The sequence below is a fragment of the Anser anser genome (genome assembly GCF_964211835.1).
Source record: "Anser anser genome assembly, chromosome: 1".
NCBI classification, from domain to species: Eukaryota; Metazoa; Chordata; class Aves; order Anseriformes; family Anatidae; genus Anser; species Anser anser.
Genome location: NC_139720.1, coordinates 15,261,027 through 15,837,742, shown reverse-complemented (window position 1 = coordinate 15,837,742; position 576,716 = coordinate 15,261,027). Strand labels below are relative to the sequence as shown.

At 41.2% G+C, this 576,716-nt stretch overlaps 14 protein-coding genes and 2 long non-coding RNA genes across 31 annotated transcripts in view; 5 read left to right on the top strand and 11 right to left on the bottom strand.

Annotated features, from left to right (window-relative positions):
- Window positions 1-3,305, top strand: part of LRRK2 (leucine rich repeat kinase 2) — a 71,281-nt gene extending 67,976 nt beyond the window's left edge. For both annotated transcript variants that reach the window (XM_083825336.1, XM_083825335.1), the window contains one exon: window positions 1,415-3,305. In XM_083825336.1, coding sequence (XP_083681462.1) covers window positions 1,415-1,536 — 122 coding nt within the window. In that variant the 3' untranslated portion in view covers window positions 1,537-3,305. The remainder of the gene's footprint in view (window positions 1-1,414) is intronic.
- Window positions 3,306-14,409: 11,104 nt separating this feature from the next.
- ERGIC2 (ERGIC and golgi 2) lies at window positions 14,410-36,435 on the bottom strand. Of its 5 annotated transcripts, XM_083825961.1 has the most exons (15): window positions 32,863-32,983; window positions 31,207-31,321; window positions 30,738-30,883; window positions 28,346-28,454; window positions 26,944-26,990; window positions 25,699-25,769; window positions 24,601-24,641; window positions 23,389-23,490; window positions 22,507-22,602; window positions 21,384-21,439; window positions 20,239-20,337; window positions 18,923-19,020; window positions 17,080-17,242; window positions 16,274-16,353; window positions 14,410-15,897 (listed from the first exon to the last, which is right to left on the bottom strand). In XM_083825961.1, exons 3-15 carry the CDS (start codon window positions 30,841-30,843, stop codon window positions 15,832-15,834), a joined length of 1,134 nt encoding a protein of 377 aa, XP_083682087.1. In that variant the 5' UTR covers window positions 30,844-30,883; window positions 31,207-31,321; window positions 32,863-32,983; the 3' UTR covers window positions 14,410-15,831. The 5 variants fall into 5 exon arrangements, with proteins under 5 accessions (XP_083682087.1, XP_083682086.1, XP_083682088.1 ...); XM_083825960.1 differs by lacking the exons at window positions 31,207-31,321; window positions 32,863-32,983 and adding an exon at window positions 36,298-36,435; XM_083825962.1 differs by lacking the exons at window positions 31,207-31,321; window positions 32,863-32,983 and adding an exon at window positions 36,089-36,228.
- Window positions 33,168-91,907, top strand: LAMB4 (laminin subunit beta 4). The gene is made up of 37 exons (XM_083825524.1): window positions 33,168-35,914; window positions 42,643-42,820; window positions 45,232-45,331; window positions 45,525-47,282; window positions 48,762-48,919; window positions 52,032-52,167; window positions 53,282-53,355; window positions 54,007-54,195; window positions 54,706-54,769; window positions 55,316-55,530; window positions 57,224-57,344; window positions 58,643-58,831; window positions 59,852-60,031; window positions 60,713-60,822; window positions 61,813-61,892; window positions 62,963-63,113; window positions 63,910-64,041; window positions 65,074-65,259; window positions 66,510-66,631; window positions 67,113-67,233; window positions 68,185-68,362; window positions 69,517-69,660; window positions 69,914-70,145; window positions 71,728-71,885; window positions 73,773-73,997; window positions 75,009-75,229; window positions 76,441-76,537; window positions 77,409-77,784; window positions 78,159-78,319; window positions 81,275-81,480; window positions 82,400-82,603; window positions 84,542-84,695; window positions 86,520-86,727; window positions 87,337-87,475; window positions 87,720-87,896; window positions 88,934-89,087; window positions 90,534-91,907. Exons 4-37 carry the CDS (start codon window positions 47,249-47,251, stop codon window positions 90,671-90,673), a joined length of 5,436 nt encoding a protein of 1,811 aa, XP_083681650.1. The 5' UTR covers window positions 33,168-35,914; window positions 42,643-42,820; window positions 45,232-45,331; window positions 45,525-47,248; the 3' UTR covers window positions 90,674-91,907.
- Window positions 91,908-92,561: 654 nt separating this feature from the next.
- On the bottom strand, window positions 92,562-95,086 carry LOC310895294. Of its 2 annotated transcripts, XR_014580598.1 has the most exons (4): window positions 94,950-95,086; window positions 93,924-94,127; window positions 93,646-93,798; window positions 92,562-93,320 (listed from the first exon to the last, which is right to left on the bottom strand). It is a non-coding gene; the product is annotated as an uncharacterized lncRNA (long non-coding RNA). The 2 variants fall into 2 exon arrangements; XR_014580599.1 differs by lacking the exon at window positions 94,950-95,086 and having other exon boundaries at window positions 93,924-94,546.
- LAMB1 (laminin subunit beta 1) lies at window positions 94,705-136,762 on the top strand. Its single transcript, XM_083825642.1, has 33 exons — window positions 94,705-94,886; window positions 95,015-95,184; window positions 97,286-97,421; window positions 99,317-99,390; window positions 101,067-101,255; window positions 101,349-101,412; window positions 102,722-102,924; window positions 104,264-104,384; window positions 104,581-104,769; window positions 105,132-105,311; window positions 105,724-105,836; window positions 106,787-106,866; window positions 108,681-108,816; window positions 111,222-111,380; window positions 112,019-112,146; window positions 112,678-112,801; window positions 113,293-113,497; window positions 113,650-113,793; window positions 113,883-114,114; window positions 114,524-114,687; window positions 114,817-115,041; window positions 115,818-116,035; window positions 116,805-116,901; window positions 125,537-125,906; window positions 127,500-127,684; window positions 128,952-129,193; window positions 131,111-131,314; window positions 131,686-131,830; window positions 132,589-132,796; window positions 133,013-133,154; window positions 133,977-134,153; window positions 135,379-135,538; window positions 136,435-136,762. Exons 1-33 carry the CDS (start codon window positions 94,862-94,864, stop codon window positions 136,569-136,571), a joined length of 5,346 nt encoding a protein of 1,781 aa, XP_083681768.1. The 5' UTR covers window positions 94,705-94,861; the 3' UTR covers window positions 136,572-136,762.
- A 2,118-nt stretch (window positions 136,763-138,880) lies between these two features.
- DLD (dihydrolipoamide dehydrogenase) lies at window positions 138,881-153,803 on the bottom strand. The gene is made up of 14 exons (XM_083825853.1): window positions 153,661-153,803; window positions 153,199-153,274; window positions 152,414-152,493; window positions 149,030-149,098; window positions 146,978-147,047; window positions 146,513-146,613; window positions 146,031-146,174; window positions 145,776-145,877; window positions 144,459-144,649; window positions 142,859-143,029; window positions 142,290-142,479; window positions 141,752-141,889; window positions 140,003-140,092; window positions 138,881-139,898 (listed from the first exon to the last, which is right to left on the bottom strand). Exons 1-14 carry the CDS (start codon window positions 153,697-153,699, stop codon window positions 139,833-139,835), a joined length of 1,527 nt encoding a protein of 508 aa, XP_083681979.1. The 5' UTR covers window positions 153,700-153,803; the 3' UTR covers window positions 138,881-139,832.
- A 7,744-nt stretch (window positions 153,804-161,547) lies between these two features.
- LOC310888497 lies at window positions 161,548-165,051 on the bottom strand. Its single transcript, XR_014575915.1, has 2 exons — window positions 163,738-165,051; window positions 161,548-162,249 (listed from the first exon to the last, which is right to left on the bottom strand). It is a non-coding gene; the product is annotated as an uncharacterized lncRNA (long non-coding RNA).
- Window positions 165,052-178,836: 13,785 nt separating this feature from the next.
- Window positions 178,837-196,338, top strand: SLC26A3 (solute carrier family 26 member 3). Of its 2 annotated transcripts, XM_083795408.1 has the most exons (22): window positions 178,837-179,066; window positions 181,995-182,112; window positions 182,202-182,397; window positions 182,869-183,008; window positions 183,122-183,232; window positions 183,315-183,472; window positions 184,050-184,214; window positions 184,820-184,972; window positions 185,405-185,487; window positions 186,721-186,868; window positions 186,999-187,112; window positions 187,225-187,302; window positions 187,739-187,834; window positions 188,893-188,999; window positions 189,880-189,949; window positions 190,038-190,130; window positions 191,879-191,974; window positions 192,565-192,798; window positions 193,590-193,644; window positions 193,999-194,144; window positions 194,519-194,581; window positions 195,210-196,338. In XM_083795408.1, the coding sequence occupies exons 3-22, from the start codon at window positions 182,267-182,269 to the stop codon at window positions 195,231-195,233; spliced, it is 2,265 nt and encodes a 754-aa protein (XP_083651534.1). In that variant the 5' UTR covers window positions 178,837-179,066; window positions 181,995-182,112; window positions 182,202-182,266; the 3' UTR covers window positions 195,234-196,338. The 2 variants fall into 2 exon arrangements, with proteins under 2 accessions (XP_083651534.1, XP_083651533.1); XM_083795407.1 differs by lacking the exon at window positions 181,995-182,112.
- A 5,715-nt stretch (window positions 196,339-202,053) lies between these two features.
- CBLL1 (Cbl proto-oncogene like 1) lies at window positions 202,054-209,988 on the bottom strand. Of its 5 annotated transcripts, none has more exons than XM_083795430.1 (6): window positions 209,854-209,988; window positions 207,051-207,218; window positions 206,610-206,710; window positions 206,320-206,403; window positions 205,458-205,531; window positions 202,054-204,912 (listed from the first exon to the last, which is right to left on the bottom strand). In XM_083795430.1, the coding sequence occupies exons 1-6, from the start codon at window positions 209,864-209,866 to the stop codon at window positions 203,871-203,873; spliced, it is 1,482 nt and encodes a 493-aa protein (XP_083651556.1). In that variant the 5' UTR covers window positions 209,867-209,988; the 3' UTR covers window positions 202,054-203,870. The 5 variants fall into 5 exon arrangements, with proteins under 5 accessions (XP_083651556.1, XP_083651557.1, XP_083651555.1 ...); XM_083795431.1 differs by having other exon boundaries at window positions 206,610-206,707; XM_083795429.1 differs by lacking the exon at window positions 209,854-209,988 and adding an exon at window positions 209,318-209,599 and having other exon boundaries at window positions 206,610-206,707.
- Window positions 209,989-211,296: 1,308 nt separating this feature from the next.
- On the bottom strand, window positions 211,297-235,475 carry SLC26A4 (solute carrier family 26 member 4). The gene is made up of 20 exons (XM_083827936.1): window positions 235,145-235,475; window positions 234,232-234,371; window positions 231,968-232,078; window positions 230,175-230,365; window positions 229,532-229,696; window positions 226,775-226,927; window positions 226,582-226,664; window positions 225,483-225,630; window positions 223,073-223,186; window positions 222,216-222,293; window positions 221,895-221,990; window positions 220,426-220,532; window positions 219,262-219,331; window positions 218,846-218,938; window positions 218,640-218,735; window positions 217,204-217,434; window positions 215,666-215,720; window positions 215,201-215,346; window positions 214,803-214,886; window positions 211,297-214,033 (listed from the first exon to the last, which is right to left on the bottom strand). Exons 1-20 carry the CDS (start codon window positions 235,297-235,299, stop codon window positions 214,010-214,012), a joined length of 2,340 nt encoding a protein of 779 aa, XP_083684062.1. The 5' UTR covers window positions 235,300-235,475; the 3' UTR covers window positions 211,297-214,009.
- A 7,143-nt stretch (window positions 235,476-242,618) lies between these two features.
- Window positions 242,619-267,525, bottom strand: BCAP29 (B cell receptor associated protein 29). Of its 2 annotated transcripts, none has more exons than XM_083851295.1 (8): window positions 267,378-267,525; window positions 266,937-267,092; window positions 263,535-263,635; window positions 261,749-261,899; window positions 256,480-256,615; window positions 253,688-253,799; window positions 244,936-245,036; window positions 242,619-243,588 (listed from the first exon to the last, which is right to left on the bottom strand). In XM_083851295.1, exons 2-8 carry the CDS (start codon window positions 267,026-267,028, stop codon window positions 243,550-243,552), a joined length of 732 nt encoding a protein of 243 aa, XP_083707421.1. In that variant the 5' UTR covers window positions 267,029-267,092; window positions 267,378-267,525; the 3' UTR covers window positions 242,619-243,549. The 2 variants fall into 2 exon arrangements, with proteins under 2 accessions (XP_083707421.1, XP_083707422.1); XM_083851296.1 differs by having other exon boundaries at window positions 267,382-267,525.
- A 3,763-nt stretch (window positions 267,526-271,288) lies between these two features.
- DUS4L (dihydrouridine synthase 4 like) lies at window positions 271,289-283,703 on the bottom strand. The gene is made up of 6 exons (XM_083851283.1): window positions 283,565-283,703; window positions 282,793-282,914; window positions 277,012-277,129; window positions 275,379-275,501; window positions 274,365-274,591; window positions 271,289-272,665 (listed from the first exon to the last, which is right to left on the bottom strand). The coding sequence occupies exons 1-6, from the start codon at window positions 283,672-283,674 to the stop codon at window positions 272,415-272,417; spliced, it is 951 nt and encodes a 316-aa protein (XP_083707409.1). The 5' UTR covers window positions 283,675-283,703; the 3' UTR covers window positions 271,289-272,414.
- Window positions 283,704-283,871: 168 nt separating this feature from the next.
- COG5 (component of oligomeric golgi complex 5) lies at window positions 283,872-470,566 on the top strand. The gene is made up of 22 exons (XM_083851215.1): window positions 283,872-284,005; window positions 284,867-285,006; window positions 285,968-286,025; window positions 288,885-288,939; window positions 289,039-289,108; window positions 294,447-294,567; window positions 362,855-362,985; window positions 402,737-402,902; window positions 404,966-405,078; window positions 405,177-405,254; window positions 418,573-418,654; window positions 420,949-421,153; window positions 422,208-422,369; window positions 424,231-424,330; window positions 445,214-445,324; window positions 446,709-446,771; window positions 447,593-447,696; window positions 449,161-449,398; window positions 457,727-457,803; window positions 458,296-458,422; window positions 459,001-459,080; window positions 468,917-470,566. The coding sequence occupies exons 1-22, from the start codon at window positions 283,930-283,932 to the stop codon at window positions 469,029-469,031; spliced, it is 2,472 nt and encodes an 823-aa protein (XP_083707341.1). The 5' UTR covers window positions 283,872-283,929; the 3' UTR covers window positions 469,032-470,566.
- On the bottom strand, window positions 316,192-362,318 carry GPR22 (G protein-coupled receptor 22). Its single transcript, XM_083851270.1, has 3 exons — window positions 321,898-362,318; window positions 319,798-320,853; window positions 316,192-317,816 (listed from the first exon to the last, which is right to left on the bottom strand). Exon 3 carries the CDS (start codon window positions 317,788-317,790, stop codon window positions 316,489-316,491), a length of 1,302 nt encoding a protein of 433 aa, XP_083707396.1. The 5' UTR covers window positions 317,791-317,816; window positions 319,798-320,853; window positions 321,898-362,318; the 3' UTR covers window positions 316,192-316,488.
- Window positions 469,783-487,701, bottom strand: HBP1 (HMG-box transcription factor 1). 2 transcript variants are annotated; one of them, XM_083851253.1, is made up of 11 exons: window positions 487,578-487,701; window positions 483,717-483,909; window positions 482,340-482,574; window positions 481,020-481,152; window positions 480,141-480,252; window positions 479,908-480,020; window positions 479,424-479,580; window positions 478,725-478,869; window positions 476,025-476,354; window positions 472,570-472,711; window positions 469,783-470,895 (listed from the first exon to the last, which is right to left on the bottom strand). In XM_083851253.1, exons 1-11 carry the CDS (start codon window positions 487,590-487,592, stop codon window positions 470,878-470,880), a joined length of 1,593 nt encoding a protein of 530 aa, XP_083707379.1. In that variant the 5' UTR covers window positions 487,593-487,701; the 3' UTR covers window positions 469,783-470,877. The 2 variants fall into 2 exon arrangements, with proteins under 2 accessions (XP_083707379.1, XP_083707380.1); XM_083851254.1 differs by having other exon boundaries at window positions 483,717-483,905; window positions 487,578-487,671.
- Window positions 487,702-494,459: 6,758 nt separating this feature from the next.
- Window positions 494,460-575,948, bottom strand: PRKAR2B (protein kinase cAMP-dependent type II regulatory subunit beta). Of its 3 annotated transcripts, none has more exons than XM_083851223.1 (12): window positions 575,358-575,948; window positions 558,605-558,655; window positions 547,404-547,439; window positions 514,685-514,737; window positions 513,491-513,574; window positions 503,096-503,202; window positions 502,109-502,262; window positions 500,616-500,717; window positions 499,384-499,458; window positions 498,462-498,527; window positions 498,175-498,313; window positions 494,460-496,722 (listed from the first exon to the last, which is right to left on the bottom strand). In XM_083851223.1, exons 1-12 carry the CDS (start codon window positions 575,668-575,670, stop codon window positions 496,589-496,591), a joined length of 1,314 nt encoding a protein of 437 aa, XP_083707349.1. In that variant the 5' UTR covers window positions 575,671-575,948; the 3' UTR covers window positions 494,460-496,588. The 3 variants fall into 3 exon arrangements, with proteins under 3 accessions (XP_083707349.1, XP_083707351.1, XP_083707350.1); XM_083851225.1 differs by lacking the exons at window positions 558,605-558,655; window positions 575,358-575,948 and adding exons at window positions 531,540-531,649; window positions 574,192-574,429; XM_083851224.1 differs by lacking the exon at window positions 558,605-558,655 and having other exon boundaries at window positions 575,358-575,947.
- Between the last annotated feature and the right edge of the window lie 768 nt (window positions 575,949-576,716).

Sequence of the window (576,716 nt, the reverse complement as noted above, 5' to 3'; positions counted from 1 at the left end):
CCGTAAGGGCAGATGCAAGACCTTTTACTTAATTAGGAGTGATCTGTTGTACCAACATGAGGAAATGGTCAGCTTAAACAGCAATGCTGCAACAAAAGGTTTATAATTGATCACTGGCTGAATGTGAGCCAACAGCATCATGTTCCTGCAGAAGAGGCAAACACCTTCTCACACCAGTAGAAAAGTGGCTTCTCTAAGATGTGTGAATTCCTGTGCTCTGCTGAGCTCTGGTGAAGCCTCTGCTGGAGGAGCATTTCCATCTGGGACCCTGCCGAATGATCTGAACTGTTAGGAACAGCCCAGAGGAGTGAAATGCAAACTACAGGGAAATACTGAAGACAAAGTGGTTAATATAAAGAAAGCATAAAAAAGACGTGATGATAGGCTTCAAATGTGTAAATAAAGAGGAAGGGAATAAACACTTCAACATATTCCCTGTGGGTAGGATAAAAACTAAGCAGTTTCTGTTACAATAAGGGAGATTTAGTTCAGGCACCAGGAAGAGCTTCCTGACAGTTAGGATGGGGAAATACTGGAATAGGAAGATATGAAATCATCTTTGTGGGTTTTTTTTCTTAGTACGGTTATATTTGATGCTCTGATTGATGCTCTTCTTCACCTTTCTCTGATCCCAGTTTCTGAGTTTCTTGATAATGGGGCAGTAATAGTAATAAAGTTAAAGGTGGCAAGTGTAGGTGAGCTGACTGGACTAAAATAAGAATCAGACTTACAGCTGTGTTTTTTACATTGTGATAGTCCCTGATTATTACCGTAAGAGCACCTATTGCCTTTTTAGCTTTCTAATCGTATTTCAGAATGCCATTGATTATACAAAGAGTAATCAGATTCTCAGGAACCTTCAGGGCCTTAGTTTGTGAGCCCCTGCTCATGTAAGTGTTCTCAATTTTCCATTAAAAGTAATGTTTCTCCAGGAGCAGAGAGTTGTTTGCTTGAGTGGAGATTGAAGAAGTGACCTGTTTTCGGTATACTTACTACCTTACGAAATCACTTTTCATTTCTGGTTATAGTGAATGGGTTTTGAGTCTTGTAAGCATTTAGGGTATATCTGCTCAGGAAAATCAAGACGAAATTTTATGCAGGCACCTCAATACTAGCATTGGCTGTAGCTCAGGTAAACACCCTATAGTCCACAGGCACCAGAAATGTTTTTTGAAGTGCTTTTAAATGGTTTAGGAACTGGAATCCAAACTATTGTGCAAGTAGAAATGGCTTGTAACACGTATCTTCATCACCTCACACATAAGGTGGCACACAACTTGGCCTCCAGGTCCTAAACACTGTGCCTCAGAGAGGCAATTTATGACTAATTAAAAGAAAGAGCAGATAAGCAAAACCACTTCTAATTACGCAATAATAATTCTCACTGTTGCCATTTTCTTTTTTTTTTTTTCAGAATTACAATCCTGTTTGTCAGTGTGGGACATTAACCTCCCCCATGAAGTGCAAAACCTGAAAAAACATATAGAAATGAGACAGGAACTAGCAGAAAAAATGAAGAGCTTTCCTTTGGAGTGAAAAAAAACACCCTGCAAGTGCTATTCTCTTTTCTAGACTGCTATCGTAGCTTACTGTGCAATATTTACTGCTTCTTGTTGCTGGGCTTTTTAACCCAAAACCAGGAAAAAAAGTGCCATGGGACAGGATCTTCCCAAATCATGGTATACCAAGCAGAAAGAAGGTTTTTATTCTGTAATATTTCAAAGGACAGAAAATTGTTGAGAATTTAAGAAACTGAAGTGTTATCACGTGTCTGTTTACTTGTTAAATCCTGTTCTGAGCAACTATGGCTCAGCTGCAGGATAACTTTGTTCATCCGGTTTTTGATCCCTGTTAAACTGGTAACAAGCCAGGAGCCTGTAAACGGCTCTTGTTTACTTCATTATCTCTGTTGAGTTGATGCTGTAATAAGGAGCAGAATCTAAGCCTCTGTGTGCTTATTGCAGTTTGCATGTGTGAGTTTTCTCTGATGATTCATATTTTCTTAGTAAGTCAGAGCTCATGACCTTGGGCATGTGAAAGAAAACATGCTATTTTATATAAATAGCAGTGTTTAAGGGAGCATAGCGTGGCTGCATTACTGCTTGTGAAAACAACAGGCAGAAGTGAGGCATCGCTGAATAATAATGAATAATTCCATGAATAATTGACATTTTTCATTGGGATCAGAAAAGAAAGCATACTAAAAAAATAAAATTATTAGTAATAATTTTAATAATAATAAAATAAGATTTCTCGGAATTCAGCATTTAAATACATTAGAGATACAGACCAGCTTCTGCAAGTTGGCGTCCTCTTGCAGTACTGCAGTCTGCCTTGTTCCAAGTGATGTAGGCACATAGCTCTGAACATTACCAGTCGTATATGTCTGTTGTACAGATATAAATGCCAAGAGAAAACAGACAGTGAAAACGCTTGATCTAAATGCTGCTACAACTTGTACCACAAAGAAAGAAGCACGCTGCTGCATCTTGACTGCTAGTTCTTAGTGCGACGTGCTTGTTTGCTTATCTCAGTCTGGGGAAACAAAAAAAAACCTGAGCTTTGATTTAGTCTTGTTTTAATTTATGTGATATAAATCATATTCATGTTTTAATTAATATCATTTTGGCAGTAAGCAGTGAAACCTTGAGGAGTGTAAGAATTAGCTACCTCTTGTGTGTAACTAACTCCACCAGAATTTGTTGCCACACGTCTTCATTCAGGAGATGGATCTCACTGTTCCCTGGCTATTAGTCCAAGCTGCTGCTTACAGCCTTCACTGACCTGCTCTAAGTGCCTTCTTTCTGTCCACCAGAAGACAGCTCATTTTCTTATTGCGATACCAAAAGAACTTATAGGGTGCGCCTGAAATCTCAAGCGGTACCCAGAGCCACTCCTGAGTTTATTTCTAAGGAGCTGAACAAGGGTTAGCGCCACCAGAAGGTTCTCGGATCCAATTTTACAGTTCTGGAGAATTTTTATACTGGGACAAGAGCATTATTGTTTCCAACCACTGCAGCCCTTGTTCTATTTTCTGCCTGTGGTTGCGTGTGTACTCAGGATTCCTTTCAGAGATGTACCCTGGTTTTGTTTTGTTTGTTTGTATTTAATGTATTCTTATATTCTTCATACTGAGAATAATTTGCTATTTATATGGAATTTTATAACTCAGAAAATATATATTATTGTATAATCAATACTTTTTTTAAAAAGACAGAATATATGTAATGTGATTATGTTTATTTATAAATCATTTTGACATGTAACTCTTATACCTGTTTATTAAAACCCTGCTTTGTTAATAACATTGTTTACTTTCTCATTGCTGAATTTCCAGGGAGGAGCTTTTCTGTGCAGCTTTTGTTGAGCTTAATCCCTTACATCAGGATCACAGAATCACAGAACTGTAGGGGTTGGAAGGGACCTCCAGAGATCATTGGGTCCAACCCCCCTGCCAAAGCAGGTTCCCTAGAGCAGGCTGCCCAGGTCGGCGTCCAGACGGGCCTTGAATATCTCCAGAGAAGGAGACTCCACAATCTCCCTGGGCAGCCTGTCCCAGTGCTCCATCACCCTCACCGAGAAGAAGTTCTTTCGCATGTTGGTGCGGAACTTCCTGGGCTCCATCTTGTGGCCATTGCCCCTTGTCCTGTCCCCACAAACCACTGAAAAGAGTTTGGCCAAATCCCTCTGTCTCCCACACTTCAGTTATTTGTAAACATTAATAAGATCCCCTCTCAGTCTTCTCAAGGCTGACAGACCCAGGTCTCTCAACCTTTCCTCATAGGGAGGATGCTCCAGGCCCCGTATCATCTTTGTGGCCCTTCTGCTGGGCTCTTTCCAGGAGATCCCTGTCTTTTCGTACCAGGGAGCCCAGAACTGGACACAGTACTCCAGGTGAGGCCTGACCAGGGCAGAGTAGAGGGGGAGGATCGCCTTCCTTGACCTGCTGGCCACGCTCCTTTTAATGCACGCCAGGATCCCATTGGCCCTCTTGGCCACCAGGGCACACTGCTGGCTCATGGTCAACCTGTCGTCCACCAGGACCCCGAGGTCCTTCTCCCCAGAACTCCTCTCCAGCAGGTCGTCCCCCAGGCTGTACTGATACATGCAGTTGTTCCTTCCCAGGTGCAGGACTCTACACTTGCTCTTGTTAAACCTCATTTGGTCTCTTCCTGCCCATCTCTCCAGCCAGTCCGGGTCTTGCTGAATGGCAGCACAGCCTTCTGGCGTGTCAGCCACTCCTCCCAGCTTCGTGTCATCGGCGTACTTGCTGAGGGTGGACACTATTCCCTCATCAGTTCTCAACCCACCTTACTGTCCACTCAACTATCCCACACTTTCTCAGCTTTGCTAACAGGAGTCGAGGGAGACAGTATGCTAAAGTCAAGGTAGATGACATCCACTGCTCTCCCCGTCCACCCAGCTGGTGATGCCATCATAGAAGGCAACGAGGTTGGTCAAGCACAACTTCCCCTTGGTGAATCCATGCTGACTACTCCTCATAACCTTCTTTGCTTCCTTTTGCTTGGAAATGACATCCAGAACAAGTTGTTCCAACACCTTTCCAGGAACAGAGGTGAGACTGACCTGTAGTTTCCCAGATCCTCCTCCTTGCCCTTTTTAAAGACCAGAGTGACACTGGCTATCCTCCAGTCTTCAGGCACTTCTCCTGTTCTCCAAGACCTTTCAAAGATGATAGAGAGTGGTTCGGCGATCACCTCCGCCAGCTCCCTCGGCACATGTGGATGCATCCCATTGGGGCCCATGGATTTGTGTGCATTGATTCCACTCAGACACTCCCAAACCACTCCCTCGTCAAACGGAGAGGAGATCTCCACTTCCCAGACGCTTTCTCCTCCCTCCAGGGTCCAGGAGTCCTGGGGGGCAGTCTTTGAAGCAAAGACCAAAGCAAAGAAAGCATTCAGTACCTCCGCCTTCTCGGCATCCCCTGTTACCAGGGCACCCCCCCCTTGTTCAGCAGGGGACCCACATTAGCCCTAGTCTTCCTTTTACCGTTTACATACTTTAAAAAAAAACTTATTACCCTTTATCTCCTTTGCCAGCTTCATCTCCAGGTGGGCTTTAGCCTTCCTCCCTGCAGGCCCTGAGAACACTCCTCTACTCCTCCCAAGGGGAGGGTCCATTTTTCCACATTTCATAGACCTTCCTCTTCCTTTTGATCTTGTCGATGAGCTCCTTGCTCATCCACGCAGGTCTCCTGCCCCCCTTCCCCAGTTTCCTATTCTTCAGGATGCACCGATCCCAAGCTTGGAAGAAGTGCTGTTTGAATGTTGCCCAGCTCCACCACCTGCGTCAGAAAATTATCTTCAATGTATTGTAGGAACCGTTTGGACTGCGTGTGCCTGGCCGAGTTGCTTACCCAACAGCTGTCTGGATAATTAAAGTCCCCCGTGAGAACCAGTGCCCAGGATCTCGATGCTACTGTCCTTCCTAAAGAGGACATAGCCCTCCACTTCCAGTCATGCAAGCTGTCCCACCACGTCTCCATGATCACGATGGGATCGTGGCCCCTCAACCATACACAGATCTTGAGCTCACCCTGTTTATTTCCCATGCTTCGCACATTGGTATACAGGCACTTTAGGGAAGCAGCAGGCGCAGTTACCCCTAGAGGGATGCAAGATGAGTCCAGACGGGGTATCAGGAACATTACACATACATGTACCCAGAGCTAATGAGACAAACAATCTACGTTATGATACGCTCTTCGGATACAAGAGGCATCAGAAAGTAGTAAGAAAAGGAAAAAAAAAAACTTATTGGCTGAGCAAATGGAGAAGTGAGCGAGTAAAAGATGACATTCATATTTTTCTATCAGACTTCAGTTAGATAATTTTACAAACAATTCCTCGTTATTTTTTTTCCTGGCCTGTCAGTCATTAAAAATCTGAGGACAACTTGCATTACTTGGCTTAAAAGGATGAATTTTTCTGCTCAGAATTAGCAGTTACTGTTTTTTTTCTGTCTGAATTAGTTTTGCAGCTGTACTATGAACCCATCCCAAGACTACTTATCTGCTGTCTTTTAAATAAAACTTTCTCCAAGGCATTTCAACACCTGTAAAAAAAAAAGTTCACATGTATTGGCTGTCCACTGCAGCCCTTTTGTGACTTTACCAAATCACTTTGTTTAGTTAGATGGGCGTGCATCCTTTTAACAATTTAGTTAGTTTATAAGTACATTGACACAGCAAGGTGAGATCTGAGTCATACTTATTGCATATTTGTATTTTTAAATCCAGGATTTTTAGGAAAAAAGCACAAACGAGTGCTGTTGTATTAGCAAAGAGAAACTTGGTTTAGCAAAGATTTAGAAGCAAATGCAAGCAAAATTTCCAGTGTTAGCCTTCAAGAATTTGTTCTCAATATTTATGGGCTGTACACCTACTGTATGAAGACAGCAGTGCCCATATGTGCACAGATGTTGGTAAGACTCTTCAACACAAACTAGTTCCTGTTCGATTAAATAACAGAATTACAAGAATGATCAAATTACGAGTTGTTGGGTTTTTTTGTTTGGTTGGTTGGTTGTTTTTTTTTTTGCCTGCAGAGTACACTGTGATGAATTTATGGTTCCTGGTATCTACAGTTTATTTATACCGAGGCAGTAAACTGGAAACATTTTTTGAAAGTTATTAAACATTACAATATACCGACATAGCTATAAAAACTTTTTTTTTAAGACTACCTACTACAACTCTGCTAAAACCAATAATAAAAGCAAGTTAAGGCTTTTGGTTTTTTCCTTTTTCTCTGCACTGCTTTGATTTTCTTGCTGCCTGAGAAGGCAGCAGCAGATTACAGTCATGTTTGTTAAACTCTGCTGTCAATCCCTACAAAGGTTGTCAGTAATTAGAGAGCAGAAACTTTAATTAAATGCATAAATGTTACGTCTCTTGTGTTTGTGACTATTCACTTCCAACACAGCCCATTAGTGTTAGTGACCTGAAAAGTCAAAATGAATAGAAAAGGGGAAAGAAATGAAAGATCTTTTGTGGCAATTCCACTGTTTTGCCTTTTCCGCACCTTTTGTTTATCTGCCTTTTGCTGTGCTTGTCCCACGCCACCTCACGGTGCCGCTATCAGATGCCATGGACACACGCCTGGGAGATGCGCAGGGCTTTTTGCTGTGGTGGGATTTGACCCTGCTAACAGCTGGAGGAGCAGCACAGAAACAATTTTGCAGTCTGGAAGCACACAACAGGAGAAGAAAAGAGAAGACGATGAAGAGAAGAAAGATGCCCAGCCGAGGGCACGCAGCCCCAGCTTGACTGCCCTGGCTGCAGCGTGCGACAGCTCCCACCTGCCCTCCTGCAGCAGGACATCACATCACGGACTCGAAGGACAGGCTCTGGCCTCACCCAAAGGCGCTGGGTCCCCGACAGTGCCAGGAGCGCAGTGACCCAGACCTCCGGCATCGCCCCCTCTTCTCCTGCCCTGCATTTTGACAGCTCCTGCCAAGCTCTGCCCACGCAGGATCATGGTAGAGAACAACTGAGCTGCAAATAAATGAACTTTGGTACATTAGTGCTTGGTCCTGCTGCTTCTCATTGCCTTGACATCTCTGCAGTCACCTTGAAGGCATCTGCTCGCCCTCACCGCTCCCCAGCAGGGCTGAGCAGCGTTCCCAGGCTCCAGCAAAGGAGCTAAGGCCAAGAGGCTTAGAAAACAGTTGGTTTCACGCTGTCACCTTCAAAAGTCACAGTAAATACGTAATAACTGCAGAGGTAGCGTGCAGCTGGCTCAGCAGAGGGTTGGGGCGGCTTCGTGTGGTGAAGTTCCTGGAAGACAGGTGGTGGTCGTGTCCCCATGGCCGACCCCAGCGCCTCGGCCTCCTCGGCTCTTCTGCCCATCCCAATTACTGCCTGCTGACACACAGCAGCTCAACAGGCTGCAGCAGCCCAAAACAAGGATGGAAGATCAGAAAAAACACCTGATTTTTCCTCAGTAGATGTTGGACATCAACCCAGCCACCTCCCCCTGTGCAATGGGCTGGGGGCACAGGGAAGCAAAAAAATAGCAGCTCCTGTCATCATCCCCCGCCGGTGCCTACATCCCAAGATGGTGCTGTTGGCGTGGGGACGGGGATATATCCCTGCACGTTCCTCCCTGGGGGGCTGACAGGGATCTGGGCTGCAGAGGGCACTCATCACGGCAGCAGAGTGAGGCGGCGGCCATCTTGTGAAATGAGCCCGTCATGTCCCCAGCTGCTGGGCACCTGCCCCAGGCCTCTCCTCGGGGCCGGGACAGCAGCAAAAGTGGGGTCCAAAGCCAGAAAACACCCCTAAATCCTGCCAGGCATGGACAAGCCCTTACACAAACATCTGGGGAAGCTAATTACACACACTAGCTCTGTTACATTGCTGAAAGCATTTCCTGCCGAGCGCTTGCATAAAGCCATGCGAACATTGCCATTTTTAAGCCCTCTACCTTGATGCTTAGAGCAGGGCTGACCCTTCTCCACCTTGTCCCAGCCAGACCTCTCTGGGAAGAAGGGCATTTGGTCTTCCTTCAGGGATCCAGCTGCTCGTGGTGCTGCTGGCCAGGTAAGGGGAGATGTTCCCTCCTGCCCGACGGCCACGGACTGCTGCAGCCGCAACTCTTTCTGCGTTACTCTAACACTGTCGGGTTTAGGCAGCTGGTGTATCTCAAAGGAAGCTGTTAAATTGCATTGCACAAGGTTCAATGAGTTTGATAGCGCTTTGAAGAGGTCTGACTTTGAAAGGTGGATTTCTGAACCTAAAAGGAAAACCCTTCTGCAGAGCCCCTGCCCCCTGGCTGAGGCTGCAGAGCAACAGCATCCCCAGCTGGGCGGAGGCAGCCAGGCCCAACCACCACAGTTGGTCACACCTGCTCTTAATAACTAACTGCTAGCCAGATAATTAAGCTTTGGTAATTAGCAATTCTCAAATATTTTCCATGCATCAAAATTCACCTCTTCCCCGCCCTTCCCCCTCCATAATAATTGTATGAGCTGAGCGTTCTGCAAAACACAGAAAACCTCACAACACATTCATGCTTTCTTTTGTTTTCCTTGCAAATAATAATAATAATAAAAATTTCAATTCCCAGGTATTACAGCTAAATCCAGGAGGGGACACAAACACCTGAGCTCTGCAGGGGCTAAGAAGTGCAACTCTCTGGTCCAGCATCACGACTGCGCAGAGCGCTGAGTCCTGCTGGAAAAGCCTCAAGTCCCCATAGCTGAAGCTGGAAAAAAAAAAAAAGAGGGATGCCCAAGGTGGGTGGTTTTGCAAGCCATGTCACTTCTCAGTGGCACTGGCACTGAGAGGAGCCCTTGGAAAAGGCAGATGCCGACAGGGTATCAGGGTACGGGGGGAGACATCTGCTTACAGGATGCTGGTGGCCTTGGTCCTGGAGATGAGCAGGGATGGTCCTTCCTGGAGGAGCTCAGAAAGCCTCTGGCCTCCACAAATCCAAGCCTGGAGATAAGGGCACAGACAGGCAATCTGCACAGTCTCGCCCAACTTGCCTTGTCCATGGTGAGGCTCCTGGCTGGAGACTACAGCCCGCAACACCTCCGGTGTTGGCACAGCGAAGCTGAAACAGCTTCTTCCTGGGACAGTGGAGACCTGAACACGGCTGCCTGCAGGGCCTCTGCTCACCCAGAACCTGCCAGGCACCCGTTTGCAATTGCCTATTGCCCCCAACATGGGGTTCCTCCCCAGCTCAAGCCAAACTTATCTCTGTTTCACACCTCAAATGACTGGACCTCACACTTTGAGCATCTCTCCCTCTACATGTCAAAAAAAAAGTCACAAAACCAGATTTTGCTAGAATCTTTTTATGTGGAAGCCAGAAGGCTTTCGTTGGCCTTCAGCCCTCCCCCACAGAAGGCAGGCTGTGATGCTGCCGCCCAACATCAGTTTGTGCTTTAATGAATTATGAACCAGCAGTTCAGTTCTGGGGCCTCTGGGAAGCAGACCGAAGCAGCTGCAGACAGCACGCCTAAGAGAGCAGCTGTGCCTTGAGCCGCACAGCAGCAGAAGGGAGCACACCCCACGCCACTGCTCTAATCTGTTTGCCACCTCAAGGACACTCAGGATGCCCTCCCTCTGTGCCCAGGTCGATCTCCTCCCCAGCCCCTGCACCAGCCAGCATCAGCACCCAAGGTGCCCCTGCACTGGGCAGCCAGGGCGGGATTTTTACAGTTAAAGCACCCAGAGCAGGTAATCAGGCCTCAGATGAAGTCCTGACACAGCAGCGCTTCCTTTTTGTCCTTAGCAGGGCTTTGATCGAGACCTTGGGAGGGCAGAACAAAAACACCACGCACTTGGGGTCAGCCAGCATCACCCCCTGAACTCAGCACGGCTGTGTCCATCCCTGCCGGTGAGGGCCCCCCGCTGCTGTCAGCACAGCACTTCACCTCTTCCTTCCTATTTTCATGTAAGTTTGGCAATTTTCCATCAGACTTCCACACCAACATCCACCGGGCAAACTAAGGACAGGACCAGGAGCGGAGCTATCTTGTCACTGCGCAATAAGCGCTTTTACAGAGGCCGACACTCTGCGAGCTCTCTGTTTACCTGGAGCGACACCAACAATCCTAGCACAGCGCCACTGAGAATTACAGAAATTGAAACCACCTCCCTGGGGGACTAACACAGGAGCAGGAATTCTGGTGGAAGTCCTGGGAACGGGCTGAAAGTCCTGCCACACACCTTCAGCTCCGGCAGCGCTGCGGAGCGCGGGGCAGCCTCGGCACCACCCAGGTCACACCAGAGGACACCTGGAGCGAGGTGCAGGACAAGAGGTAACGCTCACTTCCAGATCCCTGCACAGAAATGAACCACCAGGAGCATCGCTACGGCAGTAGTAACTGCGACTGGCCCAGAAGATGCTCTGGCACTCCTTGCACCCTTGTCAGTTCTTGCAGGAGATTGCTGGGGAGAGGAAATAGTCACGAAGCTTGTGCACAGCAACAACTCAACAAATGCTCGTGCAGCCCCAAGGTCCAGCTGCAGCTATCGGACAGCAATAGGCTGCACGCGGCATCCTTACACAAAGCATTACTCTTATTCATTGAGCGCGCGCACAGAAGATGGAGAGAAGCCTCCGCAGCTCTTGATGCACCCGACAATACGTGAGACTGCCAAGTCGGGGTCTTGCCCATTTACAGTGATCAGAATCCACAATCAAGGATCAAAGAAGGATCAGAGAAGGGCTACTGCAGGGAGGAGGAGGAGGTTACTTTGTGTATGGGGACTGTAAGGTGGAATTAAAACACAGAGAGAGCTGCAAGGAGGCAAAACTTTAAGCCATCCCTCTCCCAGGTAGAGAGCCAACGATCTCAGTGGGAGGGAATCGCTTACAGTTTCTTCTGGCCACCTCCAATTTCTCACCATTATACCAGAGAACTTCTTCGCCAGCAACAAACAACTTCTGCACCAGCTGCTTGGTATAAAATAATTGCAGCAGGCTCAAGAACTGAGCAAAGCAGGAAGCCGGCATCGTTTCATTGCCAGTAGCAGAAAGGCAGCAGCGAGAAGAGGGAGGCACCTCCAGAAGGGCCCGTGTCTCCGCATCCTGAAGGGAAGAGCAGGCCTGCACACGCTGTAGGGATGCACAAGACCTCTGCCTCTGGACTCAGAAAGCTGTGCCACTGCCCCCCACAGTTAAAATGGGTAAAATTGAGTAGTGAAGAAGTTGCTCTATGACAGAGCTGAAAGCTTGCTCCCTCAGCAAAATTGTCTTGTAAGGGCAAAAAAGGGAAACCTCTGCTCACCAAAGCACCTCGGACTCACAGAAGACTCATCTAGAAAGACAGGAGAAGGTGATGCTGCCTTGCTCCTGTGCCAGGAGGAACTGGAGATGCTTGGGAAAGGACACTGAGCCACGGCAGAGGAGAAAGATGAAGCACCTCAGAACGCTGACCTGCAGCACCAAGCCCTTGCTAGGGCACGGGAAGCAGCAGGCAGAGTCCCGTAGGGCTTTGAGAAGCGTTAGCAACTCGACATCAGCTGTGTACGCAGGCAAGGGCATTTTCTCTAAACAAGAGACTACCACCAAGTCCAAAACACCAGACATGTCTTACATTAACCACGTGTTTATTAGCATGGTTTAATTAACCAACTTGGTTTATTAATTTTAACATCATTATCAGAGATGTGATCAATGTGAACACACTCCTCCTGCTTTAAGTAGTGGGGGCAATATATTTATTATACAGGGCACCCCTGGAGCCACATCCTCTCACACAGAACTGAACGGCCGAAAGACAAGGCACAGGCTTACTCCCTGACCTCGTTTCTGTCCGTACGGTTAATCACGGCCGAATTTATCCCAAATGTCTGTCTGCCCCTGACAGTTCCTAAGCAACGGTGCTGACTGCTCAGAGCTCAGCTCGTCACATCGGTCCTTGAAGAGCTCAGAGGGAGGATCTCCGTGAGCCACCTCCCGAGAACAGGAGGCACCCAGGGCAGAGCCAGTGGCTGCAGAGACACTGCAGGAACCCAGGTGGGTGCTTTTCGAGATGGTAGAGATGGGAAGAATTGAATTTTAAGTTGAAATTACTCCGACATTTCTAGTATGAGAATTTCAAGGGGAGTGTTGTTTTTTTTAAGAAAATCTCCTACTTAGGTTAACGCAATCCCTCTTCCACTACTGAGCATGAATTCATCTCGATTCATCTCTACTCCTGAGCGTGAATTCATCCTCCTCAGTTCCGTGCCAGCAAGAGTCCCAAAACATCTGCTAGGAAAGCCAAAGAACGGAAGGAGCCCAAGGAAGGGAAGTTTCCTTCTCCATTCTTACGCCCACTCTACTCGCATTTCACCGCCTGTCCTGCAACAGGCACTGCACGCCACAGAAGGTGGTGAGGACGGAGCAACCCCCGGCTCTCCAGCTGTAGCCACAAGACGCAGCAGGAGGCTGTCGCGGGAACCTCCGTGGCTTCCCCGTCACACCGCCTGCCTGCACGCACCCCAGCACAGCCCGCTCAGTGTCGCGCTCCCCCGATGCAGGGAACGCAGCACATCGCCCAGCATGCAGACATTATTACTACAATTACATGAATTTACTCCCTATTTCAGCTCACAATCAAATGAGCCCTAAAACCAACAGGGTTACTTGAGAAATACCTGCTCACGTTCCTTCCCCACTTTCTCTTGGGAATTAAGGCACCGTTTCCCAGGAGAGAAAGACAGCAGCGGGGCAAAACCCAAACCATTCCTGCTGAAAGCAGGACAGAGCTTTTGCCCAGAAACACAGCTGAGAGGAACAGGGCTGCCACAGTAGTCTGCAAGACATGCTAATGAATACGCCTTACAAAGGTTAAATTTCTTCATGTGCTCCCTTCTCCAGTATCATGTTAGAGACAAAGATAAAAATACATGATTTTGATCTTGTTCCTGACCCAGAAAACGATCATATTAATCACCATCAGGATTTGATTTCCCTTGGGAAGCCCAATCCTTTCATTTCTTTCCATACTCCACTCACTTTTTGCCCACAACACAGGTAAACATGACAAAAAAAAAACATTTCAATGAACTGTTTTCTCTGGAACCCCCTTGCACATCCTGGCTAAGGTAATTAAAATGTGTGGTGCAAGGCTAAGTAGCACCAGCTGTGATGACCAAACCCTCTGCAGGGAGAAGGCAACTGGCCCCAAACAGCGAAGTTCAGCCGATCCTGCACTCAGTCTGCAATGCAGTGCCTCAGACCTGGAAGTCAACCCCAAATTCTCTCCCATTAGCAGCCAGCTGTCACGCAAGCTCTGCTCTAGCCAGAACAATACGAATACGCCACACGAGGATTTAAGACACACCAAGCCACTTGGCTGTTTTATGTGAGAATAGAAAATAACATTTACATTCTGATACAGAGTCAACTGAGATCAAAACCTCCGCCGGTGCCGTCTGTTCCACGCGGATCAGAAACAAGGGTTAGGACAGAGCCCAGAGCGCAACCAGCCTGAGCAGAAGTAGGCAAAAAGCCTCGGTGGGAAATGCCAAAGAGATTTGGGAACCCAGAACTTACAGCTTCTGATCTTCTTGCTCACTAGGGACAAGAGTTTGTTTCTCAAGTTGCTGGAGTTTTAAATAGTGTTTTTAAAAAAAAAAAAAACACAGAAAACCATAAATTCAAAGAATATAAAAAGACCAAACTTGGCTGTCAATCCCAAGGACCTGCCTTCCTGTCTTTCTCAAGAGTCAAACTGGACAAAGGTCTTTCCTCATTTCCTGCATTTTATTTAGTATTTTGTGTAATTTCTCAATTTCAGAAGCCCTTTGCTTTGCATAGCAAATCAGCTAAATTATTTATACTGTGCTCATCACCAAGATCCAGGTGTCCAGTAAATTACATGAACAGAAGTCAGCAAAATCTGACAACGCTGGAGATCTTTATTTTCCATAGTCAGTCCTCCTTTCTTTTTTCTTTTCTTTTTTCCTTTTTTTTAATATCCAGTATGGTGAATAAGGCCAGGGTCAACATAATCTCCTAATACGTTATTAAACCAATTTTGCTGAGAAGGAATCACACTGATTATTTTTCACCCTGATGGAGTAACTGTTTAACCACAGGTGTGTGCCAGTAGTTCAGCAGTAAGAGGATGTTCTTCAGTTTCTCAAAGCACCGTCTACATCAATAACATTCACTCTCAGTAGCATATTTACAATATAAAACCGATATTGCTCTTTTCATTTATTTTACAAAAACCTTCATGAACAATCAGGATTAACTCCGCGTATCACTTATCATTTGTCTGCAGCTGAATGGTTCAGATTCCCCAAAGCTGGGGCTAACTTGGGGACCACCTCCACTGCTCCCTGCCTGGACTAGCAGACTGCCCAGCTGGCCTGAATCCCGTGTTTCTACGGTATTTAACTGAACCAGAGCAAGGCAGTTTCTTGCTCTTGCTCTTTTTCCTTATGTGCTAGCAGCAGGGGTACAACGAAGGTTGCATCAAAGCAACTTCTTTACTTAAGAAAGGGGCGTATGAAGAGTTTTCCTCATCTGTTGCTAGGGAGCCAAGACTACGCTCAGAAGCCTTATTTGAAAGGTTTCTAATTCCACCTCAAAAACCAGCACCAGGCACACGGGAACCCATTCTCAGGGGCCTCGAGAACTTCCACACTAAGCACCAGAAGCGATATTGTCACTGCTGGCTACGCGGCCGTGTGGAAACAGAGGCACAAACCTGCTCTGCATTAAGGAATGGTGAGACCACAAAGGCAGCAGCTACGACCAACGTTATGGCTTGGGCTCCATCTTACTCCCTGAGCTCTCTCTCTCAAGCAGGACTTCCCAAAATCACTCCCAGCCTATAAGAATGGCATCTTAGCCCCCACCCTCAGCCATCGCAAAAGAACAAGAAAACCCAAACCCAGTTTGCACGCCTAGAAGAAAAGAACAGCTTTGCTACTGTCCCTCTTTGCCTGCTGCCCGGCCCTTCCACACATCCCACTTGGTCTCTGTCCCCCCTGGAGCCCGCTAGCCTGCCCAGGCACAGAACCAAGGCCCGTAAGCAGACGTTCCAGTGCCTGATGGCAGACATCACAAAGACGTTCAGCTTGCCCATGAATACTGTACTGGCAGGAACGCTCCTTCAATCCCCAGCTGGTCCACCGCACCGGTCTCAGAACTTCCCATGACTCCATACGCGCTTAAAAAGACAAAAAGTTACAGAAATTTTGTTTGCTGCTTTGTTGTTTGTTTTTTTTGTAGAGGCTTCATTTTTTCCGCTGCCCATCAGTACTGTCTCTGCATATTGCACAATGTTTTCTTTATTATAAAAAAAAACGTCTTCTGTATCAGGCAGGATGAAAGAAAACTCTCTCAGGAGGCGCTAATGCGTGTTATTGTCTGTACTTAGAGGTAAGTGGTTGCTTGTGTGGCCATCAGGAAGTGGGACCTAGTTAAACGAAAACCAAATGTTATTAGCAGCTTGTCTGGGAACATTAATCCACCACTGCCACCCCAAAACCACATTTCTTCTCCAAAATTTGTACAATTTTTATTACACAAATCTATTTACCTTCCCTTATCTCCTCCCACTCACCTAACTTTGCCAGCTGGCAAACTTGAACAAAATTTGAAGACAAGGCTCCCTATAGGCTACATGGAAAAAGTACAATTAAAATAAAATCAAGTAGCTTCTAAGGAACATCACTATTAATGTCCAACGTAAAAGACTGCTCAGTTCTTCCACACTGCTTGACAGTAGCCCACAGGCTGACCAGCAGTAACACTGGATACTTATTTAACACCTATAAAGTAGTTTTTCTTACCGACGTAGATCTGTAAGAGCCCAGTCTGAACCGGCAAAAAATAACTTCTGCTACAAATCTTCCAAAACCATGTAAAATTCCTACGATGTCAAACAAGATTTAAATTGTCACAAGAAGTAAGACCAAAGTATTTATGGAAATATTACAACAAAACTCTATGATACCTAAAAACAATGCAGTGCAATACACCAGTATGTGAAATGCTAAGAAAATAACTACAAAAAAAAAATGGAAGCATCAAGGAAGGTAACAAAATTCTAACATTCTGAAACGCATCAATAAAAACAAAAACAAGGCTATCCAAACAAATCTAATCCCCCCTGCCTGGCTTCAACGGGTGAAAATACACTCTGTGAGAAAAAACATTACTTTGAAAGACAGCTCTTTTACTACACCCTCTTCAAGTGAAAGCCAAGAGGACAAATAACAGGGCATCTTGCTTACACGTTATGTTGCGACTAACAAAGCTAATTGTGCCCTTGGACTTGGTTTTATTTCCTCTGAAGACCAAATCCTGCAGTACGCTGACAAGTTACATATGGAAAACCCTCCCAGTGACTTCAGATGGAAATGCTACCTCAACTTTTGGCACTGATTTAGCACGAGAACCCAGCTACAGAAAATTCACAGAACGTCAGGAGGAAACAGCAGGCCCCCTCCAAACAAAGCGTTCTGGGACACTGACAAGGAGTAGCTTTTATTGCACATTTCAGGACTCCCTCTTATTTATCCATAACATACTCACAGTAACCTATAAAAAAAAGATCTAACAGGACATAAGAAAAAGGGAGAGCACTGACAGTTACCTGTAGTTGAAAAAATTCCCCCAATAATGCCACAGAGACGTACTAAGAACTGCCAAAAAGGCATGTGCTCTTCTGTCACCGTCACCATAAGTGAACTGATATCGTATTTCATGAATATTCCTGACACCCCGTGGCTGCCAGCTGCATGGTTAATTACTCTTTCCTGAGAGATGGGAGAGAAACACAAGTTAGTTGCACCTTATTAGTCACAAGGAAAACAATCTTAACAGATGTGATGACAAAACCACTTCATCAGAGAGATGAGGGTCACGGTCTTGGTCTAGACTGTGAAATCAAGAGCGTGCACTGGTGTAACAGTGCCCCGACTCCTCCTACTTTACGCACTGCTATTAATCACTTAACTCAGGATGAGAACTTCAAGAAAACATTTATGGTGCTGAACAGCCTGAGCTGCGGCTATTTTCTCAAGAGGTACATGCAAATCTGCATACAGCATCTACAACTTGTTAGGCTTCACCCTTCTTCTTTAGGATCTTATGGCTAGATTTACGTGCCACAGAGGATTTAAATGCTGGTTCTTAGAAAGCATCAGGGAAGATCCTGAACTTGAATATACCATCATAAAAATTTAGAAGCATAACTTAAATTAGACCAATGCCTTTTTTTTTTTTCTCATTGGGTGCTTGCTCTGCTTCCTATTATGCTCACCACTGGCTTCTTACTGCATCCGCATTTTAGCCATGGCTAGCTGACCACCTCTCTCTGGGTCTGCACACGTGCCTACTCTTATACAATAAATACGTTAAGTTGTCCAGTGAATAACTGCTCTTAATAGCCTTTTCTTAATAGCTCATCTGCTGGGGGGGTTGGTTTCCAAAGGTAAACACAAGCAAAATTTACAGGCAACAGGGCTACCTACTGAGAGAGACCGAGCAAGTACATAATGCCACTTCGCCTCCTCTATTGACAAGTTTTTCTCCCTCACAACTTGAGAGTGTTGCAACCTTCCTACTAAATAAAACTGCCATCCTAATCTCTGAACTTCCTTTTAACCCAAGACTTCCTCCATAACTTTCCCTTTAGCTGCTGGTTTTAATTAAGCTTTTTCACAAAGATTCTTTTTTTCTTGGCTTGTGAATAAAAGATCAAAATGTAGTTCAGAGCCTGGAAATGATGAGACACGTAGCTGGTACATGTAAGGCCTTTTCTCTTATTTCTCTTATAAGTCTTTTAAACTGGTATCTTATGATTTGCTCATGCACCATACTGCAATAATTACTTCCTTCATAGATTCAGCATTAAAAGTTTCTCCAGGCTCAGAAGAATTGGAAGCTCTCCAGTCTGAAGAATAATTAAAGTTAGTGGTTCAACAAAGGCTAAACAAGATAGCTGAGAGACAGAAATGCCGTGTGTTTTGTTTCATACACATTGTTTCCATTTCTAACACTCCACAACCAAGCTCATGACATCGTGACATGCAATTTTCACTCTGCTTCCCACACAGACAAAAACCTAAAGGGCTAAGTATTTTTAAGGCTACACACGAGGTTACAGACCTGTAACTTACAGGACTTCCCCACCACCACTAGCATCTAGGCAAAATAAAAACGACTGGACTCTATCATTAATTCTAGTAGCAGACTCCAGATTTAGAAATGCAAAACATTAATGCAAGAAGTTACCATGCATCAGCAAGCATATGGATTTGAACATCAGAATCACACTATTTACACACAAATCCAGCGCACTGGAATATTTTATAGTCTACGTTTGTAATAGGGGAGGTTTCAAAAACTAAGCCTCAGTTCTCACATTTGAGCTTTTGTTAAGACCAATCACTGCTAGATTTTCCCCTGCATGGTTCTCTCTTATTTCCACTTACCCTTTCTGTCACTGAAAATTGATGAGTTTCTGCTGAAATTTTATACGTGTGGAGTTTGGTTGGCACAACTGTGATAAAATACTGGAACATCTGGTTGTCTAGAAGAAAACAAATTTCACTGTTCAATTAAGTACAGAGTAAAAAGATCATCTGAGACACAGTCATAAAGAAGTCAAACAAATACTGTGTAAGACAGTAAACCAACTACACCGTTTGCAGTAGGGACATTCTTCAAGGGATCCTAGAACTGCCAAGACTACTTCAGCACAATCTACGTGAACAAAGTTTACATGGGGCAAGGCCTACATCAGGTTTGTACTCAGAGAAATTTACATTTTACCTACATAACAAAAGATTCATTAAAGTCAGGCCACTCAGATCTGTAAATGAAATGCATTGCGTTTCCCAGGGCAGTAGAATGAGTTTCACGGTCACATTTCACATGATACAAACTGCCACAGGCATATCTATCTTGACAATGGTTTGAACAGATTTTAGGCATTTAATCATCTATGTAAAGCCAGAATCCCTTCAAAACTCGTTATGGTTTCCTCTCTTGATTAGAGAGTCTGCTACAGACTTCTTCTAAAGCAATCAGTAGGCTTATGCATTTATGATTGCTCTGTCTTCACTCAATTCCCTTAGAGAACAAACATTGATAAATTGAAGCAATTTATTTCAATTACACAAAATCATTCTGGCTGGAACAGCCAACGTACCAAGGACTGACTTCAAAGCAACAGCAGCTTTAACATCCTGGGGATCACTTGCATGGGGAATAAGAGTCATCAGAAGATGAGACATAAGTATCTCTGTAAAGTAGGTTACTACTTTATTTATAGATGAGAAGACAGCAATATACTAAGGCTCCTGATGCCAGATATTTTACTTTTTTTTTTTTTTTTGGTGGAGGTGGGTTTGGGGGTTTTGTTTATTTTTGAGTGGTTTTTTTTGTCGTCGTTTTATTTTTTTTTTTTTCCCTGTTATGGCAACAATTGGTTCTATGACCCTCCTCTGTAGCACACAGTTGCAGAACTCTTCGCAACTACAGCAGGCGTACAGTAACTTCAGTACAAGCCTGAACTAAACTTCAAAACATCTTTAGCAAAACAGTGAGGTCCAACAATACCAATTTTAAAAAGAAACTGTCTAAGATGCCATGTAAGTAATCAAACAGTGCAATGTTCACTATCAAATTTAATAAGGCATATTATTTGTAAAGTCACACAAATCATGAAATGTGATAATGTTTTATATGTAATTACTGGAAGAATATACAAAACAAGATGCTTTTTTTTTGAACACACAACACTTACGGTCTGATGCTATTTTTTCTGTTCCATCCAAGGGATTGATAATTCCTGGAATAAGCTCTCCAAATGACAGATGATCTATTCTGTGTGAGAAGTTGTAGGCTGAAAAACAATACAGAAGAATGGAACGTTTTTAAACTATGAACTTCTGTACCTTTCTCAGAGAAAAGGACACACATAATTCTCACATTGGAAAACTTATTAATTAGGATACTTAAAACACCAGTGTGCATTTCATTGGATTTGTGCTTGTAATTGTAATAAATTCACATACGTATCTCAAACACAATTCGAATTCAAAGTATTTAGAACGAAATTCAGTTTCTGTACAAACGAAATTCTAAAACAAATTGTATCTGTATTTGAACCAACCTAGAAGCTGAAGAGCCAAAACTTCATGACAGGAAATTTCTTGTTCATCAAATACTGAAGTTCTACAATTCAGGTTGTTGCACATAACAATATTAAAAAGACTAAAATTTCATAAATTAAACGTACAGAGGAAACACAAGGCACCTGTCAAGTTATTACATTGCCTGATTTTGCAAAGATATCTGAATTCTACAACATTAAACACCTGTGCTAATGTACATTCACAGGCAGACGTGGAGATTTAAACCAATTAGATATCAAGTTCATTTTTCACAGTAAGTCACCCTTGCCTGTCAGTAAGTATTGCAACAACACACATTTAGTATCCAGACTCATAACCTAAAAAATGAAGCGTCTAGGGACAGAGGTCAAACATTTTTAACCTTTTGAAAAACAGATTTTGCAGGAAATTGGTATTTTGGACTGAAATACAAGAATTTCATATGGTATCTGTGTTATAACAAAATACATCCAAGATTCCTGTGTTATCATTATATTATCATTACTATAGAAGCAACTTATTAGTATTACCTTTAGGTATAGAAGCAACACTATTAGTGTTATCTATAGGTAACACAAATAGTATTACACACATAGGGGGAAGGTGAAATCCCTACTGAGTTACAACATTGAAAAGAATATTCTTCGCTCTCTTCTGCAATTCAATTGCCCAGCTAGACGACCTCTGCAGCAACAACCTATGTTAACATCTGAAACAGATGACAGCAGTCTGAAAGAAGCAATACTCGTTCATAAGGAGATAACAAAGAACTTACACTCATGGCTTACAAGGGCTGCCAAGTGTGCATGGCCTCGAGGGTGTGGTATTGCCCTAAAGAAAGTAAGATATGTTTTATGGAACACTCGTTCAATTAAGCCACGCACACACAGTTCTCCTAAATAGGATTATGCAGAAAAATTACCTCTCCCTCTCTATTTCAAGACTATACAGGGAGAGAATGTCTTTTCATTTATTTATATATGAGGACTACAACAACTAACCAGGTAATGACTCGTAACAATGAGGTATGAAGCAGGCCAGCGAAGGAAGCAATCCAAAAAAAAGCAGCAGAAGAGGAACAGCCTTAACAGCGATAGAATGTAACAATGAGCAAAAGGAAGCAAGGGAAAGCAGAAGATTATTCTGGGTTTAAAAACTGGAGACACAGAGAGAAGTTAGGATAGTCCACATGAAAGGCCAAAACAATTGGCTTTGAAAAGGGCTTAAAAAGCTGGACATCTAGGTGCAAATCAGAGAGGTGGTTCAAGACCAGACTATAGAGACACTTGGAGAAACATCCACACAAAGGCAGCAGTTGGAATTACATGTGGATAAATTAGAGAGTACGGACTGCATGTTAAGGTCTCTGCTGAAAGAGATGACAGGGAAGTGAGGACAGTGGAGTTGGAGAGCACAAAAAAATTAATACAAATTTGTATGGGATGTACCTAAGCTAATACCATTACAGAAGCATATCAGAAAGTCTCTCTTCATATCAAGATGAATGGGAATTTAGCTCCCTCACCATGGTTGTTACTACATCTCAGCTTTGAAAAGTCTGGACAGGCCCAGAGATGGAAAGCCGGTAGAAGCAATCCACTCCATGTTATATATTTACAGAGGGCCTGTTTTCAAGATGTTTCATCCTAGAAGTCAATGGAATTCATAACCACTACACTGAATGCAAGAAAGAAATAGCAAACTTATTTTAATAGCTTATAAGAAATTTGTTTTAACTGCTCCAGGAAATACACCACATGGAAAATGCATATGTATGTCACAGTTAATGAAAAAAGTAACTATTTAGAAGCTTAAAAGCATATAGACACATATACATGCATGTACTACACACAATGTAGAAGTCTTTTTTTTATTTTCAGAGACTGAACAGAACATACTTGCCCACAGTTATGTGAAAATTCCCTGCCACTTTATTGACATACAGATGGCCATGAATTCTGCATGCATCTGGAGACTGTAATGAATTATCTTCCCTGTTTAAACAAAACCAACATAAAGAGTACTTGAGAATATTTGTTAATAGAAGTAACAGTAGTATAGTTAGATTTTCTTTTTCCTGGCACAAAGATAAAGCATTATCATCTACCTCTCCTTACCATATTCTCCTGGAACTATATTAGGGATGGTAGAAGGGAGAGAAACGTATAAAGCTCAGCCCAAGGAAACCAATAAGTTTATGTTCATACTTGTATTCAGAGATCTGGCCTACAAAGCTAACATATAACACTTGAAAAACCGAACAGTAAACGTCCCAAGACCTTACGTATATCTTGCTGCCCTGTGATTTTTTTTTCCAATTATTTCTACCAGATATAGATTATTCTGAAAGTTTTCTTCCTACAATGAACAGAGCAAACTGTGCGTCACATTAATACTGTAGCAACAAGAGCTTTCAACATTTTTTTTTTTACAAAGCCTTCCCCTTCCCACACTGTACTATATAATATTCCCCTTCCCACGCTGTACTATACTGTACAATACTGTCTGTATTATGTGTGTGTACATATATAGTATGTACATATTTTTACATATATACACACACAAAAAAACCTGTAAGCCTTCTCCATGTTGGAAAACCCAGAGATTTTCATAAAACTGCAGCCCTCCAAAACCAGCATCAAATACACTATTTTAAAACGCAATTAAAAGCACTAACGCCTTCTTTTCTTCCAAACTTATCTTCAAGAAAAAATAAGCCCACAAAAAAATGAAATCTAATTAAATGGGGCTGGGGGAGAAACACCCCAACTTTTTCTTACCGTGGTGGCAATGCTGTAGAAGCACTTTTAAAAGCACTTTTGAATATCACATCTTGAAGAGAGTGTTCTTCCTGCAGCCTACTCTGAATTAGCTGCAGCATCCTAAAGGTTATACAGACAAGTGTGAAAGCATGCAATATAGAAATAGAAAATAAATTCACGATTATCAGCTTTAATTGCAGGTTATAAATAGGAAAGTTAGCAAGACTTCATGTCAGCATCAAAGCACTGTATTAAACATTGACAATCATATTTCATACAATCAAAAAATAAAAGTAAATATAGCTTACAGTTTTGCTGTTAATAGCAGTGCATTATGAAAATACCAAAGCTAGACAGACTCCCAAATAAGCTTTTTTTTTTTTTTAACAGAGTTATCAGCACAATGATCACACATAACCAAGCTATTCCAATTTCAGTGATAAACAGTGTGTCAACTACCATACACAGAAGATTCAAACTCATTTGCTTTGCCTGAATGTGCAATCTGTTATTATGGCTCCGCTTTGACATTCAGATGTCAAGCTGTCTTGTGTCACACATCTGAAGCCCCAATTAAAACCCGTGCTACCAAGTGTTTGCTCGGTAATGTAAGCTGAGTGAGTCTGTGTACTTATCTTGTCTTGCAACAGCATGACCCAATTCCACAAATCAGTCCAAGCCCAATGGAGGGATTCTTATCAAAGCCAACTACTAGAGCAGTCTGCAGGCCTCACATAAAGGCACCTTGTGCATTATATGCACAGCCTTGTGTAAAACACAAAAAAGAGATGTTTCCCCCACCCTTTTTTTACAGATCTCTCATCTTCTGGAATAGTATAGCTCAATTATTAACATATCTGTCAACAGAAGATGAGCTATTCTGGCAAACAAATATTTCTTCTCATGACAGCAAATGAACGGTCCCATAAAGAAATACAATCTTGCATACATTATCACACAAAATTAAACAAAACCCTAAGTATGCTTATAGCAAATTCATTACAAATGCCTGATATGACAGCATTTCACTGAAAAGAGCGAATTTTTTCTCATAGCAGAGATCTCAAATGATGAGAACAGCAAAGTAATTTTTTTCTCATAGGTTTGCACTCAAATTACAAGCAGGAGCTGTCAGACCCAAGACACGGCTCTGTTATGCAACTCAGGTATACCTCAAGGCCGCTTCCACTACAACTAACACAAGCATGCATCTCAGTACTTTAGAGTTACCTTTGCCATTCTTTTTGTTGTGGACTGAGTTCAAATACTACCTGAAACAAAAATAACACACCTAATAAAACACACAGAAAGCACTGGTCCTCTCCCTGAAAACCTAGAAGAGACCTGGTGGGGTGGGAAGTTGTGGGAGGCTAGAAACAAGCCCCCACTTGGTACCACATACTAGAGTTTATGAAAGGATTTTGCGCTTTAAATCCTCCCCCCCCCCAAAAAAAAAAATTATTCACTTGCTTTCATTTCTAACTTCAGAATCTTTTCCTAAAGCTCTACTAACTTGAGTTAGCAGTCCCTGCCCTTCTAGCCTTTGACTAATACAGGCTAGAAGAAGCATGAAGCAACAATTTAATTCTAAGTGCTACAATTGACATGCATGATTTTGATGAAAAAAGGCAATGAAATGAGCAGAGAAGCAATCGCTGGAAGACAAGGGTTCAGGTGCAGCATATTTCTAGGGTCATTCCTCGCTGAGGATGTCTGGAAGAGAAACTACCAGACTTCTCCTACTTCAATCTGGCAGTTTTCGGTAAATGATAAATTATTTGTATACAGTCTAATTACTTCAAAGGTTATCGTATTATGCAAGTCCACTTTAAGAGCATAGGCTTACACATTTCTAGCACTTTTGGTTTGCAATACAGAAATTAAAAGGATGCTTTTAAATTAATTTTGCCATTCCATAATATAAGGATATCGTGGTGACTTTTCACTTTCTTAGAATCACAGTATTCTTCTAGTTAAGAAGCAGTTAGATCAATTCTTTTTAGAGCTCTGACAGTTTTCCTTCCACATCAAACATTGGCATTTATCCCAAGAATTTAAAAGTGTAAAAATTAATAGCCGTAGAAATCAGTAGCTTGTTAAGAAGCACTGACCTGGGGCGTCTGCTGTGTTTGAATCTGCTGTTATTTGCAGAGAGTGAACAGAAATCGCAGTGTTAGCCTAGTTCCCTAGCAGATTCCTGCAGTGAGCACTGCAGACCTCACTCCAAGATCAGACAATACTTGGGGAGGCTCTACGCAGCCCAGCTGTGGCAAAAAAACGAAGAGATACAAGACAGCAAGGCAACCCAGCATCACAGAATGAACTTACTGGTTCATAGATTAGGCCATCCGCAGAGGCAACCATTGTTTCTGCTAAGTCCAGAACATCAGCCCCCACATCTGTTTTAAAAAGGGAGAAAAATATTGAGGCATATAGATGATCATAAACAAAAAAAGTGTTCAAGGTAAGATGAAGATTCACAGTACAGTGATAAACCTTCAGTGTAAGATACTGTGGAGAAGGGGAGAGGGCAACCCAACTCTGTATTTCTTGTTAACAAAGTCCAAACCAAAAGAGAAGCAAAGCTGTCAAGAAGTAGATTACTACAGGATGGGGTGTGTGTGTATGTGTGTTCAACCTATCAAACCTCAAAGTATCACGAGCTGATACACTGTGAGCAGAAAGAAACTCTTCACACTTGTGATATTTCCTCCCTGATGTACCACCTTCAGAGATGTTGTATGCACCATACATATACAAGTTTTCTAGGATCTGTTATGTGCAAGTGAGTGCTTTTTTTTGTTTCACAAGCACAGAATCCAAACCAAGACTAGCCAAAACATAGGATAGTTTTACTTCTCACATTTGAACAAAACAAAAAACCTTATAATTTCAGAAATTTCAAACTTTTGATGCTAACTAGAAAATATTTTTTAAAATTAAATTAAGTTTTCAGAGTAAGGAGGTATGACTTGTGAATTAATATTTGTGAGACAAACATAAGTACCATATAATTACACTAGTCAAAAAAAAGACTTGAAGATTTGGCTTGCGTTCCCGGTAGAAGCAGTACTCTCTCAGTCCAGGACAATTAAGATCACTGCATAGAACTAATGGTTCATTACCTAACTGTTGTCAAAAGAACAGCAAGCACTGCCTTTAAATGGGAAGGCGTTCATATGTTATAACCTAGTGGTTCCACTATTGTTTAACAATAGACCAGGTTAATATTTGCAAAGTTCATTACTGTGATAAATTCCTGCTGCTAAACCGTGTCTCACAATGAACTTTTAGAATATTCCAGGTAGAGACAGACTGGAACAACAAATCATTTTCTTTCTGAAAGACAAACCAAAGTTCTGCCAGATGTGAATGACACAGCATAAATGCTTTTTTTTCTTATCTCATACCAATTCTTTCAATGAGTCATATCAGTACACTACATGCCATCAAGAACAGAATAAATCCCAGTGTTAAAATAAATACTTTGAACAATATCCAGCCATACCGCAAGCAAAAGCATACACTAAGAGTCCTTACAGTGCTTTTAACCTTTCACCGTTGGATACTTACACTGACACCTCATGGCAACTGTAATATCAATATTGATTCTTAGCTTGCTGGAAAAAAAAAGGCAAAAAAAGTAATAATTAACAGTGAGTACAAGTATCAAGAGAAATATTACTAAACTTTGCAGATTACTTGCAGAAATACAGTCAAAGGACAAAATTCACACCAACAAATATAAACCATTTGAAATTTGGGTGAACCAATACAGTTTCTATTATTAATGCACTGAGGACTGTTCATAACTTAAGAGATAAAAACTCTCCCTATAGTCATAGGGTTCTATCATCTCTAGGGATCTACTACTGGGAACTCAACTGGCCACAACTAAGTCACATCAGCAAGTGATTCAACGTTGTCTCAGCTCAGGATCAGACACAGTCTGAGCAATTACAGTGATACCAATTTACAGTGGTTTAAATTGTCACAGAACCACAGGCTGAGTGATAAACCTGCACGATCTAACTGCAACGCCTGCCGCAGGAAGCCTCCCAAGTCCCGTAACTGTTTCTTAAGCACCGGACTCTCCTTCCCTTCTGTGATAACTTCACTAGGGAAGGGACCTATTTTAGAAAGACCTAAGTGTGGAACTCCTGTCTGTCTGAATGGATTTTCTCTAAGGAGAAAAAACTTGATTTTGATGCTTCTCCCTTACATTTCTCCCATTCTTTATTCTTTTTATTACAGCGCCCTTTGGTATTTCTGACGTACAAGGCACCCGATTAATATACATATATTTAGCTTGTTACCACAGCAACCAAGTCAAGTCAAACAGCTTTTAAAGTTCTTTCAATTCCAGACGTGTGACATTTAGAGGTGCTCAGTATACGAAATCTCTAACTTCACACAGAATCAAGGGTGCCTGGCATCACCTCAGGGAGAAAGGCAAACGCAATCCAGAGAACCACATGAAATCCACAGCAAATGTATCCTCAGTGATCCTGGGGCCCATAACAACAGACAAGATCAGAAGCAGCCTCCAGATAACCCAGTTCTGAGTGCTCAAGTTTCATCTGCAGCAGCATTTCATGGTATAACGGCAATATACCAACTGTAAAAACTAGCATCATGCAGCCTTGGTGGGCTTACACAGCTGATGGGGAGCTACATATTACAATGTCCTCTGAATCATTAGCAAATAGATCCTCACAGCTCTCCTTCCCCAACACACCTACACTATTTTGACTTCTTCATTGCAGTAATCTCAGTTTCTCTTCTTCGCAGAGTCCAGGAAAAAAGCCGCAAACCAATCAACAAAAGATAAGTTACCGCCCCCCCCCCCCCCCCCCCCAGTATTTCACTTCTATTTCAACCATTAATTGCTTGCAAGTCACAAGAATATCTCACATCTAGTCTTTCCTGAAAGGCAGACAACTTCAATTTTAAAATTATAATGAATAAAAATTACCTAGTAAAATCCTTGTCTACTTCATATTCGTACTTCATCCACGTGTCCCGATACACCATAAATTCCATTACAGTCAGGAAAGCTATTGTTGTGAATGCTATCAGAGAAACTGAACAATTAAAAGAAAATTAGACTGTGACAAACATTCAGGAACAAAAGCAGGCCAAAATTTTAACGCTCCACAATCTGAGCATTACCAGTACAATACTGGTATCTTTGATTGGTTTATAAATCCATAAGCTGCTCTTAGAAAAGTGTTTTCATACCTACAGTATTTTCTTTCGCATAGGAAAGGAAAAGAAAAAGTCATACATTTGCATCAAGAAAGGACTTCTCATATTAAGTACAGTCAAACACTAGAATAATGGGGAGGTTATGAAATCCCCAGGGGATTTAATAATAGGTTAGATACTCCTGAGCATAAAACACAGACAAATCACTGTCAGAGTTGGGCTAGGCAAAGATAATCCTAATTTCAAGTATGAAAAAAGGAATAGGTGAACTCTGAAGCCCCTTCAATCCTCCATTTCTCTACAAATTATGTTTTTATTTTTTTTTGATATCTAGTTTTAGAGCCAGGAAGCAGGCAGGTAACAAATAATACGCATTGCGTACACCATCCAGTAAGCAGAAGGTACCCTTATCAGGGCACATCAGGAACATTTCAAACTGAAGCTTTCACCTGAAGCTATGCAACAATCATATATATAAAGACCTTCACATCAAGGCACACCATGAAAGCAGACGCACTAATCAGTTAATTCTTCTGGCCATGTCTCCTCTTGGAGGCCAGCAGCCCAGCCACGCACCGTCGAAGCTGGAGCCATACTGCCTATCCAAACCCACCAGGAAACAATCCGAGCAGCAGATGCTTTCTGGGCAATTCTGAGCAAGGGAATTTGTGGAACTGAGTAGGTGAAATTAAGTCTTTTAGACTAGACTCTCTTTTCTGAAGGCTCTCCCAGCCTAGAGCCAGAGTCAAAATTCATCCGGAGGGACTAGTCCTTCTTTTACAATGGGTTTTAAGACACTGAAAGGCTGTGAATAGAGTCCTGAGATGTTTTGCATCCCTGTCACACCAGAAAACAAGCCTGGTACTTGAATTCTGAATGAAGTGGAAACACTATAATCTATGCCACTACAAATTCTGAATAAGACAATCATATACTGTCCTAAGGCTATTGGTATAAACCATATAAAGAATGCTACAGTAACTGCTGGTGCTGAGAAATCCTTAAGGCACCCTTCAACAAAGCGAAGTTCTCATGAAGTATGATGCTACACCAGAAAAGAGGATTTTTAGTCATTTATTTTGTTGTAATTTGCAGGGGGAGGGGGGGAAAGCACCTCACTTGCTTCATCTGGAACTGGGCTTTTTAAAATTAACAAAGAGTAATTTCATTACCTCTTAGAGGTTGTTTTACATTCAAGAACCCTTTAATTATTAACAGTGCAATTCAGGAAACAGCAAATACGGATCCTTGTGATATTTACTTCTACACTATAAATCGTGTAATGACTTCAAAGGCTTATCCGCAGATTGCAATTGCTTCTTGTACTTTTTATTCGACTCTGTTTCCGAAATAATTACACATGAGAAGATTTTTGTTCTCTATTTCAAACTGCTAGCAGTTTCCTATCTAACTGTGAACCATTCCAATAGTCCAACAGATGAAGTCACTGCTTCTGTATCAGGCTGCCTCTAACACAACCCAACTACAGGCAAAATTTTCCGGTCAGATACAAATAGAAAAGGTACTTCTTATAGCTACAGTATTCTGAGAGAAGCTCAAGTGACAGTACAAGCACATGCCCTGGAGTAAAGTGGTTAGTCCTTCAAAGGGCTTTCCTTACTCTTAAAATAAATGCATCTTCAGGACAAGAAACATTAGAAAGCTGCTCTTCATCCTGATGCTCAGTTCTGCCGGCTTTGAGAATGGAGAATTCTGAGAGCTGGAAATTTTTTCTTCCTCTTTATAAAAGCATAAGCGCTGAATCCAATCTGCCTTTCGCTCCATGCTGACACAGTCTTAGCCAGAAACTTTACGCCGAGAAAAGGAAAGGGCTTAGTGGGATTCCACAACTTACAGTTTTATTATGGCCTTGGCACACTGCACTTCCAGCCATAATCATTTCAAAGTGTTTACAGGGAATGTTTACATTCGTTTGAGTCTTTCATCAGTTTTGCACAAAAGTCTCCCTTGAGATGAGCGTTAACTACATCTATCAGGAGAAGATAGCTGTCTTTACATGAATGAGATCAGCTCCATCAGTCCACAAAAGAAATCAAGACACCAATTTTGGCTAGTTTCAAACAAACACACATGCCTGCCCTCATCCAACTGAAGGTTCTATCCTCAGAGCACCACGTCAGCATCCCAGGAAGGCCTACCTGTTCCTCCGCTTGCTGAAGTCTCCACATAGCTTTCAGGAACCTTTGGGAAGGCATCCAGTTCTTTCATCAAATTCAACGTCTTCTTCCGATTCAGTCGCCTCATCTTCAGCACACTCCTCCACTTCCTCCTTCATATATTCCCTCTGAATCGAGAGTAAATTGTTGTGATTAAAAGATACAAACAATTTGGCTCTGCCTTAAAACCAACTGACAGTAACGTAGCAATTAAAACCTAAGAAATGTGCTTTCCAGAAACACACTAGACAGTAGGATGGTCATTTTTGCTTCAAGAGAACGACTGAATTTGGCATGTACCCTGCTACACACATTCCAGCCACAACCAGTACACTCAGCAGTTAATTACTGTGATTCATTTACTTCTCAATGAAATTCCTACTCACATTGGACATACAGAATTTTCATTCAAAAAACAAACTTAGTTCTGAAGTAAGCTTGCTAAACAGACCTGACAATGCACGGAAGTCATCCACTTAGCAAAAAATATAGAATTGGCTGCATAAACTCAAGGATTTCGAACTGCTCTGGGCTCCTGTATCCAGCCAATGTGGACACATTATATACTGAAGAGAAAAAAAAATAATGCATTTTGCATTTTTACTTTCACAGCTTTAGAATTTTATGATCATAACAGGATTTTTTTCCTATAAAAATGCCCCCAAAGCAAATTAAGCATCAAATCCTAGCTCTGTCCTTCAGAATCCTTTTTGTCCGTGACACAAACTCATTTTCACTTGGAGTCATTGATACATTAAGCAGCACGATGCTGAGAGAAGCAGCCTGCCCCAGAAGCAGTTTTAAACTGTTTCCAAACTCTGCAAATGCGCTCACAACGCTGTCCTGCCAACACACCGCATGTTTTAACAAGCTGGCACTGCTGCCTTCCTCCTGAGGAAGTGCTGCACTTTGCCCTGAAGCTGAGAAAACCACCGTGCATCTACTAGATTTGGAGAATATGTCATATTATCGTACCTTGTTTAAAGACACCAAGGCAGGCAAGCTAAGCTACCAAGGTAACACGTGAGACACTCATCATCGTCTTGTAAAAAATCTGCTAATTTCTCTCCCCCGTTCCAAGAGCACATTGCGCCTCCAACGTGGCCTAGTGAAATTACTTCAGAATTATTCCCTGTTCCGCCCCTCCCCGGTGTTATGCAGACTTTGCTACTGTGAAATAGTAAGTAGGCTTTACTGGAAATGGAAGTTCACAGACCAAGAATCACGATCTACATCTGTCATTTTCTCACTACAGAAGTTTGCTTCGGATCTTAGTGAGACTGTACAGGCCCTGCACTTGGGAGCAGCAGCCAAACCAGCCTGCAGGGACCAAGAAAATAACACTGTGCATTACAGAAGATTTGAGGAGAATGCAGTTAAAGCAGGAAGAAAAGACGGATGCTGGAACAGAAGTTTGGTTATGCAGCATCAAAAAAAAAAAACAGAGAATCTAGGAAGGAAGGTCCGGAAGGTCTTGTCCTTACTACACTACATAGTTGTGGTTTATGGGATCATCTCAACTGCACTCAAAGCAATTTGGGGAAAAGCTGGGAAACTTAGGCACAAAGATACGGCAAAGCTGCTGCTTTGCTGCAGTGACTGCAGCCGTAACGTTTGTTAGCACAGAGGAAACACTGGATGGGGTCGCCTGCTGTCCTACAGACAGCCCTGGCATCGGTTCAGCCCCATTTCACATTCACATTTTCTGTACTGCGTGTGGAAATAGGACAGACTCAGGGAATTTGAACACACTTTAACAAGAAACTTTCTAAACCACCCCGTGCGGGTGGGCAGGGCATTTCTGTGTTCTCCAAGCACCGTGTTTGTTGATGTGTCTTTAATCCCATACCCACACCCCACGTATAGGGCCCCGAGGGGCACGTTACCTTCCTCCAGGCCCACCTCAGGCCCCGGTCACCGCGCACACTACGCCCCTACCCCACACCACGACCCCCGGAGCCACCTGCGCCCCACGGGGTGCAGCAGTCAGCCCCCCACCCAGCCCCTCCGCCACGAACACCCCACAAACCCGAGGGACCGGCTCAGCCCCGCCGCTCTCCCGGTTGGAGCCGAGCCGTGCCCCCCTCCCCGCCTCCCCCCCCCGTACCTGTGGCGTCTCCGGGCGGCGGGCGAGGCCGGGGGCAGGCGGGGGGCCGCCCCGCTCACCATGGCAGCGCGGCTCGGCCCGGCACTGCCCCGCTGCCTTCCCGCCCGCCCGCCCGCCGCGCGCATGCTCGCCCCTCACACGGGCATGCGCCGCCCGGCGCGCCGAGACGCTGACGGGGCTGAGGGAGGGAGGGGGCGGCCGCCTGGCGAGCGCGGAAAGGAAGCGAGAAATAAGTATAATATATATGTATATATAAAGTTTTCTCCTATATATGTTGGCAGGAAGGCAAATCTCTTCTATATATACATATATATTAGTTTCAGAGGTTACAAGGGGGCTTAGAACCTCCCCTTATCGTGAGGAACTGCCCCGAGTGCGGAGCTGTGCCGGAGCTCCCCGTGCTCACAGTTAAGGATCAGCCAAAGGGGCTGAGCTGAGGTAAATTACACGTAGTTGGGTGAATTAGGGGTTGCCAGTGTGGAGAGGTTTCCCCCACTGTAAATCCTTTGGGTTTCTGAGGCTCTTGAGGATTGTTAATTCCCTGCTGCATCAGGATCCAAAGCCAGTGACGCTCCAACTGGAGAAGATCGTGCTCCGAAGAGGGATGAACAGATACCACACATTTGTGAAATTCAGAAGTCAAGTGATCAGTTAGAGAACAGCTGTTTTAGAGTCACAGAATCCTTAAGGTTGGAAAAGCCCTCCAAGATCACCTGGTCCAACCACCCCCCTACCACCAATGTCACCCACTAAACCCTGCCCTAAGCACCACGTCCAACCTCTCCTTGAACACCCCCAGGGACGGTGACTCCACCACCTCCCTGGGCAACCCGTCCCAGTGCCTGACTGCTCTTTCTGAGAAGAAATGTCTCCTCATTTCCAGCCTGAACCTCCCCTGGCACAACTTGAGGCCATTCCCTCTAGTCCTGTCACTGGTTACCTGTGAGAAGAGACCGACCCCCAGCTCCCCACAGCTTCCTTTCAGGTACCTGTAGAGAGCAGTAAGATCTCCCCTGTCAGCCGAAGGGGCTGAGCTGGGGTAAATTACGTGTAGTCAGGGTGAATCAGGGGCTGCCGGTGTAGAAAGGCTCCCGCCCCCATAAATCCTTTGAGTTTCTGAGGCTCTTGAGGATCATAACTCACTGCTGCATCAGGATCCAAAGCCAGCAATGCTCCAACTGGAGGAACATCGTGCTCCAAAGAGGGAAGAACAGATACCACCTATTTGTGAAGTTTAGAATTAGAGTGATCAGTTAGAGAAAAGCTGTTATACCAAGTATCTTTAAAAGGAAACTAGAGAAAGCACTACTGACCTGGTCTGTGGCAGCAATGGTATTTTAGGCACTAGGGGTCTATGGATATAAAAGGAGGCAACATCTATCAGACCTATGTTCGCTGTGGGGGAGGAGACTGTAAGACAAATAGTGGGGAAACTAACAGATTTTGAGCTCACAAGCACGTCTTCTAACTGGAATTAAGGCTGAGCTAATAAAAAGGTCCTACCTCCCACCACAAACCTTATGCCCTTAGTAATGGCAATGCTTATTTAACCCCAGAAACCAGAAATTTAACACTAAAGTCACAACACTTCCTTTTCCTTAACCCTGATGTCCCCTAGAGCCTTTCCAACAGTGCTACTACCAGAACAGACTCACAAAGCCAAACTGAACGTGGTTACTTTGTGCTACTGCCACAGCGCCTCAGTTCACAAGTAGCTGAGGAGATACAGGCATCTTTCTAGAGTCAGAAGGGGAGATCTTGGATATCGTTTGGGAAGTATTAACATCTCACTCAAGATCAACATTACACAAAGGAGAAGTGCAGTTTTTAAGACTTTTAACAAATTAAAACCCATTTTACCAAATATTAAACCATAACACCAAACATTTATACCGACAGATCAGAAATGAGACTGAAGACCACTGTATTTTTTGATGACACAAGCAAATAAAATCCACGCATAACCCCAGAAACACACAAAGTGAGCTTCACAGCATGTGTACAGATTTGCCCTTTTTAATAGTTTAGAGAAAAGAAGCAGAGCCACAACAAAATTGTTTCACCTAGCCTGTTAAAGTATACTGCAATTTGAAGAAGACAACAAAGTTTGTCTTGGCATTAACAGCATATGAGAAGGAAAGGAACCTGGAAAGGAGGAAGGACTACGAGCAGATCCAAAGAATACTTTTTGCTCTTTAGGGATAGGTGGACACTAGGCTTTGAAGAAGGAAAGAAGATACGGCAACATGCTTATGTTCTCACTGAATTCTAATCTGTTATAATAATTTTGGGAGCTATAATAACTGAACAACTGTATTAGAGTCAGAAAGAAAACATGGCTAGGAGAATGACACTACAAGAGACAAACGACTGGGCCAAAACCAACTTTATCTCCATTTGTTCCCTCATCTCAGGCACAACAGCAGGCAGCTTTAGCCACAGGACTTTAAGCTCCTGTATTGCGGTGCCAGTGTTCATGAGTATTATTCAGCAGCCAGGGATTTCACTGGCTAAGCCCTGCTTTCCCTTTAAAATGCTCTCAACACTACGGACTGGAAAGAGCAACGGAGAGATCTGGTTATTAGCTGTGCATCAGAGATGTTCAACAGATGTTCTCAGAGGCTATGAGCTACAGCAATCCAATCTGCTCACGGGTTTTGGCACTACTGCTCGATACCACACTGAGATGCTTCTTATAGAGGGGAAAAAAAAAAAGTAGCACAGGGAAAAAAACACAGCTTTGCACCGTTATATTTGTATCTACAGCTGTCTCTATAAGATTTTACGGGGGGAAAACACAATAAATGTTTTTCAGAATGTAAGAAAAATAGAGAAAGCAAGCGTTATACCCAACATTATCTATTTAAGTATACCACTCCTGCAATACCAGACCACTCTGACTCAAACCCTGCTCCTCTCCCGGTGCACCTGCGTGCTGTTTTCTGCACTCCTGATCCCACCGGTGCCGGCAGCCTCCCAGCACCTACCAAGTTACCTTCGGGAGCCTGAGGGAAGGAGGAAGAAACCCAGTTACTGACCACAGGCCCTGCAGGTGGGTGACTGAGCTGCCCCACAGCTACTGTTCGACACACTTTTATTTCAGTGCGGCGTTTAACAAGATCCTAAAGCACTCTGAATCACGAGTACAGTCACGTATGTAGAAATACAATTGATATAAAGGGGAAAAAAAAAAAGCACTTGTTAGCCCTAGCGATTTATGAAGTACCTTGGTGCTTACAAGGAGGGGAAGACCCCACAAAACGCCTCACGCCCGTACAGTTTAGCAGAATAGAGGAGCATAAAGACAAAAAGCAACAGCTGCAGGCTGCGGAGCACACCTGAGGCCGGGGAGAGCAGCGGGAAGGGCGGCTGAGGGGAGGGCGGCAGGGCTGAGGGGGGGACCGCGGGAGGGAAAGGAGAAAAGGGCCGCTTTACCGCAACGTGGAAGCACCGAGGTGGCATTTGAGGAGGAAGAAGCGCAGGTGCAAGAGGGCGAGCGTGGCGATAAGGGCTGGGAGTGGCCGCAGGGGGCGGAGGGGAGGGGGGGAGGAAAATGGCAGCGGGGCGCCGCGCCTCGGGGGCGGGGAAATGGCGGCCCTGGAGGACCCGGGGGCAGCGAGTGGCGGCCGCCCGGCGGCACAGAGCGGCAGGGGCACGGGCGGGGTTGGGAGGGGGGAGCTCAGCGCAGCCAATCAGAAGGAGCCGAGGAGACAGGAACCAGAGAGGAGGCGGCTGGGCGGGGCCGCGGCTGGGCTTGTCTGTCCCCGCCCTGAGGCGGACTCGGTGGTTCCCCCAGGAGGGCTGAGGGGGGAAGTGGGGTTTTCCCTCAGGTCACCTCAGCATCAAGTGTTCCCGGGGTCTCATTCCTCATACTGACTTCTTTTATTGCCAGTCTGATGTGAAACAACGTCTTCAGCAGTGTTTTTTTCCTATATATATATATATTTTTTTTTTTTTAATACATAATGATTGGGTCATACTCAGTAATTCCAGTAGCACTTGTTCCCTTGTCCTGTGGTGGCACAGCAATCCAGTTATGAGGAAAAATGTCTCAAGTGGGTAATAAATCAGACTGTCGGTACTACTTACGCCATCCCAATCGTTAGCTGCTGAATTTGGGAGGTGGGCAGAACCTCTTCTGGGGGCGTATTGGTATCAAGTTGGCATACGCACCCCAAATCATCAACAACGACCTTTCAAAGCACGTTCATGTGGCCCACGGCATAAATTCAACTTGCTTGGGAAAATAAGCAGTTGAAATTGCACCTTTCATTACAATCCCACCCAAGCACGATTTCCATGCAATAAAATAAGAGCTTGGGTGGTTTCCAACCTAAGAACCCCAGGGACCTGTAATAATGAGCCAACAATTACAAATGGTGATATTTTTGATAGTCCAGAGCTCAGGAGTCTTCATTAATAATATGAATTGCCAAAAGATATTGTAATTTCACTGGTCTTTTGCTGTGTGTCTGTCCCTCTGTCTTGCAATCCCTCTTTGTTAAGGAACTCAGTTGCATGGAGGGGAGAACTGTGCGAGGCTGAGGAGCAGAGGAGCACATCCTGCTTTCCTTGTGAGCAAAGCAGTGAACCTGGCTTTGCTGGCAGGCACGAGGGAATCGATGCAAGGAGAGCTGTGGAGACTGCACGAGGACATTCTGTCATTTATGGAGTTGCTTCTCTTTCCCTATTAACTTTGCTTCCTATATTTATCAGAATAAAATTTTACTGGGAAACCCTTGCAGGCTCACAGCTTGCAAAATCAGTCTCCCAATATGCTTGGTAGACTGCCAAATATCTGAAACCACCCTCTGAAGAGTTGATGGGGCATCTCAGAATGAGGTATTTTAGCATGTTTCAAAGACCTCAGCCTGTATTCCCTCCAGGTTTCTGACTGTTGGCCCAGTACTGACTCCTACAGAAGCCTTCTGTTACAAACAAGACAGTCAGGAAACATTTCTGGGTGCTCTTCTTCCCTTTGGGTGCAGGAACCTACAATTCTGTAATCCGGTCATTTTATTTAAATCGCTGCAGCAAGTGCATAGCGTGTGTATTCTGGCATTGCGTGGCCAAAGGCACTGTTTCTTTGCCTAAAACCTGGATGGAAATCCCCATTCCTTCATAAACAGGAATTGCAAATGCTGTGATACAAATAGCAGTCATTATTTTAGTCTTATTTCTTTACAGTCTTCTAAGTATTCCATTTTCTCGGTGCATCTGTAGCTAGTTTAAATAAAAACAAGTGGCAGTTAAAGGAGACCTTTATCTCTATTTTTTACAACATTTTTCCAGTTCAGTGCCACTTCTGTTTTTTTGAGAGATCATTTTTTAAATTATCGTTATGAGCATTTATTTTCACAGGGTTTCACAATGCACAAGAGCCCAATTAACCAAAAGAAAAAATGTGTTATAGCTACTTAAGCTATCTGAAAAAATCCCAGTTAAAGTGAATTCATCATATAAGTAGGTTGACTCCGTTCTCTGGAATCTGAAATCATTAACCACTACAAATCTTTTTAAGGAAAATTAATCCTTATTCTTCTTTTCAATGTTTCTGTGACTTGGCTAGCATTTTAAATGCAATTTAATACAGCTGCTACTGAGGCTCGTACTTCACTCACATGGAAGCTGGGATAAGTATTGCCCTTGAGTGAAGTGCTATGAAAGCTGCAGTTAAAGATGTTATAGTGTGGTCTTGTTTTTTTCCTTTCCCCAAGAATTTAAATTGTTTGGTGTAGACAGATAACTAATTTGAAGTTGTGTCTTTCATTCAGCAGAGATTTGCTATACGTTGTTGATAGACGGTGTGGCATGTGGCAGGGAGGAAGGTAACATAAGTCACTGAGCTGAATTCCTGTCTGGATTACAAATGTCAGTTTGTGAGATGATGATCATCTGGTTGGTAATAAATCCTGATCTATCACCACTTGGCTATTTTTAGTAATTAGATCGTGATTACAAAACAGTAATATTTTGATAATTGATAAAGTTACATAAAAACACTAATCCTTTGGCATAAAGGCTTCTTGAATTGTCTAAACACTCAGCACAAGGCCAGCAACTCTCAGGGGACAGAGATTCTTACACTAGTTTAAATTGTGAGACCTTCCGTATTTCTTTGATTTTAATGTTTTGTTTTCCATTCTGTGGAACACGGTTTTACTGGAGAGAAAAACAAACAAACAAGCAAAACCCCATAGCCATTAATAAATAGGTTTCTCAATGTTTCAAATCTTCTTTGAAGTTTTAGTCACAAATCATCATAAGCTGTTTTTATTTTTCTTCTTTGCTGCCTCCCAGCATAACGCTGTAGTCTTAAAAAGCATCTCTGGTCTTAAAAGCAGTGCTCTGGGTGGTTGGAAGGATCTGGGCTTCTGCAGGGCTACCTGGTTGAGAATTGTGTCAGCTGGCATGGTGGAAGGATAGGAACAATTTTCCTTTAATAGGGGAAAAGGCATTTCTGTTTGTTAATTGCATAAAAGACACTAAAGTCTATTTCAGGGATCAAGGGGAGGTTTGGGTAAGCATACGTGAGTTGATGTTGACAGTGAATATTCAAGAATACTAATAATTTTGCTATAATCTTACCAGTATTTTATCAAAACGTTTCAGGTTTTTGTGATCCGTGGGACGTTACAAATATACAAGTAACATAAATGTACGTAAATTGGTGCTTAATCAGCAGAATGAGGTTCCCCAAATTTCTTATGAAACCTGTGTAGTTATGTGTGCACATTTGATTGTTTGGGTTCTATAAGCAATATATCTGTAGAGATTTATTGAAAATTATTCCGTTGATGTTCTGCCAAGCCAAACAGGTTGTAAGAAAATCTCGACAAATCACTGGAAAGGTTTTGCTTTATAAGAAGCAAAATTTGGTTTAGTTTTAATAATGAAGAATGTTAACTCCATGTTTGTTGTTTTGTTTTGCTTTGTTTTACTATGCCTGTTATTTTCTCTAACAATTTAAATACGATTGGTGAGAGCTGAACCTAGCAAAAATAACAGCTGTTAATTAAGCTTTCTCTAGTCTAAGTGTCATCTGGCAATCAGCAAGGATCATGGTTTTCGTTAATTTGTAGAGCACTTCTGCAAGGCAGTCTGAAGGGGTCAGGATACTCTTACATGAGCACCACAACATGCCCGGTAGGTCTAATGCACCCCACTCTTTTAACGAACGTTGTGTTTCTGCACAGGTCTGTCCAGGCAGTGAATGGAGGTCCTGTAACCCTGCTTGTGGATAGCCCTGTTTTTTTCTGCCCCCATTCCTGGATGACTGCTTTTCTTCCTGACTCCTAACATGCAGCACTTACATGTCCGTCTGACTAAGCCACAACTTCCAACAGCTTGGTATTTCCCTGCCAGTTCTTACTGTGGCCAGTTTATGTCTCTGTGAGTACCTGTGGTCCTTCTCAAAACATTAAATCTTTTCCCTGCTGGGATTACTGGATCAGCCTGTTTTCCGTCCCACCCTCTCAGCTTCAAACTGACCTTGGCTTCCTCACAGCTCTGGTCCTTTTCTTCCTTGTTTTCTGTTGCAGGCTGCCTGCCTTCCAAGATATAGCAGGCTCTGAGGTGCCATCTGCCCCGTGTTCAGAGACTCCCACCCCCTTGACTCCATGGCAGGGAGCATGGGGTGATAGCATTCACAGACTGTCTGGTGGGAGAGGATGGTCAGCGTGCAAGCAAACCAACTGTTGAAGTGTTCTCCTCACAGATGGTCAGCAAGGGAGAATTGCTTCCTCCCTTCTTTTGCCAAAAAGGAGCTGCCTCGATGATAGCATGTGAAAGCAGGAGGGCTTTCCTTCTCTCCAGGTTTGCTGCTGACGTTTGCTGAGCTTGGCTGGGTTTCCGACTGCCTGGCAGTGACAATGCTTCCCCTCCGTGTGACAAAGGGAGAGCAGGAAAGTGAAGGGAGACATTAATTTTCCTACTGTCTCCATCTGGAATAATTAAGTACTCGCAAGAAAGATAAAGGAGAGGTTATGTATTCTTGATCCTGGGCAAATCGTATAATTATATGCACCAGTTTGCAGCTTTTTAGCACGCTGTGTTATTGCTGTGCTGCTGTTACATCAGTTATATCGCTGGGGTCCAGGACAAAATCTAATCCTTCTCCTCACTTATTTTGTGCATGACTTATGTGTGATGCCTCTTTGTTTGTACAGATTCCAGATGTTACAGGACAGACACAGACACAACCAAACAGCTGACAGTCAGCCAGCCATCATTCTATCATGCTTTTAGGTAATTAGCATGTATATGTTGAGAGATTTAAATACTCCCAAGAAGCCTTTGTGTTAAATTTCACTTGGAACTGAGACATGGAAAATCTCCCAAATGTCAGTTTAGCTGCATATATTGCCAAGTTAGGCAACAGAAGGTATACGTAGCAGTTGGAATCAGGGGTTTACCACGGAATGTATTTCATCTTTTATTTGTCAAAATATGGCTTGATGTTTTGAGACAAGTTATGATTAGCTGTATGTTTTAAGAGCACACAGGTAAATCCAATTCAATAAACTTGTATGCAGTGGCTGAATAAAGCCAAGAGTGTGCTTGAGAGGGTAAATCTGCTTTCCTTGGATTGAGGGCATTCAGAGTACCTAGGAGTTTGGCTTTACCACGTGGCTGTGCTGATCTTCCAGTTCTCTGCTGGAGACCTGTTCTCTCCAGGCTTTTTCCACACCTCTGGCCTTAATGCTAGTGTGTCTGATCCCATGTAGTAGTATGTCACCGGTGGGCACAGTCCCACTGGATCTGGACGTGGTGGCCAGAGCTGGGTACTGGTAATGGGGTTCTTCAAAACCCTCAAACATGATAGGGGGTAAAGCAGCCTTGGGGTTCATCTTGGAGGTCCAGCTGAGAGCAAAGATTGGTGCCAGAGGCAGAACTGAATACCAAGGTGCAACATGGGTCCAAGGTCCATCCTCCAAGGTCCTTCCAGGAGACGGAGTCAGAGCCAAGTACACCTGTGGCATCCCTGGGACAGGGACTGATGGCCCCAGGCTGAGCCGTGGGCAAGGGTGGGGGATCCCAGGTATTGCTGGTGTGGGGCATTCAGGTATATTGGGGTATTCAGGGCCCAGACACGGGGGTAGTTCAGGGAGTTAAACTGCCAAAAATAACAAAAGAAAACAACAACAAAACACAGGTGGGAAAAATAGATACCTGGAACTCATATCTTCCTCTTGACTGTGGGGGGAGGATACATAGATTAACTTCCACATGCCTCTGCCTTTGGTTTACTTGCAACAGAAAATTAATTTTTAGACTTCAATTCAGTCAGCTTCTCCTTGTGCATCTTAAGCATGTGGAGGCTGAAAAAGCTCTTTTGCTTCCTCTTCCTTATGCGTTTCTTCAGTTGTTTCTTCCTGAGCATATTCCCTTTCTTTTTGCATTTGTCATTTCTGTTGTGTTTTCATGCACAACGCTTCTCTTGGATTTGGGAGGAATAATTGTTTCTGTTTAATAGGCCAATAAGCAGTGAAAAGAAAAGTGAAAAATGTCAAGTACTTTGGTTCATCGATGGTCAAAGGCTCCTAGAAATAGCGTCATCCAGTTGTGCTGCATGAACCCACGGAGTCCAAATAAACTAATATGAAATCAGACTAGGTGCCAGACTTTTCATCCTGCCAGTTGAACTGTCAGCTTGGAAGTGTCAGGACCTCATGAAACATTAAATCTTGAATACATATATATCTTGAATAGCACTTTGAAAATTGCACTGATAATTTAAAACAATACAGTTCATCACCCTCTGTCTTTTTTTCTCCTTAGTGTTGATTACAACCATCAGCAACGCTGTGCCTGCCAGAGAGATAACATTCAAGTTGAAACTGGATTTCTTGCTTGCGGTGGAGAAACCAAAGGCTTCAAATACCAGACTTGCACACAAAAGGTGCAGGGCACTGCGGGTGCTGTGACTGTTAAAAAATGAAGAAGCATCTCAAAAAGTGTAAGTATGCTTTACATCCTTTTGAAATGTGGAAAAGTTTATCCAAGTTACAATTAAATAAAACTCTAACAGTAGTTATTTGCTCCAGAATGCAGAATTTGCCTCACAGAGGAGCAGAGCACAAATTGCTGAGTTTAGCCTCTTGGTCAGTTGTTTGATTTTTGCTGTGCCATACTCTGGGTCATAGCAAAGTTATTTCTGCCTGTGCCCTGGACTCTTTCACAAAGATCATTTCTATTTTTCAGAGCAAATGAAAATGCATGTTGTCATGCTGTCCCCAGTGCTCTACTGATCAAATCTGTCAAACAAAATATTTCTTATTTTACTGTGAGCTTATGCTTTGTTCTGTTTTTATTATTCAGTGCTACATTCTGTCAATATGTGGAAAACCAAAAAAATACACACTCTTACCTTTGAGAAATGACACTTTAAACAAAACGGAAGAAATAAGAGCAGAAACAAAAGGGGAAGGATAGAAATGTAGCAAGAAATTTTTGCTTTTCAGACCATTAGATTTCATTTACTATTTCGGCTAGTTCTTTATGGATGGGATTCATCTAAGTACACTTTAGGTGCTTAAAATGCCGGCATCTGGTCTAAGCTAGGGAATGGGGCTGCCTGTACCCAAAGGAAAGCAGTGGATACCTCCAGAAGGTGAGTTATCCCTTTAGGTAAGCATCTAAAAATAGGGTAGGATGGACCTGCAGGGGTCCTTGTCTTTCTCCATGGACTTCATGAAGCCCAGGTAATTTGTTTAGATTAAGTACTTATTTTTCACATGGCAGGAATAATCCCAGGCTTATTATTTTATTAAATTTATTAAATTATTTTATTTCTCATCGTTTTTCTTTTTTCTTTGTTTTTTTTTTTCTTTTTTTTTTTTAAGATAAATTATTTGTATTCTTTCTCTGATATTTTTGAAATTTTAATTAAAGGGAAAAAAAATCCATATACCCATAGAGATATGTTTATTCAACATGTTCATCAGAGGAAATCATGCACCTGCAGGGGCTGGTGCCACTCTCTGAAGCGTGGCTGGTGCACAGAGGCTGTCAAGGCTGGTGCCTCTACTCATCCCCCTTTCCTCTCTGCTGGTTGGTGCCTATGAAGGGAAAATATGCCGAAGTGCTAGTAATTCCTGTCCTTCGTATGTGTTAAGGATATGCCTTGGGCCTAAGAAATGACGCCCATAGGATCTGTGATGACTTGAAAAATCATGCACAGTGCTATCTACCCTCCAGCCAGCATGGGACGAGTGATGCATTATAAATCCAGATCCTTTATCCGGGGGGGAGATTAAAGAAGCAAGAAAAAAGTTTCTTAATCCCTGCCTCAAGCGGTTTAAAATCTCCTTTTTGTTTGGGATCCTACATAAATCAAAACACAGGACCAGCTATATTCTGGAAATAAATCTTCCTTCATATTCACTCCTCACATAACTTGTCTGTAACAAAATCTGAATTCCCTACGAAATATGCTAATAAAACATCAACCATTCTATAATTTAGTAGCATTACAATAATAATACTTTCTTCAGTTAAATGTCATTCTTTCAGAGTGTACTTGACATCCTCCTTACACATAAAAAGTAGAATTCATATCTTAATTTATCACTTAGTTGATTATTTCTTAACATTCAAACTCACTAAATAAAAATAATAATATAATATATGGTAATTTAAGTAAATAATTGATCATGTATGGATACTAAAAAAATGCAGATTAAATTAGCCTGAAAAGTCTCTCATAGGTAATTTCCACATGAACTTGTGGAAGATAATTTCAAAAAATGTAAGTATATGCATTATTTCTGCTAGAGTGAACACTCAAAGTAAAGGTAGAAGATACATAGCACTGAACAGTACAATATGATTAAAGAGCAACTACCTGTTTTTTGTTTGTTTTTCTGTGTTGGTTTTTCTTTTGAAAGAATAGGAACTACCAAAAGAAAAGCAGTGATTAGTATATAAAACATATATTTTGCACATTTAGAAAACCTTTTATTTGAAGATGTGATGCTTTACAGACAACTATGAATTAGGCCTTACAAGCAGTCAGAAGAAAACTGATAAAAAATATATCAAAAGCAAATATATGTATCCAAGAAGGTCTGCTGTTCTGGAAATTGAAATTAAAGTGCCATAGATTTTGGCAAAGCCATCAGAAAATGGTTCAGAGCACAAGCGGATGAGTGCCATCTTGGAGCTGCTTCATCATAGTGCTTCTCACAGTGGTGTCTTTAGCTTTAAATTGAAAACAGTAAAAATAAATAAATAAAAATAGTGTTCATGCCATTGATCCAGAGCTTGAGCTAATTTGAAGCTGGCTTGATATGTCCACGTGGGCTTTGATCACGGCTTTTGGCTGGGGACATTTACAGTCACTACAAAACCAAAACCTGGTCCTTTCAGACACTTTGCACCCCTGCCATGAGGAGGAGTCCTTTAGACCACGCTCAGTTAAACCAGTGCCACTGGACCTCTGATGCAACGCAATGGTGAAGACTTCAAGGTATGGGTGCAAGACAGAACAATTTAACGGTTGTTCAATCATACAACAATTAAAGGGCTGTTTTTTAAGAATCCCACTCTTCTCTTTTGAGTTGTGCGAGCTTTTTCTGCCTGTCACTGTGTTCCTTCACTGCTCGTACTTGCTAATGCCAGAAGCCCCGGCAGAATGACTTCACAAATCACCCCCTTGGCAGGTTGCAGGCCAGGTCTCATTCGCACCTACACCTCGGTGCCTCGGGGGACGCGTGATCTTGTTCGGCTGAAGTGCACAGGTATGCCTTTACTTGCTTCCCTCATTCTGTGCTGTTCACTTCGAGCTGAAACACTTGGCTGTCTGAAATACAGGTAAGACGTCTCCACTATTTAATTTTCCTGCTAAGCGTGGAACTGAAGTAATGTTGGGGTTTTGCTGGTCCTTGTTTATCTGTTAAAATGAGCCGTGTATAAAGAATATCATTGGTATGAAGCGTGACTGGGACATGTAACTACCAAGATAGGTAGATTACTCCTGCCGTGGATATCTGTGTTTTACTGCAGTGCTGTCACAATGGTTGCATTTAAGGTCATCTCTGAGTTTGTTCATTATTTTCACAGACTATGAAATTTGAAGTCCATCTTGGCAGGACATTTTCTTTGTTTTGCCTGATACTGGCTTGGCTGCCAGTTCTCTCTGTAAACAGGGGAAAACATGCAGCTGTATGATGGTAGCCAGCATCATCTCACTGTAGCACACCAGGCTCTCCATGGTTGTGGCAAATGACAAACCAAAAGAGCACGAAATTCTGGTGGCCCCTTATAGCTTTCTCTACCTATGGTTGCCAAAACAGCTGTGCAGGTATGGCTATTCTCCCGTGTACTGAATGGGACTGTGTAAAACAAGCCTATGTGGAGCCTGTAAAATCTGAAATACTTTGAATGCCTTTGTTTCTTAAGTGACTAGTTCCTCTAACACACTGGGATATTTCATCTTAGCTCTTGCAGGGAGGGTAGTGACAGCTGTGTGAAGGTGAGAAACAAGAACAGAGCCAAGAAGCAGCGCACTCGGTGTGCTTGCATGGGGACACCTCAGGAAACAGCTGCATCAGGACATGCTGGTCCCAGTGATGTCTACAGATGAAGAAAGAGGTGGAAGGCACAGATTTGGAGTCAGGCTGGGGTTTGGGAGCTCTGCTTGGCGGCAGGACGGTTTTCCATCCATGTCTGCCTTCTGTTTTTCTAAAAGAGTTTTTGTGTTGGCAAATCATATTTTCCTCCATGTGAGTGGTAGGAGGAAGGGTGTAAAGTAAAAACCACAATGAACCTGCCTTGGGTTCCAGCTGAGGACTCCTCTATACAAGTATTTTGCACTAATACTGACATTACCCATTTTTCCTCACTGCACTTAAAGATTGATTTTATAATTTATAATTTTGTTATAATTTTGTCTCTGACGAGACCAAAATTCTTAGCACCTGACTTCAGGCATTTCTTGGTAGCATCTACATTAGAACCTCCGGCTTTGTTTGAAGTCAGTGCAAAGAAACAAGAAACAAGAGAAGGAGTTAGGTGTCTTCAAACAGCCCTGTTGAGTCTAGTTAGGATTAAATAGCTGATATTCAAATACTACAATATTTTTACTGATAGCATTTTTTTTTTAATTTCAAACTACCTGAATATGTTTTTATGGTCTTCTGCTAAAGCACATGCGAGGTGTCCCTCTACTTTGATCCCATTCTGAGCACTGAAAACTCTGTCATGAGAAATTTCTGCTAGAACAAAATCATAACCAGGGTTTCCTTTCAGTCGTGATGTTTTCATTTCGTTCCTTAATTTTGCTGAAGGATAGCCCTGCAGAAGGTGTGCCCTTGTGCAGCGGAACACTGCGTGACCCATCAGGTCTTCTCTTCCAGCCAGACCAGCCTGAGCTCCACACAGAGGCATGAGGCTTGGGCTGGCCCTTCTGTCACTTCTCAGTAAGTACAAGTGTTACAGTCATTCTAGCTAATTTTGAAATACTAACATGTCATTTATGTGTCTCTCCAAGATTTTGCTAGAGTACTTCTTTTACATACACTGTTAAAATGAATGTGATAGTGAGTCCTTGTTCCCCACTCTCCTGCCTAGGAGCTATGAGTGATGTGAAAGCTTTAAATACAAAGAAAAGATACATGTTGTGATTGAATCTGAAACAGGTCCTGAAGTGGGCAATCAATGCCTGCTAACAGCTAATACGTGGTGGACCTGGATAAATAAAAAAAGGCAAGCCAACCAAACATATGCATTGTTTTATACTTAATGAGTCAAGCTTCGTTGATCGCCTGAAGTATAGCCTGAGCCACAAACTGAAATCTGGATGTTTCTACAACCATTCGTAGTAAATAATGCATATTTACTGCTGTAATTGCATTACTGCTCCTCATGTCCCTGTGGGATCTTCACGTATTGATTCTATTTTTTTAACTGCACTTTTTATAACAAGTTGAGCCAAGTAAAGCTGAGCAGATAAAGCCTCCAAGGTACCCATTCCTTTTCAGGGTTTCAGGACAGAACTTGTTTAAAAGGACAAGCCCTGTAAGGGAAGTCTTGACATAATGGAAAAAAAATATATAAATTCTTGTCAGATAAAATAAACTGAAAAAACCTCACAATTATTTACAGAACCATGAATTATTCTGTTTATTTATTAATGGCTGTTCCATGGGTTCTGAACAGAGGGTGCTGGGACTGGATCAGGATGTTCATTGCAGATCACCAGAAAATCATAAGGACCACTGTCTCCACACCTGTACTCAGCTCCATCAGTACAACTTGGACAACTCAGCAGAAATCAGCAGAATGAATCAGAATCTGGTTTTGCTCACAAAGTCAGAGAATCATAGAATGGTTTGGGTTGGAAGGGACCTTAAAGACCACCCAGTTCCAACCCCCTGCCATGGGCAGGGACACCTCCCACCAGACCAGGTTGCCCAAAGCCCCATCCAGCCTGGCCTTGAACACCTCCAGGGATGGGGCAGCCACAGCTTCTCTGGGCAGCTTGTGCCAGGGCCTCACCACCCTCATAATAAAGAACTTCTTCTTTCCTTCCTATCTAAGTCTTTTTTAATGCCTGTGGTTCTGCTGCAGTAGTGCTGTCTCTGAGTATACCAGGATCGGACACATCATATGTTATTACTCCTAGCAGATTGGCATGTTTGTTGAGCAATAAAGTGTAGATTATTTAAGTTTTAGCATAAATTTGCAATATCCTAGGTGTATTTTTTTCATGATTTTGTAGCAGGTGTGTTCACAAGCAAAGCTCTTCCAGGTTCAGAGAGGATATGATTAAGTACAAAAGGAAAATAGACAAAGAATTTACTTTTCTGCTGATGTCGGAACATAACTGATATTCTCTGGAGAGTATTGCTGAGTACATGAACTAATTTCAGCTGTCTCTGATTTTCTTCTATGCTCAGTGCTGATAAGACTCCAGCAGGCGCAGGATGACTGTGGTGCTGGGTCCTGCCACCCAGCCATTGGGGACCTCCTCCTGGGTCGCAGCAAGCAATTAACAGCCTCGTCAACCTGTGGGATGAAGAGCCCTCAGAAGTACTGCATTATAGGTTACCTCGAGGTTGGTTTGCTCTTCTTTTTTAATAAACTGAGCTCTGCTTACTAATGACGTTCTTGTCTGTAAAAGAAGTCAACCAGACTGTAAAGCTTCTACTGGAGTTTTTTGAATAATCATCAGACAGCATGAAATATGCCTGGTGTGAGGCTGTGCCTTATTGCAGCACATATGGAAGGTTTGGCGAAAGCAGCACACAGCCTTCCCAGTGATGCACAGCTTCTCCAGAGGGAGAAATATCCGTGAGATGCAAATGAGCACGGGGATTTCTGAGCGAGCTTTGGTCTGCCAGTCTTCCCCCGCTCAGAGATGAAGACCACAGTTTGTGTGTGTGTGAGTGCTTAGCAGGATGAACGTGGTCCTTGACATCTCTTTATTAAGGGACACGTCCCATGCAGTGCTGAGAGCTGAGGCAGCCTGTTAAGAGATTCACACTGCATCCTCTCATGTTGTTTGATCTGAAGTAAGACCAACATTGATGAAAGCTAAAAAGCCCTCTCTGGCAGAGGAAAAGCTGCAGTCTTCGGCCTTGTGGGTAGGTAGGCGGACACAAAATGTGGGCAATTAAACGGATCCCTCTTGGGGAAGCACTGTGGGTCCATCGGATGTGTGGGAACACTGTCCAGCAGAAACAGACTCCCCTGCAGCACATCCTGGAGGACTTGGCCCCACTGAGCTAATAAATTCTTGCAAGCAGAAGTGTTTTCACTAAATAGCATCTGTAGGCTAAAGAGGAAGTTAATAAAATGCCACTTCATTTATAAGCAATTGAAAATATTTAGTTTATGACCTTCTGGCAAAATGCTGTGACACATTTACAGTGTAAAGCTCTGCCATACTGAGATGACACCAAGCACTGCTCCAAGTTACTCATTGCAACTGCATTTTTCTGCAAAATGTAAATATCTTCTTTCCTTTCTGAAAGGTCGTTTGAGCTGCTCTTCACTCTTTGCAGTTTTTCCTCAGGTTGTTTGAATAAATGGATCCTGGGCACTAAATTGCTGGCTGTGCTCCGAGCCTTGGTGCAGCTTGGTAGTGAGGCACAAAGAGTCATCTCTGGGACATGGCATTTCTGGCCCTTGGCTGTATGGCTGCCTTTTTTGTCTTTTTAAGAGGAGATCAAAGAGTGATAAAAAATTAATATTTTCACTTGTCTGTACTTATCCTTTGTATTATGTAAATACAGACTCGAAAAGAAACAGCTGTTCCTGCAATAATCCCAATGATTTAATGCTGCCTTGATGCATCTTGACCCTTGGTGACTGTCTCCTGAAGACAATGAGAGTTACAAGTCCTGCAGCTTCCCAGAGATGTTTTTATGTTCTAGCAATGCGATCTGCTGTACCAGCTCCCCTTAAATGTGTGTGCCACCTAAAAAATATAGAGAGTCCTGCTGAAATCAATTCTCTTTCCCACCAGCATACCCTTGAACACTTTGCTGGAGGCAAGCCAGGAAGCTTCACGCCTTGCAAAGTCAAGTTCTTCCTCCCCAGATTCCCCTCCCGCTGACCTGTGCCGTGATAATAGCACCGTGACGAGAGCAGTCCCGGCGCGTGGAAGTTTGTCAGTCAGCGTGGCAAGCTGCCAAAAGCCCAGGCTTGGTTAGGATGTTTAATGAAAATTCAGATTGAAAAAAAAAAAAAAAATAAGAGTTTGACTTCTTTGTGTTTGAAAAGAAGCACTTTAAATAATTGTCAGTCTTGTTTAGAATAATGTCTCTCTTTGTTTCTAAATGTAGGTTAAGTGGGTTTTGGCCCTATGTTTGTACTCACTGCTTACATGTGTTTAGGAAGGAAAAGAAAGAGAACTCGGTGCTGAGGAGAGTGTAAAGCTGCGTGCTTCAGAGGCAGATGGGATCTGGCAGACCTGCCTACGGGGACATGCACGTGCTTGTCATTTGGGGCACAAAAAGGTTGTTACGGCGCAACCTTAAACATAAGTTGAATGAGTGTCATACTGAGTGTGTCTATATAAACCAGAGCGTGGGTGTGCACAGTCCTGCCAAATGCTGAGATAACCGGAGCTCTCCTTACCAGAGCTTTGTAAAATGAGATGACTGAGTATTTTTTGTGCTTCTGTCTTGTCGTATAAGTTGTATTTTCATCATAGGCCACGCAGTGCAATGTAGAATGGCTAAATATGACATACATTTATCATAATATTTATTGTAGTATTTAAAACACATGGATCATAGCACACCTGCGAACCTGTATCTGTTTACTCATTTAAACGTGAATAATTCCTAGGTGATTTCATAATACATGAAAGCTGGCCACTTGGCCAACCTGATCTAGTGGGTGGCACCCCTGCCTATGGCAGGGGGGCTGGAGTTAGATGATCTTTAAGGTCCCTTCCAACCCAAGCCATTCTGTGATACATGTGCAAACCATTCCTAGTGTTTCCCTGCACATCCTGAGTGTGTTGGGCAGGCACCTCTGCCCCAGTCCCTTTCCAGTCATTTCCAGCCTGGCCTCTGACCATTTCTAGCCACTTAACTCGACTTTGTGCTTTCAGCTGAATCCCCGGCAGCCTCAGCCAAGGCGCTAAATCCGTGCCTCCTCCTTCCTTCCCTGTAGGATGCTGTGCTATGCCCAGCTCCCTGCTGCATTTCTGCCGTCACACTCAGCTTGTGCTGGTCCACGCAGCTCAGCATGGCTCATCTGCCCACCTGGTGTGTTCACCTTGTCACCTCTCCTTGTGTCTTCCCTGTCACCTTACTGACATCCCAGTTTTGCATCGTTTTTAAGCTTTTCCCACTCCACGCTGCCTGCAGAAGGCACCGGCAGTGGTTCAGGTGATGGTGTCAGCCCAGACCACTTACATTTTACGTGGATCCAGACTTGCTTTCCACTTGCACAATTGCACCTGGCTGCAGCTCCTAGCATCACCTCCAAGGTGCTAGGAAATGTGCAAAAAAGAGAGAAACAAACACATGAGTGAACATAGTGAATGTTCCTCTTCAAGGCTTCCTCAGTCCCTGAAGAAGCCAGTCCTCCCTTGCATCCCCTCTGCGATCTCACTCCAGGCCAGAGCCTGCAGTCAGATAAATACGTGTGCATCCACCTGATCTTTAGAGAAGAGACAACTCATCCTTTACCCTGCTTGTTTTGTTTTCTAGGCTGAACAGAAGTGCTTTCTCTGTGATTCCAGATACCCGTACAATCCCTATACGCAGCACAACAGTCACATGATTGAAAACGTTATCACAACTTTTGAGCCTGATAGGAAAAAAAAGTGGTGGCAGTCAGAAAACGGTAAGTTTCCTTGGCAAAACATCGCTGCATGCGGTTAGATTCACTTCTGTAATTGCTATCCACCACTTGGCCTTCACGAAGACCGCGTATGCTCTTTGCTTCAGCAGTACAAGGTACATTTGCCTACAGATGCATAGTGACAGAGTAGGCAAAGCACAAAGACCCATTTAACACAAGTAGTGCTTGCAGTAAAAAGTACTCGTATTTTAGTGAATAATTAAATAAATCTTGGCTACCGTACCAGCACATTTATTGCCCCATGTTAATTTTGTCACAAGCTTCTCCGTAGTAGTTCTTCACTGACATCAATTTATATATTCTTACATCTTCTCTGTGAAGGCATAATAGGAGGAATATCATTTACTCTATCTTATTTGGCATACAGTGAATGTATAAAGATGTTTGACAATTTGGAAATTAAGGCATAGAAAAATTAAAATTATATGTTACCGCTACTTTGAGTATCCAACTAAAAATTCCTAAGCCTTGTTTTTTCATGATGTTTACCAAGGAACTGTCACCAGTTTTGGGCACCACATTAAATTTCACAGCTGTGAAAGGATTCTTCCTTGCTCTCCCTATCTTTCCTCTGGGTCTCGTGCATAGCCTGGCCAGCAGGAGCCCAAGGATGGTGCATGCAGATGTGAACAGTGGGATATCAGCTGAGCTCCTGCAACTCTCTACAGAGAATGTGTGAATTGTGTTTTGTTTGTTTGTTTGTGTTTTTTTGTTTTGTTTTGTTTATCTATATCTGTTGCACTTTTGGAAAATGTCTGGTGTGGTAGCTTTGCTCATGACACTTTCAGGTCTGTCAGTATAGAAGGGTTTAACAGATCAATTTAGCATGAAGAAAACCCCATATTTTGTACCCAGAACCTTACGATCACTGTCATTTTCAGTCTGAATGGTCTGAGCAGGACCTTCAACCATCTCATGCGGCCTCTGACTCACAGCATCGCGGATCCCATTCTGGGTTTGTGCTCACAGGATGCCCCAAAGAGCATGGCTGCTGTGCTGGAAAAGGCAACTTTAAATTCCCCAAGGAAAGCTGCCTCAGCAGTCCCTCAAATGTGTGTGTTGTGCTCTTCATTTCATTTTCTTTCTCTTTTTTCAGGTATTGACCATGTCAGTATTAGACTGGACCTGGAAACCTTATTCCAGTTCAGCCATCTTATCCTGACCTTTAAGGTACTACATGCACATCTTTTACCAGAGCTTTCATGTAATTTTATACACTAATTATTTAACCACAGGAGTAATTGCTTAGAGAAGCAGTGAAAGCATCATCTTTAGAGGTTTGTAAGAGCAGGTTAGATAAACACCTGTCAAGTATGGTTATAGTTGATCCTGCCTTAGGGGAGGTGGATAGACTGAATAGCTTCCCATTCATGTGCCTTCTCTTCCTATTTTCTATAAATCTGAGAATTACATCTAAAAAAAAATTCAACATTAAGCCCAAACATTTTAGGGTGTTTCTGAACTGAGGTTGCTCTTTCAAGTTTAATTCAGTCTTCTTATGCATACCTATTATGATCCATCCAGATGGTTACACACTTTTTTCTACAGAGTTCCTACACTGTTAACATAGATTTCCTTATTTAGAAAGCTATCTTCTACCTCTATGGGAGGTTGCCCTGCCCTTTTGTTTCTAAGGTTTGTATGAGGAATCTGGCTTCTTTAGAGACACCAGTAGCCCCATACTGCACCTGCAAGCTCCAAGCACATAATTTTAGCTACAGCTGTTGGCATCCCCCAACAAGAAATGTCAGTACAACAGCTCCTGAGATGTCTCGTCAATGCCTGGCTAAGGAATTCTTGAAATAATGTGGTTTTTTGCAGACATTTCGGCCTGCAGCAATGCTGGTTGAACGCTCCACCGACTTTGGACAGACCTGGAAAGCATTTAGATATTTTGCACAAGACTGCGCAGCTTCTTTTCCCAACATCTCTTCTGGTCCAGCAAAGGGTGTGGGGGACATCATTTGTGATTCAAGATATTCAGACATCGAGCCCTCCACTGAAGGCGAGGTATTGCTAAGAGTCTGTGTTTGAGATCATACGTGGCCAGTTTTCTGGAACTGATGGACTCACTTTTGTACCCATCAGATCCACTTATGCAAGCCCTGGGACATGAAGTGCTATTGATTTTACTGAAGTAGGAGGGAAAGAAAACCACAGTGTTTTACTCTAATTTTCACATCCAAATGAACTCATAAAACAACTTGTGCAAAGCCTTCTAGTGCTTTTTGCTCATTTCCAAATTAATGTGAAAGTCCTTCCTCATAAGAGTTCTTCAGCCTCTGTGGCTGAAGGGCACACACCTAATCCTGACACGTCAATCTGCCAAAAAGGCTTTTTGCCTCGCAAAGCCAGGGTGAAAGAGTGAGAGTGCGTGCTGAACCAGGGCCACCAACTGGTTTTAAGTTCTATGGTATCTGTAAAGTGCAATCAGTATCTAATGGGTCTTGGGTAACAGACTTTATGTCCAAAAAGAATAGCTTCCATGACTTATAGAGCTGTTTTTAATTTGTTTTGCAGGTTGTCTTAAAAGCTTTGGATCCCAGCTTTGAAATAGAAAACCCATACGTGCCATATATCCAAGGTAAGAACAGTGCAGGTTTTCTCTGAAGATACTTTGCTGGTGTTGCTTGTTTTGTACACTGAGAGGGGTCAAAAGCTCAGCTGGTGTAAATCAGTGATATTGAAAATTAATCCCTAAAGATCATAGGGAGACATCTGTATTAAAAAATAAAATGGGCTGGTCTTGTTCCTTAGCCCAGCAGGCAAACAGACCAGCCCTGCACAGATCCATGCAGCTATGCTATGTTTCCCTCAGGGACCAGGTGGCCTAATCCTCACTGCCTTTTGGGAGCAGCCCCGGAGCTGTGCATGGGCCCAGGAGGCATTGGATGGGGAGACACAGCTTGGCCAGGCCAGGGCTGTGCCAGGGAAGGTGTGAATGCTATGCAGCTGTGTGCCAGGAGTGTGTCCGTGCCCCGACACTGTGTGGGTTACTGGTCATGGCCAATATAATTTTACCTGTTTCTTCAATATGGGGGAATTACTGGATGTTCGATGCAAGCTGAAGATTTGACCCTCTTCATTTTCAAGTGAACTTGAGCTCTTGACTTCTTTTCTTTCCCTCCAGAGCTCATTACGATGACAAACCTAAGGATCAATTTCACTAAACTCCATACCCTCGGGGATGCTCTGCTTGGAAGAAGGCACCGTGACCCCCTCGAGAAGTACTACTACGCTGTCTACGAGGTGGTTGTGCGGGGCAGCTGCTTTTGCAATGGGCACGCCAGCCACTGTGATCCTGTGCAGAATCTGCGGGGTGATGCCTTCCATCAGCCCGGGATGGTATGTCATTAACACTATCTCCTACAAGGGCAGTCCCTACCTGGTATGCTGGGGGAAGGAAGGGATGAAAGGAGGGAGGGAGAGGAAGGAAGGTCCCTGATGACCTTTGGATTGACCATTTGCAGCTCCAGTGCACAGCTCCTTCCTCTAGAGCTCTGGGCCAGATAGCTCAGAAGTTTCTTTGTTGGCACCGGTACGGTGTTTCAAAAGCAACCGGGTCGTGACATGTTGATAATAGCAGCAAAATACCAGAGCTGTAATGGTGCAAGTATAACACAGTAAGTAGCCCGCGCTGTGTGAGGACTTGACTGGCCGCTCGCTGGGCGCATTCCATGCTCCAGCTGGGCTCGGGGGCTCTGCGGCAGGGAAGGAGATGCTGGCACAAAGAATGGCTGATAATGCAAAGCTAACCCATGAAAAATGGATTATTAAAAAAATGAGGAACATTATTGCAAATTCTTTCTGTGAACAAGAGTGTTTTGTTTCTTTTCGTCTTTTTTTTTCTTTTTTTTTCTTTTTTTTTTTTTCCCTGGAAAATATGTATTTCAGAATAGAGACGTGTAGGGAGAGAGATACAGAAATAAAAAAGTTGAAGTCTCCATTGGTATCACTAGAAATCTTTTTTTTTTTTCTTCAGTGTTGCTCAGGAGCTTTAAAACTGGTTAAATTTTCCAGGTATTCTCCAGAACTTTTACTCAAATAAATGAGCATTTTGTCAGCTGAGGGAGCCAAAGAGCTTTGAATTTCCCTGATCTTGCCGGTGTTCCTCAAGCAGATTATTACTGACTGGATTTGCAAATAAGCCTTTTAACATAGCATAAGCAGCTCAAGAGGGGCTATATCCCTTCTTATGAATGCAGATATAATTCCTGGAATGATAAAACTTGATTTAGGAGTCCTTGCTGGAGATTAGTGGTCATTTTGTAGCATTAAGACTTGCAGAATCTATTACTTAGGGTAGGCAACAGAGCCATCAGGAACAGATTACTCCAGCAGACATAGAGAAAACATCATTTTGATCCACATCTGTTTCACTTGGGAGAGGAAAAGATGCTTTTATATTTCACTTCAAATTCCACAAATCTGAATAGAGTCATTCTTCTCTTCTCTTCTCTTCTCTTCTCTTCTCTTCTCTTCTCTTCTCTTCTCTTCTCTTCTCTTCTCTTCTCTTCTCTTCTCTTCTCTTCTCTTCTCTTCTCTTCTCTTCTCTTCTCTTCTCTTCTCTTCTCTTCTCTTCTCTTCTCTTCTCTTCTCTTCTCTTCTCTTCTCTTCTCTTCTCTCCTCTCCTCTCCTCTCCTCTCCTCTCCTCTCCTCTCCTCTCCTCTCCTCTCCTCTCCTCTCCTCTCCTCTCCTCTCCTCTCCTCTCCTCTCCTCTCCTCTCCTCTCCTCTCCTCTCCTCTCCTCTCCTCTCCTCTCCTCTCCTCTCCTCTCCTCTCCTCTCCTCTCCTCTCCTCTCCTCTCCTCTCCTCTCCTCTCCTCTCCTCTCCTCTCCTCTCCTCTCCTCTCCTCTCCTCTCCTCTCCTCTCCTCTCCTCTCCTCTCCTCTCCTCTCCTCTCCTCTCCTCTCCTCTCCTCTCCTCTCCTCTCCTCTCCTCTCCTCTCCTCTCCTCTCCTCTCCTCTCCTCTCCTCTCCTCTCTTCCTTTCTCTTCTCCTTTCTTGTCACCTTATCTCATCTGTTCTCACCATATTGCAGGTCCATGGGAGATGTATCTGCCACCATAACACTGAAGGCCTGTCCTGTGAAAGATGTAAAGACTTCTACAATGATGCTCCCTGGAGGCCAGCTGAAGGGGCACAAGATAATGCTTGCAAACGTAACTCAAACATGTCACATATCATTTTCCTTTTTAATTTCTGGGAGGGTGGTGAGGGGAGGGTATGCAGCACGGTCCCAGCACAATGCATTATGTGGTGGTTTCTGGGGTGGAACCTTTTCCATGCCTCATCTAGAAAAACAGATGGGTTCATGCATCCGTTGGTGTTGTGTAGCCCTGCAAGAAGGAGAACTGTTTTACATTCTTATTTTTCATAAAAAGAAAAAAAAAAGTCAATAATGCAAAAAAGACCATTCATTGCCTAGCATAAGGTCTTTCTTGCAAATAAAAGAAGTATTTAGACAAGACTGAATTATTTATTTTTTTTTCACAATGGTGAATAATGTAGAACATGCAAGAATAATACATGAGGATCTGTAGCAAACATTCAGCTAGATCTTTCTTTGATGGAGTGGTGTTCCCCACTCCATATCAGGCACAGACCCCTGCATGGGTGCTTCTCAAAGTGTAGGGCCCAGTTCTGACTTGTTTAAGGCTCCAGCTACCCTACAGAGAAGGACGCGATGGAGGAGGTTACCTTACCTCACTGTCTCTCCTACCTTACCCTCCCCAGGATGCCTGCGGGGTGTTTTATGGGAGGATGCTGCCTCCTCCTTGGGGCAGCTGCTGCTCCCTGAAGGGGGTAAATGGCAGGCCGAGGGCTCGTCTCCCTGAGGCAGGATCAGAAGCATCCAGAATTTCCCACAGTGTCTGGCAGCTGGTATGTCAGCCTGAAATGGTGTCTCTCATGTAATGAGGTGCTGGAGCCTGCTGTCATGTTCCTCCTGGCAGCTCGTTTGACTTGGTTTATACTTTAAGACATGAACGTATGCCCAAGACAAGACTCTGAAATGACTCAGAACTACCTCCTGTGCAGACTGCTAACTTCTGCAGCCAAGAGATTTAGCTTTCTTCACCTTTGGTCTTGCTCCCCTTTCACTCCAACTTTTTTCCACAGTCTCATGTTTCCTTTTTATTTTTTTTTATTTCAACTAGTCCCCAATCTTAGCATCATTATATTCCTACCAAATAGGTATAAATCAAATCAACCTTGTTGATGGCAGCAAAACAAATTTGCAATAGAAGCATCATTATTTGCAGAACCTGGACTCTGTGATTTCTGGAAAATCTTGGCTTGACCCCACTGTAAAGCACAAGGCCTGGGATGCTGTGGTCTGTCTGGGACACTGAAATCATGTGAATGACAAGTAACCCAGTGTTAAAGGTAGACAGCAACGGTGGCAAGGCTGCAGCAGGAACCGTGGTGCTAAATATCTCCTGTTTGTTTTTGTTTGCAGGCTGTAACTGCAATGGCCATTCTGTCAGATGCCACTTTGACATGGACGTGTACCAGGCCAGCGGTGGGGTCAGCGGCGGGGTCTGCGAGGACTGCCAGGACAACACCACAGGGCAACACTGCGACCAGTGCAAGCTTTTCTTTTACCAGGACCCACGCAAAGTCATCTCAGACCCTCACGTGTGTCTCCGTAAGCTTCCCTTTTTTAGCTTCTATTTGCTTCTGTTGCATCCCCATACCTGAATGCTAATGTGGTTGTAAAAATGTCGCCAAGCCTATAACATCCAAACTACCGTACAAAATAGCTGCATGACTCCGTTCTTGAAAGAGCGTTATACAAGGAGCTGTATATTCCATCATTGCCAAGATGAGATTTGAAGTCCAGCAGGGGCATCATCTTTCCTGAACAACATCAGTATAAATATCACTACAATAGTGCTGTTGCTTCTGTGATAGTAAGGGATTACAGAAGAGGTGTGAAATGGTGGAAAGAGGAGCATCTTTTACTAGGTCATATATAGAAAAAACAAGCTTTCAGGTATGCAAACCCTTCTTTTGAAAGGTGAGCTAAATTTAGTATTAGCATAGGATGGGAAAGATTTTTTGAATATAATTTAATTTTAGTAATTGATTGGTGTGGAAAATCCTTAAGGAGCTAAGGGGAGGTTACAAAGGGAAGTGCTGCGGTAGATTTTAACACTGCTGTGAGAAACAGCAAGTGCCAAAGCAGAAAATGGAACGCATCATGAAGGCAGCGTCCCCTGCTGATCCCATCCTTTCTAGCAAATAGTTCGGCCATGGCCAGCTCAGACCAGCTCTGGGGAGGTGGCTCCTGTGTGGTACCCCCTGTAACCTTACAGCTTTCACAAGAACATCCTTGAAAGCACAGGGCCTGCTCCTCCCCACGTGCTCTGGACAGGGTATGGAGCGGGTGAGTGACACCTATTTCTACCTAAAGCAAAGGGTAAATTTCTACCAAAGTGAAGACTGCAACTTTCCTCCAGAGAAAAAGTAGATCTTTGAAACCCTCTTGAAATATTTCTTAGTTGTGGCTGTTCGTTAACTGTGAAGCATCCAACACAGCAGGCATGGGTGAAAGTCTCTAGTCTTTACAAGAACACCGAATTTTTGACAACCTGCACTTCTATAATTGCATTTTCATGCCTATATCTAAATATGCCTTTTTATGCCTCTTTGACCCTGCCTGCAGCTTGCAGCTGTGACCCAGAAGGCACGCTGCACAACGGCATGTGCGAAAGCCGCACGGATCCTGCTCTGGGGACGGTGGCGGGTCGGTGCCCGTGCAAGGAGAACGTGGAGGGCGACCGCTGCAACCGCTGCAGGGCGAACCACTATGGGCTGAGCGGCAGTGACCCCCTGGGCTGCCAGCGTATGTAGAGCACTGCTTTTGTTCTTCTTCCCAAAGCATTTTAAAGAGATGAAGGTAATTGAATGTACAGACGCACTTGCTAACACACAGATACTATCCTCATTACAAATACTCAGTTGCCTACTGTAATTTTAGGTCAAGGACATGTCCCTGGTACAGCATGTGAGAAAAGCAAGGGTTATCAGGACAGAAAATATATGAAATCACTTGCAGAACACATAGTATTTTATAATAGATCAGGCTGTTGTTAATAGAAAGATCATTAAATTTTCTTTTTAATTGGGAAGGGAGGTTAAAACACATGAAAACTATTTTTGTACAAAAATCAGCACAAGAGTCATTCCTCTGAGCAAGGGTTGCTGGCAAACATATCTTACCCCTACTCAGGCATGCTGTGGGTTTGCAAGCCCATTATGCCCAGCACATGGTCCTCAGGCACATGGAAGGACTGTGCAGTGCAGATCAGCATGCCGGAACACATGGCAAAACACCACATCAAGCTGCTGCTGGCGCTCCCTGTTCCCCCTGAGGGTCCCCACCGAGGAAGCTGCAGGGTGTCAGGACATGTCCACCCAGAGGATGGTGACTGCCTGCCATGCTGCTGCCACATCTAAAGCCAATACCAGGCCTGCTGCGGTCACCGGAGCCAGCAGAGCTAACCACACATTTCTCTCCCTGCAGCCTGCAATTGTGATGCCTTTGGTACTTTGCCTTTCTCCATCTGCAACCCTGCCACCGGCGAGTGCCTCTGCCAGCAGTTCGCCACAGGCCGACACTGTGAGAAATGCGTTGTATGTACCCAAACAGTTTCTGTTAATATTTCATGCTGGCTCTCCTTGCATGTGGTTGTAGAAGTCTCCTCTCCCATCCCCTGCCTTCCAGTGGGCCCTGGGGTGGCATTTCATCAAAGGAGAAAATGGTATCTGTTCTGTGCATGAGACGTCATTTCTTGTGCAGTGACAGTATTTAGGGAATATGAAGACCATCTGGTTTTACCAAGGGAGTGCCTCCACCCTGGCATGGGACAGCTTGGGGGTTTGCCCTTGGTGATGTCTCCATTGTTTTTACTCTGTGTTCGTGGACTGGGATCATGCCCGCAGATGAGGAAAGCAGCAGGAGCTGAGTCCCTGAAAGTGTCCTTCATTCAAAGCCTGAAACTGTCCTTAGATTGATTCAAAGCCTTTCCTTAACAGACTCTGGATGGGAAAAAGTGTCCTCTGTGCAGTAGGCTGTGAACTACTGCTACCCTGACCTGCAGGGGAGGATGGGGAAGCTGTGGATTTAGCTGCTCTCAAAATATTTGTAGTGAGTATCCTCACAAAAAAAATAGGATCTCATAGTCTTTTTTTTTTGTATAAGGGAACAGTCATTGCCAAAAAAAGTAAACAATTAGATTTACTTGAAATTAATTTTACAGCGATACACTTCCATTTTGCGTGGACACATTTGGTTCTTCTCTTTTACCTCATGCAAATGTTTGTGCAGTCAAACTGGACTAGGAGCAACACTGAGAAAGGAAAGGAAATGCAACGTCAAGTCCTCAGACCATCTCTGCTGTTTCCAGAACAACTTGCCTGCACAAATGCATAAATATCTGGCCCTTCTTGCAGCGTCTGAGCACCATGCAATCTGGTAGAAGGAGCAATCTCACATGGCCAAGCACAGGAAGGCATCTCAGGAATGGTCCAGGCTTCGGTCATCCAAGCAAATAAATTATGTTGATGTAAATAATTGCCATTAAATATATATGTATATATATATTTCATTTTCTTTTATCTAAGGTAGAATACTGGGGTCTCGGCAAGAGCTTGTATGGCTGTTCTCCATGTGACTGTGACATTGGCGGATCCCAGAATAACTTGTGAGTTAATGTTCTTCATCAAGATTTGTCCTATTTTTAATTTTTACAAAATCTTGGGCTAGACTTTCTTATTAGGTTAATAGAGTCTCAGTGCAAGTGGGAAAACAGACTGTTGACATAATTTCATCACATATGAACAGTATAAAGTCATGGTGGGATTGTGGAGATTTGGTTGTGATTTTAAGTGGGATTTACCTTTTACCTTCAAAGCCAGCTTTGGATCAGCTAGAATAAAGACTAGTTTAATATAAAATACAAACTGTATAGTTTGAGAGAAACAGAGGCCCTAACTTCAGTAGAAATTATTAGTTATGGGTGACATTTTTAACTTAGCTTCCTACACATTCTTCAAAGCTTCAAAAGTTAGAAATGTATACATATATATTTTTATTTTTTTTCCTAAAGCATTGGCTCATATTCAAAATATATCAGTTTAGAGGCCAGCTTTGTTTCAGTTGGGCTGCTCCAGTCTGTCAGGCAAGGTTCTTAACTGTTAGACTTCAGACACATCCTTCTCAGACATCCTTCAGACATCCTTCTCAGTCTTCAGACACAGAAGCACATACTCCAGTATCATGCATAGTCAGCAGCTCCTCAGCATGTATGGCATGTACTTGTCAGTAAGTTAATCAAAGCTAGTAATCATTTAACGCGTTAAGTAAGAGTGCAAGTATATGAAAACTACCATATCACTCAAACCAAAGGTCCTTCTGACCTCATGTCGTGTTTCTAAAAATGTGTGAGAGGTGCTTACGAAAGGATACTGTAATAGATATAGAAACAGAAATGAGAAATGGATACAGGAATAGATGGGAACAGATGCTCAGGAAAGAAAAGGATCTGTGCTCCTGGTTATAGGCTGGATGGAGAAAGACAAGGCATGTCACGTCTCCTAAGTGAGGAAAAAAGCACTAAATACGTACAGCATTGGAAAGAGGAAACAATGAGGGTTGTTGGTGGAAATCCTCTTCCACAATGGAAGTGGATTAAGTAATTCACAATGGAAGAAATGAAACAGAGCTAAAGCAAGGGTGGAGCTGAGCAGCTCTCTTTACCAACTCTTGCCCCAGGTGCTCACCAGAGGACGGTCAGTGCCAGTGCCTTCCCAACATCGTGAGTCGCCAGTGTAACGAGCCAGCCCCAGGCTACTTCTTTTTGCCCCTGGATTATTACATTTATGAAGCTGAGCATGCAACGTCCCTTTCTGGCTCTGCACCCTTGGTATGTACCTGGACTTTTGGGTGTCATATGGAGAACGCGTCCATATGGTGGTTGATACTAAGCAAGTCCCTTGACCATCCTCAGGACATTCTTGTCTTCCGTGTCTCCCATAACTGTGGCTGTTACCCAGGGACAGTCACTACAAATTAATCAAATTAATTTGATTATTTAAGTTAGAGGAAAATGATTGAGTTGCCAACAGCTTGAGGAGAAGCTGTCACTAATTGTGATATTTCTGGAAAGCTCTAACAGGGGAGGAAACAAATCCCTCTCTGCGTCATTGGACTCATTACTGCTGCCCTGTATAAAGGTACTGATGGTAGCTCTAAAGAATTTGGCATTAATTCCACAACATTTTTAGAATTATTTTTTTCTCCTCAAAATTAGGGTAGCTGTTCCCCATGCAAAGTACAAGTCTCGCCTTACTGGAATGTGTCCCTTCCGCTGCATACATTTTTAATAATGTTTTTTAATCTGATGTGTTGTCCAGAAGCTATGGAGAAGGAATAATAATAAAAATGTTTATTTTCAGGTCACATCCACAAATATTTAGCTATAATCACAGCCAGTAATCATCCTACAGTCCAATAATTAAATGGAAAACAGATGTCTGGGACGAAGCTAATTTTAAGAGTGAGGGAAAAAGGTTTCCAGCAGTTGCTGGGCTGTGTTTCAGGGTTTCACCCAGCAGAGAACAGAACTTATTTTAAAATTGGGTTTTCCATTTAGTTGCTTACCAACCCTTCACAACTGTTGAGACAGTGATACCTCCTCTCTCTTTACTTCTACCTCATAGGTTAAACCAACCGCTCTTCCAAGGTGTGACATCTACTTCCAGAAGCAAGGATATGAGTTCACGATTGAAAATGGAAAGATTGTGTTAAACAGGAGCAAAAAACGAAGTGTAAGAAAAGCTGGACTTGGGCAGGTAAATAGGTGCTTTGTTATTTAAGGAAAGATTACAACAAATAGTAAATTTAATCTTGCAACAGGGAGAGAAAACGTCTGAGCATGTGGAATTCACAGTCCTAAGCATCAGAATCCTGACACAAGTGAAATCATTTTTTTTATACAGTTTAGCTGTATTTTTTATAATTCCCACAGACAGGCTTGTTTTGCTATGTTCAGTGCCACTGTAGGCTCAGGTTCAATGAATTGTTTAGAAGGGAAGAGCCTCAAGAAAGGTAAAATCCCCAGCACCACCGCCTTTTTATTTTGTTTTGTTTGCAAGACCTCTACAACATTTAAGTGTACCTAGATGTTAACATGGTACCTTCTGTATTTAAATGCTCCATCACTGCAAGTCAGCTTAGTCATTTTAAGTATTGATATTTATTCATTCAGCTTATAATGAAAAGTCCAGTCATGTACAAAATCAAGTTTAATCTGTTTAAGGTTTGCAGTATGAATGCCTGGAGGTGCCGAATATACAGAGATGGATGGATTAATCTGGTCCTTCTCATTGCTCTTGTAGCAAAGCTATAGGAAGCTTTTCTCTATCTGTGACCCTAAACATCCTACATGTGGGAGAGTTCTTAGCATGCAGATCATAGAATCATAGAATCATTGAGGTTGGAAAAACCCTCCAAGATCACCTGGTCCAACCATCATCCTACCATCAATGTCACCCACTAAACCCTATCCCTAAGCACCACGTCCAACCTCTCCTTGAACACCCCCAGGGACGGTGACTCCACCACCTCCCTGGGCAACCCGTCCCAGTGCCTGACTGCTCTTTCTGAGAAGAAATGTCTCCTCATTTCCAACCTGAACCTCCCCTGGTGCAACTTGAGGCCATTCCCTCTTGTCCTATCGCTAGTTCAAGAGTGTGTTCAGAAAATGAGGCTGACCAGTAGCTGAAATAAATAAATAATATGGCAAAAAGCAACTCCTTTCCTTTTTTTTCTGAGTTTGCCTGTTTGTAACTTGCATTGTTGAAAATGTCAACGTGTCTTTGCAGGATGCCATTCAGCTAGGACAGGGCTCAGCTGTGGCAGTGGTTTTCAGGCAGCCCAGCGCTGGCCGGTCTGTCACGTGGACAGGAGCTGGCTTTGCCCGTGTCCTCAGTGGAGCTGGGCTGAGATTTGCCATCAACAATATTCCCTTCACTATGGACTTTGATATCTCGATCCGTTATGAGCCTGAGGTATTTGTGATGACTTGTGTGTCTTGTGATGTGATAGATGCAGGGTCTATTTTGCCAATAATAGGCAACTCCTCCTGCTCTTTATTTTTTTAAAATGAAAATTGTTTGCCTGCTCATCCTGAACAGCAGAGAAACGTGCACTATACTTATTCCCTTATCTCCTTGCACTCATATTTAAAAAAGAAAAAAAAAAAGTGTTTTCTAAGTATCAGACAAATTTTCATCTTCTGGAGCTCCTCATTTGCTACCCTTGCTTGTACTGCACTTTTGTTCATGGGTCAGACACCTGCAAAATGCCAGCTCTTTCTGGATGGGCATCTTATATTTCTATCTGAGATTTTCTGGGCAGGACAATGTGCACAGGCAGGAGTGAGCTGATCTGTGCATACACAGAAGGTATCTATCCAGGACCTTTGTAGGCGTCCAGCTTCCCAGTTGCTCCAGCTGGGCTCTGAGATGTGTGAAAACTGTTGGATATTAACCAAAATCATAGAATCATAGAATCATTAAGGTTGGAAAAGACCTTCAAGATCATCTGTTCTTATTTTGTATCTGGACAAAATTTCTCAGTGATGAAGATATGTCTAGGGAAATCCATTAACCCGAATCTGGTTAAATCCAAGTCCATAGCCATGTGTTCAAAGACATATGCAAGTGTTTTATCCATACCAGTTATTCATACATGCTTTGTTCCTTCCCTTCCCAGCTCCCTGGGACTATCCCACCACTCAAGATACTTCTTCTGTCTATTGTATTCTGCTCTTTTCCTGTCATTCTGAGGCAAACAAAACTCCCATTGACTTAAAACATGAGAATAATTTCACAGTGGGCTGGTTTGACGTTGCTTTTTCCTTCTAAGGACTGGATGAAACAGCTGAATTTGAAAGACTTGTGTAACAAAATCATTTATGTTTGTTATTCCTTATTAGATGTGAGGGGAGGCACACAGCGAAGGCTATCTGTGGGACAACACTGTGCTGAGAAAGGAAACAACTCCAATGGCTTTAACAGAGCTGTTTCCATTTGCACCAGCTGAGGTCCCATTTCCGCTACTGCTATTCAATTAGCCATTGCAAATACAATGCATTTTTCACCAATAACCTTATTTTTAATCCTATAAAGAACAAAGAGAAAACCTGCTTTGTCACTGCTATTTGCAACCACTCAGTTGGCTTTCACAAACCGTGACAGGGAGAAAGAGGGTTTTTCAGGTATGAAAAATGATCGTAATTCTTGTCTTTTGTTTATAGACCTTAGAAGACTGGCTAGCAAGCGTCGCCGTTCAGCCCACTGGTGCTTTGTCAAGTCAACGCTGCAGAACCCAAGGCTTTTCACAGGAGCCACATGTGTTGGCTCTCCCAGCTGCGAAGAGGTCCAGCTATTCCTGTCCTTTCGCTGTAGATTTCCTGTGTACAAATCCTTTGCTGAACCACTGCAGCACATTAAATCTGTGGGAAAGCGGGGATATTGGAAACACATGTGTGGCCTTTCCTGTTGCTGCCGTACCACAGCAGCAGGCGGACCGAAGGAGGGCAGGAAGAAGCAGATGCTTCAGCCTGGCAATGGCTCGCCAGAGCTGGGAGAGCAGCCTTAGGTCCTGCTGGGGCTAATTCCTTTGGCAGAGATCCAGCTGAAGCTATTTCCATACAGGAAGGAAATACTGACCTAAAGACACTGCCGTAGCCTATTCTCAAAACCAGGTTTTCAGATTGCACCTATGTAAAGAACAGAGAGGAGCCAGGAGGGCAGGGAGAGCTCACAGCATCCCAGCAACGTGCCCCATCCTGCTCTGGTGAGGGACCAAGCATATAACTATGCTCTGTCCATAACTGTGCTTTGTTTCTGCTAAACAGGGTCGCTCTCCTGCAAACTCCAGTCTGCCTGGAGCCAGGAACAGAGTATTCTGTGGACGTGTATTTCTCTCAGCCCTCTGCCTCTGGCCCAAAGGCTAAATCGTTCATCTTGATTGACTCTGTAAGTAACGCTGTCACAATTCCCTCTAGACTGGATTTATACCACTTTGAAATTTGTTTGTTTTTCACATAGACTCATCCAAATATTTATAAATCATTTGTGGTGCATTTTATCAGAAATCCAGGGAAGCTTACTTCAACTTACCTCCATTGGCACTGTCTTTCTGTGCTTATATATGGAAAGACAGGATTGCATCATTTACAATTTTTATGGAGCAATACCATAATAGCTCACCAAATCATACATGTATGTTAATAGCCAGAGTGTGTACCTCTAGAGGTTGCTCATTTATTATGAGCACATTCCACATATGCTGACAGAGTGGTGTGGTTAGGGACACACATTTTTCAATTCTTCATTCACCTATTTTTTTGAAAATCTATATAACTGAACCTAATTAAAAAATCATGGGGATTTCGAGATGGGTCTTGTCACTGGAGAAGTAAAATTAGTTCTGTGATATCCTGGGAATTATGTCCAGACATTTCCCATGTTTCCACCAAGGCAGAAACTGGGTATTAGTTTTGGGTCTTTCTCTTGAGAAAAGTATTTAAAAATTCATTCCTCTAATTACTTCTGTAGAACTGGAGCTGACAAAGGCTGGCCATACTTGGACATGGAGCCTCCAGATTATTTTTTCCCTATCTCAGTAACACAAGTAAAAATTTTGGCCTGCTTTTGGAGTCGTAAACATGGTACCTCTTAGCAGCAAAAACAGTTCTGAGCATATATCTGAGGTCTTATTATAATCCGACTTTTTTGTACACAGTCTCTTTTATGTGAGGAACGCGGGGAATGTCTAGACCTTGAGAATAAATGTGAATTTAGATTTAGAAATCCGGTGCTCCAGGCCTCTGTCCTCACCATGCGCACCACAGTCAGGGAATGTGGGAAATTCTGTTTTTCACTATATCTAAGCAAAAATATTTTCTTTTCCTCTTAACGCCGCAGCTTGGACTTATTCCCAGAATCAGCTCTGTGGAAAACTTATGCAGTAAAAAGGATTTAGATGACTACCAAAAGTATCGCTGCATTGAAATTGCATCAGAAGTTGGACCTCACATCCTGCCCGAGGCATGCTCACGGCTGATCGCGAGCATGTCCGCCCGCATTCACCACGGTGCCGTCGGTAAGGGGCAACCCGCACAGACACCTGGTTTGGTCAGTTGATGTTTTTTCCTTGAGTTTGTTGGGCATGTTGACTGGAGAGCTTTCAGTCCATGGTGGTGTAGGTAAGTGAAGCTGATCGGTTTTGGCATGCTGGACACATCCCATGGAACCCTGAGCATGCTGCAAACATCTCTGGGTGGCATGGCTCTTGACCAGCCATGGATCTTGAGCCCATCGCATGTTGAGCTTGGTGGAGCAGCAAGATGGAGCAGTGCTTGTGTGTTTTCTGAAGAGCATTGCAACCAGAAGCAGTTTCACCAGCTGCCCAGAGCAGCAACTTGGCTAGTTTTTGGCTGCCAGAAAATGACGGAGGAGTTTTTAAGCCCTCTCTACAGATCCTGCAAGACATCTGGATGGCCTGGTAGAGCTCCAGGCCTGATGGCACACAAGCCGATGTGCTGAAACAAGTTCTCCAAGAAAACATCAGTGGTGTCCCAGCGAGAGTACAGTGGCAGGTGGGGTTTGAAGCCCCTGGCAGTATCCTGGCCCCATTGCAGAAATAACTTCTCTGTTGTTGGGCCCACAGTGAGGGACCTTCTCTGTACTTCCAGCATCAGGAGTTGTCTTTCTGGACACCTTTGGTGGTCATCTCCCTGTGGAGATGACTTTGATCCTTGCCAAGACCTGGCAGCATCTCTTTAGTTCGTGCTGTCTTTAGAAGAACAGATGCCTCACTCACAGATCATGCGATGTGGCCATGGCCACACAGCTGCAATCTTCCCCTCAATTAAATTTGGGCTGCACTGATTCTGTGTAAACATTCCAGTACGGCTCCCCATAGTGATGGGATTCTCACTTTGGCTTTCTAGCACTGGCATCTGAGCATCGTGGACAAACATCCTCTGTGAGTTAGCAGACCACCTTTGTTCAGTAGGACAGTCCAAGTTGCTCACAAAGGAGCAGACAATGCACAGGCACAGGCTAAGCACTGCTTGCAGACCACATCCAGTGCTGCAGCTAGCGCATCACTGTTGGTGGTTAGTGAATCCCTGATGAGAGGTCATCAAGCTCTTCCCTTCCTGTTCCTAAGTGCAAAACTGCAAGATTATGAGAACAGTCACACCCCTTTGTTTTTTTAACCGCGCCTGGTTTGATTTTCTTTCCCACTGGCAGCATGCAAGTGCAATCCCCAAGGGTCGCTGAACGCCAGCTGCAGCAGACTCGGGGGGCAGTGTCACTGCAAAGCCAACGTCGTGGGACGCTGCTGCGACACCTGCGCTGCAGGCAGCTACGGCTTTGGCTTCCACGGCTGCTACCGTGAGTACTTGGCAGCCAGTCCAGCACCAGTACCAGCACCAGTACCAGCACCAGTAACAGTATGGTGCTCTTCATGGACACCCCAACCTTGTAGGGCTTTGAAGCCACTAATATGCATGATGCGATAAAAAATTATTTCCACATATAACAAATTTGCCATCCCCATTGCTTGTCCTGTCTCTGAGCAGTGTCAGTGATGGGTGTGTTGGTGGGGACATGCTGACGATGCAGCTTCTCTCTCGGTGTTTTCCAGCATGCGAGTGCCACCCGCAAGGCTCGGTGAGCTCGCTGTGCGACCAGGTGACGGGGCAGTGCGCCTGCCGCCAGGACGTCGATGGTCAGCGCTGCAGCCGGTGCCTGCCTGGGTATTTTGGGTTTCCCCACTGCCGCCCGTGCCCGTGTAATGGCTACGCAGAGCTCTGCGACGCGGTGACCGGCGAGTGCCTGAACTGCAGCAGGTTTACGGCTGGAAGCCACTGTGAAAGGTAAGGTGATGGGCAGCACTGCACTGCTCACCCCAAAAACAGCTGTCTGAGATATGTGCTTTGCTGGGGACCCACCTACATCCCATCAATGCTTCAGAGACCTTAACTGGAAACATAGCTAAAAACAGGATTGAACTGGACCTCAATGCTGAATGACAGGTGCCCGTTTGTTGGGTAAATGTGAGCGGGAAGGCGGATCCTCTGGGATGGACCGGGGCACAGCCATCTGCAAGCAGCATTCGAGACATGGGTGCCCAGGTGCTATGTGCTCAGAGACCTGTGCAAAGTGCTGCACCTGTGATACAAGATTTCCTGCCAGCTTCTAAATTGCCAAGAGGCTAAACTAGAGCTGAATACTCATTTTAATACCTGCGATTATCTCTGAGGAGCTTAAATAAACATGCCCTCTTTGCTGGCTCATATCATTTCCATATGACCAGCAAATGACTTCACCCACGTGGTTCCATCTCTGCTCAAAACAGTGCTCATGTTTTTCATTTATATCCTTGCAGAATTATCAGCAGATTCAGCAAGGACATCAGAATTAAATTTATTGGCTGGTTAGTTTGGTTCGGCTGGATTGTACCTCTTCATTCCATTTTAAGAGGATTTCCCCATGAAGCCTGTTGAGCTTCTCTACCAATGCGTTTGGACAATGCGACCTTTCGCTATTGTGGCTGTAGATGTCAAATAGATTAAAAATGGGAGACTGAAACACTTGTTGCCCTGCGCCTCCACGGGAGTTCCATTACCCAGGGCGAGGATAATTGGAAAGCCAAGACTTTTAAACTGGCTTGTATAAATATACAGAATTGTGTTCCCATTTGCCATAGTAAAGCAGATTAAAGACCGAGGATGCTTCAGAAGCTGCTCCATTGCCTGCTTGTACGGGTAATGCCACAGCTGCCACCACCTTGAAGCAGCCATCACCCCAGGTTTGCAGAATGTTTCAGACAGAGCATTTCTACATAAATGTCACGCCCTGAAATATGCAATATTCTCTAAGTACTCTGAATGAATATTTGCTCTTTCACCCATGCTGGGACTTTCTAATATCATGCCAATCATTCTTTGTGTGTATATATGGCAAAATACATGTGAGAGAGGAATACACATAGTAAGAGCTGGATATGCAGATTTTTTCTGTGAGTTTACAGAATCACAGAATGATTGATTCTGTAACCTAAATGATAGTATGTATATGACATATCACATATCACACGCAGAAATTCTGCATATCCAGCTCTTACTACGTGTATTCCTCTTTCACATGTATTTTGTCATATATACACACAGAGAGTTAAAATTATTTCAGAGTAGGTGAAAGTTTTCAGGAATATTCCTTGAAAAGAAAATGTGTTTTTTATTTTTGTTTGTTTTTCTCCAGATCTTGGGAATGCAGCTCTGGTTTTACATTTTAGAGCATGTTTGAAGCTGCATACATCTGCACCAACTAATGGGGATAGCATTACAGTGGCCTGGAATCCTAAATTAATTATAGATATATATAAATTGATTCACATGCCAGGACTGAAAGGAGCATTTGACAATTCCTGCTGCTTTGTGTTGACTCTTTTGACAGGTGCATGGATGGCTATTACGGAAACCCCCTGAACAGAGAACCCTGCCGCCCATGCATGTGCCCAGGGGCACCTACGAGCAAGAGGTTTTTCGCACATTCCTGTTACCAGGACTCCCGGACTGCACAATTAGTCTGCAACTGTCTCGAGGGATATTCAGGTAACAAGCAAAATAAAGACTGGTTTTGATTATATTAAAACTGATGTAAAACAAAAATTATGATCCTCTGCACATCCTCTGTTCAGAAATGACAAGTGAAATAATGATAAAATAGATAAGAAAAGTTAATGCCCAAATTTACTCAACTTGAGTGGGAATATCCCAACTGAGAAAAGTGGGATTTGTGCAGTTAGTATTCAAAAAAGGCATTCATCTATTCGTATTCAGTGAAGTCATTAATTAATCTAATGTCACTCTCTGGAAACGTCCCCCTTTCCAGGGGTACCTGGTGGAGGGAACTCCAGTTGCTCATCACCTCTGAGAAGCAAGCATTGGAAACCCAAATCAGAAAGATCAGGGCACCAAAAAGGAAATGTTTCACTGTTTGAAAGGTCACTGCAGAAAGGGCTATTCCCAGCTATCTCAGATGCGGGTATTTTTTGCAGCAAACTGATGTCTCACTTCCAGAGATCCCATTGACTTAACTTGAATTTCTGCAGGGAAAAGCTGAAGTTATTTCCCTTCCCCTGGGCATTACAAAGATTTCCAACAATGGAGCCAAAACTAAACCAATGCTGTCATATTTATTTAGGCCATGTTCCTGTATAAGTGAAGCGCAGTTTTGTCCAAGGAATCACTGTTAGGGCCAAAATGATCCCTGTTGATACTTACCCAGGGGATTGCTGTCCTCAGAAACAACTGATATCCTCAGTCCAGGACTTTCTTCCAATTGCTCCTTCCTGCCAAGGTTCTTGGTCGCCTCTGAGGCACCAGGCTCACTCTTCTGGAGACTGGGAAAGGCTCAGCTCCTTGGGACTGTGGTGAAAGAGAAAAGAGTCTTTGGCCAAGGATGAGCCAGTGGACAAGGTCCCAGTGACACTAGCCTGCCCAGAAAGGTTTTTGAGAGTGCAGAGTGGTAGCACCTTGATTGGGGGGTGGTGGGGAAGCTTTGGGATGGATGCAGACAGAACTACAATGCCAGAAAGCAAGGACAGAATGTCCCAGAGCTCCTCTGACCTCCTGGAGATCCTCTGTTAGAGAAAGGAAGGCAGGTCTGGTGGGCTCTGCATCTCTCCAGAATAGGGCACATCCCCCCTTCCCGTGACATTGGGGTGAAGGCACCAGGGAAAATCCTGCAAAATGGCCTAACTCCAACTACAGTTTTGTTCCCTACGACTTTCCAAGGAGGAGAAGTAGAGATGGAGGTGCTCAACTATTTTCCCTGCTGTAAAGCAGAATCAGGGGAGGTTCAGACTAGACATTAGGAAATCCTTCTTTACTGAGAGGGTGGTTAGACACTGGAACAGGCTTCCTGGAGAGGCAGTTGATGCTCCATGCCTGTCCATGTTTAACAGCCACTTGGATAATGCTCTTAATGATAGGTTTTAACTTTGGGTCAGCCACAAAGTAGTCTGACAGTTGGACTTGATTGTCTTTGTAAGTGCCTTCCAATTGAAACTATTCTGCTCTGCTCTGCTCTGCTTTGCTCTGCTCTGCTCTGCTCTGCTCTGCTCTATCCTATCCTATCCTATCCTATCCTATCCTATCCTATCCTATCCTATCCTATCCTATCCTATCCTATCCTATTTGAAAATACTTTGCTGGAAAAAGATGCTTGGAGGTGGTGTCTGAGGGGTATCCCTTTACTCATACTGAAAGGGCTTCCCTGGTAAAAGAGGCTTGGGGTGAGAGGGGTGTGTTTCCAACAGATTGCAGTACGGGAGATATAATTTTAAATGATCACAGGATTAAAAGGCACCAGTCTCAAACAGATGGGTATCTTCCATTCGAAATCTGAATTTGAACAGGCAGCCTTTTATTATTAAAAATTACATGACTCACTTGAATTCTCACCAGCCAGCACGTTTTTACCTTTCTCTCCAACAGGCCAGCAGTGTGATGCGTGTCCTAGCGGGTTCTACAAAAACCCAGGAAGCCCCATGGAGGACTGTGCACCATGCCCCTGCAACAACAACATTGACGTGACTGACCCGGAGTCCTGTAACAGAGTCACCGGGGAATGCATCAAGTGTTTGCACAACACCCACGGAGCACACTGCCAGTTCTGCAAACCCGGGTATTTTGGTTCAGCCCTTGCTCAGGACTGCCAAAGTAAGTGAACAACAGCACTGCAATTGCATATTATCAGCGAGAAAAGTTTTAAACAAATTAGGCTATAGGGAGAAGTTAGCCCCTAAGGGGATGATAAGACTAAAGCAGACAAATGGAGCAGTATATGAGGGTCCTGAATAAATCTCTACCCAGTGATACATATAGCTGCTAATATGGCATCTATTAAGTTCTATCCTTGTCATCCAAGTCTCCCTAAATCTTCTACTGAATATCACTCCTAGGAAATGATTATTTGTGAACTGAAATCAGTATTAGCTGTCAGAAAAATAAATGTGCATTCTTGCTATTCAGGAAGGAATCAAAATTAAAGAAATCAAAGATAATCAAAAGCAATGCTGAGTTAGCCAGATGACCTCTTGCTGAGCTCCCTGCCTTCCCAGTTGTTTTGATGATATGGCTAGAAATAGAGACTGCTCGGGCAATTTAATAGACCACATGAGGACACTGTCAATAACTCAGCATTTTGAGAGGAAAGGAAGGAGTGTAAGAACATGCAGGTCATAAGTTTCTTCCCAAAGTTTCTCGAAGACCATTTCACAAATGTGGCTGATTGAAGGTCTAATTTCAACAGGCCAGAAAAATATATCTATTTTCAAGTATCTCTTTTTCTGGGATTCTCTGAAATACAGTACAAACCAATTCCTCATTCATTCTTGGAAGATGTCACCCAGAAATGGTTTAGCAAGAACTTTTGGCTCCTCAAAAGGAAGTCCTCTTATGTTACTCAGCTTGCCATTAACTGGGGGTTCCCACACTGTACAGTGCCTACTGTAAATCAGTTTTGCCTTATCCAACATATTCAACATTTCATTATAATAAGATTCAAAATTCACTACACCTTCATTTTTGTGCCGGTATTAAAAGTAGTAAAAGCTCCCAGTAAGTTTGTTCAAAGCCACGTTTCAAGGCCAAGCTGTGCTTTATGTACAATTCTGATTGCTCATCTTCTGTATCAGCATCTGCTGTAGTAGTTGTCCTTTTTTTTTCCAGTCTGCACATGCAATCTCACAGGTGTCCTCCCTGCCACGTGCCCAGGGAGGGACGCAGCCTGCCTGTGTGACCCGGCCACTGGCGCTTGCCCCTGCCTGCCCAATGTGGTGGGCACCACGTGCAACCAGTGTGCACCTGGCTACTGGGACCTGGCTAGCAGAAAAGGATGTCAGCTCTGCGACTGTGAGCCAAAAAACACCCAAAGCAACCAGTGCGACCAGGCAAGGAAACTACTCTGCTCTCTGGGAACTGGGATGGTGGCATTTTGGCCTGGCATGCTTGGGACCTGCTCCTATAAGAATGTTTTTCTGTCTTGCACCCTGAAAACAATGAGTCTTTGAAATTTGCGGTTGTTACAACTAGGCTTGGAGTCAGTATATCAAATGTGCTGTTCTGATACTGTGACTTTGCTTGCAAGCAATTTCTCTTTGCTTGTGTGTTTCTTTGCAAAGTGGATTGCAGAAATTGAAGAGAAAATGATATATAGGAAAAAATGCCTCATACACATATGTACAGGGAAAGAGAAAGTCCAGGCTTGGGCCCAAGAGACTTGCATGTGTTTTTTTAAGTGTTTCCTTTCATAAAGTAGAAGCTGCTGCCATTACATTAATCATGCATCATCAATCAGACTGCTAGAGTATCTTTTCTCACCTTTAATTCCTGTGCACTTTCTAGAGCAAGAACGTAGAAAAAATAAAACAATGCTTCAGAATAGAGAGCTAAAATTGTGGTCCCATGGAGACAACTAAAATTTTGCTCTTGACTACATAGCACCAGGACCTTATGCCAAGATCTTGCTGATATGCTTTCACATTTTCCCTTCAATATGCTTTCTGTTTGTTCTGGTTTATTTAGCGGATTTATTATTTTTCCCAGGAAATGTAGCTCTTAACGTGACAGAACTACACTACTACTGCTTTTCTGAGTTATACCAGTTATCAGAGCTGTAATTCCCTGCAGTTTAATTTTGCTGCTGAATTCCAAAATAAATTTTCTAGGGCAATGTGCATAGTATACCCTGGAGGTTTTCTGTTACAGCTAATATATCATGTAGTTAAAAGTTGAAATGTTAAGCTTTGTTCAAGCAAAAATAAGACATTAATCTGTTTTGCAAAAGGAAAAAAAAATCCTCTTTCAGATAATAGTCAGAGGATGAGTTCTCAAAGATCGTCTGTAGACTGGACCATACAAAACCTTTCATATCAGTAAAGAAAAGCCAGCTCTCCATGCCCATTTTGTTTTCACAGCCTTCAGGAGGAAGATGGGAAAAGTGGCTTATCATGTATAAACCATGTTGTTTAAAGAACATATGGAAGCTGTGTCACTGCAGTCCCCATGCAGCTGTATGACAGAGCAAGAAAGAAACCCAGCAAATAATGTCTGTCCAGTCATTCTGTGTGGGCAGCTGTTTAATCCTGACCTGTCTTTACAGCTTACAGGCCAGTGTCCATGTAAGCTTGGCTATGGTGGAAGACGTTGTGATGAATGTGAGGAAAATTACTTTGGCAATCCCCAGATGCATTGCATTTGTAAGTATTACTAAGTGGGGACAACCAGACTAGAAACTGCTGCAAAAGGAATGCTTGGCCCTTATGTTCACAGAGAAGACAGGACTTATACCTAGAGAAATGAACTTTAACACATTTGAGTGTACAAGATGGATAAAATTGTTTATATTATTTATCAGTACTTTTCCCTCTACAGTTATGATGTGAATATGGATGCAAGAGCTAAAGAAGAGATGTTAGACATGTAGTCCCTTTCACTCTAACGTGAACACTGGTTTCACCCTCTGCTATTTAGAAATGGTCTACACTAGCTGAAGGCTGCAGAAGTGGAGTGTAGTGCAGCTCTCAACAGACAGCTCCCCACCCCAGGGAGTACCAGGGTGAAGTTTCAGGAGGGATTTATCTCACCTGACTTCAGCTGTCCCAAAGCCAGGGACCTAGTCTGAGCTCCGGTGATCAGTGGTGCTGATTTCCTGGTTGTGCAGGCTGAAAAGTGTCTCCAAATAATATTTTATGTCCATTTTTTGTCGTTCAGATTGGATGTTAGGAAAAGGTTCTTTACTGAGAGGTGATCACAGAGACACAGTGCTAGAGGAGCAGAGCTGCACACAGTGGGGGAAAACTCCAACATGGTTCAAGGAGCAAGTAGCAGTAGAATCACATCAAGAAAAAGAAACCCCATGAGTGGTCTGCTCAGCAGGATAATGTTGATCCATTGTTCAACATTAATGTTGATCCATTGATCTCTGCAGACCCAGCCTAGCAGGCTCAAACAGCAGCAGAGAGAACCAGTTTCTGTTTGCACCGTTGAAGTGCATGATTGTGTCTCCTGTACACGTTACTCCTGCAGAGAAGGGACAACTGCATGTGACTTGCTGTCCCTTTCTTGCAGCATGTGCGTGTAACCTGGAGGGAACCAGCCAGCCCCAGTGTGACAAAGCCACCGGCGCGTGTAACTGCCGTGCTGGTGTCACGGGGTGGTTCTGCAACCAGTGTGGCCGTGGCTTCGAGAAAGACTTTCCCTCTTGCCGTCAGTGTCACCTGTGTTTCGATCAGTGGGACGCCGAAATTACTGCCCTCGCCCAGACTGTTCAAGGGATAATGAGGTTTGCTGCAAGTCTAGAGGATAAAGGAGGACAAATGCCCAGCTGTGACATGCGCTTCAAAACCTTTGAAGATGCCATTTCTGAAACTGAAAGAATTTTGAAGCATCCTGTTCTTTCACTGGAGGCACTCACAGGCATCAAGGATTTTCATGGCTACGTTCAGTAAGAATTGACTGCCCCATTAAAATCTCTTGGCTAAGAAAGCAATCTTCCCCCAGGCTTCACCAGCCTTACCTTTGCTTACCCTTACCTTCAAATCCTGTTTCTGATCAGCACACAGATGTTGGAGTGCTAATTCACTGTTTCCAATAGATCTGTGAACAAAATAATCTTCATATATTATATTTCCCCCCCCACAGGCATGTACTTAAATGTGGGAATTTTCCAGTTCCTAAAAGATTACCAAATAAGCCATTACAAGTAAATGTTTCTGCTCATTTAGAAATTTATCTCTTGTCATCTAAAATATTGTGCATCTCAGTTGCAGTTTAAGAACATTTCAGTCTGATTACTGACAACTGTCATTTCCCTTGTAGAGAAAAAGTTGCACAAATGGGTTCCCTTCCTAGAATGCTGTATGAGTTTCCTGACCTTAATGAGAACATTGAAGATATTAGGGAAGAAGCTGACCTTGTCTATGAACTTCTACAACAGAAAGTGCATCTGCATCACAGTTTTCATTACTTGAACCTCAAAGGTAAGTCAGCCAGTAATTAACTGGAATAAGTAAACATATTCCATGAAATTTCACAATGTTTTGAACCATTGAACCACACATTTCAAAGATCCCTAGATTTTAGTTCCATAGGTTGAGAAAAAATGGAAATGCTAAGAACATCATCATACTAATTTCCAAACTCTCTTTTGTTGTAAAATGCCGTGATTTCTAGCATCATAAATTTCAAATGCATGCACCAGGGTCATGTCAGTCAAAAATCCCATGAGTCCTGATGTTTACATCAGGATTTAAAGGCCACCCAGTTTTACATTATAGACTCACAAATCATACAGTAGAAGAGCAAAGGATTTTTTTTCCCTGCTTCTGACTCCTATTGCTCTTAGCAATAGTTAAAAAATGTACGGCAATAGTTTGTTTAATTAAAGCAGAGAGTCATAGTGCAACTTCTCAGTGTTCCCATGGGAAAATGCATTACTTTATGTGGTAAGGAACTCGCTCTCCATCATCAAAAAATGTGAAATCAGAACTGAGTTGTTTGACATTTTTAAAATAATTACACCATCTCTGCTTGAGCTAAGTATAGTCCCATCAGCTGCTAATGGCAGTAATAACAGTGTCACGGGCTGAATTCTGGAGAAAGATGGGAATGTATCAGTCAGGGATCTTGAGCAGATACTAGATCATCCACAGCAGCAGATTTTCAGCAGTGTACACTCTACCAAATGACCAAAGAGATGGCTGCCAAGATACGAACCCCCAGAAGACATGGTAAGCACCACAGAAGACACCAGCTACAGGCATTGCACTGCCACTTTGAGTTCCTCTGTATTTTGTTCGAACGAGAAGAAGATTGGACTAAAAAAGATCGAATAAAATGAAGGGAAAGTCAATGGAATGTAAAGCCAAGGGAAAGCAAGAGAAAAAAGAGGGATTAATTAAGATTTAGGGCTCCCTGCACTGTTATGCTTGGCAGTGCCCCCAGGACTGTCTCCTCCGCTCGGATCCTGCACGAGAGGTCAGCACAGCTCTCCCATGCACTGAGTCCCAGTTTGATCAGGTCTTGTGCTGACTCTGAGAAAGGCAGGAAGGCAAAGAGACAATAAATCCCAGTGAGATCAGTGGATGCACAGCTGAAGCATCCGTGGTGCTCTCTGGTCATGTTCCAATTCCGCTTCATCTTTCGGCCTCCAGAGGCAGATAAACAGCCCTATAAAAAGCACACGGGGGTGTGGGGAGGGGAAGACCTTGAATATAAGTTGAATTGCTGGTCAGAACCACAAATATTCATTGGTCCTGATACCAAACATCTAGCAGCACAGAAATTACTTTTCCCTCAAGACAACCGTCTTCCCTGATGTCTGGGAGAAAGCCTGGTTCCCTCTTCCTTTCTTCATTCCAGGACCAGCAGCAAATCCTAGCTATGGCTCTGCTCTTGTATGCCCTCTACCTCATCTGGGGCGCATTTGACACTTGTGCTCTAGACACACATGGGGAATGGGCTCCTACCTACCTCCTACCTACCTCTCCTTGTAGAGGATCAAGTGAAACGAGTTCAGGACTCTTCCTGAGCTCCTCATGGGCATATACTCAGCTGCCTGACCTGGAAATGTCAATATCTAATGATGAATTAAAATCCCTGGAAAAAACAAAACACACATGTCCTTAAAAGAAGGCTTGCAGCTTATGAAATCTCATTAAATTACCTCCTCCAGCCTTGGCCCCTGGCTTTGCAGCCACTGTGGTGTGGTAGTGTGGTGCCTAGGCTGTAAATCAAGCTATGTTTAACATAAAGGAACTTGGAAACTCTACAGCTCCATCACAAACCAAGCATGAAAAATATATTTGGGCCATTTAATGAAGAGCTGAACCACTGTAAAATATTCCTGCAATGGAAATGTTGCATAGAAAACAGCCGCATGCTTAGATATGGAGTCACAGCAGCCCCTTGCCAGGTATTTTATATTAGTATCTAACTTGAAACTGTACGTTGTTTCCAAGAGTTACGAGATAAAACAAACAGCCCCAGTTCCACATGGTAATTAAACATTGGTCAGCTTCAGCCAAAGCAAGGCCAAGAGCTTTAGTGCCTGGTAGAAAGCAGTCAGGACTTGATGAGATTCTTCTTATTGACTTCAACCAGTAACTGAGCCATTATCAGTACAGAGGGATGCTAGTCAATGACCTCTAATGCTTTTTCGCTGCTGACACATCAGTTCTGGCTCATTGCACATACTTCTGCCTGGGGATGTGCAGAAAACTTTGGGTTCCCTGGAGATCCGGGAAGCCTTGACAGCAGCAGCTTTGAATTGTGAGTTTCACAAAAGGCCTGAGTCCTTTCTTTAGGCTAAAAAAAAAATTAAAATAAAATAAAAATGAATATTCTCCATGCCGTTTGAGTCTCTACTAGAGAAAAAGGTTACACTAAGTAAACAGGAAAATGTTTGTTGCTTGGCCTACAGGCTTATCATGGAAATGCATTTTTTTTTAGCACATCAACCCTGCAACTGAATTTTTCCAGAGCCAAAGAAAACTCATAAATTCCCATTTGTAATCTACATTTTGGGCTTAGTTAAGCTGACTGTTTAACTTTTGGGTACTATGCTGACCAAGGAGAGGACAAATGCTTTCCTGTGTCACAGTCCCAGACCTGGTCATTTCATAGGTTTCACAACTAGCAGGAACAGTTTTCAGCCTAAACTTTGATTCTGGAGAATAACACAAGATCCAGTGCATTTGTGTCTATTTTAGAAGGTTTTATGGGTATCAATTCCTGCTGGTAGCTGGCTGAATAAAGGATTTAAAAATTGGACTGAGGAAATCACAGTTCCTGTCCCTCCCTGCTGACCCACATCAACCACCAGTGACACAGACTGAGTTACCCATCATTCACCATTTGTCTAGAATTCAAGTAAATACTTGAATTAAATACAACCAAAATACAGTTAGTACTAACCACTATTTCTATTGCTATAGAGGCCATCAGCAACATTAGGAAACACTTTGAAATGTCATTGCTGGCAGAAGAGGAAAGCAGTGGGACAACCCCAGTCATAAGATACTCTGAATACACCAGGAACAGCACGCTCGCTGTGATGGGCCAGCAGGCCTTGAAAGGAAGCAATGTGCTGGAGCAGCTCAAGATGATCAAGATCCCTGACATCCAAAACTTAAATGAAAAGGTAAGTGCTGTGGGTTTTTAACAGGAGCTAAATAAAAACTACTTTTTTTTTGTATTTTTTTTTGATGCTGCTATTAGTTTTTATTTTAAAAGGGTGATTACGTGCATTTTAAATCTGGAAAAGGCCACTTCCCTGCCACAGCCGTGCAGTCACATCAGAAACATCTGTACTTCTCAGCTGTGGTTGCTACCACCCTTCTGCAAGCCATTGTTCCCAGGGCAGGCCCACCAGGAGGGACTGTTTCTAATCTCAAGCACTTTGTAGTCTCAAGAGGACTTCTGTGTAAATTCAAAAAAATTGACACCAACCTCCTCCATCAGTGGCTAAACCTAAGCAGAGCAACTTTGCCCTGGAGTGGATGAGGAATGTTCATGTCTTTTGTGGCACCTGTGGGACAGGAAGGCCAGGAACCTTCTGCTGGGCAGCAATGATTACCTGACAGCATCTTTAGCCAACACTGACATCTGGCAGAGCACATCCACATCGGCCTTTAGCCTTGACTGACATCTGTGTCAAAATACGTAGAGGCCTAGGCATGGTACTGTGCTGTGTGAGACGTGATCTGGGTCCTTCAGAACAAGCAGGATGGGTTTGGATGCCCCATGGACTGGATATGGCCAGGGGATGGTTTCAACACTTCTGCCACAGAGTGAAGCAAAGGCCTACATATAACACAAAGAGCCCCAAAAATGGCTCCTGCAAGGAGGGGGTCGGAGCTGGGGGCTGCCATTGCATTCTTCAGGTCAGGGAAGGGGGTCCTGTTACAGTCCGTGACCCTATCTTTGGAGATATAAAACCGCGACTTTTGGGGAAAATCACACGCAATGTTCAATGTTCACATTATGCCCCACATCCTTCCCGCAGGAGGTTGTTTCAGATGCCCAGAGGAGTCCTGACACGAACATCTTCTTTATTTCAGATCTGCGGGGTGCCAGGGAACCTGCCCTGCACTGCAGCAGCCTGTGGTGGAGCATTGTGCCGGGACAGCCTGGGACTCAGGGACTGTGGTGGCCCAAACTGCAGCGGAGCTCTTCCCCTTTCCTCCAATGCCTTCAGGAAGGCTGAGGAGACTGCTGTCCTGTTAACTAACTTGACTACTCAGCTACGGGAACCTGAGAATCAGGTACACATATCAAACTTATATTTGTTCGATGCAATGGATGGAGATGGGAAACAGGGCGGTCCCCTCCTGGGAAACACCGTGCGTGAGCACTGTCCTGTCCGTAAGTCCACAGTTGGGCTAAAACCCTCAAAACCCAGGGAGTTATGTGCTTCCCACAGCACTGCTGTCTTTGCAAAGTAAGCTTTTCCTCTGCTCTCCCTGGATGCTTTTTCATATTAGGGAGGAAAAACTGTTCCTGGGAATCAGAAAAGGCCAGTTTGCTTCTAGAACTTATAATCAGAGAGGGAGCTAAGGATGGGGGTCCTGCCACCTCCCTTCACAGGGATGGAGTTGGCTACATCCCAGCTAGTCACCCACCCTCCTCTTATAATCAGTGGAAAGAGTCAGGCAACTCCAGCTTCATTTTCTCCATACCAGCTATATGTCTGTCGTTGCCTGAAAGTACTTTTTTTTTTTTTCCACTTCGCAAGAATGGCGGGCATAGATTTGGATGGGTGAATTGTGGATAGCTAAATTGAGCAAAGATGCAGTAGTAAGCATCAAAAACTCAGCTGCTCTTTGGGCAGAGAGCAGTGACCTAGTCATGGACTCCATCCCAATACAGTAGGCATATTGTGGTTCAGTGCCAGGAGTATTAGAGGCAGTCCCACCAAGTGACAATGTCTATCAGTGCCTTCCTCTTCCTCACAGCTTCCAAGGTCTCATGGGTCATGGTGTCCTGTGCCTATGGAAGTTGGTAGCATGAGGCTAGTGTTGTCTATATTTTTATTGGGAAAGATTCAAATGGAGCCCTTTGTCAGTAGCCTGAGCGTGGCCCACGTTTATTGCATTGATATTATTACTCACATATCATTAAGCTCAATTTATACAACTTCATTTTACTATTATGGTTGCCATAAAGGAATTATTGTAGACAATTTCAAGCTGAAGCTTTTCTGCCCCCCATAATGTTTATAAGGGCATCGAGTATTTGGCTGCTCCACTTTACTACAGAGGAGCACTGAAAATAACTCAAAGCATGGCCGATGCAACATGTGCAAAGGAAGCAAAACAGACAAGTCCCCAGATGACAGTGAAGACAGTTTGTTCTCATTAACAGTCAGAGAGAACGCCAGTTACAGTGATAGGCAAAAGCCATTTTCCAACAGAAACATCATTCTGCTGTGGCTTTGTCCCCTCCCTGCAGGGTGTCTGGGCATCCATTTCCTCCTGTTAGAGTCCACACGACATTGCTGTGCAGCTACCAGGTGTAGAAATGAGCAGTCAGGGCACACGTTGAGGCCCCAGTACATGCAGGGACAGCAGTGATGGGCATCCCACGGACGTTTCAGAAGTAAAAACATCATTGTTTTTCTTGCTGCCTAGGATAACAGGGAATTTCTTCCCTCCATCCCTGTGCATTTCCTTAAAAGCAAAGCACAGCCCCCAACAAAGCAAAGTACTGTTGGGGTTTGGTAATTAAACTAAAGTTCTCAGTTAAATGATTAAATATATTAATTTAATGGCAAAATTTAACTTTTAAAGACAAGCATTAATTCTAGCTTTTTTATCTGTGTCATTTTAAGTGCATTTTTAGCAGCAATTCCAGCGTGAAAAGGCAAATGAAATAATGTGCCTTTTCTGTACTGAATCTGATCAATGACACGGCGCAATACTGCAGGAGAAAATAAGTCAGCACCTTCTTTTAGGAACAGAAGTGGTTGTGTTTTAGCAGTGGTTGCACAGAGAAAAAAAAATAGCTTGATTTAGGTTTTTTCTAAGGCCAAAGGCCATGACTTAACAACTTTGAGAGCTGCCGAAAGTGGTCTCCTACTACAGGTTTTTCAAAGGCACATCAAGCGACTCCATCTGAGGCTTGCATCAAAAGTATCTGTCAGAGCTCAACTTGCCAAGCAATGATATACAGCCTCCAGAAAATGGCACTGCTATTTCTAATAGCATTTCCAGGTTGAAAGCATCAGAAAGATGGCGGAAGACACCAAGCTGAAAGGTTCACTGTTTAATGGGGAACTGGAGAGAGCTAAGAACCAGATTGAAGTTGACCAAGAAATCACAAAGGAGTTCATCAAAAAAGTGAAAGACTTCTTGTTAGGTAAATATGCAAGGAAAGTTCTTCTGACTCTTTTATATATATATATATATATATACTTATTTCAATGTAATGTTAACATAATAGATGGCTAGAAAGTGATCTAGCTGCATGCATATCAAATTTCTTGTCTACCTCCTGATCTGTGCATCTTTTTTTGATTCTGTTGTTTCTTTTTTCCCAGATGATGGTATTTTGTATTAATTTTCCCATAGATTGCTATGTTCTAATTGTCATCTTTTATTAATTTGCTTAATTTGAAGCAGGCAAGTAGTTCCCTCAGTTCCTGGTTCATCTGACAAAAAGTCCGCTAATATAATTTCATACAATATATAACATCCAGGCATCTTCAATGCACCCTCAAATTGTTATTCCACCCTCTTCTTCCCGGCCCGTAAATAGAGGCTCTCTGTAGGGAGCGTGGGAATTAGGACACAAAGTGACAAACTGCTCCATCTTCTCCATAAAGCTGTAACTTGAGGAATCAAAGGATTCTGGTAGGACTTCAGCCCTCACAAAAAAAAAAAAAAAATAACAAAATAACAATGCATGCCCTAAAACTTTTTCCACCCTCACAATTGCAGAAATGTCTTTTACCAGACGCACATAAAAGGAGTTCAACTGTGTTAGTATAATCTCTTGAATGTAGCTGATCTCATAATTCTCTAAGGATTGCATGTTGGCAGTCCTTTGGCATTCATACCTCCATATCCAAACAACAGCGAGGGAGTGAGGGCAGAGGACTTCCTTTGTTCAGGAACATTTAAGTTATTTTTCTGAATTTGAAGGAAAAACTCAGTTTAAGTCCTTAGTGGTCTCATATTTTTATTTGGTTGCAACTGAGAATTTCATCTTTGGCTCTTCTTTTATGTTTCTTAGAAGACATATGGTATTTACTAATAATTGTAAAGAATTTATTCATCAATTTTTGGTTTGTAAATTGAAGTTTATGCACCATAGCAGCTAAAATGCGTACAATTACATCAAATCTGCTATACTCTACAGCAACTGGCGCAGTGGTTTTAGATTAATGTATTTTGACAGAAGATAGCTCTCAGAAATGCACCCCTGGTTGCACAGTAACTGCCTTTTGTTTAATTCTTGGTAAGTTACTTTGGAGCATTAGCACAAATGTAGCATGTTTCAACTGCCTTATCACCTAAGGCCTTGTCTACAAGGGGAAGTGAGCAGAAAACAGAAGTGATGATGGGACTTTGCAAGGCGTTAGCTACTCTAACCCTGGATACCTGCACCTCTTAGCACAGTTCATATTGGGATGAGAGCATTTGGAAGAGGGGTTGTCTTTCCTACTGTAAATTCCCATCCTATCTCAGTCTGTCCCAAATTCCCCTCTGCAGCTTAGCTTTCCTCATTAAGCAGCGGAGGAACCACTTTCTGAGCGCTGTGGCAACTCCAGGGAAGGGATTACTCCCACCAGCTGGCTTGGAAAGCTTCCTTCACACCCCGGTCTCCCCAGCGCCTCTTTGATCTGGGGACCGAGGGAGAAATGGGCTCTGACACATCTGGCTGTGCCTCATGCCGACTTAAAACCTTCCATGGGTTCAGTTCTGCATCAGAATTTTAATAACCCAGTTCAAAGCGGGTTCAAATCCTCAGCTCAGTCAGCTCTGACAACACCAACAGCAGTACCTGGAAGCGTTGATATTAAATCACAAAATGGTGGAGATAATTCTCTTACCCCCTTGCTGTGCTTGTCAGCTTTATTCTGCCGCATAACTCAATGTCTAGGCAACCCTAACGATCCTTTACATTTCACTGGGAGGAAGCCTCCACTTCAGAACATCCCAAGCTCAGTTTCTGTTGCAGATGAGAGCGCGCCTCCAGAAGACATTGAGAAGGTGGCGAGTTATGTCCTGGAAATCAACCTGCCCCTGACTCCACGAGAGCTAACGAGCATGCTTGGCAAAATCCGAAGCATTATGGCCCACTGTCAGAAGTACAAACTGAACGCAAATAAGAGAAACAGGAAAATGGAAGCGGCTCAGACACTGCTGGGGGAGGCACAAGATGCTGAGTGAGTAGGCTGTTCTCTTACATGCTGACTCCAGCTGAGATGGCACTGCGTGCAGAAGGACTGCTCCGTACCCCAGGCACTGAGTGTCCTGGGAACTCTGGAGGGAAAGTCCAGATTTCAGCACATTTCAGATTGCCATTTTGCAGCAGCAAGTAGCCACGTTGGCCTGGGCTGCAGGATCTGACCTGCTGTAAGAGGTGGCAGCTCCCCAGGGCTCCTGGTCCTGCCTGCTGAACGCAAAGGACCGAGGCAGCTACATCCTTCCATGTGGGTCACTACACCTGGTTCACTGGGAGGCTGAAATATGGGTGAGGAAGAAGAGCCAGAACTGGGGAGGGAGAAAATATGTTCACCTCATAAGTGAACTTTCCTTACCAGCATTGCTTGCAGTATCCATCCTCAGCTTCATCGTAGCAGTTAATGCACTCCCACACAAGGCCCCTTGCTGGTGTTGTGCTTTGCCAGCTAACAAATCACACTTTTAACAGATGTTGGTGGACTTGAGGAAACATTTCTGCATGTGAGCATGGGTGTGTTTGCAATGTGTTCTTGCTTTGCCTTCTCTCCACACCACAACACTACACACATTTTTATTTTTCCTTTTTTAAGGAAAGCAGCTAAAGCTCTTCCACCTGTGCGTGAAATTAATGAGAAACTAAAAAATGCTGTAAGCTCCCAAGGACGCTCCAAAAACACCTTCATTAAGTTGAATGAAGAGATACAAGGAATCAGAACACAAATCTCACAGGTATCTTGCTGTAAATCTTTTAATTTATTTGCAACATACATTTTAGAAAAAGATAGTTCATCTCAAATTTTCCTCAACGTAAATGTAAAATAAATAAAACCAGAATGTGTCTCAGATACAATATCAATTCCACAATGTATAAGGGTCTCCTCTTTTTTATCAGTTGCCATTCACCTCCTTCATTACCAAGCCCTGCAGGCTGGGTGGACATGGCGTAAGAAACCACAGCCTCCTTCTGTTCTAGGCTGAGAACCAACTGAACAAGACAGGCGATGAACTCAATGACTTTTCAGCAAAACAGTCCGAGGTGGAAGATGGAATTGCCACGCTGCAGACGAAAATGCTGATGAACAGGAATCAAGCTATGAGTGCAAGAGCAGGGGCAGAAGCAGCATTCAAGCGAGCTCGGAAAATTGACAACGTAAGCCATTCTGTCACATATTAAAGGAAAAAAGGTTGCGTACATGTTCGATAGTATTTTTGATTCAGAAGTGTAATTGTGCTACCCGGCTCTCCTCAAAACTCTAAGCTGTCCTTATGCCACACAGTGTGCAATCCCCCAGGTTAAGTCTAATTTCCTTATTGCTTTAAGGTTTCTAGAGGTTCTCCAAACTTCTGTTTGCTTGAATGAAAAAAAACACACACATTTCTCTAGCTACTCTGTGACGTTCTTCCTCACACTGTGTATAAGACTCGTAGTCACCATGGGCACCAGAAAACACAACAGAGCAAATCACAAAACCAAATATTAAAATATGTGAGCGATGGACGCAGTCTGGCCATTCATCTTGTGCTGTTCTCCTTCAGGGAAAATCGCGGTGGGAGTTATGTGGAGGTTGTGGCTGGCTGCTGTTCGATAGCTCCAGTTTTTGAGAATGCACTGAAGCAGCTGAAAATTTACTAAAATGCTGTGTGACAAGAACCAGGTACCCACAGCTCTGAAGGGAGAGCACAACTAAGTGGCCAGGTTATAAGAAACACAGTAGAAATCTAAACTGCAGCCTCCAAGGCACCCTAAATCAGCATGAAAAGGAGGTAGCCAGTAAATATTCCTACATCCAAAATTGTTTAAAAAATTGATGCTACAGGTAATTCATTACATTTGATTCAAGCCTCATGGCAAAAATGCAATCTACAGACAAGCCCCATCAAAAGAAGTAGTAAGAGCATAAGCTTTAAAAATCTTACACTGGATTTTCTTTACATCCTCACCCTCCATTGACACTTCAGATTGCTCCACTGGCAGTGTGTTTAATCAAATTATACCTGGTTTTGCAAAGCACTGTTCAATGTATACTTAGTATGGATTTATTTATGTTTTTATTTATTTAACTTAAGAGAATGTGAGATTTTAAGTTTGGTTCAAACAGGATATTCAAAAACTGTCTAAAAATCGCCTTGGGTATGCCAGACTAATTATGAGGTGCTCCTAAACCAAGAAATGGCTTGCTGTTACAGGAATTTGCTGCCATTAAAAGGAAGTACACCATTCTTCAAGACAGGCTGAAAGCCAAAGGACCTCCAAAAGCAACTCTAGCGAAAGTGAAGCAGCTGAAAGAAGAAGCAGAAAAACTGGCTGAAGAGATTGAAAAAAAAATTAGAAGAGTAACAGGTGGTGTTCTCCCTTTCATAGAGAGCAGCAGAAATTGTGGAACTTTAACTGAAAGCCTTTCTCACAGATACCAGCAGACTAGATTCACCTGAAATTGGGTCTAAAACAATTTAGCTAGTGAAAATCCCTGCTTGAAGCTTCTCGGTTTCCAAGTAGCTGATTTGGTTTGGCTTATGTACATTTTATGACATACATTGGTTGCTATAAGCAGAGGTCAAGAAGTGTGCACAGAGGGACTTGCAGTGATTTGACTCAGGCAGTGGAAAAATAGGACAAGCACAAAATCTGTTCAACCTGTCCCAGGCTCTCAGAGATGGGCTCCGAAAAACTTAGCTGCAGCTTTACCTGGGAGCTTTGATTTATGTCCTTGCTTTGGGCATTTGGGCCTTCGATCCTTCACTTGTATTCTGCCTTTTCTTACACTACCAGTGTGATGACTTGTGTTACAGACAGCTGCGTGGAACTGTTTTTCCATCAAAAAAGTGTGCAGACCAAATCACTTCATCTTGGGTGTCAGTTAAACACCCCTGGCCTCAATTCCTTGATTTGATCACAAAAAGTCTGAGCAGATAGGTAACTTTGTCCGTCCAGGTTTGCCTGAGAAGGAAAACATTGAAAAAGTTTTGATTTTAGGTTAGGGGTTCATCTGTGGCTAACACTGAGAGGCCAGCATGTGTCAGGATCTGGCACCCTGCCCCTTCTGGTGGGTGAGGGTCTGGGACCTGCAGGAAGGCAAACTTCCAGTACAGCTCCTGTAATTGCACAGGGGGGGAGCTAATTCTGCTCGTAGTGAAGGTCTGAGCAACTCCACTGGGAATCCTTGAGCATAGGCTGCTGCTCAACACCCAAAACTACCATGTAACATGAGCAGAACTGAAGCAGAAATTGCACCCTGGGAGCAAATCCTTCAGGGCAGGAGCTGAATAAATATTTTGAGCAGATACCTTGAGAAGAAGCTTTAAAAGCACTCCAGTCTCTCCAAACACCCAGGTGATAGATGAATTGGAAGCAGGCGGTGAATAATGTGTTGTTGACTCACTAACAGTAGGTTCTCATCGGTGTAGCTTCACAGGGACCAGCAAAAAGACAGTAAAGGAGCACGACTTAAGCCCATTACATCCAATTTTTCTAGGCTTTACGCACATCGACGGACACACTGTTCCTCTCAGTGTTTCCATTTAAACAACTGCTTTAAGAGCTCCGTGTCCTGCCCCATTCTAGCTGATGGACAAAAGCACGTGTCGAAAAAAAAAAGCTGTTTTAAGGCTGTCATGTTTCTCTTGCTGTCTAGAAGCCAGGCTTTTCCCTCCAGTTGCATATATAACATTCCCCATTTGAAATGGGCTTGTTGCCTCCAAAACTGCTGGGAAAAGGAGCACAGTTAATCCCTGGATTTTACTTACACAATTAATGTGTGTATCACTGCATGTCACTTTGCTCTTACAGATTTGGAGAAGAAGCTTCAGGAGCTGAATCAAACCAAGCAAGAGAAGGCAGAGCAACTCAGACAACTAGAGGAACAAGTGATAGCCATCACAAATGAAATTACAGAGCAGGAAAGCAAGTATGCAACGTGCAAAAGCTAAGGGCTGAGCAGACCGTAAGGTAAAATGCAACTGAGGTCTCTGTTGGCCACCTCCTGAGCACCCCAGCACGGGGTGGCCGTCCTTTGTATATAACTCTGAAGGTGTATGCAGTATTTTGGCACAGGGAATAATGTAACTTTCTCTTGTTTTTTAACCTGGTTGGGTATATATGGAAAGAGGAAATACCTTTTAATAAAACACCTGATGAAGTAATCAGGGTGCTGTCCTGGAGGGATCTCAAAACCACACTGCTGCCCACAGCCTGGGACTTCTCATTGCCTGGGGTGGGAATGCAAAAGGGGGATTTCTAAGAGACCACCAGGTAAGTGCCTCAAAGACAGCCTCCCAACACCCTCAGTCTCACTGCTGAACCCTACAACAGCCTGGGGCTGCGCGGGGACGGCGATGGGGCCGTGTAGATCATAGGATCACAGAATCATTAAGGTTGGAAAAGCCCTCCAAGATCATCTGGTCCAACCATCCCCCTACCACCAATGTCACCCACCAAACCATGTCCCTGAGCACCACTTATGAGGGGTTTCTGCAGCCATCCCTGCTGACAGCCAGCATCGCCCCCACAGTCCTGCCTCTCCCTGATCCCCATCGCCTTGCTGAGGCAGATCAGGGACCACCAGCAACCCCTGACCGTGAGGGGGTCCCCATATGTTCCCCAAAACATGAGGCGGTCCCCATATGTTTGCCAAAACCTCTCGGCAATGCTGGGCCACCTGTAGAGGTGGGTGACAGGGAGCAAGGTCCCTAGCGCCCACTGGATGGCAGTGCACAGATGCTCAATACTGAAATCAGCTCCATGCTCGCTTCCCCTCCTGCAATACCTCTTTTTTGTATGTTCAGCGAGGGGTTGCCCATGATTTTCATCAATGCAGCCCGCACACGGTGCTGCACAGGAGTCAGGGTTCACACAGCTGTGTCTCGTAGCCATACACAACACCACAGGATTTGTCCTAAATTTTAGTTTAGAACTTGTGTTTGATTTAACAAGGAGACTGGGGACAGGTAAATACTACAGCAGGGCTAGGGTTTTAAAAAGGCTGAAGGGAGCAAAGCCCCCATTTCGAAATCCTGCCCTTGGTATTCTGGAAGCTGAGCAGAGTAACGCTGGCTTTTCCTCTGTAAAAAGGAGTCACCTCATCCCCCGTCCCCGTCTGGACTGCTTGACACCGGCCCCAGAGGGCCCGGAGGCAGCCCTGTGCCAGCAGCACATCCAGAACAAGCCTTACCTGAGAGCAACCTCGTGTGGATGCATGGGAGATAAAACCTCTGCAGTTAGGAGAGCCAAAGCAGCGCCTGCACGTGGTGGGGGGCTTGGCTGGGAGCTGCCGGCGTGGAGGAGATCTCAGGGATGTTCCTGGAGCGCCAAGCGGTGCGTGCTTGCCACGTGATTACCCGTGTAGCAGCTCCTGCTGTGAAAATCAAAAACTTTGCTGCCAAATCAAAACCTTGATATAATCTAGCGATGGCACTTCAATGCAGGTGTGCGCAGAATTTAGCTTTTTTTCTTAATTTTAGCACTTAAAAAAAAACACCTGTGAGGTGCAAGGTTTCTTCGCAAGTCACTAGGCTGTAATCAGAGGAGCATATGACAGATTGACTTTGCCATGATTAAACTGAGCACCTCTAACAGCCAGAGGGCACAGCTCAGCTAGCTGCTCACGTGAAGGTCTCAGGTAATGCCAGGGAAGGAGCTCGGATTTCCTGCAGGTTTAAATGTGGCTGCTACACTGCACCTGAGCAAGGCAAGCCGGAGCTCTCACATTAAAATTTCAATTGTGTATAAAACAAAAGTGCTTCATTCACGGCTTTAAAAATCTGAATTCACAAGCAGAAACCTGACAAATTTCATCTTAAAATGCCACTGCTGCCTGGGCTGCTCAGCGAGGTAGTTGCCACATGGCTGCCAGGATGAAATGTCCTTGAACACAAGGCAGTAAAACAGGCCTGGAGAGGAAATGTGTCCATGGGAGGAACAGAAATTGCTGGGAGAAAAGCAGGAATGGGAAGAAGAAAGCCTACATGGAGTCCCAGTTGTGTGCTCAGAGCACACCAACCAAGTGGGACAGGTGACCACAGGCCCCCAGGTCCATTTGTGACAACTGCTGAGGTTTAAAACTGGGTAGCATTCCCTGCTGGAAGCGGCACAAAACCTTTTAAAGTATTTTTGAAAAGTCAATCTCTGTGAAAATGCTTGATCTGGTTCAAAACCACCTGTTTGTAGCTCTTCCTTCCAGTTCTCTTTCTTGCGGATAGAAGTGGCTTCCGAAAAATGTTTATTGAAAAAAAAATAATGAAATAGGTATCTTCTTATACAGCATTTTGACTTTGATGATATCAAACACAATACAAACAACATTTAACCAATGCCACATAGAATCACAGACATTTAATCAAATGTGGTTTCGCCAGCTCTGATTGCTGGGTGTTCAACCACTGCGGTGGTACAAGAGAACAGGCGATAAATCGGGTCCCACTGAGGTCAGAGACAACTCCGAACGTGGTTCTTGGAGGAAACTTCCAGCCACACAGAAACACAATACCAGCAATGCCAGCAGCCTGACCACAGCATGAAGTGCTCCACAGAGCAAGCTTAGCCCATTTAGATTCAGGGGAGGACAGCAGTTCTGCAAGACTAAGAAACAGAAAAAGGAGGAGAATATTTCAATAAAAAATTGAAAAAATATGGGACAGAAAAGAACCCAGTGGAAGTGAAACATGCTGCTGTTGCACATGCACAGGGAGGATGCTGCAGAGCACCGCTGCCTTTCTGCCGTTTACTGGTACAGCTCGCCAACCACAGCAGAGTAAAACATTTTTTCTGAGTAGGATAAACATATTTGTTGGATTGATACTTAAATGCAAAGCCATGCTGTGATTTACACGACAGGATTGTGAAATTCTATGAGTTTCGTGAATTCAAAAGACCACGTTGCAAAAGAGGTTTAGAATAACAATACCTGCCCTGCCAGCTAGAATGGTTTAATTTCCTGGGTATCTTTAATGAAACACAGCCACCGCTTCTTCAGTCGAGGGCCCTGGGTTATGTTTCGGACGTGGTGTTTAACCTTTAGGGCAAGTCGCTCGGTATCTCTCTGTTTCTGCTTATCCATCTGTAAAACGAGAGCGAGCATATTTACCTACCCGGCAGGGTTTTGTGGGACACACAGCCCGCCGCGTGTTTCCATTCAGGGACTGCAAACAGCGAAGGCAAAGTGTTCCCGAGGCACTCCGGTACCTGGTGAAGGTTTACACGCCAGCTCACGCGCTACGCGCGCACTAGCAAAGCTCACACGTGTGAACTTGGGCGCCCATTTCAGTGTGTGCCAAGCCAGGGCTGTGCTCCGGAGACCTCCATTTCCAACCTCCACGCCGGCTTCACCGTTTCCTGAGAGCAGCAGGAGGGCAAACGAAGATGGACAGGCAGGCGGACGAGATCCCCCTGAAACAACAAACTGCCCCGCTCGCCCTGCCATCTCCATCCCAGCACTGCCTCGACCTAATGGCATACGGGCTGGTGGCCCCTCGGGCTGCTCGGTGGCCTCAACCTGATGGCAAACGGGCTGGTGGCCCCTCGGGCTGCTCGGTGGCCATCGAGCATTGCACGCGGTGGCTGTGGCCCTTCACCGCGCCACCGGCCTCGCCACGCAGGGTGGCCCCCTCCATCCACCCCCAGCAGCGGTGGGGGCTCCCTGCGGGGTGCTGAGCCCCCCCAGCCCGGCTGGGGGCCCGGGCAGGAGGCAGAATGTGGCCAAGCACCCCCAGTCCCACAGCGAGCGCTTTCTGGTGGCCCCGTCGGTGGTGCCCGCTCCCCCGGGGGGTCGGGGGGGTCCCCTCCTCTCCCCCCTCAGGTCGTTCCCCCTCGCCCCAGCCTCTCCCCCCGGGCTCCCCCCTTCCCCACAGCCCCTTCCCCACGGCCCGGGCAGCAGCGGGAAGAGGGGAAGGGAAGGGAAGGAGGGAAGGGGCCGGGCCGGGCCCGCCCCGCCGTCGGGCCGGGAGCTCGGCGGGGAGGGGACGAGGGGGAGGGCCGGGGGGGGCCGCCCGGCGGCTCGGAGCCGCTCCCGGGGAGCCGCGGGGAAGCTGCGGCGCCTGCGTGGAGCCAAGCGGCGGCGGGGGAGCTTCCGGAGCGGGGGTCCCGTCCCGTCCCGTCCCGTCCCGGTGCCGTCGGTGCCCGCCATGGCGCTCCTCCCGCTCTACCTCGGTAACCGCCGCCCGGCCCCGCTCCCGCCGCCGTCGGGGCAGGGGGCTGCGGGCCCGGCCTCACCTCGTGTCCCCCCTTCTTCTTCTTCTCTCCCCTCTCTCCGTGTCCCCCCGACCCCGGCCCCGCAGCGCTGTGGGTCGCGGCGGCTCAGGAGCCCGAGTACAGCTCCGGCTGCGCCGAGGGCAGCTGCTACCCCGCCACCGGCGACCTCCTCATCGGCCGCGCCGCCCGCCTCTCCGCCTCCTCCACGTGTGGCCTCCGCCAGCCCGAGCCCTACTGCATCGTCAGCCACCTCCAGGTGAGCCCCCCGACGGCGGGGGGGGGGCGTCGGGGGGGCCGGGGGCACCGAGCTCCCCCCCCCGGAGCCAGCCGAGCCCCGACGGGGGGGACGCGGCGGGGCCGGTGCCGCGTTTGGGGGAGCCCCCCCCGGGGCTTAACGGGAACGAAGAGCCGGGGTAAGTCCTGTTAACGCTCGGGGTAAGTGCAATTAACACCGGGGGTGAGTGCAATTAATGCTCGGGGTTTTTTTTTACAGCCTTAACGCGGAGCCGTCTAGACAGCTTCCTGATTGGAAGTGGTCGGTAGGAGCCGGTTATAATGTCTTGGCCGCTGTTCTCGTCATATAACTGCATCTGTATGGCCTCCGAGTAAAAGGAGGCAGATAGGCTCGTCTGGTGGAAGGCACAGCCTTTAAGAGACGTTTACAGGAGAGTATTTAAGGTCCCCGAGACGCGAGGGGTGGCGGATGGGAGCGGGATCTCCGCTGGGTTAGGTGGAAAGTGAGGGAATAACCCCAGGCTGAAGGAGCTGCCGAGACAATGGGGACGGATCCTGACACCGGGAAGGGGGACGCCTCCCGTTTGTGCCCTGAAGTTCCAAATCTCCCCGCCGCCCGGTGTTGCCGCGCTGCTCTGTCTGCCGGAGGTAACGGTGGGTTTAACACGGGGGGTAGCCTCGCTGCAACGTTTTCGGCACACGTTGGGGTTGGTTTCTGTGCATCTCTCCCACAAAGAAGTAACAAAGGCGCCTTGTTAGTTTTCTTGTCCCAGAAAATGCTGACGTTCCCAGGTGGTTTATGTTAAAAGCGCCGCCTCAGATGGTTTTAACGCGCCCTCGTTCCCGATCTCGCAGCCCCATTTCGGTGTTTGTCTGATATGTCCCCGCTTAGTTCCGAACCGCAGGCGGTACTGAGGAAATCTGCCAGGCTGTGGGCGCAGGAAGGTGCCGAGCGTCCCCTTCATCACACGGGGCCGAGCACTTGGCAGGACGGGACCTTTCGGTGTTGGGCAGCGATTCGGTGGGAGAAGGACGAGTGGCTGCAGGGGGCCGATGCTGCGGGATGGGATGAGAGGGGACGGGAGGGCATGGACACCTTCCCAGCCCCGCAGGACTCAGTGAAATGGGAAATCAGCGTGGCACAGACCTGCCAGCTCACGTGTTCCTGGCTGGCAAAGCACCGCGCGTCCGTCTCCCCAGCCGCGCTGCAGGGATGGAGCCCGCAGCGCTCGGCTGCTGCTGTGCCGGGGCTGGGCGCCCCTGCAGCGTTAGGAGCCCCTCTGCCCCCCCTGCACTGCCACACGTGGTTAATTTCTGGCAGAAACCCTCCCTTTCGGTTCAGCTCGAGCCTTACCTTGCAAGCTTTGCATGGTTTAGGCAGCCCTGTGTAAAAGTAGTGTATATAGCAATAGTCATGGTGGGTTTTTGTCCTTTTGGTGAAGAAGCGCTTGTCCATTTTCCCAAAAAAGCACGTGCCAGGCTTGTACCCAGCTGTCTTGTAGGGTGTGCAGGCTGGGTTTGCGTGCTTAGCTTGAGATTGCAGTCACGGCTGAAGGTGCGTGGATGCGGTGTAGGTAGGAGCCTGAAAAGCCGGATTCAGCATAGAGCTAACCCTACAGGAAAAAGACCTGGTCAGTGAATCACCGATGGGCTACACGTGCATTGAGACTCCATGGAGATGTCCCTACCATGGAGAACTTACATCTCAAAGCTAGCTCCTAAAAGCCAGGGTTACATCACTCAAGTTTTTGAAGGTGCAGTTTTGCGTGCGTACGTTTCGGTTCAGGGATTTTCTGGAGATGCTGCCTCTGGTTATGAGCTCTGCTGGGGAATCGGCATGCTGGCAGGGATTTCCTGAACCCGCAGCTCAGCTGGGAAGTGTGCTCTCATAGAAACACAGTGTATGGAATTCCTGGCATATCTTCCATCGGGCAATTTGCATTAATTCGAAAAGGTAAATACACTTATCAATTATAAAAAAAACAAAACGAACACCACACCTTCGATGCCTCCTGCAGGCAAAATTCAGAGGAATGTGATATGGATGGAAAATACTCTTATCTGCAGGAAACAACTATTGCCCGTGGATAAAATCAGTAATGCCAGTTATCTTGTTGTTTCAGGAGGACAAAAAATGTTTCATATGCGACTCTGAGGATCCCTTCCATGACACCCTCAATCCCGACAGCCATCGCATCGAAAACGTGGTCACCACATTTGCTCCGAATCGCCTGAAGCTCTGGTGGCAATCAGAAAACGGTATGCAGCTTGGCTGGGAACCGTTCCCCGGGCTGGGAGTCGCTTTCCCTTCTTTTGTCTGAGGGTACCGACGTGTTTGCTGTTAGCTCAGGGCTGGTAATCGCTGCTGTGGGAAGGATCACGCTGGTAGCGGAGGGCTGAGTAAAACTGGCTGCTTTTGTGTGTCCGTAATGAAGCCCCGCGAACCCTCCAGGAGTGCTGGAAAGAGCTCTCTCCCGCCGCTCTGTGAGAATCCTTTCCTAAAAAGAGAAGTTTCCCACCCCGGCTCCAGATCTGCCTCATGTTTGGGCAGAGGCAGCGGCGCAGCCTTCCAGCGGCAAGCATCCCGGGGCAGCCAAGGCAGGAAGCGCCGCAGGGCTTCCCCGCTTCACCGCTGCCGCTGGGGGAGCCGGGGGAAGGAGGTGGGCTGGGGGCTGCCGGGCTGTGGTCCTGCCCTCAGACCTCCACCTCCCTGCCTTCCCTGCCCCAGGCACCCTACGTTCCTGTACTCGCGTGCCAAACGGTAAAATGAACACCAGAAACGAGCCAGCAATTTTTATTTTTTTCTTTCAATATATATTGCGTGTTAGTTTGGTGGCCTTTTTATTTTATTTTTCACCCTTCCTCTGCCCTTTTTTGCTTTTATGGTTTTGCTTTTGGCATGCTTCCCTACACAAAGCGAGGCATCTAGATTTTCATCCTGCCCTAAAGCCTTAAAGCCAGATGGACAGGATGGGATTTCTGCACATGCATTAGCGGAAGCTATCTGACTCTATGTTAAAATAACGTGGTAATACTTGTAACATTTCTGTTGTCCAGTAAAGAAAGATTTTCTCTAAATCCTTTTTAACCATTTTTTTTTTTAACAATTTAGATCAGACTGGCAAGCTGCTCATCTCTAGTGGCTCTCTTGTAGCATTCCAAATAATTCATGTTTTTTGCAACAAGCTTGGCAGCATTCAGACAGAAAAGTTCTTAGCTCATAAGGTCATGAAAATGTCCTTCAAGAGTGAAAAACAAATGATTCTTTCTGTCCAATTCATGTTTTCTTCCATTCAGGCACGCAGCAGAAGGGACTGTTGCTGCACACTCTACATGAAGTCACAGCTAGTTGAAAATTTAAGTGTTTTATCAGTTTATTCTTTCCATTTCTTACCCTTCCTCCTCTCTGTAAATCTCACTTGATTTTTGTTTTGTTTCTAACTTCAGCATAATTAGTATCCAGCTGTTTTGAGAGCTCTTTTCACATGGCAAAGTAATATTTCTAACTGTTTGCTTCCTTTCTGCACAGAGTCTTTGACCGTAGGTAGTTGTGCAGCACAGTTGGGAAAACCTTTTGTTTGTCGTGGTTTCCTACGGTGGCAAGGCAGGGCTGGGATAGTTGGCTTAGGGGCATTCCAAAAAACAGGTTATAAAGAAACAGTTCCTGCGTCTGGATGGACAGGAGAATCCAGAGCGAGTGAAAAGAGATGGGGAACAGTCCCCACCAGCGGACGGTGACATTTGGGGTGCCAGGGCTGGGTTGCTGCCCCATGGGCTGTGTTGTGTGAGGACAGCCTGGGGCTGGGCTCAGCATCCTTGCCCTTACCAGCCACCGAGCACCTCGGTGCCAGGATCCAGCCCTTGTCCTCATCCTGCATCCGTCGGTGTTAGCCACGTTACGCGCTCTGAGATCACAGCAGTGCCGGCTCACGCTTTGGGTGTAGCTGCAGGGTGTCTCTGCAGGTGATGCACAGCAGTCCCGGTGTGATACGGTCCTCAGCAGCTCCTTGCTGTCTCCCTGTAACTTTACTAATGCACTAAATCCCTTTCTGACATCAGATCCAAGCGGCGAAGAAAAGAGGCCCTGTGCCACCAGCCTGCAGAGACTGACGGGTGTCCTTGTTTGTTGCAGTTTCTTTGCTCTGCCCCTGCAGGTCTGGAAAATGTGACTATCCAGCTGAACCTGGAGGCCGAGTTTCATTTCACTCATCTCATCATGACCTTCAAGGTAAGGACACCACGGCCTTATCCACACCCTCAGTGAGAGCCCTGCACAGAGCCCCACAAGTCTCCTAAAACACAAGGAAGCAAGAGTCCTTCGCAGGTCGACGTTTGGAACGGGCGCTCTCTTTGAGCTGTTTAGCCTGATTTTTAGATCTGCCAACCATTAACTCCTGAAGTCACGAAGGAAGGGTGAGCTGTGACTTGAGTTCTGTTTAAACTTCAAGTGTGCGGGGCTGCGGAAGGAGTCACACAAAATCCAGGTCTTTTGCCTCTCTGCAGTAGTTGTGTTTCTAGAAGATCATTACCTAAGTCATATAGTAGCAAGGGTTTTTCTTTAAAAAAAATAAAATTGGCCATGCTATCAGTTTTCATTTGGCAAATGTAAAGGTCTTCAGGAAGAAGGAACATCTGTACACAAAGTGTCTTTGTTTCTTTCCAAACAGATGTCTTGGAATGGCAGATTATGTCCTGTACATCCTAAATCACAGGCAGCCTTCAGCTGAGGATTCAGGGCCCACAGTCCCTGCAGGGCTAAATCTCCTTGTATGTAAACAAATTAATCTCCTAACTTATACCCGTCAGCTTTCCAGGAGAGCCAGTTCCTTTGCCTTGAGGCATCGGCTTGGGTTTTTCCCCTTGCCTTAAGGTGTTGGCTGAGGTGGAAGGTGGTCCCCTCTGCAGGTCCCCAGCAGTGAGGGACCCTCACCGGGTACCAGTGCCTCTGGGCTCGTTGGGATCTTGGTCAGGATGAAGGCTGCAGGGGAAAAAGATGTTTTTTTTAGGGATGATTTGCTGGCTTTGTGGGATAGCTGCTCGAGCTGCCTTACCCCGATGTCACTGTGTTTTCTGTTGGGTGAGGTACCAGTCTGTAAGGCAGGTGGTGTTTTCAGCCAGGAACCAGGAAAAAAAAATCTTTCCAGCTGTGACTGAAATGTTTTGTGTGCTTGGCTCCTTGAGTGCCTTGTCTGAATCCATCTGATCAATGAAAGGACTGTTGGCACTTCTTGCTGCAAGCCAGGTACTACATTAGTGCCTGTGTTTTGGAATGCAGTTAATGGAAACATTACTATTGTTACAAGATTTGGGGATCAAAGGGATTCAAAATCTTTTTTAAAAATCTCATTAGCTTGTTGTTCTGGAGTGGAATACATGCAGGGAAGAAGGAAGGTGGAGTAGGGTTTTGGGACTCGGGGGAGCTGGGTGCAGTACGAGGGAATGAAGCTCAACACCTCGGTTCCTTAAAGAGATTCCTGCTCTGGGGACAGGAGGTGAGACCCGATATGTCTCTGTGGAAGATGAGGTGACGAGGTATGGCAAGGAAGAAGGCTGTGCCGCTTTCCGCAAGCAGTGGAAAAAATCCCTTTGTCTCCATAGAGCCCTGCTTTAATCTCCAGTTTTGAGAAAGGATTTGGAATCTGAGAAACTTGCAAGTTTGGGTGCTCGATTGCTGAATGCTGTCTGGTCTGTGGTTTGATGTGCGTTATTTTGAAGGTCTGCCTCTGAGCAGAAAGTAGAATATCAGCAGTAAAGGCTGAAAGGGTAAATATTGGATATAAGCACTGCAGAGAGAGAAGAGAGATTAAAATCCAGATGTGTGGATTGCTCATACTTAAAGGTGCTCGGTGTAAATGCAAACAACAATTAACCAAGTACAATCTCCTTTGGTTTTCCCATCACTAGACATTCCGTCCTGCCGCAATGTTGATAGAAAGATCATCGGATTTTGGAAAAACATGGCAAGTATATAGGTATTTTGCATACGACTGTGAGAGCTCGTTTCCTGGGATTTCAACTGGACCCATGAAGAAAGTGGATGATATCATTTGTGATTCCCGATACTCCGACATTGAACCTTCAACTGAGGGAGAGGTCAGAGGGTTTTCTTCAATATGTTGATTGTATAGGCTTTTTCCGTACAAATGCAGATTCTCTGAATCTTTCATTGTACTGTTTTTCCTCCAGGTAATATATCGTGTCTTAGATCCTGCTTTTAGAATTGAAGATCCGTACAGTCCAAGGATTCAAAGTATGTATGCAGTCATCTTCCAGGCTTATTTGAAAGGGTTTCTGTTCTTAGTTATTTGCTATCTAAAAAAATAAGCCACAAATAAAGTCATGCATTTGCCCTGGTAATAATTTTGAAGTTGTATGAACACGTTTCTGGTATGGCTTCTTTTCCTGAGACAGTGGTCTACTGGGAAATAACAATCACTGGTGTCAATTCAAGTGATCGTTCTTATGCACGTCATTGGAGTTGGTCCTTTTCTTATTTGTTGTGGGAAATATTTTTGCTAAAGAACTCCCCTCCCCAAAGTACATGCAGTCGCTGAGAGAAGCCTTGGACATGATCATGTAATTGCAGGGTTTTCAGAGAGCAAAGGATCAGAGCTACAAACGTACTTAACATCATTTTGTTGTTAACATCAGGGTTGTGTTTTATGTTTTAGAGTTCAGAACCTCTAAATCACAGCTTCTGGATGGCTGGCCTTGGTAGCACTGAATGACTGGTCCGTGCAGATGTGGTCATAAAACAAAAATGCCTGTAGCAGGCAAATAAATCTGAAGTAAATATCTGAAGAAAAAGAGTGTCTGCTAGTTGCTATATTGCTTGAATCTTTTTTATTCGAAGTTTTAAAGGAGAGAGGGTCTGCTTTCATTGGTTTGAAGTGCTTTTTCAAGCCGTGTTTCAAGCCCATAAGAAATTACGCGTAATATCCAAGTGGACGTGTAGATTGAATTAATTAAGGCAATATTGCGTTTACGCAGATTATCCCTTGAGAACTCTTTTGTGTTTGATCACTGATGAAGTGTTGCCTCTTTCAGCAAAGTACAACTAATTAAATTTGCTGGGCAAGTTGGGTGTATAAGAAAGAAGAATATATTTGTGTCTTGTTGCCAACCAAGATTTTTGTCCAAAAGGCTCGTAACTTTTAAAGCTTCTGGTCCATTTGTCAGCAGTTCCTTAATATCACCCCCATTTTACACTTTAAACCCCAAAGTGTGGAGAGAACCAGTGTCTCCTCGGTGGTGCTGGTGTACATGCATTTAATATTTGTGCCTGTGCCTGCGTATGCCTACAGTAAAACAGACTAGAACTTTTAATTAAGCTTAAACTAACTTTCACAGTGATCAGCATGTAGTAAATTAATGCAATTTTTGGATGTTAGGAATATGAAGTGATACGATGTGTATAGAACGTTAAGTGCTGAAATTAAATCTGATCTAATCTGCCCATAGGAAGCGTGTTTGGGAAGTCACTGCTGGCTTCCTCCCATTCAGTACAATATCTGGTAAATAACTCCAAAACATGTTTTTTTTTCTGGTGTCCCCTGCAGACCTCTTGAAAATCACAAATCTGAGAATCAAGTTCGTCAAGCTGCACACGCTGGGAGATAACCTCCTGGACTCACGGATGGAGATCAGGGAGAAGTACTACTACGCCATTTACGACATGGTGGTGCGCGGGAACTGCTTCTGCTACGGACACGCCAGCGAGTGTGCCCCGGTGGAGGGCTTTGAGGAGGAGGTGGAAGGAATGGTGAATATTCTCACTTTTCTCCCCAGAGCTGTTCCTGGTTCTGTCTTTTTTTAAAGTGATTTAAAAACAATGAAGTGAAGATGTGATAGGAGAAATGTGAGTCCCCCTCCACCCTTAACTTTGCAACAAGAAAACCATTGAAAACTACTCTTTGACAGTGAGCCTTTCTGTCAGTGAGCCTTTCTGTTATTGGCATTAATCAAGCACAGAGAGCTCAGATTCAGTGAAAAAGGTTCTAGCATTCCTTTTCTAATTATGTTAAAGAGCTGATGAAATTAAAAGGCAGGAGGGCAGAAAGGGAGGGTATTCTGATGGGCTGGAGACAGTATGGGCTGGAGACGTGTGGATTGTCTTGGTTGCCCTAAGATTGAAGTAAGCAGGGGCTTCAAAGGATGAAGCCCATTGATGAATCAAACAAAATCTGCGTTTGTATCAGTCCTTATCTGCTGAGAAGTGGGGGCTATCAGTCTGTATAGTTGTAGCCCTAATCAGTTAACCGGAGGCTCTGGAGGAAAATCCTGCTGCCTACCTTGCATGCTGCTGTGTGAGTGCCCCATCCCTTCTGGCTTGTGGGTTTGCCCTTGATTTTTGCCTGACGAACGGTAATAGCAGCCCTGTTAATGAGTGAGTTATTAACTGCATGGAAGTGCAGAGGCATAGGGGGAGGTTGTGTGGGTTGCCCCAGGGGCCGCAGGATGCAGGTACGCTCCATTGCTCCGAGCTTTCTCCCAAGGTCTCCACCTGACCGGTAGCAAGACCAGGTTTGCCTCTGAAATTGTGAGTCAGGTGCTGGTGGTCCCTGTCATCAAGGGCAGCGGCTGTCACACAGTCACTGTTTGCCTGTTCAGTGCTTGTGTGTTGAAGGCAAACTTGGGCTGATGGATAAAACCCATCCAGACTGTGGTGGTCTCTGCTCTTGGCTTCGAGAACGAAGGCAGGGTGACAGTAGGCCAGAATTGACAGTGCTGATTTAACTAGATGCGTGTTAACATCTAATTAACAGATAATGAACAGCTAATTCTTATCTTTAAGACACTTCTGCGATTATTTAGGTGCAACTGTGCTGTCCTTGTTTGTGTCTGAAAGCATTTTTCATGCATTTGTTCTGGAAAGGAAAGAAGGACAAGTTAGCATGAGGACATTCTTACCTGGGCAGGCAAGGGATGCTCCTGTGGCCCTTTGTCCTCTTATGTGCATTAAAGTCCCCAAAAGTATATCTGTTATGTACTGGCTGTAGTTTGAATGAACTGAAGCAGCATGTTTGTATTTTTTTCCCATCATCTTAAATAACCAACTATATTCCTCTCATTTTTTTATATATATATGTTTTTAATGACAGGTCCACGGGCACTGCATGTGCAGACATAATACCAAAGGCTTAAACTGTGAGCAGTGTTTGGATTTCTACCACGACTTACCCTGGCGACCTGCCGAAGGCCGCAATACTAATGCATGCAAAAGTGAGTTTGGGTAAAATGCAGGTCTGAAGTCTGCTATTTCTTGCTTTTAGAGCATTAACGTGTTTTTGAATGAGTGGGTTGTGGGATTTGTGACCATCCATGAAGTTCTGCATGTTCTTCAGCAGACTTTGGCATGCCTTTTCTGCAGGCTCGTGTCTCCCCTGAGGCTAAACGGTGCTTTTTGTCATTGTCACAGAGTGCAATTGCAACGGCCACTCCACCCAGTGCCACTTCGACATGGCCGTGTACATGGCCACGGGGAACACCAGCGGGGGGGTTTGTGACGACTGCCAGCACAACACCGTGGGACGCAACTGCGAGCAGTGCAAGCCCTTCTACTTCCAGCACCCCGAGAGGGACCTGCGGGACCCGGACGTCTGCGAGCGTAAGTGCAGCCCCACTCCTGGCTGGAGTCGTGGTGCCTGGGTTGTCATCCCTAGGGCTTGCTCTGGAGGATTTAGGGTTTACCATAGCTTCTGCTCTCTTCTCCACCCCTTCTTTCGTCCCGAAGATCCTGGAGAGGAGGTGGTTATCTTGGAGGTCTTGAGTGAGCCTGGCTGGGTTTTGTTTTCTCTTCAAAAATCTGGAAATGCGTTTGGCCGCTACATGTACAACCCATGTCGTGTCTAATCCTTGTGGTAACGGTGCCTGCTCTCTACGCAGCAGGCGAGCTTAAATAATTCAGTGTGAGACTTGGCCTTTTCTGTTGCGGCAGTCAATAAAATGTGCCCAATGCTTCCTTCTTAGCCTGTAACTGTGACCCAGCTGGCTCCCAGAATGGTGGCATATGTGATCGCTACACCGATTTCTCTACTGGCCTCATTGCTGGACAGTGCCGTTGTAAATTGTTTGTCGAAGGGGAGCGTTGCGACCTCTGCAAAGAAGGTTTCTATGGTCTGAGTGCCGATGACCCAGCGGGCTGTCAGTGTGAGTAAAAACATATGTTCCTTTCTGCGGGATCAAAAGCTCTTTGAGGAGCTGCTAGTGCTGGGAGAGCTTGGTTTCTGGGGTGGTTTTTCTTTTCCTTTCTTTCATGTTTTGCTAAAGGAAAAACATTCTTGTAGATTTGCTGCAGCTTGGAGTCCACCCTCCACTAAAACTCAGCTCCCCAGCTGATCCTGGGGAATACACGCAGTGGAAATAGCGGAACCCTCCGTGTTTGTTTTTAAGCCTCTAAGCCAGGGAAGTTTTACTGGGATGGGCGGTGGGCAAACTGTGCAATTAATCTCTGACCTGGGAAATGAGAGGAAGCTTAAATATAAATATTTAAATGGGATGCTGTCTGAAAGGTAACCAAAGTCCTGTGTTTTGACCTGCCTATTTGTATTTCCCCATCTAGCTTGTGCATGTAATCCTCTGGGTACCCATCCCGGAGGGAATCCTTGTGATTCAGAGACAGGAAACTGCTATTGTAAGCGCCTGGTGACAGGAAAGCAGTGCAGTCAGTGCCTGGTAAGTAGATTACGGTAAGAATAATTAGAAGATGCTGGTGTGAGGGATGTTGGTATGCGGAAAGCAGGGAGCAAGGTGCTGGCCTCAATCTGCACTCGCCTGCAGGCAGGATCCTGAGGTCCAGGCTGCAGCGGGCACCTCGGGGTGTGAGGAGCCATGGAGCACGCTGTGTTACGGATGGGGAGCTGGGATGTGTGCTAGGGGAGAGTCAAGGCAGGTGAGAGCATCTGGAAGTTAATTGCAGTGCGTGTAAGGAGTAAGACGTTAGGGCACCTATTGCAGTTGCTCTGTGAAAAGGAGATCTAGGGCAGTTCTGCGAGAGCCCTTTTGATGCAAAAGACAAAAAGGTCTGAGAAGAAGTGCTAACAAAAAAAAGATTTTTTATGCTGGCCATTTTTCAGGCAGGGATTAATTCCTACACATACATTTCCATACATTGTTTACATGTGCTGGAGTGTTACAGAAACAGCCTGTCAAATAAAGGGATGTGTTTGTATAAACATTGACAGGCTCTCTTATCTGACAGTAAACTATACGGTAAAGCTAAACAAGGCTGTCTGTCTGCTGAGCCAGCTGTAGAGGAACAGCCCTGCACGGGCAGAGCCCAACTCAAACCCCACCAGCCCACATGCTGCTCTTCGCTCAGGCACAGTGTGCTGGGCTGTCATTTTCCCAGCCCTTTTGTGGGTCAGGAGCCCACATCCGAAGTAAATGGTGCAATAAGGGTGAAGCCAAAGAGCTGGAGTCCTCTGGAAGCTGTATTTTAAAACTGGGTGGAAAAGGGGTTTATTTCTCAAGCTCCTGAACCAGTCGGAAGGATGGAGGAGAGCGGTGAGGGTGGTTGTGGCTCGACAAGGGGGACAGCCTGGGGTGGCTTATATTGAGTATTGTGAAATGACACCGTGCTTTTGGGGTGGATGGGGTTAAATCGGTGATGTCTCCTCCTGCAGCCGGAGCACTGGGGCCTGAGCAATGACATGGATGGATGTCGGCCCTGCGACTGCGACCAGGGGGGAGCACTGCACAACAAGTGAGTCCCAGCTCAGTTCCTCTCCTGCAATCATTCACCTCAGCAAGTTTCGCTTCGTTTGCCATCACGACACCTTAGTGTTTTCTGGAGGGCAGCATTCGGGATTGTCTTTCTGCTCTGACATGCAGAAAGTGGCAGATCTTGATTGCTGCAAGGGGCGATAGAGGCGTCTGCATTTCTTCTGTGCTGAGCCTGCTCTTGGTTTTCTCCCCCGTTGGCCCTTTAGCCAGTCTGTCTGTCTGTCTGGAGGGAAACGTGTTAGCAGTGCAGTACTGCTGCATTGCCCCTGCGGTGCTGCAGGGGGTTGGATGTGGGTCTGCAAGTGCCCGCTGGGGAAGTCGAGGTTGTTCAGACAGAAACCTAGCTTTTGAAGATGCATCCATTGGTAAGAGTATGGAAAGTCCTGCCTTAAATGTCCAGACAGGCATTTTGGGTAGCCAGACCACTCCTCCCATCAGAGCAGTTTCCCCTGCATTGGGTTCATGGCTTTTCAACAGCAGCACATTCCTTTGTCCTCTTTTCTTCTTCCTTCCCTCCACAGACCCTTTGAAACGTCTCGGTTTTGTCTGAAACCACAGCAGTTTCCCGGGGGGATGGATTAATGCCACGTTCCCTGGTTTGCTCTCTACCATTTCTTGGTTGCCACCGCCTGGCTCCCGCCCAGGGCGTGGGATGCAGCACCTGGGGCAGCCACACCTCGCCCCAAATTCATCCCCACGCAAACCGCAGAGGTTGCAGCCTCGGCGTCCCCGGAGGGGAAATTTCCCAGCTCCCCTCCTGGGGCAGCTGGGGCACTTTAGCACCTAAAAGCAGACGCTGAAGTGAATCTCCATAATTTCAAAAGTTTTTTGGGTAAAAATTACTTTTAGACGAGGCTTAAAAAGTCTGCAGATTTTCAAGGAAACTCAGAGGGTTGTGATTTTAGAAAAGATTTCTGCATTAAATTTAAAATTTAGGGAAAGCAACATCTTTTGGTGGACTAAGAAACCCTCCCATGAGAAAGTGTAAGCAGGTCTCTTCAAAAATAAAACCTACCCACATATTCTTCATAATGCAGGGTGGCCTGTTCGGGGACAATAAAAATGTGGAAAGGCAGTCTGGGGATAAAGCTACACTGAGAAAATAAAATGGCTTGTTACGAAGGAGGTGGATCTGTCCGTGCCACTGTGGACAGTCCCACGTCTTTGGCTGTGCCCATCCCAGCGTGAAGGAGCTGGGCACGGTCTGGGCTGGTAGTGCCGTGCCGAGCTACCTCGGGCAACCTCCTGGGATGTGCTCTGCCGTGTACCAGAGCAGCCTGGCATCCCGGGGCGTGCAGGGTCGTGCATGTTCTTGCTCTGCACAAGCCCAGACGAGCAGAGCAGCTGCTTGCCTGGCTTGCACGCCTGGAGCCAAAGGACAGACGTGCCTCTTGGCTCTGGATTACTGTAAAAGCAAGTGAAGTTCTCCCAGGACTGCTGTGTGGCCCCGAGGAACTTCTTGCATCTGTAGCATTCGGTCCTCTCGCCATCCAGACAGGGGAAACCACGCAGGCCGTCTGTTGGAAATGGTCCCTGGCCCGTGCTCGCTCCGAGGCCGTGCCTGGGCGCTGCTTGGGGGAACGCCAGCTGGGCTGAGCCCTGACGTCTTGACAGCACCGATGAGCCAGCTGTAGAGCTTGGGATCAGGTCCTAGTACCACCTCCTGTCTAGATGCTTCTGCATCCAGGAGCACTTCTCCTCTGGTGCCACTTAAAATGTAAAACCTGGGGGTAGCTCTAGCAGTGTCTTGTCAGAGCCAAGCAGCGCTGTACATTCACCGTTCTTCCATTTTAGCTGCTCGAGTGAATCTGGCCAGTGTGAGTGCCGGCCTCACATGTTTGGACGTCAGTGCAATCAAGTAGAGCCTGGCTATTACTTCATCTCGCTCGACCATTACATCTACGAGGCAGAGGAAGCCAACTTGGGTCCCGTGAGTAGCGGTTTGAGCTTGCCGCTCTGTGGGAAAGCTCTGTTGCGCCATTTGGGTGTTGGAAAGAGGCTGTTTTATGACTTGAGTGTTGTGCAAAGACAATGTGGAAAAATGCCAGACTGAATTCTATGAGAACACTGCCCATCTGTAGCTATTCAGTCTTAGTATCAATAAATAATGTAGTAATTTAGGGGAGGAAACTTTCCTTTTTTAATAAGTTTAGAATCGCAGAATATCCCGAGTTGAAAGGGGCCCTTAAGGATCATCGAGTCAAGTTTCTTTGATCATGACCATACAGTTTGTTTCATATCTACATCCCTTCTTTACCCACTGCATATACACCCACTTCTCTTCTCCCTCTTATCCCACGTGTGGTGGGACACCAACGCTGCCTCTTCCCTTCGGTGCCGCTGACTGGGGGGGAGCAGCGCACACATCTAAACATGTTGCTGTGCGGTTTAGGGTTTCTGTATATCAGTGGCATTTCTTTTATTAATGACCAAGTACGTGGTTAATCATGCAAAAAACTGATTTGTAACTGAGGTTCCCTCCAGTTTGTTTTGCCCGCTGGCATGGTACATCGGGGTCTCTGGCTTTTTCCTATCCCCAAGCACACAGCCTTGCTTTTAATTCATTAAAAGAAGCTGGGTGATTACATCAATTATTCTTGCCTCCAGCAAGGAGACAAGGAGATGAGATAATGGTTTCTCTGAAGCAGCAGATCGCTGTCTGCCTGTAATTGGGGCACTAATTCCTAATTTATTTGTTTCAGGCAGAGTGCGGTCACTTTGCCGTTTCAGCCAAGACAGAGCAGTTTGGCTGTCAGATAGCAGTGCAGGGCTCAACTTGGACTGCAGCAAGGGCACTTGAGCTGGCAGGTGATTTTGGGTGAATTTGTGTCTGCCCAAGTGGAAGGGCAGTGCCAGGGGCTCGTGGTGCTCAGGGATGAGGGGCTCAGCTGAAAACTTGCCTTGCCAAGCAGAGGGGGAAGCGTGCCCCTATTTGTCTTTTGAAACCATCAGAACAAACCATTTGAAACAGTGCCAGTATTGGGGAAAAAAAACACTTTCTTCTTAATCTGGTGGCAGAGTAAGACCTGAATTTCCAGTCAGAGACCCAACACGAGACAAAATGAAATGGCATGGAGTTACAGGGATTTTCAGATGGTGCCACAGAGTTACAGAGGTTTTCAGACGGTGCCAAGTCCCGGTGCACAATCCCCGCACGCTCTCACTCATGTCCTGCCTGCGATCCTTTCTGGGAGCTCCAACCCTTTGTCCAAAGCCAAAGGGTAATAATTTATAGCCTGGCTCTCTTCAAAGAGTGTGAGAATACATGAAGGGACATCCTGGAGTGATAGACGTATTGACATTTCCTTACATTTTATCCCTTTCTACTGAAGCAGCTTCCGTAGGAATGCACAGGATGTTGTTTTATAGCGAGAACTATTCGTGGATGCAGATAGATTTGAAACGGGAAGTTTGGGCATCACAGATTGCCATTTTCTGTTGCCTTTTTCCTCTTTTTTTGCCTTATATAAAGAGTAACAGATAAAAACCTGATGTCTCAGACTGAAAGGAATGGCCAGTATGAGTCTGGGTGTTTAATGGCTAACGATAATTAGGGTCTCTGTTATTCAGTGACACCCTCCCCATGGTGGCTGCCGTCTGCCCCTTAAATGTTATTCCAAGCAGTGGTTTGCCTTGGCCTGGCCCGATGTAATCAGGAAGCAGTTAGCACTCAGCTCGGGCAGTTAGCGGAGCAGTTCGGTGCCACTGCAGTAAATCCTCCTGCTACAAACGTGATGTGTGAGTTATTATGACAGAGCGGTTATATCCTGCGCTGGCACAAATCATGCGTCTCTTCAGGGTGAACTAGATGGCATGGATGGTCAATGAGTAACTCACAGCAAGTTTTTAAATTTAATTGCCCACCGCAGCAGAGAAGTGGATGAAGAACCGTGCAGTATCATCAAACCTGTCTTTCTCTTAGTGTACTGTTACATGGAAGGTGTCTGTGCCGTGGCCTCAGAGAGTGGTGAGGCCCTGGCAGAGGCTGCCCAGAGAAGCTGTGGCTGCCCCATCCCTGGAGGTGTTCAAGGCCAGGCTGGATGGGGCTTTGGGCAACCTGGTCTGGTGGGAGGTGTCCCTGCCCATGGCAGGGGGTTGGAACTGGGTGATCTTTAGGGTTCCTTCCAACCCAAACCGTTCTGCGATTCTAACTGGAAAGGCAACAGTGTGCATGCACGGGTGTTTGAAAGAGAGAACTTGTATTCTCTGGGACACAAATGATGGATGTGTCGATCCAGAAATGATCCATCAACAGAGCTCGTCAGCCCACATATTCCGGTGGGGCTCACAAATTCAGCGTATTGGTATTAAAATCTCTGTTCCCTGTTTCCATAGGGAGTAAACATAATAGAGCGCCAGTACACGCAGGACCGCACACCGTCATGGACAGGCATAGGATTTGTGAGGGTCCCTGAGGGGGCGTACCTGGAGTTCTACATCGACAATATCCCCTACTCCATGGAGTACGACATTGTGGTCCGCTACGAGCCACAGGTAGGTCTGGGGGTGCGCGTGTCACTGCCCTGTGCACGACTGGTGGGAGACGAGGGTTTCCTGGAGGAATCAGGACTCAAAGACAAGGACAGGAGCTTTTATTTTTTTTTATTATCCCCAATGTTATTTGCTTTACAGTTTTATTCAGTACCATTGTAGCATGCTGCAGCACCTGTTTAATAAGTAAATTAAAAAGTGACAAGTCCCTTCAGGACCGATTAGAATATGAATTTGATATCAGCCAGACAGGTTTGTAATGGGTAGAAATGCTGTTACACACCTTAGGAGACACATTGCCCATCTTGGATGTTGAACGTCTTCAGCCAAAAGTTTGTGAGCAGTCATTTTTGGCTGTGGGTGATTCATAGTGGGGAGGGCAAGAGAAATATCCACCGTAAAAGACATTCCTTACCTAGAGCTTGGCAGCAATTGACCGCAATGAAATGCTGACTTGGGTCTGGTAAGCAGAGGTGGTGGGAGAGGAGGTTGCCAAAACCCCTGCTGATGCCATGTTGCGGATGGGGATGCCAACTGCCTGCACCTAGTCATCTATTTTTGGGCTGGAGGATGGTTGGAGCACTTGGCTCTCCCCGAGCTTACAGCCCTTGCTCGATGCTGACCAGCCTTTTTCTCTCCAGTTGCCGGATCAGTGGGAAAAAGCAGTGATCACTGTGTCGCGCCCAGGCAAGATTCCCACGGGTAGCCGATGTGGCAACACGGTTCCTGATGATGATAATCAGGTCGTCTCGCTGCCTCCCGGCTCCAGGTGTGTATAACGGGACGGGACAGAAAGAGAAAACCTTTTAGAAAAGAAGAATGGTGAATTCACCAAAAGCAGGCATCTGTGAGGCACCCAAACCTGTAGTTTTGAATGAATGTGCCAAAGCAGTTTCAGTCCAGCTGAAAGAGAATCATCATGTTTTCAGTTTGCTGTGGCCCCTATGAAAATTAATGAAATTTAATTTCCAACAGGTTATAAAAAAATCTATGTAGTACCGTGTCTGTAGTCTCAAAGCTTTTAAGTTTATTCCTGTTGTCTGACTTTTGTTCACTGACTACAGGGGGAAAAACAGTGTTTGCACAGCCCGTGAGCGAACATCGCCGTTACTCTTTACCTTGCCGATAAGCTTTTCCGGCTCTGACTCACGCGAGCCTCTGAAGCGCCTCTTTGCATCGTAGCTTTTGTTCTGCCCATTCTTGGCTGCTCTCTTCTATCTCAATTGCTTTATAGGGCTACCTGAAATGCCTGACGGTGCTGGGCATTTGAAGTGAGGCATATTTCCTGTTCCCAATCCAGATATGTCGTTCTCCCACGGCCAGTCTGCTTTGAGAAGGGGCTGAATTACACCATCCGCCTGGAGCTGTCCCAGTACTCCTCGGTGGACACCGAGATGGAGAGCCCGTACACGCTTATTGACTCTGTGAGCAGAAATTACCTCAGGGGTGCTCTGGTGGACAATTGTTTTTAAAATCCTGAAAATTTGCATCTTTTCTGGGATGGGTGTGTGCCTCACGAAGTTGTTGCTTAGGGCTCAATCCAGATTTTAACTGAATGGTTTAAAGCGGGGTAGATTTTCTCAGGCTCAAAGTTGGTTTTCTGCTAAGAGGCTTTTGCTGTCTTTTACAGGACTGTAGATAGTTGCACAGAGTTGGACGTTTGCAGCGCAATGTATGTTGTGAATATCAAACTGGTTCTTTTGAAATGATAGAGTTTGGTGAGAATTTGTTAGATACCAGAGCTATGCCACAGAAAAGTACAAAAATTCTGTTGCTTTCCTTCCAAATTCGGTCTGGCTCTTTGGTTTTTGGCCTAAGAAAGATGATAGGAATTGAGATAGTAGTGAATTTTCACAGTTTTAATGGAGGCTATTTATAAATAGTGACACGTGGCCATTGTAAAATTGTTTTATAGCTCGTTCTCATGCCGTACTGCAAATCACTGGACATATTCACAGTGGGAGGCTCAGGCGAAGACGTGGTCACAAACAGCGCTTGGGAAACTTTCCAAAGATACCGGTGCCTGGAAAACAGCAGGAGCGTTGTGAAAACCCCGATGACGGATGTCTGCAAGAACATCATATTCAGCATTTCTGCGCTATTACACGAGACCGCCTTGTGTACGTAACTACCCGCTTGTAGAGGAAACCATACCTGGAAGCCTGATGGTGCTTCCAGGTTTGCACGGGGAGCGTGTGAGCATGGGATGAGCCATGGGGTGCGTGTCCCGCACAGCAATGCTCACTGCTCCCTAATGCTTCTCTCTTCCTAGCCTGCCAGTGTGACCCCCAGGGCTCTCTGAGCTCGGTGTGCGACCCCAGCGGAGGACAGTGCCAGTGTCGGCCCAACGTGGTGGGAAGGCAGTGTGACAGATGTGCCCCCGGCACCTTCGGGTTTGGGCCGAGCGGATGCCGGCGTACGTGAGACCCCATGCTCTGGGGTGGGCTGCCGACGGGGCTGGGCTCTGAGCACCAAAACGCAGCCCCTTTCCTCCTCTCCTTGCAGCTTGTGAGTGCCACGTCCGAGGTTCGTACAACGCCTTCTGCGACGCGGAGACGGGCCAGTGCCACTGCTTCCCCGGCGTGTACGGGCGACAGTGCGACCGCTGCCTGCCCGGCTTCTGGGGCTTCCCCAGCTGCCAGCCCTGCCACTGCAATGGCCACGCTGACGACTGCAGCCCCTACACCGGGGAGTGCCTGCACTGCCGGGACCACACGGCAGGCCACAACTGCGAGAGGTATTTGTAACAGCGCTCCTTGGATGGCCCGTTGCGGCAGTCACAGCCAACGGGGCCTTTGCTGTGAAATGTAGGATATATGGAGGGAGGCAAGTCTGTGTGCCCTGGGAGCCAGGGAGTGGGGACCACGCTGCCTGTGGCTTCCCATCTCCCAGCATAGAGCACGTTGTGGGACCCCAAGGCTTTCCCCATTGAAAGCCTCCTGAGAGAAGCATCTGCCTTGGGTCTCCAACTCTTAGGCTGGAGTGAGGCAAATTTTCTCCACTGGCACAGCTGCTCGGAGCTTGGGTGGCACGGGAGAGCTGCAGGGGTCTATCTGCCCTTGGGTTCTTCACCCTTCTGCCGTGGTTGAAAATATGAGTGTGTGTGTCTGCCTGCGGTCCCCTGCATGCTGTACTCCACTGCGCAGGTGCGAGGCCGGCTACTACGGAGACCCCGTCCTGGGCTCGGGAGACCACTGCCGCCCCTGCCCTTGCCCCGACGGCCCTGAGAGTGGACGCCAGTTTGCCAGCGGCTGTTACCAGGATCCGGTCACTCTGCAAGTCATGTGTGTCTGTAGCACAGGATATATAGGTACTGCCTCTGCTTTGAGTGCGATCCGATTAATCCCCCCCCAGTTAACGGCCCTTATTGTCTCGTGTTGCCATTTACGGGGCTGTGAGCCGTGCTGGTAATTCCTGCCGTGCCTGCTTGTTCAAACAGGCAGTCGATGTGATGAATGTGCGTCTGGCTTCTTCGGCAGCCCCGACGAGGTCGGCGGCGCCTGCCAGCCCTGCCAGTGCAACAACAACATCGACACCACTGACCCGGAGGCCTGCGACAAGAGGACGGGGACGTGCGTTAAGTGCCTGTACCACACGGAGGGTGAAAACTGCCAGCTCTGCAAGGAGGGCTACTATGGGAGTGCGCTGCAGCAGGACTGCAGAAGTGAGTGGGGAGATGTGTCCGTGTCCCCCATTCGGCCACCCACCATGAGGCAGGGCGGCAGCGGCCACCATAGCTCTTTATAATTGACCTGGGACCATTTGGGGTAGTGGGGAATTCGAATTACCTCCAGCTGGGCTTGTGTGCAGCTGCCCTGCCGCTCAGTGGGGCTGCTGGAAGGCAGGGGAGCCCTTTGCCTCCTGCGGGGAGAGAAGGGGCAGCATTTGCATGTGCTGAAAGGATGAGGCTTCGGGTTAGAGAAGGGTTTCTTGCCCTCTTGTTAGTGTTCTTTGTTTCCCTCTTATCTGGAGATCACCCATGGCAGGGTGAGGATTTGCCTTTTGTTGACATAAAGGTTCCTGCAGATGTGGCTCAGCAGCAGGAGCTGAGCCCTGCCCCAGAAGCAGACTCCTCTCCCTCGGTGGCCTGATGCAGCCCTCCCTGCTCCCCTCCACAACAGGAGCCTGGTGGGGACATTTTGCTGCTGCTCCCCATCCAGTGCAGCAAAAGGGTTGCAGGGCAAGGAAGCTGAGTCCTGCTCTGCTTTGCACATCACCACGCTAAGCAGGATGATAGGAGCCGGGAAGGCTTGGGTTTCCTTTGTAAAGGAGGAGACAAGAGGAGGAAGGCTGGAGGGCATGCACGGGGTCACGGAGGGCTGCTGCCACCTCACGCTGGGGCAGCAGCCCTAGAGGTGACCAGCTTGAGACCCAAGGAGGGCCGAGGGGTGCGTGTCAGGGTGCTGTGCCACACACCCAAGCTGCCGCCTCTTCTTGCAGAGTGTGTCTGCAACTACCTGGGCACCGTGCGGGAGGACTGTGACAGCGCGGAGAGCTGCCGCTGCGAGGCGGCCACGGGGCAGTGCCGCTGCCTGCCCGGCGTGGTGGGGCAGACCTGCGACCGCTGCGCGCCCCACACCTGGAGGCTGGCCAGCGGCACCGGCTGCGAGCCCTGCGACTGCGACACCACCCGCTCCCTCGGGCTGGCCTGCAACGAGGTGAGGAGAAGGCTTCTGGGAGCCACCTGCAGCCTTTCTGCAGCTGGGCTGGGGTAGGATGCGTGCACGGGCTGGGTGCAGTCCACCAAAAAGTGTTGGAGCCATGGGTCAGCCTGCTTGTCCCATAGCGCCCTGCTTGTGTGGCAGCTGGGGGCTGAGGTGTGAGCGAGGCGGGGAGTGAAGTTAGGTGGTCATGCCACGTTGGCTGCCACCAGTGCTTGGTGTCCAAAAACACGGAGCTTGATCAGAGGGCTGGGACACCTCCTGTGAAGAGAGGCTGAGAGAGCCTGAAGAAGAGGAGGCTTCAGGGAGACCTCGTGGTCTTTCAATACTTAAAGGGGGCCTACAGGAAAGCTGGGGAGGGACACTTTATCGGGGCGTGTAGTGACAGGACAAGGAGAAATGGCTTTAAACTAAGAGAGGGTAGATTTTGATTAGATATCAGGAAGAAATTCTTCACTCAGAGGGAGGTGAGGCCCTGGCACAGGCTGCCCAGAGAAGCTGTGGCTGCCCCATCCCTGGAGGTGCTCAAGGCCAGGCTGGATGGGGCTTTGGGCAACCTGGTCTGGTGGGAGGTGTCCCTGCCCATGGCAGGGGGTTGGAACTGGGTGGGCTTTAAGGTCCCTTCCAATCCAACCAACTCCGTGGTCCTGTGACTCTGCACGCCCTGCTCCATTAGTGGTGTCCATGCTGGTGCTGGGTGGGGAGGGGGAAGAGCCTTCAGGCCGGGGCAGCCCTGCTGAAGTGGCCGCGTCCCTGTTTCTGGCAGTTCACAGGGCAGTGCCACTGCATGCCGGGCTTCGGAGGCCGGACCTGCCGGGAGTGCCAGGAGCTCTTCTGGGGAGACCCGGGCGTGGAGTGCCGAGGTGAGTGCAGGCGCTGCGTGGCCTTCGCGCCTCGGGAGGGCGGGAGGTGTGGTGGCGGCCATCTCAGCGCTCCGCCGCCTGCCCGTGTCACTCCGGAGACGTGACAGGGGCCTGGTGTGGCACTCGTGTGGTTTGTTGTATTTCTTGTTGGGCCCTTGCTTGGAGACCAACTTCTCTGTTTAGAAACTAACTCTTTAACCTTTACTTTGCAATGCTGGGAGGTAGACCAGTGTGGTTAGAAAACCCTCGTTTGGATTCGAGAAATGATCTGGAAATAAGTTTATTTGCCTTTTGATTTTACTTACTAGAAGACTCCTGTCCCTGTTTGTGTTTTGTTAGGGAGACTGTAGTTGAAAAAATAAAGTTTTTGATTTAGCAGAAGATCTTCCTTTTATTTCAGATTAAAGTAGAAGAGAAAGCAGAGACCATAGAGCTAGTTAGCCATAGCTGCATGTGGGAAAACAGAGTGCCATGAAGTCAATTGTTTAGAAAACTGGATTCTCTCTGTCCTTTCATTATAAACAAGTCTGTTCATTAGCTGGAAAAGAAACTTCAAACACTGTCCAGACCAGAACAAACTTGTATCTCTGATCTGTTCAAATAGGAGTCTTTGCCAGGAGGGTTTGCAATAGATTAAGGTATTTTTTCCTTCAGGGAGGAATGTGCTTGCTGTGGTCTTTAATAAATCCTTTACAATAGGGATACCTCAGAGCCCATTATCTAGGCAGGTAGGAAGGTCACAGTTACCTGGTTAATGCTGCAGATGAAAGGGCTGGGGAATTGTCCTGGTTCCTGAGTACATATTAAGTTTCTCATTTTGGAGGCTGTGTGTGTTCTGGCCGTGCCGGCTGCCTCCCGCTGCTCCAGGGCAGTGGTTGTCTGCTGGTATCAGCTGTCTCCATCAGGGTTTATTGATGGGGTCCATCTGCATACCTTATCAGCAAGATTTTGCTGCGTACCAGCATTTCTGACCTCTCATCAAGTTTCTGCTGCCTTTAGGGCGTGTGAAAACCTGCTTTTTAGCCTTTATGAAGTAAAAAGAGGATGTATTCCTCCAAAGTCGTTTTTCTTACTAAAGCACTGCGCTTTCCTTCAGACCTGTCGCCCCTTCTGCTTCCAAGTGACACAGCCTCCGAGGGAGAGGAACAACCTCTTCTCATCCCTCATTCAGTCCTGACTGGTGGAAGGGTGGTGTTCAGGCTGTCAGAAACGCAGCCGCTGCGTGGGAAGGTCGTAGCCTGCTGTGATGAGTGGTTTGCAGGCAACCTGGAAAACTGTGCCCTTTACAGAGTTACAGAGTTGCAGAGCAGTGCCCTGGAAAATAGCTTAAATGGGGCCTATAGCCAAGGTGAAGCTGAAACTGAGACAGAAGGGGGTTTGTCACAAAGACAAGCCCTCGCTCAGCCCAGGCGGCCAAATTGGCCACGTTTTGTATTGCATATGAGAAAAAAACACAAACTAGTTTGGATTGGGAGCTGTCAGAGAGCTCTGAACCATGTGAGTACTGATGAACACGCTTCAGTGCAGGCACCAAGCTGATGTGGAGGTGTGAACATCCATCCTGATGTCTCCACAGTGAGATCCTCCACCAGCCTGGGCAAGCAGCCTCTGCCCAAGGTTGGAAATTACAGGGTGAATCACTCAAGGGACGGTAATGTCTGACCTCTTCACGGGAGGTCTTCGGCCTGGTGGCACCAGTGGATACCAGGTCCTGTTGAGAAATCAGGACTGTGCTGCCCACACTGCTGTGACACCCTTTAAAATGTTTGAGTAAGTAAGAGAGAAATTAAAAAATTACAGAGATGTGTGGATGTGGCCCTAGGTCCCAACACCATCTGCTGGAAACCAGACTCCAGGGCGTGCTTCCCCACTATCCCTGTTGGCGGCTGTGACTGTTGCCGGCTGATGCCTGTGGCTTGTCTTTTTCTATAAATCTTTGTAAAATGGGAGACGGTGAAGCAGGAGATGGAAGAGGTTGGGGTCCTGGTGCCGTGGCAATCAGAAGGGAAGTTTTTGCACCTGTCCTGGGTGCTTTGATTTGCAGTGTGTGCTCCCTGCAGTGGAGAAAAAGTGTCTTCTGATGTCTCCCTTCTGCATCTCCTCAGTGCTCACAGTGGGACCAGGCTGCTGGGGCATGCAAAGGTGGGTGCCTACATTTGGGTAGCACCTCAGCCCTTCAGTACTGGGGACAGTGCCACCACCCACGGGTGTCCACTGGGAACTACACACCTCAGAGAGCACCCAGAGTCTGTAGGACTGTGTCCTTGGAGACTGCTTGCCCCATACATAAGCATAGCACGACGATTATTCATCTAATTGAATGTAATTCCTGAAAACGGCTCAAGGAAAGGTTAGAAGATCGAGGAAAATCCCGGTGCATCTCAGCCTCGTGCAGGTCCCTGTGAGGACTGCAGCAAGCGGGAGCTGAGCAGAAGCTCTGCTTGTGGGGCAGAGCCAGCCCCTTTGCCAGACTCTCCAGCTGTTCCTTCAGCTACGATCCTGCGCGAGCGTGCGTGTGAGTGTGTGCGTACACATAAAAATCCTTGCTAAGGTAGTAAATGACAGGATTACAAATTTCATGAAACTCAAGTCTCCCGGGCGCCCTGCTGGAGCTTTTCCAAAGCCTGGCAACCAAACTGCAGGACTCAGCATGCTGAGCTCTGCGCCGACTGCAGCCCACGTAGCACGTTTCTGGCAGCAGACTCCAGGCTCCCGAGATGCCTCTGAGATACCCCGTGGCAGCAGATGCAGCTGGAACAGTGTGTTTGCGTGGTATATATGTGAAGCGTACGTGTTTCATAAAATACAAAGGATGTGACAATTTTAGTATCATTGGGTTTTTAACAAATTGAACAAAGAGAACAGACCCCAGTTAGGAAAGGGCACTGTAGGAGGCTGAAAGTTAGGTTGTATTGCTATGTCCCCTTTACATGAAGGGGACATGTGTCAATGTTCTTCTGTGCTGGACCTGAGTATCTTAAAAAAATAGGCTCTAACTGAGCTAAGATGAAAGGAGTGTTGTTGCTTTTATTGAGCGTTCATTACCGACATCGGCAGAAGTTTGCTTTTCTCAGTTTTAAGTCTTTGTTGAGTTCCTGGTGCTGAAAATACCTGCACTGAAAAAAACTTCATTGAAAGTTATCCCATTGTCATTTAAGAATAGGCTTCGTAGTCTTAATTTAACATCTGAGACTTAAACTAGGCACGTAGGCTGCTTTTATAGGAGGTGTTAGTGGTGTGGAAAGAAAGATCAGCAGACATTTCATCTCCTCCTGTGAGAAGCCTCTAAAGGAAGTCAGGCAAGTTCAACACTAAAGAAAGTACAATTTTCACTTTCTTAATTTTAATCGACCTGTGGTCTTAGAATATTGTAACGTGTATTGGCTGTTTTCCAGGAAATTGCCCTTCTGGCACAGTCTGCTAGCATGTTAAAATGCAGCACAACTCTGGTAATTCTAAGCTCGAACGGATCTTATCTTAACACTCGTACTGAAAATTGTAACGCCGAGGAGTTAGCAATATGCTTACGGTGTAATTTGAGTCAATAGCTGATTGTTCAGAAGAAATTTGCTAGCTCTGCAAAACTTCCAACCTTACAAATTGCTGAATGGTTTTATCATCATAGTGCCTCGCTACCACCAGGAGATGATGCCAGGAAATCGTGTTTGAACAAACTCATTGTTTTCCTTTTTTTTTTTGCTGTGGAGGAGTTAAACATTTGATGCCTTCTGTCCCCGATCTCAAGCAGTAAAGAAAATATTTCTGCAAAAATGCTTTCTCTTCAGTGTTGTGTAGAATTATGTAAGACTCTTGCTTGTTTCCTATCATCCCTTAATAAGTCTTTAAACACCATGACTGCCCTTTGTACAGCCCTTTCGTGATCCGCAGATCATCTCAGCTGTGGTAGCAATATGTTAAGTTGCAGTTGTTGAATCAGAAGCGAGTTGTGAATATTTAACATCAATGGGAAAGGTAGCAGAGCTGTCAGAGCAAGTGAAAGAAAAATAGTAAAGGAAAAAAAAATAGTAAAAGTGAAATGCTCAAAAAGTGAAATGATCAAGATGGTAGGAAAATAACCCATGGGTACTCTGTGCTTGTATGTGCGCGTGTTGATGTGTATGCACGTGTGTTTGTGAGTAGATGCAGCTACAGTCTTTTGTAGTCACAAATTGCTAATCAGCAGATCCTGCCTACGAATTTGGCTAGAAAATTCTCCTGCCAAAATGTGATTTCATTTAAATTGGAGTATGCGCCAGCAGAACGTCTGATGGAGTTAAACACTCCATTAAAGGAAACAATACATCCAGTTCCAAAATGACATTTCAAAACAGAAAACTGTTGTTTAATTTAGAGAATGCTCCTTTGAAAACCCTCAAGTCCTTGGCCAGTGATTTCAAAAGACTTCTTTTATTCCCCTGTATTTTCCATGGGAGGTACTTGAGTTTCCAGCCCTGCTTACACGAGGACAGATTTGATGTGTGTCTAACAGTGATCTTCAAAGCAGCCCAGTCCATATAACCTTGCTGTCATTCACCTCGGCCTTCTTCCACCTCTGTCACTGAAAGAATAGTCAGCTGTTTGTCAAGAAGGCCATTCCCAACCCAAACAGGTTAAGGTATCTAGATCTCTCCTAGTAAACTCAGTGTCTTTGTGGTTTTATAGTGCAAATTGAACCTCTCTTCCCAATCTCTGGTCACGTACGCCATAGGCAAGGCATTTAAAAGGAGCTTACAGGACTTTGTTTTTCCCTGTTCCTCATGTACTATCTTAAGCCATCCATCATTAGCAACTGAATAATATCTGAAAGATTTTTGCATCTGTAAACGTGCCTGTGTGCTTCTTGATCTTCTGGGGAAAAAGTAGATAACCAGCCGTGTGCTCAAATTAGACGTGGTATTAATACTCAAGTGTTTCTTATGAACATTTTGGTTAAGAGTCAAAACCTCCAGAGCCAAGCTCTGCTCTGGAGGGTGTGTTTGGCTCAGCCTGTGTGAGTACATCAGAAACGGAACTGCTGTGACAAAGGGGCATCATTAGCCCCACAGGAGCTGAGTCGCAGCGTGGCCAAAGGAATATCTGGACATTAATGTGGTGCTGGGGTATTTTCGCAAAAAAATGCGCTGGGCGTGGTGTGCTGGCTCATTGTGGCACGGCATTCACTTCATACCAGCAGCTGATAAGAATCGAGGCGTCTCCTGTTTTCATATCCCCACTCATTGACGGTGATAACGTCTCACGAAGCCTTTTGGTGGTGGTGCACCCACCGTCACGGATGGTGGATGTGCACTCAGCACGTGGTTATTCCTCCACGAGCTATTTGCAATCCTGTGCTTTTCCAGTCCGCACGAGGACCTGGAAAGGTCTTCCTTTCCTTTCCCGCGGATCCTGGCTCTGTCACCGTGCTTTTGCCCCTTTAGGACAAGTTTTTTGAGAACTGGCCACAGGTGAAGTCAGTGAAGGGTTTGCTTTGAAGAGAAGATGCTCTCTGCAAGGGCCTCGGACTTGCTTCTTGCCAGGGTGTGGAGTAGGCTGTTGGTGGCCAGAGTACAGGCCTGCTCTGCTCAAGGTGTTGGAGATGGTGGAGGTCCTGTGCCACAGGGCCTCGGAGAGCAGAAAAACAGTTTCTATGGGTTTCTGGCTGGCCAAATACCATCATTAGCACAGTGTCTCTGGAAATGGGAGCCCACCATCTCATAGAGGTACTCACAAGACTGACTAGTGAGGAACAGAGCTGGTTCCAGCCATGGCGGGAAGCACTTGGCTGAAGTCATCTAGACTCTAAAAAAGAAGATCACATGCAACCAAACACTGGCACGCACGTGGCACTTGTGAGATGAAAGGTTTGTTCACAAGGTGTGAGCTGTAAGAGGAGCAGTGATTCTTCCATGAGAACCTCAAAAATGTTGCAGTCAGTGACGCAGTAAAGATGTCCGTGGACTGTAGCTAGGGAGACCATGCCACACGCGTAGAAATGCCTGAAAAATATACAAAAGGGAAGGAAAAAATGACTGGGATCTTTCTACTCTAGTGCCAAGGGAGGCCTTTTTCTTGTTTTCCTTTAAACTACCTGACTTTACTTAAAAATACAGATAAAATTCTCTTCATTTTACTTTTTATTTTGAAAGATGTTCCTGTGCGTGGTTAATGTCTTGGGTAGATCATGAAAAAGAGGACATCCAATGCTTTTGAAAGCTTTCTTTATATATGTATGTTGCATTCACACAGCTGGACTAACTCAGAGCCAGCAGTGCCTGTTTCTGGGCTTGATGCAGAATCCTAAAATGGGGAAATAACCCATAGTAATGTTTCTGTCCGCCTTGTGTAATTTTCTCGTGGGTCCCACAAAGCTCAGTTCGGACATTTCGTAGAATTCCAGAAGTGTAATTCTCCCAGCTGCTCGGCTGTATTTGGGATAAATTACTTCTTTCCTATTTATCACCTCCCAACAGGCAGCCCTGGAGTTTTGACTTTGCAAATGAGCTAGTGCTTAAATTCCCCTCTCCTCGTGCCCAGCATTTTCTGGCTCCAGAGATTCTGTAATCCCCATTACCATGTAAATGGTACTAAAGCCATGTCGTCTGCCTTTCCCGAACATGCAGGTATTCAGGAGTAGAATTACCAAAACGTTGTGTTGTTTTTTTTTTTGTCACTTTTAAGCTTTTTAAATCCGCAAGTAAATATAGTGATCTGATTTGCCAGCAGCAAGCATTTGTGTAACTTGATCGGATCTCAGCCCCTTTGAGAAAACCCACATGTCATTTAGCCTCTCTCTGTGCAGTGGAATTTGGACAATCCATCATTATAGCGCGGGCCCTGTTAGCTGACAGAAGGGTTAACTGACCTCCTTCCACCAGGAACTCCACAGTTTGCCTGCAGGGAACCTATTCCTCGGCGAGCTGACTACTTAAGCACTTTCGATGTAAAGGAAAAACAATCTCTTTGTGTCAAGATATAACTCGAAGAACAAAGGCCCATTTTGCTCAATTGTGCAGGCAGCAGAAGTTATTTTTGTCTCTCGCCCGATCGTATTCGCGTTGTACAAGAAAGTCATTTTGCTGAGGGCTGATTTGTTCTGCCGAGGCTCTTTGTGCACTTCTTGAACCGAAGACCACCACTGTGGGTTGACATCGAAGCAAACAATGCCCAAGCTTGAAAACGGCTTTGTGCTGTGCCCTTTTCCAAGGGGGCATGTGCTTGGGGTGTGCGAATTGATTTATGGACCGCTTTGAGCCATTAACCTCCTCCAAGGATGCCTGGTAAATGGATGTGTAAGCGAAGGCTTTTATCAGGCACCACGATCCTCTCCCTGTGAAAGGAATGTGTGCTTGACCTGCCTCAGCTTTACTGTACCGCCAAGATAAGCGGACGATCTGCATATTTGCAAGGCCTCTCTTATTCTTCAGAGGGCCGTTGGAAATGACTGTGCATCAGGAATTTAATTGAGTAACTTCTCTTCATGCAGGCTAGGGCCAAAGAAGTGCATCCTTCTCCTAAAAGCTCGTTAAGAAGCCTGCTGCTCAAACATTGTCCCTGTAATTGTGGCAAGCACCAGGAGCCCCTGGGTCTCACCTGATCAGCACACAGGGATAGGCAGGTGGTCACAGCCGCAAAAATAAAATAAGAGTGAAAATACATTTCAGGAAGGTGTAAATACCAACTGTGGTGCTAACAGTGTGAGTTAATTTACCAAAAATCTGTTAATCAGCCACTTGAGGGGGATGAGCAATGTGTGGGCTCCTGGTCGCTCACACCCAGGGGGGAGAGGACTTTACTCAGCCCCTCAGGCAGGGCTGCCCACGACCACATTCTTCATTTTGCAGCTTTCTGCCTGATTTTTACACGTCTTCCCTGTTCTCCAGGCATCAGCCCAAGCTCCTCGATGCCTGTCTGAGTGCACTGTGGGGTTGCATTCACATCCCTCCCCCCAAATATTCGCCCAGCACCCGTGGTAGGAGCACGTCCTGGGCCAGGCCCCGTGCCTTTGTGTACGAGATCTCTGAAGGGACGTTAGCCTGTAGATTTGTCGTGTTCTTCTCTGAAACCACCTCAGTTTTAGCACCCACGGTATCTTTCAGTATGGGGCTCTGCGGCTTGGAGATGCAGAGGAGGGTGTTTACTTTTTGGATTTTTGCTGGATCCCTTGCTTTCCCCCTGCTCCTGTGCTGGCGGAGACAGCAAATGGTTGTTCCTCGTTCGCTTTTTCCATTTCACTCATGTTTTGCCCTTAAACCCTCTGCAGTGTGCCTGCCTGTCATTTCTTTTCCTGCCTGGGAAGCCTTGCCCTACTGACCCGCACTGTAGAAATAAAACTGGGGTCCCTGTCTTCATTTGCTGTCAGATTGTCCTCCCAGCTTTGCAAGGTGCATCCATATTGTGCCTGTTTCTGAGAGGTGCAAACCAGGCACTCCTGGTCTGCCCAAGAGTTACTGCCCTGTCTCTCACCCCTTTCACACTCAGTCCTGGTTCCCCCACACCCAGGCACATCCATAATTAGCTGACTATAACCCAGACACAGCCCGTTTCTACTCTCGTTTCACCACTTCATTACAGCCGTTTTTGTTCATTTTGTCTGCCTGCCAGCCTCACTACCCGTTCCCTCGCCTTATCCCTCACCTGTGCCATTTTCTCCTCGCAGCGTGCGACTGCAACCCCCGTGGCATCCAGACCCCACAGTGCGATCGCGCCACCGGGCAGTGCATCTGCAACGAGGGGGTGGAAGGGCCGCGCTGCGACAAGTGCTCCCGGGGCTACTCGGGCTTCTTCCCCGACTGTGTGCCCTGCCACCAGTGCTTCGCCCTCTGGGACGTGGTCATCAGCGAGCTGGCTAATAGGACCCAGCAGTTCCTGGACCGGGCTAACGCCCTGAAAATCACTGGGGTCACTGGGCCATACCAGCAGACGCTCAGCACCCTGGAGGAGAAGCTCGGGGAAATTAAAACCATCATTGCTCAGAACCCAGCCGCCGAGCCCCTGAAGAACATCGGGAACCTCTTTGAGGAAGCAGAGTGAGTACAGGTGGTGTTACGGGGGTAAATCCAGCTTGGGAAGGAGTGGGAACGCCAAGGAGCTGGGATGTAAAGGAGTGGCCGATGTCCCCGCACTGGGCTCGAGGACACCCTGGCGAGGTACGCCGCGGCTCCTGGCGCTGGAGAGCGCCTCGCCACGTGGAGCATCCTGGCCTAAACCTGGCCGGGGAAGGCAGGAGCAGCGCAGGCACCGTGCCCTGGCAGGGGGTGTCCCGCTCCCGCTGCGCAGCGGGCAGCTAATTACCAGCCAGCCACTCGCGCTTGCCTTGCGCTCCCCCGGGGCAAAGGACAAACACTGCTATTGTGCGAGAGGAGCCAGAGGGGAGAGATTAAATTCCTGGATTTCCGTATGGAGCCGATGAGTTGGAAACTTCGGGCTTCTTTCTCCGCTCCGAGCCTGGGGTGGGGGGGAGCGCCAGCTTTCTAACAGCTCTCGTTTCCATTCTTCTCACAGTAAGAGCCCTGCATTTTGTTTTAAAGGTACGCATACTGAAGAAGGCAGTCTGGGCTTTTGCAGATCAGGCAGCTGTGCAACCGTTCCAGGCTTGCTTATGCACTGCAAGGGGACTGCACAGAGCAAAGGGGAGAGGATTAAAGCACAAATGTCTCAATTAGGGTTACGCCGTGCCCTGCAACTCCCCCCCCTCCAGCTGGAGAGCTGGGGGTTGCTGCTGCTGCGCTGGGGCTCTGGGAGTACTGAGGGAGCTGAGAGCAGCCAAGGAGCTGCTTTTCCCTAACATCTGCCTGTGTCTGCTCTTGTTCTTCCTCGTCTTGAGGAAGTATTGGGCTTGAGGACCGCTGGAAAGCAGCAGGCTGCTGAGCTATTGAAGGATGTAAACCGATTGTAAAGATTAAATACTGCCTGATTCTTTCAGAGTGAGGAATAACTGGGTATGGTGGGATTGCCATGGATGGGAATAGCTTCCCATGCCCAGCTCTGTTCTGCAGCAGCTCTGTCTTGGATCGTGCATTTGCCTTTCCTTTTAGGGTTATCCCACCAGCTGAAACCTGCTCGCTGAGGCTGACTGCAGGAGGTTTTCCTTCTTAGTCCTAGAGAAGCAGCTGGTGAGGAGAGATCTTTATAGAGGAGTTAAAAGAATCCATTGTATTAAAACAGGCTTCCCCCCCCCTTCCCGAAGTTCAAATCTGTCCCATGAGCTCGTAGTAATCAAAACTGCATTTGTAGCTGTGTGGGATGAGAAGCAAATTATGTATGGATCATAGTAGTCAACTTTGACCTATGCAGTTGCCATGATACAAGAGCATTACACCAGCCCTCTGGAATCTGCCTCCAGTTAATCTTACACAAAGCAGCTGTTTTCTGAGCAATTTGGTGCTTTGAGTTTATAAACGTGCTGTAGATTAAAAAGTAGTTTTGTGTGATAAAGGAAACAAAACAGTACTCTAGGTAGGCATGTTGTTACAAATCACTTCTAGCTCCACCAAGGGAGGACAGGTCCTGCCGTGGGAGAAGCATGGCACAGCTCTCACTGTTACCCTTCACTGAAGTCAAACGCTGAGGCTCACAACCTTTCCTCCTCCCCCGGTAAGTCCTGCTCCTCTGTCTTCCAGAAAGCTGACAGCAGATGTTACGGTTAAGATAGCTGACTTAGAAGAAAACCTATCAACCTTAGCAGAGAAGAGCAACAGCACAGACAGTGACCTGAGCGCGCTGGAGACAGATGCCAAAAGCCTAGACCGTGTCGTGAAGGAGCTTGCAGAACAGCTAGAGTTCATCAAGATCTCTGATGTTCGGGGTAAGTGTCGCGGGGAGGGGGAGAGAGCAGTGGGGTGGCTGAAGATTTAATTAGTGCACGGTTTTAAATACCGGGTTAATCTTCTAACGTGTAATAAAAGTCAGCTCTTAGGAGGGCAGCTTCGCTCTGTGCGTTAGCTGAGTTGCTGATGCAGCAGGAGCTTTGTTTTGCCCCCCTCACCCCTTCTTTCCCTCCCTCCATGTATTGCAAAGCTGGCTCAAGTTCTTGGGGCACAAGAACTTAAGAGACTTTAATTAAAGCATTTTAGATGAGGCACAGCAGCTGAAAGCGAGGCCGATTCCAAGATACACCTGCACAGTTCATTTGCTCTCCCCAGGCTGTGAAATTGCTTGAAACTGTTTGAAAAACTACCTGTGTCTTTAGGAGCACACCGTAAGAGAGCCCAGTTCTTCCAAGGCACCCAAGCCTTTTGTGCCCACTGGCACAGTGAAGTGCCAAACCCCCCCACAGAACCAGAGCTGGCTGGGGAAAGAGGCAAATCACAAAGTTATTGGGAAGTTTTCAAAGCTGACTTAATTCCAACTTAAAAGAAAACAAAGTATTTATATACATATATATATATACACACATATATATAAATTTCCAGCTTTGCAGGTAGTCTGAGATTGTTTCTGGTGAATGTGGGATTTCACAGAGTGTGGCAAAAAGGTTGTAAAAACTCGGGAGTCCCTGGCTTGTGGCATTCTGTGGAAGAAAGCTGCCCCGAGGTACAGAGCATGGCTGCTCCGTGGGGACCCTCGCACCCTCTCGGGCCTTTCCAGCAGTTGTCCAAAACTAACGCTTACAGAAATCAGAATCTTTCATCAAACAGTTGTTTCTTGGGAAAGTTCTGACCACTTTCCATGCAGTGACTCCGTAAGCCAGACATCCTAGGGCAAGCAACAAGAGCTAATGGCCTAGGGGACTCCCTAGAAAATGGATTGGTGCCTTGTGAACCTAAAAGGTTGGAGCTCCATTTGCCCTCAGCACGAGCAGAATTCAGTCAGTCCCTGGGGTCAGAGAACCGCTTAACATTAAAATCCAGCAAACTCGACACCTTTCAACCAGGCAAAAAAGGATTTTTTTTTTTAAAGACAGGCCAAATTCTGTCCCCTTTACAACAGCACCGAACACAGCTGTGGAGGCTGTGGTTGCTTTAACGTGCTGCGCAGATCACTAACCCAGATGTGCGTCTGCCCACCTCCGTGATACAGATTACTTAGTGTTGCTTAACAGATTTCTGAGCAGCTCTGTCTGATTCCTGCAGGGGCCTTGGACAGTATCACCAAGTATTTCCAGATGTCCCTGGAGGCAGAGGAAAGGGTCAATGCTTCCACTGTCCACCCCGATAGTGCCGTGGAGCTGTCAGCACAAACGCGGCAGGAAGTGGAAGACTTAATCAACGAGAAGGAGGCCCAGTTCAAGGCTAAGCAAGAGGAGCAGTCTCGCCTCCTGGATGAACTCGCAGGCAAACTGCAAAGCCTGGATCTCGCCGAAGTGTCAGCAAAGGTACGCAGCTAAGATGTGCTGGTAGAAAACCCACAGCAAAAGTTGTTTTTTTTTTTTTTTGAAGAAGTGACAGGCAGTGAAAAACTGTTCAGAGCTGGACAGTGTGAAAGACACGGTTTGTTCCTGAAACATACACGTTTCACTGATTTTTGAGGTATTCCGTGGGCTCTGAGACACCTATGGGCTTTCAGGCAGCAGGCCTTCATGTCGTTCTCCCTCCTACTTCTCCCCAGCCCTGACAGAGCATCCATCTTTTCCTCACCTCCTAAGCCAAATCCCTTTGCTGTGGGCAGAGCTCTCAAGTGCAAAGTTCAGCAAGTCCACTGGACTGAGAGCCAGCCCCTTAAGTCTTCGCTCACACGCTTGCTTTCTTCCTTTTTGCGCTTTCCCAGAGTACATGCCAGGGCAGCACTTCTGCTCACGCTGCCCTCCTGGGCGTCGCCACGCTCCCATCCTCCTGCTTGGGGCAGAGCAGCACTTAGAGGGAGCTGGAATCAAAAGGGCACATTCTCTGTTGAAGCTGCCTGCTCATCTGTAAATACGATCAAGGATGGCTTTTTCTTGGGAGAGGCAGGGTGTTCTCTGGGTTTCTCTTTGAAGCCAGGCAGCTGCATTCAGAGAACAATCCCGCTTGAAGTCCCGACTGGAGGGGAGAGCTCATTAACTCCTCGGGGCAGGGCCAGGCCTATGTGAGGGGATGAGGTCTTCACACAGGGAATTGTCCCCGGTCCTTTACAACTGCAGCCACCCCACCCCGCCTTTTTTCTTGGGAAGAAAGAGGCATCTTTTTGTTTAGCTTCCCTTGCCCTGCATTCCTGCCTAATGCGTTCTTGAGGACTGAGAGTCTCGGTTAGATGTTTATCAAGGCAGTAAACACGAGTTGCTCGGAGGTGTAATCACGAGATGCCAAAAAAAAAAAAAAAGTTTTTTGCTTTCTAGCTACTGCCGGGTTGCATGCCAAGCAGGTAAGAGGGAATCATTTACACTTCACAGGAGACAGCTGCAGCGCACTTGGTTTTTCCCAGAGAGATTCCAGGCTGCAAAGTACGTGTCAGTTAGCAACTACCATTTGGCATAAGGAGCGTGGTGGAAAGGGAAAAGTACCTCACAGGAACGGGGAATTTCTCAGTTTGCCATCTGGCTAAAACAACTTCTGTGATTTCATTGCCCACTTGACCAAGTAGTGGATAATTCCCAGTAAAATCTGCTGAGTGAGGCAGTTTTGTTTGACAAGTCAAACTTGATATCTTCTTTGGGAACACTTCATTGACACAAGTCATAAATTGGAAGTTATTATGGAAAGATGAAACCAGAACAAACATTTCATGGTAGGGAAGGGAACAGCTTTTCAAGAGAGGTTAAAAAAAAAAGTTTCCTGTTGAGCTTGGAGCATTTCAGCTTCTATTTTATCTTTTCCTTTGCTCTCCTTAGAGAGAAAGGAAAAAAAAAAAAAACTATCCTGCACAGAACACATTCTTCCTTTTAAAAAGCTGCTTGGGATGGCCAGTTTTTCCTCCAACAGTAGTGAAGACTAGCTTCAAACAAAAGGAATACAGACAGGGGTAGCTTCCAGCTTGAAATCAAAGCCTAAAGGCAGCTTTCCAGTTAAAGATGACATCTGGCAAAAGAGGACAATGAAAGCAAGGCTTCCCTCATACCCCCTCTTTACTTCAGCATCTGGGAGCTAGCTGGTTGTTACCCAGTTAAGGCAGGAAGGTGTGGAAGGGGCACAGAAGGATTAATATCGTGCTGGTGTGGACCTGATGCAGCTCTCCTTCAGCTTCCTGTGCTTTGGTACTTGAGGCCCTACTTGGAAGGGGTAGAAATGGTGCCAGAGCAGCGCCCTATTCCATCACCCTCGCAGCTCAGCAATGGGAGTAAAGCCGGGACTGTTGCACTTGTCTCTGTCTGCTGCAGACGTGTGGCACCCCCCCAGGAGCCTCTTGTGCCGAGTCCGAGTGCGGCGGCTTGAACTGCCGAACCGACGATGGGCAGAGGAAGTGCGGAGGACCTGGCTGCGAGGGGCTGGTGACCGTGGCACACAACGCCTGGCAGAAAGCCATGGATTTCGACCGAGACATTCTCAGCGCCTTAGCAGAAGTTGAGCAACTCTCCAGAATGGTAATATGCAGAATCAATTGTTACAATAGCAAAAAAATCTTCTAATTGTAGCACAAGTTTAGACACTAATTGACAAAGTATGTGCCTGGCTTACTGCAAAATATTCTTTCTAGTTGCGTAACATCGTCATACACAGAAAGGGAGCTTGCTAAAGTAAAGTTTCATGCGTAACACTAAACATTAGCTTGAGTTGTTTAAACTAGCATTGGTGGTGTGGATCACGGCCAGCTTTTAAAAGTGTTCTGCGAGTTTTATGAGACGAAGCATTTCTCATTACTGTTACCTCTGACTCCAAGAGAATTCTTGTTGTAAAACAGGCCTTAGAGCAGAAGCAAATATGCATTCAAGCCTTCCATTTTTATTCTCTTCAGGTTTCTGAAGCAAAACAGAGAGCTGACGAAGCCAAACAAAATGCACAAGAAGTTTTGCTCAAAACCAATGCTACAAAAGAGCAAGTGGACAGAAGCAATGAAGATCTGAGAAATCTCATTAAACAGATCAGAGACTTCCTAATGCGTAAAAACCTTACATTACCTATTTTAATTCTGCGTTTGTGAAAACTGTCTTTATTTTTAAATCATCCTCCACAGGGTAATGCAATAGTTGTCATCCCCTGCTCCTTTCAGCCAGATTTAATGGGTATGATGAAATCTGGAAACAGAAAACCAAGACAATAGGAAAACGAGGCCAATCTGTAGTACTTTGTTGTGTTCATTTCAGCTGAGACCATTGTACTTCTGTAGCTTGCCAAGTGTGTTCATAAGCTCTGGCTGTAAAGACACACACAGTACTATTAAAGGGGAGGAAAGGCAGAAACGGTGAGGTTATCTCCCTGTAAGAAAGCAGGTAAAGGTTAAATGAGGGCCTTGTTCGCTAATGAGTGGCAGCATGGCAAACCCGTTCCTTCTGTGTTTGCACAGGGCTGAGTGTACTGTTAGCACAATTACATTTATGTGCAGCTGTTGGCTTCCTTTCCTGTGGGCTCGCATCCCCATCCCCCCAGCCCCAGCCCGGTGTAGCTAATCGCTGAGATCTTCAAAAGGCTTCCAAGAGAGCGATGCCAGCAGGGCCTACGCGCCTGCTGGGCCTCTTCTCAGAGGGAAGTTTCACCCCAAGGAAGCGGTTCTGACCCCTTGGTTTGCTGCTAGTCTGGGGGAGGAATTTTTTTCCATTATTTTGCTTCTTGGGGGAGCAGTTGGATGAGAATTTGAGTACTGAGCCTTGACAGTCTGAAGCATTTACTCACATCTTTGTAATGTGTCCCCATCTTATAGAAGACAGCGCTGACCTGGACAGCATCGAGGCAGTGGCTAATGAAGTACTCAACATGGAGATGCCAAGCACTCCCCAGCAGCTACAAGCCCTGACAGAGGACATCCGTGAGCGTGTGGAAAGCCTTTCTGACGTTGAAGTCATCCTACAGCAGAGTGCTGGAGACATTGCCAGAGCAGAAATGCTGCTGGAGGAAGCTAAAAAAGCAAGGTATGCAACCCTGTTCTGTATTAGATGTCTTCAGTCACCAAGAACTGGAAGGAGGCTTTGATTACACCGTCAGGAAACATGGAGTGTACCATACCCCAAGGCAGATTCCCCATTCCTTCACTGAAGGGCAAAAATAGCCCTTTGCAGTGTATGCCTAGTGCTTTTCCCTGTACCGAAGTAAAGTGTTCTTAGTGTTAACATAGTTTTGTTCCACAGCAAAGGTGCAACAGATGTTAAAGTCACCGCAGACATGGTGAAAGCAGCACTAGAAGAAGCTGAAAAGGCACAAAATGCAGCTGAAAAAGCCATAAAACAAGCTGATGAAGATATTAAAGGAACTCAAGACCTGCTGACCTCAGTAAGTTATTTCCTTAAGATACGGAAACAGCAACACATCTGAAACCAATGTAAGGATGTCTAGGCAAGGCTCTCGGGTACTACAAATAAAAGACTGCACTTAAAATGAATCTAAACCATTCTCGCTTTATATAAACTTTTGAGTTAGTATGACGTAACTAGAGAATTAGGGAGCTACAATCCTGCTCATTTGACTTCAGTGGTGTAAGGTATGGATGGGGGTGAGAAAAGCCTTTTTCTTAGGGCTTTCTCTAACACAGCAGGTGTGCCAAGATCCCTGCAAAGTCATACATACCCAACCCATTGTTGCTGTAGTGTGTTGGCATAACCGTGCTATCTAGCAATGGCATCCACTGCAGCAGGGGACTAAGAAAACTAATGCTGTACTAAAGTGGCAATTGCTGTAGTCTCATCAGATAATATATTTTTAGACTTTAACTCTGTACCCTGGTCTCATGAGAGCAATATCTATGCCCATGAAGTTTGGCTAGCTTAAGAGACAGGCAGCTTCAGCCATTTAACACTATCATTTAATAATGAACTTGTGAAGTTCTGTTTGCAGATTAAGCAATTCTTGCATGTGTAATACAATCAAGTCTTTTTTACTGAGGTTCTGTAATGCTTTTGCAGCCCTCTATAAACCTGATCTTCAAGCAGTGGGTTTTTTCACCCTGACTGCAGTTGTCCATTTTTAATGAAACTGCAACACCTTTTTATATCAGATCTGTGGACATGACCTAATTAGTTGATCGGGGCTTACTCAGAAAGTTTGTATTATATTTAGGAACTTTTGAAAGCATATCTTTGTCCCTCCTTTTATTAGATTGAATCTGAAAATGCAGCATCTGAAGAAACACTGAACAACGCCACTTTACGTCTGTTTGAGCTAGAGAGGAGTGTTGAAGATCTTAAGCAAAAGGCTGCTACAAATTCAGAGAACGTGGATAAGATAGAAGAAAAAGCTGGCACTGCAAAACAAAATGCCGAAGACGTTAAGCAGGTGAGAAAGTTGGGAAAAATGCTAAAGGAAAGCCAATAAAACTTACCCCAGGTATGGCTAGGGGAACATTACTGAATATATTTCATTTATTGACCAAGCACTGAGGACAAAAGTAGTGTTTAATGCACTTACCAGAGATACCTGCTTTTATTCACGTTGTTACCAAATACAAAGAGAAGTATTAGGAATTTATCAGTTTCTAGAATAGCTGTAGAAAACACATCTTGCTGTCACGCTGTCAGCCTTTCATAGATTTGGTTCTGTCCCTCAGCTTCACCATATGCCACAAATGCATTGGCTAATTTTTTTTAATCTCTATTTTTGTTTCTGCAGTGATGGTCAGGCCAAACAAATCAAAGTTTGGCATATACAGAATTAAATGGCAAGAAAAAAAAAATCCTTAGCTCAGTATAAAACCAGTCTCATTTCTAAGTACCAGAGATACAAAACTCACTCTGACCATGTGCAGGCACTCCCAGTGTCTGCTCTACACCTTCGTAACACCAAAAGAATGTTCGTTAACAAAACAGTTGACAAATCCGCCAAAGAAAGTTTCATTCCTCCAGTCTTTTGGCTGGAATTAGCCCATCAGTCTCAAGAGAGAGATCTTCTGCCAAGACAGGGATACGTTATCCATCAAATCAATTATTTCCAAACACTAAATAGTATTTCAGGTGGTTGTCAAGTAAACCCAAGAGACTTCCAGCACTGCTGCAGAATGTTAACTCGCCTGTTAGTTGAATTCATGTGGGTGACAGTACTCCTTAACCTCACAGAGAAAAAAAGCACAGCTGAGAAGCCAACCTGATGTCTTCTCCAGCACCTTCACCTACGCGAACCAGGCAGCTGCCCTCTTCTTACTGAAAGGGCAGCGAGGTTATTCCTCCCTAAACGCATATGTTCAACCAGAAGCATGGCCAGTTCCTTAACCGTCTCAGCTGTGCTAGGGGCCATAGCTTCCACAAGTTACACAACTGTGTAACTGAATCCTGTAAATCCTTGCCAAGTATTAAAGTGTAGAATTGCCACAGATCTGCAAGAGGGCAACTGAGCCTTCGTGCCAACCCTTAAAACCTCGAGTATTAAACAGGATATACCCCCGACCCTGTTTCTGCCTTTGTTACCTGAGCTTACAGCCTGTGCTCTCCTTACCCCGAACACTGAGCAACTCCCCTTGCATTGTCTTTTGAGCGGCTCCATCTTGTGTTTGAATCTGGAACAACAGGTCCTCAACACCGAGCTGAACAGCAAGTACAAAACGGTGGAAGATCTCATTGCCAAGAAGACAGAGGAGTCGGCCGACGCTAGGAGGAAAGCTGGCATGTTGCAAGATGAAGCTAAAGCCCTGTTGGCTCAAGCAAACAGCAAACTCCAGCTGCTCAAAGGTAAGGCTGTTCTGAGCAGGCAAGTCGTTATCTTCAGAATACAAAGCACTAGCGTGCTGTTAAACCAAGTATTCAGCAGCAGCAGGAAAAGAAAAAGGAAATGAATTCTTTGTTGCTGAGGTTTGAACAGATTTCCTTATTAGGGACACAACATAGCCTTGAATCAAAGATTTGCATTAAAAAGAAGAGCTAAAATTTACAGTGAGACACAAACTTTTGGTATGGCACCTCTCAGTGTTCTAAGAATCCTTACAGGGTGGAATTAAAATGTAACTACCATGATTAGGATGAGGACTAGCCCATTTGGCAACACTAAAAGCAGCCCACTTCTTGACAGACTACCCAGAACACCATCTTCAAACGGTACTCCCCTTACCCCCACCCTGGAATGCTGTTGAAACAAAAGGCAGTTAGGATACAGCAGTTCCAGTTTACAGATGAATTTAACATTTAAAATTGCCACGTAAAGTCGACTGAAGTGGGAGAGGGCAGCCTGCCCGTAACTGCCAGGGAGGAAGCTGAGTTTTCCTCCTGTTTTTGCCAGTCCAGGAACCTTCTCTTCCCCTTAGTTGCTCCTGCACAATTACAATGAATCACTGAATAGTTTTGGCTTGTCATAATCACATTTCAGGTCAACACAAAAAACACCAAACAAATGGCAGTTATTTTCAACTTGAATCAAAGTATACCTTTTCCACTTAGAGAAAATTACTTCCATGTTGCTTTATGTCCCCACATTAAGGAAACAAAAGGTGCCATTCCAGCCTTTGCTATTTTGTCAGATTTTCTTCCACAAGAAAATAAACTTGGTAGTTTATCCGTAACAGCTATGATTTATATTTTACTGCATTAAAACATACCTAATTACACTGTTTTTCCTTTTCCTTTGCTGACAGACTTGGAAAATACATACGAAAACAATCAAAAAGTTCTCGAAGACAAAGCCAAGCAGCTGGTGGAGCTGGAAGAGACAGTTCGCTCCCTCTTACAGACAATCAGCCAGAAAGTTGCTGTTTATAGCACTTGCTTATAAAAGGAAGCAGAAAATGCTTATGTTCAGGATGGGGCATTTTTTTTTTTTTTTACAAGTATTACACTAGATTTTTTTGACATTACACTAAGACCTGATAAAGTGAACAGGTTTTATATTGACTTTTAAGTCACAGAACCAAAGACAAGTAACTTTTTGACATTGAAAATAAACACTACTTTTGTATCACTGTATGCACCTCGTATGACTCATTAAGTTCCTTGCTGTTTTCAGTAGCTGAAAAAGTAAATCAATGAATCCTTTAGGTTCTGCAAATCTTGTTTTTAAAATAGCTGGAGATCTAATAAAATAGGGGTTCCAACTGCATAATTCTAAATAGGGGTTCCAGTTACTGTGAAATACAGCATGATAACTCAGAACAGTTAGTAGTGAAAGAAGAAATACCATCTGTGTGGTTAGCTAGCATTTGCACCCTACTACTTACTGCACAAAGAATATTTAACCTCTGCATGATACCCATTTAGGCTTAAAACAAGTTTAACTTCACTGAAATACTTTTTGAGAGGTCAGCACTGAAGGGGTTCTGCAAACCACATGTGATAAACCATCGTTGGAGGATCAAGACTCTCTAGAAGAAAGCTACCAAGTTCATAGGGCACTTAATGTGAAGCAGTTAAGGAGTTGTACAGACTCTTAAAGCAGCACACTGAAGCTCTCTAAGAGCAGCTTGTACTTAACAAAACACAAATAAGACTTTTTTTTTTGAAGTGCAAGAGTGATATCCAGTTCATATAAACTGTGTACTTAAGTTCAAAGTTACTATAGAACAGCGCACCTTCAGCCAACCACACAGTAATTGTAGTAATTGGTCTGTAGTATTAACTAACTTATGTGCAAGTTAGCATCCTCATCTGCAACAGGCATTTACATATCCTGACTGCTAACTCTGACCTGAGAAACATATTTGGATGTATTCTTTGATCAACAATTTACCTCACCTTGACTGTGAGCAGAAGCTGGTCAGGGCAACTACAGCTGAATTATAGCGCCACCTATGGAAACTGAAGAGCACGTAAATCACGTAAATCATCACGTAAATCATCATCCAGCCTTCACACATTACAAACACTAGAACAAAAAAATCCAGAACAGGAATTGCTTACCACAGCAGCATCATTTAACAGCTGTTAAAAATAAAATCTGCAAACTTTGTAACATTCAGGCTTATTCCTACCTCTACAAGCACTCTTCGTATATTTAACTAGAGCAGAAATGATACTGGGAAGTAACAATACCATAACAATCCCAGGCCTTGATTTTTATTTTCAAGTGTCTGGGAGACAAATCTCTGGTACAATTTTAGTAGCAGTCTTCAAAGCGTTTCAAACTCCAAAAATTTAACAAGAACAAGATGACATATGAGAATTTGTAACTGATGAATCCCAAGGCTGAACCACACCAAGACTGTCAAAAACTGCCACAATTATGAGGGGAGGGGAGGAGTGGACACAAAAGTATTTCTTAGAGAGCAGGGCTTCTATCTAGAACTTGCAAAGTGTCAGATGAACACTTAATAGAATTTACCCATAGGGAGAAGTGATTCTGAAATGCCTAGATCTTTGAGAATCGTGTTCTTCCTCCCTCATTCTATTGTCTTGCCTTTGCTTTATTTCAGCAACATCCTACTAACACCCACCTGAAAGGAGATCCACATTAAGTCACTTACTCCACTAATTCAAGGATACACTGCATTATCTCTTAGCCTGGTGATGAGCTTAAAGACCCTGGTTGATTCCCATCTACTTTTCAAACAGAGGTTATAAAAACAAAATGAAGAATAGTATTACAGGTGTATATAGATTAATTGATATCTTAAGGAAACTGTACATTTCATAGAATCACAATGGTTTGGGTTGAAAGGGACCTTTAAAGATCACCTGGTCCCTGCAGAGGGCTGGACATCTTCCACTTAGACTGGTTGCTCAAAGCCCTATTCAACCTGACTTTGAATCTTCTTCCATCTCTCAGCACGGACAGCAATTCAATACTTGAATTAGAAGCTCTAAAGAAAGGCAAAGTGACATAACCATCTTGTCTATACATAAAGTCAAGTAGCTTTTGCAGATTTTTTTTTTAAAGCATTTCTTCATTTATCATTCCAACGGCATAATGGAAAAGGACACGTACAATATCAGCACACATTAAGATTTTCTTCAAGGCAGAAAAGCATAACAAAAAAAAGGCACCTTGCAAAACAAGTGAGCTACTGGAATTGGGCACATTCCCTATACACATTAGGGATATTCCAAAGATGCTATTTGTGACAAACAAAACCCAATATAACCCTCCAGCCAGCCATGTTAAATATTTATTAAGCTCTCTTGCTACAGCAGAGACACAAAGAGAGCACAAAACAGAAAACAGGAGAGAACAAAGTACGTCTCAACTATGTGCAGAGCTGATGCTGCAGCCCTTGTGTGTGGAAGGTGCAGAAGATTAACCCTCATGTTATCACACTCAACTGTGAGCGCTGCTTTGCTATCCAGTTCTAGCATTTTGAGGTTGAAGAGAATTGGACAATGGAAGCTTTAAAAACAAGATTAAGTAGCAGAAAGATGAAATTTTTCTTCATTTTTTCATTTCTCTATCAGCACTTGATTTTTCCCGATGAGTTTTCAATATGAAAACATGATGTGTGGAGAATCACACACACACGGAGATTTTCTCTTAAAAAAGTTAATATAGTTTTAATTGATCTATACAAGCCCCTCTTCTCCCAGCACCCTAACATTACTAGATCAAAACAAATTTTGGTATTTGTATGCAAGAAGAAGTAGGTTAAACACTAAGTTAATCCTTTCAGAAGGACATACGTTTTTGTGCGGAAGTGACAGTGGCATTTTAAGTGCCAGCAGCATTCTAAGTGCCAGCATTCAACTGTTTTAGTCTATCACTACTTCAAATAAGAACACACCAGGTATGCTGGACACTTGTTCAGAGTTTTGACCAACACACTTTATAATCCCATGCAGCAGCGAAATGCTTGGTTTTGAGAAAAAAAGTTCTCTTAGGCTGTTTTTCTGCAACATTCAGAATGTAAATAAACACGTAATTGTAAGTATTTAATTTACAGAGACCGGATAATTCCGCTTGTTCCAAACTCTACTTGTTTAAATATCTGATGGCTAAAATGAAGAGATTCACTTAATTCAGTCCTAACATCCTCAAACTCAGCCTTCCACAAGGGACCACAGTCCATTTCCAGACATGTACTACGCATGTACAGAGAACTGGTCTTTCGTTTTAGAAGTTGATAGCTTTGCCAAAAGATGCTGCTAGGTTTGCTTCCCTGAAGGCTTCTGACACCGTCTGCAGAGAATAGACACAAAAGGTACAAATCGTTAATATTTACATGTAGTTACGGCATGTCTGTGCAACCATGGTGTTCAACAGTTTGTTTAGAAAAAACTTACCGGATGGGCATGGCAAACTCTGGCTACATCTTCACATGATGCCCCGTACTCCATAGCAAGAGCAGCTTCGTTAACCATTTCGCCAGCACCCTGTAATTTAATGTTCTTTGCAGTTAGAACAAATCTTTACGCAGTTATGCAGATTCTTTAAACTACTAACTAGGAAGTATCCAGCTTGTAAATTCTATTTTGCTAAAAAATAACAAAACACTGCCATAATATGACTAGGACTTCAGCTGTGTTCTAATGCCAGTTTTAAGTACTCAAACTGAGCGTAAATCTAAACATAACACAAAATCAGAGTTCTTATTACTGAGGGTTGTGTAAAATCTGGGCATTTTTCCCACAAAATACTGATCAGGTACTACCCACATTCTGATCAAAGGTACTGTATATTATCACTACAGAAAAAAAAAAACCACTAATGCCCTTCTGGAAAATTAAACTGATAACTAGATAAATAAAAGAGGGCCCTCATTTTCATTAATTTATAATTTCATAATTTAATTAATTTATATTTACATTATATTTATCTATTGTATTTATAGGGATTTACCCAGAAAAGTTGAGTAGCTGAAATAAAATAACGAAGTCTCCAATTACGTTTTTAGCATTCACATACACAAAGTTTCTCCCCAGCCCTTTCCCTTTATTGATGAAAATTACTGTCTCTCACTGAGTTGTACTTTCTTTAGAGAATGGGGATTTTTTTTTAATTGATTGGCACTGTGAGAGGAGTAACTAGCATAACACCTTACTATGTATTCCTATAAGGAATGATAGAAATAGGATTCAGAAACACAGCCTATCCACACAACTACCTATAACACAACTTCCGAGTGTCTTCCGCTAGTCAATGCTGTTTAGTTACAAACACTTTTGTTATAAAGACTTTTCACTAGAAAACACTGACAGCCATGGCATACAAAGACTCAGGGTCCCTTATTTTTCAGTGTAAGTAATTTCCCATTCAGATATGAATGTTACAGTGCTGATCTTCCAGTGTTGACAGTATATCCTTTCATAGGAATAAAATTTCCTTTCCAGGAAAACAGAGAACAGCTTTGGTGTTTAACACTGTTTTCTTAAAGAAGTTTTCTTTCTGAAAACAATACGCAAAGATATACAGAAATGTTTCTGCATACATCTTTAGGGGAAAGAATAAAAGAAGAGCATTTACACCTTTACAGCTAAGAAAACCAAACCAAGCCAAAGAGTGAGATTAGGGTCTAAGATACAACTTCTGACTGGTAGAGCAGAAAAGGGTATTTTTCACATAAAGAATTTTCTGATTTCAAATTCTGAAAAAAAGATCTGTTTTTAATCAAGTTCCATCAGTTACTGACCCCAGACTTGGTGAATGCCACATAAGGTTACCAACTTTGCTGAAGGTGGAATATCAGAGGAGAAAAAAAAGGAATGAAAAAAAGTCCATTCAGCTCCCCAACTTCTAGACCTTGAGTCAATTTCTGCTGTTCTCTCAAGTATTTGGCAACATTCATAAAGAAAAAAAAAAAACAGAGTAACTGAATAACCCTAGCAATTCTAGGGAATCAATAAAAAAATGGTGGGTCTGACACCAAAGCAACAGAAAAGCCTTTGGGACGAGGGCAGGAGGGCATGGCTGCAGAAGACAACAGCAAATTGAAGTGATTTGGGGAAATTCAAATCTTCCTTTTTACAAGAACTGTGTAACACAACAAAAAGCCCTTAAGCTACCAAGACAACAGCACAATTTATAATACTTACTGCGCCTAAAATGTGAGCACCCAGCATCCTGTCTGTTGATTTTTGACTAAGTATCTTCACCATGCCATCTGTGTCAGCATTTGTCTTTGCTCTACTGTTCGCAGCAAATGGAAATTTCCCAATTTTGTATTCTACCCCCTACAAAACAGATACGTGTTACTGGCATTGAGTTAATGTCCTGAAAGCTCGACAGGAATGATGTAACCATACAGATAAATATAAAAATAGAACTAATACAAAAATAAGAGGCAGATGAGACAAACAGATCAATGCATGAAGATAACAGGTATAAAGGTGTATTAAAGAAGAAAAATAGGCAAGAATCAATATTAATTTCACAAAACAAGTTATTAAACAAGACCATAATCCTTGTGAGGGTGGCATGCAGGAAGGAATCAATCATACACCCTACACAATACATTCAGATAGAGAAATTCTCCTGCACAAAGTAGCTAGATAAACTAATAGCCATTACTAGATTAGGAAACCACATCCACATTGGAAAAAGAGTTTCTTCTCAGACAAAAACAAACAATACCTCTTCTTTCAGTTGTTCTTCTGATTTGCCAACCCAGGCCACTTCAGGGTGAGTGTATATTACAGAGGGTACGCAGTTATAATCGATGTGAACCGCTCCCCCAGCCATCCCTTCAACACAGAGAATGCCTTCATCCTCAGCTTTGTGGGCCAGCATCGGTCCAGCAACTACATCACCAATAGCATAGATGCTATCAGACCAATGAAACAAAATAAGATGCTGTTTAAAAAGTCCTAGTACACCTAGGCTACTTCATATAACAGTTATTTTAAAACATACTCCAATAAAATCAGATTCAAACATTAATTCTCATTAGTATAGAGACTACAGAAGAAAGGCTTCCATCAAATGACCACACTTCAAGAATTAGTACCAACACGTAGTGACTTTTAAATTACAAAACTTTAAGGGTTGACTACAAATCTTCAACTGCAGAAATAAACAGAAATTTAGGTTTTCCTTTCAGAAAAAGCTATATTCAGCAATTAGAGTGTTTTAATAGGTTGAACTTTTAAAAATAAGAGTCCTGTTTCAAATAAAGTCAGAAATACTATTAATTAATTACTTACTTAGGAATTTTGGTCTGGAATCTGTTATTGACTGGGATTCTCCCCTTCTTATCAAGTTCAATTCCAATTTCTTCGAGACCTAGATTCTTTGTGAAAGGACGCCTACCGATACAGACTAGGAGCACATCACAAGTTATTACTTCTGCCTTGCCACCAGCTGCTGCTTCAACACTATAGAAAAACAAACAGCAAAAATGCTAAGCTGTAAACTTGCAGCATTGTGTTTCGCTGACTAGTAATTAATATGATCCAGACGGTGACCTACTGGCTCAATCTGGCACCCAAAACCACTTGCCTTCAGTCCACCCCTCATTTCCTTACAAGAGTTGACAAGTAGGAGAGGGAAGAAGGGCCAGTAATTCTTACCCCATTTGTTAATAACTCTTAGATACAGAAATTCAACCTATGCATCCATTAGCAAGTAGCATGGCCTGCTAAGAGCAAATCTGTACAGCAAAGCAATCGGTGCCGAGTACTCAGCATCCAAGCTGTTTCTACTTCTGGGTGAGGTAGGGCCATGTATTCTAAGTAAGCTTTCTCCTGGCCCCAAACTGCAGATCTGTCTTGCATAAGGTACATCCCTCAAGTTCATCTTCACGTTTAGTTGCATCCAGAACAAGGTCAGTTCATGTGCTCAGAGTGCAAGAAAGAACCAAAGCATGGCAAGTGGGGTTGATTAGGAAGTGTGTCTGAAAAGCACACTCCCTTTGAGTATGAAACATTCTAAATACAGAGACTACATGAGAGGTCCAGCCAGCATCAGCACGGTACATAAAGAGGCCCAAAGCTAGGACCTCTACAATGGCGAAGCACAGACTGTCCTGAGGCATGGAGATAGAGCAAACAATTCATCATATTAAGACTTCAATGAAAAAGGCATTTAAGCTTACATTTGTTAAGTAACGTTAAACTGCAGTTTTAAGAAAATGCTTATGTAACCTGTCTGCACAGAGAATATGTAGACAAGAAAAGGAACAGAGGTAGTAGTGTACAGGTAGGGACCTTACAAAGAAAATTTGCCTTATATTTTTCTGCATTAGCCGTTCATCTAGAGTCTTCAGCAGGCTCAAGTCTGGCTATTTAAAACATTCCAGGACAATTTCATTTATTTCTAATCGGAAGCAATCAAATCTCTATCATGCTTATTTGGAGACAAGGGGAGGAAAGGACAAAAGATCCTTTCCAGTAAGCATCCAAGAATTAATAACTTAAAAATAACCATTTGAATAATAATTTATGTTAATTATACCAGAAGCAGAGAACTTCCATGAAAAGCATGACTTAGGGTGGTCTGTTTTTTTTTTAAAAAATCACTGATCTCACTAAAAACAAACAAAAAAACCGCTGTTTGTTTTTTTTTTTACACTAGCACACCAACTCAAGTCAATAGAACCTCTCCGATACAAACAATTTAGAATTCAATAAAGCCAAAATTATGAACACCAAGTTAAATACAAGATAAAAATTAAATGCCACTGAAGAATTAAGTTTCATTTCTTCTTGTTTGAAGAACAATATCAGACTGTATTTTCAAACAGATCTGAAGGACTGGGTGGAGGAACGTAACTTGCATTCCTTTAGTTTTATGTTAAATACTTACGCTACATCAATTTTTCCATCTGGTTTCTTGGTAGCACCTGTAACTTTGGTGTTTAGCTTAAACTTAAGTCCCTGTTTCTGAAGAATACGCTGGAAGTTTTTAGAGATCTCCATGTCAATTCCCATTCCACCAACATGGCCCATGAACTCCACAGCTGTCACGTCTGCACCAAGGCGCTGCCAAACTGACCCCTGCAGTCACAACAACATGCTTAAGGGAAGAGAAGGTTTTGAAAGGAAAATTTCATGTTTCTTTACTGCAGTATTTACCACAAACAGTGAACTCTGCAAAAGGGGGACAAAACGTTATAGCAAACTGATCGGTTTTTACAAACATTATAGTGTAGGATAACACGTCTGCCTCCCTAAACCCAAGCCTTTCAGAAAAAGTGAATTTATCACTGTTTGCACGCCTAAAACTACTGTGATGTAACCCATGTAATTAAGCTTTTAAATAAACGGTTAAAATAATAAGGTATATTTTAGGTTATAGGAATAGAAAAATTAAAGCCCAAAGAATTGGCATGTAGCTCAGAAAACCCAAAAGAAGTTGTGGTGTCCTAATACCACAAAATCAAACTAAATCAAAACAGTAAGACATATTTTATTGCATAAAACTTACATAATAACTACTGCTGCTTCTGCATGTATTTCTAACGATAACCACTACCATCAGCTTCACAAAAGCCATATATACCTTATTTAGCCCACATCCATCCAGATAGTATTTTACTTTGCTTACTCTTTCCTTGCTTAATGGTCTGCAAGCTAAATCAACCACTAAGAAGATGTGCAAATCCTCAAGCCATTGCAAAGCCAGCACATAAACATACTTCTTGAACTACGCAGGTGTGAGGCAAAGGGACTCAGCCTAAGATGATCTACAAAGCCTTCACTCCTTTGGTTATTAGATATAATACATGTAATTGTATCACATAAGACTTATGGGATTAATTGCTATGAACAGGAATCTAGGATAGTTTAAGATGAACTTCCCTTAAAAGAGGAAGTTCCCCTATCTAGATACAGAAGAAGTACAAACCTCAGTGGAAGTTAAACAACCCAAAAAACTGTATGTGAGGCCTGTATGTTCCTCTCTCATTTCTCCACTTAGCTAACCAGATGCAGGAATGCTGATGCAACAAACACTTATCCCAGATTTTCAGGTAGGAAAGGGAGCTAGCAGGCCATAGATTCTGAGATTTCACTACAACTCACACAACATCTGTTAAATCACAGCAATACTGCTAAGTACAATGAAAAACAACATCCTGTTCCTTTATAAATTAAGGACCGAGTGGTTTAAATATTCTCTCACCAGTTCCACGCCGATGACTCCTGCACCAATGACAACCATCTTTTCAGGGACTTTTTTTAGTGACAGTGCACCAGTGGATGACACAATATTATCTTCGTCAATCTAGTGACAGGCAAAGAAATCCACAAAGAGAGGCTTACAATACGTACAGCTCACAGAAAGCGAAGGCCAATCAGATGCAAAAAGTTATTACACAATAAACGATGTGGATATTACCCACTGAAAGACAGTAGCACCGAGATTTCAAATACGTACGGTAATTCCAGGGAAGGGAGCAACTTCTGAGCCTGTGGCTATAAGTATGTTCTTGGTATTGATAACTTGTGTGCTGCCATCATCTTTGGTTGCAGTGACTTGGTTTTTGCCAGTTATTTTTCCAAAGCCAGATACATGTGTAACCTTTGATAATCAGAACACAGTACATTAAGATTCAAATTACTTATGTAAGTTATGCTACATTTAATTTGAATTTCACTGCTTTAGAGAAGCCGCTAACACTAACCTTTGCATCACCATCTGGTACAAATCACAAAGTAAGTTACTATTATTAATTAGATTTAAGAATGAAAGAGCTGTTCATTTAAAATAGCCTAAAAAGTAAAGCATTCAGAATCTGCCCTTGCTGAGTCAGTCACTCAAATTAATTTATGTGGCAAGAACATGAGAAAGCAAAAAGCAACAAATTTAGATCAGAAAAAAAAAATACAGATACACTGCAGTATATAATCCAAACTAACCTTGTTTTGTTTAAATAAATGAGCAATTCCACCTGTTAAGGCCTTTACTGCTCCGCTCTTCTGTTCCATCATCTTCTCTAGATTCAAGCGGATTCCTGTAACTAAGGTTAAAAAACTTGGATTAAGCATCCCAGTTTATTTATAGGAGCTAACCTACACAATTAACAGGTTTGATACAATAAGATGTACTGAAGGCCTCTACGAAATGATAAAGGTTACATTCAACAACTGCTATGTTAAATAACAGTACTATGCTTTTCAAGTATAACTTCTCTACTCAGGACTCAAGGAATAGACACGTCCCTAAACCTCTAGTTGACAGAGAAAGGATATTGTTTGCTAGTCGGTTAAGTTTTCTGAATAACTTTCCTACAATTAAAACAACATGATTTGAACTGTTATACTTGTTTGTTGATTGAAACCATTTACATTACCAGGCACTGACAAGTTGCTCTGCATACTCACTTTCAATTCCTCTACTAGCAAAATCTTTTCCATGGGCCAAATGATAAAGATGCGAGTTGTTCAGCAAGGCCTGAAGTATACACACAAAAACATGAATTGGGACATACGCTTGCAATTGAATTAATTAAATATTAGTAGTATTAGCTAGTATATTTAAAAAAACATGTTCTTTGCACAACATTCTCTAGTAAGTCTGAAATTGATATTTTAAAAGGTGCATTTCAAAATCACAGCTGCACAGCTAGTTGTAGTTGATGGCTTAGAGCTAGTTCAGGTCACTGGACACTCACAGTTCAAAAATAAAGTTAGAACAGTTCCTTTGTAAGTATGTTTATAAATGAGCAGCTAGAAATGCAGAACCACCAGAACAGCATTTTGATTAGAAACAGCATTATTATTAAGGAAAGATCTCAGGAAGAAACAGTAAGTCTTTTATGATAACCATCACAAGCAGGGAACTATCAATATCTGTGCAAGAAGTAAACTGCGTAGTCTGCACAGACTGAACCCTAAAGAAGGTACAATATATTCAAAGAATATATTGAGATACTAGCTTCATATACACAGGCTTGAGTAAAACTAATACTGTTGGACCAAGATAATGTCATTTTTCTGAGTAACTCTTACTGACTCTCAATGTTTAAAATTTGTCCATTTTACCTAACTGTTACAACCCTGAACCTGTAATAACCAAAACATTAACTGGAGACACAGCCACTGCGTAAGACTTCAGCAATTACAAAGGAAAAAAATCCATGACCAATATATTATTTTGAGTGGCTTTTTGGAAATGAGTATCTGAAATGGTTACTGTTTCAGTGTACGCAGCCTACATATCCACTTCTTAAGAAGTTTATTGCCACCTGAAAAAACTCTGGATAGCATCCAGGTTTAACCATGGGTTCAGAACCACTTTTGTAAGAACCTTGAGGATAAAAATAATAATCAAGGACTCAATAAGAAAAGTCAATTAAATAGATCCTAGCAAAGTTCCAAGCGTGCATAGTAATGACGGGTTGGTCTACATCTAAGTCTTGAGTTTTTCCTCAATATATATTCTGAGCCGCATTAGAAGTATTACTAAAATATCTAGGCAAAGTAATATATCATTTACAAAACTTTGTATTTATACTGTATTTTCTCCTATAACGCTAACAGAACCTCTCTAAGCAAACAGATTAGGAACAGCAATACTGTTAGGAGGGATCTTTGTAAGAAAATTGTATCTGTTACTATGGTCATCACAAGCCTGACTGTCAGTATCTTCCCTCACCTGCTGGACGCTAGCGAAGAAGACTCCTTTCATCTAGCAACAGCACTGCTCTTACAAAGCTCTAGTTTTAAAGTTACTTAAAATGGCATTGATAGCATCAAATATTAGCTACTTCTGAATTTCTTCTTTCACCTTCCTTAGGAGCACATCTTGGGTTCTCCCTTTTCTCTCCCCACCAGCACTACTCCACAGAAGCACCACCAGCCCCACTCTCCAGGTTATCTTTTTGGGCTAGTGAGAATACTATTTGAGCTTAGATTAATATTTCAAGAACTAATCAATGAGGCTCTTCCTACAGTCATTGGAAAGGGACAGTTATCTTCAGAGCGTGGTGCGTCCAATCAAAACCAGACAAAGTTAATCATTTTTCAGGGGTGCCTCTATCCCTGTAATTTCTAGTGACTGAACAGGGAACAGCTCAGCATCCCTTTAACATGAGTACATCACCTTGGACAAAACTACAGATTTGAAAAAAAATTTGGAAGGATCTGGAATTTCACATGGCATACTGCAAGCTCACCAGAGTGAGAAGATACATCTGTATGCACCCCTGGTTTTCATCCCTCTTTCTCTCTTTCATTTGGGAAACCCCGTAAAACAGTCTGTAAACAAAATATTTCTGCTTATATTTATGAAGCTCCTCAGTTCATTTGGATTATAAATTCGATTTCTAAACAAAGTGTGTCAATCTTGGAAAAAGATTAAGTAATGGTTTCTAAAGTGATACATGTAGGTACTGTTCTTTTTTAATGAAGTTATGACAAACTATGTACACTTACCTTGGAAGGAATACATCCAACATTCAGACAGGTTCCACCTAATGTTTCATTTTTTTCTACACAGACAGTCTGAGGGGAGAAAAGGAGGGAGAGGTGAAGAACGTTGCAAACCTCTCTATAGCGGCAAAAATAACTGGCATCTCCCCCTTTGCAATGGGCATGCATGCTCAAATTAAGAGCTCCTTGGATTATAATCTAAGAATTCAAATCTGCTGAGAAGTGACCATGCAGGTGAAACCCTTTCATCATTTCTTTAAATTGATGCTTTTGAGCTAGAGTAGAGGTGGTGGTAACACAAAGAACAGGACTCATTCCTCATTCTGTCAAATCAATGAAACACATTGAGACATGCTGACCCCCTGTCCACCCCGCCTCCTGTTTTAAGCACATGAGGGCATGTGAAATGATCCGTGGGCTTTAAAAGCCGCACTATGGATCAAACAGCATAGGCTGCTCCTACACTGACCTGATAAGTTTCTGCCTCGTCCACTTTAAATCAACTCCACTGATCAGACCAAGCAAAATTGTTCAGAAGCCACTGCCCAGAGAACATTGTTGGTAATTGTGGCAGTTTTACTCACGTGGGCAGCCGAGCTCCACCACAACCCCTCTCTCACACACCCCCCTTCAAAGGGAAGTGGGGAGAAAATATGATGGAAAGGGCTCAAGGGTTGAGATAAGGACAGGGAGTTCACTCAAAAGTTATTGTCACAGGCAAAACAGACTCAGCATAAGGGAGATTAATGTAATTTATTACCTATTACAAACAAGCCAGATCAGTGAGAAACTAAAAAAACAAACTAAAAACACCTTCCCCCCCATCTGACCCCTTCCACCTCCTCCCCTCAAGCAGCACAGGGGAATGAGGAATGGGGGCTGTGGTCACTCTATAGCACTTCACCTCCACTGCTCCTTCTCGGTCACTCTCTGCCCCTGCTCCCCGTGGGCTCCCTCCCACGGGATGCCGTCCTTCCCAAACTGAGCCTGCGGGGGCTGCCCACGGGCAGCAGCTCTTCAAGAACTGCTCCCAGATGGCTCCATACCACAGGGTCTGTCAGGAGCAAACTGCTCCAGCACGGGTCCCCCATGGGTGGCAGCTCCCCCCAGACCCCTGCTTCTGCGTGGGCTCCTCTCCACGGGCTGCAGCTCCGGCCCGGGGCCTGCTCCTGCAGGGGCTCTCCATGGGCCGCAGCCTCCTCCAGGCCACATCCACCTGCTCCACCGGGGGCTCCTCCACGGGCTGCAGCGTGGAGATCTGCTCCGTGTGGGACCCATGGGCTGCAGGGGGACAGCCTGCTCCACCAGGGGCCTCTGCATGGACCGCAGGGGAACTTGTGCTGCCTGCCTGGAGCACCTCCTGCCCTGCTGCACTGACCTCGGGGGCTGCAGGGCTGCTTCTCACTCCTCACTCTCCCAGCTGCTGTTGCGCAGCAGGTTTTTTTTTTTTTCTCCTTTTCTTACACCTTCTCTCACAGAAGCACAAAAATCATTGCTCACTGGCTTGTCTCTGGCCAGCCTTTTGAAGCCGTCTGGAACTGGCCCTTATCTGACACAGGGCAGCTTCTCACAGAGGCCACCCCTGCAGCCCCCCAGCACCAAAACCTCGCCATGTAAACCCAATACAGCAATAACTCATAATACAAGGACTTAACACTTGTGCTAGCAGAGGTACCACTAAAATTCAAGGTTCAAAGTTCTGTAGAGCAGACTCAGTTTTATCTGTGGATGGACAGACGGAATCTATCTTTTTGCCAGTGTCACAAAACCATGGCATTACATTCCTCAGCATAACCATTCTTCAAGTTTCTTCAACACTACAGGTGATGAATGTAAGCCTGCCCAGAACCTTTGCCCACTCTAACTGTAAAACAAATGACAAAACACAACAGAACGAATGATGAGCACTTTTTTTAATCTCCTTGTATACAGTAACCTACTGTTAACCACATATATGAAAAACTTGAGTAAAGTGTTGCTCCAGGAAAAGCAGACATCCAGCCACACAAAATAGCCTTAGAATAAATAAATAGGAAACTATAAAGCAGATGGCCTAAATCTCAATTAAAACCTGTAGCACTGAGTACCTTTTTTTTTCCACATGCTAATAGCTCAGTGACAACATACATATAAAGGCAGGAATATTTATTAAACCAAGACAAAAAAGGTTTTGCAAACAAGGATAGACATTTCAATTATCTGCATTAGGGTCACAGGCAGATGCAAAACTTCTTAATGAAACCTCAAATATTTATATTTTGGTACTGCTACACATTAGAAGGCTGAAATATACCCAAAAAGACATCACTGAAAGCCAGTTGCTGGAGTAACGACCGAAGAGAGACAACACTCAAGAATTAAAAAAATACATTTAGGTTGAAGGCACCTTCCTTGCAGACTATCTAGTCAAACTTCCTTCTCCAAACACAGTTAACATCAAAGCTGTATCAGGTGGCTCGGTGCCTTTTTACAGTCAAGTCCTGAAAACCTCCAGGGATGACGACTACATTTAACCTGGGCCCCTGTTCCAGTGTTGGACTGGAACTCCACTCATAAACGGGAGCTCCTGTCCTTACCAGGTGGTCTATCCAACTTGTTCTGTCATGAAGTCCAGCTGTCAAAGCACTGGGACGTACCAGCCAGCAGGAGCACACGTAAGTCTGCCAGCACTGCCTTCCTTCTCAGATTTCAAAATACTTGAGAATAATGCAATGCCAGGAGAGCAAGTCGGGCTCAGATTAAGGAGTAAAGGTAAATAACAACCTTGCTGAAGTCACAGTCGCTTATGAATGAAAAATGAAACTTACGAAAATACTTGCTTTCACCTCAAATTCTCAGATGGCAATGGAATTCATCCACTCACATTCAAAAAGCCTATCAGCTGAATACTGTTTTTCTGTTCCCCACAGAATCACAGAATGGTTGAGGTGGGAAGGGACCTCTGGAGGTCATCTGGTCCAACCTCCCTGCTCAGGCAGTTTGCTCACAACCATTTGAAGCCCCTGTCTCTTCTTCATGATTTCAGAGTAGTTTTTAAGTGGCTTTTTTGTCACTGTCTCAATTTCTTTTTTTTTGTTGGGAGAGTTTCCTTCATAGCATTCTTTTCCTACCTTTTCCCTCACAAAAGAACATAAGCCTATCCCAACTATCTCTTCCAGCCAGAAGCAAGCTGACCTGAGTAGCCTCCTAGCAGTCTAGACAGTAATACCTTCCTCATTTCAACTTCAACTTCCATATAATATAGGTAAGCAAGGTAACAGTTTATGGTTATGTCAACAGCATCTGGCAGCCCAAGATGGGACATACGAATTTCAGTTTTCCCAGTTTCACACAAACACTTTCATCTGGATGACCATTCTGCTCAGTGACCAAAAGGTCTGGTCTTACCTTAAATCCAAGCTGAGCTGCTTTGATTGCAGCAACATACCCTCCAGGGCCAGAACCAATAACTGTGACATCAGCATCAACTGAAATAGAAAACATTTCAGTTATTTTTGGTTTACAAACTACTGCAGGAGTACCAACCTATTTCTGAAATAATTCATATTTGACAGCACCAAAACACTGAAAAGTCACTACTAAAAATTATGTCATTTAATGCATTAGGTAAATTACATTTTGCATTCGAGAACAGCTTTCCAGACAAAAGGAAAGGCTGCGTGGATGTATTCACTCTGCAATACAAAACAACCACCCTTAAAATTCACAGGGAAAATAATGTAAAATGAAATTAAATAACTAGATTTTGTCTGACGTGTCCCTGCTGCTATAAAAATTCTAGGAATTTAACCCAAGATGTCTAAATGGTTTATTACAACATTCTTTCAACTTAGCTTCTACTGATGTCTAGCACAAAAGATAAATGCAAATTATTAGCTTATAATGCAGCAAATATTGCTAAAATAGACATCCACACAACCTCTATTGATTGTGAATCTTGCAGAAACTATGAACTTTGTACCAAAGTCATTATAACCACAGTCTCCTCTATTAATTAGTGCCACCGTTCTGATGATATAAAGTTCAAGTTCTGCGTACGCTTTTAGTTTGATAGCAGATGTGACGAACGAGCACTTTTCAACTAAAACTCTGAACCGGACTCCACCACCTGGGCGCCCGACTTGTCTGAAGCTCTGCTTCTCTCCCGCGTGGGTTTACCTACAGCGGCTCACCTTGCTCGGCATAGCTCCTTCGCGGCACCGCGCAAACCCCCTGCAGACCGTGATGAATCCGATCAAAATGGCTCCTCTGCAAGAAAAATAACACCGCGTTTTTAGCAGCCGACGCGCACGCAGCGGGCCGGCAGGCAGGCAGCACCCCGCGTTAGCACCCGCGACGGGCACAGGGCGGCCGGGGGCAGCCCGGCGGGCGCTGCCGCTGCCTCGCCGCCCCGTTTCGGTGCCGGCCCGGCGGAGGGCAGCCCCCAGCGGCGCCCCGTTACCGACACCGAGCGGCCACCAACGGGAGCCGGCGGCGGAGCCCCTCCCTCCCCGTGTCCGGGTCGGGTGGGGGAAGCCCCGGCGGCCGGGCTCGCCTCGTCCCGGCTGGTCCGGTCCCGGCTCGTCGCGGCTCTGCCCGTCCCGGCTCTGCCCGTCCCGTCCCGTCCCGCCCCGCCGCAGCCCCCCGCGCCGTACCCGAGCGAGCGCGCAGCAGACGCGCCCCCAGCGCTGCATGATGGCCGCCGCCGCCCCGCCGCTCCAAGGACTCCGCGGACTCGCGCAGGCGCGCTGCGAGCCCCGGCCGCCGCAGCGCCCCCTGCCGGAGGGCTTGGGGGGCGTGGTCGCCGCGAGGCGGGCGGGGTTATGCAGAGGAGCTCTTAAAGGGGCAGGGCGCGCGGCTTGGCCTCGTGCCTTGGCCTCGTGCCTTGGCCTCCGCGAACCAACCGCACCCGAAAAACAACGTTTGGGAACGTATCGGGGCAGTCTAAATACTTCGTTTTCCAGAATAAACACCTTTTTTTCTTCGAAATGACAGCCAAATGGGCATGTAGTCAAATTTTAAAATAAAAATATAAAAGCCAAGGTATTTCATTTTGGAAATAACTTCAAGTGAATTGAATTAGAATATCAACTTTTTCTTTTTCTCCTTTCCCTTTCCCTTTCCCTTTTTAATTGGCAGAGCTTAATTTCATTCCATTTGTATGCTTCCCACCTATGTGCTCTCTAGAAATCAGGCTGCACACCCCGCTGACCCATTACCTGCCCATCAGCACACCAGTATTTACAAACATAAGGACATGGAGGCCCTGGAGCATGTCCAGAGCAGGGCTACAAAGCTGGTGAAGGGCCTGGAGCACAAGTCCTGTGAGGAGCAGCTGTTGGCACTGGGGTTGTCCAGTCTGGAGAAGAGGAGACCCAGGGGAGACCTTATTGCTCTCTACAACTGCCTGAAAGGAAGCTGTGGGGAGCTGGGGGTCGGCCTCTTCTCACAGGTAACCAGTGACAGGACTAGAGGGAATGGCCTCAAGTTGTGCCAGGGGAGGTTCAGGCTGGAAATGAGGAGACATTTCTTCTCAGAAAGAGCAGTCAGGCACTGGGACGGGTTGCCCAGGGAGGTGGTGGAGTCACCGTCCCTGGGGGCGTTCAAGGAGAGGTTGGACGTGGTGCTTAGGGACAGGGTTTAGTGGGTGACATTGGTGGTAGGGGGTGGTTGGACCAGGTGATCTTGGAGGGCTTTTCCAACCTTAAGGATTCTGTGATTCTATGAAATCACTCCTTGCCTGGAGGAGAACAGCAGCAGGGCACTATTTCCTTCTCTACTGAATTCCACCTGTTTTAGAATATGTGCCATATTCTTTTTCATTTATACTAAAATCATCTAACTGTGGTTTTAGATAAGTAATAGGCAACGTAGTCCATAACATTGCCCATCTTGCCCAAAAGTGAAAATATTTTCTGTTCACAAGTTTCCTAGACGGGCTTGCTAACTTTTTGCAGGGAACGGAGGTTGCCATGAGGTGGCGGTGTTCTGCTGCGTCCCACCCAGAGAAGCACATCACTAACCACCGCTTTGGGAGCTCTCTTAGAAGGGAGGCATGATATTCATAAATGCCAGACTTTGTGATTAAAGCAGACTTGAATTATTTAGAGGAACCATCAGGGAGAAGAGCAACATTCCCATTAATAAAATATAGTCAGATCTGTGGAAAGTGCTTTAGGAAATGTGTGCACTGGCACCTACTAACATTGTGAACGATCAGAGGGAAAGGCCGTCATCAGTGGGCCGGACTCCGGTCTTCCTGTAGCAGGATTTCTCTGATTGCCCCTCCAGCAGCCCTGCAGACTGTATGTGCCTGATATTTCTGTGATTAAATCCCTACCCCTTAGGCTGACTAATGAGAAAGCAGCCCAGAGTCCCCTGTACTTGCAGCATACATGTCATGGCCCCGTCACTTACCCCCATCCTCACTAACCAGCAGGCCAAAGAGAACAAAATGCAAAAATCCTCCAGTTGTACCTGACAGACAGCACCCATCCAACAGGTTTTATTTCTCCATGGCTTTCCCACCCCATTCCACAGCAGGGTACGAGGCCATGCACAGGGCTGCCCCGCAGCCATCCTCCCCATATAGGCCAAGCTTGGCAGGCCATGACTATTTGTGGGGAAAATATATATTTTTTTTCAGATGTGGAATAAAATGCCTTGAGCACATTGTTAAGGCAAGCAGCGAACAAGACCAACTTCTGCAACAAGAAATGACTCGAGGCTGCAGGTTCACACTGCACCGTGACGTTTTTGGAGACTAGAGAAGAGGCTCATGATTACCAGGGCCACCAAAGGGACAGAGCCTTCTGTGGCCATTGCTTCAGGACCCAGAAGTAACAAGAGGGTGTGGGGGCCTGCAGAAATGCAGAAAGCACCAAAGCATATCTTGCTGGACAAGAAAAGTGGGGAGGTAGAGGAGCATGGGGTTGGATTCCTCCAGCCCATTCACCGCAGGCCTGGCAGTCACCTCCAAACAGCCTTGCCCATTATCTGTGTGTTGCCTGGGTTCATGGTGGCCAGCACTGCTTTTCTGAACATTCCTGGGGACTTTGACAGGATTTGGATGTTGTTAAAATAGTTTCTTGATGCTTTACATCACTGAGTAATAATGACCATAAAGGTCAAATTCTTAGTGCAATGCCTTTAAAATCATGTTAGTTGTAAAGAACAGAACAAGTTCTTTTTGTTCTATTGCTCCTATGATATGACTCTACCTTGCTTTTCTTTTGTTGTGGCGCTCCTTTCCTGAAAAGACACGTTACAGTACATGGGTACACTCCCGATTTTTATTGCATCCTAATTTTGTCCTGATCGTTATTGCTCCTGACTTTTATTGCCTTTTTACGTGTGAAATGTGGCCTTGCTGCAAAGCTGGCTGATGGTATCCTGCATGAGGATCATTGCCTGCAGGTCAAGGAAGTAATCTTTGACATCTGGATTACTATGTCCAGTTACGGGCTCCCTGGTACAAGAGAGACATGGACATACTAGAATGAGTCCAATGAAGATCATCAGGGGACTGGAGCACCTCACATATGGAAAACCTGAGAGAGCTGGGACTGCTCAGCCTGGAGAAGAGGAGGTTCAGGGGGGATCTCCTCAGTGTCTATAAATACCTGAAGGGAGGGTGTAAAAAAGGTGGAGCGAGGCTCTTTTCAGTGGTGCATGGTGCCAGCAAGAGGCAATGGGCACAACCTGGGACACAGGAGGTGCTGCCTGAACACCAGGAGCACTTCTGTGCTGTGTGGGTGACCAAGCACTGGCACCGGCTGCCCACAGGGGCTGTGGGGTCTCCTCCTTGGGGATCTTCAGAAGTCGCCTGGACGTGGTCCTGGGCAGCCTGCTCTGGGTGTCCCTGCTTGGGCAGGGGTTGGAGCAGCCGGCCTCCAGAGCGCCCTGCCAGCCTCAGCCTTGCTGTGATTCTGTGTCAGGAAAATAAACTGGAGCATGAAGCCTTCTGGTTAGCCGCCCTGACAAGTCAGCTCTGACTCGGAGCCGGAGGAGGAAAGCTGCAGGCACATACTGAAGCCAACAGAGGGCATCATGACTGCACGGACTAATGAAGATCTGCAAGGATTTCGTTGAGAGAAGTACACGTAAAAACCTAGATGATTGCATTTCTTTTTTTAATATCGAATATTACAAATTGCATTTTTGTATGTGCTTATGCACATGTGTATTTGTACACATACACATCAAGATGATCAAATTATCAATCTAGTCAGAATATTACATTGATACTCACTTGGAAAAACATAACTAAAAGATCTGGCACTGATCTAACACAATTGGTCAAGATAAGTATCCTGTACCTTGCAAAGCCATATTTAACAACAACAACAACAAAAAACGTTGTTTTTTTGTTTTGTTTTGTTTTGTTTGGTGAGAGTGAACACCATGGCAGGGCAAGGTATATCCAGAATGAAACAGGTGTGGCATTTTGTTTCACATCAAAAAGCAGGGTACCGTACTGCTTTTTGTACTGCTTATCCTATTGTTCTGCTTAGATAAGCTTCCTATCACTCAAGCATTAAAACAAGACGACAATGGAAGTGGCCAGAAAGCTACAGCAAGCCCATGCCCACAGCGAGTTGTTCTGTTCGAGGTTCTGCATCAAGCAAAGAGACGACAATGTGTGGGCAACATGGGATAAATAGGAAGGAGGAAGGAAAGTGGGACAGGGTCAGATGCAGAACAGCAGCATACTTCAGATTCACAGAAGAGGCAGGACAAGTGTCTCAAAAGCATATCAGGACTCCTGGTATGTACTCTGTTGTCGGTATTTTACAGCGATCTGTGGCTCCCAGCTGCTTGCAGGAGAGTTAAGCGTTTGGGACATTCCTCTGCTAGCTGGAGCTCAGGAGAGGTGAGCAGGGGCTGGGGGTGCAGAAGTGCTGCAATTTGAGTCAAAGGGGAGCTAGACAAGAGCCCCAGGCCCCCCAAAGAGCACCAGAGGTGGGACTTCTGGCAGGACCACTTTAGGTTCTCTCACACCAGGTGGTGCCTGCAGAAAGGGCCTCAGTCCAAGCTGTAACTTTGACATACCTAAGGCCTCATCACATACTGTGGTTAAACACCCAGCACTCTGCCTGCGACAGGCTCAATCCAGCTGCCTCACTTGAGGGAGTGACCCTTCTTTGCATTTAAAGGTTAGTCACCCACTGAAGCCATCCTCCTAAAGAAAGCACCTAAATTCCCTGCATGGTCAGCAGGTGACTTTGAAAATAAGTCCCCAGGAGATGCTGTCCGCCCATCTTATGTGCATGCACTAGGGCCAACACAACCTTCCTTAGGGCCCTCAAGGATTCCTGCTTCTGCTTTTATTATACAGGAAAAGTGAGCGATCAAGGCAGAATTTGTCTCACCTCACTGCAGCTGTCAAGAAGTCAGACATCTGGTTTGGCAGGTCTAATAGAAAGCTCGGCTGCTGGGCTCCTGCAGGAGATGCAGAAAGGCTGGCAGATTGAGAGGGTTATTCACATTATCCCAAGATGGGTGTCAAGGATTGTCCTGCTAAGGGTGACCATAACAGTGCTATCTGCTGAGCACAGAGGGAACACAAGTCACCCACATTAAACATGTAACTTTGAGATAAACAAAGCTGGTGATTAAAACTCACCCCATTTAAGGATTGCACAAAACTGTGCTGTGGCCCCGCAAAGGAAGCAGAGATGATGCCAGCTTTAGCCATCCGTTTGCTCAACTTTATCAAGTCTGTGGTTCAGATAGAAAGTGAGAGCTCTGTCTCTGAAGTCCTTCTCCCTGATTTCTTTCCATCTGACTTCCTCTTGGGGATTAATTATTTTGCAATACCAGTGAATAGCTTGGCATATCAGTAACACGGTGTACCTCGTAAAATTCTGTTCCCCGCACATTACTCAGTTCTGAAAATTGGTGACCTAATAGCTGTGAGAGAAGATGAGTGACGAGGCCAGATGCAGCTACATCTGAACACGGGAAAAGTCTTCATCGTTTCTATTAGGTTATGCGGAAGAAAAAGATTATTCTCTGCAGGATAAAATTGTGCAGTGGCCGTAATTCAAAGTTTTTAAAATGTGAATTAGGATAGGATTATACATAACTGATGTCTTCTGTTTCTTATGCTCAATTTTTCATTGTCCATTTAAATTTCCTAATAGACATTTATACCAGAACTGATCATAAAGTACCAGTTTGTTAAGAAAAGAAAAGAAAAGAAAAGAAAAGAAAAGAAAAGAAAAGAAAAGAAAAGAAAAGAAAAGAAAAGAAAAGAAAAGAAAAGAAAAGAAAAGAAAAGAAAAGAAAAGAAAAGAAAAGAAAAGAAAAGAAAAGAAAAGAAAAGAAAAGAAAAGAAAAGAAAAGAAAAGGTACTTTCATACATTTTAAGCTACCATTATTTTTTCATTTTTTTAATCAAAACCAAAACCAAAACCAGAAATAATTTGTATTTTAAATACCTGCAAATTTCACTGATTTTATCACTGATGAAAAACGTAAATTTAAACTGAGGCAGCAAATTTCCACACAAGTTTTCACATTAACTAAAATCTCGCTTTTGTGCCAAAAGATGGCCATTAAAAAAATGCAGTGACTATGCAGTATTTCATTTTCTTTGATGTCAAATGCGTTGGCAAACATGGTAATTAAAATAAATGTAAAACCTAAATAACAAGGCAATTAGCTTGCATATGCCCTTCAAGAGATATATATTACGTCAAGGAAATGGCACGCTTCTACTCAGAGAATGGGCTTTCTAATGATCTGCTCCCTCAGTCCTTTTAATCCATAAAGTGACGAGAGAGGTTTTGTGATTCACGGGAAATTCTACACCAGGAGTCAGGGGCATTTTCTACGCTCAAAGAGAAAATCTTTGAAGTAATAAATTGCCACTGTTAGATCATCTTTCCTTTATGAATGTCAAAGTTCTCCTTGAAGCACAACATTATCGTTCTGCTTGGGGCCTTCTTCGTGATAACAGTGTGATAAACAACGCACACTTCCTTCACCTAAGATCATCGTGGCATTAACATTGTAAGTGCTGTATTGTACCTGGCCAGGGGAAAGCCTTGATCTAGCACAGCAAGTCAACTGATACTACGAAAATCAAGGTGCATTGTGCTAATCTGCAGTTCGCCCTTTAAGAACCGTAATTGATATAGATTAGCTGTATTGACATTGCTGTTTGCTTGTCATTCTGTGTTAATGCAGTACATTATAACATTTGTAACAAAGTCGTGGACCTGGGAGGCACTAACCCTTCACTGAAGTGTAGGCTGAGCCCCAGCTGCTGAGAAAGAATCTCTGGAGAAAAGAGCCCGAGGGTCCTGGTGGACACCGCGTTGACCATAAGCCAACAATGTGGCAGCAGAGAAGGCCAACAGCCTCCTGGGCTGCATTAGCAAATGTGTACCCAGCAGGCCAAGAGAAGTGATTATTTCCCTCTGTTTGGTGCTTGTGGGACTATGCCTACAGGACTGTGTCCAGTTTTGGCTCCTCTGTGCAAGAAAATATGGTGACAGAGGCAAATGGCACATGGCAAATTCCTATTAAGATATTAGGCAAAAATGTTCACCCTAAAGGTGGTCAGACACTGGAAAATGGGACCAGAGAGTCTGTGGGGTCTCCATCCTGGGAGATATCCAGAATTTACCTGGACAAGGCCCTCAGCCTTGTTCTTCCTGGCCCTATCTAGGCCACCTGAACCAGATGACCTCCAGAGGTTCCTTCCAACCTTGGCCACTCCATGATTCTATGTTTGGAAACAAATTTTCTACTACTTTATCATAAACCCATAGCAAACTGTCTCAAATTAATGATTTTTTACCTACTTACAGGAAAGTATGTTTGGGACCTTAATGGGAGCAGTGCTGATGACCATACCTAACAAGCTAACACCGTAAGATGCAAAGCACCTCCAGGAACACCCCAGCTGTCAACAGTGACAAATGACTTAAGTGGGGACACAGACAGGACCTCATTCACCACTGAGCAGAGTTTGGTTCTAGTTATGTGTGATTTATGGTAAATGCAGGAATACTGAGAAAAGGTAGAAATGGAGGTGGGCATTTCCTGCGCACCTGTCCCCAAGGTTATCTAGCCTGCTCTTTAGAAGCTCCAAGGAGATTTCACAACACTTTTGACTGCCTATTGCTCACCTCTAGTATTGTTATCGTTAGAAAGTTTCACCTCTACCTTAGAACTACGCCAGGCGGGTTACCCTATCAAAGAGAATGTTTTATCAGTTTGATGCAATTTGTTCTTTAAAAATGTTGGTTCGTAGTTGCTTATCTCTTTATTACTGCCAAGGTGCTAAAACATACATAAAAACGTTGAAGTAGTCCAGAATTCCCTTGTTTCTCCTTTCTCTTTCTGTTAAAAATGAAATAAGGGCTTTTGCACTCTGCAAGACCCACACCATCCCATCCTTCTCCAGGTCTCTGAAGACAGTCAAAGGTTGCTTCTCTGATTCCTTGAATAGTCCTGGGTAAATCATAGCAAGTCTCGCCAAGCTGGGGGACTTTACCTGCAGTCTATATGCAAAAGTCTATACACAAAAATTTTATATATACATCTTATATTTATTGTTAGGATACAGAGAATAAAGAAAATGTTCAATAACACTTAGGCATCCTAGAATGATACATGACTAATCTTTGCACTAAAGTTGGTGTTTCAACAATAAAGAAATGCAATTTTGCTGGTAGTAAGACAATGTCAAGCTAAATGTTGCCTAAAACTACTTGTACAAAAGCATAAGAAAAGAAAGGAGAGGAAAAGAGACACAGAGAAAAAATGTGGGATAGAATGAACAAAAACACCATGACTTGTGTTACAAAGTGAACAACACAGACACAAAAGCTACCTCTCCTGCATGTATAAGGTAGAACATACAAGCAGGACTGGATCTGTAGAGCAAAGCAGTTGGTGCTGAGGTCCTGAAATTCACATTTCAGTGTTTGCTTGTTTGTTTGCTTGTTTGATTTTGGACTAGCTGTAGCTTGGCTTTGTTGAATGCCCCTCTGTGACAACCCCTGGATGCATGCCTGGAGCACTTCTTCCCATTTGTTCCCGTCCATAGGAAGCTGGTTCACGTGGTCCGAGGCTGCTCCACCATGCAACCCAAAGCAGAGATCAAGAGATTTGCTATAAAAGCGAGCTTGTGTTCTGAGCCAACACCCTAATGTAGATGCTCCCAATGAGACTGTGCAGAAGGCTGTAGGCACTCATGTAAATATACAGCAGAAAATTCGGAAACTACACTGCAAGAGAAGAGGCAATTTAGGCTTTTAAAAAGTGTGCACATGGCAGACAAGATGATACTGGTAGATTATTCATACTGATGCAAAAAAAAAAAAAAAAAGTAAGGAAAGACAAACAATAAATGCTTAATTCTTCCAAACTGGCCACAGAGCTATCTTTAGAGGTTTAGTAGATAACTAATGTTAATTATTATTCCTCTCCAGGCAGCCTTAATAAACATCGAACCCAAAAAATGTAAACTCCACCTTCTATTCTGTTCCACATCTTAACGCAAGGTCTCATTGTCATTAACATATTAATATGGAGATGAGCTAGGAGCTGTCTGGAAAGCCTTTTTTCCCTCTATTTAACCCATCTGGCTTTCAGTGCAGTCAGTTCTGTGATGGCAGGAGCTATGAGGAGGAGGCAGGTCCCAGCCCTACGGCAGGAGAAGACCCTGGACATGCAATCTGGGTACTGTGTGCGCCTGCTTGCAGCGGGGCTGTGCTCCCCTCTGGAGGTTTAGTTTGCACCATTCTAGACCAAAATGTCAAGCGCTGTGTCTTTCACTCTAATCAGTGTCCTGAAATGCACCTCATGTGCAAGAGTTCATACCAATCACTTTTCCTAACCCTGACACTGGAGGACACCAGCACAAATGTGCTTCTGCTGACACTCCTGGACCCAGACATGTAGGATCCCAGACAGACCTTCTGTGCTACCACAGAACCTCTTCAGTAGGAAAGTTTCATTGTGTCCAGGTTCATGAACTTGCAGGCAACTTTTCAGCTCTGGAGGAAAGCAAAGGTGAGCCAGGGAGTCGGTAAGATTTAAAATGCAAAGTAATTATTATTATTATTATTATTATTATTATTATTATTATATATTAATACAAGAACCCAGGAGTTGGAGAGAAGAAAAGAGGACATGTATGAGTTTTTACGCAACTAGGTGCAAGCCAGATCAGAGTGTTTTCTATTATCAGCATCTAAATTAACCAGTTTTAGCCAGTTCAGGTATGTCTACGTGAATGGGAGTGAAGAGCAGCCATCCCCCTAAACATTGCTTCAGGGTGATGGGAGTGCCTGGATCAGCTCAGCAAGGCTCGGCTTCTTTGGGAAGAGGATATCTGTGGATCTCTAAGGATGGTTTAAAGTATGATAAAAAAGAAGCACCCAGCAAAGTAATGCCAGGTCATGCTAGGACATCAGGTGCTCCAACATCCCAAAATCACATAGCAGTAGCCTAAAGTACATTGTCAGCACTGTGAGGAGTCCAGATCTGCTCTTTTTACAGGAATAAGGAATACTCATTTTTGGGTATTTTTGCACCCTCTGAGGGATGCACTGCTTTCCCTGCAGAGCCGAGGGTGGAAGCTTTGTCCTGCTCATGTGCCATGGGGATTTGCTGTGCCCACAGCTCTGTGGCATGGGAGCAAAGTCATTTAGGGAGCTATGGACGCAGCTGAGTCATGGTCTGCATGAGTGAACAGCAGTGAGAGAACTCACCTGGAGTGAGTGAACAGCATTGGGAACTTGGCACTGGCACAGGCTGCCCAGAGAAGCTGTGGGTGCCCCATCCCTGGAGGTGTTCAAGGCCAGGCTGGATGGGGCTTTGGGCAGCCTGGTCTGGTGGGAGGTGTCCCTGCCCATGGCAGGGGGTTGGAATTGGGTGGTCTTTAAGATCCCTTCCAACCCAAACCATGCTGTGATTCTATGATTAAACGTGGAGGACAACAGAGGACATGTTATCACTTCACGTACCTCTGGTTTTATGGTATTCTCTAATTCATACAACTTGGGCATATTTAGACATTGATTCAGCAATGCTATAAAACATGAGTTAAAATCCATTTCTTTTCTCCAGCGGTTTTGTTCTAGAGATATATTTTCATGGTTCACCAGAGATATTACTACATTAATTTCTCTTGCAGAAGCAGCCATCTGAACCAACTTACCTCTTGGTGTATTTAGAATTAAATTCAGAGTAACTATGCTCTAGTTCAACTCCAATTTCCCCAAGCCCATGGTTCAAGCACATTTATTCTTCCCAAATCTAAAACAACTTTTCTCCCTCCAGAGGGAGCTGAGGGAACTTGAAAACTCCTGAAGATACCAGGGGTTGGGAAGGACTGGGACCACTCACTGTACATTGCGTTATCACCACAAGCCCCACTCACAATGCTCTTGGGGAAAACCTAGTTGCAGAGATTCACTTCAAAGCTTTTGATCTGCTGTTGCTCCCCTGACTTGATTTATGCTGTAAAACTGGTCAGGTTATGCCAATGGGAGATCTAATAGGTTTACTTGGAGAATTGTATGTTAATAGAAGTTGTAACTAAAACTGCAGAGCAGGGTCAGTTTCACTGGTAGCTGCCAAGTTTACACTCATCTTTCCCCACTTCTTCTTACTGTTCCTTTCATACCTGTTCCTTCATCGAGCGACACATGAACACCTTTGCATCAGTACAAATTATACAGCAGCACTGTAAAACACCTCCTCATTAGCACCCACACCCATTTAGATCAGCCCAGCTCACCTGTCACCAAGCTGGGTGGTGCAGCTGACACTGCAGAGGGAAGGGATGCCATCCAGAGCGACCTTCATGGGCTTGAGAAGTGGAACCAAGCAAACATCATGAAGTTTGTTGAGACCAAGCCCAAGGTCCTTCACCTGGATCAAAGCAATCCCAAACATCAGGACGGATTGGGTGATGGTCTCCCACATTTGGGGTACTCCTCTGGAGTGGTTTTGCAGTCAGTGGGAGTGACAGATATTCACAAGGAACAATTCAGATACCTTCTGTTGTTAGCCACCATAGGAAGACGGGCTAATCACACCCTGGAATTGCACATGTCTCCATGAAGGGAGCTGAGGGTGATCAGCTCAGCTATGGACATCCAATCCAGCCTTCTTCCATGAGCCACCCAATCCATCTCCAATGGAGACCTGCTTCTCCATCAGGAGGAGGCAAGGATCCTGTGGGACACAGCAGTGAGATCCTGCAGTTAATGTCTATATCCAATACATATGCAGATAGGAAACCTGCATTCTGTCAGGTCCTAATTTGGCCTTCTTTACTTTGCAATCTTAATAGTTTTCTTTAGCTTGCATTGGTTCTTGGGCTGTTTTAAAAAGTAACAGCAAAAAAAAAATGGGAGACACAATATCTGGCTTCATTTTGGTCCCATATCAGCAGGTCTGCACCCTCAAGGTCTACTCCATGGGGCTAGTGGGGTAGGTTGGAGTGTCAGTGAGCAGATGAGGACATTTCACAGACAAAAGCTGACAGAAAATGAACGTGCTCTTCTTAAGTCCTATTCTAAGAAAAGTCTGAACCATTTGGACTGAAACCACCCCAGAATTCATCCTGAACCAGAATTAATGCACGGAGGCTCTTTGCACACACCTGCAGCTCAGCACAGAGCACTGCAGCTGCGAAGCAGGGCCATCAATAGTCTTTGTTAAATTCCTGTTCGATCATTGGCCTCCGTGATATTGTATGAGTTTCACCCCGAGTTGGACACTGACAGAGAGAGGATTTTCTTTATCAGTTTTGAACTTCTTTCTCTCTGGTTTCATTTAGCACCTTTTTTGTCTAGTTTGGAGGTCAGGAGCTCCCACTCAGAGCCTTTGACAGAGAGGTACGTGTGTCATTTGTATAGCTGCATTCTTGACATATTTGCTGGAGCACAGTCACATTAATGTCTAACAGGCTAATATCGAACACCAAACACCGGCAATGCCCCTTGCAGACCTCCCAAACAACCTCAAGCACAGTTATTGTAATTCTGGAATTCCTGCTGGTGGCCAAATTGATGACTAAATGGATTAAAGAGGTGTTGTTGAGAAACAATAAAAGAAGACATCTAATGAGACATCCTTGTGGGTGGCAGCACATGAACAATAGCACCTGAATACCTAGGTCACATAGCTGAGGCACAACCATCCATGAACAAGTTGGTCATGGAGCAAATCAGTGCATACTCCTGAAGGACACAGTGGTGATTTTGAGCTGTTAGTGGTGAGAGAGAAGAAAAACCATGTCAAAAATTCAGCCCTGCTCTGATCACAACACAAGAGCAATAGCACCACCAACAAAAAACCCATTTTGCTTTTCACTGCCTGAAGGAAGGAGCAGATTTCTAGGTCAGTGTTTTTCAACCCAGAGATCTAAGACCTAAAACAGTGTCAAGGACTCAAAGCAGGAGTGAGAGGGAATATAAACATGGTATTTTTCTCCTTAAAATAATTCAGGACCTGGTTAGGCAATTACCGCCCAGTGTCCATGACCTCCCGTTGCTGGTCACTTCAGCAGAAAAATGAACAAACCTTCAAGCTTTCTGATGTGGCTCTCAGAAGGCTTCCCCCAGCCAAGGCTATTTTTATTCCAGATCAAAGAAGAATATTGATTGCTATGAGCTAATATCTGCCTCTAACAAAGGCTGTGTATTGGGCTGTCTTGGCTGTCACAAGAGAAGCTGTCTTTGCAAAAGAAGCTTCCAAAATATTTACCGGTAATGCAACCTTTGATGTGACAGAGAGTAATTTTTCCATGTCTCAGTTTCTTTTAAGTAAAGCAAATATCGTATGTTTATCTACTGCGGAATACAGTAGTCCATTAATAGTCATAAAGCAATTCAAGATTCTTGAATGTAAGGTCCTAAAAATGACAAGTGATATTATATCATTAATATCTTAATATTAAGATAGCTTAGCTAATGTTTAACTGTAGAATGAAATAGATGTAATAAAAATGACACTTAGACAAGCATTAATTGCTCTTCTAATCAAAATACTGTTCCTCTAATAGGACTATTATCTTCTAAAAATTGGATTGATTCTATGAAAGGTGTATTTACAAACACTTTATCTTCTGAGTGTTTAAGTTATCAACATAGGTTTACGTTAATAAATTACGCTTGAGAAAAAATTATACTTTGAATTGGTTTTCAGATGCTAACCAGAAATAAAAGATTCCAATGGCATTTCATCTGCTTTATTTTAAAAGTCAAAAGAAATTATTATGTGTATATGAATAACATTTTCATAAAATACCAATATACATAAAAAGAATATTTTATAGCTGTCAGAAGAGCCCCAACTCCTTTTTTACATGATCAGGCCAGCCTAGTGCTTCTGTTTGCATTGCCGTTAATATTCATTCATGATTGTTTTGGAATTGTTAGTAGTATTCATTTGTGTTTTCGTAAATGTACACAAGGAATCAGACACAGATAGGCACAGATAGGCAGACGCCTAGGAAGTGAGGCGAGAGCTCGATGTATTGATTCTCACGAAAAACATGTTTTTACAGTTGCATCAATCAGGAACAGGGTGCCTGGGATATTCATCCTCAGTCTTTTCTGGTGAAGATTTATCTACTAATTTGTCAGTGCTTTAAGGAGACATCCACTACCCAGCACGCCATTTTGTCTTTCTATGCATTTTGCTTTTACCTTGTTCCTCAGCCACAAACATGGTACTCTCTCATCCTCTCCACCCTGACTTCGAAAGACCAAAACTATTAAAGGTTTTCTTGCCTCATGTGAACACAGGGACACTGTGCAGGTCAGCCGGGCTGATGGGGCACTGAGACATATCTCTAAGGAAGTTATGGGTATGAATTAACTCTTTACCTTGGTGCAATTGGAGTTCTTCTTTCAGGACTGTAGTGGTTGGCCTGTTGGCCTCAAGTTAAAAAAATATAAAGGTGGGAGGTGGGAGATCTATCTGAAGCTACTCTGATACCTAGGGAAAAAAAATGGCAAGAAGACCCAAAACTTCTCTATGGAGAGAAAATTCATCCTGATCCTTGCAGAGCCCTTAAGAACAGAATCAACACAACGTATGGCATTTAGGCCATCTCTTCTTGAAGACAAGGCAAGCTTTGATTTCATACACTAGAATGATCTCTGTTTTGTGTGCATGAACATCTGGCTTGCACAGAGATGAAAGTGCGTGTAAACAGTGAACAATGGGTTGCCAAAGCTCATGTGTGACAGCTCCACCAGAAGTACTGCTCCCTACCTCCTGCAAGGGCTGACCTGCTTACATAACCCTGCTTAAATCACAAACACTTGCCATGGCTTCTGGGATAAGAGTCAAAAGATTGAGTTTAAATATTAACAAAATGTGTTCTGGGACACAAGGCAGTCACAGCTGTGTAGGACCTTCTGCAGTTGGTTTGTACCAGTTTCAAAAAATCTTAGGTTTCAGTTGCCTTCTCATCTATACACAATAAAATTTAATTTCCCAGCACTAGGAAGTTGACAAGAGAAAGAGTTGACATGATCTTTTTTCCTTGAGAAATGCATTTTTACCTCATTTTGTTAAATTAAGCCAAGAATAGTCTCTTCTCAGCCCAGAATGAATGTTCAGCACTTCCTGCTTCCCCGGACCACTCCACAGGAGCTCCTCTAACTCCAAATCCCATCTGAGGTGGGAGAAAAATGGGAGGCAGGTGGGATAACAGGAGGAGGAGGACTGGAAGCAGGGTGATAGGGACATCCCTCTGCTCTTCCTTGCTGGTGGGACAGACTTCTGAGCCTGCTGAAGGAGCCTCACAGGAGGGTGGCCCAGCTGCAGAGCTGGCTATCACAGGACCCCAAAGGGACTGAAGGGGATCCCAAAGGTGAGGTTCTGGATGTGGGATCACAAAAACAGTGTTTCAGTTTTTGGTACGTCTCATTATAAAGAGCTGTGCTTTAACCAATCGTTGAAAGTCAAATCAAAACCAGTTACCTAAGAATAACTGAAACTTGGCTTTGGGTGGATGACAATTGCCCTAGAAACTTTAGGAAAATCTTAAAGTGCTCAAGAAAGGTGGAAGGGTTTATGTGGAAGTGGATACCCTTTTGAGAAAGCCTCACTATATCCAAGAGAAGATGCAGAAAGATTTTTGGACTTGCCACCACAGAGAGCAGGAGGTCTCTTCCCACAGGCAGGCTGACCTACAGCCCACCAGGACCCAGGCTGGTCGGGATGAGGCAGCCTTTTCAACCCCTACTGCAGCAACTCACTGGTCTTTAGCACATCACAAGCCATATGCAGATGATTCGTGTACATCGTTTATTTATTGTGATTGCTAATTAGGAGTTGGCACCAATGGGAACAAGAGCAACACACTTATCTTGCATCTTAGAGTTCAGATGACAATCCATGTGTAGCTTCCCCTGACAGTGAATGACTGCTGTCCAAAAGCAATTGCAGTCTGACTCCTCAGCGCCATTTAAAAAAGGCTCTGAGTATGTAGTTCAGAAAAGAAAGGGTGAGATTGGCTAGGAAAAAAGAATGGTTTAACAAAATGAAGGAGCATACACGTTTGTGTGGTTGTTTTTCCACAGGCACATGTTTTTCCACATTTAATCAGGGCTTGTACTGATAGTGACATTAGACAACAACCTACCTGCATTTATCAGATGTACTTACATACACGTTTTTTTACTTTAGGCCCATCCTGAGTCATAAATGAAAAGATTTTTCCAGAGGACCTTGGAAAGTATTATATAATGTAAGTGCAGACAGTCATTGAAAGGTAATTAACTTTTTATCATAAAGGCAGATAATAAAAAAGTGCAAATACTTGAGTGTATTTTTTCATGAAAGCCAATATCATATAGAAAGCTACTACTACATACATAATCATGAATCTTCAACAGTTAGTTATAGTTTATGCCTTTATAAAGGATGTGACCGAAAGGGGTAAGGGATATGACATGAGCAAGGCATTTCCTCAAACTCTGGTACTTTATAATATTGTTTCAGTGTTGAGCTTTAAGCCTCAGAAAACCATGGTTTTATGGCATTACAAAGAGCAGGCATTCAACTTCCATGTAAAGGAAGAAATTCTTTCCTGTGAGGGTGGTGAGGCCTTGGCACAGGCTGCCCAGAGAAGCTGTGGGTGCCCCATCCCTGGAGGTGTTCAAGGCCAGGCTGGATGGGGCTTTGGGCAACCTGGTCTGGTGGGAGGTGTCCCTGCCCATGGCAGGGGGTTGGAACTGGGTGGGCTTTAATGTCCTTTCCAACCCAAACCGTTCTATGATTCTAAAATTTCATTGCCAACCAGATTTGATGACCCAAACATACCCAAACACGTAGTCTGTGTAACCTTTTTTTTTAATGCAACCATCCTGGGAAGAGAGGCAGGGAAGTTATTCCAGAGATATGAAGGAGAGCCTGAAAATGACTGATTTGTTTTCTGGCCTTTCCTTCCAGGAGGATCACCTCCCAGACCTTCAGCTATAGGCTTCTAGCTGACTTAAACAGTTTTCCCCACCTCCCTTTGCCCAGCCTGTACAACCGCCCTGTTGTGCTTACAATGGCTCCCAGGTGCCATCAGCCCCATACCGAGGAGCATTTGCATCTTGGAGGGGAGAGTCCTGCTGGAAATCCTGTTCTATTTTATGGTCTTTTGGTTTGCTGTAAGTTCCCTGCTTCGTAGACCGTACTAGCTGGACTCTACTTTCCCATCCTATTTACCATTCCCAAATGCTTGTTCACATGGGACTTGTATCCGAGATTACGGTTATTTTTCCCAGGCTCTGTGCTGCCCTTCAGGTAGATGGATCCATTTCTTACTGCCTTATTTTCAAGTCCTTTTGCACGAAGGTCAGTGTGGGACAGATTCCCATTGTAGTTTCACCCCAAAGACACGTCTCCCTCAATCCAGCACTCCAAGCTCCATCAGTGACTCAGTGGGAATGATGCCAGCTATTGAGAAAGAAGATAATTTCCTGGGGCAATTATCTTTTCTGAGATGGCCTTGATCCTAAACTGATTAGGCCCATTATTTTTAGCTTGTTCAATCTGGCACGGTTTCAACCTGACGCAGTCTGGCCGAGAGCAAAGGGGAGTGCCGGCTCGAGCCGCAGGCGTGGTGTCCTGGGTCTGCTCCCCACAAGCTGCTGCAAAAGAAGGTGCCACCACCCTCAGACCTGAGGGCTTCCCCCTGCCCAGGGGCAGTGTTGCTGCTAAAGCCTGCTGGTTACAAAATGTCTTGCACACACAGCTTTCAGATTTGCTCCTCTGCGTGTTTGCATCCCAGGTGGAGGAAGTACAGCTCTCCTAATCAATCGGGCTGCAGATATGAATGGCGATAGGGGCCAGTGTGGGATCCAAAGGCAGCTACTGGCCTGATTACAGCCCCGAGTGGATGAGCCATCCTTGAGGCTTGGCACAGGGAGCAGATAAGCCTCTTCTAATAGTGAAAAAACAGCTAAAAATAAAAGCTTGACACCGTAAGGCTGTATGCTGGTCACACGGCTAAGCCACGTGAACTGTGAGGTTTGTTGTACAGGCAGGGGCCAAAATACCAACCGCAAACATCTTGCAGAGGGGGGAGAAGCTCGAATGACTCGGCGATGCTGTGGATGAGCCCAGCAGTCCTGGCTCAGGGACAGTGAGCACAGCGGTGCGGGCACTGACACCCCCGCTGTGCTTCTGCTGCCTTCAGGGAGCCCAGGGTGGGCTTTGCACCTTGTAAATAAAAAAAAAATAGTTCCAGGAATGGGGCTGGTGTGTGCTGCTGTGTCCTCGTCATGGCAGAAACAGCCCTGAGCCCCAGCTGAGCGCTCAGGCCAAAGCAGTGAAAGCAGAAGTGTCTGACATCACTTGTCTTCTTCTGTCCTCTTTGCTGAGACCTGGACTGCTTTCAGAGAATGTAACAGCAACCCACAAAATTAAAATACTTCCTTTGAACAGAGTCATACATAGTATTTTGTGATTATTTTATTATGAGAAAATGCCATTCTTGTAAACCTCATCAAATAAATAGTGCTATTAAGGAGTGCTGAGGCTGTAGTTATCTCAAAAGCCTGAATTTAAACTTTCCTACTTCTGCCTTCTGCCCAGCAGACAGATCACCGGGTCAGGCCAACTGCTGATCTGGATAAAGATAACTTTATCATTTCCACGTATCGCTCTGCAAACAAGAAAATAGGAAGGATATTTAGGGGTATTAGGGAATGCAACAGAGGATACCCTGTGTTGTGTTTTTTTAACATTTTTAACATCATGAGAAACATCTCATTTATAGATGGAGAATGATAGGAATGAACAAAATGGTTAATTTCTGCTTGTGACCAAATTCAGCTCTTGAATTTTATTTTTAATTTGCCCTTCTCGTATTTACAATAGTAGCAGTTTTTAAATACATTTAATATGTTACTCAATATATTTAAATATATGTTAATATTTTTAAAGTATGTGGTCTCTATACAATATAGACCTCACCTCTGAAGAAATGAAATTTGCTAGTACTAACCTAAAAATTTAATCTAAATTGCTTCAATGTGTGGTCTTTGAGCCTACTAGTCACTACTTTACCTCTAAGGGTCTCTATAACACGGCTTCTGCATGCTAGATGGCAATATATACTTGGGAGACTTGTATGGAAATGTTTATGATCCTACACAGGGAAAAAGTTAGAAACAGTACCTGCAAATGTTATCCAATTCACTGTTTAAAACTATAATAACAGGAAATTTTAAATAATAATACGTTGAAGAATTTCAATGACAATTCATTGCAATACAGAAACTGGAAGTTCATCTCCTAATAATTACCAAAATAGTCAAGGGAGCAAGGTTGCTTAAATAATCTGCCACTATCCTGACACAGCATCAGAATACAAAATACTCCAAGTCCCATGACTACACGGTTTGTGCAATCCCAAGGGAAGAGCAAGATGGCAATAAAGGTGAGTTCAGGTTAAAATTTCCAAATCCAGATGTGATTTCAAACAGTTATAAACAGCAGGGATGTAGACACCTGAGCAGCGCTGGAACAGACACTTGGCGAATAACTCGGGTGATGGTGTGGGGAAGCGCAGAGCCCAGAGCAGGAGCTGCAGGAGTGCTGTGGTGAGGTACCAGAGGTAGGTATGGACCCCTTCAATGGCAAGGCCTGCACACAGGCCCTTGTCAAAACACCTTATGTAATGTCATTCTTTCTTTCACAGGATGTATCTTTTGAAGACTGCGAGGCTGGCGGCTGGAAATGGCGGCGCAGTCAGGTTTGTGACTCACGCCAGTGCTAAAGGTGAAGCTCCATGATGAGGCGCTCATAAGCTTGTCTCTTCCTAGACCTCAGCTAGGTGAGCCCCTCTGCTAGAGGAACACAGCTTTCTTGCTCCATGAGCAAAGCCCCAGATCATTTCATTTTGCACGTTCTTGCAAAACAAGCTGGAGCTGATAGCAATCCGAGCACTGATAAGACACCTGGAGAAATATTGGGAAATACATTCTTCCATGTCACTGTTACCTGAGGGAAACCTCAGGCTCAATTCACACCGTTTAAGAAACGGCACAGTCTAAAGTATCTGGAGATAATGGAGTATTTTATTGCACTGCTATCTGCAAAGGTAAACCACGTAGGGAGACCTGGAGCACAAACATAAACGATAACAAGGAGCTGGTTCTGACAATGTTTGAGTATATTCAAATGTTCCTCCAGTTTCATAGAAATGTCTACTGCATATTTATTTGTTTATGGTATTTTTAAAACTACCTTTAAGGGTGTCTCAAAATGGATAAGCAACTAAATATGTGCTCTGCTGGACTTTAAAGAGGAGACTGGGAATAACATTCAGCGCTTGCTTGGGAAATACGGTGCTGGCACCTGTTTGGAGGAGTTGCCTGTCATGTTCTGTCCTCCACAGCTGCACTGCCAGGCAGCATTTGGGGCATTTGTGATTACTGTTTGGTGTTGGGTTTGTTTTCATGCCAGTTTGACTTTGCTCTTATTTTACAAAAACTGTTTGGGGTTAGTGATTGAAATTAGGTGACCATTGTGGTCTTCAAGGTTTAGTAACCTAACTGACCTCTGGGGAGACACACACTGGGATGAAGTCATGGACATGGGCTGAAGATAGAGTCATGGAAAAATGGTTCAGCAGAAGCAATGAGTAAGCAAATGGGACTTTTCTTGCCCAGCAGTGCTGGGACAGGGACTCTGACACGAGTGTCAGACCCCATCCAACCTCGCTCCTGAGCTGCAGTTGACCAAGTCCAGGGAAGACAGGAATAACTGTTCTTCCTGCCACCTGCTCCTCCATGCTGGGACGGAGACACCTCTTGTGAAACCCAGTGGGGACCGGGACTTCCCTGTCCCACCATGTCAGCATGGTATTTGCACAATGGACTTGCACAGTCTCAGCAGCAAAGGACTGTGGTGTAAAGCCACAAGCAGAGGTGGGATATACGTAGAGATGGGATATATGTAGCTGCTGTATGCAAGTCTGAGGTGGACAGGACCCTACACAATGCCTCTCCCTAAGCCTGAAGGGATGTAGGATGTTTTTAGACTCTAATGTGGCTGAAAACCTCTTGCAGGTGGGTGTCCCACAAGCACATATTAGAGCAGCTGCCCTTGGAGCCAGCGGGCAGAGCGTGGAGAGGCACTTCTGAGCCTCTTGCTCCACGATGGCACAAGCAGGGCTATCTACACCTGCACATTATTTTCAGATATCTGAACACTCATTACTCTCTGTGTAACATACACTACGTGAGCACGCAGCAGTAGAGTGATAACTTCTCTGCCAAAGGAGAGGGCACATCCAGCTGTGAGGCTGCAGGTTCTCTGACTCACCCATCGTCAGCAGGAGAAGATCTGCAGGGCTCTGTAATTGTGCAGCCTCCCAATGCTGTGATTCTCAGCCCAGCCAAATCTTAAATAATGTGCTGGTATATTCAAGCAAAGTGTTAAAATATGGTTAAATGCTGAATTAACAAGTCTAATTTAGTTGATTGCCTCTGATGCAAGGGACCTCTTAAGAGATTGATCTGCTGCATGCGATCAAAAGACAGCTTCAAAGAGAAACAGCAGAACTACTTAAGCCTTAAGCAAAATATGGAAAGTTCTTCAGAGAGAAAGTAACATTAATATTGGATTAAAATGTGACTTTTGCCTTGAAGAATGGGGCCCAATTTTAATGTTGATGTAGGAGGATGACAAAATACTCCCTGCTCTGAAAAGTAACGTGCAAGATTTTGTGATTGCGCTCTTTATGGCATGAAGTCATCATATAAACACCCATCATTCACGCCAAGATTGCTGGCTTTCAGGATAGAATAACTCTTCAGTACATAATAAAAGAGAATCAAAATGCAAAAGCATTATAAAAGAAACGTGAATTAAAAACGAGAGGGATGTGACTATGGTACCAACCCTTGTACTAGAAGTTTCCAGCTCCTCTGCACGAAATGCTCCATAACAGCACTAGGTGCTCCTGCTCATTGTGTACTCTTCACAAAGGACTGATAGCTTTCTGTGACCCATGTCCTAGCAGGGTATTACCTCTTCCAGAGACACTGGCTAAAATTCAGAACCTTTTCTTCTGTAAGTCTCAATAAATGAGAGCAATCCAGAAATATCCATGTTAATGGAACTGACCTTCTCCTCCTGCCCAACCTAACTACCTTTTCCAAGCGTATAATGACTGCCTGACACTTGCTTCCTAACTAAAACGTACTCATCCTCACCCCATTTCATGCAACACCACTAAATTTGACCCAGCAGCATGGCTGATTTGATTTGTGCCTCAGGGTACTAGAAAGAGAAACTTGCTGTAGGAAACAAGGTGCAAGATAATATGAGAGGCTGGAAGTGAAATGCTTCCTTCTAGCATTAGTGTCCTGAGTCTGTGAGTAGAAACAACACCTCTGCTTTCTATGAGGACCTCTCATGGTCACCCAGTTTTGCTTTTCTTTCTTGGAGGTCCTCACAGGGAAGATTCTATTTTTCCTGGGGCTGTGGTCCCTGTCCTTTTTCTGAAACATTTCTGAGGAAGTGACACCCACCAGAGCTGCACACCCAAACCAACTACCATACTTACTGCTAATGTTTCTTTTGCCCACTGAGCTGCCCAAGTAGAACAGTTTCATATCTGAGAGGGTTGGAAGAGCTTGGGTTTGGGGTGTTCTGTGTTGGAGGCAGCCCAGCAGATGGCATTGAGAGAGATGTTTTGCCTGAAGGTTTCAGGCAGAACTGGGCAGCATCGTGACCAGCTGGGCAGCAGAGGACAGGACATGGCCAGAAAGCTGCACACAAGAACAGAAGCTTTATAAAGCACGTGGTAAAGGAAAACATTGGGAAACACACTCAAACTCAGCACAGGCTGATGCTGTAATGTACATTCTCAGCCACCTAATCTCCCAGTATCGATAGTGGTGTTTATTTAACACTTAGAGAAAGACATGGAGCTCTTCACAAGACAAGGAAAATGCATCTCCGTTTATGACTCCGGCAGTACTGTTTTCTTCTTTCTCTATGAGAAATAGTGTCTCTCTCCCTGTAGTTTTGAGCTGCTCAGACAATTTGTTAATGCTTTATCTCCTTCCAGCCACTCATTCCTCCCTCCCCATCCTAACTGGAGTGGGAGGCAGCACACATGAAACCCTTCAGAGCTCAGCTCACCAAGCAGCTTTCAAGAGCCATGGGTGGTTTTCAGAAAACAAGAGGAAGGTGAGGGTACTTGACACTTGGCAAGGGCTCAGGCTGTGACTCATTTTACAGTATTCAACTCTTCTTATTTCTGGGGCTGCATGAGAGACAGAGCAGTGAGAAATTTTCATTTCCTCCTCTTCTGCTCTTTCTTGGCAGAAAAGGCCACGATTTTCCAACTGGCTATGGTGTTTAGCTGGTGTTTCAGCACCCAGCATAAAACCACCAGGACTTTGCACAGCCAAATTCATGCAATGTGGGACAGGGGCAAGCCATCCGCTGCATGACCCTTGTGCACAAAACCTCTCCTACACCATCAAGAGAAAATTGACTTCTAACATTATTGCTGCCAGAATAAAAGGACAAAGTTTTTATTCCCTTTGTCACCCCATGTAGTGAAGACTTTATTGTTTGAGTGAATTCATGGGAAGTACTCCAAGAGTAAAGCACTTACAGGTGGTCCTGATGAAGCCGAGGATAAGACTCTCATAGCTAAGAGCCCTCCTGCACTTAAGCCTGGTCCTCAAAAAGTTGTCCCACTGTTCACATTGCAGCTTCTCGTGACATACACTGAATACAGGGACTTAAGAATACCTTGAAGACTTCAAACTGGGTTTAATGCACTTCTATGACCACATTATACCTGCACTTTGACAAGGCACGTGGTCAAAAGCTGTTTAATTATTTTATGGTTTGAGCTGTTCTGCATCTTTTCAATATTTGTTGTTTTTATGGTAAATGTTCTTTCTGTGTCAGTTTTACAAACTGCAGCAAATCCCTTAAGCCTTTCAGCAGTTATCAAAAGCAGGGGTGTGCTGTCAAAGGGAAGGCACTCTCAGGTTCAGGAAGTGACCTGGGATCTTTACTGAGTAGAAGAGCTTATGGTCTTGGTTGGAAATGTAGCTTAAACTTTCAAAAGCACCTGAGGGCCATAAAGAGCCTCAGAGAGCCCAGAGCCATGGGCTAGAGTGCAGGAAAAGAAACCCTGATTGCACAAGCAAACAGACACACACCTTGTGGGGATGGGTACTGGGGTTCTGTTCACTCCATTATTTCTTGGCTTAATCATTGACCGAAATATGTACAAACCATCTGAGAGCAGCACCTCAGGCTCCTGCTACTATGCCTCCTCCTAGACTCATGTGTCTGGCTGTCCCTCAGGAGCGCACGCAGTCTGCCCTCCCTCACACCATGCCCTCCCTCACATCATGCCCTCCCTCACCAGAACAGGGAACCTGTTCCTTCGGGGGCAGGGTCTGTGATTTCAAACCCCCAAAGACTAAGACAAGCTCTGGTTTCCAGATCAGAGGAGTTCCCTGAGGAGTTTAGCACCCTATGGCCACCTGTGTATTACAGGTATCAATGGCTGAAGTGTGCGCAGGTGTTTGTGGCATCATGACCTAAGGAAAGGGTCCCAAGGATGGTTTTTGTTAGGAAAATTTGATGCTGAGGTGTCCTCAGCACCTCAGCACTGAGGGTGTACTGATGTCCTGAGCACAGGCACCTGCTACTGGAGTTGCACAGTGACGTATCAGAGTATTATTTCATCTATCTGTCTCCTGAAGTGGTTTTAGGTATCTCACGGAAATGTTTACAAAGACTCGCTTTGGCCTAGGGAGGGCCCCTCAGTTCCTCTACAGGCAGTGAAGGGGAGCAGGATCCCATAGGACAATCCAACCCACCTATACCACGTTTGTGCCCCAACACTCGGCTGCACGCACAGCCTGCACCTTTCCACCAGCTGTCACGGGGTGCCGCAGCCGCCAGAGCCACCACCTCACAGCTGGCCTTTGAAAGCCCTGTCATGGCTATATTTGATACGGACCTAAGCATTCCAGAATTGCTCCTGGAAGGATGATGTTGAGTCCCTTAAAGGTGCTTGGGAGAAAGGTTCAGAGTACACGCCTTGTCCAGAGCTACCACACCCAGCAGCCCCATCTCGCCTACCACCAGGTCACGCTTTTTGAGAAATGAAGGGTGCCATACCTAGGCTCTGGTCACCGCTTCCTACTACACCCAACAGAGCCCTGGCAGATGCACAGCAGAGCATTGCAACAGACAGTCCTGATTCATCTCTATTTTCCTGCATTAATCTCTGCAGACCAATCAGGAGCAGTTTTCCAAACAAAGTTAAGCAATATCCCAGAGAACTTTAAGAAATGACTCTTATCATCCCTCCTAAGAGTAGACTCAATGGTCAAGGCCACAGTGAAATCTTCCTTTTCTTGTAAAAGTTAACTGAAGTTAGTTATTAAAATGCTGGCAGTATTTAGGGAGGTTCTGAAATGAAGGACAGCACAAGATACCTGTGCAGCCTCAGAAAATTTCAAGGTTATCTTTTCCTATATAATCTTTGTGTGGATTCTTCTGAAGAGCTTCACAGAAGACACATCAGGTAGGATTTTCACTTGCCAGTCTGGATATGGGATATGGGAAGTAATGCTTATAAATGAAATGTTTCTTGTAAGATGTGAAAGGCTCCCTTATGGATTTTTTTATTTTTTTTCCAAATGTTTATATGGTAGAGAAACAGAGGTTTTGAGTGTGTATCTCACTGAAAAGTGAGACAAACCATGTTAACATTTGATTATTCTGTAAAAGTTATCACTTTTTTGTGTGTGTTCCTTAGTCAATATTTAGGATAAATTAAGTAGGAGGGAAAGTATGCTTTTGTTAATCTGCTCAATAAAGTGACATACATCAAAATATGTATTACCAATGGTTCACAAATGTGGAGATTAGCAGGGGAGTTGGAGCCTTTTATGTGTGAGAGATTGGTCACCTTCCCACAAGAAGTCCAAGGGCTTAATGATGGGAACATACTAGGAAGACAGTGGGACTCACTGGAGTACAGACATCTCCATCAGGAGATTTGCAGAGGATCTTAGCCTCCACTATACTGGTACTTTACACAATATCCCCGTTTTCCCTAAAACACCTAAAATAAGTAATGGTGCAGACAGCCCCAAAACTGCCCATGCAAAGGGGATCCTATATTTCTAAATATAGATGTGAAGAAAATGAGAATGGGAAAGAAGAAAGCAATACTGACCAAAGTTATGTTATAGCTGTTGGCAGAGCCCATGGAAAAGGGAACAAGATGAGAAAAGCTCGAGAGCAACTAGTAGCAATGGTCATATAGCTGTGGTAGGGTGGTGATCCATAAGGTCTCGTCTACCCTGCCAGGAAACAGGCTGAAGGCACCTTCTTCTGTACTTCAGGCACTCAGTCTTGCTGGTTTAAACTTAAGTTGGATAATGCCACATGGCACCATGGTCTTTGAAGCAGACCCACGCTTCACACATCATTCAGCTTGATGAAACCCTCGGGGTGAGGGTCCAGGGCTCCTTCTGCAGTGCTAAGCAACCCATCAAAGCCAGGCTGTAAAATGGGGTTTCTATCAGGAAAGAAAAAAAAAAAAGAAAAAAAAAAAGACATGCAAAATACTTATGCTTTCAACAAGACAAGCACTGATAAACCAAAGAAGATTTGGAGAGTTCTGAAGAGGCATATTGTACGTTCCCTGAGATGGGGGCATTAAATTTGGTCTGAGGAAAGGATCAAGGCTGGGCGAGGCACAGGGGAGACAACTGAAGCATTCACAAAAGCTACAACAGCTGCAGAACTGGGGAAAATTTGAAATGAAAGAGTAACCCACATGCTTCTTTTATTTGTATGGCTTATGACCATTTCAAAGGGTATAAATAGTACATCTTATGCCCTACAAAGTAATGAGCAAAACTATTCAGCAGGGCTTTTGACAATATTCCTCTCTGTGATGTGAAGTGTAAAGGACTGATACTCAGAGTAAGAAACAGCAGTTCTAAAGTCTTTGACAGATAAAACTTCTTCTTGAAATTCTATGTACATCAAGACTTACAAGAGAAAGAACAAAATCAACCAAGTTTTTCACTTCAATTTCATCAGCACTGGATTTTGGCACCAAACAGAGGGAGGGACGGTAACGTGCAACTATAGGATTGGAGTGTGATTTCTCTGGCTGATTTTAACACTTTGGATTGAGGTCTTGAACAAGCTTTGACTTTGAATATTAGCCTCATAGAATAATGACTTGCTTGTGTTTGGAAAATATTACAGATCTATTTTTTATGTTAAAACAGATGGTAAAATATTTAAACCATTGCCTGAATAGTGAATCTTCTATGGCAAAATAATATAGCCACAAAAAAAAAAAAACATATCTAAGAGGTTCATCTGTCGTTATTTGGACTTCTTTACATCCACGAATTTCCCCAGAATAAACTAAGAGAAAGCTAAAAGTGAAATTATTTGAAGTAGGTCAATAACACCCTGAGCTATAGCAAAGCAGTGAGTTTCAGGATGGGATTTACATTTTAATGCAAAAATTGTTACAGATAAACAGCTTTCTGTCTGTTCATGACAATGCAAAGCACTTTGTGCCCCTTGAAAATATGTTCTGTGTTGTCTCCAAATATTTTGTACACACAAGTGGAAATTAGAAATGCACGTGGGGTGTTTCAGTGCAAGTCAGCCGTTAGACACGGGTGAGGAACTATCGCTGGTCAGGCATTTCATACGAGACCAGCAAGCACCAAGGCACAAGGAGCATGTAGGCTAGGGGAGAGAAAACAAAGAGAAATGATATATTGTCAGGGTATTGAGGCTCCCAAGAGCGAGTCCCACTGTTGCTGTCTAGGACTAGTACTATATTAAATATTTAATGGTGACTACACTAGAAATAAATGTTGTTAGGTGGCTTTAACATAGGAAGAATGCGAAGCACCGAGAGAAACATAACTGAGCACAGTGGGCAGCACAGCAACGGAGTCAAGGAGTTGCCAAAAAACACCCCGTAGTACGAATACAATGAATCTTAAATCTGTGCAATGCGGGCTTCAGGGGTCATTTCTGGAGTGACTGAGGAAAGCCTCTATTCAGCACAAACTTGACAATGTGGGGTGGGACAAGACAGAAAGCAATATTTAGGTCAGACATTGCAACAGTTGTTTGTGAGCATGAAACGTGTTTTTACTGCTGAGTCCCCAGCACTCAGACACAAGCCAAAAGATTGAACCCTGTCTCCAAGTCCAGGAGGGAACGGCTGAGCCCGGCCTTGGCTCTGCCTTTTCCCTGTGCATTTGCGGTGGCTTTCAGCTCCCAGCCTTCCTGTCTAGGGTCAGTGCTTCTTCACTGTGCCACAGAGACAAAATGTTTGGGATCTGCTTGTTCGTTCCTTAAGAGATTAGTCCCCTTGAGAGAGAGAGTTATCAATTGTAGACAGCCGACTCACAGATAAATTAACTCAAAATCCATCTTGTCCACTTTTTGGCTGCATCTTTAGAAAGAAATGCTTCATGCTCCAGTGAAACACTGCCCTGCAGTGGGAGGAGAAGGGCAGGAGATCACCTTGGCCAAATGAAGCGGGTGTTTCTCAGCCATCTGTCTTTTGATCTTCAAAGGTGGTAACGCTCAGTTTGGAGCTCACTCATATATGCTATGGGTACTCGCCCCACAGTACATAAGGAGCTAATTTTGTACTTCATTCCAGGTTTTTAACTGACTAACGACAAAGAGAGGCACACAACAGTCCCCAGCCTCGCCTTTTCAGGAGAAATGGTTGAACCTGTAGGCAACCATTATATCGTAGCCAGACCAGTGTACTCGGAGAACTCGTTTGATGAAGAGCATGAGAAATTGCACAGATACCATAAAAACTTTTGGGATAACCTGAAACTGTATTTTCGGTAAGAAGGTTTCTTTCTTTAATATGGATCTAAGAAACAACCTGGACTGCAGCTCTCAGATAGTATTAAGTCCATTCTGACAACTTGCACTTCAGATTCCAACAAAGCTAATGAAAACTGATTTACCACATGCACAGTCAGAATTTTTAGCTGCTATTACCTTTAAAGGTCTTCCTACAATTGTATCCCAGGCAGCTTGTCTTTTCCTGGGCACTTGGCAGCATAGACTCACCACGTCGCTGTTGGAGGGGACCTCTGGAGGTCACCACATCCAGCCCCTTGCTGGAAGCACGGCTGACTGTGCAGGTTGCTCAGGGCCGTGTCTGGCAAGACTTTGACCTCTGGCAAGCCGAACCTCAATCCTACCCCTGTCATTCCCCTCCAAAGATAGGGAGCACATCCTGGTGTGCAGAGATTCAGATTCAGCTGGGACGCTCACCCAGAGACCTATGTCCTCTTGTGTCTTTACAGTTGCTCCCGGCAAAAGGTCAAAAAAATTGCCTTGGGTTTGTTTCCCATTGTCTCGTGGCTGCCAGCGTACCGCTTTAGGGAGTGGATCCTCAGCGATATCATCTCCGGCATCAACACGGGGCTGGTGTCCGTGCTGCAAGGTAACAGCTCTGGGGAACCTCTGCTCTAACACAGCTGGCTGGTTCGGGTGGAAGGAGGCCGCTGGCTCCAGCCTGCCACACACACCTCCCCACCCCGCTGTCTGTCCTTACAGGTCTTGCGTTCGCCTTGCTGGTGAATGTCCCCCCTGGTTATGGACTCTACGCGGCATTCTTCCCAGCCCTGGTCTATTTTATCTTTGGCACATCCCGGCACATCTCAGTGGGTAAGTTCAGGCACACTGACCGCCCTCATCGCCGATGAACTTGCAGTCTGCCTTTCGGGTCTAATGCATGCCTCGTGCGCAGGTCCCTTCCCCGTCCTGAGCCTGATGGTAGGAGGAGTTGTCGTCAGGCTGGTCCCCGATAGCAGTACTGGAAATGGCACTTCCACCAACATGTCAATTATAAATGAAGAGCGGGTGATGGTAGCTGCATCTGTAACCTTCCTTTCTGGGATCTTTCAGGTCGGTAAATATATGTGTGTCTGCCCGCATGCGTGTATATGCATTTCTGTGAATAGATGGCTGGTGACTGGCCTTCCTCTCTGCTTTCTACCAGAGGAGTCACAAAAATAATTCTCTTCCCCTTCCCATGTAACTTACCTTGGCGTACTGATGAGGAGATGTCTGTCTGCCTCCCATTGCCACGCACTGATTCATGTTGGAAAATCACCGGTTCTGCCCACACCTAAAACTTCTAAAATTCCTTCCTTCCTAATATATTTATATGTTCGTACTTCATGAAGCACAGGTACCATATAAAAATAAAACTACTGAAAACCCTAAAACTAAAGAAGGTTTATTTTGCTATAAAATAAAAAGAATAGGTTTTAACTGCTGTAGCAATTGCTCTTATAAGTCATATGCCCCTTGTTGCTAAGTATCAGCTTTTATTGCCAGTCTGGTGACAGTATTTTCCTCAGTCCCTGGATGTACAGGATTAGATGAAAAACTGTTTCTTTTAAATATGGTTCTCTTTGTTGCAGAGGTTGCTTAAAAGCGCAAGTGAATCACACTAATGCATGGTCATTTTGCATTTCAGTTGCTTCTGGGAATTCTGCAGTTTGGATTCATCGTCATTTATTTATCACACTCATTAATCAGTGGTTTCACGACTGCTGCAGCCATCCATGTTGTGGTGTCCCAGCTGAAGTTCATGCTTCAGCTGTCTGTCCCTGGATTTAATAAACCATTTGGCATCATCTATGTAAGTGCTAGCAGTTCAGCATTTGTTAATGTTATGGAAACCTGTGGTGTATGCCTGACTGTGTGCCACAAGGCAGCAGTAACATACCTGAGCGAACAAAGAGCCAAGCAGGAGGAAACACAAGAGAAAAATATAAAAGATGTCTTATCAGTATATGACAGATCTTTAAATTTCTCACCAGATACCAAATCACACCCTGTTGGGCTAGTTAGATAGTGTTTTCTATTGTATGTTAGCATATTTTAATTTTGTGTTCAACTTTGACTCAAACATTTAATTAGTCCTTTTTAGATCGATATTTTATGTATCTAATGTGCGTATGACTCCTTGAGGGCTGTTGGATGAGAAAGGAGGTAGAAGAGGGGACAGCCCAGAAGGAGAGGGATGAGAGACATTGCAAGGGCCCTTTCATGGATGCTTTCATGGTTTGGAGGTGCATGTGTGCATTCACTGGGGGCTTGCAACCCCCATGGTACACCAGAAGTAAATCCCGACCTCACAGTCCTTAGGCTGGTTTAGGTACAGGCATTTCTGGAAAGGATAAAGCTGCTGTGTCAAGACACTATTGCTTGAAAAGCACACCACGTTTCTTACTGATTTTGCAGACTCTGGAGAGTGTGTTCAGCCAGATCACAGACACAAACATCGCCGACCTCATCACCTCCCTTCTTGTCCTGCTGATCGTGTTTGCGGTGAAAGAGTTGAACGACCGCTACAAAGCGAAGTTACCAACTCCCATCCCCATTGAACTGATTGTGGTAATGGTCACCCCTCTTCGATTTCATGATCACTCCATCACTACAGCAACATGGGGAGCAGCCCTTTAGCTGGCTAGCTTTGTTCACCAGCAGCAGAGGGAACAAACCGCCCCGAGCTGCAGCGGGGTGGGGGAAACCTCGACAGGGCGGCTCCCTCCCCACCTGTTTTCTGTTAGTTTTCTATTTTCTATCAGTTTTCTATTAGTGAGATACTCTGACGTATTCTCTGTGGGGTTTATGAATGTAAAACCATGCCTATAAAGTTATTCAGGAATCACATATGAACATGAAATGGATGTGCAGGCTTGGGGCACTATCCTGCTTCTGGTGATGAGGCTGAAGCATGTCTGGGAGAGGGAAGAAAATGTTTCTTAATGGTTTCTCCATACGCTTATTTGAATGTTCCTAATGGAAGTGGGTTTTATGTTTCAGACAGTCTTAGCGGCACTGATTTCCTATTTTGTCAAATTTGAAGAAAGATTTAATGTAGCTGTTGTTGGAAAACTAGAAGAAGGGTAAGTGATTTGTTTCCAATTTACCAATGGAGAAAAATGTTCTCTCTATTTTGTCGGGGCTAAATCGGTTTGGCTCTATTTTATGATCAAAATCACTTCATCTTCTTTCAGCAGGTAAATAAACAGTTTGCTCTCAACAATATTAGGACCCATTCTGAATAGATAAAAGTTACTTACTATAGCACATCTATGCAACAAAGAATGATTTTTCTTTCCTGAAACTGTGGCATGCATGAAATAATCTCATGCTTCGTTTCCCAAGCTGCTGAGCAGGATTTTGCTATATGCCCCTTTTACTGAGCTACACACGCTTGAACCCCTGCATTTCCCCCTAAGTATGCCCATGGTTCAGCAGCCACTGCCAGCCCTGGGAGGCCACCACAACACCACGCAGATCTCCTGCTGGTCCCCTGTTCCCTGTGACCAGTCACGAGCTTTCCCCCTGCAGCATTATCCTCACAAGGCCTCGATGTACTCTCCTCCGGGAGTATATCCACATATAGATTATGTATCCATTTGTAGAGTATATCCAGTATATAGAATATATCCAGGTATGCCAGAATTTTGGCATAAAGACCTAACAAATGTGCATTAAGTTTAAAGGAGGGAGGAAGACATTTACTAGGACATCAGACTGCAGCAATTTACTCACCAGGGCACTCAGCACTTATAGCCTCAAGGGTGTTAGTAGATGAAGTTTGCAGAGGAACAGCTAATTCTGCTCAAGAGTCTCCATTCTTCAGATATCAGTTCACTGGAAAAAGAAAAAAAAAATAGCAGAGAGGAATTCCCCCCAGGATCTGCAGAAGACCCTGAGCAAAGGAGTAGGACATGGCAAAGCTAAAGCATCTAGCAGAGAGACTAACCTGACTCAGTAAATGTTTGTTTAGCTGTGTAAAGTGCTTCAGTGAATCACACAGGGATTTTTTAAATCCATGCGTAATTAGAAGGCAGAGCCATGCATGCACTTCAGCCAAGATAAGCTGTGACTGGTCCTGGCCAAGTAAACGGTAACCCACCGAGACACCACTTGAGATGAGTGCAGATAAAGAGAGTTCCTGTCCCAGTCAAGGGTCCCCCAGAGTTTTGTAAGGTTCAGATCTGCAATTATGTGTCTCACCTCTCCAGGGCACCCAGCTAAAACTGTATGAGCTGGACTGCTGCCTTGCTCACTTGCTTGGCAAATTGTCTCCCCAGGTACATCCTTAAAGAGCAGAGATTTTTGTCTTCCAGATTTCAAGCTCCTGTTGCACCTGATGTAGGCATCCTCCAGAAGTGTATCGGTGACGGCATTTCCATTGCAATCGTTGGGTTTGCAGTAGCCTTCTCTGTGGCTAAAGTGTATTCCATCAAGCACGACTACCCAATAGATGGCAACCAGGTAGGTCAATGACACAGAGGTCAGTACTGTGCATTTGTCAGTGGGAAATAAGTCATTTTAGGAATGCTTTTCTTGCAACTAACCATCATGAACTAGTTTTTAAGAACAGTCTTTTTGGTTTTTATTCCAGGAACTAATTGCTTTTGGGCTGGGTAATATAGTTGGTGGATCATTCAAAGGATTTGCCTCCAGTACAGCTTTGTCAAGATCAGGTGTGCAGGAGAGCACAGGAGGCAAAACACAGGTACAGAATACAAAGGGGAATGATGGCTTTTAATGTGAGAAAGGTCTCTTCTTCACTGCTGACCCTAATGCCTTTGGGCACTTATTCATGGTGGGATTGTTGCCTCTTGCAGATTGCTGGTATTATCTCAGCATTCATCGTCTTGATTGTCATCTTGGCCATTGGATTTCTCCTGGCACCATTACAGAAGGTATTTTCTTGATTTACTTCATGCTCTCTCCTGCTTGCCAAACCTAGGAGGCTCTAGGAGGCACTGGGAATGTTCACAGAATTCAGTGGGAGCCAAACAGGGTTTTGCAAAACTAGATTCTTTCTCCCAGATTATAACAGGCAGAACCACTACATGTGGTCAAAGGGAATGCAGGTGCCCACACACCAGACATCAGAGCACCAGCTTTTAGGTGCCAAAAGTGGGATTTGCAGCCCCAAGTCAGGCACCTGCGCTGCACCACAGCTAGAGAGATTCCAGCGTGATGGAGGGGGCATCCCGATTCGCAGCAGGGACACAGGGAGGATACTGGGAGGAGCTGCCTTTTGTCCCTATTTGTATAACATTTTAAGTCTAAACGTTCAATATATGCTTTGCAAGCTTTAAAATTCAGTATGCGTTTTGCTCTTCTTAACAGTCAGTCCTTGCAGCTTTGGCTCTGGGCAACTTGAAAGGAATGCTCATGCAGTTCAAGGAAGTGGGCGTCCTGTGGAGAAAGGACAAATATGACTGTGTAAGTTGAGTCCCACAAGCAGTCGGGAATGAAGCACTATGGAAAAGTCACCTATTATGCAAATGCTCTTAAAGGTCATCTTTATTTTTATAGCTGCCTTACTTCCCTACATGGAAAGGACAACAATAGCATGCCTTTTTTACTCTTGTACCCCTTGCTCATGTTTTTTCATTGTGTCCCAGCTATCCTGAGTCAATTCTGTCTGCTCACCTCTCTTGGGGACATCCATTTTCAACCATGTCATCAAAATACAGTTCCTTATATAAAGTCAAACACAGAAGGAAGTTACCAAAAAAAAAAGTCTAAATACATGCTGCATTGGCTACAGGAACATTTTCTCCTTTTTATAAACTCATGTAGCACAGCACATGGAAGGTAATCAGCAAAAAGCAAGTGCAGACCATGGCTGGAAGTATTTACTCCCAACAGTAAAGCTGGTGGCTGCAGGACAGGGCCTCTTACCTCTCAGAAGATGAAGTCTCTTGCCTTTCTCACCTGTCAGTTCCTTGTGTTTCTGAATCATTCCAGACCTCAGATTTCTGAGCTGCAAAACAGCCATTTTTCCACATGAAAATGTGCTTTGAGATCTGTGGTTAAAAATACTCATTATTATCCAGTAATTTGTGTTTATCCGTCAAGTACATTCACGGCAGCTAAATTTGCCTGTCTTGATGTCCAAAGCATATTTACAACTCTCAGCTTCGCCAGGACACTAATTTACTTGTAACCTTGCACTTCTGTTGGATTTGTATGGAGCATTTGGTGAACCACCTATGGAAGATTCACACTTTTATTATTCCGATCCTTCAAATGTGTTGTACAGAAACTGTTTTCTCTAGAATTACATCCTGGTGCTTGTTGGTGAGTGCAGCCCTATTTTACAAGATAAGCAGCTATGAAAGATGAAATCACTTAAAAAAAAATAACAATAACAATAATAAACGGACATCCTGTACCAGACCAGAGAAAGCAGTTCAGATGTTGCGGCTCTCACTCGGGGCTCGTGATCCAGGTCCTCATCACACTCATAACCGCTGATGTCCTTCTGCTCCCTGCAGGTGATCTGGGTGGTGACTTTCTTAGCCGCCGTTTTCCTTGGCCTGGATATTGGGCTGGCAACTGCCGTGGCGTTCGAGCTGCTGACCGTGGTGATCCGCTCCCAGATGTGAGTGCTTGGACGCAGTGATAAGACGTCTCAGGGTCTCCTGTTACAAATTAACTCCCCCTGTGCAGAGAGAACCTGCAACTATGTTGGGCAAACCAGTCGTGCAGAAATCCCTGAATGCTGGATCCTGCTTCAGGCCCTTTGCTTGTCTGTGGAGCATGGGACCAGCACTGACAGGCAGTGCTGAGCACTTGGCGAGGCGGAGCGATGGTGGGGGCTCACCAGCCAGCTCTTGCGTGTCTGAAAAATAACATTTCCATCTTTACTGCTGCTGCAAATTGCAGTGGAAACCCGCACTAAGGTGCCCAAAAGCATTTGGCCAGTGGTGTTTGTGAGGAAGGAAATGCTTATAGCTCTATGCATGCAGAACAACACCGAAAATAGGCTAAACCTGCAAGAAAAAAAGGGAATATCAACACTGGCAACTTCATTGTGACTGTACATACCATTACAGGCCAGACAGGGGGCTGCCTTACAGGGGTGAGCACGTGCAGGGACAGAGGCACCCTGTGTGAGCAGCCCAGCAGGTCAAGAGGATGCGGGTCTTGTTCTGGCCAGGAGCCATGCGGATGGCTGCTCACTAGCGTGAAGTTCAGACCGGACAGCAATAGGACTGCCTCCTGTCAGCATCCTCCCATCTGAATGAAACCTTTCAGCCATTTCCCTGCTCACCCAGCACAGCTCCATGCTTGGCTGGATTCCAGCGGGGTGGCCGGAGCTGCAGCTGTGCCCAGGGCATGACCACCACAGGCAGGGGCCGAGCTTTGCAAAGGAGGTTTTCACCCTCTGAGAACCGCACAGCAAACTGAGAGCAACCCCAGCTGCCCCTTCCACCAGGTTTCAACATGGGGTACAAATAACCACGTGTGTTTTTTTGCAGCCCGAGCTGCACTGTTTTGGCCAACGTTGGAAGAAGTAACATCTACAGGAACAGGAAGGATTACACTGATGTAAGCAACCTCATGCTTCTTTTATTACCTGCTGCATTTGTGTTTCTGTATCAGACGTTGGTACTGATACCTTTGCTTTGTGTTGCAGATCTATGAGCCAGAGGGAGTGAAGATTTTCAGATGCTCGTCTCCTATCTTCTTTGCTAACATTGAATTCTTCAAAGAGAAACTCATCACTGCTGTAAGTGTCTGGGGGAGTCAGTTTGAACAAACGAATTATGTGACACATTAAGGCTGAATACAATTTCCCCATAACTATGCAGTCTGTTCATAGTTCAGAGATGATTTTCATGAATTATTCACGACTGTATTCCCATGTGTACATACATACCTCTGGGAAAGAGGACAATCTGATTTGTGCTGAACTTTTACCATAGCGATGTACGTACATGCTTTTAAGTCCTTTAGAAAATCTGCTGGGAACACAGAGAATATAAAGGGCATTATTTTATTTATATTATTTACGCCCAATAAATGCTAGTTTACTCACCTTGCCCTAAAGAACTTAATCGCAGCAAACAGAAGAAAAGCTGAATGAAATTGCCCTGTCTTCCTGCAACCAGCACGAGATGCCGAGCCCTGCCCGTGCCAGCAATGCCCACCAGCCCCAGGCTGCCCGAGCCCATCTTGCACCCGCAGCCGCCCCTGCCTGCTGCTTCTGCGGGGAACAGATAGGCAGTGGCTATGCTGAGCAGTGGCAATGAGTGCCTTGTTCACCACATGTGGGACTGAAACTGACACGTGGACGAGGAAATCTGGCACGTTCGGGTCTCCATGTGCTTGGCTTTCATGTCAGAAAAGTCTGAAGGATTTTTTTTTCTGAGGGTTGTGAAGTCCCACGCCTCTCTCTCCTTCTTCTTCTTTTCAAACAAATACGGGCACTTCTAAAACCTCTCTCCTCCAGCCACAAGCCCAATGAATCAGAAGTCTTGCAGGAATGTAGTATTTTTGTAACCCTTATTAGTCTGACATACCTGCTCTTCTAATTTTGTTAAAGAGGATCAAAAGACAGATAGCATGATTAACTTTTTCTTCAAGGAAACAAAATGATGTGTACAAGATCCACACTGCTGTCAGGTGGCACAGAGCATATATAAAACCTGTGAGCTCGATAGCCTGGGTGGCCATCTTATAACACAGATGAGTAAGACAACCTCAGGGCTAGCCAGGAATTTACCAGCTTGCTGGAGCTACTGGCCTGTGCCACAGCATTGTTATCTTTTATTTCAACCCATGCCAGTGTAGATGTCTTCCCAACTGGAAAAAAGGATTTGTTTAATTGGTGAATTAGTTGGTGAATTTGTTTAATTGGTGAATTGGTAGGTAGCATCGAGTCCAAACCATGCTCATCATGACTGTAAAGAAGAGCTGCATGAGATGCTGTGTCCTTCCGCTGGGGTTTTGCCCTGGGAGATGCCAACTGGCAGGAGCAAGGCACTGAAGGCACCAGTCAGGGACAGACCCTGGCCTGAGCCTCTTCCCAGCCACACCAGTGTGACCCCACTGGGAGCACCCTCGTGTGGATGGGGACACGGTGGCACCAGCTACTCCTGGCAGGGCGAGGAGACACCAGCCTGGGCGCTTCATCTGGAATGACTGAGGAAGGCAGGGGGAGACCCTGACAAGCAGCTGCACCAAAGGCAGCTGGTTTTTGGAGAAAAGCAGCTCAAAAAGACATTACTAAGATGTTTAAAGGTAGTAAAGTTCAAAGGTAGTAAAGAAATATAAAACAATACCTTTCCTAAAAAAGCTCTATGCCTGAGATTTAAGGCTTCATAATTAATTCAGCTAAGGATATTTGCTCATTTATTTTTACTTGTGTCATTACTCAAGAGTTTATGGGTGTTTTCTAGCCTCACCATCATGATTATTTGATATGTTACTGGAATTTTGGGCTAAACCTAAAGAATTAAAGTGATGTTTCTGCAGGTTGGCTTCAACCCACTTAGAGTCCTGAGGAAACGCAATAAGGCTCTGCGGAAGATCAGAAAGATGCTGAAGAAAGGAGAGCTTCAAGTGACACCTGTACGTAAGGCAACTCCACCTGATGCAGACAGGGTGGGCAAAAAGGAGGCAAGACCCAGGGGATTAAGCAACCGGCTCCCTGGCTTGAAGTACAGAGGAGCACTCACAGCCTCCCATCCTAATTAGCTATGCTATTCCCCAGTCACAGCCTCCTGTCCTAATTAGACACTCTGTTCTGCAAGTCACTACCTCATGACATAAACACACTTCAAAAATAAGATTATAAATGGCTCTCACAGTCACAAATCCTGCATGCTTTTTGTTGGCTTGTTCCAAATCTACTGAATCAAAGTGTATCTGATCATTGACTTCATGGAACAATAAATTCTTGTGGAAAATAAAAGACAATCATTAACGGATTATGATGACGATTAAATGATTGGTTAGAGGAAAGCCAACATTTCCACACTCCCCCAGATGAGGGAGAGGCAGAACTTTTTCTGATGTAAAGTGCAGGTGGGTCCTGCTCCATCTCATGGGCTCATGAGCTTCGCGTTGCCACCACACTCGCCCTTGCTTAAGACACGCTCCCAACCAGGCTGGGTCTCAGACAGGAGCATTAACTGTGGTACTTTTCTCTGCCAATGCAGAAAGGCTTGATTTGCATGGCTAACCAAACGCACGAGTCCGATGAAGAGTTAGACAACAACAGGATAGAGGAGCTGGACCAGCCCACCAACATGACAGACCTGCCCATTCGGATCAACTGGGGCTCCGACCTGCCCCCCGGCATCACCGTGCCCCAGGTCAACATCCACAGCATTGTGCTGGATTTCTCAGCAGTGTCCTTCCTTGATTTTTCTGCCATGAGAGTCCTCCAAAAGGTAATTCTAATTCCCAAGACAAACAGCAGTCTTACAAAAGAAAAACATATAAATGTGGTCGTGTGCTTCATAGAGGTATTTCTATATGGACTGGAAAGTCAGTGACAACCTTTGAGTTTAAGTGAGTTGGAACCTACATCTTCCATAGAAACTGATTAAATAATTAACCTAAATTTTCTTGGAATTAGAGTGTTGGTTCTGGCACCCTTTCTTCAGCTAGTAAGGTTTTGGGAAACTTTACAGAAATGCACCTATGAAATATGACTTTAAACATAGGGTCAGGAGTTGGAGCGCCAGAGTTTCATTTGTGCTCCTGCTCTCGCTTTCAAAGGCAACCTTGAGCAGGGCAATAAGGACAACATTTTCCAACAGCAACAGCTAAAGTTAACTATCTAGATCCACATTAGCTGGGTAAATCTATTTCCATAGGAACTAGATGTGTACATGCAATAGGAACAGGAGTTCTGCTCAAATCCCTAGTTAGAAAAGTCTCCCCAGAAGCTTTTGGAGTATCAGTTTCGTCATGTGTGAAGTAGGTACAATAAAGCCATGCAGTTTATGAGAGATCATCTTTTTCACTGTGGGTGGAACGTACTAAGTACTGCCCCTCCCCAAAAGGACCAGTCCTCCCTGTCCTCTGCCACTGAAGAGACTGTTCTGCCTCCAGGTGCAAAGCTCTTTGCCATTATTCAAATACAATCAATACCTTAAATTGCTCTGGCTAATTGCTGTAATGGCTGCTATCAGCAAAGGTATCACTATCTAAATGGTGCCTGTTTGCTGTTTAACAGACTTTGAAAGAATTTATCCGGATCGACATCGACATTTACATTGCAGGGGCACATGGTGAGTACCTTTGTTTCCCTCTGCCTCTCCATGGATGCTCCAGTCCCAAAAATTATTCCAGTTCCCAGTTTTATTTCCCAGAACTGGATAACAACAGCTCCATCTCCATGCTGCCCCTATCTCAGGCAGCCTGTGTTAAATGAGAGCCAGGCCCCTGTTCCCTCCTGCCCAGCATCAAGCAGGGCAGTGCCGATGGGGTTGGTGTCCCACCTTCTCCACGTCGGTAATGTCTGCTCTAATAAATAAAGCTGTGCACTTTGCCAGATAGCCCTGTGTTCACTCGTGCAAAGGACGCGCTATTATTTCTTCATTTTCAAGGCCTGCAGGTGACTTTTACACTTTGTTCCCCTGCAGAGGGCTTCCTGGAGAAACTGGAGAGGTGTGCATTTTTTGATGAGGAGATTAAGCCGTCCATGTTTTTCCTCTCCATTCATGATGCAGTTTTACACATCTTGTTGAAGAAGGATATAGCCAGCTCCCCCAAATTAAAGCTCACTGAGGTAACACTACAGTTTTCCTTTTACTATTTTTGTCCCTTTACATTGCCCACAAACACCCAACTCTGTGCAGTGCTCTGCCTATCCAGCCATAGGCCCAATACCATGTCTGTATTCAAAACGTTAATAATAAAAATTCTGCTGGTCTCTGATAAACTGAGAGTGAGCGTGGCTCTTGGTGCAGGTGCTAGCAAGCCACCAGTGGGAGCAGTAATTCCCACCAGAGACTGGCCTGGCCTTGAACTTCTCTTGAAGCCACCTCCTTGGGAAAAGGGGTCACACACTTGGTGGGGCTGGCAGGGCACAGCTCCTCCCTGAGAGCATGAAAAAAGGAAACAATCCATTTCCTGATCCCAGATTTCATGTGTTCATTGCAGAAGGGGACCAACAAAGACTGTATCATCAATACCAGCAATGGGCTACGCAGCCGGGAGAACAGGGTAAGCCTCCAGTAGTGTCACTCTAACCCCAGTTCTGTAGGTGATGCAGTCACCAAAAGCTGCTCACAGGAACCGCTAGGTTAGATCACAAACTTCATCACTAAGCTCGTGTCAGCCCCGTGCAGAAAGCACTCAGTTTATTATTGGGATTTGACTTAGGGCAAAGCGTTGCAGGAGTAAGAAAGGCAGGGCTCTGCCCACAGGAGGCGTCCCTGCCTTGCCTTGCCCATTGATGGCCTGCAGAGGGAAGATGGGCAAAGGCCATCGCCACTGGTCTACTCACCCCTCCACCATGGTTCTCCTTCAAGGAGCTCACAGGCCTCTGGTGGAGCGCCCATGTGGCAGGGACTTCATCGTTAGTGCCATTTATCTGCACGTCACAGACAAAAGGGGAGTCTGGAGGCAGGGATAGGAGAGGGACACAGCCTTTTGTCACTGACCTGTGACAAAGAAGAGAGCGGTGTCCAGAACACAGCAGCCCCCTAAGGAGAAGATGGTAAAGATGTTAAACAGCAGCCTTCCCACACAAATGCTTTAGAGTAGCAAGCTCTTATGTCACTCACCAGAGAGTACCTTCCCCAGATATTCCTTCCATAGGTGACATTTGTTTCCATTTCTTTTCCTACAGAATCCAACAGAAACAAAATTTTAGATTTGATTTTTATAAGTAGAATATCCTCCAGCAGCACAGCATCACTTGCAGAAGATGAATACAGATGCAGCGATGAGCATAAAGACTGATGGACGCTTTCATATACCCTAAGAAGGATTTACTTCACATGACTACGGTCCAAGTCTTGGAATGGGCTTGTTAGTCTTTATGTGTCTCTGTAAATATAGAGGTGTATTTATGTACATACGTGGAGGCTATAATCACCTGGATTTTCTTATTCCATACCCTGCTGACAACCTACCCACGCAGCTGAAGAAGCAAGTAATGTTAGCCCTATTTGCATATACTTGTACATACATCTATGTTATTCTGACAGTTTGTAGGCAGCTTGTACAGTTACTAGAGAATATATAAATATTTGAAATCTTGTAATTTATAAGAGTCTAATAGTTGGGAGAGAGATTTTATCTTCAGCTTGTATATAACTTGTATATAGTTTTCATTGTGGTTTACAAGATACCTAGTAGATTGAGTTATTAAACTTATTTTCAGCTCACTACTATGTGCACAGTACACATGCTGACTAATGTATCTACTGTGAAACATGAAAACAGCTCAGTAAAGATACACAGCATTTTCAGATCCAAACACGATTTATTGATTCAGTTTGGGATGCTATTAAATGCACAAAACAGGATAGACTTACAGTGAACTAGAAAATGATGATTTTGGTAACCCTCCATCGCTTGCCGCATTTGTCAACACACCAGCGAGGTAGCTCGTCATCAGTCTGATTTCCTGCTGAAACACAAAAATTGACAGCAATTGAAAACTGAAAAAGAGTTTTCTAATTCAGTTTTGTTTGGGTCCATTTGCACACCAAGAAGAGCTGCAGTGAATCCCCCTGTGAATCAGTCTTCCTTGTTAAATGCATCCCAACTACCTCACTTCTGCTGACAGCAGCAAAGAGCTCGAGGTGATACAGATACTAAGAAATTGCAGCCGGGAATCTAAGCAGGGAGCACGGCAGCCTTCTCGTGGAAGGGTTTTCGCCTTCGTGTTGGCATGACAGGCAGCCCCGTTACGTGTGTGCCCCAGCAAGCAGGCGCACACACTGACCCCAAATCTCAGCTTGGGAGGAGCTGTGGGTATGGAGCTGCCAGGTAGGTAGGATGAATTTCCCACCTCTCTTGGGCAGGTGCTCAAAGGGCTTCAAGTGAAGAGCCTGTTCTGATCCTCTGGCCTGCACAACCCAACGTACTGGAAGGCTTGAAGCTGAACTACAGTACATCTCTCAGAGAAAGAAGAAGAAAAAAAAAGAAAAAAGAAAGAAACGTGACAGAACTTTTAACTTAACAAGTGCTGGAGGCATGAAAATCCTCAGCCTAGAGGACAATGGGAACATTCCAGGGGTCTGAAAAAAAAGGAAGTAAAATCACAAGTGTTTAGTTTTCTAGTACAGCTTTGACTTTCAACCAAGTCAGGGGTGACCAGAGCAGTGCATTTGGACTTGTCCTTAAGAAGGGCTGGAGGGAAGGAGAAAGTGTTCCAGGTAAATAAGAACCATGATTTTTATCTCAGTAGTATGCAAGACTTCAGAACAAAATTTGAAGGAAAACCAGACAGGAATATGTGGGAAGAAATGTGGCTTGCGTTTGTAAAAGGTAGATGTATGCATGCCACGCTCACCTAACCATCATAGCTCACATAACCACCAGTTAGCAAACAGAGCTCCCAAAGGGAAATGCCATAGATTTCATCTCTCTAGACCCGAGCAAAACCTACCATGCAGAGCCAGGTGGGCAACAGTTAATGTGGTTACAGAAGATGGGATAAGCAAAGGCACTGAAAGGCAAAGATGGGTTATACTAAGGAGGAGATGAAGAGTAGGAGCTTTGAAATAGAAGTACTGGGGTGGAGGAAGGATTGATGTGTTAAATATTTGCATTAATTGTTTGTTACAAAAATCTGGAGTTATCTGATGAAATCTGCTAATAAAGTCAAGCTGGAAGATAACATTAAAATGAGGAGGCTCCGAAGGCAACTGGAAGATAATATTAAACTGAGGAGCTTTTGAATACAAAAAGAAAGAGGGGACCTTGAAGACTGAGGTCAGAATGTCACTCAACTGCTTTTCTAATGCAACCTTCAAAAAACCATAGATTGTATCAGAGCAGATTTGTTTCTCCAGCAGAATAAGATAGTTGTTAGTGCTGCTGCACAGTGCATGGATGACATTTCACTCTGAATGGTCTGAACGCTCACAGTGAGCCCGCCTGTTCAAGAAAGAAGAAATCAAACTGCAACTGAAGAGGAGAAGAGCTATGAGGATCTTTGTGGAATGGAGAGCCCGTATTCAAGGGCTGACAAGAAGGGTTATAGATACATCAGGGATTTAAACCAGGAGAGAAGAAAAGCTATGTAAGATTAATAAATAATAATAATAATAATAATAATAATAGCATATGAGGGGAAGAAAAAAGAAAAAAGTATAAACTGGCTAAAGCTAAACATAACCTAGTTATTAGAAGATGTTTCCTAATTTTTACAATGGTGAGATTCTGGAATAGCCTTCTCACTCAGAAAAAGAGAAGAAAATATCTAACCTGCTTAATGCAATTATGGAATCTCAGTACTACATCCTACTGGAGTCAGTAGAAGCTAGACTTCCTGGCTGGGGCTGCTCCTTTCAGCCCTGTGCTCGCACGCACTGGCAGACTCGGGCACACATTACTAGCGTAGGCAAGTCAGTCTGGTGGAAGCAAGAAAAGAAAAGGGTAAGACACCAGACACCACGTATTTCTCGTCAAAAACATTGAGTGTACCGACAGGCCTCAGCTTAAGAAAAAGTATTCTCAGGTGCTCTCCTCAGAACAATTAATTTTAAAACTAATGACTCTCCTGATGTAGCACAATGCCCTGTGTGCTACGCAAACAACTGGAAAAATCAAAACGTCATAGTGTGCTTCACTTGTTACCCAAGTACCTTGACAAAACTAGTTCAAGCCTTCTGATTTCTACCAGATATAAAACCAGAATTCAACAGAGCATAATTTCACCTTCCAAAACAATTCACCATTTCTAAAATGGATGCAAGACCCAGACAGCCTTAACCAGAGAGCCTTGCACTCCCACTTCACTTGTTCCTAATACTTGGCATCTTCTTAACCACCCGCTCATTTCTTGCATTGACAACAGCATTGTGTTTCTGATGTCTTATGTGATTTCTGTTTTTTTTTTTCTCCTGGTTATTTCTGCGTTCAACTTTCTGTTTCTCTCGTACCACTAACATTTCTCCTGGTAGTTTACCCTCATGCAGACTGCAGCACAGAGTCTTGCTCTGCCGTGGGATGTGGTGGCGATGCAGCTCTACCGGCTTGTTTTTGACACAGGGACCTTTGAAAACCCAAAGCTTGCTCTTCCACTGAGCAGTTACTGCTCGGTCAGAGCAATACCACACAGTGCTTTTTAATCCTTTACTCAAGAATAAACGAAAAGGCACATTTCATACCTGCTTTCTTTTTGGAGAGCTGGCTGGTATCATCGATCCATTAGGACATATTCTGAGCCCACCTCTCCCCAGCACAGCATAGATGCTTGGTAACTTCTTAATAACCATCTTAGAGCCTACAAGGGGGTGAAAAATACAGAAGCCAAAGAGCCTGAGATGCTCAAGCCTACTCCCAGGCCTGGTTTTCACCTTGTAATGCAGAAGAGATTGTGTGAAACATGGAAACCAAACCAAAAAAATCAAAGTTACTCAGTTATTTGAGGCCTGGGGACTGATGGAGTTTTATAACATGTAAGCCCATAGTTTTCTCAATTTCTAACTAAAAGTTCATAGTTTGGAAACAGGAAAAAGTGTCTGTAAATGCTACTAGAAAAGAAACATCAATTACAGCTCTCCATTCCTCATCCCTGTGCCAAATGTAGACGGCTTGCTTCTCGTGCTCCTCTTTCCACATCTGCTCCTCTACAATTCCTAAGAAAATGCCTGGAAGTTTACCTGACCCAGGCATGGCTAGGAACAAGCGCAGGAGCTCTCATTAGCACTCAGGTAATTTGATTTAGTGTAGGAAATCACTCACCATTGACTTTGGAGCTGTGTTCAGTTATTGTTTTTCACAAACAGAACTGAATAAAACACGGTAGACTGGAGCGTATTCATGTCTATTTAAAATCATTTTTCTTGTTGTTCTTTTGCTTTAATAACTTAAGCTGCAGTTCTACTACAAAACACTACCATACAGAAATGGAGCATTCCTGCCTGTTTCTGAACACAAATGATCCCTCTTTCCATTAACAGAAGCGTGTTACACTTCTAAGTCCTGTCAGCACTCACTGATAACAGCATCAGGACGACTGAGCCAACTTAACAGCTTCCTGCTGCTATTCCACCCACATCTTTCAGGATGCATGCTGGATTTTTTAGTCTTTTAATTTCTGTTAATCTTTTGCACTCAGAAACCAAATTAAAACTGGAAAAAAAGATAACGCCCCACATTCAGAGAACAAGCAAATAAAATTCAGAGTAGGAAAAGCTTCTGAAGTCACAATGTCTTGTGGCTAAGTCAAGACTAAAAGGAGCTTTAATCTTCATTACTGTCATTCATGTTGCCCAAAGAAATGCAGCTAGTCGGGTTTACAAACCGCTCAAGATGAACCATCAGTATGAATATAACATTCCTGAACCCAGTGAAGAACCAGTGGAGGGCACCATTTCCATACAGAGATGAATTCACTGTTGTTAAGAACTGTTTTTAACATAAAGTAAAAACCAGTGAAAATACAACTTGTATAATACTGATATTTCCTTTAGAAATGTAGAGTCGAGATGAGAATGAACAAAATGAGACCCGTGTTTTACAGAGCAGGAAGCATTTTAGGAAGAGAGAGGTGTGCTCTGACTTGACCCACAGAGAAAAAGTTATCCACAAATTTGCTTCTGAGAGCACTTGACTTTACATAACACAGAAGACAGACCAGTTTACTCCATTGTGATGTCTGCAAACTCCAACATGAAATGAATATGAATTGCTTTCACTTTATTTTCTAACAAACAACTTGACTCTCCCTCGAGAGCCATAAACACAAAGGAGTGGACACTCCATCCACTATGGACTTCTAACTCTCCCGGATTAGATCTAGGACGCAATTTTTCTTATTTAAAAGAACACAAAAAAAAGTCACTTAAATGTCACTCACCACATACAAGCACCCAATCTTTATGTTCATAGCATTCTCAAAACCCAAAGAAGGTACGTGTTCATGTAATTAGCTGCTTGTCGTGAAACATGCACGGTTGCAGGCGATCCTTTAAGCAAAATTAGAGATGGAACTGAAGATAAATCTTAAACCACTGATGTCTTCAGGCCATCCATTCGTGTCCTTTAATCCATTCCATTGTGAACACAAACTATCATCAAACTCCTTTTCATTCCCTTAAATGGCCCTGTTGGAGGATCTCACAATAACTAACATTTTAATGTTGTCAGGGGTCTCTTAACACCTGAGATCTGCTTGGCAATGCCTCAGCAGGGAGATCGCTGCCACTGACAGGGAAATCGTTCAGAATAAAACCAGCTCGTTTCAGTGTCTGTCATTAAAGGAAGACCCAACTAGGAATCCAAAGAATTCAGAAGTACTTCTCACCATCTCAAAGACCCTTAATCATACAGTGAAATACAATATATGGCATTCCTGAACTTCACACTGAAACTACCAGTGTTTTAAAAATAAAACAAAACCCCAAAGAAAGACATAAACAAAGACAATTGTCAACGTAACATTTCAACCAATGCAAAAATCTTTTAATTTTGTAAATATGAGTATCAATGGTACCCTTGGCTATATAGGTAAACTTAAAACTTCAAGATGTAAACATAAAACACATTTAGGTCTTCCAATGCAAGCAATACACAGAAGTTTGACCCAAGTCCAAATCCTATCTACAGGAGATGACTCTTCAGTAACTTCTCAGCCACAAAGACTTTTGATCCATTAAACGATTCAAGGGATCCCATTGACTTTTGGGGTAACAATAAATTTAGTAATATACTGAGGTCATTATACAGCAAGCACAAAGTCATCGCCTCAAACATAAACAAAACCCCCAAATTCTCACACAGTTTCTACGGTGACATACATTTATCTTCTGCACTTTTTGATGGAGCAAGGGCTGCTCTTGTCCCTTAACCAACTAAAGGAAACTGTCCCAGGATTTTCAGAGAAGCGCTTCAAAAATAGCTTAAAAAAATGCAGCAATGGACACAAGTATGAAAACTTCATTTGCTTCACAACAGACTAGGTAACGTTTAACAAAAACATAGTCTGATTTATTTCTAAAAACTAGCATGATGAAGAGATTTGGATTACTTCCTCATCACTCCGATTTGATGGGTAATAGCTGATTTCAGAAAGCCTTGTTTTGCAAAACAGAGCGTGCTGGTGATGCTGGCGCACTGCCCTGTGTTGTGGTTTAACCCTGCACAGAAGCGTGCCACGTGGTGCCCAAGTAAATCACGCAGCACGCCTAACAGAACGCAGCCGGTGCCGAGAGCCATCAGCAAGTCTCTCCAGAAAAGGTCTGTCAGCCGTCAGTTTGGCTTTCAGGAGTCAAGGAGCGTTGGTCACTTCAGACACAGGGATTTCCTCCTCAATGAAGTTATATTCTGTAACACAAATCTGCCCCAAGCGACCTCCTAGTAGCAATGACAAAAGGGAGCACTTAAAGGTTCCTCATGCGTTTATTATAAATTACTGAAAAAAAATAATGCTGGCGGTCATTTTCTCCTTCACGCACACTGACGCACTCAATCGTCAACCAGCCACGTACCGCAGCACAATACCACAACCAACCTTTTTCTTTGCCAGTGTTTTATTTAAAATGACTTATTCTGCAGAGAAACCAAACCAAAGAACTCTGTCTTCGAAACAGGCACATCACAGCTAAGCAGACTTTTGGCCAGCTGACGCTTACCAGCCATTTGCACCCCCCAGAATTTATTGTACATCCCAGAATTTATTTGCACGTCTCCAAAGAGGTGTCATGCAGCTGCATTTGTTTGAAAGGTAGACCGAAAGATTTGCCTGTGGTCACAAGGAAATCAACGGCAGTCAAGGACAGAGCAAATTTACACAACGCTTGCTCAGGTAATTAAAAAATACATGGTTGACACAGAACTACAAAATTGGGAATGTTGTACTGCCACAGCTCTTTGATAAACTAAACAATTATGAAGCAGGAAAAAAAAAAGTACAAAATAGAAAGAGTGAGGTTTTAAAGAGAATTCAGATTTTCTGCAGGAAATTACAAACCTTAAAAAAACACACAGGATTTCTTCATCTAAAATCACTACTACTAGAAACGTGACATTTTGGAGAAAAAGAATAAAGGGTTCAGCACTAACATTGATTAGAAACACAAAGGCAAACATTCAAAACTGTCTTATCACTGTCTGGCTCAGCTACCAGCTGCACTAAAAGAGAACATTCACATCTTATACTTAAGAGCGTGCTTATAAAACCTAAATATGGGGTCAAAACAGCCCCCAGGGCCTGCTTATATTGCCACCTTTATAAAAAAGGACTCTTAACTGTCCAATTAAGTATGCAGCACAAAAATTGAAACAGATGAAGGATGTGTAGCTTTTATTATCTTCTTTTCATATCTACATAAGGGATTTCAGACCCTTTCTTTCATGTTACCAAATGGGAAGTTTTCCAACTGTAAGTATTATATAAAGTGACAGAGGTAAATGCCACTTCACGACCAAAAACAATCTGCTTCTCTCAGACATGGCAAGCCAGTTCATGGCCACTTCCACACAAACATAACCGTAAGTAAACAAAATAATTTGAATTCACACCACTGAGGAGTGTACATGTAAACAGAATCTTCTCAAACAAAACTAGCCCCCAGACCACCACCCACACCCGTAACATCATAACCTGGTTTCGTGTCACACCCAAAGCTGTGTTTCTGATAAATTTACCTTGGTCTTGATGCTGCACAAATTAAAAAAGACAAAAAAAAGAAACTAAAACAAACCCAACAAACCTGAAATACAGTGCTTGGATGTCTGATTTCTAGTGTCATGAATTCACCGTAGCCTGAATTCATTAAAAGTAACAGTAGATGTTAGTAAAAATATCAGTTTCCTTAATATTTCCCCTATGTTTCCCACTTGGATAGCATTAGTGCCAAAACGGTGTCCTGGAACCGTGTCTGTGTTGACTTCACATAAAAACCCACCACTTTTACAACCATGTTTCGATTTAATTATTGTACACAGGTTAACAAAAATGTATCACAAGTGAAACTAAACGTTGGATTTAACAAAAACAATATTCAGAATGGTACAACACGTGTTCTTTTTCTCCAGGAAGTAATATTACAAGCGTTCATCTTAAGGACAATTTAGCCACACTATAGACAGAAGTTCTGTTAAAATGCAACTGTGGTCTACTAAGCCACTTATTTTAGCACTACAGAGTATCTGAAGTCAGAGTCCTACATCCAAGGCTTAAAAATCATTAAAGATCCAAACCCAAAAACGTCTTACAGTCAAAATGACAGTATTTAAAAAAAACAACCCCCCCCAACAATTAATTAAAAGGCTGTTGTATATAGTTTTATCCTCTTCATAGCACTCTCTATTCATATAACTGCTCCTATCATTGGTAATAGGGTCTGTACCTGGCTTGATCAGGGTGGTGTGGTCCAGGAAGAGGGGCCTGAGCAGGAGGCCCTTGCATTCTTGGAGGTGGAGGCGGCCCTCGTGGAGCTGGCCAAATCCCTGGACTCATCCCCCCCGGCTGCGTGAAAGGGGGACTAAGAGTCCCTTGATCTTCACTGAACTGTGGCAAAGAGTTAGGGTTGTAGTGGTGGGGAGGGGGCGCGCTTACATTTACGGGGGGGCCTCCGTGCTGAGGAGGGGGAGGTCCCGGAGGAGGATGATTCATGTATGGCGGCATCTGGGCAATTATATGTCCAGGTGGCGGGGTTATTGGAGGAGGAGCAGAGGTCATTGGTGGCGGAGGAGCTTGGCTATACACCATGTGAGGAGTGCCTGCTGCCTGGGGAGGATGCTGCAGAGGATGGCTTATTGGTGGAGGTGGTGGTGGGGGTGGCGCGTAATGCTGCTGTGGAGGCATTATATGGTGAGGGTGCGTTACCACCGGTTGCCCCTGATACTCAGGATGATGGTGAGCGGGTGCCGGGGCTGGCGGAGGTGGTTCTCGAGCACCCGAACTGGAATCATCCTGAATGGGAACAGTTATCAGGTTGCTGTGTTTCCGCGTGGAGATGCGGAAGGTGTCCTGACTGACCGGGCGGGGCGGCGGCGGAGCCATGGCCATCTCCGCCGGAGGGGCACGGATGTCTTCGTGTGGCTGGTTGTAATGCTCGTGGGGCACGTGCTGCAGAGGAGGCGGGGGCATCATGATGTGCTGCTTTGGCGGAATGTGGCTCATGTGGTGCTTCTCAGGCGGCATTATGAAGCGCTCAGGAATTTCAGCGGGTGGCGGGGCAATCGGAGGATGAACAGGCTCGAGCGGAGGGCGAGTAACGGGCTTCCCAGCTCTCATATGGCGGTGGTTGATGTGAGCTTGTAGGTCCCTCTGCGACAGGTAAGTTCTCTTGCACCCTTGAACAATGCTACACATGAAGAGAGACCCTCGTACGCACTGCTCGATTCGCTGCACGGGTTCGTTACAGCTGAATGAGAAGAAAAAATTAGTTTACTGTCATCACAGACAATCTGCAAGTTTTTGTTGTTGCTGTTGTTAGAAGTCAACCATTTTGCCATAATTATCCAAATTGGTATCACGTTTTTCCCCCCACTACAGCAATGAAAAACATTTTGTTGATTTTGAAGTTCAATAAACTTGTAAGCCTCCAAATACAACAGTGAAATAACCAACATTTCATGGGGTGGAAATTTAGATATAGCATCACCCTCTGTCACAAATTCCTTTGGCGTTTTAATACTTACCCAGAGTCACACTGAGTAATTAAACAGCTTTTTATTCCTTTTCAAACTTGAGCAATTACACTTTATCTACACAAATATTTAAACAGCAATGTAAACATTAATCTTTTACACTCTATTAACTGTGAGATATGAAACTGTAATCCAGCGGTGCAGTAAGAGCACTCTGCTACCTCTCCTAAGTGCACATAAATAAGAAACGTTATCTGAAATGAGGCATTTAATTTTCTCTCCTACGTTTCCCTTAAGAACAAATTTCAGGAGAACTTACCCTGGACACATTTTGTCTCCCTTCTTCTCATGGAGTATAGCACAGTCATAGCAGAAAACATGCTTGCAAGGTATCTAGAAGAAAAAAAAGGCTCTGTCAAGACAAGATACGTCATTCCACAGCACACAATTCCTAATAATAGAAGCACTTCAGTTACTTATGAAACAAACAGATATAACATAGCAGTTAGTCTACTTTAAATAGAACAGTTCAAAAACAGTTTGAGTCCAGGGCTTGGGAAAGCAAGTTGTTTTTTTTTTTTTTCTTTAAGGAGCTGGCAAAAACAGTATAGGTAAAAATGTTAAGTTTTCCAGTAATACTGAACCTTTACAGAAACTGTATATGCAGTCTAATTACACTTACTTTATGTGCAAGCAGGGAATGTCTTAAAAGCATCATCAATCATCAACAATCATCGAGTCAGAGCCCTAAGTCTGCTACATCACACAGAAATCTAAATCTCTGGGAATTAGTTACACTAGTTTTAAAGGCATAAAAAGTGTTTTCTACCTTGGTTGCCAATCACCCAGTGACATAAAAAGATTATTTTTAAAGCCAACTGGTACAAGATCGAAAACCACTGAACTTGAAAGACTTTTGTTCCTATTTTGGGGTTTTTGTTTTAAAGCTTCTCATTTTAACACTTTCAAGCTTACTTTTCTAAATCAAGGAGCAAAGTAAACTCGACCAGAACAAAACATTTCAGTAATTAAGGCCCTGGTTCTATCCTGATATTCTTCTTCTGCTGCTTTCTGCAGACCTCCGAATAAACCATCCCTAGAGGCTTCGCAGTGATACAGCAATACCGAATTGTACCTAAAGGGAAACCATGGCTGCTGCTTCCACTGATGGTTTCACTCACCATGCGTCCATAGGTTTTGATGGGCAACCCACACTTATCACAGAAATGGACAGGTGTATCGTCCTTCTCCCCCAGCAGGTTTATCTGGTAGAAGAGAGAAAGGGGTAGGGAGAAAAAAATCACTAAAGCTGCTCATTTCAATCATCATCAACCAACACATTACTTCTGAATTAACTGAGAATGAAGCAAGAACACCACAAACATGACAAGGCAGAGAATGTGTTTTTAGTAAGCACCTATTTTAAAAAGTATTCAAAGAAAGATCCGTGATTTTCCAAACATGACTATACCTTATAATCCCAAAAAATGGGTCCAGGGAATCTCCTTTGATTTCCAAACATCTCACCTCCTTTGCATTCATACCGCTCCTCTTCATTATAATCAAATTCTTCTGTGGGAAGAAGAAAGAGGAGAAGACAAGCCAACTACAACACTTCCCCGGTTGACACCAGCTGCTGTTAAGCGCATGCATCATTTATAATGAAATAATCAAGAAAGGCCACGACATTCCCAGCCTGCTGGGCCCATTCTGTGAGAACGTACAATGAGAAAAGTAAGAATGCATTTTGGGAATTGGCATCATTTATTCCTTATAGCACAGCAGAGCCTGGAAATGTGAAACTTGCTTTGCAGTTGTACAGAACCTCGGATCCCAGGTCCTCAAAACTGACTGGAGCTGCAGAATAACATGCTTCCTTCTTACAGGGCTGGTGTTTGTAGTATTTACTTACCTTCATCACCAGCTTGGGTCTTGGAAGGCATCCTGTTCATATTTCTGGGATTCCGAGGGGCAGGTTTGGCTTTATTGGTCTGTTTTGAGATCAGCTTTATAGGGATTCTTCTACGAACATCAAGACCACCCAATGATCCTGAACTATTTGTTCCTTGCAAATCATTGTCTGTGAAAGAAAGAAAAGCATTTGTTATTTCTCAGTTATTAAATAGTGTCTTAAGAGGCTAAATATTAACCGAACAGTTATTATATAAACAGGAATTGTTTTCAAAACAACTATGCTTTTAGGAAATCTACCTCTAGAAACTAAGCTATTAAAAAAAACAAAACTAGTCTGTCATTTTTGCACAGTAGGAAAAAAAAGGGTAACTGTACAGCTCTTATCACAGCATGAACGCTACTGAAGAGTCAATTCTTTGTACAACCTTGACAGCATAGAATTTCTTACGAGAAAGCATTTTTACAGTTCATGTGAACTGTTTACAGGCTGGAAGGAAACTAGTCTCCACATTAACTCATAGCACCTCGACATATCACTCAGAGGTTTAGCATAAAGAATCACGGAAATGTTGGTGCTTAGGGTACGCAGTAGTTTCCTTGCTAAAGTGACACCGACTGTTCTCCACTACCGAATTCTCGTTAACCAGATTTAAAGCTGAGTGCCAGGGCAAAGGAAAAAAGAAACTGCCTGACTCATGCCTAAGCACATGCAGGCTCCACAAGATAGTCTGGAGGGGACGATGCAACAAGCAACACCAAAGAAGGGGGTACAAGGCACAAACTACCCCAGCTTTCAGTACGTCTACCTTAACCCACCACACAGCTTCTCATTTACACCAAAACTAAATTATGGCCTTCACAAATCTACCCGGCTCACTTCCATTTTAACTGAAAATCTTGTCAACACGTATCCCTACCAGCCCTTTGCAACCAAGGGTCAAACTTCTACAAAAAACACTATTAGGCTCCTATTCAGAAGCCTTTACATCTTTATCCACTACAGGAACTAGGTGGGTATACGCATAAGGAAAACCAGCAGTTAAATTCACATTTTGAAACCAAATCACCCAAGAACTTCATCTGGAAGCCTCGTGCACACGCCAGCATTTTCGGGGATGTGGTTTGGGTGTTTTTATTTACAGCGTTCAGATTCAAGCCCTGTCCACGCTTTTGATTGGAAAAGTGAAGACATAAATATTTAACGTTGCTGTCATTTCTGGTCCGTCATGAGAGGACTTCACGTCAGAGGCTGGAAACGTTTAAGGGGGGGCGTGCTCCACCTCCGAGCTGTGCCACAAGCTGTTGGGGTGTGAGCCCTGCCAGCCCACCACAGGGACAGAGTCGGGACCACCACCAAGGCACCACGACACTGAAATCGGGGCTCCATTGGGCCCCGTTATTGTGCTCTGCACCTCGCCTGCCGTGAATTACTGTTCCTCAAAGCTTGTAGCTTCCCTACGCAATACAACAAGTCAAAGGAAAAACAGGAAAAAGAAAAAAAAGGGGTCTTGCTATAAATCATTCAACACCTAACACCAAAATTAGGAACTGCAACAAAGTTTCACTTTAGGACTCTGCCCTGACAGTCACTGTACCTCAGCACCAAGAGCCCCTGGTTTTCTGAGCTAGATAAACCTGTTTCCCGTAGCACTGCTTCACTCTGAAAGGAAACACGCAAACCAGCAAAGACAACAAAACCTGGTTCATTTGCTTTTTTCAGGCTGTCCTGTTGGTTGGACAGGTGACCCAGCAAGCAAACAACTCAGACACCAGGTTTACAGAGAGACAGGCCAGCACATCAGAGGCAATGGTAAATGCTAAAGTTGCCTGTTTTCCACTTGCTGGGAGGACATTTTTAACTATACTACAGAAAAAGACTCTACTACAGACCAAAAAGTCCACGAAGACCTCAGTCCATCTGCAAATATGGATAACTAAAACTAAATATAATATAATATATAACTAAAGCAAATCTTTGTATGCTCCACTGACCTGCTGGTAGGAAGCAGTTACGCTGTGACGCAGCCCAAGACCTTTGCAAGCTAGCAGTATTTGCGTGACTTAGACACTCGCTGAACCAAACGAGCAAGTTTTAGTCATTCATATTTACAAGAGAATAATAGATTCCAGTACGAGCATGCAAATCCAGCAGGATTAAGTCTCAAACGAAATGACAACAAAAAGTACCCCAAATTAAGCCCCACCCCAAAGTACCCAAAGCATTTAACTACTTAGAGAAGATACAACAGAAGCCTAGAGTACCACCTGCATGAGCTTTGCTTTGGTTATATTTTTGAGTTCCAGGGGTTGTTAAAATCATACAAGCACAGGATCGTTAGGGCTGGAGAAGCCCTCCAAGATCATCTGGTCCAACCACCCCCCTACCACCAGTGTCACCCACTAAACCATGTCCCCAAGCACCACGTCCAACCTCTCCTTGAACACCCCCAGGGACAGTGACTCCACCACCTCCCTGGGCAACCCGTCCCAGTGCCTGACTGCTCTTTCTGAGAAGAAATGTCTCCTCATTTCCAACCCGACACCCCCCCACCCCGGCGCAGCCCGAGGCCGCTCCCCGAGCTCCCCCCAGCACGCGGCCGGGTTCGGCTCCCCTCAGAGCGGGCCCCACGCACCCGCCCCGCCGCCCCCCGCCGGCCCCCGGCCCCAAGGCCCAGCCGAGGCCGGGCGCTGCCCGCCCGCAGCGCAGGGCCGCAGCCCGGGGGCCGAGGAGGGCCCTGAGGGGCCCTGAGGGGCCCCGAGGCCGCGCGGGAGGCGCCGAGACCCCGCCGCCGGCTCCTCACCAGTGTGGGCCATGGCGCGGCGCGGGGCGCTCTGGGAGCGGAAGGGCGAGGCCGGAAGCGGAAGCGGGGGGCGTGAAGCGGGGCGCGGCGGGGCAGGGCCGGCGGGGCCGTGCTGCGGCTGGAAGCACGCGGAGAGGGGGGGGGGGTATGGAAGTATGGGGGGGGGGGGGGGGGCGGCACCGGGGCTCCGTTACCGGGGGGGCCGGGTGGAGGGGTGGAGGGGTGGAGGGGGGTGGTGCCGCTGTGGCTGACGGGATGGCGGCAGGAGAGCGGGGCATGCTGGGAGTTGTAGTGCCGGGCATCCCGCACATGCGCGCTGAAGGAGGGGGAGGTGGGAGTGGGGCTGGCCGCCATGTTGGGGGGGTCTGTGAGGGGAGGGGGTGGCGGCAGGATCCTGGCAGGGGGCTCAGGGCCAGGAGAAGGGGCAGCGGGCACAGCCTGGGGCACGGCGGGTCCCTTCTGCGCTGTGTGGGTGGCTGAGCGCCGGCACAGGCTGCCCAGGGAGGCTGTGGGGTCTCCTCCTTGGAGACCTTCAGAAGCCGCCTGGACGTGGTCCTGGGCATCCTGCTCTGGGTGTCCCTGCTTGGGCAGGGGTGGGAGCAGCTGGCCTTCAGGGCGCCCTGCCCGCCTCACCTTGCTCTGACAAAACCTGACCCTGTGCCTTCTTGGGGAAGGATAAAAAGTAAAAGTGAGGCAGCGTGTCCCGTTCAGGAGCCCTGTCTGGCAGCTTAGGGGGATGGTGTCCTGGTACACTGGGCTTCTAACAAATTAAACAAATCTGAAACTGCACTGGGCTCTGCCAGCTGCTGACTGACCTATGTTTTACTGTGGAAGTGGTAAATGCCTTATGATTGGAGCTATCCTGTAAGCAGGTTTATAAAAACTTAATATGGCTTGATGGAACAGTGGACCTCCAGTATGTACTAAAGCTTCATAGAAAGAGCGCCCTCCCCCAGAGACCACTTTCTGGATTTCTATAAAGTTAGGGTTTTGAAAATACTATGCAAAGAATGTGTATAGCACTGAAAGAATATACAAATAATGAAATCCCAGGCTATAGGGCTGAAAAGGCCCTCCAGCCTCAAGGGCTCAAGGCCCTTCGGTACCTCAATCTCGTAGTACCTCATAACTAAGGCAGGGACAACTCCAAACACTCCAGACCGGTGAGCATCCCACTGAAAGTCCTCAGGATGGGGACCTTGTGTCCCTATAGAAAACTTTCTCCGTTATCTTTATAGCCCTAGCTTCACAAAACAGCCTTTTAAGCCTCTCGTTTCTTGTCTTACCTCCAAAAGGTGGAGAGAACAGGTTTGGCATTTGTTTCTTTTGTTTGTTCAGAGGCAGAGCCAAGGAAAAACAGACACCGGTCTGTGCAAAGCACATTTCCACAGCATACAAATTCACAAAGAGAAGAAGTTTAAGAAAATGCAGATGCATATAGTATTTTTTCAGTATGCACAACTTTATTTTCTAGTTAATGAATACAATTACTTTCAAAATGCCACTTTTTAAAAGGGTAATAAAGTTAAAATGCATCTCCAAATTTAGTACCTGATACGCAAAGACAAAATAATAATACTCAAAATGCATACAGAAAAAGTCACTTCTTCATTCCACTGAGGGGGAAAAAAATCAGTACCTTTAGCTGCATTACTTGTGGTTGTTTGAATTAGTACAAAATCGTGTAGAATTTTAGCTTCAATGCAAAATTGTTTTGGTATCCTTCATTTTGATGGATAATTAGATAGAAACTCACATACTCCTTACCCCTCTGAAAAAGGTATACGAATGCGTGCTGCATGTTGCCTGTTACCATTCTGTGTAAATGTAGGCTTTCTGTGGAACACAATTATTCAGGAAAGGTTGAGTGCAATTATACCTTGAAGAAATACACAAGCCAAGAATGAGAGTAAGTGCATTGCATCATGTATTAACACAACTGATTGCAGCTGAAATGTCATGTTTGGACAGAACAAGAGTGTCAAAATTTTTATTTTATTTTTCTAAATACCTACATGGACAAGAACTGGAGAAGGTTCAAAAGATAAGGCCACATTTTTGTCAAGAATCTATGCTCAAACTTCACAGTGCAAACGTTCTTTTGAGGGGAAAAATAATCCCTGCTATGATTTTTATACCATCTTTTCCATAGCATGTGTTCTGCATAAAAACTAGCCGGAAGCTCTTTTATAAATCCCAGGTAGAGTATTTTCATTTTGCTTTTTCCATAAAATGTGCAGCCTCTGAGAAACACGCTACTGGCCTTGCCCTTCACTGCTGTGTGCCGCAGACCCCGGCGGTAGTGCTATAAAGTTCGGGTTAGTATAAACTGGGGCCACGGCCTGACACAAAAGTTCTGTCAGTAACCTCACAGAAGTGATGCTGCCAAATGGAAGGGCAGAGAATGAGGAGGGGTTGTGCTAAAGGCACGCGTGGTTAAATCCCAGTCTGAGCCTAAGCATTGCTAATGTAGAAACCTAGGTTTTTGCTGGCTTGGACTGCAATGCCAGTACCTTTCAGGTTCAAACCTCTGGTGCATTTGAAACGAGAAACTTCACCATCATGAAGACTGAAGCTTTTGCCTTAATTAGGGAATAAAGATGTCAGATTGATGCTGTTACCCACTGAGTAAGGATCCCATCCAACTGATTGAAATTTATAGGATTTTTTTTTCCCACTGATTTTAATGGAGTTTACTCAGGTCTTAAGGGCAGAATAATTTATTTAGTGCTTAGCTTTTCACCTGAGACTTTCCACTAACTTTACTGGCAGCAAAAAAATTCTCAGTGCAGTGAGATACAGGAAAAGTTCTCTGATGGAATCAAATAAGGAGACTTAAGTATGTGAATGTACTGAAGCTATTTAGCCAAAATTGTGAATTTTAAATATTAGAGGGCCTTTATACTGGACATTTCATATACTTTTGTTATTATATATTCCCTCACCATGCAGTTTTTTTTCCATTAAAAAATATAGTGCTAAAATATTTAAGGTAGTAGTCCATTTTCCATCAAAACACACTTCTTTTTTCATGAAAATTAAGAACATTGACTTATTGCATATCTATTTTATATACTCCTAAAACAAGGATTAAAGTTGTGCGGTTCAACTCCTTTATCTTTTGAAAATTATTGCACTTGTGCATTATGGACTGTCAAATGCCTAGACATTTCCTGCAAAAGAACAGCAGCAGTCTGATGTAGAATATTAAAAGAAAAATACGCTATATAAAAATAGAACTGTTCATTAAACTAATTAATTTCCTATATTTAATAAAAAAAAAAAACACTCTATAGTAGGTCACATTCTGACTCTTACTTGCATTCAGTAGCAGCCTGTTGTACGGATTCCGTTAAGATTTTTATTAATCTAACCCAGGTCAGAATCTGCCTATTGATGAAAGGTATGTAAACTAGCCAAAATAATCTGCTGTGGATACTTCATTTTAGGGATGGTCGTTAATAGTAGTGCATGATCTGCTACGGTGGGATTAATACAAAGCTAATAAACCCATATCCAAATGTCTTTACTATTGAAACTCACTCTATTTAAAGTTTTTAGTGGTTCAGTGCAGTTTTCTGTTCGTGTGGCTGTTCCACCTGTCACCTGCTCTCCAACCAGCTATCCAACAACCTGTAGCAATTTAAGGAATTGCTTGGAAAGAACAACGTAGATAAATTTTTCAGGAAGATCACACAAATCTTCTAGAATTGCCAAAACTTGGCCAGCTAGAACTCCTGCCCTCTCGCTAGGCATTGTACAAAGACATGACAAAAGGCCTGCAATCCAAAGGTCTTGGTCTCTTCAACTCCCTGGGTGGAGCACAACGCAGCTTTTCTTCCTGTACACACCGACGCAGCAGTGTAATGCACCTTTTGCCTGACTAGTCCCCGAACTGAGTACATCTTTCATAACAGTCTTCTGATTTTTTATCAAGATATCATATTGGAAAGTGCTCGCTGAATCAAGGTCCAGAATATTTCAGGGATAACGTTAGCTAAAATTTGAAGATTTCTAGAGATCTGTATCATTCAGACTAAGAATCAGGGTTTTCTTCAAGTGCCACGATTGGTTTCATTGCAGAAAATGCGTATATAGTACCGGTGCATAAATATTGCTGTGAATTCACAGGTAAGAAAGTCCCAGCAGTCCCTCTTCAGGAAGCCAGTCTGCGCATAGCCTAGTGAAAAGGTTTTGAAAAGATGGAGAGAAACAAGCCATGGTTAGTTCTGAGTATGCACCACCTGGAAAAATACAGTGTTTGTCTGTGTGTTAACTACACAAACACTAAGTGCAGCCTGGGCTCATTGACAGTACAGAGCAAGTAACAGTGACTCGTGTCTGCACCAGACAGATCAGTCAGGAAGTTGCAGGTCTGAAGATATCTGGCTACCACCTGCAGAAACTGGCCATAAAGGTGAAGGACAGAAGCCTCTCAGAACAATGTCTGAGCTTCGATTGGTGTTTTTGAGCCTGGCTTCTTTTTCATATTTAATGACAGTAATGTAAATATCTAAGCAATTCTCTGAATAGAAATCAGAATTCAAGTCTTTTGGCCTGCCATGTAAAAGTGCTTCTTTTACAGAACCGTGGTGTCTTTCTAGCTGTTTAAATCCTTCGTTCCTTTCTGCACCGTGACTTACAGAGGAGAGAAAAGTGCTTCTCTGCACAATAAACCGGTGATTAGGGCACTCACTGGAAAGGTGGTAGGTATTTATATTAGTGATAGAGTAACATTTGGGTTTCTTGCAATATTCATAATAATGCCTCTCCCCCTCAAAAAAAAAAAAAAGGCAGGGGAAGAGGTATGGGGGGAGGACGAGGGTTTAATCAGGAGTACCAACTACCACAGCCTACTGAAAAAGCCTAACAGCATGGCTCAGTACTACAAAGGAATAAAACCAGCAGTATTCTCTAAATAATAGACACATTCAGATCACAGAGCATACCTCTTCCTGAACATCAAGCTCGTCATCAGGCCGGGTTGTTTCTGTGAATTCTATAGGTTCTTTAGACTCCTGCATAAGTGAAATCTTGGTAGAAAGAAAGAAACACGATGAGTTATACATTGTCATATCACTGAAGTAGATTTGTTATTCTGAAGTTATCTTAATACAACTTCCACAACAGACTTACAAGTCTGTTGTTTCCTGTTCCTTGACAAAGCTGTTGTTTTAGTTTAGCTGAGAGGAACTTACATGTTGGAAGCTGTCCAATTTATTGGATTCTTACTTTTTTGTCCTGTGGCTCTATGTCTAGTTTTCAAATGTGCCATGCTGTAGCAGAAATTGCCAGAACGAATGCTAGGCGTTGGAAGGAAGGGAAACGTGCTACTAGATATCCTTACCTTCTCAAATATGGGATCCTGATTGTCACTGCATGTCTTTTGATTCCTTATGTAAAGCACAGCATCATGGACAGTCAAGAAGAATATGTCTTTTCTGACAATGTCATCAAAGAAGGCACTCCGTTCCAGCTGAGATATAAGGTTGTCTGAATTTAAAAAACAAAAGTCACAGCAGGTTAATTTGAAGTAATTAAATAAATAAATATCAAAATACTTGGCTGCAATTATCAGAAATCAAACATATAGCCAAATAAATCATTATCAACAGCTATTTCTTGGCTTTTACTTTCTATGTTTCCTTTAAATCCTGCCATTCTTTGTGTCCTAGAACAGCCACCATGATTATCAGTGTGATAATTCACAATTTTATTAGAAAAAATGCTTCCACAGACACATCTAGAGATCCCTTCTCAACTTCACTTCATTCTTTGCATGAGTGATAGTAGAAATATTTGAAAAGTTTACCTTGATATGAAGCAAAGTATACTCTCACATCAATTCTCTCAAACTCTCTAATTATCTACAAAAAAAGTTTACAACAAAAACATGAATAAGCAAAGTCTGTAAGGACAAAATACATATATATGTATATATGTCAATGAATGTAATGTATAGACACACACATGTGCACACATACTTTTAATTTGTTTCTGAGTGTTTTCATTCGAAATTTCATGTTTTGTTTATTCATAGCAAAAAAGGAACTGCTAAATTTGCTGTACTTAAAGATCTGTTAGTTAAGTACCTGGTTGCTGAAGTGACCACTCTTTGACTATGTCAGTAGAACTATCCATTTTACACATACACAAATTGCTGCCTATTGTTAAGGTTCTAATTCTGTTCTCATAATATAAAAAATCTTGTCTCTTAAGTGAGAACCATGTGGATCTGAGCAACCTTCCTTTCCCTCAAGTATCAGTGATACAATACAGTCTTTCATTGGCACATGCTTTTAATTTATTCTTTTTTACAGCGATTTTCTCTCATGCTGTGCACCAGATGGACCTGTTCTTGGATGAAAAAGCTGCATATGGAAAGAGTTGTCTCTGTGGAACCCATAATCTCATTTGTCTCAGAAGCTGGAACTGAATCAAAAGTAGGGCTGAAGCAAGTCACGCTGCATTCCTGTATTTCAGTTGGTTAAAATGTTAAAAGGTGGGAGACTGGATTCTACCTCTGGCTTCCTGATGGTAGGCAAGTCTCTCCAAAGAGCATTTTCAGAGGCAATTGCTAATTGTATTCACTTCTGTTTAGCGATAATCTAGAATCGTGGTAATCTAAGATCTGTTTTATAGATAAGATGAACAGTCCCATCTGCAACTTGGAGTTAGTGAAAGCAGTTGTCTGAACATAGAAAGTATAATAAAAGCCTAAAGACGAAACAATCTGGTCATAGGTTTGTAACTGGGCACCAAAAATAATGGAAACATTTGGCCGATTAAGGCTTTACCTCATTTCCCTCTCCCTAAGCTAGGAACATTATCTCCTTATGACCTCAGTGTGATGTGTGAAGATGAACTAAAGTTGATGAAGTGCTCTGATGTTACCTGCAGAAAATCCTATTAAAAATGAATCATTCTTCCTTCCTTCATAATTCAAGTAATATGGAATAAATAAATCTCATGACTAAAGACTGAAAATGATGATAAGACAAAATATTTACTACCTCTGTGTTGAGTGAGCATCGTCCTATACCCATATTAAAGCAGGAGGCATGTGGAAAGAAAATATGGAACTAAAATGTCATAATGCATGCACACAAAGGGACCACATTATCCAGTTCTAATTTTAGAGTACTTGACTATGCAACCTCTACAATGTTCTTTTCATGCATTTTTGGATTTTTTTTTCCACATAAAATATGCACACACCAATATTCTACCTGTGGCTGTGTAAGTTTTAAAGGTATTTTTTCAACAACATTACCTTCACCTAACAGCTCTTGATTTAACATACTGCTGGCTAGATTCATTTCATTGAAACACCAGAAAAAATGTCCTTACCGTTTTTATTGATCTCACAGCTACAATATCCAAGAAGGTTACTGCTCCAAAATCAAGAATGAGACTGTGGATCGGCACCTTGGGGATATTTACTTTGACTGGCAGATCTGAATTCCAGTCCACCTGGATCTCTACTTCTTTGGTGGGAACTTGAAGATCTTCATTGTCTTCAGGTTCCTCATCAGTCTCAAAAGCTTCATTAGTTATGCCAGGCTCACTGATGATGCCATTCTAATGGGCAGATAATATATGGAATATATCATTTAACCATGGAAGAATGTTTGGATCTACTTCCCTGTGATAACTTCTGCTTCAAGAATAAGACCAATATTGCATCCAAGAACTTAAAGAAAAACAAAATGGAGTAAATAATTTCCTCTTCCTTTATGCAGTATATTTCCTTTCCTTGTTTTTTCTTTGTTAACAGAGCATCTTCCTACAAAAAAGGCCACTATCAAAAAAAATAAAATCTCAGAGCTACTTCTTCCCTCAAAAGCTTTATTTCTAGGAGATATTTAAGACCAGTATCTTGAATTTGAATCCAACTTTGAATTAGGTTTACCACATATGATAACATGGCAAAATGACTAGGTCAAAAGTTGGAATGTCACATAACTGAGCATTTAACTGCACCATAAAGTGGAATATATGCAGAAATATCGCGTCCTGCACTGAAAGCACTGGCGATGGAATACCTGTTCCTAACTTCCCACACTGGAGATTTAATTGGTTACCTGTACCTGTCCACTCCTGCAAGCATTTAATTCTTGAAACGTACGTTCTGTACTCAGAGGATATGGAAGACCAGCCAACTGGCACAGCTCACCTGTGCACAGGAAGCTGGATAATTGTGCCATGTACACATGAGAGAGCCAGCAATTTTACTGTGCAGAGACAATCAGGAGAGGGACTCTGTCAGGGAGTGTAGTGATAGGACAAGGAGTAATGGTTTTAAACTAATATAGATTAGATTTAGATTAGACCTTAGGAAGAAATTCTTTATTATGAGGGTGGTGAGGCACTGGCACAGGCTGCCCAGAGAAGCTGTGGATGCCCCATCCCTGGAGGTGTTCAAGGCCAGGCTGGATGGGGCTTTGGGCAACCTGGTCTGGTGGGAGGTGTCCCTGCCCATGGCAGGGGGTTGGAACTGGGTGGTCTTTAAGGTCCCTTCCAACCCAAACCATTCTATGATTCTGTAATTCAAACTGAGTTCCACTGCAGTTAACACTACGACTGTCACAGCTGCCTGAATCTTGAGGTGTTTGGCAACAGAATACTGTTCTGCTGGACACCCTGCAGATCCCAGACTTCCTATCACAGTAGTCAGTCACACTTTTCATCTCTATTTTAAAGATGAGTACAGAGGAGCTCAAAATTAAGGCTAAAGTAATAAGCTCTAATAGTAATCCTTTGAGAAGAAAAAAAAAAAGAATTACCTTAGTAGCTTTCAATTTCCCCTTCTTGATCAGCTTTTGTATCTTCCTTAGTGCTTTGAGTCTCTTATTATATACCTTGACTGCATCAAATCCCACCTACAGAAAAAGGATCGAGACACCAAAACGATTTAATTTCACCTAGATATAATTCTAAGGAAAACCCAAAGCCAATTAAATTGCATCCAAAGCCATCACATATCACTTACTGTGGATTTGAGGCTACTTTTCAGTCCATCAATGTTAGCATAAAAAATTGGACTTGAAAACTTGAGGATCTTCACACCTTCTGGTTCTACAACCTGTTGTCAAAGAATATAAGGTCGAGCAGCAACAACCATATTTTGGCTGCTAAGAAGCAGTTCAACTGTTTCAACAGTTCAGCTACATAACTAATTCAGTAAAAATGGGCTATCTTTGCTGATTATTGAGGTGATTCAGTTTTTAGATGCTCACAGCCCAGCATGCAATATGGAACATCTGGATCAAGATGAAGAATTTAACGTTGCAACTTGTTATCTTCAAGCACTCGACTTCCAAAATTAAGTTGTCAACAATCTGCAAGGTACAACTTTGTCCTACACTGGCTTGTAGACTGAAGGGAAACAACTCAGCAATGACTTACATTTTTGTAGTCCTTGACCTTCTTGTATATGTCTGTGCCTGGAATGTTTCCAAAGCCACCCCATGAAGGACTAACAGAAACAAAAAGACAGCGAAGGTAAATATCATAGCTAGGCTTTTTACTCTGAAAAAAAAATATTGATCACGTTTCTCTATTTTAAATCAACAGAAACAATATATTTACATTATCTTCAGATTACCTGAGGCTTTTTCTCCAACCCTTTTCCTCTGGATTTGGATCAAAACCAAACCCAAAATGTTTTGTAGTCTCCACATACATTTTTAACAGCTGAAGAAAATTACTTAGAAGTTTGCAAAGCCTTACTTCCCTTTCTTACTTTGATTTCACAAATCTGAGTTGAATTTGTGGATATTTTTGAGGATCTTAAAATTCTTCTTTTTAACAATTGTGAATTAGTAGATTTTACAATCTCCTACTCTATGACAGCTTTTGGAAGGCTATTTTATGCATTTGCTGACAGTGCAACTAACCTTTGGTATTGCTGGCAACCCTACTGTATGGACTCCAGGCTGGAGGAAAGAAGTTATGTTGTATTTTCAGATAAAAGATCAAGAAAATGTAACAAGATGGCCAAATGAGATTCTGCAAAGTCAGCTTTTCTCACCATTCCACTACCACATGTTCTTAGAGCAGAAACAAATCAGACACAAACATGAGATTTTGTCTTATTCTCATGCTTTGTCTTCCCCTTTTCCCATAGGCGTACACTCAGCCTTGTATAAGTAATGACTGAAAAGGTTATTGGCATGTGCAATGTACTGTAGTATGATTATATGCTAAGAGTGACTATAATGATTAATTCATTACAGAAGCTGTTCATATATCTTTTAAAATTTGATTTAGAATATTCCTTTCCCTTTTCAGAATACAGCTATGTGGATGCAGAAATAATATATGGCTAAATACCACCAAAGTACCCAACATGATACAGAATAGATACTGATAATATAATGCAGCCCCTCATGTCACTGTAATTTTAACTGATAGCACACAAACAGTGTTTTGTTCTAAAGAATAGATTTTTCCACTTCAAAATCTTTGTAAACCCAAGCAGATTTTCTGCCACAAATCATCTTGCTTTTCAGCATATTGTCTCTTTCATGGTATAACACTAACAATTATTTCTGATCCTGTGTTACTTACAACTGAATTCTCAGCACAACTGTCAGCAATCCAAACAAAAGGCCAGCAAGCAATCCCAAATCAAGTCCCAGAATGATGGATGCTACACATGTAAAAACCCAGATCATCTGGAGAGGAAATAACGAAATCTCTTAATTACATATAGTACTCCTAGTCACTCTATGGAATCACTACATCAGACAATAAGAGTAGTAGAAGAATTTAATGTTGGAAATGATTGTAGCACACTGGCAATTAGCTGACTTCCATATAAAAGTATTAATTTTCCTCCAAAATACTTCTAAACATGTATTTCATTAGGCATATCTAGCTTTTAGGAAATTAAAAATCAGAAATAATATTTTTCCTGTGAGGTAAAACACTGTAAGGTGCCCCACCTATAGACATATACAGAGAGAAGGGGGCTCCTCAGTGATGTCCAGGAATCAGAACTGTTCCAAAGAGAGGTTAGCAGGTTGCCATTAGCAGGTCGATGGCACTCTAAAAGTTTCTGCTGAATGTTTAGGCAGAACAGTTGAAGTGGGCTCCTCAGTTCCTCCCTGCATCACTGCCCAGGCAGAACATGCAGCGGATCCAGTCCTACCAAAAGCTGAGTGCCCCCACTTCTCACTCAAGTGAGTGGGATCTTTTATCTATCAAGAGGACTAATAAATGATTGACTAAATAAATTCAGACCTACCATAAGCAGATACTACTCAGACACCCACTGTAAAATCTGTGTGTAGTAGAGTCTGCACACAGAACATACATTCCATGCAATTGCCTCTTGCCCTAACAGCTACACAGGGCTTGTTCCACAGAAATCCCAGTGGGAGATGTGAGCATGTACCCTGACATAACGTTACAGTGGTTTTTAAGAAGAGCATATTCATACATCCCTTAGTACACCAAATGAATCCACTTTCTAGCTTGGATTAGTCTTGCTACAGCAAGAAAATGTACTTTGTAAGGACTATCTGAGATTATCCAGGCAAATGGGAAACTAATGTGATAACAACATAAGCATATATGCATGAATTAAGAAAACTTCAGCTTTTCTGGCCCATTTAAATTTTGCACAAGATCAAAGCAGAATGGTAGAGGCGACCACAGGCCATCTTTATTCTGATTTTCAAGCCATCTCAATACAAGATTACTGCAGACTACGGTAATTGCTGCAAAGGAGTCATAGCTGCACAGGCACCTTTACTGTGGGGTATAGGGAATAAAAAAGATAATATTATGTAAAACTCTAAAAAAATGGGAAATTTTCACCTGACCTCATGACACTTACCTTTTGAGGATGCACACAAAACTGGTTTGCTATAGCAAACCTAAACTAAAGATTTTTCTGATGGTAACCCTACAAAATTCTGTTGATGTGGTAGTAAAGAGAAACTTGGATGATACTGAAAGGAAAAACAACAACAAAAACAACAACAAAAACATACAAAAACATTAGGGAGAGAAGGAAAAATGAGTTGACTTACAGCATCCACTTTATTCTGTCTCCACAGACGGGGAACATCAAACACTTGCATGAACATCCCTTTCAAGTTAGCTATGACTACAGCTGCCAACACGGACTGCAAAGAAAACCAGTGTAAAGGCGCTATTCAAAAGCAGAGATGCTTATTAAGATATTTTAATCTTCTGTTTTCTGTTTACAAAGTGTATATCATTACACAGTATAAAACCAGCGCCTTGTCTGGTCTCAATCACCACAATTTCAAACAGGGCTATTAATTCTGTCCATCAAAGCTGAGCATTCAGATCTGATCAGTGCTGGTGGCAGAGTACAAATACAGTACCTTTTGTAAGGGCTCTAGCAATTTCCCCAGGGCAACAATGGCAATCAAAACAATCCCGGCTGAGATTATACCAGCAACCTGCAGAGGACATAGTGTTTATAGAAGATGAGCATGTTAAGATTATATCTTATGTTTCTAGGATTACAAAGTAGTTGTTTCCAGGATACGCAAGTAGTTGCACATTACATTTCTTTAGGAACAAGGAGACCTGCCAAAATGCCGCTGTGTTTAGGCATACATGGGCAATCATTACACACTTCAGCTAACACAGAGGGAATTCAATTAAGCAGGTAGTGCAAACAACTGCACGCAAGGTAGTAGCTCTTGAGGGGGCTGAGTTGCATAGAGAGATGAAAGGAGCTGAGTCTGTGTGGCAGCTGGAAAAGGGGCTGCTGGATAACCTGTACTTCTCCACTGTTAAGTAAGTGTGTAGCTGTAGTCCTGTGAAACCGAGGAGCACCATGCAGAATGTGAGAAAGACCGCACATGGGCAGATACAGCAGGGCTGCTCAGGCCAGCACTCAGGAAGCTTAGGTATCTCACAGAGGATACTTAAGGATGGGAGAGGATTTTGTCCTGCATGCTGAATTTCTACTAGGACAAACTCAATCCTTTAATTCGTAATGAAATTCTGGGGAATTAGGCTGGAAGGATTTTGGAACCTAATGTAAATCTGCATATGTAAAACTTGATTGCCCTCTTCTGGCAGAGCTACAAAAATGATGCAGTACCCGCACACAAGCTGCTAGCTAAGATACCTGTGGCATTTTATGCGACACAACCATTTCAGGACCACTTTCATCCCCATAGAATATTAAACTCACCTGTGTACACTACTAGTAAGAAGAGGTCATTACCTGAGTCTTTCCACCAGTACTTTCTTGGACTGCAGTCCGTGAAAGGGCAGTCGTTGCAACAAAACAAGAAAAGGCACCAGAAAAAATGTTGCTGATCCCAAAGGCAATAAACTCCTGAAAGGTAATTGGATGATGCTGTAAATACAGATTCCTGAAGGTGATTTTGCAATGGAGAGTGACAACAGTTTTTACAATAGTTTATAAAGTAGGTAGCACTGAAATATTGAGAAGAGTCTGGATTAGTAATAGCTGTTAAGTTTACTCTTGTGCCAGTATAACTATATGTGTTTAGAAACCAATGCAATGAAGTTGGTGTACCCTTTCTAATGTGGGCATACCTGTCTTAAAATAAAGACTTTTACAGATATTTTTTTCCATCAATGCTGTCAAAATTAACATTTCTAACAATTACATGGGTATAATTGCATCAACAAATGGGACTAGTATAAATTTAACTCCTGAATATCATCATCTAAACAAAAAAATTTAATCAGTGCAACAGTCTGAGTTTAGACACGGCTTTAATTAATGCAAAGCATGGTATTATTAGTGAAACTAATCAGGAGCTTTGCAAAAAAACACAGTTTCACTGAAAACTCCTAATTTGTTGAGCCAGAAGTTTTCCACTCTGAACATCCCAATGAACTCACGCTGAGTCCCAGGCAGCGTTCTCATAATTTTGCCCCAGGGTCACAGATGCTGGCACCTACTGATGCTGGTTGTTCTGCTCAAGTGACAAGGACCCTGGGAGCTTTATGTCCTGGGATCTGGGCCATTCCTCTGCTGGGAAATGAGGCATTTGGGAGCTGCCTGCAATCCCATATAATTGACAGAAACATTGTTCTTATCAAGCTGACAGAGTCATAGGAGCTTTCCACTCACTGTGAATGTTTAAAAATATAATTTAAAATTTGATTTTGATTTTTTTTTTCTTCTCCAAAATGAAGTTTCCTGTAAGCTTTTAATTAAGCTGTAACTACAAGAGCAGGATTACAAAGTCATGTTCTTTAACAGAACAGACCAAGATGAGTCCTGCCTGCTCCTGTGTAACAGCTGTGTTCTGCAGGAAAATGCTGGAAATGCAATTCCTAGTGTTCTTAGATCTTAATAATCTGTGAATCTATGAAGACAAAATAAACACTAGCAGATAATAGTATTGGACTGTCCTTCAAAATGATTTTACTACCTGCTTTTATGATACTATTTTAAATTCTCCGGTTCAAGTAAACTATTTGCCCATCATTTATGACTGCATTTAGCCTTTGATATGCGTAAAATTCATAGAATCAGTACTGGAAAGAATGCACTTTGCTTTTATGGGCAAAAATTCTACTACTATAATATTTAATTAGTATCTTTGAAGCACATCAGTGCTGGAAGAACAGCATATTCAATGAAAGAACAGCATAAAGAGCACTTCCAGGAGTATGCATTATTCATTCACATGTATTAAACTGAAAGTTAATGCATTTTAGGCAACTTTAAATCACAGTGTTACCAGATATGAACTTTGTGTGTTATAAAGTGACCAGCATGTTCAGAAATAAAAGTTTGTTACATTCTGCAGAACATTAGTTCCAAAAACAAACTTCACATAACCCATTAGCACTGAAATAAAGAAGGACTCATTAAACAAAGTGCTCAGCTTATCTATTTATTGCAGTGAATGTGTTTTCCCATAGTTCAAAAAAAATCAAAATTAGCATAGATGCAGGACAAGGAGGCTTTCCGACATGTTTCTCCTGTGCCCGTGGGCACAGGAAGACACTTGTAGGCATTTACTTTTGTGAAGCTGCAGGACTTGCTGTACGGTTACAGGTGTATTCATATTGACATAACTGGTGTCATGCTGAGAAGCACATCAATTTATTCCATAGGAATAAAATCATACCTTAACTGAAAAAGTTCAAGCTTAGATAAAGCTGCCTGGAGCAGCTTCTTAGCTGGGCATTGCCTTCACCCCCAGTCCAATAATTCACGTCAAAACCTCTCTTATGAGCAGAAATGGAAGGGAGGTTACTCAAGCTGGCCATGTCAATGCTATATCACCAGAAAATTCCTGTGTACAGTGCTTAGCTTTAACTACCCTTACAGATCTACTACACTCCCAAAAGTGATATGGGAGCAATTAGGATGAAGAGCAGACACTGAAGATAGAGCTAATCTGGCTCATCTTTGTGAGGTAAATTTGTTAGGTAATATATGGCCATTGCAGATTCTTTTTTTTTTTTTTTTTTTCCAGCAATTAGAAGAATGTTTCCCATTAGACTTTAACTTTTGTCTGAAAACAAACAAACAAAAACAAAAACAAAACAAAACAAAAAACCCATTTCTTTCATTTGGATACATAAATCATTGTGAAGCAGAAATTACACTCCCTGTGTTTGTGAACAATTTTGCTTATACGTACCTGATTTCCATCAATAGCATAGTCATACTTGGTTGCATATACTTTCCCCACAGATACAGCAATAGCATAGGCAACAATAGCGATGGAAAAGGAGGCTGCTATCATCTGGGAAAACAGGCTGACATCTGGAGGTTCGGGAGGCAAAAATCTAGCATTTAGAAAATACGTTAGTATTATTGACTTTGATCAAATTCTGTTCTGAACTAGAGCTGTCAAGGAGTTTGAGGTGGAGGCACACAGGTTGCATATAATATGAAGTGTAATGTTTCAAGTTAATAAAAAGGTGGAAACAGCCCACTGACATCCAGAACATGCTTATCTAGCTCACCATAGCCCAAATCCTGATGCTATTAGTCAGCGACAAAGCTCCCATTGTTCTCAGCATAACTGAGATTTGGCCTTGTGATAGCGAAGTGAAAAAGTATATTTCTGAAGAACTGAATAAAGGATATATTGAATAATATGATGAATTACATAAATATGTTAATGACACTGTACTGTTGTTAACATATTTCAATGGAAGACCTCAAAAACATTTTATCCCCTACTGTGTTTCCACAAGTTTTAATTAATCAAGGCCTGAATACCAAATGGAATGTGAAGGTTACTACTGTGAAATGCTCTGAATCTTTCAAGTGAAAGTCTCTACCAGTGTAATCCTCAAAATCCTTGCTCCTATGACTATGTAAGTGACAATATTGATGGTGATAACAGCCTGAGTATGAACCGTAGTTGAATAACTCAGTTTTATAGAAATTAAATCTATAGAGAAGGAGAATTTCATTTAAAACCCTTTAATTTATTTTTTATATTTTCCTTAGGCATATATTCACTTCAGGAACATGAAATAATTAATTCTCAGATGAACTTCATGAATCAGGTAAACGTTCCTAAACCCATTTTACAGACGAAGAAAAGGTACACAACACAATTAGGCAGCATAACTGACAGAGCCAGAAGTAGAACTCATGACATCTCCAGCTCTGACTTCTGAAATCAGGTTACAGCTCTCAATCTCTCTTTCACGTCTTTTATCTTACCACTGTCATTTTTAGCCAATTAAAATGATACCTATGTCCCAGAAAACAAAGGCACTCACCCTCTTGGGATGCTCTTAACAATGCCTGCATTGTATTTTTTTTCCAAGTCGGCAGCATATGAAATGCCAGTGGCTACTATTGTCTGTAATCAAATGAAACAACAGTTTCAATACTTAAAAAAGGCTCTTGTCTTCTTGTAGCCAGCCCCATCTATTTTACCTGGTACCAGTTTTGTTATGCTTCTTTGCTTACCACAATAACTTCTATTGGAATCGGTATAGGAATCTTGTGTTTGAATCGATCATTTATTTCTTTAACTAGCATGCAGACAAAAATGGTGAGGAGTCCGGCAATAAGATCTGCAATGTTGGTGGTACCAATTCTTTCAAACGTTTCAATAAGAGTCTGAAAAATAAAAATGACAACACGTGCACGTGAAGGATGTGAAAACATTCATGAGACGATCTAGGCACGTAGGCTTCTGGAGGAGGCCAAGAGCTGCTCCCTCCTTTGCTCTGGCCTGGAGGAGCTTGAGGATAACTCTGTCTGATGTACTATCGAGCTGCTACAGAATCAGTGACTGGATTTCATGGTGTATTTAATGGAATAATTGACTACATGGGGCTTCTGCATCCTGATTTTTAGAAAATTAATGCTTAGTAACAAGAGCTAAAGCCCTACCTGTGTTTACACCAACCTGTTCTTAGAGCAAGGTTGGGAAGACCTGCAGCTTACTCACTTTCCAAGCAGCAAGAGAGATTCTCACCTTTCTATTCAAATGACAGCTAGCAGCCCCACGGGCAAAATTCTGCTCCGCTATATGGCCGGTACATACAGCCTGTAGGTTACAGATTTCCTATTGCCACTGCTGACATCCAGACAGAGAGTATGACAGTGTAGATCCTGCCAGGCTGTGGAGAGTCCTGCGCTTCAGAAAAGCAGATGCAAAATCTCACCTTGCGGTGCATTAAACCTGCTCCCACCAGAAGTCAGTCCCAGGCTGGAGGACCCTCACAGCTGGACCAAAATAGGCAGCTCCCTCATCTGCCCTTCCTATGTCCTTGCTTGGTCCTGTTGTTTATAGGAAACTACAGTCCGTGTAACTGACATTTATGGTTGTACAGTGTTTATACAAACACGACAAAAGTATCACTTCTGAGTGTACAGAGAAAACAGGAAGGGCTGATAAGAGAAAAGCCACCTATCGGTGGCTTTCCTATCTCCTCTCTCCTCCTCCTAGGTATTGGGGTAATTCTCATTTGTCCCTTGTCTCCAGGAAAATTTGATTATTCCATACCCAGTGAAGGATGATATGATAGAAAAGAGGTTTGAAACAGACTTCTTGCCTCCAGGTTAGCTCCTGAAATTCTAGGCTGTTAGTTTAAAGGCAAAGGGAGGGTTGCAGCAGCAGTACCACTACTACCCTCCTGAAAAGACTCTTGGTTTGAAATAAAACACCTAAGTGCTTAACCAGCGATGTTTTCTAAGCTAAAGAAGAAACTTTTCTGAAGCACTGAATCAGATGCCATTTGCTGGGGACTGAAGACATTTCTTGCCTGGTGTACTGCTTACCCCAAATCCCATTCTTACTTACCACACGTGCCACTGCCACATTTTACAGGGGAACAAGAGGCTCCTGACTTGGAGTTGTGAATTCTGCCAATGTCAGATGCTCAGTGTTGCAATTTGTTAACCACCACTTCTGAAGCAGGTCCGAGACTGGCTGAAGCTGACGCAGCAAGTCTCTGGTTGAGCAGACCAGAAATCACAATTTCTTTGCTCTGCACACATCTGCAAACACCTTCACCTGGCTCACCTGCTAGAGTGCAGAAGCTTTGAGCTTTAACCTAAAGAGTCAGCAGTCCACTTAGGCTTGCAGGAGCTGGAAGACCCATTTAAATTCTTTTCAAAAGTACCGTCTACTAGCTGAACCGCCCTTCAATAATCATAAAAAACAGAGGGAATAACCTGCTGGATCAATTAGTCCATCACCAGGCTCTGAGGTTTATTACATAGTACTGTATCTTATCTAATTTTCCATGCCCCAAGGGAAAGAATTTTCATTAATGTTAAAAAAGGCCCATAAAATGTCTTTTTTTTTTCAAATATTCCACCTGATTTTTTTTTCTAAATTTTACCTTGCTGTTTGCAGTTATATTCATCCTATTTTTGGTACTATAGATGCCTAACATATTTTTGCTGGTCTGGCTTTCTGAATTGACACACAAAAATTGTAAGTAATTTTTTTCTAGAGCAGCCTCTTTTAGAAATCTATAATTTTAATGTAAAGTGCTATTGAAGACCTAAAATGCTATGAAGCTGAACAGTTTCATGCTGAAGTCAGTGACAAAACTCTCAATAATTTCCCCGGGAAAGGAAACTATTCTGTAATATGAGAACCTCGAGGAATTCAGTATTTCTGTAATCCAGCCAAGACATTTCTCCATTTGATCATTTCCTCTAAGATCAACAAATGGAGTTGTGACAGCAACGTTTAGCCTCAGCTTAGCTAACCAGCAGGTACCTGGCCACGGGATGTGAATCCACACCCTTCAGTAGATATTCACAGGAATGGAGAAAGATGCCCTTGACCAGGATGACTGACTGCTTTAAGAGTAAGGAGGTTTGGGACCAGTTAGCTTTGCGAGTTTCACAGTGAAGCCAGGAAGGAAGGGGTGTGAGGGAAACAGTCTCCAGAAGTGATAACCCCCCAAAAAAATGTTTTTCTGGATAATTACTTTCAAACTTTATATGAAAAACTGCTCAGCCTGAAAAAGACTTCAATATAGCAATTAGCCTTTTATGGTCCGAGAAAACAAGAAAGCAGCGACTGAGAGCCCCTCAGCTGTACATGACCACCTGCGGATCTTCCTGACAGTGAGAATTAAAGAGATGCTCTATACATATAAATCGTATATGGATCACTCCTGTATGAAATCCTAGCAGAAGGTAAACAATTATGCAAAGCTTCTGGCATAAAACCAAAACAAATTAGAAGGGCATACTTACGTATATTATGGAAAGGACACCATTATAGTTTTTAGTTGAAACATTTAGGACTATTTTCAGTTGCGACACAAACACTTGAAAAGCAGCTGCAGTTGTGAATCCCCCAACTAGTGGATCTGCAAGGTACCTCACAATGAAACCAATCTGAAGGACTCCAAATATTACCTGGAAAAATCATGAAGAGTAATAGCTTGCTAAGCAATAACAAAGGCACACTTTTATTCGGTGGTTTCTTATGCTTTGCTCTTTTCTCTTTTTTGACAGTCTTAGGACCATTTTCCCCCATTGCAGACTAATGTAGCTTAATATCTTGCCGTCCAGTGAAATAAAGGAGACCTGAAGAGCTTTGTGAAAGGATGCTCCAGGATATGTACCATTAGCACCAAGTTTTGTGCAGGTCTCATGGTCTGCAATCACAACGCTATCCTTCTGTTGTCTGTGCTCCCAGTCATGCTGCAACAAACTGTGCCCAGGATAAGAAGAACAATCCCCAAAAAGCACTTCAGAGTTTGAGATGACTTTCCTTCATTTTTGTGTTTTACTACAGGAAAAAGGCTTATTGCCCTAGTAGGTATTTCCATTCTGCATGTTTTCCCATTAACACTAAAATACCAACTTTGTGTTTTCAAGACAACTATTTTACCTGTAAAATTCCAACCAGAAATGTGAGGGTGCTAGCAATCAGCACTCTCTGTGCATCTCTGGATTCCGTGTCTATCACTGTCCCGGTACCATTAATCCCTGTAGCATTACTGCCATCTATGAGAAAATTATCATCGGGGGCCATGCTCAATACAACAGATCCCACCATCAAACTGACTACAGGGAATGGACCTGTAATGACAAACAGAACGTGCTGAAGTTTAATATGCATTCAAAAGAAGCACTGATCAGACTAGACAAGCAAATTCTAAATCAGAAAATCCATTTAATAGTTTAACTGGGGTACATTACTTAGCTGTAGTAGTTGTAGTAGAGGGCCAGAAGCCATTGGCACTCCAAACGTGGCACAGAGATACAATTCCTTCCTTAAATAACTTTTGTTATACATAGACATGTAGTTTCATCCTTTGCTTAAGCCAATTAGGCTGTACCAAGGCCAAAAGCTGTGACATCTTCCAACCACCCGCCTTGCATCTGCACCAGCAGCTCTGTGACCCACTACCAGATAAAAGGGATCACTTATCCAGCTGAAAACAATGTTATTATTTACTTCTTTTTGGTAACAGTTAGTTTTCAGCTGAATGAATGAACTGATGCAGATCACCACATAGCTGCATGGTCACGAATCCCAGTGCAACGGTGGTGGCAAGACCATGCACCCAGGGGTAGGATTGTCCTTTCTGGCAGTAGTTTGGTATTACATTGGCTAAAGATGACTGAAACTGTAACTGGGGCAAGATACAGAGATAGTAAATGATCATTATATCAGCAAAACACAATCTAAAAGCAATCAAATTTGTTGCAGTTTTTACTAAAATTATGCAGAAAAGGAAAATGTCACAGAATGTCTTGAAAGAAGCTAAGTTAATTTTACAGATTTCTTAGATTTTCTTAATGAATAAGCATATTGAAGAAAGTATAAAATGGAGTGGAAAATGTAGACAGTAGGGATGTCAACATAAGTAGAGGTAAGTGCTCAGGGCTGGAGAGAAAATGTGAGCTGGTAGGTAGGGTAAGAAGACAGAAAATGGAAAGAACACACAGAAGTATTTGACACCATAGAGAAGAAAGTTGGTGAAAAAGCAAAATACCGGGTCAAAGATTTGTGAGGGAAAAACAATCTAGTGTTAAGAGGTGTGAACAAGGTAAGACTGTATTTGTCGGAGTGGAGAAACAGAAATTTCAGTGATCAAGCTGTAACATGAATTTTAAATATGTGAACTGACAGGGAAAATATATACATTTTAGAGAAAGTATTCAGAAAGAATCAACAAGTTTTACCCATAGCCTTGATGTGAGGACCTAGAGCGAGGCTGGAGTAGACACAGGTTCTGGGTCTCCGCAACAGGCAAGAAGGTGATATTGGCCACAGTGATCAAAGAAGGATGTAGCAAGGAAGGCTTGGGGAGAAGACTAAAAGACCTGTTTTAGCCATCTTGAGCTTTAGGTGATAGACAAAATGTCTGTTCTTATTGCCTGCTGAGGGAGGCTTTATCTTATAATTTCTTGCATAGAGTGCAGCCAAAGACAAAATTTAAACGTCAGCATAAATGCCAGTGAAAGACATGCATAGGAACAAGTGAAGTTAGCTATTATGCATAGCTGTCTGTACAGAGAAGAAATAAGTCTTAAGTCCCCCAAACCCACAAATATTAATATTCATCATAACCAATATGGTTCAAAAAGTAGCCATCGTATGAAATACTGATGTTCACAATAAGGTTTAACATTTTGTAATAGTTAATTTACTGTAACTTCAACACATGCAGTTACCAACTGAGATGTGCCTTGATGTTCCCAGGAAAAAGTATGTCAGGATGGGGAAAAAGGCAGAATAGAGACCGTATCCAACAGGAACTGCCACCAGCAAAGCATATGCCAAACCTGAAACGATACATGATCAAAAATTCACATTTAAAGTCACTCAAACTACTGTCTTGTCTAGAATAGACTTTCAGAAAGATTTACTCCTTTTATCTGGATACAAATTAGAATGCTTTGTCTGTAAATATGTTGCAGGCACATATGTGAGTACTGTAAATGATTGTATATCCCACACTGCTATTTGGATGAGTAACTACTGAAAGATGTTCCTACCTGCATAGGTAGCATAAAACACACGCTCAAATAAGAAGTTTAAGCAGGGGAACGCTGTTGCAAGACTGAATGGTCTACCCTTTGAGAGAAAAGAGGGGCTACTTGAAGTGCTCAAGTTACAGACAGAATTTTCAAGCATAAACTCTGAATTACTGCACTACCAATATGCTTCAGGATGCTCACCCTTCTGAAAATCAAACCATTCTTTGACAGGTATCAGTTTATAATTGTAAGTACCAAAAGTAAATCACCCAAACTGGAGAGTTTTGATCCTTACCATCTTCTCACTTCATATACTCACGCTTGTCAAATCCAACATAGAATGAAAACAAAACAAAACTAAATGGAAAGAAAAAGTTGCTTTCAGTATCATGCCCTGGTTAGCTCCCATGGAAGACTGTAGTATTCTGCACTGATACCACAAAAAGCCACCAAAACTATTGAAGACCTGGTCACACTGCTATGACTGGTGAGAGGACTGCAAGTGGCACTCAGCTGCTGGGAGTTAGGGACTTCAGGCACTTTAGGATCCCAGAAGGCTTTTTTGGCAACCATTTTGGCCAGTTTTCCCAGTATCCCATGATTTGGAATTTCATAACTGTTATATACATATATTTAATTACATCCCATGCAAATCTAACATGGTTAAATTTGTACTCATTTGTATTTTGTTTTTTAATGTATTTTTTAATACACAGAGAGGCGGGAAACCAGACAGGATATTTCAGAAATCAGTTCTACAAGTGGAATCTAATTATGAGAAAATCAGGCGCCACCCTAAAATGTATATGAGGGGGTTACAGTGAGAGCATAATAGCTGTAATAAGTCATATCGAAGGCCCATCTAGCACAATTCACCTTAAAAAGGAAGGATAGTCCTGTGATTGAGGCACCACCTTCTGCAGAGATCTTCCAGCTCTGCATGACCGTGGACAAGTCACTTCCCTGTTCCTCAGGTCTCTCTGCCTGGGGCAGGCATTTGTACCACTCCTTTCTGCAGTCCGTGCCTTCCTAGCACGCTCCAAGGGAAGAGACAGTAGGGAATATTTGTGGCTAATTAGGAAAGAGGCAAAGTACCTTCTTTGTTCCCAGTGTGGTCTCTCTAATCTTTGCCACCTTGTGTAAGCACCTTATTTCCACTGAAGGAAAATGTTTTGGTTGACACAGCTAACTTGACCTCCCCCAGTCCTGAAAAATTGTGAGGCTAGTGGAAGAACAGCATGGAGGTGAAAGAAATGAACGTGCTGGCTCACTTCAGGATTACAGCTAGCCTCATCTCTGAAAAGGGGACTGCCTCAGGCACATGAATGGTCCTCCCCTAAGTCCTTCTTTACTAGCATAGTTTCATTAATTTCTGCTTATTTCTGCCACTTTTCTATTTGTTCATCTGCTGAATGCTTTCCTCATAAGCCATGTACCGTAAATATCCATCAAGATTATCATTTTTTTAAAAATGTGAATACAACACCACCTCCTTGAGGACTGTTTTCTGCAGGTACTTAAACAATCCTGCAGGCAAAATTTTAAAGGAAAGTTGATATCAAGATTGCATGATTTTGAGGGGAATAACTTGATTTTTTTGTAAGCAGCTGCAGAAGAACTATAGGTTCAGATAATTAAGAAACAGAAATAAGACTGCAGGACCTACCTGATCCATTGCAATGTAATTAAAATTATTTAAATATCAAAAATAATACTCTTTGAATAAAAAGATGGAAAAAAAAGCTAACTAACTCAATAGCACATCAAAGGAAATATAAATCTCCTAGCCAAGCAGAGAAAAAAAGGATAAATTAAAAACATCAATTATTTATCGCCAAATAATACCTAATATCTAGTATTAAATAACAAGCCTCTGATTTGTAATTCCATCTGCAAAATATCATTGTGCTCGGCCAGAAACATCCCAGAAAGCAGAGGACCGGTGTGCCTGGGTTTACCTTGCAGGGTGGCGACGAGGCCGGTGCTGACCCCCGAGATGATATCGCTGACCAGCCATTCCTTCACGCGGTAGTTCGGCAGCCACTCCAGGATGGGCAGGAAGGACTTGGTGATCTGAAAGGCCCTTTTTCTCGAACAGCTGTGAGAAAACAAGTTATTAACATACGGCATGGGGCTGTAGTCAGAAGACAAATGAGAAAGTCCTGTCAGAAAGCAGCTGAAGAAGCCCTGACAGAAAGCAGTCAAGAAAGTCCTGACAGAAAGCAGCTGAGGAATCCATGGCAGAAGGTATACAAGGAAGCCCTGACAGAAAGCAACCAAGAAAGTCCTGACAGAAAGTAGCTGAGGAATCCATGGCAGAAAGCAACCAAGGAAGATCGGACAGAAAGCAACCATGGAAGCCCTGACAGAAAGCAACCAAGGAAGCCCTGACAGAAAGCAACCAAGGAAGCCCTGACAGAAAGCAACCACGGAAGATCGGACAGAAAGCAACCAAGGAAGATCGGACAGAAAGCAACCAAGGAAGATCGGACAGAAAGCAACCACGGAAGGTCCGACAGAAAGCAACCAAGGAAGGTCCGACAGAAAGCAACCAAGGAAGGTCCGACAGAAACTGACAGAAAACCGGGATTTATAGACGTTTCAAGAGGCAGAGATGTTTCCTTGGGCACCTCCCGCTGCCCAAAATGCCACCTCCAGAAGGAAGCCCCCCCACGTGTAACCGCGTCCGAGCTCTTCGCAGGGAGGAGAAGCCCCGACGTGCAGCCAGACTCCGCAGGGGCCGCTTCACCCCCCGCCACCAGCCGCCACCTCGCCGCTCCTTGGCGGTGCCAGGAGCCCGCGGGGGCCTCGGGAGGGGGGCGGCTCCCGTCCCCGTGCGGTCCCCGTGCCGGGAACCCCCCCGGCACCCACCTGCAGGCTGCCTGCGCCCGCTCGCGGAGCGTGGGCGGCAGCGGCGGGCGCCGCTCGTTCTCCTCCTGGAAGCCCGCCTCGCTGTAGATGGGCCGCGCCACCACGTAGTGGCTGAGCTCCGCCAGCGGCTCCGCCGCCCGCTCGCCCGCTGCCATGGCCCCGCCTGAGGTGGCAGGCGGCGAGCGGAGCCCGCTCCCCGCTCCGGCACCCCCTGGCGGCCCCGCTCGGTCCCGGGCTGGGCTGGGTTGGGCTGGGCTGGGCCGGGCTCGGCCCCGCGGCGCGGCGCTGTCCGCGTCCTGAAGCGGCGGGGCCCCACCTGAACCGCAGAATTTATACGGCCCGGCCGCGGTTATTTATGGGGAAACACCGACAGCCGGCTCCGGGCTGGCCCGGGAGACGCCTCCAACCACCCCCAGGCTCCTTCGCAAGCCCTGCCCCGGGCCGGCCGCTCCCCAGAGCGACCCTCCCAGCCCCGCGGCCCTTCCCCATCCCCGGCCCCTCTCTCGTCCCCTCGAGGGGCTGCATTTCAAAGTAGGGGCGTTGTGTGTGGGGGGAATTCCTCCCCGTGTGTGGAGCCGGGCTCTGGGCACATGCACAGAGCCTGCTGACAGCTGCCCTATGTCTCCCAGGTGAAAAATCTTGTCCCCCCTCCTTCAGCCATCACCTTCCCTGAGGGCTAGCTCCTTGGGGGTGGTGGCCCTCAGCCATCTGCTCAAGGACACAAAGTGCTTGTCCCTCACTGTTAAGACAAGCCTGAGGGGACGAGACAGGTCCGGCTGCTCCGCTCATTGCTTGGCCTACCTGGGAACCTCCTCTGAGCTTCCTGACCCCAAAATCCCGTGATCGAACCCTTGGAGGTTGACTCCACGCGGAGGTACGAGCTCCAAACAAACCAAGCCATTCGCAAACAGGAGGCTGAAGGCAGGAGGCTGGAGACGGGAGCATCGAGCAGCAGATCTGTTCCCCCAGCATCACCCCACTGCCTCAGCGGGAAGCAGAAGCGTTTCGGAGCCCCCGGGCTCTTTGGGTCACACCTGAAATGACAGAAGGCAGCCTGCAGTTGCTAGTTTGCCCAAGGGGGATCAGAGGGAACGAACTCCTTGGCAGCCCTGCTGTGACTTTGGCTTAGAGATAAGACTGGGGCTGAAAAAATCAAACCTATTAAGTACTGCTAGCTCCACCTGCAGCTGCTCCATGTTTTGTATAGAGGACAACCTCACAAAGATCTTGCAGGGGTAAAGCAAAGCAAGTGTCCTCATCACCCCAGAAGACTTTCCAAATCTAGAATCAGGGCCAATGTTTCAACTGACACCGAAGAGGCACACATTAAGGGTACCTGATCAAGCAAAATATCTTTTTTTTTGCAAAAGATCTGTTCAATGAGATACTCAGCTGTGAATATTCTTGATTGCCTTGGTTTCAAAGCACTTAAGCATAGTCCTAGCTTCAGGCATGTTGAAGCTGGCTTTGCTGAACTGGAAAGAGGTCACTCGCTGAAAGTACGTTTTGTAGTGTTCAGGCTGTGACAGACTTCCCCTGCTGCTGTACTGTGAGAAATGTCTAGGTGAGCTGCTGAAATGCTTTGATCTGAGCAAAGTTGTATCAGGCAGCCAAACAGCCAGGTTCCTAAGCAGAGTCCCAACGTTTTGTAGAAGCCCATAAACACAGCCCTGGAGCAAGTAAAAGCTGACAGTTAATATTTAGCAGTAGGACTTTGATTTTAAGAAAAGTTATCCTATGTAAATGTTATGCGCTGCAGAATTAGGCTGCTTTCAGATTTTATTTTATTATTATTACTAGCAGATAATGCTGCAGGGAAATGGAATGTGTGTTGGGAAACAGAACAGGAGCCTGATTCAGTTAGATGTATGCTGAAGTACATATGGAAAACTCAGCTGGCTTCAAAACTGGGTAATCTACTGAGTTATAATCCACTCCTGTTAAAAATGGAGTAGCACAAAGAGCAGTTCTGAAATCTAGCTTTGAAAAGCTCTTGTGGTAATATCTTCTTAGGTTCAAAACTGAACACAAAGACAATGAAAGGACTCCAGAAGGCATAATGGCTTCTAGGTTAATCATTAAAGTAAAGAATTACAGCAGCAAAAACATTTGCAGGAATCCAATAGATGCCCTACACTTAAAACACACAACATAAACTCAGTTTTGAGGACTGGATGCATATTACATATCCTTTTCTCCTATAACACCCACAAAAGTATGATTATTTTATTATTCATATAACTAGAATTTTAGAAGAGAACTAGTTGATACCAAGCAAAACCAAACCAACCCCAAAGTCATACTGAACATGGCAATTAACATTGGAAGACTACAGTCTGAAGAATCTGAATCAAGTGTAACTTGTGTTCCTTGCAAATCTATTACCTGCAGCATGTGAATGCTGAGGTTCAGCATCTCACAGGTGATGAGATACTGTAGAATCAGCAGTTGGTGTAGAGATGAGAACCCTGTAGGACTGTGCATATTGGCAGGATGAAGTATGCACCTTTGAGGACAAGAGACTTCAAGAAAAAGTGCCATCTGTGTAACACAGTGCACGCACCTGTACTTGAAAACAAAACAAACTGAGGAAGAAGACAAAGAATGCAACCCCTGATTGGTGTAGAATGGATCCCATACACACAGGTGGGTCAGTGTGAAATCAGAATCAGTGAGTTTCTAAACTGAGATATTGCTGACCCTAGTCAGGATGCTGCCCCATTTAGCATCCTCTTTCCCTGAACTGTAACCCTTAAAGCTAGAAGGCTGGCTGCTCATTTTGTTTTTCAACTTTAGCTTTTCTTGTTGCTGTTTGTTAGCTTCAAATCAACATCAGCCTTCTAAACCCTTTTGTTCACCTTATTATTTGTTACTATTTCCTACATAGATCTTGTATCTAGTATGAGAGAAACAAGGCTAGGATGGATACAGAGCCTGTTTCCAAGTCCCTGCTTCTGGTATCGCTGCATGGTCTATTCCGAGTCCATAACTCAAAATGCCTAAGTCATGGCTGGAGAAGAATCAAAGCCTAAAAGTTTGTTACTGGCCAAGAATAACAGTCCCTTTTACTTGCTCTCTCACTGTATTTTCTGTACCATGTCTTACACTCTGAAGGGAAGGAGTAGATAAGCACCTTGCTAGCCAGCTCTGAGTTTCTTCTATGGTCAAAGGAATATGGGTTTAAACCTCAAGCTAAGGAAGATGTTGAACAGAGTTCCACTTTTCAGGTGAGCAGCTATTAAGCTGTCTTACAAAGTATGATTATCACCAAAAGTACCACCTCTTCTGGCTCTGTTTTCAAAGAAAAAAAAGTAAACCTCATCAGACTACACAGACAGTCTGATCTCTGGCAGCCAAATACAGGAAAGGATTTAAGCTATGAACCCAGGTCTTGCAGACATGCTTTCATTACAGCTGCAGTCGGTGTCATTTCCCGACAAGTATGTTCTGAGAGATGCTTCCTGTTTTCATTTTTCCAAGTAGCTGCCTTTGGTATCTCCTCACCTCTAACAGATACGCTTGCTCTGGTATCAAATTCCCCCTATTCACAAGACATAGGGCATAGGCTCCCACTTGCTAAACCCCGATGCACCCAAGTGTATTCGGGAATCTGAAAACCCCAAACTTGATTGTGTTGGTGTAGAGTAAGACCGCCTCGGTGGACTTCATAAGGGAATGCTCTAGCATAGAAAGAACTGGCCTTTAGGATTGCATCACGTTCTCCTTCCCCCCGCCAGGAGGTGGAATATCAACATCCTTTTAGGGCAGACTTACTCTTGCAGATGACAACAGGAATTTCCTATGGAGCACAATCGCATTTCAGCGTGAGGGACACAAAACAAGAGGGACTCTCCTGTTTTCCTCACAATGCACTTTGCAATGCTTGGCTCTATTTACAAAATTTCTCAAGAGTGAAACTCAAGTATCACATTTTATCATAGAAAACAAAACATTCCACGTTCTGTCTGAATTGGAGATGCTCAGTTGCAAAACTACAGTTTTAGACCTTACAGTTAACGTACACAGCAATATTCAGCACGGAGTACTGGAGAACTGTAAAGACATAAATGAGAGCTGATTTTCCAACTTAACTTTATCTGTGAAATCATTTGCATCCAGTTGCATAAAGACCCATTTTACAGTTGCCACTGGGATAAGCACTGTCCAAAGGCAAAGCAAAATGAGGATTTCTGTCCCAAAGAGCTTACAAAGTAAATTCAGTATTTCAAGGATCGCTCAAGAACTGAGGCAAACATGTGATACTTCTATAAGAACTTCACATTTGGAAAAAATAAATGTGTTATTTTCAATGCTGAGCAAAACCAGAGCTTTCACCCTTCAGAACAAGCTCAGAAAGCATAGTGCCTCTTCGATGAGGAGATGTAGCTGGGGACTCCTGCTGCAGCAAGCGCAGCTAACACGCAAATACATTTTCAGGAAAGACTGTGTACATTTTATGTTACTAAATAAGGTACATTGCCAGACATTTGTTTCAAAAAATGGAAAAAGGCGAAAACACTCTGCCTAACTAAGGTTGTTTTCACTTAAGGAAAAGCATGTAGTTAAGTCTATTAATATTCAGGTCAGTTCTCATGCACCCACCATGACCTCACTGCTTTCTTGACTCAGCAGAAAAAGGAGTTTATGAAAAAACATGAAAACATGTTTTGTCTTTTGTCTTTTTTCTTTTTTCTTTTTTTTTTTTTGAAAAGCCGCTATTACTTAAACCTGTGCAAGTACTTTTAGAACTGTTTCGTACTCTCTCATATGTTTCCCCACTCAAATACTGAAACTGCACATTCCTACTTTTGTAAAGACAAAAAAAAAGCCCCCAAACAACCAGACAACTACGTTGACATTAGGTATAAAGAGCTTTAAATTCTTCCTTCTGGAGACATACCCAGAATTAAATCAACCATTAAGCAGGAGTATGGGAAGTAATTCTGATTCTATCGGTGTTAGTGCAGATGTAATTTTTTTATAATTCTTTCCTACAAAATGGATCAGGAGTTAAAAATGTGCAATTTTGATTGACTTTTCCCTGCATATGACTCATAACTTGAAATATTACTGACCAGAAAACTTTACTTAAAGCTGATCAATCCAGACCCCTGAAGGCTCTGAACATGTATAAAATATTTTGAAATAATGCACATGCTAGCTGTTCTGAAACTCTGCCTACTGGAATTTCCAGGTATACGACCTAGACTTCTGGTTTTACAAAAAACGTGTCTCAAGTGTTCTGTGGAAGAATAGTTCTACAAAGCAGGTACTACAAAGGACTTCCATATGAGCAACAAAAAATTACTTTTATATGAACAAAGCTGGATGGATGTGTTAGGTCTCTAAAGAGCTGTGCATGGTATCCAACTCAGTGAAATGTGGGTGACCACCCACAGTAAAGGTAACTGTCATATTCTACTATGTGACAGGGAAATTTGATAAATGATACAAATAATGGATATGACAGAAGAAATAACTAGAGGCAGAGTAGGAAGCCTGGGAGCTTTAGGCAATCCCTGATGTTTATTTAACGGAATATCCTCTGTGGCCTGATATGTAGAGGGGTTCTGTTTGTTTTTAGACTGCTGCATCTTCAATCTCTTTGTAAGTGGATCGCCACCTTCTGATCAGGCAGTAGGAAATGCTAGGCTGAGGTTACACCATGCTAGGCTGAGGTTACTGATGTCATTACGGAGGGCAGTACATGAGTGTCACGAGTTGAACGTATATTGTTAAAAATACTAGGCATCATTTTCACCTTCTGGTGGAGCAATACATACCACTATGCACACCTTCAAACTTCACTCATGCTCTACAGCAAAAATTACATGAAGCATCCGGCCTTCCTCGTCAAGGTGAAATATTGACACTATCAGTGCAATCACAACTGATTTTTTTGTTCCATATTATGCTTACTAAGATACATTTTTAGAGATGAAAAGTACTCTGTGTGATGTTTTTCATTTAAAATACTAATTATGTATTTATCATAGAATACCCCAAGATGGAAGGGACCCACAAGAATTATGGAGTCCAACTCTTGGGCCCCCAAAGGACCACCCAAAACTCAGACCACGTGTCTTGAGAGCTTTGTCCAAATGCTCCCTGAACTCCAGCAGCTCGGTGCCGTGCCCACTGCCCTGGGGAGCCTGTCCCAGTGCCCGAGCACCCTCTGGGTGCAGAACCTTTCCCTAACCCCCAGCCTGACCCTCCCCTGTCCCAGCTCCATGCCGTTCCCTCGGGTCCTGTCGCTGTCCCCAGAGAGCAGAGCTCAGCGCCTGCCCCTCCGCTCCCCTCGTGAGGGAGCTGCAGGCCGCCATGAGGCCTCCCCTCAGCCTGCTCTGCTCTGGGCTGAACAAACCCAGGGACCTCAGCTGCTCCTCATACATCTTGCTCTGTAGGCCCTTCACCATCTTTGTAGCCCTCCTTTGGAAACTAAGTTTTATATTTTTCTTATACTCTGGCACCCAAACCTGCTTGAGGCGAGTCCACACAGCTGAGCAGGACAATCCCTTCCCTCGACCAGCTGGCAGTGCTGTGCTTGATGCACCCCAGGGTACAGCTGGCCCTTTTAGCTGCCAGGTCACACTGCTGGCACACATTCAGCTTGTTTATATGAAGAAATGCTTTAAACTCAATGAGTAGATAATAGTAAGTAACAAGCAAGTGATACTTGCTCTTGTTTTGGGTTTAAAGTAAAAAAAAGAGGAGACGGGGGTACACTGTTTATTCTGTTATTAAGATCAGACGTTTTATATGTCTTTTTTCCTTTTTCTTTTTCAAAAGTCTCCTCTCAGTATTTAAAAGATGCGAGACTGTGTCTACCATAGATCCTTGTTAGAAGTGACAGATCCACAAATATTTTAGCCTTTGAGATCCATAACTAGTCTTCTGAGATGAAAGTGCTTCAGTTCCCAGGCTTCCAAAAATAGTCTTTAGATCGGATTGTAAGATTGGGGTAACATTCAGCTATCATTTTAAATATTTCAGAATGTCTGGAAAGAAAATATATAGACAATATATTCAATTACATCACCAAAAATTGGGGAGGGGGAGGTGCTACTTAGAATTGGGAGCTTTTCCTTTGAAGTTTTGATATAAAGAAGCGAATCTCCAACCTCTTAGAATCCCTCAAAACACATTCTGTACTACTGGGTAATATTGGTTGGATCAGACGATCTTGGAGGTCTTTTCCAACCTTAATGATTCTATGACTCTGCAAAGATGAGCTACTTTTTACAAACATCCTTATTTAACACGCTACGATGATAGGCTTTACAGCACTCAATATATGTGCTGTGTTAAAATTCTAAGATAAACAAATCCTACTTGTGGAGGGAAATTAGCCCTATGAAGAAGGCTGTACTTCCAGGAGTATCACCAAGTTAGAAGTGTATTTTGTTCTTTGTGTACACACTTCGTAACTCTGATAAGATTGGGTAAGATTTACATGAATAAACTCAAACTCATGAACTTAAACAATCCCTTTAATATAAGAAACATATCCAACTTTCAAATACAAATTGGAACCAACTAACAAAAAAAAACTCAAAACAACTGTCAGAATGCCAAAAAGAGCTTATGCAAAACAGTGCACATTTATTCGAGGTATTGTATCCACAAAAAAATAAAACAATGTTTACCTAGCAAGGCAAGAGCAGTTAGGTGGCATGTACTGAGTAAATGGATGTAAACAGTGTAAAAGTTCAGAATGTTAATAACAACCAACTAAAAAATAGGTTATGAAAACTGGCAGAACCCAGTATATTAAAGAAAAAGAAGCCAGAGGCATGCAAAATATTATTTGTTAAAATACATTCATCCATGTGGCTAAGTGAAAGTCACAAGCTAGTGAGACGGATTTAGAAATACAGTTTTATTTAGTTATTTTCTTTAGATTGATTGTCATTCAGTTTTCCACTGAAGTGGAAGGATTGATGAAAAGCTTGTACAACCCACTGCTAAATGAATTTTTGAAGACTCCAAATAGGTGTCACAAGAGACTTTTTCTTTTTTAGGTAACTGTGTTTTTAAGGTTTAGCATGATATACAATCTCACTCAAATTCTACAAGCAAATGGTGCACAATCTTTTACCATTTTGAAAGGTGTAAGCTTGGAGACCAGTTGCTCCAGATGGAATTGAAAGATTATCATGTTTTTTTCTCACAAGAGCAGTGACAAACTCCAGGGGAAATCTGGTAAGCCACTTAACGTTTTTATTTCAAACACAGAATATATTGGCAACCAAGATATATTAGCGGAATCTGAATCATGACCTGCAGTGCATGTGCTTTTCAGAAAAATCAAGTTTTGTTTCAGATACGCATCAGGAGCCTAAACAGTGCGAGGCTTTTCACACTGAAGCAATTGTACCAATGCCATCCATCCGCCTTAGACACACTTACAGGTCTTTCTTGTCTTCTGCTTCGCTTGAACTGTCCTGAAAACAAAGAGATTAAAAATTATGTTTTATGTTGGCAAAATCAGGAACTGTTGACTCCAGATGCCCCATTTTACCCCCTTGTACTGAACCTGTTTGTTCACTCCAAAAAGCTGCAGTCCCATCAATACTTCCCACATAACACATGTGCTTCAGATCCTAATACATTAACAGCCATGCAGCCTACTGCTCTCTGGGTTATAGTTGAACTGTGCAGCAAACTAAGCAGAAAGTGCTTTCTTCTAACAACTCCTAGGGATAAACCAGTTGCGTGTGCTGGGCGCTCAGTACCTTCTGTACTTTCAGTCAGAGGTAAATGGAAAAAAACTTGAGGATGTGTATCACAGACTACAAGGCCATTGGCAATGCAGCAGCACTACTGTGGCTCATTGCACTAGGAAGCACAAAGACAGGACACAGATGGTGGTCTCAACTTCAGAACACAGAGGCCAACTGAACGGTCTCTACAGAAGGACAGGGTGAGGTCAGGAAATCAGTACACAGCTTTACACACCGCAAGATGATAACCACCTCAGATTTGCCTTTTTTGTTTGTTTTTTAATACACAGCCAAACTGCCCTTCTTGAGAAGTTGTCACCAGAATGTTAACATTATTGATGTATTTTATCCCAAGGCCACTACTTGTAAACAGACTAACATTCATGTTTACTGACAGATTTCAATCAAAACTGACAGGCTGAGGCAGATGTTCGGCATGCAACATACAATCACCTCTCAGACGAAAAGAACAAGCAGGGCTCCCAGTTTTACCACAAGTAATTACTGTACATAGTATGAGTATTCTAGCTATGCACATATGCAAACCCAATCAAACTGCTAATTCTGCTTTAGTTTATGTTTTTTTGTATTCCGTACTTCAGTTGAATTTTTATACTAGCCTGTTTTTAGCCTAGGCATTTTTTTTTTCCTTCTTGCATATTAACAGTATTGCAACATTTATAACCTAGTGTTGCAAAAGCATGTTTAGAGAGCAAACAAAATAAAATGGCACCTATGAGCTATGTATATACCACACACACTATTGCTATCATTTTCTCAGAAGCTTCTGTTTGATCTGATTCTTAACTCCCAAGCGACAGCCAAATGGTGTCTGCTGATGACTTGAAGAGCAAAGAAGAAAATGCTAATAGCTTTGCCATCCAGTTCTTACAAGACAAAGTTTTACTATTTTGATGAAGTTTAAGGAGTGCTGCCCATTGTAACTTTATGCTGTACTAAAGATTTTGGTCATAAACATCATAAACGCATCATAAACACCTAACAAGCAGATTTTTGCTGGTACAATTTCAGAATGTTGCGTTCATACAGTGAGCCAGAACCACCTACCTGAAGCCGTTCATGTTCTTTCATCAGACGGTCATATTCTCTTTTAAGGCCTTCAGACTGCTTTTTAACAGCTGTCACTTCATTATTTGCCTTGAAAAGAGCTGTAAAAAAATCAGAATTTGTGTTATTACTTGTATTCCTGCAGTTCCTCAGAGCCCTGCTTATATATTAGGGCTCCATTGCACTCGACGGCCCTTTCTCACAAAAAGCTGAAATGTAAAATGGAGCATCACAGATGGACACAGAAAGAGACAAGGAGGACAGGGAAGGGAATGACTTGTATTCAAGAACAGCAACACAAGGAACAGGAAAGCGTTATATGTAAAGCAAGGGCAAGACCAGTAAACTTTTGACTGAGGTAAGAAATGAGTGAGACTACAGTCTTCTGTCATATTGCAGGAGACAACTCCAGAAAAAAATAAAACTCTAAAACCCCCAGAGCAAAACTGTCAGACATCTTAAAAGGAAGACAGTATTCAAACACTGCACAGGATTTTAGCAAAGTAACCGAGGCTGTCTATCAAATGGGGATAGGAGGGATATAGGGATATAATACATTATTACAGGAGCACTGACCCCCTTTTTGCCCTATCATCTGTTTTACCACGCATGAGTTCATTCACTAGAACTGTTGCTTTATGGATGAGAAGGCAAAAACGGTGGTGGTGGGACAGACAACCAAAACAGGCTTTTCCTGTGAGGAAAAAGTACTTATTTTTCTACTCCCTACTTCAGCAGTAATAAACCAAGAACAAGTATACATAGCAGGTCTATGCTGCAGTACGAAGTACCAGGAATCCACAGGGACTAATTTACAATGCAGGGTAAATCAGCATAAAGTTTCATAAAATCATTACTCCTGAACTGTTACGTGAGCATTCAGTAAGGTCACTTAGACATCATTACATACCTATGCTATAAGTATCCCACATATCTGTATAAATTTTTCTGCTGTAACAGCACAGGCATATCCAAAAACTTGATTTACTCATGCAAAGGAACATTGCTAATGACCTATAGGGCTGCCTCACATAGCAGATGTTTCTTTCTATTTGTACCATTGAGATCTGTGCTTTTAAATATGGCTATTTTCCTTGTTCCAACAATGTGGATGATCCTTTGTGAGCTGCCTGAGGCAGACTGCTCTTTCCCAGAGACCTCCCAGACACTCAAGAACTGCAGCACTTTTGAGAGCCTGCTCTCAAAAAGGTTTTGAGAGCCTGCTCTCAAAAGCTGAGGAGCTAGATGTGCTTTCTGTTAAGCACCTAGCTACAAGCACTCTCGTCTGAACCGTATTTCACTTTGGGAGCTTACTCCTGATCCCTACTTCCTGGGACATCAGGACACAGATCTTGAAAACTTTCCTGCATGCACAGAGGAAAATTCCCTCCTCATTCCCTGTTTTTAATTAATTTGGATGTTTAGATTCAAAATAATTTTGAAAAAAATCTCATTTTAAAAACCTTTAAGTGTTTTTCCAGTAATATGACTTTTAACTTGCCTGAAATTCTGATCTACTGAAGTTAATTACATTTAAGCCTATTGACTCCATGGCGGTCAAAAATTCATTCTGTACCTTTCCATTCTTTCTTTCACTTCACTTTGCAGAGTTATCTTTTCAATGCAATCTTGACAGCATCAGTGCAAACATCTTTTTCTGAAAGTCTTGGTATTTGGATAACCACGATTTCCCCATGTCTGGCAAGTAAAACCCCACTGCATTTACTCTTTCTGATCCTCTCTCTACTCTTGCTACTGTTTAAAATATGGATAGTGAAGTTTGGAAATCACTGTAAAGCAGTGACAATTTGACAAGCCTCGGATTAAGCTGTAGGCAAAATTCACATCCATATGCCATTTCACCTCTGCTAAATCTGCCAGTTTTCCAGTTAACTGCCATAAAAGTACTGTATTTCTGAAGAAGTCCTAATTGATCTAACGCTATTCAGCTGTTTACAAGCAGCAGCACAGTACATTAGGGGCATCTGAAAACAACTGTATCTTTAAAACTTGAACAAAGTATCTGAAGGTATCTGCAAATCAAGAAAGCAAACAAGCCAGCGCACTGTTTCGATGTTTTGACCAAAACAGATGCGTGACAGGAACACCTCACCTAACCCCAGAAGGGGAAAAAGCAAAGAGCAGATTGTCCTTTCCACCTGCCTTGGCTGCGGATTAGAAAAATCGGCCTTGCTCCTGCTGGGGCCACACAAAAAAAAAAAAAGTGTCACATTTTTGACCACATGAATTCTGCAGCATGCCAGCTTCTCTGGATGTCTTCTTGTCAAGCAACAGAGCCTCTCCAGACGTCACTGCTCAACTGTTTTGCCATGACACGAACACTGCCCTACAGCCAAATCAATTGTACAGGTATATTGTTTGTCATATGGATCGCATCAAACGAACACTGCCCCAGCATAAACCAGAAAATAGTTCTTGTACACAACACAGTCGGTTATTGCTTCCAGCTTCCATCTGGCCTGTTGTTTAGCCTCAAAGGAGACAGAGCAGCTGGACTGGCGGCAAGCAAAACCCAAGAGCTGATTGTTCCTACCAAGTAAATGACTGAGCAGGCATGAGGTGAGAGACACTGCTTCTATGTTAATGCAGCTAATTAGAAAAAAAGTCATTAAGTTCCAGAACTGGAATGCACAGACTACTTTGGGTTGGAAGGGACCTTAGAGACCGTCCAGTTCCAACCCCCTGCCATGGGCAGGGACACCTCCCACCAGACCAGGCTGCCCAAAGCCCCATCCAGCCTGGCCTTGAACACCTCCAGGGATGGGGCAGCCACAGCTTCTCTGGGCAGCTTGTGCCAGGGCCTCACCACCCTCACAGTAAAGAATTTCTTGCTTTAAGTGGAAATTGAATGCCTGCTATTTGTAATGCCAAAAAAACCCCATGGGTTTCTGAGGCTTAAAACTCAATTCTGAAAGAATTCTTCCTAATGTCTAATCTAAGTCTCCCCTTTTTAGTTTAAAGCCAATTCTGCATGTCGTACAGAGTCCCTCCCCACAGCTTTCCTGTAGGCCCCCTTTAGGCACTGGAAGGATGCTCTATGGTCTCTCCCAGAGCCTTCTCTTCTCCATGCTGAACAACCCCAACTCCCTCAACCTGTCTTCATAGGAGAGGGGCTTCAGCCCCTTGATCATCCTTCTGGGTCTCCTCTGGGCTCGTTCTAATATCGTTCAGGTCCTTCTTGTGCTGAGTGCAGCCTCAATACTGTGAAAGGTAGAACATCTTTTTCCATTATTTCCCTTTCCCTTTGAAGAAATTGAAAAAAATCCTTATGGCAGTTTAATAACAGAAGACATTTATGGAAAACTATCCTGTTACACTTAAACGTGTGACTGGAGGTCCATAAAATGATACAACATGTACAGTCAGGGAAAGATAGAGGACTTGTCCTTCCCTTACCACATTCTTTGTATCTTGTTCCAGGATAAAGAGTTTACTTAGAGATCAGATTCCTCTGAAGTCCAGTCCTACAGCCCAGTAGCTGCACTATTTCTGTTACCTTCTAATTTTAAGAAGTATGGAGAAACAAAAAGAGTAGAATAAAATGAAACAACAGCAACAGAAGCAGCCCCTTCTTCAGGCCTTCTCCTGCACAGCCACTAGTCCTGGTCTGACTGAACTACTTGACTTACAGTGCTCACCACTAAGGAAATTTGGCATGGTCTGGAATTTAAAATTAGTGTTGCTCGCAATACAAGCCAAAAACTCAAATGATTTGGAGTAGTTTAAGACTACAGAAGATCTCTCTCTTTTGAGAACATTCATGTTGAGGAAGAGCTAGACACATTTCAGAATTTAGGTACAGATGAGACAGGATTTGTCAAGAAATCTTTGGGAACACAGCTCCAGTCAAGTAGTTCCAAATCAATTCTGAATTCTCTCTTGAAGATATAATGATCAGATAAACACAAAATGAGAGAAGGCAGAGCCAAAAAAATTACACCAAGTGATTTCAAGTACCTCTGACAACCTCAAATGTAACATCACTACAAAGTGACATTACAGCAGATGATGTAAATGCCCTTGTATAAACAAAACCACGCTTGCTATATGTAGTACCAACCCTCTGAGACAACAAAAAATGAATATAAGCTTTTCTTGCATGTGACATTGTGCAACGGCTCCCACCACGGTTATGATCTCAGTTAAAAAGGTTAAGAAAGATGGACTTTGGTTTCTAAACCTCCCCCTGTCACTGGCTCAATAACACGAGACCATAGTCAATTCATTCCCCTGTCTCATGCCTCCTATTCCCAGCTTACAAAAGAAAGCTGATAAAGGGTGATACTTTGTTTGTTTGATTTTAAGAACTGGAGTGTTTCAGCAGAGCTCAACGTCAATACGGTTTTCATATGTGTGTCACTAGCCTGCCTAGCAGCACAAAAGCCCAGCTGAATTCTCACTGGTGGCAACAGTTCTAGGAAATGTATTCACAAGGTCTCTGGTAATCACTTCTATCTTTCCAACACCCAGTAATCTTAGTGTTTAGGGGAAAGCCGTATATCTGTACATGCACGCTTTCTAGAACAGTCAACAGTTTAAAAACTATTTCTAAACCAGCCCTCCCCACGTCTTGCTGTTCTCTTTACTCCTGTCTCCTACAGAGCTGTGCAACCATGAAACAAAACCCACCCTTGTTACACATTCTGTACAGCACACAAACCTCACTGAAGGATGCACAGAGGTTTCACCAGAATTTTCTCCTGCCCTCATTGTATGTCTAGGATAAAAATACATATAAAGAAAGGGTATTTTCAGGGAAAAGTCAAACTGAAGTTCAAAGGCACCAAAGTTCCTTTGATAAGTTAGTACAAAGAGTGAAATCCTAACAGCAGAGACATAGACACGTTATCTTTGCATTTCTTCTCCATGTGGCACCACAGTCTCAGCTCAAAGATGCCATGAAGCCACAGCTCAACAACTGTACGCAGGTGCTGGGGACAACAACGTCCACTGTGCTCCATTAGCCAGAGGTAGAAGCTTTAGGTGCACATCATTTGCTATGAGACACTGTTAGAACAGTAAGGAAGGGGTCAACAAGCTGGCCAGGAGTCCACCAGGAACGCCAGCCTGTTCTCTTACAAGACTCGACCGATACTAGCTGTTCTGTATAAATTTCTGTTGTGTAAATAAAGCTGGAGCCTCCACCATACACCAGGACAGCGTCACCAAAAAGATGACCCGAGATAGCAGAAAGTGGAATAGTACAGCCGTGCGGAAGTCTCCCTCCTGCCCTGAAGGTCCCATAGTTACAAAGAGGGATTTCACACAACAGCATTTCCACAGCGCAGGATCTGTGAGCGAGAAAACAAATTTAATGCGCTGGAAGTCCCAGTCCTGCCCTCAACCCGAGGATGGCTGCTTCACCAAACGTCCTTTGACTCCGACCTCATCTCCAGCTGCAGATGGTTTGTGTTGGGGTAGATTTTTGGATAATTTTCAAAGCCATCAAAATGAAACAAAGTAACATACCACTACTTACATCTATTATACTTGTCACAATTAGCATTTTGGATAAATGAACATTGCAGCAATGCCACATTTCACAGATCAAAAAAACAGTTGTGAATTTGCATGGCAGTTGCCTAACACTGCCCAATATCGTACTACCTCTTCTTTCCCCACAAAAATCCCATAGGTCTGATACTGGCAGCCACAGAGAGCCTTTAATTATCTCAGTCAACATTTTGTTAGAAATGCATCTAAACGTGCATCAGGAAAAGCACGCTCACCTCTGCATTGCCTGCTCCTAAGATTACTCATACTTATTTTAGATAGTGAGACATTTTCCTTAACTGACAAGTGTATCAATAAAATACCATCTCAGAGGGTTTTTAAAAAAGTCGTGTTATTACATGTCCAGGTATGCTAAAAATGGATTTACGCTCCGAAAGTGCTAGCCACACTGCTGGGTGCCTATAAAGTCCCCAGTATGTGGGTCTGCAATAAAGGAGTGAAGAACTAGCCCCTTTTCCTTCACATCCTCAATAAAGAGAAAGAGGGCCTCAGCAGGGATAGGAAGGTCAAGTCTGAAAGGAAAACAAATTTGGCTGAAATCTTTGCCACTTGCTTCCAACCATTCTTCAGATTTTAATAATTTCTCTACTCAGTCTCTTTGTCTTGTACTTCTACTTGTTCATCTCTACCTGTCTAGAGCACAGTAAGTGGCAAAATATCTTCTTAGGATTTCACTTATGGTTAATTGAACAAAAATATACGGTAGGTTGCATTTTCTGTAAAAGGTAGAAAGCTGAAGAACTAGCGATGAGTCTCCTGAATGTTTGCAGTAGTCACTGTATACACTGAAATTTCAGTCAGAATTTCAGGAAGAGGAGACACACAGCATTTTCTCTGCCAGAAGTTGTAAAGAGCATTTCAAAATGTTAAAGAAAATTTACCACTCCCCTGAAGTCACAGCACTGCTCTGATACTAAACTGAGTTATTGAAATGCAAAGCAGACATGCTTAGGATGATTCCTAAGCATTGCTCTATTGAGGTACCAAACCTTCTGACATGTAGCCTACTACAACATAATATATCACCCTCACACCCTGTGTAGGTAGGTTTACAAATGTACCAGACCAGTGGATATTCGAAAGTACTTGGTGAAAAAGACTGCATTTGTTTTTCCAATTCAAGCAGGGCAACGACCAACCAACCAGAAAAAAATAAAATCACAAATTTCTAATTCTTACTGACATAGCAGGAAAAAAAAACGGGAAACTTATTTTTTTATATTAGTTTTGCTTTGTTTCATATCCAGGTTGCATTACCTACACTCTTAATCCCCTCCCCCTCAAGTGTCCCCAAAACTTCAGGGACTGGACTTTGTGGACACAAAGGAAAGGATCCATTTTAGTCATGCTCAATGGCATGCAAAAAATTGACAAGCTTGTTTTACCTCTAACAATCCCAGCTTTGATTTTATGTAATTCATTTCTCACACTTAGTGAGCATGAAACTCAGTATTTACCTGCTCAGTTGCAGAAGTTTCAAAAGAAACAGCAAGTTCAATTCACGTGCAAACTCTTAACACTCCATATTGAAGTTGTCTACAGATGTGCTTGGTATCAAGTACTTCCACAGCTTGTTGGCTGTCAGTTTGCTCAAAATAAGGTATAAGAATACTTACCAAAAAAAAAGATAGACGTACCTCAACACCATTTAGCTGATGATGGTAATTAACACAATCATGGGTTTTTCTGTTTGATGTTTTGGCAACGAGGGGGGTGGCATCAGGAGGAGGGCTATATTTCCTGATTCATTCCTTAAAGAAATCCTCTCCCCCACTTTTTCCCCCCCCAACAAAAAGTCTCAAGCATGCCTTAATTTATACATCTTTCTAGCGGACAACAGCCTGCATGGAGAATGCAGCTGAAACAGCATGTGGTAAATCTATTTATTCCTTAGCTCCCTCTAGCACTCCTGACTGAAAAGCTTACATTTTATTAGTGTCACATACCACCAGTTAGTTTAAATAAAACATATGCATTTATGTTTTTCATTGATCTTGTCACTTCAAAGGCAGCTTTCCTTCATTTCTTTAAGAAAACAGCAGGAGAGGGAAAAACCACAATCAAACCTGCCTGGGAATGCGAATTAATGAGACCCTCTGTTTAAAGATTCGTGTTGCTTCAAGCCCAGCTGAAAACAGCTGTTCTTGTTTGTCTTCCCAGTGGACAACGAAAAATGATTTCATGAAATATTTGGTGTTGCTATTTTTGAAGCTTTGTAGCAGTGCCCTGCAATATGAAAGCAGTACTATGTTTTGATGAAAACATGCTATCTGGTACCACAAAAATCTGTTTCGTAACAGTCTGAACATCTGATTAATGCTTACAAGGTCACAGATAGTGTTATCTTAAAAACATTAATTTCAGATGAGTAGGTGTTGTTTGTAAGCATCACACACCTTGGCAGATCCAAATAGAGCAGATTTTACCTGTTTGGTTCTGTCCTATCTCAACACAGATTGCCAAGAAAGCAGTTTTGACAAGCTAAACCTTAAACACGGAAGCTGCTGACAGGTGTCATGCTATAAATTGCAAGGAATGTTTCCTTGCAGGCTAAAAAGGGATTAAAAAAACAGCGCAGTCACTTCTGTTGCAAGAGATACATACATTTAGAATACTAGTCAAAGACTTACCTGCTACCTGACCTAACACTTCATACTAAAAAAAAAAACCAAACTGAAAATCACAGAATATCACTAGTTGGAAGGGACCCACAAGGATCAAGTCCAACTCCTGGGTCCCCAAAGGACCACCCAAAAAAGTCAGACCACATGTCTGAGAGCGTTGTCCAAACGCAAGCAGCCTTTGGACACAGACTTAACCACATTCGTCCCCATTTTATACATTGATACTGGCTGCTATACATAACACAGGAGATCAGTCTGATGCCTACAGCAACCTGCAACTGATTCCATATCTTCCAAATGTCACCACTGAACAAATCAACTCAACACCACTTAAACATATCAGTTTGATTTGTTAATGATTACCATTTAACTAAGGGTGTTCAAATTACACCATACACATTTTTGTAACAAAAACATTTGCTAAGAACTAGCCATGGTGATGACATTGTTCCTGTTCCTAGTCAAATGTAAAGAAACCCCAAACCAAGAGTTCCTGTAAACTGTAGTTAATGCTACATTTAGAATAAAATTTTGACTTCCAGTGTTGAAACAATCTTTTTCATAATTACAAACAAGTCCTAACCAATATTTACCATTTGATGTCTTCTGTAACTCTGATTTCAAGTGTTCAATTTCCTTCTTCAATTTTTCATTAATTACTTTTGCTGACTCTTTATTTCCATTGCTTCTTCGTTCATTCAAGGTCTATTAAAAACCATAGATTCTACAATTAGTTCTGGTTAAATTAGTTGAATATTAATGCCAAACTACCAGAGAATATCAGCCTTGACTTTGCAAGGTGACAAGTTTTATAAAATGCCAGTACAACACAGGCAGATACTCAGTTGTTCCAGGGATAAAAATTAAAAAAAAAAATAATAAATTGCTCATTTTTATAAGTTGATATCAAGTCCTGTTGTATATGTATGTGTATATGTGGCATTACCTTCCACATAACAGGACCTGGCATCTCTGTATCAAGCCCACAACTGTTTAGGTTATAAAAGGCTTTTCAAAAAGACATATACTGAGACTTCGTGTGATGTTTATATGCAACTTTTTTTCTAATAATTAAGTTATCCTGATTTAGATGTCACAAATCCCTCATTTTAGGTTCATAGCTACCTCTTTAATCTTCAGAATACCTCAATATCCCGAATAGATTTCCGCTGAAATTCAAGTAAAAACTAAGAAAGGATTCAAGAGTAGCCCTGTACGCACTGGACACAAGAGCAGTATACTCCCCATACCCTGAAAATGTTGGCACTGCTATACTTATGCATGCTCTTATCATTAAGTCATCAGTAGCAATTGTCTTAAAGTATCATATGTTAAGGATTAGACTCCATAATTAGACCCTTTCCTCATATAACTTCTAGGAGCCAACCAAGCAGTGTCTCTGTTGTGACAAAGGCAAAAATAGTGCTAAATGCTTCAGGGGAAAAAGAAAAGAACTGAGATGAACAGCTGTTAGGTGAACTCACGGTATGGGAGCTTACTGGGAACGAGGAGGAACAGAGGGGAGAGATTACTTCAGGAAGAAAAAGAACAGTTTACAAAAACTGTTAAACAATCCAAAGAAGGGAGCAGAAGAGAAGTTTTCAGATGCACTGTAACCATAGCGCAGAGATTCTATTTCACTACTGGTAACAAAACCATAGCCAATTTGTTATGAAATAAAGCTAGAGGGGCCTCACATCGCCTTTACTTTCTCAGCTCTTTCTATTAATACAGTTATTTCTATAAACTTTTGTCTTACGTCCAGTGCACTGTAGAACCTTTGAACAGGAGACAGTGCAAAACACTGGAGTAAACTTACAGGATTTATACTTACAGCCAGAGTGCCCTGTGTACTATTGCTTTTACCTCTCTGACAGCAGAATGAATCACATTTGTATTATGAACGCAAATGCAGGGGGCCAAGCCTCAGAGGAACCTAAGCCATAGTATCTCTATGAGGTTATAAAACAAAGATTCTGAACATTTTGCATTTTCAGCACAAAGGAGACCTAGCTACAGCATGCTGATTGTAACTGTGGTTACCATTGCTTTTGCAAATCATAAAATCAAAAATACAAATAGAAACAGACAGGAATGCAGCTTCCAGTTGCTGGCTATCACTTACAAGCAGCTAAGAGAATGTGTTGCTTGGGAAACACACGCTTAAGGGTGAATGCCGAACAAAAGGAGGACTTTTGGCCAAATCCCAGCAGGACAGAGAGGAAAAAGCATAGCAGGATGCAGCAAAGAGACAAGCTCCAAGGCTATGGGTGGAAGTCTGGATTATTTTGTCAAAATACCAGACTCTCAAGATTTTGGGATCATTTCATACTTGGGAAATAGGTAACACACACCTTAGTGATCCTCATTTCATCATACCTTTCAAATACCTGCATTTATTTATTTATTTATTTTTTAAAAGCCCCTGTAGTACTTTTTGCCCAGAGTTTGTTCCCTTTGTCTGGAAACTTACTACAAAAAAAAAAGGCAAAAAAATGGTGCTGGTAACCACGGACACTGCTCCAGACAGACTGGAAGGAAACCGGCACACACCTACAGTGAGTTTTATTTTGACAATGCACTGTATTGAAGAGTGCTGCAAAAGCCTTCATATGCTGGATATGCAGCTTGGCTTCTGGTTCATTCTCTTCCAACAGAAGTCAAAGTAACCACCAACAAGAAAAGATTTCGTCCATCCAGACCTTTGTTATTTCCCTTCCTGCATAATAGCTTAATTTTATCCACTCTTCTCCAAAAATAACATGGTTTTGGTCCACTGATGGTGGTTCTTTTAGGTAAGAAATGTTTGGTACTACCCTCATTAATATTACAGCAGTGCCTTACTGAGAAAGGAAGGTACTAGGGAGTAGGCTGATCCACCATAAAAATACATACAAGAGTACAAAATACAATAAATACAAAAGACCAATTTTACAAGTTAGAAAAAGACATCTCAGGACCAGAGCAAGTCCTGCTTAGAAGAGACAGCCAACATCAGCACAGCTGTATTGTAGGTTTCTCCGTACTGGACCGCTGTAGCCCTGACCCAAACAGCCAGCTGTTTAGTGTAAGAAGAATAAAATTAGTGTCTCCCTCTACTTTACTAAGATTAAATTCAAACAGATATTTTAAGAATTTATTAATATTTGACAAAATTTGTCCCAGAAAGACAGAACTTCCTCCATGTACTTGTACTGCTTTAGTTTCCTTTGTTAATAAAATGCTCCTGAAATTTGTATTCAGTATTCTGAATTACGCATGGTGAGAAAATTATTCTTCCTTTTTCCACCAGAAAAAGAACAAAGTTTTCTACTGAATTTATCTCCAGATTGTTTTTGTACTAACTACTTTCTGCGTAAGAAAATGAAAAATGGTAAAAAGATACCTCCTGCAGCCTCTCATTCTCAGCCACGTATTTTTTGGCTGCTTCTGTAGCGTCGTTTACTTGTGTTTCCAGAGCCGCATGAGATGCCATGCTTTTTGCCAACTGAGTAAGAAGGGTAATAGTACGTCTCAATACACTGGTGAAGAAACACAGTGAACAGCACAGTAATTCACAGCACAAATTAAAAACAAAAAAACAAAAACAACACACAAAACCAACCCTTTTTATCTGTCTTTCAACATTAGATGTGAAAATGAAGACACAAAGCACCTCAAGGGAAACATCCAGACTCCATGATGACAAGTAATAGCAGAGTAAGAGACTGAAAATGTATTTTCATCCAACAAAAATCTGTTTTTTACTTGAAAAGGTAACCCGCCCCTCCTCCCCAAATCCGCAGCCATTAGGGGGTTAGACACCTCTTTGCATAAAGGCCAAAATACTCTTACGTAACTTTCTGTTTTAAATATGATGGATCTCTGAATACAACACACAAGCAATAGGTTATAGTAACGAGCATGATTAAAAACAAGGACAGCAAACAATACCCCCCCCCAAAAGGCCTTACCATAATAAAATTAGCAATATTTTATTAACCCTCCTATTAACTCTCAAAGTACTCTGTCAGTACAGTATAAATCAGAACATACACGAACGTCAGCACTCATGTGGCATCTCAAACCTAAGCTTTGCAAATACCTTCCTTGACTTGAACTAGTGATTGCTTCTTCGCATCACTACTTCCATTATTTATCCATCTTGGAGCCTTTCAAAATGGTATGTTACTGAATCAAGGAAAAGCCAAAGCAACACTGAATTAAATTCATTCCTGCTGTATAACTATACAGCTGCTCTTCAAAAAAAAAAATTTGAAAATCCACTTTGTTTTTTCATAACTGAAAGTGTATTAACAGACCTCGAAGCTCCCAAGGTGAGCCTTCCACCTGCTTTTTCACTGAAAGCTCATCTTCTGACTGTTCTTAATAAAAAAAAAAGTTACTCTATGTCACTGTTTATCCAAGATACAGCAGCCAGAAGACAGTAAAACAACATTACTAAAACAGAATCACAGCTGAAAGCTGAAAGCAGAGCAGGCAGAGCAGACTGCTTAGGGCCTTGTTCGGCTGAGTTGCCCCCATCTCCAATGCCAGACATTCCACAGACTTTCGGGGTCCTTCTTCTAGTGCTCGACCACTCTTGACAGTAGAAAACTACTTTTAATCACAAGTTCCCAGGTTCCAGTTTGTGCCTGTTGTGTCCTGATATTCCAGTGTGGATCCACTGAGGAAAGTTCACTCCATCTTCTCGACTCCTTCCAACTAGACAGCTGGAGAAAGCAATAGCCTCCCCTTCCACTTCACTTCTTAGGCTGAAGCTGAGCACCTTCAGTACCGGCTTGTATGTCACACGGTTCAGTGCCCAACATTCTTGGTGCCTCTCTGCAGTACTGCAGTACGTCAATGTCTGTTTTACAATGGGGAGCCAAAACCCTACGTGGTCCTGCAGCTGCAGTCCCACAAGCACCAGACGGGGGGAAGTCATCATTTCTCTTGGCCTGCTGGCTACACCCTTGCTATTACAGCCCGATAAACAATTGGCTGTCCACGAGGACCCCCAGGTCCTTTTTAGTGAGGCTGCTTTTTACCCTGCCAGTTAGTCCCCAGCCTGTATGCTCTATGGGGTCATTCTATCAGACGCAGGACTTGCCACCTGCCTTCGCTGAACTTCACGAGGTTTCTGCCAGTGCATTTCTCCAGCCTGTCTAGCTCCAACTGAACAGCAGCCCTGCCCTTCAAGACATTAACCACTCTGATTTGGACTTTAACAGTCTGCAAGCTTGCTAAGAGCACACTAACTCATCATTCAAGTTGTTAATGAGGTCATTAAACAGTACTGGGTCCAGTACCAATCCCAGAGGGACACCAGCTAGAACGTACATCACTAATCACCATCCTTTGAGCCTGGAGACCCAGTGAATCTTCCACCCTCTTTTTTTTTTTTTTTCCCATCTCCCCAGACCGTATCTCTCCAGTTAGGCTATCAAGATACCAAAAAAGACTGTCACAGGCCTTGCTAAAGGCACACAACAGCCACTGCTCTGCCCTTTGTCCACATCGCCAGCCATTTCATCACAGAAGGCAATAGGAATGATCAGGCATGATGTCTGCTCAGTAAACGTGATGGTTTTTCCTAGTCACCATAAGGCCATTTCCAGGGTCGTAAAGGTTAAGGAAGATTTGCTCCACAACCTTTCCAAGGACCGAGGTGAGGCCGCTTAGTCTGTGTTCTCTTCTCCTTGAAGACAGGTGAGACACGTGCCTTTTTGCAGTCATCAGAAACCTCCCCTGATCACCAGGATCCTTCAAAGACGACAGAGCACAGCTTCACAGCAACCCTGGCTGTTGCGCAGATTTGTTCTAGGATACTGCACATCCTTCTGCATGTATTCACTCTAGGATCCTACAGATTTGTGTATGTCCACTTTGCTTAAGTTCTCTCCAGCTGTACCTGCTGCGGGTAACATCACATTTCCCGCTGACCCTCCTACAACTGGGAGGCCAGAGCGCAGATGTTATGAGCAAAAAGCAAGGCAACGTGAGGCTGGTAATGAGATACCCAATGCCTCAGTCTCTTCTGCATCCTTTGTCATTCAGTCCCCTGCCTGACTAGGAGTTGGCCCATGTTTCCTTTCCACATTTTCAGGCTTTGCACCCACAGCCTCCTTGCTGGCAGGGCTGCACAAGCAGCAGAGAAGTCCCTGATTTAGTGTAAGGACTTTTCTACAACAACATTGCTGTGTTATCAACGTTATTTTTCTCCTAAATCCAAAACACAGCACCATACCAGCTACTATGACGAAAGTTAACTCTGTCCCAGGCAAACAAAGGACACTCTGCAACTGTGCACAAGCTTCTAAAGCCTCTTTTTTGTTTCCCGTGCTTTACACATTTGTGTTCAAACACCGAAGATTGGCCTCCCGTTGTTCTGCTTTCAGAAGGGATGTATGAGAGCCTTCCTCACTGTGTTGACTTTCTGACACTTCTCAGCTTTTCCCCAAGCCTTCACTTCTCTTGAGAGCATGTTGCTCCCCTGACATACCTAGTTTAAAGACATTTTCAGTTTCACACTCCTGCCCCACTTCATCAGAGACCCTCTTCCTCTAAGGTCCCATGATTGCAGAAGCCAAGGCCAATACGCTAAAATCACCCACACACTAACCCGATGGATGCATCCGCTCCACTTCAGCCTTTTTCCCCCCCTCACTAAAACTGAAATGAACTCCACCTGAGTCCTCCTGTCCTTTCCCCTTGCTCCCAGAGCTTTGTAGTCCCTTTCCATACCCAAAGATGCCCAAGTGGATGAGCAGCACTGGTTAACAGGGGGCCGAGCAGACCTTGGCAGTCTCTCCACTTCAGAGACATCAAGTCATGTTAGTGGACGGGCATCTCTGTCCTACCTGGAAGACAGTCTTGGGTAGCAGCTCTGACCCTCCTCTTCTCTGTGCAGATACTTGACAGATGGAGACTCAGCTGGCCCCGTTACCTCCCCTGACTGGAGGTTGTTTTCCTCATCTGTTCCCAGTGGTCTGCGATTGCTGGACCACAGATGGAGGAGGAGTTTGTTGTATTACCAGAAGTAACAAGCTTCCAGCCTCCCTCATCTTGGGAATTTCCATCTACCCCTTTTTTGGGATTCTCCACTTAGCCGCTGTGCTAAAATGAACCAAAAGTGACCCAAGGAATGAACCAGGAACATCCAAGTACCTATTCACAGGTACAAGTGACCTTAACTTGGTTGGGTGGCGGTAGTAGGATATGACAAGGAAACCCAAGAAATACCTCCCTCCCCCTCTGTCTTCTAATAAACATTGTATCTGTTTAACAGATATGCAAAACTACTCTACTAAGAAAAGTCATGCTCTAGCCATTATTGTAGGAGTATTTAGTTCTCCTCAATCTTTGTGAAAGTCCTGTAGCCCCCAGAAGACCTTCGGCAGACCTCTTCAAGTGCACAAGTTTTCTCCACAATTATATCTATTATGGCCCCCTGACAAGTTTTCTTCCCTGATAGTGGGAATACGGTCCTGGGGGACCAGCTTCTAACTCTAGTCCAGGACACAATCCAGCTACTCCTCGCTTGGAGCAGAGATCAAACACACATTTGTGCATATTTACTTAACCTTTCTGCAGGAAGATGAAGAACATGATACATTCCTACCACTTTTGCACAAGGCTACAGATGACGGGTTTTTTTTTCTCCGTTTTTCCTGCTCAAGTTTTGTATGAACTTTTCCTTGAAGCTTCTTTATGTACAGCGTCCCTCCTAAGCTTGTCCTTGTAATGATTAACTAAGATAGCCACACATTAGTCCAAGGAGAACAAGTTCATCACAAGTCTCTGTAATTCCAGGCATTTTTTTATTCTGTGTTCCTCTTGCATATCCAGAGAATGTCAAGCAACTCAAAGAACTGCAGAAGAGGGTCAGCATCACCATCAAATGTAGGAAATCTTCTGACCACCATTCCCGTTCCTATTCATTCACGTTATCTGTCCAGTTAGTTCACGTGCTCCTTGTCCAGCTGTGAAGATTTGCAGGTTGCCATGGCTACCGGAAAGATTTGCAGGCAGTCTTGGCTGCTACTGAGCAGTTCAAACTTGTCCTCTCTGTTACCCTGTGTTACTGGCTGTATTCAAACATCTTGAAAGGGATACCACACTATCACAGCAGGCCAGCTGCCACTAAGTGCTCGATCTGAAATAATATCTGAAACTTCCCTTAGAATCTGGAACTTTAAGCTTTAGATGAAATGGTTAAAGTCAGACTCCAGTTTTGCTTCTTAACACAGCAGGATGCAGTAAAATAATCTTAATATGTTGCAAGCTGGCATTAACAGGGCTTTAGTTTTTGACCTTTTAAATTCGTTTTCCTTGTTCCAAAAAAAAACCAACAAAATAAAACAACAAAAAAAAACAGGACATATATGTAATGAAAAAAATTAGTACTCCCTGAAGCTTTTCCTGCAAAATGTTTTCTCAAACATTCCAAACATGTTGCTTTCCACATGTTGCTCACATATCCTTCCAATATTCAAACATTTGTAAGTGATTATTTCCCCTGATCTTGTTTACCTCATAGCCAATCTGCTTGCATTTAATTTTTTTAATCTCTTGAAATCAGCCTTCTGATCTTTTTTTCTAGCTGCATTATTTTGTGCAATAGCTCCCGTAAGAAATCTGCTACGTAGAAATTCAAAAAGCGTTATACTTACAGCCACAGAAATAAGGAAAAACCTGAGATATAGAGGTTTCTTTGTGATCGGAAGAGTTTCATATGAATATGATCAATGGCGTTGGTATTGACATTTGCAACCTTTTCAGTCACCTGAATGGCCGAGTACTTTCTAACTTCTCTAATAGCATCTGTAAACAAAAAAAGATTGTTCTTAATCATATCTGTGAGTATGCACACATGATTAACCAGACATAGAACTAGAAAGAGGTATTTGCACTTTTTGCTCAGCATACAGGCAGAGTGCAAACAGTAACATCAGTCATGTGAGCGACATGGTTAGTGACTTGGCAGTGCTAGGTTAACAGTTGGACTAGATGATCTTAGAGATTTTTTCCAACCTAAATGATTCTATGTTACCCATCCATTTTAAAGACAGGTCTTGATAAACCACTGAAGCAATAACATATTTCCAGAGACATGCCAAACTATTACCCAAAACACACTTGAACAGTTATTTCCAACATTCGCACTCATCCACCAGGAACCTGGCCAAAGCAACACATTCTACAAATGCTACTGGAGACCCACCAGTGTCAAAAAGTCACTGCTGACAATGTGAATTAAAACCCAGCCAGTGGAAAAACAATAAGAAAATGGAAAGGGAAGGAAAAAAGAAGAGATGCCTTTTGAAGCATTTACCTCACATGGAATTTGTTACATGAGCACAGTAGTAGTATCTACTTTTATGCTTAAACCACATCACAAAAAAAATATTTCTATAACATCCATCAATATAGAAAGCCTATAGTAACACAGATTTGAAGTGAAACTTTGAACAATGCAGTGAAGGCTAAGACCAAACAAAATACCATATCCCCATGCTCTGTGAAGAATCTAGACCTGCAGTAATCTATTATCTCATTGCTGCTCTACTTTGTCTCAAATCTCTCTCCCCTCTAACATAAATGACAATCACCAAAGAAAGCTTTGGTTAAAGTTTCCAATTGGATTTCAAAGAGAGTAGAAGAAATCCACCAGTTTTCAATCTCAAGCCATTTACTGAAATATCTACTTCTAGGGATACTGAAGATCTTCTAATAGATATAAAAAGTTTATTTGCATTTCCACTACTTTGTTCATTATTAGAAGTATAGAATTACAATTTAGCCTGACTTTATTATATATGCAGTACATTTTTATGTTTCTCTCAGCAGCAGCTTGGAATTAAACAGCATTTTCATTGTAAGGCACTGGAAACAATCCCCTACTATCCACGTGGGAGAATTATTTCCACCTCTGAAATAAAGGAGATACCACACAAACCAATCAGGACAGACATTACGTGAATTCAGGCAGACAGTCATCAGTCAAGCTCCAGTTTCACTTAAGCTTTACTCCTCCTTTAGAGACCTCAGGCTTTAACAAGCGTAGCCAACAGCTGTTTACTATCTGTGCTGAGTAGAAGTATTCATATAGCCCAGGGCTTTGACGTATTCTGGTGCATTATTTCAACAGCAGCTGAGAGAAAGAGTGCCATCTACTGCAGGTTGAGCAGCTCTGCCACGTACAGGAATCAAGCCTTCTGCGTAAGAAAGCGAAACCAAGCAGCAGCCGAGGCCAAACTCCATTCTTCCTCTTCATTCACTCCTATATTACTACTGTATTTGGATTCCCAACACAAAACCTATATGTGTCCTCTCCTCTTCTGTTGCAGAACTCTTAAAGAAATACATTAGGCTAGAATCTGTGCAAATTATCTACTGCCATGAATTCCGTATACCAGCTTATTTTTTCAATTTATTAGAAAGTTGTTTAACACTTACCAAGAAACAAGATGATCAGTAAAACTATTATTGTAAGGAACATCTTGTTCCAAAAAACAGCTATTTTGCTCCATAGAGGAATCATAAAAATCTTCTGCCATCTGTAAAATAGCATTGTGTTATTCAAAATAATTAAACACTAGAAGAAAAGCATAATAACCTCACAGAAGAAAGCCTTGTTATTGATATGAGACTTAAGTAAGGTCTCTAAACAGCTGTCTTAACTGCAATATAATTTAGATTAGGTATATATAACTTTCAACAATTCAACTTGCTAGGTTTTTTTTCCCCCCCCCTCTCATTCTCAATACAGGCAAAGACAGTTGGTTCAACACAAAAACATTCTCATATGGTAGCAGGTACTCTCCAGATGTGTTTTATTTTAGATTTTATTTTAGCATTACTTCGTGTTTGTTCCTGACTACGATAAATTCAAGGATGGGTTGAAGACTGTAAAATCTGTCATTTTTCTACCCAACTATACTCCTTGTTGCCAAGTTAAAAACAAAAACCAAACCAAAACACCCACGAAACCAACCCTTCATGAATTAAGATTGTCTCTACGACCTTTCTTCAGAAGGGTCATCTTTTACACTGATGAGTCTGCATAATTATAAAGTAGAAGGAATTACTACATTCTAACACACAAATGACAATAAAAGGACAAGTCTCACGTTTATATTTTATCAAGAACCTCTTTCAAGAGCATCAACTTGTTGGCTAATGAAATAGCTTCAGACAGGAAGTGCTGCAAAAGCGGTAACGACCACTTATTTTTCTTTTAAACAACCATCTCTTTAATATTACTACATGGAGAGATCTGTAAGAATTCACACTTACAGCACAAATGAAGAACATCTGGGATGCTCAAATGAATTTAAACCCAGAAGAGACGACAACAGACCAGACAGCTCTCTTTGCTGCAGGTTAGAATCAGTGCTACTGCATAAATAAATACCTACTTATGCTATAAGGGATGTAATGCAGGCACGCTAGTCAGCATCTAATTAACCAGGTAACATCTCCAAATTTTGTTAGGACTATTTACATTTTGCAGAGACCATTAGAATTTGTCCTCTAAGTAGTTTCCAATCTACTATGAACTTAACTTAGACAGTAGCATCACCTCCAACAACGTTCTGCACCAGAAAGAATAAAGTTATTATTTTAGCATTGTATGCACAATAATTCCATTCAGATCTTTTGGTATAATCTCAATTCTTTTTAGCAGACATCCATAGCCTGTATCAACCAAAAAGCTTAATTAAAGTAAGCCAAGTTACAACTCAAATGAAACCTACTTGTTAACTCTTTAAATATGTGATTCTTCCTGTCTTGTACCAATCTCCACTTAAGAAGTGATTCTCTGATGTAAACATCTTAGACCAACTACACTGCTAAGTTATATTAAGGCTAAAAATTCTCTCTCTTTACTGCAAAGTATACCTACATTATATTCTCATGCTTATTTTTCCCTCTACAAGTAACGTTAACATTTATTAATGCTGTATTGCCTTTTGGTGACAGAAGCCACATAAATATAATCCTTCCAAATTGCAATACTGGCCACCACTATAGATGTTGCAATCACCTGGCAGTCCAATTCTGTCTTTTTGGGTACTTGCATTTTTATATTGTCAATCTACTTGTTCCCCAGGAACTTAAAATCTTTTTAGCAAATTTGAAGAGGAGTTCATTACCCAAAAAACCGCACAGGCACAAGAGATGCAAACAACCTGTTTCTAGACTGATGAGGAAACCGAAACTTTGAAGAACAGCAGTTTCACATTTCTCTAGCTGCACATGCTTTGCCCTGTGACAGAACCAGCTCTCAGCTTGCCAAGATGCGTAAAGCAGAACTGCTGCCCTCCAATACTCTCACAACAGCTACACCTAATCTTTAACCCTACAAGATTCCTGTGGCAATTTTGTTAATAAGATAATTGACCACATCACAAAGGATAAAACTATTTAATTATTTCAGAAACTATTGTTTGAAATAATAACCGAATGCCACAAATCAAACATAAAATGAATCCATTGTATGTTACTAAAAGCACTGATTTTAAAGTTTAAACAATTTTTGGTAGCTGAATTTGCTTTTCAGCTTCAAAGACTCAATTCAGGTCCTATTTAAGTCATAAGTGAAACCTGTTTCAGTCCTCTTAATGTGTCATCAGCCTGAAGAAACTCTTGCAACTGGTTGCCTCACATAAGCCATTATTATTAATAATCTGATTACAACTCCCACAATGCTTTTGCCTTCTTACATACGGTTGCACTTCTGATTAGAATACAGAAGAAAACACGGAAACTCAACAATCTATGTTGAAATGCTGAAAATGCTGTTGAAATGCTTAAGTTGTGATACTGGCTGCAGAGGATTCAACCATTTTCAAGACTCTCCCACGGGTTTAAGTTGTCAAATTCTAACTCTGCACACTGCCATTTTTTGTTTTAGTTCTTTTTCCTTAACATATTACAGTATGCATTCTTCATTCTGAATATATCTAAAGATGCAGAAAAAACATTTATCAGTTTTATACAACACTGAGACAGCGGCAAATTTTCTGAACTTTTTTTTTAGTTACTAATATTCTGCAAAGAAATCACAACTGTTTCTGTAGCATCATGTTGAGAATCTAGCTGTATTTCTTCAGAAGAAATAAAAAGAGCATTACCAAATTTGAACAGCTACTTAGAAGAAACAATCTTAAGGCAACATTACAAGCCAGGCCTCTGCATATAATGGGAGTAACTAACACATTCTGTTTCTGTTTATTTCCCTTACCAAGGGCATTTGCACGAACGAATTATTTTTCTTAATGTTTATATTGTGTTCCAGAAGTATTATTATTTTGTTCAGTTTATATACTTTTATGGAGGCATTTCTTACAGTAGTCCTGAACCTTCTGCATCAAGCTGAAGCCTGTATTTATTTTTGAACAAACGACCACAAATTTCTTACAAGCTTTTCTTACACATCATATATGGTTAGCTTAAATATCAGATGTGCCTTATCAGTTCTGCACCCACAATGCCTACTGCACACCAAAACGCTGGAGACTTGATAAACAGCTCTTGAAAAGGCCGCTGTGTCATCTCATTTCCTAGTTCATAGCAAGGGGAGGCAGAAAACTTCCTGCACGCTGGCTGCTCCAAAATCGACAGGAAGACTTCCCTCTTACGGAAGGGAAGCGCACAGGGGTGGTCAGAAAAATTAACAGTGTGTAAAAAAAAACGTTAAGCTCCTTCAGACAGGCTTTGGTTTCCTGAAACTCCTGGCACTCGTGACCCAAGCAACACGCTCAGATCCCAACTAGCTCACGCTGCAGCAAAGCTGAACGTTTACCAAAAGGAAAAACGCGGAAAGCGGGTGAGAAGCACGCAGCAAACTCCTACCTCAAGGGAGAAATAAACGGCAGGCAGAGCACGAGGATCACTGCTACCTCGCCGTACAGGAAGGTGGCAACTGCCGTCCACTGGAAAGTCATCGTCCCCCGGCGGCCTGCGGGGCTGAGCGCGGCTCGGGCGGGCCCCGCACTGTCGAGAGCTGGGCTGAGTTTCAGAGAGGAAAAAAAAAAACAAACACATTTTTAGGTGTCCCTGCCGTGCTGAGCTCCCCCCTGGCTCCGGCCGCTCGGCCGCAGGCGGCACGCAGCGGGCCGGCCTCCCCCATCGCCGCCGCAGCGCCCGGCCGGGCAGGGCCAGGGCCGGGGCCGGCCCCCGTGAAGCCCCCGCAGCCCCCCGGCTCCCTCCTGCCTCTCCCCCCGGCCCGGTAGCCCCGAGCCCGTCCCGCCCCGCCCCGCTCCGCTCCCCCCGAGGCCTCCCGGCCTTCGCAACCTGCCGGGCTCCGCGGCCCGATGGCGGCGAGCCGCTCTGGAAAGGGCGGGGAGCGGGGCCTCGGAACGGGGAACGAGGCAGGGGGCAGGCGGCGGGGCCGCTCCTCGCCGCCGGCGCTGAGGGGAGGTGGAGCGGGCACGGCCGGCGGGATGTGGGGCGGCACCGGGCTGACTGACACGGCGGGGAGCCGGGGGCGGTGCCGAGCTGGGCGCCTGCCGGGGGGGAGCGGGGGCCTCAGGCTCGGTTAGGGACGGGACGGGGCGGGAGGACCCCCGCAGGTGGCGCCCCGGTGGGGCTGGGGTCTCCCCGCAGTCTCTGAAGGCATCGCAGGTGCCTGCGGTGGCGCCCCGGGTTTCGGTTCTGGACGGGGAATCAGGACTGGGGGCTCGTGTGGGGCGGCTGGAACTGCAATCCCAGGTGACAGTCTTGAAAATACTTGGGGACCACTCCTCTGGTAGAAAACACAAGGATCTACACGCTAATATTGGTTAAAATCAACAGCTTTTTTTTTACATTTAAGCAACAGCTAGAAGCATTTTACTGCAGGAAGCTTCTGTGATCATCGTACCGCTTCATGACTCGAGCTTATTCGATCAAGGCCTTTGACTCTGACTCTGTGACTCCACTCTCTAACGTGCTCATTAGTTTCTGAAGTTCAAGTGAAATGCTGCCTCCCCTCCTCCCCGCGGAAGCATTGCACTTCCCTAGTATGTGGAGATCGTGTAAAGCTGTATTCACAAGGTGCTGCCATTATTCATAAAGACACCACAAGATCAATCAAACAAGGCCTCAGGCACTGTCAAACAGGTCTGTTTGGACCTCACAAATAAAACTACGTTCCTTCAAAAAATCCTCTTCTGTCTTCTGTTGGGTGTGGTGCTTTTCACCAACATAATGAGGCTCCAAACGCATTATCTCCATGCATTGTTACCCGTTTTCCCATTTCTCAACCATCTTAGCCACCCTTGCAACTCCCCTTCGCTGCCCCTGAGTAACCCTCCCCTCATCGCTTTTCCCCATTGTTCCCAGTCTTGCTATATCTATACCACATTCAGTATTTGATTCAATTATTTAGGTAATCTAGGCCTCGTGGTATTACTGAGGTACTGATACAGTTACAGGGCACTGTAAGCCCTGAAAATTTCTAGTCCTGAAGGACCGCCAAAACTTCAGTTATTTGTGTAGCTCGGCTGTTCTTCACATAAATCCTGCTTAACCACAGAGCCCAGACAGCAGTGTGTTGATTTGCCTGTGATCCAAACAGCCCCTGGGATGCTCATCGAAGAGGTTACCTGGCCTAGATGAGCATGATCAGCCTTCTTGACACAACTGCCTGAGGGGCCTTGGGGAATTCTGTCCCAATAAATTTCCATCAAAATGACTACTTCATTCAGTTCTGGGGCCCCTGACATAGGAAGGACATAGACTTGTTGGATTGAGTCCAGAAGAGGGCCACAAGAATGATCGAGGGGCTGGAGCCCCTCTCCTATGAAGGGAGATTTAGATTAGACATTAGGAAGAAATTCTTTACTGTGAGGTTGGTGAGGCACTGGCACAGGCTGCCCAGAGAAGCTGTGGCTGCCCCATCCCTGGAGGTGTTCAAGGCCAGGCTGGATGGGGCTTTGGGCAACCTGCTCTGGTGGGAGGTGTCCCTGCCCATGGCAGGGGGTTGGAATCAGATGATCTTTAAGGGTCCCTTCCAACTCAAACTATTCTATGATTCTATGACATAGATCAAATAGTGTGAGTAGTAGCTCTTTGTTTCTCTAATCTATTGGAAGTGAACTGGGTTAGGAAGTGTTTGTATATACAGTTCGGAGCAGTTGTTTACAGCTGCTCTCAATGTGATATCACTTGCATTTAAATTTTCCCAGGTCTGTGGCTTGGGGATTGTGTCAGCGTGTTAATGTTTTCCTAGTTGCTGCCAAGCAATGTCTGGATGAAAGGTTATATCCCAAATAATTGTTTATCCATAGCAAATATCGGACAGTAATACAACCAGCCATTTCAATCCAATCTACACTATGGAAACAGCCTGGGTTTTAAGAACTATTTCTAACATGTTTTCATAAACATGTAATCAGAAGCATTGACAAAACATAACCTCTTAATATGTCCTGGTTATTACATTTTAGCTATTGGCCTACAGCCATTATGCTTTATTGAAGCTGTTAAAATGTTATTAAAGACTTTCTCTCCTTTAATTCCAGAGCAGTTTCCATTTCTGAGCTGCTTACTCACCTCTTACTAGCACTATAGGCTGCCCTCCCAGTAGCCCAGCTGCATACATCTGCACAACCTCACTGCCAGAGAGTCTGAGTCTGCTTTTTCACTTCAGGGGCTCTGTAAGATCTCTGAAAGGTAACTGCTGTGTGTGCTTTGACTGCAGCTGCCGGGTGTTCCCACTAACCTGGGATGACATCCAAGGTAGCTGAGGAACAGAGTAACTTTTTGAAAACTGAAAAGCTGTTAGAAAATGGAAAACTGAGTACCTGATGATGTTACAAATAACATAACCAGGGAAGGAATACGCCTGATGGCTTTAAACTCATAGTTTTCCTATATTCAAAAGGCTTATAATAAGAAATAAAAACCACACTAAAACTGCAATATAAATAACTAATTGCCATAGGGGTATCTTTAGCAATTTATGTATCTATAAACAGTATAGGCTGTTTGAAATATGGCTTTAAGACTCAAATTTTGCAGTTTATTCTGTGTCAACACAGTGAAATGCGTTCAGATGCAGACAAAATTGATAAGGGGAAGGGGGCATACAAATCAACTATCAACCATTCATTTCACCTACAAAAAGGGATGATAAACTTCTATCGACTATTATGATCCATAATTGGCCAGATCAAGCACTCCTTAATTACTAACAATATTAACTGTACTTCAGGCAGAAATCTCTGTGATTGATATCACACAGGCATAACAACTGCTGCCTTCAAAATCATCACGTATTCAGTTCCTAAATAGGTCAAGGTATTTCAAGTCTTCTAAAATACCATTTCCCCACTAGTAAGTCTTGCATTTGTGTTATTTGATTATAATAAATAACTTTGCTCCTCGTGGCTAACAGGGAATTTCACAGTAAATGGTAATTTGTTTGCCAAATCATAAAAATCTTAAGTAAATGCTAACACAAGACTTGATTAATACTTTCAAGAATCCCTTTCCTATACAAGTCAGTTGTGTAGCTTTACGTTTTAATTTTGATGCAGAAGGCTCAAGACAATTTCAGAACTGAGGAGAATTACACTATAGTAGGATGAACACGAGACTGGAAATTTAACAGTACAAAATACAACGTCATGCAGTTAGGTAATAAGAACTGCTGTAAAGTTGGGACCTCATAAATTACATGTAAAGGCTCAGAGATACATTAGTTAAAGAAAAGCAAGGCATTAGAAAGTGAAGTATTAATGCCGTTGTAGAAGACACCACTGGCATGTCACCTGGAATGCCATATGTAATTCTGCTCATCTCACTGCCAAGAGAACCTAACAAACCAGAAGAATGAAGAAAGTAGTTGTCTGAAGGAATGGAGAACCTAACATGCCAAGAAAGGCTGAAAGAGATTGTCTCAGTTACCCTAGGACAGCAAAGCATGTCTGTGGTTTTTCATTTGCTAACGCATCAGGAGGATGACCGTATCAGAAGAGCTATGTAACTTTGCTGTCCTGAATAGTGAACTAGACTTGATGACTCATGTCATGCCTTTCAAATGCGGTAAACCTAAATCAGTGCATATTCTCTATGAAAAATGAACCAGTCCTTTATGCCACTGCATAAAAAACATGTGAGAAGTTAGATATCTATACAATGGATTTGGGAAATGGCATCAAAAGCAACACACCCTCCACCATGTTGTCATAGTTTATAGTGTAATAAACAAATTACTATTGTATATGAAAACAAGTAATTTATTAAGAAAATTCAGAACTATTCACTTGTATATTCATGGAAGTACTCGAGTTAGAAAATGAAGAAAATTCTTGTATGAATTTCAGTGTAAACATAGAAAGGAAACAAATTATCTGATTACAAATAATTGTACTGCACAGATTTGTGAAATTTCCTCTGCAGAACAAATGCAGCTGGTGTGCAATGTTATTATCTTGTTCTAATTTTCACTGTTTTTCTCCTATACAAAGATCCAAAGCCAAGTGGCCGTCATGCTTTGATAAGCAACATGCCTGCAGGCAGAAAGGATGTAGGAGCCCCACTGGGAGAATCTGTCAGCTTTTCTTTGACCTATAAAGTTCTGGTTTGGTAGATGATTGCTTTAATCTTTTATATGATTACTATATAGTAGATAATCGATACTGTATTTGGTTACATTGAACTTTCAGGTCTTGTATTCTAGATTCAGCTAGGTCTGTACTTTGTTTAAATTATCTCTTCAGTTTATTCTTTCCTTCTTTCTGTCATTTTATATGCATTCCAGGTTTCTTTCACTATATGGAAGTATAGAATTTTTCTGAGTTATAAATAAGTTTGGAAAGTTTTAGATTGCAAAAGGAACATCTAATTTGAGAGGGTACTACATTGGGCTTCAAGGTCTCACAGTCTTTTAGCTTGAAAAGTCTACTCAAAGTTAAAAGCACATCGTATGTCAGTTAAAGCAAATATTTCTATAATTGCTCCCTTTGGATTCTTTTGGTCTGAAAATCTTGGTATTACTTATCAGCAGTCCTGATTTTAAGAAGTTTCACTTTAAAAAAGCCGTAGGTTTGCTAACATATTGCTGTAAGCAATTGTCTGGTGAAAAATTAAATTACTGGAGTCTTACAATAGTCAATCCTCTGTACAGTCATGTATTGTAAATAGAATTATGCATTTGTGGAATATGGAGTGAAATATGATATAAAAATACTAAAAATATAAATTATCAGCCTGATCATGTTAAACTCTATTGAAAAATATTTACATGGTTATGAATTTGGCTAATAAGTAGAAGCCCAAGTAAAACTATAACAATATATCAGCAAATGCAAAATACAAGTTTACATACAACTAAAATACTTTCAGTTAGCACACACCATAATGATCATTCAGATAATCTAGAACTGCTGAGGTACTTGATAAAACATTAAAAACTTTTTTTTCTTGTTTTGAAGTTATCCGTTCCATCATGTACATTAAGTGGTGGTGAAAACATGTAAAAGGAGTTCCATGTTCAAGAGCAATGTTAACCCAGTCCTGGATGCACTTCAAAGGTGTTTCTTCATATCCTGCAAACATTGCCGGATTCGCTAAGAGTCCTCGAGCCACCATTACACCTTCAAATTGCAAATTAAACAAGTAAGTTACATTATAGTTAAATTTAACATTACTGTTTTTATAGCACCCATTTTATAGCAAACATTAGGACAACTAATGGGAGAACAACAGGGATGAGTATTATATATTTATACCAAAGAAATCAGTTTAACAACCCAAGTCCCATAGTACCTACATCACCTGACATATTCTTCCAGAAATTCTGAAGCAAAACACAGGACACAGAAACCTTTCTTCCCTACTTTTTAAAAAACAATACAAAAGTATTTTGTTTTTATTCATTACACACATATAAACCCATCTTTTTAACACAAAATTATGATGGAAAGACACAAGAGTAGTAAAATGCTGAAGTTATTTTTAGTGCAGCTCAGCTGATTCACTGACCTAGAATCATTCTTCCATTAACAGCTCACTTGCTCAGTTATAGAGATCTCAGGGTTCTTAGTCTGCAGTAAATCTTTGCTTTCTGAATAAGCCAGTGTATTTGCAACTATATTCCCAAATTGTTAGATAAATCCGGCCAAGTTCTATTGCAATATTTCTGCAACAAAGGGATTTTCCTGCACTGTCAACATGTAATCTAGCACACTTAGTCTCTTCTCACAAAATAGGATGATCAAAACCAAAAATGATTTTAGGACTCCACATGACAGAAAAAAAATCCACAAAGTTTCTAGTTTATATTTATTATATTTGTATCTACACTACATTTTGATCTATAGGTTGATATTTTACATTTTTGTTATTCAGGAAAGTCAGATGGGATACAAGAACATTCTTTTGTTATATGTTTTCTTCCTGCTTTGTATTTGTGGGGAAAGCCACTGTAGCAGCATGGCAGTTTGGTGCAACTAGTTTCTAAATACCAACGATATCAAAAGAAACCTGCCACATGAGCTCTTCCTAAATGATGACACTAAACTGGGAGGTGTGGTTGACTCCGTCAAGGGTAGAGGGGCCATGCAGAGAGATCTTAACAATATGAAGTTTAACAAGAGCGAGTGCCAGATTCTGCACCTGAAAAGGGGCAACCCTGGCTATACGTACAGACTGGGGGGCAAGAGGCTGGAGAAGCATAATTATTCTATGATTCTGTGATTCCTTATGACACTAACTACTGTTCTCTGTCCTTTTATACTCTAGCTGTAAGACTCAAAGTGTGTAGATCCAGATCCCTTCTTCAAGATATATACTGAACTTGCATGTTGGCTTGGAACCACAGACAATTGCAGGAATGTGTTGTGACCAAGTAACTGCAGGGCAATCCTTTACCCCAAAATTTTACCACTGAAGGGTAAGGCAAGGTAAAATCTGTTGCTGTGTGCAGGAAGTAGAGGTTTCCAAGTTAAAGTCTACTGTTCTGTAAAAAGATGATCGGCTCCATAAAGAGATAGAATGGATGTCTGAAGGTCCCTCCTGACCTCCACTACCAAGTGATGACATAGCATAATTAAGCAAAGAGCTTTTGTAGCTTACCTCCAAAATCTATTTGTGGCTTTGAACAACAGTGCTCTGGTGCTTTGATGATTAGCAGTGATTCTGCTTATTAGTTTATAAGGCATCTAAAACATCATCTTGCATTTGTCTCCTCAAAGAGTGAAAAGCACTGAAACTAGGTCCTAATTATAGCCAAAATAGATACTTAGAAATTTAATTTGTAAGTTTACTTAGAAAATAGCATGCATTTCATCTTACCATCTGCTCCTGTCAGGTGATGAACATTTTCAGCATCTTTTAAAGTTTTAATGTCTCCATTAGCCACAATAGGTATAGACAGACTTTCTTTAATTACTTTAATTGCATCATAATGTACAGGCTGATGTCTTTCTTCTACATTTCTCCCATGTACTGTAATCCATGAAACTCCAGTTGCTTCAGCTTTTTGACACAAGTCAACTGTTCTTTTTAAATCTTCATGTATCCTAAAATTACAAGGAATAAAAACATTAGCTATTAAGTTATCCGAACTGTATAAAAACCCTCATCCATAAGGAAGAGTTACCAAAGATTAGCATAAATAAAGAAAATACTTCTGCTGGAAGGTAAAAACATTTTGTTTAATAAAGATATAAGAGTTTAACACTGAAATCACTATATAATTTAGCATTTCCCAGTTATATCACATCTTTGAAGTATGCATGGTGAATTTTATTGAGATTAAGGTAAGTGTGCACAAAAGACTCTAAAATAATTGTCATTATTTTGCATAAGTTTGTGAAAAAAATCTGATTTATAATAATTCTCCTTTCCTAGGCAATTATAAACTGAATTGAAACTTAACCAACAAATACGCAAAAGCCACAGGAGATGTGAGGATAAACAGTGGATGAAGTGGATCAACAGTTCGTACAGGTTTAGAAAGTGATGAAAGGAAGCAGAATGTGTCCTTACAGCAGCTGTGGGGACCAGTTCCCAGCTTTGTTATCTTGCCTTTTATAGGCAACTACAGTTGTGGCTCTGGCCCGTAACAGCTCACAAAGTCCTCACAATTACAGACCACGCACTTCTTTTCTTTCATGGAATCCAAAATCATGTAACTTGTACTTTCATGTCTTCTGGATTGCAAGAAAATTCTGGCTGCCACTCTGTTATCTATGTAAGTAGTCAAAGGCTGTGCTGGTGCATATGCCCTAACATATTCCTTTATCTTTATGAAAGCATTAAAAGGATTTTTCCAAGTACCACAAGCAGCACTTACGTTAGACGTACCTTATTTTAATAGATACCGAAAATCTAGGATTGTCGATCTGATTCCGCACATGTCTCACCATATCTCGAACTAGCTCTGGTTTATTTATCAAGCAAGCACCATAACCTTCTGCCATTGCCCATCTTTAAAAGAAAAATAACATTTGTATTCTACGTTTGAAAAATGCAGATCAATTTCAGTCCAATACATCAATTTCTTTCTTTATAGCTTTTAGAATGCGTGGCTAAGTAAACAGAGATAGTCACGGCTGTAGTTTCATGACGCATCTGTGCTGTGACACCAGCTTTCAGATCCTGGCTCAGTCTGTGTCTTCCCAACAGCATTTTGGACAAGTAACTAATCTCTTCCAGTTCAAATTTCCATCCACAAAATGGGCTTGCAAGGAAGATAATATTTAATTAACAATAGTTTAGATCATACATAATACAAATAGTTTGATGTTTCCCCTTCCATCAGGTCATGGATTTCTTCAGAACACAGAATGACTTGGGATTGAAAAGGAAGATTTTCTTGAGTGGAATTAGAACCTGATTGCAATAACATCTTTTCCCTCAAGTGTAAAACAATTACTTTTGATTGGATAACTTTTGCTTTTACTGAACAGCAGCATTTTTTTTAGCTTTATTTTTTTGTGCCTTAAACTAATTTTTCTTATACAAGCAGATCAAGTGTATGCAGTTTTACTATATTGAAATCAGCATGCACATGAAACAAAGGACTCAAATGTAAGCATAAATTTTTGGCCTAAAAAGAAGTTAAAGTTTGGCATACTTGGTTGCAATTAGCTTAGAAAAAAATATGCTTCCATTTTGAGGTCTCAGATCTCCGAAGTATTTTCTCAAATACTGTAATTTTAAGCCAAGACAACCTAATTAGAATAGACAAATTAAGTATTTGGACCATTATATTATCTTTGCTTTCCTACTTTTATTTTTGAGGGTTTTAGTTACAAAAAGACTGCCTGACAACCGTGTAATAAATGGTTCTCAATTGAACCTGTTAGTGAGAATCTTCATTTGTGCATTACTACTCTGTTTCATTGCCAAGACAAAATCTTTATCAATTTAAGTGAGAAGTAGATCTCTAATTCACTGCATTTATAAACCTAATGAAAGATGGGGGGAATTCTGTTCAGCACTTTCTGAATAATATAATACGTGTAATTATATTTTAGAGACTATCCTTCAATTGCCGAAGTCTGAGACGTCAGGGACTTGCCTTGGTATTTTGGGAACTGCCGCACTGTTTCTCAAGACACTCTTCAAATTATTTGCAGCAAAGCTCTTTTTCTGGGAGGTCAAATGCTGCAGGGTGGCATTAGTAATGCATATTTCACAGCTGTTAGGTAGACATGGACACTTGACTTCTAAGTCAACGCTCAATATGTCAGAAATGAAAGAAGTTGAAGTTGGCAAACAAGCCTGGTTTTCCCAGTCTCACCATGGCGATTGGCATCTCAGAACATTCAGAACAGCATCTTACCATACACACATTTCTAACTGACAGGTCAAAAAGCTGTTTCAATCTCCAAGTCTATTTTTAAGTTAAGTTATAAAAATGAAGGTCAGCATCCTTTGTTTCTCAAAATATTTCACCATATTTACCCCCTTTTCCTTCCCCCCATAACTTTACCTCTGAGGACAGCCACAGTTTAAGTCTATTCCATCTGCGAAAGGACAGACGATACGGGCAGCATCACATAAAACCTGCGCCTCTTTAGCAGCAAACTGAACAATCAATGGATTATCACCTACTCCAATGAAAAGATATTTAGAGATTAAAAAAAAGAAAATGAAAAAACAAATCTGAATTTTGAATGTTTTATTATTTAAATGGTAGTGTTTAACTTTCTTAAAATTCTAAAAAATACATACTTGTTTACAATTGATAATTTCTTGTCAAAACCAATAATCTTTAAAAGCAGCATTATTAATTCAGTCTATTCAGAAAGTAACAATGGGAAAATAATTTCTTCAACTATTGTTCCGTCAGATCGCGTATTGTTCTTGGATGTTCTTAGACTGAGAACAGCTAAACATTAAAACCAAAATGAATAAAGACATCAATACTGCCACTGTATCTCCAACATTAATAATCTATCCATTCTCTAATTTGTTTATTATTTTTCCCATTACACTTCCATTATTAAAATAAAATCTTAAAGGTCAAGTTACACTGTCATGTAATCTTTCAACTGATCCCCGCTGTTGCTATACTGAACTCTGAACAATGCATGCAGAACCAAATAAACTCTATCACTCCATTTCAGCATTTTTTGAGCTATTCTTCAGACCATAAAACAACAACTCTTGTAAAAGCAGTAACAAATGAAGAAATGATGTCTTACAGGAGTAAGTTATACAGCAGACTGAAAGCAAACTCTAGGAAGAAAAAAAGAAGCTTCCTGAAGTGGGACACAGATGTAAGGCACAGATCATACTGACAGTCCAAAAAAATCCAGACTCAGTAAAAGATGTCAGAGAACCAGAAAACTGGGTATACTAATGAGGTGGCTTCCAGTCTCTGCTCCCAGGACTGTAACAAGTCCTGGATATAAAACAAGTGACTGTTTAGTGCGAAATCCATAAACCCAGTATTCACTAGATGAACAGACTACAAACAGCTGTGCTCTCTTTTGTGCCAGTTCCCCCTCCAACTGATCAAGGTAGTCTGGTGTTCCTTATTGCTGTATAACCCAGTTCTGGCAGGAGGAGTAGGAAATATCTTCTCCCCCAGATTATTTTTTGGCTACTGAAGTGCTCTTTGCACAGGTAGGACATGTAGTTTTGACCTGTTGGCTGAGGGAGACCTAGGAAGAAGGAAGCCTGCTTCTTCTGTGTGTTCTAATCAATATATTATTATTATTATATTATTATTTTAAAAAGGTCTCAACAATCTTCTTCACTCCCAATGTTCTCCCACTGACAAAGGAAAAACAGCACTGAGAAGATGATAAAGGGGCTGGAGCATCTCTGAGGAGAGGCCGATAGACTTAGGACTGTTCAGTCTGGAAAAGACAAAGCTCAGGCGAAATCTTATCAGTGTATATAATAAATAACTGAAGGGAGGGTACAAAGAAGATGGAGATGGGCTCTTTTCAGTGGTACCAAGGGACAGGACAAGAAGCAATGGGCACAACTGAAACACAGGAGGTGCTGTCTGAACATTTTCCTGAAGGTATGATTTTTTTTTTTTTGAATACTGTGTGGGTGACTGAGCACTGGCAAATGTTGCTTGGAGAAGCTGTGGAGACTCTCTCCTTGGAGATCTTCAAAAGCGCCTGGACGTGGTCCTGGGCAGCCTGCTCTGGGTGTCCCTGCTTGGGCAGGGGTTGGAGCTGCTGGCCTCCAGAGGGCCCTGCCAACTGTTTTGGGGTTCTGTGAGCCCCGGATCACAAATGAATAGAAGTAGCTAACCTCTATTTATCAACCTTAGTGGTTACTAAACACATGTGTCCATCAAGTGAGGTGGGAATTCAGACATACACCTGTGTCCTAGACAGTTGATTACTCCACGTACACTTTTTTTCTGTTTGAAATTGGTCAGATGCTTAAATTTCCCCAAGATGATACATGAAACTAAGCACCTGGGGCCAAAATACCACTTAATAAATATTTCAGTTCTTTACTGGATCTAGCCTCAGTTTGTTCAACATAAAGATTTTGAAAGGCAATTATAAAGGGGAAAAGAGAAGTCATACAAAAGTAGCCCATACCACTACAGTCTTTTGCCCCCCACTACAAGAAGGACATCGAGGTGCTGGAGCATGTCTGGAGAAGAGCAGCTGAGCTGGTGAGGGGTCTGGAGAACAAGTCTTTCAGGAGTGGCTGAGAGAGCTGGCGTTGTTTGGCCTGGAGAAAAGGAGGCTCAGGGGAGACCTCATCGTGCTGTACAATTACCTTAACAGAGGCGATAGTAAGGTGGGGATTGGGTTCTTCTCCCAAGCACCAAGTGATAAGACAAGAGAAAATGGCCTTAAGTTGCACCAGGGGAGGTTTAGGTTGGATATTAGGGGAAATTTCTTCACTGAGAGGACTGTGCGGCATTGAACAGGCTGCCCAGGGAAGTGGCTGAGTCACCATCCCTGCAGGTCTTCAAGAAACACATAGATGTAGAACTTAGCGTGGCTTAGTGGTGTACTTCAGTACGAGGTTAAAGGTTGGACTAGATGATCTTGGAGGTCTTTTCCAACCTGAATGATTCTATATAGTAATTCTATTATTAAGCAAATGAAGCAGAACAGTAAGTTTAGCTTTAGAGTATTCTCTATTTTTCAGTAGCCTTCCTGCTTCCCCTCCTAGCCTGCCCCTTCTTGTCTGCATGCCGTCCCTTTGCTGTGCTGACATCACTGTCTGTCTTGCCAGGCATGAAATGTGTCCAGCTCCTTTCTGAAGGATTAGTTCCCTAAGCAACCCACTAACTTTCCCCTTCCTTATCCCAGGCCATTTTTCCTCTTCTGTGCAAACATGGCTGGGTTTTGTTCACAAGGCAGTACGCAGAGCTGGAATGAGAACACAGAGGCAGAAGCAGCTTTCACAGCTTTGTCTCGAGTGGGAAACCAAAGTGCCAGTGCTCCTCTGCTTGGGTCTGGTGAACTATCTGTGATTTACTAAGCCCCTGCAGAGAGCCAGATGGTCATTTGGAACAGGCTCTCCTCTTTTACAGCTACTGCAATACATTAAAGGCATCTAAAAATATTTCAGTATTAGCACTCCCTTTCCATATACACTATTGCTGCAGTTATGGGGGAGGGGGAATGGGTTAAGACAAGTATTTGAGCATTAATCCAAAGAGAAAATCCAACAAATGCACAAGGCACATGCACTTCTGGTGCTGACAAGACCACAAGTGCTTCTGAAGGTTTTCCTATCTTATTGGAAAATACAGAGCTCTTGAAGTAGCTGAGCTTCAGTCAGAGAGGTCAGCAGTATCCTCTCAATCAAGTTGAGACACTTCTATAGGTTACCTAAAACTCCAGCAAGCCCCCCAAAATCCCTTGCATATTTTCAAAAGTGTTCATTTACACAGTCCTCTAGCTGAAGAGATTTACACTGTTACAGCTAATATATTGGAATAATCATAGAATCATTAAGGTTGGAAAAGCCCTCCAAGATCATCTAGTCCAACTGTCCTCCTACCATCAATATTACCCACTAAACCATGTCCCTAAGTACCACATCCAACCATAATCCCATGCTCCTAGTTTTTTTGGTTGACTATTAAGTAATAATACTAGCCATAGTTAATCTTTCAGTAGCAGCCGCAGGGATGATCTACCTCTATTTTAGAAATACACAACAAAGAAATGTCAGTGCCAAATAAAATGGAAACCAGAAATTGTAACTGTAGGCTCTGAACCTACTCTGCTCATTAGAAGACAAAATCCCCAAACAAACAAACAGAAAGTTAAACATAAAACCACAGTAAAATTTCATGACCTGTTGTGAAGCAACAGGTTAAAAGCATAAACGGTGATGTAAATACTGTAATATTGGCAAAGATGTCAGAGGCAGAATGTTTTTGGAGACTTATAAAACTAAGGCAAACATGAAAGAGGTGAGTAGGGAAAATATATTGTTTACAACATTAGAACACTTCATTCTGTAACCCCTGTTAACAGGCAACAACATTACAGCAGAAAGGAGAATTTTCTCTCTCTGCCCATCCCCTTACACCCCAAAAAACACTACAAAGCTAATCTGTGGATCTTCAAAGCCACGGGACATTGTGAAGATCAAAAGCTTAAGTAAATGCAGGAGGACCTTGGTCTGTAGACCTTTGAGCCATATATAGTGTCAATTATGTTCTTATTCATCTATTTTTGCACAAAAAAAAAATTATTCAAGCTTTCTTTCAAGTTGAACTCTACTACTAAGGGTCTACCTGTTCTTCCCCATGTGACTTTTCTCTACAACTGACTTGCTGCATTTGAATAACGTACCATAGTAAATGGTCAGTGATAAAATCATGAAATTTACTTCCACTGCTATTGTATATATACCTACAAAACCACCAACTCAGCAGTATGAGTGGATGAAATCATCACACTCTGTAGATCATAAAGGCCAGTCTTAGCACATTAAGTGCTCTCTCCATTCCTCTACTTACAGCCTGTGCTTCTATGTTCCTTGTTACACTCTTCTACTGCAGCCACTTCATGCCAGCGGATCTGTATTTATATTGTTACCTCTTCCCACGTATTTCATACTACATTTCTCTTTTCCTTTACAGCCAGGACTCTGAACAACTCCTTATACTCCTTTTTTTTTTTCCTCTGTTCTGGTTATACTTCTATACCATGTGTGAAACCTTGCTTCTCCCCATCAACCCCAGCTATGCTTCACTTCCTGGACTCTTCTTGCATCCTTCTCTTGATATTCCAAGGAGTCCATCTTCTATTTTTCACTCCAGCTAATTCAAACCTGCTTCCCTTATCATTCCCAGTTTCATTGGTCTATTCATTTTTCCCCTCTTATTTTTGCTAGAAACCAGAAAACCTTATCTGGCAACAAGCTAATTGCACATCTCTGATATATACAAGAAACAGCAATTGCTGGCAGAAGAATCTTACTACTGTCTTGTATTGGGTCTAGCTGTGATGGGGTTAACTTTCTTCATAGCAGCCTGTATGGTGCTGTGTTTTGGATTTCGGGGCAAAACCAGTGCTGGTAATGCACCAAAGTTTTAGCTTTTGCTAAAGAGTGAGAGCATTATCGGAACTCTCTCTTTACCACTGTCTGCTCCCCCAGCAAACAGGTTGGTGTAGGAAAGAAATTTGGAGTGGACAGAGCTGTCACAGACGACCTGAACTGGCCAAAGGAATATTGCACACCACATAATGTCATGATCAGTAATAAAACTGGAGTGGTAAGGGAAGAAGAAAGCTTTTGGAGAGGGTGGAAATTGTGTTCCATTGTAGCCACTGCCTGGAGACTTGCTGGGCATTGGTCTGCTGGTGTGAAGTAGAGCAGGATTGCCTTTGCATCACCTGTTTTCCTCCTCCACTTAATAAACTGTTTTTAACTTGACCCACAAGCTTTTCTTGCATGTTTCTCCTATTTTCTCCCTGCGCCTTGGTGGGGAGGTGGAGGAGGAAAGGAGGTGTGGAATGAGTTAGCACCTGTGTGCATGCATAGTTGCTGGCAAGGGTCAACCCACCACACGCCGAAATCAGTTTGTAGGCCCTGCTTTTCAGGAGAAGACAAGGTTTTCTATTATTTCATTTGAAACACTATCACTGGAATGTACTTACTCTGATTGTAAAACCACAGAAAAATTCTATATAATTCAGATATAGTATCCTTAAATTGTTATGGATGTCAAGCCGTGTGATAGACTTCATTTGCTTGGCCAGTTTGGTTTATCACTGCATAAAGTATTCTGAAAAGGTAATGATTTATTAGAAAAGAATACCTTTATTTGTTGTGAATTCGCTGTCTCTTGCTTTTGCAGATCTCACAAAATCAGCTGCCACTATCATTGGTGTATAACACAAGTCGCAGCCGTATTTTCTAACCAAGGTTCTGAAAGCCAACCTGCGGACACATGAAAATTAATGACAAATAGCAGTGTCATTTCCCTGATTAGCTACTCTAAATCGCTGTTCTTACATGCAATACTGTGCGGGTGAGTGAGTAAAACTGTAAGACAAACATATCCCATGTCTATTGCAATCTTAAACAGTCGCAGGAGAATCACAGAATCACTAAGGTTGGAAAAGCCCTCCAAGATTATCTGGTCCAGCCACCCCCCTACCACCAATGTCACCCACTAAACCCTGTCCCTAAGCACCACGTCCAACCTCTCCTTGAACACCCCCAGGGACGGTGACTCCACCACCTCCCTGGGCAACCTGTCCCAGTGCCTGACTGCTCTTTCTGAGAAAAAATGTCTCCTCATTTCCAACCTGAACCTCCCCTGGCACAACTTGAGGCCATTCCCTCTAGTCCTGTCACTGGTTACCTGTGAGAAGAGGCCGACCCCCAGCTCCCCACAGCTTCCTTTCAGGTAGTTGCAGAGAGCAATAAGGTCTGCCCTGAGCCTCCTCTGCTCACACAACAACCCCAGTTCCCTCAGCTGCTCCTCACAGGACTTGTGGAGAAAGGCAACCCTCCCTGTTTTTGCTGTCGCGACAAGCTTCCTGAGAAGACAAACTGAGAGGACAGCTGCCACGCCAGTCACTTACTTCGAATAGCGCACCATCGGGGCACAGATCTTTACAACGCGCCCAGACCGAAACAAATCCCCGGGCTCCTTCCCCGGGCATCCTTTAATTCCCTCGCCGTCCCCACTCATGTATCACCACCAACCCTTCCGGCATCTGGAAAAACAAAGCCCCGGGGCCGTCAGCAGCTGGGGTCCGCGGGGCGCTACGGGGGAGGGCTCCAAGGGGCTGCCCTTCCCTGCCCGGCTCGGCTCAGCCCGGCCCCGTTCACCACACGCCGGCAGCTCCCGGTGGGACGGCCCCGCTCCGCTCCCGTCGCCCGCCTTCGCCATCATCGCCGTGCGCCGCCGCCCGGGAGTGACGCGGGGCCGCCGGCACCTGCCAGCATGGAGGAGGAGGAGGCGGCCGGAGCGGCCCCGCTCCCTGCCCCGGCCCCGGCCCTGGCCGAGCTGCTGGCGGACGGTGAGCGTGGCCCGGGGCGGGGGGACGGGGATGTGGGGACGGAGGGGGCGGCAGCGCCTCGTTGTGTCCCCGGGACCCGCGCTGCTGCCGCCGCTGTTGCCTCAGGGGTCCGGTTCGGGGATCGGGGGGGAAGAGGAGGGGAAAGTGGGGCTCCTCGGTTCCTGGGGCTCTGCCTGCCGGTGCTGCCCTCATGGGAGAGGAGACCTGTCCCGGTCCCTGTCCCTCTTCCTGCTCCTGCCCCTGTCCCTGCCCCTGTCCCTCTTCCTGCTCCTGTTCCCTGTCCCTGCTTGGCCGGCGCCTTGCCTGTGATCCCCTTTTCCTCCCGGAGAAAGCTCTTGCTAACAGCACCAGTGAGCCTTCCGTGCAAACCAGCGCGCGTCACGCTTCGTTAAAAACCACCCTTGCGGCATCATTTCTTAATTTAGCATTGTAGCAAACTAGCACCATTATCAGGCGCGGTACGGTTTCACGAAGTTGTGTGTTTTGTCGCTTCGATTCTCAGTGGTGGCTGCTGTGTGTTGGTTCTGGGTCCAGCCTCAGCGGCCTCACCCTGGTCGCATTTGCAAAGCTTGAAGGTGTCAGTACCTTTCGGTGCCCTCTGCTCAAGAAAAGGCTGTGGGGATTAAAGGAACGTTTTCTTTTTCACCATTTACATAAAAAAAAAAAAAGAAATCCAAGCATGTTCCTCTTGCTTATGGTCTCTTCTCAAGTCAGTGTCACGCTTATATTATGCGATGTAGAGAATGCTTGCTGTTACATCTGGAGAAGCTGAGGAGAGATCTGTGTGCTGAGAGCTGTATGCTGTAGGTCCACAAGTATTGCTGGTTTGAAACATGACGATAATGTCTAAATCTCTTTCAGAATGTTATGCTGACTTCTTCAGAGAAGACTTTGATGTGAAAGCTTACACTTCGCAGTCCATCCATCAGGCTGTGATAGCTGAGCAACTAGCAAAACTTGCCCAAGGTATTAGTCAACTGGATAAAGAGCTTCATTTGCAAGTAAGTTTAAAGCATGCTTGTTGCTCTGGGGTGGTTGATATAAACTGATTAAACGCCGAGTAGTCTTGTGATCTTGTTGCTTCTGAAATTGCCCAGTTAACTGTGCAAGCACTAACTAACTGAAAATACAACTTCCAGCAAAAAGAGTAGTGAGTCTGATACCTAACTCAGTCAAGCCCACTCCTAATGACCCTATGAAGAAGCTGTACGCTGTTTGGTTTTGTTTTGTTTCTGCACTCAGTTTCCATATGCAAGGAGGTTCCACTGTCCTTTGTAAGGATGTTCCCTAATTCTTTCCAATTAATCATGTCAGCTATCAGAAAAACTTTCCTGTTATTTGGGATGGTGACTGTGAGAAGACAATGAATGATTTGTCTTGCACCCTTTCAGCCTGTGCTGGAGTGTATCCTAGGCCCTAATCCTCACCTTTATCTGGGCAAACGTAACCTATGCTAACACACCTTCAGAAAGGCTCTTGAGTTTGGATAGTCAAAGACTGTTTGGTAAAATCCACACAGACACCACAAAACTGTTGACCTTTCCATGAGAGTACATGTTAAATTTGTGTGTGGTTTGAAAAACTGCTCCCTCTCATTGGTAAATTCTTTGGGAACTAGTTTTTAAATTTCATAAATAGAAATGAAAATACTAAAAATATCTTATTACTGTGTGATTAGTAAGCTTACATTTACAATTATTATATCTGAGGGTGAGTTGAAACATGATTGATTGCTCTGCTGACTTTAAGATGTCAGCTACGCTGCAATAACTGACCCTCTTCCCTTTTTGAGTTTACCGTTTTTGTGAATTAAAATGTGTACTGAAAACCCTTTCATCTTTGAGATGTGGCTGCTTTTTCCTGGGTCTCCTTAATGTAGGAAGACTATGATATTTTAATATCCCTCTCATCTCCTTTCATTCTTCTATCGTGATTTCTCTTTTCTCTCTCTTTTTTTGTAAGGTTGTTGCAAGACATGAAGACCTGTTGGCTCAAGCAACTGGAATTGAATCCCTGGAAGGTAGGAACAGTTACCTTACTTGCTATTTATTATGAGTGAGGAAGCATTTTTAACATGTGCACAGGCAACATCATTCACTGTCCACTTTGTTTTTTGTAGCTACAGATCTTACTTCTGAGAAGTAATGTGGCAGTGTTTTTTTTTTTTTTTTTATGTCAGCAGATGGAGCTCCAGGGAGAAGATTTGACCGATACTTCCCTGGAATAACTACCTCATAGGAAAAAGTATCTTGATAATCAGTTCTGAGCAACTTTAGCAATCGAGTCTTTTTGACCTTTTAATATATATATTTTTCTAAATAAACCTAATTTTATTGCAGTATCTGTTGCTATAAATACCAAGTTTGTAAATGCTGCATGTGCATGTGTCGCATAGTTTAGAAATCTTAAGTGAAGGGGCTTTAACACGTGATCTTAACTGAACTGAGATTATTTTTTTCCTAGTAGGAAACTAGTAAATTAAATGCATACATTTGTGTTATTCCACTGTTTGGGTTCTGGCTTTTAATATAAACTGCTGACTTGTAAAGGCTTTACTTGAGAACCATGGAATCTGTACAGAAAAATGGTTGCAGAATATGGATCTGCCAGGAGCTCATTAGACCTGTCATTCTGCTCTGCTCTTTGACACTTGTTGGGAACTTTGTATGGTCTTGTTGTGTTTTTTTTTTTTTTTTCCCAGATAGGTATTGACTTCTATAACATGCTAATTTACATACACTATGAGATCCAAGCATATTCCCTTCCCCGTCTGTATTCTGTAACTTGCAGAGTAACTTGCCTTTGTCCCATCACCTGCTTTCAGGTTTTAGCATAAACAGGGAGTTTCTGGTTGCTGACAGTTGTAGTACCTCTGAGCAACTGGAAATTGTTGGATACGGTATTCAATTTTTGGCATTTGTGTGTAGATATAAAAATAGAGAAATGCTTATTTAATCTAGCAATGGTAGCCCCCAAATAGTTTTTTAAACAGTTGGAAAATTAAAGCATAGGAAGTCTGGAATCTGTGTTCATCCTCCAAATAAGGTGTTAAGAACCTGTAGTCGACATCTACATCTGTCTAGCGGATCAATATCTTCCGGTCACAATCTTCAGCAATTTGTGCTCAGTGGACCTGAGTGTTCAGAAATCGTGTTTGGTTTTGAAGCATTCCTACCTAAAATTGCTCTGAGGAAAGAGTGAAGTGTTTCAAAAAGAGCTGTTCAGTTATAAAACAATTCTATAGGTCGGGTGTGGTAACACATTTTTTACAGCTGATAACCAAAAGTAAAAATAAAATCTAATCTGCCTAAAAATTCTTGATTTTTTTCCATTAATATAGGGCTATTCTCCTTAAAAGGCCTCTACTATGTGTGAGAAATACGGGAGGGTTCTAATCCTGAGATTTGTAGACACTTGAAACATTAGTAGAAATGACAGTTTTGTGCAAGCTAAGATGGTATTTTAAGTATTGCAAAACCTTTACTCTGCCCAACTTGTCAAGTAAATTGCTGCTGGGGACTTTTTTTTTTTTTCAGGTCTGTTCACTTTGTTAGTTTGTACACTGATAAATACTCTTTTCTGGTTCTGTTTCTACAGATAGCTCAACAGGTATCTTGAATCCTGCGTTAGCTGAAGATAAGCTAGACAGTATCATCCTATATCTTATACAACAGATGCAGAGGGTAGATTACCTTTTTACCCATCCTAATAATGCCTTCTGGCAGGATTGTCTACAAAGCATACGCCAGACACGTAGCAATGTCACTTTACTGGCCCTCCCTTGTTCTAATGTAGAGTGCAGAATTCATCCTATTATATCTTCATCTTTTGGTGTGTGAGAATTGCATGCCTGTCCTTCCATCTATAGATGTCAGAAGACCCCCAAAGCTTACAATAAGCCAAGTTAATAGTTTTGAAATACAGGGAATATGGGAGTAGGCATATTTATACAATACAAACGAAATATGGTCCCAGTACAGAACAAGCTGAATAAAACACTATTAGCAGTAATTCTGTTTATCTTTTGTCTTTCTGTATTGTAGTTCTGTCTGATTTGATGAAGACAAGCTTGTAAACAGGGCTTTACAAAAACATGGAATGTTTGAGAGTGCTAGCAATAACTGAAACCGAAATAATTTCGTAGGTCTGGGTTTGCGTAACTTAATTAAATTCTCAGCAGGCTGATTCCACATTGCAAAAATGACTGCTACCCTTGACTGCTTTGTTTGCAATTTAGGAAGAAAAGAAAACCGTGCTTGTGGGTTTTCTTCGTGTTGCTTTTCCAAATTCATCTGGAACAAACACGATTAGGGTAGTTTGCTCTGTTTGTAATCTAAATTAGATGATCTCACAATGACATCGGTACCTTACTTTTTGCTAAAGATGCTTATGCACAGGAAGAAAATCTTGAAATGGAATTGCTTATCTTTTCAGTTTTCCCTGTCTGTTGGTTTCTCTGAACTGTCTAGTTCCTTTGTTAAACAAGTTGTGGCATTTTTTTATATCATGTTCAGCTGTTTATATCGGGTTATATGCGTTTGAACAGCATCTTGATCATCATTCTCTTAGAAAGCAACATCCTCTAAATATTATTTGAAACTTAACATATGATGAATTTGAGAGCAATATGTCTTCTGTAGGTTTTTGTTCTGTACCAGTAAATTTTTCCGTAACATTCAGTAATTCACTGATTACCTGCTCAGTTTATTTCCAAATATCATGTGTCTCATTCATTTAAATCTCTTTGAATGTTTTATTGTAAAGTGTGAAACGGCTTTTTTTTTTTTAATGTGGAAGTAGTCTGCAGGAGATGTAATTTGAGGATTAGTTCTTTCTATAATTGATGGGTGATGTGTAAAACATCTGCTTTATTTTGCAGGTGTCCTCCAAATGATGCAGACTAGAATTGGTGCCCTACAAAGTACTGTTGATAGGTATGCCATTCATGATGTGATTAGAAAGCCTAAATTCTTAATTGTTCCATCATGTACTTACTAATACTTCCACAAATAAACTTCTCTTCTAATTTTTAGAATTAGAGCCAAAATCATTGATCCCTACAACAAAATAGTATCACGCACTGCTCAGCTAGCAAAGCTTCAGGTAAGTTGTATTAAAAATACATTTTAAAAAGTCTTTTTAATATGCTTTGTTTCACAGTCCTCTAGTCCTCCCATGTGAATTGTCAGATATGGGTGGGATTTCCAGCAGTAAACTGCAGTTTGCTCTCAGTATTTCTGAGTAAAAGCATTTGCGTGTCTCCTCATGAACTACTGAGAACTGCTTCACATTACAAAGCAGGAAACTGACCTTTGCATTAGCTGTGTTAGTTTCTGGAGAGATGGTGGGTAAGAATGAAAGGCTATCAGAGCACAGGTTAATTAAATTTTCATTACTGTCTGGGTATATTTGATACTGTTATGATATCAGTGTATTGGAGATACTTTTCTCATTTACATTAGTGCAGGCTTAACTGTAGTTTAGTAAAGAGTTCTTTAGTAAATAGTTCTTTCAAGATGGCATAGGTGCAATTTACAGAGCCAGCTGGGGCTTCAGTGTTTCATAAGGCCAGGTATGTAGCTGTTCCTATCTTTTAAATATAAGTGGAGTCTACAGAGAGTATAGTTCTGTGTTAAAGGAGAGCAGTGTGAGAAAGTTTTTCACAGTGATGGTGAGGTAAGTGTCAAACACTTCTATTTCTAATTTTATTATAGTTGAATACTATTCCATAGATCTTCAGGAGTCAACATAGCTGCATTATTCAGTTTATGGTTTGAAAAGAAACACAACCCCAAATCTGTAAATGTTAAATGAGTTACTGTTTGGACTGTTTCTCTTCACAAATTTACCTTGAGTTTGCAGAGGTAGGAATTTATCTTTTAGTAGCAGAAATGTGAGCTGTACATATATGCTCAAGTAGATTGCCATTGACTGCTGCTGTACACTAGAGGAGGTGAGACTGCAAACAGTTGCACGCAGCCTCTAGTCTGGGGGCTGGTGGAGCAAGTGCAGTAGTCTCTTGGATGAAGTTCTGATATGTTCTACATCATTTTCAGTAGCAGTGAAGTTCAGCAGGAAGCTCTTACCAGTCTGTTCAGCCAGTTTGTTCAGCTGCTTCTCCTGTTCTTCCCAACTCCAGCTGTCACTGTTTTTGCCAATGGGCAAAGTTTCCATGACTTCCGTGTGCCAGGTTAGGTGCAGATTTTCTTTTTTGTTCTCTGGTGTACGTTGCAGCTGTGGAAAGTGTTGCAGAAATTTGAGGCTAAAGATCAAGATAGTTTCTTCCTTGACTTTACACAAAGTCAAACTGTGGAAGGCCCTGAACGTAGGCAATATTTGTTGGGTTTGCTTTGCTTCCTCTTTGCTATAGCAGGGGTATGACCTTACAGAGGTTACATGGATTTTTCTGTGGTGTGAAAGCATCATGCACCGAGGGGCTGGGGTCAGCATTACTCAGCCTGTGCCAGGGCATTTGTAATACCTGGCTTTTCTGGGCTGTGAGTCCTCTTGTTCTAAATGCCAGACCAAAAAAAAAAAAAAAAGGTGCAGGGTGAAGGCAGCCCTGCTAGGCTCCATCCTTGCGTCCATAGCTGCCTACTTATCTCAGCGCACAAAGAAAGGATGACTCCAGCTTGTCTACCAGTGAGAGTCCTTGGCATGAGAGCTGCTGTCCCCTTGTGTTGTCGGATATGTAAAGAGTGCATTATGTTGCTGTTGTGTCCTTTTTACCTGGTTGCCTTATTTGTTTAGGAAGGAAGGGCATCAGCACAGCAAACAACTCACTTCCTGGCTGTGGCACAGCTTATAAATGAGACACTTGTGGCATGGACACTTTCAAACGTGCTAATTTTATCATTTGATATACAGTTAGTAGAATAAGTAAAAAAAAAAAAAAAAGTAGGTGACTGCTAAAAGAGGATGCTTTCTGTCAAAATCTGTAGGGTTGGCAGTTATCCTTTGCTGCTTTGCGGAACTGTGTGGTGTTTAAGGGCCTCCTGTATTCGTGGTTGTATTACTTTAGTGCTTCTCCTTTGATTGCTATGGGACTGCTCACAAACTGAAGGAGTATTTGGCTTGCATAAAGCTAGATTTTGCTATCCTTAATTGTTTTTAATATAGTCTGGCTTTTTCATAAACATTCTCACTGCAAATTCATTGTCGAACTTCAAATCCAGTCCTGAATTCTAAATCTCTACTGTATGCTTGTATTATTTCTTGCTCTGCTCTTACAGCTTCATGGCATCCCAGGGGAGTAGTAGACTCACAAAGCTTACTTCCTACTTTAAATCATACTATCCTCTTCTGAGCACATTCATAGTCTTTCCATGGCATATCACAAGCTAAATGGGATTAGTTAACAGCTGAAATATGTAGAGTTTGTCCTTCAGAGAGTTATTTTCTGTGGAGTTCTGTTTCTACATATTTTCTTAATTTTGGATATATTAGAGTTTAAAAATCCCTGTAATATCAAAAATTTTGAAAGCTTTTTTATTTAAAAAACATATGTCTATAGCTTAAAATTATTCTCTCTTTAATGTGTTTTCCAGTAGCAGAGTTTTTCTTGGTACTACAGAACCTGAATAGTCAATGTAGTCTTAAGATAGTGGACTGTCCCATCTTTCTTCAGGCTTGTGTTACATATACAAGCACAAATGTATCTCATATATATTGTGTTGTATATACAAGCATATATATACATCACATATACATATGCAATTCACTTGCATTGTGATCTGGCAGCTATATGCAATTGCATATATGAGCTATGTGCTGGCAGAATTTCAAGTGGTCTTGTCTTTGTAATTAAGTCTTCCTTCAATAATTTCATAAAACTAAGTTAAGATTAAAAGTAAAAGGCTTTTTGTTTGTTTGAATTGTAGCAATAGTGTTGATACGTTGGTTTAAAATTCAGCAGATAACTGACATGCAATCTCCAGAAAAATTGTGTTTGATTTTTAATTTTATTAAAAACACTGGGCCTAACTCAGGCCACTGGCTTTGTTCCAAATTACTTCCTGCTTGAACAGCGGAATTTATTCCTTCTTAGATGGAAGCATCTCCTTTAGAAAAGCATACTATTTTGACTCCAGAAGTGACTGTTTCTTGAATTAATTCAGACTTCTGTTGTGCCAGTGGTCAGGCTTGATAATCTAGCATCCCTGAATAACTCTGCTACTAGATGCGTTTTTTATTTCCATTACACAGTCCTCATATATTGCATTCTTTTATAGTGACTGAGAGTTTTATTAAGTTTCACAAGTCATGTAAGTGGAAATACTTACTTGAAACATAATGTTTGTCAAGGGCACAATGCAGTAGTGATGGCTGTAAAGTTAAGAGCGCATCTTCAGGGTCTTTGGAATTTTCTCTCCCTCCTAATTCACAGGGTTAGAAGTTGTATCTAAATGTAGCTTTTCCTATCTCTTATTCAGCTCAATAGTCCTTTCAAAAGGTTGTTTCTTGGTATGGGAGATAACGAACAACAATCAAATGAAAGAGAAATATTCTTTGGCATGTAAAGTACAAGATGGTCAGAAGATAACTGAAGTTGAATTCCTAGGGAAAAACGTTAGTCAGAGGTACACAATTGGATTAGGAAACAATTAAATCTGAAGGCAAAGTAGTAATACTATGCCCTCTTATTTGATGAAGCACAGTGCACGATATCAAAAGCTATTTTTGATCCGTCTTGCAGAAATTTAGTTCACAGATATGAAAGTGATATGTGGATCAAGATTTTTCTAATTAAAGAAATGGATTAATAAAAACTGATATGTTAATCTCTCAAAAGCAGGATAAGCCCCACTTGGTTCTCACTAATGATAATAGAAATCATGTGCTTAAGTCATCTCAGAACGCCTAGGAAACTTGCACTTAATGCTATGTGATACAGAGCCGAAAGCAATAAGAGTAAGCGTGCTTTTGGTGATTTGTCTCTGTGGGGCTTTTGTAATTTTTCCTTCCTTTGTTGTGCCTAGATGTTGAATAAAATGTTAATATATGTATTTCCATTGTTTTATGCTGGCGTACAGTAGGGATTGGCAAGTTGTGCAGTCCGCTGAATATTGGTTGAAGGGACTTATTTTTATATACGAAAATATGCATGCTTAACATTAGTTTTCAAGACATTAACTTGAGTCTAAAAAAAGGGTTCAAAATCTGTCAGGTACTAAATATTTTTTAAAGTAATTTTAATTTCATTTTGGTATCCATCAGATAAACATTTCAGGAGGCTTTATAATCAGTACAAGGGAAAACAGCTCCGAACAGCTGTGTCTTACTCATTCCAAACTTCTTACTTACCTCTCTTGTTAATCTGATTGCAGATGCTGGAGACAAGTTTCAAAGTAATGCCAGTGACTGTACTGAAATCCATATACTTTTCTGCCTTCTCCTAAATCACATTTCTGAATTGTAATTTCGATGCTAGCCACTCCAGAATATTGCTTCTCCTGTAGCACGTACCTTCTAACCTGACTGGCTCAGTCCAGTCCTAGGTGAACTCTGTTATTTATCTCTGCTCGTTCTATGGTCTGTCTCTTTACTGGCCTCTAAAAACTTTCATGCATCTTTAGGACTCCTCTTATGTCATCAGAACCCTCTTCCATTGTAAGACTTAAAAAATTCATCATGCACTTGATGTAACTCTTTTTGTCTCTGTTATTTACTGCGTAGAATGAGAAAACCTGTTTGAAAACATCGGTTGAGTGAAAAATGGTGAAACTGTTATGTTTGACTCAGATGTCAGCAATATCTTTGTTCTGAATTGGTGCTAAGGAAAACATGATGGAAATATTTTTCCTGAAAATTTGCATAGGCATCCATCTTAATTTTAAGCTAAGAGTGCCATGTATTTTCGTAAACCTGTGAAATAATATGAACTAAGAGTTGACTGCATGTAGATGACTGGCCTTAGGTTTGATGAAAATGAATCTTTCATACCTTCTTACCGTAAGAGCCAATATTTATAACAACATTTTTAAGCCTTTAAGTTTTATTGTCCTCAGTAGTAAATGGTGCTATTTTGCTTATTTTGGATCAATATTTAATTGGCAAACCCAACTTCTTAATTTTACTCATGTTTAGAGAGGGGAAAACTATTTAGCAGGGGTGCAATACATAAAAAAAAAAGTTCATTTCTGGATAGAAATAGAATATATCTCTGTCATGGGGTCCTAAATTTCCTTCTTTTTTTTTTTTTTTTTTGCTAGTAACAACAGCATAATCTCAGTAGCCCAGTAAATATAATTTCCAGCTGTTGAAAGTATCTGTCATTGCATTAAATTGTGAAAAAAAAAAATCCTTTTCAATACTCCAAAGTTCTTTGTTTTTATTCACATTCGTATTTCCTTTTTGGTTAAAATATTTCCATATTTGAGGCCCAAGATTATGTGATCGTAATGAGCTGATAATATCCTCTAACGCTAGGATTTCTCTGCAGGCTGCCTGCGACTTGCTGCGGAGGATAATACGTATCTTGCATCTCAGTAAGAGACTTCAAGGACAACTGCAAGGAGGAAGCAGGGAGATAACAAAAGCTGCCCAGAGTCTCAATGAACTTGGTGAGTCCTTCTTAGTTACTTTTAGAGGCATTTTTAGATTGCATTCATATGACTTATGATAGTGTTTGATTTAACAAGCAAAGAACCCCCTAAAACTTTTTACTGTGGTTCTCTCTGTTTCCTGACTTGAATTGAGAAATGGCGTGGACAGAACTCTGTTCTGAATTTGTTACCTTCATTCAGTATCTTCAATTTTTTCATATGACTTCTCTAGATAAAGGTATTTAATATCATGAAAATTTTGTGGTAACTTAAGTTTTTTGGGGGGCAACAATTCTTACAGATAATTAATTTCTGTCTGGTTTGTTTTGTTACGGGAAACCCTTGTTTCCCCTAGCAGAACGGGTCTCCCCAGGCGTCCAGAATTCACTCACAGTCAACTTCTTATTAAAACGGCGAGAATTTAGTAGTACCCGTATATCACCTTGAGCTGGGTGCCTCCAAGGAGGGGCCCTGCTCAAAACTTTCTCCGGGTTCTTATACCCATACAATCTTCATTTTGTCCACTATAGTCCAAACAGTCCTTCACACATACACGTTATGTTCCTTCAGAAGGGTGGTTTTTTGTTGCAGGGCAGCGTGGCTTCTGTTGTCTCCCAGGACAGGATGTCTCCTGTTACCTCCCCAGGCAGGGTGGCTTCTGTTCAGGGCAGGCTCTGATCTGGCGCCATCTTTGGTCAGCACATCCCCCCCTTCCCCATCGTCGCACCCAGGCCTTCCCGGTGCCGCTCATTATTCCTTACGTACCAGCATCCTTTTTCCCTTTCAGTTTGTATAAAATACCTTCAGAGGTGACAGATTATATATTTAGCTTTAGGAAGACATTGCAGTACAGTAAAGCATAATTTGAATGACAGCTTGTGTCTTAAAAGAAATTTATTGGCCCTTTGACCTTTATGAAAACCGTATGTGATGTGATACACAGATACCTAGGCTAATTCAGATGCTGGAAGCATTCTGCTGCGGTAGTGACTAATTTACCCTGGATTTTACTGGCTTGTAGAAAGAGTGATACAATACTTCTCGTGACACTCATGTTACATTGCTAGACTGTTTTTCGTTCTTCAGCTAGCTTGGGTACTTCCACACGGTGCTGCAGGAAGCAGCGAAGAACATCCCATTAGTCTTGGAGATCAGTCATCACTGTTGTATATGGTATCTTGCCAGTTGTTTCTCCTTTGGTTTAATTTGGTATTCTAATTTCAGCTTCCAAAAATAGGTTGTGGGAGGGTTGAACTATCAAACATTCAGAATCATCCTGAGGTTTATTGTGCATATTTGTCACTACTGCTTCTCTTATACTGTGTAATCAAAAAATTATTAGACAATGATTTAGTCTTATAATTAGCAGATGCTATGTTGCAAATGGAAAGTTTAAATATTTATTTAGTTTATCAGTTTGGCTGAAGCACTAGAGCATCAATTGTAGTGTTCTAAGCTAGTATATATTTTTTTCTACTGCATCTTGTTTTTGGTCTCTCCTCTCATCATGAGGATATATAAGTAATGCTGTCTTTTAACTGCCTGAATTACTGCCTTAATTTTGGGATTAATCTGAATGCTAGTTTCTATTCAATTAATTAGTACAATTTAATGGTAATATAGGAGATGTTTACGCTATCTTGTGTAGTTTTTAGGATTTCTTTAAGAGAAAGAATATGCCTTTTATTACTCTCCTTCCTCTTTCTTCTACCATTTAAAAGGAGAACTTCCACTTTCTTTTGTTAAAGTGCCACAGTTTTTTTGAGTTTCTTGTTTTCAAATACTTGGTCTTTTCCTGAAGCTTGTGAAAGTCTGAGTAATTATTATTGTTAAAGGGAAATGTGTTCCCTTAGGAAGCACTCTTGATTTTCATCCTACAATACATGGGAGAAGCCAAAGCTTGTGGCCCTTAATTTAATTCTGGACAGTTTATAGCCAGGTAAAATCCCTTGTCTATTTCTCCCTTCTTCTCTTTTCCTGATCTCTCTTCCTTTCTCCTCTCGTACTTCTCTATCTGCATCCCTCCCTCACCTTTTAGCTCTCTGCTCTTTGTTATTCTCTGCTGCCTACCTTGGCTGTTCTGAATTTTTCCTGCCTCCCAGATGGCCATGAAGGCCAGCGCCTGGGTGCATGGGAACACCACGGTGCAGAGAGGCCAGAGCAGGGTCTGTCCTGTTTGGTGGTGGTTTACTAGGAGTGGGGTGACTCTGCTCACAGGGGAGGAAAATGCACAGTGGCTGGGGCCAGCGCTGTTCAGGGCATGTTGTAGGGAAATGTGATGTAGTGCCCTGTGGCATTGGGAGGGTGAGAAGCATGGAGAACAGACACTGGTTATTTGGTGGTGGGATGCGAAATCTTTGGGAGGGTTTAGGAAATACTGCAACATCTGATGGTAGTAAGTAGGTGGTAGAGATGGGCAGTGTGAAAGCCTGGTGTTGGTTAGGGAGCTCTGCATCATGAAGGCTTGCTTTTGAAACGGGGATCACAGCCAATATTAATAATAATCTGTGTTTTCAGCCAGATGTTTCTGAATATCCCTTTTGGCTGCTATTCAGGGAAAAATTCTTCCCATTGTTTGTTACCTTTCTGTCGTGCTTCTAGTGCAATATAATTTCTGCTTTGTGAAATCATCAGCAGCATGATTTTACTATGAAAGTTCTGCATTTTTTATAGTGTAATATAACGTGCTTATAGGTTATTCTTAGTGGGGTCTTGGGATACTGGACATTTATTTTTACATACTGATACACTCTGTGTATATGTATGGTGTGCAGGAAACCTTTGTGTGTGTCCATTTAGGTATATGCATACAAGAAACACTAGCTTTTACTGAGAAGGGTTTTTTCTTCCTGGGTACTTTGTTAAGTTGCTAGTAGCCTGCAGAACTGCAGAACAGCAGATGATGTTAGGAACTTGACTCTGAAAACATCTGGTAATATTTTCACTGAGATCTCTACTTAAAGCTGAAGTAGACTTAAAATTCCTCTGTGTTAGACTTTTGCATTGTTTGAAATTAACTTTCCACTTAACACAGTAAGAAGAAAAAATGAATTCAGTATGTAATTTTTGGAGATTAAATGGTGTGTATGTGTGTATATAAATATATATATTTATATATAAACCTTCTTCTGCAGTTCATCCACCTCCTAACACTTCTTTGGGTCCCCTATCAAAGTAGAAGCAGAGCTGTGATAGTTCATTAAATGAGCTACAGAGCTGTGATAGTTCATTAAATGAGATAATAGCTGGTTCTCTGGTTTATTCTTCATATTATAGAATCTGTTGCAGCATATGGGTAGGTAAAGCGCGTGACACATTCAGGTGTCACGCAGTGGGTAATACAGTGGATTACATGCCCTGACTACTCTTGTTTGTGATGCTTTTATACAGATGTTTTATAAAGTGAAAAAGAAATGTTCCTAAGCAAGCTTAAACAATAGAATGTGAAAAAGAAAATGGTATGCTATAGACAGTTCTCTTTTACAGAAGAAATTCTATAGGTATTGAAAAATCTGCTGTCTTCTACGTGCATATGCAGAAATTACTGTCTCTAGTTGTCGCTAACTGATCAGTTGAAGTTGAAAAAATTAGCAGTTGCACTGTGAATAGCTGGACAAGTTGTTAATTCCATTTATCATTTACAGAGCTGGCTATGGACAATAAAGGATTTATATCTTTTGTTTGTTCAATAACTATAACTTGATGTCATCGTTATTCATACAAATGCTTAGAGTTCTAATTATAATAAACCCCTAGTCTCTGTGTATGGCTGCATTATAATTTATTTTACAGCAAGTGAATTTATTTGCTTGAATGACCTTGTGAGCATGTAAAACTTGGAGACATGCTTTCGCAGCGACCATAATTTTGCTCTTTGGTAAACTCAGAGTTAGTCTGTGACTAAGCTGTGCAGCCATAAAATGAAGGGGAGGGGATATTGAAATATTTAATTAGATGTCTTCAATATAGAAGTTGCTCTGGGAAATACTGTCTTCCAGGTATTTTAGGAGAGGAGAAGATGGGGGAACGTAGGACTGTGACCTCGATTTAAAGGTACATAATTGTACAAAGAAGGCAAAATATTGACAGATATGAAGGTCTAGCTAAAATGGAGAAAGTCCTAGATAAGTATCATGATCTTTCTAAGAGGCTAGCAAAGCTTGCAGAAGGCAGTTATTTAGTCTCAATAACAACAGAAGACTTGAGAGAAATAAAGAGAAATAGAGCTCACTCTTGTAAAGAAGTGTAGGCTGGATAGAGAAAACTGAAATTATGATATACATGTTTTTGAGTGAAATAGTTTGAGGGAAGTCATTTGGCTATGTCTGGAAAGCTTTTGTTTTTGTAGCTGGCATAAGGTAGGTAGTGGTAACTCTGTCTTTTGAAGTGCATCCAGGAACTAGTGACATCCACAGAAACGTGATTGTGATTTTGGGCCTGAACCATTCTCCTATGAAGAATAGAAAAAAGTACCTTTCCAAGGTAAACAAGATGTGTCATGGTATCATTTAAACAGGGAAAAGCCTGGGTACAGCTGGTAAGTCTGTTAGAATCAAAATTAAAGGAAATGGGAGGAGGAAAATGACCTCTTCTGGTGCCTTGACGGGTGTTGCATTGGTAGAACCTTGTCTTATCAAGTATGGAAGTTTCTATGTTTGTGTGGTTTTCTAGTATTCCTGCTACATGCAGTAACCTGGAGTTTCCACTGAAAGGGAGCACCACTGTAGATTGTGAAGCTATCTATAGTCTTACGGCTCTTGACACCCAGTTTGTATCATACAGCAACACAAAGTAATGCTTGGTTGAGGGAAAAATGAAATTTCTCTGTGAAAATTAAGTTTCTTTTTAGATTTTGTTCTTGTAGAACTTCGTGACGTAGAACTTCGTTGTATAATGGCACACAGTCACTATTTTCCCTACTTTTGAAAATGCCAATGTCATTAAACAGAGTAAAATCTTTCCAAATATTTTAAACATAAGTCTACTTTTTTCTTCTGTGTAGCTGTTAAAACATGGACCTATTCCATAGAAAGGAGAGTGTGTACATACATATTCCTTTGTGCACATATATATCTGTGTATGTAGATATTTTAAATATAAATAATATGTATGTTCATTCTAATGTATCCCAACTGCTTTTCAGAGTAATCTCATTATTCTTAGTGGTTATCTTGGATAATTCCCAGGAGAGAGAGATGAGAATCCAGAAGACTGGAATGTTTGCCTTTTTGAAAATACAACTCACTGGCTCCTATTTTACGTAGACAACTCTAACTTAAGTTCTTTAAGCAAAGGAACTCCAGAACAAATAAACTGTAGGAATCTAGAATATAAAAATGCTGTTAAATACTAAACCACTTGAATCTTGTTTAAATGACTTCATTTTCTTCCTTGGCAGCATAGCACATCTTCAGACTAGAGAAATCAATGACTGCCCAGTAGTTTGATTTAAATGGGGCTCTCGACACTGTGTCATATTAGCAAGCTCAGCAATATAATGCAGATGAAAATGTTGTACAGTAGAAGCAAAGTTTTGAGAAAACTGTGCCCGAAAAGTCATCATCAGTTGTTCACTGTTGCACAAGTGAACATACATCAAGTGGGGTTTTGTTGAAATGTGTTCTAGTGTTTTCATTAATGAGTTGAGTGATGTAATATGGTATATATCCTTATTAAATTTACAAGTACTAATCAAGCAGAGAAGAATGGAAAGTATGCTGGGAAACAGGATTAGAATGAAGAATATTCTTAGCAAATTGGAGATATGTCTTAGTTGAATTGCTTTCATTTCTCTTCCAGACAAGTGCGAAGTCCTAGCAATAAATACTTGTAATTAACAGCAGAAATACAAGAAATGACTGTGTAGGTAGTAGTTCTACAGGGAGACCTGTGCTTAGATGAAGGCTTGATAGTTCTTCACAAATTGAGCGCAAGCCAGTTGTTCATTTGTTTTGTAACAACGTGACATTGCTGGTAATGAAAATCATACTGATCTTTGTAAGGGAGGGTGTTTTGTGCAAGGCACTTGAAACCTTCTTTTGTTCGTGCTTCAGCTGGAGTATCAAGCCTCTTTTAAGGCACCTCATTCAAGGAAGGCGTAGGTTAATTGGAGAAAATCCTAAGTACAGCAATAACGATGGCTGAAGGTCTTGAGGATGGGCAGCGGGTGGAGGAACTGAAAGTGTGTGGCTCTTTGGTTTGGAGAAGAGGGGTTCGAGAGGCGCAGTAACATTCTTCAGATAAACCAAAGTTTTCTAGATGGGAAGGGAGTAAATAGCTCTCCACATCCCCTGTGATCAAAACAGTAAGTAATGGGCCTAAAATGAAACAGAACATTTTTATCTGAAATGTTGGGAGATCTTTTCATTGCTGCCCTGAAATTATCATTACGGGCAGAAGCGGTATTTGGAGGTTTTTTAAAAGCAGTTTAGACAGATGTGTCAGCAATACTTTAGATAGAGGTGCTTTTGCTTAGGCAGGAGTAAGGTGACCTACTACCAGCTCGGAGGTACTACCCCTCCTTTACCCTCCCCTCTCCTCCCCTCCTCTGTTAATAGAAATTGTATTATAGTGAAGTTTTGATTAATTGAACTGCTTGATGTTCAATTTGCTTCCCATGAGTTGGTTTGTTAGACACTGTCCAGTTACCTCCTAGAATCGTAGGACAGTGCAATTGAAAAATTCATGCCGCCACTTTAGTTCAGCTTTTTCTTACCAGTCCTTCAGATGAAATAGTAGATAAATCTCAAAGACCTTCAGCTCACCCATCTGGCACAATTACTTCTGTTCTGGTTACTCACTGTGTAACTGACAGTCAAGTGAACTTCACACAGCTTGTCATGTTACTGGAGTGCTGCAAAAGTGACCCTCAAAAGCTGTTATGTCAAAACTCTCTGGAGAGTGCAGTGAGCACAAGAGGGAAGGTGGTACTGACTGTGTGGATGTAAATGCCGTATCTGTACCTTTTTTCCTTTGCCAAGACAGAAGGCAAGATATCCATCTCTCAGAGATCCACTTGGTTTTAAGAAATATGTTAATTTACCCGTTTAGGTTTTTAATAGTTGAGAATGATGATGCGTAGTATTTAGTGTTTATCAAAATACTAAGTACCACTAGTCAGTATTCAGGAAACAACAGCTCTAATTAATTGAAAATGTAAATAACTCATTTTAATAGTAAGGGTTCATACTTGTTTTATACCAATTATCCATATATGTTGCAAGTTGTAATTAACTGTGCATATTGTTTCCACAGTGTGTTTTATTAATTTAATATGACACCAAGTTGGGAGGTAGTGTCGATCTGCCTGAGGGTAGGGTGGTCCTTCAGAGGGATCTGGGTAGGCTGGACTGCTGGGCTGAGGTGAATGGGATGAGGTTTAATAAGGCCAAGTGCTGGGTCCTGCACTTTGGCCACAATAACCCCATGCAACGCTATAGGCTTGGGGCAGAGCGGCTAGAAGATTGTGAAGAGGAAAAGGACCTGGGAGTGTTGATCGATGCTCGGCTGAACGTGAGCCAGCAGTGTGTCCAGGTGGCCAAGAAGGCCAATGGCATCCTGGCCTGTATTAGAAATAGCGTAGCCAGCAGGAGCAGGGAGGTGATCATCCACCTGTACTCTGCTCTGGTGAGGCCGCACCTCGAGTGCTACGTTCAGTTTTGGGCCCCTCAGTACAAGAAGGACATCAAGGCCCTGGAACATGTCCAGAGAAGGACAACAAAACTGGTGAGAGGTCTGGAGCACAAGCCTTATGAGGAGCGGCTGAGGGAACTGGGGTTGTTTAGTCTGGAGCAGAGGAGGCTCAGGGGAGACCTCATTGCACTCTGCAATTTCGCAAAAGGAGGTTGTGATGAGGAGAGGGTAGGCCTCTTCTCCCAGATAACTAATGATAGGACTCGAGGAAATGGCCACAAGTTGCACCTGGGGAGATTTAGATTAGATATCTGGAAAAAACTTTTCTCTCAGAGAGTGGTCAGGCGCTGGAACGGCCTGCCCGGGGGGGTGGTGGAGTCACTGTCCCTCACGGTGTTCAAGAGGTGCCAGGACAAGGTGCTACGAGATATGATTTAATAGCTTAGTGGGTAGTATTGGTGATAGGGGGACGGTTGGACTAGATGATCTTGTAGGTCCTTTCCAACCTTGTGTTTCTATTATTCTAATATTAAAACAGTGTAAATAATCTGACCAGAACATGCAGGAGGCTTACTCTGAAGTGATTGTAGGTTGGCTGAATGGGATACTTGTCCTTCAGGTTAAATAAATATTGTACAAAAATGATTTCATTTTGACTGCTGCACTTTTTGAGATAACATTAAATATGTTATGTGTCTACTCAAGTATTACTAGCCTTGCAGTAGTAAGCAGGCTGAACACCTGCTATAGATACCACAGTAGCTATCTTTCTCTGCCTTCTTCTTCCCTTACATATTCAGAGATGAACTTAATTTGTACCTATTCCAAGCAAAAATTTAGAGTGCATGGTTACAGAGCGAGTTCTTGGGTTGAACAAAGTTCCAATTAAAGTGAGGAAGGATTGGTTACTATTACGTCAGTGAGCCCTTTCCCTGCTAGTCCACAAGGCAGACATTTGTTGATATTAATATCGCTGTGCACAGTTTCTCATAAGAATTAAAACATCGATCTGGAGGGAAAAGTTGCTTTCGTGGCACTTTTGCTCAAGGATTTAGATGTGTTAAAACTTACTGCCTTGTGCAAGACCTAGTGTCCTCTATACAGTATAGCATGTCTGTAGCGTAATGCACTGTTCTGTAGGGGTAGCTGAACTGATTTGATTAATAGAAATTACACAGCCATGCTAGCATGATGCTTAGCCTGGGGTAATTAGTCCTGCTGAGAATGACTGAACTTTATTACTGGCTCGGAGCCATCTGCATTATTTCTGAATGCCACTGCTTTAGGTGGTACATCTGCATCCACTGTAAGTGCAAAAATCTTGCTAAAACATTTTTTTTTCCATCCCCGGTGATGTTAGTAGTAACACTGCCAGACCTTTGCTGAAATTGCTTGGGCTCGAGTATGCTATTCCTTTCTGTAATTTAATGTGATCTCCATGTCCTTCAATTTCATGTTGTCCCCTTTTTTGTTGTTTTGTCCCTGAGGGTGTTTTTTGCCTGAGGCTTTCTTATCATAAGATGGAGGATTTTGCAAGAAGCGTCTGTATAAAGTCTTATTTGTAGTATTCCAGGCTAAAAAAGCTATCTGTTGGGAAGGTCAAGCAGACACAAAAATAATGCAAAAACCTTAATATTTGTAGTAGTCTTGAACTTTTTGGAAACTGAGCATTTGTTTTTGGAAAAAAAAACCAACAAAAGAAACCTTTATATAAAAATCAAGCTTTATGAAGGATTTAAAAAAAAAAAAAAAAGATGTTCATCATAAATAGGAGTATAAAGAGCCAGTATGACACATGGGAATATATAGAGAGTATGCTGTCTGAACTGCTTTTCCATAGCATCTCCGGTAAAAAAAGTGAAAATGATAGACTGTTGCTCCAGTTACATTGTTGATTAACTGTATACTGTTAATAGTGCATTTAATCGCAGACTAATTATAAACTAAATATGTAGTCTAAGAGCATATATAGTGTATATAAAGAGCATATATAGTGTATATAGAGAGAATATATAGCATTTGTGTATACACTATATATGCTCTTAGACTATATATATAGTATATAATTACTCTGTGACTGTATATATATGTATGCACACACATGCGCACCAGATACTGTGTTTCTCATGGATACTGTCATGCTGGTGTTGTCCAATATATTTCAAAATAATTATTCTTTATTTTTAATGTGATAATGTTGATAGAAACATTCAATTTACAGTCATACAACAGAGGTGGTTGAAGAGGCTTTTTTATACATTGGTAAAGAAAAAGGCATATTTGTAATGCTTCAATTTACTATCTTTAGAAAGATTATGATTTTATTAATTGATCTGTCTTTTCATTGAAAGGAGTGCCATGTATAGCTATGGATAGTTATTGTTAACAAAACATTCTTTTGTTTACTAAGAAGATCTTGTTATTTTCTTAGTGGTGTTCCTGGCTTCATGTTCGCCAAAGTCACCATTTGATTTATTGTAAACTAAAGGAAGAGCTACTCAAGCTTCTGCAGAATCATATTGTTTCATGAATTATGTTGTACAACCAAATATTGTGTAACGAGTGTTGAAGCCAGTCCTTGTGCCCTTCTGTAGTTGATATACCACCCGCTTATTTCTTTCTCTGTTTCAATTGTGTACATAACAATCTTGTTCTATGCCATCTTATTTTATGTTGTCTTTACCTTTTATGCAGAGGCAAGGAGCTTCTGTGGATATTTGTTTTCTTCTTGTTGGCTTTTGAAATGAAGGAAGAAAAATCTTGATAGTATGCATCAAGTTCATTAATTTGATCTATTTGCTTTAAGATACTGAATTACTATGCATTTAACAAAATGACATGGAAAACAGTATAATTTTTCATTAATAGGAGCCTAATAGCATAAGATTTCTTCATCCTCTTTGAACAAGACAGACAAAATATGCAGTTTTTACCATCAAATTGTGTTTTGCTGTGGTTAAGATTCCTAGCTTGGAAATCTTTTTAGACAAATCATTTTATGTAAATAGTTGCTGTGTTTTACCTAATCTCTGGCATGCGTCCTTTTTGTAACCATTTTCAAGAGAAGTCGCTAAGTAATTATAGGCATATGAGAGAAAAAGCTGAGTCTGAATTGATGCGAGAAAAAAAATCCCATTGGATTTCTATTTTTCATCATAAGCCTTAAATAGGGCTTGAATTTAGACTTCCTCAAATTTTTAAAAGTTTGGTTTCTGTTAAGGTAGTTTCATTGTTGTTTCATTGCTGTGTCACTTTTTTTTTCTAAAGCCATAACCGTTCTTGGTTTCTCTTGAAATTTCACTTTCTTTTCTGCATACAGTTCTAGAAAATGAAACCAAGTATAATTGTAACAGTGGGTATACTTGGTGTCTAGTTTCCTTTAAATGACCATGAACATCCTTCAAGTTTGCCATAATGAGTGACTTAACGAAACTATTTTTCCCTATTAGCATTAATCTGACTTCAGTTTTTAATGATGTTAGTCTTCCAACTGTAACTGTTTGAAGAATTTGATTTTGCTGTATTATTAGGCATTTGGTAAGTTTAGTTTCACTTATATAGGCCTTGGTAGAGGGCTATATATCAGATATTTTAGGATGGATTCAGTACTCTGCTCTCTACCTTGAGGTGTTGATATGGTCCTGAGAGGCATGTTATTGATGTCTCATCAGAATGACTGTGTCAGAAGTTAATTACAGTGGGTTCAAGTTGCCTTTGCTGTAGCACATGGAGTATTTCTTAGCTTTTATCCTGATTCCAGGCCCATCAAAGACTGTTTATTTCTTCTCTTGCTTACTTGCACTTACAGATGTCCACACCTACTGTTTCTTACATTTCTAGAAAGCTCTGCTCTTTCAACTTTTTGTCATCAGTTAGTCTGAAATCCATTTGCTGCTATTTCATTTTTAATACCAATTGTGGTTACTATTGTCATGATCTAATACACAGAAGTTTTGGTTGTAAGGCTATATATTTGTACCTGCCTTAGGCTTCAGCAGGTACAAAGTAAAATCTGGGGCCTGGCAGGTTGTGATTTATTTGCTTCCAACAATTCAAAGGATCCCAGCAGGAAAGAAGTGATAGTGGATAAGAACTTAGGAAGGAGGGGGGGATTTAATGGCCTGCCAAAGAGGATATTCTTTTTGGACAGGAATTATGATAATTATGACAAAAGAGTTTAAAAGAATGATTTTTGGCTGAGAGAAGGGAAGACATACAGAGGATAGCTGTGAGTCTCTGAAAGATTATCTTTTTGCATCTTGTAAATTTTGGAGCATGCTGCAGGCTAGTTCTCCGAGAGCCAGAGGAATCACCTCTAAGTTGATCAAACTCAGCGGTTCAAATTCGATAGATATTCATTTCCCCTTGGGATGGCCTGGGGAAGATTCACGTACGTATTTTTTTCTAGGGGAGTTTGGCTGAGGATAACAGAGAGGATGTGCACTTCCTTTTGTTTATGTATGGCAAATGGTGAAATCTGTTGCTTAGTGGTCAAGGAAATAACACTGAGAAGCAGTTCATAATATTTATCTTTTTCTTTCTTCTGGGTCTGAAGAGTTTATTACTGTGTAACCTAGTGGTTGTACCGAAGAACATGGTTGATTCAGAAATTACATCATGTCTGAGGTTGTTCCCTTTGAACAGTTGGATTCAGAAATAGTGTTAGAGAGGATGGAAAGGGATGAAAAGGACAAGTAACTTGGTATGACCAAGGAAAAGAAATGTGCATTTGGTTTGTCTGGAAAGATTAAATAATGGTGGTAGCTATTAGCCAAAAATCCTGTCTGGAGAATTTCATTGAGGATAACGTAATAAGATGTTATATCTGCAAATGCATACGGATTAGAGAGCCAGGTAACAAAATCCAAAAGATGTTAGTTTCACAATCCACTGACTTAAACCAGAAAAATTGAATCATTGTTTTCTAGGTATGTTTCTGAGTTGTGTGGAAGAAGAGATGATGGTGTTGGGAGCCCAGACTATGTGCTTCCTATGGCCTGTAATAAAGCATTGCTAATTTCTAAACAGGAATTACTATAATCAACAAGGAAAATGTTATTCTGTATTCTCTTATTATAAATAAATTTACTGTATTTGGGCGACAGTTGTTGCCAGAAGATTAGTAGTCGTACCACATAGGACAAACTGAGAATAGATCCAGTGTTTAATGTTTCAATTCTGAAAAGAGTTAATTTTCTAATGCAGTTGATCTGGTCATATTTTTGACAAATGTATTTACACAAACTTGAAAGTTGAAAGCTTATTGACAAGACTTACTAGACTGTGAAATACTGTTTTTTTTTGACAGTCAAGAAAGAGGGTAGTGCTGGCTACAGGCCTCTTCTAATGTAGTGACAAAGCAAGGACAACAATTGTAATTGGAAAGGAATGTGTAAACATAACTGATACGCATGACGTGTATAGGTATAAATTTAAAATATTGCAGAAAATCCATGGCTGGCAGGAACCAGAAAGATACATATCATAGAATAATCTTACCAATATAGAGGTATCCAGAATGTTCATAATGATTTAGAATAGGAGGAGGCAGAATATTAGAATATTAGAGACGGAATATGAGAATATTATTTTTCAATAAATGCTCTAGCTTTACTTTTGGAGAGAGGCAGGGTAATTTGTTCATCTATAAATTAAGGACACCTCGTATTCCAGCAATAAGTAAGGAGGATGTTAGACAAATGTACTACTTTCCTGGAGCCATTTGTTTATAACTTCTTATTGAGTGGGGAAGAGCAAAGTTCAGCATTCAGAAAGGGAAATGGGGATTTCTGTTAAAATCAGTCAGTCAGACACAAAGCTGTTAAAAAAAATAGTAGAGGAGTTGAATTCATTTGAAAGAAGATTTCAAGGGTATGAAGTTGAATGAATGATAGTCAAATATTTTTTTAATGGAAAATATGCATGGTCAGACAAATTGGTGGATTTTGATTGCTTAGTTGATTAAAGAAATTGTGTAGGGGCATTATATATTCATTTTATGTGTAATATCTGTAATTTAGATGATTTAAATCTCTGAAGTTATTGTTCCCCTAAGTAAGTATTTAAATAAGCCAACTTTTCCTCACTTCGCAGTTGCTGTACATTCTTGGCAGATAAATTTGTTATTAGGAGAGCTGGAAAAGAGGAACAGAGGTAAGGTAGTGATAGTGTTCATTGGGTATGAACCTCAGATTATGGCAGATTACTGGAGGAAAAGCAGATGTGGGTGGGCAGGGCATTTTATATATTCAACTCATATACACGCTTCTATTAAAACAAAAGCAAACCCTGTTTTAAAAATATGAAAATACTGTACTAAACTTAGGTAAAATAGTGGAATAGGACTGCATCCATGCTGAGGTTGCTTTTCTGATGTTGTTTCTGTCCTAGCATTCATGCAGCTGTAGCAGGCAAATGTGTACTTCACCAATTGGTATGGGGAATTGTGCTATGCAGAAAAAAAACATAGTTTTGTGGAGACCTGTGAATAAATGCAATTATACATGTCACAGGAGGAGATTAAATGGCCTCTTTTTCTTGAAGATAAAGACTGTAGAGGTGCATTCATGGGGAGAAAATAAAGGGTCACAAAAGGGCTTGTTGATTAGCAGAGAAAGAAATGACAAAAGCTAAGGACTGGAAAATGAGGCCTGGCAAATTCAGAAGTATACAATAATTGAAAAATGGGAATGTGTACACAGGTTTGTTGTAATTCCTCAAGTAAAAGTAAATACTGGTTATTCAAATCCTAAACATAGTAACCAATGTTGATATATAACTGTTGATATATAATGTGTGAGCATGTTCAGGTTAAAAAACAAAAACAAAAAACACCAAAACCAAACAAAACCCAACAAACCAACTAACCAAATAGCTATGAAAGAGGACTGAAGTCTAATCTGTGTTCAGGTGCTGGATGGGAGCCATTTTTTTTGTGTCATTCCTGCCTTGCCTTAAGGATCAGTGAAGGTAAGGTGTTGCTGTATGTAATAGAAGGTAATGAGTGGAGCAAGATTTAATCCTTGAACATAGGAAGCAGCTTTGAAAATAGGCTGTTTCCACAAGAGTAGTTTTACCTTGTTTCCTGCCTCACGCTCATAATCTTAAAATATTAGTTTCATCAGATGTTTAATGGACTCTTCTCTGTTATTGTTTGAAAAGTAAATTAGTACAGTCTTCTTATTTGTTCACCATTCAGAGCCAACCTTCATTGCCCAGAGGCACCGAATCTGGTTACCTGTAGTATTGTCTTCAACGTAGCCCCTCTTCAGCTGAAGAACAGCATGGTCTTCATGTCAGTTCAGGGAAAGATGTGAAGACCTAACCTCATTAAAAGAAGGAACATCCTATTATTTTTGGAACACACTGTTTCTGTGGCAGATTGTAAACAATTCAAAAAATTTCCCCCAATTTTTAGCTGACCTATCTTGCAAACTAAAGATGTAGTAGAAGCCTGAGATTTTTAAATGAAACAGCTGTGGCATAGCAAAGTCTCAGTGACTGAATCAAGTTTCCAACTTTCATTGCACTTGATTTAAACCATTTCTGGATTTCTACATTGTAGGCTGTGCAACTGAGGCAGGATTTGTCAGAAACCTCTGGATGCATTTATCTTTTTAAAGACGCCTTTAACTTGTCATCATGTGCGTTGGTTTTTTTTTTTTTTTTTTTTTATAGCTCAGTTTGATATTTATGGGCATAAAAACTCATGTGGTCACAATTATTAAGCCTAAACGTTTGTTGCAGTTTCAGTATAGGAAGTGAAGTGATTCACTGTGTTTGGAAATTTCTTACGATTTGACGTTTGCTTGGTAACTGTTCAGAAGATGAATTTATAATTCAAATAACACTCTTGTTTTTGTTACATGCAAATACACTCCAGGAAAGTCAGTTGTGTCTGGAAGAAAAGTCTCTCATGGAAGACTTCACTTACCGATCGCAGTAGCAACTAATACATACGCTAAATCTTCTTAATTTAGCTATAGTGCATTACATATATGTGTGGGTGTGCGGTATTTTGGCAAAACACAAAAATTAGTTTTCCGTGAGCGTTTTTTTGGGTTAGGTATTTAGCTCATGGAAGCTGCTGCTGCACTTATCGAACCACTTACCTTTTGTTAAGACCTCTTTGTCCACAAATTCTTTTCACTTGTTTTGTTTTGTTAGTTCTCATACAAGGGTAGGTTTCACTTACTAGCTGTTAGAGCAAGAATAATGTATCTTTCTCCTTACTGTTAAGGAGTTTAGAGCAGCACTGCTCACATTCACCTCTTTTATGATGATACACTTCAAATAATGTTTCCTTCCCCTTTCTTATGCCTGCAGTCAGCACACTGTTAAACGCATCTTCAAGCACAAAGTTGCACTGATACTTGTAATAATTTCCTGATGTGGGAAGCTGTCCTTTTTTTTTTTTTTCTACTTCCCTTCTGCTCGCTCCTGTGGTTATTTGTGACAGGGATTTATGAAAAATATCTTGAAATAGGATTTGGAAGAAAACCCTGATACAAAAAAGCGGTAGGTTGTCATCAGTTATTGTGCTTTTTCCCCGTTTCTAATTGAGTTTAATATGAAGTAAAATCTCACAACAGATTGTGAGAGATCCTAGTATAGTTGTAAGTAAAGCTGCACTGATATTGCTCTGCTAATAACAGTCTGACATAGCCAGAGTGACAGATTTTCCAGCAATAATGTTGTTTCAGCAGTGACACTGATTTGTTTATCAGATACGGCAGCAAGTTAAACTGTTGCAAGATAGGGTAGGAAGTTAGAGATCATAGCAAGATAACAGAAACCAAATGTATCTTTCCAAAACCCAGCTTGAGAAGGAAACAAGGGCGTGCTGTTTGCCAACAGCATTGTGCCGTCAGCTTGCCCGCCTGCCTGCCTGCCTGCCGAGTGTCAGCAGTCAGAATGAGGACATAATAATGCATATATTCAAAGAGTATGGTTAATTCAAACTATAAAAATAAAATATGTTTTAATAATTTTAGGTTGAACACCTTCCACAGATATTTTACTGTAAATCTTGTGGTTTTTTTTTCATTTTAAGTGATTTTCTATTGTGTGAGAATTTCTTCATAACATAGGAAATTGATGATACCAAATGCATAAAATAAATACATAAGAAAATATTTCTTCCATCCTGACTCTATTTATAATAATCACTGATGTTGCATTTTTTTCAAATAACATAAAAATGTCTAATGACATTTCTCCTTCAATTTAATACTCCACAAAAGTAAATTAAGATAAAGAAGCAGTAATTGAAAACACACCATGCTTATGAAACACTTCTGAAGCATCGAGACAAACTGAAGTTATCCAACTAAATACTGATTTGAAAGAAAATTCAAGCATTTTTTTTTTAAAGATTTATCACTGGGAACAGACATGTAACATTTTCCTTTCAGGTCTGTTCTTGGAATGCCTGTACGCTCTATGCACTCTGTACTCAGTAAAACATACAGTATCTCTCTAGTAAAAGAGACAGTAGAATAATGCACAATCTCAGTTTTCCTGTTACTCCACGTACAATTCATTAAATCAAAAACTTTGTCAGAAGTTACTCTTCATGTGGTTCTCTGCCCTGCTCCTAGCAATTTTTGTCAGGACCACTTACCACACTTGACGATTCAAAGATTGGTTGTTCTGGCTTTCTGTTATCATGGAGTAGCTTGGGCTGGAACTCAACCTTAAAGGCCACCCAGTTCCAACCCCCTGCCATGGGCAGGGACACCTCCCACCAGACCAGGTTGCACAAAGCCCCATCCAGCCTGGCCTTGAACACCTCCAGGGATGGCGCATCCCCAGCTTCTCTACTTCACATCCTTCTTCTTTAACAGTCATTGGGTATGGGGTATGAGTCAATTCTAATTTTCCTATTAGTCAGTTATTACGTCTCTCTTTTTTTTTTTTTCCTCTCCAGATAAGTGCCCAGCAAAACAAAACCCAACCCCCAAGTTTAATTTTGCTTTTTGAATTGCAGGATTGTTCTCTGAATTAGGAAAAGGAGAAGGTAATTACGGAGTCAGATTCTTCTCTCCTTTGGGTGTAAGACGAATGAATTCAGTGATATCACAGCAGTATGTGTGAAGTGGGAGTGGGATTTGGCTGTCGTAAAGCTGGAAGGTTTTAAGACTGAAGCCGATTGTCCTTAGCTGTATGGTTGAGGTGTTTTGTTTGAACAGTGGGGAAGGGAATGGTAAGTTAGTGTATTCTGTACCTTTTAATATTACATTGAAACTTTGCTAAAGAAATGCTGCATTCTTTTCTTTTAAAAGACTTTAATGGCAGTTGGTAACTAAAACACTTTCCTTCAGAGGAAACGTGTCTAAAATATTCAGCTATCAAAGAGTTCTGATGCCTAGCACATACATTGATGTTCAGTAAGAACTATTGTGTGTTTTGCAGTATGATGTACATAATGGTTAACATGGCAGACAATTCCTTTCTAATGCCCAGGTAAATTATATAGCATATTGAATATAGTATTTCTTTTAAATAAAAAAAAAAAAGAGAGAGAGAGAAAAGAGATGTTGAAGCATGTGTACAGTGGGACATAGTGTCTGTCTGCCTGTTCGGTTCAGAAATAAACTTAGAAAAATCCCTCCATATCATACCGAATTCTACTTTCACAATGCGTACTGATGTGAAATAATTATGTATAACGTGCATGTGTGTATTTATGTAACAACGGAGGAAGAGAGTTGTATTGATCTAATATGTATCTGGATGTATACATTTTTAATCTAATATGTTTATAAATCATTGTAGTGATTCTTATTCCCCTGGTCCTAATGAAGCAGACAGAACTAGTGACCAAGTAGCAGTGTCTTGTAACCCATAAAAATTGTTGCCATCCATCTTGAAACTAAGTATCTGTGATCTACTTAGGTTTCTATTTCCCTAGTGTGTGATGTACCAGTTTAAGGTGTGGCTCTTGAATAGGTAATAGGTGCTGGCACTGTCCTCATCTTTTTGTATTTTTAGCATGGGCTAACCTCATTTTACAGTGTGAAATCGGATGGAACTGCGTTTGAAGCTAGAAGAAAACAGATACCAGCTAATGCTTTAGGGATAGAGACTATGTGGAAACTGGTGGTTGTTGCTTGAGGTTCCACGATGTATTTGCTGGAATTAGCATTTTTAGAGTCCTGTACAATTCTGCTTGCCTTAGGCTGAGTGGTGTGAAGTGTAATTGAACTAATGACTCACTCTGATGAGATCATTTTTAAGAATGTAGTGGGCTTCTTATTGTACAATACTATGGCATGTATTTGCCCTTTTTTCTCCAGTGTTGCTGACTATTTTTTGCATTCTGTTTTAGTCTTTTGTCTGTCAAGCACCCACGGCACACCTTCATATCCCTCCTAAAATCCTCTTCTGTATCAGTAGGACATACAGTGTTCCTCCACTAGTTAATCTTTATTTTGTCTTGTTTGTGTTAAATCTGTCATCTTTGTGGTACAGGTCATGTATGCTTCTGTTTTCTAATGAATCCTGCATGTATACAGTATTGCACGTATTCTTACTCCCTGCTCTGTGCAGAATTTTCTTCTGCAGACCTCAAAGTGCACTCTAACATTGTACAAGTCCTTTTTCTTTTCCTTATTTAATGCAAGATGAGGAACAGTAAATGTACAAATGAACTGGCTTACGTTCTTACAGCCAATCATTGACTGATCGACATAACCTTTAAAACCTGACTTAATCCCTTGCCCTAATTCCTAGGCTGTATTTTCTCTTTGTTATGAAGTAGTGCTTCATTGAATCTGTATTTCTAGTGAATGAGCTTTTAACACTAAATATGTAGTACTTGAGGTTTTATTTAGTTTTTAAAAGTAAAGCTGTATTGTCGAGAAAGCTTTCAAGTCTGCAAGCTTTTCTTAAACGATTATTTCAGATAAGGACATGAGTAATGACAAGCATATTCATGTGCAGTGGTCATTATATCTTTTTTCTTCTTTTTAAATAAATGAATAGTATTTTAAATTCATTTAAGAATGTTTTATTGGAAGGTAAGTCATCAGTTAAATCATATTATGCCATTAATCTTAGAGATCCCACTTTCTCTTCCTTCTAATGCTCAGAATACTGAACACAGTTACTCAGAGAAAGAAAGAACTGTTATAAAAAAAAAAAGTTTCTTAGTTTTTTTGAGTTCACTTCTTTTCAGAAAAGCTTACTCCTTCAAGAATATTTTTAAAATGGTAAATCTGAAACATACAGGATTTAAAAACCAAAACCTTCATGTACACAACTGTTAAGTTTACTTCTGAATAAGATGAAGGATTTCTGTTCTTGTAGGAAATGAGGGGTAGCTTGGATGAAATTCACACTAATTCATACTGTTTGTAAGTGGGTACAGTTGAATGCAGGTATAGTTGGGTTAGCTTTTAAAACAAAGCCAATGAAATTATGGCTGAATGAATATTGCACAATAATTTTAGGTAATTAATTATTATCAAATAGATAATAAAACTTATAGTCAGAACTTGGCTAATTTGAAGAGGCTGGTCTTTTTGGAATATAGAGTCATTATTTTTTTTGAGACTTCTGTTCTGGTAAACTAAGCCATGAGCTGAAGTAAACTAAGGTATATTAAAAGTACTTTTTTTTTTTTTTTTTTAAACCATAAACCAGTGTTGGCAATACAAATATGATTTAAAAATGTGTTGGAAAATGACTTTTTGCTCCCTTAACACCAAACTTTATTTTTTTTTTCCTAGGCAACTTTAGAAAAATGCTTCAGAAATACTCACTTTTAATCTAATACTTTAGTCAAACTAGTTCTCATATTCAAGGATGTGTTCTGTCTTTGTTTATTTGTTTCTGCTTTTAATAGAAGCCAATACTTATTGAGAATTAGCTTTTAATTATAGTGGTAGCTGGTGACACACTGAGCAGTTTATATAACCAGACAAGTGAAATCATTCTAATTGATTTTGTAGCTTTCTGGGTCCTATTCTGCACCCCCCCCCCCCGCCCCCGACCCTATTCCCCCTGCAACCGGTACCCAAGTCAATGAATGTAGCCACTGTTCATTGAAATAATTATTTTTTATGCATGGGATAGTGCAAAAGGCTCACAAAAAAGTTAGGGGGAGATGAATATCTCAATTCTTGCTTGCAGTGCTATGGATGATAATGACTTCTTAAGGCTTCCTGATTCTTCACCAAAGGTATAAGATGAAATGGAAAAAGGATGGAGTGATGGTATATCATGACTGTCCAGAAAATAGAGAAATAGGGTAGCTAGCAGTCATGATGGTTGTCTTGTGACAAAGCAGTTGCATGATCAGAACTGATCATCATTGGAGGAAAGGTGAATTCTAAATAATATAAAAGTTAATGAGGACAAGAAAATCATATACTTTATCTATGGCACTTGACAGCTGTATCTGTCTATGTAGATAGACAGATAAAAAAAATCTCTTTCCGGAAGATTCTCCAGCCTCCCCATGGCTGGAGGTCCAGTCACGGAGCAGTGTGAAAATCTGAGTCTTTGCACACAAATGGTTTGTTGGTTGATTGTCTTTTAATGTCAGGCCCAAGGACTTTTACATCTGTTTTTGCCTTTCTGTAATGTAATTTCTTTGCCTCTAGCCCCCTCCATCCCTCCTGTGTAATTATTCAATATCGTGTGCTTTCCGTATAGAAACTGCAGATCTGAGGCTGTGATCAACTGTTTCGGAACTCAAGACTTTTCCCTTTTTTTGTGGAAGTATTCTCAGTTTTTGAACCAACCTGAGTACTTTTTCCCATAAAAATGAACTGGTTCTGAACCATTAATTGAAGAGCATAGCATAAATGGCTCTTTTATTTTTTTAAACATGTGCATGGTAATTGTGTGCTGGAGAAATTTGAAATAATTACCTATCTGAATATAAGATTAAATAGTATGTCTTGCAAAATGTTGAATTTGTGCCTTAGAATACGAAGCATTCCCGAGTGGAATTCTTGTTTAAAAATTATTTTATATTTACAGAGAAACTCAGCCATACAAATATTTTTAAAAGTTTGCACTTCATTAAGGCTATTTATTTTCTAAAAAAGAGGACTTGAATATTTTTGACAAATATACACATGGTGTTACGCTAACAAACAGCCATGCAACAGATATCTTACATAATGAAGAAATCGAATATACAAGACCTACTCTATTTAACATAGATATTGGAAAATTTACAGTCTAGCCAATAGTTTTTTTGTTTTTTTTTTTTAAAAAAAAGTTTTTCTTATTTGGCAGTATTTTTCTACAATTTGTTCAATATTCCTCTTGATGTGTTTTGGTGAGTACTGAAGTCTAGTCAGTGACAACCTGAGGTACTAAACATTTCTGCCTTACTTCGTTGTCTTCAAAGGTAATCTTTTTGTTCCTTTTAGGCTCTATCCATGAGTTGTGTATTACCGCGTTATTTGGCATGGGGTCCGCTTCCACTATTGAAACAACTCGTTTTTTCATCTTACTTTTCAGAACTTTCTGAAACTTTTGCCTGGTGAATGCATAAAGGAGAGGGTGAAATATAGTCGTTCCGTACGCCATCACTAGAAAACATAATCGCAACTTAACCAAAAGGTCACTTGGGCCCAAACACAAGATTGTGGTGTTTAAAACGGAGATGGGCGTCCAGCAGAGCAGGAAGGTTGAAATAATCAAGAGGGACATTCTGAAGACTCTCTTTTGCCGCTCTCGTCGCTCCCGGTGCCGTTTCACGGCTCGGCGCAGGGCGATTATGACCGACACAGAAGTCCTTACACCAAAGACTACATTCCTCCCCGCACTGCTCTGTGAGACATCGGTAGTCTCGTGCTGAGTGGTCAAAGAGATAGTTTTTTTCTTCCGAGCTTTCTTCTTTTGTCCTGTTGTAAATCTCGTGCCAATTCGGATATTCAGAGCCTGGAGTATTTTGGTGTAGGTAATGAGCATTACTATAACGGTGAAGAAGAAGATTGGGATCTGCACGAGGAGGTGGTAGTACATCCCCAGCTCCGTGTGATATTCGTTTGCACTGACGCACAAAAGCGTCTTGTTTTCCCAAGTGCTCACGCTTTGGAGACTGAAAAAATTGACTTCAATGAAAGGAATCAGGAAGGAGAAAAGTGAGATGATCCATATTGATGTCATTAATATCACAGCCCTTCCCATGGTCAGAATTCGATTGGCAGGTTTTACAGAGATATCGTATCGGTCCAGAGTGATAGCAAAGACATTGATTGCAGTTGAAACGCTTGCAAAAGAGACACAAGCCTCATGGAAGCAGCAGATTAGAGCAGTGTTACTCTCCAGTGAAAGCAGAAGGATAACTATAGTTAGAGGAATACATCCCACACAAATTATTACATCAAGTACATGAAGGTTCATTGTAATTATGTTACTGACAGAATTGATTAAGTTGGATTTCATACAGTAAAGTACCAGCACGGTGAGGTTGCTGCCAAGTCCCAAAACAATTTCTAACATCAAAAATCCAGTGAGAGAAACTTGAAAGCTTAATGCATATGACAGGGGTCGGTACATGTTGGTGTCGATGTCATCAATGGCATCTCGAACTGTAATGTTAGATTCAGACTGCATGTTGACCTCCAGAATGGGGGAGAAACACATTCTTTTGTTGCAGTTGTTTTTTTCTCCTGAAAGGTGAAATAAATATGGAACTGTTTGATTTCTTTCTTTTTTAACATTTTTTTTTTGTTATTGTGGAAAAATGCTGGGAAAGGAGGAGGGAGGAAAAGCATCTATTCTTACCAAATTCTTAATTATTTACTGTATGTTTAGAGCTGTGCTTGGCATGGACTCAAAAGCCAGAGAATATACAATAAGGTCCTTCCTTTTAAAAGGAAAGCAGGACTTTTTTTTTTTTCCTTTAAAAAAAAAAAAGGAAAAAAAAGTGAAAAGCTTCCACTTAGGGGAGACAAGGCTTTATTTATAGTGATGTGGCTTTTACAAAGGGCCCGCTTGTTGAATAAACTATACTTGTGCATTGCCTTTGTATTGTGTTGAGGGCTATTTCAGAAGAATGCTGTTGAGTATTAACAAATTAGTACTCAAGATCAATTTAAAAAGGCTCTTGTGGAAACAGAAAGTGATAGGAGCGTGGAACACTTGCTTATGTATTATAAAAAGAACACAAATTATTTTATGGCAATTTAGCAGTCCCTTTCTTATGAAGACTTCGTAAGAGTGTTGTAGGCAGAGATAGGAAGTTCTGCAATTAAGCAGATTTTTTATAGAGCTTGGAAACTTCTCACTTTTATCTTGTGTGCATCTACATGTATGAAACTTATCACTGTAGCGATTTTATGTAAGTATGTATAATTTCAAATGCAACTCTTACATAGATTTGGGGTAATGGAGTTTATTATAAAAGCCTATGAATATTCTATTTCTGCAAGAAATCAGTGCCTAGATGGAATGGAAGTGTATTTAATTTTGTTCCAGAATAGATTTAAAGGAATAGTTTTATAAAATAACATTAAATATAAAATTGTCTCTTTCATTTTTTTTTTTTATATACTGAAATTAAATCCAGCAGATTTGTATACACAGTGTATTTATCCTAAGAGAAAGTGAGGTTCAAAAAAAGTAGCATTTAATGCATCTAGGAGATCCAGAGATATCTAAAAAATCTAGGAAATTTTTATTTTGTGGCTGCATCTGCTTTGTTTTACACATGCTGATAGGTTGTAAACATAGCATCTGCATCTAATACCTGACATGTCTATTATTTATAGTGTCAGCCAGCTCTGGAGTTTGTAATGAGATGAATAAACAAAAGAGAGGTCATTCAATTTCTTGTTGTGATGCTTGAGGATTTTAAAGTAGCTTTAAATATAAGAGGGGAAGTACTTGGCACGAAACTAAATTTAAATGCAGACCTTTGTTCCACTCTGCATACATTAAAAATGGATAGCACTAAGGTGAACAAAAATGAGCTGTTTTTAAATGAAAGTATGAATTAAGCACACTTGGGATACAATATGCAAATGGATTTTATCTGCAGTTCTGAAAAGCCTCAATTGCACAATACTATTAATTGCAAATTGTATGATGAAAATTCTTGCTATGCTTCAACAGTTACTTCACATTTGCCTCTTAAATACAAAAGATATAAATTAGAACGTATTAGTTTCAGGCATGAAATACATTTCAAAAGCTTTGTTTAATTTCTAATTTAGGCAACCTCTAATAGGTTTATATTAAACCTCAGGAATATGATTTCCTCTGTGTATGTAGTCCTGGCTTTGACTGTATTTCAAGGACCATTCAGAATACTTGAACTTGATAAATTGAGTTCTCATGTATTAGTAAAAGCCAGGACGAAATCAAAAGCAGATCTCACTCAAAACAAACAAACAAAAAAGATCTTAACTGTGACATTATGCTACCCGAAATCTTGCGACAACAGAAAGCCTCAGATGTGCTATATCTGAGTGTTCAATCTAAATACCCAGATTATGTATCACCTCTTTGTTGCATGGATCAATTTCAGTTAAACACGAGTTGAAATGTCAAGGCAGAGGGGTAATTTACCAAACACTTTGCCTTTCTGAACCCTGCCTGTTCCCTTGTAAATGCAGAACAGAGGCTGGGTGCATGCAACTTCTGACCTACCTGTTTTCTGTGCCTCAGGGGTCTTTCAGATCATCGTAGCAGCTTGTCATAAATTCGTACATGGTGTCACTGCCAGGTATTTGACATGCACTGTCACCTCGGAACCAAGTGGTAGCTGGGCTCTTATTTCATTCCGTGCAGACTTTTTTTTTCCTTTTTTTGTTCCAGCAATTCAGCAGCAGCAAATTTTGATTAAACATGGGGACTCCTCAGTTGCCTGAGATGCTTGTACAGACCAGCGCGTGTTCTGTGTGTCTGTTCTGAGTTTCAGGCCAGCAATAACAAACCTTCTTTTACGTGATGTTAATTTCTTTCCCCTGTTGCATTTTGTAGCAGCCTCTTTTTATTTTCCAGGTTTAAAAACCAAAAAATATCTGACTTCTGTGTTCAGAGTGTACGTAGGCATCCTTTAGTTACAGTTGCGTGTTTCTTTCTGTAATATTCCTGCTCATTACTTTTGAGTGATGGCTTAGTCAAAGAAGTTGCTGTACATCATAAAATCCAGTTCATGTGCTTTGCGAATAACCATGAGTTACCTAATTTGGTTTATTTTCACTTAAGGAGAATACATAACAGATCATAAAATTGAGAGAAAAATATCCATTAGTCATTATGACAAATAAGATATTTAATGAGCAGTTTAGAAAAAGCCTAGTTAAACCCTTGTGCAGCTTGCTGGTGAAGTATGCATATTCTCCTTGTGGGAATTCATGTTTCATTGTTTCTTCATGCATCGGTAGTTTCCACAATTCTGGTTTTAAATTATAAATCCCTCTTTAAGAGATGCTCACCATTTTAAGAATCAATCATTGCATCCTTCTTGCAAGGAAATGTGAGCAGATGTGTTAGTCTTCCACGTATACTGTTGAAGTGTCGTGCACGTAAATGGTAATACAAGCGTGTTCCATTTTTTTGTTTGTTTCTAATTCCTTTATGTCTTAAGAATACATTTTAGTGATGCATCCTGCTGCTCGGAGGTCATAAAGCTAGAAAGGTACCCGGTCAACTGCATTCTTCGTATTGTCAGTTGGAAAACTGAATTAGTTGCTGCATGCCCTTGTGAAGAGGAGAAAAAAAATGGTTAAAAGTAGGGCTTATCATTTCAAAATCAAGTAATGCAACAATATCTTTTGTAACATCACTTATTTCATGAATAAAAGGTATCTAAAATTGGATCTTACAAATTCCATAGAAAACCACTTAGTGTGTTCACTATTTCCTAGTAAAATCATGTCATTCTGTTAACTTCCTTGAATTTAGTTTTTTGGATAAGTCTCCTCTTCTCCAAATAGTGCAGGTTACAGGAAACCCCGACTAGGAGCAGTAACCGTTGGATGCAGGGTGCCGGTGACTAGAGCTAGAAAATGTAGTTTTATAGCGCCTGTGAGCAGCTAGTTGAGACATACAGCTCTCTTCTTCTAATAAGAAATTGAGCAGCCAATGAGCTTTTATAGGAAATAGGTTTTTGTTTGATTTGCACACTGTTCAAATTTTCTCTCTTGATATAAATGTGTTGCAAATCCACATTTGTAATACATGGCTCAGTGTGGGGGGTAATGGAAGAAATAAGTTTTTTGTTTTTTTTTTTTTTTAAAAAGCAACAGGAAAAAAAAGGGACATTTCATGAGCAAGTCAGAGATTAGTCATATTACTCGACCTTCAGAAAGCAGTAAGTATACACCAATTAACAGACCGTCTGATTCTTCAAAGAATAACTGCACAAAGCTGTAACCTATTTAGCTGCCAATATTTGGAAATACTGCTGAGGGAGGAAAAAAATATTGCTGCTTGCATTTTGTGTCATCCGTCTCCCCCCTCCCAGTACTATAGTAACCCAAACTGTACTGTCTTCGTGGTGTACGAGCAAAACAGGCTCTCAGTATTTTGCAAGACTTTCATACAGAATTGCATTTTTCTACCACTGTGTTTTTAATGGGTAAGGGGAAATAGCATTCAAGTATTTCCTGGACTCGGATACAGCAAGATAACTAGCATTTAATGTAAGTCAAATCTGACGCTTCCTTTTTTTTTTTTTTTTCTTCTCCCTTTTTTTGTTAAATGTTGCTTATTCTGCATACCATAATAAGGAACAGATCTTACCTCCTCTAAAGGTTTGATAAATTCTCGATGCAGGTGAAGCAGTTCCAGGTTGGAGGGATTCATTTTGCTCACTTGTTAGCAGAGTAGAAGGGAAAGAGGGTAATAAGCATATCTTCGAAAAATGCCCTTAATGAAAATTTGTGCCTGTACTGTGCCATTGTTTCAGCATACTGCTAATGTATACAACTGGTTGAGTTCTGCTTTAGAGGCTGCTGCAGTCTCCCACTCTTCCCACTGTATAATCAATAAGCATCTGAAAATACATAATGAAAGTCATTTAACATACTGAAGGCTTCTCGTCTCCAGAGACACCGCCGAGATTCAGGCTTTCTAAAAAAGAAGAGCAGCGCTTCAGGGAGGAGAGCTTGCGATGGGCAGCTTTTGCAGAATGACAGCCTACCTTGTCGCTTCCCTTCACTGCAGAGAGATGCAGTGCATTCACTAATTTTGATTGGTCAGTGATGTGGGGCTTAAACTGTGCTTCATATATGGGATTGATCCCCCCCCTCGCCCCCCCACCCCGATTTATATAAGGATTCTTTTCTAAAAGGACTAAATTTACGAATGATTTATGAATTCTGGAATATATTAAGGCTATGCCAGTTTTATTTTTACCTTTTCACTCTTTACTTTGTGTACACTGGGAGCCACATGACGCTGTAAAAAAAATCTGATTAAACGTTATTACTTAAAAAGCTTGCAGTGATCTGTATTTGAATTTGCCTACTTTCCATTTGCGATTTTTTTTTCTTTTGTCCTAGGAACATCTCTGAAATAAAACTGTCTTGCCTTTTCTGCAAGCCATGCTGAATTTTACCCAGTATGTTTATATGCACGCCAGTGTTTAGGTCTTGTCTTGAATAAACGATATTCAGGACAAGTCGACACCCCCATGAATATTAGGAAAATTTCTATTAGGATTCACAGAGATTATTCAGACCCTTAAAATGGGTTAGTAATTCAGTCCATGAATCAGAAAATAATGATTTTTATGATCCATCACCATGTACAATGTATCTGTAGTAGTGTAGATTGTGAATTTTGATGAAAGGTTAACTTTAAAGATATTTTATATGTTCTACATGAATTTTGCTACAGACTTCACAGGTTTTTGTAAGGTTGTTTCTTCCGTTATGTTCTTCACCTTTGTGGGGGCTGGGGAGGGTCCCCACTCTCACTTTTTTGTTTTGTACCTTATTTCTGAATCTGTTTTGTCAGTGTAAACAGTGCTCACAGCCACATAATGAGGAGTGTGAAAAGTGTAGTACAGTATCAGTTTTAATTACTACTAATGCTAAAGTAAACCTTATAAATACATTTACTATGCAACTGAAAATAATAATTTTTAAAATCAGTTTATAGAAGCAAGTAAGATAAGAATATCTCAGAATAAAGTGTTCTACTGGTAGTAGAACATTAATAAAATTAATAAATTAACAAATAAGTGGTGAGGGTTTGAGTGTTTTCTGATTTATCTTGATTTTAAAGAATTACTTTTTTTTTTAAAGTTTGATAAAGTATTAACTGTTAAAGCTTGGTTTAACATGGCAGTTTTGGTCAAATTTTGGTGGTGTCCTAAGTTTTTAAGTTGTTATTGCAATTATACAGTGCAATCGTGTAACTCAAATGCCCGCATTTCGTTTTTATTTATTTTAACTTTTCCTCTTTGACAGCCATCCAGCATGCTATTTATATTTAGGTAACATCATATATATTTTTAAATGGCTGCATATTTATTTAGCTTGCTTCCTATTCCACTTTTACCTTCAGAAAAAAAGGAAAGTGGTAAAAAGAAAAAGAAAAAAAAAAAAGGAAAGATTACAGAAACTTTGAACAAAGATCCTGGACTCAGAAGGTGCCAGCTGGCTACGCTGAGCAGCAGCTGATCAAACTCTTTGAGCTGTCTCTGTTTCTTTTGCCTCCCAAGAGCTTGAAACCATTGAACACCAAGTACAGCTCCGAAGGATGACGTGATAAAGAGGATTCCTGAAATGAAAGCATATCTACTAATATTATTAAAGAGATTTGCTTGCTTCACTTTCAGTATGACTTAGGATAAGTAGGGAAGCCTGTCTAAATTTAAACAGATGAGTCTCCATCTCCCTGTCTAATTCTTCAGTGTGTGCCTGAGCAAAGATGGAGATATTGGCTGGGCTGTAGTGTTAGAAAGGAAAAGATGGAGGAAGATGACAACAGGATTTTTGGATATATAGTTTGGAAATATAGTTCAAGTGCAAGCAAAGGAGTCAAAAATTACTTCTTATATTACAGGAGGCAAAAACGAAATAATGGCAAAAATTGTATCCGCAGAAAGCGAGAAGAATGATAAGGAGTTGAGTTAAGAGCATATCATGCTCAAGTTTTCTGGAGAGAGAAGCAGGAGAAGCAGCAGCACCATATGGAGGCAACGAGGAGTAGGTGGATGGATAGACACGCTTACCAGGCATCGCTGTGCAGCTGCTGGCGGAGATGGTGCGAACAGATGACATCATCGCAAAGGGTAGGTAGGGAAGAGTGGGCAAGAAGAGCCTTGTGCAGACACCCAGCCGAGACAGAAAAATGTGCCGCTCTTGTACCTGTTTCCATATCAGCACATTCAGCGTGATGCCGGGAGAGAATAGGTGCAGAGAGGCAGGAGGCGAGGCAGAACAGAACAGAGGTCTGTGCGTATAAACAGGCGCTGGGGCCACAGGGGTCAAGGTATCTGCAACTGCCATAGCATCCACCCCTATATAGTACTTACAAATTGAATTCATCATCTTCTACCAGAGTATGTTTTTCTGCTTTGCTGAGAGAAGTAAGTCCAAAAATTTGAAAGCTGTAGCATGTTTCTTGGTGGTCTTCATCTTTTATCCACTGCCTTACTTTCTACACACAGAAAGTGATGTCCTGCCACTGACTGTTACGGCACAGCGCTAGGGCACTGGGAGCTCGGCAGGTCTCAACTCTGCTGGTGACCTTCCAAGATCATCTCTAATGCCACCTCTTGCAGCACAGATTTTAAAAGAAGCTTTGTTTGTTTGTTAAAAAGATCCCTTACATTCGCAATGTCTAACAGCTGTACAGTAAGCATATCAGGGCCAAACTAAGTACTCAGTTCTGATGTTTTCTATTAGAATTCTTGATTTTGGAATGTTAGCATGTTTTTTTATTGTGGCCTTTGGGTTTAAGTTTACATAAACCCGTTGCAAACTGTCAAACATCCATGTGCCATGGGATAGGCACATTCTTGGGAGTCTGTATTGACACATTTGCGGAATTGTGCCTGCTACTTCCCTTGTTCCCTGAACCGTTCTTGTTTCAATTTCTGTGATAAACTTCCCTGAGATCTCCGGCAGCGTTCTCTGTTGCTTTCTTTGGGATTCACGTCTTGTTGCCTAGTTAGAATCCTGCTGCTCATTTAGTAGTTGTTCAAAATCTTACTGTTTCTGGGTGTAAAATTTCATCTGCTCTCATTTTTGCAAGAGACTTGGGCTCCTAGATCTTGCACATCTTTCAGTGACACATAAGGTCTTTAGACCTTAAGTTGCTTTTCGAAATGATTAGGTGATTTGGGAAGTCTTGCCCTAGTACTGTTCTTCATCCTTATTTACACAATGCACCTGCAAAATTGCAGCTGAATTGATCGTCCAGTAGCTTGCACTAACCCGCACTGGGTAGTGTGATGTCCACTCCTAGTGTAGTCCTTCTGGATAGTTTTTTGTTTGTACGCGGCCTTGTACTTTGTGATCCATATCTAAAACGTGTTTCTTACCTAGCTACACCTTAGTTTCCTCAATAGGCTGTTGCAAAGAACTTTCTTAGAATGTTGTTGAAAATCCAGTAACTTGTATAGTATTAAGAGTAAATAAGCAATGGATGATGATAGTTTAGGTTTGGAAGTTGTACAGACATACCGTTGTTGTGCTGTATGTGCCAAGGTGTTCTGGTTTACCCCGTACCGAAATTATGGCCCAGACCATGCTGCAGCAAACTTTCATTTTCAAGATGTATAAGTCTGACTGCTGTCCAGTACACAAATTCTACTCGTAAGGGTTTTTAGTACTGTTTAAGAGTGGCTTGTTGAACAGATAAGAAAAACTCTGCTAGAATTTATAGATAAATACCATTCAGAGTGATGGTAACGCAGTCTTTTCCTTCTTTTGACACAAGTGCTTTATCCCTATTTTTCTAATGTAACGAGAACTGTTCTAAGACTGTTATCACTTTTCTGTAGTGAATACCAATATCCACAAAATTAAATTTTCATGCAGTGTTCTATCCTTAATGTTGGTTTTCTTTTCTCCCTCTTTGTTGACTGCCACAGTTTTCTTTGTTTTGTTATTTTCATAATGTCTTATTTATTGGTTATTTCTAACTTCCCCTTTTCCATTGCCGGAAAACATTCCTACACATGGGATATTGCTGATTTTGGTTTCTCCATTTTAGAATTACCTCCATAGATTTAAAATAAAAGAAAAAAAAAGATTTTCTAACTTAAATATATATAGTTTCATTGTGCTGCCTTTTGTGTTAGCAAAGATGTATACCTTTGGAAGTGACACAAAGCTAATTATATATACACATAATAGTAAATGTATATCTACATAATTATATATATAATGAATACATATTCATTGTCAAGATGCGGATCTAATGTTAGCATAGCAGCTTGAATACTTGAAGTTACTTGAATAACTTGAATAACTTGAAGTTACCCTGCTACAAAGTAAATATGTTTTAGGAGCTTTGTTTGCTTTTGTGAAACTGTTGGGCATAGGTTATTTGTCCAGTAGTAAACCACTTGAGTTGACCTGCTCACCTTTTCAGCACTGAAAGCTCCTGTACTTGTAAGCAAATGCGTAAGTTTACAGAAGGCTCTTCAGCAATTAATACTGAAACTGTATCTTATAGTTCTGCAAAATGAGGAGAGAGCAAAAAAAAAATCATGGAACCATTGATGTGGTCATCACTCATAGGTAGAGAAGGCATCCTTTTTCATATTATGACAGTAAACTTGTTTTAGTGATGTAGCTAAATCATGGTCTTGGTCCCTTATTGTACGATTATTTATTCATTTTAATGGAAAAAAATAGAATATAAATTATCGTCAGGAAGGAAGTATGGCTGCTAAATTTAATAGTAATTTGAGTAACATCACTGTGACTCCTGCTTTCCTCTGTGGAAGTGACTTGTCCTCCAGTATAAACATTCACAACAAATGGTGCTATATCTTGTAGTACATATTGGCAAAATTTTAAATAATGGCTATGCTTTTCAAGATAATATTTTCATTTTTCTTTAAAAACCTGTAATATGACAGTGAGTTTAGGTTTTCCTTCATTAAAATTGCACTCTGGGAGCATGAGAGATTTCTACTCTTACAAAATATTCTTAGTTGGCAATCAAGAACTGAACCTTAGTTAGGGTTTTTGTTGGAAAGGCTTTTGGAACTCTGACATCTTATCTTTTATCTCGCTTCAGACACAAACACAAGCAGGTGGCTTGCATTGTTCATTTTAAGCTTCCAAAAGTGTGCCTGAAAGAAGGTCGATTCTCTAAGTTGGAAAACATGTCAGTGTGGTAGCTGAAGGGTCCTAATGCTGCCTGTGGACATACTCCCTTCCGGCTAGAAGTCCCAGCTGATTGTTCACCTTGCTTTCATTAAACTATTTTGTATTCTGGAAGAAGCTTTTCAGCATTACGTCTTGAAGCTTGGGTTACTGCACTGCCTGGCACCCCAAATCCTGGCTGACGATGGCATTCTGCTCTGTGTATGACAGAATGGCATCGCTATCAACAGTTCAGTAGGCTTCCTGGCTGGTTTATTACAGTGAGTTAGAGGCAGCTGAACTCAACGTGCAGGTTTATGCTTCAGGATTCTCCATCACATATCCCGGATGCTGTGGAAGCCATGCCTGGTCACATACGCAGGGTGAGAAGCAGCAGTAGCAACATGAGCTACCCTGTTATAAACCCTTGCCGCAGGAGTTCTGTTAGACACCCCTCTGCCGTAATAGCCTTTGAGTGGAATTGCTGATTTAAAACAAAACAAGAAAACAGAGTTGTTTATTTGACAGACCCTGGATAGACTACTTTCCAGTCATTTTTAAAAATAGGAAGGCAATATGATTTTCTCTTAATTAAGACAAAGTGTTAACATGCAGTGCCTACTAGCAGCAGTTCTTCTAGCTGAAATTAGGAGACGAAGGTCTTACGATCTTAATTGCCCTGTGAGTGAAGAGTGAACACAACATGAGCGTGTATCACAACATAAACTATATTCCTTCAGTTTTGCTGAGATCACCCACAGTGTACGGGTTACCATCGGCGTGAGTTCATGTGCTGCAGTCTCCCTCAATTATCCCCTGGGCTGATTTAGTTTGGAAGTGCTGCAAAAAGCACGGACAAAGGATCCAGCAGGCTTACTACCTTTACAATCAAAGTTCAGCAACACACACAATAGCTCTGAATGTTTCCATGCAGCTGCAGTGACAAGAGCATGCTTTGCCTTCTTCAGACAACAAGGTAAAATCTCTGGACAGTAGTTTGATTTCTCCCTGGCCCCCACCAAGTTGTGGTTGTCTGCTATAAGTGATTAAAGCAACCTCTCAAGTCCCTGTGTTCAATTCAAATATAAAAAGTCATTCATTCACAATTTGATAGTGGTGATATTCCTTATATTAAGTTCTCAGAAACTGAAAGAATAGTATGCGGTACTATGTTTTCTTGTCTGATTTTTTAAAAAATGATAAAATACGCTGTCTTCCCCTCTTTGCCACCTTAGTTTTGAGTTATTATTTTTCCAGATTGTTGGGGAAACTGATAGAAAATCTGTTTATGTAGTGCCATAAAAAGACATGTGAAAGTTAAAAAGTAATAAGTTATAATGATAAATGTGTAATAGTACAGAAATTGAACTAAGATAATGCAGAGTGTTGGATTCACCATTCGCTCTGCTAAAAATAATATTCATTTGATTGATGTGCGTGTTGGTTTAAATTTAGGTTAGTGTTGGTATCATCTTCAGGTTATTTTCTTTCTTCCTCTTGTTCGGGTGCACTACTTTGCTTCATTTGTACCTGTAGTATAGTTAATTTTTTTGTTACGTGTTGTTGAAAGCCTGTCACTTTCGTAAGAGAATATATGTATATAATATCCTTGATATCTTCTTTGTTTTTAACACAAATACTGTAGTTCTGGAATCTAAAATGAATACCTGAACTGTTTAAATTGCATGCATATGAAGAACGAATTTCGTCTGTGATTTTTAAATATCATGGGGGTTTGGTGCCTGAACCCTAGTTTCATTTTTTTTCCACGTCCTAAATTATTTTTAACCTTAGTGCGTAATTGTTGTATTTGAAATCACTTATTGTAGTACTGAAACAAACCAGAGCTTCTTTGAAAAATGCTTTAATTTTCTGCTTTTTTTTGGGAAGGTTGAGAGCAATAATGTCAGCAGTAAGTCTGAAGAAGGGCATACTGTTTTGCTTCATATGTGGCTGATGCCTAGAAATGGCTTTGCAGTCATTAGACCTGAAGCCCAAGTTTTATTTTACTAATAAAATCTCAAGAAATTGAGAGTGATTAGTAGAAACATTTTTGTTACACTAATGGATGTTGAACAAATACATGTGTACGGAGAAAAAACTTGTCAAATTATTCAGCAGCCTTCACTGTTGGATCTGTTTAATAAATTAAAACATAAAGGTAGAATGAGGTTGTGGTGATAGAAGTTATAAAGTGGAGTTGGAATGGGAAAGTAGAAAAATATTATTTGCATTTCTTCTGGAAGCTTTCCAAGTGGGAAGCTTTGGTTTTACTAGGTCAGCTAGCAACTCTGCAAATGGATGCTTACAGGCAGGATCTCCTGGAGGAAAAGACAGCACATAGCAATGGGTACAGCCTATACAGAGGAATACCACGTGAGTTACTATATACCGACTCTGCCGGTTATCCTGCTGTCGTTGTAAAAGAGGTATTGCAGTCCTGATGGAAGCAGAGGTCTTTTCCAGCCCTTGCTCGAGTAGATGTGGTGCCCAGTGAGAAATGACTCTTCCTGAGAGACAGCTGAATATGGAGGAGAACATAATTTCTCTTATTAATCAAGCAAATTAATTTTAATATGAAGAAGGAAGGGAAGGAAAGGAGAGCCTGCCCTTAGAAAGTGGTTACTACTCTAAGCCTGCTGGTGGTCTGTTTGGAGATGTTTTTCCATAAAGTTGTTTTACGCTGCAATATCTTCTCTGCAGCCTTGCTTACAAAGGGGAAACAAAAACTAATTGAACCCCACCTGTTCACCCCAGGGGGTAACTTGTTTTCTCTGCAATTTTTCATATATTCTTCAGAAACACTTTTTATTCACCAGCATCAAAAAATTCTAGGTATCGCCCTGTTTATTGTTTTTTTGATAATTTGCTGTTTAACACTGCCTCTCCAAAATCTTTAAGCCAACATTATCACAGTGATCAATATGTAGGTTGGTGTAGGATAGAATACTTCAATGAGGATTTTCCAGTGGTGTTTGAGTACTTGTCTGTAGGGACTCTATTGCTCTTCAGGTTGTCAGTTAAATACATGCCGTGATGAATATTACAGCATGTGATGATAACAACTTCTTAATACAGTTTGTGAGAGTCTAAAAACTGCTCTCAGTAATCTTTAAGTCTGTAAGCAAAGGAGCTCTTACAATATACTTTGGGATAATAAAATAATAAAATGTATTAGTCACAGAAATTTCAATTTGCATTCAGTACTTTTAATCTAGAGTACACTTGCATGGACAGCTAGAGATGGTGCAGATTAACACTTCAGCTAAGGGTTTGACCTGCTTGTGTGATGTCCATGACCACAATACGTGAGCATCCTATATCTGTTTCATAGTTTCTCTTCACACCATTCTGTTTTGTAGCAAAGCAGTTTGTCGGTGTGCTAGAAGACAAGGGCAGATCTGGGAAGTCTGCCTGTGTTTTGTGGATCTGTTCAGTCTATGTAATACAAGGCCAATTTCTTTTTGAAGAAACACAGGGACTATATAAATTTTACATATTATTGTCTTAGCAGGTCTTTAAACACAGATTTATTTATTTATTTTTTAATGTCTAGCTGGACTGGATGAAGAAAGGTAAGCCAAGGCAATGCTTTGGAGTAATAATGAGCAAGTTGAAATTTGAGTGGAGAAATAGTTCATGGATCAAAATCTTTCTCCTAGGACATTAATTTTCTTGTACCAAGTAAAGTAACATATTGGCAAAGTCAGAATATAAATTATTTCTTGCACTAACCTTACTTCTGCCTAAATTGCTTTAAGCCCTCAACTGCATTGGAAGCGGGGGAGGGAGCAAAACAAAGCCCCAAAACATGCAAATAATTAATGAGATGTAAAAAATATATTGATGAAATGCAGTAAAACTCTCTCGTCTATCTTTAAACTAAAAAAAAATGTGCATCTCTAAGGAAAAAGGCCTTGCAGCATGCATAGAGGGTTATTAAACACAGGGAAAAAATACAGAACTGTGTTTGGAGAACATTTCACCTGGATTTTGACATCTGGGAGCTGTTGCTTCTAACATCAGCTAGGAAGTTATATTAAGTGTAAAAATACTTACTGAACCAACCCTGTAATCATGTAGGACCTAACAGTTCAGCAAATCAATATTGTGAATAGAACAAAGTGGATATAGTGCTTCTGCGTGCGGTACTTTGGGTTGTGCCATGCTGGAAAACCTTTTACTTACAGCTTCGGTGGCTCGTGTTTGGTGCAGTTTTCCTCTTATCCTTCCCAATATAAACTATATCTTAAGTGTGAGTGTGATGGGGCAGGAAGAACAGAAGATGCGTCTATTCAGGATGAGCCAGGCATGGTGTTGGTAGGATCAATTTTTGATGAGTACTAAATGATTCAGATTCAAGGACAGGGAAGCTGCGAGAATTGCTGCAAGGGTAACTGAGCTGCTCTTCAGAGTTCTTTATATAGCTAGGTACAGGCTTTCCTGTTTCTTTTTTTTTTTTTTTTTCTCCTTAATGATCTTTTGCTGTTAAGTGAACAGAGAATGTTGGATACTTCACGGTCTCTTTTGTAGAAAACTGCTAAGAGCTTGACATGCAAACCTTCCATTAAGGTTTTGGTTGTTTCTTTTTTTTATTTTTTTACTTTTTCCAATTGTTCAGCTATATCAATGTTTCTTCAGTTTGGTATCAGAACATAATTCATTTGAGTGTGACTGCCGTGTATGGCAATCTGCTGGATAGCATCCCGTGATCAGCTGGGAACAAAATTGCCCTGAATAGCCCACAGTGCCTGGAGTAGATTTGCACATCTACAGCACAAAGAAATGAGAATGGAGATGGGATTGATCCCAAAAATTCCATAGACAAGCAGCTGCAGAGAGAAGTGTGGACTGTAGAGAGTCCACATAAAATTGCTAATCTGTAATTTTAAATCTTTGTTTAAATATGTGATTATGATGCAAAGTTTATTTTCTCTTTCTGTGCTGGCCTGAAAGCATCCGTACTTTCAAAGTATATTTTAAGATTGCTGAGCGCTGTTAGTCCTGGATGCTTAAGAAATGAATTCACCAAATCGCTAATCTTTTTAATTTTTTAGATTCTTTTTAGAAGCGCATCCAGCTGAAATAATTTAATATTCTGTTCTTGTGCAGAGTCTTGGATAATGCATCTGTTGAATGAATAAATAAATGGAAAGAAATGCAGTTTTAATTCTGGCAAAAACTATTTTTATTGCTTACGTGTAAAATTGGCAGCAATGCTCTACTCTGGGATAGCATTATTGGTTATTGACACAGGGGAATATTAGTTAGAAATAAATGCGAATTTAGCTGAATTTAAAGCATGGGCTTTTATTCATTATTTTAAAGTAATACTAGCACCAGCAAAATAACGCAAGATGTTGGTTTCTCTTGGCAAATATTACACATTCACAGATCAAAATATGGTTTATGATCCCCATTGATTACTATTATTACTATCTGACGCTGTAAACAGGTCAGGGATTGGGCCAACCTCTTTTCTGACTGATGCTCAAGAAAAGCGTCTGGCAGCTTCTATTCTACCCTCTGGTCAGAAAAATATTTTTCCTTTCTTTTGCTGCCTTTTGGCTTTTGACTTCCTACTTAATTAACCATTTAGTTCTGTGGTTTGGTCTTTGAATGCTATTTGAGCTTCTGAGGAGGAAATTCAGTTGAACTTGTTTAGGAGAACGAAATCATGTCCGAGTAGTTTTAATTGCAGTACCCAACTCTTTGCTGTTCAGCTCAACTGATAAATACAGGGTTGCTCACAACGCCTGCCGTGTCCGCCTCCCGGCCATTCTCAGCTCTGTCCCAGATCCTCAGGCAAACTGGGCACTCAGGTGGCAATTTTTTTCCTCTCTTGAAGAAATCAGTGGTTGCTGGGCTCAATTAAAACTCTGCCACTGCCAAATAGCGCCCACTGTGAGTCTTGTCTTGTTCAACTAAACAACGAGTACCTGATAACGTAGTTATTCTGTATCCTATAGCTATGATTATATATATTATGTATGTATGGTAGTCACATTTGTATATGTGTGTGTATATATATACACATGTAAGTGCATATATAAAGTATATCATCATTATAAAATCAAGTTGAATTCTTCAGAAGTGTTGTGAATTACGCTTTCTGGTGACAAACAATGTAATTGTTACTGTAGAAACTGTTGTTATTTTATCAGTTGGTCTTACAGTGTGGCCTTTCTAGCAACTGTAGCCTGTGAGAATAATGTCTAACTCTTATTTCTCTCCTCACCTTGAATTGTGACTCAAACTTCTGGATGTATTTGCAGACTGGAGAGGAAATGCAGTTACAAAGTTTTCCTGTGACAGCAGTGAATAGTCTAGCTTCAACTGGTTTTTTACAACTCTTAGGTCCCCACTTAACAGGAATTAGCGTATGTCCTCTTGAATTTTCTGTCAAAGCTGACATTATGAGCAATGAAACCTGTTCATTTCATGCTTCACCGAAATCTTGATGCTGGTCTTCCAACATCCAAGAAAGAACGAATAGATTTTTTTCTGTGCTCATGAAATTCCTTTTCTGGTGACATATGTGTATTTAACACTGCAGTATAATTTCATTAAGGGAAATCTTATGATAAATTTATGGAAAGAAAAAGCAATCTTAAAAAAGAAGGTAGGTATCCTACTGTCAAACAAATATTAGCAAAGAAAAAGCTATTCCATGCAGGTAATTTAAAAGTCTGCAAGTAGTTTTGCCTGTAGTACTTGGGAATAGATTCTGGTCGTTTTGGATTCTTCAGCTAATTTTAGAAATTGTAGTATTTTTAGCTGAGAATGGCTTGTGGGCTAAATCACACATCAACAAAAAAAGACTTGAATACGAAGGAACTGTTCACTTACTGCGTCGATGAACCCTAAAGTAAAATGTTTCTGTAAGGTCTTAGACCAATTGCGGTCTCTGCAGAGGGGTTATATGCTGGAGGAAGACAGCAGAGCAGTTTTGAGGTGAACAAAGCCCCAGTCTGAAGTGGAGGAAGGGCTCTGCAGCCCATCAGTGCATGAAATGACATGGGAAAACAGGCAGCTCCAGCAGGTGCTAGTGGAATGGGAAGAGCCAAAGCCCTTCATCCTTCTGGCAGACGTGCACGGCATTGCTCAGGACCTACCTCAGTGTTGTAATTATTTTCATTTTCCCGGCTCTTGCTGGGTGCCGAGGCTGTACAATAGATCTCATTACCCACCTGCATGTAGCAAACCAAACAGAACCAACAACCACATCTCTGCTCCAGCTGGTTAAAACACCCAGGAATGTGTTCTCTAAAGTGGAATCCCGGTTCCAGAAAGATACCAAGGAAGAATGCCAAATTTCAAATACTGCATTCCCAGCCCAGAAGCTTTCCTAAATGAACTTTTTCACAGCAGACCTTTCACCAAAGATGGGCCTGCTGCAATGACAATGGAAAAATCAGTTCAAGCCATGATTTGTATGGACGTTTTTACCCTGGTTTTGCTCATTTGCACAATGGACATTGTGTTCTTTTTTTCCACTTCCCCCTCCCCCTTCCAATCAAACAAAGAACAAAGCTTTTTCTTCTGGCATTTAGTTTGTTTAAATGCATCAGAAAAGTTCATTATCTTTATGGAGGTTGGGCAGGAGGAAGGACAGACATAGATCTGTTTACATGTATAGAATTACAACCCCACGCACTGCTACCTTTTGGGGGCCACCCAGCTGGAAAACAGCTTGGCAGAAAAGGTCCTGGGGGGTCCTCGTGGACGCCAACTTGACCATGAGCCAGCAATGTGCCCTTGGTGCATAGAAGGCTAATGGTATCCTGGGATGCGTTAGGCAAAGTCTAGCCAGCAGGTCAAGGGATGTGGTCCTTCCCCTCTGCTGGTCCTGGTGAGGCCACACCTGGAGTACTGTGTCCGGTTCTGGGCTCCCTGGTACAAGAGAGAAATACAGAGCTAATTCACTTCTTTATTGACTGAGCACTGGATTAGGTGCCCAGAGAGGCTGTGGAGTCTCCATCCTTGGAGGTCACAGAATTATAAGATGGTTAAGGTTGGAAGGGACCCCTGGAGGTCTGCTGGTCCAACCCTCTGCTTAAGCAGGGACACCTCGAGCAGGTTGCCCAGGACCATGTTCAGGTAGCTTTTGGAGATCTCTAAGGTGGGAGACTCCAGAACTTCTCTGGGTGGCCTGTGCCAGTGCTCAGTCACATACACAGCACAGAAGTGCTCCTGGTGTTCCGACAGAGCCTCCTGTGTGCCAGGTCGTGTCCATTGCCTCTTGTCCTGTCCCTGCAGGGACAGCAGCCAAGAATACCGTTAGCATTCTTTGTGACAAGGGCACAGCACTGACGTATGTTCAACTTGGTGTCCACCGGGACACCCTGATCCTTTCCTGCTGAGCTGCTTTCCAGCTGGGTGTCCCCCAACAAGTACTGCTGTCTGGGGTTGTTCTTCCCCGGGTGCAGCTTTCTGCACTTCTTGTTGAACTTCCTGAGATTCTTGTCAGCCCACCTCTCCAGACTGCCAGGGTCCCTCTGGATGGCAGCACGGCCCACTGGTGAATCAGCCGCTCTCCTCGGTTTCATCATCCTTTAATTTTATGAGATCTTTAAAAGCTGTCTGGACAACCTGCAACCTGCTCTAGGTGACCCTGCTTTAGCAGGTGGGTTGGACCAGACAGCAGCCTCTGTCATTTTTTAACAGTTTTACAAACTTCAGCCTTGCATGGTGAATGAAGTGCAGTAGGGAAAATGATTTCACTTTCAAGCTTCATGCATCAATGATGCATAAAATGCTCTTTTAATATCAGGAAGAAGGCACTGTAGCAATAGCATCTGAAGGTGCTGCTTTCCCTTCCTTAACTGTTTAAAAGATGAGCATGACTGACTCTATAAATATCACAGGATCACAGAATCACAGAATTGTAGGGGTTGGAAGGGACCTCAAGAGATCATCGGGTCCAACCCCTCTGCCAAAGCATAGCTTTAAAAACCTGAGGAAAACATTCTGTGAAAAATAGAATGGCTGGGCTCAAATTCTCAAATTTCAGTACAAGATCTTTAATGGGATGTTCTATCAGTAGTCTTCAGTAATTCTCTCCCTTAATAAAATAATAAATAAAAATACCCAGGTCTCCAAGCTGCCCCATTGTGGAGAAAATGGCAGCCAGGAAGAATTTCCACTGCTCAAAGAATGTTTTACAACTGTAGTGGTTTGAAAAATTTAGCAGTGCACGAAACTCACAGAAAATTTCTCTTTCATTATGGATGAAATATCTGCTTGTTTCAATTGTAGTCCGTGGCTGATGAATACTGTCCTTCACCATTGCTTACAGAGAGGGGTATTTTATTCACATTTGAAGAAGGACACTTCTGAGCATAAACCGTACTGTGTAGTTGAGGATTGGTTTTATGTTACCTGAAAAATTTATATTTTGTGTAGTTATTTTTAGGCTTTCATTACTTGAAGTCACATTAAAATAAGCATGAGGGAAGAAATGGTGTTGAAGTTGCACTCTCCCTTCTATTCGTAATCTTTACGTGATCTTTGATACATGCAAAAATGTGAGTTGTTGCACTAGTACCTGTAATTATTAGAATTAATTCATTGCTGTCTACCTTAAGCTGATTCTCATTATCAAAAAATTGCTTTTGTAGTTAAGTGTGTAATCTAAGAGACAAAATTACAGCTCTGCTATTGTGAATATAAGCAATGCTGCTCATATCTGTCTTAGCAAAGCAAACATCTCTCTGATGTAATGTAAAGCACAAAGTATATTGGCTTTCGAGTAAAATATTGAGTATTACAGCTAGTTCTCTTATTCATGAGTGTATAACTTGTGAATAAATCAGATATATGGGTGGTAAGGTTTTCATTAAATATATTTGAAGTTTCTATCATACTGTTATGCCATGCTTTCATTCCAGCGACAATAGTTATGCACTGAGTTATGCATAGAGTTGTTTGCTTTGCAGGCTGAGCATATCAAGCTGGGTTTTGGACCAATTAGGGCATTTTTAAGTCTGGAGAAGTTTATTTTTAGTCTCAAAGGGAGTTCAATGGGGAAAGATGTCTTACAGTTTCTAGTTCATGTTTATTATAACTGTATTTCTACTTGAAGAAATCCTTTTTCCCTTCATTTGCGGATGGATTAAATAAGTTAGCAGCTTGTGTAGATACAGGCAGAGCATGAAGAAAAGGCAATTCTATCTTGCAACGTTACGCTGCAGCCCTTTTCACCCACCTGTGAATCACAGCGAATGACACTTTTTTTTATTTCTTTCTGTTTGATCTGAAGTTTTATTTATAACGTAATAGTCTACTGTGCTATAGCAGCACAAAAATCAGGGTTAGGAGGTTGATGCAGAAAGAAGGTAGATGGAAGAATTAACTGGCACACTTACAGAAGGAAAAAAGCTGTGCTGCTCAGCTCCCCTGGATAAATGAGCCCACTTGTAAAGGCATGAGTGCAATGATCCCATTTCGAGGGAAGCTGGTCTTTGAATTATTGTTCAGAAAATAACTAGTCATTGAACCCCTGCTGTTTCAGGGCTTCAGCTTCTGTTTCTAGCCCTGGTTTCAGGTTTGAAAATCTGAGCTGTGAAGACTTCGGGCTCATCAGATTCACAAATTCAGAAGTGTTACTTATTTAAAGCAGGCTGACGTAGTTGCACCATGTATTATGTAATCTGCAACTCAAAAAGGTCCCCTCCCCAAATAATAAAGTTAGTCAAAAGAGAAGTTGTTTTATATCGCTGTGTTCCAATACGTTACAGGTGACCTACTTTTGTACTTTCTAGATGGGAACACAAAGAACACCATCACATTTATGGACTTTGACATCTCCCTATATAATTCTCTGTTCTTTTATTTTTTTTCTTCCATTTTTTGTGTTCAATGCCCAGAAACGAGAGGCTCAATGAAATAAAACAACATCATTTTTAAATTTGACCAGAGTCCAAAATGCACGTAAATTTCAATATAATCATGTGTTCATTTTCGTGTCTGAGAAATGCTGTAGTCAGAGCTTACGAAGATTTTATTTACTAGTCTTTATGTATACCTCAGTTTTTATTTGAATTTTAGGTTTTAATATACTTCTCTTATATATAAATTCCCCTTTTAACAAAGTGTTGGGTCTTTTTCTTATTTTTTTGGGGGGGGAGGGTCTTCTTTGATTTATTTTTTTTTTGGCAAAGGAGTAACTTAATTCTTGGATAAGTGAGTGTGGAAGATACATTACTAAAGTTAACTTCATACTGTTAAATGCCTAGCTGAAATAAGACATTTTCCCCCCTTCGTTAACTTTTTTTTACTTTACAATAAAATGTATTGTTGTAATAAAGCCAGCACAAAATTTTCAGGCAATATTGTTCCTCAGACTCATGGTGTCTGTTCAGTTGGTGTTGAAGCGCTGTGAGATGCTCGGCTGACTGAGCCTATATTGGTGCATGGTTGGTGGCACAGTGCTAAGGAGCAGCACGTCTGAACTGATGCATACTGGACCTGTTTAAATTTAGTTGTATACAAACCCTCCTAAGTAAAATAGGCTATGAGAAGCAAAACATAAGCATTAAATTCCTTGGCTGTCTTTATTGGGGAAGCAGGATTGATAAAGGCACAATATGTTGCAGGCTTTATTTCACAGTTCTGCCAACACGAATCCAGTCTGAGCTAGAGCACAGCTGCTATTCCTGCCAGTCCTCCTCTCTCTCCTGATGGAGCTTGATCAGCTTTCTTTGTTTTTTTTTTTTTTTTTTTGTGTCCTAAAATGAAGACTGTTTAATGATTGACTTGCCGCTAATGAATTAGCGATGTCCTGTTCAGAGGCCTTTCTTTACAGAGTGCTTCCTCCCAGCATTAAAATACTCTTTACTGACACAGTATTAGGGTAAAATAATGAGGAAAAACAAATGTGAAGTTGAAGATGGATTGTGATGGATAGAAATACATAGAGAAAACTAGATGTTCTTACAACAATTGTGCTATTCTTTTTATCCCTGTAATACAGTTACTCCTCCTCCGCCCCCCACACAACAGATTTGTAATGAAAGAATAGAATCTTGTGCAGGCTGCAACTCCCAGAGGTAAAACCCACAGTACTAGACTTCCATCTGTATAGCCTATTTTATTTCAGAGAGATTTCATTGTTTTCCTTGGGTAAATTAGTCTGAAATACTGTCTTTGCAAGTTCATTAAAATTATTCTTTAATGGGCATGTACTGTAATTTTGACATTTTGTATTCATTTGATTGGTGGTAGTGCTCGCTATCTACCTGAAGTTCTCTTCATCCTTTCTGCTCTATCCTGATGTTTGTTATGTGCTCTTGCCTTCATGGTCAGAGTTGTTACTCCTGATCAGTTCTCCAGAGGAGACTGTCTCCTCTCCCATCCCCATAATAAAACACTGGAGTAAAAGTCTCCCGTGTTGGATATAATTGGAGTGGGAAACAGGATCCTCTGTGATTGAATAATATGTATTCATAGAAATTAAGAAGAGATTCCTTCACTAAAAAACTTACCTGAAATGTTTGTATTTACCAAACATAGCCCTTATGGTTTGGTAAAGGCTTTTATCTGCTTGGAGAAACCTGGATTTGAAATGAAGCTGTAAACCTTAAAAAGAAGGAAAGAAAGAAGGAAAGAAAGAAAGAGAGAAAGGAAGAGAGAAAGAGAGAAAGAGAAAGAAAGAAGCTCACAGGTGGGAGGATGGTGCTGGATTTTGTTTCTACTCTTCAAGCAGCATGCTAACATGTCCTAAATCAATATTTTGAATCAATATGCATGTATTTAGTGTTTTCTTAGGAGCAGTTAGAACTACACAAGAGGCCTAATCCTAACGAGAGCTGTGCATGTGGGTTGTTTAATAACCTGTGAGCCAGCAGAGGCAAGCAGAGGTACAGTGCCAAGTGCAGGACCGGGCAGGGTCTGGTGAGAACCTTGCTCACCTGCATCAGGGTGCAGAAATGGAGCAAGCACAGCAGCATCACTCCTAACACCAGAAACTCTCCAAGGCTCAGTGACTTCCCCTCTTCGCTGGCTTATAAGACAGTATAGCATCATCCCTCTCTTTTGCCAAGTAATAAATCCGTCTTTCCCCAAAACATGAGCAAACAGATGAATTAGATACATAAATTACTGTGAATGTTTGTAGGATCCACATAAGCTACTTCTGTGAAGGGCAGTGATTGAACACTTGGAAAAGACTGATAAAAAGCATTATCTGAATAATCTGAATAATCTGGATTTTTCTAATTGCCATTTAATAGCTCCTTTACTTTTTCCATACAGAATTTACCCATATGGAAGGTATTTGTTTCAGTATAATCTGCCACTTTGTTTTCTGAAGTTTGTTACTTTGCTCCTCTGTTCTCTTCGGAATTTGTACTTCAGCTTTGAAATTTTTGAGTGTTTTTGCCAGAACTGATTTATGCATTAGCTTATTTAAATGCTATATGTGTGTGTTAATTGAGTAAATGGTTAATTGAATAAATGGATATCAGAAGAGATATAGTAATCATTGTAGAAGAAAGATGTTGAAAACTTGATGTCAGTGTGAACCAAAACTGTATAGATTTTTCTATTTTATTGCTTTAGAGTGGATCTTCACACACACACACACGCACACACTCACACACACAGATTAAAGATCATCTTCCATATTTGTTTAATTGATCTAAGTTGTTTTCCTGCATCCCTGCCGTGCTCAGGTACTTGTTCTTCACATAGATGTTGATGCTTGCATCTCCAACGGAGTGAGGCACTGAATCGAGGAGCTCATCTGGCTGAAAGCTAATTGCTGGGGTAATTTTCAGCAGAATGTTTGCGTGGGTTCAAAAAAGGGGAGAAGACAACATGGCTGGGAGATGTGGAGGAGAGAGGAGCCACGGAGGCTGGGATTTAGAGTGGTAGCATATGGTGACATGGAAATGAATCTCAAGGAACTTGTATCTGGTAGTAGATATCACTAGCTTCCCTTTCTTCAAATCTTTAGTATGGTCAAATTAAATACCAGTGTCTGAATTATTACTGTTCCCCTTCTCCCTCAGAAGTCTCTGAATATTTTGTAAATGCCGCAGGACTTGGAGATAGTTAACCTTATGGCAGTCCTTAGAAAGGGGAAATAAAATGACCTGTATGTAACCTGGATCAGTTTTGCGTTCATCTCCGACAGAATCATTTTATATTGAGGATATGGGGAATAATAAATAAAAGGACAACTATAATTATAATCAATATTAGAAAAAATATGTTTTGTCATTTAATTTTTCTTCTATTCTTACTGTGATAGCATTCTTTTGACCTTACATGTAGGTACGGGGTGATCTGCTAGCTGGGGATTAAGATGGCTGTGATGTATGTTCTAGTTTTAAATACCTTTTTCTAAATGTGGATGAGAAAATTACGTCATGAATTTTGCATAGACCCTGAGACAAGCATCGAACACAACCGTTTTGCTAACAAAGCTTGCAGGATCCTTTTTGTCACCCTCTGTCACACAATTTCTGCAAGCACACATGGAAAGGGTTTAACAGAAGGTAATAAACTAATTTGATTTTTTAAATAAGATTACAAGTCTGATAAAGCCTAAATGTATTAACACTATTGAGTTCTGTAGACCTTCTAATATGTTTGAAGAAAAAAAAGTAAAAGATAAAATGAAGCAAAAGAAACTCTGAGCAACTAGAATGTTAGAGTAATATCAGAATGGCTTTTCTGTGAAAAAGTATGGCTTTATCTTCATTGTCTTGGTTTGTAGAGTTTATTCCATCCCAAGATCTGCAGTTCTTAAGCCTTCCAACCATTTTCTTCTTTGAGCTGGAAGTCTTTTGTGTACATAGTATGTTGAAGCAATTTTGGTATCAAGTTTTTTCTGAATACCTATAATTTTTATTGTAATTTTTCCCTGTCAAGTATTTTTGAAACTCTTATATAATTCTTCATTAGCTTTTTTTTTTGCAGCACAAAATATCCCATCTGTCAGAAACTGACTTACAATTCCATCCTTCACCTAACCACTGAACATCTATTGTTTCTTTTTGAATTTATAATTATGTCTTAATTTCATAAAACAGTAGAAATATAGCACATCTAATATATCTATTAATGCTACTTTTAAAACTTCAGGGAGGGAGAAGAATGGAAGAGAGTGGTTGTGTAGTCACTGAATTGGGGTCTGAAGGAATGATGGAGCTGAGCCCTGCTGTGCCAGTTGAAGAAGGCTAATTAGGGTGAAGCATCAGACATAATTCTCATCAGTTTTGTTCCTTGATCAATATGCAGGTGCCTCTTGTCCATATTGATCTTTTCTGCTTACTTAATGTACTTTCATTTTATGAGATCTATACAATCATTAAATGGAGTAGTTTGAGTTATTTTCACTTGCTAGGACATCGTTTTTAACATACTGTGTTCATTTATTGGATATCTGTACTGTTAGCTGCCATTAAGATAAAAATAGCTCGCCTACAAAAACAGATCACTATCTGTAGCCAAGCGTCTCAGGGTTAAATGATCTGACCTACTCGAGAAAGTTGCACAAACTCAGTATCGCTATTTCAAAATGTCAGGTATTTTCCAGCAGGTGTTTTTTTTTTTGTTTTGTTTCATTCTTTTGGTTATATATATATATATATATATATATATATATATAAAATTTAACTCTGAAAACTAAGGAAATACTAATTCACACCAGAACAATTTGATCGCAAACAGTGTGAACAATACTGAAGATCAGTATGCTGAGAATAGACTTCTGCTGAGCAACAGCCCATGTGCTGCTGAGTGATAGGATATTTTCTAATTCTTAGCTTGCTCTCTGCCTAGCAGCATGTGCTGGAGGGGCTAGCTAGAGATCAAAATAGTTGTCTCTTATGAAGGCCCAGTGGTGTACACTCTGGTGTAGTGCTCTTTCAGTGCCGAGGTGCCTCACTAGATTAGGTCTGATCTACAATGGACAAGTTTATCAGGTATGACTCTTCCAAATAATTCTTTCAGCATACATAGAGGTTCTGTTGGTGCAAATGCATTTTTGCCAGTGCAGCATGTGTTAGTTCCTGGATGAAGTGGGATAAAATACACCAGCAAAAGCACTTTTGTATACCTAGGATTTTTTTTGCTGGTATAAAAATACCGTGGACTATTAATTTCATTGCCATGTCGCTACACTACTAAAAGTTTTTCATCTAAAGATGGATTTAATGCAACTCTTTTTTTAGTGGGGAAAAAAAAGGACATAGAATCAACTGTTACATTTAGTAAGCAAAGCTAGTGCAAAATACTGGATGAGTCATAGTGAATGCTGTGAGTCTTTTCTTCTGTCCCCCTTTTTTGTCCTCAAAACAATTTGATGGGGCTGGTTTAACAGATGGGCAGAAAACCTATCAGTGTGTGTTGGAAAACTGTTTCCAGATGAAGAACAGTTTTCTTAAGTTATTTGCTCTCTTTTTTTTCTTTGTTCAACACTGACTGAACTAGTCAAAACATTTTTAGCATATTAAGCAATAACATATTAAGCAAGTCTATAAAATAATTAAATTGAAGCTAGAAGCTAAGAGTTCTTAGAAATATTTACATTAATATTTGACTCAGTATAAATCTTATGATAACTACTTTTGAATCTGCTAGGAACCTCGTGCTGAAGATAAAATGTTGGGTTGTCAAGGTTGGTATGCTGTTTTATACTGAAAATAGTTAGGATCACCTGGTAAATTTATTTCTGAATCCCAAATGAGCTATGCTTTCACTTTGCTGTAGGTGCTGAGATATGATGAGGCAACGAGACATAAGGTTTGTTACTGTCCTTCCAAGAGACGTTTTGTAGAGTTTTTAAGGTGTTGCAGCACGCCTTGTTTTTTTGTGGACTTTATGTCAGTTCATTTCCATGTACAGCAATTACACAGCGGTGCTATGCTTGAATTCAGGTGGAGGTTTTAATGTTTCTTCCTTACTTGTTGTTGTTCTGGTCACTGGTGTTATGAACTGCAAAGGTCTGCCCTCTGCATGTACTCTGGGGAGACCCAGCTTCTTAAAATTTATGTAAGGTTAACACTCTGCAGAATTTTGCAGAGTATGAGCAAGTGTCTTGGCAGGAGGTGCCAAAAAGCTGCAGCAGATTTATGTTGCGCTCTGTAGTCTCAAAACTGGTTCAAAGGACATTGATGATAGCAGGTGACTAATAATAAAGCATGAAATAACTCTGTGTTGAGGATGAGTCAGGTAGTTATCAATTTCTAAACACATTTGCAAAGCAAAAATCCATCTAATGGGAGGTTTAGAAGTTTTTTTTGATTTGTGATTTGTTGGAATCCTGCTAAAATGTATGTGTAGATTTTGGGATCTTTTTTTTTTTTTTTCCTGTCCACACAGTGTGAAAAGGGGTGGGAGAATCACATAATTTTTGTACTTCTAGTATCCTGTGACTCTCAAACCCTTGCAGTGTCTCAAGTATGTGTTCCCTTATATAAGATAAATCGCTGTATTTTTTTTTCTTTCTGTCTTAACTCTGCCTGCAGGCTCTCCATGCAGCTCTCACTGGTGAATTGTCTTCTTCTCAAGATGTCTCTGGGGGTGGAGCCAGCAAAGTGATCACTTTCAGGAGGAGGCAGTGAGAAAAGCCTAGCTGAAAAACAGCTTCTTAACCTTTCTTCATAAAGCTTAGCACTTACGAGTGAGGGTACTATAGCTTCCTTTATTATCAGACTTCTCACACTGTGCCCCTTTTTTTTCTCAGAGGATTTCTTTGAAAATCTGTCCCAGCTGCTGACTGTGCTCTGGGAAAGGGAAAAGCAGTACTACTGCTCTGTGACTGCTTTGCTAGCTTTTGTCATGCAAGACTGCAATTCTTATGCTACTGATAATATATATATTTCCAAATTGTGTGATTTGATGAAATTCATTGATGCTACTATCAAGATAATGTTTGAGAATCTGAACTTTCATTTTAAAGATGCCGTTTAGTTCTCAGGGCTTCTGAAAACTTTGGGGATGCAAAGCAAGGGTGCTCTAGAATTTCAGAAATAGGGAAATAAAGTAAAATATGCATACAGGTACTGCTTTGAAAAGTTAGAACGATGCCACATTTTCTTGAGGGCTAACTCATTTTTTGAACTCTTGACGTTGTTACTGCTGATGGCTGTCTTCCCTGTCATTTTTCAGGAAAAGAAAAAATAGGTGTCTCTCTCCCTCTCCCCGTGTTTTGCTTCCTCTTTCCTGCTTGTAAACCAGATTAGCCAGCTTTACTCTGGGGAGAGGGTAAGAGAGGCTAAGGCTCTACTTGGAGAGTACAGGTAGAATGGAGAATATATGTGCAAACAATCCTTAGACTCCCAGAATATTGCTCCTCAAAGTTGCAAAGCATGGACAGAAGTATTCTGAAATGTTCTGCTTTTTGAAACTGACAAATATTTGTTTCTTTTTTCTTTTCTTCTCTCAGAAATGTACACCTGGTGATTTGTGCATTTTATTAACTTAACGTGGTTCCCTCAGTGCGCCCAGACAGATGCCCCTCTCTTAGTTGCTGTGAGGCCTTTACACTTGCTTTAACTTTGTTTTATCTCATTGTATTTCTGAAATTGGAATTGTGTGGAATTATTTTACCCATGCAACAGGCTTCACACAATACATCTTTTCTGTCATTTGTAGTGGTATATGAACTCTGAGTGATTATTTATAAACATATATGCCACCCTGCCTTTTTTTTTTTAACAAACACTAGTTACTGTGGTGGTACATGAGAAGATGGAAAACGAGCATTCTCTAAACTAGCCAATGAAATTATTTTCCTATTTCCTGCTATCAGATACAAAATTTTATTATTGAAGCCTGATGCTCCTAAGGAGTGCTCTGTCATACCTAGAATGCCTTTGAAGACCTGTCTGTTTTCCCTTACTTGAGCAATTTGCCTTGATCCCTAATGCTGCTTGCCAAAGTCAGACCAAGCATAATTAGCTTTGTGGATGAAAACGAGCCTTCAGAAGATTTAGATGAAATTTGAAATTGTTGCTTTCTGGGAAGGTTTGACGTTTTGAAAAGCATTTTTTGTCCAATTCTTGACAAACCTGAAACCGTTGCAAGGCAGGAATTTGAAAAAATTTGTATTTTGGAATTGGATAGGACTCTAAATTATTTTGTAACATAATACGACATATTTAAGGAAAAATATTTTAATTAGGCAGCAATCGCTGCTTCCAAACAGTTACTGAAATATCTTATAAAACAATGCATTTAATTTTAATTTGTCACAGCAAGATGCAAACAGCGAAAAAAAGAAAAAAAAGCCACTGCCTTACGGAGGTTGTAGTTTTCATTCTGAGTTCCTTTGTGTAAAGCTAAGGGAAACTCTGTTAAATCTGACGTTTTTTCACTTGTACTCGAGTAATCCTTGTAGTGGGGTCCTTGTTTCCTCCTCAGTGTTTGGTCTTGGAGGGGGAAGGCCCTGAGGCGCATCAGCAGCCTCCCTGCAGCCCTCTCCGCTGTGCTTGCCACGAGTGGCTAGCTCAGCCTTTCTGGAGGCACTGCTGCACCCGTCTCTTGCCAGTTTCCTGTGCTTCAGTCAGCCCTAATAAGCCATTTTATTTACGAATATGATCTGTGTAATGTCTCCTCAAATGCAATCAGCTAACCCTGCCTTTTTAATTACTTACAATGACTTTAATTGGATCAGAAAACAGCAAGAAATATAAAGTAACAATGTAATAGAGTTAGCACAGCGAGAGGCCTCTGGTGGGAGCTGCGGCCAGGTTACTCTGTTCCTAGGCCGGCTCCATCTGGCACGGCTGGCAGCTGCCCCCAGCCCCGCTCAGGAGTCTGCTGTGGCACAAGTTCAGCCACAAGACAGCCACGTTCATTTAAGATGCTCAGCACCTGGATTTTGTCAGTATTTCAGACTCTCAAGCCTCAGAAAAAAACCTTTTTTTTTTTTTTTTTACTCAGAACAATAGACTGGTGTTGAGCTTCTGTGTGCCACAGTTCCTTGTTGGTGCCCGTTAGGCCTCCTTCAGGCCCTTCTCGATTCTTTCTGTTTGCCACTTCCTCACAGCCCACCAGTCGAGCGCTATGTAAATACAAAAGTATCTTCAAAAACAAAATGCACGTCTTCCATTCTTTTCTCAAGGGCATTGCGTAGGCTGAGTGATTTCGCCTTTTTTCAGCATAGCTGCTTCTCTTGAGAAGTCAGGCAGGCCTTCATGTTGGGACTGGCCAGTCGCTGCTGGCTTGGGCTGTTTGCTTGAGGGTTGCTCAGGGAAACTAATAACCTACAGCAACCTTTATTGCTCCTTACTTTCTGGCCCTATCCAGCCATACAACTGAGAGGCCTAGTGTGTGTCTGCTGTGTATGTCGGAGTTTGAGGCATTTCCCTGACTGGCCCCTTCTGATAATTCCTTTTTTTTTTTTTTTTGTTAACCTTCCATTTTTTTTCTTAGAAGTTCCAACACACAGAAAGGGATTTTAGACTGTACCCAAAGTACCCAGGATTTCATATATTTCTACAAACATTCATGTGTACTATATTTGCAATGCTTTTCGCACGTATATTTTTCTAAAAAAGAAAAGTCTCTTTTCACATATTCAATTTGCAGATGACAAAGAACGTCATAAAATCAATAAAGTGAATTGGGAGTTTTATTTGAACTAATATTCACAAATACTTGTGATGCTTTTCTCAGTACAAATTGTGGCCTCTTTACTTGCATAGCATAGAGTCACTAGAAACCTAGGTGCGACTTCTGCAGAATCAAGCGCAGCACTGCATTGCCACTGATTTGATCAGCGGGTATGCATGCCAACTGTAGGTAACTGTCAAAATTCTCGTCAGAGAAGTAGTTTGATAAATCATTGTCTTGGTACCCCCAGAACTACCCAATGAGGAAATAGTGTCAAATGCTCCTTTGGTAGGGTGAGGGTGGAGAAGTCAGTCAGCAGTTGGTGGCCACCTCCTGTAAATGACATGAGAAGGGTTACCCAGCCTGGAGAAGAGATGGTTGAGGGGAAAATATGATGGATGCATATCGAGTCATGAATGCTGTGGGAAAAGCAGAGACATATCAAACAATCGCTCTCTTCCATTACAAGTACTAAATGGCATTGAATGACAACGGTGGGTGGCAGGTTCATAACTTAAAGCTACTGCTCTGTACAGCATGTATTTCAGACATCATGGAAAGCAGTGATTGCTAAATGTTTGCGTGGTTTCAAGGAACATTTGGATGATTAACAAAAGAGGAAAAGGAATTGAGGATCATTAAACGCAACAGTACCGTTGCTCGTAATATTGCTAATCCATAAATTGTATCTGTGTAGAGCTTTTGCATTCAGAGATGTCTATGCCTGGTGCTTACTGTCCCCTGTTGTGAAAAAGGAGCTTGGCTAACCCGAGGACATAACCAAGTCATGGAAATTAAGAGCTGAGACCGCAGCTCATCCAGAAGTATGTCTTTCAGGATCTGCTGACAATTGTTTTACTCAGCACAATAGATCATCTGCTGGTCTCTAAGCATGGATCTCCTAGTGAGATATATTTGACAGCAAATAAGTTTTACATATTAAAATTGCAAATATTGTCATGTTTCTAGACAAGACTCATTGCTGCTGCTACTTCTTAGTTTCCAGTATTTCAGTGATAAATTGTCATGAATGTATCAATACCATTAGTACTGAAGAGCAGTGATAATCTTTGCTTAATTTTCTGCTAAAGATGAATATTTTCAATGTTTAACTATTTTATTTTCATAAGGCAAAAATAAACATTCTGTATGTTGGAAAAATGTAAATCTTAATTGTGCTGTAGTGTAATATATATATACATATATATATATATATTACTTTAGGGCTGTGTTCCTACAAGAAAGTTAGTAAAAGCTAATGAGAAATTGTTTTTCCTTTGATGTTTTTAATTCAATTTTGTCCTCCAGAAGGAAAAGGTGTTTAGTCTAATTGTTGGTATTATGAGTTTTAGAGAAGAATCTGTTTCTTTCCTGCTCTTGAAATGATTCATAACTGTTAGCAATGAATTCCACAAATTAGGCTTTCTGAGGCCTGAGAAAAATCTGTTGCCAGACTAAATATTGTTTAGAATGAGAGGAACTGTAATAAAAATTATTATGGAATCATATGAGTACACAATGAGTCTATGTGTTTTGTCAGTTTTGTTTTAAAGTATTAAATTGCTAACCATCTTCTGTCCTTGAAGCAGCACATTTTTTTGGTCCATGCAATTTTTCTGGTGTCAATTACTAGGTATAATTGGCTGGTAGATAATTATGTAATTCCACAAAGAAAATGTATGCATTTATTTAATAACAATTATTAATTAAATGAAATGTTATCTGTTAACAGTTTGTGCCTTTAAGAACCAAAAGACATGCTTGAACTTGCTGCTTGCTTTCTTGGATATGCTTTTTTTTTTTTTTAAATTCTTGGTATTTTTATCATTTAACTCATTATTTTGAACCCTGCTACCTAAGATATAAATTTTTAATTTTGAGTCTGTGTGGCATTAGTGATAATAGAACTCAAATGTGTCATCAGTACGATATTTGAGAAGACTTAGCTTTTGATTTTTAACTGCTTTAAAATTATGAAAGAAAAAGACAAGTACATTTTAATGAAATCTTAATCTATGGTGATTCTCAACCATCATCTATTATGCGATTCCTAATTTTATTAATATCTGTGTTTTACTTGAAGGAAAAAAAAAAAAAAAGGACACCAGTATGTGTGTAAGAACCCAAACCTAGTGAGAAATTATATTATACTTTTAGGTAACTGAAGAACTTTTACAGGTAGCGTAAAGGTATAGTGCCACAGCTGTCTAAGGGCAGTCACAGAGAGTGTATTAAAGGCTTGTTTCTTTTTGCCTAATCTTTGAAGAGCAGCTGTGCAGGTACATTGTTCAAATCCCCTTTCACCTGTGTTCATACATGAATTATCTGGCAGGTTTGGGGGGAATGATGAACATGAGAGAGCAGTTTGCATGGGGTGGACTGGGGGGTACACGACATTTCCTCCAGCTTCTTTGCATTCTGTTGTCACTGCAGATGCAGCTAAGTAATACATTAAATGGTAAGGGTGAGAGCTGTATTTTACTCTTTGTATCTTCGTGGCTGTTTTAGCAAACTATAACAAATGGGGAGTGGGGCTAGGAAAGGAAAGGATTAAAGCTTTAAATTTTCTATTTTTCAACTTCACTATCTGATTTGTACAAGATAGAAGGTATTAAAGCATTGTGGAAGATAACTGCTGTGAGTCTTTGTATCATGGTTAAATGCTTTATATTTCTATTGGAACATCAAAAGACAGGCATCTGTAGAGGCTAACTTCAAATACAAATATTTGGAACCTGAACGCTGTTATGTTGAGTTTGGCTTTCAAACATTGTTCTTTCTTGCACCTCTTTTTAGTACTGCTGCTAAGTTTTATTGCCGCTAGAAGAACTGGTGGGAATTCTGGCTGACTGAGTTGATTTCTGCCATAGGCTCATCTCTAAATTTTAATAAAGCTTTACTGTAGGAGATAAGATATTGTATGGTGTTTTAAAACTTTGCAGTTATATTCAGGATGTTTACAGAAGCACTCTGGATAACACAAGGTTCACTTTGTTCTCCCACAGAGTATCTGAAGTACATAAAACCTGTGTGATTTATAGCATATGCAACATCTGTTGACTCTAAAGATGATAAAATCAAGCAAATCTGCAGCTAATTGCAGGAAGTTATTGATGGTATGCCAAGGGAGAGGTGGGAGGAGGAATTAAATATGCATTTATTAAAGATAAAAATTACATATATTTTTAAGTACCAAGGGAATTAACAGCTGATCCTAAAGAAAATGCAGTTCTGGTTTTGCAGAAATGTTTTCCTGAAGGTGTAAGTTCGAAAGGGGTAAATGGTGGGTGTTGAAAAGAGGCAGGAGAGACCCACAAGGACTGAAGAATATTGACAAAGTATTTACAGCTTATATATATATAAGTAAAAAAGAAAGTATTGCGTCTTACATTATTCAGGGGCCAAGATAATAGCATGATTTTGGTTTAATTTGATTTTACAGGACTGTATCACTATTGATCTTGAAGTATCTCCTGGCATCTACAAGTATGTGTTAGAAATGATCTGTATTCTCTCATGTACAAACTGACATTTTTGGATGCATGCTGTTATATAAAAATAATGATAAAAATAATAATAAAAAACAGGATATAACTCATTGAAATGAAAAAAATGAAGTGCAGCTAGAAATGACTAACTCTATAAGGTAATTGTAGACTTGTATACTTGAAGTCTATAACTGTTAAAGTGCATACCTTTATCCAGATAAAAACGTATTCAAGAATTAGGGCCTTAATTATTAATATCACAGATTAAAACTCACAAATGAACAAAAATCTCTTCTGCCCTCCTTTGAGGGCATTGACTCAGTGAAGAGTTAACCATCTTTGCTGTCTCAGCGACCGGTGGGATGTTTGAAGGTTATTGTTCACTAAGATTTTTGGAACACGTGATTTTCCTTCATTTTCTTTTATCAGTGTATGTATCTCTTACAACGTGGTGCAGTACTGACGGAAACTGAATCATTGTACTTTTACATAAATCTGAGCAATGAAAAAATTCTACTTGCCTTTTGAATGATAAAAGTAATAATATTTAATATTTAAAAGCTGCCAAAAATACTGGTATTTTCATGTCCACATGTAAATTTTTATTATCTTTTACATCCTACCACCCATCACTATTTTGCTTGCTTTCATGGCTTCATTTATGATGCTAACTTAGGTAAATAAGAGAGAGTCAAAGTCATATACCTTCATTTAGATGAGCCCTTATCTCTGTTCTGGAAAGATTTTCCTCAGCCACTCCAGCAATACAGTTAGAAGGGCATAATTCCTTTACATGGGTATATGATGCAGTTGCAATATATTTTCAATGCAATTATCTCTTGCAGATATGAGAATACATTTCTTTTCATTCTCTTTCATTTTATGTACTGATGTGATGCTCCATTTCAGGGAAGACTGCTTATTGTACAGCTGTTGGGATTTTAAGAAATACTTCTCTGACAGTAAAGATCCTGATTGCTGTCTGCTCAAAATTTATTTAAAAAAGCATTCTTCACCCCTTTGTTTTCCAGTTTTGGATGCTCTGCTGAAATTAGAGCAGAAATGCTGTTGGCATTGGTAATGAGCAAGCAGTGCAAAGCTGCTGGTTTAGATGGGAGCTGGGGGGAAACATTCAAGGTGGAAAGGAAATGACTCTTACTAATTAATAAGATTGTATGAACTGATTTGTATTTCTGTCCTTTCACAGCTCACATTCCAACATTTTTTCTGTATCTTATTTTTGAGCGTGCTGTCAGTCTCATCTCTTTCAACCCGTAAGTTCGTTTCTTCAGTAATCCCCAATTTGTGATTCATACCTCTCCTGTTCTGCATTAGACCTATCCGTCCCCCTTTCTCTTTCTTTTTCACATATGCTGTACACATAGCTTTGCATCTGCGATGGTATGAAGTCTGTTCAAAACAGAAATAGGACAACTCGATTTTTACTGGCAACATGCTTTATTTTTGCTTAGCTCCAAAAAAAGCCCAAGAGGAGTATTGACTTGTAGAGGTATTATTGCTTGTTGCCACAATAAATTTGATTTTAGAAGTCCATGTACATCTGAAGGGCAGTGCAGTGGCTAAATTAAACTTCAGTGAATTTATTATAGAGAAGTGTTTTCCTCTCTGTTTATTTTTAATGAAGAACAACCTCTTAATTATCAGAATGAAACGTGGACTTTTTAAATAATATATATATTGTACTTGTTTTTATGATTATAACTTCTGCTTCACGTTGGGAGTGCTGTTGTAGAGGTGATGCACTACATAGGCAGTGGTGTAAGAAATTTTCTTTTGAATGTTTTCTGATTTCTAGGCCATAGGTCAGGTAGAGCTCCACCCAAAACATTTCATCTAAATGCTGAGGATGAGTGGCACAGAAGGTCCTTGGGAGTACTTTATCACAGAGAATTTAGAAGAATGAAGTTTTAGCTGGTAAAAATGTTTGGGGAGCTCTTGAAGTTTCTCAAGTCAGCTTCTTTTGAGGAAAGGCTTAAGAAGCTCTGGGTGATATAAGAGTTCGAGATTACCTTGACAATATTAATGCTCAGTAGTTTCATTAAAGTGTAAGTTGCAAACATCCCTGCAGGCTAATGTCCTCCATGGGTAAGGTGTACAGCAGCACAAATACAGGGTTCTCCCCAAATATTAGAATTTCCTTTGTTGTAGCTTGTGTCTTTTGCCTCTTGACCTGTCTGCGTACACCTCTGAGAGAGGTCCGCCTCTGCCTTCTCCCCAACACCTGCTAGACAGAAAAAGACAGCAGTTACATCTCGTCTTAATGATCTCCTTAATGATCTCTTCCCTAGGTTAACAAACAGTTCTCTCCTCCTGTCCTCACACTCACGTGCCTCAGCTCCCTGGCTGTCTTGGTGGTTCCGTGTTGGACTCACTCCGATTTAACTTACTGCAGGTTAATTTTGTCCCATCACCCAGGTTATTAACGATGATATTAAAGGGTATCAGCCCCAGTGCTGACCAGCCACCAGCTGGATGTGAATCACTGCCCACCCCACTTTGAGCCTGGGCATTTGAGGAGAAGGAATTGGGCAAAACAGAAGAAAGCAGAGGTTCAGTAAGGTTGTCAGTCTGAATCCAGCACGGGGAAAAAAAGGGGGAGGATCTAGTGCTGGGGGAACCTTAAAGGAGTTCAAGAAATCTCGCTTTAGGCCTAAGTGGATGTGGGAGTAGCGCAGTATAACTTGTGATTAGACCTAAGTAATGTTTGTCTTGGTGTGTTAAGCTATTTTCTGAATCATGGCATTTTCACAGGGATGTCTCCAAAATATGGTGCTCATTGTTAAGTCAGGGATGATGATAAAAATAGATATCAAACTCATTTCCATCAATTCCAGATCTTGCCTGACGTCTGATTTCCAGCCCAGAGAGTAGGAATTAACTCTTCCATCAAGACAATTTAAATGCAGCTTTAATATAATGTTAAAAATGGATAGTCAGGCTTCCTCACTACTCCTCCAGTCCTGTTATCAACTTTGGCTGTGTTTCTTGAGTTCTGGCATGCAGGCTGGAGAGAAAAAGCAAATTTCCTCTGTAGGTAGAACTGGTCATAGGTGATAATTGAAGCACTACTAAATGTTTTAACAGAAAGTGCATTCTTTCAAAATCAGTAACAATCATTTTGAGGAAACAGAAACCCAACTGCAGGATGACAACCGATTTCTTCTTCCTCCAGCCTCCTGTACACCTGAAAATTTTCACTTTGTTTTAACATGCTAGAGGAAGTTAAATACTTTAATATTTAGATGATCACTAGTTTTAGAGTGTTGAACTCCAAATTTTCTTCTGAAATGAAGCTTTAGTCAGGTAAAACAACACAATATAGATTACATCCTTTTTTTACAGTACAAGGTAGATTGCCTGTGTTTAAATGGGTGGTTCAGGTTTTGCTCTCTTTAAATCATTCACTTTCACCAGTTTGGGTTTGGTACCAGTGACCTGATTTCTTTAAAGCTCAAACATTCCTGGCATGTGCTTGATAAGGAAAGCTGAGGAGTAGGTCTGCTCTGGTTTTACTTTTCATGTCTCCTTTCCCTAGGGACACCTATGCGAAACTATACGTGGTTGTCTAATATTTTATTTCCTTTTCTGGACTTAGCATGAGCGAGTTAACATGCTATCTGGGAGAGCAAACAGAAATTCAGTGCCACTAGCTCGATTCAGTTTCTGGCTCCAGCAGGGCAGTTTTGCCTCCCTTGATGTTGCTCAAACAGCTGAAATGCTAAACCTTTATGTATTATGCATACAAGTAGTTAATTTTTAAGATGGTAAAAATTGGTTAAATAAAGATCAGTTTTCATAGGAACTTAATGGCATTTTAGTGACAGATATTTTATTCTTCATTGTTTCACTGAGGAAAGGAGACATTTGCAGGAATATTGTCCTGTAGGAAAAGGAAGGAAAGATAGTAGGAACTGTTTGAGTAACTGGCACTGTTGTAAAATGAAATTTTCTTCCTCTCCAGTAACGAATTCATAGTTTCTCCATAAAACTTTCAAAATTAATCTTTTAAGGTTCAAAATTAATCATTTAATCAGTTCATACAATATATCTAAAATACACGCTGTATTCTCTATGGCACAGTATAGAACACTGACATTGTTGTCTTGAACACTTCACAGAGCACCATGATTTATGCAGTTTTATAGGACTAAACATTTTTCTGAAGAGCTTGCGCTATGTAAAATGGCTGTAAGATATCATTTCATAGTGACCGTAGAGGAATTCTTTTCACTTGATTTAAAGGCTTAATATTAGCTTTGCTTCAGCAAGTGCTTAGGAGCCTGGTGCAGGGTGTGGGGCAACCTCTCCAGCCTATGTGGAGAATAAAATGAATAAAACAGATCATGGAGGAGGTTCTTCTCTGAGGCACCAGTTTCCATTTCTGAAGACCTACAAATGTGCCTTCTCTTGCCATTCCCCACCTGCTCTGTGTATCAGTGGCATGGAAAATTTAAGTGCCTCCAGGGAGCAGACTGTTGTTCTTCATGTTAGTTTATATTGTTTTTTATGTTACTTTATTCACCTATTCTACTTAGAGAATAAAGACGGAATACAAAATGTCAGGTCACCTTCACCAAAGGGTGAGCCTTGGGTTTCTGCCAAGGTATCGGGCTTGGTTGTAGGACTATTTTTAGTTTAGTATTACCTGCATTGTTGAAAACTAAGAAATGAACCTATTCAGGCCCAGCAGCTTCCTGGGTTGTGGGTTCAGATACAACTGAGGCAAACAGGATGTCATCCTTCCTTTTCAGGGACTAGTGCTGTAACTAAGATTTCTGTGAGGACCATGGATTAGATTTGTGGCCCATTTGAATTAGTAAATTACTTTGAGGTATGTTAGAAGCAGATGAAAAAAATAATTCAAATTGGTCATCAGCAGTTCTAACAAATCGATCTACTCATTTTGTTTGTTTTGTGCTAGTATCTAGGCACTGCTGTAGGACCAAAGGCTGAGTGCTTAATAACTCCCTTCAAAAATGAAATTGTTGGTCATTACTGAACACTTCTCCCTTGTAGAAAGGATTTTATGTGCTTTTTACAGTATCTGTCCATTCCCTCCTAATTCTGTGTAATGGAAATAAATACTGCAAATAATGATTTAGATTCAGCTTCATAAACATCTTCTACCAGTTTACATCTGAGCTTCCACCAAGGATTGTAGCCCGCCTATGGGTTCCTACCCTCTCCCATAAGCCAGCAATAGTTTTTGAATGCCTGTGTCATGCATCAGATGAGAGAGAGTGCCTTTGGATGAAAACTCAGTAGGAAGAACTCCCATGAATGCTAAAACTTGCAGGCTGGGGTGGAAGGAAAGGGCAGGAGAGCAAGTGAGGGGCATGGAGGTGGAAATGTGAGAGCATTCATGTCAGGGCAGCCTACACTTAGATCAGCTTAAGGTAATACTGATATTGCAGTTGTACCCCATCTTGACATTCTTTGTTTCTAGTATGTGATTTGTAAGGGACAATTTCAGCCAATTTGTTTTGATCTTTATGTTCTCTCTTGAGAAATTTTCAGCATAGGTGCAACGTTTGCCCTGTAGCAGTCTTCTGCAGTATTTTTTAATAAATCATGTTTTGGTAGCCTCTCAACTTGCGCATACTTAAATCTCAGCATAACGTTTGGGGATCATTTGGACCTGTTGAGTTTTTGGATTTTAAATCAGTAGTTTCTTCTAAAATCATGATTTTTCTTCATTATGGAAAAAGAACAGCCTTAGGGTACAGATGTCACCAACATTTTCTGCAGCTAGGTCTGAAGAAGCAAAGTAGAACAAAAAGAAACAATCCCCCAAAGTTCCTCAAACAGGCAAACAGAAATCACTGAGAATTTCAGGAATGCCTTAATTTCCTTTAATTACTCCCCATGTTCCATGAAAAAAACCCTCTTAATTGGTCACTGGATTCTTGCTACTTGTGCATCGGGTGGATTGCTGGTGTTTGCTCCTAGAGAACCACTTCAGCTCTCCTAATTTGCTTCTGGAAGTTTGCTGTAACTTTGCTCTTTGTTATTAGCGTCACTGACACCATTTCTCAAGGCACGGAAGGCTTTCTCTTTTGGCTCACATAGCCTCTTGAGTGACGTGGTTTAATCACAGTGGTTTATTGCTGGCTGTCCTGGTTTCCTTTTGTTAGTGCACCTGATTGTCTTAGTCTTAGTAGACTTAGTGTTGATTCTCTAATTTCCAGGAAAAGCTCAAAATGAGCTCAGTTTAAATAGAGAGCATGATGCACTTTCTGCGGAGCTCATAGTGATGCTAGCTTCATAATTACCCTGTTTTTCAAACATTTGAATAGTGAGGTCAAAAAAAGGAAATTGTCTTGTAGAACGTTTCTAAGTTGTTGAGTCAGATTAAGAAAAACTAGCTGCTTTGCTCAGTCTTGTTTTTCTACCTCAAGTACTGTGCATATCAGATTTATCTCTGTCTGTTGAACTCCTCTTACATAACTATCTGGGAAACGGCGGTTTAAAAACCACAACTTTAAGCAACATCTAAGCTGGTAGATTAGAAAAACTGTTCTGATTTAGTAAATGGAGAAAATTTGGAAGCATAATGACAAAAGTCTTTTCTTCTTTAAGTATAAAATTCTAACCCTTTCTCAGGCTGAGGTAGATTATAAATGTCACTTATTCCTAGGGCTCAGCGTATTTTGCTTTGACATATAATACTTTTGTTCAAGAAGAGGATTCAGCAGGCAGTCTGTATTTTAAGTCCGTAAAAAGTCATTTCCAGCTGTGCTTTCCAAGCTTAATAAGGTGTGATGGTCAGAGTGGAAGCACTACCAGCACCCTATGGGAGAGTTAAGGATCTGCCTTTATTTTTGTGCACCTCTATAAAGAGCTGGAGTTAGCAGAGGGGCGGGAGGTGGAGGAATGGCTACAGCACTGTAGCTCCCTCCTCTGATTTCCTCCTGTGCTCCGTGGCTTTGAAGTGGCTGGTGCAGCGTGCCGCAGTTCATGCTGGTGTGAGGGCAGTGCATGGCATCCAGCCTTGGCTTGTGGTCTGACAATATATTTAGGTCCTGATTCATTTTAAGCACGAGCGTTCCCTTATTTAGTTATAAATACTGTACTCAGTAAATCTGTAATGGTTAATGTAGGATTAGCTTTACTCGGGAGCTTTAGGGTGAAAGGCAGGAGTGTGGAAATCCTGCTGTCCCTATTGGAGTGACGGAGAACCAAGCTAAGAGTGATTGATTAGTTCAACTTCAGAGAGGAAAGCTGGCAAGTTTTAACATGGGCCCTGGTCTGCAGAGCCTGCAATACCTGGAAGATGAGCCTTCGCAGCTGCTTCATTCTCTGTAAGTAGACACAGGTACCTTACAGCCCACTTCACCCGTGCTTCTTTGGTCGTGACTGTATAGTTAGTCGGACTGTGTAGTTGCTGGCTGACTGTACACAGCAAGGAGCAGGATGATGGTACTGCACAAATGCCTGGAGCAAAATTCTGCCTTCGCTAGTCCCTGCATTAACAACCGCTAGTATCTTTGTTGTAGTGCATGTGACGTGTTTTCTTTATTAACTACTATTAACACTTTGGAATGTGCAGGTTCCTCTGCAATATTTCAGATAAACCGTATCCTAAATGTACCAAGGGCCTGGCTACAATCTGGCCGTGCTGGTGTCAGCTACCTCTGCTGCACTTCACCTGCACGGTCAGCAGTGGCAGCGTCACTGGTGGCAACGCAGGAGCAAAGGTATTTCTGATATTATGCTGTCTGCTTAGACAATAAAAAGTATCCAAAGGTGTGTGTCCTGCTGGTGGCGAAGCTTCTGCTATTATATAGGAATGGCAGGAAAGCATTTGCAGATGTTTTTACTGTAGACTTACTGTCCTCACGAAAGCTGCTTTTCTTTTGAAAGCGGTACAATAGGATTGCCCACGGGTTAGGACGGTAACTCCCAGCAGCCAGGGTAGGCGGTCTAGCTGCTGAACCCACGGAAAGGCTCTCAATTTTGAAGTCCTACTGAAATACATTGTCCCAAGGCATTTTGTTAGGATTGCAGGAAATCCGAAACGAAGCTGCAGATTTTGGCAGATAAGCAGGAGGTGGCTGCCAGTCTGAGGCGCAGATGGAGTATTTGGAGAAGCCAAAGCAGCATGGGCTCTCTGTTCCTCCCATGGAAGCATCACACTGATTAGATTTTTAGCGCCTGAAATGGCCTAATTTAGGTTTTGAGATAAAATATGGTAGGGAGAAACAGCTCTTCTTTATTTCTTTTTCACAGATATTTAGGAGATCGGAATCATGTTTTAATTTTATTTTTTTAACAGCCTGGGGTTGTAGAATATGATTTTATCACGTAAGCGAAGTCCACAGCAATTTTTTTATTTGTGGACTAGGTAAGTCTTTGAAGATATTTTTAATGCCATGTTGCCAAGAAACTACTTCAAGGTTTATGATTGCAGTAGACTTAGTCCTTAGTCTTTGCACCTTTTTTTAAATTTTTTATTTTAAATTTTTATTTTTTACTGTGTCAGCTGAGGGAAGGGGTCAGGAAACTAGCGTTCATGCTCAAGTCACTTGTTGGCTGAAGTTAGTAATCGAAGGCAGTGGGAGCTTAGTATTAGTTTTAATAGGAGCACCTTTATACGTGCAGCTTAGTCACAGCAAAAAGTTGCTGTCAGCTGGGTAAGTCACTCCTGTCTGGGTATGAGGGACTGCCATGGCCCCCAGCAAAAGCAGCTTTGTAAACATGCATTTGTATAGGGCTTCAGTAATAGCCTGTGCAGCATGAAATGTACTTTCCTGCTGCTCAGCTGTCCTTTGACTTCTCTGATCAATTTTTAAACAAACGTGTACAGACAAAACCATTTGCAGGCCTATTCTTAGTAGGCTAAAGCCTATTTAACATGCTGTACTGGTAAGCATGTTGATTTCCTTGATTCCTAACTCAGCTTTATGCAGCACTTCTGGATTTTTTTTTTTATTTCAATTTCTTATGCAGAGTTTTTCATACACAGGTACAAAGATTTTCTTCTCTACGTAGCTGTGAAGTCACTCACTTGGAGTTTTGTGTTCAATTCAGAACATGTGGTTGCTAAAATTAATCTGATGCTTAGATGAGTTCATTGTGAATAAACAAAAATAAATGGCTACTAAAGTGAAAGGTTATTTGTCAAAGATTTAAAAGTTCAGCTGGCTTAGTAAGAATTTAAGTCTGTGCCTTAATAAACTTACTGGGAGGACATTAAAGGAAGATAACTTCATTAGGAATTCATAATGGGCTGGTTATTAATGGAAACAGTGCAACATTGTCTTACGAAGGAAGTATAGCAGGCCCAGAGGAAGGACACAAAGATGATCAAAGGGCAGGAGCACCCCTCCTATGAAGAAATGCTGAGAGAGCTGGGGGTGTTCAGCCTGGAGAAGAGAAGGCTCTTGAGAGACCTCGTTGCAGCCTTTCAATACTTAAGGCGGGCTTATAAAAAGATGGAGAGCTACTTTTTGCTCAGGCAGATAATGACAGGACAAGGTAGAATGGTTTTAAACTAAAAGAGGGGAGATTTAGACGAGATGTTAGGAGGAAATTCTTTACTCTGAGGGTGGTGAGGCCCTGGCACAGGCTGCCCAGAGAAGCTGTGGCTGCCCCATCCCTGGAGGTGTCCAAGGCCAGGCTGGATGGGGCTTTGGGCAGCCTGGTCTGGTGGGAGGTGTCCCTGCCCATGGCAGGGGGTTGGAAATAGATGATCTTCAAGGTCCCTTCCCACCTAAGCCATTCTATGATTATTTCATTACTTTTATTGAATCTTTCAAAAGAAGGAGTGGAACCCATGAGCAAAATGCTGATAAAAGTGTAAATGAGAGCATTTCTGCATTGTCTTACAGATAAGCAGTAGTGTCAAGGTCTAAGCAATCTTGACATGGGGAATTGGAGTGATTTAGATCTAGGAGGATTAAAAAAAAAAGAAAAAGAAAAGCATAATTGTCTTTGAAGGTTCGTCTGGTACACTGAAGACCCTTCTTAGATGGCTTTTACAGTTCCCTGGGGATCTGTTCTAAGTGACCCAGAGATGTTTAGCATGTCCATTTAATGAATCTAATCATCCAGTTCCCACCTAATTTATGTTGTATTTCAGAGATTTAAGTGGAGAGGTGTATCTGTTCTTGGAGGAGCCTAAAGATGTAGGTGCTCACAGGTCTTACTTTCCATATTCCAGGATCATGGATTTCAGCACAGTGGCCATATTTGGTTTGATTTGCAAAAATGTGCAATAGATATGGGTGTAATTGCACAATATTAGAAGAAGCTGAGTTCTAGCTCAATCTGAGCTGTAGGTCTTCATTAGCGTGAAGGAGACTGAATATACAGTTCTTGCATCGCAAGAGAGCACCAAAAACAAGCCAAAAATGTCTGGGAAGAGACATCCTCCAGCCCTTCTTTCGGTGATGGTCACTAGTTAGGTCAGGAGTGCAAGACCAGGCAGAGAGCCAGCAGCAGAGAACTACTTAGCATAGAGGTCAGGTGTCTCAGGGAGTGTGAAAAGTTGTTTTTTACTCCCTGGGTTGTGTTTTATATCTAAAATTTCCCCATGTGAAAAGCCTAAATAGTCCAAAGAGCAGAGATTAGAGTGTCATGCTCTTTAAAAGAAAATGCATCTCAAAGATTGTCACAGGTTCAAAGCTTCTTAGATAAAGGCAGACGAAGAGTGGGGTTTTCAACTTGCTGGAGTGCTCTAATTACAATGGGACTATTCATCAAAGATTAAGCAAATTAGCCACATCTGCGTAGCCAGTGACAGAAGTCAGGTTTGAGTAGATTTTCTAGCTGCAGTCACCAGTCCTGCCTACTACTCTGTAGATGTCATATTGATGGTGGGGTGGTTTCTATTATGAAAACAAATATGGTTTTGCTATTGAAAATGTTTTCTTCTCTTGCTGTTTTTCTTTTTGTATTTGATCCCTAATGTTTGTAATTGTAATTTGTATACATGGAGCATAATTTAAATACATAAACTTATAATACATAGAGGATTTCAGGAGCAAACTATGCTTATTCAAACACCTGGTTAGAGAAGTTCATTTACAGAGTTAATCCTCTGGGACGAGGCTGTGACTTCTTACCCCTTTATGCACTGAGATTCTGGAATTCCTTGAACTCACACCTCTTTTGAAGTGTCTAGGTCTAGAGAGGTAAATTTAATGTATGTAATATCCATGTTTTCTGGAGTCTTTTAGTCTTTTGATTTTAGTTAGTCTCTTTGTTTTCAGTTTTTCTGAATAATTCATTGCTTTGGCATACTCTGTTGTCAAAATGTTCCTTGGAGCTAACTGTAACTTCTAAATGTTTGTTTAAAATGTTCCATTATCATAGGTCATGCTTATCAATATTTTGTTGCTTTTATAGATTACCTTTCTCAAGGGATAGATCTCTCTGGAATAGAAGTAATTGAAAATGACCTGCTTTTTATTGGAAGAGCTCGGCTTGAGGTGGAAAATCAGGCTAAACGGTTGCTTGAGCAAGGTGTGGAGACTCAGGTAAAATACATGTTCTTGTTTACTTCCTTTGAAAAGTGAATTTTAGAAAGTGCTTTGAGACTGATTTCCTTCGGTGTATCATTGTCTAATGGGGATTAAACATGAAAAAAACAACACCTTACTTGCAAAAGAAAGCCTTACACATCTATCAACATCCAAAGAAATTGACAAAAATAACTTTGTGCAATACAGTTATTTACAAGAATAAAAATTTTGCAGGATCTGACCCTGAAACTTTGTGAGAAAGTATGTGCAGATGTGAAGAGTTTAATTCTAAACAATGTGATAAAAGCCTGGTAATTGATAGGATTTTGCATTAAGCACACTATACTACATTGATAATATTGCCATGCTTTATAGATAAATCGGAAGAATGGAGTTTCTTTAAACTGTAAAAAAATTTCTACTTTTTATCTGTGCAGTTATATAATAAAATGATTTAAAGGATTAACCATTAAAACTTTAAAGAACATTCTAAACTTCGAGGTAGGTATTCACTATAGGGAATATCAAAATGAATATGCATAATTACTTTCATCCATACTAAATGTAATTATCTACATTTTTAATAACCTGGCCAAGTATATTATTTAACTGTTTGTAGTATCATTTGTGCTGTTCTCTTGCCTTTTTAAAATTTGTTCTTTTGTCTATATTTTTATTAGTATTCTGTAAAAAAAGCATACTTTAAAGCTCCATTTCTGCAGTAAAAGGAGAAATCTAGCACAAGTTCCTAGCAAATTTGTTTTTTAATGAGAGAACAAAGAGGATTAGAGCAAGACATTTATATGCTGTTTGTAACCGACGGCTAAACTTCATTGTAAGACAGTATAGCATATGTTTATAGTATTGAAGGGTGACATGAAAATGGAATATAAACAGAATGGAAAATCTCTTAATTAATTTGGCTTCATTAGATAATTGAGGACTAAAATGATTGGTATGTCTCAAATGTCTATTTAGACCTCATTTTAAGTAATTTTCAGAAGTAAGAATTCATGATTGTGGTAAACACCATTGACTAATTTTGATAGCAAAATGACAAGAAAAAAAACAATCTTTTTTATTTAATTACTATCCAAATGTTGAAACTCCTGGCTATTTGAGCATGTTGCTGAGCTGTGATTGGGCTTGTTACAAACTATGAAGCATATGCTGTGTTAAATAAAGACTGAATGAAGATAGGGCCTGAGAAGAAGCAAGTAGACATTTATTTTAGATGTAGCAAAAGTCTTCATCAGTGTCTACACCTTCTAGTTTTTCATGTCAGATTTGACCTTCTCTGATAATTTTCTCTTCATATTAAGTACTAAAACGGAACTGACAAAGAAACCCTGGGGAAATCAATCCTACTCCACTTGAAAAATTGACAGATTTATTAGGTGTTCCAGGCTGTATCCAGGTAATCAAGAGGTTATTAAAGTATATGCCTGTTGTGCTTTAGCCAGGGGCCTGTTTCCAGCATGAAAGATAGTTTGGAAGATTGTTTGGAAGAACATTATTAGTGCTTAGTCATATCAGGAGTGGATATTTTCATGAAGTGATGTTGGGGTATGCTTCACAGATTTGTTGTTGGATATGATGAGCAGATCAAATGTTGCAAAAATAATATGCTTTATAAAGTATGCATTCAGACATTGCCCAATAAACCTAGAATTTGAAATACGGCTAGCAGATAATGTGTCTTTGATTCTTATTATTTGTCTTTGATTCTTATTATTGTAGCTGTGTATTTATTGGCAAGATGATTTACATTTATACCTTCCAAGCCCTGAGATTTCCCATAAGAGGTCCTAGGATCTTCATGTTTTCTTCTGTGTTTTGCAGCACAGAATTCCTTAGATAGGCAGCCTTCCTGCTAATTTCTGTTGTGAGAGCCAAGTCTGTACAATTGAGAATAGTGCATCTGTGTTTTGTCCAGGTGGTTCTTCGGTTATTTGATATATGTATCTGCGATTGCAGTTTTAGTTTTCACTTGGGTTTTCATCTTCTGTGTAAATAATACATGGGATTAGTCTCTATGTTATGTGGCTGCTATACTTACTAAGAAAGTTTTCTTTGCAGGTTAGCTCACACTTCAAATCCTTTCTATTTTCATACTTAATGTGAGACTTTTCATCTTACAGCCAGGGGTGCCCAAACATAGTTCCATCAGGTGATGATAGTGTTAGAGCCATTAGGAGCCTGGTCGTGTGTGTGCAGAAGAGGCGTACATTTCTATCTCCACCATTTGTACTCCAGTGAAGATATTGCACTAGTTCTGAGCTAGGCTCACTGCTTTAGCCACAGTTATGGGTCTCCTCTGAGGAAGAAAGATGAATTTTTGCATGTATGTACTGGTATGTGTGAAATGGGTTAGAAAACTATGCTTGTCCTTTTGACTTTACCAATACAAACTTTGTTAATTTGTTAGGATATGGAGGATGAGGACTACGGTATCACTGAAGGTTGACTAAAATATAAAATATCTATTTAGGTCAAACAAGACACGATACGGAGATGAGAGTAGAACTTGTAATTCCTTAATTATGCACCTTAAACACAATTTGTCCCTCTGTGTGGTACTGACAGGTTCTGTATCTTTGGCCACAGATACTAAAAAATTTTCTTCTTTGTTTCCTGGATTGATCAATGGATGACTGACTGTCTTTCGTGAGGAAACTTTTGGATAAATTATGTGATGTTTGTCGACCTGTTCCCATTAAGGTGTGGGCAGATTTATTTTCCTACCTAGCATGGATCTGGAGAGAGTTAAAGTCATTGATAATGAAATTTTCTGGTGGTCTTGTAGTAAAGTTTCCTGATCATGTTAGAGAAAGCAAAAGAATAAGTTAGAGCTTAATAACTGTTCATTGTCCAAATGAACGTTAAATTGTCTGCAGTATTCTTTAATACATAGATTTATTTTTTTTTCCAAACGAATAACTTTATTAATTATAATCTCACAGAATAGGGAAGAGGGAAGAAAACAAAACAAACAAAAAAATCCCAAAATTTACGTCTGCAAGATACTCAAATGCTGGATTTTTATACACATGATAAACATATAAACAATACAATCTGGACACACTTACTTTCATCTTTAAAATGTTGTCACACTGAGCATATTTGGGGGCATTTTGAATTTTCATGTTGTAACTCACTGGGTTGTGATTTGTTTTGTTTTGCCTTCTTTTTCATAAAAGAAGCCCCTCCTCCAAGATATATTGTCTTTGGGACAACTACAGCATATTTTTTTCAACATTAAAAAATTATTAATTAGATGCATATTTATAACTGTTCTTGACTAATGCTATTCAACACCTGAGAACAAGCTATTGGAGGATGAAGTATCTGCATAATTAACCATTTTTCTGGAGGTGATGATCTAGAAGAAGTTGCTCAATTTATCTCTGACCGGGGTCCTCTAAGATAGGTGCTTCTGTAGTACATCTTGCAGTGTAACAGCAAGATTGGTGACATTAATCTGATATCCTGTGCGGACCAGCAGTTAATCTCATGTCAAGGATTTCTAACAATAGGTGTTCTTCATTATCCTCAAGGGATTGCAGGGAAAAGTGTGTGCATAATTGACCATTTTTCTGGAGGTAATCATCAAGAAGTTGCACAATTTGTTTCATTTCAGGGTCCTCTGAGCTGAGTGCTTATGTTGTACAATTTGCTATGTTACAGCAAGATTGGTGAAATTAATTTTAAGTCCTTCATAGACCAGCATTTAATCTGGTGTCAAGGACCTTAAACAATACATGGCACGTCCTGTGGCAGCATGTTCCAGACATACAAATGCACTCGGAGGTGCTCAAGATGTTGGGATATTAAGAATGGCTGACATTGGATTCAGTTTTTCACGTATTTTGGTGAAACCTGCAAAAAGGTGATAACGTTGCATTTTTGAGTTATTTCTAATTATTACTGCCAAAGACATGGCTTTTGTAGCGCTACTGTCTGGGTAAGGTCCTGTGATCTTGAATTTCTAATTATGAATCTTGCATACTTTAATAAGACTGCATGTTTTATTGAAACATCTTTCTTCATTAGCTTGTATTTTAACATTTTCCTTTGATGTAAGTAGGCTTGCTAATTTTTGCTAGTTTTAGTGTCATCTTCAGATTTGAATGTTGTATAATGAAATGGTCTGTGCAAGTATATGAATATGCTGTCTATAGTTGTCAGCCCTGTGGAGAAATGCTTAACCATAAAACAAAGTGTAATGTCACAGTAGAGTGACACTTAGGCTGCCCCACAGTTGTGTAGTGGGCTTCTTTGTTTTTAGCTTCAGTTCATTTAGCTTAGGATGTATTGTATTGCACACACTGATGTGCTGCGCTAGTCGAAAGAAAAAGCTGGACTTCCAGATGTTTTGGCCTGTCCTTTGCTGCGGTTTTCGTATAAGCTACCACATTTTGACATACCTTCTAAAAAATATAAGCCCTCATATACTTCAGAAGGCAAATGGAAATTAATTTAAATTTGCATTTAATTGTATGGATAAGTACTAAATGATCATTATAATAGTAAATAAAGTAGAAAAATATGAGAAAAGAACTCCAATTTGGCACACGACTGGTCTTCTTTGTATCCATATTCTGTAGGATACCCTCATTAAAAGTCTGGGAAAACTGGAGTTGAAATGCTACACAGAGTATGCATTTTTTTTGAAGTTGAAGAGCAGTCATTGCTTTTCTGTTGCTGTTGTTCTGACATTTATTTCTACTTTGAAAGCTTGAAGTTGGAATTTAACCTTGTCACTGTCAAAAATGTAACCAGTATAGTACACTTCAGGCAGTAGCTGTTATGCTTCCTTATTATTCCGCACTCTTGATTCCCTGGAGGAGATCCTGATGAAAAAGCTGTCTCAGTCTAGTTTCCATAATAAAGTGATTGACTACAATACGGTATAGAAATGGAAGGCATTTTTGGTTATTCATTTTGAAGTCAGTTACTTGAATCTAGAGTAAGAAGATTAAGTATTATCTGTAAAAAGGAAATTTTGGACCTGTGTGCTACTTTTGGCATAGGGTGAGGGTGGTAGCTATACTTAATGTTAACTTTAAATCATCAAGTTGTGCTTAGTGAAGACAGAGGATGAGATCCGCAGCTTTTTTTTTTTTTATTTTTAATTCACGTTAGCCACCCATTTTAGTTACTTTATGTAATTCTAATATAGACAGAGAAGACTTATTTCAACATGTCATGTAGTTTTTTCTTTTACAATAGTTCTGTATGCGTATAGGGGATTTTCACTTTATGTATCTTTACTTTATTCTAACCTTTAAGCTACTTTGTCACAGAGTAGTCATGTTGCATTATTCAATTTTATTTTTCGTCTTCAATATTATGGTTATGGTTTTCATGATCTTGTTAACTTGCTAAATCAAATTCCTTCATCTGGCCATCTGGTGCATGGTACTACTGAAGGAGTTTTCAATAAATCTAAATTAGTTCTTCCTTAAACTATTCTGTTAAAATCTGATATAGCAATGTATGGCTCATCTAACAACCAAAAAATATCTTCTAAGTGTATATTAGTTATATACTACTTTCAAATGGTAGACTTCATGGGGATTAACCAAACCTTGTGAAAATTTTCCATTTACTATTTTGGACTAAAAAGAGTTCATTTTATCTTAAAGTATAATCTAATGGAACTGAAGTGTTAACCGTGTTTCAGAAAGTCAAAATCACCAAGCTAAACACTAAGTATGAATTTATGTTTCTGAACTATGGATTAAAATAAACCACAGATTTCTCTGCAACATAATCGGCTGATACTGATATAACCTAGAATATCCTTTCAGTTTCCATAGGAACAGATGATAGAATGTTTTGAATTTTGGAATAGCTAAAATGAATGTCTGGCTTCAATATAGTTCACTTTTATTTTGCGGCTTGCAACCTCTGCATGTGAGGGCTAAAAATGTGCATAAAAAAGAAAAGTGGAATATTCCCAAAACTCATATTAAAATGTGTTTTAGTAGTAGTAGCAATAATAATAATAAAAATATTACTTTAAGTCATTTCTGTGTATAATTACTCAGGTGTTGTTTTACTAGACAGGTAGAAAAGGTATTTCAAAATCCACAGGAAAATAGAAACTGCGTATTATTCTTGTTTGTTAATACCTCTTCAAATGTTTCCCAACCAAAAAAAAATGTTCCTAGTAGGTCATCTCTAATTTAATCTTCAGCCGTTGCTTCATCTCACTGTGTTTCCCTGTAGAGGTATGTTTTCTCATTGGAACAATTTGTACAACACAAGCAAGAACTTCCTGTAGCCAGAATGAAAAGATCAGCAAGACCTTGGCAAAATGCATACCATGTTGTATAGGTGGATATGACTAAAGGTGATAATCCAAGAAAGACAAGGAAACACGCTAGCTGTAGTAGTACTTGTTTTATTAGATGCATGACATTTCTTTCTTAACAGGTCATGTAGCTAAATCAGAGAAGTGGTACTTTGAGTGTAAGAACATTAAGAAGATTTAAAAGATACCTCTTGGTTTGGGACGAATAGATATGTGACTCCAACATTTATGTAGAGGGAAAATATGGAGGCCTTGTTAACAAATGACTGGGATTCTAAGTGCCTCAAACCTGAGGCCTCAGGAATGTCGATAATGTAGGACTGCTCAGTACTTGAGCTATTTTCATTTGTTATAACATTGCAGATTCTTGATCTTTAAAACATTCTGTACTCAGGAATTAGTGTGGTACTGGAAGGCAAAAAAAAAAGAAGGAAACAAGCAAGTGCAAGTAAGTTAAATAAGTACAAACAAGTAAGTAGCATGTTAACTCAGAATAAGTTCTTTTCAGTACAACAGTTTTTTGGTCTGTGAATGGGGCTACATTGTACTAATGTTCAAATAATAACTTTCTCTGATATCCATATTACAAGATTATTTTTAGCTACCATTAAATAGAAGACTCACATGGGCTGTAGTTATCTGAACATATGGGCAAGTTTAATAACAATATTTTGAAAATACAAGGATTTTCACATAAGAGTGTTATTTGGATATTGGAATATAATTTACTGTTGCAAATGTGCAAAGGACACTGTGTCACATTTCTTTCTGAATATTGATTAATAATTTTTATTTGATTTTATTAGTGCTTTTATTGATGGTTCTGGTTAGCACTTTTGCATCCTCTTTTAGAAAATTCTTCACAAAGTGTAGTACTTGGCTTAAGCAGGTATTAGCAAATCTCATTCTGCAGGTATGCAAATACAGAGTAGTTCTAATGAGAGGAAGTTGGAAGCTTCTTAACAAAATATTTGTGTTAGCAAGTTTCTATGCCTTAACAATTAGGCAGCAGTGGCCCCTTTTAATAGGCCTTTTTTCATGAAATTCTTCTTTTTCACACTATGAAAATAATGTTTATTTATTTTTAGATAGACCCTGGAAGCCTCTATTTTGTAACACAGTACTGTCTGTGGCTGTAATTGTTCATCTTTCCAAATCTAGTGCAGTGAAAGTAGAATAAGCATGTTAAAATGGAACTAAATTTTAATTCTTTAATTTATGTCCAGCAGAAAGTTTCTGGGTGTGAGAGGGAGGAAAAGAGGCTACAGCTAATTAGTCATTGAAGGGCCCCTCACCTTCCATCAGTGTTACTTCCCAATCAGTAACTCTTGGTCCGAGCTTTCCTTCCAAGATCCCTAACTGTTTAGCAGCAATGTAGCTGTGCAGCAACCTCGTCTGCAATTGACTCCACATCCATTTCTTGTTCAATATTCAGTGTCAGGTTTGGCTTTTATAAGGTTAAAAGATGATTTTGCACCAGATATTGAAGTTAGGAAGTGCCAGTAAAATGTTCGCACCAATATCTGATGCAAAAAAAACCCACAAGTTTCCTTTTTTGTGAGTTACTTTGTCACAACATATTGGGGACTGCAGTTCTACAGTTTAGGTTACGGCTTCAAAAAAAACTTCATATTTAATTAGGTCCAGGTTAGAGATTTTTTTTTCCCCTCTTCCCTCCCCTGCATTGTTTTTCTTCCTTCATATCGTATTAAACCAGAATCATTGTTTCCTAGATTTGGGTTGCTTGACTAGCTCCACTGGGGTGATGGCAATGGCAGCAGCTTCTATCACAGTACCTAGTCACATACATATTCAGGAACAGGGCATGCCACCACTCTATCTTCGTCTGTCCAGCTGCTTCCATTATACTACTATATTATAAGACCTCAGAATGCCTTCAGAAGCACTCAAATTCAGATGACGAGGCCATGTCCCCTCACACTGACCACTTTCCTAGGGTACCTCTATTGATTTCCAGACTGAGACCCCAGCTGTACCCACCACCTACCACCTGAGAGCTCTGTTTCTCTCTGAGATGTTCCCGTTGATCATCCTGGGATTCAGGCAAGCCTGGCAGAACCAGAAACTGCCTCCTTCTTGGCTAACAACGCAGTTAGTGTCCCCTGTGCCCCACTGGGAGAGGTGTGGGCTTATGGGTTTGGGTGGCTTGGCAGAGGGATGTTTCTGGTAGATCATCTGTTAGTGCTCTTGGCAATTAGTTATATGTCTGCTGGACACGTGTTGCACAGAGTAGCTCTCATCAAACTGCAAAGCAGACATCCCCAGTAGGATGCTGTGAATAGCAAATGAGGCAGGAAGCAACCTTCCCTTTTTCCCTTTTCTCTCTAGCAGGTAGTACATTGTGGTGTAAGGAATTTGTAATTAGTTGATATGAGGCAGAGGGTAATAAGCAAATATTGAAAATAGCAGAAAGCTGGAGACTGGGGTTTTGGGGAAAAATCTGCTTGGATAGAGACATGCATATTTAATAAGTCTTCAATAATTCATGTAATATTAATGTGATGTGTACGGTAATGCAAGTGTTTAGTATTTTAGCTGAAATTCTAATACCTAATTGGGATTTTTTTTTTAATTTCTCTCTTAAAATTCCTTTGGAACAGGTAGAATTAACCTAAGGAAACATTAATTGTGCTACAAACATGTCTGCTCTAGATATTTAACTGAAAATAGTTTAGTCCTTACAGTAATTTACAAATCTGCTTTTATCAAAAGCTTTTATTAACTGAAAACTGTCTGATTTTCCAAATATTTTTGTGCCATGATCTCTTTTAATGCCTTTCCCAGAGAATCCATCACTATCTAAGCTGTCATTTTTTTCCTTTGCTGTTTTTCTTCTGACAAGGTACTGCTTTATGTTTGCTAGTCTGAATTAAAAAAAAAAAAAAGACAGCTGCAATGAGTGGTATAAAAGGAAGGTCTATGTTATAAAAACAACAAAAAAGGGAGATATTTTTGCTTTGCTTTTTGGGCTTGATAGGAGCTTATACATTTGCGATATTTTATGAAACTGTTGAAGCTAAATCTGTATCTTATGTTTCTACACTACACCCAGTTATATAAAAAAAATTTCAAGCTTTCATAAAATGGACGTTGAAGAATTTTTGTACCAACTTTGTTACCAAATATAAGCTTTTTAATAAAATATGGCATTTTTAATGTACAAGAAGGTGAAGATTGTTTGAGCAATTACTTGAATAAACAGTAACTTAAATCCTGAGACAGATCCAGCATTCCTGCTGGGCAAACATGCCAGAACTGCAGGAAAAGTGAAAGCACCGGAATTTTTGAAGAGTGTTCATGCCAGAGATCCAAACGTGCAGATTTTTGCAGGTCCACTGGATTCATTTTCCAAGATAGAGTTTTGCCCCATATATGGCTTGCTTTTCAAAATAAAAGGCTTTATAACCCAGCAATGAACGATGAGTTCCTTGGTGAATACTGTTGGGAACACAGTGCTAATCGGTAAGTATGTGAGCATACGTTATAGAAACCCACATTTTAGGGAGCATCACTACAGCGTAATAGAGATAAAATAGCTGCAAAGATGGCAATGATAGTATTTTCTTTAATCGAGCTAAAATTAGTTCATGCCAAAGTATATCCCTTGTAGTCTGGTTGCTGAACCATGCCGAAGCGTGCACACTACTGCTGCTGCCTCTATTAGGCTCGAGGAATGTAAGCATGGGAGTGTGTGCCCACGCTGCAAGCGAGATGGACAGCATGTTGATATTTTCGTTCTGTTCTCCTTGCTTGTGAAGTGTACATGTAGCAAAGGTTATTGGATGCTGACACATCTTCCCTCTCCAGAACTCAGAGGGTGGGTATTTTTTGTAACTCTTTCCCTCCAGGAGGGGGAAAGGAGGATGAACTGTGCTCTTAGTCGTTCCCCCTCCCTCTTCTAGCACTGTATGTGAGCAAAGTTAACATGTATATGCATATGGGGAGGAATGTGTGCAGGAGTAGGAGTTACCAGTGAGGAGGATGGGAGGGTGCCATATGTTCTCCTGCACTGCAGGTTTTACTGTTCCCCTGAGACTGTTGTTCTGAAATCCTATTGATTTCTTGTCCAAAAAAAATCAGTTGTCTTGCAATAAGCAATCAGTATTGTAAAAGATTTGGCTATTACTGCTTATGGTTGCTATCCTTGCAATTACTGGGATGTAAGCACTGGCTTATTTGAGGAAATCCTAAGTCACCTTGTTTTTTGTTATGAAGGATTTTCCTGCATTCAGATCTAGGTCAGTATTTATTATTATTACAGTCTTTTTTTTCTTTTTTTTTTAACTACATATTGCAAATCATGTTCCTGAAGCACGTGAGTATCACCCAAAAGAAGCTCAAAAGAAGTGCTTAGTATGAAGTTAATGTTACTCACTCACTTTTTGGTGTAGATTTTTTTCTGCCTAAGAAGTTAATGCATGAGGCTTTTTCCATTTTGTTCTCCTTTCTACACGACTCTTATTTTATCCCCTTTTAAATGTTAACTAGGAATTTGCTGTACAAAATCCTGTACAAGTAAATATAAGCAAACTTTACACATATTGAAGACTTTTCAATTGCTGGGTTGTTACAGGCCATTCTTCTATACATTTGGAAAATACACTCCCTTTAATTTACCCAGGCATCAACACTTCCACCACACCTTAGAATTAAACTGAACCTGCCTCACGATCAAAGATTCTTCTTAATACCAAGTAGCATTCTTCCTGGAGACAGTCTTGACAATGTTTTCCTGTACTGAGTAATGGGAAAGCATCGCCGTGTGAAGTTTAAGTTGCTTCAGTGCAGGTTATAAAGCAATCATAAAATCAATGAATTCATAGACTTTTACGGTGAGCTAAGAAGCCTCGTGCTCGTGTAATCTGACCTATGGGGTGCTGGACATAGATTTAATTCATTAGAAGCTGAATGGTGTGAAGGTGTGAAGCAGAATAACTATTTTAAGATGTGAATTACATTCTAAAGCAAGGGCTTGATAAGTAAACTCTTCAAGATTGACCATTCTTGAATTTGAAAAGTTCTGTGCAAGAAACCACATCGTAGCCATGTAAATAGTCTTTGGTCTGAGGTGCTCGACACACCAAAGCTGCTGGTAAAATGAAGTATGTCATGAGAATAATGGTCCGGCATGTAAACATCTGAAAGATGATTTCTAATGCATATTATCTTAAAATGCAAGTTTGCTTACAACCACTTCTATACACAATCTGGAATTACTCTTTTCTGTTTGGAAGTCTCGTGATTTTATAGAACATCTTTGTTTTTTTTTTTTTAAGAAAAGTTTTAGCATAGGTTTTACTTCTGTTTGGAGATTTTTTCTTCTAATTCTAAAATAAATGGTAAGAACTTAAAAAAAAATAAAAGTTAGGTTACTTGCTTTAACTAAAATGTAGTTCTTAGATTAGTTCTGTAGTCTACAACTGATTTTTTTTTCCCTCCACTCAAAGTACCTTGTGGGCAGGGAACCCAGTACCTATATGGGGCAGGGAACTTAATCTTGCATCTTGACATATAACTGTGCCTGGTTCTAATTACTCTTGCACACTAAATTCCTTCTTCAAAGACTATTTCTATTGTATCTATATACAATTTTTATGAACAAGCTATTACTTCCTTTTTTTTTCCTTGGAAATTCAACTAGTAAATACTCTGTGCCCCAGGTATAAGTACTAACTGTTCTAAAACACTGTGATGTTTTCTTGTGTAATGGTATTATGCACTTCAGTTTCTATGAGGGGTGTTTGCATCTTTGTTTTCTATAACACGTTGTAGCCTTATTTATATTTCATGATAGTTAAATTCACAGTTTATGTATCTTTTGAACAAGGGAAAATACAAGGGGGATGGTAGTTGAATTTTAATAATAGATGAGGAAAGAAGTTGTGATTGTAGTAGTTTTCCTAATGCCACTTTAGTCAAGAATCTTTGTTAACAATCCCTATCAATCCTTTATATATATGGAAACATTTTACTTTGTTACTGAGAATTCAGAGGAGTGCTGGCAAAGCTAATTTCTGTTTCCATTTAGAGTTCAGGTTCTCCATTTCCAGTCTCCTTCCATTTTGTAGAGCTCTTTCGTACTGTAATTCTATATGAAGTATGAGTCAATAAAAATCTTGGCCACCAAGTAGTATTCATACTATTGCTCTGCAAGTTCTGGGCAAGATCAAACGTATGTCACGTCCACAAGGCATCCCATTAGGCAGTAGTATCGCATGTGAAACTTGGATTGGAGCACTAGATGTAGTAGTCAGCAAGTAATGTTGAGAGGTTTGTTTGTTTGTTTGTTTGTTTTCCCTGAGTTATAATTATAATGACTAGTGATAGGCACTGTATTAATGTCTTTAATTAAAGACATATTTTTTTGAAATGTGCGTCCCCAAAGCAGAGAGGTCTCATGTTGATGTGAGAGGAATTCACATTCCATACGCCTTACTATAACATTTCATTTGAACAGATTATGGTGTTTGTGCTTTTTGAACTCTAAGCTTGTCCAGCTTGAGAAGTTGCATGTCATCATGTCTTATTGTCATATGCATATTTTAATAAACTCCTGCTGGTTTTAGGTCCATAAGAGAGAATGTTGAATAGTACCTCAGTTAGAACAGACGTTGGGAAAACCTTTAAAACCCTTTTAAAACAATGTCCAAAGACATCGGGAGATCTTTTAAAACCCTTTCAGTTTTGAAGTGAATCATATAACTACTCTTTCAGTAGGGCTATCCCACCCAATTCTTTATGTTTTTATATTCAAAGAGGCATATGGAATGTAAATTCTACTCACATCAACATGAGATCTCTGGTTTTAGGGCACACATTTCAAAAAAAAAACCAACAACCCCCTTTAATTAAAAACACTAATACAGTGCCTATCACTAGTCTTTATAATCGTAACCCAATTCTTTACGTCCATCTTATGGCAATTCAATATATACCATGTTTTCTTGGTTTGCTTATGAGAAAGTCACGTAAAGTAGTGTCATCTGTGCTTCAAATCAAAATGTGTTACCTATCTCCTATTCAAAGGTACATTACTCTGTCACAGAAATAAATTACTTTGGTTTGGCATGATTTGGTTCTGACAAAGCCATCTCAGCTATTATTTAGCACCATATTAAAATTTCCTTGTGCATATCAAAAGGTAATTTAACTGTGCAGTCAAATGTAAATAAGTTATTACTTTGTGGCAATAAGACTATACAGTACTACAGTGCTATTTGATGGTCTAGTTTTGGGGAACAGAAATGTAATGTACAAGATGCTAATTTCAGAATAGTGCTAGTGCTAATGACTTCGTTATACGAGAACTTTAAACTCCTTAATGTCTTGTTTGGATTTCAACTCAAGCTTCTGGGAATTTGCTCAGGTAAATTGGCAATTAACGTACTTTCTGGACGTAATTAGTGAAGCATACTTTAATTAATAAACTTGCAATCACTAAATGTAAGTTCTATTCTTAAAGTACTACAGCTTGGATAATGAAAACATTTACAACCTATATCATTCATGGAGAACAATAGTAGAATACACCTTATTACATTTTGCAATGAATCAGTGAGCTCTCTTCTCTTTCTTCAGCCCCCGCTGCTGACAGCTATTTTAAGAACAGAATTAATACTTACGTATTTACAACTCCTGTAAATCAGATGGATTAGATGGATTAGATAAGTTGTAGACAATGCTAAAGTTGGAATACATTTTCTAAAGTGTATTAGACACCAGCTGTAAATATATAGCAGAATTCCTCTGTAATAAATTAAAGCATTTATGGTAAGCCTGGGCTGTGTACTAACTAGTAAGCATATTATCCTACTCATTCTTGTCGTACTTTTGTACATAGTAGGGCACATCCAGTTAAGAAGTGAGAACAGACATTTTTGTGGGCTACTGTGGTTGGTTCTCTGACAGCTACATAAGATGCCAATATGGAACTAACATAACCTGCTCTGAAACTTTTTTTTTTTAATTCACATATTTGGAGTTTAAATACAGTTTCTGACCAATCCTTAAACTGGATGTGAAAGTATGAATTCTAGAAGAGCTTTACATTATCTCATGGAGACGTAGCCATGATTCATTATAGCTTTTGTGGATTTGCTTACTGCAGGTCACCACTTTGAAGACTGGGTGATGGACTAGGTCAGCAGTTGCTGTATAATGATTCTCATCTTCTTGTAAGGTGCTATAAGCCCTGACTTCTTCAAGTCACGTTTACTGTTGTGTTTGTTTTTTCTTTCTTACTAATCACACAGGTCAACATTTGTGAATGGATCTTTGCTCACAGTCCCTGCAAAAAGGGGGTGGGCAACTGGTAGTGTTTTCTTTGGGCTTTCAGTTTCCTTTTTTTTCCAGAAGAGTTTGAATCTTTGACTTTGAAATCTTTGCATCTGAACAGTCAGTTTCTTGAGCACGTGATAGCCAAATTTATCTCCACTTATAGCTATGACTCTGTTGAACTGTTTTAGAAAGCTGACTTCCTTCTAATTGTAACTTTGTATTTTTAGAGTGTGTGTATCCCTACAGAATTTATATATATTAACAGGGAGAAATGTGCTAGAAATAATGGAGGTTGAAGATTTTAAGAGTGGTTATTTAAAGACAAGATAAGCAGCAAGACATTCCTAAAAGTTATCATAAGCACAAAGCTAACACAAAACCAAACGCTACTGGTCGTACTGGTCAAGAGAATAATTAAAAACATCAGAGATGTTGCTGAGAAGGTGCTTTCTTTTATTCCTTCTGACTCGCTGCAGAAGATGCTGTGGAAAATACATCTGCTTTGCCAAGGAAGATATGTAGAAGATACTCATGTAATTATATAAATTGGGAATACAGCTATGTTCAGAATACTCTAAACTGGACTAATCGCTGTCTCAGAAGTGTTTCAGAAAAGAGCACAAGAAAGTTTAGGAGTATTAAAAAAAAAACAAACAACAAAAATGTCACAAGAAGAAAAATTGAAGATACCATGAGGTTATTTAGTTTAGAAGTCGGTTAAGTTGAACCAATAAAATATATGTAATTATCTAAAACAGTGACTGTTAACAGAAGAAATTGACATCTGTTAGACTTTCCAGTTTTTATGAAACTGCCCAACACTTATGCATCTTCAATTTATTTCATTATTTCTAATAATCTTGATTTACTGTAGTTTAGTAGATTGTGCTTTGGGGGGTGAATTTCTTGACAAAATTGGCCAGAGTTCCTTTAGATGTCTGGATTGTTCAGATTCTTGACAACAGGGAAACTTGTAATTTTAAAGCAAGATCATATTAAGTAGTGAGAAGTCCTTTGAAATGAGACTTTAAAAGAGGGAAAAGAATTTGAAGACAAACACATTTCCTTCAGATAAAATGCTGATTTTGATTTTTAAATTTCTATGTTCATATTCTGTCAACACTAAAAATGGATATTAATATTTTGAAATTGAATATTTGCTAATTCTTTCATGAAAAAGACTTTTTTAAAATCAAAGCCTCATTTCAAAAAGCATCACCTTTTTGCATATGTATTTTTGATAGAAAAGAGTCCCGATGGAAAACTTTTGACTGAAAGTGGTTCCGTAATTATTATTTATCAATCTATTAGTGGAGGCAGAATACTGATGTAATGTACCTTTAACCTGATCAGGAATATCACACAAAACCCATTAAATAGTTACCTGGTGTAAAAGTAAACTTATATTCAGTGTAATTAAATCAAATGGCATCTCTGAATGCCACTATCAGCAGGCAGAATAAGACTAAATTGCTGTTGCAGATTTAGAATAGTTCTGAAATTTTGAACTTCTAGTTGGTGAGGTTAGAAGCATGTGCTAGTTAAGGTTCCTCAGTGGTCCCAGGAAAACGTAAAGGAATATTTATGTTAGTACGTAGTACAATTTTGTAAAAACTGTCCTCTTCTGTAAATATAGAAATGGTGTTTTTTAATTTGTTTCTTTTTGGTTTTGTTCTATTGTTTTCCAGCCAGATCATACAAAAATTGTTGAACAGAGACTTTCAGATCAGTAAGCAAATTGTGAGACTTTCATACAACAGTCACAACTTAACAGTGAGGAAAATTTGTTAATTATTAACATTAGGACCTATAAAGTTGTTAGTACAGAACATCTCTGAAATAATGACATTTAAAATGTAAATTTCAAGATTTTTAATGTATGTCATTTACACACAGTAATTCCATTAAAAGTCTGAAAAATCTCTGAAGAACTTGCTAGATTGGAGAAAAGTAATGGATTTTGTTAGAAGGTGAATTACTTTCACTTTAGTAACTTATTATACAACTTAGTAACTAAAGTAACAATATTTTGACAATAGCATCATTTAAAAAATAAAAATCTTTGTCACGCTTTAATATTACCATAATGCTAAGACTTGGCTGGCATACATGGCATCAGCAGGTCAATGAAAGATGTCTTTTGGTTATTGCTTAAGTGAGTGTAGATTACAGTTTTGCTGAGTAATGCAGTAATTTTGTTATATTTTTCAAGCTTAGGAATTTAATACTAATAGTAATACTCTGTACATCGTTCGCAATAGGTTCTCTTTCATAAATAACAGTCATAATAAGATAAACAGAGAAATCTTGAGTCCTCAAACAGGTTTCTTCTGAAAAAATTTATTCTCATGAAAAATAAGTATTAAAGGCAGTTCAACTAATGAATATCTACACAATTCATCCTCACTCGCTGACTACTACAGTTACTCTTGGTTCGGTGTTACTGGATGACATAAGTGGTCACGCTGTTTATCCAAATGACATTGGTACAGGAAAGAGCTATTATTAGTCCAAATGTTTCCCTTCCAGGAGTCCATTGGAACCTGATTGTCCCTATTTGGGTTTATATTAATACAGGTCCCTGAAAAAAGTCATGTCCTTTTAGTACAAGTTTTCTTGCCTCTCTTTTTTCCTTTAAAAAGCAAGTGAGCTACACCTGGATAAAATTATGCTCTTCCTCTAGCAGTATTTTTCCCCAAGGAATGTTGTATAAAGTCTCTGATCTAGAGTTTTAATGAAAGGGATATCATATTAGATGTCAGAACAATTCCACAAAGTTCAGAGGAGTTGTGAGGAATTACGAGAGAATTAGTGTAGGTACAACCTGGTTTTAGTTTAGTTCTGAACATTAGCTTGAACCCAACCATTTCAAGCTTTGCAGTCAGAAACTTCTGCAAGTGTTAAAGATCTGTACAGTGTGGTTGTTTCTGTTAGGAAGGACTATCTGACCTTGAATGAAGTGTAAAAAAATACATACTCCTTTTGTCTGTAGCCATATAAAAGAATGGGTCTGACTGAACAAATGCATTTTTATTGGCTTGAGGTCCAGCTTTTTTTTTGTACCCTCTTGACCGCTTCTAAGTGCAATGCTAAGACTTAAAGCATGCAGTAGAAACAAGGCTGAGTGTTGAAGATGCTGTTTTCAGCTTTTCTTAATGAAAAACATGCATTTGTGGGGTATAAATCTATGTTTACATTGCATCTCCTTGGAGAGTCATCTTAATGCCTACTGTTGAAATTCAGCACTTTGCTGATGCTTGAGCTAAAGCACGGTCCTTTAATACAAGAATTGTTCAATTATCATCATGGCAGAGTGAAGGATGGTGCCTTACATGGATGTCCACAGAGGCTGATGTTAGAGAAACTGATCCAGTTTATTAGACTGGATCAGGATTAGAGTTATTCTTTGAATTCTTATTGCCTATTTGGAATGAATGCATAGGACCCTGCAAAACTTATGTCTGGAGAAGAAGCCAGTGTATTTTAGGATTTATTTTTACATTATCAGATCGTACTTTAGTCCCTTAGAGGCTTAAAGGATATTTATATTGTCCTTGAGATTTTTTGTATGTAAACAGACACTAGCTTCTCCCTGATGTAATGATTTAACAAGCAAAGTTCAAATGAGCAATAAGACACCATAATTTCTTCAGTGCTGCCTTATGTGCTTCATTAGCAAACAAGGATAGTGAACAAGGATTCATCACCTCCTTAGAGAAACAGGACAAGTCAGTAGGGCAAGTGGGAATAGATACAGGAATACGGCTTTCTCAAGTCATAGGAATCCTTGCCATAGTTTGTCCTAAGTCCTACAATAAGAAGTATACCTCTTGTGTTTTAAATATATTCAGAACTTGTCTCAATTGGTCTGATACTTTTTTACTGGAGTCAGGAACTGCTAATGAAATGTTTATTATTTCTGGTAATAACTGTTAGAGGTTTATGAATATCCCACGTATTTCCACTCCCCAAAAAAGCCCAAAGTGCAAACAGTGTAAAACTGTGCAGGAACACTTTTCGGTAGCAAACCTTTTAATGGGCTGTGGTTGACCATGCTATTAAATGGACTATTTTGAGTTGGTTCAACCACTGATGTTTTTGTGTAAAGCTTCCCCTCTAGAATTCTGCCAAAAAATAATAGTGTGAGAGAAGTTGAAAAAAAAAAAAAACAACTGTATACTTATTTGGCTATATGCAACTTCAGAGGAATACTCTTAGGTCATCTTAAAGATTGTTTTTTCCAGACCAGAATTATTTGATTTGCACTTAATTTCCAGTAATCGGTGCTAATAGAACAATTCAAATGGTTCAATTTATTTATGACAGTGAAATAGGTCCAGGTCAGGAAAGACTTAGATCACCTTATCTGACCTCTGCAGTTTTTTCAGCTACAGCATTTTAGCCTCAAGATGTGCCGTAATCAGGGCCATGATCCAGACGTCAGCATGTCAAGGAGCTGACAGGGTGAAATATGCCCTTGCAAACAGTTCGGTGGAAGAGTAAGATGAAATCCTACTTTTTGGTAAGATGAATTCACCACTTTTCCAGGAACCACAGTTGTTAATGGCCTTCTGAAATATTTCATTGTGCATTCTCTTTAGAATTTATTACCTTCCAAGAAATGTTCCTTGGTAAATAAGGAAAGACTGGAGAATTAATCTTGTGTTTTCACTTACTTTTATTTTTTTCTGAAATAATTAGAAGTTGTTGTTTTTGTCTGGTTAGTTGACTATTTACTAAGAATGAACTAGGGGAGAGAGAGAAGGCAAGGAAGGTGTGGAAAGTAGCTGGAGGTATAGATAAACATAATTTATGGTTATAGCAAATATAGTTATGGCAGGCTCCCCAGTGGAAAAACAGGCAAATTTTGGTTTCCAAGGATTAAAGCGCATAACTTTTGATTTTGTGATAGGACTTTAAGTTACTTCTCTTAATCCAGCCTTGTAACTGTCAGCAATGTCATTGGAATTAGTATATGGAACTACTGTATGGAAAGAGAACTGCTGCCTGTTGTGGATACATTCAGGAAAAGTACACAATGATCGTGCAGAGAAAGAAAAGCATTTTTTTTCTAGGAGAATTAATGCAGTTTGGGGGGTTATATATAGACTCAGAAAAAAACAGTTTAAATACACAGGGACAACAAATACGATGTGGAAGACAGAGAGGGAGAGTGAATGTTCAGTTTAAAGCGTTTATTGAGTGTGTTCTTGCTGCCTCTTTCTGATAGTTAAGTTTCATTGTTGTCATCATCTTCCCCAGGGAAATTGAGATAGCAGAGTCAGCTAAGTGATGTACCAGTCGGGTGCTCAGCCTCACGAAGGAAGGGGCTGACATCGCTTGGATCTTAACTCTCGGAAGAGCCAGCAGCATCTCCTCTAGTTGACACTTTGAGTATCCTGCTTCTCTTCCTGCATCCTCCATGTACTGTCCCCCTGTGTATTTAAACCATGTGTATTTCATAAATCTCGTATACAACCCTGCTCAATTACATTAATTTTATGGGAAAAGCTGCTTTGTCTTCTCTTGAACTTGGCCACTGTGATGTGATAATGATTAATGGAGCAAGATGTTTGCTGACTGGCAGCAGGGCTCCAGAATGCCACGTAGTGACATGATGTGTTGCCAGCTATGCTTGTGAGCAGCCTATTTGATCTTATAATCAGTACATTTTTTTTCTCTGTTTAGAGCTAAAAGCATGAGAATTTACTGCACTGTTTTGAGCATTACAGTTTCTTGCTTGAATTTGGCTTAAGGAAACAAAATCGCTTGAATCTTACATCCAAATGGAAATGCTTCTTTTCTTTATGCTTGCACCTAAAACTTGTTTTCATCCTTTGAAAACTTTTACTTAAAGAAAAAGAAAAAGATGTTTTTTTTATTTTATAAAGTACTAAGCCCCATGAAATATTTTATAAACATCACCAAAGATTTATTTTTGTAAAGGTGCTGGAATAAGGTCATATTTGGTCAAGACAATCAGAGGAGAAGTAATAGCATTGATATATATGTACCTCCACATAATGATGATGATGATAATAATAATAATATAGCTTGAAAATGCCTTGTTAATATAATAGATGGTCTTTGTTAGAAAGAATGACACCAAAACAAACAGTTCTAAAATTATGCATTTCTCTCATATCCCAACTACCTCGGCTCCAGAAAACAAAGGTGCCAGCATCCCAGAGAAGGGAATGATCAAGCAGTACAAAAGAAGCCGGAACTTTAATAACTTTTCCTCTGTGTGTCTAGCTTTTATTTCAGGATATCTGTGGTACAGGTAGTAATCCTGCAAAATACCCTGGAGACTGCAGAAATCTTTAACTGTTGTTTTAGAGATGGTCAAACAGAGATCCAGATGAATTGCTGCTGAAGGTCAGACATGGAGTCGGTAGAAATGCTGGGGAGTATTGATCCTGCAGGATCCTGTATTGTGTTACTGCTTGGTGCTGTTCCACAGATAGCCCCTGGTGTCAGAGGGGAAGGCGTTGAGGATACAGCTGGCCACAGGAACTAGTGGGGAAGCAGTATTTGTTTGGTAGAATACATAATAGAATCATAATAATATACTATTTTTAAATAATCAATTTCTTAATTAACATAGATATGACAGCAACATTTAAATATTTTTAAAACCTTATTTTTTTACAGTATGCATGTTTTGTTAGTTATTACAAATGTAGCTTTAACTATGTTTTTGATAATAGCTGTAAACAGGTGTGTAGCCAACTGGGGCAACTTACTCAGCGGGGAGAAAAAGATGTTCATTAACTGAAGTATAAACTGAAGTCTAGGTATAAGAAAACAGTCCCAGACTAATACTGAATTTGCCATTTAGTATGTGCCTTTAGTATACAGATATTTAAAATTGCTATCCTATTTAATTGCCAGATAAACTGTAGATATTTTCATACGGTATTGGTTATGTAATTTTTTGAAATATTTCAGTCTATATTAAAGTTTCTTTGGTTATGGCCAAGGATATTTCCCGAGTTCAACTGAATCACACAATTAATTTTGCCTTAATATACTTTATTTTAGAATAATTTCTATAAAGTTTATATATCGATATGGGATTATTGAGATAATTTATTTACATATTTTTAGTAAATTAGTTTTTTTAAAAATGTATGTTTCATGTGAAGATTTTGAACATTAACTGCTGATTTACGGTATATCTCTGTTAGACGGGTGCATGTAACTCCACATCCATTTTTATATACTCAGGAATAGTTCAGACAGATCAGGTACTCCAGCTGGATTTTTACTTCCTCTCTGTGGGAACGTTTTTCCTTTTTGTCTATATACAAATGCCTGAATCTAATGTAAAGAAAGTGCAAAGCCAGCCATTGACTTAGTTTGTAAGATAGAAAACTGAATATTAGGTGGAATGAGAAAGTTTTAAAGACTCGTATATAGTTTGTGCATAGATGGAGGTAATATGATGGTAAGATAATGCTGTTTTTCTGCATTTCTATTTGTGTTCACCTAAACTAAGAGATAAATATATGCTATAACCACTAAAGGTTGTTATTAATAGGTTACAGATTCAGTTATTTATTTTTGATTTGTTTTGCCTGCTTTATATCAAGCCAAAAAGAATTGGGCACTCTTCTTACCTTTTCTCAATCTGTGCCTCATCTTTTTCAGTTTGGCTTTTGGGATGCTGCTGTTTGCCTCCTCCTTCCCAGCTGTTCACTAGAAAAATCAGGACTGAAGCCAATTCATTTGCTTTCCTACTTTATTACCAAAAATGGCAAAATTTTGCCAATGTTGTCACTTTTCCACTTCAATAATAGATAATAAAGTTGCACATGGGAATTTTTGCATATTTTCAAATTTTTGAGTGTGGGAGGAGTACTATTTCTGGCTCTTACTCTGAAATGCTAAAACATGAAAGACTGTATTATGCATTTTTTTTCCCATGATAACCAATATTTTTAGCTTATTTCTGATTCATCTGAATCCAAGATAAGCTATCAGAGGCACAGAAACAAATGGTCATGTATATGCTCTGGATTTCCTTTCTCTATATACTTTGGAAAGACAAAGTGTTTATTACACTCACTGTGTAGAGAAGAGGGAAAAAAAATCTGAGAAATGTATGTTTTTTCTTTTTGCATCTCACCAGGGTAATTTTTTTGACACCAGCTATTATTCAGTTTAATAGGAAATGGTTTATGTCTGTGAAGGACTTATTCTGTTCCATTTAAAGACATTTAAATATCATATATTGTACAAGGTGTTTTGATTTAATTGTATTTCTGAATGCTACATAGCTTTAGTAGAAAAAGTTTGGAAAAAAAAATTGACAAGGCAAGAAGGAAGCAAAATCTTTTTTGGATTTCTGTATTACACCCAGGGTCCGTTATGGACGTTGTAGGAATTCCTAAAATAAATTCTCTGGAACCAATAAAATCTGGCACAATGTATTGCTGATGTGAAGAGATCTGTAGTCTTCACACCAAGTTAAAATTCAATAATATAGCATGTGCATGCCTACCGGCTCCAATGTTGTTTGTATGACTAGTACTATTCCTCATTCAGATTACTGTTCCTCATTCTCCACCCTTATTAATGAAAACATATGTGGGTATAAAAAAATATTGTTTAGGGAAGACTGACTTGTGAGTTAACTGTACGTTTTAAGGTGAAAGGGAAGGGTGACAAATATGACTTGAGAATTCCTGCAATTGTGTATATAATCTCCAAGAGCTAAAGGACATTTTTGTAGAGGATGTGCAGTTATATTTAAAGAATTTAAAAATACTAATAATAATTAAAAAATCAGTAACCTATCTGTTAACTTACCTGTTTGTAATTCTTTTAAGGCAGATAATTTTCATCATTTGTTTAGTGCCATCAGGACTGGGAGCTGTTTGTAGCATAGGCATAACCACTAACCACTGAGGATGTACAACTGAAAAACGTAATGTTAGTGTTTCAACAGATAGCGAAGCAGTTTTTCCTTTTAGAGTTGAAGTAACAGAGCGCTGATGCATATGGGGACTTTAAATACACCAGTGTAAGACCTGTGTTGTGGAAGGTGGATATGCAAAGGTATGGTTTTCAGGATTGTCAGCTGGAGGAGGTGCTGGCTTAGCAGCAGATGATTTTTCTTAGCAGGCTATCACTGTGAAAGAAGGAGCTCAGCTGCTTCCTACATGCGATTAAACACCCAATTTTAATTTAATACTCTGGGCATTCTTGCATTTTTCTACTTTTACGCTGTGCGAATCATCTTCCTCAGAATAATCAAGGTCTATCAAAGCTGTTAGAGATGAAAGACTGCAAAACCAGGGTAATGGCCATGATTAGAAGCAGTAGGGGGTATAAGAGATGGGTGGTAGAAGTCCAAAACGATTAACATAAATGGAACAGATAGTGGTGTGTTTCTTTACCAATAATGGAAAATACCCAGTACTGTAAACTAGTCATCAATTTGGTTCTGTTTGATATGTTCATAAGCCCATGAACCTGTCAGCACACTGGGTGCAAGGACATTCTGTACCAGCACTGTGCTCTCTCGTGTTCGTAGACTGGCAGCGTGCTTTTAAGATGGAAGTACAGAGGGTATCATTGGGGCTTGTCAGAATGCTGAAAATCTGAATGATGGCTTTCTTAGGTAACCATTATCTGGAGCCCTTTTACCTGCAAAGTTCATCAGTGATTGGCTGTAATAAGTAAAAACCACAAGAGAAATGCAGGTAATGTGTAGGGTAGGAGATGACAAAAATTTAAAAAAACAAAAACAAAAAAACCAAACACACAACTTTTTAATAAAACAAAAATATTAAAGTGGGCAGATTGATGAAATGGATATTATGTAGAAAGCTTATTAAATAGAGTGGGAAACTTAAGAATTTAAGCTTGTGGAAACAGAGAACAACATCTGAGGAGAGGCACTCTCTATTGATGAGCACTGTAGAGATCCAAACCTGAGTAATGTTTTCCCAAGTAAAAGTAATCAACGTGTGTTTCAATAATGTCAGTATTTCAGAAGCATACATAAATGTATACGTTTAAACTGAAAGTTGGTATTTACTAAAGCTTTTCAAACAGAGCATAAGGTTGAAATACAGCGCATATGGGCCGAGGGATGTATGTTCATGGTTTGCTGGGGTTTACTCAGTGCACGTGTAAGGAGTGTTCTGTAAGCTCTGTTAGGTATAGTCAAAGAGAAAATTTGTCAGCCTTTTGAGGAGTAATGTTCTCTTAAGGTACTACAATTAATTTGAAGGCATCCAGTCAGGAATTTCTCTCAAAATATTTGTGCTGCACTCACCACCCCCACTCACTCACTTAATATAGTGCAAATGTATAGATAATGGAATCGTTTTAAGAAAGGGTAGACTACAGCTCGCATCTTAGAAATTTAAGTACAAGTTATGGGTAGATAATACAGGTTTCCAATTTCTTTATCAGAGGTAGTTTTTTGAAAATATGAGTAACACGGGAATTGAGGGAGGATGGACACAGTACTTCTGTAGGTTGTGTGAAGTGCCAGAACTTTAGCAATGTAAATTTATACATAAAAATGTCCATACACTGCAGAATTTAACACTTGCAGTTACACAGTCAGTATCATACTATATTAATAAGCTGAAGGGGACAGTAGACAATTTCCTTCAGTCCAGAGTTCCCCAAATCTCTCAGGTATGTCAGCTGTACTGTTTCTCTAGTGGTGATAGTGGCATTACATTAAAACTGGAATTGTACACTTTTGATCTTAATTTCTTAGTTTATCATTATGAACAGTTGGTATGACATATGAGTGGTCCATTTGAACACAGAAGGAGGGCAGTACTACATGATGAAGATCTCTTTCTGGGAATTCCTTTAGAATTCCGTTTAAAAGAAAATACTAAAAAATCATTGGGTTTCACTCATCAGCTATTTTGGCAACAGTCCATGATATAAATGACATTTTGGTCTCTATTCAGCACCTCTATTTCTGGCTGACCAGAAAACTCAGACTACTTTGTTAGGTTTATCAAAGTATTCAGAGGCACTAAAGGTCAGAGGTAAAAGATAAAATACTCATTTTATTTTCTGAAAAAAGTATCTAACATTAAATGAAATATTATCCTGAGTCTAAAAATAAATTGCACATAGTTATATATATCTTTTAGTATCTTTGCTCTTTGTCAGTCCTTGTGGCCTTATTTACTGGTATGTAAGTAGAGAAAATGCAATTTTTAGCTGACATGCTCAACTGTCTTGTATTATTTAGTCCTGGTGCAAGCTGTTACAACTGCGTGCATGGGTTTTAATGGACGAGTTCATTCAGAGATAGTACTGAGTTGTAACATTTCATCATATTAATTCTTTGTATTCATGACAAATCAATAACCATCTGTTTTGATCATGTACATGATTTGAGTTTCAAGCAGAAGGAAAACATGTACCAAGACTGAAAAATGTTTTCACATCTGCCAGAAATCCCCTGTGCCAAGTTTCATCTTTACTGCACATTGTTTCCAGGTGTGCACAGTAAAATACTGTTGCTGTTCACTGGTATTCTGTATTTTCTGTTTTGATCTGAGGGGTTGGTGCTTTCAATAAAGATTTACCTTGAGTTTGATCTACACTCAATAAATCTATAATCCGTATTACCAGAATTCCTTACAGTTGCTGTTGCCCTTTCAGCATCTTTTTGAAGTATCAACATCTGTGTTTTGCAATGAAAAATAGAGGCCCAGGGAGATTTATAACTCTCCTAGATCTTGCCACACACAGTAAGCGTTATGGCAATAAAAATGAAGAGGGAGAGAGAAAGGTCAGTGTACAAAAAACAGCCTTTCTCCTACACCCAGGCACGCATTTACAGTTCTTAAAGGAATTGCTTTGCTGGGTTTCACAAGCAAATACCTTTCCTGAGCTGATGTACCTGAGTCTTCCTTTTAGGCATGGCTGGCTGCTTGGAACGAAGGCGCCTGTGCTCTGTGCTACAGGCGCTGAAGCACGTCTTCAGGGAGTGAGGCCCAGTGCCATGCCAAGCCTGAGGGGCTTTGGACTGTTTCTCATTTTAAGAAGTGCCCTGGAGCTCCCAGCAGGGCCGGGGTGGTAGCACGCTGCTCTGGCCGCTCAAGGGCTCATCACTACAACATGTCCAAGTCAACTTCTACAAGCATACGTGAACTTCATCGTATACTTGTGCAGATGAGACAACTCATTTGTGCTGAGATCTTGGATCTACTTGATAGAGAAGGTATAGACCCAAGGGAAACAACGTTCATGGGTAAAATGGAGGAAGAGCTGCAGGCCAGTGGGGACAGCATGTCCTTGGCAGCTGGGAGGGTCTGGGTTCAGGACCCTGTGCACTGAGGCCTCAGTGACCTGCTCACAGTCACATCTTAAGCTCCCGAGTCCAATCTCCAGTCAGCAGATTGCTTTTTCTCTCTATAACTTAAAAACACTTTGAAGCCATTAAAAGAACTGCTGTTTCCCTGAATTTTCATTAACTGCACTGCTATTACTTCTTACCAAAGAATTAACATGGTTGGAACCGATTTTAAAAATAAGCTTGCCTTTACTTTGGTGACTTAAACCTGCAAATGGTGACATACCCCTGCAAAGGGGTATGGGAGAGCAAACAGCATTGTTCAGTGTTGCTTCCTTTCTGCTGCTGTTCTGGCTGTAATGCAGAGGCAATTTATTTAAGCCCCCCCCCCCCCTTTTTTTTTCTGAATCTTTCCTTTTTTTTTGCTAGTCAGAGTTATTTTTTTAAAATAGAAATAGAGAAGGCAGAAGCAGTGATTGCTGCAGGGAAGCACTATGGAAACCTGTCACGACAACAGCTTCAAATGAAAGAGGATCTTCAGCATTTAAAAAGTAAAAGTATTTGTCAGATACTCCAGAGGCAGAGTTGGAGAGGAAGGAAGTGTACAGAGAGGTGTTTAGAAGAAAATACATGTTCTTGCTTTTCACTAGGGAAAAATGTGTTTCTGGGCTCAGACATGCAATTATATATCCTACAATGTATTTATGGTCTGGGACCTAAAAATGCCCAATTATTTAATCTGCTCTAATGCTATGTTAACAATATTGTCCTTTATGGCTGATTAGACACATTCACTACAAAATATAACTTGAGTTTCCAGCTGTTTTTTATTTTTTGTTTGTTTTTTAAGAAATTGTGGACAGATATTTCACTTCTTTGAAAGAGTTAGTTATTTATAAAACTGAAAAGAAGTTTTTCGTGATGCTTGCAGCAATAATTAAATAAATACATCTTTAGCGTAGATCTCAGTTGTGGATTATTGTCTTTATTTTCCAGATGGAAAATGTGAAGCATGATGTCAATGCGGTATTTGATCCCAAATCACTTGATACTTGTTCCCTGTGCCCTTGCTAAAGAAAACCTCAAATGCATTGTGTTTTTAGTAGTAAAGCAAGCAGAAGACAAAAAATGACATGAATGTGGTATTGCTATAAATGTTAAAACTGGTAGATTCACTTTGTTCTCCTGTCACATTCACAGTGCCTTTTAAAGCTTTCTAATTGTTTCTGCACAATGCTGATACATAACAGTGTAAGTACCTTATATATATGAATGTGATATTAAAAAAATGAATGTTTGGAATGTCAGTGATTAATCACTAAATTAAATACAGTGTCCAATGGGGATATCCCAAAAATGCACAGTGAGTGCAAATACCGAAGAATTTCATTGCCCTGCAGTCATTTAAGTTCCTGGATGCATTTTGTAATGTTTCTTGGTCATGTTCATTGCTAGTAGAAGTATTGGAAAGCAACAATTAGTAACTAGAGAATATGTAAAGGAGAATTTGATTTGATTTTCTTTTAAATAAGAGAAACACTGCTTTTCTTAAAGGGTTATTAAGAAAAAAAGAATAAAAAGACTTGGTAGTGGAGAAGTCATTCTAAACTAGCAGATTCATCTTTTATACTGTGCATGCTTGTAGAAAAATGGTTATAAAATTAACAGAGGTTTTATTTTCATATTGTGACTTACTTTTTTTACTGCTGGGTTATAAAGCCATGACAGTAATGGACATGGGTGTTCTCTCTTTCTACAGTGGGATTCTGATCATTCAGATTTTGATGGATCTATGCATTTATTAAAATATGTATACTGAATTTAGAAACAGATTATGGGGTTGTGCAGAATTTGTTTGCTTTCAGATGTGATGTAGAAAGCTTTATATCACTTCACCATTGTGCACTTGCCCTATATAGATGTAATTTAGGAAGCTTAATGTAATTGGTGTCCAACCGTGGAACGGTATTTTTATAAATTCTTTGCTGCTCCTAGCCTGTGTAAATGGTTAATCAAAACGGATTGACAGATAATGTGTCTGGGATTTTTTTTTCTTTTTTCCTTTTTTTTTTTTTCCTGTAGGTGTTTGTGACTCACAAATGCAGAATTAGACCAAAAAATCTGTGACTGGATAATGGAGTATTTGCAAGTACTTCACTGTACTTTTCAGTGCAGCACAACAAATAGCCTGCACTTTCCGGTGTTTATTTGTAAGGATTTATTATTCTGTGGCCCTTCTAATCCCATCATTTCTGTTCCTGTTTTTATGATAGTGCAAGAAAGTGGTTTATAAATAGTTCCTATAAATGGGTATTCCTGAAAGTACATCTGATCTGTACAATATTTTTACCTAACCGTCTTTTATAGTAAAGTAATAGGTGAAAATTGAGAAGTCATTAATGTTTTATATCCCTTCACTCTGCTATGATTCATCACTCAGCTGTTTGCCAAAATCTTTATATTCTGTTTAGTGACAGTTTTATATGAGAACAGCTGGATGATTTTTAAATTCACTCATGGTCCTTTTTTTTTTTTGAAGGTTCGTCTTGATTAATCTGGCCGTTTGCCAGCAAAATGTTAAAACTTAATCTTCCATTGTAGGTGACGTTTTAAATGCATATTAACTCAAGCTTGATAATGCTTTTCAAAGAGTATGGGTAGCTGTACTGGTTTTACATATCTACTGGAATTAGCTATGCATCGTGTGTGTTCAGGAAAAAAATCAGAGCTCCTTAGAAAGCCATAAGAAACTACCCCGAGTGTTAGATCTTTCCATTGAGACCAGTTATTCTGAAATGGGAAGCACTTAGTTTGGTTTCATACCAATTAGTAAATGTCATTTGTGATCACTAAAAAATTACTCCTCGTAGAATATCCGTCATGAAAACACAGGAATGTTTAATAACACTGAGTTCAGCTTTCTTTGCAGACAGAAGTGATTTCAAATTAGAGGCTGCTGCGTAGTCTGCTCGTGTGTTCTGGCTGTCCATCTGTTTAGGTGCTTTCTGTGGACTGGAAACGTGTCAGCTGGTACGTCTTGGGCAGCCCTGACCACATTGCAGAACTGGAACGGCACGAAGGCTGGCTAATATGTACAAGGACAGGAAGGTATCTGATTCTAATGCTGTTAGGATAATTAATGCAAATATGGTAATTGATTCATCAATTTATATGCAGAGAGGCACGGGCCACTGCTATGAGCAGCTCAACTGTGAAAGGCTTTGTAAATAAAATATGCTATAAGGGTAGAAAGGAGGAGACTGAGGACGGTGTGTGTCAGTATGGGAACTGGAAACTAAGTTTAGGAGCTGAATCTAGCTGCTGAGAGAAAAATGTGAATGGAAGCAGCAGTTAGGAGAACAAAACTGTACAGAAGGGTTGGAGGATGAAATGGGAAATGGATAAGGTGGAGCTGTGAAATGAGGGAAGTGTTGTTTGCCTTGTTACAGATCAAGAAAGGCAAGCTAAGATTAGATCTCTTTGAAAATAGTTGAGGTGAGATTGGACGGAGAACCGTAGAGGCTTTTTTTTGTCACTGACATCACAGTGCTTCAATTAGGGTGGTCTTGTCTCTACAGAATGAATTTAATAAAAATTGAAATAAAATATTCTTCCTCCAAAGTCCTTGTCCATTCAAACGTTTTATACCAGTTTGATTAAAATGATTTCTAATTTGGTTTAAATACCCATAGGTAAACAGTGTGTATGAAATTCTGCTTGGATTCCACAGATAGAACTGAGCAGAGAGTGACCCTGGCTTTGGCTGCATCTCTGTATAATCCATCCCAGTCTTTTTAATTGGTACTTTTGTGTATCTGTCTCTCTTCAAAACTAAGGCTACAGCGAGGCTCTTTCTCCCCAGATAAAATAGTATGTTATTGTTAAATGCCTTTTCCAGACTGTAATTCTATTTGGGGTTTGTGCTGTTGGCTGTTGATTGTTAACAGGTTCTGAAATAATGCAATTAGGTGATCCAAGGAGAACGGATCAAGCATTAATAAGCCACATCTGCATACAGCAGAGTGAAAAATCTGATCGAAAAAACATGATACTTATCTAAACAAGATGATATAATTCATTTTGCTTTTTTCTCAGGTTAAAAACCTGTTCTTTGTCTCAATCTCCTCTGAGAAACGGGTGTTTCATCGTGTTCTTGATCTGCTACTCAATGCCACATGAAATTCTGCATAATCGCCTGTTTGGAGATGTTCCTATGATAACAAAGTATTTAAAGCTTTGGGTTATTTTGAAATGGTATATAGAACTGAACAGTATGTTGCATTGGAAAGGAGAAATCTTGCAGCAAAATGCTGAGGCTCCTAGATGATGAAAAATGTCTTCTACTTGGAAGAAGTCAGGCATTTGTTTATTCTTGTCCTATTCTGTCCCCCTCCTTTCCTGCTGCAGGTATCATTCCCAAAAAGTTAAACATGAAAACAATAATTGAAAATAATTTAAAATAACTTTTTAAAGTTAGTCCCTTTAACATATTTGAGGGCACTTCAGAGCTTTTGACAGTATGTAACACGGATTCCATAAATGAGATGCTGTCACTTGCGCAGGTAATTATTATCTTATTGCAAAGACTAGCAAGGGAACAAAAAAAAAACAAACAAAAAAAAAGGTGGGCTTTTAGGTACTTAAATCATTCGGAACATACCTTTTGAAGGGTGTTTGTCTGAAATTGGATTTTTTTATAAACAGAGGAGAAAAACAAACCAATTACAGCTCTCAGGTAGCTAATCCCTAATCTTAAGTGCTAAGGCTTAATTAGAAGTAAATCCTAGGATTTCTGTTGCTCGTAATGACTTTGTTTAACCAGTTAACAGAGTGAGCGCATGCATAAGGATATTCTGTGGTGGGAGAAAACACCTGGTGATGAGCTGCTGTCCAGAGCTCAGAATTACTGATGAGATTTTGTATACTTATATTTCTGTGCTTCAGTCAGCAGGTGCAAGTTGAAGTTGCATGGAGGCAACAGAGGTGCTACTCTCTGGCCCCAGTGATAACTGTGGGTTTTTTTTCAGTAGTGATCATCTTCAGATTAACTGACCGAAAGTTTTGTTACCGTAGAGAGCTTTAGAGATTGGTCAGGTTGTGTAAGAGGTAGGTGAGAAATGCATTTTAAGAAGTTTGATTTGGGTCAGATGCCCCCATTTCCTTATAGCCTGCCAGATTTAGCATTTTGTCTGATTTCTATTCTGAACTTATACTCTTTCTAAACTCAAATGCAGCATTGTAGGATAAACTTTTTAATTGTTATGGACTACGTGCCCTAGCTGATCTGTCCTCAGAGGTGCCAGATACTTTCTTTCAAATTGCTGTCACGTTTATAGCCTAAGGCTTTGGTAAACTTTGGGAAAGTGCTTGATGTTTCATGAGATAATTCTTTACGACAGTTCCTGATGCCTTTCTGTTCCATTAGCTCTTAGCCATCTGTTGCTTTGATTACACTATTATTGAGAATAAGTGTTTTGGCAAGCTATTTAGCTGTGTTGAAAAATCTTGTTTCTTTGCTTTCTAGTATTTTATTGCTGCTGTTTCTTTTTTTTTTTTTCTCCTTTCTTTCTTTTCTCAACCTTTGTAGTGCAGTGCTTCTTGTTATATACTTCTCATTACTCTAAGAAACAAAAGGCTGACCTAGCTTGAGGACATGATGGAGTTTATGGCTCATTGTTCACTTTGAAAGCCAAAGTCCTTCTACTGCAGGAAGTTGGGTATTCCAAACATGGGCTGGCAGAAGGTAGATATTATAACCTAACCATATTTAAATATTTAGCTGGGGGATTCTTGCCTCTTAAGGTTTCAAATGTGCTTTTTTAGAGTCTAGCCAGCGTATTATGTCAGTATTGCCTTCTATAGAAAAATGTAACGTCTTAACCTCACACTTCCTCCAAGTCTGCAAAGGTCAAAACAGGAAGAACTGGAAGTTCATTAGAAAAAAGTCTGTATTCTTTGGCTTTACATTGTCAATTTGACCTTTTCACGTATTGCTCAGATTTTAAAGATGAACAGAGTAAAAGACAGATGGAGTGATAATGATCATAGAGATGTGCTTCCCTAAGTAGGTTCATTTTTAGGAGTTGTGATATACCAATTAATTTTTTTTTTAAAGCCTGGACATATAGAAATGAAATAAAATACTGTTTTTAGATTGCAGTTGAATTTCATTGGCATTTAATTTCTACTTCTAGGTTTTTGTTAATTTTTTCTGCAATTAAAATAGCAAAGTGATACTGCAAAGCAAGAGTTCCAGCAAGTCTCAATAAGTTATTAACTCTGTTCAGTAGGTCACTTTACCTTTTCTGTGACGGGGGTGGCTGAGTTTCCTTCACTGCTTACCTGTTTGAGCTCTTTAAATTGAGGCACAACTTCCAAGTAACTTCTCACTTTTTTCACTTTTGGTTTCCGTAAGAGACAACTAAGAACTGCTTGTAAGTGTTAACTACAAGTGTCTACAAAACCTTTCTCAATTATCTTGCCTTCAAGTAGTAATACTTATCATTAGGGGTAGTAACCTCATCAATGAAAAAATATTTGAAGGAGGCAGTGGGTTGGATTGCATCGAGAGGTGAGAAGGTGAAAATACTGTAAATGAAGAGCTGACCAGGGATTTTCAGCCTCACAAAGAAAGCTAGACTAACTGGTTGTTAACACTGTATATGCACATGTATTTGCAACAAATTTAAAACCATTGCAGAAGCTATGAAGAGCACCTTTTCAGCTTGTTGAAGTGATCTTGTACAGCCATTCTGTGTTGGAAATTGCAAATGCTATTTCATACTAGCAAAATTAGCCACATGAAGTAAATGTAGGAACGTAACGGAAATAGTTTCCAATATAGTAAATCTACTATCAAATTAAATTATTTAATACTAAGTGCTAGTCAAAGTTACTCAAAAGCACCATTCTGGAAGATGGTTTTGTAAGTATTTATTCCTAAAGAATTGCAATAGCCTTCTGAATCCTCAGTCAGAGAATGTTTCTTAGCATGCAGGTTTGGTTATTTCGCTTTGTGCCATGTTCTACTGTTCCTATATGTTTATGACAACTATTTTTTGATGGCTAGGAAATGTTGTGCCTTTGTTGAAAATATTATTTGTGGTAGTTCTTGATTTGCCACATTGTCAGACCACTTTGTTGAAGTGATACATGGAATACCTGGACTTACTAGTAATTATGGCTCTTCCTTAACTAAGCAACCTATGTAATTCTTTTTGTATTCTGTTACGCTTTTTGTTTGTGTGTATGTGACATGGTAAATGTTTTGCCGCTTAAGGGTATGGCAGCACATAATATATATGTCTACATATACATTTTATATATATATATATATAGTGAAAAGTTTCTGTTGTGTTCCTGCCACGGTCTTTCCTGAACAGGGTCTGTGAGTAATACAGATTTTCAGTCAGAGTCATTCTTCTGATTTTAGTAAGGAAAGCGAAAGTGGTTTTGGGTACACAAGTAGCTGTGGAACTTCATTACTAAGTGAGGGACTGGTTCAGGCTTGACTTCCCTGAATATAGTGCTTCTAAACTGTTGTGCAGAAACATGTTTCCTCAGAGGGCCCTTCTGATTTTGTGGTACTGGCACCTGTGAAATTTAACTACAAGACAGTTAGGAATGAGTTACTTTTCTAACACTAATTATTCATGAAGTTTTAATTGTCACATATAGTATATGTCCATGAGTATTCTGGGAAATTCACTTGAGGTGGTAGTCCACACAGGTGAAAACGCTGCAGCATGGGGTCATATGGACAGATTTGCACTGTGTAAAGAAATAGGTTTCTGAGTTCCTGGGGACAGCACTGGCTGGAGAATAAAGGGCCACATGGTCAATCCCATGCCCTGAGAAGGTACAGTGAGTTTGGAAACTGTGCTTATAACCGTTGAGCTGATTAGTTTTGCCTGTCATCTAGGTTTCTTATTTTCAGTTCAGCCTTGTGCTAGGAATCTTCCTGGCCCCAAATTAGCTCAGTGTCATCACCACACTTCCTTGTGAGGAGCAGGCTTGCTCATCCAAGCTGCATTTCTAATAATGAAAAAGAAAATTGCTTTTTATTTAGCCATGCTTTCAGAAGATTGTTCAGATAATGATTGTGGCAATCACAAGATAAAAGCCTACAGTGTTGGACATTCTATAATAGTCATTTGCAGTGTTGGTATTTGACAGAAAAAAAATGACTTGCTTCCATCCTAGGAGATATTTACAAACTAAAAATTTGGTAGGTATTTATTTACTTTAAGTCTGTAATGACTTTTTTTCTATCTAGTCTTCACAGGGTCATTATCTCTGTGGGAAAGGAAATGACCAGATAGGGTTCTACTCTGCAGAATGACTGTAAATGTTGGCTTGGACTGGACAGCACCTCGTGGGTTATTGAGTCTCATTGCCTACTCTGGAAAACAACCACGTGATATAATTGTGAAAGAAAAAGACATTCATACCTAATGACTACAGAATGATTCCTTGTCACCTTTTTTTTCTTCTTGGCTATGATGGTCTAGAGAACCAAATGGAATGGAATAAAATGCGTCAGAGATGATGTTGCTAAAATGAACAGCTTTGAATGACTGAGAAAAGGAGCTTTTGGTATGAAGGTGCCATCTCTTCATAGGTGCTAGTGATAATGGGTATCTTCATGTTTTGCTAAAACATAAATTGAAACATCCATACCTCTTTTCACATGGTGACTAATATCAGCCTTATGATGATCAAGCTATTTCATATGTTCTGTGATGAATGTCTAGGAACTCTGCTATTTTGAAATTTTGTGCCAGTTTCTTAAATTGTAGAACTTACTTTTAAGCAAATTAGTGCATTTTTTTTTGTGGAGTCTCCTTCTCTGGAGATATTCAAGACCTGGGCAATCTGCTCTAGAGAGCCTGCTTTGGCAGGGGGGTTGGACCCGATGATCTTGGAGGTCCCTTCCAACCCCTACAATTCTGTGATTCTGTGACTCTGTATTTTTTCATATACTGAACTGATGATTCATGGAGTCTTTCTATACTCTTCAATTTGTCAGATTTAGTTTCCGTATATCTGTAACTTATTATGTTGTGACATGCCAAGTGCAGGGGTGATTTGAACAGAGAAGAGTATTACCGCTGGACTTAGCTCCATCTCTCCTTAGCTCCCTGCCCCAGTGTAATTTTGATTATCTGAGGGTCAATGTAGCAATGTAGTTGATCTTCAAGTAGGTAGTATTGTAGTCCTACAGGTTGTGGGGTTACAGTTTTATTTCATTTGTGTATGGTTGTGTGGATGCACGTTATATTATGCTGTACTGCTAACATTTTACTAAATGCTATGCTATTTTTCTTTATCCCATCTCTCTTGTTTGCCATAAATTAAAGTTTATGGTATGTGTATAAATATTTTGAGGGTGGTAATTTATTATATAAAGGAGTATTTTCTTGTAAGACACTGTTTTGTTAGAAGCAGAATTTTGTCTTCCTCTTGCTCTAACTTCCCATACCTTCTTACACGATAAAAATAGACAATCCAATACTACTTCTGAGTGTTCATTCACAAAACAAGGCATTTAAAACAAAAAGGAACATAGGATCTTATGTTCTCTAAGGTGAACACTTACAAATTGCTAAGTGTAGTTGCCTGCAGTGGCAGACAACTTGATTATGAAATCCTGTTTGTAAACTTCTTAAATCCCATCTAAAAAATAGTTATACTACTTTACCCAATGTTCCATTTTGGATAGCTGTTCTGGATATTATTCTCTGATGTAATTCCATTTTCCATTGTAAATCACTTTTGTAGAGAGATTTTTTTATTTGAATGCATGCTTTACATTTGATAAAAATTGTGACAATCGTTTGACTTTCAGAATCATTTAGCTTTAAGCTTTTGCAAATAGAAGAAAAATATATGGGGCAATTTCTTATAAAATCTCTTGGTAGTGGCAAATTCTGCAATACTGATTCTCAAATTTTTGTTCAGTGTGTACTAATGGTAAGCAGTCTAATTTTGAGGTGTGTATGCAAGCCTGAAAGTACAATTGTTTTTCTTCTAGCTTTCCAACATTTTATTTCTGTGTAATACAATTGTTCCCAAGAGATTCTACATTTTTTTTAACATATTGTCTAAACCTAGAAATTAGTTGTGCATAAAAAAATGCAGTTCTCCTGGGACTAGAGCTGAACCAACAATGGACTTTATATAGCCTGTCTGGGGCAAATAAAACACAGACTGTTTTTGTAGTGAGAAAAATGCTGTATACGAAAAAAAAAAAAAAAGGTATTTTGTAGTATAATGTCAGATTTTTCGTATATGTTTAATCCTTGATATACACAGGGTGAATACATGAGCTAAAACCCATCTGTCAGCAGCCATGTCCACAATTTAAAGCAACAAGACACCTACATCATCTTTCTTCTACTCCGATTTTCACTTTGCTGCCAAATTTGGAAGGTATTTCCAGTGAATAACAGTTTTCCATAAGAGTGTGTTTTGGTTATTCTCTAACAATTCCTAGCTTCAGAATGAATTGGTTGACCACCTTTGGCTAAAACCAGGTCTTTTGAAACAGAGCCCAGGCTCTGTGGGAACGCATTTCAGTCTTTCTTGACCAGGAGCTGCAGAGATAGTTTGCTAACCTGTGGGAGCCCTGAGGTTCATCTTTTGACTGAAAGGGTTTGTGCCTGTATTGCCTCTGTCAGGAAAGTATCTGACCATAGGTTATTCAGGATAGCCAGTGCCCTGTCTGCTGTTCTACTTTTTTTATTTTGTTAATTAATATATGAACATTTACTGGAATCTGACTGAAAGCTGGTTGAATGCTGTTACAGTTGCAGTATGGTATTGATTTTACATTACTGCCTTTCTGTCTGGATTTATAATTTTATAAACAGTCTATAACAATCAAGACAATTTCAACAGGGAAGACTGGTAAATGAGAGGAGTCTTGTCTTGGTTTCCTTCCTTTCAGTTTCATTCTTTTTCTTCCTTCCAGTTTCTTTCCAATCTATTTCCCATCTTCTTCCCATTTGTATTTTCTTTTTCTTGTTCATTCTGTCCCTAGATTCCCTCCTTGCATTATACTATTCTTCGTTTTCTGACATCCCATTAATCTTCCAGTCTTTATGGCTTACTTTTCCACCTCCACAAGCACACCCACAAGATGCTTAGAAATTTTACAGCATACCCAGTTGTCAAAAAACTAAACCTACAAGTCCCGGGCCCATAATACTCAGCTGGGAATGCTCATTAACACCCACACTGTTTGGAAAAAGAAACTGGTACAGTTAGTGTAAGGTCTGCAAACCATATTGCATGCCTAATATTGCATTGCTTTGCCCTAAACCTGGAAACTCCTCGTCGGGATCTGGCAAGGAGGTGGGGTCTAGTTTTTGTGCTTTAGTTGTGGTTCTGAGCTTTGTAGTTATACAGAAGCCCTAGAAAGTCATGAACATGGATTAAACCTGTGAAACATTAGTTTTGGGGGAGATGCACTGTTCATTGATGTGTTAGGAGAGTTGTTGCAGTAAGTGGATGTGCCAGCAAGCGGACCCTTGATCTAACAGCTGTGTCGTAGCTTTACTGGTGTGGTGTCAGTGCAAGTTCCCCACGTTTGAGAGGCAGATGAGCACACACTTTCTTTCACTCAACAGTGTCTAGCTGAAGAAAACTTTCACCTGGGGAAGACGAAGCAAGGTTACATGGGTCTTGCAGTCCCTTTTAATGTCAGTGGCTGCTACTGCGGCAGCCTCGAGCAAGGAGAGTGTGATGGCATAAGGCCTCACTGCTAGAGGAAGTCAAAATGGGGTTTCTGGTGGGATGCTCCTGTGGTCTCCTGTGCTTCTGTCTCGTCTGGGGGCGAGGATTTCTGCCAGACCACATTCTTTCCTGCTAGCAGAATTCACTAAGAAAAAATGAGGAAAGGCTGCATCTCTAACGTGTGAATGATCAACTGATCGCTCTCCTCCACTAACTGCCTGTGAAAGCTGAATAAAAAAGCAGTATTCAGCGTCTGGATGACAGTGCTTTGTTTCCAAAGGCAGTAATTTGAGGCTTTTCTCTTGCTGAATAGCACCCGTGCCAGTGTTTAGTGTTACTCAGTGGTATTATCATGAGATTTAATTATAATCAAAGGTCTGTTAGACAATGGACCTGAAAAGTTTTTGAATGGCTTTCACTCTCCTGTATTTTGGAAAAGCTCACAGTACAAAGGCACTTGAGCTTTTTTTTTTTTTTTTTTTTTTTAAAGGCTTTGGAAATGATCACTGTGTTGCTTTGCACTCTTAATTCTGCTGTGAGGAAGATGAAGTTGTTGTCAGCACTAGAAAGAGAAATGTAGAAATATTAGCTTAAATTCTGCGTCAGTCAGTGGTAGGGCTTGACCTGCTTGCCCTTGGTTAGTATTTTTTTTTTTAAATCTATATCAGATTTAATCAGCTGTTTGGCACTGAGATGACAGTGCCGTAAGAGATACCATATGTTAAAACAATATTACTAGCTACACTGTAGCTGAATATAGCTGTACTTTAATTAACCTAGGAATTATTGGATCAATTATTGGATCAGAACCTAGGAATTATTGGGGCAACCCACCCTGAGATATATTGCCAGCTGTGCTTCCCATCCTTTTTTCCATTCTTCTTATTCAGAGGGTACTGCCAAAAAAAGCTAAGCTCAGCATTGCTAAGCAGTCAAAGGAAATCAGCCCTCTCCTTTCCCCTCTGATCTCTGTTATACATACCATTTATTTAACATTAAATGAAATGAATTAGCAAGCTGAACTTTAAGATGAACTTGTCCTGTAAAACGATGCCTTCATCATGGAAAAATAAATCTATTAATACAGTTAAAGGTAATTGTCGTTTTTGAAAATCTTCTTTCTCTAGAGTCCTACTCAAGTGGGAACTGCTCTTCAGGTTTTCTATAACCTTGGAACTTTGAAGGATACCATTGCTAATGTGGTGGATGGATACTGCACAGTCCTGGAGGAGAACATAAAAAATGCTTTGGATATCAAAGTATTGACGCAGCCATCTCAAACTGTTACAAGAGGTATGATGCTTGTTTTCCAGAGATCCCTACCTGATCTTTTTTGACAGAAATACTGTATGTTGTCAAATAGAAGAAACTCACATGTTAAATGTTTCTCTGCTTGCTTTAACTGGTAGATGATGGCAATAATCATCTAATACAAAACTAAAATGTTTGTTGTTATTGTACTCAGAGGTTTTCCTATGTTTTTTACCCCCTCTCTTTTTCCTCATCTGCCCAGGAAATTGTCTTCATTAGTTTACAACTTTGCAGTGTTTTCTTAGGAGTTTGTCATGGAAAGCTGAATCCAAATTTTTCTTTCTTTGTGTTGGTGGAAAGATGATGGGTGGAGATTATTTGCAAGCAGTAGAACAAACCTGAAACTACATCTGACAGGGAGGTGATTCTACCCCTCTCCTCTGCTCTTGTGAGACCTCACCTGGAGTACTGTGTTCAGCTCTGGGGTTCCCAGCACAAGAATCACAGAATTGTAGAATCATAGAATGGCTGGCTTGGATTGAAGGGGCCTTAAAGATCATCTAGTTCCACCCTCCCTGCCATGGGGCAGGGATGCCACCCACTGCATCAAGTTACCTCATCCAGGTCCAAGAAGGACATGGACATATTAGAACGAGTCCAGAGGAGGCCCACAAGGATGATCAAGGGGCTGAAGCACCTCTCCTATGTGGACAGGCTGAGGGAGTTGGGGTTGTTCAGCCTAGAGAAGAGAAGGCCCCAGGGAGACCTTACAGCGGCCTTCCAGTGCCTAAAGGGGGCCTGCAGGAAAGCTGGGGAGGGACTCTTTGTCAGGGGGTGTAGTGACAGGACAAGGGGGAATGGCTTTAAACTAAAAGAGGGTAGATTTAGATTAGATATAGGGAAGAAATTCTTTATTTACGTGAGAATTTACTGAGAATTTTCATGTTCGACTTGATGTCCACCAGGACCCCCAAATCCTTTTCTGCCAACCTGCTTTCCAGCTGTGTGTCACCCAGCCTGTACTGGTGCATGGGGTTATTCCTCCCCAGGTGAAGGACTCTGCTCTTCTCCTTGTTGAACTTCACAAGGTTCATACCAACTCATATCTTCAGCCTGTCAAGGTCCCTCTGGATGGCAGCATGGCCCTGTGGTGAATCAGCCATTCCTCCCAGTTTTGTGTCATTCAGAAATTTACTGAGGTTGCACTCTATCCCATTGTCCAGATTGATAAAGAAGATGCTAAACAGGTCTGGACACAGTATTTACCCCTGGGGTACTCTGCTCATTACTGGCCTCCAACTAGACTTCGTGCCACCTATTACCACCGCCTGGGGCCATCCATTCAGCCAGTTTTCAGTCCACCTCACTTGTGTGTTTATACATCCCATACTTCAACAGCTTGTCTATGAGGATCTTATGGGGGACAGTGTCAAAAGTCTTACTGAAGTCTGGGTAGATAATGTCCACTGCTCACTGCTCATTCATCAGGTTTGCAATTTTATTATTGAAGCTTATCAGGGTAGTCAGGCATGATTTCTCCTTGGTAAATCCATGTTGACTACTACTCCTGATGATATTCTTTTCCTTCGTTTGCCTGGAAATGGTCACCAGGATTAACTGTGATGAAAATTTAAAACATTAAAAGAAAAAACACCTCTGGCAATGAGTTCGAGGTCTGAAAATAGAGATGTGGAATATAGTATAGAAAGTATAGACGTTACATGCCCTTCAGCTGGAATATCACTTCTTTTAGTTCACATGTGCATTTAAGTCCTGAGCCGAGCTGGTAATATCCTGCTATTATATGCTGCAATATGGTCATTGGCACAACCGTGGTGTTTCTGTGGAGATATGAATCAGTAAAGCAGGTAATAGTGATGAACCTTGAATTATTCTCACTGAACTTTAGAATTTAGTTGACGTAGAAGTTGAGACAGCTGAAACCATTCACAAAGCTTTGTTTCAAAGCTATTTGAGGCTGCTCAGATTTTTTTAAAGAAAATTTCTTATGTCAGTGTATGCATAAAGATCTCTATTTGTAATATTTTAATTTTCACATGTGAAATCTGAAATGTGCTGTTGCGTGTTTCTAAAAACACATGTAGGTGGCCCTGGTAGAGCTGCTATGCCAACACCTGGGAACACAGCAGCTTTTCGAGCTGCTCTCTGGACAAACATGGAAAAACTCATGGATCAGATCTGTGCTGCGTGTGGACAGGTACTCAACAGCTAATTCCTGTTTGTCTGGCAAGGCAATTTTGCATGTAAGGTATTAGAAGGTGTCACTTTTCCTCTAAATAATTTATTTTCTTACAGGTGCAGCACTTGCAGAAACTATTGACAAAGAAGAGAGATCCTATTTCACATGTCTGTTTCATTGAGGAAATAGTTAAGGTAAAGTTTTAATTCAGATCAATGCATTTTAGTAATTCTGTTTAGGAAATTGTCATGAGGGAAAGCTTTTGTTTAAAATTTTAGAGTTCCATAACAATTTGTAATTATATTAATCAGAAAGTGGTAAAAGTCACATTAACACTGAAAGCTGTATTTATGGTCTGTGGGTTACATCTGTAGGGCATAAACATTCTTTTTATAATAATGTATTTTGTTTTTAAAGGGAGCCAGTAAGGCACCACTGTCAGTTTTTATTACTGATCATTAATGTCATTCCATAAAATACCATGTGATTTGAGCAATTAATTAAGTCTGTTAGTTAGCATAGGAAAATGTGTCTTCATCTAACACTTTCAGCCATCTGTTTCCCAACTTCTTGGCAATTTTTTCCTTGAAAAATAATCGTGGCTGTTCTTTTGAATACCTATTATTTCTCATTCAATTGCATTGTTTTCTATTCATATTTGGAATAATTTGATTAATGGTCTCCTTTAGTGTTAGGAACAGTATTACTGAAGCTTTCTCATCTACCTTGGTAGATGAGAAGATACAAAAACAAAAGATGTATTTACGCAGACATCTCCTTTTCCATGTATATGGATGGATTTTTAATTTACATGAATTTAATTTTTGAAATACATTGGGGAAACTGTTCATATGCAAATGTGGTCTTCTCAACAGTAAAAGCAAATAATGAAGGTTGAACACAGCATATAAGTTTATCTGTCAGTTAAACTGAGCTCCAAAAGATGTTGCGTAGAACATTATTTTTCTGTGAGGTACTTTAAACATCTTTCTGTATCATGAAGAAACAAAACAACAACAACAAAACACAACTCAAGAAAGCTTATAAAGTTTTACCGTATTTTCTTCATTAAAAAGTTTGATTTGGCAAAGGTGTCTATTACTGCCTGGGTGGATCCCTTCAGTAGATCAGCATTTTTAAGGAGAAACCTAGAGAGAGAAGGAGGAACTCTGGAAGGTTTGGGAAGAGTTTGGATGGAAAGGGAGCTGAGATGAAGGAACTTGCAGTGTTGGTGGGTAGCTCCCATCCTGAGCCTGTGCTTCTCAGTTTCACTCTCCCCATTGGTAGAACAGCATTTGAAAATGGTTTTTATTTTTTCCGGTTGTTGAAGATGGTAATGAAGGGAAGCCAAAGGAAATCTTTTATCATTATGGAGAAACAATGAACAGGTAAAACAGATCTCAGTAGAAGCCAGATGCAGAATAAGGAAAAATTTATTAGAAAAAAATAAATAAAAGGTTTTGGGGTTGTCGTATGCTAAGCATCTTTCATGTTACCTTTTATAACTCTTCCTTCCCATTGACTTCATAACACAGGATTGCTTACAATTAAGAGAGAAATTGTATTTTCCAGATAAAACCCATCTATTTGTTTCTCCACAGTTATCCCACTTCCAATTACTTTGCTCTTCAACAGGATTTTTGGCAGAGCATAACACCAAGCTGGACAGTCGTCATTCTCAGTGAGGCAGCTAAGGAGCAGTGGTACTTCATTGTCTAGTTGTACCAGAACTCTCTTAGCATTACACGGTACTGCTGCTAGCACGGACGCTTTGCTTTCTTCTTACCTAAGTGGTTCATTGTAACAGAGTGGTTTTCTTGGCCGTTCTCGCAGTTATACCATTTTCCATAGTGTCCCCTGAAGAGGAGGACACTCTGAAAGCCTACAGATGGGTAAAGTGACACCATGCAGTACCAGCTGTTCTTTAGACAAAATCAGGCAAGTACTAGATGCTGCTGAAATTCAAGAAAGCATGTACAGATGGCTGTATGGGAGAGCAAGAATTGTTGTGTACATTGAAAACAGATATAAGTAAGAAATTGGTAATTTGCCATTTACTAATGAAGATTCCATCTATTATTAAACCAAACTGAAACAACATGCTTTCCCCATCAGGTGTTCTGGTCAGGCAGAAAAGTTGGTTTTTCTTTATCATATTGGATTTCATTAATAAACTGAGCAAATGAACAAAACAAACTAAAGGTACTAACATTGTATCCATTCACTAGGGCAGCATGCCCGCACCAGGAGATAGGAAAACGAATCATCCACTCTACAGTCTGTGCACTAATTACTGTTACTGATGTCAACATTATTATTATAGTCATCTTCTGCAGCAGCTGCAGTACCACTTTGCCTGTCCATCTGCTTCCTTGTTTTGATTATTGCAGTGCAAGTATCATCCTAGGAAGCAGAAGAGGAGACCCAGCTTTTTTAAAGCACAAGTCCTTTAATAGCAAGGAAGCAACTTGCTTTTTTTTTTAAAAAATCATTCTCTTTTTTCCATAGGGAATTTTTTTCTGTCCATAGGGAATTTTTTTCTGTCCTTCCCTTCACAGATAGCACAGCCTGCATTTTCTCTGTTAAGATCTCAAACACGTGCTTTCTGGCCTTCTAATTACCTGTTACCATAATAATATTTAGTAGCGTTGTAGCATGTCGTATCCAAAAATTAGTTTTAAATACTAATTAATTAAAGGATTCAAAAAATCTATTTAAAAAAAAAAACAAGAGCAGCAACTACTACAACAAAAAACACTAAAAACCAACCAAACAAAAACACACACACACACAAAAAAAAACCAAACACAAACTCACAAAACCACTGAAACTCAAAAATCTGACAGATGGAGAAACTGAGGTATGGAACTTCATAAATTTATAAATACTGAAGTTCAGCAGCAGGGCAATGACAACACCCACAGCTTTTCTACACTGTGGTTTCTCTTATTAGTAACAGAATTCACTTCCAAATTTTTTCACCATGTAATGTGGCCAAGAGCTAAATGACATACCAGGCTTACATGAGTATCATGGAAGAGTCTGGAGACAGAATTTACACTCCTGTTTGTTCCAGTCCTTCCCTTTGCACATCTGGATTTTCATATTTGTCCTCTGCCACAATATTAAATGTATGTGAAGGAATTCACGTCCCTTTTGAGGAGAAGTCATGCACTCAGTGTACATTGTTACATTTCATACTTCTAATGAAATATAGATTTGTTACCAATCTGTAAGTATGCAAATTACAATTTTAATTCCTCCAAAAGATCTAGACATATTTAAATGAGAAATACTCTTGTTTTAAGACTGAATGGACATTTTTTGTGACGACTTTCTACATCAGGGAGTGTAGTGATAAGACAAGGATTAATAGTTTTAAACTGAAGAGGGCAGATTTAGATTAGATATCAGGAAGAAATTCTTTACTCAGATGGTGGTGAGGCACTGGCACAGGCTGCCCAGAGAAGCTGTGGCTGCCCCATCCCTGGAGGTGTTCAAGGCCAGGCTGGATGGGGCCTTGGGCAGCCTGGTCTGGTGGGAGGTGTCCCTGCCCATGGCAGGGGGTTGGAATTGGATGATCTTTAAGGGTCCCTTCCAACCCAAGCCATTCTGTGATTAATGACTACGTTTAAGTTCATGAGTGAAGCTAAGAAAATTAAGAATTCATAAATTCTAATTTATGGTTTTGTGGGAAAACAAATACAGATTTAATTATACATTTTTTTAAAGGTGGGATTTTTTTTCATAATCTTGAGGGTAAACATTAGAATTACAAACATGACTTAAATAATATGAAATTGATATTTTTGTTCACCTAGTGACTGACTACTTACATCACTTCCTTCAATTGCTTAATTCACCTTCAAAGAGCTAATAGGTTATTCCAGTTTACTCTGCTTTATTTCGCTCTTTCAATATGTAGTGACTAATCCTGTTTCAGCTATTTTAATATCTAAACTACAATTGGCTTCAGTGTAAGTCACAGCAGAGCACATCATTCTGTGACAGCCAGTTTCCTAATTAGAGATAAGAATCCCTCTAAGCCCCTTGTAGAAGTGTTGAAAATGATCTCTGATCCTTATCTATTTTGGGTCCTTCACTCCTACATAGGCATCAGCGAACAGTTCTTCAAAGTGAGAAACAGCCTTAAATGGAGCAAATGATTATTTGGGGGCAGCCGGGGTGGTTGGGTTGGTCAATAGAAAGGGTGAGCTGGGTTCTGTGCTCCCAAGGGAGGGGAGGCAGGGAAGAAGTCATGTCTGTGAGAGGGCAGAGCTGCATTTGATCTCCTTTGGTCTGCTGATGTCCGCATTTGTTAACAGCTTGCAAGACTGCAAAATCTGTCATTTACGTAAGTCTCTGGGTACAAGAGTGAGCTGAGAGTTATAGGGAGTGTTATTATGTACTTCGTGGAGGGCTCTTATCATTGCCTCTCCTGATGAACGTTTGGTGAGTAAGCAGGCTATTTTCTTGAGCTGTCAACGCTGGCAATGTGAGGTGTTAACGATACAGAAGGGAATGTCCTCATGATTACATAAGATAAAGAAAATAAATGGAAAATATAAATGCTTATTTCCTGAAGTGTACTTAACATTTCACCTTCTTATGTCTCCTCCCCTGTCCAAACTTGTTAAAAATGTTGCTGCTTTGAAGTTATTCACATCTAACATCACATATTCACATTCAGTTGACCCAATTAAAAATAATCCCAAGTGGAAAAAATGCAAAATAATCTAATTACTGCCTTACATGAATCCATGAAATAATCTTTCACCTATTATTGCAAGTGTATGATCTATTTTCTGGTATCTTTTGTAGAAGCAGATTTGGATTATTTGTTCACCATTTCTACTGTAGTTTCTGTTTAATATTTAAGCATTAGATCTCCATGAAGTGTGCGGTTAAACACAGGTGAATGAGCAGGTTTGCTATTCCCAACATACTGAAGATGCTCTTAATTTCAAACCCACAAATTGTTGTGCTGAATTCTGTTGCAAGATTTCCCTAAAAAATAAAATAAAATTCTAATTTAAGAGTCTTGGTTCTAGTTTTAGATGGATCTATGTGTCCACAGCTAGCCGTGTTAAAAGTAATTCAGAGCTGGCGTAATGGTTTTCTAGTGCATTTTCTCTAGGACTCTAATCCTGTTTCTCTGCCAGAAATGTGCAGCTATAAATAGAAGGGATGGTGTTGAGGTTGCTTGTCTTGGTAGGTTAGAGAGACCTTTGTTGGTTTTCACTACTGTTTTGTTGGGGTCTGTGCAGATCGCAGTTCAGTGATGACTGAAAATTATGAAGTCGGCTGGATTTCAGTCAGCTTGCTATTAGGAAATAAATGCATTTAATGGCAGTGCCGCTTTTCATCATTATTCTTGTCAGTCTTACTTGAACAACTGGGGGTTGAATGGGCATGGTAACAAACTACCCCTTCGTCCTTGGGTGAGGTACATGATAGTCAAGGTGAAAGCAGGGTTGGAGCTGCAGCTGTGCATACTGAATCAGTTCCCTGGACAAAAGGCAGCTGTCGAGTCCCTTGGGTAGTTACTGGCTTTTGGAAACGCTAAGTTCATTTACTTCCATATGATACATATCTTGCAAGAGCACGGAAGGATTAATTAATGTTTTTAAGTAGTTTGAAGATACGGGACACTGTTTAAGACCTAAATATTTTTGATCGTTACAAATGAGTTTTTCTAAGGAATAGTGTAGGAATTCTAATGTTAGAATTGGGAAAATGCAAACTTTACTTTCTAGTTAAGAAGATTATATTAAAAAAAAATAATAAGATTTTATTTCTTTTGTCAGATGCATATAAGGAGACCTTTTAAAAATGTTGCACTACTGCTGGAAGTCTAGAAACTATTGCACCTTGGGTATGAAATGATCAACACAGTGTAATGAAATTCTGTGCCCTGCAGTAAAACAAAAAATCAAGGTCATTTTTAAAGTCATGTTGTCATTTATTGACATGTGTTCACCTACAATGGTCTAATGTAGACAACATTAGAAATTCATATGCACTGATCTTTTTAAAAATTTAATCTAGACTACTTTGAGAACATAGAGAAGGTTTATTCAAAACCCACTGAATTTTTCTGTTTCTCTACTGATTAATTGCACTACTGATGTTTTTTTGTTCAGTCTTACATTTAGCAATTTTGTTGCTATAGAAATAGTGCAAATAGATTTTCTTATTTCTGTTCCATAAGATCTTGCTGTACAAAATCGTTAAAGCATTTGCATTGTTGCTTTATTGGTGGAAAAAATATTTAGGCTGTCCTTTAAACATCTTCTGTTTTTAGAGCAATGTTCTCAAGCCCCATATTTCTTTATGGTGGAGCCTTTGATTACAGATAGAAAACACTGTATGTGTTAGTATGCAAAGCCTGATTTCAGGAGCCTGCAGCAACTCGCTTCATGGTAATATTCACTATATTGTTTTACACTTCAAAGAGGCTTCACAATAAAGATTTTTTCACATTCTACTCAAAGTATCAAAATTTCTACAGGGAAAAATAAGTTGGAAGCGATTGTCACGAAGTGGGAGCCAGTTTAGAATCAGTGGGTCAGATTTATTATTTGAATGTTAGAATAGCTATTTCAGACAAACACAAATATGATAATTCACAGATGGGAAATTATACTCATTAAGTTCTAAATTTACAGTGTGGAGGAAATAGAGACGTTTGTAAAAATAAATATATGTCTTTTCAGCATCTTCTTGCATTCTTGTCTAATACTGAATAAGGGGATGCTTTCATTCTCATTCCTTGAATTTAGATTTAATGTCAGATGCCAAGCAGTTATATTAAGAACAGAGCTCAAGAGATTTCATTTCTGTAATAGCAAAGTTAATTAGAAGCTTGGTATGTTTTTTAAAAATGAAGTAAGCTGTTCTGTTTTTATGTTTGAGGAATTTTTAAGTCAGTTTTCCAGGCTGCAACATTAATATTATTGTAGAGTAATAGTGGATGCAGATCTTCAAATTTCATTGCTCTTATGGTACTGGTACTCAGCTCACTATTGTTCAGTGGTTTATTAACTTACTAGTAGCTATTAGTGGAAAATGGGTTATAGTTTTTGAACTGTGAAATCAAGTCACTTCCATGTGAGTAAGTGGGAAGGGAGTTTTAGCACTTCGATTTTGTCAGCCTGTATTTTTTTTTTTCCAACAAAGATAATCTTGTAATCCTGTAAACAAGGAACATTAATCTAAATTTCAAATCTATACAGCTGAGTAATAATGTCTCTTTGCACTGTTAACTGGACTGCAGACATGCTATAATACAGTGCATTGAAGGTATAAAGACTACTGAAAAAAAGGATTTTTAATATGCCAGTATATGTATGTATTTTTCCTGTTCATTTCATACCAATATATGAATACTTAGCACCAGTCATTGCATAGAGGATAATTGAGTTTGCAGTCTCTCACAGTTGCACTGTGTGCTATAACAGCCCTCTTTTTGGAGCATTGAGACTCAGCTTTTTGTGAGCATAGGGTTATTGACATGTGGCTTAAAATCTCTGCCTGAGAGGCAACTGGGCTGCTTTTAATTTGACATCTACTAAATATAGACCATTTCTATGCTAGACTATCAAAAGTTAAACTTTTGCCATTAGAATATTAAGTTTTTACACTTATTCATGCTTATATTATTGGGGAAAGACTCCATTTTATTTCTTTAAAATAGAAATATTTACTTAGGAAACCATTATCTTAAAATATGGTTTGCACAGAAATTGCTCAATATTATTGTCTGTGAAAAGTATTGGCAACAGTAACTTCATATTAATAGTTGAAACTAATTATACAAGGTGAACACATTTTTTTACTGATTGTTGATTATGGCCCTGGTTCAGCAAAGCACTTAAGGACATTCTTAATTTCACATAAATAAGAAACACAATGGAAGCCTAACAAACTGCCTTGCATGTATTATTCTAATAAGGGTAAACTTTGTTGAATTACGGCTTACACTAATGATTTTTGTCCAGTTCATGTAGTGAGCCCTACTGCTGAGAAAATTCATTGCCATTTGTGGTCTAGCCTGATGGACATATTTTGTCGGATTTATGTGTGTAATTTCCATAAGCAAGTAATTCCTATGTGAACAGTGTGTGTGACTGAATACATAATTTTTAAACGGTGTGAAAAATGGAAAAATTGTACTGGATGGGTCAGAGTGGAATCTGATGTATTTTTCTATTTCACTCTATACAGATGCAAGTGGATTTCCTAGGAATAACATTTTCAAAAGTAGCTCGTGTTTACAGTTCATATATTTTTCAAAAGCATCTTTATTTCCCTGGTTCTGGCCAGCTGTGCAGTAGGTCAGAATGGCAGAGGGTCGCTCTAATTGATGTTAATGGGCAGTCCAGTTTATTTCTGACAAGAAAGAATTGACAAGAGGAAGACAAGACCTAAACTGCCTTGCGCTATGCACAAACTTGCATAGAGGCTACTAAATTGAGTGTCTCCTCAGCCGCTTCACTTCTGGAGAACATAGTGGTCACTGGGCACAGCAAGAGCAGTGACAATTTTTTTGATTCCCAGCATGAGTTGGTAGATTATTAGTTTATGTAAGTGCAGTTTAGATATAGGAGCGTTTTCACAGTAGATTTCTATCAAAAAAATAGCCAGTTCTGTGGCTGATCTTAACTTCCCAACCCTTTTGCAATGGTGCAAACTCTGATTTCTGTGCAGATTCTTGCTACTGAGAGATTGAAATAAAGGATCTGGTTTGGGGGAAAAATCCTGTTTTGCCATTGTAGTTCTACAGTTGGTTGAAATTAATGTTCATAGATTTCATTCAGTTGTGTTCTGTAAAGGGCAAATATGTATCTGCCAACCTGAATCTTGCCTGTCTTGAGTATTAGATACCATCAATCACAGTTAAGGCTCTTTTTGTTGAAGAAGGAACGTATTGCATGAAAAGAGGATACAGGATTGTATTTTATGCTAAGGTGTAATAACTTCCTTCAGAAAGACTTCAAATTATTTATTTTTTGGGGTATACTATGCAATGTACACCTGAAACAGTTTTGCCCCAGGTAACTGTAATGTTGGACTTTCTGGCTAGACCTCAACTTCCAAAGGTTTGTGTGTTTTCTGCATTATTAAACATATCCGCTGTTGGGGGTGGAATGTGAGAGAATGGTGACCTTTTTCCAGTGTTATTGGTTATGGAATAGGAAGCTGATGGAAGATGATTGCCACAGAGCTGAAAAGATAATCGGATGCAGTTCATTACTCATCTTGTCAGCTGCTCCTGCTACAAGGGATTGTATCACAAGATGTTAATCTGCTTGTGACTAGATTTTAAAGCAAGCATTTTTATTGGGAGTGTGTGTGTCTGTAACTTCTTTCAGTTTCATATAGTTTTCAGAAGCAAGAGAAATGGAAAATTCCCAGTTTAAAGTCTCAGAACGTTACTTGATAAAAATATTAGCACATCATTTTGGGTTCTGCTACAAAAATATGATGATACGTTGCAAAAAGCTGTTTAATTGCAGAAGCAGTTCTTTTTAAGGTAGTGATGAGGTAGTGTGTTTACTGAGTAGTGGAAGTTAGTCTGCTAGGCGCCAAGTATAGATACAAGACAAAGCTGAATCAAAAAGTATCCTTTCTACATAATAGATGACTCATTTAAGTGTATCCAATGCTCCCATACGTTGTCTACCAGTGAGGACATTTGGTATAAGTATAGTATAGTGGAGGACCAGGACCCTTGCTTACATACTACAAAAGCAAAGATGACAAGAATGCAATTTCAGCTAGATTACAGCTTCTGAAAGTGAAAAGTCCAGAAGAGCTGTTCCTTTCTGATTCTGTTGGGACATTGCTCACAGTGCTGTATGAAGCAGAGGGGAAGGCTTACAAACTTACCATTACGATGAGTCAATAGATCTGCTGTGTACATTCCAGGCAAGCAGCGCTGCCCTTTACTCTTCCACCTTCATCCTGCCAATCTTTCTAACTCCTTGAAGTTGTCCAGTACAAGGAGAGGGAAATTTCTTCAATTTTTCTGCTAAGCTGGAGAAAAACACTCCTTTTGATACTCTCTTTTTTTTTTTTGTGTGTGTGTGTGTCCCCTTTTCTAATATTGATTATTAACAAATGGGATTGCACATTATATTTTTAATAGTTAAATTATAATTTCCATTGTGATCTACAGCACAGAAGTAATCTCTGTTAGAGTAGTTTCTTTAAGAAATAAGCAGCAAGGTACCTAAAAGTATTTAAGAAAATAATATATTCAGGTGATGTGTAAGCAAAGAAATTACAGGTTTAAACAAAATAAATAAATGGTTTCTGGATGCTCATGGTTGCATATGGCACTCTTTACTCCAGCAGGAATATCTAATGCCTTGCTGTGTTCCAATTTCGGTAACTACAGTCCACCCACTTAAATACCCCCTGGTGTTTGCGTAGGCAACAGTGTTTTCTAGTTCCTGCCACAAACTCTTACGTGGTCTTTTGTGTACTACATTTCACCACCAGCTGTATTTCACCTCTAGCGTGACTGCATCTCAACACTGGACAAAGTGAAACATCCTACCTCACATTATAGAAGCAACCAGCAGTAACTCCCTAGATAATGTTTTCAATTGTTCCAAAACTGTGACATTAATCATTTTTTTCCCTAAACATTTTTGACTGAGTAGTCAATCAGTATAAAATGTTTGAATTTTCCATGCACTTTTCCCCTCTGTTTCTCCTCCTGCAAATTACAGTTGGATAGCCAAGCCGTAAGGGCCTAGATCATTATGAAATTCTGAGTAAATGAACGCCATTTGCTCGGGTCAGAAGAAACACGCTAATGGGCAGAGGTTTAATTGGTACAGCTGTGGCTGCTATGCAAATGTTTACATGAGTACATAGGTATATATGTCTGAGTTTATACATATGTATGTGTGGCTATGTACGAATGTTATATATTTTCACAAAAAAAAAACCAGAAATGTCAGGTTTATGTTGCTGTTATTTGTCACAGTGCTGAATCACAATTAAGATAGAAATGTGGAGGGACTGCAACCAAGTTTGTGTTCAAAACCATTTAATCATTGTATTTTCTGCTGAGACTATGACAGAGGTGTAGATGGTGATTACAGTAATGAAAGAAAGTTGTTTGAAGGTGCTCTATAAGTCTTTTTCTGCATCCATTAGATTATTTTGAAATTGAATTGAGTTACTATGCTGAAAAGGCAAACAATGTTCCAGGTTGGGATAGAGAATATGAAAGCTAATTACTTTACTTTATAGTTTATGTGAAAGGCCATTTGTTTTATAGTAATTTTCATATTTCAAATGTGAAACTGTGAAATGAAGAGCTGAGTGGTTTCACATTTATGCTATCGTAATAAATTTACCCCCAAAAAGACTTTTTATGCAGTATACCTCCTGAATCACTGTCTAATATTATAATTTTATTTTCCCCATATATGAAAATCAACTACAATTTTACAGAAAATACAAGCATAGCTATAAAATGGGTTTACTTTGGTTTCTAAATCCATAGGTGTCCTCAAGCAGTCACAAATGAGATCCCATCATTCCTGTTGATTTTAGTTTTCTGTGTTAATTCTCATACATTTTACAGGTATGACTTCCTTTCCCCCTGGTTACCCAACAGGATAAAAGATGTTCTCTCTTAGTTCTGACCCACAGATTTTATTGTTCTTTGGATATCTTTAGAGATAAGGGGTAGGGTTGGATGAATTCTGTGTCTAATCTCAGAATTTGTGAAAGCATTCTGATTTATAATCTGATTTAAAAAAAAAATAAGTGTACCTTTAACTGATTTGCAGGCTTTATATCAATTCTTTAAGATAATAGTTTTTGAACTGAAAACTTGAGCTTGAACTTGCAATTTTTCAATGACCAGATCTTCAGATTCAATGCAGCGGTTCCCTGTTAGTGCAGGGCATTTTAAACACCCTTATTGCTTTCTGTGTTAGTGCCTATGCAAGTGAATAGAGTGCTTTCTTTATAACGTTGTTGTTTTAAGTAATTCATTTTGGACTAGCTAGACTTTTGTATTTGAAAGAGCTTGTATTATTAAGAAAAACTAGTTGTTTAGTTTAGTTTTATTGTTTTTCTATTTTTCTCATAGTGAAGTCATTGGCAGCACCAAAAGGAAAGCTGAGAAAATGCATTGACAGTGCATCCTCTTTGACAGTGATTTCAGTGTTGAGTCCTTTGCTTAAACTCATCTTTATCTGTGAATATTGTGCTTTGGTTTAAAAACCGTGGTGTTTCAGATTGAGTTGGGATAGAATCATAGAATCATTTAGGTTGGAAAAGACCTCTAAGATCATCAAGTCCAACCATAATAGAAACAGCCAAGTGCCAACCTAAAATCCGTGTAATTGCTGACAGCCGTAAGGATTGCTGGGTGTTTTGCTTTTCATTGCTGGGTGTTTTACTGAAAACGTTTTGCTGATAATCCTTAGTATCCTTAGCATCCTTAGTGATTTGGTCAAGTTGTTTTATTTATACAGTAGGGTCAATATGTTGCTTATATATACCATGTAATCAAGAAAAACATTCTGAGCTTTCCCCTCCCAGGAGGTGCTCAAGGCCAGGCTGGATGGGGCTTTGGGCAACCTCATTTAGTGGGAGGTGTCCCTGCCCATGGCAGGGGGTTGGGACTGGGTGGTCTTCAACGACCCTTCCAACCCAAACCATTCTGTGATTCTCTGACTCTAAAACCCTGGATGGCCTCCCAAGTGTCTTAACAGGTGGGTAGGATAGGTTACCCACCATCAGGTCTTGCAGATTTTTCTACCTCAAGCATACAGACAGGAAGAGAGCAAAAGAGAGGAAGCAAGATCATGCTTTAATGCTTGGTTTGAGCTTTGAGTGCAAGATGTTGAGAGGAGTAACTAAACAGCCTGCTGTTTCATGCATGTCTTTTCTGCAAGAGTACACTACCTTGTTTCCACTTCTGGCGGCAAGCCTTGACACAAGGTGGTGAGGAGTCAACTGTGAGGTTCACCGTATTTCCTTGTTTTGTATGGGTTTTGAACTGGAAATTCTTTTGCAGTTCTGTGTCAAACAGAGCAGCATGGACTGCTTCTGGTCCCTGATCAGCATCTATAAGCGTGTCGTACTGCCAGTGACAATAATTGCTGTGATTTAGCCAACATGAGAACTCCCACTGAATGAGAAGGTCATTGCGATATGAAGAGATTTTCTAACACGGTTCCCAAAGTATACTATTTCTTTCTACACTCATACCTCACTCCGAAAAATCTATGCATTTCCTGTGGCAGTGTTTCACTCAGATCTGAGGGAAAAGATGCCGTTTGAGAGATGACTGAAGCTTTTATTTTTGTTTTCTCAAGTATTTTCTCTAGCTTTAAACTCGGGGAAAACTTCTCAGACTTCATTAGTTTTCATTCTCAATGGTGGTAGAAGAGCCGTGATGGAAACATTTGCAATGTTTAAGATTATTTGAAAAGGATTTGCTTTGAAACTTTCTTTTCTTTTCTCCCTTGCTATCAGGATGGCCAGTCTGATATTTTGTACAAATTCTGGACTGCAGTAACTCAGACTCTCTCCTCTCAGTTTCAGTCAGCAACAGACTGTAAGTATTTGGTATAAATGATTTGTGTTTTGCAGATATTTTGAGTCTCTCATTTCCATAAACTATTTGTTCATTATCTCCTCTACTAAAACTATATCAGTGGTTCATTCAGTGCTTGATCTGTGAATTTAAATAGTTATGGTTTTATAATCAAACCGGGTGGTCTTCCTAAACTGAGATCAAGTTTTCAGGAAAAAAAAAAGTTTTCTGTTTAATTAATTAGTAGTAATCAATAAAAAAAAAAAAAAACTATGTTTTTGCAACTGTATGTGTAAGCAAAAACATTTGGAATGGTACATTATTTTCTCCAAAGCGGATGGGTTGGCCAAAATCATAAATAGTAATTTGATTTTAAAAAGCAGTTCATACACACCTCCGTTGTTGAACGTTCATCAGTATTAGTCTGTTTTTAGCCACTTTTTGATACTTTATAAACAGGAGCTGAGTTTTGTTAAAATTCTGTCGTCTAGATAAATGGTTAGTGTTCTGATTATACGCAATATTCAGCACAAGTGTAGTAAATAACTAGCAGATGCAACCAGGCAGTATTAAATAAAAATCATGTTATAAAACTGTTGTCATATTAATGCAGCATGCAGTTGGATCATAAAACCAGATGAGCTTGGTGCTTTCACAAATACATCTTTCATGTTTGTATACAGAGTATAAAGTTAATCTTTTGCATGTACAAAAGACATAAGGTTTGCATTTATCTTTGTGATCTCAGCTATTGCACTGGCCCTTCAAAATTTCGTCTTGCCCTGCTATAAGGCAGCAGTATAATTTTGAGGAAGTAGCTGTTTGATTCATTTTCAGTGGTTGCTAGGTAACTAGATGATCCCAAAAGAAAATATATTCATCTTGTGTTAAAACATATTAATTTTACTGTTTGCCTTAGGCATACTTTAACAGCAGTATATACATACCAGGGATCTCATGTTCACACAGAACATGTGCTAACTGTTTTCAGCACAGCGTTTTAAGACTGTAAAATTGTGACATCAGTTAATGGGATCAATCAACATCTCAGAAGTAAGGTAACTCTTACATTTTGTCAGCAGTACTTTGACAGCTATTCAGAAATATTTTATTACTTGTGATTTTTAATGATTTTTCATATCAACGTTTGGAGAGAGCATTTGGATTTTTAAACTGAGTGCTGTTTTTAGTTTGCCACATCTGATTTTTGGGGAAACTACTCACAGCAAGTAGACTTTTTTTTTTTAATGGCACATCTGTATAAAAATGTTCCTTTTTAACATGTAAATTCTAAGTGATTGAATTCACTGATATGAGTCATCGACCTTGAGATCTTATAGATTAGAGGAAGATCAATATCAGAAAAATAGAATAAAAATATGAATTCATGCCAGTTTACAGGGCATGCTAATAGATCAATATCTGCTTCTGTGAGGCTGGGACAGCTTTATAAATATCATTTTATGACCTAAAATAACTCTGTGTATGATAATAAATGTGAATCCTCCAGTATTCGAAATAAGAATATACTTGAGTTGAAAAGATGGGTGAAATGGGGCAGAGGTCCAGAACCTGGAAAACTTATGAATGAATGGAACAGTGTTAATCTCCTAATGTAATGGGGAAATCCATAAAGTATGAGTGATGTTAGATCAAGATTACCATCAGTCTCGAAAACAGTTGAATGTTTGTTTCATTTCCTGTTACTTTCAGCAAGCCTTTCAAGGCTGAAGATAACGTTGATTTTTCTGCTGGCTTTGTCATGTCTTTATTTGACAAGCTTAGGAATTATATTTTAGGTACCTTATTTTAAGAGGTGTGTGTAAAAGCATGTGCTTCCGTCATCAGATTTTGTAGAGCTGGGCTCATAGGCATTGTCTTTGTCTCTTCTGAGTATCTCGAAAGTTGCACGGCAGCGTATTTCTTCTGCTGCCAAGCTATTGTTAGAAAAGCTTTGTTTAGTGAGTTCTAATCACACTTAAATGAATAATAATACTAATAATTAAGTTTGTTACCAACCATTTCATGACCATAATTAGTATATTTAATACACAAAATAAGTTTTCCGTGTCCAGTCTTTGAACTATGGAGTTTTGTTACTGGAGATTTAGACACATATTGTTGTCAACTGCATTTAACGTGATAGCTCATACCACTCTGAAATTAATTATAAATATTACATTAGTAGTATTAGAGAGAATGACATTACATATCATTTGTTGACTTAAATGCAGGGATACAGGTTATTCATATAAATCAAATAAATTAGTTTGAACTTGGTAATGTGCATTACTAATTACTGCTTTATTTTGCAGCCTCTATGTTTTTGAAACAAGCTTTTGAAGGAGAATACCCTAAATTACTGAGGCTTTATAATGACTTGTGGAAGCGACTGCAACAATACAGTCAGAATATCCAGAGGAATTTTAACACAAGCGGAAGTACTGATCTCTTTGCTGAACTGCAACAAATGGAAGAAGATACACAGGACATATTCATGCAAAAAAAACAAGATTATGAGTATGTATTATGAACTCTAATGCAGTACAATGTAAAGCTTGGCATCTTGCAAGAAAACAGTATTTTTAAAAGCTTGGTGTTAATCAACTTGTCATAGCAGGAACATTTTAAAGGCTTTTTTTGGCCTCTTGTGTTTATTGTTTTGATACTATTTTAGAGCTGTGGGTTTTTCATTAGATTACATAATTAACAGTGTTGGATTGTCTTGTATTTCACAAAGTGCTTAGTAATATTACTTTGAAACCAGTTTTTTTTTTTGTTTCTTTAGCAAAAGAAAAATTGGGATTATCAAAATTCAGTTTTATATATATTGCTATTGCTATAAGCTACTAACAGTAGCTTTATTTTAATGATACCACAATCATTGGAGTGTGACATATGTTCTGTTTGTTATGACTCACTATCTATATGTTTATATATCATTAGGAAAACATGACGTGAGTGGTAGAGACCAGAAAGATCAAACTGAAACAGGCTTATCAAGTCTATTAGGATTTCTAGACAAAGGAAAAAGTTCATCAAACTTTTCTGACAATGAGAGAAAATATTTGAGAAAACTACTACTTAATCACTTTCACCAATATAAATACTAAGGACTGGAACTTGGTAATTTTAAGATGGGTCTTTCTATCTGAAGCTTTTTATAAACATGCATATACCAGGAGAGATTTGTTGTATTTTTTTTTAAGTATACCATTGATCACAAATATCTTCTAATGAAACACTGGAATACAAAAATGTCTTTGATTGCAATAGTTATTCTGTTGATGTTTTTACAACTGTTTGTCTTGAGAACATCTTGAATTAGGGATTCCACATGGGTCTTACTGAAAGGGCTAGGAACTCTACTGAACTACACAGAATAGCTGCCTGACCAGTTACATGATTCATGTGAAAAGCAAGCTATTCAGTATTCAAATCTTTTCAAGTATATGTATTTAGAGAGTAGAAAAAAGAAACATGTTGGATACTGCAAAGTTTATATGGTCTGGAAAGATTTGATGCTACTGTGTATTTGAATTTAGAATGTCATAATTTTGTCTTATAACCACAGCCCAGAAAAGGCCTTGAAAGATTCACTGCAACAATATGAAGCTGCTTATTTGTCAAAATCCTTATCTCGACTCTTTGATCCCATCAATCTTGTCTTCCCTCCTGGAGGTCGGAATCCTCCTTCTTCCGATGAGCTTGACAGCATCATTAAAACTATAGCCAGGTATGCACATATAATACATTGCAAAATGTAATCTTCAACGTGTTTTTTCTTGTATATCACGATTTCAGAAATAAGATTTTGTTAGCAGTAAAAGGTTGGTTACTCTTTAATTTTAAAACTTAATAGTGTAAAAATTAAGTCAGTGTTTATCTTCTGTATTTTGTTGTTCTGGAACAACTGTAATATTCACTCAAGTTTTACTGTTCAAGATTACAAAATACGAGGAAGAGAAATTTTAAACCTATTGTCAATGTCTGGTATCTTAATTATTCTGACTGTGTCAACAGTAAAATGATACTTGCTTGGCTGCAAATGATAATCCCTGAGGTAAATAATCTCTTAGAATGAAACAGCAAGATACTAGCTGAACACAATTATGCCATGTGGAATTTATAAAATGAGATGCTTGAATTACCGATGTATATTTGCATTCATAAAGTTTTGGTAAGGACTAGTCTGTTTAGTACAGCCTGAAAATGATGGGCAGTATTCATACTGTGAATGTGGGTGAGTATATTTGGGTAATATTAAATGCTGACACTGTACTTGTGGCTGGGAGTCACAAATGCCCAGAAGATGCCTATCTGTCGGGCTACTGATGTTGTTTTCCTTCTTGCAGAGGAGAAGGGAAAACAACATTCAGCTCTGGAACACACAGCATAAGAAAGATGTAGGCCTGTTAGAGCGAGTCCAGAGGACATCACCTCTCCTATGAAGAAGGGCTGAGGAAGTTTGGGCTATTTAGTCTAGAGAAGAGAAGGCTCTGGGGAGACCTTATTGTGGCCTTCCAATACTTAAAAGGGGCCTACAGAAAGATGGGAAGGGACTCTAACAGGACAAATGACAGGACAAAGGGTAATGGTTTTAAACTAAAAAAGGGTAGGTTTAGATTAGGTATAAGGAAGGAATTCTTCACTCAGAGGGTGGTGAGGCCCTGGCACAGGCTGCCCAGAGAAGCTGTGGCTGCCCCATCCCTGGAGGTGTTCAAGGCCAGGCTGGATGGGGCTTTGGGCAGCCTGGTCTGGTGGGAGGTGTCCCTGCCCGTGGCAGGGGGTTGGAACTGAGTGGTCTTTAAGATCTCTTCCAACCCAGATTATTCTATGAGTCTATGACATGAAAATTAGTAAGCTTCAGCTGAGTTTTACGAAGTGACCTCTAGCTAATGATGTTTGGGGCCCTGCAGAACTCTCAAAGAAGGATATCCCTCATTTCTCTCCAGTTCTTGGGAGAGACTAATCTCATCACTAGCAGCACTGTGATCCCTTGGGATGGTCCTTGTGCTTGTCTGTATTCTCAGAAGAGCATTCATGAATGCAGCCCCAGCTGAAGGAGATCCGTGGAGTTCCATGTATGAGCAATACTGCAAGTGATTTAGAAGTATTTTCCTTCTTCCGTTTGTTCCCTGTCATTCCTTTGGGGCCTTTGTTACTGCATAGTATTGCCTAAAACACAGCTTATTAGTTGTGTCAAGCTCAGGCATCCCCTGGGTATTTCTCCACAGCTCGTGTAATTCCAGAGTTGAATGACTATGTATTCACCTGTAATGTTTGAAGGCTGCTGCCAAAGCTTGAATGTAGTTAATTGCAGTCAATATTTTTGAATGGCTTACTAATAGCGATTTCATACTGAAGTGTCATTCCTAAACTTTGCTCATTTTTACCAGAATAGGAACACTCTGAACATAAAATTCCCAAATGACTTGTTAAATTGTAAACTGAATTACAGTGCTTAGAAAGACTTGGTTATATGTTACTCTCTCTAAATTGACATGCCACATAACTAAGTATTAATAGTTAATTTCTTATCAATCAAATGCAGCGCTGCTAAGTTGTTAATTAAAATTTGTAATCTTTGCTTCCAGTGAGCTAAATGTGGCTGCTGTTGATCCAGACCTCAGTTTAGCTGTTTCAAAAAACGTGGCAAAGACCATTCAGCTCTATGGTGTAAAATCTGAACAGCTTGTAAGTAATTTTAAATTTCTAAAAAATTCTGCCTTTCTATGTAAAATGTTCACTTTTTTGTAGATTTACAACAGAACAGTAATGCAACCTAGAGAGACAAAACCTTTGAATTAGCTTTCCACTTGGAAATCTTTTCAGTTAAATTCTGCCTTCACATAAACACAGTCTATTGATAGCAATACAATTTGTGTGTATAACTCGAAATTGCCATATTAATTAAAAAAAAAAAAAAGTCTAGTTGTCTTTAAGTAAAATCAAGACAGTTCAATGCAGTTTAATATTTACTACCATTGGATAGTCCATTGGTTACATGATATATTGTCTTTATGGTATTAGAATCTGGACTATTGAAATATATTTTTTGCACTACTTACAACAGAATTTAGGCATTTTTTCTGTATATTTATCATTTGCCATATATTTACCTGACCTTTGATTTGTTTGCACTTCTCAAATGCTTCCAGTCATTCACCATGCACTGTTATTTAATGTTAAATTGAACAGAGGAAGGGGGAGGGATTCCCAAGATGCCAATGGGTAGTACAATGAATGTCATCATATGAAAAAATATTTTTTAATATCAACAATTTTCTAGTGAAGTCTGTTGCTAAAATATTAATACTTTTATTATGAAAAGATGAAAGTTGCTTTTGTGCAATATGGAGACCCTCAAGAAATTACTAATGACTTGTATTTGTGAACAATATTTTCTCTTAAACAATGTTAATTCTGAGAACAAACTCAGACTCCGGTTACATTCCTTTACTATATGGCTCATTTAAAGACAGAGGTACTCACTAACAATTTTTTTTTCAACAGTTGGCTACAAAACATTGCAGTAGTTAAGTTAGTATGGATTCTGTTTAACTTTTAGACACCTGCTGTCACTGAATAGCTTTAAAATGTGAAACTCAATAGCAAATTCTTTGTTTAGCATGTCTGTTGGATGAATTGTGTTGGAAGATATCAAACCATGGTGTCATAATTTTGGAGTGAAGTTTGCTCAGGTTGGCAGGAGTCATCATGAGAGAGGAAAAAAAAAAAAAGAAAAAGAATCTTGCATCTGTATTTATCTTGAAGTGTAGAGTCAAATAGTGACATATGTATCAGCTGTAACTGTGAAAGTACCAGGGTCTATTGTGCTCAGCACCCCGTTAGAGTTTGAATCTGGCCAATGGCTTGTTCAAGAGCATATATAATTTTGTGATCAGCCAGCTGGCAAGTTCTTAAGAAGCCCTGAGAAAAATGATATGTAGAAATAATCTGATGAATATATAATTTGTGGCCTTGTGTTAGTTGACGAACTAAAATAACGTAAAACTAAAAGAATGTAAGAGTTAAGAGGGAATCTAAACCCTTGAACTTCTATTCAAGCTAGTGAAAATGAAACTTTGAAAAATTAAGAGACAGGATTGGTCAAACTGGCAGAGTGAACATCAGTGTACTTCAAGAATATACCTGCAAATTGTAAAAACAATACAAATTGTTTATTGTACAGCAATTTTAAAATTTATTTTAATTTTATTTTTTACATTGTTTTATTTCCTTACTGATACACATGTTAAAAAAATAAATCTGGAAGGGCTCAACACAATTGTCAAGGCATGGGTATATAGTGTCATCTTTGAAGTGTTAAAATGCCTTGCCTAGCCTCCAGCAGCCTCTCCAGAAGAGCATGGCTATCTCACATGTCTTGTGTCATGCTTGCCAGCCCTGTGCATGTGGTTTAAGATATCCTAATGTTTTTTTTGGCTGATGTTGGGTTTTTATTTTTTCAATTCCTTCTAGATGAAATGACGATTTCACAAAAAAAAAAAAAGGAATTACATTTTACTAAGATTTTCTCACTGCTTCTCTAGTTAGCTTTAGATAGGAAAAATAACAAGAAAAATGTTTTCCAAGATTCAAGATGTTAACTTTGAGAAAAAAACAGCATATAGCAGTCTGTACATATAGAATTAAAGCAAAAACAAGTAAGAAAAAATGGCCTTTTCCAGTGAATCCCAAATGTTTGTTCCTATTACTCGTGACTTTGTACACTGCTGGCTTTTGGTTTTCCTATATACCTATGCCAGTAACTAGCAGTTGCTGTGCCTCAAACCTATTCTTGTATTAACCAGTTCAAATGATTTCAAAGAAGGTATAAATAACCACTTGTGAGCAGTAGGTAGGTTTATTCTTCTGCTGGGTGAATCTTTAGTTTAGCTAATCCCTTGTTGATGCTCGATGTGGTTGGTATATGCCACGAGGTGTTCAGAATTATTGTCCTAGTTTCACTCAGTGTAATTGCAGATGTTCTTACTATGCAGAGTTTGAAGGAATAATTATACATTGCATTAATTAAAAATATATTTCTGTTAAATTAAGACTACTACCTTTTTACCTCACCACCTATCCTGTTTTTTATTAGGTGATGCTGAGGAAGAGTACTTGGTATTACTACTTTGTCTCTTCTTATTCACATTTTCCTAAATCACACAGCCCAGGCATCCTTACAATGATTACAGACACCATGAGATTTCCATTTAGTCACCAATTCTATGTCCTTGTCATTCCAGATCAGAAAAGAGATTAAAAAATCTGATCTGTTATTTTGGATAAGAGTAATTTTTTTTCCTGCATTTGCGCATTGTAATACCCTCCTTACTTTTTAATGTAACTACTGCTTACTGAGCTAGATTTTGTTCATTGGCCGCTTTTTATAAAAAGTGAGGGGTCACAAATTAAAACAACAACAAAACCACTAATTTTTCTCTATATTTAAGAGTTTCCAAAGGGGTTCATCAGTTCTCATTTACAAGTACCTTAAGTTACCCATCTATCCATCTTGATTGACATATGTAACACATGGTCATATTTAACTGGCCACATAAGGGAAATTAGCTGTTTCATTAAGTGCTGACGATAAGTACAAGGGAGGGGACAGATTCATGAGAAACTTATAATTGCTTTTCCTGAAAACAGAGAAAAAGTTGATTTTTTTTTTTTTTGAGAATCCATACTGCTTAACAAAAGACAAGATCTTACAAATCTGCCTCTTAGATTTTGACCAATTTATATAATTGATAGTTGAGAAGAGACAGAAAAGAGAGCTTCTATCTCACCAACATCTTCATTAGATGCCTTTGACATGGCAGCAGTAATTGCATGGCAGGATCCTCAAGGGCAGTGGTCTCCAAGTTTTTGGTCAGGCCAGTAAAAATTCCATGCACTTTTATTATATGTATATTTATATATTTATAAGTTATATACAATGTACTATTGAAATTCTTATATTTTGTTCCTACACTCCAGTGACTCATTTGCATAACACTTGTGGTGCATGCACCCCACTTGAAGACCACTTACTCTAGGGTGATACTCTGCAGAAATGTTCTGTAATCAAGAAGTGAACAGATTTTGGCTGTCTGTTTTTGGAAAATATACCTGATTGATTTCAGAAATCTTTAATATATATATATATATATATATTTTAATGAAAACAATAGTCACCTGTTGATTGGAAGTGAGACATCTCCCCAATTCATTACCTGTAATTTTGTCATTTACTGAGCTGAATTTTGAATGTATTTAAAGTGTTGTAGTTCTGCTCATAATTAGAAACCTCTTTGTTGCAATTTTACAGTCACTGTGTTGTGGTTTGACTGTTGGTAGGGTATTTCTCTGATACTTAGGACTTGATGTTTTGCAGAGAGAAGTCATGAAACATTGAGAGCTAAAAGCTCTGAAAGTTTACAAAATTGGTGCTTTTGCCAACAAGCAGAAAAATAAATTGTAAGACCCGTTGTCCTTACAGAGATGGAAGAGCCCTCTTTGGTCATCTAGTCTGTTCCCTTCCCAGCTCAGGACTACTCCAAACAATATTTATTGTTGCCTTTTTTTTTGTTGCATTCTTTCTGCCTTTTGAGCGATGATTTCAATTATCTCATATATTGGGAGTGGAAATGTAAGTACTGTATGTTCTTTTGTGCTATTTCTGTTCAGCTTTGCGTGTGGGTGGACTGAAATACACTAATACACCCACCAAGTGCACATAGATGAAACGTGTTGTGCTGTGAACATGACAATGCAGTTGTTTAGAGGAGATGCGATTCTCCTCCTTTTTGAACCTGCAGACCTCTTGCTAGTTTCTTTCCTCGAGTTGCAGTCTCCTGTCAGACTGTCTTTATTAATCATAACCCACAGCGCTCCCTCCGGTCATGCTGTCCGTGTTGTGGAGGTTGTCATGTTGCCTCCCACCATAAGGCCTGACCATCGAAGACTAGTGGCCTGGTATCTTTTGACCAATAAACAAGCAAAGAGTAATTGGCAGAGATAGGATTGTAAAAGTCAGGTTGCCCACTTGCTTTTCGGAGCAGGTGGGGGTGGTTATGCTAGCAACTTATGGAGGATCAAACTGTCTTAAAAATCACTTTTACATTTGGATATGTAACGGTGTTGCTTCATGTCTGCTAACAGTACAGGCAAAGCAAGAACCTACACGATCATATTACGCCAGGCAGATTTATCCTAGGGTTAGGATAGATAAGGCTAAAATCAGTGGGAGCTGTGATTTCCTGTAATTGGAGAAGGTTCCTAAATATGGAATATTTGTATTTTATGGAGTAATACATTTCAGTAAAGTTTGTCTAAAAAAAGGGATCTTTCCAAGAGACAAGAGGCTGCAGGCAGATGACATAATGGAGATCTTTCCCACTGTCAGACTTGTAAGCAATCATAAAGAGGAAGCACTCAAAAGATGGAGAAAGAGAGTGGGTGTAATGAGGGAGGAAGGAAATAGAGAATTTGAATCATTTTTTTATTCTCTTAACTAAATGTGGTTGGACTTGTGTCGTATATCTTACAAAAGTTGATGAATGAGTCTGTGGGCAGTGCTCTGGGAGAGCTACTAATCTATCCTTTGCCCACAGCTATTGGTAGAGGCTTGGCTTCTCATCAGGATTTTACCCTGGGCAATGGGTGTGGGATTTTCTGATTATCAGATTTGTCTGGTGCAAATAAGCTACCTGAATACTTTTCAGCTGTATAGGAGAGAGAGCACAGTCCTTCCTGGCATTTTGAGGAATTCTTCCCCTGGCCTTCTTAAGAAAATACAAGATGACACTTGGTGCATTTTATGTATTTAAGGATAAAATGCTAGAGACCCAGGAATAGAAGTTAATCTTGGGATTAAAGATTAAGGGGAAGACATGAGTGCCTCAGAAAGTAGAGTCCCCACACCAAAGTTCAAAAAACATTGTCCCGTATTTCCAAAGGTTGATTCATGTATTAGGGACCTCTGGTGCTGAACATGCCAAAAGGAAAATGAGAGAGAACTTGACATTCTGATCCCAAAAGCAATGGACTACCGCACACTTGGAACACAAAGAAAACTGTAGGGATTTTTCTTTGGAGAACTAGATATCTAAATTCTGGCTTGTTTTGAGGGAAAAGTCATCATCAGCTGATATATGTGATAGAGTGGAGAGTGGGCAGGGTGTTTCTCACTATCTGGGATCTCGGTAGTATATGGAGATTCATTTACATTTACATAAGTAAATATCTGAGTTATGTAATGTTATATATGGTTTTAGAATGGGCACCAATGGCGGAGTACTGGAGCAATAATACAAGTAGTAATACAGTAGTCATTAGCCATGTACAAAAAGGTGCTTGGGAAGTAACAGGGAAACCTTGAATTAGATGTATATAATTTTCCAGTGCAATGGTGAAACTGGATTTCAGGTGTTGTAAAACAGCTCTGAATATTTACTTGGACTAATATTTAAATGTAAAGTAACTCTGACATAAAAATTATATGATTAAAACTAACACACGTTATTTCTAAACTTTGTTCTGAGGGTTTACATTGCAATTAATTGCTACTAAATAGTGTAACTGGAACTGTGTTAGTATAAAGTATATTATCCATGATAATATACAGTGATAATACAATGATAATACAATGACAATATATCCATGATAATATACTATGATGAGTTAACGTGTTTTTGATCACAGGTGTTTTTAGTGCCTTATTGTTTAAGGAAGTAAATACCAAAAAAAGCATGAAAACCAGAAAAATGTAACAATTTGTTGTCGTTTCAACCCCTCCTTCAGAGTCAAGTGCTGCTATATCCCAGTCACTCCCTGCTTGTCTCCAAGGCATCTGAATTTACTTTTGAAATGTATTTGAGTATGGATGTGTAAAGAAACACACATAACTGTCCTCAGAACAGTAAATGTGAGTAACTAAATGAGCTTGGTCTCATCTGTTTGAAGGCAAATTTGTATCATTGAGGCTTGTTCTGATTAGTGTTGGCCTCACTTCAAGGATCAGCAAAACATGTCTGTTTTTGCTGCAGAAAGGCTGTGTATTAAATCGCTCCACGCTGCCACTCTGATGTTTATGTTAAAATCTGCCTCTGTCACTTGAGAATCCAAGGTCAGCAAAGGCTTCTGACCGACACTCCGAACTTAATTTGCTCTCCTAGCTGTGAACTTTCCAGTCCATGACATGGGACGGAACGGTGACATCTATACTGGTGGGGGAAACGTGCCCGGGAACATTCCTGGGCACTGAGGCCATCTGGCCTGGAGCAGCCTGCCGCGGTGCTGGTGAGGGTTCTGCTTTTCCACAACACGGTGGCTGCCTGCCAGGGCCCTTCTGGGGATAATTTCTGCAGTGTTGCCTCGCTGCAGCCGTGGCTGGAGATCATTTGGGAGAGCAGTCATTTGCCCAGGCCAAAATCTTGCTAAGGAGTGTCCCAGCGGCTTAGCAGTGGGGATAATCATGTGCCAGAGTCCGGGAGCCTTTCCTGGTACTGTTTAATTTATTGCTGTGGATGTAGCCAAGATGTGAATGAGACCGAAAGAGAGCGACATGCAAAATCTGTTCAAGAGGAAGCTTAAAATGCTGACAGATTGAAGTAATTTTTCCTTGCATCTGGAATTCATGCTTTCTTACTTCTGATGTAAATAAACCTCTGAGGCAAAAGTTGGGAGATGCTGATTTATTCTATAGTAACATTTCTGGTCTTAAGATTTTCTTAGAGTGCCAGAACTTCAAAAGATATTCTTTCCTAAACATGTTTTTCTGCCTGTAATGCTTGTCAGCCGTCCTTGACTGATTTCAAATAGCGTTTGCTTTCTCCACTAGATTTCGAGCCCTTGAAAAGAGCACAGTTGTCTGTGGTGGTGTGGCTAGATGGCAACTCCACATATTGTTGCCTGGGTGCTAGAAAACTCTTGTATGTTAGGACTTTCCGGTGTTCAGGGGTTCAACACTTTCTTCTAGCAGCCGAATCTTTCTTTGAGCCAGCTCAGATGACGCCTTTTTGTATGGCAGTGCAACCAACCCCTTCTGTAATTTAATATTCTATTTTTAGTGAATGCAATGGATGGATATATAGGCTGAGGAGCATCTATCTGTCTGTCATGTTCAGATATTTTTAGAGCACTGATCTTTGTAATGCTGATCAGAACCAAATGCATTACATAAGATCAGCATCAATATATATATAATGGAAAGTCAGCTCTGCTGCAGTTGTTCTTATTTTTAGTATTACCCACAAAACTTGTGTGGCTCAGTGCATTATCCCATCATTGTGTTCTATCTCTACTCTGTAGGGATCATTTTAAAGATGAATTTCTCTTATCACAGGTCTCCTTCCTGAGGCTTCAGATAAGATTGACAGCCAGTGATACTCTTTATGAAGATTTTAATAAATGCCCACTTTCCTTTAAGACTGAAACTGAGCCAAACAATTTATCCCTCATCATCCTTCAGTCTAGTTTATGTTTGAACTTGTAATTTGCAGGTGCAAGATTCCAAATTCTTCTTTACTAGTATCTTCAGCTACTATGGTGTTCTTTAATACTGCTTCAGCAGCTTAATCTCTTACTGTTACCTGTAATGATCTTTTCAATTTTCCACTTTTAGTGGATATTCAGCCCTAGTATCTCTGGTCCACTAGCTAGCCATTTAGAGTGGGTTGGAATAGATTATTTTGGAGTTTTTTACAGAGGCAGATTGTGAGAAAACAGACTGTATTCTTCTTACGCCGCTCTAGAAAATTTATTTTTGTCTGTCAGATTTACTGCAAAAAAAGCTGATCCTTTCTTTGGAGTGTATTTAAAAACTGGTTTGTAATTACTGAGGTTTAAAATAGATGACAACTTTCTGCACATCACTCCCATCATCATAATTATTTGTGATTTTGTGGCATATTAATCTTGATTTTTTTTTTTGTGATTTCTTTCTTTATGGGTTTGTGGTGCATCTGATATATGATAGTCAATAGAAAATAGGCTGCAGTTTGTCTTTGTTGATGTAGTTTTGAGACTTAATTCTGTCATGCTACAGCTTCACAGATCTTCTAGAATCTCTTCCTGAGATTGCAATGAAGTGTGCTTTGCTCTTTGTTTAATTTTTTTACTGTTTAAAAACAATCTCTAAATAATTAATGCTTCTCCTTGGTTTGTAAACCTTGTTGCAAAAAAGAGAATGAAAAAAGAAAATGCTAGAAGGCCAGGTGGAGTGGAGAAACAGCAATTAATTCAGCTTTAACGTTGAGCTGAGAAAGAGACAGCATCTTTACAAGGAATTTTCATAATGTCATTTGTCGAAGAAAAAGTGTCTGTCATGTTTGATCAGGGGAATGAAGATTTAAATAAGCTGTTTTCAGCGGGTTATTTAGATTGTAAGCAATATGAATGGCTTATTTTGTCCAGAATCTAAAAGGCTAAGTGTGTTATAAGGATCCAGAGACTATATTGGAACATCTTGGCGCAATCATTGAAATTGTTGAGAAATGTAGAAATGCAAGAAGATGTGATTTAGAAGTTAAAATACTGCAAAGATAAACTAGCTGGATAAGAAGGATTGGTTCTTAGTCCTCTCTCAGTATTCATGGTGATAGGATTTTTTTCTGAACCTTTCTATCTATACTCAGTGTTTGACTAGGAAAAGGAAGAAAGGGGCTAGACTAAAAAAAAATCTCCATTGTCTGCCTGGTAGAAAGTAAAAATATCTGTAACACGTCGCAAGAAAGAAAGATGTTGATGTAGGAGGGCTATAATTCTGGTTCCTTCTTGGGGAAATGGAAAAAAAATAAGGCCTCATTTATGGAGGAATGTGTTTGTTGGGCACGCTTTACTGACACACATTCCTGAGGAAAAATGTACTGCACACTAACCCCCCCCCCCCCAAAAAAAAAAAAGATTGTTTTGCTCATTTAATTTATACAAGGCCACTGAATTAAATATGCTATACTAACAAGAAAACTTAGAGCTGATGTGAGCTGCATCTCTGTTAGGTTGTTTACCGACATAACGGTGTGGTTTGGGGCATCTTTTTTTTTCCCCACTCATTCTCTTATCCAATATAGCTAAAGTTAACTAGCTGAATAATTCAATGAAGAGGGGAAGAGAAGGGAGGAGAGGGAGAGAGAATACGTTTCCTGGGATCAGATTCTTACAGTGAAGGGAAGATACTATTCATACACTACAGTTTTGGCACCACCTTTAAACTCTATCAGATTTATGAGACCTGTGATGGCTTTGAAGTGAAAAGTAAGATGAGTTCTCATTGTAATGGCATAAGGTAAATTTCTGATTGTCATTTTTATTATGTGGTCTTACAAGAATTAATCCCTGTCTTGTACTAGGTGGTGTTATATTGAATTGTGAGCTTTCATTTGAGGATGAATCACTATTCAGAACATATTCCAACAATGAGATTTGTCTGACAGCTCCAGGGAAATGTATCCTGTCCTCCTGCCTAAATGTCGAATATTGTGAACTTTGGAAGGAGGCATGAAATGTAATGAGCTCACAAGTAGTCATGAACAGTAGTGAAATGACACTTTGAGAAAGGTTTTCTGTAAATAACAGGTCAGTTGTAATGGTGTAAGTAATGTGAAATATTAAATTTTCCCCACTTCTTTCTGAAACATGTGTATTAATTGTAATACACTAGTACCTTGAAGACATGGTGTTACTGCCATTGAAAAACTTGGATCTGTGCTATCTAAGTGAGAGAACACAAAAATATGAATTCAGTATTTGGCACATTAAAGGAATTCATTAATAGGTATTTAAATAGAATATGTGGGAGGCTATTATATACTGAAATAATTTAAGAAAAGATTACTATTTCATGGTACAGGAATAAAACCTAAAGATGGCAGTGTGTCTAATTTGAAAATAATTATGGGTCAGATAAGGACCTCTTTTTTTTTTTAATGGAAAGATCACAAGAGTTTTGTAAGAACAGTCATTAGGAAGCTACTTATAACATCCAGAAAATACCTAGAAATTCTCTATCTAGCTGTTAAGTCACTTAAAAAAAGAAAAAACACAAGCATTTAAACTTTTAAAAATTGAATTAAAAATCTAGAGGAGAGCATTAAAAAATAACTTCATGAAACATTTTCTTCATTCTCATGTTGTCTTTTACTGTTTAGATCGTGACTCACATAACAAATGTGTGATTTTTTTTTTAAGAGATACTGGCTAACCTCCAGAAAAAAAAAACATCCAAGCATAAAAGGCTGGCTTTGAGAATACTATGCACTTCAATTTATCTTGCTGGGAAGGTGGTTAGAAGACTTCTTTGAATCTAGCATGTAATTTTGCTAACAGGTAGAAGAAGAGCAAGACTGCACAGTCCTTACACTATTTTGTTAGTGTACTCTAAATTATCTCATACCAAATTAAATCTTATGATTCAGAACTAGATTTAGGTAAATGTATATTGGTATTGTGTAGTCTTTGGAATTTCGTAATTTTGGAGCAACTTTAGTTGGAGTTTGACAATATAAAGCTCCTTCGTAAATTTCCACAGTGTAGAGGTGTTAGAATCTCAGTTAATGCATGGACTGGATACCAAAAAATTTAGATGGTAATTAAATAAGTAGATACTTTTTTTTTTTTTTTTAAATATGCAGGTGAACCCTCTCATGTTGGACCTGCTCATTTTGTGTCTCTTGTAGATGGGAGTCTGCTTTTTGCCTCTGGAGGTGCATTTGGTTGGGACCAACAGTTATTGGGATGACATATAAAATGTGATTAATCATTCAGTCATTATTCTGGCAAGCATAAAAAATTTAGTAAACTGTTACGCTCAGAAGTATCAGGATCAACACACATTGTCCCTGAAATCCTTCGAAGACTTGGATTAGTCAGTTTGATAAACCCGAGTCTGAAAAAATACAGAGAGCATAATTTTCAAGAGTTGACAAACGATTGCCAGTGCTTTGGGTTTCAGATTCTCTGAGATTCCTCGAACAAACTGGTTTTAGGTGAATGACTGCCAGCTGCTTTTGGAGAGTGGAGTTGTTTAAAGCATCTCATTCTTTAAAGACCATGAACCATTACTCACTTTTGATTATTTTGCCCAGTGCTTTTTGTCTCTCATGATTCAAAGACATAGAGATAAATCCTGTCTTTTCTGTTACAGAAAGGCCATTTGCCATTTTCCTTCCATTTCTTCCACTTTTGAGAATATTAAAGTAGAAAAAAAATAACCCTCAGGGAACAGTTTGATGATTACCGTTGTTCTAGCATGAATAGCGTGAGCATGATGTTGGGTCTTTTTTCTTTGGTCAAGGACTTAACTGTCCCTCCCATGTTAGTTTCAAATTTTTCTTCCCCAAAGAATTACTGTGGTTTTATAAGATTTTGAATTCTTTCACAAGAAGAACTCCTTTTCTATATTCCTTGCATATAAAATTTCCATATTTCTGAAAAAGGCAAGAAAATAAAAAAGAAAAAGAAATGCTGGAAGCTATAAGAATGTCCTGAGGGTGCAATAGAAATGTTTTTATGTACATTTTAAATTATTGCCTGAACTCACAGCTTATTCCTTTCTTAATGCCGTGAAATATATCATCTTCTTTGAAAAATTAGAAGTCATTTCAAGAACAAATTATTATTTATGATTTATTCTTAAATTCTAATTTATTATTTTTAAAGCAGGACATTTATTTTAATTTATCCTTGTCTATGAAGGACGTCATTGACCCCTGACACATTCATTTAAATCTTACACTTTAAACCTCTATATTATGCCTTTTTTTTTTTTTTCCAAATTGTCCTCCAGGTAACTAATATACTAGCTTGCATAGCTAGTGGAGTTCAGATTGTTGTGTGTTTTGCTGTTAAGTGGCGTCATATTTTTACAAAAAATAGCAAACTGATTCTGGTAAACTTTTGTGTTCCTTGGGTGGAAAGAGATTGTAAAGGGCTCCTTCTGCCATATGGAAAATATTAAACTAAATAGTAAACCATCCCAGTTATTTGTAGCTTATGGGAGAAATCCCAGAGCCAAGCCCTATTGACTCAGAAACTCTGCAAATGGATTCTGTTTTATAATAAGTTGTTATGCTCAGGCAGGAGGCCAAGCACCAGATGGATTGATTGTTTTCTGCCAGAGGTATGGCCACATCAGCTGCCTCTATTAGGAATGTATTTATTCTTGAAAATGTCAGCTTGACAATTGGAGTTCAATTTGTGCTATCAAAACACATTAGTCTCGTGATCCTAGAGTTAGATCAAATGCTTTGTTGAGAGGCACTGCTTTAGTCTTATTTTGATTTAAGATCTTCTCGGTACTCCTAAATTACGATGTTGTTTCCTGCTCTTTAAAGAGTGGGTTTGCTGAGGCTGTTTTAGAACAGAGAAATGAAATAAATGGAGTTCTCTAAAACTGTCATGAAAGATGTACACAAGATCTTAGTTTCTAAGTGTGAAACTGAGCTTCTTCACAAAATGTGTAATCTGTGAAAGGAATGGTAGCAAAACAGCTAGCAAATCAGTGTTGCTTCCGAGCTGCCACCTGTTGCAAGAGGGGAAGTTAATCACTTTGAATCAAAGTTAAACAGATTATGGGAGAAGATGTAGCAACAGTCTGAACATTCTTACCAAAAAAAAAAAAAAGACAACCAGCATTTTTTATAGCCCAGGAGAGAATCAATTAGTTATTTTTTTGTCTTAATCTAATTCTTAATCTAAATTGCTTCCTGGTAAAAACAGCCATTTAACCCAAAGAAAAATTATCACAACATGTCTCAACATGAGAGAAAAAATACATGCTGCCAAATTAAATATCTCATTTTAGGGATTATGCATAGAAAAGAGTAAAATCTAGACAACTTGATCTGGCTATTTCCAAAGCATATTTCCAAGATGGGTCTACAGAAATGGTGCAGATACAATCAGAGAGTGAGAATTCATCACATGTGGCTTCAGGCAGCATATTCACATCTTTGTTCCTGCTTTGCAGTTAGTGGAGGGAAGTAAGTGTGCATTTACAGGGTGCATTTACTCCCCCTTAACTAGGGTCTGTACAATAGATTAATTACTCAGTAGATGTGCTTATTTCTCTACTTTTGGTTTCCTGTGTTTGGTCACATGAATCACTCGTGACATTTTCTGCATCATGCACCATAATGACCAGACACGAGGCACCTGCAGTCTGGAGGCAGGGTGACCATGTTAGTATGGGAAGGATACAAACTAAACGAAACTATTTTACATGACTTCTGAATTAGGTCAGAGCACAGTTCTCAGTCATGTGAGGCCGAAGCAAGTCAGATGGCCTTCAGTTGGCTTGTTCCTCTTTGTGACACATTTTTTGTGCAGCAGGTTCTACAAGTGTCATTTTTGGTTCAATAAGCTACTTAATAAATTCCATCTAATTCATTTCTTATATTGCTCCCTGTTTCAATAATATGTTCAAATCAAAGCATTATTTGTATTAGATACAATTTCTGTATTTCTCCTGTAATACTTAGTTATTCTTCAATACTTCATAAGGGTGAAATGAGTTGGGCAGTGTTTTAAATTTGGATGGTTACATCAGTCTGAAGCCCAGCAGTTTCATGAAATTTATTTCAGGGCACTTGGCTCCATTGGAACTTGTATCAATATTTTACCAGGTGTGAAGGCCCCTGAAAACAAAGCTTCCAACTGATGACAGCAGTAGGTGCCCACTGAGCTGGTAGATAGGGAAGGAGCAGGGCTTTGGGGCAGGGAAAACTACACAGGCTGCTTGATCACCTGTCAGGTCACTGGGTTTAGGTAACTGCTCCTCATCTAGAATGGGTTATTTTCCACATTGCACTTTTTCTCCAGGGGAAGACTCTTCCCTCAAACAAGTTGTTGTGATTTCACCACACACACACACACACAAAAAGTATTCAGATACAGTATTAGCATATATACCCATGTTGCCAGACATTTTCAAAGCAGAGCTATGTACAACTTAGATGATACTGATACTGCTGTCTTAAGGGTTTGGTGGTGAACTTAGTTCAAATTACTTCTAGTTCTGTGTTTCAGTTTCCCACATTTCACTTCCAAGTCTCCTAAAATGGGGTTGAACATCTCAGTCTGCTAGCAAGAAAACAGGAGGGAAGATTTACTTGTTATAACTTAGTTGCCTTTAATGCAGACATTTATAGACATTGAAAACAAGTCTAAATTCCATTAGTACTCAATGGAGAGGAGGAGCCTGGTGTATTTTGGACTTCTACATTAGGATGAAATGAATCATGCCCTATAGAGGCATATTTTATACCATTGGTTTCAAAGGGGTCTATAGATCACCATTTTCGGTGTAGATGTATAAAATTACCTGAGAAGACTCTTCATTCATACCTGAAGATAGAGTTGAAAACTTTTAATTGTGCTATTAGCTTAGGATATAAAAGCATAAATTGTCCTTCAGTCTTGGTAGAGTTCTCTATTCTTGGCAAAATCAGGAGGGGGACCAGTAAAACTGCTGTCTTGGGCTTCCGGAGGGCAGACTTTGAGCTGTTCAGGACGCCAGTTGGCGGAGTCCCTTGGGAGGCAGTCCTGAAGGGCAGTGGAGTCCAGGAAGGCTGGGCACTCTTCAAGAAGGAAATCTTAAAGGCTCAGGAGTGGTCTGTCCCCACGTGCCCAAAGACGAGCTGGCATGGAAGAAGACCAGCCTGGCTGAACAGAGAGTTGTGGCTAGAGCTTAGGAAAAAAAAGAGGGTTTATGATCTTTGGAAAAGAGGGCGGGCCACTCAGGAGGATTATAAGGATGTTGCGAGGCTGTGCAGGGACAAAATTAGAAAGGCCAAAGCTCATCTGGAGCTCAATCTGGCTACTGCTGTTAAAGATAACAGAAAGCGTTTTTATAAATACATTAACACGAAAAGGAGGACTAAGGGAATCTCCATCCTTTACTGGATGCAGGGGGAAACTTAGTGACAAGAGATGAGGAAAAGGCTGAGGTGCTTAGTGCCTTCTTTGCCTCAGTCTTTAGTGGCAAGACCAGTTTTTCTCTAGATCCCCAGTACCCTGAGCTGGTGGAAGGGGATGGGGAGCAGGATGTGGCCCTCACAATCCACGAGGAAATGGTTGGCGACCTGCTACAGCACTTGGATGTACACAAGTCGATGGGGCCTGATGGGATCCACCCGAGGGTACTGAGAGAACTGGCGGAGGAGCTGGCCGAGCCGCTTTCCATCATTTATCGGTAGTCCTGGCCATCAGAGGAGGTCCCAGTCGACTGGCGGCTAGCAAATGTGACGCCCATCTACAAGAAGGGCCGGAGGGTAGACCCAGAAAACTGTAGGCTTGTTAGTTTGACCTCAGTGCCAGGGAAGCTCATGGAGCAGGTTATCTTGAGTGTCATCACGCGGCACTTACAGGGCAACCAGGCGATCAGGCCCAGTCAGCATGTGTTTATGAAAGGCAGGTCCTGCTTGACAAACCTGATCTCCTTCTATGACAAAGTGACACGCTTAGTGGATGAGGGAAAGGCTGTGGATGTGGTCTACCTTGATTTCAGTAAGGTTTTTGACACCGTTTCCCACAACATTTTCCTCAAGAAACTGGCTGCTCATGGCATGGACTGGCGTACGCTTTGTTGGGTTAAAAACTGGCTGGATAGCCGGGCCCAAAGAGTTGTGGTGAATGAAGTCAAATCCAGTTGGAGGCCGGTCACTAGTGGAGTCCCCCAGGGCTCAGTACTGGGGCCAGTCCTCTTTAATATCTTTATCGATGATCTGGATGAGGGGATCGAGTGCACCCTCAGTAAGTTTGCAGATGACACCAAGTTAGGTGCGTGTGTCGATCTGCTGAAGGGTAGGAAGGCTCTGCAGGAGGATCTGGATAGGCTGGAGCGATGGGCTGAGGCCAACTGTATGAGGTTCAACAAGGCCAGGTGCTGGGTCCTCTACCTGGGGCACAACAACCCCAAGCAGAGCTACAGGCTGGGAGATGAGTGGTTGGAAAGCTGCCTGGCAGAGAAGGACCTGGGAGTATTGGTTGATAGTCGGCTGAATATGAGCCAGCAGTGTGCTCAGGTGGCCAAGAAGGCCAACAGCATCCTGGCTTGCATAAGAAGCAGTGTGGCCAGCAGGTCTAGGGAAGTGATTGTGCCCCTGTACTTGGCTCTGGTGAGGCCGCAGCTTGAGTACTGTGTTCAGTTTTGGGCCCCTCGCTACAAGAAGGACATGGAGGTGCTCGAGCGAGTCCAGAGAAGGGCGACCAAGCTGGTGAGGGGTCTGGAGAACAAGTCTTACGAGGAGCGGCTGAGGGAGCTGGGGTTGTTCAGCCTGGAGAAGAGGAGACTCAGGGGCGACCTTATCGCTCTCTACAGGTACCTTAAAGGAGGCTGTAGCGAGGTGGGGGTTGGTCTATTCTCCCACGTGCCTGGTGACAGAACAAGGGGGAATGGGCTAAAGTTGTGCCAGGGGAGGTTTAGGTTGGATATTAGGAAAAACTTCTTTACCGAAAGGGTTGTTAGGCATTGGAATGGGCTCCCCAGGGAAGTGGTTGAGTCACCATCCCTGGAGGTCTTTAAAAGACGTTTAGATGTAGAGCTTAGTGATATGGTTTAGTGGAGGACTTGTTAGTGTTAGGTCAGAGGTTAGACTCAGTGATCTTGGAGTTCTCTTCCAACCTAGATGATTCTGTGATTCTATTTTCAGAGTGAAGTTTTTATTTTATGTATTTTAAAGGATTTTTAGGTAACATATCATGTCACTATGTATTTTTCCAGATCCTAATTCATGAGAGCTTTAAATAATTAAGTGTTGTGGGTCTGTGTTGTTCTGCTGTAGCTTCTAGGACACAAGGTGGTGCTGACTACAGAAACTCCCTCCCTTGTTCAGTCTGGTGCTAAGTTTATGGCTTTCACTGTTGGGGTTGAGTCCTTACTCTACTCAAATGGTTAACACCTTTCTCTTGCAAAGTGTCTTGATGAGTTTCTTTAAACTCATCTCTCTAAAATATAGCCAAATCTGCCTCTCATGAATAAACACCCAAATTTTTAGTCTTCAGATCCTGTTGAATTGGATTTAAAAAGTCTTCCAGCCTCCTCCTTTCAGCTGCTAGATGGAGCAAATTTCAACCTCCTACCTTCGAGAGTGTCAGAAAGGCAATTCCTCCAGTGTTTCATTCTCATTTTAGTCTAGCAGCTGCCCTTGGAATTTTCTTGAAATGCCCAGTGGAACAGCAGCTCATTTTCACATTCCTGAGGGTACCGCAAGACACAGCCCTGGTGATGCATTATGCAAAAGCCCTGGCTGGTGTTTGCTAGTGGGAGACTTCTCTCCCTCACTAGCATCTCATGTTAGCAAAGGGAGCCAGTACTGATGTGTCACCTGTTTTACAATTGCCACTTGCTGGGGTAGGGGGTGCCTGTGCTTTGAAGAGTTGTAAATGGGAAACAGTGTTTGAGGTGAAAGTGAGAACAGTCTACTCAACTGAAGTGAGCATAAGAAAACAATTGCTATGTTTAAAGATGGATACAGACAAGTGGGACACTTACAGTCCTTGTTGTTACTGCTCATTTAGGTCTGGCTTCAGCTTGGTTTCTTTTTCTTTGTTTTCTCAACTATCAGGCTCAACCCCAGCTAACTCCCAGGGTAACTGATGGTTCCCTGGAGATGGGATCTGGTACTTTAGCTAAGCTTTGTCTTTTAGCTGTTCCCTTCCCAAAATAGATTCTGAACCGGGATGAAGTCACCGCTTCTGTTCTCCCAATTTCTGTTTAGCATAAATTCACCCTTTTGGCCTTCTGCAATTCTGGATAAATGAAACTGATTACGAAGGCATCAGATTTTATCTCTACTGCCCTCTTCTAAAGGGACTGTATCTTACAGCTGAGTGGATGTGGCTTATTCATACTTATTTGACTTAACCTATTTACACAGTGCAATTTCCAGCAGTCATACAAGAGAGTAACAATTACATTACCAGTGTGCTTAAGTCTATAAACTTATGTGCAGCACAGAACTTCGAAAGTACTTGCTATATAAAGAAAACGATGACTATGATTCATTGATAAAACCAGGTATGATGGAAAATAAATTGAGAGATGATTTGTGTCTAAAGTAAATGGGCCATAAGCATGGTTTGTTGGAACTGGGAGGGGACAATGACATTTTCCTACCTGGATACAGATTGTTCAATGGATATTTGAGGTGTCAAGAATTCAGTCTGAATCGCTGGGATAGTGAAATAATGATAAACTACCTGAAATCCTGGCAAATATGTGCCAGTGGTGAAGTATATGTACATGAACTGTTGCCTCAGTGCAAAACCTTTTTTCCTCAAAGCAAGATCACATAAATCGTTGAGGTTACAGCAAGAGAAAGGAATGACCACCTGAGACTTACGCTGTACATGGCGGGGAGCCATTTCCGTGGCCCACCTTCATGAGAAGCCATCTCGGTGAGCCTGGAGCTGCCCAGTTCCTACTGCTAGTTACAGGAGATGAGTATTCCAAGCCTTGTTGTTTTAGACCAGCGATCTTACTTTAAAATACACAAGGGAGCAACACATCTAGCTGTCAAAGTTCAAACGGATTAAGTTGAAGAGAATTTAATATTGTAAATAATTTTAGAAAGGTTGTTTGTTTTTTTTAAGGCATTTTTAGATTTTGCCTGTGAATCTATTGTGCTCTATTGCTTACTGCAAGAGTTGCTTGTTCTGCAGAAGGCTTGTGTTTGTACTTGTTACTGTTTTTATTTACCAGTTAAGCTGTTTTTACCAGCTAAAGTGACACAGTCTAATGATTTCATAATGACTAAGAAAAAGAAATCGTAAGACCTTTGTAACAGACTCTGAGGAACTGAAACTTAGGTGACTAGGATGCAGAATTGTCTGTCTTAATAGTGTCTTTTGTGTGTAATAGCTGTAAATGTAGAAAAAAAACCAAAACACCACAGTTGAGTTGAATAGTCTATACAGTGCTTAAAAAAGGTGTGAAAAAAGGTTACTGGGTGAGGGTGGGCAGCTGGATGGAGAGGGTGTTGTGTTTCTCTGCATGACTCTTTAGTTATTAATCTGTGAAGCCATAAGTGTGAGAAGCAGAATTCTTAAAACCAGCCAGGTCTGTCAAATTGCAATACTAGGCAGCAAACAGGATTGTACGTAGCTTACATGGCTGTCCTCATCAAGCAGGCAGGGAGTTGCTGAGATGATTTATTTATCAGCTAGTCTAAAGATGCATCCTAATGTCAAACAATTAAAGGTATGTTGGAAAAGACTTCTGCCTCTGCAAAGGCCTCAGAAACCTGTTTATTCTGAAATAAGCCCTAAATTTGAAGAAATGGGAATGAACTGATACTGTCACTGTAGTGCTGTGAATAAATTTGTGTTCGTGTGTGCTTGCAAGAACTTGTCTAAAACATTATTAGCAATGCTGGCAAATCCTAGATAACTTGCTTGCTTGATGTCTGTGTTTATGCTGAGTGGAAGCTATGGGAAGTGCAGGAATAGTCTTTCTCTAGTAAACATTTGTTGTTTCACTTACCTTAGAAATCTTCATTTTACATTTGTTCCTTTTCTTGAACATATTTTTTTACTGCATATTTAGTTTAGGAGCTTTCCACAGGAACTACAACTGTTTAAAGACACACTTCATAAAGGTCTCTTGATGACTTGTTCAATGAGTCAAATATATTTTTACTGGGAGACTTTCAGATGTAGGCATCTTCAGGAGTTTCCTGGAGGATAATTTTGTATCCTGAAATACAGATAGCTAGTGAGATAATTATATCGCAGTAAAGCTTTCTATTAATAGCTATTCTTGCTGTAATATTTAGACATACTTCTAGAATTCACATAGCCTTTTGTCAATTCTTTGTATTTTTTTTAGCTTTCTGTCCACAAGAAAATTTCCATTTGTTTCCCAATTACAATTTATTTTATTTTAAATTACAAACATATGCTGCAGTATCCTTAGAGAACTGTTCTGTAGTTAATTGCTATTTATGTGTCATCCTGGAACTTTGATTTCTGTGGTAATAAAAAAACACACACTGTGTGGAGTTTAAATATGAAGAATTAATTTTCTGGTTTTTGCTGGAAGTTTCATGCAGAAAACTCTTTTTAATGGGAGGAGTAGCAGTTTTGGTTCTTGCAGTTCTATTTTCCTGTTTGCTTACAAGCCACAAATAGGTACAAAGTTGTAAGCCACCTACTTGAAGAATAAAGAGTTTTTAGGGAGATGCTTGAATGGTTATCAGAAGTAAGGACTGAAAGCTGACCCACCATTTTGAGTTCTGCTGCTGGTAGGTTATACGGCATCCTCTGATAGGTGACTTCAGTTGATTCTTAGATGATAACGTTGAAGATGTGCAGGGACTGGGTACCTCCAAGACACCTGGCTCTGAGTGCTGTGGGTTTTGTAAGCTGAGACAGCTATCTTTTTTGCTTCTTGTTCCTTTTGTTTCAGTTTGCGTTACATGGAGATGGAAATCACACGAATCACGACAAGTTAAATGGAAGAACATCGGTTCTGAAGGATGAGCTAAAGTTTTCTGCCATGACCTAAGTTTAGCTAACTACAATTTAGAGGTGATGCACTGTTTAGAGTTGATGTTAATATTGTTTTAATAATTTTTGTTATCACTGCAGCTGTCTACTCAAGGAGATGCCAGCCAGGTGATTGGACCTCTCACAGAGGGACAGAGGAGGAACGTGGCTGTAGTTAATTCACTATACAAACTACACCAATCAGTTCTGAAGGTGGGCTTCCTTTGATGTTTCTCTTCTTTCCTTAATGTTAACTTCTTTGCTGTATTGCATGCATGTCATCCTACTAGCTGATGAGAACTCTGACAACTACTGTCAAATTTTGGATTAAGCACTGCATCTTTCTGTGCATTTGTGCAGCTTTTTGAGACTTGGTTGGCCCTTGTAAGCACTGCTTTGTGATAAGGTGTCAATGTTAAAAAAAAAAAAAAAAAAGGAGTGCAAGATGTCTTTTATAGGCGGTAGTCACATCTCACAGTCATTACTATAAGAGCCTAAACAGTTGAACTCTTTCTGGTTTTTTCTTATCACAAAAGCTCTGTCTTAGTCTTGGTAAGCCTGATAGCTCTTATCTGCATCTGGCCCAGCCTAAGCTTATCTTCCTAGGAAAACCCCAATGCTTTCCCACAATTGTGGCCCAATTGAAAAGGGGAAGAAAAGGGTGAAATCAAGAAAAGTAGTACCTCACAAGTATCTGTGTGTGTTGTTCCTGTGACCAAAGTCTGGCATAGAAGTGTTTTGAGTACTCAGTTATGAACAATTCCAGTTTACTGACTCAGTGATATCAATGGCTACACAGTCTCTATAAATTAATACAAACAGATATAGTGGTGGTTGTAATTAATTATGTTTAAATCCTAGTCTGATTAGAAACAAGATCATGAGAACTTCTGACTGGGGATATGTTTAAAGAATGTTAAAAAAGGCCAAAAAGCCTACAAAATTTGCTTGGATTTTGCAAACAGATGGTAAATCAACTTTTAAGTCTGCTTTCTCTGATGTATTTAGTAATGAACCTCATGTGCCTTAGTGTTGGAGGGAGATCTGATATGATTCAGCCTGAGTTCAGTACTTATCTGGCTTAAAAATACTATTATATAGCATGTTCATAACTGTAAGGAAATTGATAGAATATTCCTCTAATATATTAGTTCTAATGTTACTGTAGCTGTACATAAGCAGCTACTTAACATCTAGTATCACAAGTCATAGAAATGAGAAAGAACACAACCATTTTTTCAGATATTTGCAGTAGACCTGCTTGTATAGTTCTCCATAAATTCTATACTAAGCAGTAGGAGAATATACCAGTTAAATTTATTCTGATTATAATAACCCTTCAGCTAAATTTCAGTTGAAATCTCTTAAATAATTTATTTGCCAAGGTAGCAACAGAGTCCATAGGAAATAGGAGAGCAAAGGACTGATACTGGTGCATTAAGAATTCTGTCTGTATGAAACACATTTGATAGTTATCTGTACATGTGTATTCCACTCATTACTAAGAATAACTCTGTGTTTTTAAATGAAATTAAAAGTTGTAGATTCTAATCATTTGTTGAATGTTGACTGTTAACAATTCCTTTAACATTTGTAGGTCATTGCCAATCAGAGCTCATTCCCAGCAGCTGCTGAGCAAACAATTACAGCTGCCTTAAAGGTAATTGAATGTCCAGATGCTGCAGGGAGAGGGTTGAGGTTTGCTTTTTTTTTGGTTACACTTTAGATGGATGCTTTTTTTCCAGGTATTATTTTGTATGAATGTGTGTTAGCCAAAGCTAGACAAATATTCTGTAATTTTTATTTTGTCTTATCTGCAGCTACATAAGTGTTGCATGTGCCAAGTCACAGCTTGAGTAATGTTTGTATTTAAGAATATTCTCATAATGGTCGGAACCCAGTTGCCATCAGACTGTGAAAATAAATATCTTTCTCTGCAGCACTCACACAGCAGTAACTGAATCCTTTATCACCACCCCCTGACACACACACACAAACCACCCTGTGATCTTTATGCTATCTGGTGCTTTTCTGCAGGGTGGTGTGGAGAGCCAGGCTATGCTCTGGGTGCTGTGGGTGACAGCTCTCCACATCCATCCTGCTGTGCGCTAATCTGGGAGCGGTTGTGTGCAGAGGAATGAAGGGCAGCTTGCCTGTCTCAGGGGAGTGAATGGCTGAATGAACTGTGTGCACCAGAACATGTCTGTCTGCAAACCAGGAATGCTAGATTGTTCTGCACATTCTTGAAAGAAAGGCTTTACGTACACAGAAGTAGTAAACAGCCTTATTTATGTACTTTACTGGTTAGATCAATTGAAGTTCAATGTTATCTTAGGGTTTTGTCCTTCTGCTTAGCAGTTTCTAATACCGAGTAGTAAAAAAGATGCTGTTGGTATGAACTGTTTGTCAAGGTATTTTTGAGGTGTCAGAATGCAACTGCTTGTAGTTTCTGTTCCTTATTTCTGCCTTTTTCTGTTTTAGACAGTCCATGATCTAATGGGTAGTGCTGTTCAACCGTTACTGAACTCTGTAGGAGATTCAGTAGAAGCTATTATCATCACTATGCACCAGGAAGATTTTTCTGGGTAAATACCAGTTTTTTTTTTTAATTTACTATTGCCTTAGTAAGACATCCTGCATATGCAAAATAAATTATTATTGCCATATGCATAATAAATTGTTACTGCCACAGTGTCCTTGGAGCAAGAGCCCATGATTATTGAGGGGAAGGTAGGTGATACATTATGGTCAATTAACACAGAAAGCAGAATTATAGCTATTGAAACAAATTAATCAGGCAACATATGTCTTCCTCCTTTTTTTTTTTTTTGTATCTGATGAGTAAAATTCCTTTTAAAATGAAAAGAAAACCAAGCAGGGGCCATTTTTTGTATTTAAAAAAAAAAAATCTTCTGCTTTCAAAATGTTTTTTTCTTTTTTTTTTTCTTGTGGGCAATTCTCAGAATTGTCAGTGTTCCTATTTCTCAAAATAAAGCATATAATCTGATTCAAAATTACACAGAAATGTTTCTAACTTACTGCTAAATGTGAAATGGTTCAAATTTATTTTTATTTTTATTTTTTTTATTGTAACCTCAGACTTAGTATACTACGCTACTTTTCTGTAAAATTTTAGATTACTATTCCTAGTATTCTTTATCTGCAAACATCTAAAGTCCTAGCTATATTGGAGGCTTTCTCCTTGAGCATTGTTTTGGTTATCTCTGTTCTGATATTTCTGATATCATGAGATGTCCTGCAGACACAGAAGATTTGGTCAATAGCCATCAATCTTCTTTTTTCTGTCTTGGAAATTCACTGAAAAAAAAGGTATATTTTCAGAGCAGTTTTTCATTTTCCTTTTGACTTTTTTTTTTTCTTAAAACAGTATTTTACCCTCTCCATCTTTCTTTTGCTGCCACTAGCAAGGTATCTGTCAGAGTAGATAAACTGATTCCATCCAAAGGCTGAGTTTTGTTAGATAGCCTGTATGCTCAGGTTCCTGAGTTTGGAAGAGCTTGGTTGCCTGCCTGTGATTCAAAGAAAGACAAAGGTGTTTATTTCTGGGTTTTCTAGCTTCTGTGCTGCTTCTGTGGTAATTAGATTGACTTTATAATCCTTGGTTTGGAGCAATCTATGAAACTAATTCTATGCAGAGAACAGGTTTGGGATAAGCTAAACTAGTGACCCTATGACATGTATTTTCTGATCCATTATTAGAGTTTTATATCAACAGCTGGGATGTTTAAATTTAGTGCTGCATTTGAGCTTTAGGCTCCAAAGTAGCAGGGGCTCTGCAAGTTAGGTGGGAGTGGGGTGATTTCCTTTATCTTGCTAGGATGGGAATGGCTGATAAGAGAGATTTTTTCACCACGGTTTCAGAAAGAGCTACACACTCTATTCAGAGCCTAAATGATACTCTATAATTCATGCCATGGCTTCATGGAGTAGGGAAAAAAATGAAAAAGAATTCAGTAGTTTTTGGTTGTGTTTTAAAGATGAATTTAACTGCTTCCATTTCTTTTTCCTTTTTTCTTCTTTTTTGGCAGATCATTATCCAGCTCAGGAAAACCAGATGTCCCTTGTTCTCTCTACATGAAAGAACTACAGGGTTTTATAGCAAGAGTAATGAGTGACTACTTCAGACATTTTGAGTGTTTTGACTTTGTCTTTGATAACACTGAAGCCATGGCTCAAAGAGCAATTGAACTTTTCATTCGCAATGCCAGTTTAATAAGGCCCCTTGGTGAAGGTGGGAAGATGCGGCTTGCAGCGGATTTCGCACAGGTACCCCTAATACCAGCTTCTGCTTTTTATTGTTGCTTCACTGTGTTCTCTGAAAGGTATCGATACTTTTACCCCCAGCAAAGTATAAACAGGCACCTGTGGAGATTGGTGCATTCCAGTTCTAAACATTTTCTCAGAGATACTGATTCCAGAGAAATGCATCCAAGTAGTTGTCACCGCAAAGCACATTCAAGGAGGTGTGACAGCTCCCCATCAAGTGACTGTTTCATTTAAATTCAGCTACGTCTTGAAATATTATCCATCTTGTCTGACCTCTTCGGTACATCCATCATTTGCCACCGTTCATTCACTTCATTCTTTCTCTCTCTTGTAATGGAATAGAGTGTCGTTTTCTTAATTGCTTTATATATCATGGTGCCAGCAGTGGTTAATCACTAGCTCACCTGCCTTGCAGAGTAAGAGACAAGCTAAAGAAATATTAATATCCCGTGGAAGAATTGCCCTTGCATTAATAGAAGGGCAGTTTTCCTGTGGGATTCTCTTCATGACCTGACTCACCTGTCTCTCAGATTTACCCGTATCTTTATAGTGAGCTAAAACACAAAACAAATCACTAGATTAATATCCACTGCTTCTCCGTGTTATCTGCTATATTCAAATTTAATTTGTCAATAGTAACACCATGTGATTAACTTGCCAAAGAACACAGGCATCTACTAGATTGGCCTGAAGGATACAGGCTATCCAAGCGGAAAAGGGAATTAGGCACCAGTTGTCTGCATATTGAGTGCTGCTTTTGGCTAGTAGGTGACTGAGGTAGAAGAGGAAGGCAGGGAGGGGAGGAATTACTACCTTCTTTACTGGTTGTGGCTGCTTTGTATCTTTTGCCTTTAAGTGCCCTGAAAAAAGGCAAGAAGAAAAATCTTTGTCAGGACATACATACAGATCAGGTTGTCTGACACTGTCAGCCCTTAGGGGTTAAAAAAAACTCCATACGTGAAAACCAGCCCTTCTTTTCATGTTCCAGATAGGGACTTCAGCCGTCATAACCAAATCAAGGTATCAGGGCAATTCCATGTGGGGCATTTTTTTTGGGTATGGGTATCGAAAGGATCAACTCCAGCTCTTTCAGCTTTCAGGCTCTTACACAACTGTCATTTTTTAACAGTGGACTAAACCATGCAATAGGCTTCTACTGATTACTCTTGAATAAAGTTTTTGTATTCATTACTCAAAAGCAGCAGACCAGCCTTTAACCAAAGAATTTAAAGGGAAGTGTTCGATTGATTTCAGTGGGAAGGCTCCATTCCCTTCGCTATTTTGAAGACAATGGCATAAAATAGAAAAAAAGGACACTTGACTCCTCCTCTGGAAGGAATATAAATAATTTTTGTAATTTATGCTGCAGTGCTAAAGTAAGTCGTATAAATTTGGGAAATATCCTTATCTAATTCTACAGTTCAGAGCATCTGATCTAAGCACCTATTATTATAATACTAAAAATATCACTCGTTTATCTTTTTAAACACATATTTTTCTCGTTCTGACACAGGTTGCCTTTTAAGTAAGAAATGAAGGTATGTTTTCATTTGAGTGTAGGGGGATTGCATGTTCTTCCCCACCTTGCTGAGTGTAACTCCTGAGTGGACAGCTGAATGAAGATAAATTTTTCATTTTTCTTTTGTATTGAGGAAGGAAAAAAAAAAAAAAGGTTCTGAATTCATTCTTGTCTCCTGCCTTTGACAGTTGCTGCTTCTGGGGTCTTCCTTGTGTTCGTCTCATCTTCACATGGCATAATATGTTTGGTTTATTTAAAAGTGGCATTACACAAGAACTGGCTGGGTCCACTCACTCAGCACCTTCAGGTATCTCTGCATAGAGCTCCCTGGGGCATCCCAGGCTGCAGAGGGATTTTTTAGAGTCCAGAATGGCCTGGGATCACTCAGGATAACAGAAAACAGACTAAGTATTTTGTATTTGAAGGCTGCCTTATATCCATATTTTCTGGGGTGTGTCTATTCCTCCCCAAAATCCACGGGTTTTGGAGAACATGTAAACCAGTGCCAGCTGCCAGGTCGCCCTGGTGGAGAGGGTGTAGCTTTGTCCTAGGCACGTTTTCTGTGTGCTCAGCCTGAATTTGGCTGCAATCCAGCACGGGAGTCAGTTCGTTTCCATGCTGTTGTTGGCGTGGCACTTGCCTTTGTTGAGGAGATGGCTGGATTCCTCTGAAGGGCAGGGGAGCTTGCTGCTGTCCTGGGCTGGGGAGAGCAGGGAGCAGGAATTCAGCTGGGTTTCTGACTTGATGGGAAGGACAGCTTTCCCAAGCAGCCCTAAATGCTGCGTGCAGAGTACTTTCAGGCCCAGAAAGGCACTGTGTTGCTGGACAAACGCCAGAGCTGAAGGAAAGAACCTGCCTGGAAAGACACTGTGTGTGTAGGAGGAGGTTTGTTTATAAAACGCTTCTGCTTGTACTCTGCCTTGTAGAGTCATCTTGAATTTTCTGTACTCAAAAAGGGTTACATTAGCAGGCTTAAAACTGTCTTTTGAGATTTAAAAACCTTTTTTGGTGTTCTGGGGTTACTTGCAAGCAGAAGACTTGGGCAGATCTATCCAGCTTTGGTCAACTTGAAGTGCTATTATAAACATTTATGTTGCAAGTCAAATAATTTTGGATTGCATCAGATTTGGGGCATCTTATTAAATGTTCTCACCACATTTCTTCCAGGTCACTTAGAGATACAGGCCTCTTACTTAGCAGAATGACTTTGGCTGAGAGTCAGATGTGACATTTTTTGCACTACCAGCTCGTTTTACTGTTAAGTTGCCTCAAAACAACAGGTATCTATACACAGAAGAGGGAAAGCAGAGGCTTCAAGCTCTCTTCATTCAGAGCTGGGTCCGGTGAAGTGCGTAACAGATCCAATTTTCTTGAGTAAGGCTCAGCTGCTTACACAGTTGGGAATTATTGCTGTAATTCTGTTGAACCCGCACCCTCTGTCTGATCCTGTTTGCACAGCCTCAGTATTGCATTTTGCTATCTTAGGCATTACAGATATTCCAGCAGTAAGACCAGTTGTGTGCTAGTTTGGCAGCTGTAAAATAGGTACGGTAGGCATGAAATATGCCAGAATATCAGGATTTCATGAAGATCAGTGCTTACAGGAACACAGAAGCTTTTTAAACCCTAGAAAATGTCTGCAATGCTGCAAGCTTATTATCACATACTGTGCTGTTTCTTGGGACTCTCATTGTTTGAAATACTTCCAGTGCATAGGTTGAATTCATGCTCTCAGCTTTTATACAGGCAATTGGACAAGATTACTTTTCAGTTCAGTCCTATAAATTCCTGGATCAGGTTGTTTTCATTTGTTTTTGTATTTTTAAGATGATCACGATTCAGTATTCATGTATGTAATACTAAATTTCACTTTCAAATTCAGTTCTACTCAGACTGGAAAAAATGTTCTCCTGCAGGCAAGCAAGCAAGCCCTGATGGTTTTTTATTTCTGTTTCTGGGGAGTACCAGTTCTTCTCCAGAGGACCTTTTAGCTTGTTTGGTATTCAGAGTTGCTACAGCACTTACACTGAGGAATGCTCTGGGATTTGTGGCTTGTGGTTCAGGCCTTCTTAAAGCCTGGTAGAATTTCTGGACAGTGCAGCCAGTGAAGAAATATAAACACAGTAAACTGAGACTTTTATGTAGAAGAAATGGGGATTCTACAGTAATATTTGGCATGAAAATTAGTGGTCTCCTACATACAGTTTGTAAACCGATATAGGAAAATAACTATTTATTAATAATAAATACAAATTACAACTACATTGAAATCAACTAGTCCAGTTGTTGCAAAGACTAAGTCGTCCTTAGGCTTCATGTGTGAAAGCATGATGTGATTTCCCATCTTGTACCATCCATGGCACAGGTTGGTGTACTGTGTTTGGAGTGACATGGAAAGCTGGAGCCACTGCCTCTGCCACAAGCCCCATGTCATGTCATGACTGATTATTTTCAGCCGTTGTCGAGTGGCTGAAAATATTTTTATTGGTCCCGCTTGAGTTAATACCATTCTGTATATAGCTTCATATATTTCTTATCTAGGTGTGACTTGAGGGTTTTTTTGGTCGTTTTTCAGTACTGTGGTCGAACTGTTTTGATGGGGCGTAGTTAACACTGCCACCAACTCTTTAAGTTTTTGTCAATATATTGCAAAATGTTTTGGCGTTACTGAATTTTCCTAGAAAAATGCTTTTACTGTAGAAGTTGACTGCACTAAATTCTATCATAGAAATAGTGTTCCTATCTGCTGGTTAGCTTATGGTCAGAATCTATTTTCTTGATTTAATATGCATTAAAAAAGCAAGAATAGTAATCTTGCATTATTTTTTTTTAATGTAAATAGATTTGCCCCTTTGATCAAGCATGCTAATACAACTAAAAATGTTTTTTATCATTTTTTCATAAAATACTCTCCTTTTTAGATTCTTACAGAGGAGTAAGGGAAGCAGGAAGTCGTAATCACAGTCGTAGTCACAAGGGCAAAAGCTACTAAAGATAAAATGTACTTAATGTTTAGTGCCAACTATCCCGCCAGAAGGAGGAAACTATTTTCTTATGTGCAATATTTTGGAGGTATTGCAGCTGAAGGATTTACTTAAACATCAACCGTTTTGGAATTGCTGCATGGTGGAGAAATCGAATTCCACATCCCTTCAAGGCCAGCTTCTTTCATACAATAATTCACTCTTCTGCTCCCTCGCTTGTTAAAGCATTCTCTCCTGCTGAATGGCTAGAAAAAAAGCATTCTGAGTTAACATTTAAAAACTTGGAATTCATCTTGGCCAGGAGGAAATATAATTGCTAAAAATTTAATGCTAAGATTTTCCAACTGAAAAAACAGCTTTTTGGTAACGAGAGATCTTGAAAATACCACAATAGGCACAAAACAATAACTTCACTGTGGAGTTTTTCAAAGCACCCTTCAATCTATATGCATTATCTGTATCTGGACTACGTATTAACTTCACCCTTGGGTTGCTGAACATAATCCGATTAGAGAAGCCAGCCATGTGATGGATTTGTTTTTACAATATGGCTAGCCAGTGAATAGTTCAACAGATAATTGACCAACTAGCCATGGGCTATGACAGGGTCATACGAGAAGAAAAGATAACATAGCCTTTTTAGGCCTAGAGAGCAGGAATCACTGAGAAGAGGAATACGTTTTATATAGAAGTTGGGCGAGAGTCTGTCATTCTGTTCTGTGAAGCATAACAAAATAACATGAATAAATCATGGAAGAGCAATGGGTTTGGAACAAAGTTAGCGGGAATGAGGCAGTCGTTAGGCCTTCTTCCATTCTAGCTCTCCCTTTTCCATGTGCACACGCACTTCTTATTGCCTCTCCTCCAACAGGTCCTGAGGTCCTGTGATAACGATCATCTCACGTTAGTTGTGGTTGCACGTTATTCCTTGGACACCTGATTTCTTACTGAATTTAACCTAGACGTACCAATTTTCAAATATGTAATTTTGGGAGAGAAATTTGGAAAAGAAACAAAAAATGCTACTCATCGTTACATATGTAACGCCCATTGAATGTGGATGCATTGAAGGCCTCGCACACACCACGGTACAAATACTGGCTCGCAGACAGCCAAAAGCAGCACTTGACCTGGAAAAGCTCACCGAAATGCTTTGGAAGCTGTAGTTACATCTCACAACAAAAGCTGTTACAGCAGAACCTCATTGCGTGAGTCAACACTTGATGCAGCTTCAGGTGATGACAGGTGGCAAAAGCACGCAGTGACGTGTGCTCTGTCTTCTGCCCAACTGCAGCACCTTAAAACCAGCAGCTGTTCCGGAGCCTCCTGAGCCAGCGGTGCCATCCAGTTTGGTGCTCAGTGGAGGCACAAAACCTCTACAGAGGGCCTGAAGAAAGGACTGCAGCAGCAGAAAGAAGCTGCGGCATCTCATTATATCATTGGATCCAGACAAATAGCTAAAATACAAGTGAAAACCACAATCTTTGTTGTTATGTGAGGTACAGTTTTTATTGGAGGGATTGGGTTATAACACGTAGCAGACTAACATTGTAAATTAAAAAAAAAAAAGAGTTTCTGTGGTTTATGTTCATTTTTACCACATCAGTTTTCACTCATTCCCACTCTCCGTGAGTCAATTTGAGATGGTATAGTATGCTGCAAAGCTTAAAAACATTTTTTTTTTCCTTTGGCAACTAGTACTTCACGAATCAACCATCTGCTGCCATTAAATTTATCTAGCTCTAGCAATACTAATAATTCCCTACCGTGAATAAAGGTTGAAGATGAAGTAACAGAATTTTCTGAAGGAAATTTTATTCTTTAGTGTTTAAGACTAAAAATGTTGATTTATGTAAACCACTAAATAAGTCTAAGAGAAATCATTGAAATTTGTTTTAATAAGGAACTGGTTAAGCTGTAGAAGGTTTCACTTACGTCTCATTACATCATGTTATGTTTCAGGAGAGAAACGATCATTTAAAACTTATTAAGCAGAATTATGTTGTGCTGTGCTGGGATCTCTTTCTCCTCCTGGGTGCAGTTTGATCCATGCTTCTCTGTTTCCCCGAGTCAGAACGGCATTTTGTTGCCTATTATCAAATTCTCTAAGGCACCTACAAGAATTACCTTCTCCCAAGTTCTTCGCAGCTACAAGCCCACGGCTCCCACCAGCACAGGGACGCCGGCTCCTGCAGGATACCAGTTACTTCCAGCTGCCCCTGGCCATTTCTGATGCCCGAAAAGAAGCTCTGAAGAAATCAGAGCTCCCATTTGTTTGTCAGGGTCTGCTGGGGTCTTGTATGATGATGCAGCAAATCCTGTTTAATAAGCTCCTCTTTTTGGCCACTTGCTCCTGATCCTGTGCAGCAGGCTGGCCTCTTGGCTCCCATGGGTGCTCAGAAGTGTCCCAGGAGACCTGGGGAAACAACCCTGAGCTTGTGCTGAGCTTGGGCTGAGCTTCATCACTATTTAGGAGCTGGGGCACCTCCCTGCAGAAATCCCAGGGAGAAGCTGCCTGTCTTGTGATTGTGCACTCCACATCGCTTGCTCTGTCTGAGAAAAGGCTGCAGTTGGAAAGAATAACAGTATTAAAGGCTTCATCCTAAATACTGTATTACTGCAAGTGCTTTAACACTACTTCAGTGATGTTACTTAAATGGGAAACTGACTGTATGGTGGTTTTTATCTGGTTACTTATTTTAGCTCTAATCCTTTGAAAAATCTTAATTGTGCGTTTTGTGGAAATCAGTCTGAATAGTCTTCCAAAGTGGGGATTTTAAAAAATCTACACCAAGAACAGAATTTGCATCCCTCTGTCGACTGACACTTCAGGAACACAAAAAATGAAGACTTAATCCGCGTCTGGATAAAATGACTTTGCCAAAGTTTTGTTGGTTTTTTTTTTTTGAATGGTGTTGTTTGGATTGTTGTGCATGTTGACTGAATTTTTGCCATGTAATGGTACCGAAGGGTTCAGCTGGGGATCTGGAGGTGAAATTATTCTTTCTCACTTCTGTGTCTTCACTGGTAGTGTAGATTTCTGTGACAGGAATTGAGTCTCACGTGAATGCCATAAAAACCGAGCGGAGTCTGGCTCTTGTTCGAAAAGGCAGGTGAACTCCTTAGTGCTTAAAGAACAGAAAGAGTTTAAAATTGCTTGTTTTTAAAGATGGATTCTGTAACTTGGAGACTGAACAGGGAGCAGACAGTTGAGCAAGAAAATAATGCTCTTATAGATGCTTTTATCTGATTCTGTATGACCCTGTGGCAATAGGTCCCAGCTGCCTGCCAGTCCACGTGGGTTTTGTGCTCTTGAATTTGGGGCCGAGGATTCAAGAATGAACTACTTTAATCTCATCCTTCGCCAAAGGAAAGGGTGCCCAGCTGAAATACGTGTGCGCTCCTACTGCTTTTGTAATGGTTTGCAGGAACCTGCCTCGATTTGCTCTCTTCCCATTCTGAGCTCACGCTGTGTGGGACCTTGACATAAGTGCTTTATCTGGAAACTCATCGCTGGCAAAATGAACCTGCTCAGGCCAACAAAGCTTCAGTTGCAGGAAGCTCACGAGAGCCCATCCTGTTCTCATCCAGGGAGAATAGCTGTTGTTTGCCGTGGGGCGCTTACCGTGTTGCCAAAAATGAGCAGAAGTCCTGGCTTGGGCAGTGCAGTATGAAAGAACAGCTTCTTGTCTCAAAAGCAGCCACCAGCAAGGAACTGATGTCTTGGTCTGCAAGTCTGGGTTATTATTTAAAGGCAGACTACTTGAACGCTGAATTTTAGATTTGGGGACAATCTAACTCAAATTAAAATGTTTGTTTTTATAGATGGAGTTAGCAGTAGCACCGCTGTGTCGGCGAGTCTCTGACCTGGGAAAATCGTACAGGCAGCTGAGGTCGTTCAGGTGAGTTGCATCAGCTAACAACTGGTTATATGACCAAACTGTATTTCAAAACTGATTTATTAGCTTTTGATAGTTCTGACTGAACTGAGAGCTTTTTTGGCAACACCCATAAGCGAAGTAGAAATATGTTAAAGTTATTCTAAATTTTAAGCAGCGTGTAACTATGATTTAAAAGTCTTTGTCATGCAAATGATGGCCAAATGGTAACGTTTTGTGTTGCTTTCAGTGCTGCTGCTTTATGACAGTGAGTTCTGTAGTTACCTTACATGCTCTCACTGAAATACAAAATTTACAGTCCTTTGTTGTTTAATTAAAATACACAACTTTCTACATTTTCACAAACCGAACCTTTGTTGAAAACCTGAGAAGCAGACTAGTGGAAAAAAGAGGTGATTCTATCCTAACACAATATTGCCACTGTATAGGTTATTATTCTAATGCATAAGATAAGCTTTTTCTTCCTTTCACAAGTATATTGTTGCATTTTTCCAGACCACTGCTGTTCCAGACCAGTGAGCATATTGCTAATAGCCCAGCTCTGGGAGAGGTTATTCCATTCAGCATTATTCTTCAGTTCTTATTTACAAGAGCACCACCGGAGTTAAAATCACCCTTCCAGGTAGTAAGATCAACCTGTCTTTGCTTAGCAGATGTCCTAAGGAGTTAGTAACTAATGTTACTGCTTAGTAGATGTCCTAAGTAACAAATGTTATTGTTTACCCTAGTTATTTTAGTTAAAAAAAATATTCAAGCTCATGTTTTGTATGGCTTGATGGCTTTTGTTTTTATTGTGGCAAAGGTGTTATGGTCATTGATTTCATATTTTGATTAACAGTATGAAAATGATAACCTGATTTTGAATGGGCTCTCAATTCTTTAATAGTCAGTTAGCTCGTAGAAGAAAATTGAGGTCTTATCCCAGACTGCAAATTGCAGTCGGATGTAGGAAATCTAGATGCAAACCACTGTCAGAACCAGGCAAACAGCTGATGTAGGAGATCATCGCTGAGCTCCCAAAATAACATATTGGGCTGTTTCTGTTAAATTGTCTCTGACTTCTTAACTGATTCTGCATCACTGCAGTGTTAAGCGTGCCTCTTATTGCCTTCACTTATTTCTTCTTTGTTTCTGGAATTGTTGCGTGTATGTCCTTGTCTGCATTTTTGTGTAACTGGTATTTGTGTTTCCCTGTATCAGAGGGCTGAGTGGTCCATTGCCCGCTACTCCCAGTGGCTTGATGATCATCCATCTGAAAAGGACAGGCTTGCACTCATACGGTAAAAATCATGTTTCTTTCTTCTGTACTTTTATGACAATTGAGCAATAGCTTATCTGGACACCAGGGCTTGTCTTGAAAAGTAGAGAAGAGTGCGGTCGGTGACATCATAAATACTGTTATCCTCTCCCCACTCACGGGACGAGTTGCAAAATGGGAGAATAAGAACACCTTCCTGTCCCATACCCAAATCCTCCAGTGCCTTTGGAATGAGCACATAATCCTCTTCCAAAAGAGGGATGCCACACACAATGATGGTCCAAGTTAACACTGTATTTTAGCAAAACAGCCTCTCTCAGCTATTGAGAAATCAAGGCTGCAGCCATCCTGTCTTCTGTGTCAAGAAAGAGAGGCATTTAAAGCTTTAGCAATGAAAATATAGCTAGGAATTTTAAAATGCAAGAGCCTTGTTTGTAACCCCTGTAATATTATTCTTCAGCAACCAGCTGGGGATCTTTAGGAAGTGATAATCATGTCAGATTTATTAAAATCTTACTAGGGTAGAAAACTTTATAGGTAAATACTATTTTGTGTCTTAAAATGTTAGGTGAAGTTGTGGAGAGTTTTGTTTTTCAAGACAAACTGATTTTTAAAATAAATTAGAGGGAACATCAGTGCTCTATGAACATTACGGAGCGAGCACAAGGATCCTCTGGATTCAAGGCTTGGATGATCATTTGGCTCCTAATGGCCAAATTTTTCCAGCCACCTTCGTGTCCCAACCCAGCCGAGGTGTTACACACTTGAGTGGCGCAGGAGAGGTTGTCACACAGAGCTGTACCGGGCTTGATCAGCTCTGTCCTTGCACTTCTGTGCATGGTTGTGGTCAGCTTTTGCTGAGATTGTAAAAAATGACTCTTAAGTTCCAGCCAGCAGTTGTTGTATTTGAGAAAATAGACTATTATCTGTCTACGTTTTCAAAGCACACAACCAAAAGGAGTCTGCTATAAATATTTATATATCTATGACTTATAGTTCTTGAAGCAGATAGCATGATACAGCCCAGTACGATGCTTGGGCCAATTACAGAAATGCTAGTTGATCACCAGTAGATGTTAGTGGGATTTATTTCTGGAATATTAAAATACAAACTGTGTCTCTTCACATGTGTATTAGAAGAGTATTTTTTGAAAATCTTGCATGTCATTAGTTTAATTTGATTACAAAATTATAGGTTTCTTGAATCTCAAGCTATGGCATCTTTCATTACAGGGAATGGATAATAGGTATAGTGCTGATAGAGCTATATATGTAACAGGTATTAATATTTTTATTGTAATCTCTGTCCTGATAGTGCTGGCAAAGCTGATGATTTCAGATACATTAGAGAAAGCCAGGAATGAAGATCGTATGAGACCTGATGGGATTTAGGTCTTTTCAATCCCTTTATACAAATTTGAGATTGCCATCCTTAAACTACAACACGATTGTCTTTGCTCGCAATTAAACTTCACTCAGACTGATTCAGTTAACGGGCTTGCTGGTGGTCATGTTCAGACACTGATAAATTGCTCTGACCATGGGGGTATTAATACACCTGGAAGAAGGCTTTTAGGCAGAGAGAGCATCTTCCATTAGACCAACTAGTGTAGTCGGAAAACTTAGGCTTTTTAGTTCAGAATTCCTTACTCATTTTGCATGAGATGCCTCTGTAAAAATACTTACACTCTTTAATCCCAAGAGCAGGCTGCTGCAAGGTTCTCACTTGAGCATTTTATGGTGGGACTGTGGTCTTCTTGCTTTGTGCCATGGAGGGTTTGGACACTGCTTGGATATCCTCGCTCCCAGGGCATGGAGCAGGCAGCTTTGAAGACCTGCCCTTCCCAAATGCCTCTGCTGGCTCTCCAGGGGCTCTTCCCTATTCCTGACATGCCATGGGATGCTGTACCTCCTGCCTCTTTGCTGAGCTGCATGAATGAACGTCCCTGGATTTGTTGAGCAGCTCTCTCCCTGCAGGCGGTGTTTCCAGGATCTCCCGTACGTCCAGGACCAGGCAGATCAGCGGGGGCCAGCTGGCCGACTGCTTGAGTGCGGTGGGCACGGGGCACGGGTCTGCAGTGCAGGGGCCGGTAACTTCTGTGTGCCTGGCTGTGCGCGCTCACCTTTTTGTCATCTCTTGTCATGCCTCTTAGTCACTTCTAAGTAGGCTGCTTACCCGTCCGCGAGGCAGGCAAGCTAACCAGCCGCTTGTGCGACCATCTGTTTCACTCACACTCTCTATATTTTCCTTAATATTACATCAGAAGATTTCTGAGCTATTCTGTACTTTGTGCCTCATGTGAACTTAAGTTGAACTGCAGGCATCTTGCTGATCTCTCTAGTATTTTTATCACTCACCCTCTTCAAGCCTTTGCCAACTGCGGTTGTTCAGCCTTGGACCTCGTCTGCTTTGGGCTCTCAGATCACTGCACTGCTTCAAGAAATTATCCTTACGTTTGGTGCAGCCTCACAAATGGGAATTTTCTGCAGCTTCAGTTTATAACAACTGTGCAATTACTCTGGGGGCCCGCTTCTCAGATATTAATTCACGTGTTATCAGAATCTTTACAGCTTAATATTAAAGCTAATTGCAGTTTTCCTTCTGCTTGGCAGATCTTAAATGCCTGCTATGCAGCACGGTGTTAATGCTGTGAATTAGGAGCATTCTGAGCATTTTTGTGCATTTCTGTCTGCTTGTGTTCGGCATGAAGGGTGGGAATTACCTGGCCAGGGATGTATTAGCTCGCCTCCCTTTATAGCCAGCAGAGAACTGGGCACTGCCGGGGCTGATTCATCTCCTCCCGAAGTAGGCACCTAAAATAGGTCAGCTGCGTTGTGTCCTGGAAGCTCCATTTTCTCTGCTCAATGGAGGGGGAGCAGGCAGGAACACAGGAGCCCTCTCGGGCAGACGGCTGCCCTGTGGGCACTGACGGCCAGGTGAGATGGCCGTGCTGCGGGCGTCGTCCCAGAGCCTGGGACGGTGTTGAAAGGAGCACTTCTGCAAGCAGTCAGGGCACTTTCTTTTGCTTTCTTCTTTCCCTTCTTTCCCTGTTTAACTCAGCCCATCTCCCGCAAGAGAAACATTTCTGTTACACGTGGCAGCGCTTGAGCCAGCCTGAAGGACAGTTCATGGTAAATTCTTCTTCCAGCTCACCTCTTCCCATTGCAGTGAACAGCAGAGTTCATTTCACAAGGAGCTGATATCCCGAGCAGCTCTGACTACTGACCTGCCAGGGGGTAGGGTTGGGGACCACCCTGAAATAAGCTCCTGGAAGCTGGCTTCAGCCCTGCTAGGTATAGGGCCACGATGGTTTTGTTGCAAACGTCAGCACCAGGCTGCATTTCTGCTCCCATCGACGTGCAGCGAGCAAGGGGCAGCCGCTTCGTGTGGCTTTGCTCGCCGCCTGCAAAGGGGTGCGCCCACCCACGTCCCCGGCCAGCACCTGCCTGTCCATAAAAGTGCTCCCAGTCAGTTATTTTTGGTCATTAAACAAAAATCACAGTTCCACCAAGCTCTTCGTTAGGGAATTTTCAACAAACAGCGATGTCGCCGTTGCGCTATAGGTGGTGCTGTCAGATTTTACTGTTTGGTTTTCCAGTAACTCGTGTAGTGCCCGATTAAATGGACGTGGTGTCAGACAGGTGTGCTCTCACGCAGCACATCTTCCACTTTCCCCTTCAACTTAACTCTGCAGAGCAAACAGGATTTTAACAGCACGCTAAGGAAAAGTCTGCCCCACTGACTGGGACCTGGGTCTACGGCGCCCTGCAGCAGCACCGAGCAAAGAGAAGGGCCCTGCCTCAGCTCGCAGCTGCCGTCAGGCTCCAGTCGACTGAAGCAGAGCCCAGGAGGGCAGCACCGGTATTCACAATGCCGTATAAAATTAGCTAATTAATTAGAGTAATTCCAAATGATATGCATTAAGATCCCTTTAAGAGCCACAGCCCAAATCATACGTTTTTTTTTTCTCCCCCTTTTTGCTGTAGATGTAAATCTCCATGCGTTGAAATAACATTTTAAAAAAGAACTATCTGGGTCTTATATAATCAGCTTGTCCTGATTTCCAAGAAAGCTCATGTTTTTGCTCAAGCAAGTGAAGTAATTTAATAAGTGCTTTAAAATCCTTTTCCGTATGTGGGAGGGTATCTTAAACTTAGATTTTTTTTTTCCTTACTTCTTATGGCATTTTTAATGAAGCATTAATATATGCAGAACAGCCCACCAAGCCTCTTTCCATAGCTCCCTTCTACAAACAGCGTTTGTAATGTATACCATAGCTTGTCGTTTAAAATAGAAACAGATTGCCGAACAGGTTTTATGTCCTTTATTAGACTGGAAGATGCTGAATTTAGGGCATTATTTAGTCTAATCCCTTCAAGAGTATGTTTTGTGTATTACATAAACAGGGTTTCTTCCATCTTCTTAAACATCGGTAATATAACTATAAATTCCATCTTTTTCCGTGAAAACAGCTGCGATCTCTTCTGTGCTGCAGACTCGGTGATACCGTTTTCACCCATGATGCTGTTTATTTCCCGTCATTACTTATGCACAAGCGTTTTTACAGTGTCCTCTACAGGAGCAAGTCTATCTTTTGTAATACAGATATTTTAAATGGTAAAATGGTGCATCTGAATTGGATGCTGTGCTGCCAGCATAGTTTACAAAAGCTTGTTTGATCTAGGACCAGTGAAGTGTGCAAAAATAGCATATGAAATATGCATTTCAGGCGTTAACGTTGCTGTTAAACACGTTTATCTCCGAAACAAGACAGCCATGTAGGCATCTCAGCGGCTTCAGCGAAGCATATTGCTGAAGGCTTTCCACCTCAGCCAGCCTGAGCTGCAGTTTGGCCGTGTTGCAGCCAACACGGTGCTTTGCCCTAAGCATCTTCCTGCAGTGTCTGTGTTTCTGTGTGTCGTAGTCCTGAAACCCCTCTCAAGATTACTAGATTAGGTAGCTGTCTTCAGAGAAACTAAATTCCCATCCAAAACGTACTTGTGAAATCACGTCTACTTGGTGACCATGTGTGCTGTTACCTCTCCCAGCTCCTTTTCCCTCGCACTTCTAAAGCTACCTCCCTGTTACTCCCTGGACGTTGAATACCCCTTCTCCCAGGATTCATAATTTCTGCCATTTTACTGCCCGTACCTTTCCTTACCAGGGGTCCTGTCCCGAAAGGGAGGGATAGGCTTCCTGCCACATCGCCATCGTGTCCTTGCCATGGGCAGTGATGCTGAGGAGTTTCCTGAGCTGCTGAGGGCTCGATGGCTGGCTGATCAGGAGTTGTTCCGTGGTCACCACGTAGGGAATGGGAGCTCCAGGTCACAGCAGCTGCAGCAGCTTTTCATCCTCTCACCCTGGCTCTGGCTGCTGTCGTACACCGTGTGGGAGGCAGACTGCTGCTCTGCCTCCATGGACACGTGAAGCAGGTAGTTCCCCAGGCCCGTTTTGCTCTGGAGGTCCCCATGTCCTCTGCTGGGCTGTAGGTGTTTCTCCTTGACTTGTGAATCCCTTTGGCACTGCAGTTCCCATGCGTTGTTCACCACAGGGTTGCAGTGCAATCCCCACCAAGGGGAGATGTGGCACGTGCAAGGTAACCTTCAAAAGTTGAAGGCTGACGAGTCAAGGAAGCCTGACATAAATGTTAAATTTGGTGAAAAGTTGGTGCTCACCATGCCTTTGTCTTGGATTGGGCCATTAACAAAACTCTGAGAAGAACTCAGCTTCTGTTTTAGAGTTCCACCCAGTTCCTAGTTCTGAATTGCACTTTAACTGCTCTAGAGCATTTAAATACTTCTGTTGGAGATGCAAACACGGGACATGGGAAAATAGTGAACGCGTGTAGTCTCAGAGTACTGAGAAGGCTTTTGTTTTCATTATTCAATGTAGACCTGTACAAGGTATGTTTTAGGAAAATGCCTGAGAATTTATGTTGTAGTGTTGATGGATTGGTAATTACTGTTTGTCTTCTGGGTGGAAAAGAATTAGTTAAGATGTTCCTGGGCTGGTGATACTGCTGAAGTTTGACTTTGTCTCTGAAACAAGGCAGCAAAGCCCCAGTAAAAGAGAAAGCCCAACAAGAGCTGACGAAGATCGGCGTCTGTCAGCTCTTTGTGTGCTGGGGAAGGAGAACGGACTGGGCAGCTCTGAGCCTGACCAACCTCCAGAAACAGTTCACAAACAGTTCCTTTAGCCGCTTTTTGAGGTCTGAAGTGACAGCACCTGCCAATGCTGCCGTTCATTCTGCCAGGTAAATCAGATTCTTTTGAGACAGGAAAGAGAAAAAAGGCCAAAGCTGCTGGAGGGGGTGACGGCAAGGCTCGTACTGGTGTTTGGCACTTGGGGTAGCCTAAATCTCGTCCCCTCCTGTTTGATCTGATGGGAACAACAGTCTGGCTAAGGATTATCAAGGGCTGACAGTGAGTGGTTTTGGGCACTGCTTGTAGGGTAGAGCTGCTTCTCCCTTTCATCTGAAGTATCTGGTTATCTCTGTCATCTTTTTCAAGGTTTTTTTTGTTGTTGTTGTTTTGGTTTTTTTTTGAGCAAGGAGATGATCAAAGTCAGAAAGGGGCAGCAGTGTTACCATCTGGACAGTGATGCCATCCCACAACTTCACCAAGAGGTGTCAGAGCTTTCTAAGTTAAGCAGGTCAATATGTTTTTGTTATTGTTGTTGTTGTTGTTTGTTTTTTTTTCCCTATTTGCAGCTTTCGATGACTTCAAAACTATTTGTGACCAACAAACTTTGGGGAGTGTATAGAGGCAAAGACAGGGGCACTGGTGAGTGGGAGGGGAGGAAGATCTGCAAGATGAATAGCTGACAGCTACAGTAAGAAAATTGCCACAGAAATTTCTCAACTTAAGTATAGGGGGGCTATTCTTTGTAGAAAGTAACTAAAATCTAACGTGTTGAATGATTACTGCTGACCTGAGCAGAACTGTGATTACACGTCTGACTCTTCTGAAGCATCTCCCTTCATCATGATAGGATCCTTGAGCCTTCCCTGCCTGCGCCTCCCGCTTGCTGTTCAGCCTGCTCCTCACATGCCCTGCCTGCGCCCCTCAGAGCCACCAGAGGCCCCTTGATCTAAAAAGCACTTAGCCTGCTGTCCCTTCCCCCTAGTCCCGGCTTCTCTTGGGATTTAAAGCTTACCTGAGGATGTGGCTGAGCTCTGCGGTCTCTCTGGCTGATGGCCCTTGCTGGGAGCGAGGCGAGCTGCACGTGGAGCACTCGTGGGCTGCAGCTAGCGGTTCTGCAGTTGTTGCTGCTGTCCCTGTAGACCCTGTGATGCTCCAGGAGACCAGCAGGAAGAGCAGGCTGAAAGCTTTCAGGGAGCTGACCGAGGGCAGAACGCTTTATTTTGGCTAGAGAAAATGTTCTTTCCCTGCCTTTCCAATAGTGAAGGGGAATAACTTCGTTCTTGGTGTGTGTTATGTGCAAAAAAAATGCAAAGCAGCTGTTCAGAGTGTGTTGGTACTGGGTGTGGACCACGCAGTGGTAACTCACTAGTAAACTGCTAGTACAGGTGAGGAGCTCTCAAGTGCATCCAGGCCAGCAGCAGGGCCTGTTTCTTCACTCAGTCAACTGCAGCCTTCTGAAACCTCTCAACTCTCTCCAGTAATCCCACCCATCCTCCTGTTCCTTCACCTTGGTCTTGGACAATGAGCGCTGGGCTTCAGCACAGGGGACCTGCAGCCCAGCGGCTCCATCTGACGGGGCTGCGGCGGGTGGGGGCAGCGCCTCGTGCCGCACCGCTGCCTTCCCAGCCTGTGCTCAGCAGCAGATAGGCCAGGCCCCAGGCTCCTTGCACGCGCATTTGAACACTTGGCTCTCCCTGTGTGTCAGACTCCCGTAGTGTGACAGGCCAGGCACTTCGGCTGCAAATGTGTGCATTTGTGAGCCGCTTGCGTGCACCCTGTGGCTGTGCGGGTCCCAAGTCCATGGTGCTGACGTGGGGGCACCCCGGGATCAGCCCGCAGGGCCAGGCTCTCGTCGCGCCCACCGGCTTCTCAGACCCCAAAGCTCGGACTCGTCTCTCCCCCAGACTGAGTACAGGCTCTTGGCCTCAGGAACGTAGCCCACTTGACTCAACTTTGCTGAAGATTTCCAGCAAAGCTCTGACGCGGGTGATTTTTAATTTTCACTCAGGCAGTTCAGAGGCCTTGCTGCTTTAGTGATGCTGTCACTCAGAGGCAACAAAGTGTGTTATGACCCCCCACTTCGTCCTACCAACTTCTCTGTTTGCTGGGTTTGCCGAGCTCGTGTAACTTGCCATTGCAGTAGGCTCGTACAGGGATGTGGGACTCTCTTGTCCCACATCACCCACCTTACCCCCGACCCCTATGGTGAGAGGAAGGGGCCGAGTCAGTTTTGAATGCCTCCTTTCCTTAGCCTTACCTAATTGAGGGCCTGCTTGCTTCCCATCAACTTCACTTGCCACAGCTGCGCACGGGTTTGCAATGTTCCCTTAGGTCCCCTTAACAATTTCGGCAATTCTGCGTGATCTCACTGCGGGCTTGTCTGGTGGAGCAGCAGTGGCAAGATGGAGCCGTGGCCCCCTTGGCCCTGCCCGCAACGTTACAGCCGCTGACGCTTACTCAGAGGCGCACCGCTGCGGTTCTCTTGGTGCCACCTCCCTCGGCCCTGTTCACCTGACCCTGATGTGCCCGACAAGCAGCCGCCTGCCCCTGGTGGCCTGGGCACATTCCTGCTGCGTTACCCAAACCCAGTGCCCCATCACGGGCAGGGCAGCCTTGCTGGCGTGTCCTGCACCTCCAGCACACAGACGACAAACCCAAGACCCAGAAAGGTCTGCGATGGGCTACTGCACGAGCTCTGTATGAGCCATTACCAAACAGAAGTGGGCTAGGTGTGCCCCAGGAGTTGGCAGTCCCCACTTGAAATAGTCTGTTGTGTTTTTTCCTAAGTGTCACAATCTTGCTGTAAATAGCACCATGGACCATAATACGGACAAGTTCTAGAAGCAACCTCCCCAAGTTCACTGTTGCATAAGAAGAAATGGAAGAAAAAAGGATATGGGAAAAAAAAAATCACCTAAATTAGCCACCACATTCATATATAGCAAAACCAACTTGGCCTACGTCATGAACTATTAAGTCAAAAGCTGACACTGGGCTTTACAAAGTCTTTCCTTTACAGATACAATGTAAGTAAGCCAACAATACTATTTACTAGAGTTGTTGGTTAGAAGGTGGCCATGTGCTTGTAAAGCAGGTTAAACTATTTACAGGCATGTACATGCTCACTGCTGCCCCTTTGAGCTGTGAAAGTTCTGTATTTGTGTAACTTGCACACTGCTTTTACGTGTGACACCCTACAATAACATGTAAGTAAAACACTGCAAAGCTACACAACCTCAAACATGCAATTTGTCTCCGATTTAGACCAGTATTTCCCAAAGGGCAGTAGTTCAAAAGACTTAGCCAGGAAATCACCTAAAGGCATTTCAGTTGTTCACCAGTGTCCCAGTTTTCATTTTCTGAGTTGTACTCTTAGCGTCTGCAGCAGCTGGAGTCTATTCTTTTCATTTCTAAAGGTTACCAGTACAGCAATGTGCCTGAGTCTGTGCGTCAGAGCTGTCATTTCAAGCCATCTGCAACATGCTGCTGCTGATTATTTAAATGTTAACTTCTTCACTCCTCAAAACATGCAAGAAAGGAGAGAAGGATCATGAAACAATTCTGTAGAGCTCTGTAAAGGCTTTCTTCACTGCTACCTTCTACACAGACATGCAAAATTCTTTAGTAGGGGAAAAAGTTTTTAATTTAATTTCAGATCTTGAACTTATTTTTGTAGGACATTGCTTTAACTACTTTGCTGGTTTTTCTTTTTAGAGGCGCCCTGGAAGCGTACGTTCAATCAGTAAGAACGCGAGAAGGCAAGGAGTTTGCCCCTGTCTATCCCATCATGGTTCAGCTGCTGCAGAAAGCCATGTCAACCCTGCAGTGACCATATCTGGACAACTCTCAAAGTAAGAGGCTGGACGGTAACGCAGTCATGAGTCTTTGGTGCCACAGGGATGCTTGGGGTTAATGTAAATTACTTCCAAATATCACAAGCTTTACAATGAGACGTGTTTACCTATTTCATCTGTGAAACTTCTATCTTCTTGCTTTACCTTCTCATTATAGGAACTTATTTATACACAAATGTTATGAAACTGTACCATTTTTATGTGCTGTACATCTACATCTAATAAAAATGAATCATACTCCAGCATTCCTTTTGAATTTAGAAAGGTTTAAAATTAGAACATACTCAAATATTACAGTATAATTGCTGAATATGTCAAATAAGGAAGTAGCTCTTTTCCTATAAGCATAGTTTTAAGGAGTTGGATACATTTTAGCCTTATTCAGAAAATTGTGCTTTTGAAATGCTAGAATCATCAGTTTCTATCTAAAAATTACTAATTTTAACACAAGGAAAAATACAACTAACATAAAATGATTTGCTACTGCACTGCTGTCACTTCAGAATAACTTATATTGATTTCAACTCTCTTCTGGCTCAAACTGTAATAAAGGACGTTGACTACCCAATCGTGAATTCGGTATTTAAAATTCTTCAGCAGCTTCCTAACAGCAAAGCATCAAAATATACTTAGGATGGGTCCTTGTGAAGACTTTCACGCAGAATTTGCTTATCTGTGTAGGGCTGACTTAACAGCTAGTCTTCATTTTACAAAATACACAACACCGAATTTTAAATGAATTTATTTGAAATAATATACAAGAATATAGTGTGCAAAAATCTTAGGGGCAACATCTTGTAGACGTGTCATAAACTGAAATTTACAGTTGTGATTTAAAAAAAAAAAAGAGAAACACAGCTGTTTAGTACATGAAAAGCCATGATTGTAAAAGTTCACAGCAGAAGCAATTGTAATCCTACTGCAGCTGCTCTAATTTTAGACAGTTGGAGGAAAAAAAAGTAAAGTGCAAGTGTTGCACGTATAGTTAAGTGCAAAGTTTGCCCCCACCACAAAGATGTCTTATGGCAAAATAAAATATTGGAGAATATGTGGCAAAGACAAAACACAAAGTTAAAACTATGATGGTGACAATATCGACAGCACCATTTTTCTTGAGATAATGCTATTCGTTCATTTCATCCTGGTCTGGGCCATTGCTTCCATTGGAAAGAACAGCTCCTGCTATTGCCAGCGGGTGCAAAAACATCTCGCTTGTGGACTCAAAGTTTATACATGGCAACCCAAGAAGCGGCTCCCGTGCTACATCACACTACGCTCTCCATTTACCACGTCCCGGTAACGTGTTGGCATCTGGGCGGACTGGGAAGGCGACAGGCTGACGCTACGTTTTGCCATTTCAGAAACTCCCAGATCCGAGAATCGTAATTAATAATATGGTTGTGCAATACATAGGAATCAGCAATAAGAATCAATGTATATAAACAGCTGTTACGTATTTTAAAATTCCCCTTTTTGTACATTTTCTTTTAAAAATAAACATTTATACACATCTCCTTCGCCTCTTTCTAAAGTACTTTAGCACCACAGGATATCCATTTTCAAGCCTATATTACCTGATACATATACGAAGTTTGGAAGAAAAATAAGGCAATTTGGTTTAAAATGTTGATAGTTTTAGCTTACTTAATGTTCTATTGTAAAAAGCAAATCTGCACTCATACTACCTCATTTCTGACTTGACGGTGCCAATATTTTATGGTCACACAAATTCACAACAAATAGTAAGACCTTGATCTTGCGTCTTCTTGCCATCAAGCAACAGCCATTTTGTAAATACAGAGTCAACAGCAAAGTTCTGGCTTAATGCTGTTGTGAGCCCTGAGAACAGAGAAGAGAAGAGAAAAACAAGTTAGCAATTACCAATCAAAGGGAAATAGCCATTATCTTAAAGGTAGCAAACACTTATTTTGAGAGCCACAAGAACTTATAATCATTGGTCAGTTACTCAGAAGAAAACAAAAGGCCAGACCAGATGATTTTAACCCCTGGTCATCAGAAGACCAAGCAGACTTCATTGCTGCAGCGTGGAGTCAACTATCATTATTTGGAAAAGGAACCAAGCTGTGAATGAAATGCTTAGTTCACGAGAAACAATTAAACAACTTATTTCCTGCTGTTGCTGTTGGAACACCAAGGTAATAGGTTCCACAGATCCTATTATCTCGGCCCGAAGGCCCTGCAACAACAGGGAAAATCCTACGATAGAGGGTAAGAAACACATTCTTCTCACTGAGGCCAACCCAAATATTCCTCTCATTTATACACCAGCACACCCACCGCGTTCCCTGAAGCTCAGGGGTGCAAGTGTGAAGAAAACTTGAGCTCACAGGCCAATGTCCAAGACTCCAGAAGTGTAAAAACAGTATTAATAAATAGTTATTCTAACTAAAACCACATGAAAGCTAACAGGGCTGTCACTGTAGATGAAAATAAGATGCAGTGCAACATCTGGATGATACACTGAGCAGAAAAACAGCTTGCTCCTAGCAGCTGGGATTCGGTGAAACCTTCTGCAACAAGGGACTGAAAGCTCAGCACAAATTATGTACAGCGGTGAAGAAGCAACTTGGTGTTGGAGCATTTCTTATTCAGTCTTAGAGCAGTACTTGCACGTGGTCTTGAGAAAATAATCTCATTTTCATGTGAAAATAAAGGTGGTAATTAGAGGATCAAATCTTGGACCTGTCAAGCCCACAACACACGTGATGCTTCCATAAAATGCCATAAATTCCAAAAATATGCTATAAAAGGCATAAAATGGCTGCTGAATGGCATTCGGTGTGCCTCACAGGACCTTTCCTTCCAACCTACTCGCCTGTTCGAACCTGCAGGTTACCCTGAAAGCCCTCATCTTACTTAATGCATCCACCACCTACTAACGACACTGCTGCACACTCTTAAACTGATGGTCTTCTTACACGTGGAAAAGAACTTACTTCCCTATACAAGAATCATCTACTGTATTTTACAATTAAAGCATAACCAATGAAAGTGATTAAAGAAAAAATAAAAGATTTTTCCTCTCAATAATTTTGTACATGCTGATATAAACTAAGGGTTTAAAAAAAGTGGTAAAGAAAAAGCTTTTACTGAAGAAAAAGGAGAATGTGATATGACTGAATCACAACAGAGAAGGACTCCATAGAAGTTTTAGTGGTTTTGGAGAAATCGACAAATCTGTTTTACATACAACCTCAAACTCAGTTACTTCAACCAAGAGGTCACGCCCTTCCCCTGTATTTCACAAGGATGCTCGCTTTCAGGCCAAGAGAATTCAGAGAACTCTCACAAGATCCCAGACACAGACCGTCTCCTCTGTCTCCTGCCAAGTGCCCCAGAGCAGGTTACACAACGTGGGAATAAAAATGAAGATTTGGTCTACCAAGAAAAGGAGGAGACAGCAGAATGTATCTTGAACTAGCAGAAAACTCTGTAGCTACCATATGAACAGATGTAACCGCATAATGAAAAAAACAGCTTGAGAGAACATACAGAATTTGTTCGTTTTCGTTTCCAACAATCAGGATTTAAACGTTTCTGTTCTTCCGCCAAGGCCTTGGCTTCTAGTGTGTACATCCGTCTTTCTTCATTTTTCATTTTCTTCCACCTGTCACCAAGTATCACACTTATGGCTCTGCAAGAGAAACGTTTTAGATTGTGGTCAGGACAGGATTGTAGAAATACCCTCAATTTCCTTTCTTTTTATCTCAACCCTTTTAAAAAGCAAAAGTGTAAAAAAAAAAACAACCCAAAAAAACAGAAGAAATAAACATTTTTTTAATCAACCATGTTTCCGATCATCTTCTCCTACTTCTTTTTTTTCAGTTAATCAGCTGAGACTTGTGTGTTAGCTGATCGTGGGTCAATGCATTTTCTAGGATTTCAAAGGGCGTATATTTGAGTACACAGCAACTTGCACAAGCCAGCAAAATAGGAATGTTAAAAAATCAGCGTGATGCGAACCACCACCAAATGGTAGTTCACATTTGCTTTGCTCTACTTTCATGTTACACGATTATCTGGCAGCTTTGCTGAAAATATGTTCTCTAATAATTAGGGCAATGATCTGAACATGACCTCAGCCAAACAAAGATTTGATTAACTGCAAATCCCCGGGTCTATTTAACAGATCCGTGTAGCTTTCTCCCCTTTTAATCCGTGCTGGGGAGAACACGAGTGGGCAGAACATACTGGTAAGTTCCCATGCTAACGTTCCTACGCAGAAAGAACCGTTTGTTCTAACACACCCATCGTTACTTCCAAAAGCTGAATGAATTTTTTCCTCCTCCTTATAAACTTGACAGCCTTTGGACAGTATTTCCCCACATTATCACGCCATATTGCTTAACTGCACTCCCAAATGTTGGATCAATATTCTATTAAAATGTGAATGCCATCCTCTGGCTGAAGGAAGGCCTCTATAAACCACAGCTGCTTTAGAAAGAATTATGAAGCTACCGGGCAGGTATGCTTTGGCTTCAGCTTACAATAATGAAGGCTGCACGACCACTTTTAAGAAAAAGGGGTATACAACTAAAAGCAATCTGCTTTTTCCTATCTCAATTTCCTCGCTGGCAGTGAAGCTATCCACCGCCTTCTCACAGAATCCAGCAGTGTCACCAGCCACTTCCGTAGCATTTCACATACGGCAAGTCTGAAGAAGGCAGTTCTGCACCACACCCGCAAGAAAACGCGTTTTAATCCCGAAATACTGCGTGGTACTGGTCAGGCTTTTATGAGCCCAGAGCCCTAAGGGAGCACGGTGAGGATGCCACCGGTGCTGCCGCTAAGCCCGGGCTGTCAAATGCTCTGGTGACTCCTCAGAGCAAACCCCTCCTGCAGCAACCAGACCCCCTCGACAAGTCCATGTGCACAGCCTGTCTCTTCGGCAGCGGAATTTCGGCTTTTCTATTCAAGGAAAGAACTGGTATCCTTGGTCTGCCATTAGAACGAAACACACTCAGTTTAATTAGCAGGTTTTCATGTTTTGGCAGTATCCGGAGGCACACCAACAGCACCAGCATCTGGTTTTGTCAACGTTTTGTAGTGGGCCACTCACACTCCCAGGAAAGAACACCGTGACCCAAAGCGAGAAGGCTGGCTGAAAAAGGCATTGTATTTCCAAATAAATGTGCAACATCTGAAATCTTTGTATTTCAAATGAACAATGAAATAGTACCTCCAGAGCCAAGCTGCACCGAGGCACTAAAAGGGAGTACAGATCTGTGTATTTTAAAAAGCTTACAGAATCTAACGCAGAAACAAAAAGCTTCATTTCTCCAAGGAAATATTTCTATGAGTGAACTGCTGAGACTGGAGAAAGATGCATACAGAGACATTTCCTGACATAACTGAGACCTATTTCTCCTGACCAGAAACAAGAACACACTGACCCTACTTGCACCTCATTACACTCTGTACACTGCCTTTTTCCTCTCAGAAGGCTGGCAAGGAGCCTAACAACATTTTAGCAATGCACTACCATGGAGGATGCGAGCCCTCGTATTGCAGTTAGCTCACAAGAAATTGTAAAACAGAATCGGAGAACGCCTCAAGTTCACTCAGTAATCATGTTCAGCATTAACAAAGGCTGTTAAAACACAGGTTAGGGGATTTGCTTCATCTTTAGGATGTACACTGCCTCAAATTACTCAAGTATTTCTGAACACACAATTAGGTCCAACTATGGCTACATAAGAGTATCTGGAGAAGAAACTAGAATATGTGGAATAGCCCAACAGCAGCTGAAGCCCCTGAAGTATGGCCCGTAGGGGCGATAGCATGATGTGAATGGATTATGAATGCCTGCAGCTCACTATCTTTGTGACGCTCTCGAGCCACTTTATCTCTGAACAGTTTAACTCTGAACAGTTCGAGTTTTGTCCTTTCTCATATCCATAAACAACATAAAATGCTGTAATAAATGTAAGAATTACAGTGTATGGAAGTGGGTACCACATAAAACCAACTCTAAGATCTGCTCAGTAATCTGAAAACCACACACACGTGCATTTCAAAAGCACGAGAGCTGCCTCCAAACAGCCCAACTAATGAATGCCTCAGCAACACATAAGCAACAATAGCTGAATGCCTATAAAATCAATTAGCAAACTCTTAATGATTTATTTTGTCTTTTATAGATGCCAAGAAAGTGCTTTCAAGGGAAAAAGGGAGCAGTGTACTCTGAAGCTTACTTGTAACTCTCACCACTCTCCTTCATAAACTTCAATGTTCTCACTGAAATACTCAAACTATTTCCACATCCATCCAGCTGCGGCTCCAGTTCACTGCACCCATTTAAAATCAGCATTTTTAATTAAGTAATCGTCAACTTTCCTGGCTGTCTTTCCATCTGATTCCTCGCTTACAGTTGCGATGAATTTGGGGACGACAGATCTGCTTCACTGAAGTTACGATAAACACTGCAGAACATCGCAGCCAGGACACACAAGACCGGCTAGAATTTAGGGAAGGGTTCTTCGTACGGCAGGATTTTGTTTCTCAGCAGCAGTTACAGCCTCCCCACCAGAACAGGACGAAATACCCAAAGCCCTCTCAAAGCCCTGCCAGCTTGTAACTTTTGCCAGATTCAGCACTAGGATTTTTATATGAAATGAAATGTTTATGGTAACATTTTCCACATTATATACATTTTTAAAAGTCTGATTTTAAAATGGGTGCACATTCAAGTGTTTTAGTTTACATTTACACATGCACAACTAGCACAAACCACTCAGATTAAATATCTATATAACAAACATCTTTGTGAAAATGAAAGAGCAAACCAAGAGCCTTCCCCCAAACACAAAGACATACGACTTCCTGCAAGTTTCAGCAGATGGTTCAGTGCTTTTAGGGCACGGAAAATTTACCAAAGTGCTGTCAGGATTAAGGTCTGATCATGCTAGCTCACCAGCAACAACAAAACCCCCCTTTTATACCATTACCTGTTGTCTTTCCCTGGATACATCTGAGTATATTCAACTCTGTATTTTTTGGCAAAAAGCATGAAGGCATTCATTGGTCTTTTGCACTTGTTTGGAGAAGTGGCACTCACAGTACTTGCAGTCCCTGAGCTGTGGCTTTTGCCAGCTTTGCTGTACAAAGAACTGGAGGAAAGATGTGCTGATGCAGTAGACACACAGTTTTTAGTACTGCACTCTGATCTCTCAGCATCTTGATTGTTTGATCCTCCGCAAGATAGAGAAGCGCGACGCTGGCGAGCCATGCTGCTGAGCACATAAACTGCAGAGGAATCCATTGGTGTAAAATCATAACTAGAAGAAAAAGACGTATTATGAAATGATCTGGTATTTTATAGGTACAAGCCCTAGACAGCTGTTCGTTCTTCAGCTGTACTATCTAGTCGTCTGGGATCTTTTGGGTGAATTTGTGCTTTGAGTCTGTGCTTGATGCAGAGGTGAGTGAAGAAGAAGAGTCTGGCAGATGAACTAACACTTTTTCCAAGTGACACTGGACTGCTGTTCTGCAGGATCTGCTGGGCACTACCAACTCCCCAACTGTCTAACAAGTAGATACACACTGTCTTCAGATTTCACAACCTTTTGAAGTAAGTTCTTTTCTTTCTGCAACTGTCCTGACTGCAGCCCAAGTCTGGTCAGTGCACGATAGATACCGAAAGTGACAACTGCTCTGGGGAGAATGCGTGTTGAGTTCACTTGTGTGTCAATGTTAGTAACAAATATGAAACAATTATATTAAAATAAGCAATATAACACACACTTTTGTACAAATAACTGCTCTAGACTGTTCAATTTGAATTGTTTTACAGACAAACCTTCCACTAAGATTAGTATGTTCAAAAGCCCATGACACTGCATACTATTGAATTTAAAGCTGACAAATGTCTGCCCTCTAGTGACAAAAATGTGAGAATCCCTCCGTATTTCAAGTATTTCAACAGCTTAACGAGTTGTTTCCATACCATTTAGACCTGCAAATATTACAAACTGTGTTATTCTTCTGTTGACCAAAAACTACAGAAAACTCCAGCCACTACAGGAGATGCACAGACTATTTGTTATCACCTCAGGAAGCACCGGGTGTGAGCAGATTATTCTGGGAAACACAGGCTGAAGTCTTTAGCATGCTTTATGGGAAAACACACCTATAAAGGCGCTGCTCGACCACAGCTTTAAGACACTACATTACCACCACAGAACAAACATAAATGAGTGTAACTCTAAGGCTCCTCTCACCCACTGCTGAATGAGGCTATAGTTAAATATTTTGCCATAAATTGTTTATTTCCAAGCGCAGACCAGAACTGCTAGCAGGGAAATGCTGCAAGTTACAGCCCAGACCCATCCGTGCAGGCAGGCCCTTTCTGTGGGATGGAACCAAAAGCAAGGGTGGAGACTGAAAGACTGTCTCCAAAATCTCCTGGAGAAGGAAAAAGCAACAAAGAAGGGGTAACGCTGACAACCCTGCAGGCTGGTTTACAAGATAATGAGAAAGGACCTCCCTGTTCTCCAAACAGTCCAGCAGCTTTCCCAATCTCCTCCTAACGCAGCAACAGGATTTTGTTATTTAATTCTGTCCTGTTAACCGCAGCTGCTGCTGCTGCATGCTCCTTTCTCACAGACTTACTCTATTCTGCCCAAAAAAAACAGAGATAAGGAATTTGAAGTGTCCAGACAGCATTCAGCTGGGCTGCAGGGTGAGTAAAGAGCCACAAGTCCAATGCCTTCAGTAAGACATAAACATAATTCTATCGGCTCTCCACATGGGAAGTTCAGAACAGGAGTTAGTAAGAAGAAAAAGCCTAGGCAGCAAATGAGTGAAGACGAACAATTTGAACCCACTGTTATTCCCCACTGAAAACTTTCAAGAGCTCATAGAACTTGAACTGCAAACAGCATTTTAAATCCTTTCTCTTGTAAAAAATAACAAAAAGCAACTGGACTAAAATCAGATGCTAACAAGAAGCTAACATCGTAGGAAATGATGGGTTCTACTAAACTTAGAAAGCTCAAAATAGTCTGGAAAAATCTTTACGAGTACTCCTATTTCCTTTCTTAGGATCTTAGAATTATTCTGTTGGACTGGACTTCTGAAGGTCATCTGGGCAAATCCCTTGCTCAAATCAAGGCAAACCTCACTCAAACTTTCAAGTTAGATGTAATTGCTCTATTAGGAAAGAACCACAAATAGCAGAATCTACAAAGAAAAGAACAAATTACAAAAGCACTGTACTCTAAAGCCATACATGCGTTAGTTACTAAGAAACTACTCAGGCAATTTCAGGTACGCAGCTGAAGCACGCACTAATAGCTGGCAAACACAAACTATTATGGAAAAACTACCAGGTTTTTGAAACCTAACCCACTTCACCTAGAGGATTTGTCCAAATAATATATTCTTTGCTGTTTTATCTAGTCTGTCTTAAACTATCAGAAGCAGGGTCTGCAAAGTTATTTTACCCCAAGAAATTACTTCGCAGTTTAGCACAGCACAAAACTACGCAGCTTTCCTGATCATTCGGACTTCATTTTCCCCCTCTCATTTATCTTCTATAACCAGAAGTATGCTCTCTTTGCTCTACGTTATGCTTCAAATTCTTGTAGACTTAAGGTGCCTACTCATTAAATACGAAAACCGCTGAGGCCACTTTATTCAAAAATTACCTTTTAAATGTATCAAAAACACCTGAATCATCAAAGTTAATGGCATCAGGGTGTCCAGGAGGTAGACACAGATCTCCAAGATGCATTTCACAGCATGGAATGCCATGCTGTACCACAGTCAAGCTTGGATAAAAAGATGACCAACCTGAAGTGGTAAAGAGTTAAATTAGACAGACGGCCAGACAATCTCTCTAGTTCTTAACCGGAGCAATCCTATATGCCTAAATGACACCATTTCATAAAAGTGTTCTGATGTAGTTTCTTTCACCCAAAAGAAAAATCAGAAACACTTACTTAGGGAATTCTTACTGCAAATAGTTTATGTTTATCTCAAGTAAAATCTCACTCTACCAAAAAAAAAAAACAAACAATCAAAGGCTGGGAACTTTTATCATCAGAAATTCAATGCTTAGTTGGAGAGAAAAGCCTCCCTTTTTTTGCAGCTTTCCTTTCTCCCCCCAGTTTATCCGTTTTCCTGCACTCCACTTGTATACTTGACCAAATCTTGCCTGAAGAGATGTACAGTATTTCTGTAGTTTTAGTTTGTTCCAATTCTGGTTTTCCTTCTAAAGATAGTAAATTGATTCTACAACATTGCTTTTATCGATTTCTCGAGCAACACGGGGCAGTAGTAAAATCTGCAACTACTTTCTAAGAATATTTTAATATAAAACCAAGTGTACTTGTAGGATTGCATACCTTTGTTTTTAACATAAAAAGGGTGATCAAGTCTGCATTCTACTGTAAGCAAACCATCTTCCACTGTGCCAGGATCAAAAGTCAGCTTCAGCACTGACTCACCAAAGGAAATACTTTCTTCATGAGAAATCAACTTCAAACCATCAGAACCATAGCCCTGTAAACATGCATACAGGTCAGAATTTTTCCCCCAGAAAAAGCACACACCTTTGTATACAGCAAGCGTGTATTTATCATCTTAGGGTATATTACAAAATATCAACATTCTAGGTGTTCTCACTGAAATTAATAAAATGATAAAACATTCAAAACATACCTAAATGAATTCAGTTCAACTGCTTCACAGCACGATAATCAAACAGTACAGTCATCAGCACTAGACAAGCTTGGTATAAAACTCTTCCAGAGATAGTAATTAAAGGTGTAGAGATAACATTGCAAGGGAAGTATTGTGCTGCAGCTATTGAAATGCACTAACAGCTACCTTGTAGGCACTTGCTGAGACATTTTCCTCTTTTCCACAGCTTTCAGATCTTGCAAAATCTTCAACGTCCTGCCATTCCTTATTGCGGCCTTTATGAAAGCACAAACGAGAGCCTAATACATTTTTTCAAGGAAGAGAAAAAAAATAGATTAATGGCATGTAAAAAAAGACGGTATTACAAAACAAAACAAAGGAAAAAAACAAGTGCTTTTTCAGTAATGCATGTTATTTACCTTTTAGAAAACAGTGCCAAACAGTTGAGGGCCAAGAATGGCACCATCCTAGATCATCATCATCTGAAAGTGACGACATGCAGAAAATGCCAGATTCTGATTCGCTATTCGCCTATCAACAAAAGCAAAAATGGTGCTGATATATTAACGTGTGAGATTTCAGGGCTCGTCCTATACATACTTAGGCACATTGTCTAATTTGCATCTGTGTCATAATTCTGCCTTTAACACAAATAGGAATGCAACACGAAGACAAAGACTCAAGGAATGCAGTAAATGTGCATGGAGCATTCTCATGTCCTGTACTTGACAGGTGCTGTCCTGAACTTTTTATTTTTCATCCCCTGAAGCTCATCTGAGCCCCTCTGGATCATCTTAGGCTAAAGTACAAGCAGTTTACAACCTATCATTCCTTAGTCATCCACAGAAACACTCAAAGCACATGTTATTCTGCGGTGAGATTACTGGAAAACTGCAAGTTTGTTCTAGATAAATGGCTGGGAAAAACACAATGTCATTAACAGACAAATTTCAGACACGAATTAATACACAGGAAAGAGAAACAGGACTGACAATTTTTGTCTAAAAGAATATGGTTCCACATCCTTGCTTCTCAAGATAGCAAACAAGGTAACATGATTGTGAGAAGCTTGCTGTAGAAGGAACAACAACAGAAGCAGAGCTTTCTCAGAATGTCTTCTCTACTAAACTATGCACTCTATCACGTAGTACAACAAGCCTACAGTGTTTACTAAAATGGAAACTAACAGAGAATCTAGCTTAAACTTAACAGTTTTTTAACAAGTTTCTCTTTTCAAAAAGCTTAACTCATTTCTCATTCATCTTTACTTGTTTTAGATATGTTTCACGACAACTCACCCTTTCATGTCTGACTGGTGTTTCATCCAAATCATTCTTGGAGAAGTTGGGATCATTCTTTGAAGATCCTGGTGGAGGACGTGCATAGGAATGTAAACTTTTGCTTGTAGCTATTATGTGAACAGGAGATGATCTACAACAGAAAAATGTATTTTAAAATATTTCAGATTAAGGCGATGCGAGACTTAGCTACCATTGCTCTAAACTGCTTTTATGTGGTGATATTTCATATATGGAATTTTAAACCACGCTCAATGTACATATAAAATATCCCACCAGATTTTGAATATATACAGAAAACTCTTAGTAATTCAGGTAAGTACAGAAAACTATTTCATTCAAAAACAGCAGATATCGCGTAGCCACAGGTGACTATTTGCTGCATGTGACCCTGTGTACGTGTATGGCTGTATCTACACTGCAGTCTTAGGGAAGAGCACAAAGACAGCATTAATGGAGTTAGGAACAACAGATTTACTTTAACAAATATTGCTGTTTGCGTGAGCCAAACACCAAATAAACACCCCCACAACAATACTCAAAGGGGATGACTAAAGGGTGCAACCTAGGCAATGTTTAGCATAATTGCTGCATAGCTTCTGTGTACCACCCAAATGACAGTACTACTTCCTCAGCAGCACCTCCTTGTCACAACGTTGAAGTTTTAACAAATATCTTGAACTGAATACCCCATTCTCAAAGCAATCTGCTCTGTCATAGTGAATAAATCCCAAGTGCATTACTATTAACAGTACTGCATTTCATTTTCTTATTATAAACTTAAGAGCAAAGCCATATGACAAAAGGTGAAGCCTGGAAAATTCTAAGATCCCACAACACTTCCCGCAGCCTTACAGAAGGTGCAGATTACACATCTGAAACAGTAACAGTAAATAATAACATTGCATTAGATTTCCAACTAGCTCGTTAAAAAGCACCTGAAGTCAGCGCACTAGTAGGTATTACTGACTACTTAGTACTAGTAAATATTAAGAGATTAACCCAAGAAATTCATCTTAATTTTTCAACTGCTGCTTCGCATGAGGTAAATGCCAATAATTTCTGAGCTTCCTGTGGTTAGGGAACGTCCTTATACTGTCCTACCTCATTCATGGCTGGCAATTAAGAAATTTTTGCAACAGGCTCTGAAACTAGTCCTGTGCAATCACCTGTAAAAGGAATGAGGTTACTGCACAGGAAGATAAAAAACAGGTCTGCAGTTCAAAGTCAGAGAGCAGAGGGCGTGAAGAGTGAAGGAAACGTTTCTGGAGACTTAGTATTACAAATCCTGGAGCTAAAACTTGAAACAAACGTCAGTACCTGTTATAAAAAGAGCACTGCATCAAAGGACTCTGAGGACTTGTGGCTATATTTGCCAGTTCTGTCAACCAGTTCACCCCATTCTCACACGGGTAAGCGCTCTCTGAATCGCTGCTTGAGGTATGTTGGTTCCACGAAGGCCTTGAACATTCCTGGTGTGAAACATCGGCACCAAGCTGGAAAAGTGCAGGTGGGGTAGAATCTGTCTGCACAGCCTGTAGCTCAGGAAGATCGTCTGCAAACAAAGGCACAAATTGCCATAATTACACCCGCTGGTAAGCACTAGTTGACACTGAACCTTGCAAATAAAGATCAAAACCAAACTTCAAGGAAGCAAATAATCGTATTTTCTCATCTCACAATTGCCAACATTTTACAAACCTTGTTCGTAACACTTACAGAAATACATGCACAGGAATAATCCTATCTCTGGTCTCCTATACATTCAAACAATCATTCTAAGAGAATTATCAAGCAGCTCTAGATAAAAATATAGCTTTGATAACATGGAAATAAATCCTTTTACTAGACTGACTAGTTTACTAGAATTCTACTAGAATTACTAGTCAGAATTCTGCACACGTGGCAACACGCTTCACTAAAATACTAAAAGTTTCAGCAAAAGGCAACTAAATTACTCTGTCCTTGCAGGTATGTCACTAAAAATAATCAACGTTAGAGGCTGCAAAGGGTGAGATTTCCCAGGCTTCCACCAGTCAACTGGAATCTAAAAGCTCAGAAATGGTGAAAGCTGGGTATGCAGCCTGGTGGGGGTGAATTCCTATCAATAATCTACAAAGTTCCCATGCTATGCAGGATAACAGAGGGGAACCCAGCTTAATAACAGAAGTCTGTCACACACTGTCACGTGACTTAGTATCATTATTCTTAATTACTTTATGACTTCAATTAAATGTGTTAATATTTCATGGATCATATCAATCCTTTCTAACGTGCATACTATTTTTCTCCAGTAGGTAAGAATTGAAGTTTAATGCTCCTCTACCCCAGAATCTCTATTTGGAGTTGATCTAAAGGAGCGTAAATTCCCTTTAGGAGGAGCTCTTGAGCTGTTTGTTATTCTTGTGCCAAAAAAAAAAAAAAGGCTCCTGTGGAAATTAGGAGCAGAAACTTGCAGCTCGAAGTTCAAAGAACACATTTAAGTCAACAAGCCAGTGTGTCAGAGCTGGAAATAGGTTACAGGGAAAAGTGATAGTAAACTTTCCGACGTCACACTTCACTGTCACATTCCCTGCCCTACCTAAGTCAAAGATCAGTCAGAAACCTCATTCAGTCGGCTCCCAGTAACCTCACTATAGGAAAACTGCACCCAAAAAAGCTTCAGAATTGGCTTCTTCCGAGAGCCACGTCATTTACCGAGTTCCATGTGCTCATCACAGGACGCGTATCCCGGAGAAGAGGGCAGGTTTTCATTACACTTCAGCAACTCCAGTGAGTCATTCATCCCTGAAGTTCTCTTGTCCACTACCAAGAGCAGCTTCTGAACTGCATTAGGCATCTGATTTGTCTTCACTTCCCACACCATGTTAGGATGCTCCAAAGTATCTGACTTCAAAGAGACAGAGGTTAAATACTTGTGTACACCTAAATTAAAGTGCTACAGCAGCGCTCCTGCTGTAAGGAGCTTGTTTGCTTGCGTGTGGCTGGAACTTGCCTTGCCACAGCCTGTGACTGCTGCGTCCCAGCCTCCCCAACCCTCCCACAGCCCACACAAACAGCGCTCACTGCACACCCAGCCGCTCAGCCCCCCACACAAGCACCCAGACGCGGTTTGCCTTTGGTCAGCCCACGCTGGCTCTTCCCGCTCACCCTCCTGTAAGCGGGGGCTTGTGGTTTTCAGGAGGCTTTGCTCCCCCGCCTTCCTGCCGGCCAGGGTCCCGCTGCCCAGCCGGCAGTTTCCCTGCATCCTCCTCCCGCAAGCCAGGCGTGACGTTCGCTTTCCCCAGTTCCCGGCAGCCCTCCGGCCCCTCGGAGATCGCCCTGCTGATGCTGGGGCTGCTCCTTCCGAGCCAGCCGCTGGCCCCAGGGGCCCCGCGTGCCTGGCTCCGGCAGCTGACCTGCCCCAAACTGCTCGAGCTCAAGCTCTGCTACAGGCAAGATGCACCTCGGGACCTGGGCAGCCAGGACACAGCCCTTGCAAGCGAAGACCGGAGCAAAGAGGACATCGCCCTCAGCCTTTTGCCAGCAGGTCTCCTCTGTCATTTAGCATCAGGCCCCCCTTCTCCCCGCTGGAGTATCTGCAGCAGCCTTTTCACAGCCCTTCGCGCCCCATGCTAATTTCGGCTCTAGCTGTAGCCTCAAACACGTTTAACTGCTAACGTCGCGAAGTGGGTTGCAAAAGGAAACAAAAGAAAGCCGCCACTAGAAACTTTTCTGCAGTTTCATTTCCCCAAATCTCAGTACTGTAACATTTACACCAAAAGACTAAAAAAGGATCTGAATTATCTTCAACAGCCACAGAACTGTGATTATTCTGTACTACCACTGTCTCTAAACACTGAAAAACAAGGTTATCCGGTCTATATTAATTTCGTTATATACTGTTTTTTTTTTCAGATGATGAGGAATTAAAGCTACCATAACACTATTACTTTCCACCTTAACAAAGTGTCATTGGAAAAGTAATAGTCCCTCACAAAATAGCAAAAAATGCAGCCTAGTAACAAAGAAAAGCTCAGTGGCCTACCATGACCCCTATGTACACTTTCATGCAGCCCTAATGGGCTGTGAGAAACACAAACAACAGCTAGCAACAGCTAAAAACTGGTCATTTCATGCGAAACAGTAAGCCTACCATCCTACCAGTTCCCCTGCTGTAATGCATAAAGGCCCTGAGATAACAATTAATAAAAACCACTTTATTTTAATAAACGGTTGTAAAGTATTGTGTGTGTACAGGCAGCACTAACAATATTCTGTTTTTGCTCGTTCCAAGAATCAGTTTTGTTCATTTTGCAGCCTATCACGTACATGACACGGTTTGGGTGTCACCCCTGCCTGACATCCTGGCCCTGCCCAACCTACCTGGTCCTTCTCTGGGCCAGCCCAGCACAGTTATGGAGATGCTGGGGAAATTTCAAAGGTACACAAGGCAAGGTGTCAAGGACAGTTTGTGAGCAACAGTATCAGGGATCTTAACCTTCTCCTCTGCTCTTCTCTTAAATACGCCCAGAATTCACATAAACTTGCATTCCAAGCATGAAAGAGATGGTTGATACTACTGAAATGCCACTACTGTAAAGCCACAATGGTACAATTCTGATTTGAAAGAGGTGGAGGAGGGAGGTAAAAGAAATGAGAGTGTGTTCCAATAAACTAGCAACGGTTTGTGCGTTTCACCTCTAAGCAGCATCTCTAATGCAGTTTGTTCTTCTATCATCCACCGGTAAAAATACAGAATACCAGCAGAGTGGAAAGGCATTTCTGCACAGAAAAAGCAGACCTCAGTAACGCAGGCCAGGACCTCGCCGATCATCTCCAAGTAATCAGCTCTACAAAGCCACTCCTTGTTTTTCTGGCTTGTCCGTGTCCTTCCCCCCCGCCCCCAACATCTGCCTTGGTTTTCCTTCTATTTTTTCTCCCTTCCTTTCTCCTCCTCCTGCCAAAACAAAGGAGCTGATTTGTTTCGGGAACGTAACCCTCTCCTTGGGGCCTGCCAGGTTTGAAAATACCTGTGCTAGCACCACGACACCAGCGAAGGTCAGCGATAAGGTACAGGGACAGCACGCTGGGCGTGACAGGAAAGCTGCCTGCTCCACTTCAGAAATTAATCGTGCTTCCAAGTCTCAAGGACTTCTCTAAACCAAAGCCACTCATATGTAAGAGCCAAAAAACCTCAAGCAAATGAATTAGAAGAAAAAAAAAAAAAAGTGCCCAACTTCACTGTTCTTTTTTTCTACCCAATTAAAGCCTGTTTTGAACAGCGTGTGCTTCCTGCCTGGGCCTTGGCCTTTCGGTGTTTTGAAACGTCAAAGGGACGGTCATGAATTAGCTCGCACGGACATTTTTGGTTCAGCTTCACGTTCAGAGACTGTTGTGAAACGTGCTTGGTGGGGTGGGGGCGCTGCGCAGGGCCGTGATCGCTGGCAGAAAGTTTTCCTCAGAGCCCAACGGGTTTATGAACGGGGACCCGCGCTGTAAAACGAGTCACTTTCTCATGTTAAGAAGAAAATAAGGCAATATTAACAAAGAGACATTAGCTACGAGGAGTTACTTCCATTTTGGAAGGGCCAAGGGTAAATTAATTCTCGGTGAGGAGGGGAGCGGGGGGGGCTGGGCGGGACGGCTTCGTGAGGAGAGCCGAGCCCCGCCGAGCGCCACCGAGCCGAGCCCAGCCGAACCGTGCCGAGCCTTTCCGAGCCCTTCCGAACTTTGCTGACCGTCACCGGGCCGAGCCCAGCCGAACCTTGCCGAGCCTTTCCGAGCCCTTCCGAACTTTGCTGACCGTCACCGGGCCGAGCCCAGCCGAACCTTGCCGAGCCTTTCCGAGCCCTTCCGAACTTTGCTGACCGTCACCGGGCCGAGCCCAGCCGAACCTCTCCGAGCCTTTCCGAGCCCGGCCGAACTTTGCCGAACCCAGCCAAGCCGCTCCGCACCCCCCCCCCTCCCCCACGCACACACCACGTGACCCCTCCTGGCCGCTGCCCTTGTTTATAAACTCCCCGCCGGCAGCGCGCATGCGCGGAAGGCCCCATTCATTCACAACTGCGTAACAGCCCGGCCCGCCCGGGGGGGGGCTGCTCCCCCCCCCCCCCTTTCTCCCCTCTCCCCCTTCTCTCCCCCCTTCCCCACCGCCCCTCTCCCCGCGCAGCCGCCTCCCCCCCGCCGAGGGGCCGGGCGCCCTCCCTCCCACAGCCCGTGCCGAGCCGCCGGCCCCTGAGGAAGGGGAAAAGGGGCCGGGGAAGGGGCTTCGGGCGCTTTTTCAGCCTGGCGCCGCTGCTGGAGCACCCCGAAGGGCAGCCGGCGCCGCGGAGGCGTCCCGCGGGGCTCAGCCCAGCGCTGCGGAACCGGCCCGGCGCCGCCGGGCGGCCGAGGGACGGAGCGGGGTAAACAACAGCGGGCCGCCCGCCCGCAGCTGCCAAGGAGAGGGCTCCACAGGCTCCTCAGCGCGGTCCGCGGCCGCCGCCACCCCCCCCCGCAGCCCAGCAGGCCCCAGCCGCCCCCCACCGAGCCCCGCCGGCCGCCCGCAGCGGCAGCCCCGAACTTGGAGGCACTTACCAGACCCGTCGCCATTACCGAATTCCCCTCAGCTTCCCCCCCCCGCGGAGTCCCCCCTTCGGAGTCCCGCCCCGTGCTGACCAGACTCGGTCGTTGATTGGTTGGAGGCGACGTTGCTCAACTTGTCGCCGATTTCTATTGGCTGAGCAGCCTGCCCATCAGGAATCCGCCCGGAGGGCGGACATGTTTTGACTATCCTGCACAGCTGATTGCACCAAGCCGCGAGTCAATCATACGCAGGCAGCGCCGCGATTGGTTAAATCCATCCTCGCCTCGCTGCGAGGCATTCTGGGAGCTGTAGTCTTCGCCGCCGCCTCCGCCTACCAAGTTGGGCGAGTTAAGAACGACAGCCCCCAGGGTGCCCCGCGCGGCGCCCGGCCGATAGTAAACAAGGGGCTGTGGGACACGTGTACCGCGCCGCCGGCCGCCCGCGCCGCGCCGGGCCCCGAGATGGCCGCCGGGCCCCTCAGGGCCTGTCCGCGGCGGGGGCGCGGGGACAGCGCTCCCAGTGCGTTACCACAGCGCAGGGCCGGCACCCGGCTGCACAGCCCCTCGTGTTCCTCTGCCCCCTGACATCTCCCCTGCGTTTACAGTGAAATTAATAAAATTAACGGCCCGGATTGCTGTGACAGCACCACTGGGCTTGCTGCCACAGGCTGGCTGAGGAGACGTGCCCGTGTTTACACAGCAAATGGCCTAGTAATGGCCTCCTGGGGCCCAGCCCCAGCAGAAAGGACGTCACCGCATGACACATCCGTGCACAGTTCAGAAATAAACCATAGTGTTTAAAACAACCCATGGAGATAGTCGAGACTTTGTAACTTCGGGACTTCCCGAGAAAATTAACTTGGTGCACTGCTTTCAACACCATACCAGTCACGTAAAGATGCCTTAAATCAAGTATTGGAGCTGTTGTTGCAATTTAATGTAGTATCTACAACAGTCCTGACGTTTAGGTATGCTAACAGTTGGTTAAGCAAGCAAGCAAAAAAAGTTAGCTATTCCAGTGTAAATAATAATGACTCATGATCTAGAGTTCCCTGCGAGCTTTGAGCCCCGTGAAACATGCTGGTGGTGGCCACTAGGGGGAATGCTGTTTGTATCGTTACCACACGTCCAGAAGGGTTATGCAACGGAATAAAAAAAAATAAAAATCACATACTGGAATTGTATTCAGTATCAAAGCACACACAGCGTGCAGATTTCTGGACACTTCGAGATTTGGTTTCTCCAGGAAGCAATTGTTTGCCTGTTAGTAAAGTCATTCCAATTTGTAAGGCACTGAAGAGACATCACTTTTAAAAACACCCATTATCTTCTGCAGTACGAATTGGAGGTGATCACTTTTTATATGTGCTAGTTTACCTAACAACAACAACAACAAAGTCAGCAGGAAATCAGTCCCAGTTTTTTTAGTTTTTTAACTAAAAAATGTTTGGTGTTTAATTACATAACAAAACAGCCCTTTACAGATCATTTTCCCAATTTGAAAACACCACGATTGGAACAAATGCCTCTGGAAAAAAATCTGAAAATTAACGTTGAGTTTCAACTATGAAGAAACTAGACTGCTTTTTATAATACCGACTGTCTAACTCGACATTCCACAAGCTCAGGTTTTCCCTGTGCTTAGAATTAAGGCCTTTCCTAAGTAACTGGTAGATCTTTATATAAGAAAACTTTTACAGCATCCTCTCTCTAAAATATATGTTTTAATAAACTGAAAAGTGGTAAATCAGGAATCATCTTTACACCTCTCTACAATATAATTAACTTTAAAGCTGTGTTCCTTTATCCCCTTCGCTTTTCTCCTTTGATCTCCTGTGTAAGTCTAAGCAACCTTTAGGCTCTTTGGGGAGAGGCCCAAGATGCTGGTTTTTTATTTCACATAAAATTTACCGTGGACCTTGCATTTCCAGATCAAGGTTTGGTAGAAGACCTGTATACGCGGATGTCTCCACTTTGCCAACAGGTTACTAAGATTGTGGTACAGCCACTTGGAAGGTAAAACTCCCTGTTTACTCCTCAAGAAATCCCCTTATACCACAGTAGAAGAACAGTGGGAAAGGAAGGGCATACACAGGCCAGATCAAGTGTCTGTGGAAGGTACAAAATACTGTTTCCAGGCCCAATGTTTTCTTCAGAAAAACACTGTCAGCCTAAAGGTTAATACGTTGTTGTGGAGTGCATTTCCACCCCATTACATGCTTTTTCTACCTAAATGGAAAATATTTTACAACTACTTTGGGAAAACGCATTTGCTGGGAAAGTTCCCAATTCTTTACAGAAACTTGTGTGTAAAGGTTACATGTGAAGCCCAGTCTTCTCAGATCCATTGGCCCAGACTCCAGATACTGGTCTAGATGAGTAAATACCACAGCTGAATTAGAGCCTTGGTATCACACTTACCATCTATAACATACAGAAAAAACACAAATATGAATCCTACTTAGGACTTAGATTAAAATCTCATAAATATGGGCGTCTGAATTGTTTTTAAGAGTCTAACACCAGAAACATAACATCTTTCTTATTTTCAAATCAACCTCTTCTTCTTTGCGTAGTGTAAATTAAAAATTATTCAGTGAGATGAGAAAATGAATAAGAGGACACATTCTATACAGTAGATGGCAGTAGAAAACACAAAACCATATCAAAGATTACTTACAAACTCCCTGGTTGAAGTCAAGTATGTATCTTCTAAATTTTAGAATTAAGATTATGTCAATCCCATACTCCTTGCTCTGCATGTCTACTCTCTAATTAAATCATTACTCCACACACACACACCCTACCTCGCCTTACACCATTCTCAAAATGAATGCGTGCTCAGAGAATGAATCAATACTGTGTAACACTGACATTGTCAGCAGCTTTGCTGATTCAGTTGCTTTTTCTGTTTTAAGAGAGGTAGGCAAGGTGGGAAATTGTCAAGTGTTGATTGTGAATTCTCATCACCTTATGTATGGATGGTTACCAAGGAGCACAAAATAACCAGGAGGCTCTACACAAACAGAAAATAATGATAAATTTGCATTTACCCTCCCTTTCTTATCCTATCTATCTATTTCTTAAAATTGTCAGCCCCAAAGTTAAGAAATCACAAGGTAGATTTTTAAAAATAAAAAGTCATACTAGTAAAATAAATATTTTATATTGGGTTTGTTTCTACCTTTACTTTTCTGAAAAGACAATGTCCTGGCTTGCTTTTATGACATAACTACTGCTGAGTCTCTGAAATACAGCATATCATAATTTTAATTCTGCTACAAAGATGCTTTTACATCCACACGTAGATAGTTATTCACTCTCAGTAATTAACGAAATACTCCCCAGGCTTCAGATCAACCCTGCTCACCAGAGCTTCCACTTTTACCCAACGTGCCAGCCTCTGTTCTGCTGCCATTCTGCCTGGCCCTCGCACGTCATTTTTCTCCTTCCACCATGACTTCAGTATCTTCTATAGCTATTCCTGCTCCATCCCTCTTCTCACAGCCTTCTATGGCTAGCTGCAATGGTGGTTGACTTGCTCCACCTTCCTAAGGGCTCCTAAGGCATACCCACCCCCACTTCACCTTTCATATCCTCACAGCAGATGCTGTTGGGAAGGCAGAGCACAGGACAGAGGACTTGGTGCTTCCAGGAAAGATCAGCAAACAATTCGTTTGACTGCTAGAAGGGAATCCTTGCTTGCATCCTATAGTGGTTCAAACAGGGGAGAAGAGAACAAACCACAACCCAGATAAGTCAGGTCAGGAATGAATGAGAAATTTACTTCGTGTCATTATGGCATAGATTCCAGTTTTAGTTAAACTGTTAAACTATCTACCGAGATAGAGCAAGGCAAAAAATGACTACGGTATCAAGAAAAAAATAAAGATCTAACAGATCAAGAAACAATCCAGAAGAAAGGGAAATAAGGAAACGCTCTATCCCAGCTCAAAGCTTGCAGAAAAACAAATCACGAAGAGACTACAGATGATCTGTAAGTTCTCTCCACACTAGTAAATTAAAGTATGAGGGAGTATTACTGGGTACTGGAATACAATAGTCTGTACTGATTTTTTTATTATTTTTTTTTAAAGAATAGTCCTGGCATAGTTTTTGTGGGGGCCAATAGCAAATAATTCTCAGATACGGTTTGGGAGCTAGCATGGGCCTAGGACTATTCTCAGTTGGCCATCTGCATACGTCCATCCCATATGGAAAGCCAGAAAAAAGTTTGTAAGACAGCTTAGAAATGAGCCTACAGAAATACTAGAAAATGGTATGAATGTTGGCCATTCGATGCCTCGGTACTAGCAAATTGCGTCAGGCATGTAATTTCCTACTATGGATATAACCATACAGACATAGCCAAAAGTAAGAGTAGGAGCTAAAGGGACAGCGAAGCTAAGGTTGCTTAAGATAGTCACACACACCATCCAACTCCACAAGGACAAAGCAACTAGGAGAAAAATAGGATACAGGTTGGTGGAAGTCACATAGCCTTTTCCAAATATGACATTTATCATTTATCAAAACCGAGTTTCCAGCATCTTCAGAGATGTGGGGGAGCAGCACTCAGAGGCTCACTTGGTCGCAAGGGAATTCCTCCTCCACACAGTGAGACCTACACACTGAGTGTTATCCTTTCCCAAAACTTAATAGCTGCTCAGCTGAAATAATTCAATACTTTCAAAGAAGAAAGGCCAAAGTATTCATACCATGCCACGGTGCTATTTTTAGTCTGTCCTAATTTCATTTATCTCAATCAGAAGAGTTTGAGTCAGCAAATGCTGTCAAAATGGCCTAGCATAACTTGTGTTGGAGTTCTTCACACTGTTTTGTTTTTCCTTTATGTAATTGTTTGGCTTTCCACTCTTCCCTATACAGCATACGTACACCTTCACCAGTTCTAAAGAGGAAACACAGCCAATGGCAACACCATTACTGCTCTCCAGCTCCGCTGGATTTGTGGGCGGCGCATGAGATTGAAATCTTTTTTTTTTTTAAAAAATATCATTTCAAGGTTTTTCTGCTCCCCTTCAGTCCACCACTGTTAAGCATCCTTCTAAGTCATAATGTGGATGAAGAATTTAGAAACAGTCCTGGTATATATTTGAAGGAATATCCAACTCTTACTGATTTGAAAATGATCCTAAAAAGACAGTCAACACCACAGATCTCTACATAGTTGGCACACAAAGAAGCAGTTCCTTACAGGGGAAACGGCAGTAATACTTATTTGAGGACTACAGACACAGGAGAGGAAGGTATCTTAGAAACTCTGAGAACAGCTATAACCATCACGTGTATGTGTGGATAAAAAAAGATTTAAACTAACGTAACTTTAGGAAGAACATGTAAGAACGTTTGTGCAGTGGCAAACTGACTTTCAGCAAAGCACTTTGTTCAGCAGAAGCTCTCATATGCAGTCAGTGACAAAAAGACTAGGAATTTCATGTGCCAGTTCTGTGAAGGATGACCAGTAGGTGGTCATTTTGCATATCTGGGAACCCTCGACACTGAAAAAAATAAAACCTCCCATGGCAAGCGTGTCATAAACTACAAAATGACACAAGCTGTGATGTAACCGATTCCAGAGTCACCTTATGAACCAAACTTAAGAAGAACCAAACTTAAAGAACCAAACATTTCAACAAAACTCTACCATTCCAGCAAGGCCCAGAGCAATCTTCACTGAATACCAAGGACAAGACTAGGAAAGAAGATGGCGTGACAACGGCTTACGTTGCAGGTGGTTTCACAGTGCTCTTCGTAGCTTTGCTCCAGGACTTTTACAATCGGTCACTTCTGGACCTCAAACAGGAGGTGTAGAAGGGCGTGATTTCACAAGCTTTTATCCCAGATGAACTTAAACAAAATCTCACAAAGCACAAACAAATGACATTTAAAAAGTAGTGGCATCAGCACTAGGACCAAGGAAGCTTAGTTTCCTCAGGGTTTCTGTCTTGTGATTGACTGAGGGCTGTGGCTGAAATTTTTTTCCCATGGTTAAGACATTTGTAAACATTCAGTGCCTTGTGGATTCTCTTGTGCTTAACAACATGTGAGCCCGTGACTGCCTTTTTCATACAGAATTTCTCTCAGGCTTCTTTCTCCTTACCCAGCAGGGCATATTTTCAGCAAACTCACTGAAGCATTTATTTAGTTGGTTTTCCTCTTTAGAACTTTTGTCAAATTCGTTTAAATCACCTGAAGAATTACAAATCGCTGGGGAGGTTGGGGAGAGAGGAGAGAGCAGACTAACATGCAGACACCGAGCAACCTGACTGCAAACAAAGATGATAAAATCTTTAATACTGAAAGTTTCAGGTAATCTAAACATGGACATAGATACTCTCATAAGGTAAATATGACATTGCTCAAAACTATGAGAACTATCTACTTTTTTTTTTCTTTTTGAAATGCCCAAATAATTAAATATCAGTGACTTGCCATGATTCCCTTTTTAGGATGAACACGTCACATTTATGACACTAAGGCTGCCATGTCTGAAGTGTACACATGACTAGATCTAGAAGAAATCCCAAATGCTGACTGATGAAGGATATACGAATTTGTACAAAACTTACAAAGCGACAATTTATTACTGTTGGTAATTCACCAACAAAGAAAATTCCAGAAACCATCCAGTCCTCAAGAGCAACACAATAAAATTGCCGTAACAGTAAGCCAGACTTTGCGACCCAAAACATCCAAAGTGTCTGATTATCTTAAATTTGTCACTCCCCACTACCACATCTTCTTCCCAGCTATAAACTACAAGCAAATCATCAAATACAAAGCAGCTGTGACAAATACCACACCAACATTTTGTCTCTACTGAGTAGCTAGAGTATCTGAATAACTTCATTTATGAAAATCGACATGAAACTGTTAAGAATTAGGAATGTTTTAATAAATGAATATAAATAGTTCACTTGCAGCTTTATAATAATGGAATTAAAACACAACAATATCAATAAACGTATATTTATATATATAAAAGTGTCGTTTATTGTAAGGAAACTTTAAATATAACCAACAATATTGAAAATATCGTGACTGGCATTTATGGCCTTGATTGTAGTTTACTGCCATACAAGTAATTTCTAGCATTTCTCTTAATCACATTAAGCTAGTGCAAAATATAGGTAGCTTTTAGAGATTAAGCATACAGAACGACAAGTGTGTAGATTTTGGTTACCTGATATTTCCTTCTAGTGTAACAGGCTTCTCTTTTTTTCCATAAATCAAAAGTACAAAGGCAAGTTATATGTGTAATTGTTCATACCAGGTTTCTAGGTTAAAAAACATGACACTTGTAAATTTTGCTCAGATTCTGTTTTGTTAATAATTTGCCTTATAATTTACATCATACTGTATGATATAAATTATATATTATAATTATATAATCATAATTTCATATGCAGGTATGATTATATAAATTGTCAGAACATATCACCAACTATGGGGTAATAATTACATCAACATACACAAATATATGGCATTAGAAAAGTCATTATCTAAGAAGGAAAGATGTTATCGTTCAGGTATTCAAAACAGGGCACAAGCAGCCTCCCTCCCTACAATTCCTGTAGTACCATTTTGGCAGAACCACTGCCAGTTGCCATTACGTGCACTAGCTTTCCACATACATCAACAGATAGGTCAGTAAGCAGTATTAAAACTGGACTGTGCCTGAAATTTCCAGTCACAGACCTTTGTAAGCAATGAGCCCTGTGCTCGTATTTAAGATGATAGTCTCTCTCCTCAGTCTCAGAAGGTATCCCATGCTATTATGGCTAAAAAGGTATTATTTTATGATGACCTACAGGTTTTGAAAGCAGGACATGTTAGCTTTAACAGCAGCATAATTTCCAGACTTGTACAAAGCTTTTAAACTATTGATCTTTAAAATTCAATAATACTTTTGTACTTGCTGATAAGGATTTTTCAAGAACAAGCTTAGTTTAGCATGGCTTTCAGTATCAGTCACATCAGTAATTGGATCTGGTCTTTCATAGCTAAGATTAGACTGCAAGAAGAGAGATATACAGAGATCAGTTGAAATAGGTAAAAGATTTAACAGATAAAAAAGGTGAAATCTAAAAAAACAACTAACTAGAGAACAAGCATAGATAGAGAGGACAAAATGCATAAATATAAAACAAGGGAGAAGTAAAACAATATAGGTTATGCATGATTGGGCAGAACATGACAACAACCTCTACCTTTGCTTTTAAAGCATTAAGGTTAATTTGTCAGCTGTTCTCACTCTAGACTGTACAGAATACATGTAACTAATAAAAAATGCAGTTTATTGCAAAAATATACAAGTCCTCTAAATTGCATAAGATATTACAATGTCGTGCTGAAACATGACTTATTAAACAAAGAGGACTTTAAGACAAATTACAAAATGTTAAAAATCAGATTTGGGTCATGAGCGTTACACAAAATGCATTGTCATGCTTTATCTTACGATTAGTCTTGTGATTCACTACACTCGTGATAAATGCAACATAAAATCATGACAACCGTAATAGTCGGAAAGTAATATCTACTGTATATCTTCTGTATTAATACATATAAACACTTTGTGTGCACTAATACTTTCAACATACCACATTCAAACTAACAGTCTTCCCAGAAAAATTGTAACCATTTTGAAGAACAGAAGCTGGTTTAACAAGTTCATCACGTGGGTTTGTTTTGAAATCTACTCTTTATGGAAATGTTGCATTAAAGGACTTGATTTTCAAAGGTGCTGTGCCACTGCAGGTCTTCTTAATGTCAGATGGAACCATCAGTACTGAGCACTTTCAAAAATCAAGCCCACAATTTATTAAATTCCTATTTTGTTTACTAGTATTTCCACTGTAATAAGTCCAAAAATACCCCCAAACCCGCTCCTAAAATCACAGAAAATGCTTGGCATCTATAGGAAGAGAGACAATTTCTCAGTGGACTAACCACTACTGTGCTATATTATCATAACAGATCTTGTTGCTCCAATGTTTAGTTCATGCACTGGTATCAGCAATGTCCATGTTTGTTCCAAACAGAGCAACTAGCTGCTCTTCATAGTTTGCAATGTTTCTTTTCAGAATTTCCATACAAGGTCCCAAAAGCCTTTCAAATGCCTGCACATCCATGACTAAGATAAAAGGGGAGAGAAAGAGAAAGAATATGATGTGCTGGTCAGTTGCTGGCACCAATCTTAGATGACATTCCAATGTAAAATTTTCAATGGTAACAGGAAAGACAGTACTGAGGCATACACTTTGTTTACACAGAAGAGAACCACTTACCGTACCATAAACAAGATCAACCAACATACTGCTGTCTTGATACTTCATAAATGAACTTAGAATTTGCTGGGTTTCTCATTTTGAAAATATTTTTGAATTAAGATTTACGTGATGCAAGAGCTCCTGGAGAAGTTGGAGGGGCCTGGACTCCTCCACAGAATACGGTCTTAAGGCCCTTGAGCTTTCAAAAAAAATGCATCCTTTGCTGATGTTGTTGGCTATATTTGGGGTCTACCTTAGCATATTTCCTTGCCATTTTTCACTTGTTTCCACTCACAGTGGAGACTAACGTATTTATTTCCAGCAAACAGGAAAAGTTGGAAACAGTGATTCACATGTTGTGTCAATGTGCTCTAGCCAACCAGAATGTTTTCCTTCCCTGACTGTATGATGTTATCTGTCATTCTAGCCAACAGGTCAGGGAGGAAACCTCATACTTCAATTAGCTTCCAACCTGGTGGCCTGTAGTCTCTTGGCTCCTGAGAAAAGTTCAGATCTCTGACATTCTGGAAGTGCCAGAGATCTTAGTGACTCACCAATGCTGGGTGATGACATTCTTCCTCACCACTGCCTCTCATTCTTTTCTCTCTATGATTTTTAATTTTTATTGCCTGTTCATCTGGGTGTGTTTGGAGGGAAGGATTTTAAAAAATAGTAAGTTCATAAGAAAGAAAGAAACTTTTTGGTTACTTGCTTGGTAATCAAACCATCATTTCAAGGAAGCCAGATTTGTCTTTACAGTCATCCATTACTGGATGCAGGCATGTAGAAACTAAACATTAGACTATGAAAAGTAATGGGTGAGAAGAAGTTATCTATAAGCAGGCTACAGCGTGACAGAATGATTAAATTAACAGCTGGTTAAGACAAAGAATTTGTTAAAGCTTAAGTCATGGTGATAAAATGGGACAGAAGTTTTACCACAAAGTTATTTCTTGGGTGATCGTATACTGAGAAAAGAAATTCTTTACCTGGCTGCTGTGTTGGACAGATTTCTCTGATAACTATAAAAGGTTTGCAGCAATACTCTCTGCACTACCTGGAAGCAAAATTTACTTCCATGTAATCAGAAAAATGTTGGAGAATTTGTGTTCAATACCAATTATTAATTACAAATAATTTTTGCATATAAATAAACTAAATAGGAATGCATAGTAATAGGTGATGTGCTTAAAAAATCAAATGAGGGTAACACTAATTTAATCTTATATGCTGGAGAAAGATGGAGTTCACAATTAAAACAATCAAATACATCATATCTAATTTTATATTAGATATAAAATATTATTGAACAATACCTAAACATTTTACGGTGCCAAGAGCAAATGCAGAAGCAGCTCGTGGTTTGTTAGTTACAAGAGCAAGTTCTCCAAAATACTGTCCTCTTGAGCATCGAGCTATTTCAACTGCTCCATTCTCTTCTACATCTGGTTTACCCTGAAATATCAGGTAAAAAAAGAGAGAGAGAGATTGAGTGCAAGATTTGCTGAACAGTTGTATAAGCAAAATAAACAACAACAGTAACACTTAGAATGCATCAAGACTTCAAAAAAATAAAATTATATGTGTTTTAGGGATGTTTTACCTTCCTTGTCATTATAATCCTTACTTCCCCAGATTCCACAATGAAGAAAGAATCAGCCATGTCACCCTGCAGAAGAAAAAAAATAAAGTGAGTAAATGAAATGTGAAATTTAATTTTAGTTTCATGGCAACATTAAAATATTGGCAGCCAGTGCCTTGAAATTAACCTTTTTGATACCCACTGCCAAAGAAACCACTTTTAATGTAAAATCCACACTCAAGGCACAAAACAATCAAAACAACTATACAGAACTGATAGCAAGTCCTTTCCATGAAAAGACACAGCCTATACAAAAAGAAGGGGAAAAAAAAATTATGAAAGATTTTAGGATCCTTACTCATGTTTCTCCACCTCTGCATAACTTCCAAATGATTTCCCTTACAGAGTTTCCAGTATAAATAAGCCTCTAGGGGCTGTATCTGATATCCAATAAATATTTTTGGTTGAGACAATCTCAGTTGCTTATCCTAAAGATTTTCCTAGATCACAGAGTCATAGAATATCCCGAGTTGAAAGGGACCCACAAGAATCAGAGAGTCCAACTCCTGGCTCCACACAGGACTACCTAAAAATTAAGCTTTATGTCTGAGAGCATATACAACTAAAAAAAAGTCTTCAGTACTCTTTAGTGAAAATAATCATTCCTTTATGTAGTTAGAATTTCTAAAAACATTAAAAATATTGACTTGTTTATTTATACCAACAAAAAGGGATGTTTTTCAGAGTACTGTGTAAGTAAAAAAATTAGCATATGAAATAGTATCACCTCTGCCAGATTCAGGCCATCAGATTAGATGCCAGATTCATTTTGTTTCTTTTGACAAAGAACAACATAGTTTAAAACCATGTACTGTTTATAAATAGTATGGCAATTGTTACCTTTTGGAAGAGAAGAACTAAACCAAGAAACAAACAACTGTACCTGAGCAATGATTTGTTCCCCATCTTTGTACACTTTGGTGCCAATCACATCAACCACTTTCAAACGCTCTGATACCTTCATTTAAAAAAAGAAAACATGAGAAATATTTGATTAACATTACAATACTGTACTTAGAAAGTCTCTTTATTCTTCATAGAATGGTTGGGGTTGGAAGAAACCTTAAAGATCATCTCATTCCAACCCCCTGCCATGGGCAGGGATACCTCCCACCAGACCAGGCTGCCCAAAGCCCCATCCAGCCTGGCCTTGAGCACCTCCAAGGATGGGGCAGCCACAGCTTCTCTGGGCAGCCTGTGCCAGGGCCTCACCGCCCTCAGAGTGAAGAATGTCCTCCTAACATCTCATCTAAATCTCCCCTTTTTTAGTTTAAAACAATTCCCCCTTGTCCTGTCATTATCTGCCTGAGCAAAAAGTTGTTTTCCATCTTTTTTATGAGCCCCCTTTAAGTATTGAAAAGCTGTAATAAGGTCACCCCGCAGCCTTCCCTTCTCCAGGCTGAATATCCCCAGCTCCCTCAGCCTTTCTTCATAGGAGAGGTGCTCCAGCCCTTCGATCAACCTTGTGGCCCTCCTCTGGACTCTCTCTAACAGCTCCACACCTTTCTTGTGCTGGAGGCCCCAGGCTTGGATGCAGCACTCCAGGTGGGGCCTCACAAGGGCATACTTCTTTCCATGAATCTTTACACAGAACAGCCTATCTTTATTCTCCTGTTTTGATAATCACTAAAAAAGGAAGAGCTACTGAATAGCATTTCTGAGTGTATGTTACAGTTTTAACAGCTAGATGTTCTGATAGAGCCTCTGTTTTTGTAAGAAGCCTATACACCAAGTCTTTCTAAGTTATTTCAGAAAAGCATGCATGTAAAAAATATAGCCATTAAATGAAAATATTTTGAAATTTCCTATGTCATTTTTTAATTTTATTGACAAACCTCAAGTAAAATTAAGCTCAAGAAATTGAAGGTAAAAGTAGAAAAAAATATAGTTTTTAATACAATGTTAACAACTGTTCTTTATCATGAAAATTCAGAAATAAAAAAAGTATGGCCTTTGCAAATACTTTCAAAGTACAGTCTTTATATACTTTTTCCAAAAAAGTATGCCAAATGTTATTGTTGAGAAAATTTTAATTCCGTATTTTACGACTGCAGAAGCAGAATCTTATCAAGTACCTCTGATACAGCCATTAAAGTAATGCAATACAAAGCTTACTTCTAACGATTTAAGGAATGGCAATGACTCAATAAAATTTTCATACATTCTTCTCTTTTTGGCATTATTTTTTACAATGATTCTTCGGAACGTTACCCTGTCCTGTAAACACAAAGAGAAGAAGCGAGTTTAGTAACAGAAAATATACGTGCGGTAGAAAATGCTTTAGAAATGGCTGAAGATGTTCAAATTACCCAATTATAGTCACTCAGTTTAGCCATAATACTAGCTGTCTAGACTCTTCTTACAGTCATTTGAGAAAGAGATACTCCTCTAGAGGTCATTCAAGAGCTCCTAAAATTAAGCTCCTGATCTTAAACAGGTTGTGAAAAGCTTCTCTGCCTTTTGGCAGAACATACATATAGAGTTTACTTTTAGACAGTAGACAGATCTGCTTAAACAGGTTGCCTACATGATGAGCACGGAGTGGTGTGAACAACAGCTATCCCAAATATAAACCATTTAATTCAAAACAGGAAAAAAAAATCTAACCTTTTGGGGGTCAATTGTGTATTTATTAGTCTCTGTGTAACAAGTTAGTGTTTGATGGTTTACAAACAATTTTGGGTCTTTAAGAAGTCCACAATATTTAAATATTTGATTTACAAAGTTTCTTCAACATCCCAAAGTCCCACATACATTGATATGTAAAAAAAGAATTTATTTTATGAAAACAAAATACATGAATCTGGGTCTTAGATCACACTAAATCCACTTTCTGCTTTTTCAGGAGAACAAGACTCATTGCTGCTCTAAAGAACCAACTGGACATTCCTTGGTATTTGGCAATTGAAGTGAAATGGACAGATGGAAAACTACATGTATGCTGTTTTCTTCTCTTAACTTCATGTGACTATGTCCTGGAGAGAAAAGTGAAATGTTTTATAAGTCTTCACTGCAACAGGTGAGTATTGCTGGCCAACACAACCCAGTCCAATTTAAAGCTATTCTCTTAGTGTCCTAAACTCTGCAATGATCCCAGAAGTCATACAAATTAAAAAAGAAATAAAAGAAATTTTGCATGAATAAATATACATTTTGCTTCAATGGGAAAATAATGTTTTGGGAACAGTCATTAAATTGATACGCAAGTCTTGAAGAATGGCTAACCAAATTTTACTCTTTTTGCACATTCTGTTACTGTGGACAAAGATCCAAATACTGTAACATTGATAAATAAATAATATTCATAATTGAATTTTACTCTGAAAGCAAAGGCATTTCCTATCAAGTTGTGGGAAAACATTTTGCAATTTGGAAAATTACCATTAAAATAGAATAAAACAACATTTTTAAAAACAAAAAAAATCAACTCTTTTCTTGAGCCTCAAGTTTGCTTCTGCAGTTTCTGGAAAAAGTGTCAGGAGTTCTCAGAAGTTTTAATATTAAAACTTTCTAAAATCTTTTTTTTGATGCTGTGGTAGCATATCAGTGCAATTTATATAATATATTTAAAACAAATGAATAATACATTACACAAGCATTTCACTTACCAAACCCCAGATGGCACCAGGAGAGGTAGCTATAATTGTAGCTGCTCTGGGTGTATTGTACATTAAGGCCAACTCACCAAAACTTCCTCGGTTATCGTAGGTGCCAACACACCTCCCAACACCATCACATTTTACATAAATATCGTATGTCCCTCTGTTAATAAAATAAATGGATACAGTGAGTAGCATCGAGGTCTGTTCTTTGCTAAGCACTCTCACTATATTTTTATGCCACAAATTCAAAAAATAAAGCATTTGAAATACAGGCAAATATAATTTTGTTTGCTTGAATTATATTAAGCACCTTGCAGAAACATCTCAATCACTTCAGTAAGTAATAAAAGTAGTTCCTCTTTAAAGGGAAGGATAAGGTTACTAGTTTTGACAGCAACTCACTGTAGAAACAGACTAGATTTACAGTGATCTATTGATCACCAGAATTGTATTTATTAAAAATGAAGATCAAACACAGTATCCATGTTTCTTAATTTCGTTTTAACCATACTACATACAAATGTAACATATTGCTATGATATGACCATTCAAGGAATAATACAATTCATTTAACTTTCAAAATAGTAATTTGAAAGGTAATTAGAAGAGATTAGGACACAATGAATACATATGAAAAGCAACGTAAGATTCTGATATAAAGAGATCGTGTAATATAAACGAATATATTGCTTTTTGTTTTGGGGAAGCAACAAAATCTGGTATCTCGTAAAACATGACTAAGCCATCCTCACTGACTGATGCTCAGCCACTGCTTTGTTCAGTGCTGAGTATTCTATAGTTCATGTTGATAAATCATGTGGATGATTTCCAAACACCACTTTCCAAAGCTCAGATACTGTTCTACTGCTTTACATTTGTTCTATTTTCTTTCTTTCATGCAAATGAGTAAGAATCAAGTACAAGTACATAGAGAAACAGATCTTTCTCAGCAGACTTTTTGCATAATACTTTGTGCTATAAGACAGCATTCACCTATCAATGACGTAGAAGTTGTCACCATCATCCCCTTGATCAATGACATGTTCCCCTCCTTCAACCAGCTTTTCAAACATCGCATCCAACACCTGAGACATCTGTTCCTGTTTAAAAGAACATGGAAAAAAAAAAGTAATTGTCATCTGCTTTCAAAATCTTACTCTTCAAATTAAGTAGCTGCTCCACCTCCCAAATATGCAGAAAATCCTTAGGGACATAGAAATGTTCATGCTACAGAAATGTGCAGATCAATCAGAAAGATAATTTTCATTTACTATTTAGAATTAACTTCTTCTTCTTCCAGTGTTCAGATCCCATCTTCCTTTCTTATCTCTACCAATGACAACACAGATCACGACTGTGAAATAAATTGCTCATGAGGATCCAAAGGTGATTTCACCTTTCACAGAAACAGAATTTCACCTTTCATAATTACATATTTTTGTCCCTTATTGCAAGCAATACACTTACCTGGCTTTGCCTTTAGAAATATTTTATAGAATCTAAAGTTTCAGAATGATTGCAAAGTATTTTGAAAATCTAAATTATACAACACCTGCAGCACTTTGGTTGAGTAAATGCTAGACTTGTTGGGAAGGAGGAATGTACACATGGTTATAAAAATACTTTATTAAACTGAATGGAATATGAATGTCTAGAGGGAAATGTTAACAGATTAACAAAATGTCACCTTCTGAATGACTGTCTGTTAACAAAAACAAACCACTAATTATAGAATTTGTCTTGTATGTTGTAAACCTGCTAGAACTTAATTATTCATGTTAAAAAAAAAAACAACAAACGCAACTCTTCTGGGAATTGACATGAATCCTAAAAGGTAACTTAATAAATCACGTTTTATTGTCAGTTTATTCAGCAATATACTTAAAACACTGAGAACAAGCACAAAATAATCATCTACTTTTTGTAGCTTATTAAGTATGTATTGCACTGGAACAAACAGATTCTACTGAAAAAACACAATATAGATAAGCCTGTAGATTGAGATCCTCATGCACTTTACAATGGTTCCTTTCTTAGCATTTCCAACCACTGCAAAATGGCATTTACCTTCCAAACAGAACCAGCCTAAGTCAGTCCATTAGAGCCCTTCTGCAGTCTATGGGCAGAGATAACCATACCATGTATCTCAGAATCATTCTCTAGAGATTCCTCCTTCTTCCCATCAATGACAGAGAGCTACTATACCTCAAAGTTAGATACTTAAGTTTTAGATAGATAAGGTTAGATGGAATTAATTCCACCTTTAATCTATTGAATTCCTTCACTTCCACAAAGCTTTTAAAAATACCAGTAGCACTGCGTTATCAGATCCTATTTAAAAATGGAAGCAGCCAAATACAATTTTACTTTACAGAATTAATTTATCGTGTGTGGGCACAAAGAACAACAGATGGGCAGCATCTACTCTCAGTATAGATCATGGTAAACTATAGTAAGACATCATGCAGTGTACCTAGGACAGAAAGAAATCTTTTAACTGTCTCTCTACTTAGTACCTTTCTTGGTACTAAGAACATTTTCAATTTTCTAAGTATGAACCAAACTCACGAAAAACAATGATTTTTCTGGTAGGTAAATCTATGACTTTTTAGACAGCCAAGTAGTATTCACAAATACAGCTCCCCTTTAAAAACTGTTCTAAACACTTGAAGTTAATACATTTGAGAGCTGAAATAACTGCTTATTATCTGCTGAAGTACAACACACATTTTAAGTTTCTCAGTAAACTGCAACTAACTCAAAGACATCTGGGCCTAACCCTAAAAATTTCTACATAGAGTAACGATAGAGCAGACTGCAACAGCCAAGCCAGGCACATGGTTCTTGCTCTCACCATAAGAATCACAAAAGCTGCTTGCCTAGCTTGCTTCTATGTGAATCCTCTTGATTCCCTGCCAAACTGAGGCTCAGCTTACTGGCACTCTCTGTAGCTGCTCTGAAAGGATAAAGCCGGGTAATTTCAAAATTAAAAAGTAGATCTGTTATCATATGCAAAATTAATTCCAGTATTCTGTAGAATGGCTCAGTCTGAAAGCGTTACTTTTTAAAAGTAGTTCTGGTTTATAAGATAACTTATAAAATAAAACCAGGACTTTTTTTATAGAAATGTTTAGATCCGTTATGTGTAATGCTGTGTCAACCTAGTAATCCATATTCAAAGAATGATACTTTATTGAAATGATAAAATTTTAATAGAAATAAGATTTATAGAAAAACAGAAGTATTGAACATGTATGTTGTGCGAGCTGTGACTTCTGCTAGAATTTCATTGTCTTAATACAGATTATTCAAACATTACAAAGTATCTCTTTTTCTTAAGGACAATGTACTCCACGAATATGAAGTGCCAAAACTGAAGTTTAAAGTATATGAAATTTGATTCTCTGTAATATTTATTTATATACCCTGATTAATAGCCGCATTCTGAACGATGAAGCATGCAAATGTCAAAAAAGCAACATTCTGGAGAAAATTATGGGGATCTTGTGTTGTTGCCATGAAAGTACACTTTTAACACCTTCCTTTGTGAAAGAGAAAATACTTTAACTTCCTTAAGAATGAAGAGGCTGAGTAAGAAATCAGATTTTCTGAAAGATGCATTCACAATACAAACCAAGTTCATGTACCAAGATTTTCTTTATAAAGGTATTTTTTTTTTCTTTTGAGGTGTAGTAGTTATTGCCTTTCTGTCTAAAAGTCATTAAGTTCAATTGTTAGAAAGACAGTGTCATTATTCTATGATTTCAGAAAATAATTTGCTATACAAGTGAATAAACAAGCCATAGTTACTGTCTCAATCATCCTTGCTTTCAGGTGTGGATTTAAAATCATAACCACCATACAATAGCCTGAGTTGAAAGCAACCCACAAGGATCATTGAGTCCAACTCCTGGCTCCACACAGGACCACCCCAAAATCAGACCATGTGTCTGAGAGCACTGTCCAAATGCTCCTTGAACTCCAGCAGCTCAGCGCCATGCCAACTGCCCTGGGGAGCCTGTCCCAGTGCCCGACCACCCTCTGGGTGCAGAACCTTTCCCTAACAGCCAGCCTGACCCTCCCCTGTCCCAGCTCCATGCCGTTCCCTCGGGTCCCTAACCATTCGGAAAGAGGAATGTCAAGGAGCATCAGCTCCCTCACCAGCACCAGTCAGTACGATACATCACTGTTGGCAGTATCATTGTCGACGTGGATGAGCAGCAGCATGAGTCTTAATGGTTTTTGCATCATCCTTGATCTGAATCTCTTGTAAGTAAGAATCTTCAAGTGAGAACAAGTCTGGTCAACAGATTGGTGGCTCCATTTGCTGTAGAAAGGCATGCTCATCTGTGCAGTGGACTTTTCAAAGATCCTGTCAAGCTCCTGTTTGTCCTGCCTGATGCTATGCATCCTTTACCTGGCAGCTCAGCACTCTGACCACAGCACGTCTCCCACATCGCCCCTCAGCCTTCAGGAGAGATGCTAGACACTCTCAGGAGCCCGAGGCACAGATGGCTGTATCCTACCTTTGGATCTGGGTTGAAACCTCTGATGTGTCATGGTTGGCTGGTCCAGTTGGTGTGGGGGAGCACTGCCTGTGGCTCATCATCACTGTTATTGCTAAGTCTAACAGTCTCACAGTCTCTCATGCACTGTTTCCAGGCCGCCTTCAAGCTCCCATCTGCACAAACTGCCCCAGCTGTAAAGTCTCTGTTAGTTTGTCCTCTTCACTGTGCTCCAGGGAGCTCTCTCTCCTCACTGGCAGTTACAGAGGTGATCTTCAGCAACACTTCAGCAGGAGCCTGACACTCTCTGACCGTCTTCATGTGCAAAAGTACTCTAAACACTACACCTGTAGCAAAAAGTAATTGCCCCCTCTTCCCTTTTATCCCATGGTGGCTACATGAGACTCTAGCATAGAAGCAGAATTTTAATGTCAAAAACACGTCTGGTAGTTATTGTGGTGCCTGTGAACAGCACAGCACCTAAGCAGAGGTTTTATGAATCTCCCAGAGTTAGGAATTATTCTACTGTGCCTAAAGTGAAACTTAGGTACCAAGTACCTTTATGAGTCTAGGCTTGTGGTGACACCCATGCAAAAATAACGTGTGTAAGCCTGATGTATTGTCATTTCATATCTGAAATGTAAAAAATTGTGTGACTATTGAAATCAGTTAAAAACACAAGACATGGCATGAGACTCAGAAGAACAAAACCATGATAATTGGTTTACTAAGGAAATCCCCCTGCAACAGTGTCTGGTTCCATCCTTCTTGCCAGATCATGTGAAAAACTACAAATAATCACTCCCGCATCTCCTGACTTTCATTCTGTATCACATAAAGTAACTATTGTCCTCCAGATGAATGTTACATTATTCAAAAATAGTATTTTAGCCCCAACTTCTTTTAAGTCAAGAAAACAAATGTGACAATTACATCTCAACACAATTCCTTGAAAAAATATCAGTTAGATAATGGACATTGAGCACAACTTAAACTTCATCCAGTCATTAGTGTGCCCTTGACAAAGAGCTTCTGATTCAGTCTGGAGAGCTGACCGACCACGACACGCCCTTTCCAAGTGCCAATAGCTTCTAACTGCCAAACTACCAAGTCATTTGCTACCACTGTGCCAGCTGTGTGTCTTCTGAATATCAGCTTACAGATTTACTGTGAGCTATTTGGTAAAGGGAGAAGAACAAAGTTTTCCACACTCAATTCAAGAGCTCTTAAACTCTGAGGCTTCCAAGGAGCATCAATGTTTGAATTGCTGATACAAATTCTTGCTGTTTGAGAAAGTGCCACCAGTTCTGAATCAATCCAGGCATTGCAGATAAAATGGGAAGTCGGACATGATCACCACTGAAAATCAGGATGACAAATGCAATGAAACAGACAGAGTACCAGAACAGGGAGAAAAAGAAGAGACAGAAGAATTCAGCGAAACATAGGCAGGGAAACCATGAGAAGAAAAAACAACAACAACAACAAACAACATTAAATCAATAAGCCAGGATCTTGGAGATAAAGAGTAAATTACAGAATACATGTCTCCAGCTCTCCATGTTTGTTTTGCAGAACAAAAACCATGTACATATACTCCCCTGGAACTCTGATATAAATGTTAGCAGCACTATTGATCCAACTAAAAATATTTAGCTCCCTTGTGTGATATCTACTTGAAAAATAATCAAAGGCATTTATTTCTTCACTATCAAAGAATTTATTTTATATTTAGATGTATGATAAATATTTTTGAGTATTAACCAGTATTTTCCTTAAGAATTTACCCTGAACTTCTTCTGCATGGTTATATTTAATATATAACACACACATTAATATATAGTTGTTATATTCTGCCTCTGACATATCCCATGCATGCCCATCAAGTTAGGCTTTTATATTTACTTTATTTATTTATATGTATTTACTTTATTTATTTATTTTTAGTACACTTTTTATATTTTGTAACTAGCCCCTCTGAGTAAGTTGGTTTACTCTTTTTAGCAGTTTGCTTTAAAAAAAAAAAAAAAGCAGAGGTAATACCAAGTTGCAAGCAGTTTCCTTATGATGAAGGCACCTTACACTGGGCAGTTCTGTTATAGAACATCTTCAGTAACTGATCATAGGCCAGGTGGAGAGAATCCCTGTTCACCAGATACAATGTGAATGTTAACTTTGCCTTACGGAAAAAAGAGAGGATTAAGGGCAATTCTATTTGTTTGGAAACCCATTAGTTTGCAGAGTTTTGTGCCATCTAGGAAAGCAGAGTATTAACGTGTTCAGGCATTCTGGGCTCTCTCACTCATATATACATATTCACTTTAAGTGCTCCAACATCTGTAGTCTTAATTTTTCACCAAAAAAAAAGTAAGAATTCAAAAACATTATGAGAACCTTTCGTGAGTGGCACTTTTCAATGATGCTTTGGCCTTAAGTGTAAGACTCCACTATTCATAAAACATGGCTGCATTATGCTTGCTTTCATCCTCCCCTGAGTTAATCAATTCTAATTGATTAATCATTATTTGTGCTCTCATAATAATTCCCCAGGTGAATGAGTGGCAATATGCCCAGAAATTGCTCTTGCATATTTGTGGAGAATATGTATAATTTATTACCTTTTAAGGGTCAGATCATATTTTAAATATTCTCTACAAGCTTTAGCGGGGCAAAGATCTCCAAAATAAAATTTATCTGAAGCAAAAGAGATCTAAAACTGTTTGTGGATTTTTGCTAAAGGAAGGGTTCAAACTTAAAGTGCAAGGGTACAGCACAATTTCAATGGTATCAGTCCCTTCAGCCTTGCAGTTACTCTGATAATAGGTTGATTTATCAGTTGCTTTTTTTTTTTTTTTTCCAAACTGCTGGCCTATGGGCCATATCTAGCCCATACCGAACAAACCACATAGCTTGTTGTTAATCAGCCTCAGCAAGTTTCCTCTTAAAAGACAAAACCAAAAGAATAACTTCTAGAAGGCTGTGTTGGCCAGTGAATGAGCTGCTGCTCTTCCTCTCAGTGATAAAACAACTTTTGGGGTGCATGCACAGGAACAAAGTCTAGTAGCAGCAACTTGGGCTCATCACAAAAGTAATGCTAGGATTTCTGGGCAATGGTGTGGCACACAACAAAGACTACTAAACAATAAATAATAATGTGGTCTGATAGAAAGAGACTTTCTGGTAAGAAGAGCAGAAGAGATGTTTAGAAGAGGAATAGGTTAAACTAACAGAGGCTAGAATGACAGTGTGGGGAGAGGGAAACAGACACGCACCTTTCTCTCGTTTAATTCACTCATCCACACAGTTCTGCTCCTGGAATTTCTCGATTCTTCCCTGATTGAGTTCTCTAAAAAGTAGCTGAAGAACCATGAAAAACCTCCTTCCCTCATCTTGTTGCACACGTTTCAATATATATTCTTCTTCCAGGAACTTTTTCAGTACTGTTACATGCTAGCTAAAGGGGATATTGAGTGACCCCAACTAGATGGGAAGAGATTAAGCCCCCAGAAAGGTGAAAAAAAAGGCTAAAATACTTTTTTTAAAAAGTGTTTTTTATATAAGAGAATTAACTCAGGAGTGCTTTGCCGAACTGATATTAACTGACCAGTCACATCCTCAGCAACCCATGAAGTTAAAGAAAGTTCCAAGATAATTCAAGGAACTTTACAAGGAATTATAGGAGTTGGTCTTTAAAGCAGATATTGCTGCTTAGGGAATTGTACCAGAGCCTAATGCTCCTTTATACTATGCTGCATTTTCAGTCAGAGCCATTATGTGAAATACTTATATTTATAAATACTTGTCCATAAGTTCACCTATCTAATATTTAAACACTGCTATCAAGTAAACGCAGGCTTAAGACAATGTTATGTGTTTAGAACGTCCTAAACCGTCTCAGAGCCTGAAGGTTATCTTTGTGTCCTCTCTCTCATTTTGTCTCACATTCGAGTGGTTGTTTTTTACTTTTATGTGAGGCCTCCTGTTTTTTCAAATGGGCTCTTTAATTAAAATGCCGAGCAGTACTGTAAGTCACCTCCTAACTACTGCAGCTTCTCCTTCTGCTTTTATGATATCCTTATCTTATCTTTTCATTCACATTAAAATACAGTGCGTTAGGGTAGGATAAACTTTTAACAAAATGTGAACCCCATCTCCCATCACATACTGAACACAATTCTGATCATGCCCCAGGACATGCTGTTATGCTGCATTTCAGAGTGGTGCCCTACCTAGGAATGGTGTTTGACACCTTGCTAAAAGGCCGTCAGGGAAAAGCCATTAAGCACTTTACATTCTCTCTTCCCCTCTACTCATTGACCTCTGCAACAACATTTTTCATACACTTAACTATAGCAGGAAGAAGCTGAAGTTCAAGGCAATAAAAGCAAAACAAAACAAAACAGTGGGAGCGTGAGATGATAGATACATGGCCTGACTTCTGTTCCAGAGACTTTAGCTTTAGCTGCTGAAGATACTATCTCTTTAAGATGAAAGAGGTTTGGCTTTTTCTTTTGCTAACACACCAGACAGTGAATTTCATCAGCCGGCGTTACACTCACTTGTGCTGTGGGGTGGAGAGGCAGAGGTGATGAAGAAATCTGGGATAAGAAAATTTAAATTGTTGCAACCACAGTCACAGAGCTCTTGAGTCACTGCCTAGAAGCAGAACAAGCAGGAGGAGTGGGAGAACTCCCCTGGGGACTGCAGATCTTAGCTCAACAGAAGAAGCAAGCCAGACTAAAGAAGGCTACGTTTTAATATGCTTGCTATCTTCAGAGCCCAGCAGCTTTCCAATGCCTTTTATGAGTAAAGTTATTATAATTAAAAATTCCTTTACAAAAATGATCATCTTTGACTTCCCAGAATGCTGTCTGTGAAGGATTTAAACTAGAAGAAAGTGTTCATAATCCACTGGACACAAACCTGAGCAAAGGTGAGTAAACAAGAAAAAACTTGGGAAATCCCAGGAATAGATTTCAAGGCAGAACTCCACAAGGGAAGGGCTCAGCTAAGAAGTCTTCTGCCAGATACCTGGAACTGACCACAGGAACTATGAACAGTTACAAGTAACTGATTCAGAAGCAAAAAGAAAGCTTCAAGGGGACAATGTTATCAGTACAGCAACACAGTTCTTAGAACACCTCCAGCAACAGGGGTGGTGATCCCTTACAACTCCTTAGAGAAGCCATATGAAGTGCCCACACTGGAACAGCTCCGTATTCTACATCTACATATTGCTTTGATGTCATGCATGTCAACATTACCATATAGCTGGTATGAAGCCAATAGATCCCTGTCCCGCAGACCAAGTGGCTGGCGAACATTTAGACAGAAGATGTAGTTCACATTGGAAAATAAACTACATCTCATCCAGAGGACGATATAATAAGCAGATACTACCAAGAAACTGGGTAAAACCAAAGTCAGGAAAGCAGTAGCCCCAGATTAGCATCACAACAGATTTTAGGAGCACATGATAATCTGTTAGGTCACAGGGCTTGTAGGACAGAAATGCTCGGAGACTAAACAGGAGGGATCTGCCAACATGCCATTGGCAAGCTAACGTAACACATGTCCAGCCAAGTGGAAGCCAGGACACAGCAGTAACAAGGAAAATATAAAATAAACCAATTTCACATCCAGAGCAGATGTCTCCAAACCTCTTTGTGTCCCTGAAGTTATGAAAATAAATAAATAATAATAATTCAATAGTGGAAGGGACAAACATTTGGGTAATTTTAGCCCAAACCAGTATAGTGGAACAGCTAGTTAACTACCCATTAAATAGAGAGCAGGAGATCCTACGTCAGGTTCCCTGAAGTCCCAAGAATGCACACATTTGACTTCCTATGTTAGGACTCTTCATGCCCTCCTACAGCTCTAACTCTACGGCTTTGCAAAGCCCTGATGGGGTCTGTGGCTCACTGCTCCTCGGGGCCCCTATGGGGATGGCTACCCTGGGTCAGAGCTTGGCTTTTGTGCAGACAGAAGCAGGAGCTGGGAACTCGCAGCACGAATTAAACTGCATTCTCTGTAACTGCACCTGGCTTTCAAACAGAGCTGCAGGCTGGTCTTTCCATTAGCTCCCTCTTGAATTAAATTTAAAACTTTTCATTCTCATGCTTAAAACTCTACATAATTATTCCCCCTGCTCCCCTGACAGCGCTGAATCAATTCTCCCAAGAAAGCATTCGGTGTGCTGTGAGTCATCCCAACCTCAGTATGCATGTTCTGATTGATACACTCACCTTTCCCTGAAACAACCCAGTGCATTTTTGTAGTATGAGCACCTTTGTCTGATCCAGGCCACTCATTCACTGTATTTAAGCTTTCTTAAAAGCTCAGAATTGTTTTTATAGATAATAGAAGGAAATTATCTGCACAGATGAAAATTATCTGTAGCATTTTTACAGTGTCTATATTAAGTGAAGTAATAATGTAAACATCTTGCTATTACCTTTCTCCGTCTATTGCTTAAGTTGCTCATTCAGTTACATCTATAGCTAAAGTGTAATTTTAGGTTTTGATGGTGCACTTAGTACACTTTTGGATGATAGGAAGTAACTAATAGACACAATTTAAAAGTTCTGATTAACCAATGACTTTATATAAATTAATGTAAAGCAAAATAGTTTTAAAATAAGAAAATAAGATACAACACAATCATATTAATACATACATTCAAATTAACGTACTTCAGGACATATATATATACTAAAACTGACAACAGTTATCAAAATGACACTTCAAGAGATTACAAAACGGTCAAAAAAGCATACATATGAGCTTATAAAAGTAAAATCCGTAGGTTCAATTCAAAACTTCATGAGAATTAATTCCTGTCAACATTGCTAAACCCTGTTCATTATAAAGAATCTCTTACCGGATCTAGGTTCTTAAAAAGAAGAATGTCCTTGCAAGCCTCTTGCAGCCTGTTTCTTTGATCATCTGTTTTAGGGTGAATAATCTGAGGGATAGAATAGAAAAACCTTTAAAGTGGTTATCTTACAGCAGCAATTAATTGAAGGGCTAAGCTAATTCACCTAAGTATTTTGCGCAATATTTTTTTTCCATGCTTTGTAACATTTTCCTTCCAAAACCTTCAGGATTTGAGTAAATAGTCAGTGATAACGCTGTATCACCACAGCATGAGCAAATGAAGCATGTCTGTATTTTAACTAACAAGATCTTCACATCTGTAGAATCCAGTACATTTCACAAGCCATTCCAGATACCTTTATTTCAACAATTTTTGAATAAACATTATTCTACTACTGTCTAAGCATATATGTTCTATAAAAGAAAAAAACAAAGCACCACTGTTATCCATTTGCCATGACTTCTTCCTAAAGAATATTTGTGAAATAATCTCTGTGATAAATTTATATCAGAGATTTAACAGTGTAAATGACAGACTTCACATCATATGACTGAGCAGAGATTTACTAAATTACCCATGCCTGGTTAATGTGACTATCAGTCAAGTTATTAGTTTAGCTCATAAGCTTATGATAACCTTTTTCCACTTTTATTAGCCAGAAAGTGGATAGAATACAAAAACATAGAGCAATCTTAAAAGTCATGATATTTCATATTAAAAATCAAGTAAATGCCTTTAAAATGGTGACTTAAGTAAAATAAGCAAATCTGTTTCATTAGCATTCCACATCTGATAATCTTAGTGATTTTATCATTTATCTTTTCTCTGCCTTATGTACATACTTTAATACTGATTAAAATACTGCAAGGTTGCAAGGACACTACTGAATTAGTTTTAATAGCAGGCACTCTCTGGGCAAATGTAATTGCATAAAAATGTTTCCATAACAAACCATGGATCACGGGTACAGTAAAATAATATTTAATTGTGTCCTACACGGGTGACTACTACAGAGAATTTTTAAATCTTCCTTTAGTAAGAAAACCCTACAAATTATTAAAGAATATTATAATAAGGATGCTTTTGGAAAGAAATGGTAATGTTGGTTACATAATTTAAATAATCAGCCCTATTTTCTTCCTAAATTTAAAGCCTGAGAACTGAAAAAATAAGTATTTAACTCAAAGTATTAAATACCCTAGATTCTGCGTCATCTTCTTCCTCATCAGGATCATAAGCTTCTGCACACACTGAAATTTTAAAAAAAAAAGTACAATATTAATTAAAATATTGTTTTACAAGCTTTATATTTACAAATGCATTGTGTGGCGTACTAATAATATATAGCACTGAAACACGCCCAGCAGAGAACCACAGAAAATATTGCTGATAAGGTCCATAGTAGGTTATCTCCACACTGCTGGTGAAAAAAACTATATTTATGTAGTTTTTGGACATGTTTTCTGTGTTTTGAAAGACATCCAGTATACTTCTCAGCTTCCCAAGTAACCTGCTGTAAGAGATTTGACCTTACTATGGGCATATAAAAAGGGAAAGATCTAATCTTTGTGTCCAGTAGGGATTGCTTAAGTGCTGAAGAGAAAGGACCAGTTTAGACAGTGGAGAAAGTGTCAACACCATTTTGAATTCTAATCTCCAGCATTATTCTAATCCATTTTCAGCTTTGTAAGATCAGCAAATTTAACGAGCACACTCTCCCATATATAGTCCAGATTGTTACTGAAAAAAAAAAAAGAAAATGGAAATAGTATCTTGAAAATGTAGGGCATCTGCTCCTTTTCTTTTATCCCAAAGTTCTATTCTCTTGTTATAGGACACTAAATAGTTCCAACAAATCCATGCCCACTGCTACTTGTACCTTTCCTCCAGGTACATATAAAACATTTGATTATTTGTCCATAAGTTCTCTAGGAACAAAAATGATCTGTAAACCTGTGACAGGTCTCTTCCCTTAGGTAGCCACCCCACCCTTTCAAGGATCAATTTTTCTGTTATTTCCCCCCACACTCTCTCATTTATCTTCTTCAGCTTCTCAATGTTAACTTCTAGCAGGGCTGAGGCTTATTTTACCAGTTCTTCCAGTCTCCAAGCCCAGCACCACTCAGGCACAGCCAACCTGGAGACCCCTGCTACGTGAAGTACTCTGTGGTTTGTCCTTTCTCTGCTCTTCACTGAGTTTTCCATACACTCTTAATGCCACTGGTGAAGACTGACACAACTTGGTAAGCAGCAGAGCAACCCTTTCCTGGAAGATGCTCTTAGTGGTAATATACTCCTAGAACAATTTCTGTTATTGCTAATGTTTGTTCTTGTCACTGGATCGCATTCATTACCTTGACTTCGGCTTTTTTACTCCGTATCTTTGGCTATTCTTTTACATTTGTTCTTAATAAACCAAACCAGTTTTAATCTTCTACATGGTTCCTTCTCGTGCTTGATATAAATACGGAGCTTATAATTGATTTATTTTACTGTGCTTTTGTTCTTTTGTGTGGTCACAATTTGAATTTGTTCCCTTTATATTGCATCTTTGTGGAACATCCAATTCCTTTTCTTTCTTTTCTCCAGACTTCTTTTCCATGAGCTTATGCCTCCAGTCCCTTTTCACTCTCTTGACCTGTTGTCCTAATCCTTTCAGGCTACTTCTTTCCCTTCCTAAAACGTGAACTCTGCCATCCCATGGGAATTCTCACTCACGTTGACTTTTCTCTCCCTATTCTATAGCAGTTTCTCCCCCAGAGTTGGTATCACATAGAATAGCTTCCCTTCAATGGCTTCTCCCAGTCTCTCAAAGTTTTGTCCGAAGTACGTCGTAAAACACGTTGGGCAGTCGGCATTTTTGTTTATTCTCTTCCAACTGATGACTGATCATTTCAAATCAGTCACCACCGCCATCACCGCCATCCCTGGACCCTGCTAGCTAATAAAAACCCTCACCTACCTGATCTCTTTGGTGGTCTGTGCTATGCAGATATAATGACAGAGCTCCTGAGCTTCTCCCCTTTCAGTATTACTCACAGACCACCAGTATGTCCACCTCCCTCCACAGCCCGGATCGCAGTACGAGTGTCTGAACCCGGTACGCAGCAGCAGCCTCTTCCTCTGCCCTGTCCGCCTTCCACGTCTGGTTCTGCTAGTTCAGTCACATTGCTCCTCGTGGATTAAGATTGCATGTCCTCTTGTTTATTCTCCCTATTTCCTATATTATTACACAAACACTTCCTAAAGTAGTCACCAGACAGACCCATTAACCTGCCCGTTACCCTATTAATTAAGCTGATTTCACTGTATTATTGCACTTATCATGCACAGTCCCCAAGGAAGTCTTGGCTTTCACCACCTCACCACCTCACGCACCCAGCAAATCCTAGATTGTCAACTTTATAAAACCTGGCAGCTTCAAAAACTTCAATAAATTTGATACGAGTCCCTCTGGAACTAACTGAAAGCTTTCTACCAAGTGTACTAGGAACTGGTTTTGGTTCCAGAGAAATATAAATGCCCACAAAAGGAAGTTTGAAATATCTTGAACAAGTATAATATTTTACCTCTAAATAAACAAAATGTTCCTACCAACTTTTTTTATGGCAACTATAGTATTTCTGTGATGTCTGAAATAAACTTTAGGGGGGGGGGTGTTATTTAAATAGCAACAATAATAGCACGCAAAGTAAGCATCGTAAGCCATCATAATGTAAATCACTACTTTGTCTGAACTGCTATCAGCTTCTGTGCTATAGTGCACGTATGTGTACATGGAAATCAACAGATGTGTATTACAGCGTGCTGCTGGGTGTATAAATAGTCAGTCTCAACCTGGGGTACAGGGACACCCTGTCCTTACCTCGAATAAAACCTCTAAGAGAAAAAAATTAATCAAAATGGGAATTTAATAGCATTGGTATTGTTATCACAGAATCGATAGGTCTCAGAAAGTATGGCTGAAGACTTAACAGCCTTCCAGAACACATAAAAGAAACTGAATTTAGCCTCATCCATGGCCATCCTGATCCATCTTACCAGTTCCTTTCACACAGCCTCAAGCAGGATCAGAACAGAAAGAGAGGATGTACCTGAGGTTTTCCACATCATCTGGTGTCTCTGCTCTAAATTCACTTTTCTCTGCTAGAAGCTCATTTAAGTCAGTCACGCTATTACCAGCAGATACTTCCATTAAATATTTCTTCTTTATCATTGATTACGTGCATTATGTTTCTTTAATAATTGCAGTTTCTTCTGGCTAGTGTCCATCTTCCCAAGTTTTAAAATGATTTATTCTTATCTGCCATGAGAAACTTCCCTTCTAGTTTCAGTTCTGTACTTATTTTGTCTTGGCTTATCTTTTTGCCATGATTACAGATGCATCTTTCATTTGGGTCACAACTTAAAGATTATACAAATGGTGTAGCTCTGCAGTTTTAAATGTGCAATTTCTTTTCCTCCATTATTTCAATAGTTTGTCTTACAGACTTTGTAGTCCAGTAATGTATTAATTTCTGGGTGGAGAGCAGTAGATGGGTCATGGAAAAACTTAAAACATTTTACTTCTGTTCTTGAAATATGTTTTTTGACATTACTACAGTCCACTGAATTTCAGGACTTGAAAACTGGGGTGTGGCCCATTAGAACCCCAAGGATATAAATCATCTAGAACTAAGTAAGATGCCTCTTCTGAAGACATCCACATCTGCAGAAGTGATCTGGGTTCCAATCTCAGTTAATGGGGAGAAGCCATCACTTTTATGACGTGATTCATCTGACCTGTATTACATCCCCAGATTAAAAAAAGATTAATTACAAACGTGACTAACTGGCTGAGCTAAACCCTATCCTTCCTGAGATGAGTCCTGCTGTTTAGAGTAAGCTGCTAGACTGGTTTCTGCACTTCTCCACTTAGTCCATATTCTTTGGAAAACAGAAATAACTCAGCTGATGATGACAGGTTGCTCATGCAATAGCACCCCTTCTTTATTCTTTTTGTATATTCCAGGGAAACAGTCCGTGGCCCCAACTCTCTTGTCCGAGGCCTGACTGGCATCACAGACATCATTATTCTGAACCACTCCACTGCTGGTGGCTGGAACACTCATAATGTTTGGTGTTTCATTTTCCTGCCTCCCCAGCTCATTCCACATTCCCAAGAGCACACAGTACAGGCTGACTTTATCATGCTCAAACACCCTGTCACATTTTGCTACGTGTCACTGCTAAATTTAATATCCTACCATTGCTCAAAAAGCAGTCCTAATACAGTTCTTAGAGGCCCATTTCACCCATGCATAAGTACAGCTTTAAAAATAGTGATACAAACACTGCACATATTTCTCCTTTGGCTCCTAAGCTTAACTAATTGAAACTATTTTTATTCATTTTTTTTTTCCAATGGAGAATTATTTCACATAATTCACCAAGATGGACACAAGCACAAACACATCAGCACAAAGTATTTGTAGCAAAAACCCAAATTATCTGACAGCAGTGTGTTATTAAAATACATGTGCACTGAAAACCACACACAAATCTAGATGGATTGCTTTGCCAGCAAGAAGAGGCAAGCTTTTATAATCTCCAACTCTTTAGTCCAAGTAAAGTAAAATTTTTGGAATTCAGTTAATATTGTTTTACATTAAAAAAAAAAAAAAAAAACCACCGGAAATAAAGTCACTTTAGATATGAATGAATTCTAAAATGAAAACTAACATATAGTTAGTAATTTTAAGATCCCAAAAAAAATAATGTTAAACATGCTCTATTCCCTTGGTGTATCAGGAAGTAAGAAGCTATCAATAATGAAATGAATGAAAGCTGATATGTAATCATAAAATATTGTATTACAATGAAAACATGCAGGAAAACAACCAATGTGTGGACTGTTTCCAAAGCACAGAAACCCCTAGTAATAAAGCATGTTACAAATAATTTTACAACAACAATAAAACATCCATGGAAGTATTTCTTCTTCCCATTCAGGCCAAATCAAGACTCCACAGTTTTGTCAGCACAACTATCAGGCTGCAGTACGAAAACAACCCATCTCTTGCCATTGTAGCTATGGCAGCATGCCCTACGTCCCTACAAACATCCCAAATACAGCAGCGATGCCCACCCCCTCGTACAACAAGAACGTCACTTCACTGGTTTAGCCAGATGGAAGTCACAAAGGTGACTTAACTGCAGGGTGAGATTTCCCCCCAGTTTGTCAGGATGTACTTCTCCATCTTCTAAACATAGAACAGAAACATGGTGCACTGAGACTCCTGGCACAGCAGATGCTAGTACCAGACTGGACTGCAAATACTGCTGCACCTTCATCAAAGTTTCTGACACTATTTGCCACAAAAATCTGTTTTTTAAACACATCACCAGTTCCTACCACTGCAGGAAGCAAGCAAACTCTGCACTCCAAAACCCTGCATTTCACAGATAGCTTTTATTGAAACAACAGCAATCCTGTGTGATGGTAGCAAAAAGAAATAACTGGTTGTGGTCTCTGATGGTCATGATTACCAAGCCTGTATTATTTCTAGAGATGGTTTTGTCGGGACCACATAGAAGACAAGATTGAAGAGCTGTAAGTAAACGTAAGGACTAAAGAACAACCCAGTGAAAGAAGAACGACTTTCTTCTCTGAGTGCACAATGAGATGAGAGAAATTTTACCTTGTTCCACACAGCACACAGAGAGGCAATACCAACTGGCTCTACTGCTGACATCCTCCATTTGGGCAAAACACTGAAACTATCTCAAGGACTTGCTTTCTTTAAACGCAAACTAATTTGGAACAAAGCATGATCACTGTGGCTATTGTTTCCTATGATACTGTCAAAAACAGAGCATCTGAGAAATGCCTACACCTGACAGGGTCACTAACTTGAAACTTTATCTAGACACAATTAGGTGAATTAATATACACAATGCCTGAGACATTATAATTGTGTTATTACTGTACTACATATGGAGTATTTACATTACAAATGCTATCCAAACTAGAGTAAAAGTATGCATGCTCAGAAAAAAGCTCTAGCAATGATAGAGACATGAGTATTTTTGAGATTTCCTCACATGAAAAAAAAAAAAGAAATAAGAATTTCCCCTCCAGTCTACTAGATCTATGTGATATCTACTTTTGAGTGGTGCATCACTTAACACAAATAGCTAAATGCTCAGGACACCAGCCTCAAAAATTTGAAGCTAGGTAAAATCAGTCAGTCTCCTCTTAATTATTAGGAAGATGGCCTTCAGGTCATTAGGTGGGGACTGAACTGGAGGATTGGGACCACTGCCAACAAAGTCTGTTTCAAGATGGACTGCTCATGAAGGACTGCCTGTTCTGCCTTTCAGTAAATAGGCTGAGACTTACCAAAGACTGTATGCCAGTTGTAAATACATACCAAACACGCGGTTTGTTCTCAGCTACACAGCCTAACAGCAAAACATTTTGCCAGAGTTGGAAGACCATGCTCAGCCTGCGCTATGTGCCTGCAAGAAATCAAACACTTTAGAAGAACTAGCTCATTCAATCAATTTTTCCATTCTATTTTCTGTTGTCCATCTGCTGCTACTGCTATTTTAAATTAGTCAAACTTCAATATATTTCCTCCAGCAATGCTAAATAACATGAGGTGCCTAATAATAAGATGTAGCATCTTGAATGAGATCCACGCCAACAGTGAGTCATAGATCCTCCCAAGGAGTCTCCATTCAGAAGTCCACGTGAAGTTTATTCATGTTACATCAATCCTCACACCAAAGCAAGGATTTCATCAAGATCACACTGAACACCGTTAAAGCCCATCTGAAGAAACCTGATGGCCCACACAAGGCATTTTTAGAGAACTAGTTGAGTTATTCATGTGTGGGTGCCTTTGCACTGCAAGTTCCTTAATACTTTGGAATATAACATGGAAAATTGTGACGTGTTAGACTGCAATATCTTCCTGTACTCCACAGGGCAAAGCACTCCGCATCAAAGGTAGCACACTCATCACTGGGGCAAAGTTATGCACTCTTTCCCGAAATCATACTGGTTTGAATCGCTGGCTCTTCCACAGAAGCAGCATGTTTGAACTTCACCACAAGCAGCTGAAAAGACTTCCCTATTTTTAAACAGGGACATAGAAAAAGGCTTTAGTAGATTCTCCCCAAGGACTTGCATAGTCCTTAGTCCTATTTACAGTCCTATTTCAGCTCTTTCCATAATTGTGTCATTTGTCAAGATGGAGCTAAAAAAAACAGGCTTATGGTGAGGAGACAGCTTTGTGGGGCTTCTCAGGAAGTGCCTGACTTCATCTGTCTGGGTAGTGAAAACGAGCACAGACACGTGTTACAGTGTCCAGATCACTGCAGGTAGTTATTAAACAATAAAATCATTACAAAACTAAGATGCACTTCCACTAGAAGAGTTTGCCAGTATATACTATACACTATAGCGCTTATTCTGTAAGCTTTCCCAGCTATAGCAGCATACCATACAATGACATACTGTACTCTGATGTTGACTTGTATAACCTTCTGTTCCCATTCTCATACGGGTCCAAGCAGTTCATAACTCTACAGTGTGCTATTTGGTTTGGGACAGAACTGAACTATGCATAAATATTTGACAAGTTCTGAGCAGACACAGAGCTCTTTGCATACATTTCAACTTTATATTTGCCAATACCAAAGCAAAAAAACAAAAAACAAAACCAGAGCTGCACCCAGCTCTCTCTCCCATATTATTTAGCGCTTCACAGCCATCAACTACAGATTTTTCTTATAGAAAAGTCAGCAGTCCGCTCAGAGAACACACTTTATTTTCCCACCAGAAAACTCATCCCTTACATAGAATGTGCTGCAAAAATTTAAAAGATTGTAGCTACAAGTGGTTTTTGTTTGTTTGTTTGTTTGTTTTTTGTTTGTTTGTTTGTTTTTAAATCTCTGGAGCCTACATCCCAAGAACGCAAGAACGTACACATTCACATTTTTAAAATAGCCACATAGTAAGTAGCACACTTTAAGGAACTATATACAATACAGAAAACCACAACAGCAACTTAATTTTACCCAAAATGAGTTCTCTGTCCAGTCAACAGGGTTTGTAACTTACGCTATTCACCATGTCAGGTTTCATAGTAACAGAGCCCCAAACAATAAAATCCTTGCTGTAGATTTTGACTGAACTATGTGAACTTCAACAAGAAACCACAGAGATGAGTTCTAAGATGTTTCAATACACATTAAGGTGAGTCAATAGCATACTAACTACCTTAGCCGTATTTTTCAAAATTGATTGCAGAAGTATATACATACACCTTAAAGAGGACACAGAAATAGACACTCAAATGAGTTTATCACTCATTCATCTCTCCTAGCCTCTCCTTCGGTTTCTCCAATCATGTCTTATCCTCAATGTTGTAAAATATCTGAAAAGGAGGTGTTAGTTTTGATAACCAAGTTGGCATGTTTGGTGCTTAATTATTAAAAATAATTGTTTTTTAATGGTGGATTAAATATGAAAGAGGCATGCAGGAAAACACTACTGAATTTACAAATCTAGTAGAGTAAGCCATGAAACTATTAATAGAACAGAATAAAAAATTGAAACCAGGAGAAAAACACGAGTCGAGAAATACCAGAAAAGGAAATACTCAAATTCTGGAGTAGTTAGAAGACACTGAAGGTGAGATGTATGAATCAGTCAGCTGTAGGACAAGGTGGGTAGAAAAAACTGCAAACAAAGCAAAATTGGGAATTATTTGCAAAAAAAAAAAGAAAATGCTAAAATCATATTAAATAAGATATTTAAGAACAGACAGCAGGGGAAGCAGTAAAAAATGGAATTCCAAGTCCCACAACCTTACTGGAGAAGGAGGGGGAGCACCTATTAATGCTGAGCAAAGGAGCACCAGGAGAAGTAGAAGGAGAACCAAAAAAAATATAAGAATCAGAGAATTCAAGAGGGCAAAATGAACTGCAAATCTCAACTCTGCCAACAGGTCATGAGATAAAATTAAGCACACACCTTGATTTAACTGGACTGGGCCAAGAAGAGGGGAAAGGAGAGTGACTCATGTTACATATCTGCAAAGAGTTACAAAGGCTAAGGAACCCAAAATAAGATGATTAGTTTATGAAACCATGTATTCATGGCTATCTTCTATGCTGGTATTTTAAAGAGTAATACAAGAACCAACTTGGTACATAAAGAAAAGATGTAGTGAGGCAAAGAAAATGCTTGGAAGTAACACAAAGAAAAGAATTGCTGATGATACATATATCATGTAAAGATATAAAAAGATTCAAGAAAAGAGAAAAAACATAGAACAAGGGCACACAAGAGAAGGTGACCTGTGAGCCATAGAGTTGTGCAAGCGATTGTAGGGACGTTAGGGACAAAGCCAGAACTATGAGCTCTGACAAACATGTCCCGGTGTCCTGCCAGCAGACTGGACCCGTTTGATCAAGACAAGGTGAAAAGCCTGCCAGAAGCAGTACGACCATCCAGAAAAATGAGGAAGGCACAGATAATACTAAATCTAGAATACTCACACAAACCTTTGGAATGATGTCTAATTAAGTCATAATTACAGAATGGTAGAACTTTAAATATAATAAACAAGCCCAGAGGAGATTGGTTTAAAACTGTTCTTTATTGCTGTGCTCAAACCTCTAAATAAATGCTTCACTTCGCAAAGCCTGTTTCTGTGGGTCCATATTCAGATTAACTGTGTGAACTCCTGAACTCAGGTGCAGAAACACTTAGGAATGTGGACTCCTTATCCCTGAAGGGTGTCCCCTAGCTCCTCAGAGGCACATGGCAAAAAGTGGGGTACACTTGTGTTGGGCACCTGAGGGTTCAATCTGAGCAGGCTTCACAGAAAACCCTGTATCCATACGGCACTTAGAATAGCAAGCTGAGGACGGGCACCTGAAGAAAGAGGAGGAGTCATCCTTTGAAATTTGCCTTCGCTTTTCACAGCTATGGGACTGAGGGAAGGAAGCTCGAATTCACCCTTCCCTCTTTTCCAGGAAAGTGCCCTACATACTACATTACAAAATAATCTGTAATGAGATGCACTTCATTCCTCCTGAGGCCAGGCTGTTAAGCAAGATGAAACACAATTATAAGCTAAAGGAGCTTGTCTCCTAGAATTTTAACACGATTTTTGCTTGAAATGTCATGCTCACATAATCCTCTCTCTCAGAACTCTGATAAACCAAATTTATTAAAAAGGTTCCAGATCAAACAGGAAGACAGGTAGACAAAAACAGATTCTGAAAAATACTTCTGCCAAGTTTTGAAAAGGTTGATTTTGAACATCTGGTTTCTCAACGACTCCAGAAAATCTATTTAAGACCTTTTGCTGACGGGATTTTCTTTAGATAGCCAAAGGAAGTGTAGAAGACGAATCACAACTATAAGATAAGATAAGCCGCTTTAATTTACCACAACTAAAATATAAACTGTTATTAGGAAATAGTACTGGCACTACTTACTAAGGTAAGAAAGTAAGTACCCGACACAGTGATCACTACGTGCTTGTCTACATCTGTAGTAGCGTAGACAACAGTAACAAGCCAAAAGATGGTCTACAAATATTATTCTTCCAAGAACGGGGTCTGTAATCATCCTAGAAACACCAATTACCACACTGACATGCTCTAGTAACAGAAGACATCCATACCTGTGTGACTACTTACCACTCAGAACAAGAAAGAAGACACCAAGGTCTCACAGAACTAGTTAATCTTTTTCTAAAAGAGAAGAAAAAAAAAAGTAGCCTCCCCTCACACAGATAATGAGCAGTCAGTACCTGGAGCTATCATTTCTCAGAACGTCCCCAGCCGAAGGTAAATACGGATAGTGTACTTTGATGAATGAAAAAATATTTCTTAACATAAATACGTCTATATTGCCAACTTTCTAAACACCCCCCCCCCCCCTCACATTTGGTACCATTAACTAAATACTACTCTACTTCCAGAGACTAAATGGCTACACAAACACACCGGTGTAAATCTAGCTTTTTCCCACATACTATAAGACAGCTTCATCTCTTCCATCTGTGGATCTTACAGATTTCCACAGTGCTCAGTTTATCCTCCTGTCATCTTCTAACATCACAAGAAGATGCAGAAAGGCTGGAAGAAGTGCCATAAACCTATGAAGGACACTCCAAGTCGTATCACTCTTTCACGTAGCCACCACCACCTAGCTCCATTTTCTCAATACCTGCTTAAAATCGCATTGCACTTGAAGAGAAGCTAGCTAGAGGTGAACCCAGAAAACTGACATCATGCCTGCAGGAGATGAATACCTGGCAATGTGACCTCAGACAGCCTCAGGCTGTCAACACAGCTGTTTTGGACTTCCCAGTCTCTCCATCCCCAAGTAGTTGCTATGACAGAAACAGGCTCATCCCCACCTGCAACTGACCAAGAAAGAGTGTGTTCTTTCCACTTAATGAAGAAAGCATCAAAGTGATCCATGTGTGTATGACCTCCAGACTCCAGCAACTAATACCTAATAATTAAGCTATATTATCTTGGATAAACTGACGACATCACCACAAATACCTTGCTGCTGTATGCCAGTGCCTGTTCTCCACTTTGTGTACAGCTCCTTGTTTTATGCAAACACCAACTCACAATCTCTTGTCCTGATACAGGATCTTCTCTGGCACTGGCTCTTGTGTCCCTGGCACAACCACAACCTTACGCTGTTTCAGCAGGAGATGAAACTGTTAGGCAGCAGGGGAAAGCTCATGAGTGTCCATGCAGCAGCTTTCTCAGAAACTGAATCTACACCAGAAAACACTGGCATACAGAGAGTAGAAGAGAAGTGGACTTGCCAGTTTGAAAACTAAACAAAATTCAAGGTTTCAACGCAGTTTCTTATTGGTCAGTTCTATATGCAAAACATACCTCTACTTTCAGGGAAATGTTACATAAATGAACTTAATCTTACTGAATGGAAGGAAGCAGCTATTTTTATTTTTACTTGATGAGATGTGAGATAACACATACCCCCCTCTCTAAACTACGATTCTTTCAAATTTGGAAGTAAAAAAAAAATAATAAAATAAAATAAAGAACCTCACCCAAGCCAGACACTTTATATTTCCTGACGACTAGTGACTAACAGAAACCAATATCCTGGGAAATCATGTATGTCAGGTGATCATATTTAAGAAAACCTATTAAAATTACAGCATAAGTTAAAAAAGGGTTAACATCTGGCTTTGTGCGGTGTTAGAATTCAGGCTTATAGTTTTGTCTTGTCCTCCCAGGAAAGAAATTACCTATAGATGCTCTTCAGCAACAACTCTGTTAAATATCAAAGGAGAATAAATGAACCTCTAGGGTGAGACAGAGCTGCATCTAGCTTCTTCAACCAAAACCATCATTTGTAACAGAAAGTTCTTATAGACAGAAAACTTAGACGGAATAATCAGGGCCGCAGTGAAAGCTGAAGGAACCCCAAGGAAATTGTATTCCCTTATAAATGTCCTGTGTTTAAGCAGCAGTGTTAAAGAACTTTATTTAATTTGTATACAGTTCCCTTGACAGTTCTAGGCATTTCAGGTTTAATGATTAAGTAATCATTCAGTGAAAAGTTACCAGGATAGCAGCACAGCTGGGAGATAGCAAAATATTCTAGTGGAATGAACCAGACTATTTGCTGACTGAGGTACCCATTGCTAGCGTATTAAAATAAAGCACTCCTAATTCTAAAGGAATAGAAAACAATAAAAAGCAATAAAAATTAAAAGCTGCACATGTAAAAAATAAACAGTGCCCAGCTTGGAATACTGTGATAAATGAATTTTAATGTACTACTTTTACTGTAAGTACTTATATATCAACATGTTTTTTGTTTGTTTTTTATATACTCCCAGGGGCCTTTCACTGTGTCAAACCACAAAGAAAACAAAGTTATTTACCATTAATTGAAGACAGAAAAGATGCACAGTACACACGTCAGTGTATAGATCATTCAAGTCTAGTGAATTCTTTTCACCTTAGACTATCCTCGAAAAGGGCACATGCATCCAGTCACCTGGATAGCTGCGTCATCATCCTCATGCTGGAAACAGCTCCGCTGGCCACTGCCTGCCTGGTGAGCTGCTCCAAAACAGTGCTGAGGGTCTTGGTGAGCAGCAGCTGACCACCAGCAGTGCCCACCAGCAGTGTCCCAGCAGCAAGGTCAGCCAAAAGGCCTCCTTGGCTGTATGAACAGGCAAAGTGACCGTCCATCTCTGCTTCTCTACTCCACACTCATTAGACCACATCTAGAGTACTGGGTCTACTTTTGGGGCCTCCAAATACAGAAAGACATGGATAAACTGGAATGAACTCAGTGGGGGGCCACCAGGGTAGTTAAGCACTTCAGAGGCTGAAGGAACTTGGCTTGTTCAGTCTGGAGAAGAGACGGCTTTGAGGAACCTGGCAGCAGCGATGGGGAGATGACTAAGGCTCTGCACACTGGTGGATGATGGAAAGATGATAGACAGAGGCATGAGCTGAAACAAAAGAGTTTGAGATTGGTTACAAGAAAAGCTTTTTCACCATGAGGCCAGTCAGGTGGTGAAGCAGGTTGCCCAGAGAAATTGTTTTCAAGAACCCAGCCCTGAGCAACCTGATCTGATCTAAAAGCCGACCTGCTTTGAGCTGGAGGTTGGGCTAGAAACCTCTGATGGTATCTTCCAACCTGAATTATCCTAAGATCCAGAAGAATCTAGTCATTGGGAAACCTTGAGTTTATTCGTATTATCCGTAGCGCCAAGTTTCCCTGATGCTATTAAATTACCTGGTGAAGGGTATCTGAAAGAGCAACGGCAGAACCAGTTTAGAAAGTGCGTTAAGAAAGCTCAAGGCTTTTCTATCATCACTACATAAAGCACACATGATGTCACTGTGCTAAAAGACAGGCGAAATAATTGGAGATCTTCCCTCAAAGATTTTAGCCTGGCCATGTCACAAAACAAACGTTGCAGAAGCTGAATAATAGTGGCCTGCTTGTTTATCACAAAAGACTACAGTGCCAGCAGCAGATCTGGAAATGAAATCTAGGATGAAATAGCACAAAAATTCAGCACACCACTTACCACGGGAGACAATGATGCTGAGCAGTTGACCAGAAGGCAACTGTTGATTAACAGTTAATACAGACTAGAATTTATGGTTCTGGATTCAACAAGTGGTCAAGTGAACCGTATAATCTGTGATGATACAAGATCTGACTTTCAAATGCTTGAGAACAGAGATGCACAAAGAGAAATGCACAGAAGGCAAAAAGGGTATTGATTTTAGCCCTGAGCATACCTGTTGGTATTTATGTCCAAATGCTCCTACCAGATTAGAAAGACCAAAGTTCATTACGGTTTTTCAGTGAAGAAATTTCTGCTTCTGAGTGGTCTATTTGATATTTTACGGATTTACCTTAAATTTAACCACCTGAAGCCTAATCTCAGGCTCCTCAGTGTGAAAAAAAGCACATAACAAAGCCAAAGTAAAAAAATATTCAACATATCCAGCAATGAGCTGCAAATTTTTGAAGGAAACCAGGACATTTTCCTGGTGACTGCAAAAAGAGAAGCCATCAGATGAGAAATTCTTGACAAACATCAGCATTTTTCTATACAGGCCACAACTTTGAACAATGTCCTACTGTCTCAAGAGGATGTAGGAAAAAGATGACGAGGATGAGAGAATGCAGTCATATAGCAAGTTAAACTCATTCTCCTGAGATTCCACAGTGCTTTGTGTTACTACTGAGAACAAAGTGTCACTTCTACAGAGGTGTCCCCCAGTTGGTGCCAGGGGATCTGAAAGAGCTGTAAGTCACAGTTGCTGAACTGGAGAAACCCAACATATGCCTCATGTCTTGGTGTAGTTTCAGTAAGCCATGGCTACAGAGTCAGTGCCAACATACACGCCTCACCCATGTCAGAAGACTCTGTGGTAACTCCACTGGTCCCACAAATCTTCTTTATCATGACAAGTCTGGGGAAAGAGGCAGGCACCTCCTTGAGGGAGTCACCTCGGGAATGGCATCCCAATCAGCCTGGTCCCAGGTCCGGGTCCCTGGCAGTGACCCAGAGGCTCACTGCAACCTCAGACGCCTGAGACAGGTGAGGCTTTTGTGGCTTTTCCAGATCCACTTTTGTGCAAAACAGGCACCCAATCCCTTCACTTGCTGAATTTAAATGAACAGCAAATAGAGCCCTTATCAGGCATGTGTCACTTACTAAGCAATAAAAAGACTTCACGTACGGACCAAATATGGAATTCAAACCTCCCAAGTATCACAGCAATGAACTCAAATATAAATATATATAAAGACATCACTGCTCTAAACAAAAAGAACTGGATATGGAATAATCAACCATGCAGAAGAAAATGTGTCTAAGCAGAAAGTGCTTCATCTCAGCAGAGTGGATGGAGGAATGGCACCTCCCTGAGCACAATACAGCTCGTGCTGTAACACACTCCTGCCTCCGAGAGTGAGGGAGGGTTGGGCATCGAACCCTTACAGGTACTGCCAAGGGAAAACAATGATGTGGTCTTTGATGCTGTCAGTACACATACTCGTCACTAATGCACATGTAGAGTATCACTCAAAGAAAGACACAATTATTTACTGAGGATAACAAAACTAATTAAAATAGACACAAATTCCTACTGCTGCTCTTACACCCAGTAGGAAAAAGGCCTTTTTGTATTTTCTTCTATTCTTTTTCAAGACCAGTTCAGAATAAGGTGTTCGCTGTTACAGTGTCAGCGCTGAAAACCTAAATGACATTGGAAAGGCACCACACAAGAAGGAAAACAAATAAATAAATAAATTTGGTGAGCTGATAACAAAGGGAAACTCTAGGAACCTCCAGATCATACCAACCCATTCATCAGTTTCAAGTAATTGTGCTGCCCAGCAAAGTGCAGGCATTCCCACAAAACAGCACCTGTGTGCTTACTTGCACAAACATGCACACAAACTCACAACTGAAGCTTGTGCCTCCACACAATTTGACAAAAGAAAAGAAGCTATCTTCTGACAAATATAAGAACAGTGATGGGGAATTATGACCGAGCGGTGGTTTAATGTCTGACACACAGAGTGCCTGAAGTTATCTCGAGGTAAACTTCACTGAGATCACAAGTTCAATCTACAATATTTTTAACTTCAAAGGAATTCATTAAATCACAGAATGGTTTGGGTTGGAAGAGACCTTAAAAATCACCCAGTTCGAACCCCCTGCCATGGGCAGGGACACCTCCCACCAGACCAGGTTGCCCAAAGCCCCATCCAGCCTGGCCTTGAACACCTCCAGGGATGGGGCAGCCACAGCTTCTCCGGGCAGCCTGTGCCAGGGCCTTGCCAACTCCGAGTGAAGAATTTCTTCCAAATACCTAATCTAAGTCTGCCCTTTTTTAGTTTAAAACCGTTCCCCCTCGTCCTGTCCCTACACCCCCTGACAAGGAGTCCCTCCCCAACTTTCCTGTTGGCCCCCTTAGGCACTGGAAGGCCGCTGTAAGGTCTCCCTGGGACCTTCTCTTCTCCAGGCTGAACAACCGCAACTCCCTCAGCCTGTCCTCACAGAAGAGGTGCTCCAACCCCTTGATCATCCTTGTGGCCCTGAATTTTTGAATTTTAAGAAGCAGCCACCTGCCTATTATGTTACTGATCAATAAATTTATTTTGATACTACTTTTTTAATAAATTGGAAATATTTGCTTTTGTTATTACTTGATTTTATCACATTATTAAGTTTCTTCACCACTCTAATGCAACTCATTTGGATACTGCACTGACCTTTAAAAATGAAAAAAAAATTTAAAAAAATCAGTCAAAACTTGGTTTTAAAAAAAAGGAAGAAGTCAAGCATTATTGCTGGTTTCAGTGGGCAGTACAGAAGGCCCTCAGAATATTTTTAGGCCCTCATGAAGTTAAGTATTATTAGCATAATAGACCCATAAGGATGAAGCCAGGTAATAACTACAGGGCTATATAAGAATTAGAGACACCACATAAAAGCACTGTACATACAGCATGGGTAGCCTGTGGGATCCAGAGAATGGTGGATACACCATGTACAGAGCCTCCGCTCCCTCATACTGGTGCATCTGTCCCCCGTAGTCCCCAGCCATTCCTTATATCTGTAAGAATATAATAGAAAGAGAAGGCGTAACAGGGTGCTTCCAGACCTGAGAGAAGACGGGAGCACACGGATCAGGGCCTCCACCCCCTCACCTCGGTACTAGCCAACAACTCTGGGCCTTCAGCTCTCTGTCATGGAGGACAAACTTCTCAAGTTTAATGGCCACGGGCACAAAATGCTTCTGTTTAATACAGTTTTTAGAAGGCAGGGGACCACTGCTTAGAGTATAGCAGTTACAGGCTCTTGTTCCAATCTGTTTTGCAATGTTTATCACTGTAATTATCTGTTCTGATAAGCACAAAAGGGATAGCTTGCAGACAACAAAACCGGTGACTAGAAAAAAAAGCAAAGTAAATTTCTAACTTTTATTTCCCCAAATCCATGCCACAGGTGAAGGGAACCAGCATGCAGTTCCTGAAACACGTCCTGTGGCTGCATCAACTAAAGCCCAATGTCTCAACTAGAAAACTGAACTGTAAGTACTCACTAGCCTTGCTCCTCCAAAAAATAGGACAATATGAAGAAGCAAATAGCCACACTGCTCTCACTTCATTTTGTGTAGAACACAAAATAAAACCGTAGGTTGAAAAAAAAAGTTCAGATGCTAAACATTTACTTAATAGAGAAAGAAATGTACATTTACATCGTAGATGGCTGGAACAAAGAGCTTCCATTACCCCAGACAGCCCAGAGTTACATTATACTCTTGTCTGGTAAGCCACTTACGTATGTTCTACCCACTTGCATCAATGTGCAATTTCATAACCTACTCATTAAAGCATGTTGGTTTTGTCCTCAGAAGCCAGAGCAGCAGTAGTTTTTAACTTCACAGTCATCAAATCGAGACAAGGAATCAAAATGGAGAAGTGTCATTAAAAAGGAGTACTCATTTAAAAATGGCAACCTGGGGATGTAAATGCAAAGCTCCTGCTGGTACCACTTGTATGATGAATGCACTAAGAAATCCAGTAGTCAGATGTGATCACAACCAGGCTATAAATAGAAACAATTCCCATTGCTTGTATAAATAATGTCTTTGAAAAGGATCCATCACTCACATTGTGCTCTGATTAAGGAGTCCTTCATGAAAAGTGTGTACTGAACAGAAACCTGAAAACTTCCTTCCTCTCTTGCACAACACAACTACGTTCCACCTCACTCTCCATCCAACCGAATGCCTTCATTCTCGTTAAAACTGGTGGGAGATATTTAGCACTTTTTAAAAATAAGGTGTAATTCCAAATATATAGGTTTAATAAATTCATGGTAGAAAATATAACTCAAAATCAGTCAGTTCTAACTTCTGGCAAATAAGTTTTTTTGTTTGTTTGTTTTTTTTACACATCGAATAATTCAATTTTAATGGGGAACTTCTAACCATACACTTGAAAAGCTATTTTGTCACACATATGGTCCTTAAACTAAAATCCCATTACTCAGATATTGATTTTGCTCCAGCCTTGAAAATGTCACAGATATTGAAAGAAATTTCCTCAAACTTCAAACAAGAACTACATTATGGTCAGAGACAAACCGCAAAATATTACATCCTAAAAATGATGTGCCAGAAATTTATGGGTATGTTAGAATTATGGATATCACTGGCACTTTTTATAACTACAATTATAAAAGTCCAGTTACCTAAAGAGTTGTTGAATAAAGCAAATTATTTTTGAAATTCAATAAACCCCCAATTTTTATGAAAACTAAACTTAGTACATTCACTTTAGAAGAATCTGCAATTCAAACCAAGCACTTCAAATAAACATCAGTGCACTATACATCATGGTTTCTAGTGTTTTGAAAGAAAGCCAGTTAGCACCCCTGAAATCTTGGCTGTCCTTCCAGAATGAAATAAACTTAAGATGTAAAAGAAATAATAGAAACTGAATAAAAATAAATAAATTAATTAAAAAATAAAATCAGTAAATTTCTACCTGCCACAGCAGACGAAACAGAGCATTACTTTAAGAACAACAAAATTAGCACTCCACAAGAAGTGTTGAGAAAAAACATGTAATTCTACTTATAAAGTAAGAATACACGAAAGAACAACAGCATAGGGAAAAATGTAGTACAGCTTTTCAGATAATTTAGCAAATAATATTACTTAGCACGTTGCTTCTATTATTTTTTTTCATATTAATTTCTTTTTTTGACAAAATAGTAAGCATGCCCCATGTTCAAGTATCTCTTCATACAAATGGTAACACAACGTAGATATTCCACTGGATTTAAATAACTAAAAATCCTGGAAAATGTAAAATATCAGGTTGTGCGCCACGTATGAAAGCACACGTCGCCATATATACTGAACAATTTACTATTACACAGTTAGAATAGAAACATACACATGACAAAAGCTGCACGTGTGAGCACATGTATGTGCATGCCTGTTAGTCCTCCCTCTACTCCAGATGCTCTCCTCCATTCAGACACTCGCTGGAGCATTCTAAGACTGCCACGGGGCTTCTGCCTCTCCTCACACCACATACCAGTTCAAGCTCCTACACCTGAAGGGCATAACGCCACCATCCTACAAATCTGAGATATTTTTTTTTCTTGTCCCTGAGAGGCCACTCTTCTAGCTCATTCAAGGCACATCATTCACAATCTTTTAAAGAACAACTACACGGATTATTTAATTTCTTACTTTTTATTTACTCAAGACACCATTTACAATTCTGCACTATAACATCTAAACAGCCTGAGCTGCAATTCCCAGAGATGCGTGGTACAGTCACACACACATTTGTTTGTGATCTCAGTGTGTCAAGACCAGCTAAATGTACTCGTCAATTCGATTAACTGCTTCTCAAGTAAATTTGTCAGGGCAGCTTTTTGTTCTGTGCAAGGGGAAAGTAATGTTCCAGCTTTGTGGAGGCCAGAGCATCTGTAAGAATGAATTTATTGCTGTTATTGTCAACCTCAAATCTACAGTTTCTTGACCCTTTCACAGCCAAGCTGCGTTCATGAGGTTTTAAGCAATCAGCATCCTGAGTCACGGCTGCTGGCAGTGAGGATAACACAAGCTGCACAACTGCATCAGCAAAAGCAGTATGAGCAGAGCAATAAACCGAGTTAACACTTCTGCCACGCTGCAGCAAATCACTCTGTAATAGTAGGTAGGCTTTGTCTGCCCTGTGCAGCCCAGCTTTTATGTCATGACGCATTTTAATTACCTTTCCCTGTAAGACCAGGTTCTCTGCAGAGACAGGAATTTGCCCAGTACAGGAAACGAGAATGTCTTACACTGATCAAGAGCTGCTGCTGTGCATTTGGTGCCGGTGCTCCACAAAGAATTTGAAACCCCCCTAAATCCTTTCTTTTTGACTCCATCAAGTGTAGGCTTCCTATTCTCCTCTTCCAGTCCCTTACTAGGTTGTATCAGCTACTGTCACACCACATCACTCCTCTGTCTCTGCTTTGCTGCTGTGACAGGTGACTGACTACAGTTCAACAACCTCTTCTATTCTCCCGTGTATTTTCCTATCACTTACAAGTGGATGGCATTTCTTGAACTGATCCATAGAAAAAGTACCACTTACCCTTCCTCATTCTTCCAGCAGACCAGTTTCTTGGACGATATATGCAAGAAACCAGCTGATTAATACATATAGGTTTTAATAAGATGAAGTTTAGGGTGCTCCTTACCTGTCCTTCTCATGTGGTTTGACTTGTTCAAGTAGGAAATTTAATTAGCAAAATGTATGGGCTACATCAACATGCAACCATAACTTGGGGTCTTTGGGCACTGCTGAACTCTGATGGCAATTTAGATTCTACCCTATAACTACTCACCAACAAACTGACCTCAGGAGCACATGAGGATCTTCTAGATTAGGATCCTATTTCAAAGTAATTATGCTGAGCAGTAGGTACAAGTATTTTTTCTCTCCTTTCTTATCTGTTTTACATCTGAAGCATTCCTCCATAATGACCATGAGAAAATGCAATTGACTCCATTTGATGTGCCTAAAAATCCTACAGGACAGCAGATGACTATCTTTGCACAATACTGAAGTACATTCCTATGATGGGATAGACAAAAAGAGAAGAGTAAGCATATGCTGCCCTAGAGCCACACAAAATTGGTGTGAAAACCATTCCCAGATCAATGCTAGCAGGAGAAAAACATGGAAAGATGTCTTTCCCTGTTGCCCCCTGGCAAGAATATTATGCAACAGAAAGTAAGTCTTGATTCAGGACTCTTCCCTTTCAGTGTTTTAACTCTGCAGCTCTCAGAGAACTCTTCTGCTACAATATTGTCTCACTCCAAAGCTATATTTCCAAACTACAGTCTGAGATGGCAGGAAAAATGAAGGCTGGCAAGTAAGCGTTGAATTTCTGCCTTAGAAGATGCACTCTCCATTTAATAAAATGCATGCACAGAAACTGTAAGAGTATGAACTACCAGTTTTGTGGCTGTGTTTAGCTGACATTTGAGTGTAAAAGATTTCAGAGGCTGAATTAAGCTATGAGATGAGGCTGATGGGGTTCTTCTTGTGTAACTGGTTATTTGAAGCAATTTCTACATTTTCAATATTTCCTTGTGCGTGGAGAGGTGTGCTCCCATATGCCCTGACAAGTGACATGAAAAGTAAAGTAAAAGTAAAAAGGCTTTAACATTTGCACTTAAAATGTATTCTTCTGACTAGTTCATTCGTCTTTATTCTCAAATCAAGTTCTGTTTCCTATTTTAAATATGTAGCAAATACATACATACAATTTTCTGCACTAGTGGGTTGTGGCACCTGGTGGTATTTCACTCTGGCATGCTCCTAATAATTCTTCACAGTAATGTCAGGCACCAGCAAAGGGTCTCTCTGACTTTTGCACAAAACAGTGAGCAGAAAGTGAATAGGAATTATTCACTCTTGTTATTGATCTACATCATTAGCATAACAAAAACAAAACCTTAAGGTGCATTGCATTAATACAACAAAATTTTATTATTCTTATTTTCCTCTAAAGGAGAAAAAATTTGAGTGAGACATATATAAAAAAGAAAAATATTTGTAATATTTGTTCAGAGAAATTTCTAAAACAAACTGAGATGTTCAAATTCGTGTTCAGTCCCTGTATAATTTCTATACGTTTCTTATGCTAAAAGCTATGTATACGCTGTTTATGCACACAGAAACACCACTGCAGATTATTCTCCATTTGCCATGAGATCAAGCACCCAAGGGAAGGAGCAGGACTCTTCCTGTCCTTACAAAGTCAATGTAAGATAGAACAAGAGTGAGAAATCCTGAGTTCAAAATCTATTAAGGAAACCCCTTAATAGGTAAGCAAATAATCATATGGCACAACTGGGAGTAGAAAAGGTCCACATGGAAGGATGGTTTTCATCCCTGGATGGAATATGCCTTGGAATGATCCATTGTAGTTTCATGCTGCTAAAACACAACTGTGCTAAGCACAAAATCTCGTTATTCATGCTTTGCTCTGCCCCAGCTATTCGTATGTAAGGGTCACAAAACAGTTTCCATTACTTTCCGTATACAACAGTAAAACAAAACAAATCTTAATCACAAAGAGTGACAAGCGAGGACCGGCAACTGTCAGCAGAATGTATATATAGTATTAATAATGACTTCATTTGAAATAATTCATCATAGGCTTAAAAATTAGATCTCCAATGAGCTTTTAAGACGAGACTTTCCACACACTATCTAGAAGAGGAAGCAAGATCTGAAATGACAAAAGGGGCCTTGCCTATGGCTAAGGAAAGAAGGGCGATTCCAAGCTAATAAATCTGGGTTAAATTCTTTTGTGACTGACTCCAGCTCCTACAGAAATTCCATTCAAAGTCAGAAAATGTTCATAAGGCCAAAGCATCAAGTGGATACAACAAAACCATTACTGGGACATTACCAATCTGCTCGGCTGGTAAATATATATGGATGTTCTACACAGAAATATGAATTACTTTGGGGGCATTTGTGGGACCCATTGCCAACAAAACAAATAGCAGTTTCTGAGATGCTATCTTTATCCATTAAGCTGTATTTTCTCCCAGGCTTTAAACTTGTCTGTATCCTCCTCCAAACTAAAGGTTGGAGAAGTAGGTCTGAGAGATATATAATAAAGATGTATGAAGCAAAGACACTGCAGAACAGGATTACGTGGCTGGGGGAAGTGGGAGCTGGAAGTAGGGAGTGTCTGACAGTGAGAAAGCTTTGCGCTCACACTTTGACAAAAGACATTTTGTTTAAATAACTGAAAAATACACCATGCTGTTCAAGACATCATGCTTCCTATGAAACATGCGGAACTGACACAGAACATTTAGGAAGCAAGACATCAGGCTGCTGTACGTTGCCAGTTTATGCATATTATATACAAAGATATTTAATTTTCCCCTTTCGTTGACTCCACAGCATTTAAAAGAAGCAGTGCCTGCCAAATATTAATCCAAACTTAAAGGTTAAAGGCCAAGCCATTTGTGTTATGGTGTTCTACTAGAAAACGTGCTAAGCAACATGTTCCATGAGTACTGTTATTCCATTTTGAACGACTTAATAAGCAAAACATACCTTGCCCTATTCATCTCTTATCCTCCGGAAGATGTATGCTACAGCATGAAAGTCACACCACACAAAATCAGAGACGGAATGGATTTACTTTAGCAGATGGCAGGCAAATATTACAGCCAAACATTATAATTCATACTCTATTACCTCTAGTGGCGTTGGCATACCCCCCTAATCTAAATAGAAATGTTAAAGAACAAAACAGCGAGGCAACCAAAGCTGAGTTTATCATAGAAACAGATACTAAAATACTGTAGAGAATTAAAAATCAGAATGATTAAATAATGACTATCTATAAAGGCCTGCTTCAAAAATCATTTAAAAAAATACTTTCTACTTATTTCAGTAATGTGCATACTCATTCATTCAAATAAATATCAATTTTTTTTATTTCTTTCAAAATCATGAGTTACAAGCAACCTGGTAAATTCACCAGAAGGTTATTAGCTTTTCTGCTCACGTTTAGATTCTGGTGTGTTATTGGGATTGCTGAGACTATCAATGGTGGAAGTGAACTTGGGAGCATGTTAAAACAGAAAACACAGTATGAGCTACAGGTCGCCAGACACAGGAGGGATTTGTTGCCTGTCAGATTATAACTGGATGCAAGAGAAGAATGATTAACCTGAAAAACCTACTTATAATGAGAATTCAAGATACAAGAGAGAAAAATCTGTGGTTTATATCAACTAGTTTACAGCGTTCACCGCTGTCTGAGAGCATCCATTAAGAAATCTTAGTACATTTTTATTCAATAATCATCAACATTTGCTAACTACTGTTTGCAGATAAATAACAGCCATACTTATTAATATGAACATTTGGCATCATTTCTATATTTATTTTGATAGACAGTCTGTTTTGTCTGGAAAACCTGTTTTCTCTGGAATTTATTCACTACTACTTAGTTACATAACAAGAAGATATCCTCTTTGTCCATATTGCATTTGTTTTGTCACGAAAGAAAGATTAGATATTGCATTAACGAATTCCAAGGACAAGTGTGTCAAATACTGTTCTGCCTAAAATAAGGGGAAAAAAAAATTACCTCCTTCGATGGTCCCCTCTCTGGGCTTCACACCTCAAGTGGAACACGAGATGACAGCAACTTTGCACGCCGGAAAGCAGAGGGAGCGCAGGCTCACACGGGGAGGTTTCAGCATACAGACACAACCTATGCTGTGGCACTTCCCCTTACCCTACCTTGTTTACCATTTACACACACACTATTAGTTTAAAGGAATCGGTGTGCTGGTCTAGCAGCTCCGTACCTGGCTGGGATATCCGAGCTCTTTATCACACAGACTGGACAGGAATCCATTAAGACGAATTTCATATTTCAGCTGCAACCTCTGGTTTACGTTCCCTATAACTGAAACAAGATCAGCCCCAAAAACAGAAAAAAATACGGTTCTTCATTCTACTGATACAAAACCATATGTAGAATATCTTCCAAAGATAATAGGAAAACAGCAGGAAAAATGACAACTTCCCATAGATGTGTGTATGCAGTAATTTCTGAACTTAAAACATATTTATAACACGCCAATAGTCTGAAGAGGTCACTATCTATCTTTACCAAATCACGCAATTTTAAAATAATCGCTCTGTACATTTTAATCAGTCTATAAGGTGAAATCTAGAATGTGCTCTCAAAGATATTTAAACATCACAGAAATATGAAACATGAAACCTGAAGAAATCATCTAAGTTATTGTCTTTCCTCGTCTTTTCTCCTCCGTTCCTTAACCCCGTTCAAGCTCTGCCTTATAGCAAGCACCTAATAAATCTCTTCAGGTTTTATTTAGTCCTAAAGTGTTATGACAAGCCAGTCTAAGCATAACCACACATTAAATCTAGCATTACATTCATTTGCAACTGTTGGCCTATTCCCATAACTCTGCTACAATAGGCCCTGAAAATTTTGTATTCAGTCTCTGCTGAGGATCTATACAAGGAAATACTGACACAACCTGCTCAGATCTGTTCCAGACTTCATTGGTTTTATAAAAGGAATCTTGAACAAACCTACAACTTAATGAATGCTGAAAGTGAGCCACTTAGAAGTTTAAAAGTTCCAGAAGAGTGCACAATTAGATTAAGTTTTGTTTTCATAGAATGGTTTGGGTTGGAAGGGACCTTAGAGATCACCTAGCTCCAAACCCCCTGCCATGGGCACGGATGCCACCCACTACATCGAGTTGTTTTTCTTCTGAAAAAGAACATCACTGTCCAACTATATGCTGTAGTATGGAAGAGTAAAGGCACTGATGCGATGATCTAGAGAGGATAAAGTTTTGCAGGGAGGATCTTTCATTAGAGCAGCTAAAATAACTGCACAAAGACGACAGACAACCTTCCGAGCATGCAAGCTCTTCTTAAGATCAGAACCAAAAGGAACAAATCTCAAGGTAAAAACAGGTCAGGAACGAGTGTTCTAAGTTTAACTTCATTATCTTAATTCATTAGATTTTCTGAACGAAAACAGGCAGCATTTGGGAGTAAATGTGGATGCTCTCCACGCACATTGTTTTTCTACAGGAACTTTTCTCAAATTCCTAGAATTTATTAGAAGAGACCAGACAGCAAATTGAACTCTTGCTACCGTGAGCATTTCATTTGCTGCAGTAATTTGTGAAGTACACAGCAAACAAGGCACATAAGAGAAACTAAACGAGGGAGTTGGATCTTCTTTATGGACTGGGTGGGAAACAGCTATCAAAACATTTCTCAGAGCATACACAGCGTGTGTGAGACAGGCCACCCAAATCAGCTCTTTGTTCTCGACACCTGTGCTTTCAGCAGGCACCTGCACCAGACTCGAAGAACTACATCAATAAAGTTCTTAATTCTTCTTCCATTGCTATGACTTGACGTGCTTCCACGACAGCACTTTCTCCTACCTGAGCTTTTAAAGGGGGGGGGGGGGGGGGGGGGGTTACAGTTACTGCATTTCTAACCATCATTTTTGGTACAACTCCAACCTCTGCCTTATTTTATAAAAGGAAATACCATTTCACTCCAGTTAGCATTCTTTCTCTGACATTTCTAACATGCCATAGAACAGTGCATGACGATCTCCTTTACACAATCTCAGTATGATTCAAGAAGATTGAGATTACAAATGGAAAATCTGTTTTTTTAAGTTCAAAACTTCAGATTCTTTCCTAGAGGCATATTCTATTCTTGGCTAACACAATCAATTTGCTCTTCCTAAATGCTAGTTTATATTTAATGATTGAATTTAGTATCACCTATGTTCTCTTAAGCTTATAATTGCAGAAAGCAATTAACCATTCCTTCACTAATAAGCCTCACATGGTCTAAATTCAGTAAAATTCCTCTGTGTTCCTTAAGTAGGTTGTCACATTTTCTGTAAAAATCATTCAGCTGAAAACCAGCAGCGATATATGTAAATGCTACTGTGGGCATGACTAATCCACAGTCCGCAGATCTGCTCAGAATAATGAGGCCCCAAACTTTTATCTTGTCACTTTCTTCCCAATAGCACCTTATGCAAAGATGTACAATGAGATAAAGGATAGATTAAATTGTTCTGGCAAACCTGCTCCCAGATTTTCTCTTTTATGAGGGCTGTGCAAAACCTTCCTCCTCCTATCTGAATGTGTGCTAAAATGCAGGCTGCTATCACATGACACGCAGAGGCGTGAGTCCTGTGCGTCAGCCCGTAGCAGCTGAGAACACCCATCTCTGCAGGCACATGATGAGGATGCCGGCAACCCATGAACGACGGGCAGGAAGGGCTGTATTTTGGTCATACGACTGGGAAAAACCACGTAATGTGACCCATGCATGACATGGTATGCATGCATCTGGTCTGTGATGTGGTGACACCGTCCTGCTCATCGCTAGCAGCCAGTGGCTAGGAGATCCGACAGGTGACCTGGCACTAAAGACACCACCACATCATGATTATAAATGATGGTGCTATAAAGTACTTACTGCAACTAGCTGGTTTGTGAAGCACTTCACCATGTCTGTGTGTAGGTGTGTGTATGCAGTAGCGCAGTAGAAACAGCTAGCTTGAGGGGCTCAGTAATTAATCAGTGTGTTCTCATTACAATTTTTTCTTATTTCTGAAAAATTCTAAAAGAACTGAACCAGTTTCATCGGCTTCCTTTTGAGCATTTTCTACCTACTAGAAAATATTTCTGATCTGCAGAAACATTTGCTGCATTTAAATAATTGCCAGGCCTGAGCAGAAATCAACTAAAATAACTTGCTCCACAAATTCAAGTAAATTACTGGTAGACACAATTCCATGATCACAGCTTTGGGACATATCAGACAACTTAGAACTATGAGAACGTTGCATCTCCTCCTTTCTTTTCAAACCATTGTAAGGTTTTGTAAGGTTAACATTTGTAGAGTCAAATAAAATGCGTTTTGAATCTTAGAGAAACTTGTGTGCTGTAGGAGTATCTGAAAAAAAAAAAGAAAGAAAAAGGCCACTAAACACAGCCCTGACTTTGTTAGAAATCACCACGGTACAAAAGCAATTTGCCTTCTATACCAAAATATCTAGAATTTGAGTGCTTGCTAAATGAATTAAACACACCCTTTTAAAAAGGCATAAAAAAATGCTGCCTTCTTTCTCAGCCTTTCATCTTCGGTTAGTCAGCTGTGTGCTTACAAGTGGCAGTTCTTAGGAGTGCATGCAAAGGCGAAAAATGCTTCCCAGTTTCAACTGCCACAAATTAAAAATAAATAAATGAAAGTTTCAGAAAGTCAAAACTAGAAAGTTATTTGTTGCACAGAGATCTCTAGTGCCACGTGAGATTTTCTTCTCTCTTTCTCACCCTCCCCCCTCCCAGGCTGATGACTGACCCTGGAAGTGTAGGACATCAGCCTCAATTTATTTAGGTGCTTCTGTCTTTTCTTTGGAGAGGTCCTTGCTGACATCCATGGAGAAGGAGCCTGAAAGTTTTTACCTTCCCTGCTCCCTTCTCTTTTGGTTTTTGTTTGTTTTCTCCTCCTCCATGACAGTGTTATTTGCTTGATAACAAATTTACTCCAACTATACCTAGGGCAGTTTCTCCTGATAGGTTCAGCATTGATGACTATATTTAAGTAATTTTCATTTAGAGCTTTGTGGAGGAGCCAGTATAAATAAATCAATAAACTACTTCTCCTTCCAGCTTGGTCGAGAGAACAATATTTAAAACATCATTTATTTCCTTTCCACGGGGCTAAAATGGTATTTTGAAGTTAGCCATTGTTCAGGGGAGAGCAATGGGGAGGTTCTCTCTGTCGCTGATGCTCCACAGATGCCCTGGAGCCTACCTACCAGTTCTTCTTAGCTTAAGCAGGCTAACTCTTGGCAGCCTTGTTTAGGTTCTCTTCAGTCTTTCAGAAGCTAAAGCAGGTACATAACTGAAGTAACTTTATAGACTTACCTATTTCTTAATTAAAACGATACTATACATTTGTATAATAAACAGCCTTAGTAAATGGCATTACTAACTATAAATTTAAACTCAGTCTGTAGCAAATCCATGCTGGTTTTGCTGCATTATTCTCAACTCCTGTCAATATTTAATGAGAAAATTTATCTGTTTATCTATTTGTCAAGATGCTGAAAAGCACAAACCCCATGCCTCTGCTAGCATACAGAACCTCATTAGCTTTCCAACCCTAAGTATCTCATGCTCAGATGGGTGGATGAAAACTAATCTAATCCGCAGAAGCAAAGTATCTGTCTGTATTCAGAAATTGCACCTCTTGGCTACGTCTGCTTGTTCAGAAATTTCCACATTGTTTTTCACCTCATGAACATTCAGTTTTCTCTTCCACTTCATGCTGCCTCTACTAACTCCATGTCCCCCTTTCTTCCCATCCAAGTCCATTGATCACCTCAACATTTTTTCCTCCTGTCTCTTCAACTCAGTCCCACTAGATTTTAAACGAAAAATTAACAAACTTGCGGCTGTCTCATTGTTCATTCTAGCTACAGAATGTATCATTAATCTCCTCTCCTTGCTAAACTTATCTGTTTAAGACCGTGATATCTATTATTCTTTGTTCATAATCTAAAACAATAGGGTGCATTATTAACCAGCCTGTAAGTAGCTATGTCATCAGCACTACGGTGTACATACATGTGTGTTTTATGTATAGGAGACACATTGCATAAATGCAAACACATACACAAAACACACAGAAGAGACATGCTAAATTATGTAGCTCAAATTTTGAGAAATGAAATTCAAGAACAATTAATTGATCCTAGCTTACTTATTCCTTTATCCTCCATATACCAATGACAGTACATTAGTACACTCACAGCATGTTAACAGGAACAGCTGTTAAATAATGAATGCCTTACTATACTGTTTTCAGCAGGTGCTTCAGCAATTAATCTCCGGCTGCTTAATTTCTGGCTGTTAGGAAAAATAACCGTATCCTATGCCACCAAGTAAAATAGTAGGGATTATCCAAGGAATAGCAGAAACATCAAAATCAAGACACCCACTGTTCAGAATTATTGTTCTTGGTGAAGAAATCTGTGTCATCTGGCTTTTCTCCCTGCTTATCATTGCAAGAGCTCGAAAAGCAGCTTTTAGCAGAGCAGTCTAGGAGTCTTTGCTGCAGGTATCTCTGGATGTTTATCCTCACCTGGTGTCAGCGTGACTGCTGCCAGTAGAGGCAGCTCAACTCTTTCTCCATCCCTGGTTAAATGCAGCCACTGCTGCCACTGTTGTGGATATGGTTATTTGGGACCCACAGCATTGGTCAGCTGGAGGTCGAATGAGTATTAACACACCGAGAACAGCTGTGTTTCTACTTTCATTTAATCAATGCACTCTCAGGCAGCACAACTCCTAGATCTGTGCAGAGCAAGGAGAGAGCCTATGGACAGAGGTATTATGAAGGCAGGGACCCTAAAAGTCACTCTCAGAATCTGTCTGTGATATCGCTAGATCAGACAAAACAACGCCACGTGCTACAACTAACTCTCCAGCTACTTGTAGTTAATTTGGAGAAATGTTCATCAGAAGCAAATCTTCAAAAACACTCCAGAATCAACAAGCTTGAACATTTCAAATTTTCAAATAGCTCCTAACCAAAAAGCCTAAAATTAAGAGACACGCATATTTGAGGAAAAACCGTACTTTTCACTGGGTCAGCCTCTCGTTTCCTAAGTATTAGAATCAACTTAGATTGAAGAATGCTATTGAGCTACAAAGCATTATAACACGAATACTATCTGGTATCTCTATTTGCAAAGTAATCTTGACTCTCTTAATGTATCCCAACAGTCATCCAACTAAAAAAGGTAACTACCTGAAAATATGGCTATGATTGTTAAAACATTTCTGTAAAATATCTGTGTTAGCAGTATTGTTTGATAGCACGTTTTCTATTTTATCAATCAAGCTTCTCAAATATACCCTATCTCTCTGGTAGTCATTTAGTATTTAAGAAGAAAAGTAAGAGCTATCTCTTTCCATGGGCTTTCTTGTTTGAAAAATAATTATTTTGACAATTAAAGCTGCAGGAGACTTAATAAAACAGTACATATAATAGACTGCAGTATTACCTTGATGCAACTTGAAGCTGACTCACATGATTTACATCTGGACCACATAATACAATTTGACTTATTATTCTGAATAAGATAACTCTACTTTATCTCTCCACAAAAAGATCAATACACATTAAATACTAATTGCCAAAAAAAGTTATTTATGCGTTTTCTGAGTAAGTGTGCAAAAAATTCAGAATTCTCACACATTTTTAGTTTTAAAATAAATTAATAACATTTTTTTTCCCAAGCACATATTAGCTTTTCAAACAAAGTCTCCTACTGAAATGCAAAAGCTTATCACACATCTGTTACAAAGACTGAATTCATTAAAGTCAGCTATCAATCACTCACAGTAAGACCATGCTTAAAACGTGCAATTTGCATAAAGCCCTGCTCATTGTTTCTGAGTGCTATTTACCAATCATTCCTTTTGTTTCATGCTACAGTACCTTATGAAATATCAATCCTTAAAATTGTTAGCATGAGTATATTTGGAATTAATTACTCTCTCTTACTGTGTGCTACATACCTGCTATGCACCAATCCTGCAAATGTAAACCTCCATTTTTCTATACAGTTCCATAGTTATCCTTAGCAACTCGGTATTTTTATATTGACAAAGAAGGAACTGTCTGACTGACACTGCAAGAAGTAATGTTAGAAGTCTGGCTAGACTTTCTGGATTGTGAAACACAAAGTTGATTACATTTACTCACAGTGACCTGCAGCTGAAAACAGAAAGGGCTTTACAGTTAGATTGTACGCTTAGCATACAGAATTGAACAGGAACAGATCACATCTCCTGGTCTGCTGACTCGTACGAGTCTGTCATGAGTCTCATGACATTGAGTGGTGGCTTCTACGCCCCAGTTTCACATTCACAGGATTTCACAAGCAAGTAAGAGTTAAGTTCCAGGCCTCACGCATCAGGAGAATGAGCTCAAAAATATGAGACCTCATGACTATATTGTAGGGAGACAATAAGGAAAGAGCAAGAACCTTAATTGTTAATGATACATAATTTGGAAGGACCTATTACATGTTGTAACATCCACTAGGTGAAGGTAAATGATCCTCTGAGCTGACACTAACCAAATTAATTTGCAGAACAGACAAAACGACAAACTAGGCAGGCATACCCTTACAGCACAACGCAGCGCCACCATGGCAGTGCTGCTTTTAGGACCCAATCTGCCAGCTCTCCAGAGTAGAACAATGCACCACATACACAAACCAGCTCAGTTTGGGAAAAAAAAAATAGAGATTTCTAGCATGCTTGTACATTTTCTCATGCACAGATGACCACCAAATTGCTGTTTCAGGTTGTCTAAGTAAGCAAGACAACACTACCAGATTACAATCAGTTCGTGCTTTCAAAGTTCAGTCCTGTTAGGTATAAAATTATTTTGAAGGAAATTATATTGAAGAAGAAAGGAAAAGCATACAATTTTCATAAATTTCACACCAAGAAAACAGCTTCAAGCAAGCTCTATGATCGTAAACCTTGGCTACATTTTTCAGTAAACCAGATAGTGAATTTGAGGCAAATAAAAAATTTTTGAAGAAATCTGATTAATGCCATTATATTTTACATGACAATTACAGTCAGCATTATGTTTCACTTATTATGTAGACCAATGAAACATGCAATTTTTCCAACTTACCTGATGCCCGTCTTGTGAATCGATTTATCACTGGAGCTGAAAGAAAATATGACATTTCAATTAGACTTTTTTGTAGTAATCTAATGTAGTTCACACAAAACAATGTTAGACTTTATTCAAAGTGCAAAAACAACTTTGTCATTTGTGATTAACAAATAACTGTTAATCAATGTTTTGTATTTATAGAAACCCATGTTAACTTCATACACACTTAAACCTTTAAGCAGGTTTGCAAGAGATATGCTAGCAAGTAACCAGTAAACCTTCAAGACCATTTTCAGCTTCTTATAAGATACCGTATGCAAGCACTTATTGTTGTTCATGACTGGCTGTGAAATATTTATTTCTGTATTTCCATTATTTATTGAGAGCACACAAATTGGCATCTTGAAAACAATGATGCAGACATGGACTAAAAAGATGTAAAAAACAACTTTATTTCTACAAATATACCTATAGGCAATCTAGCAACAAAGATACTCCTACACATTAAAAAAAACACTAATTTGCACTTCTATCTGAAGGATGAACTTCTGCACTGAGTAAATTTTAAAACTCTTTGGGTAAATCAACAATGCCAGCCCTAACCACCCACACCAGCCGCCTCCTCCCCCAACCCCTCAGAAAAAAAATAATCTGTTTTACAATGAAAATTATTGTTTTATAGTGCCATCTTGGAACATCTCCAAATACTTGCTGCAAACATTTGGAATCAGATTCCTATCTTGGTTCCAACTGGGAGAGATCACAAAATACATCTTAGAGCACACAGCTCTGAGTTTTGCCTCTTTCTTCAAAGGCTACCAGAGAGAAAACGATGAAGTTTCATATGTTTTGCCTTCCAAATACAACCCTTGGTCTGCTTATTATTAGTATAAAACACTGGTCTTGAACTCTACTTGCATGTGATAAAGAGAGCTGGAATAAAGAGTAAAAAAAGATCTGAATGACCTAATTTCGAACATGGGCAACAGCTACATTAAAAATGTATGCTCTTACAGCACTTATTAATATTCAACTTTAAAAAATTACTCTGAATGTTTACATGGAACTGAAAAATGAAAAATATTGAACTTCTTTATTTCATCTCTATTAATATTACATGGGAGTTATACAGCCTTTCTCAAACATCTAAGCCAAGATAAAGGAAGAAAAATGCTGAGAAAACAGGAGAGAGCAACAGCCTGAGATGCAAAGTGATTTTTTATTCCTTTGGGCAGGAGAAACCAGAGCAAAGATACAAATTCTGAGCCACAGCCGCAGATGGTTTGTGCAAGCACATACCGCAGTGACAGGTCCAAGTAGCAAGAAATACACTGGGAAACCTAACTGCAGTGGTTCAACATGCTATTCAGGAGCAAGGAAACCTCTTGTGAATAGGCTATCACAAAACCCAAACACGTATATAAGTAAACAAGGGATTAACATAACCAGCAAGGTTATTTTTAACTTCAATTTCCAATTCCCCCCATTTCTTTTTTTTAAATAAAAAAAGCAAGGTATTTAGACATCTTTTATTGGAGAAAACATCAGATTTTATGCAACTACTGTTTTGCAATAGAGGGAGCCATATAATTCCTCAAACTGCAAAAAGAATACGTTTCATTTTGTCTCTAGGGTTACAGGCCAAATTCATTTCAGGACACTGGTCATGACTGCACATGAGCAGCAGTTCTCAGCAGATGTGCTTACATAAAAAAATACAGTTGGAATCCGACATATTTCCATCAAGAAAACGTAAAATTGTGCTCTGCTTCCATTAAAGAGCTTTCCCCAAACTCGGGGAGAGTATTTTGGTTTGGCTGTCAGTTCCACACATCATCTGTAGATATAAAGCTTTAACTCCTCCCGACAGCCACCTCAGCACATTTTACCAACACATCAAATAATTCAACTTTTAAAAAAATAACACCTAACACTAAACTCACACACTTTGGAGACTACTCCTGTTTGAAACAAGCTACTGGGACTGTCAAAGGAACAATTCCTATTTTGGCTACTTCCAGCCACATAAACATTTAAAATCACTCTTTTCTTTGGCTGCAAGAAGCTTTACAATTTCTTTTACAATAAATTTTAGGATTTATTTACTGTTAGGAGTGAGGGGAAAAAAGAGCAAGATTTTTTTTTTTTAAAACCAGAATCTCAGGACCCTGATAAGCAACTATTTTTGAATATTCAATGTCTGAACAGCAAGCAGACAAAGCCTTTCTCCCAGACTGGGATTTCGTGAGGGTCATCCAAATGTGTTAGTGGGAGCATCAGAAGCAGCACCCACAGCTCTTTGCTGTTTACCACACTGAACTCCTCTCTGTTTCTTGCGCAGCAAATTGCAATATACTTTTGCCGCCCAGAAAGATGGAAACATAAGCTTACCAGGAGGTCTCAGAAAATCATCAGCCTGAAGAAATTTAGCTGGTATTTTCACTACAAAGTAGACGCGTGAACAACCAGATGGTACAATGGCTGGCAGGATAAACATAATAAGGTGGGCAAAAGATAGATTAACAAGCATTTTGCTGCAGACATAAAAAATAGTCTTAAATTATCTTTCTGATGTGTCAGGAGCTGGAAGCCTTGGCTCAGAAAGCCAACCGACAAATCAATAGGAGAAGAAATATTCCACGAGCCATCTGTGAGTGGCTTCTCAGGACTTCAGCAACCTGACTACTGGGCTTTGCAGGATGCCCTCAGGACTGCCCGCTGTCCCATGAGAATAGCAGGAAGCACTGTCAGTGGCTACCCCATCCCTGGCAGCACCCTCCTTACAACACAGCTGGTGCACAGCAGCAAAATATTCCAGTGAAGCTAAACTTGGGAAGGGAAGGGAACAGACTTGAGGCAATACCTACAAAGCCATTGAAATTAACTCTATAGTGAAAATATACTTTACCTTAAAGGTTACAGTGACATTGTTCTGGGAGTTGGTTGCTCAGAATGACTCAATAAACAACTGACTGGAAGGAAAAACCCTGCTTACAGTAACTGACGGTTACACACCCCCGTCACTGCCTTGTACAAAATGTAAAATGAACAAAAAAACATGGACAGCAAAACCTCACAGTTGCAAAATCGAGGATTTTTTTTCCAATAAAGGATAAACTGGCATGCAGATAAATTCATAACATGTCCAGAGAGACAGAGATCTTTTATTTGACCAAGAGAGAGAGCTGCACCATGACTGAGGAATACATTTCTGTGCATGGAGGACCTTATTTACATGCATGATGTCACTCCAATATTGGACGTGACGCTTCATATTCTACTTTGTCTCAGCTACAATCCTTTACAAACCTTCAGTGAGGAAAATAAAAAAAAGGCAAAAAAAGTGTCAGGGATCTTTTTCCTGACAGAGTTTTGACTAAATTGTCTCAGTTATCAGTCCTTATGTGACATACCACAGTGGTTTTGCTGTTAGTGCTACATAATGAGAGAACTGCATCATCCAAGATGTTACCTGCTGGTAACTGAAATTCACGTTTGCCAATCCTTGTTTGGATGGCTGTACAAAAATTACAGTTTTTGAAGTATTTTGGCAATACAAATCAACCACACAAACAGAAATAATTGATAAATGATCAAAAGAAGCTAAGGTGGTTTAACATATTTACTTTGAATATACACTATAAAAATTTCAGCTCACATGAAGCATGCACTAAAAATATTTCCGTCACTCAAAACTGTCTAACCATCGCTCTTTCCCCCATTGTGTATTTTACTATTCACATTATTCTTTAAGAGCATTAAGCATTCATCACAGCAGCCCTGTGAGACAGACAATAGAAGTAGCTTAATTCTTCAAGCAGAGGAGATAGAGACGGGGCTCGACGGGGCTGTTTGCAGAGCACCAGGACGAAGCTCGGTGCCCCAGCTGGCCACCCTTCCTGCGGTTAACTCGTTCTGATAGTGCTGAGCTGTCCCTTTTTCCAGACTCCCAGTTTAAGCCCTCAAAGTCAAGTTCGCTTCAGAAGCTGTCGTGAATGTGCCACGAGTGTCACCTGGAATAAGAAGCTAAACACATCGCGGCCACCAGACACGCGGCCTTCCTAAGAAGCCAGGGTCTGTCAGCCGGGGATTTAACAAGAGGCTACGCAGTGCCTTCTAGGGACGTGCTCAATCACCCTGCCAACCTGCCCTGCACGCCGTGCCTTCTGCCAACAAGGACGAACACCCCACGTGGGTTGTGCCACAGGACCCCAGCCCGTGGTGCTGAGCACGCCCGGCTCCCTGCGGCCTGCTCCGGTGGTGGAGGCCACGGGAGCCTCCCCAGGCCGTTTTCGTGCAGTGCCAGCCAGTGCTCTTTTCCAGCAAAACAAAGCAAAAATGAGTGCTCTGAGTGATGAGGGCTGACAGGAGATTAGCGGCTAACCTTTGGTATTAGTGAAAATTAGAACGCTTTCCACCAGCCTCGCTTTCAATTAGCTCCTGTAATATCTTCATAGGGAAAAGGATAAGCTCCCTTAAAAATAAATAAATAAATAAATTCAGCCATTACATTTCTAAAGCTCTCAAATTTGGCAGGTCATAGCCCCCAAAGCCAGCTATATTTACAAAACAGGAGTATTGCTAATATATCTTAAAGGGTAGATGCAAACAGAAGTATCTGCACCGTAACTTGTCATGCTCGCGTGAGAGGCACAGATGCCCTGAGTGAGGTTATGAAACAAAAGTCATAACCCAACCATACAGTTTTTCTATCCTCTTGAAGGTACAACACTTAAAACTCACAGATGTCACTGAGGTCAGTGGGTCAAACATAGCCAAAATTTCAAGAACCGCTTGAGAACCAGCTCTCAACACATCGCACTGTTTTGTACAGTCCAACTCCAGTGATCTCATAGAATCACTAAGGTTGGAAAAGCCCTCCAAGATCACCTGGTCCAACCACCCCCCTACCACCAATGCCACCCACTAAACCATGTCCCTAAGCACCACGTCCAACCTTTCCTTGAACACCCCCAGGGACAGCAACTCCACCACCTCCCTGGGCAACCCAATTTCAATGAGTTATTCCTGTTTTACTTATGTTTTGCTACATTTCCCAAAATCCCAGGCCAAGTTTCAACTGATAAGCCTTACACACACTTCAGGCTCCACCTCTTCAGTTCCAAGCTCAACCATTTCTCAGATGCCCAGCAACTTTCAGAAATACTTTGAATTATGCCTGTTGTAATCACATTCCTATATTATGCAAGTAAAGATTAGCTTGTCTTCTTCCACAAACATTTTATTAATTAGAATGAACTAATTAGAGCAAGAAAAAAAATCAAATATGTGTAGACTGCATGCCTTTCTAAAATACATGCTTTAGTGAGACTTTGGTTTTTACAGCCCAAATGAATGAAATACAGTAACTCTCTATCACCCAGAACAATGATAGACTGGGAAACCATGGAGAACAATAATGGAAATAATTTGGAGCCACTGCTATTTCTCTCCATCACTTAATTTCTAGATATTCCAGTCAGATTGATTATTTCAGAGCACTTCCAGGTTGAGATGGCCATAAGATAACATAGTGATGTTAATGCACATGCACATTAATAAGACCTCATGAAATCTCAAGGCAGGCAGGATGTGCACACCTGCCCCACCACCTTGGGTGCTCTCGCCCACTTTGTCCCTGCAACCAGACTCAGCTTGGCCAAGCCTTCCTCTTCCAGCACTACTGTAGGTTCAACACAGCTGATGCTGAGCCCCAGGTAATTCAACAGGCCTCCCAAAACAAGCTCTGATGTGGTGCTGGTGGTATGTTGAGTACTGCAAGCCCATCATGGAGGCACCTGCATTGTCCCTGCGCAGCTACGAGATAACACAGCTCTTTTTTTTCTCCAGCTCAGCATGGAGCTGGCTGTGAAAGCTGTGCTTGAGCAGCACCGCCAACATGAATAGCAAGGGCACAGATCATCCACAGCCACAAGGGCATGCACAATCCCCAACAGACCATTTACCAGTGGATAAGTAAGAGCTGACTGCATCAGAGGTCACGGTACACGGTCATTTCTTGCTTAGAATCTCCACAAGCCCATGAAAATTTTACCAGAATATGGTTTTAGGACGATGATAAAAATCAAGCTGTTAACGTTAAATTGAATTACAGCAAATAGGCAATAAAACTGTATAACATAGATCTCTATATTCACTAAGAAATTTGTTAGAGTTGGAATAACTTTAGAAATGGTCTGCTTTACTCTGAAGAGCTATTCTTCCTTCTTGCTTCAGACTGTGGCTGGTACGTTCAGTGACAGTTGGAAGAAGCGACTGTGACAAAGGAGGGAGTTGTTAGGTCTTCAGAGAGGGGTTCTCATCTTTTCTCTGTGAAAGGCCATGATGTCTGTGACAGGAATGAGGAGAGGGGACGAGTCCAGGGAACACGCAAGTTTTATTCAGAAGACAAACAGTCTTTGCAGTAGGGTAGTTAGATACAGCACACCTTTCTAAGAGTAACTTCACAGCAACAGTAATGTTTTAAGATATATCTTATTATTTCCCTCACCAAGTAAGTCCATCTAAAAAGATATATTTTTTTTTTAACTAGAAACAAAATTAATCATCTGTGCCTTTACACAAAGTGAAAAGGTAAACCCCAGCCACACAGAGGCACAGCCTAAGTAGCCTTCTGCCACAGAACCTGAAAGTCGGGGCGACAGCACTGCCACCACACTTCCTAATAACCAAACCTCAGCAGCTAAGGAGAATTGTAAGTCCGCTCCAAGACACTGATTTTCCTTTGGAAGGAAAATCCACGGCTCCTTAAAGAGTAAGATGTGCACGTGGAGGGGTCTGGCTCCACACAAAGAAGGGTGCTTTGCTGGAAGGCAATACCAGTACGTGCTCTTCAGGAGGGCATGCTCCCTAAGGAGCCAGGGCTGCTGCGTACCCAAGGAGGCAGAGTGCAGGCATATACGGGCATTCGTGTACACAGGCAGAAGGTAAGCTGTAAGACACGAAGTATTAAGTGCCTGCTTTCAGGGAGTCCTGTAGGCAGAGACCAAGAAGCCAAGATGAGGTTGAAACAATGCCACAGTATTAGTATTTATGTGCTACTTGGAGAAAAACTGAGAGAATATTTTTGCTGTTGCAAGAGAAATAGATGTTGATAGTGGAAAATAGCTACATCAGAGGGGATACCCCAAGATAATTACTCGCCTTTTTTTTAATGACATCTAGATATTTGAAAACCATCTACACCACAACATAATACAGACACAATTATTCCTCTCTGAAGACAACAACACATCTGTAAAAATATACATATACACACAAAACCTGAATATCATGTTATACCCATTTTTGTAATATGCAAGAACCTTACAAAAGGTTGTAGTCCTAAAATGCAGTTACCCATAACTGAATTTTGAAATTTTTATTAGCTCTACAGATGACTTAGCCTCTTGCCATTTTTCAGTCTGGAAAATGAATTCTATTTCATTGCACAATAGCTTCTCAAGAAATTGGGGAAAATTTTATAGTCAAAATAAGCTGAAAACTATATTGAATAATTTGCCTTATGCTACTTGTGATATATCTCTGGAGCTCGTATTTCCAGAATTAAGTGCTAGTACGATAAGATTGCCCCTGTTCAAACCCAATGCCATGCATTTCCAAGGGTTGCACAGGATTCTGTGGTCAGGATAACCCTCAAAAGAAACTGAGATGAAGCATCTAGGCATTTTTTATTATTATTATTACAAATAGGGAAGGGAAGGCGAACATAACATCATGGAAGAAAGTTGCTCTTCTTTCCATGCCTCAGTCCACATACACATGTCTCCCAAGCAATACACAAGTTGCTTCTTCAAACCAAAACCAAACAGCAAACTCTCCTACCTCACCTCTCCCTAGCCACTACTTAGTATCAACCCACAAATTACTTCTTCACAACCCTCAAGCCTGACTTGAGGACTCACGTCAAAAAAACTCAATAAAATTTTTGAAAATTGATTCAATGGATTATTGAGATGTCACCGCACAAGAACATGAATTAAATGTGTAGATAAATACATCAGTTTTTGCACTGCTGAACATAAAAACTCATTCTGTATATCATTTAAATGGATCACTGTGGCATCAGGAATGCAGCAACATTTTGAATGGCCCCTGAACACATGTAATAAACAGAGACTCTAATATATCGTTTTAGTGTTTTTTCCATTATTCCCAGGTTATAATTAGTGTTGATTTTAAATATATTTGTTTTTAAAATGCTACTACCGAGCAGCTCACTCTCATGGCCACATTTTGACACGTACATACAGCATTTGCTACACCACGAGCTGGCTAGTTATTTAGCCTGTCATAACACAAACTTTGAGCGAGAGGCAAAGAAATCTCTCCTGCTTTATCAGTTAAGAGATTTCAGCTGTTATGAATATTTGATGCTGTACGTAATTACTAATACTGAAAATAAAAAGATGAAATGCCTGTCTGATGTGTTAGACCAGCAACATGATATCGTGAAAGGGGCTGTCACAGCCCACTAATGGGGATGAAATTCTGCTTGGAAAGAACAGTTACTCTTCCCAAACAACCACCTCTTTTGAGATTTGGGCTTTTTCTTAAAAAAAGCATATTTCAGATTAATGTCCTATGCTAGGACATAAAAGTGTAAGTGCATATATTGCTGTATTGAAATCTCCTTATCTGAAATACACATCCTGTTACCCAGAGCTGCATGCAACGCACAGCACATCTTCCCTTACAAATTCATCCTCGTTATTGCTTGTGACAAGTACACTTAGTCATTACCACATTAAAACTAATCGGTCATCTAGATAGGACAGAATAAATAACTAAAGCAATATTCACAGCAATATTTTTAATCCTTAGTTATGCCAAAGGATGCAACAAGTTAATTTGCACCAGAAATTGCCCAGACTCAGGCTGAAAACTTGAGCCTGCGAGGAAGCTCTGGCTGGGCGTACTTGCTGCCCTCGATCCCACATTACTCAGTATATATGACAAAAACTAATGATGTGTATATGAGAAAATGTATGCCCACCAGAGATGATATATTTAGAAAGAAGAAAAAAATGTGAAATTAAACCTAAAAATACCAATGGAATAAATGTATAAGGGAGTTCAGTCTTCTTACAGAGTCTAAGACGCAGAGTGTTGCTTTAGCTTGAACACCATCCATAGACCCCTTTTTTTCTTCCACCCTCTGCTTTTGTAGAATTTACCAAACTCCCTATTTCTGCCGAATAGACTCTGCAGGATTATTTTCTTTTCTTTTATCACCATACCCCACACAACTTGTGGCAACACCCCTCCTTTGCTGCCTAAGCAATTTATCATAACCTTCAAGAAATATTCTGCCATAGCCATAACATAGTTTACAATTGCCACTAAAGCCCATCTGATACAAAATGTCAGTAATGCTTTTATCTTCTTACCATCTGTAAATGGCTTCTTTCCACTTGAAATTTCATAAGCTATTTTAAGAATATTATGGTTATTTGCTTTCTAACACTGTAGTGTAGGCGTTCAGATCCAATTTCATGTTCTTTTCTGCTTTCTAATTTTGCTGCCTGAAGCGTATTTACTAATGTATGCAAGTTTCCAATCAGGATGGGAGAAAAACTGGTCATCCTGCCAAAGCTCCACCAGCAATCCCCAAAACAGTTGGATAGCTCTGCTCCTTGGTAAAGCTAACAAATTGACATTTATATGTCACCAGGCTTCAGGATCAACACTGCAAGAGACAAAGAAAAACTTGCACCTCTCTTTGAATCAATGTTTTTATCGAACTGCATAGCCCAAAATTTTTACAAGTGACCCATTCTTGTTAATTCTTGAGTATCTAAGAGCATCCCTTAACTATTACACAATTGTGCTTTAGGCCTTCATTTTTACAAAAATTTGGCCCACCTTTTTTTTTTTTTTTTTAAATCTCTTGACAATACCTGCAAGTTATATTTATTACAAAGGAATCCAGTTGCAACCTCGTTGATGGTCGTGGGTTGAAGAAGATGTCATGGCTGTCAGGATTCTTCTCTGAGGGAGTACACCTTTGTGTGGAGTTTATAATTATCTCATCTCTTTTATATAGTTTAACGACTGTGAACATCAGTGATTTCTCTCCATACACATTTATACTACCTATGTTTAAACCAAAATCTCAAACTTTTTAAGACTCAGGCTCTCCTACTATTATTCATGTTTTTGTCACTTTGCCACTGGGTTATTACAACAAATCCTACATGGGCAAACACCATTAAAACTTTCTGAAGTTTTATACAGAGTCTCTGCCTGCTTGCTAAGACTAGTACTACCAAAGTACCTTGATGAAAAAGTATATGAATATGTATGATCTGCAACCTGCATTGCTTGCATATTCGTTTCCTAGCAAAATTTAAGATTTTGGATTTCATGCGTATTTTAAAGTTTGTTTATTTAAGAACATTACTTATTTAAAGGGAGTTTCTCTTGCATTCACGATACCCATTCACAGCTGGTCAGAATTAACATTCAATTTTATTAGTTTTCAGAGCATGAACCAAAGCACTTACCCTGTCCTCATTTCAGCACAGACTTTACGTACCCATGTGATGATATCTGCACTCCTTTACTCTTGCAAACATGCAGGACAGCATGCAAACATGAATCCAGGGAGAAGGTGGAACTCAGACTCAGCTTCATTAATAAGAGCCACCTACGTCCTTTTCAGATGGTCAAAGCCACTATCCACAGGACTACTGATGATGCACAAACTAAAGAGACCTCAGGCGTGGTTCACATTGACCACAGACGTCTTTATGAGTCAAGGAAGGGGTTAAAGAAGGTCACCAAAGTGATGGTGAATATCTAAGTGACTCTGCACACCTAACCACAAACACACTGCATGCTGGCCTGTCGACATTGCACCAGCAATTCAGGTGCTGCTGAAGACATCATGAAACCTGCAAACCAGCAGGAGGACTGCAGGCAATGGCAAAAATGAATCAACAATGAGCTCAAATAACACAAATCATCGTCCTTTCTATTGATGCATAACCATGCAGAGACATCATCCTGGTAGCAATGCCAAAAGAGCTGCAGAACTTTATGTAAGCAGAGCCCATTATCTAGTGGGTTTTCATTAGCCAGAAGTATATGGACTGAGGCTCTTACAAATAGCACTTCCCAAACTGCATTGCTGGCCATTATTTCCCCTGAACTGAGTGGGTAAATAATAGTGGAAACTAGGGATAACCACTTACAGGTGACCGGGGCAGCACTCATCCTTGTATTCTTTGGCTCATGCCAGCGAGCTGTTGAAAAAATAAAGGGCAAATGTAAGGCAGATCTCATCTCCATCACCACTGTCCTGATGCTGAAATTCTCCCCGAACAGCTATCCCCCTTCTCCCAAGCACAGGCATGCAGAACCCGCTGCAGCTCCCAGCAGCGCACGCAGCCAGGCACAGCTCGTCTTGCGTTCCCAGCCTGGCTGCAGCTGGGCCAGCATTTGTATGGCCACAACCAAACACAGACCCATGCACTGCACGTTACCGTCACGGTGCCCAGACACAAACAGCAGCAAATAACTTTGCTTAGATAAGAGTATAATGCATCTTTTTTTAAGTTCTTTTTCCACGGCCTGCGAACTGTTTTTCTCCTCCATGGGAACGATTCAGAACATCCCCAGAGTACCCCAGGATTACAGCCCAGAGCACACAGCTCAGTTGCCTAACTCGGTGTGGAGATTTTTGTGTCCTGAAGGTAGATTTATGCACAATGATACCAAACATTGTCACTTGAGGCCCTTTATAGATCCAGTCTTTGTTCTCAAGCTACCCCTTACCCTGAGTCAGTACCTGAGCCTTGATTATGGAGCCTCTGAAACTCATTTCTCTAGAGAATGAGAGGTCAAAGAGAGCCCACAGTGTGAACAGACCTTACGGACAGGTTAATAGGATACACCTTGTCTGTCCCAAACCAACAGACTCATGCAAAAGAGGTGAGATGGGCCCAAAGGAAGCTTCAGATACCAGTTTACTTCAGCACTTTCTATGGGGACTATTCGGTAGCAGCCGAACAACACCTTCCAGCAGAGGGCTGTTCAAAGCACAAAAATCTCTACCACCATTTGCTTTCTTTTTATGCTGCAGTACCAGTAAAAGCATTCTGTGAGATGACTGAAAACTTTAAATCCCATGTTTTATGGCTGCATTGCCTTGGGATCACATTTGGAAATTTCTAGTGATGACCAGAAATGGATTTTTCAGTACCGCTCCATTTTGCTCAACAGTTTGGGCAGCATTTGAAAAGTTGCATCTGCTGGAAGTAAACTTCGGCATCACAGTCACTTTCACTCCCATTTCGCTCTGCTCCTGGCTAGCAAAGCTTGAGAATGTTGTCCTGACTTCCTTCTGTAACTATCTGTGAGATTCCTGCGTGGGGCCAACTTTCCATGACTCTTGATAACAACACCCTCCAACCAGCCACGGGCTGATTAGTCATCAGGCAATGACATAGCTCTTGGCACCACATCATGGTCTGCCACCAGAGGGCTTTTCAAAAAATAACCTACGGTGCTCCCAGTTTGGAGTCGATACCAAAATTACAATTGATAACGATACCGCTGCCTGAAATACTGCTAAACCCAATTGAAACCAATGTATGTGGTCATACAGCAAAGATCCCGTCCCTCCAGACCCATCCAAAAAGTCAACACACACTTCATGTTGTCTATTTACAACTACCTACTTGGGCTGAGATTCAGATATTAACTGGGGCAATACACAGAATGAAGGCAGACCAAGAGGTGCAGCTGGCAGTCTGGAGCCTTGCTCCGGCATAAATCGTTGAAGAGTGAAATGACTCCACTTTGGGGACGTGACAGAAACTGTGTCTGGTGAAGTGCTACTTGTCCTGCCTCGTGTCTGCCCCCAGCCTCCACTGCCTTTGAAGAAATGTTTACAGTCTGCAAACACAAAAGGTCAGGACTCTGCATTGGAAAGGGAGAGACAAAAACTAAGAGATGAGTTTGCTTGACCGGTTACACGTCAGACTGGCAACCCACACTTCCAAAAACGTGCCCTATCCCCCCGGCTATGCTACCCAGGGCAGGCACTGAAAGCTCATCTCTTGAATCCAAGCAGGCATGCTAAAAAGCAGGTAAGAAGCCTGACTCAGACTTAGTGATCTCAGTAATCAAGTACCCACAAAGAAGAAAGGCTAGAGTTTTTGTTTCCACTTACTGGAATAAGTACGTTTTACATTATACACTCAACAGAAAAAAAAAAAATCAATTTCTGCAAATTACTTGTAACTTTCTAATATTTCTTCCTTGTTTTCTCAACAACTTTTTAGAAAATACGGACTTCTTCAAAAAGCTTCTGAAATTAAAGGATACTCAACTTTGTAAGCTTAATTAAAAGTAATGTTTATCCTATGTTCCAAGTACTCACATTGGGTTACTAGAAGTGACCATGAGGAATACTGCTGCTACTTTTTCTTTTTAAAATGATTTTGGAAGGAAAAAATAATTCATTCTATTAGTGGATTTAAAAAAAACATGTTTAAAACAAAGACAACTCAAAAACCAAAAACCAAACACGGGACAAATTTATTCACTCTTTATAATCTGGGTGTAAGTAGCCCTGCATTTCCTCCATGAGGTTATGCTTGGGGCGGTCTGCTCCAGCCGGGAAGAGCCGGCTGCTGGGGCAGCAGCTACCCAAGGCCACCTCCAGCCCCTTGCAACCCCACAGCAGCACATCCCTTTGGGGCAGCTGCTGGCTCGGCAAGAGTTCTGTTCATTGGGGAATGCGCCCTCCGCAACACTATGGTTTTTAACAACCTTACCGGCACTTTCCTATGATAGGATCTGGAAAATGGCAAGCTGGCCTAGATGTAATCTTACGTAAAGACAGTGATAAAATATACTGAAGCAGTTTTGATACGGCTTTTATAGGCAACCTTCGTAGTCTAAACATGTGGCTTTGGGGGGTATTTTTTAATACTTGAGTTTTTTAAGAAGTCTTAAGTTTTCAGCTTGCCCACTTGGAAGTTGTTTTGGGGAGAGAAAAAAAAATAAAACCAGACTTTAAGAAAGGTAAAGAATGAAATAGCTCTTTATGTGAAGAAGTCTGGTATCTTTATGTCATACAGGTTTCGTCTGTTTGCAACAGTTTTACTGATTATTCAGGTATTTCTATACATTTCCAGAAAAATGATGAGCAGAAAAAGTGATGCATGAGGAAAAAAAAAAATAAAGTTAATTCTAGCATCAGCCAGGCCCTGGCCTCCCGATATTAGTTCTTTGAAGTACTGCAGTGAAGTGGTGCTGCAAAAGCCCCTTGCAACTCTCCATGAATGTATCAAGGTCCCTGAAAGACGGGGATGGCAAATATTCCACTTTACGGAGTTACAGCATGTGCTCGGGCACACAGCGCAAGCTACTCAGAGGCACACAGCAAGTCTGTGACACACATGGAGATTTAACCCAATTTGTCTCAAAGATTTTTAATTGCTGGCTCATTCTTCTTCCTCACAGGACGATTATCAAGGGATGAAATTAGAAGAGACCAAACCTTAGCCTTCAGTCCACATTCCTTTGTCTTGTGGATTTCATCCAGACCCACAGAATATTTAAATAAAATTCTGTTGCACATTTTTGAAGCATCTCTTAAGACCGGAGAATATGGGAAAAGTTGCCCTCAGCTACTATATTGTGTCATATAAACACATTTTTAAATGAATGTATAACTAACTTGACAGACCATAAGAGCTTCATCAAGCTGGCCTGTAAAAATAGACATATATGCATTTTCTAAAGCATGCAGTTTCATAGGCCCTGCAGGTGTTCCTGTATTACAAAGTTAAAATGCCTAGCGGTATTATACAGGAAAGGCACCTAATTTTACAGACATGCCAATAATTCTGATTAACACGTCTCTTCCATTTGTTTCACAGTTACAGAGCCAAATTATCATTTTGATATTAAGACAAGAGGTTACTTGGACGTATCATAAAATATGTAGTTGACCACTAGAAAACAGCATGGCATATATATTATTTTAAAAATCAAAACTACTGATCACCAAAACCAGTATTTTTGAACTGAAAACTATGATTAAACATGTTTCCTTTCAGTAAATTCATAAAAAGTGACAGCTTTATCTCCACCAGTGAGTTTCATCTCACAGCCTCACTGGAATTTGCATGACTTTTTACAGACTACAAAACTTCAACCTTCTTTCCACTCCCTGAAGCGCAATCAGTTATATGCATTCAATTCCTCACTGCATAAACACAGAAACCGATGTCAAACAAGCTACACTCAGAGAAGAAGAATCTATAATACGCAACTTGTGTAAGAAAACCTAGGTTAGTTTTAAACAGAAAATCTTTATTACCTCAAACGTAATCCATAACAAACACTGAGACTAAAGCTAAATTCACCCCTTCATCCAAAAAAAAAAAAAAAAAAAGGGTAATTCTACGGCTCTATAAACTATTTTGTCCTGGAACGCAGAACACAAGTTAAACAATGTCAGTTCCTAGCCAGAAGTAAATATAAAGTAGAGTTTCCGGAATGAATGCGTAAATCTTCTTGGCTCTGCCTTTACATTTTCAAAACAGTGCTTGTGTTTATATTCTGACCTTTGTATCTCTTCCAATTTAAAGCAAAACAAAACAAAATCACAAAGAAATACTTTTACTCAGCAATAACCAGACTCATCTTACCTTCCCAGTGCAGGTTACGGTAATATGTAAGCGCTCTGAAGTGTAACAGCAATTGTGTTTCTATTCTGGATATTTAGGAAGAAAGACTGCCTTTTTGCTAAAACTGGCATGTGAAGTTTAAATTAGTTTCAGCACAAACCACTGAAACACTGGGAACAAGCAAATGTCATTTCATTTTGCAAATGACAGACCAACTGATAAAAAGGAGCAACAAATAAGGGCTACTGCATAATCTGCTGCCATTAATCAGGGTTAGTAATAACTACCTCGTTTCGAGAAAACTGCTTCCTGCTTCATTTCTTTAGCTTTTTTTTTTTTTTAGTTCAAGGAAAAGTTTGTACCGTGATATCATCCATCTGCTTGTTCCCGTTATCTTCTGAACTAGCTGAGCGATTTCAATTGAATTTTACAACGAGGAAAGACCCAAAGAAAAGAAGTTCTTACAAATTGGTAAATATTAACAGCTGACACCAAGCCACTATTCACCACGAAGGAAAAGTCCCAAATTCAGTACCGCTCTGCCTCGTTTGGCCTGCCAGCCAGCTCAGCAGTACAAGGCAACCCCGAACGGCGGGACCGGACGGCTCTGCATCAGGCACTAAGGTGCTGTCCCTGCCTGCACGCTGTAATTTACCTTTAGTAATGTGCTTCCTGAATAAACCTAAACATTGCAAGTGTATGATGCACACTGCATGTAATACGCCAGCTGGCTCTTTTGAGCCATGAAACACTTTCCTAGTTTCCCCCGCACAACTGAACATATCCCAGCACCATACTGGCCGGTACAGCTTTACACAGTGACTGATTTAAAGAAACAAGAGTTACGTGCCACTTCAGATGTTCAGTGCTGTGTAGTCAGATTCTTTAGTCCTTCCCAAGCAACTGTGCATCACCTTCAGCAAACGAAACATCAAAGTTTCAAAAAAAAATCCCGTTTAAGAGGAGTTTGCAATTAACGCTGAAGTCGAGACATGGGATTGTAATCTACCAATTTCTAGCACAGCCACACATGATAATTCCCTCCTCAGAAGTAAAACGCATCTCAGAAGGCACAGGGGAACCCAGGCCTCACTTACTCCTGGGTCGTCTTCCCCTGTCTGGTGTCAGCTGTAACGACAGCGAGTGTCGTGTGAGAAGTGTAAAGCTCACCCTGCCTCCTTTGGGCTGAGAAGTGTGATCGTGCACATTTTTGTGATTTATCCTCCATAGCTGTCAAGGAAAACTGCAAATCAGCCTTTACCTCAAAGCAAGGAAATCTGACGTTAGCCACTGTCTGAGTTTCGGTTTAAAAAGCCGGTCAAGCAATCTTCTTCATTTCCCATGTTACAAAAAGCAAAAGAAGGAAAACACAATACTTGACACACTGGTAACAGCAACAAAATGTGACAAGCAGAAGTGTTACTGTATTTTAGTCTGTTACTGCATTTCCCTGTCTCTTCCTACAGTTTGTTTCTTTTCCCCTCTCTGCCCATCTAGTGCTCGAGAAGGTTCCTTAAACAAAAAATGAAGCTGAGATGGAGGAAGTAGGTTGCAACCCACTGCTTTATTCTTACGCTCTGTATAACTTCCCTAGAAAAACCCTTTCTGTGGTGGAAATGGATCAATGGCATCCAATTTTGGCATTAATATGGAAGTTGGCCTTTCTAGTTGTATTTACAGAAGTTCACATTACGGAACTTCCCTCTAGAGGCTGTCACACAGTACCAAAACTCCCCTAATACACAGTCAGAGAAGACAAACTACTACTAGCTGTATGGATGGAAAACAGCCCTCTGTCTCAAAAGCTCAAACTGTTCTGATTGAGACTTCCCCAGGTCCCAGGACTTCCCAGTCACTGTAAGCACCATAAAGTCTACAAATGTGCAGAACGCAATGACTTGAACAACAGAGTTAGAGAAAGCCTGATAATTGCTTTCCTTTGATTTTTAATTTTTTGAGACTGTAACTTGAAATAATGACAGACAGGCCACGTGCATATGACAATGCATAGACAAACAGCGAACTGGGGCCCACTTAAAAGAGCGGCTCCATTTTGTAAGTGTTCTAAGAAAGCAAAACCAGAAGAGAAAAGTACTTCTTTTTGGAAGGTGGATAATGGAAATGAATGTCTACTCACACCTCACCTGCCAGCAGCAGCTACATTCCAGTAGAAGGACAAAACTGACAGGTTAGCAGGGGAGACGTGCAGATAAATACTGCAGATTTTCCCCCAAGAATTAAAGCTTGTAGTATCTGAGAATAAATAACCATCTATCTACTTTCCGAACAGTTTTTTATGCATACGTTAGCCATTAAATAATATTTCCTGTAGGTTGAAGCAACAACAGGAAGGAAGAAAGACTTATCTCTATATTTAAATTCCCTCCCAAATGCTTAAATAATGTAGTGGTGAAGGCTAGATCGGTGTTTCTTATGTTTTGAGTACCTATTAAAAACCAATAGACAGACAGATCATCAGCTAAATGACAGCTTTTAGAGAAAGATGCCTGAGCATTACTCAAAGGTATTGAACGAAATGGCTGAAAAGAGAAAACACTACGCATTAAGAAGAGAGAAGAAAAGAAAAAAAAAAAAGAATACGACAATTTTATCTCTAGTACTAGAGACGCATGGAGAAGCAGGTCTGTAACGGTATCTGGATTCTAATTCCTCGATTTCAATAGAAATGAGGCAGAACAGGGAAATAAAATAAAACAAAATAAAAATCTGTCCCTCTAATTATAGGAGTCTATTATTGAAAACATACATTTTTAAATACCTATTCATGACCAAAAAATGGTTTTACTAGAACAGTAGAAAACATGTTCAAAGCCTTAAGAAAATTAATATATGTCTATAGTACACTTTTTTTTTTTTTTGACTGTAAATGTGATGAGTTTCACAAAAATTGTTTTGGAAGAGAACAAGAAATCTCTGTACAATCCCAGCTCTGAATTAGACAATGTTTTGGTCCTTGTAGTTCTTCACTGTTGTTAATCTAGGAATGCTGTTTTAATGGGCTCACTAGATTCTAGACATTCATTTGCAGAACCTTACAAGGCAAAAATTTCTTGACCGACACCTATTTCAAGGAGTTGTAACATAGGTCAACAATTTCTACCAAAGGTGATTACTGGCATAACCACTGGAGTTCCTTAAGCTTCAATGGAAAGAAGTGTTACAGCTGCACTGAGAGGATCTAAAAGGGAACAGGGTCAGTGGTGGAAGCAATGGGAACCAGAAGGACAAGACAACTGCACTGACAACATAGACTGATTTGTGCGGTTATCAAAAAGAGGCCACCACGATGCTCTCATGGACAGCTTGAGTTCCAGATAATCCATACGCTGCAACAGTTACAAATGCCTGGTAACTCGCTGCAATTGATTTTATGTTTTGCACTAGCATTACAAATCCATCATTAAAATCAGAATGGGAAAAAAAAAAACACCACGCTTTGCAGCCTGTGCTGTCAGGCTCGCAGGTCTGAGTGTTTACACTGGCTTCCAGCTTGTAGCCATCCTGATAGTGAAGATTCTGTACATCTTTTATTTATAGCCTATACTGAGGCTTTGCAAGGAATGTTTTGTCTCCAGTGTTAGGCAAGGATTTCTTTTCTTCCTGTCTGGTATGTATTACAGCAGACATGTCATGTTAAAAATTATACTATGAAAAGACTACCAATATTTATAAAAACACGTTTTACAGCTGAATCACAGGGATTCAGAAAGGGTCGATGCCGTTAAAAAGATCTCTATAAAAGCATGATGGTCTCTGGAACAACTCTGAGCAGGAAAGATCATGTTACTTAATTTCCTTGCAGAATCTATTTTATGCAGCAATTTTCTAGTCCCTCCATTAAAAAAAAATGTCTTCATAATATTTACTAATTGACCCTTTTAGCCCATCTTTGAAAAAAAAAAAACATTTTAGTCAAATAAGGGGAACAGTATGGGTAAGAAAGCTGTTCTCATTATTAGCTTTCACCTTCTCAAGCTCTCAGCTTCAAATTCTTGCTCTGATTTTTTTTTTTTTAATATTAATATCATTAAGCAGAGACATTTAAGAGGCAAACAAAAGTGAAAACACTTTATGTTGTTAAAGCGTGTTTTTACCACACTACCTTCCACCATCCAGAGCGTTACGATAAGGCAAGGCTGGCTAAATTTAAATTTGGAGCTTTGTATAGTTTCATTCATTATCATTTCCTCATTTTACCTGTGGTCTGTAAATCACTTTTCCGAGCAGCGATGCTAATAGGATGCCTCTTATGGGAAGGATGGGAAACTCTCACATGGCTGCTGTTCAGTGCACTCCATTGTGCCCTCAACCTGCATTTTACCTCCCATACACTTCAGACACCTTTGCCTGGCTACATCCCCCTTCATTTCAGATCTCATACTTCCTTGTGTGACATGGTATCATTTAAAATGCTGAACTGGACATCTGATTAACAGCAGACATTTCATCAACATCATATCTTTGATGTAGCTCAAAAACTGCACTTCTAGCCTACTTGCTATATCAATCTATATCTGGATTAATATATTACACTCCCCAGTGACTGCAAATAGAAATTCTGTCTGAATATGTCTTCTATTTTTACCATAAAATGCACAAAAAACTTGGAATAGAGCTTAGATTTTTTTTTTTAGTAAAAAATAGAATTGACAAGTATGAAGCCTTTCTTCAAAGAGAAATGTAATTGACACCAGTCAATTAGCAAAGCAGAAAAAAAAAGAGAAAACAAAGGACAGTCGAGGACAAACAATTTAGCTTAACAACACCTCATTTAGTACTATGACTGAAAATTGATCCATAGAACAAAAATGTACTCTATATAGAAAAATATTAAATAAAACACAAAATTTGTAATTACTTGTCATGACTGAAATTCACAATAAAAACTTCCTGTTTGGTTCCACCAAGTAAATAGTTCTTTTCCAGCAAGTAAAAGGGTTTACTGAAGGGGTTCCCTGAAAGGAAAGGGGCTGTCAATATAAAACCTCTGCATAAAACTGTCTAGAATCATCTGTTCCATCATCAAATAAAGAAAAAATAAATATATATATATCCCTTAGACTTATCGTAAGACTGTTATCAAGCAATACCCAAACGCATGTTTATGGTAGTAATACCTACTTGTAGGTGTGCATACTCCTTTTAACACATTTACCTGGCACACAGTAACTCACGCATACACTGGTTTTATGCACCCATATCCATATAGCAACCTAAAATATAAAAATCCATGTGATAAATGTATTTTTATATTAAATAATACCTCTATGGTAAAAAGCAAACAAACAAAAATCCTCTTTTTCTTCTACTTCATGTATGTCAAGACCTATTCTAGCAGCAGAGCCTTCTCCACAAAGCCTTCTCCCTCCTCCTTTCACCTTCCTAAAATCATTCACCTTTCTGAAGTACCAAATTTCCCCATAAGTACACTCACTCAAAGCTCAAATGAGGAGCTTAAACCTGGAGAAAGAATAGTTCTTCTAGGGCATGACTTTAAGGCGTTCTCATTATCAATGTAGTTGGTGAAATAACCACTGTGATTTTGATTAAGCACTAATGAAAGGGACGTTTCAAAAAGGTTTTGTATTACATGTATAATTCAATATATAATTTTTAATTAAAATCATTTTCACTTTCTTGATGATGGCCATTAACTATTATTTTTTTAAAAAACAGAAAATGGTTGAGAACAATCTGAATTCCCCATGACAAACTCAAGCTGAAACTTTCTTTCAGCTGTTCCATGTTTGTTGAATTTGTTAAAATGTTAGAACGTAAGTGCACTGGGACAGGCTCCCCAGGGCAGTGGTCACAGCACTGAGCCTGACTGAGATCAAGAAGCATTTGGACAATGCTCTCAGACACATGCTCTGATTTTGGGGTGTTCCTGTGTGGAGCCGGGAGTTGGACTCGATGATCATTGTGGGTCCCTTCCAGCTCAGGATATTCCATGTTTCTATAAGCGTTACAAGTCTCCAGATGCGGTAGTAAGAGGACAGATGAACATGCCAAAATATTTTAAAGATCTTTCACAGTCAAGTGAGCAAGTTTACATTCATCAACTAAAATTAATGTTCAGTGTCTTTTAAGTTTGCATTTTTGCTTTTCAAAAATATATTTACAAGGCAACAAGAATTTCAATAGGAAAATCAGGACATGAGTTTAGGGTGTATACATGAGGAGAGAAGGGTTACATCTAGGTAAAGGAAATAAGAGCAGAGCATTAAATTCTCTTTCTCCGTGAGTGCTCTCTTTTCTGCCATCTTCTTCCCCTTACTTCACTTCTGTGCCTTCTCTTTCTTCTTGTTTTCAACTTTACATTTTCCTTACCACACACAGACTCCTTTTTTGCCTCTGCGCTTTGCCTTCTACCTTGCCTTCTTGCTTCTCTCATCAGTGTCCTGACAAATGAAATCTCCCAACCTAGAGGTCATCTTTGACACTGGAAGAACAGAAACGGGGAAGCTGCCAGTATTGTACCTTGATTAATCTGTACCTTGTGACCTAGATGTGCGGTTTCCAAACCATATGCTCCAGATTTACAGGAGCAGCTAAGGCCAGTGAGTCTGCAGAGACTTCACTATTTAAGGTAGATTTCCCTCAAACCGAGGGAAACTGTTCTGGTGAACAGAATGCCATACTTTTGCGTAACAGACTGGGGATAAACCCTGAGATGTGCATGCATTAAACCAAGTTTAACTTATTGATAGATACACAAAGCACCAGTCTGTGCAGGTTATAAACACTAGGCTACTACATTGGTTTTTATTTTTCTTGTTGTTTTGTTTTTATAACTTCAACAAGAGTACATTCTAAAAATAGGTGCTTTCTTAATGCCCATGAACATGTTTATTCTGCTTACTTAAAGAAAAAATAAATTGTTTTTCCACTCATCCAAAAGCATAACCAGGAGTACACATGGGGAACAAAGTGTAAGGTTTCTCTGGGAAACTGAACCAAAGTCAGTGACTGACACAGAACTCCTGGAAGATTGAGTGAGCCAGTTTTCCTTTAGAACATACATGATGCGTGCAAGAAACTGAATGGTGGTACGCAAGTGTTAGTGCTGACACTATTTACACCTTATCATTCTTAATACAATCATTTTAAACTCACGCCAACAGAATTTTATGTCTTCCCATACTTTCTGCATTAATACTGTTCTCTTTTTTTGAGCTGAGCAGTCAGCCAAAGGCAGTTTCAAGCTGTTTCCTTCAGAGAAAAAGAAGCTGGAAATACATTAAAATATTATTGCTATAGTTTTACTTCTTCTCTGTCTTTATGTCTTAATTTTTTCCCCTGCTTTTCTTAAACGCACAGAGAAACTTTAATAAAATAATAGCCAATAGATGCACCTTCACTCATGCATGCTTTTGTTTTAAGCAGGGACACACAGGTGCACTTGAGTGGAGATTGCTATTATTTCAACTAAAGTCTTATTAAAAACATTTACTTTAAAAAAAGTTGTTATCGCAAAAGTATGATTTTCATCTGTAATTACATACATACGCACGTAGGAGGTGGAGCCATGCTCCTTACTATGAAGGCTGCTAAATGCTTCCCATTACAAGATCACATTTCCAGTTGCTTATAATTTTGTCAAACTAAGTTTTTGGACTGCAGTTCTCCCAGGCTGAACAAAACACCTGGGTCAGATTAAGAGAACGAGAAGAGAGAGGGAGGGGAAAAAAAGGACTAAACTGCCAACTTGCTCAGGCTTGCTTTGTGAAATAACTATTGGCAGAAAGAAGATATTTTAGTTTGCTCCCCTCAAAAATACTGGAGGGCATTATTTCAAAAAGCTCCATCATTCTTATGATTTACAGCAAGGAATCAAAGGTTTGTGTTTTTGTGACTCTGCACACTGGGTAAGAGCAGCCAGTGGCCATCCACTGACCACCATGGCCCCCTGAAACAGCAAGGCACCCGCCCACATAGCTAAAATTCTCCTTTGCAGAAGCTCTCTGCATCCCAAACACTTGTTTTGAATGGTCTCTGACGTGCGCTGTGTTCTGAACCATACCAGACACAATTTGGAAATGCCCAAGTAGGTATAACCTAAAATTATGCCAAGGAGTATGCCAACAGTGCCCGTGCTCACACACTTGCAACAGGGGCTCGCCTGCAACTGGAAACTTCTCTAAACTGCATCCTCAGTAAGGCTGCTCCAGCCCGGGTCTGACTAGAAAGAAAGAAAGCATTACTTGCATGCCTATATTTCAGCTGAGAGAGTGCAGAAATGATTAAAACGTTATTCTTAGAGTTGGCTAAGCCAAGCTTAGACAGCAATGCTTTCAGCCACCACCCTTAATAACCCAGATTTCAATTTGAAAATACACATTTTTAAGAAATTTACATGTCTTTCTACATGGCCTACTACACCCTATACATTTTTGTATTGCCTACTTGCTCTCATTGACCCCTTCCATTACTCTAATCTTCCTCATCATTGCATGAGGGGCCTGGAAGAAGGTTAGAAACTGTTCAGTGCTTTCTGGTTTTGTTTAAATTCGGGAAGAAAGCAGCAGGTTCACAGACCTGATGAAGCACCACAGATCATCACAAAGTTGTCATGGACACGTGCAAAGTTTTTTCCAATGCTCTGGCTTCTACAGTTTACCTATTATTTCAAAATGTATCACATACACAATGTTCGTATACAATTCAGACTGAACAAAGAAACTAAAAGAAAAGACAAGCCTCTGATACCATAAGCTAGAATACGTATGCTTTACCTAACATCCAAATAAGATTTTGCTGCTTATTAGTGGGTAAAACTGAGATTTACTGTTGCATTTTAAGCTTGAGTTTCCAGGGAAGGAGCTCAAAGCCACCAACACACCAACAGAATGACACGGGGGAGGAGAGGGACAGCTGAAGTATTTTTGTCTTAAAATACATTACTATCTGGGGAAAAAGCAACATAGTAAAACAAAAGAAAAAGTAAACAAAGGCTACACAACACCAAATGGTACAGTCAACCTTGCAGATTTTGAATTTAAAGAACAACGTTTGTCCTAAAAACATCTAATAATTGATATCACGGCTAGACAAAGTAGGACTTTTGGATCTGAGCAAATATTTAAACACAGCTGCTACAAATAATGTGGGTTATTACCCATCAAAACAAGGTACACACTGACATGTAAGTGGCAGTGCAAAGAGAAAAGTATAGTGATTTGTAAATGAACAATTAACTTATTGAGTATTTTCAAATTTTGCATAGACATGGTACAACGCCTTTTAATATGCACTTTAAACTTTCAAAAATTCAGAAGAATTTGCTAAGAGGGGGCTCATTTTTACATGTGCAATGTAATTAAGTCCTATTCAATTTAAGTAATTGCTATTCATATTAATAGGAATTAGTTGTGTTCACTGACTAACCCTACTACACCCATGTAGGGCAATCTAATAGAGAAAAAATATATACCTGAAGACCTAAAAATCACTTCCAAATTAAGCAGTGTGTTCAGGAAGGGAAAATTTGAATGCCCTGAACTTAAAGAATGTCATTTCAGAGGTCACATTAACTCCAAGTGCCAATGCCAATACAACAAAGTTCCCCACATCAAACAAGGTAGCTTTAATTGCATCAAATCAAATGATTTGGGGGACTGATATAACAGACACAGCACAGGACCTGAATGTAGTTCAATCTGTGGTTCATATAGGACTCTTAAACATGAGTACAGTATTTTTTTTTTTTTAAACAGCTTATGCCTCAGCTCGTCATTTCTAAAATGGAATAATGCTTAAGGACCTTCTGCAATGCAATTCAAGGACAAAATTAATACTGACAAAGCGTTCAACTGCAGTGCTTGCAGGTACTTAGAAACATACATTGCAAGGAAAAAAATAAATAAAGGAGTTGGACACAACAGCAATTCCAACAAGCTCTCAACAACATCCTGTTTGAATTGCCAAATTAAGGAACACTGTCAACTTGACATTTTGAACACACTGCCTTAGCAAAAAAGGTACTGCCACCAGGTCTGAGCTCCTTGCCAGAGTTTTTTATTTTACATTTAGTTATAAACTTTTCAAATTTGTTTTCCTCTGCTGTATGAAAGCAGTATACAACACAGAGGCAAATTGACTACACAGAAGCAGTTTGATTATTCACAAAAGCAAAAGAAAAAAATGCAAAGAAAGGAAAGAAACTTACATTCAAGAATTGCTACTTACAGAAACAGAAAATAAAAGTATAAAAGAAATATGCTTTTAAATTGGTATTCAAACCCTTAACAATGATTTAAATACAAGGCTTTATGCCTCCGGTTATTAACAAAAGGCTGAATGGATGCATTGTTATGTCACCTTAAAAGTATACATATTCAGGGCAGACATAAAATTGGAATTTAAAATACACACTACTGCACACGATTAGTAATCACTTGCTATAACTTACTCATTAATTCACCTTCCAGGTGGTTTCACAAATATTTTTGGTTTTGTTACTTCTAATTATTAACTATTCCAACTGCCATGGACTACAAGCCAAAATATAATTTAAAATTCTAAATATATTAGGCTTAAAAATGTGATATTTTTACGCATTTCAAGAAAACTCTTTGGTCAATTAGTTAAACCAAGTCATGTCCCTCAATGAAAATATTGACAATAATCAATATTTTGTTTGTGATCTTGAAAAAAATCACAGAAGAATGACTATTGAGAAAATCTTGACTGTGGGTATTGACTACGCTTCAAAAGCTTCTTAAAACGCCCTATAGACTTTTACGTATGTAATACACATAGGCTAATAAATTCGAGCTCCTTTTCTGCACTTCCAGCTCTCCATTCACCAATGATGAAGAGTCTGTTTGTTTAGCATTACAAACCTCACGTTTGAAAACCATGCCTAGTGTTAATGAATGGAGGTATTAATTTTATTCTTCCACATTATCCCTGCTTCAGTTTTCAAATACAGCAAATTTCCAGATTTTAGCAATCTCACAGATGATATAATCAGCATTAGAGTTCAATTACCATGTAAATCTGCAGAACCTGATTGACAGATTCAAATTCTCACTAAACACACATGGTATGGCTGCAAAGAACAGATGAAAAGAATGCCAACTACCTTACAGTGTAACATAAGGAAAACTTACCCAGTTCTTAAACATCTATGTTTTTTCCTGACAAAATGCACACAAGCCATAGTTTTAAAAACTGCACTGATACTCATCAAGCAAACAGCTGGCCTCTGTACTCTGCTAAGTAAATCTCCCTTCAGCACAACCTGGGAGGCTGAATGCTTCATGGTCTGATGAGGCATACTTCAATTTCAAGCTGCTCTCAAAAAAAAATGCTCAAAAGATGCTCTGACACTTCCTCTTCTCCACCTAGCCTCACTGACTGACCTTTCAGTCAGCCTTCCCGCAACACAAAGACCGAGCGCTACACACCCTTCAGAGACAGCTGCTTCTTGTCCCGCGAATCACACCGATTAGATAGATCGGCGTTGTCTCTAAATAAAGCCTGTCAGCCACACAAAGGCGACACGCTTTCAGCTGCGTGCAGATAGGTGTTACCCTGTTACCCTCACACGAAAGGGGAGATGCTGCAGACGTTCGTTCTCTGCTGTCCCCACAGCTACGTTTGCTCCACAGGCCCTCCTGCCGCGCAGAAGATTTCAGCCTGACTTCTAAGAAGAAATTAGGGGTTTAAAATATGTGCTTCATAAAGCAGAGCACAGAAGTACGGCTACGTAAGATGCTTAATCAAGCGTATAAATACAGCACCTCGCCCCTGAGAGGTGTACAAACACCAATGTGTTACTGGGCTAATTACAAAATGCAGACTAGCGCTGTCGTGCTCTTCCAGAAGGCAAACGTATAGATGGCCCCTAGGAGGATGCCGTTTATCAGGAGTACTCAGGCCTATGCGTAAGAAGCGAACAGCCCCAGAACCGGGAGCTGCACAGGGGCACCCCACCCAGCACACCTGAACAAAAGGGACAAGCCCGGGAGGTTAAAGTTTGGGGACAGCGCTGTCCCCAGCACCGCTGCTTGCTGCCAAAGCGGGGTGCGAGGTGACCCCAACCACCCCCCAGCTACAGAGGGCAATATGTGCCTCACGCCCCCTGTTCCCTGGCCGCTGGGCAGCCGGCGATCTGCCCTCGTACCCCTCCATCCTCTTCCTCATCCTCCTCCCCCGTCGCTCGCCCCCCTCACACAAACGGGCGCTGCGGGGAGGGGACCGCGGCCCCGCCGCCCACCTGGGGACACCCCCTGGAGCCCGGGGAAGGGGGATTAAAGGGGAAAACGACCCCTACCCGGGAACTTCTCCTCTTCCTCGCCGCTCTCCGAGTCGGTCTGCATGGGCTCCTCCGCGAAGTTGACCCCGCGGGCGTCCGGGGGGGCCCGGCGCGGCGGCTGGCTGCCCCTGTCATGGCCGGGCGCGGGGGTACCCTTGCGGCCGCTCGCCTCCTTCTCCTTCTTCTCCTTCTTCGCCGCCGCCTCCTCCTCCTTGAGGCGCCCGAAGTACTGGAGGGCGAACTCCAGCAGGTCCCCGGGCTGGCTCCGCAGCACCTCCACCGTGAAGCCCTGCAGCAGCTCCGTCAGCCCCGCCGGGATGGAGATGCTCATGCCGGGGCCGGCCGGGGGGGAAGGGGAGAAAAAAAAAAAAAAAAAGAAAGAAAAAGGGGAAAAAAGGTGGGGGATCCTAGGCAGCAGCGGGAAGGGGGCGGGCGGCGGCGCAGGTGGGGGCGGACCCGCGGTGCCGCCCGCGGCTCGGTGCCAGGCGGCGGCCGCAGCCTCCGGCTCCGCTTCGCCCCACAGCCGGCACGGCGGCGGCGGCGGCCCCGTCCCCGTCCGTGACTGAAACCTCCCCGCCCCCGCCGCCTGCCGCCTGCCTTCCCCCCCGCTCCGTGCCGGGGGAACCTCGCACACATGTGACCCGGGAAACCATGACAACCTCCCGCCGGGGACTGCGGCCCGCCGAGCGCCCCCGCCCGTGCCGCCGGGGGATGAGGGAGGGCGGCCCGGCCCGTCACGGCACCGAGCCCCGGGCCCCGCAGGGGGCTGCTCCCCCCCGCCGCCGATCTCTCCTCGGCGACCCTGCCCCTCCTGTGTTCCTTCTCCCCTCCCTTTCCCTCCCCGAACCCCGGTTCCCGCAGGGATTTGGGTGCTTCCCCACTGAGGAGTCAATGCCGAGGGCTCCTGGGGGGGTTTTGGGTGTCTCCCCCCCCTCAGCCAAACCCTACAGAGGCGTTTGGCAGCTAATTGCTGTTGTGCTTTTTCGTGGAAGCCTGGTGGGCCACGTACAGGCATAAAAGATACCTCCCGCATCGTTCATATGCATAGATACGCCATATATTCATATAATTCAGGATCGGAGGGATGACGTGGTGCCAGGAAACGCATCCTGTTTGTCAGCTGATTGCCTTAATGTCCGTGAAAAACACAGCCAGAGAAATAAAAAATCTTAAAAAAAAAAAAAAAGTTCAATTTAAACATTGCCAAGCACCATGCTCAGCACTAACACCCTTCATAAGTTGTGATGCAGGGACTGCTTAGCGCGCCGGTAAGTAGGTGCTGCTTGTCATCACCTGTGTGCTTACGTGTCGTAAGGAGCAGCTACGGGTCCAGAGTTTTTCCTAAGGCTTCGCTAAACACTTCTTGACAAGTGAGGT

What these genes read in the sequence shown, in the direction of transcription:
- HBP1 (XM_083851253.1), bottom strand. An exon ending in TGATGAGCACATGGAACTCG is followed by an intron (nt 482,575 to 483,716) that starts GTAAATGACGTG and finishes CTTTGTTTGCAG; the next exon opens with ACGATCTTCCTGAGCTACAG. An exon ending in TTGGCACTGTTTTCTAAAAG is followed by an intron (nt 480,021 to 480,140) that starts GTAAATAACATG and finishes AAAATGTATTAG; the next exon opens with GCTCTCGTTTGTGCTTTCAT.
- BCAP29 (XM_083851295.1), bottom strand. Translation starts at nt 267,028, where the DNA reads ATGACTTTCCAGTGGACGGCAGTTGCCACCTTCCTGTACGGCGAGGTA. An exon ending in TTTTCCTTATTTCTGTGGCT is followed by an intron (nt 256,616 to 261,748) that starts GTAAGTATAACG and finishes TTTCTTCACCAG; the next exon opens with TGTATTGAGACGTACTATTA. An exon ending in AGAATGAGAGGCTGCAGGAG is followed by an intron (nt 253,800 to 256,479) that starts GTATCTTTTTAC and finishes GGTTTTTAATAG; the next exon opens with ACCTTGAATGAACGAAGAAG.
- ERGIC2 (XM_083825960.1), bottom strand. Translation starts at nt 30,843, where the DNA reads ATGAGGCGACTGAATCGGAAGAAGACGTTGAATTTGATGAAAGAACTG. An exon ending in GTAGACAAGGATTTTACTAG is followed by an intron (nt 26,991 to 28,345) that starts GTAATTTTTATT and finishes TTTTTTTTCCAG; the next exon opens with CAAGCTAAGAATCAATATTG. An exon ending in ATGGCCTAATCTATGAACCA is followed by an intron (nt 24,642 to 25,698) that starts GTAAGTTCATTC and finishes TTTTTGTTTCAG; the next exon opens with GTAGTATTTGAACTCAGTCC.
- PRKAR2B (XM_083851223.1), bottom strand. Translation starts at nt 575,670, where the DNA reads ATGAGCATCTCCATCCCGGCGGGGCTGACGGAGCTGCTGCAGGGCTTC. An exon ending in GGAAGAGGAGAAGTTCCCGG is followed by an intron (nt 558,656 to 575,357) that starts GTAGGGGTCGTT and finishes TTTTTTCAACAG; the next exon opens with CTCGCTGGCATGAGCCAAAG. An exon ending in AACTTCTACGTCATTGATAG is followed by an intron (nt 502,263 to 503,095) that starts GTGAATGCTGTC and finishes TTTTATTAACAG; the next exon opens with AGGGACATACGATATTTATG.
- SLC26A4 (XM_083827936.1), bottom strand. Translation starts at nt 235,299, where the DNA reads ATGGCAGCGGGCGAGCGGGCGGCGGAGCCGCTGGCGGAGCTCAGCCAC. An exon ending in ATGCTATTGATGGAAATCAG is followed by an intron (nt 223,187 to 225,482) that starts GTACGTATAAGC and finishes ATTACCTTTCAG; the next exon opens with GAGTTTATTGCCTTTGGGAT. An exon ending in ATACTTTGCTTCATATCAAG is followed by an intron (nt 215,347 to 215,665) that starts GTAAACTTTTCA and finishes TTTTAAATTCAG; the next exon opens with ACAACCTTATATCTCAGCTG.
- CBLL1 (XM_083795428.1), bottom strand. Translation starts at nt 209,372, where the DNA reads ATGATTTTAACAACCCCTGGAACTCAAAAATATAACCAAAGCAAAGCT. An exon ending in CCATTTTTTGGGATTATAAG is followed by an intron (nt 206,404 to 206,609) that starts GTATAGTCATGT and finishes CTCTTCTACCAG; the next exon opens with ATAAACCTGCTGGGGGAGAA. An exon ending in GGAGACAAAATGTGTCCAGG is followed by an intron (nt 204,913 to 205,457) that starts GTAAGTTCTCCT and finishes CTTCTCATTCAG; the next exon opens with CTGTAACGAACCCGTGCAGC.
- COG5 (XM_083851215.1), top strand. Translation starts at nt 283,930, where the DNA reads ATGGAGGAGGAGGAGGCGGCCGGAGCGGCCCCGCTCCCTGCCCCGGCC. An exon ending in CTACAAAGTACTGTTGATAG is followed by an intron (nt 288,940 to 289,038) that starts GTATGCCATTCA and finishes TCTAATTTTTAG; the next exon opens with AATTAGAGCCAAAATCATTG. An exon ending in AGCAAGGTGTGGAGACTCAG is followed by an intron (nt 362,986 to 402,736) that starts GTAAAATACATG and finishes TTCTTTCTCTAG; the next exon opens with AGTCCTACTCAAGTGGGAAC.
- LAMB1 (XM_083825642.1), top strand. Translation starts at nt 94,862, where the DNA reads ATGGCGCTCCTCCCGCTCTACCTCG. An exon ending in CCCGGGCGTGGAGTGCCGAG is followed by an intron (nt 116,902 to 125,536) that starts GTGAGTGCAGGC and finishes TTCTCCTCGCAG; the next exon opens with CGTGCGACTGCAACCCCCGT. An exon ending in GATCAGAGACTTCCTAATGC is followed by an intron (nt 131,831 to 132,588) that starts GTAAAAACCTTA and finishes CCCATCTTATAG; the next exon opens with AAGACAGCGCTGACCTGGAC.
- DLD (XM_083825853.1), bottom strand. Translation starts at nt 153,699, where the DNA reads ATGCAGCGCTGGGGGCGCGTCTGCTGCGCGCTCGCTCGG. An exon ending in CAGCTCAGCTTGGATTTAAG is followed by an intron (nt 149,099 to 152,413) that starts GTAAGACCAGAC and finishes TTCTCCCCTCAG; the next exon opens with ACTGTCTGTGTAGAAAAAAA. An exon ending in TTGGATGTATTCCTTCCAAG is followed by an intron (nt 147,048 to 149,029) that starts GTAAGTGTACAT and finishes TGTATACTTCAG; the next exon opens with GCCTTGCTGAACAACTCGCA.
- GPR22 (XM_083851270.1), bottom strand. Translation starts at nt 317,790, where the DNA reads ATGTGTTTCTCCCCCATTCTGGAGGTCAACATGCAGTCTGAATCTAAC.
- DUS4L (XM_083851283.1), bottom strand. Translation starts at nt 283,674, where the DNA reads ATGAGTGGGGACGGCGAGGGAATTAAAGGATGCCCGGGGAAGGAGCCC. An exon ending in CGAATTCACAACAAATAAAG is followed by an intron (nt 277,130 to 282,792) that starts GTATTCTTTTCT and finishes TCATTGGAGTAG; the next exon opens with GTGATAATCCATTGATTGTT. An exon ending in TCACCTGACAGGAGCAGATG is followed by an intron (nt 272,666 to 274,364) that starts GTAAGATGAAAT and finishes TGCAATTTGAAG; the next exon opens with GTGTAATGGTGGCTCGAGGA.
- SLC26A3 (XM_083795407.1), top strand. Translation starts at nt 182,267, where the DNA reads ATGGTTGAACCTGTAGGCAACCATTATATCGTAGCCAGACCAGTGTAC. An exon ending in AACCATTTGGCATCATCTAT is followed by an intron (nt 184,215 to 184,819) that starts GTAAGTGCTAGC and finishes CTGATTTTGCAG; the next exon opens with ACTCTGGAGAGTGTGTTCAG. An exon ending in TACGCAGCCGGGAGAACAGG is followed by an intron (nt 194,582 to 195,209) that starts GTAAGCCTCCAG and finishes CTTTTCCTACAG; the next exon opens with AATCCAACAGAAACAAAATT.
- LAMB4 (XM_083825524.1), top strand. Translation starts at nt 47,249, where the DNA reads ATGAGGCTTGGGCTGGCCCTTCTGTCACTTCTCA. An exon ending in TGACCCCCTGGGCTGCCAGC is followed by an intron (nt 60,032 to 60,712) that starts GTATGTAGAGCA and finishes CTCTCCCTGCAG; the next exon opens with CCTGCAATTGTGATGCCTTT. An exon ending in TCCAAAACTTAAATGAAAAG is followed by an intron (nt 81,481 to 82,399) that starts GTAAGTGCTGTG and finishes TCTTTATTTCAG; the next exon opens with ATCTGCGGGGTGCCAGGGAA.